Genomic DNA, 576,716 nt, shown 5'->3' with positions numbered 1-576,716 from the left:
TAGGATAACCCCAGGTTCTACTATTATGAGAGAGGGAGAGAAATTTCTCCCCATCCACTTTCTCCACACCATGCATTATTTTGTACACCTCACCTCTATCATGACTCCCCTTACTCTCCTTTTTTCCAAGCGAAACAATCCCAGCTGTTGTAACTTTCTCTCCTAGGGGACAGCGTCATTTATGTTTTGTTTCTCCACATGAAAATTTATGCATATTTTCCCACTAGTATGGATTACTTGTGCACATTTTTGAAATGTATGAATTTTCCTCCCATTGATTAAGTGTGATTGTGTGCATTTTTCAAACTTTGTGGTTTGTGCAGTTCCTGCCCCTGTTCTAAAAGGTTGAAATTCCTCTCCTAAGGCTTAGTGACTGGCAGTGAGAGCTTTAAGCCAAAATATGATGGTATTTTGGCTCTGCCCATTTTGCCTTTGGCCCCACTCACCATTGGAATGCAGCCCCCAAGAGCATTTCCATAATGGAATTTGGCCCACAGGCTGAAAGAGGTCCTGCACCCCCGATTTAAAGCAATCTCAGGAGAAAGGGGCTGAAAGAGGTTCAATACCCCAACTCTACAGCTTTGAGGACAAGGGAGAAACTACATGTGACATTTAATGCAGCTGCATTTCTGCTTTTTGTTGCCACTAATGGGAGATCTTTTTCGAGCTGCATAGGAGGGGGTGTTTTGGAGGTGGGGTCATGCCTGGGGAGGGAAGGAATAAAGAACTGGTAATTGCTGCATATTAAAAACCATGTGTAGTTTGACCTACAGTGGCAAAAAATCCTGCTCATCCCATTCAAATCTGAGCCAAGAGACTTTACATTCATCTCTTTGAACCCGAGGCAGAATATACAAGCCAGCACCAGCAGTAGATTTCCTGCTTTGGCAGGGACTAGATGAGCTTTGAGGTCCCTTCCAACTCTACAGTTCTAGCTTGGCTAGCAAAAGCCACTGTTTTAAAATACTTGTTTCCCCAAAATTATAAGAAACTGAAAAAAGCAGGGGTTTCCTCCCCAGGATATCTAAAGAAAAACGTGATTCTGAGCCTTAGACAAGAAGTTTCTTATCCACCTGAGAGATTGCTAACATAATAACAATAGTGGAAAACTTTGGGGTGGGGGGGAGCAAACATGTGGTTTTGCTCTTAACTATTGCAGTCTAAACAGGGAAACCCTCACAACAAAAACGAGTTTTATTTCATCATCTAACAAGTGTGTGCAAAGCTCTCGCCGAATTGGAGGCGCAGAGAAAGTGCTAAATTTAGAAAGACACTTTTACTATTGTGCCCACAAAATCTCAAATGTTCTGCTGCTGAACTGAGAACGTTGCTATGGAAATAACCTTAATTGCTGCACAGTGAGTAATAAATGCTCCGCAGAAGTATTTCCACAAGACGTCTTCAGTTTTAAACTTTCAACGGTTTCTTCCCCTCCCATTATGTAACATATGCATTTCAACGACCACATAGACTTGTCTTAAAACAGCCTCTGTGTGGCAGCTGGATCCACATGGGAGCTGTAACATATGCAGCAGCTAGTTCCCACATGATTTATTTCCATTACTTGAAGAGTGTCCACACCACCACCAGCTACTGCCACAAACATCAGAATATATACACATATGTTAAGAGTTCATAAATAGGGAAGCAAGGTTTAGTTGTTACATTAATCAACTCAGGGCACAATCCTAGGCATGTTTAGACAGAAAAAAAGTCCTACAACTCCCAGCATGCCCCAGCCAGCCATGCTGGGAGTTGTAGGACTTCTTTCTGTCTAAACATGCCTAGGATTATGCCTTAAACATTATTTATTTATTTATACCCTGTCGTTCCACCAAAAATGGTGCTCAAGGTTGCTAACAAATCCAGATTAAAAAGAAAATCTTAATTAAAATATAGCATAAAAGCAAATAAATTAAAAACTATTAAAACACATTAAAAGAATTAAACAGGACAAACCAATCAACAACCCTCCAGCAACAGACCAACTTCTGTGCCAAAGGCCTGCCTAAATAAAATTGTTTTTTTCCTGCCAGTGAAAGGAAAAAGAGAGGGAACAACCTAGCCTCCCTTGGCATGGAGTTCCAGAGCCTGGGAGTGGCCCCTGGGAAGGCCCTCTCTCATGCCCCCACAAAACATGCCACTGATAGTGGAAGTATCGAGAAAAGGGCCTCCCCCCAAGATCTTAAACCCAGCCAGTTTCATGTGGCAGCCAGTTTCATATTTCAGGTAGCCTGGTCCCAAGCCATATAGGGTTTGATAGGTCATAACCAGCACTTTGAATTGTGCCTTTAACAAGGCCTCCCTCTAACTGGCCCCAGTCAACAGTCTGGCCACAGCATTCTAGTTTCCAAACAATCTTCAAAGGCAGCCCCACATACAGCATATTACAGTAGTCTATGTGGGTTGTAAGTAAAGCATGCCTGACCATGGCCAAATCAGACATCTCTAAGGGAGCAATCCTATGGCCTCTAGTCAGCGGCTAGACGACCATAGGATATGTCGGTTTCCGGGAACTGACCTCAGAGCCCACACTCCATGGTCGGTTCCTGGACAACCGACCTTCCTCCCTTCCCACACTGCCTCGCACACAGCTCGGAATGGCCCCATGCTTGGAAGAAGAGTGCAGAGCAGCAAAAAGGGGAGTTCTGGGGGGTGTTCCAGGAGGGGGAAGGTGGAAAAGCTGGTATGACACATCCTATGTGTCGTCCGGCAGCCACTTCTCCCGCTCCGCCTTCCCATGGCCAGACAGCCAAAATCAGCTGTCTAGCCGCAAATGCAGGGTGGCTGAAGCACAGGGGAGACGATCCCCTCTGCCTTTCTCCTGCCCTGCATTGGATAGGTGGTTGCCTTGAAGTTCAGAGGTGGCCGCCTGTTCCATGGGATTGCGCCCTAAAGGTTTAACTGATTGATTTGGTGGGGGCTGTTTTTCTTTAAGTCCATTTGATTATGGGGATTAATTTATATTCCACTTTTCTACAAGAGCTGCACTAGTTACCGGTGCATTTCCAAGCCCAGTTCAAAGTGCTGGTTTTAACCTTTCAAGCCTTAAACAGCTTGGGACCAAGTCACTTGAATGACCGCCTTCACCCATATGACACTATCTGCACTTTAAGAGCAATAAGATCTTAGAGGCCCTTCCCATTTGCCCACCCATGAGAGTAGTCAGGTGGGTGATCACATGTGACAGGGCCTTCTATGCAGTGGCCCCACACCTCTGGAACGAGCTGCCATTGGAGGTCCGCCATGCTCCGTCATTGCAGACTTTTAAGAAGGCCTTGAAAACATATTATTTACCTTGGCCTTCTCATGATATGCCTGCTATTGTTGCTGTTACTGTTAACATTGTTGATGGTTTTATTGTTAGCTTTTATTGTTGTTTTTATTGTTTTTATGTTTTTATCACTTTTAATATTTTAACTGTTTTAACGTATTTTATTGCTGTAAGAGAAGAGAGGGAAGTCATCAGATCTCCCCTGGGAGAGAATTCCAAAGCTATGGCACCATGACCAAAAAGGCCCTACCTCTCCAATACCTGTCCATATTCATTCCAGCAGAGACAAGACAGAGAGCAGAATCTCTGAACTGGGTATTAGGGCTCAGACTGGTTCATATGGGGGAAGACATTCCTTGAGGTAAACTCGAATCTTAACCTGATTAGGGCTCCTAACCACAGGGAGCGCCTACTTGTGTTCAGCAGGCTTCCCATCTATAGACAAGCCCCCAATGTATGGGCAACATGTGGGTGGGGCCAGCAGTGGATGAGACGGGGTCAGCATGGGTGGCCTCACTCTCCCTTAGAGAAATCTGCAATGAAATCAAATGTCTTTGGATTTTTATGAATCCGACCCATGGATTCCTCAGCGGACCAGCTTTTCTCAAGTCACATGGCTTCTGTGGACTTGTGGACAGGGTTTTTTTTTTTACTGATCAGAATTTTACACAAATTTAGTTGTAGAAAAATACATAATTAAAAAAAAAAAAAACACTGGCCAAAAATGTGCATTTCCTCTATAGGCTAAAGAATGAAAATGTACATTTGGGGGGGATCTGTGCATTTTGCAGGGGATTTGTGCATTTTCACAGATTTGCACAGATTCATGAAATTGGAAAAACTCCCATTCCGTCAACGAGCGGACAATGGAATGAAAGCATCTGACAATCCACAAAATGCAGACAGAATGGATTTTACAAATTCCGTACATCCCTACTCTCTCTCCATGCAATTTTAATCACATTGAAAGAATAACAACTGATTAAGGCTAATAAAGCTAACCATTTCTACCATGTACTGGAATGTTTCATTATCCCACCTCCCCCCGACATAGCTCATGCTGTCAGATCTGAAGGTCAATGTATAAGAAAATTATGTGCAAACAAAAATGGAGTTAGCAACTGAAGTTATTTTGGCGGATTAAAGAAAGTTTTATGTGTGTTTTTATTTTATTTTTTGTCACCATCCTGCTTAATAATAAAATATATGCCCATTTTATGCTACACACATTGAAACGTACATTCAAATTTCAGGAGTAAGCAGTTAAAAAAATACATTGTGGTTATGTTTCTTCAGGTAGCAACAGGTACACATAAATTTCATAAGCAATCACATTATACACACACACACACACACACGCTCATCTGAGCAAAACTAATGGTTTCAGCAAAATGAACAACCTCTGATTTTCTAAGGAAAAAATAGGCAACACCTGAAGCTAGTTTCTCATACTTTTATTTATTTGATGAAGACAGTACTAAGCAGAACATGCAGCACCAAACACAATTAGATTCCTGGTGATTGATGTGAAAACATTTGAATTTTACCACAATCTACACTTTACACTTCAGCAGATTCAAGAGTCGAACAGACTTGTTCTTCCAGTATGATCAGATGTTTTGCCTGCAAGGGCTCATGTTGGAAAATCGTGAGATGAATTTGTTCTGCTCTTGATACAGAAATTGTATCATTTAACTCCTAGCAATTGTTCACTTCCATCTAGCTGCAAATGTTGACTTCCATCTATTGGCATAGAGGAGAAACAGTAATACCATATCCACAAATGTTCTCAGCCGTTAGTGATCGGGGTGACAATTAGTTTGTACCCACCATATGTTACCTCTAAAGGTAAAGGTAAAAGTGTCCCCAACCAGTCATGTCCGACTCTAGGGTGCGGTGCTCATCCCCGTTTCTAAGCCGAAGAGCCAGTGCTGTCCGAAGACGCTTCCGTGGTCATGTGGCCGGCATGACTAAACACCGAGATGCACGGAACGCTGTTACCTTTCCCGCCGAGGCAGTACCTATTTATCTACTTGCAATTTCTTGCTTTCAAACTGCTAGGTTGGCAGGAGCTGGGCCTGAAGACGGGAGCTCACTCCGTCACACGGCACTCGGGTCTTGAACTGCTGTCCTGCCGACCTTCCGGTCAGCAGTTCAGCGTCTTAACCACTAAGCCACCGCGGCCCCTATGTTACCTCTACTGTATATTAAAGATGGCTCACTATCCTTCCCCAATCTGGTGCCCTCCAGATGTTTTAGACTACAACTCTCAGCATTCCTGGCTGGAACTGATTGGAGCTGTAGTCAAAAACATCTGGAAGGTACAAGGTTGGTGGAAGATGGCTCACACCCACCCTGCTCGCCTTGAAAACCCATTTGAGTTTTGCAAGCATTCAAAAGGGGTACTCTCAAAGCCCAGATGGGTTTGCCCACCTCTCCTCTGGGGTAACCAGCATTGGGAGGGAACCCAGCCCCCAGTGGAGGCTGGTGGCTCCGATTCCAGTGGGGCTGTGAATCCATTCTGGGTTTCAGTCAGGACTCTAAAGGAGCTATCCAAGGTGCTGACCCTATTTGGGGGCTAGATTCATCACCCTGGATAGCTCCTTTAGGGTTCTGGCTGGGTTTCACTGAAACCGGGAATGGATTCACAACCCCACCAAAATCGGAGCCACCAGTCTCCACTTCCAACACTTTTCCTGCTACCCCAGCTAGTCCTCCCCCTCCCCCCCCTTTCCTGGATGGGAAAAATCTTCCCTTGAGGAAGGGGAAGGGATGACAGGTGGTGGAATATTCCAGAGAAGAGTGATCCCCGGCAGAAAATGACGCTGCACAAAATTAGCAATCCATGAAGAGGTGAACAATCACTCTATGCCTACTGTATACTTCTCCTACTTAGTGTCAGGTATTCTGATTCAGGTGCCAGCAAGTAAACAGAGGCACAGATGGACAGCCTGGTGATCTGTCCAAGCAACCTTATTCAGTGTGTAGCAAACCTGGGAGCTTTATAGCAGCCAATGACCTGTGATGGGCTGTTTGGTATCACCATGGACCCCCTCACTTTGACTCGGACCTTGACTTGGAGCTTTGGAAAATGGCCCACTTCTGCTCAGACTGTTATGGAGTCGGTATGCTTTGACTCTGTACTGAACCTGAGCTGAGGTTCAGCAATCTGATGTTTCGTGCTTCCCATTTACTATCATGGGAAATCCAAAAATGGCTACAACTTTTTCCTCTTGGTAAGAATTGGATGATATTTGCAGGCCTAGTAGACCCTCGGGAGGGGATTACAGCTGCCAAGTGTCAGAGAAATAGGTACAAGGGGATTGTGCTGTGTGTCTTTATATTTTGAATTTTTTAAGGGAAATGCCAGTAACATTTTTATTTCTGGGCAGAGTTGGATGAAAATTGTAGAGACAGTTACCCCTTCTGAGGGGATCAAGCCTGCCAAATTTCAGAATGATAGCTGCAGGGAGTTTTGTGCAAGAGCAGCCTTGACATTTTGAGGAGGATATGCTTATCCCCCTATGTTCCTTGTGGACCATTATCTATTCTGAAAATGGTAAGACACCCTAGAAGCATCCCTAAGTAAGAAAACTGCTGGATTTCAGAAGGATAGGTGCACTGGTTCATGTGGAGGGGGGGTTGATTCACTTCCCCTTCTCTCCCCCATGTATGATTTTGGGAAATTTGTATGAAAATGGCACACATCCTAGATGTGTCCCCAGTCAAGAAACCTGCCATGTTTCAGAGGGATAGATGCAGGGGCTAGGGAGTTATGGTGATTGAAACACAGTTTAAGGCTTTTTTCATAGTGAAGCCTGGAAGCATTGGAACAATGTCTGCCTCAGAGTTCCATCCTTACCCTCCCCCAAAGCACAATGATTGGAGACACACACACACACCGGTAAAATGTGGCCTAGGCCTGAGCATCAAAAACACAAAACCGCTGTTTTCAGCCCAAATAAAGATGGCACTGGAGGGCAGCACTTCATTTTGCACCTGTTTGTATTCTGCCCAGAGATGGTTGGTTATCGGGCAGTTTAAAAACATAATAAGCAAATAAATAAACTAATACCAGTGTCACAGTTGAGAAAATGTTTTTAACTTCAAAAAAACCTTGAGAATAAAGTAAAAATCAGAAGCAGCAGGGAACCTGGCGGGTGAAAAGACAGTTGTCCGTGTGGGCACAGGGGCACCACACTGGAGTCGCCAGGTCTAGAGCACCAGAAGCTATTTGGAGACATAAAGTCTGGTGCATCTCTCAAACATGAGACATGGGTGAAGCGTTGTTCTGGGGCAGCTTTGGTTCTGTTGGCTCTGGAAGGAAGCCTGTTTTGTCTTGGGAACCAACAGTAGGGATGGCAGAGGATTCCGCCATGGATCTCGGGGAGGCCGAATGCCAGTGCATTCGGCCCCCCGAAATATGTGGTGGAACGGCATGCCACCCCCACTCCCCCCGCGGATCCCCCCGGGACGAGACTTCCCCGGGGTGGATCTTTCGGGCGGCGGCAGCTCCGGCGGCAGCAGCAGTGGCGGCTGGTCTTCTGACCGGCTGCCGCCACCACCGCCATTTGCAGTTTTTTGTTTTGTTTTGTTTTTTACACACACGTGATAGGCTACGTAAGTTTTTACGTAGCCCTAAAACGTCTGGATAAAAAAAAAAAAGCACACGCAAATGGTGGCGGCTACGGCCGCAGCCATTTGCGTTCCTTATTTTGGGCCGTCTTAGTCTACGTAAATAATTACGTAGACTAAGACGGCAAAAATAAGGGGAACGCAAATAGCGTCCACTACGCTATTCGCGTTCCCCTTATTTTCGCCGTCTTAGTCTATGTAAATATTTACGTAGATTCAGACATCAAAAATAAGGAATGCAAATGGCGGCAGCCGTAGCCGCCGCCATTTGCGTACATGTTTTGTTTTGTTTTTTCCCCAGAGCCCTCTGCGGCCGGAAATCCAGCTGCGGACGGCTCTGGCCTGGCTGGGCCTGGCCGGCTGCTCCACAGAGCTGCCGTGGAGCACAGCCAGCCACGGAGGATTCCGGGGGGGAGGAACGGAGCACCTCCCCCCCCGTCCAGGATTCCGGGGGGAGGGATGGAACGCCTCCCCCCCCACCATAAACATAATCTGCGAACAGGTAAGTGATTTTCGTATATCCCTAACCAACAGCCTCAGACCACAGTGGCCCATTTCTGTTCAGGCTTTGGACGTCATACAAATCCAGTGCACATCCGTAGCATCACCTGATTCCAAAGATCAGGAAGAGCAGCTAGTGTCCTGCTGCAATTGCCTCCTCCATCCAGCTGCACTGGTGGCAATGTAAAGCAGGGTACCAATCCCTGATCCACCGGACTCCTGGCTTGCTGGCAGTTGCCCCTAACTAATTGGGCTAAGCACTGGAGAGTACGCAAAACACCATAATCCCTGCACAGTTCACAGTACAGACAGGGACTGACCTACGAGCAAATTACAATGGATTCTTTTAAGACTTCTGTTCTGCTCAGACTTCAGAGCACAACAAGACCTTCTGGAAAATGGAAAGAAATGGATAGCTTGGTTGTCACGGGATGTGACATAAATGAATCAGGCGAGCTCTCCAATAAGGCCACAAAGGGGGGCGGGGGGAATGCTTGCAAACTTTGCACAATTTCTTGGTAGTCAATCAGTAGAGTCAGACAGGATATGTAAGGACATTAGCAATAACCAAACCTTGGCTTTCTGGTCACTAAATGAAAGCCGAGATCTGGGTATTGCTGATGTCAATATGGCCATGTACGGCCCTATTGCCTGACTATCAAGAAATTGTCCACCAAGTGCCTACCACATTAGGAGGGTATCTATAAGTTTGATGTAGATGTTGCTAGTAAAAAAAAAAAAAGCCTATCCAAATGTGGGCCAGGAAAAGCGGTGGTGCCCATTCTGCTAATCTCTGCACAAGCTACTAATGATGCCACCAAATGGAATTTCCGGGTTGTATTTGAATCACTCCTTGAGCTTGTGAATACAGTTGGGAAGCCAAAAGGGAGCCATTCCCACAATCACAGGGGGTAGCAGGCTGGAGTCACAGGCTTGCAAGGAACATGGGAGAGCCTTCCAGGTCAGAAGGTAAGCTACCATGGAAGTCCACTCAAGAGATCAAGAGCTACTTTGAGTCAAGAATAAAAGCTGGAATAAAAAGCCCAAAAAAATGCATTAACATGTTTTTCTATTCAAGAAGGTACATATTTTCCAAATTACATCAGGTTTTGTTTCAAAAAAATGTTATCAGCAGCAGATCCACCTTTCATTCTGGGCAGCTGCTTCCAAATGAATAGCTGCCCAGGCAGCACTTCCAAGAAGTACTTGTTATGTTTTAAAAGCCCATTTGTAGGTTTTCTTATAATCCAATGAGTATATTTAACAGTATATGGAAAGAATTAGATGTTCAAGATATAGTACGTTGGATCCAGAGTTGCCTGGAGCAGAATTCTGCAACTGGATGATCCCACTGGAGGAAGGGGGGGTTTATCCAGCCCTCTATGCCCCCCCAAAATTTGCTCTGGGGAGTTGGGGGACCCTCCAGAACAGTGTGTAAGGTGGTACTGCAGGGAGAAGGGGGAACTGGTGAAAAGACCTCCTTATCCATGTCCTCTGTGGATCCCAGTTTCCACTGGAAGGAGCCCTTCCGTTCGTGGAGGGGCAATGCTGAATCTTACTTGCAGTGACTACTTGCAGGTTGTGAGCACTGAAATTCCCTCTCATTGGCTGACAGGATCTATTCCATTCACAAAGGGAAATCATTCCCTCCCCTATAAAATATTCTGTACTTTAAAAGGGTGTCATCCCATCAAATATTGATATGCACACATTTGTGCCAGTAATGAGCAGCAGCAATAAAGGAGGACCAGAGATGACAGGTAAGTATGAGCAGTGAATTGTGGATTGTGTTCAGAATGCCTGGTAAACCAGAAATAGAACTGCAGGAGCAAATTGAAATAGCAAAGATGAGTGGCGAACCAGCATACATGTCCAAAGGTCTGTTTAGAGCAGAACAAGATCATTGCAAAGATCTTTACAACTGACAAATACATCAGTATAATCCAACAAAATCAATGTGCTGCTTTGAGGATATGTGGACATCTCAGAGCATGAACATACTCCTGTTCCCTCTGTCTCTTTATACTTATTTAAAGGAGAAGTGAATCTGTCAAGCTTGACCTCACTGGAGTCCTCATTTTCCCACTGCCAAGCTCGTTCCAACTTGGGTTCACATCGATTGCAAGCCTTTTTTCCCTGCATGGAAATTTGTAGATATTTCCATGTGCATTTTTCCAAACATACGCATAATTTGCATGCATTTCTTAAAGGAACACATTTTTACCATTGAGAAAAGTGTTTTGTGAGCTTTTTTCAAACATACACATTCTTTGTACATACATTTCAAATGTATGCTTTTTGTGTTTTTTTACATAGTCCCACCCCCAAACCCATCACAAGCCTCACAAACATATCCATTTCATTAGCAAGATGTGTTCCATTCCATGTTCAGTCCCAGGAGGTCCAAATTGGGTATTCTTGTATGAAAATGTGAACCCAACTAATTTCTTGCCTATCCCTACTTTCTGAGATAAAGCTTGCTTGGGCGATGGGTTCATGCCTATGGACCTCATTTATCTGAGGCGCTTGAAGTGACTGAGCCATATGTCAAGAAGGGTGTGTGGTGTTCCTTACCAGGCCCAGTTCTGCTCATGAACATTTTCCATCTCAAAAGCCTTCTAGCACTGAGATAGATGCACAGACCTTCTGTTTCCAAACTTATACTTCATAGGGCGCAATACTATGGGGACAGGTGGCCACCTCCAAACTCGGAGGCAACCACCTATCCAATCAGGGCAGGAGAAGCGCGGAGGGGATCGTTCCCTCCGCACTTCTCCTGCCCTGCATTTGCAGCTAGACAGCCGATTGCGGCTGTCTAGCCACAGGAAGGCGGAGCAGGGGAGGAGGTTGCCGGATGACACATAGGATGTGTCATACCAGCATTTCCGTCTTCCCCACCCCAGAAAGCCCCCCAGAATCCCCTGTTTTGGCTCTTTGGAGCACGGAGCAGGGGGCTGTTCCGTGCTGCCTGCGAGGCAGCGTGGAAGGGGGGGGAAGGTCAGTTCTCCAGGAAGTGAGCTCAGAACGTGGGCTCCGAGGTAGGTTCCTGGAAAACCACATATCCTATGGCCATCTAGCGGCCATAGGATTGCTCTCTCCGGCAGTGAACTCGAAGAAATAAAACTAACATGTAATAGTATAGGGTGCCTTGAGTCCCAGTATTGGGAAAAAGGCGGGATATAAATATAATAATAGTAATAATAATAGTAATAATAATAGTAGGTTATATGTAAACACCATGCCATTAAGCTGCCTTCTGCAGATCATTCTTGCTTAATGGTGTATTTAATATAGGATTTAATGTAAACTTTTTTCTTTTATTTTGCTTTATTTTATTTTATTTTATGTATGTATATATTTATTTAATTATTTTTATACTGCACTTCAATCATATTCCCACAGAAGTTTACAAAAAGAATAAAACAATGAAAATGTAAAATGAAACAAACAATGAAAATGTAAATACCAAATAAAACAAAACGAATAAAATGAAATGAACAATGAAATGAAACAAATAAAATGAAAACGAAATAAAATGAAAAAATAAAATAAATAAATAAAATGAAAATAGGTAAAATGAAACAAACAATGAAAAAATAAAATAAGTAAATAAAATGAAATAAAATAAATGAAATGAAATGAAATGAAACTATGAAAATGTAAATACCCCCCCCCAAAAAAAAAGAAGCTAAAAGCCACACTTTTATAAAAGCAGCATAAAACATTTGGAAGGATTAAAATCGCACAGGAAAATGTAAAAAGTCTTTGTCCCTAGCCAATACAATAGGCACCAGACAGACTTCTCTGGGGAGAGTGGTCCATAACTGGGGTGCCACGACTGAGAAAGCCCTCTTTCTGGTACCCAGGCGCCTGCCAGGGATGGCTCTACCATTAGACAGAGTCAGGCTCTGGCTGCAACAAGGAGCTGGAAGGCAGAGCTACGTGTACTGCACAGCCTGGCCCTAAGCAAGCCTGCTGCCTTCAGGGGTGACGGAGGATGCTGTTCATCAATACGACCTTCAACATTCTGTTGAAAGACCAAGTTACCTAGTACTGAATTCTGTTTTCCAGATGTGTCCCACGCCTCACTCCAACGAACAGATCAATCTTAATTTACATATGTGTTTTCCTATCCATGAAAAAAGGGAGTAAGCAGGACAGAAACAGTTCTCAAGGGGCCAAAGTGATTTATTTATGCCCAACATGTTTTGGAACAGAATTCCTTCTTCAGGGCCAATCTACCCTTTCCATTCTCCTGACACACCCCTGGAACTGGAGGAAACATGGCTCTGGTGCTGCTGTACATAATTTCACTGCCATTGCAACCAAACCATAAAAGTAGAGGACAAAAAAGAAGGACATCGCTGCTCTGTCCCTTCCGCCCTGTCAATGCAAGCTCAGCAGGTCTTTAGAATAAGGCAGTTCCTCAGCCTTCAGATCTTACACCCACCCACCTGTAGGATTGCTCTGCCCCAAACTTTAAACATATAAGAGAGCAATCCTATGGAAGGGATGTGCAAATTCCACCTCAAAGCTCATCTGTCTCATGTCCGTATCCATTGCGATCTTTGGGTTTTTCTCTTTTTTGCATGAAAACGAGTGCATATTTTCACATTGTTCCAAATGTACACATCAGTTATGCGCATCTTTGAAACATATGCATCCTTTGAAATGTGCATGTGTTTGTGCACATTTTTTTCAAAAGTTCACATTTTGGGGTGTGCATTTTAAAATGCACACATGCTGTCCAACACACCTCAGGGGGGTCCATGAATCACACTGCACACTGGGAAATGCACGGACTCCAGTGGGACCACAGTCTCTCCACTCCCCAGCTGTTGTCCTGCCCCCAGCACACCCATTTCCTCCCTTCCCAAGGTCAGAGCTCCACCCCCAAGATTGGAGTTTCTGTCTGCATTCTATGACACCCCCCGCCTAGTGCTGTCCAGTGGCCATAGGATTCCATTTTTAGGCTACCTGGATTTTAGGGATGTTAGAGAATTCTGCCATGGATTGCAGGGGGGCTGAATTCCAGTGAATTCGGCCCCCTGGAATCCGTGGTGGAACGGAGCAACCCGCCCCACCACCCTGCAAAAGCCCCCCGGAACAGAGCCTACTTGGCGGCGGCGGTGGCTCCAGTGGCGGCGGTGGCTCCAGCTGCTGCCAGGCTGCTGTGGACGCAAATGGCGTCCTGAGTAGGGGACGCCATTTGCGTCCCTATGGTAGCCCGTGATAGGCTATGTAAATATTTACGTAGCCTATGACAGCTAACGCAGGAACGCAAATGGCATAGGGAACACCATTTGCGTACCCTTTTTAGCTGTCATAAGCTATGTAAATATTTACATAGCCTATCACAGAGAAAACGGGAATGCAAATGGCATAGGGGACGCCATTTGCATCCTCGCTTTAGCTGTGATAGGCTACATAAATATTTACGTAGCATATCACAGGCTACCATAGGGACGCAAATGGCAGCAGCCCGGCAGCGGCTGGAGGCCCCGCTGAGGGTTGGCCTGGCCGGCGGCTCCGCAGCCTGGCCGCGGAGCAGAGCTTGCCGGGCAGGATTCCGGGGGAGGAGTAACAGGTCGCCTCCCCCCCATCGAGGATTTTGGGGGGAGGGACAGAGCGCCTCCCCCCCACCGCGGATGTCCCTGGACAAAATCAGTTAAGTGTTTCATACATTCCTACTGGATTTAAGTCCCAGCAGTTCCATATCGACCCCTCCCTCCCTGGTGCATCCCTAGTTTCTCTCAGCATAACATTCCTGCTCATCATACATTTCTGGGTTGTTGTTTCCTAAAGGAGAAGTGGTATGAAGTACCTGCTGAGCTCTGTACTGCACCCCCTGCCAATATGCTACCCTGCCATGCTGCAGATGCTCTTTGCTGATATCAGACTCAAAGGATTAAAAAAAAAAGTAAGAAAGCAGATCAGTTCAGCTTCCTTCACTTCATCTTAGCACTTGCAGACTTCTGCTTCTGCTTGTAATAATTATCCCATGTGCAGGAAGAAATCCTCACCCCCATCCCTCTTTTCTACTTTGCTTGAGAAAGGAGCGAGGTAAAGCAATCTGCTGGCTTCTGCAAATGATTCCACATGTTGTATGCTGTGCATTCTGGGATGGATTTATTAATGAACAAGCTTCATAAATAGGCTTAAAGTTGGAGCAAATCCCTTCCCTTTCTTATAAAAGAAACATTTTGTTGTTGGCAAGTTGAAAGTTGGTTAATTAAACCATCACATCTCTATCATTTAAACCTGTGTGTGTGTGTGTGTGTGCATGCGTGTGTGTTTGTGTGTATGTGTGTGTGAGAGAGGGTGGGGGGCTATGCACTCTCAAATAATGAAGATTCCATTTGGATATTGTAAGATATAGCCTTCATCAGTAAGGCTCAGATGCATCCTAAGGCAATACAGGACCAGGATAATATGAGCCACCTTTGCTGGTCCCAGGCACTCTGTCCTCCCCATCTGGATTTGGGCCTGAAAGACTCAGGAAAGGTGTTGGTGCATGGAGGGGAAGTTGTAAGCTTCATTGCACAACATCGTCACTGATCACTGGGCACATCTGTTAAGGCATCAGCCTTAGCTTCCCCTTCCTTGGGTTTTTGGCACCTGAGCGAACATGAGAGAGCCTTAACTCTGATATTTTAATCTGGGAGGTTTTTTAAATCATTGAAACTTTTTATTTAGACCAGGGGTGGGAACCTCCTTCAGACCGAGGGCCAAATTCCATTTCTGAGAAGCTCTTGGAGGCCGCATTCCAGCAGTGGGCGGGAACGAAGGCAAAAGGGGGTGGGGCCAAAAGTGCCAAATATACCATCATATTGCAGCTTAAAGCTCTTCCTGCCAGTACCTAAGCTTTAGGAGAGGCATTTCAGTCTTTAACAACGGGGGAAAAACTGCACAAAAGCCAGAAAAATATCAAAAAATCGGTAGTTGGGGGGAAGTGGTGGGGCCATTTGGGGAACCCCAGAGAGCTGGATTGAGACCCACGGAGGGCTGAATTTGGCCCCCAGGCCTGAGGTTCCCCATCTAATTTGGCCCCCACCTCTCACAATGATCCAGCCTGCAGCTTTCCTTCATCAATCTTCATCATCCTGTAGGAAAGACTCCATTATCTTGTAGCAATATGAACTAAAATGCCGGAACATTGACAGTGAGTCCCTCTCTCTCTTTTTCCCTTCCAAAACAAAAAAAATAAAAGGAAGGCAGCAGCATTTCCCTCTTCCTAATGCCACCAATTTCACTGGCCTTCTTTGTGCAATAAACCAAATGTAGATGGTATGCACATATGTCCTAGAAGCCCAAACCCCATTTCCTCCCTAATTAAGCGTCACACCCTGCTGCCAGGGGAGGGATGAAGCTGCCCTGATCATAAAAAAATTAAACATTGCTTCACGTTTCCACAATCTGGGTTCCTGGGCTTCGAGCACAGTTCCGTTACAATCAGACAAGAAATCCTGATGAGCAAATGCATGGAGTAAATGAAAACAAGCGATTTGGGTATGAAGACTGACTAAAGCAGGAGGTTACACTGGTGGCAAATCAGATGTTTTGTTCTCTGATCTGGCTGCGCTGGGAGCACTTTAGTTCACTTGGCAGTGAAGCCCCAAGAGACTAGCAATTACAAAGTCCTTCAGCAGTTGCTGAGCTTTTCAGGCCATCACTCCGGAGCGTCCCCTTCCTTCGCACCATGTCACCATGGGGAAACCTGGTGCCTGCTCTCCACATTGCTGCTATGTCTTCTGCGGCTCATTCAGATAGATATTTCTGCGCAGAATGGTAATAATGGTAGAATAGATCCATGCAGTCCCGTCTATGAATGAGCTATTACTCCACCAAAAGCCTGCAGCTGCAAAGGATGTTTTGCATAGCGCTTATGCATTCGGAAAACTCTCCAAAGTCTTCATTTCGGAGCATGCGACAAAGCCTCGTTGCTCTGTCAATTTGCATAGCCGAGAATAGATTCCTTTTCAGATGTACTTCCACTGGAATCCCAATGCGATACTCTAACACTTCAGAAAACGGTACATCAAGTTTCAGTCTTCCTGAGGACAGTGTGGCACCAAGTGCAGTATTGTGTCAATTGGCAAAGTTCGCTGATGACACCAAATTATTTAGGATGGTTAAAACAAAAAAAGTTCTGCGAGGAGCTCCAAAAGGATCCCTCCAAACTGGGAGAATGGGTAACCAAGTGTCAAATGCAGTTCAGTGTAAGTGGGAAGCGATGCACGTTGGGGCAAAACATCCCAACTTCTAGGGATGGCGGAGAATTTCTCCATGAATCTCTGGGAGGCCGAATGCCAATGCATTCAGCCCCCCGAAATTGGTGGGGAAATTCTCCGCCGTCACCCTGCGCCCCCCCAGGATGGGACTTACCGTGGCCGAATGTCCCTCTCAGCAGCGGGTCCCGGCGGCGTTTCGGCGGGGGCAGGGGCGGGGGCCGGTCTCCCAACCGGCTGCCGCCGCCATTACAAAATAAAAAGTAAAGTTAAAACACACACACACCTGTGATAGGCTACGTGACAATTTACGTAGCCTATCACAGCTAGATTTCCAAAGTCAGCCGTGATAGGCTATTTAAATCGTCACGTAGCCTATCATGGGTGACTTTGAAAAAAAAAAAAGTGCGTACGCAAATGGCGGTCCCCATGGGCGCCACCATTTGTGTTCCTTATTTGGACAGGGGTAGCCTACGTAAAAATTTACGTAGACTACGGAGAAAATAAGGGAACGCTATTTTCGCCGTAGTCTACGTAAATCTTCACGTAGACTAGACGTGCCAAAATAAGGAACGCAAATGGCGGCGCCCATGGGGGCTGCCATTTGCGTATGTGCTTTTTTTTTTCTTTCAAAGTCACCCGTGATAGCCTATCACGGCTGACTTTGGAAATCTAGCCGTAATAGGCTACGTAAATCGTCACGTAGCCTATCACGGGTGTGTGTTGTGTTTTTTTTACTTTACTTTTTTTTCGCGGCCGGGGACACAGGGCGCTCCTCCCTGGCCTGAATTTCAGTGGCAAGGGATGGGGCACCTCCCCCCCAGCCTGAATTTAGGCCGGGCGGGGCGCAGTGCCTCCCCCCACTCGCCTGAACTTCGGGGGGAGAACTGAAGCGCCTTCGAAGCAAGCTTCGAGAACAGGTAAGGGACTTTAGTTCATCCCTACCAACTTCACGCATATGCTGATGGGATATGAGCTAGCAGTGAATGATCAAGAAATAGATCTTGGGGTTGTGGTGGACAGCTCAATGAAAATGCTGACCCAGTGTGCAGCTGCTGTGAAAAAGGCAAATTCCAAGTTAGGTGTAATTCGGAAAGGAATTGAAAATAAAACTGCTAATAAAGGAGATCGTTACCTTGTCGTGGTGCTGGAGCTTGAGCACCTCAGTGACGTCATGAGCTAAACCGTGAAGGGACACCCAAGACGGGAAGGTCATGGCAGAGAGGTCAGACTAAATATGATCCCTGGGGAAGGAAACGGCAACTCACCCCAGTATTCTTGCCATGAAAACTAAATGGATCAGTACAACCAGAGATATGTCGGTACACCATCGGAAGATGGGACTCCCAGGTTGGAAGATGGTCAAAATGCTACTGGGGAGGAACAGCTAAGTTCAACTAGCCCCAGATGTGATGATGCAGCTAGCTCAAAGCTGAAAGGATGGCTAGCAGCTGATGGTGCTGGTAGTGAACGACGAATCCGATGTTCTAAAGATCAACACACCATAGGAACCTGGAATGTAAGATCTATGAGCCAGGGAAATTGGATATGGTTATTGGGGAGATGTCAAGATTAAATATAGACATTTTGGGTGTCAGTGAACTGAAATGGACTGGAATGGGCCACTTCACATCAAATGACCACCAGATCTACTAATGTGGACAAGAGGGCTACAGAAGAAATGGAGTAGCCTTCATAATTAATAATAAAGTGGCTAAAACAGTGCTTGGATACAATCCAAAAAATGACAGAATGATCTCAATTCGAATTCAGGGTAAGCCATTTAACATCACAGTGATCCAAATATACACCCCAACCACAGATGCTGAAGAAGCAGAAGTAGATCAGTTCTATGAGGATCTGCAACACCTACTGGATAGTACGCCAAAAAAAGATGTTATTTTCATTACAGGAGACTGGAATGCTAAGGTGGGTAGTCAAACAACACCTGGAATTACAGGCAAGCATGGTCTGGGAGAACAAAATGAAGCAGGACATAGGCTGATAGAATTTTGCCAAGACAACTCACTGTGCATAACAAACACTCTTCCAACAACCTAAGAGACGACTTTATACATGGACTTCACCAGATGGTTGACATTGAAATCAGATTGACTACATCCTTTGTAGCCAAAGGTGGCGGACATCTATGCAGTTGGTAAAAACAAGACCTGGAGCTGATTGTAGTTCAGATCACAAACTTCTTATTGCACAATTTAGAATCAGACTAAAGAGAATAGGGAAGACCCACAGATCAGTTAGATATGAGCTCACTAATATTCCTCATGAAGATGCAGTGGAGGTGAAGAATAGATTTAAGGGACTAGATTTAGTAGATAGGGTCCTGGAAGAACTATGGACAGAAGTTCGCAACATTGTTCAGGAGGCGGCAACAAAAAACATCCTAAAGAAAAAGAAAACCAAGAAGGCAAGATGGCTGTCTGCTGAGACACTGGAAGCAGCCCAAGAAAGAAGGAAAGTAAAAGGCAACAGTGATACGGGGAGATATGCCCAATTAAATGCAAAATTCCAGAGGTTAGCCAGAAGAGATCAGGAATTATTTTTAAACAAGCAATGCGCGGAAGCGGAAGAAGAGAAGAGAATAGGAAGGACAAGAGACCTCTTCCAGAAAATTAGGAACATCGGAGGTAAATTCCAGGCAAAAATGGGTATGATCAAAAACAAAGATGGCAAGGACCTAACAGAAGCAGAAGAGATCAAGAAAAGGTGGGAAGAATATATGGAAGATCTGTATAGGACGGATAATAATAACGGGGATAGATTTGACGGTGTGGTCAGTGAGCTAGAGCCAGACATCCTGAAGAGTGAGATTGCCTTAAGAAGGGCCTTAAGAAGCACTGCTAATAACAAGGCAGCAGGAGATGATGGTATCCCACCTGAACTGTTAAAAATCTTGCAAGATGATGCTATCAAGGTGATGCATGCCATATGCCAGCAAATTTGGAAAACACAAGAATGGCCAACAGATTGGAAAAGATCAACTTATATTCCCATACCAAAAAAGGGAAGCACCAAAAAATGTTCAAACTATGGAACAGTGGCACTTATTTCACATGCCAGTAAGATAATGCTCAAGATCTTGCAAGGTAGACTCCAGCAATTCATGGAACGAGAATTGCCAGATGTACAAGCTGGGTTTAGAAAAGGCAGAGGAACTAGAGACCAAGTTGCCAATATCTGCTGGATAATGGAAAAAGCCAGGGAGTTTCAGAAAAACATCTATTTCTGTTTTATTGACTATTCTAAAGCCTTTGACTGTGTGGATCATAACAAATTGTGGCAAGTTCTTGGTGGTATGGGGATACCAAGTCATCTTGTCTGCTTCCTGAGGACTCTGTATAATGACCAAGTAGCAATGGTAAGAACAGACCACGGAACAACGGACTGGTTTAAGATTGGGAAAGGAGTATGGCAGGGTTGTATACTCTCACCCTACCTATTCAACCTGTATGCAGAACACATCATGCGACGTGCTGGGCTTGATGAAGCCAAGGCTGGAGTTAAAATCGCTGGAAGAAACATTAACAATCTCTGATACGCAGATGATACCACTTTGATGGCTGAAAGCGAGGAGGAGCTGAAGAACCTCATGACGAAGGTGAAAGACGAAAGTGCAAAAGCTGGGTTGCAGTTCAACCTCAAAAAAACCAAGATTATGGCAACCAGCTTGATGGATAACTGGCAAATAGAGGGAGAAAACGTGGAGGCAGTGACAGACTTTGTCTTTCTAGGCGCAAAGATTACTGCAGATGCTGACTGCAGCCAGGAAATCAGAAGACGTTTACTTTTTGGGAGGACAGCAATGACAAATCTTGATAAAATAGTGAAGAGCAGAGACATCACACTGACAACAAAGGTCCGCATAGTTAAAGCAATGGTATCCCCCGTAGTAACCTATGGCTGCGAGAGCTGGACCATAAGGAAGGCTGAGCGAAGGAAGATAGATGCTTTTGAACTGTGGTGCTGGAGGAAAATTCTGAAAGTGCCTTGGACTGCAAGAAGATCAAACCGGTCCATACTCCAGGAAATAAAGCCAGACTGCTCACTTGAGGGAATGATATTAAAGGCAAAACTGAAGTACTTTGGCCACATAATGAGAAGACAGGATACCCTGGAGAAGATGCTGATGCTAGGGAAAGTGGAAGGCAAAAGGAAGAGGGGCCGACCAAGTTCAAGATGGATGGATGATATTCTGGAGGTGACAGACTCGACCTTGGGGGAGGTGGGGGTGGTGACTGCCGACAGGAAGCTCTGGCGTGGGCTTGTCCATGAAGTCACGAAGAGTCGGAAGTGACTGAACGAATAAACAACAACATACAACTCTATGGTGCAACCACACTTAGAATACTGTAGAATTCTGTCATTGTGCCTCAAGTAGGACAATGTAGAGCTGGAAAAGAGGCAGAAAGGGGCCTCCAAAATGACTGAGGTGCTGCAACAACTCCTCTATGAAGACAAGTTACACTGTTTGGAGATGTTTAGCTTAGAAAAAAAGGCAAGTCAGGGGAGGACATGATAGAAGTGTATAAAATTATACTGTACATTGTGTGGAGAAAATGGATAGGGCATAATACTGGAACCCAGGGTTATCCCAAGAAGCTGATTGGTGGGAGATTCAGGATAGATAAAAGGAAGCACTTCTTTACACAGGACTTCTTAGGGTGCCGTCTCCTATCAGAGGTTAGCTATCACTGCAGTTACTTCCATTTTTGACGCCACTGCTCTGAATAGTTGTATAGAAGTACAGCTGAACCATTCCCTCAGACTCTTTAACCATGATGTTCCTCTTCTTCCTATTGATCTTTTTCCTTCCATTTTCCCTTGTATAATGAGTTGGAGTGCTGGCTACCAACTTGGATGGCTTTAAAAGGGTATTAGGCAAACTCATAGAGGATAAGGCGATTGATGGCTACTCGCCATAATGTCTGTTTTTACTTCTAGTTTCAAAGGCACCATGTCTCTAAATACCAGTTGGTGGAGAACAACAGCAGGAAAGGGCTATTGCTGTCTCATGTCCTATTTGTGGGCTTACCACAGGCATCTGCTTGCCTCTCTTGGGAACAGAGTGCTGCCTTTGGTCTGATCCAGCATGGCTCTTCTTTTGTTCTTATTAAGTTAAATACAAATGGCACCTGCAACAAAATGTTGCAGTGTGGAGTGCTCCACATTTCATTCCCCCACTCCCTGTCCCCCACCACCACAGTCAACCAGCATTCCATGCCAACTGAACATGCTCAGTCGTCATTGGGCTAGGGGTTTTTTTCCCTAAAGATTTTTTTCCTAAAGATTTTTTCTCAGTGTTCCCCCAAGTCTGCTGATGTCTCCCTCTTGGGCATAGGACTGTACAGAATGCGTAAAATGCATTCCGTCTATGTTTCACGGGTTGTCAGGTGCCTTTCATTCTGTTGTCCTCCTGATGGAATTGGGGGTTTTTTAGTTTCCAAATTTGTGCAAATTCGCACATGCAAAAATGTGCAAATTCCACAAAATGCACAAATCCACCCAAAATGTGCATTGTCACACTTCAGCCTATGGGGGAAATGCACAATTTTCAGCTGGTTTTTTTAATTTTAATTTTTGCATATTTTTCTATGATGAAATCTGCACAAAATTCCTGAAGGTTAGAAAAAACAGTCTGCAAGTCCACGGAATCCGCCCAACAGGCCACCACCATTTCCGCCACCTCCCCACTTGGATGAGAGATCAACGGGCAACTTCTCTGAATGCCAGGCTTTCAGGGCTCCTTCCTGAAATCTCAGCATTGTAAGGTAGCCTGGAGAGGCCAAGTACCCACCCAATCTCTCACTCTGGGAGAATCCCCCACATGAGAGGCCGCTTTGTCTGGCCACTCACCACTAGGGATGTACTGATGTTGTAAAATCCATTCCATACGCATTTTGTAAAATCCATTCCGTACGCATTTTGCAGACTGTCAGGTGCCTTTCATTCCATTGTCCGCTCACTGGCGGAATTGGATTTTTTGTGAAAATGCACAAATCCCCCCCCCCCCATGCACATGTTCATGCTTTAGTCTATGGGGGAAATGCACATCTTTGGCCAGTGTTTTTTTTTAAATTTGCTTAATTTTACTTTTCTATGACTACATTTGCAAAAAATTCTGGAAAGTTTAAAAAACCAGTCTGCAAGTCTGCAGAATCCATGCAACTTGGGAAGAGCTGGTCCACTGCAGAACCCGCAGGTCAGATTCAGAGAAATCCAAAATCATTTGATTCTGTTGAGGGTTTTTCCGACATCCCTAGTCACCACCCCCACCAGCTACAGCAGCCTTCCCCAACCTGTTGCCCTCCAGTTGTGTTGGACTACAACTCCCATGATGGGAGTTGTAGTCAACACATCTGGAGTGCCCCAGTTTGGAGGAAAGCAAGCCCAACGTCCTTTTTGGCTTGGTCTATCTGGTCATATGTGACACATGTCTAGACAAAAGTAAGGAATACTGTACGTGGAGAGCCAGTTTAATGGGTGAATTATAAAGAAATAAACATTTCCTCCTCTAGTCTAAAGGGACTGACAATCCAATCCAAAACATGTTTAGTTGGAAGTCCCACTCTTAGTAAATATGCAAGGGGCTATGTAGGCCAGTGCAAGTGCAACCCTTGTGAGCTCATTGACCAAGAGTAAACATAAAACAGCCAGACAGGAATTTGGATTGCCACTTATGCATCACCAAAAAAGTAGGGATGGCGGAGAATTTCTCCCCGAATCTTCGGGAGGCCGAATGCCAACGCATTCGGCCCCCCGAAATTGGTGGGGAAATTCTCCGCCTGCCCCCCGCCTCCCCCGGGATGGGACTTACCTCCTGCGAATGTCCCTCCCGGGTACGGGTCCCGGAGGCGTTTCGGCGGCGTTTCGGCGGGGGCGGGGCAGCAGCCGGTCTCCCGACCGGCTGCCACCGCCACCATTGCAAAAAAAAAAGTAAAAAACAAACAAACACACCCGTGATAGGCTACGTAACGATTACGTAGCCTATCACGGCTAGATTTCCAAAGTCAGCCATGATAGGCTACGTAAATCATCACGTAGCCTATCACGGGTGACTTTGGGGAAAAAAAAGCGCGTACACAAATGGCGGCAGCCCATGGGCACCACCATTTGCGTTCCTTATTTTGGCACGTCTAGTCTATGTAAAGATTTACGTAGACTACGGCGAAAATAAGGGCAACACAAATAGCGTTCCCTTATTTTCGCCGTAGTCTACGTAAATCTTTACGTAGACTAGACGTGCCAAAATAAGGAACGCAAATGGCGGCACTCATGGGCCGCCCCCATTTGCGTACGCGCTTTTTTTTTTTTTCAAAGTCACCCGTGATAGGCTACGTGGCGATTTAAATAGCCTATCACGGCTGACTTTGGAAATCTAGCTGTGATAGGCTACGTAAATCGTTACGTAGCCTATCACGTGTGTGTGTGTGTGTTGTTGTTGTTTTTACTTTTTTTTTCGCGGCCGGGTAGACAGGGCGCTTCTACCCGGCCTGAATTTCGCCAGCGAGGGATGGGGCGCCTCCCCCCCGGCCTGAATTTCGGCCGGGCGAGGCAGGGCACCTCCCCCCCCTCGCCTGAACTTTGCGGGGAGAACCGAAGCGCCTCCCCCCCACCGCGAAGCAAGCTTCGAGAACAGGTAAGGGACTTTCGTCCATCCCTACAAAAAAGAGGCCAAAAGAGGGCACAGATTTGCATACACTAATTTAGATAGATAGATAGATAGATAGATAGATAGATAGATAGATAGATGCAAATTAAGAAATTATAATTATAAATAGAAATGCAATACATCTCATTATGGTGGGGAAAGATTGACCAGGTGACCAGTGGGCCTGGTCAGTCAGCTCTCCAGCTGTGAACTTCAGGGCCCCTGCTGCTCTCACTCTCACTCTTTATTGTTCTTTGACTTCAAACCAGTCAAATGGAAGGCACCTACAAATAGAGGTGATAGTTCATCTGACAGCTCTCCAAAACAGAGGACTGTCCTCTGTAAAGTAGGACACCTGGGCCCCTAACGGGAATTGAAAAGTTCTTAACCTTAAGAATTCAGAGGGTTATTGAGAATAGATGTGATAAGATCTAGAATGTTTTCATTCTGGTCTGTGATCCCTGAAGCCAAACTAAGCTGAGGTGGCCATGTCTCCTACTTCACAGGGGACTGCCCTCTATTTGAAGGGCTGTCAGTCTTCTGTCTGAAGGCCTCCTCTCTTTGAAGGCTGCCCAGTCCAAAACTGGCTTGAAGAGAAGAACCATTTGAGGGAGAACAGCAGAGGTTCCGCATCAACACTTACCACGTGGACTGTTAGGCGCACAGGTCAGCTGGTCGCAGGGCTTCTTCATCTGGAGCTTTCGTCCTGCTATTGAGATTGTTTGCTCACGGAAGTCTGCGGGCCCTTTAGATGACGTCATGAACCTCCAGGGTGTCTCCTGCACTAAATGACCTTTATTCTGTTTTTAAATACATTGGAGATCATGAGCTATCAAATTACCCCACTTGTGTTCTGATTGAGTTCCCTCCGTGAAAAGGAAAAGCCGCAAGAAGAGGAGTGAGATCAATGAAACATACAGAAGACTCAGATAAGGGGGAGAAGGAGGGGGGAAGAGGGGGGAAGGAAATGCATGTAAAGGGAGTCCATTATGATCCTGCATTTAAAACAGAAGCAGAAAGCCTAGGGATGGCGGAGAGTTATCTCTGTATAAGTAAGCCTCCGGACGCAAATGGCGTAGTGGGCGCCATTTGCGGCCGTAAAGCTGGTAGATTAGCCTAAATGCAGCCATACATGCATTTTATTCCTTTTTATTCCAGTGTGTAAATGGCCACCATATGCACATCCCACCAACCATATTTTTGCAATCTCCAGTAGGTAGCAACTACAAGGGGTTGTAGTGAGTCACAATACACGTGGGGCTGCATACAGCTTAGGGCGCAATCCTATGCATGTTTAGACAGAACAAAGTCCTACAACATGCTGGCTGGGGAATGCTGGGAGTTGTAGGACTTTGTTCTGTCTAAACATGCATAGGATTGCGCCCTTAGTGGATTACAAATGGTGTGTGTACAAATTGTTTATCAAAGATGGCATAATCACAGAGTCATACATTTTCTTTAAAGAAAGGATGGAACAAGCACAAATCAACAATACCTGGCAAAGGCTTTTCACAAGTGGGAACAAGCGTGTATGAGCAATACACACAATACTGCCCCAAACACCCCAGTCTCATAAAATGTGCTGGATTTCCCAGTTATGCACATGACTATAATGGAGGCCAGAGTAGGTGAATGCATAAGCTAATCTCTTTTGGCACAGAAATATTGGATGAGGTGGTTGTAGAGTGGAGTATCGATCAGCAAGATTAATTCTGAAATGAAACCTTGTGATGTCTGTTGTCTTCATGTGGACCTGCCATGCTTAATGGGGCATTTTTAATGAATGGGGAGAGGATACAAGAGTGTTGCGGAGGGATAAGAGCAGGAAGTGGTTCTCGGGGGAAATAATATATCCTGCTGCTGAGAGGCACCCTCTTCTAATGCATTTTGTATTTTCTTCTCAGTAAGGAGGACTCGGAAAAAGGGTTTGAATGCAAACAGAACTTCACTTAATTTCTAAATTCTTATTTACCATGTTTTTCCTTCAACTCCCTCCCTCCTTCTTTCTCCTTCTGTCCTCTTCTTCCTTCTCCACCCTCTCTACTGTGGCCCTCTTGAGTTGTGAAACCTTTTCACAACTCAAAACAAGGGACTGCCTATTAACTATTAGGATACAATATCTTTTTAATTTGAACTGGCTCTCGGTGACTGGGGCTGAACTGGTCAGGAAAGGAGCTTTTAGCAGCTTTAAAATATATCTATATTATATTTCTAAGCCACTTTGGATCAGAGAGTGTAGAATTCTAAATCAATGAAAAATTAACTAGAGCGACTCTACAAAATAAACATGTTAAACTGGGACTCTAGCCATAAAGGAAAATACTGCATTCAATGGAAGATAGGCATCTGAGAATATTTTTAAGGATTGGGTTTGGGTTCTTGAGCGGTATGAGTTGTAATTATATGTGGTCATAAATGATGCATTCGAGCCTGGATCTCACCTTCGCTCCCCCCACCCCACCTGTCCCTTTCTTCATTATCTATTCTGACTGTGTGCTTTTCAGGTATGGGTTAGCAGGGTATTCAATGTAATTGAGTAGGTGGGGTGGGAGATGGGCAGGTATAATGGGATAGGAAGGGGGATAGGGTTTGTTGAACAGAAAATGTTTTAGAACGGCATCATTCTAATAAAACGGTGCTCTCTTTCCTTTTGCATTTTCCATGTTTGATTTTTTCTTTTTTTTTTCTTTTTGCATTGAAAAGCACTCACAGCAAGGTAAGTATAATGTTACACCTACACAGTACCTAGGCCTATCACTACATGGTAGAACAGCATGTACTGTTGCAAAGAAAGCTGTTTATTTACATGCTTCACATTCTTCCTTCACCATAAATACATCACTTGGCAGGGGAGGAATCTTTTTGAATTACTTATGCTCACACACTGTCTCCTGATTTAATTAACCTGGTCTTCATCCTTACAGGTCATTAATTACGTCCATGTCAACCACCAATTACTGGGGGACCCCTCCTCACCTAACAACTAGATGTACGGTTATTGTTCATGATCTTTTTATTGACTACATTTAGGCTGCAATCCTATACCTACTTTTCTGGGAGTAAGCCCCATTGAACTCAGCGGGACTTGCATCTGAGTAGATATGTATTGGATCACACTGTTATGCTGCAGTCCTATAGTCTCAGGGGGGGGGGCATCCCAGGGGCCTTAGGATGTTTCAGATCTTTGCCTCCAAGGGTGAAGAGAGAAGTCTGACTGGGGGGGGGATCTGACCTCACAACCCCCCTCCCAGCTGCTGTGGAAGCTTCTGCAGCCCTTGCCTCTCCAATGTAGGTAGAGGCAAAAACGGTATATTGGGGAGGATTAGGCAAAGCTTGGATCCCCAAAATCCGTAGCCTTCACATTTCTCCAACACACACACACACACACACACACATGGAATTGGGAAAAATGTATGCCAGTCTTGGAGCTGGAGCACCTAATTTCCCTCCCATTGCAACAAATGGGAGGAAGATGGTAAAAGGGAAAAAATTAAATGAGTGGGGAGAGAAAAATGCTGCGCCTCCTTTCCTTCTTCCCGGATGGTGTGAGCATGGCAGGGCTTTGGATAAGGTGGCTTCTCAACCTTCAGATCCCCCACAGACCCACTACTCTGGGGTCCTCAACCTTTTTGGGCTGGTGGGCACATTTACTTTGAAGGAGTATCACGGGCACTCTCACAAAATGGCTGCCATGGGACTTACCCATTCATAAAAAATGGCTCCAATGGTGGACATGGCCAGTCACAAAATACTCATTTCCCAGAAGGCAAAATGGTGAGACGGAAAGAAAAGTAACTTGCCCAAGAACCTAAATATGAGGCTGGGGTCTGTGCTCCAAAACACAAACCCATACTTTTCAACCCAAATAAACATGGCACTGAAGGGTAAAATATAACTTTGTAGCATGCCAGCTGCCCAGATAATTCTTGTTAGTTTAAAAAATCTTAAGAAATAAAACAAAGATCAGGAGGGACAGGGAGTCTGGCAGGCAACAAGATAGCTGTATGTGGGCACAGTGATGTCCACGAGCACCACATTGGAGACCCCGGCACTCCTCTGTTTATGGCAAATTTCTTGCATTAGAAGATCAACATTAGGGATGGCACAGGAGTCCAAACAGGGGATGGAGTATGACTGACTCCCCCCCCCCATCCGGCCTCTCGGATCCCGCTCACCGAGCTGTGGGGTGCTGATGGACCCAGCTGCCGAGTGCCCCGGAGCTCAGTGAGCGGCTGGGAGCATCGCCAAGGAGGACTCGTCCTGCCTCAAGGAAGCCCTTGACAGCTGGCACGGGCAGAGAGGGCCTCAGCAGCACCCCAGTGCTCTCACCCTGGCCTCCTCCCAAGGAGACCAGGGCGAGAGTGCTGGGGAGTGCACCACACCAAGGAATCTGGCAGTCAAGCCCTTGTGTGCATAAAGCACAAGGGCTTGACTGACAGAGTCCTTGGGACTGACAGGAGGGCTGGCTCAGGCAATTTGGCAGGCAGGGCAAGCAGGGAGGCTCACCTACTGTCAGGGTGGACACTGAGCCCATAGAATCCCAGAGTAGTTCTGATGCTGAGGAAGAGCAGTCGCTCCTTCGGGAGAGGAGCGCGCTCCTCTTTTCCCAGGACCAACAGCTGACGGAGATTCCTCCCACCCACATTCCTAGTTTAGAAAGCAGTCCAGGGAGTGACTCAGCACAGATAGCAGACTGGGGGGGATGCGCGGCACAGACGCAGAGAGCGGCGCCAAATGGTTCACGCTCAAAGAACGGTTGCGCCCAGAGGATCCAAGGGAAAAGGGGAGGGATTCTCCCTAGTCCTTATATTCAGGGGTCTGCCAGTAATTGCCCTTCAAACGGGGACCAACTGTTCTAACTTAGGGCGTAGGGATGCTGCTGCTCAGATCTAGTTGCTACCTGTAGAGCTGTTAAGTTGTAAAAGAAGAATAAAGCTTTGAAAAGAATCCTTTTGTCTGTGTCTGGACTCGGCTACTGGATTAGACTGAGAGCCCTCCAAGGAGCCCTTGACACCTACTGGGTCCGGGCCACGTGAACAGGAGGGCAGCTTGTCAAGCTCCCCCACGCCCCAGACAGAGATGGACCTGTCCATCCCTAATCAACACTAACATTCAGACTCAACTCGTTTAACTTGTTATGGCAGAATATGGGGGGAGGCAAACATTAGAAACATTCCTGTAGTTGCCAGCTACTTTTTCCCTAAGATTTTCAATAACAAAGAATTAGGTTTGTAATTATTTGCTTTTTGCAAAATCATTCAAGCAATGGTGTGATTGCTGTGATTGGGCTCTTTGTTCCTTCTCATGGTTAATACCTTCCTTTCTAACCTTGTTGTGCTAACTCTGGCTTTCCTTCTGCCTTCCTATTCTTTCCACAGTGCTCAGTTAACATGGTGCATTTGTAAGCAATGCACTGTGCAAGTATACTAAAAGGTTCATACAGAGTTCCCTTAACATCTCTGGCTTCTAGTGAGATCTTGATTGTTCATTTATCATCATCATGGTTTGACTTTCTTGTTGGTTATCTTCCTGTAGAAATTCATTAGGAAGAAAAATAGTGTCTCTTGAGAGAGTGTCAAGGATGAAGGCATGTACGAAATACTCACCCCGTTTTGGTCCGGGCGTCCGCAGGATGCGGGGAGGCACTCTGTCCCTCCCCCTGGAATCCTCCCTGGCTGGCTCCGCTCCGCGTCTGCAGAGCTGCCGGCCGGGCCCGTCTGCAGCCGGACTTCTGTCCGCTGACGGGCTGTGGACGCAAATGGCTTCTGGCATAGCCGACGCCATTTGTGTCCCTGCTCTTTTCAGTGATAGGCTATGTAAATATTTATGTAGTCTATCACAGCAAAGAGCAGGGACGCAAATGGAGTAGCAGACGCCATTTGCATCCCTGGTCTTTTCATGATAGGCTACGTAAATATTTATGTAGCCTATCACGAAAAGAGTAGTGACGCAAATGGCATCTGCTACGCCATTTGCGTCCCTGCTCTTTGCCGTGATAGGCTATATAAATATTTATGTAGCCTATCACTGAAAAGAGCAGGGACACAAATGGCGTCCGCTACACCGGACGCCATTTGCGTCCGCAGCCCGGGGCAGGGGACGGATGGCAGTGGATGGACCTGGACCAGCTGGCAGCAGGTAGGGTCCGTCCAGGGAGAATTTCGGGGGGGGGAGTAGTCCATTCCATCACGGACTCTGGGGGGCCGGATTCTAAAGAATCCAGCCTCATTGGAGTCTGTGGCAGATTTCTCCGCCATCCCTACAAGGATGTTCTTTCAATAACCCTCTCTTTCTCTATACACACACACACACGCGCACTTCATATCCATAAATGAACATTTCCAATTCTGGATACAGGCAAAAGGTCACCAATTAGGTTTCAGACGTTGTACATATAGTGGCACCATTCCAAAGTAAAGAGAGGTGCTCAGGGGGCCATCTAAGTAACAATGCTTGGTTTTGGTGTCATCTGGATCAAGAAACACATAACACATTTTATCAGCTATGCAATGACTGCACAGCCTAGTGTGATTCCACTGAGTCAGTGGAACAATACTAGGGCAGGTGTGTAGTCACTTGGGATGGGCAAACTCAACCTAGTCTGGGTTGCACACCACTTGCCAGACCGCTACCAGCCATTTGACCCTGCTCGCCATGAATGGTGAGCCACTGGGCAGTCTGCAGCTGCCTGGCAAGCAGTGTGCGGGTGCCCAAACCCTCACCAAGCTTCCATTTTGCGTAAAAATGGCAGCTCGACCTTCTTTGTAAATGCCCATGTCCACAAATGGCAGCCGTAAAGTGGCCATTTACACAAAATTACAGGCATAAATGGTCCGTTTATACCTGTGGTTTGGCATAAATGGCCACTTTGTTGCCTCCATTTGTACACATGGCCATTTACAAAACAGGCCGAGCTGCCATTTTTACACAAAATGGTGGCTTGGCAAAGGATCAGGCAGCTGCACACTGGGCTAACTTAGCACACACTGAGTCAGGCAAGTGCGGGGGTCTGTGGACTGGAGTCCAGGGGAGGTGAGCAGGGGGGGGGATGTCTGCCAGACTCCACTCCCTTCCCAGACTCCTGCAGCAACCCTAGAAGTCAGCAATTCAGATTCATTATACATCTGCTCCAGCTTTGGGGTGGCTTGATGAACCCTGCTGGCCAGCTCCCTTCAACAATGCTGTCCATCAAAGTCCGGTGCTGAACTTCTTCCATAGACTTTCCATCTCTTCTTTGCTGGGTCCACTCATCTCTGCTTGTGTCCATTTCACTGCACTCAAGTACTGGAGAATGGACCTCTGACTTCAGCCTGCCTCTAAGGAACAAGCCAGGCTGGTCTACTCTGAGCTCAGGTCACTGCATTACCAAGTTCAGACTGCATTTGCCCCAAAATTAACGCATCCCTTTGTTGCATATAAAATATATCCAGTTTTAAAACAGTTGCCACTAGGGGTGTATGAAACCCACTTACCAGTCCGCTGAAGGGGTCTGCAGGGGGGATCCTTCCCCCCCCCCAGAATCCTCCCTGGCCGACTCCGCAGCAAGTCCGCGGAGCTGCCAGCTGGGCCCACCCACAGCCGTACTTCTGTCCGCTGCCCCGCAAACGGTGTCCAGCATAGCAGATGCCATTTGCATCCCTGCCCTTGGCCATGATAGGCTGCATAAATATTTACGTAGCCTATCACGGCCAAGGGCAGGGACGCAAATGGAACAGAGGACGCCATTTGCATCTGCAGCCCAGCAGCGGATGGCTGCGGGAAGAAGACGACAGACCTGGACCGGCCGGCGCCAGGTAGGGTCCATCCCGCGGGGTTTCGCGGGGGGGGGAGCAGTCCATTCCGCCACAGACTCCGGGGGTGCAGATTCTAAAGAATCCAGCCTCACTGGACTCCATGGCAGATTTCTCCGCCATCCCTAGTTGCCACACTGCATGGTGTTCTGCAAAGCACATAAAGTGACATTCTACATATCCAGACCTATACTGCAGATGTATACAGTCTGCTATAGCACTCTTATCTCCTTTGGCAAACGTCGCTGATTGGCATATTCAGAGTTAAAGCATAACATTCTGATGTATGTTTCTGCAGGACTGGTCTCTGGATATTTGTCAGTTTTGTTAAAGCAAAAGCAAATTCCACGGCTGGCTGTAATGTCAGCCTCTCCCTGCAAAGCTATTATAAGATTAGTTAGCTAATACTTTTATTGGCTGCTGGCATAGGCAATGACATAAACAAGACTGAAATAACATAACAGAGCTTACACTAGGGATGCTGGGAATTTTGTTTGGTCCACATTTTTTAGGCAACCGACCTAATTCACACTTCCCAAACTAATATGCACATTGGATCACAGGAACACAGGGAGCTGCCTTATACTGAGTCAGACCAATGGTGCACCTAGCCCACTATTGTCGACACTGGCTGGCAGCAGTGGCTCTCCAGGGTGTCAGGCAGGTTCTTTCCCAGCCCTACCTAGAAATGCTGGGAATCGAACCTGGGACTTTCTGCATGCAAACCATCTGCTGTACCACTGAGCGACAGCACCACCCAACACAGTCATTCTTTGGATTTCGCACTTACCTGAATATCAGCTCAGTGCCAAATGCATATATTAGGAAATGTTGTGTACAAAAATGTGTATATTAGGAAAAAAATACAAACTAAAATATGCATATTAGGTAGCAGTGTGTACAAAATGTATATGCTGGGGAAGATGCATATAAAAAATCAATTTTTTTCTTTAAAAAATCAAGAATGATGCAAAAACTGGATGGAAAATATTTATGGCTGAATACTTGTGAAATGGATATAGACTGATTCACCCATGCCTAACCTACACTGTAGGTGCCTACAGGCCAGAATAAATGTCATACCAAGATTCAATAACTCATAGCATCATATAAAGAGACACTAGGGCTGTGCACTGCTTCATACGAAGCCCAAATAACAAGGTGAAGCGGGCTGATTCAGAGGTGCCTCATCGTGATACGAAGCAGATCAGACCAGTACTGAGGTGCCCCGAGGCAAAGTGGCTCCTCCACGAAGCATCTCATCTGCCTTGTATATTCGGATTTCTTCTTATGCCTTTTGAGCAGCCCAGACAGGCTGTCTCCAAAATGTACCAACTTCTGAAAGATCATGCAGAAGGGCAGGAGGAAGAGGAAGGAGGGGGGAAGGTGAGAGGATGCAATGGAGCCAAATGTATCAATTTGAGAGAGATCTGGCCACCGGGAGAGGCGGGGGAAAGGGAGGAGGGGGAGGAAGAGGAGGCAGGGAGTGAGCTTTGCTGTGAGTCAGGCTTCATTTGCTAGGGATGTACGAAAGTCACTTACCTTTTCGCAGGTGCGATTTGCAGTGGGGGGGAGGCTCTCTGTCCCTCCCCCCGGAATCCTCCCTGGCTGGCTCCGGAGTTCCAGTTTGCGCTGCTGCTCTTTTCGTGATAGGCTTACGTAGTCTTACGTAGACTTACGTAGCCTATCACGGCAGCCTGGCAGGATGCAAATGCCGGCCGCAGCAGCCGGCCAGAAGACCAGCCGCTGCCGCTGCCACCACCCCAGGTAAGTTTCATTCTGGGGGGATTCCGCAGGTGGCAGGGGGTGGGAGGCCATTCCGCCACGGGTTTCGGGGGGCCGAATGCCAGTGCATTCGGCCTCACTGAAATCCGTGACAGAATTCTCCGCCATCCCTATCATTTGCTCATTGTGAGAGAGGTAGTGTTACTGGAGAGGAGAGGACTGTCTGAATGTTATTTGGCTAGAGCAGTGGTCCCCAAAGTGGGGTGTGCATACCGCGGGGGGGCGCAAGATGATCCACTGGGGTGTGCGAGCTGCCTGATAATTGAGCAGCCTCCCACTGCCCTGACAAGCTGCCACTGTGTGCAATGATGGTGGTGGCAGCAGCAGGATAGACAGGAGCTGAGAGGGAAGCTCCAGGGCATTTCTCTCTCCACTCCAGTCCTATCCTGCCTCTGCTGCAGCCACTGGGAGCGACTGCCCCAGTCTCTGCCAGGCATGGCAGAGGAAGCCTTAACTCTTCCCACTCTCCTTTGGCAGAACGAAGCCGAGAAGAAAGTGTGTGCTATGGGCACTGGGTAAAATGAGGATCCATAAAATCAAAAAGGAATCTTCATGATTTCATATGATTTTAAAGGGAAGACCCACAAAACCACCATCCAATCACAGGGCACATCTGCCTTTGTGGACTGAACCAGAAAAATTATGGATCCGCCACTTGTGGGTGCAGCCATGGCACAAAAACATGGATCCTTGGCAGGGATCCTGTTGATTTCATATGATTTTTGCAGAGCAAATCCCCCAAACCACCAACATATCACAGAGCACATCTGCCTCCACAGACTGAACCATCAAAATCACAGATCTGCCACTCACAGGCACAGCCATGGCGCAAAAACAGGGGGAAATGGCTCCCCCCATTCCCCAGAACCAGACGGCTGCTGGCACGTGTCCAGAGGGCCTGGGAGCTGGCAGCGGCCCACCCATCTTGCAAGCTGCCACCGCTGGCCTCACTCAAGCCTTCACAAGTTCCTCGCAAGCAAGGAACCATGAAGGCCGGGCACTCTCCCCTCCTTCCAAGGAAGGGAGAGGGCGCACTTGGAGGGCATCTCCTGCCCTCATGCCTGTCGGTGGCTGGCGGGCTGCGACGGGCAGCAGTTTCCCCAGCAACACCGGCAGAGGCTCCCCCAGTGGCACCAGCAGCAGTGGCGGCAGCAGCGCCCCCCCATGGAACAAGGGCCCAGGTAAGGAGCTGGGGGATGGGCGGTGTGTTGCGGGGGCCGAAGCAGGATTCGGATCTCCAAATCCCGCTTCAGCTTCGTAGGCCGAGGCAGGTCAGGAGGCCCCCAAATCAGCCCAAGCCAAATCAGGCCCGCCTTGGAAGCCGCGAAGTGACTTCTGAGTCAGAACGGGGGGTCCATGCCCAGCGCTAATAGACACAACACAATATTCATTTTAGGCAAATGCTTCATGAGAGTGAAGCCTGCAAGCCTTTGGCCACATGGGAACTAAAAAGTCACCAAACAGCAAGCGTAGGACTTTTTTTTTTCATACCCCTGGTTCCAAGTATGGTCAGTAAGCTTTTTATGGTAAATGTGATGCCCAGACCATTAACTGGTCTCCCTTCTCCGTGAGCCCCTGCCAAAGGAAGTGAAGCGGGTGGCTACTAGGAGGAGGGCTTTTTCTGTTGTGGCACCCCGGCTCTGGAATGAGCTCCCTAGTGAGGTTCGCCTGGCGCCTACATTGTATTCCTTCCGGCGCCAGGTAAAGACCTTTTTATTTTCCCAGGCATTTTAGCATTTTAGCTTTCTAAATTTTTATCTTTGCTGTTTTAAATCTGTATTTTAAACTCCTGCACTGCTGCTAGGTTTTATTGTGGTTGTATTGTTATATTGTGGTTTTAATGTTCTGTATATTTTAAATTGTTTTATTGTGTGTTGTTTGGTTTTAATTTTTGTGAACCGCCCAGAGAGCTTCGGCTATTGGGCAGTATAGAAATGAAATAAATAAATAAATAAATAAATAAATAAATAAATAAATAACTGCCAATATAATTAGGGCAGTATGCAATGGTGTCATTCCATAAACTCAAATAGTGCTAGCGGGAGCTCCACTGAATCTTACCATGGTGCAAACGGTTGCACATGATGCTTGAGCAAGTAGTTGTGCAAGCATGATGCACAACCAGTTGCGCTACTGCGCTTGGGCAGATATATCTTTAGTTGGACTCTCCTCTTGTGTATACTTCAGAACCCAGATTCTGCTAGTGCAGCGTGATTTGAAGAACTAGTGGAATGACACAGTCAGATACTGCCCCTAGTGGGGAGTAAGGGTCACCTTAATCTAAAAAATATTCACTTTTACAGTGTGAATTAGGAAGCCAGCAGAGAACTTGAAATGGTCACTTTAATAATAAGCTGCATGCTCAGTTTTTCTGACTGTATTTTGTTCTTATTATTTTCCTCTAAAGAATGCATTTTTTAAAGAATGGGAATCCTCAGAGGAGAGCACTCTGAATACTTTTATTAAAAAAAGAAAAAATATGATTCCCTTCAGAGGTGAAAGGGTTTCTGCAAACGCTCAAAGGGATTCAGCCTCAGCTGCCAGAATTTTTTTAAACACCTATCTAAAATTACTTGAAAACCACCTAAGAAAGATATCCACCAACTCCCAGGCACTGCTAAGAACATGAGAAAAGCCCTGCAAGATCATCCATGGTCCATCTAGTCCAGGAGTGGGCAACGCACAGCATGCAGGCTACATACATGACTTTCCAACGCCCACTGCCCTGCCCCTGTGCCACCAATTTTCCTTTAAAGCAATCTGTTGAGCATGGTTTTGCTTTATAACAAGGCATGTGCTCCTCATGCATCTTGTTTTAAAGAGAAATTGGCATTTCCCCCCAATGTACTGATACATTTCCACTGGAAATTCAGCAGAGTGGGATGCGCCATCCATTGGGTTCTGAGGGGACATGGGCCTCTGGGCCCGTGAAAGTTGCTCACCCCTGATCTAGTCCAGCATCCTGCTTTCCAACCAGTGGCTAGTCAGTTGCCTTCAGGAAGTTCATAACAGGACATGAAGATAACAGCCCTCCCCTGCGATTCTCCCCTGCAAATGTCATTGTGGCCTCCTGCCTCTAGAGCAAGGATGGGGAACCTGTGCCCCTCCAGAAGCAGCTGGCCTCCCAACTCTTGGCAGCCCCAGCCAGCACGGCCAATGGTCAGGAATGATGAGAGCTATTGTCCAACAATACCTGAAGGGCTGCAGGTGTCCCACCCCTGGTCTAAAGGTTCCATGATGAAGAGCCATTGATAGACTTATAATCTATCTACTGCTGAACTATCCTTTCACCTTGGCCAGCCCTCCCCAATCTGATGGCCCCCATACATTTTGGACTACAACTGCCAGCATCCCTGTCCATTGGTCATTCTGGCTGAGTCTGATGGGAGTTGAAGTCCAACAACTTCTGGAGGACACCAGGTTGAGGAAAGCTGACATAGGTGATTTCCCCAAATGTCAAATCTGAATCCACTGTCCTGTAGTTTAAACCCACTAATCCTCGTCCTATCCTTGTTTTCGGGCTGATAGGAGAATGGGACAAGGCAAGACAGGATGTGGCCAAGCCTAAATGCCAGGGCAACCCCATAACCCAGGTGTAACAGAGCAGGCCTGGAACTGAGTCTTCACAATCAGGTTGTCAAGTGATGATGGCAATTATCTCCTGAACAATGCAACTCATCCTGAAGTTATAAAGTATAGAATGGAATAGCCTGGCTCCATCCCAGCTCTAATTTTCTCTCTACAGGTTCTGATACCTCAGTTGCAGATACCTGCCCATCAACTTCCACCTTCAATTTCTCCTGTCATCTGACAACGGTGTTGTCCTGCTGTCCATTAATCCTGCCTCCAACTGCAGTTATGATAGGTAATATTTCATGGATGAGACAATCTGCTGCTTGTCCCTGTTCTATGCAGCTACTAAAACCCTATCCCCCATTTTACACATCACCTTCACAATGCCCATTTACCCACATGAATGGAGACTCACATCATCTCGTACTTGAGTGTTCAGTCCATTCACATCACCAAATGGGGGACAGCAACCATATGGACAGGGCATGGTCAGATCATAGCAGCCAGGGCCCTGTGTATGCAGGGTAAAAATTGTATGTAGGTAGACCTTGTGCAAATGAGCCAATGAAGATCTGGAGGATGGTGACGGAGCCTGCTGCCACAATCATCCCACTGCACCAACTCGCTTGTGCAGCATTGCTTGATCAATCTCAGAATCTAGACACAAAGGCAAAGGCTCACAGCTAATTCTTTTAAGGGCACAGTCCCCTCGATTGTACCCTCACTGCTCAAAAGCTCCCAAACCCAGAGGCCCCTGAGATTCCTATGCCCTGCCGGACTGAAGCTGGCAGGGCAGGAGCAGCGGTGGAGGCAATCTTCACCTTCCCATCCATCTTTCCTTATTTTTGCTAGAAGAGCTTTTCAGTCCATCTAGCAGGGGGACCTTGGAGGGGGAGGGAAGGAGGCTGGGGGAGGCTCAGGATAACTCATATCCTGGCCTCTCCCTGCCCACCAGAATGCTCCTTTTCTCCCCTCTCCAAGGTCAATTTTCAAGGTCACTGGGCAGCCAGTGTGGTTCTTTCCATGCTGGCTGTGAAGGGGGAGTGGAGGAGGGTTCGATCTCCAACTCCCCCTTCCAAGGTTGGAGTGCTGTCTCTGACCTTGGAAAGGTTCTTCCGAGCATTCCTATGGTCCCTAGGATGCTCTCCCAGGACCATAGCATTGATCTCTTAGGGCACAATCCTATGAAGATAGTCTCTAGCCTCTGAACTTGGAGGTGGCAACAATCCCATGCAGGGCAGCTAGAGCATGGAGGGGATCCTCTCTTCTGTGCTCTGGTGGCCCTGCAGTTGTGGCTAGAAGCACCATTTTGCACATCCAGCCAGAAACTTTGAATAGGGAGGGGGGAGGCTGCATGGTGCATAGGAAGCCTTGTAAAGAGGCTTCCACAGTCTCTTCCTCTCCCCACCGCCAGGACTTCCCCCTTTTCTCCCTCTCTACACTCTGTTTCTGAGCGCGGAGATGGAGAACAACTGCACCAGCTAAGAGGGGGCAGGGGAGGGGGGCGCAGTTTCTGGGAACCGGCCTCAGTTCTCAGAAACTGAAAAATCCTATAGCCTTCTAGACAGTGGCCAGTGGCCATAGGATTGCTCCCTCCATCATCTAACTATTTGAACATACAGTATTTTCCATCCATTTCAGAGTTAATCTAAAGAATTGATCTATCACTCTGACCATGTATGATTTTGATCTATTCCTTTAAAAAAATCAGTTCCTTTTCTCCTTCTCCATGTTGTTCAAATCTATTGACAACTCCTTTAGACCCTGATCAACAAGCTGCTTTCTTGTAGAGCCCCTTTGAGAACAGAGTAAGCAGTGGAGGGCCAAGGCTCTCACCCCCAGCTCTCAAAGCGAGTTGTTGGCAGATGGCACTCTCTCCACCACCACCACCCCTCTTGTGCCTCTGGATTGGCAACCCTGGGTCCACATGGCACACTTAAGGGCAGGCTGGATACAGGTCCAGGACATCCCTACTGTATTTATTTCTTTAAGTTACATTTATTTAATTTATATCCCACCTTTCTGCCCAAAAAATGGTGATCAAGGCAGCTGGCAATAAAATACAGATTAAAACAAAAGCTTAATAAAAATATAACATAACAAAATTAAAAACACAATTAAAACACACATACGATAAGAGAAATAAACAGCACATTTTTTTTTAAAACCCCATCAACGATAGACCAGCTTACATGCCAAAGCCCTGCCTAAATAAACATGTCTTTACCTGCTGGCAGAAGGACACAGAGAGCAGGCCAACCTAACCTCCCTCAGCAGGGAGTTCCGGAGCCTAGGAGCAGCAACCGAGAAGGCCCTGTCTCATGTTCCCACCATTATGCCTCTGGTGGCAGCAGGATCAGCAGAAGAACCTTCCCCAAAGATCTTAAAACCGAGGCAGGCTCATGTGTGAGAAAGCAGCCTTTCAGGTAGCTTACTGTATGACATTTTCTTGCTGACTTTAAGAAAGAATCGGTTGCTTTCCCAACACGGACCCAAAAATACGCAGGCAGGTGGGGAAATGTCTTAACATGCATTCCAGGCCCTTCAGGGAGAACACTGAATCAGCACAAGTTTTCCTTTGGGAAGGAGCTGGCATTTCTACCATATAAATATAAACAATCCCCAAGGGTTGAGCCAGCAACAACACAGCAGAACACTACAGAGGACAGAACTGTTTTAACCAGTTACACAAAGGAACACATTGGAGGAAAACAGCTGTCCCTGCAATCAGACACAACAGGAGGAAAATGTGTCCAACTATCTGCAAATGCACAAAAATATACACAAAGTGCCTAAAATTTGGGATGCTTTCATCACATGGCAGGAATTGTTGGACATCTGAGTTCAGAGATCTCTCAAATAAACTCTAAACTTTGAAAAGGTTTTAATCACAGTATGCGTGTGAAAGCAACACTGATCCTCTCTAGGAAGGAACATTTCTCAAGCAAACAGACATGTGATCTGTTTTCTGTCAAAAGGAGATTAGAATAACAACTCATTTACTACAAATTTTATTGCAAACATCTGAGGCACAGGCTTTGGAACAGCAACAGACACCCATTTTCACTTGACATCCTCATACATAATTTACCTTTGAAAATGAAAATGGAAATATGCACCAATATAAAATGGGAAAGAAACACCCGTTCTCTATAATGAGTTTTTAAAGACGCCATGGTAGGATGCAAATTTACGAGTATACAAGATGCCACTTGGGAAGTGACAGAAGTGTTTATTAAAGGTACTGGATAGATAACCCTTGAAGATTATAAGGCATGTTTTTCTCCATCTTCCAAACAAGCCCAGTTTGATTTGCATGCATATGGGCAAAAAGGTAACGCAGGAAACAGGATAAAGCCAGCCTGCCCTTTACAGGGCAATCCTATGGGCTAGGAGCCCAAGGAACAGAGCACTCTGATCTCAGAGACTCTGATATTTCCTCTTGCTGACAGGCTGAAAATCACAGCAGAGCTGTTTTTTGGCTGTTTTACCCCTCTCCATCCCCTTCATGGATCACAGCCTTGTTGTGGCGAAAGGGCTTGCATAACTCAGTGAAGCCATAAGCTATGACGTGCAGGGCCACCCAAGACGGAAAGGTCATGGCAGAGAGTTCTGACAAAATGTGGTCCACTGGAGAAGGAAATGGCAACCCACTCCAGTATTCTTGCCAAGAAAACCCCATGGAATGTATCACAAGGCTTAAAGATATGACGCCGGAAGATGAGCCCCTCAGGTCAGAAGGTGTCCAACATACTACTGGGGAAGAGCAGAGGGAATTTCCAAGTAGCGCCAGAAAGAGTGAAGCGGCTGGGCCAAAGCTGAAAGGACACTCAGCTGTGGATATGTCTGGTGGTGAAAAGAAAATCCGATGCTGTAAAGAACAATATTGTTTAGGAACCTGGAATGTAAGATCAATGAATCAAGCTAAGCTGGAGGTGGTCAAACATGAGATGGCAAGACTGAACATCGACATCTTGGGAATCAGCGAACTAAAATGGACAAGCATGGGCGAATTTAATTCAGGTGACCATCGTATCTACTACTTTGGGCAAGAATCCCTTAGAAGAAATGGAGTAGCATTCATAGTCAACAAAAGGGTGGGAAAAGCAGTACTGGGGTACAATCTTAAAAATGATAGAATGATCTCAGTACGAATCCAGGGCAAACCATTCAACATCACGGTAATTCATGTCTATGCCCCAACCACTGATGCCGAATAAGTTTAGGTTGATCAGTTCTATGAAGACCTGCAACACCATCTAGAACTAACACCAAAAAAAGATGTCCTTTTCATCATAGGGGTTTGGAATGCTAAAGTAGGAAGTCAAGAAATCACTGGGGTAACAAGCAAGCATGGCCTTGGTGTACAAAATGAAGCAGGACAAAGGCTAATAGAGTTTTGCCAAGAGAACATGCTGATCATAGCAAACACTCTTTTCCAGTAGCACAAGAGGCGACTCTACACATGGACATCACCAGATGGTCAATATCGAAATCAGATTATGTACTTTGCAGCCAAAAATGGAGAAGCTCAATACAATCAGTAAAAACAAGACCTGGAGCTGACTGTGGCTCAGATCATGAGCTTCTTGTTGCAAAATTTCGGCTTAAATTGAAGAACGTAGGGAAAACCACTAAACCATTCAGGTATGACCTAAATCATATCCCTTATGAATACACAGTGGAGGTGAGGAATAGATTTAAGGGAATAGACCTGATAGACAGAGTGCCTGAGGAACTATGGATGGAGGTCTGTAACATTGTTCAGGAGGCAGCAACTCAATCCATCCCAAAGAAAAAGAAATGCAAGAAAGCCAAGTGGCTGTCTGAGGAGGCTTTACAAGTAGCTGAGGAAAGAATGGAAGCGAAAAGCCAGGGAGAAAGAGGAAGATATATCCAACTGAATGCAGATTTCCAGAGAATAGCAAGGAGAGACAAGAAGGCCTTCTTAAATGAACAATGCAAAGAAATCGAGGAAAACAACAGAATGGGAAAGACTAGAGATCTCTTCAAGAAAATCGGGGATCTCAAGGGAACGTTTTGTGCAAAGACAGGCATGATAAAGGACAAAGAAGGCAGGGACCTAATAGAAGCAGATGAGATTAAGAAGAGGTGGCAAGAATACACAGAAGAACTATACAGGAAAGATCTTAATGTCCCTGATAGCCATGATACTGCAGTCACTGAACTTGAGCCGGACATCCTAGAGAGTGAAGTCAAGTAGGCCTTAGGAAGCATTACTAATAACAAAGCTAGAGGAGATGACAGTATTCCAGCTGAGCTATTTAAAATCCTAAAAGATGATGCTGTTAAAGTGCTGCACTCAATATGTCAACAAATTTGGAACACTCAACAGTGGCCACAAGACTGGAAAAGGTCAGTTTACATTCCAATTCCAAAGAAGGGCAACGCCAAAGAGTGTTCAAACTACTGTACAATTGCGCTCATTTCACATGCCAGCAAGGTTATGTTCAAAATCCTACAAGCTAGGCTTCAGCAGTATGCGAACCGAGAACTACCGGAAGTACAAGCAGGGTTTCGAAGAGGCAGAGGAACTAGAGATCAAATCGCCAACTTTCGCTGGATCATGGAGAAAGCAAGAGAATTCCAGTTAAACATCTATTTCTGCTTCATTGACTACGCTAAAGCCTTTGATTGTGTGGATCACAACAAACTGTGGCAAATTCTTAAAGTGATGGGAGTACCAGACCACCTTACCTGTCTCCTGAGAAACCTGTATGAGGGTCAAGAAGCAACAGTAAGAACCAGACATGGAACATCCAAGTGGTTCAAAATTGGGAAAGGAGTACAACAAGGCTGCATATTGTTGCCCTGCTTATTTAACTTCTATGCAGAGTACATAATGAGAAACACCAGGTTGGATGAATCACAGGTTGGAATTAAGATTGCCAGGAGAATTATCAACAACCTCAGATACACAGATGATACCACCCTAATGGCAGAAAGCGAAGAGGATCTAAAGAGCCTCTTGTTGAGGGTGAAAGTGCAGAGTGCCAAAGCTGGTTTGAAACTCAACATTAACAAAATGAAGATCATGGCATCTGGCCCTATCACTTCCTGGCATATGGAAGGAGAAGAAATGGAAGCAGTAACAGATTTTATTTTCTTGGGCTCCAAGATCACCGCAGATGGTGACTTTAGCCATGAAATTAAAAGACGCTTGCGCCTTTGGAGGAAAGCTATGGCAAACCTAGACAGCATAGTAAGAAGCAGAGACATTACATTGCTGACAAATGTCCATCTAATCAAAGCTATGGTTTTCCCAGTAGTAACGTATGGTTGTGAGAGCTGGACTATAAGGAAGGCTGAGCGCCGAAGAATTGATGCTTTCGAACTGTGGTGCTGGAGAAGACTCTTACGAGTCCCCTGGACTGCAAGGAGGTCAAAACAGCCAATCCTAAAGGAAATCAACCCTGACTGCTCATTGGAGGGACAGATACTGAAGCTGAAGCTCAAATATTTTGGCCACCTCATGTGAAGAGAAAACTCCCTGGAAAAGACCCTGATGCTGGGAAAGATTGAAGGTAAAAGGAGAAGGGGACGTCAGAGGATGAGATGGCTAGATAGCATCACTGATGCAATGAATTTGGACTTGAGCATGCTCCAGGAGAGAGCACAGGACAGGAGGGCCTGGCGTGCTATGGTCCATGGGGTCACGAAGAGTCGGACATGACTGAACGACTGAACAACCCCTCTCCATGCCTTAAAACACACACACACACAAATTTCCCTCCCATTGCAAGTGAGCAATGGTGAGATTCCCACAGCAAGTAAAGGGAGGGGATAAATTTAGACCAGCTTTGCATTCCCCTCCATGTTGGAGGTATGGTCAAGGTCTGAGAGGCCTTCCTTCCACTGCCACATCCATTCGCCCCTTCCCTCTACAAGGTCAAAAACTTCCGTGGTGGCTGAGTGAAGCTAGGAGGGGGGATCCTATGCCAGGAAAATCCCTCCAAGGTCAGAGCTGTGACTATGACCTGGGTGGGGGGGTTCCCAATCACTCCTATGGCCCCTGGGACATTCTCCAGGGACCAGATGATTTCCTTCCACCCACAGGACCATACCTGCAACCAGGTATTTTGTAATGAGGGGACATGTGTGAGGATCAATCAATGCAAAACAGCCAGAACCTTAATACTGTAATATGTTTAAAGTTATTTAATGGTACTAAATCTTAATAAAACTTAATTTTATCCAGTGTAAAACAGGAACAACCCAACCATGTACGTATCAGTCATTCTACTTCCATGGTAGTCATTGGCCAAAAAGCAGGACCATGTTTATATCACTGTCAGCAGTTAGGTACTATACTGCCTGGATGGATGGATGGATGGATGGACGGACGGACGGACGGACGGACAGACAGATATTTGCACTGTGACAAGTAAAAAGGACTAGAGACTGACAGAGCAATTGAATCCCCCTTGGACAAATGTTCAAGGGGGGACAGAATGGGGTGGAGTTGCCTCTCTGCTGGCAGGGAGGAGAAATCCACCCCAGAAGCTCCAAGTTACACCCACAGAAAGTGTATTGGGTCAGTCAAGGCTGGTGACTCTGATGTCAGTGGGGTGGTAATCTGCCCCGAGTTTCAGTCAGAACCAGTCAGAACTCTAAAGAAGCTATCCAAGGTGCACCTCGAATAGCTCCTTTAGAGGTCTGACTGGTTCTGACTGAAACCCAGCACGGATTCATTGGCCCACTGACATTGGAGCCACCAGCCTCCACTGCAATGGTTGTAACAGTACTTTCAGGGGTGGGCCTCAAAATAGGCTGTTCCAAACATGAGGCAGAGGCAGAGGCAGCCTTGGATGTGTTTGGCCCCTCCCCGAGCCTGCCTGGAGTTGGCTATACCAATCGGGAGGAGGGAATAAAAAACAACAAATTGCCCAGGAAAAAAAATAGCTCACTTCTTCTCCACACACAGCGCCTGCTCTGGACAGCATAAGCCAGGAAGGCTTTGGAAACAGTTGATACTCCACTATAACAAGGTAAGAAGAGCTGTATTGGATCAGAGCGAGGTGCATCAAGTTCAGTATTCTGTCCACACACTGACCAACCAGCTGCCTGTGGGAAACCCACAAGTAGGGCATGAGTCCAATAGCAGCCCTCCGCTCATGTTCCCCAACCACTGGTATGCATGGGCATACTGCCTCTGATACTAGCATATAGCCATCATGACTAGTAGCCATTGACTGCCTTTTCCTCCAGTAATTTGTCTAACCCTCTTTGAAAGCCACCCAAATTGGTGGTCACTATATCTTCTGGAAGTGAATTCCATAGTTTAACTATGCACTGTGTTGAAGAAGTCCTTCCTTTTACCTGTCCTGAATCTCCCACCACTCAGCTTCATGGGATGCCCCTGGGTTCTGGTATTATGAGAGAGGGGGAGAAATGTCTCCCTATCCACTTTCTCCACACCATGCAATATGTTGTACACCTCTATCATGTCTCCCCTCACCCTCCTTTTTTCCATGCTAAACAATCCCAGCTGTTGTAACCTTCCCATGTAGGGGAGATGCTCCAGCCCCTTGATCATTTTAGTTGCCCTTTTCTGCACTTTTCCAGCTCTACAATATCCTTTTTTAGGTGTGGTGAGCAGAACTGTACACCATAGAGGGTGTATGATAAGGGGAGTATGATATTGGCAGTTCTATTTCTGATTCCTTATCTAAGTTTGCCCAACATAGAATTTGCCTTTTTCACAGCAGCCACACACTGGGTTGACATTTTCACCCAGCTGTCCACCACAACCCCAAGATCTCTTTCTTGGCCAATCACCGCTAGCTCAGATCCCATCATCAGCTTATACGTGAAGCTGGAGGGGGGGGTTGCCCCAACACGCATCACTTTACACTTTACACTTGCTTACACTGAATCACCTTTGTCATTTTGATGCGCATTCTCATTCAAGCCTGGTGGCTGAGGGGCAGGACCACACTCCTGATTTTGCTTGCAGCATCCTGCATGATATTGTAGGCAGGGCCAGGCAGTGTACCCAGGGGCAGGGCTCGGAGCGTGGCCGCACTCATCGTGCAATGCTCCTTTCATGTGAGTAAGGTGTCAAGAACTTCATTTTCCTCCTGTGCTCTGTGTAGCAACCCCATTTGGCTAAGCTGAAGTAGCGCATACTGATGTGACCTCCTGTGGGTCTCATAACTTAGCCCTAGCTGTCAAGGCCAGAGTAAGACTCAGTTAATTGGGACTGAATGATCTTCAGCTGTGAACTTCTGCCTGTGGTGGCAGCCTGCTTTGGCAAATATTTGCCCCTGCCTTTACTATGGGGAGCTAGGTCCCCTCACTTTCCCTCCTTCACTCAGTGGAGGCTGGTGGCTCCAGTTTTGGTAGGGCTATGATTCCATTCTGGGTTTCAGTCAGAACCAACCAGAACTCTAAAGGAGCTATCCAAGGTACTGAACCCATTTGGAGGATTGGATTCAGCACCTTTGATAGTTCCTGTGGAGTTCTGGCTGGTTCTGACTGAAACCCAGAATGGATTCACAGCCCCACTGAAATTGGAGCCACCAGCCTCCTCTGCCTTCACTTAATGCATTAAGGGGGCTTGAGGGAAAACTCAAACCCCGCTAGGAAGCAAGGTGCCCAGGTGTCCTACTTTACAGAGGACAGTTCTCTATTTTGGAGACAGTCCTCTGTTTGAAGGCATCCTCTGTCTGATGGGCGGTTCAGTCCAGTTTAAAATCAAAGAACGGTAAGGAGGGAGCGCAGCAGGAGCCTTGAGGCTGCCCTTCAATGCTGAGCACCTGGACTGCAGGCTGAGCAGGAGGTACACAGGACACCTGGTCAGTCTTCTCCACTACGGTGAGATACATTGAACATCTATTTAACTTATAGTCATTATTTCTAAATTTGCTCCTATACATGTACATTTGCATGGGCAAATGTTGTGCAAATGGGTGTCCTCATTTTCGGAGCTGAAAGTCTTCTTTTTTTGGCAGTGTGTAAGTGGCCACCCTACCAGGGAGCAACCGCAGTCAGCAGACACCTCAGGGTGAAGGAGATGTGTGGGCGCTGGGCACAGCAGCAACATATCAATGGGCGATGGGCAGTGAGTGGGAGGAACTGATGAAGCAGCAAAATACTGGATGGTAGGGAAGACTGAGCAGAGTTTAATTGGAAAAGAAAAGAAAAAAGGATTGGCGGCAACCATGAATCAGGATGCTTTACTCTGAACACTTCTGGGGGGGAGTTCCATTCCAAGATTTAAGTTGGCCCTGTTCAAACATCACTGATGCAGCTTTATCAAATGCTGCAAAATGTTCCTAGATTTAGAGTGTGGGGCAGGGGGAGTTGGGGGCTGTTTCCTTCCCACTAGGACTTTCTGGAGCTGAGTTCTTGGCAAATCTCTCCCAACATTTAAAAATGTTGTTTTCTAGGCAAGGTTAGGCTGCTTCAACTGACCTACCCTGAATGATGCTTAATCCATAACCGCAGTACACTGTGCTGTGGGTGTCTCTGAAACTATGAAGTGTTTTCCCCTTTGGGATACCTTCTGCAGCTTGACATTATTATTATTGTTTTTCAATCTTGCCTGGGAGATAGAAAGGAGATCAACAAGAGTAAAAAAGGACGTGCTTGGCTCTCCTGGGCCTCAACACCTGTGTAGTACAAGTACATGAAACAACAGATTGTTTCACATGTTTTACATCCTTTTTGTACAGGTTTCAAACTACACAAGGAGACCGGTGGCTATATAGGCGCAAGTTACCTCAGGATTTGTGGAACTAGCGTGGCCACTTACAGATTGCCACAAAAAGAAGAAATGCACCACCAAAAAAAGAGGACAAAAGAGGGCTGCAATTTGCATAAAATGTGCATATGCTAGATGAAAATTTAGAAATAATTAATATAATGCAAAGAGAAATGCAGTACATCTCAGTGCAGAAGACTGTGACCAGGTGACCCGTTCAATCTGCTTTTCAGGTCCTAACTGCACAATTCTTAGGGTTCTTTATCTTTAATTTTTGTGAACCGCCCAGAGAGCTTTGGCTATTGGGCAGTATAGAAATGAAATGAAATAAATAAATAAACTGGAATTGGAGAGAACAGCCCCCTTAAATATACGGCACCTTCAAAATAGAGGACAGTCCCCTGACAGCCCCTTTACACGAACGACAGTCCTCTAGTCCTCTATTTGCGAGAAGTATGGGAGCACACCTGGGCCGTGTAAGGCCTGGTTCCACGGCAGCTATGAGCTGGGGGGGAGCAATAGGTGGGCCAGCTAAATAGTGGAAATGGGACCTGCAAAACTCAAGTTGCAGAGCCAGTGGGTGAGGATGCTGGGTCTCTGTGACTGTCAGCTTCCTTCTGCATGGCCAGGGCATTTGAGGCAGTGTGGTCAGTTCACAGGGGCTGAAAGACATACATGGAAGTCAAATGAAGTCATTCTTTGATCGTGACCTGCTGGTTACCCAAAGCAAGGGGAGGGGGATAGCAGACAAGGGCAGCACGGGGTGATCACACCAGGCATTCCCCTGCCTGAATGCTCCAGACCAGAGCTTCCCCAATTGTGGGTCCCCAGATGTTGTTGGACCACAACTCCCATCATCTCTGACCACTGGGGATGATGGGAGTTGTACTCGAGGCACTGCCTGGAGATGCATGCTTGGGAAGTGCTGCTGCCCTGCGGCCACCGATGCTTCCGCAGTTGTGCAGCTACACTGGGCTCACGAGAGAGTAATTCACCTTTACAGTGACCTCAGTAAGCAGTGAGAAGCAGAAGCCTGACTGGGGTTTGCGCACTATGTGGACAGCACATTAGCGTAAGACAGGGGTGGGAAACTTGTGGCCCTCCAGATGTTTTGGCCTACAACTCCCATAGGCAGCATAGCCAAGGATGAGGGACGAGGAGAATTGTAGGCCAAAGCATCTGGAAGGCCACAAGTTTCCCACCCCTGGTATAAGAGAGATAGAGAGAGAGCGCGCGCATAGCTAGGATGGGAGCTTGACAGATGGGCATGGCTTGTGCTATTGTGTTTTAAATGTTCAGTTTGAGGAATTGGTGGTTATATACAGTGCAGCCTCGTCAACATTAGGGCTCAAAAGAGCAAGGATTCTCTTGGTTATTTTTCTGATCCTGGCTTTAAAGATGACTCCTTAGTTTTGTTTCACAGTACCAGACTTTTACAAATTGATTCACAAAATGAAACAGATGATTGCACTTTTACTGTGTGTGTGTGTGTGTGTGTGTGTGTGTATAAATAAATAAATAAAATGACTATTATCTGAAGCCAGTCAGGGCCTACAAAACACAGGGTCTTCCCCCCCCCCCCCAAGGATAAAATAGCAGTCTTTTCATTAGTAATCTTGCACAGTATTGGAAAATAAAGATATAAACTGACCCGCCATTACCTCAGTATATATTTTTCATTTTCAACATGTCAAATGTGCTTGTTTCATTTATTCCATTGCTTTGTTTTGTCATTGCCCAGAGTTCATGGACACGCTTATGTTCACTCTGTCATAGTCAACACTGCTTACAAATACAGCCAACAGCCATGCAGGCTCAGGGAGAATGGGAGTTGTAGTCCAACATGTCTGGAGGGCACTAGGTTGGGGAAGGCTAGTCTGGACCTTAGAGCAGGGGTGGGGAATGTATTTCAGCCTGAAGGCGAAACTCAGTTTCAGAGAACCTCTCAGGGGCATCATTTTAGTGATGCCCCCGAGAGTCACCAAAAATACCAGCAGATTGTCACTTAAAGCTCTTACTGCCAGTAAATAAGCCTTAGGAGAGGCATCTAAACCACTTATAATGGGTGGAAAAAACTGCACAAAAGACGAGAAACTACCAAATGATCAGCAGTCAAGGGGAAGGGGGTGGGACTCTGGATGACCAGACTGGGACCCAGGCAGGCTGGATTTCTCCCATGGGCCTGAGGTTCAAGTCCTCTGCCTTAAAGGTCTTCAGTCTAATTTCAGATTTTAAAAGTAAGTTGGAGTAGTCCATTAGTCCTCAGCCACTGGGTTGGGATGCACTACCCAATCACAGCCTGATCCAAGGTGGGTTGCAACAGTAGTACCACCAGAATAATATATGATGAGGGCGCAATCCTATGCATGTTTAGACAGGAAAAAGTCGTGCAATTCCAAGCATGCCCCAGCCAGCCTGGCATTGCAGGAATTGTAGGACTTTTCCCTGTCTAAACATGGATAGGATTCTGCCCTATATTAATTAAGAAGTGGGTCCCTACGTACATGATTGGACGAAAAGGTGGCTCCCAGATCTGAAAAGTCTGAAGACTACTGGTGCGGGTGACTACAAGTAACACTTATCTATGTAGAAATATTTGGGGTTTGGTTTTAAACTCGTTTAAGTCAGATCAGGTTATCTGAACAAGTGAGAGGAAAGAACGGGGAGTTTCTACTTGCCTCACCCAACACCGTGCGCCTCGGTCTGGTTTTATTCTGTGGCTGCTCCATCATGGTTCTTCCTTTCCAGAGGGGCACTCACAGTCACGCTGGCATATCCACACTGGTGGTGACACTCTGGGCTGGCGAAGGCGGCCAGAGCTCGCTTCTGCTGCCAAACCGCCGAAGCTGCTGGCACAACTGGCAGCTTTGGAAAAGCTAAAGAAAAAATAGGGAATAGGCTCCTACCACTCACTCACTGGCTCTTGGCCTGTCAAGCAAGCAATGATGAAAAGGAGAAAAAGTAGCAACAGCAGCTGGTGACAATGGCGGTGAAGAGGTAGACTCACCAAGGGAGGAGGCCCATTGAGGGTGCCTTATTTTATTTATTTATTCATTTCATTTCTATACCACCCAATAGCCAAAGCTCTCTGGGCGGTTCACAAAAAATAAAACCAAAGAGCACACAATAAGACAACATAAAACATATAAAACATTAAAACCATAGTATAACAATACAACCAGAATAAAACCTAGCAGCAATGCAGGGATTTAAAATGCAGATTTAAAACAGCAAAGCTAAATGTCTAGAAAGCTAAAATGCTGGGAAAATAAAAAGGTCTTCACCTGGTGCCGGAAGGAATACAATGTAGGTGCCAGGCGAACCTCACTAGGGAGCTCATTCCACAGCCTGGGTGCCACAGCAGAAAAGGCCCTCCTCCCAGTAGCCACCCAACTCACTTCCTTTGGCAGGGGCTCACGGAGAAGGGCCACTGAGGATGATCTTAAGGTTTGGGCAGGCACATATGGGAGGAGGCGATCCTTCAGATAACCTGGCCCCACTGCTAGCCAGTGCAGCTGGAAACATACTTGCATAATATGAGCTCGTTGGCCAGTCCCTGTTAACAGTCTTGCTGCCCTATTTTGGACTAGCTGAAGTTTCCAGACCATTTTCAAAGGCAGCCCCACATATAATGCATTATATCCAGACGAGAAGTTATCAGAGCATGGATAACTGTAGCTAGCCTATCTGTGTCCAGATAAGGGTGTAGTTGGTATACCAGCCTAAGCTGATAAAAAGTGCTCCGTGCCACTGAGTTCACCTGTGCCTCAAGTGACAGTTCTGGGTCCAAAAGCACCCCCAAACTACGAACGTGATCCTTCAGGGGGAGTGCAACTCCCTCCAGAACAGGTTGAATATCACCTAGCCGGGCAGACGAACCACCCACTAACAGTGCCTTGCCCAAGCGCCCTCCAAAATCTGGAGCTGGCACTGCTGTTTGTCCTGTTTCCATGGGAACCAAGAAAAGGGGTGAGACTGGTAACAGGAACTCCCTGTTTGGTCTGAAATCCCTTCCTCATCACAGGTCTGGGATCAAGAATGTAGAGAAGCTTTCACTGTACCAGAGCAGAGTTAAGCAAGTGAAAGGATCGCTCCAGAAGAAAGCAGCATCCAGAGTGGAGCTCTCTTCATGTTTTGCCATACCTACCCTCAAGTGGGAGCCATGCAGGAGCCTTCTTTAACCAACCCTGTCTGCCCTTACCCTTCTTGGTGGATCCCCATGTGGCAGCCTCCTGCTCCAGACAGCCTTCTTCAGAGCAGGACCAGTGAAGGTACTGAAGCTTAGGGAAAGACTCTGAATGAGAGGCCAGGAGAGTTATGTTAAGCAGCACTGCCCTTTCTCAAACTGTTCATCTTGCTGTAAGCTAGCGAAACAACTTAGCTTCAGCTGTGCTGTTTCCCCGAGGCAGTGCCTTAACTAGCCCAGGATCTCTTCTGCTAACCCTTCATAATCCTAAATAAACTTGGCAGAGGACGGCTTGTTTCAGGTGGGAACTGTCATTGTGTTTCAGATTCTCCATTTGGATTCTTACGAATCAAAATCAGGACTAATCATTTTTACACAAACACTTTGCATTCTGCTGAATGGCGATGCAGAAGCATTCCCAAGAGTGATCAGTCTGGAGATTATTAGTCTGGTCTAAAATCAGTTTTGCTGCTTTCGTTCCATCATCCACCAGCGACAGAATTGGATTTCGTTTCCAATTTTTTTCCTTTTTTTTTCGTTTGCACATGCAAAAATACACAAATTCCCCCAAAATGTGCAACTCCCCCCCCCCCATGTGAATTTCCATGCTTTGGTCTATGGGGGAAATGCACATTTTCTGCCTTTGTGTGTGTGTGTATTTTAGTATGATGATATTTATGCAAAATTCCTGAAGGTTAGAAAAATGGTCCACAAGTCCACAAAATCCACCCAACAGGGGAAAAGCTGGTCCACTGCGGAATCAGCAAGTTGGATTCATAGAAATCCAAACTCATTTGGTTCTGTTGTGGATTTGTCCAACACCCCTAGTCTGGCCTTCTTTATGCTGCAAGTAGAATGGGAGTCAAGGCATTAAACATGTACTCCATTGGAAGGTCAATTGACATGCAACTGTTCACTTATTCACTTTCAAATCTGCCTAAAGATCAAATAAGTGATTGATAATCTAGCCATAGATTAGCCAGGTAGCTCCATGGCGATCCTGCTATAAATTCCCATTTCGAGGAATGGGAAACAACAGGGATCCGATTCAATTTGATATGTATTATTATTATTATTATTATTATTATTATTATTATTATATTTCTATACTGCTTAATATATTAAAATATCTACACAGTTCACATTAAAATATTCTCTTTTTTTATCCCAAAACTGGGAAACATGGGGTCTACTAGAAATGGAGAGACCTTAAAACCTGCAAACTAATGTAGGGTACAGTCCTATGCACAATGAGACGGAAAAAAGTCTTACAACTCCCAGCATTCCCCAGCTAGATGTGCTGGGAATTGTAAGCCTTTTTTCTGTCTCAGCGTAACTGGTCATCTTTTCTTTTGTTTTCTTTCTTCTTTTGCAGTGCACATTACTGAAAACGATGTTGAAAACATCAAACCCTGTCAGTTTTCCTGCATTTTGTTCCTGTACAGACCTCAGTATGAAGTCACTGCCTCGATACTGTTTGCATGAACAACTTAAAGAATATTAAGTCATATTTTGATTCATTCCCCCAAACACAGTCCTCCAGAATAAGCCTTATCTGCATCACCCTAGCTCACCTTCCCTGCACCTTCACTATCATCTGACTCTCCACCTATCACATTCCTACTAACCACTGTCCATCCTTGATCTCTCCCCACACATCTCTCCCCAGCAGGTCCAGCGTCAGCACCTGGAATATTGGGGTAAATGATGGGGCTCATGAATTGCAGAATGCCTACTGGGGCTGCTGCCATCCTCTCTTTAAACTAGTGGCATTCAATTTTGGAGAAGCTCTCAGGGGTTGCATTGTAGTGATGTGTAGAGCCAAAGACAAAAGGGGGTGTGGGAAAAATACCCACACACACATACCAAAAATGCCAGCATATTTTATCTTAAAGCTCCTACTGCTACTAAGCCATAGGAGAGGCATTTCAAACTTTTCGAATAAGGGGGTGGGGAAGAAACATGCAAGAGCTGAGAAAACACCAAATAATCTGAAGTTGGGGGTAAGGTGGTAGGGCAGGGAAAAGGGGGCGTGGCCATCTGGTGAACCTCAGACGGCCGGATTAGAACTCCAGGTGAGCCAGTCTTGGCCCATGGGCCTGAGGTTCAACACCTCTGCTTTAAACAATATCTTGTTTGGGGTTTCAGGTAGTACTGCACTGCAACAAAGATGGGCAGTGATGCTCAGCAGAGAAGCTGTAGCAGCTGCCACAATCATAATTTCCTGGGATGGGGTGCTGGCAGTGGGGGGCATGCCCAGGGCCCCCTCAAACCTGGCAGCCCAGTCCTCATTATGTTAATTGTAAATCCTCTAAACTGGGGATGGGGAACATCTGGCCCTCCAGATGTTTTTGCTCTCCAACTTCCATCAGCCCCAGGCAGCACCACTAATGGCCATATGTGATGGGAGCTGTAGTCCAACAGTATCTGGAGAGTCACAGGTTCCCCGCCCCACTCTAAGCTGTGAGTATTGCCATGATTTAAAGAAGTCCGTAAATCAAATCCAAGTTCATGTCTGGTTTTGTTGACAATTTCCGTTTGAGGAACCCCCACCAAACCCACATGCATGCTGTTTAAGCTCCCCAGAAGTTTAAAAAATGATATAGGGCAGGGGTCTTGAGACTCTTTCATCCCAAGGGCCAAATTCCATTTCAGACAATCTCTCAGGGGACACATTCCAGTGGTGGGTGGGGCTGAAGGCAAAGGGGGAGGGGCCAAAGGCCAAGGGATGGGGCCAAAATATTTTAGCTTAAAGCTCTTACTGCCAGTAGGTACTAAGCCTTAGGAGAGGCATTCCATTTATAATGGGTGGGAAATGCACAACAGTTGGGGAACCACCAAATGTTCTTTGGTGGTTGGGAGAAAGCTAGTGGGGTGAGGGAAGGGAACATCTGGGCAAACCTGGACTGGGGCCCCAGGCAAGCCAGATCTGCACCCCTGGTATAGGGTTTTGCACAACGGATGGTGAAAGTGAAACTGGCAGGCAAACACACGTTTTAACGTCACTGACCAGTCTCAAAATACAAATGAAAGAATCCCCTTCTGCAACATGAACCTGACCGAACTGTGTGGTCATCTTTGGAGGCCCTCCTCCTCCATGTTCCCAGCTCACCATCTGAAAGTAGGGGGTTGGTGCCTGAAGAAAAGGCCTTCTTGGTCGAGGCACCCCATCTGTGGAATGACCGGTGTCCCTGATTGTTCTCATGCTGAGCCCACCTCTTACTCACACCTCCAACAATTTGACAATGTTTTTAAACCCAGAGATTTTTGTTTGAGGGGGAATTCATTTGCCCAAGCCAACCCTGGGGACTCCTTAACCCACTCCCTAAGATTAATAAGGAAAAAAAAGTCTGGTGGAAAAGGCTTCACATGGGTCAGAGGGATGACTTTTGCCTGAGGCTTCTGCAATCAGAATCTGTCCATTCTCAGCTTGCACTGTTACTATACTCCTCACATGCATAAAGATGGACTGCTCTGAAAATCTCAGAAAAACAGAGCTGGCATTGATCAGCAAGGCCACACAAATATTGTCTCTTTTAATGATCACTGCGCTTTCATTCTGTGTTATCAACTCTTGAAAACATGTTTGTTCTTGGCCAAGGTGAAGGTCTGCTTCTGCATTTCTTTAAATATCTATCTATTTTAAATGTTGTCCTTTTACCTGGCAAGCAAACTTATTAAAAATCTAGATTGGAACTTGTATAATAGATACATAATATATAAGGAACATGAACTATTTTTAGAACAGGGGTATGGGGACCTGCATCAAGAGCTGTTTTCATAGTATCAAAGACAGCGGGCTCATAAGAAAGGAGAACACTACAAATAAGAACCAAGCAACCATCCTATTCAATGCCTTCCGTTATATTACTAACAATGATTTTCTTTTAAAAGTTGTAATCTGGAAGAGGAATACTGTCACATTCCTTTATCTGTCCAACCCATCCTTTGGGGCAATTAAAAGCTTACTTTATGCCATAATTTTACATTAATACACCAACAGGGTGGTTAAAACCTACAGTGATCCATGCTTGAGTAAACTCCAGGTTGGAGAATTGTAACACGTTATATGTGGGGCTGCCATGGGGAATGCTTCAGAAGCTCAAATGGTTCAGATTACAATTCAGCTTCCAAGATTCTGACTAGTTTATCTAGATCAGGGGTGCAGAAACTCACGCATAAGGATCAAATCCAGCTCTCCACAGTTCCCCAGATGGCCATGCCCCTTCTCCCACAACCACCAATCGTTTGGTGGTTTTCTTGCTTTGGGGCAGTTTTTTTCCCTTTTCTAAAAGCTTGAAATGCCTCTCCTAAGCTGGAACTAGATGGACTTGGTCTGATCTAGTAAGGTGATTATTGTGCTCATACCTTAAGTGGGTCCTGTGTTGCAGGTGTGAGTCAGAAAAGCATCATGTCACTGGGAAGTTCGAAGGTGACTGGTGTATATGGGGTTGGATGCAGACTAGGGATGCATGGATTGTGCAAAATTTGTTCCATCTCTGTTTCACAGATTGCCAGGTGCCTTTTGTTCCATCATCCGCTCATTGACAGAATCAGATTTGTTTTCATTTCTGAATTTGTGCGAATGTGAATTTGTGCAAATTCCCATCTGCAAAAATACGTTAATTCCCCCCAAATGTACATTTTCGCACTTTAGCCTATGGGGAAAATGTGCCTTTTGGGCTGGGTTTTTTCATTTTTGTCTATTTTTCTATGACAAAATTTGCACAAAATTCCCAAAGATTAGAAAAGAGGTCTGCAAGTCTGTGGAATCCACCTGACAGGGAAAAAGCCAGTCCGCTGCAGAATCCACAGGCTGGATTCATAAAAATCCAAACTCATTTGGTTCCATTGCGGATTTCTCCAACATCCCTAATCCAGACTCAGTCATTATTTAATCCTATTGAAATGAATGGCACAAGTTAGTGATGACTAACTTAAGCCCCATTCATTTCAGTTGGACTAAACTGTGACAAACTGAGTCTGGACCCAACCCACCGGATTTCCCATAGTTTTTTATTTTAAAAAAAGATCTTCGGTGCAAAATCCTAGAAACTTCACGGCTTAGACACTCTAATGCTTTAAGAGGTTTTTGGATCACATGGACATTCCTTACAGCTTAGGAGAAAAAGAGCAACAGGATACTGGAGGATATGATTCCTGTTCTTTTATACAGCTAAATTCAGGTTAATGTTGAAGATTATAGGTGAATGAAAGCATAATATATATCGAATGGTTTCAAAGAACTAAGGGAGCAAAAAGAGGTGCAAAACGCAGCTATTAAGGAATTTTCAAAATATTATTCAATGTCTCTTGGCAGCAGAAAGAAAACCTCATTAACCGAAAAGCACTCATGATAAAAGAACCAGCAGCAGCTTAACTTACCAGTATTACTGTCATTAAAGGAGTTAATTATCAGTATACATCATATTCACTTAATTTTTTTTTTGTGCCACCTCTGCTAATAAAGAAATGAAACTGTCCAGAACAACGCTTCCTTAAACAAAGAGATAGTTAGCATTTAGAGAAGTTCATAGTTGGGTGCTCCTTTCAAAAATAGTTTATAGATATAATTATGGCTGCAAAGCCAAATTGCTGACATCAAAGGGAAATTGCAGCAACTTCTAAAATTATTATCTTGCATGGACTGTATAATAGCATAGGTCTCTGTAACCCAAAGAAGCAGTTACAAGTGTAGGACACAGATTACATACACACACACACACACACACAAACCTGTCCCATGGGAGTTGAGGGGAAAAGGTTGCTGAACTATTTGTTGAGCTGGCCAGAAGCATCTTTGGAAAAATGCTTTTGATTTATCCTTCTTGGCAATCTTGGCAGAGAGTGATAGTTGGAAGATTACTCTTCCCTCCACAATATTAAGGAAAATGACAAGGAAATAATAGTGTTATTGAAGCTATGTGTGGATAAGAACTTAGAAGCTTCATGGGCATAAAGGCAGGCTTTAAATGAAATATGGATAATAGCCTACAACATTCGAAACATCAGGCAAAGAGGAAAGGGGATGGAACACATGACCATACTACAGGTTAAAGACTGATTACACTATTCAGTCAAAACATCCTAAGAGGAGGGTTATTTGCCTGGACACATTTCACTTTACAATGCAGAAAAGAGAAATATTGGTAAAATGTAAAAAAAAGAAAGAAAGAAAGAAGCTGACACACAAATCATGTGTAACAACTTCAAGACAATGTATTTGCAAACAAATGCATCCTGACACCTTATATTCTTTTTTCCCCTACCATGGAATTGGCGTGTCTGTGATTAATTGTGCAAAACAGACTCAAAATGTTCTAGTGCACTATGCATAATCCCAGCCAAGGTCAAATGTGGCTTTCTAATCTGAGGAAGTATTACTTTCCAAAACAACTTGTAACATCACAGCGCTGACTCTTTCCTTCAAATATGGATCCTACACAGAATCCACAGCATTGGCGCTGTTGTTACAGGGAGGAGCCGTAGCCTAAACAAAGGCTTTTAACATTGGTCAGAGTATTTATTATTTGCATGACACATTGAAGGGTGCTATGTTTTCCAACCTATCCCTCATTCATTTCGCTTTTGCACCCACTTTCCATATGGAGTGGCAGAGAAATATGCTATGCGATGAGCTTACTTTGAACCTAGATCACCTAGGTCTCTTTTCCAAAATTGTGATAGAGAATGCACATAAGACAGGGATGGGCTACTTGTGGCCCTCCAGATGTTTTGGCCTACAACCCCCATCATTCCTCACCATTGGCTATGCTGGCTAGGGCTGATGTGGGCTGTAGACCAAAACATCTGGAGGGCCACCAGCTGTCCACTCTTGAAAGGGTATGGAAGGGCCAGACCAATATTTTGTCAGAGTTTCACTAATAATCCCCTCCCATCTCCACTCACAGGATCCCCATTGTCAGAAACACCTATGCAAACCAGAAATTGCCCTGCGATGAATAAGAATTTTGCTTTTGCTCAGAAAACATGAGAGCATGCCCTGTTCAAAGCCCCAAAGGCGATCACAAGCATTTGTCTGCCAAAAATGTTTGCAAATTGCCAGGTGTGTGCTCATTGTGGATTTGCACAACTTTCTCAGTTGATTTTTGTGCAAATTGTCTAATTTGCGCAAACTTCTCCCTGCAGACTGAAAGCTCCACTTTAGTCTATGGAGGAGCGTTGTCTGAATCTGGGGGAAATTGTGCAAATTTCACATTCGGCCACTGCTTGATTCACAGTTTTCTCGTTTGCACAGCATGAGCAGTGATCACAAATGCAATTCGGAATCAGGCATGAGACGAATGGTGAGAAAACGTTCGGAGAATCCTAGCCATCCCTCCCTGTGTTCTCCATCTGGGCAACTTTAGAATACACAAGAGTAGCAAACCACCCAGTGGTTTAGCATTCTGCAAACACCAGAGCTTCCTTCACACAGCCACCAGCAACATCAGGACTTAAAATGTTACTGAACTGTTAAAATGACTGGCACTTTCAAGCACTGCAGCCAATACTAGCTGAACACACATCCATGGGGCGGGGAGGGAGCATGAAAGAGCTATTTTGGAGGAACTAACACGATCAGTAATACCTTGGAATCACAAACCAGAACCTTACCATTTAATTTTGGTATTTCGTGCATAGTTTTCAACATGATGGCTGGACCTAATGTGAATGTGATCACTGCGTCAACAGGATTTCACTGTAATCCAGTAATAATTAACTGAATTGACTGTTACGCTATTATCACATGCCTCTTTGTAGTATCTGTCCTTCGCTACATGAGCAGCAAAAGCCATTAATCTTCGAGTCATTTTATCAGCTAATTACACAAAGATACAAAAGTAGTACTAAACTCTTGACCCAAATCCTTGTACGCACAGAGTACAGCAAGCCAGTACATTAAAATAAGTGACATTATTATTCTCCTATCATCTTGCTCTGTTGATGATGTAGCAGACCGGTTTTAACTGTGAGCTGTAGCACCCATCTCTTTCTGCCACACAAACCAGCTGGCACCCTGGGAATGGCTTTCTCCAAACAGAAAGAATATTTGCTTACGAGCTTTTGGCCCATAGCAAATGCTCTGTGCAAACATCATGCAACAGTCTAAGCAAAGCAACAAGGAATGTGTGTACCAGCCACTGAATTCTTCATAACCCATTCAGGAAAACAAAAGCTAAATCTATCCTACATTTTCACAGCTCTCCCTTACCTTGAAACAAAGACCTCTAAAGAAGTGACCCAGAATTTCATCTTTCCTTTCAGGTCATGATTTCCAGACAGAGATGCCTGTTCTGTTATCTTTTCAGCAAGCCATCACATTCTGAGCTGCCATCTCTCTTGAGTCCATCAAGTGGTTATGGTGGTGGTAATGAAGGTTTTGGCAGTGACTGACTGAACTACCCTAAGATCACCAGGGATGGGGGGCGGGGTGTAAGATGAGGCAGGCAGTGGGTGTTTGGCTGATACGAATTCATCCTCTATAGCAGGCAGGCTGGGCAGAGGTGCCTTGGAAAGGAGGGGTAGAAAAAAAAATAGAAGCCTAAGAAAAAAGGAGGCTTGGATCTTGGAAAGAGAGTGGATCAAGGCAGGGCAGGCCAAAGACATTTGTCTGCCTGAAGCAAAAGACAAAATGGCACCACTAGCCCTCCATTCCACATACAGAAGCTGACTGGACTGGAAGTTGAAACTTATGTCAACACTGATGACAGGACAGCACCGTCCACTATGAGCCTTTCTACACGGGGCCTTTATTGTGCACTCCTCCTGACTGCTCACTCACAGTAGTTGCTGGGTCCTCCAGGGCCTCTTCCATGCTTGGCAACTATTATTGCCGTTTTTGTCCTAACAGGGAAAGTCTGGTATTTTTTCTCGATGGCATTATAGAACCCTTGTGTAATTGTGCAATTCTACTATACCACAGTGCCACTAGTTGCTGTGCAATGGAACATATAGAAAGGCAAAGAAAGAAAACACCTGGAAAAAAAAACATATGTAAAGCAGTTTATCTTAATCCCATAAAGAATCTGGAAGCAGAAGCTTCGGTAAAGGTGCGAATTAAAAGCCTCCTGTAGAAAGGCCTGCAGCTGAGGGCAGCACACACCGAGACTGTGTGGCACACACAGTTCTTTCCTCCAACACTTACTGCTCTGTGCACACATGCCCCCACCCCTAGTATCTGCTGCCAGTGGCAGCTGCCTCATTCCTAGTGGTAGGGCCAGGCCTGGGTCAAGGGCAGCAAGTGGGTGTCGGAAAAAAAGGTTGGAGGAGGAGATGGTATGCAGAAATGAAAGGAAGACAAGAAAGCTTGAGGGAGGAGACTTGAAAGGAGAAAGAAAAATGGGGCACAGGCTAGAGATGAGAGGTGCAACACAGCCAGCAGCTACGAGGAGGAAGCTGACATCTAATCTGAAATCAACCAAATATTTGGCTAAAAGCATCTAGATAGGAATGGGTGAATCTTTCTGTTTCTTCTTGTCTCTGACACTGTCATATTATTTTATTCTGTGCAATTCAGTTTCCACATTAATCTGTGCATTAATTACATTAATCTTCTTTCCTTGTTATTCTCCCCATTTTGTTGTTGTTGTTGTTGTTCAGTCGTTCAGTCGTGTCCGACTCTTCGTGACCCCATGGACCATAGCACGCCAGGCCTTCCTGTCCTGCGCTCTCTCCCAGAGCATGCTCAAGTTCATATTCATTGCATCCGTGATGCTATCTAGCCATCTCATCCTCTGCCGTCCCCTTCTCCTTTTGCCTTCAGTCTTTCCCAGCATCAGGGTCTTTTCCAGGGAGTTTTCTCTTCGCATTAGGTGGCCAAAATATTGGAGCTTCAGCTTCATTATCTGTCCTTCCAATGAGCAGTCAGGGTTGATTTCCTTTAGGATGGACTGATTGGACCTCCTTGCAGTCCAGGGGACTCGTAAGAGTCTTCTCCAGCACCACAGTTCGAAAGCATTTGATCTCTCCCCCCACCCCCCACTGCCTATTGAATGACACACTTTATGGATCCCATGATTAATTTCTGCTGTTTTCTTTACAAACACCTAGTCTTTAAACAATTGATTTAAGAACCTGAGTTGTGGAAGCCAAATAAATTCTTATCACTGTCAAAACCAGTTACATTGATTAAATTAAATAGTATGCAAAATTGATTAAATTAAATAGTAAGCATACTTACTAGGGAATGAGCCTCATGGAACTCAGTGGAACTTACTTCCAAGTAAGTAATATCTTTACGATTATGCTGCACATTTGTGCTTCTCACAATTGATCCACTGAGTACATTGTTTCTTGAACTTTGGAAACATGGAATATTACCAGTTACAATAATACCATGGACTCAAAATAAGAGCTTTAAAAATAAACAAGTTCAAGACCTATGAGTATTTCAGAAGAACTCAATTTTTAGAGTTTTACCAACATGGATTTCAGCTGAGCACTGTCATCTTGACTTGACCATGTTTCTTATTGTTTGAGAGAAACATATGGCAGTTTTATCCTAAATGGCAAAATAGCGTTTAGGTTTGGATATAAAATAGAATAGTAAAAATCTTCTTTAAATATCTCTCCAAGAGAAGGGAGATCTTGCATCTGTATGGATGAGACAGCCCTTCAAGAGTACCAAATCCTCAAGTTTTTACGTGTTGTTAGCTCCACTGCTTAACAATGGGTTGAATTTTAATCTGCAATTAACACTTTAATTGATTGCTCTCTCCAGTTAATTGATCAAAGCTTCAAGCCGTATCAGTTGTGCAAATGGTGTACACTTCAACTTTTTTTTAACCCATTGCTGCAAAATACACAAACCATCACATAGGAAGATGTTTAACATATATACAACCTTTTCCCCTTATGCACATTCTCAAATGTAACTTTCTGTATAGTATACCGTGGGAAATGATATTTACCTGCAGCACTTATGGTAGACAGAAGTTGTGACAAGGGAAGGGAACAGGAGAGGGAGGCATGGAAAAGTAGGCTGGTTCAGTGGCAAGGCTAGCCCTACCATTATGCAGAGTGAAGCAGTCGCTTCAGGTGGCAGATGCTGGGAGGTGGCAGCAAGGTATGTTGGAGAAGAGACCTGTGTGTCAGGAGGCATGCTCTGCACCCCCTAAGTTAGTTAGCTTAATGTCTCCAGGTACAATGAAGAATGCTGTCCCAACGTCAGTGTTGAAGACCGCCAGTCCAGCTGACTTTCATACATGGAATGGGAGAGGCACCATCTTTTTCTTTGCCTCAGGCAGCAAAATGTCTTGGGCCAGTCTTGTTCAATGGCAGGGCCAGCCCTACCATTAGGCAGAGTGAAGCAGTCTGAAGCAGAGTGTGTGTCTGAAATAATGGAAGGAAGAAATAGGGACAGCTCCATCCTTGATGTTCTGTACAAATCAAGAATGCACCCCAAATACTCCTGTGGTGTCCCTGAGGCCAGTCCCTCCCTGCCCCAAGAAGCTTACAATTTAAGTGTGATTGCTATTTTAGGATACAAGTGGGACCTGCAACACAATGTTAGTGTGTGGAGTGCTTCTATTCAGTGTTACAGCCAGCCATGCCATCTTCTGGGAGACTCCATTCCCTTAACCCAGCCCTCTAATGTTCTTTTCCCCTCCCCACTCAACAGTCGGCATGCCATGCCCAATGAGCATGTTCAATCCTCATTGAGCAGTTTGGGGTGTCCCCCCACCCACCCACCCAGGTTAGGGTTGGGGGTTTTATTTGTACTTCTGCAATTTTGTACTCCTTGTACTTTCTTCTCCAAAACTTCTGGTACCTCTCCTCTCCATGGATGGCATTGTCCAAGGATCCACAACTGAGGAATCCGTTTGCTGTTAATGTACAGGATGAAAAAGTCAATTTAAATTACCTCTATTCTATTATATGAGCCAATCTGTTAAAGAATGTTTGACTACTGGACATGTCTGCCCCAATGCAGGAAGCTGGACTAAAGCACTGGGTTCGCACAACATGACAACCCATCGTGTGTTCTGCCACCAAGTCCCCTGGGATACCAGGCAGAGTCACCAGGAGGACTGCTGAGGGGGAACAAACCACGACAACTCTGTTCCTCTGTCGGGTACAAATCACACACTGTGGGTTGTTCGCAGAAGAACCCGCAGTGCATAGTTTCTCACTCACGATGGGGTGTCGTACGAGCGCACCCAATGACTTTCAAGTAGCACTGTGCCAACTTTTTCATCCTGTTTATTTTTGACCATTCGTTCAGGGCAGGGGCGAAAAGAAACTGTATCCGAAAATTGTGGGAAGGGGTGAGAATTTTGGAGCAATTCCTCTGGGTACAGGGCTTCAGTGCTTACCTTACTGGAAGGAGGTGGGGAGCTGTTCTTTTACCATTTGCCCCCGTTCTGTCCTAGCAGCCTCTGCATCTGCTTGAGCTTCTTGGAAAGCCCCCTGGAGGACCTAGCCAGGACTCCCTCCCTTGGGGCTTTCCAGTTTCCAGTACGGCTGCCTGCTGAGTGCCTGAAAGCTGAGAGAGGCATTTTGGTTTTGCTTTGTTGCTATTAAAAGTAGAGCTATGCACACATGGCCTCTTGAAATTCTTCACCTTACTTGTGGGCAGAGAAATTTGAGAGACACTTTCACCGAATTTCTCCAGGGGAAGGAGAAATTCTCAACAGTTTCTTCCAGGTAGGACTCCCCATTGGCAGGGCTTGTAGCACAGCTGCTTTCTTTTTTGGTAAAGGTTGGGGGGGGGGGGTTGTGCTGCAACAGCATCAACTGTCTTGGCAGTCTGGCCCCCAGTTTGCAGCCACTGCAATGCAGGTGGGGGCAGTGTTGTCTGTAGCTCCAGGGATGAGATGGAGTTAATGCTCTGCCAAAATTTGTCCTCCAATTTCCTGAATGTTTCACTCTCCCCACCCCCAATGAAAGAGGCTTCCATTGTTCTGCCTCATTCAGGATGTTTTATCATGTATTTTTGTGGCGTTTGTGAGCTTACAGCAAGCTTCCCAGGCTACTTGCATATCCTGATCTGAAAAAGCCCTATGGGAGGAATGACCTCATGGGGTCTTAAACGGGGCTTTAATTGAAGTGTAGGAGGCTGAGGAGTCTACAGGCTGCCAGAAACACTTGTGCTCACTCCTCGGCCATCTCCTAAGTAATATAAGACCAAGAAACCCAAACCCAACCCATGAGAATTTCTCTGAAATTTCTTCACCACTGAATTTCTTTTCAAAAGCAATTTCTCTTCTATCATAGAATAGTAGGGTTGGAAGGGGCCTATAAGACCATTGAGTCCAACCCCCTGCTCAATGCAGGAATCCAAGTCAAAGTATCCCTGATAGATGGCTGTCCACCCTCATCATGAATGCCTCCAGTGTGGGAGAGCCCACTACCTCCCTAGGGAATTGGTTCCATTATCATACTGCTCTAAAAGTCAGGAAGTTTTTCCTGATGTTCAGCCGGAATCTGGCTTCCTGTAACGTGAGCCCATTATTCCATATCCTGCACTCTGGGATGATCAAAAAGAGATGCTGGCCTTCCTCTCTGCAACAACCTTTCAAGTACTTGAAGAGCGCTATTTTATCTCCCCTCAGTCTTCCCTCCTCAAGGCTAAACATGCCCAGTTCTTTCAGTCTCTCCTCACAGGGCTTTGTTTCCAGTTCCCTGATCATCTTTGTTGCCCTCCTTTGAACCCTCTCCAGCTTGTCTGCATCCTTCTTAAAGTGCGGTGCTGGACAGAACTGGACACAGTACTCCAGATAAGGCCTAACCAGTGCTGAGTAGAGGGGAACTAGTACTTCCTGGGATTTGGAAGCGATGCTTCTATTAATGCAGCCCCAAATAGCATTTGCCTTTTTTGCAGCCACATCACATTGTTGACTCATATTCAGCTTGTGATAGACAACAATTCCAAGATCCTTCTCGCTTGTAGTGTTGTTGAGCCACGTATTGCCCATCTTGTAAGTGCATTTGGTTTCTTTTTCCTAGGTGCAGAACTTGGCATTTATCCCTACTAAATTTCATCCTATTTTCTGCCCAGTGCCCCAGTCTATCAAGATCACTTTGAATTTTGTTTCTGTTTTCCAGGGTATTAGCTATCCCTATCAAATTGAATGAGAATGGTCAAAAAAAATGTGGGAGAAATTTTCAGCACAACAGTAATTAAAAGTCCTTTTAATAACAACAACAAGAATAACAACAGCAACGGCAACAGCACCATCTCCTCTCTCAGCTTTCAGGCATTGGCCAGGCAGCTGCACAGGGAAACCCCAAGAGAGGGAGTCCTGTCTCAGTCCTCCAGGGGGCTTTCCAGGAAGCTCAAGCAGCTGAAGAAGCAGCAAGGACAGAACGGGGAGGGATGGTAAAAGAAAGAGCACATGCAAACCCCTCAGCCATCTCCTTACCGTAAGGTAAGCACTGAAGCCCTGCATCCAGAGAAATTTCCCTGAAATTCTCAACATCCCAATGAAAGAGGCAGGAAAACGACTGCCTCTTTCTCAGGGAACGAAGAGGTGGTGAAAGGGCAGGCAGGGTTTCAGGAGAGCACTACTTTCACGCACTTTCCAGTACTATATTTGGGAATGGCGGACAGGGGATGGAGGAATAATTGTCTTTTCCTGTGACTCTGCAACCAGGGGGCAGTGGATAAATTAAAATGGAAAGCAATCTAAAAACAAATAAAACTAAGGGCACAATCGTATGCACGTTTAGACAGAAAAAAGTCCTACAACTCTCAGCATTCCCCAGCCGCCACGTCTAAACATGCACAGGATTGCACCTTAAATGTGTTTTCAGAGTCTGCACAATTGCTCCACACTATTCGATCCGGCTTTGCCAGCTTTGGGCTCTGGCCGTGCCCACTGCTAGAATGTGGAACATGCCCCCTCCCAAAGGTATTATACTGAGGGTCGCCATGCGTTCTCTTTTACAGAAGGCAGTCCTGTCTTTGAAGGCATCCTTTACTCGAAGGGCTGTCCAGTCCAATTTTGGTTTAAAGATAAAGAACCATAAGAACTGTTGCCCATCAACAGTAACCACTGAATAGGCAGACACCCAGGTCACCTGGTCACCATCTTCCCCATTATGGTGAGATTACTGTATTTCTGTTTAAATTATAATTATTTCTAAATTTGCTTCAGTACATATAAATGAGTACATGAACGTTTTATGCGAAGCCTTGTCCTCTTTTGTAATATTTCTGGGCAATTCATGAGTGGACACTCTAGGTAAGGCACCCCTTGACATGAAAAAGATTCCCCAGCTCTGTCCTAGGCTAACAAACCTGGAAACACAAGGCTATCATGTCTCCATTATCCCACCTCTTCATCTCAGTCTGGAGATACCATACACATGAATGTTCATGCATTAAAGACACTTGAGGGCAGTGGAGGCTGGTGGCTCCAACGTCAGTGGAGCGGTGAATCCGCTCCGCTTTTCAGTCAGAACTCTATCCAAGCACCTTGGATAGCTCCCTTAGAGTTCTGACTAGTTCTGACTGACACCTGGAGCAGATTCATCACAGCCCAGCGCCATTCCACCAGCACAATACAGCACCCAGCTCACTGTTCTGTCCCGCAGAGGCAATCTGCTCTGTCTGTCTGTGCAGTTCTCCCTGGGAATGTCTCACCCCAACTGCCCCCCTCCCCCCCTCCCTGGTGTAGCTGGGCTAAGCTCCTGCTATGCCTAGCTTCCAAAACAGCCCCTAGGGTCAGAGGAAGTCATGTCAAGTTGTGATGTAATGAACGTGCTGCTCGTGCGCGGCTTGCCTAACGTTCTGAAGCCAAGGGCTTTTAAATAAGAGATCCAGGACAGCAGCAGCAACAAGGGTTTGCTGTGATGTTAAGAGGCCAGTGGGGGGGGGGGCAGTCAGGTCAGATAGATGCTGAGCTTTCATAACTTGCTGTTCCTGGACTTGTCAAGATCTGGCGTTCTAACTGCCCAGGCAGAAGAGATCTCTTAAGGCTGCTCTAATTTATACTGGAGGTGACCTGGCTCTTGGCCAGCCTCATAACTAGGGACTCATAAAGAAGGCGTAAGAGCACCTTTGCCCTTGCTTAGACTCTGCACCAAGAATCCAGCTCAAGCAGACTTAAGAAGAGCAGAGGAAGAACCCTCAGGCTTCTGTACCATCAACATCACATTCCCCTTCCTGACTTCAAAAGGAACTGACTTTCACTTCACTGCCGTGTAATTAGTAGTCTGTAAGCTTGCGCCACTCCAATTTGATACATGGGTACTTTGATCAATGCATGATCTAAGATTCATTCAGCTTGCAACATTTCCCCTATTAATTATTTTCTGTGTGATTAAAAAAAATACAATAATATTGTGCTGCAATCTTGTTCTACTCGCGCATAGACACACAGACACAATCTCTTCCATTTATTAATTCGACTGCCATAGCCTCCCTAAAGAAAACTACGTAAAAATCAAGTAACATTCAATTTCTAGAATGAGAGGTGCTGAGGTCCAAGCTACTCCAGAGGTCATACACTCCCTCTATGGAAACAGCTTTTCACATAACTGGGGGCAGAATGCTTTTCCGTTAATCATTGGTGACGGAAATACTCTGCAGATGCTTTTAAAGTCCTGTTGATAATTATGTCCAAAGACTGGGGGTGCAAACAGGTTCCAAGGCAACACTAAGATCAGAGGGTTATTTTTTTTTATTAATTTATTTATTTCTATACTGCCCAATAGCTGAAGCCCTCTGGGCGGTTCACAACATTTCAGTGGGTCTATTTTAACAAGGACTAACATTGGATACAACACATAGTTTTCTTTTTTAACTGTCCCTTGAACATCCCTGAAGAACAATATTTTTGGAGGATCTGCTAGTAAATGGTCTCCCATCATATGAATAGCACACTCACTTGACCTTCACCCAATAGATTTTAATCTTTGGGCATCTCCACTGCATATGAATGTAAGTTCCTTTTCTATTTTAGCCTTGCTAACAGATACTTTGTCACGTTCCCCTATTTTTTGTGAAGTTGCCATAGAATATGGAACCATCTGGTACTTCTGTTGGGTTGGATCATATTTAGAGTATGCCCATTGAAATCAATGGGACTTCAGTTAGTCAAGATGACTAATTTAAGCCCCATTGATTCTGAGCAACCCTTTTAGAATAGGCTTCTTTCAAAGTTCTACATCTAGAAAAAGAAATTCCAGTTTTCCAGATATGTTGCCAAGCATCCTCAGAAAATAGTATTCCTAATTTATATGAATGTCATCTTTGGCCCCTGTACCTTTAATAGTGATGCAGAAGAGAGAATTCTAGGTGAGGCAGTTTGGCCTACCAGAAGGAGCAGGAATTAGTAGCTCTCCCACTGAAATTCCCTGTTCTACACAACCTTTAAAGATACAGGAGCCCCATCTTCTGTTGCGTTTGGTCACCTGAAATCCACATTACAAAGCTCAGTCTCAGCTTCCAGCTGGTCATTTCAGCATTCTGGATGGAAAGTCACCCGAGTTTAGACCAGAGGTGTTGAACCTCTGGCCTGCGGGTCCCATCCACCCTGCCTGGGGTCTCAATCCAGCCTTCCAGGGTTCCCCAGGTAGCCACACCCCATTCCCCTTGCCTCTGACCACTGATGGTTTGCTGGTTTCCCAACTTTTGCACAATTTTTCCCCACATTCTCAAAGGTTGAAATGCCCCACCTGAGGCTTTCAGCTTAAGTGGCAGTAGGAGCTTTCAGCTTGCATATGCTGGTAATTTGGCCACGCCCCTGTTGCCTTCAGCCCCACCCACCACTGGAACACAGCCCCCTGAGAGCTTCTCCCAAATGGGATCTGGACTGGAGGAGATTCGACACTCCAGGTGTAGACACTGGAATAAATTTTCCTGCATTCATCTGATGCCTGGCTGCAGAAACCACATGCCCCTTCCCTTTTACAGGAAACTACCTTACAGACTATTAGTGCATTTAGCCTAGAAGTGTCTACTCTGACTGGAAGCAGCAGTCCAGGCTCTCCAGTAGAAAGGACTTTTCCGTCCCCTGGTTGTTTTAACTAGAGATGCCAGGGATTGAACCAGGGACCTTATGCAAGCAAAGCAGGTGCGCTGCCACTGAGCTTGGGTCCCCCCACTGGAAGGCCAGAGGCTCCGATTTTGGTGGGGCTATGAATCCATCCTGGGTTTCAGTCACAACTAGCCAAAACTCTAAAGGAGCTATCCAAGGTGCTGACCCCCATCCCCAAAATAGGTTCAGCACTTTGGATAGTGCCTCTAGAGTTCTGGCTGGTTCAGACTGAAACCCGGGATGGATTCTCAGCCCCACCAAAATCGGAGCCTCCGGCCTCCACTGGGTCCCTCCACTAACCATGAGCAAAATGAGCAAACTCAACACGATGATGCCATCGTTCTAGGATTTTGCTTACCCCACTTCCCTCAATTCCAAGGCAACTTTACCGGGTCTCTTTGCTGGTATGGAGAGAGCACTGGAGACCTCTGGCATTTCCCTGCTATCAATTCATTTACCAGCAGAGTACCACAGGTGGGAAACAAGAAGGCAAGCCATCAAGCCAGTACTGTGCAGAAAGTTCTCCCAGTGGGGGTGAGTTACTCAGACTGGAGATGGAAGCGGGGGTGATGGGTGGCAGGTCTATGCCAGGGAGAGCAGCCACTCTTCCCCACATGCAGGCGGCCCAAACCCCAGGCCACTGCTGCTATCTCAGATCGGAGACAGCAGCAGGGGTTGGGTCAGTGGGCCTGCCCCCCCACGCCACCACCCTCTGCCCCTGCTGGGAGAACCTTCTGCACAGTGCTAGTTTGGCTGGTGTCAGGGGGTGGGCCCACGCCCCCTGATGTCATCCGCCCCCCCCAAGGGGTGGGGTGAGGAGCCATCCAGCCCCCCACCTCAAAACAGTTGAGCACCCCTGCCCTATAGAATATTCAGCTTGAATTTTGTGGGCACCACAGCGATAGTGAAAGGCAGCCCAAAACAGCACCAACACATTTCAGGGCTGGGACAAAATCTGGGCACAACGCACTGCTCCCCGCAAGAGCTCCTCTGGGCTGGCGATGCCATTTTCTCACAAAAGCCCCCCAGAAGCAACACTACATAATGACATTGGATTGAAGCTTCTGGGAGAAAAGTCAAATAGTATCACTCCCAAAGACTTTGGGAAGAAACACTGGATATCTTTGGATATTGCCATTTCTGATTTCTTTTGCGGAGATACTGGCCTGTTTGTTCTATGTAGAATGCAAGAGGGCGTTGCTGGCAAGTGATGGTGTATATTGCATTGGAAGATTATGACAATATTCAAAAACCATTGGGGGCAGGAGGGATACTTCAGCCTCCCACAACACTAACCTTAAGGTGGCCATTCTTGAATGAAGTAACTTTAAAGACAGATATCCACATGAAACAGCTGAGCTACATTTCATCAAGAGGTTCAATCCTATCTCCTGTGGCTCGAACACAGAGACAGGGTTTGTTTGTAATCACACTACATGTGTTAATCAGCTCACCACTGCAAGGATGTCTGTGTTATCATCCAATAATTGTTTTGTGAATGGCCACTGTAAATAAGATAATTATCACTGTCTGTACTTACTGCATTTCAATTCTCTCGGACCTCACTGTTTACAGTCACACCCCTCCAACCATGCATGTGTATGTGTGTACCACACACACAGAACTCAGGCTAACACTCCACCCATCTGATGAAGTGGGCAGTAATCCACAAAAACAATTGCCATCATAAATTTGTTAGTCTTTAAGGTGGCACAAGACTCATTGCTTTTATAAAAACAAATGCTTCTCCTGATACCAGTAAATTCTAATAATAATTTTGCTTCAACTGATAAGGCTGCCATCTGGCTGGTTTATAAACAAATGGATATCAGGAAAAGTTTTTTTTTTCCTTTTTAAAGTTCAGTTTTAGTTAGGATGGTCATTTCTGCATTGTCAAAAAAGAGGAAATGCATCACCAAAAAGGAGGGCAGAAGGGGATACCAATGTGCATATGATTTGCATATGCTAATTGATATGCAGAAATGCACATTTAGAAATACTTACTGTAACTTAAATAGAAATACAGTGCATTTCACCATAGTGTGCAAAAGTGTAATCAGGTGGCCTGTCTGCCCGCTCCTCTATCTGCTGTCCAGAAGCTAAATGTTAATGGGCAACTTCAAGGCCCCTGCTTTCTGTTCTTAGAGTTCTTTATCTTTAAATTGGACAGCCCTCCAAAGAGAGGGCTATCCTCTGTAAAGTAAAACACACGCCCACCTCATTTCAGTGCTAGGCACTGGGCAATTTCTTTAATGTGAATGTATCTATCATAATACAGGAGGATGTCTGTCTGTCCATCTCTCAGCACCATAGCACCTAGACCATGAAACCTAGACACCTGACACTTGGCATGCACACTAAAGTGGCCCTAAGGGGTGTGCACCTCAGGGTTATTGTGTTTTTTAAGTGCATGAATTAATGTTATTTAAATACGTCCATGTGGTCAAAGGCTGCAGTAACAATGTCATCCAGTAGGGCCAGCACATAGCTTTGCAGTCCATACAGTTTGGAGCCAGGGACACAGCTCTATGCCTGCCCCCTGCTGTGGGGCAGCCCTCCTCAAGGGAATGGAGTGGACGGACACTTCCCTCAAGGGGCTATCGGGGTTCACCATGGCAGAACCCGTGCCTAGGAGGGCCTGCGGGTGTGGCTTCACTCAGACAGTGTGGGCACAATGTGTCCAACTCTGACAGCAGTATAAATTTGCTTCAAGTCTTTGCTGTATCACGTTAAGGGCTATTCCAAGCCATGCAAAGCTGGGCCCATTTGCCAATGGTTAAATAAATTAATTTGTGGAGGAGCGCCAGCCTTTCCCCCCTCCCTCTGATGGCAAAATCCCTGCCCCGTGCCCTTTCTAATGAATGGATCATGGCAGCCTGGCAGTTTGGTGCACGGGAGGATGAGCTGGACCAGGTAAGAAATTAGGAATGACCAGGTTCAAAGGTATGCTCAGTTGGCCTTCGAACATGGCTACTCTGAGAGTAAACGGAGGCCTGAGTATACTAAAAATTAGTATATTAGAGTGCCTCCTCCAAGGGAAGTTCAGAGGTCAGCAACAAGGGAGAGGGCCTTTTCCATGGTGGCACCCCAATTGTGGAACATTCCCCCCAGTGAGGCCTGCCTGACACCAAATTGCCATCTTTTCAACACCAGGTCAAGACTTCTTTCTACTCCCAGGCTTTTGAAGGCATGTGATGGGCTTTTTAATGCATCAGTTGTTTTGGTTATTGTCTGTATTGATGTTTTAGTTGTTTTATTATGTTTTGATGTTTTAATGAAAATTGTTTTAGCTTTTTTACATCGTGTATGTTTTTAATCATTTTGCTGTAAGTTGCCTTAGTGCTGTTTTAAAAGAAAGGGACCTAATAAATTCAATTAACAACAACCAACAACAACAACAGAGCAGAAAAGGAGTCTCAACAAACTGCAATTTTATTAACACCATGGTTGAAGGCAGTGCAGACATTATGGCCTCCACACGGAGGCTGATTTAAATGGCTCAGGGTAGTGCCTGTCTGCACTGGGGAAAACTATTTGCATCTGGTGGCTTTCACAATGTCCCCTCAAACCATTTCTCTTTCAGGGGCCATTTCGGATGGGGTGGGGAAAAAATCACCCCATCTGCACATTGAGTGACTGCACACAAAAAGCTTGCCACATGGAGCACTTTAGAGAGGACTCCATGTGCTAGCTCATGTAACATGCGCATCAGCCATAGGTGATCGGTAATTAGATTGTAGCACTCCAAACATTTGACTATCACATAGCACAGACATATAATGAGCTGCCCAGCATGCATTTAAATCTGCTGTAAGGTGAAAAGCAGCAGAGAGGTTTTTTAACACACGCACAGCTTCTTATCTACTATGCTTCCCATACAATATAAATTAAATCTATTCCAGACCTAAAGATTATATAAGTATGTCATAGGGTAACTACATCATAATAAAAGCCATGTAATGTAAGGAACTTCCTCTATTGTTCAAGTATGTCGTATCTACTAGTCCTTTTCCGTAATCTCACTCCAATTATCCCATTAATGCTACACATAATTCTTAGAAATCACCCACATGAAGTTCATCAACACATTGAGCTGCCATCATCAAGGATACTGTCGTAATCAAGGAGCAGAGGACGTCGCCCTATCAAAGTCAGACCCTAGCTCTGTGTACACTGGGGTAGGCAACGTGGCGCCCTCCAGATGTTATGGACTACAACTCCCATCGCCCCAGCCAGCATGGCCAATGGTCAGGGACAGGGCTGGCCCCAAGCATTTTGCTGTCTGAGGCAAAGGACAAGATGGCACCTGTTTCCCATTCCAAGTCTGGAAGTCAGCCAGACTGGCAGTTGAGTCTTACTTCAAGACTGGCTATGGGGTAGTTTCCTGCACTACATCTGAGGAAGCAGCAGGCTAGTTTAGGGAGGCCAGGGCAGGTTATATGGCTTACTTGGATGTGTCCTCCAACAGAGGGGAACAGCCAAAGAACTTAGGAGGAATAGCTGGGAGGCTGCCATTGCTGCCCCCCCCTCCGCATCTGATGCCTGAGGCAATCGCCTCACTCTGCCTAATGGTAGGGCTGGCCCTGGTCAGGGATTACAGCAACTGTAGTCCAAAACATCTGGTTGCCTACCCCTGGCCTACATTTCAGGTAGGGCTGGGAGTCTTTCCCAGCCCTAACTGAAGATGGCAGGGATAGGTTGAACTTGGACATTTCTGCAAGCAGAGCAACTATGCCCCCTTTCCTAGCACAAATAAATAAATAAGTCCTATTATACACATATACATCTGTGAACCTAGTTTTTAGATGTTACTGAGGTATCAAAATAATAGGTCAACCTGCATGGTCAGAGGACTTCATACACTTGAACAAAGTTTAGGCTTAAGGAAACAAAAACTATTCCGTTTAAAAAATATTTCCTTTAGAGGTCCTACCTTATACTGAAGCTGAAAGAATTGGAATACAGTCCTGTTTCATCCTTAAGCAAATTATTATGGCTCAGTTTCAATTCCCAATGTATAAAATGCTAATAATGACAATCTACTGGGTTGAGTTATTTTTAGGATCAAATTAGTGGCATGGGGCCTCTTAAAGGTAGGGCAGTCTAAAAGAGGGTTGCAGCAGAGCTCCTATGCATATCTACTCAGAGGTATATCCCATTGAGTTCAATGGAACTTACTCTCAGGTAAGTATTTATAGGACTGTAGCCTTGGACCTGGTTCTACCTGAGCTCAAGTCTTCTGTGTCCCAACAGTTTTTTCCTACATTCTACATTTCTGTGTGCACAGAGATCATTCTCTCTCTCTCCCCCTCTCTCTCACACACACACACCAGTATACAGAATATCAGAAGTGTGACACAACTATTTTTCCTGAGCTGGACAGGTGGTTCTTGAACCAGCTCCCCCCAATCTGTGTTCTAACAATGGGAAAAATAATTGAAGGGTATTATCAGCTATTTATTTATTACATTTATATCCCACCTTTTTTCATCTTGCAAGGATCCCGAAGTCCTCCTCCTCTCCAGTTTATCCTCACAAATACCCTCTATGTTAGGTTAGGCTGGTCCAAAGTCACCCAGTTAGCTTCATGGTACTGGAGTGGGACTTCGGATCTCCCGAGTCCCAGTCCAGTACTCTAACCACTACACCACACTGGCTGTCATTTTTCAGGCATTTTTCAGGCATTTAAATAATAATAACAATCATGGTAATGATAATAAGCATTTATATGATGCTTTACATACATTATCTCAGTAATCCTTACAACAACCCTTTAAAGTAGGTCAGGACATATGAATATCCCTATATGGCAAATGAGGATGGGTGCTGAGGGAGTGGCTTGCCTAAGGCCACTCAGATAGTTGGCATGGCTGAGGTGAAATTCGAACTGGTATTCTACACCAGGGCTGGGCAGACTTCAGGCTTTGTTTTTGACTGGAACCTTAGGGGAAACATACTCTTAGAATTAGGGAACTAGAGTGACTCTGGGCATATGCTCTGCCCAGGCATTTGTTTTCAATACCAGAAGTGAGCTCACAGCTCACACAAAAATTCAGTCCTGGTGTCCCGCCCAAACTTTATTCTGCCTCAGCAGCCTAATTTATTTTATTTATTTATTTCATTTCTATACTGCCCAATAGCAGAAGCTCTCTGGGCGGTTCACAAAATTTAAAACCAAACGGCACACAATAAAACAATTTAAAATATATAGAACATTAATTTAGAAAGGTGGGGGGGGGCTTTGTTGTTGTCGCTACTGTTAAGCCACTGGGAGTCAGAAATCCTTGCTGATCTACTGCAAATCACCTAGAGAACTAGTGTGGATCCCAGTCGACCTTCTGCAGAACCCTGCCCTACAATACACACATTCCCCCATACATGAGATGATCTTTGCATAGCCAAGAAAAGAAAAGAGAAGAAAGCCACTTATTAAGCAGCCTTCACAGTGTGGCTTTGGTCAAATCACTGATGCCCCCAGCCACTGAACAAAACCAGATATTACTTTAAATGTCTGTCTAGCAACTATGTCTTTTTTAATTTTTTATGCTAGAGTAGGTGCAGGGCCCCCAATCTGAATCAGGACCCTAGTGTATGGGGTAGGGTTAAAAAAAAAAAAATCAGAGGGGGGGGCTGCACCTACTCTAGAGTCAAAATGAAAGACGATATAGCTTCTAGACAAACATTTAAAGTGATGTCTGTTTGGGCCCCACGTTCTCCATCAAAAACAGGAATAATTGCGTGACTCATTGTTAACAATAGGCTGCGCTGAAGATCACAAGCCAGTCTGACACATGTGGTCTGTAAACACTCAGGAACGTTCAAAGAGGAACAGTCTGTACATACAGACACCATACCACTCGAGTTAAGTGTCCTGAGCAGACTATGCCACCCCCTACAGCAGTTTATCAGCATCTCCTCCTCACCAAGACAGATCATTGTGCACTGGGCTGACTCCAGCCTAAGAAGAAACTACAGCAGCACTTGGAGGACAAGAGCCCACTCCCCACTTTTGTTCCCCTGCTAGAAAGAGGCCGTTGATCAATAGACAGGGCAATGGCGTAACAACATCTGGGGTTGGGTAGGTAAAATGAGATGGCTATGGTCTCTTTTGCCCCCCAAGATGGGTGGGAGGAAGTGGGGATAGCATGCTGGCTTCAAAGCAAGTAGACACAGCTTTCCTATCCCATCAGAACAGCTGTCCGGGGAGGGGAGCGGGGCGGGTGGGGGTGATTATTGCAAGAGACAATCTGCCAACAAAAGCCAGGCGTGAGGTTGTTTTGATCCTGTTGTTGTTATGTCTATTCAGCTAATTTAGTCTTTGGCTGCCAGTAGTGTATATGCTGGAGAGGGAGGAAGGGAAGGAGGGAGAGGGAGGGGAGAGAGAGAGAGAGAGAGATCTCTGCCCAGATTCCATCCTGAAAGGCAGCCGTCATGGCTTTGGAGTCCTTAAACCACCTCCTCGTGTTAGGAGCAGGTGACTGGGGAGAGGAAATGAACACGGAAAGCGGGCTTCAAAACTTGCGCAGGAGGAAATACTGTGATGAGGCTGGAGAAGCGGGGGTGGGGGGCGCCTGGGCGGTGGGGGCGCTTAGCTGGAGGTCCAGCACCTCCAAGGGAACCTGATCCAGCCCTCCGCCGCACCCTTTCCCCATCTCCCCCTCCCCGCCCCAAGTGGACACAGAGGGATCATCGAAGTCGCCCCGCGGCTCCTGAGCATCACCTTCCCTGTGGGAGGAGAAGGAGGATGCAGCAAACATCCCTTTGCCGGGTTAGTGGTACCCAAGTGAGAAAGGATGCTGAAGAAGGGACCTACCTGGCTCAGCGACGGGGCTGCCTCCTGGTCCTCCTTCGGCAGGACAAAGAGTCCCCCTCTCCCCGCCCCCCGCGTCTCCTCCACAGTCCTGGCACTCCGAACCGTGGCTCTCTCGCAGCTTTACATCCCGCCCTGACTGATGACAGCACCCGAGAGAAGGGGAGCCGCGCGCAAAGGGATGGAGAGCTATATACGCGGCACGGAGAGCGGCCACCCAGCGGCGCCCGCTCCCTCTAAGCGCCTCCGCTCAGCCTATTATACTGTTCCCACTGCGGCGGGCAAACGGCGAGGCGCCGCGCCCTCTGCCGGCGCAAAGGAACATCGCCGCGGTAGGGACCTCTTCCGCGTCCCCTCAGACTTGGGAGGCGGACGCTGCCAACGGAGTGGAAGACCCCGGAGGAAGCCTCCTGGCTTTGTTGCTTGTTCAAAACCCCACTGCCGTCAAGCCGGCCAATGCGCTTGGCTTCGGGCGGCCTCAGAAAGTGAGAAAGAGGAGGGCCGCCCTGTGAGTCCCCAGGGACAGACAGATGGGATCCAAAATATGGTTCTAGTGAGACTATCTGCATTGGATACTGTCGTGTGTTAGTTGCTATAGTAGCAAGAAAAGCGTTGGAGTTTCTCAGAGTAATTTTCAGGCCTGGAAAAGAGACGTGCGCACCTTCAGAATGGATTGTACTTCCAAATACATTTTGTGGACTTGAACTATTGCACATTCCAAGAAATTACTTTAAGATCAGGGGGCTTGACCAGAAAAGCATCACCTGAACCATGGTGGATCCAGTCTAAAAACATTTTTGGAAGCTCTTCAGGCCTAATTCAGCTGTCCCAATGATTGTGCCCATTCCTGATGCTTAAAAGGCCAGGGAAGAGGGTGGGGATGTAGTGGTATGTTTTGAAGTGCAGGCGCTCATCGTGACAGTCCCCATAGCCACGCCCCCAAGGAGAGGCCAAAAATGCAGGTGGCTCTGTGGATCCATCTCAACAAACCAGTTCTAGCAGTTTTCATCTCCATCATGAGCAGGTCTTTTGGAGAGCTAATGGGTTTGAATTGCCCATTCAAGACCAGACCACCCCAAAATACTTTGTGTTACAGCAGGGATAGCTCACAATTATAAATGGTTGCTGGGAAAATTCATTTTTCCACCAGCTGCAGTGAAGATTGCAGCTAAGCTCAGAAGGAACAGGGATGTCTGAGGGAGGTGGCAGATGACTTCAGTGTCCCTGTTAATAATAAAGTCCCAGGCTGCAGCCCTGTGAGCCCTGGCTCCACTACACCGCTGGAAGAGGGTAATAACAGAAGGAGGGTGGAGGCCCTTTTCTAAAGCAACCACAAAGTAACCAGTTCAAATTATATAATACCCATATAGCAATCATGATCAAACTGATACTAGACACATACACCACAACCCAGCAGAGATTGTGCATGCTTAAGCTCAAGGTTTTCAGTTATTATATTTAGTTTAAAATAGAAACTTGCTAGGTTTGATTTAATAGGACTCAGTCTGAATAACAGATATCTGTATCATAAGAACACCAGAAGAGCTGTGCTGAATCAGACCAAAGGTTTATCTAGCCCAGAATTCTGTTCTCCCAGGGGCCAAGCCAGAAAAGCCTATGTAAACCACACAAGCAGGACGTGACTGCAATTGCGCACACACGCACACACACACACACACACACACACTCATGCTCCCCAGCAACTGGTATAGAGAGGCATACTGTCTCTCATATGGGCTGTCATATATAGCCATCAGGTATAGCAGCCATTGATAGACTTCACCTCCATGAACTTGGCTAATCCCCTTTTAAAGCTGTTCAAGTTGGTGGCCATCACTACATCTCGAGGCAGCAACTAACATAGTTTAAACTATGTGCTGTGTCAAGAAGTACTTCCTTTTGCCTGTCCTGAATCTCACACCATTCAGTGTTATTGGATGACCCCCGGGTTCTAGTATTAAGAGAGAGGGAGAAAAATGTCTCCTTGTCCACTTTCTCCACACCATGCATAGTTTTGTGCACCTGTATTATGTCCTCCAGCTGCTTGCTTTTTTTCCTAAGATAAAATGCCTCGAACATTGTGACCTTTCAGAGGAGTTGCCCCAGTCCTGATCATTTTGGTTCCCCTTTACAAGTCCTGCAATATTATTTACTTCTGGGATTTGTTCTTTGCCTTTCTCTTTAAAAAAAAAGATGCAAGGCAACTACAACAGGATTAAAACATACACCATTTAAAACAGCAAAAACCAAATTCCACTAAAATACCACAATCCCGATACCCTTTTTGACTGCATACAGTACTTCAAATGTGGTCGCACCATAGATTTATATAAATGCATTATGATATTATCAATTTTATGTTCAGTTCCTTTCCTAATGATCCTAAGCAACGTATCAGGATGTTACAGTGACTAGATGAAGAAACATTATTGATCTTGTGGGTGACATCTAGGATTTTGGGAATCAAATAACGGAGATGAATGCCCTTAGGATCAAAACATGTAACATTTCTGTTAAATGTGCATTTAAGTGGACAATATTTGCCTGTTTAATGCTTTGTGTATCTGCAGTTGAGAAAGCAAAGGTTATATAACACCCTTCATAAATGTATCCAACACACACATTATTGCAGGAGGGCAAGATGTTGTTAAGGCCAGGAGGGACTGAATAATCAAATAGCCTAGAGCAGCCATCCCCAGCTTGGTGCCCTCCAAATGTTTTGGACTTCAACTCCCACCAGCCCCAGCCAGCATGGCATGCTTGGCGTTGTCATCCAAAACATCCAGAGAGCACCAGATTGGGGAAGTTTGGCCCAGAGTCTCTCAAAATATGACCTTGAATATGGATATATAAATTGTGGAAGGCAAGAAATTTGTTTATTCTAGTTATTTGCAGAATAGATTAACAATGCAGAGTTTGATTTGTGCTCCTTGGGCAAAAATGCCCTTTATTAGAGCCATCATGTGTAGAGTTGTTATATGGGTTTATAACAGTCCTTCAACTGACAAGGAGAAAACACTGTGACTGTGATTCAGGCCTAATTCCAGGTTTTGGGGTACCCCTAGGCAAAATGCTTTCAGTGGGCCTCCCTCCCCGAGTGCCCTCCCCCCCCCCCCCGTTACTGTGGCTCCCAGAGAGAGAGTGTGTGTGTAAGGCAGGAGTAGGCGACCTTTTGGGGCCCACAGATACATTTGGCAATTTGAAAAACTGCCCTGGGCACCACCACAAAATGAGTGCCCTGCAGATGAAAGCATCAGCTTGCAGCACCTGCCACCTTCATCTCCTAAGCATGTCTCTGAGCCCCGCATGCAACCCAGGCCCATTCACAGGAAAAGATGGGCACAGCTAGTGAACTTTACTTTGGTTTGAAGAGACCCCAGCTGTCAGTAAGAAATTTTGTTATTAAAAAAAAAAGAAAAGAAAAAATAGGAGAGGGTGGGCACGAAGAAAGATGTCAAAGGGCACACTGGTGCCCACTTTGCCTACCTTTGGTGTAAAGTGTGCAGAGGTTGCTCCTCTTTCTCCTCACTCCTTCACTGTTCACTCACTTGGTGAGGGCAAATTAACAGGCCACAACAGCACTGAGGAGGAAAAGCTTGGCCTGCAGTCTGTTGCTTCCTTCTGCCACACCATATGACTGACACAAAAGCACTGCCTGCCCCCTTCCCAGTGAGCAGGGACCTAGTGCTTCAATACATTTTAAAATGCTGCCATAATCCATTAGAAATAGAGTTCTATAGCACAGTCTGCTATAAACATCCTATATCCAGCAGGATAGTGTGTTGTTGTTGTTGTTCAGTCGTGTCCGACTCTTCGTGACCCCATGGACCATAGCACACCAGGCCTTCCTGTCCTCCGCTCTCTCCCAGAGCGTGCTCAAGTTCATATTCATTGCATCGGTGATGCTATCTAGCCATCTCATCCTCTGCCGTCCCCTTCGCCTTTTGCCTTCAATCTTTCCCAGCATCAGGGTCTTTAGGATAGTATATACTGTGCACTAAAACAGGAAATTATAATTCTGTGGCACATTTTTTCAACAAAGAAATTAAACAAAGTGGATCCCAAAGTAAGAAGTGAAACCATTTTAAAAAATAAGAAAACAATTAAACAGCATTCAAAGAAGTATTGAAAAAAGCTGGATTCCTTGACTTGTATAAATAAGGGAAATTGGGGACATTTGCATATTTTTTCCATGGTCCCAGGCCATGGTCTGAAAGTACACAAGGCTGCCATGTTGCTGAAGCTAAGAAGGTCTGCATGTGGTCAGTGCTTGGAGGGGAGACCACCTGGGAACTGCATGTAGCTACCTTGAGTTCCACGATGGAAGAACGGTGGGATATAAATGTAATAAATTAATATTCTACATTTCAATATATAATTTATACTGGTTTTACAAGGAGCTATGCAGGGTATTGAAGCCTTGTCCCCGTCCACTGGATATTTTATTCATTTACTCCTGCAGCTTCTAAAATTTCAGTGGCTTTTCCAACACACTTTCAAGCATACTTGTAGCCATGAGGACTAGAAACTTGCATTAAAAAATGAAACCTGAGATTCTCAGGAGGCAGAATTCTATACCTGATATGATATTCTGCATTTTTTCCCCCAGAAACCCCATGGAATTGCAGCATGGATATATGCCTGACAATATCTATCCCGTTCTCAATTTGCAGGAAGTATATTGCAAAACCTGGTCCTCTTTGTAATGTTGTTGGCCTTGCACATCAAAGAACCTTGCTTCGTATTTGCTGGCCAAATAAATCATTTCTTAGGGTTGTAATATAAGCTTTACTTTATGGGAGGACTTTTCGCCATTGGTGTTGAGTTTGTCAGAAGCAGCTTCATCTGTGCTACTGCATTGATCTGAAATCCTGAAATGTGCAGAGCTGTCTGTGTGAATGGAAAGGTACATTATCTCTGGACCAGCCTTGGCTCTCAAAATTCATCCTAGCAGAGCTTGCAGATATGATCCATCCAGCTGGGATATTGCCTAGGTAACAAAAGCATCTGTTTAAGCCGTCCTGCATACAAGTCATTAATCTTTAGCTGGTGGCAGGAGCACCAGTCACCCCTAAAAGCATCACTGAATTTTTAATGATGAGGCTTGACAGGGAAAGCTGCAATTGTTCACAGTCTTCTGTCTACGAGGAACCCTGGTCAGAATCCCTGACTTAGCCAAATCATAACAGAGAGAGCACTTATTCTCAAACGGAGCCACAATACCCCCAAGCCCAGCAAATCTGACATTTCTGAACGACAACCCTCTGTATTGCCTTTGACAAGAGAGTCATTTCTTCAACATAGCACTTTAGCAGCTGATTATCATCTACTACAATATTAACGCTTTTGATCACCTCGTTGGGGCTGTGCACTCCAGAGGGCAATTAGTGCACTCATCACACCTAATCAAACACTATATAAATGCAGAAAACAAAGGCTTTGTTCCTCAATTTTATAAGGCTGTGTGGTGTGTGCAGCCAAAGAGGATTCAGATGTAGGCTGCTTTTTTTGGAGGATGCACAGGGCCAAAAATATTCGCTGTGGAACACTGCACACAAGTTTAGAGTGGGCAGCGGTGGCACCTTTGTGTGACTGAAGGTGAGCAGCACAGAGAAGATCTATGACATCCCTTCCTCAATGGTTTACATATTTATTCTCTTGTTTCCCAGCATTGGCAAATCTGGGGAAATTAGACTGTTAGGGGTGGGGAGCCCTGATAAAGCCTTAAGCAACTGAATGGTTCAAACCATAGAGAAGGAAAAGCACCATCAAATGTCACTTCAGAATACAGTGGGTTTCCTTTTAGCCAGGGGTGTTGAACCTCTTTCAGACTGAGAGGCAAATTTCATATCGGAGAAGACCTGGGGACCACATTCCAGTGGGGGGTGCAGCTGAAAGCAAAAGGATGGGGCTGAAATACAAAACGTACCAGCACATTTTAGCTTCACTGTTACTGCTGGTAACTCAGCCTTAGGAGAGGCATTTCAACCTTTTAGAACAGGGAAAAATCTGCACAAAAGCCAGGAAACCACCAAATTATTGGTGATTAAGAGAAAGGTGGTGGGGCTCTGGGAAGAGGGCATGGCCTTCTGGAGGACCCCAGAGGGATGGAGAGGGATCCCAGGTGGGCCAGATTTGCCCCCCCCCCAAGACCTGAGGTTTTGCACCCCCGTTTTTAACTGATCTAAGATGCTGGTGCGTTTTGGATGAGTTAGAATCATAGAATCATAGGGCTGGCAGGGGCCTACAAGACCATCAAGTCCAACCTCCTGCTCAGTGCAGGAAGCCTGATTCCCAAGCGGTCTCTCATCCAAGTATTAACCAGGGCTGACCCTGCTTAGCTGCCGAGATCAGACGAGATCAGGCGCATCCAGCCCTTTGCTCGTGTGGAATGAAATAACCCCAGGATGAGGAAAGTAATAGAATTTCAGACAAGATTATGAATCAGTGGTGCAGAGTAGATAGCCTGTAGAACAGAGACCTGGATTCAAATCCTGACTCAGCATGAAGTCCACTGAGTTCCCTTGGGTAAGTCACCTCCACCCAGCCGTTGCTTACCTCACAAGGTCATTGTAAGAATGAAGTGGGATGACTGGTGTATTTCTCCCAGAGTTCACAAATGTGATATAGATCAGAGATAGCTGTGAAGAGGGAAACTACTTATCTCCCTGCAATTCTTCTCACTAGAACTGGATTTAATGCATGTCAGGGCTCACTCCTGGGATTTTGTATCTGTGCTGGGATTCAGGGAACATAGGAAGTAAGAACAGATGAAGGTGCCTCTAAGCACAGCGCATCTCCCTCACCACAAACTACAGGAAGTTCCCACACATCATAAATTGGGGGAAGGTGGGTGGTGATCAAAGTGTGGAATTTCTGGACTAAGGGCAGATAAGAATTCTAGTTCAGTCATTTTGATAAGAATTTACCAAAATTTGAAAAGTTCTCCATTCTCAGAACAAAAAGAAGTTGATATTTTAACATTTCGAATGTAGGGAAAGCTGAAACTGGCAGTTTTTTTCCATCCAGGCCCAGGGCTTTGAGTGCTTTGCTCTTAAAAATCTGGATTTGAATCCCTGTGTATTCAACCTAGTGCTGAATTAGCGTTGCCCTGCTCTTGCTTTCCTAGGTCATGTCTGAATACTGACAGCCAGCAAGGCCATTTCAGTCAATATCACGCTTTCTCTCTCGCTCTCTCTCTCTCTCTCAGTTTACTGTATTTATTTAACTCAAATCCTGCCTGGAATTCCCAGGAAAACACCAGTACTACCAGGAAAGTGAGTTACACGGCTTGAAAAAGCACTGTTGTGATCAGAGATGACACTGAAGGTGTAAAATAAAAAAAGAACCTCCAAACAATCACTTTTTGAACAAAACCATCTGCTGTCATTCTCAAATCTAACAGCACCCACTTCAAAACAACCAGGCCCTTCATGCTGCTCTGTTTAATGAAGTCATGTGATTTAATGCTTTGGTCACTCACAAATCATAAGCGTAAGAGACATGTCTTATAGCTCTGTTTGAATGGCAGTCTGCCTGACAGATGAAGCTCAGCAGGAGCCACCCAAAAGATCCTGGACTCACATGCATTGTGCATTTCTTCTGGCTCCAGTATTTCCCCTTCTCATTACAGTAATCGGTTACCATATTGTATTGCACCTGCAGTAGGCTTTGAACTCTTAATTTAGAGGTGCCAAGATAGTGATAAGTCAGATCCAGGTTTACTTACAAGGAGATACTTTATTGAGTACAATCAGCACACAGGCATACCCAATAGTTGGATCAGACAGTTTCTCTGAACCCAGAGTCATGGGGTAAAATGGGTTTTAGACCATATATGTTAGCAGGCAGCATGACAACAGCAAGCATTCATTAGCATTCATTCCCAGCACAGACTAACAGTGCCAGTTCAGAAGGAAACTTTCCCAGCACAGACACCTGCAGCTTGGCATAAACATAGCCTCACTTCCCAGGCACATACTAGGCCATGATAAGATACTGGCCTTCGTTAGCATGGAATGTGCTGAGGCCGCTACTATTGACCTTGGACTCATCTCACGTGCTCAGAGGCCCACTAGCAAGGAAACTGCACTAATAATGAACCTAAGCAAAGCATTATGGATCTCTAGGCCCCTCTAAAACTACAGGTGATTTGGTTACAGGTCTGGGACCAATACACATATGTAAGAGAAAGGAACCCAGTGATTCTTCAGTAGCGTCTAGATATAGATTTGACAACTGGTCTACCTCCCAACAGTTGGCTCTCTGGAACAGCCTTCCCCAAATAGGGGAGGTGTCTAAACTGTATAATTTAGGGTGCAATCCTTTGCATGTTTATACTGGGGAATGCTAGGAGTTGTAGGACTCTTTTCTCTAAGCATGCATAGGATTCTACCCTCAGCCACCTGGTTAAGACCTTCCTCTTCCAGCAGGCATTTAATCTTTAATCTGCTGCTTTCATTATTAACTTTACCGCTGGCTTTTTAATATTTTATATATTTTAAAGTTTAATTTCTTATTTTCATTGGTGCATTTATTGTTTTGGTTATCCTTTTATTGTTGAATTCCAAGCCAGCATACATGAGGGTTTCCAGGCAGTCTCCCATTGAAACTCTAACCACATCCAGACCTGCTTAGTTTCAGCAAGGTTGCTGCATCACATTCCCCCAGGCCATACTCTGGAACCCAGGACAATGTCTCTCTGCTAGATTTATGTGAAGATGCTCTTTCCATGGAGAATGGGGAATTCTAACCTTCCTACAGCACTGCCACAGCGACACAAGTGGTTATGTACAAATGTCAGCTCATTCAGGAGAGTGGCGTTTGGTTCTGCATGCTAATTTTGCAGGGGCTGAAATAGAACTACTCATGTGGGTAATTAAATAATTACTACGCTCTGTGAGTAAGGGATGCAGCAATAGGACCCATCGCCAACCGAGATAAAATGCTAATACTTTGTCTCCTGTTAGAATTAGAGAACTCAATAATGTTCTGGGTGAATGTGCGTGGGGGGACTCTGTGTTGTTGTTCCTTTTAATCATTCACTTCTGAACGCATACAATCACTGAAGTGGAGAACACAGGCTATCTCGCAAATGGAAACTTAATGGCCCAGTCCTAAGACTTGCTGAACTGGCAAGCTAGTACTTTACAATTCGGGGCTTGGGGTACGTCAACAACAACATTGGCACAGGGTCATCACAACACATGGTGTTACGTTACACTAACATTGCAGAGATGTCTTGTGAGGATTCATTTATTTCTATAGGAATTTTTTCCCCACTCTTCTAACGCAAATGCATTACGCAAGGTGGCTTGCAATAATTGCAATATCAGAGTAAAACAGTAATGTGAAACAGAACACAGCACAGGCAGGTAAGGATTATGATAATTCTGTTTTGGAAAGAAATCGCAATGGATTTTACCAGTTTGGTCCTGGAGGATTTCATTCCATTTCCCCATGCTGGAGTCGACCCAATCTGTTGTGATCCAATATGTGGATTTCAGATTTTTTTTAAATGGTGGTGGCAATTGGTGCAGATGGGATCTTTTTCCCTCCTTTGGGTCATTTCTGCAAACAGGATCATTGTATTTTTATATATCTATCTATCTATCTATCTATATCTGGGGGTCTTGTGCAAGTGTGCACTTGCACAAGTCCATCTGTCCGCTATGTAGCCCCACAGAGACATATTCCTATTGTAAATATCCTTGCCAGTTTTATCCTCTCCCTCTCCATACGCTACTTCATTTAGCCCAGCAGAGCCATTCTCTACTTCTCAACGAACTTGTCAATTTCATCCTCCACTTCAGTGCTTCCTACTTCTTTGACAAGCGCTGCCTAGGGCTCTGCTGGGCTAAAGGAAGAGGATGTGGAGAGGATGAAACTGACAAGGATATTGACAACAGGAATATGCCAGAGGCTGGGGGCTACATGGCAGACAGGTGGACTTGCGCAAGACTCCTAATAAAAATTATTTTAAACAAATGACTTCCCTATTTGCACAAATCTCTGGACCACCACCACCACCCCCAAACCAAACAAACACAATCCCATTTGTGCAAATCATCAGACCTGGAAAAAATGCATCTATTTAATGTGCACACAAAAAATGGACATTTCTGGAAGGAGGGGGGGATCCACTACAGTCTCCTACTACTTTTCAGAATGAAAACATTGAGAAAACCCATTGGACTTAAACAGAATGGAATTTCCAATATCACACATCCCTAGAGGCAGATATAACAGGAAAAAAAACCCACATTACTCAGTTAAAACAGGGGTGTTGAATTCCTTTCAGCCTGAGGCTCTTGGGAGCCACATTCTAGTGGTGGGTGGAGCCAAGGCAAAATAGGGCAGGTCCAAAGGCAAAGAGGGCGGGGCCCAAAATACAAAATACCCCACCATATTTTACCTCCACGCACTTACTGCCACTAACTAAGCCTTGGGAGAGGCAGTTCAACTGCTTAGAAGCGGGGGAGAGACCACACAAGAGGTGGGAAACCACCACATGATCAGCAGTGGGGGGGAAGGGGGGACAAAAGGAAGGGGCTGTGGCTGTCTGGGGAATCCCAGAGGATTGGGACCCCAGGCAGGCCAGATTCAGCCCACAGGCTTGAGGTTCTGCACCCTTGAGTTAAAACATTAAATACCTGGCAAGCTAAACGCCTGCTGGGATCTTCTTTAAGTCTTCACCAACCAGAGGAAAACAACCAGAGAAGGGCCTCTGCTTCATGTGGCAAGGTGTTCGATTATATTGGTGCACCCACTAAGACAGCCCTGTCTCTTATCCCAGCCAACTCTGCTTCCACTATAGATGAGACAAAGAGAAGCACCTCCCCACCCAACTGTAATGAGTAGGCAAGGGGCAATACCTCAGGGCATAGGAGGAGGCAGTCTTTTGGTTTTCTTAGACCCAGCCATTTAGGGCTTTAAAGGTAATCACCAACACTTTTAGTTGACCCTGGAAACAGATGTTGCTGATAATTTCCTAGAGGAAGGAACTAGAGGATCGGCTATCCTTGACTTGATCATAACCAACGGAGATGACTTAGTGGATAAAGCAGCAGTTACAGGAACTCTGTGGGAAAGCAACCATGTTGTACTTGAGTTCTTGGTTCTAAGGGAAGCAAAAGCCGAGTGTAGCCAAACACGTACCCTGGATTTTAGGAAAGCCAATTTTAATAAACTCAGAACACTGATAAGTAAGGTCTCATGGCAAGCGGCTCTAATGAGAAAAGGAGTCCAAGATGGGTGGGAGTTTGTAAAAAAAGGAAATTCTAAAGGCACAATTACAAACCACTCCAACAACAACAAAAAGTGGAAGACAACAGAAGAAGCCAGTGTGGCTTCACAAAAAGCTTAGAGGTGACCTGAAAACTAAAAAGGACCCATGTAGGAAGTGGAAGGAAGGCCAAGCAACAAAGGAAGAGTACAGGCAGGTAGCACAGACTTGCAGGGATGGAGTCAGGAAGGCTAAAGCTGAGAACGAGCTGAGGCTAGCGAGGGATGCTAAAAGCAACAAAAAGGCTTTCTCCAGATATGTGCATAGTAAAAGACAGAGGAAAGACATGGTGGTTCAGCTATTAAATAAGGATGGCAAAATGATAACAGATGACAAGGAAAAGGCAGAAGTGCTCATTTCCTACTTTGGCTCAGTCTTCTCCCAAAAGAGTCTATGACCCCCCTGGCAAAGGCGAAGGACAGGCTGAAGGGGCAGGATTGCAGCTTGAGATCGATAGGCATATGGTCAAGGAACACCTAATTACTTTGAATGAGTTCAAATCTCCAGGGCCAGATGAACTGCATCCTAGAGTCATAAAGGAACTGGCAGAACAGCTCTCAGAACCACTAGCTATCATCTTTGAGAAATCATGGAAGACAGGTGAAGTGCCAGATGACAGGAGGAGGGCTAATGTTGTCCCTCTCTTCAAAAAGGGCAAAAAGGAGGAACCTGGAAACTACAGATCAGTCAGTCTGACATAGGGATGGCGGAGAATTTCTCCACGAACCTCCAGGAGGCCGAATGCCAACGCATTCGGCCCCCTGAAATTGGTGGGGAAATTCTCCGCCACCCCCCCCGCCACCCCCCCGGGATGGGACTTACCTCTGTCGAATGTCCCTCTCGGCGGCAGGTCCCAGCAGCGTTTCGGCGGGGGCGGGGGCAATGGCGGCACCCATGGGCGCCACCATTTGCGTTCCTTATTTGGGCACGGGTAGTCTACGTAAAGATTTACATAGACCACGGCGAAAATAAGGGCAACGCAAATAGCGTTGCCCTTATTTTCGCCATAGTCTACGTAAATCTTTACGTGGACTACCCATGCCCAAATAAGGAACGCAAATGGCAGCGCCCATGAGCGCCATTTGCATACGCGCTTTTTTTTTCCAAAGTCACCCGTGATGGGCTACATAAAGATTTACGTAGCCTATCATGGCTGACTTTGAAAATCTAGCCGTGATAGGCTACATAAATTGTTACGTAGCCTATCACGTTTTGTGGGGTTTTTTTTACCATTTACTTTTTTATTTCACGGCCGGGGAGACGGGGCGCTCCCCCCTGGCCAGAATTTCGGTGGGGAGGGATGGGGTGCCTCCCCCCCAGCCTGAATTTCAGCCGGGAGGAGCGGGGTGCCTCCCCCCCACCAAGAATTTTGAGGGGAGAACCGGAGTGCCTCCCCCCCACACCGAAAACAGCTGTGGGTCCAGGTAAGGGACTTTCGTCCATCCTTAGTCTGACATCAATCCCTGGGAAAATTCTGGAGCAGATTATAAACCAATCCATCTGTAAGTGCCTTGAAAACAATGCAGTGATTACTCGAAGCCAAGATGGATTTGTCAAGAACAAATCCTGCCAGACGAATCTGATCTCATTTTTTGATCAGATAACCTTCCTTGTGGACTGTGGGAATGCTGTGGTGTAAGGCCCCAGGCCTGAACCAAGCTATTAGTAATTTTAGAAAGGCTTAGATGCCCCATAATGCTCTCTGACTTTGGTTCAGGAGGCTGCTGTTATGCTGCTGTTCCCTAACAGGCCTCTTGATTTACCAGGATGAATCAAAAGCCGATAGTTCAGCCTCAAGCACATTCCATACTAATGAGCTAGAGGGTCTTATCAGGATGTGCCTGAGAAGTGAAGTTTGTTTTGCTTTAAAGCTGAAGGTGTCTGTGCTGGGAAAGTTTCCTTCTGACCAAGCACTGCTAGTCTATGATGGGAAAGTTGTAGACGAGTGCTAATTAACGTTTGCTGTTGTCATGCTGCCTCACTGCTAACATGTATGGTATAAAACTCATTTTACCCCATGGCTCTGGGTTCAGAGAAGCTGTCTGATCCAACCATTGGGTACGCCTGTGTGCTGATTGTACCCAATAAAGTATCTCCTTGTAAGTAAACCTGGATCTGATTTATCACTATCTTGGCACCTCTAAATTAAGAGTTCGAAGCCTAGTGCAGGGGCAATACATGTGGACATAATATACCTCGACTTCAGCAGAGCTTTTGACAAAGTACCCCATGATACCCTGATTAGCAAACTAGCTAAAAGTGGGTTAGATGAAACCACTATCAGGTGGATCCACAGTTGGCTACAGAATCGGACTCAAAGAGTGCTTATCAATGGGATCTTCTCACACTGGGGAGAGGTAATGAGTGGGCTCAGTCCTGGGCCCAGTGCTCTTCAACATTTTAAATAATGACTTGGAGGAGGAGGTGCAGGGAATGCTTATCAAATTTGCAGATGACACAAAAATTAGGTGGGATAGCTAATACCTTGGAAGACAGAAACTGAATTCAAAGTGTTCTTGATAGGCTGGAGTGCTGGGCAGAAAACAACATAATGACATTTAATAGGGATACATGCCAAGTTCTGCACCTAGGAAAAAGAAACCAAATGCACAGTTAGACGATGGGGGATACGTGGCTCAACAACACTGCAAGCGAGAAAGATCTTGGAATTGTTGTCGATCACAAGCTGAATATGAGCCAACAATGTGATGTGGCTGCAAAAAAGGCAAATGCTATTTGGAGCTGCATTAATAGAAGCACAGCTTCCAAATCCCAGGAAGTACTAGTTCCCCTTTACTCAGCACTGATTAGGCCTCATCTGGAGTACTGTGTCCAGTTCTGGGCGCCACACTTTAAGAAGGACGCAGACAAACTGGAGGGGGTTCAGAGGAGGGCAAAGAAGATGATAAGGGCACTGGAAACAAAGCCCTATGAGGAGAGACTGAAAGAACTGGGTATGTTTAGCCTTGAGAAGAGAAGACTGAGGGGAGATATGATAGCACTCTTCAAGTACTTGAAAGGTTGTCACAGAGAGGAAGGCCAGCATCTCTTCTTGATCATCCCAGAGTGCAGGACACGGAATAATGGGCTCAAGTTACAGGAAGCCAGATTCCAGCTGAACATCAGGAAAAGCTTCCTGACTGTTAGAGCAATACAACAATGGAACCAATTACCTAGGGAGGTGGTGTGCTCTCCCACACTGGAGGTATTCAAGATGAAGCTGGACAGCCATCTGTCAGGGATGCTTTGACTTAGATTCCTGCATTGAGCAGGGGTTGGACTCGATGGCCTTATACGCCCCTTCCAACCCTACTATTCTATGATTCTATGAAATTGGTAACTAAGGTAGCCACTTCAGCAAAAAAGAAGAAATGCATGAGCAAAAAAGGATAAAAGAGGACACTAATTTGCATAAAATTTGCACCTGCAAATGTGGAGTGGCAAAATATATTGGAATATATCAGAAGAAGAAAACCAGCGAGGGAGGCAGTTGGACCACTGGATGACAATGGAGATAAAGGAGTACTGAAGGAGGACAAGAAGATTGCAGAGAAGCTGAATGAATTCTTTTCATCCGTCTTCACTGCAGAAGTTATAGGACAGATACCTGTGCCCAAACTGATGTTTTCAGGGAGTCTGAGGAACTGAGGCAAATAGCAGTGACAAAAGATGGACTTCTCAACCTTATTGATAAATTTAAAGCAAATAAATCACCAGGCCCAGATGGTATCCATCCTAGAGTTCTCAAAGAATTCAAATATGAAATTGCTGATCTTCTAACAAAAATATGCAACAGGTCTGTAAGATCAGCCTCTATACCAGAGGATTGGAAGATGGCCAATGTAACACCAATTTTAAAAAACGAATCCAGGGGGGATCCAGGAAATTACAAGCCCATTAGCTTAACATCTGTTCCGGATAAATTGGTTGAAGGCATTATTAAAGATAAAATTAGTAAGCATATAGAAGGACAAGCCCTGCTGAAAAAGAATCAACACGGCTTCCGCAAGGTAAGTCCTGTCTCACTAAACTTTTCGAGTTCTTTGAGAGTGTCAATAAACATGTAGCCAGGGGTGATCCAGTAGACATTGTTTACTTGGACTTCCAAAAGGTTTTTGACAAAGTCCCTCACCAAAGACTCCTGAGCAAACTTAGCAGTCATGGAATAAGAGGACACGTCCTCTTATGGATGAGTAACTGGTTAAAGAACAGAAAGTAGGAATAAATGGTAAATTCTTCCAATGGAGGGAAGTAAATAGTGGGGTCCCACAGGGAACTGTATTAGGACCAATGCTTTTCAACCTGACCATTAATGATCTGGAATTAGGAGTGAGCAGTGAAGTGGCCAAGTTTGTGGATGACACCAAATTATTTAGGATGGTTAAAACAAAAAGGGATTGTGAAGAGCTCCAAAAGAATATCTCCAAACTGGGAGAATGGGCATCTAAATGGCAAATGTGGTTCAACATACGCAAGTGTAAAGTGATGTACACTGAGGCAAAAAATCCAAATTTCAAGTATAGCCTAATGGGATCTCAGCTAGCGGTGACTGACCAGGAAAGAGATCTTGGGGTTGTGGTGGACAGCTCAGTGAAGATGTCAACCCAGTGTGCGGCTGCTGTAAAAAAGGCAAACTCCATGTTAGGCATAATTAGAAAAGGAATTGGGAATAAAACTGCCAATATCATACTGCCCCTATACAAATCTATGGTGCGGCCGCACTTGGAATACTGTGTCCAGTTTTGGTCACCACACCTAAAAAGGGATATGGTAGAGCTGGAAAAAGTGCAGAAAAGGGCAACTAAAATGATCAAAGGCATCTCCCCTATGAGAGAAGGTTACAAAAGCTGGGATTGTTTAGCTTGGGAAAAGGAGGGTAAGGGGAGACATGATAGAGGTCTACAAAATTATGCATGGTGTGGAGAATGTGGATAGGGAGATACATTTCTCCCTTTCTCAAAATACTAGAACCTGGGGTCATCGTATGAAGCTGATTGGCGGGAGATTCAGGACGGATAAAAGGAAGGACTTCTTCACACAGTGCATAGTTTAACTATGGAATTCACTACCACAGGAAGTAGTGATGGCCACCAATTTGGATGGCTTTAAAAGGGGGCTGGACAAATTCATGGAGGGAAAGGCTATCAATGGCTACTATTCTTGATGGCTGTGTACTATCTCCAGTACCAGAGGCAGTGAGCCTATGTACACCAGTTGCTGGGGAACATGGGTGGGAGGGTGCTGTTGCCCTCATGCCCTGCTTGTGGGTTCCTGGTCAACAGCTGGTTGGCCACTGTGTGAACAGAATACTGGACTAGATGGACCCTTGGTCTGATCCAACATGGCTCTTCTTATGTTCTTATGTAAATAAATTACTGTAATTTAAACAGAAATACAGTACATCTCACCCTAGTTTGGAAGGCTGTGACCAGATGACCTGTGTGCTTGCCTGTTCAGTCTGCTGTCCAGCTGCTAATTACTGGTGAGCAACAGTTTTTATGGTTCATTATTTTTAAACTGGAATTGGACTGGGCAGCCCTTCAAACAGAGGATGGTCCTCTCAGAGCCCTTCAAATAGAGGACTATCCTCTGTAAAAGAGGACACATGGTAACTAGTGCAGGTGTTGCAGGTATAACAGGGTCCCATGGCCGAGCACCCACAGATATCCTTGCTTCCAATTGAAATTTCTGAAGACTCTTCAAAGACAGTCCCATGTCATTGTGGGATGGTCTAGTTGCTGCCAGTGAAAGACAAGCCCAAGCTGCCCTTGGTGCAAGAAAATGATTGTACTTTTTTTTGGGGGGGGGGGGGTCCTGGCCAAATGTATTGCCATGAGATTTGGGGGTTTTCTGAATGCTCTCCTGGAGATCCCTTCCAAAGCTGTGATTCTTAGATTGTGACAAGGAAAGGGTTAACTGTTTAAACTTGTCCAAACCTGTTGGACGGGTCTGGCCTGGCCAATCTAATTGTTAAGCAAAACTGTGAATCAGATTCCACTCTCCTCCCTTCCCTAAGGAATGTACTAGTTCAGTCTGACTGCATGGAGGGAGTAGGGAGTTCCAGTTGGAGTCAGGTAGAGAGGGAGACAGAGCTGCTGCACTGGAGCTCTGCAAGCATTTCCACCCTGCAAGGGTCCCCACGGAAACCTAATGGGCAGAGTAGAGAACCACTGGGAGTGTTGATACTGTGAATCCCCATCTATGCCCAACGTGTATATACATGTAAATAATCCATATATCACAAACATGTCATAAGCCTCAAGTATCTAATCTGAAGGGAACCAAAACTTTGGGGGTTGAATCCAGATTTACACTGGATCAACTGTACTGCTGCAAGTGGACTTTCCCCTGGTCCTATGGCAGCCCTCCCAGCTCCCTCCGAATGCTGCACAGAGGGTCAGAGGACCCTGCTGAATGGGGTGAACTGTGGTTTGTGGGAGTAGAGGGGATCCAAAACAACAGGTGGAGAGACCTTCTGTGAGCAGAGCCCTTCCTCTTGTGGAAAGCAGATCCTGGCTCCAAATCTGTGTTGATGCTTGTGCCCCTGGCTTTGCAAAAACAGCCACAACCACAACAACCCCGAAACTAAAACCTTCTTTCTGGAACGGTTAACTAATTTAAATATTAAAACTGAAAGTATGAAGTACTAAAAGATACATTGAGATTTCTGTTTAGAAACCACATGATTTGTTACTGGAGGATCATTTCCAGCACTGTTTTTAAAAGTGGCAGTGCAAGAGCAAGACTTCTTAATTTCTTCTTGCCGCCATCTCAATTTACATAGCGGGAACCAAATTAAAATTAATCCCAGTTGGCCAACAAAGAGATCTCATTGCATTGCTTCTGTGTTCAGAGATTGGTTGCCAGTGGAAGTAGAATGCCAAGGAATTGTGAGGAACTAATTACGATTTTTCAAGCTAACATGTGGAATTAAAAAAGGATTCTTGCCGCTTAGGAGAGCAGTAAAATCTAAGTGTTCTTCAGCAAGGAATGGCTCCAGTATGACTTTTTTTTTTTAAATTAAAAAGTATCAAACCTGCAAATCAAATCTGAATAAACAGTCTTTAAAAGGATTAAGTTAAATTTCACACACTTCTTTGACAATAAATTGAAGTTCAGGTATCTAAGACAGCAGTCCTATGGCCCGCTAGACACTGTTAGGCGGGCCATAGGATATGCCCATTTCCGGGAACCAACCTCAGAGCCCGCACTCCCAAGTCGGTTCCCGGAAAACCAACCGCCCCTCTCGTCCATGCTGCCTCAGAGGCAGTGTGGAGAAGCCTTATCCTCCATGCTCACAAGAGGAACAATGAGTGACTGAAAAGGGGTGGGGCTGGGGGCATTCCAGGGCGGGGAGAGCAGAGCTGCGCGTATGACACATCCGATGTGTCAAACGGCAGCTTCATCTCCTGGTCAGCCCCCCCGCCGCTAGACAGCTGAAAACAGCTGTCTAGCGGAAAAATAGCAAGGTAGGAGAGGTGTGGAGGGAACAATCCCCCCCCCATGCCTTTCCTGCCTTGCTTTGGATAGGCAGTCGCCTCCGAGGTCGGAGGCAGCCACCTACCTAGTTAGGATTGCGCCCTAAATTAGTTACATTTTATGCATCAACATAAGAAATTTCCTAGGTAAACTGAGCAACACTGAATATACAATTCTAATATTTTTACCAGGATTTTCACATGAAAACCTGGGACTAGTTCTGGGTGCTTGGTTTTTGTTTACTATAAGCTGTCACATAGTGGGGCGGTGAGATCCAGATCAGGAGGGGAGGAAGGAATATTCATTTGGCCCCACTACGGTCCCAATCTGGATCACATCCCCCGTGGCTGCTACTTGCCAGAATGCTGCCATCAAACAAGGGAAAGGGAGTCCATTTGTGCTTTTGCTCACTCTATAGCAACCATGGGAACTTGATTCATGTCAGGACAAAGCGTTGGGGGCAAAGGGTTAAATCCCCTTTCCCTCCATGCTATGTTTCTGATCGGAGATCCTCCCAGGCAATTGCTACTTAGTGGTATTTAGTAAACAACAAACAAACTAGCTTTTCTTTATTCAACCATAAACAACATAGAGTTATCTTTCTTTTTTTTAACCAGCCCTACTTCTGTACCTCTAAACAGCAGTTTGATCTGCAGGGGATCATGCTTATCACATTGTGGAAAATGCGGACTGCTGATTTTTGCAGATCAAGCTACATTAAAGATACAATAACAGGCCAGTTTTTTTTTTTTCTTCTGGTCAGTTGGCAACCAGAGAACAAAATCCTGCAGACATATTTTGTACTTTTCACCGAAAAAAACCACAGACACGAAAACCTACATTCAAGCAGAGTTTTGTTTCTTTAAAATCTTTTAGGTACTGTATATGAAAACTATTTATAATGAGAGTTCCCTTTCCTACTTCCAAAAGCCATTTCTGCAGAAGCCCTATAATGAGTAATACGCCTTTCATTATCAAGACCAGGAAAGAAGTCTAAGTGAGATGCAGGAGGAGGAGGAGGCAAGGCTATTTATTATTATTATTAATCATCATAGTATTTTGGCTCCTCTTCAGCATGGCAGGGCTTCCAGTACCTCATCCATGACTAGTTCCCCATATCTATCCCCAGCTTTTTTGCGTGCACTTGATAAGCTGCCACTGTGTCAGTTTGTCCAGTTGCCATTGGTCCTCCCCTTCCTTGGATCCCTGTTGGCAGTTTGGCTGACCCTCAGCAGCCATCTTTGTGCTGACGCTGGCATGCCAGTCCATTCCACAGAGACTGACGCCAACGTTAAGACATTCTTTTGCATGCCACCTGCTTTGCTCCAGAATGGGCAGCCACAGACAAAAGCTACCTTAGGAGTGCTCAGGAGAAGAATCAGTAGTGTTTGATATGCTAATTCTGTCCCCTGGGGTTATTTTTAATCTGTTTCAGAGAAACTGGGCCTCTTCCAATGTAAGGCTTGAAACAGACTGTCTTGTGAGACCTAAAAGACCAAGGCTTTTATTATGACAAAAAGCTTATGCCACAGCAAATATGTTAGTCTTTAATATTCCTCAAGACTCTATTACAGCAAGAACAGAGGGTCTCTTGTGGCACCTGAAAGACTAACCAATTTTGCTTCAGCACCATAAAGGCTAATCATTTTTTCCTGGCATAACGTTTATAAAATTATTGGTCTGTAAGGATCAGACACCACCCTCTGCCTTGTACTCAGTCTTTAGGGCAGGTTACTTGACCTTTGCCATGCCTCCCATGGGAGCCATTTTGTGGTAGTGCCCAGGATAGTTTCTCAAATTTCCAAATGTGTTCATGGCCCAAAAAGGTTGCCTACCCCTTTATTAGGATATAAGTTCCACTGAGCTCAGTGAGACGTACATCCGAGGAAACATGCCTGTAATTGTATCGTAAAGCGGACTGCAGCCTTACCGTGCTATGGAATTGTATGTCTGGGGAGGTTTGAGCACTTCCAGTGCAATCCTAAACATGTTTACTCAGAAGTGTTTTCTCAGAAGTGAGTAAACATGTGAGCATGGGGAGGAGCCCCAGTGACTAAGCATCAAGGACAGGTAAAAAGAAGTGAAGCACACGCAAGATGGGGGATACGTGGCTCAACCACACTACAAGCGAGAAGGATCTTGGAATTGTTGTCGATCACAAGCTGAATATGAGCCAACAATGTGATGTGACTGCAAAAAAGGCAAATGCTATTTGGGGCTGCATTAATAGAAGCATAGCTTCCAAATCCCAGGAAGTACTAGTTCCCCTCTACTCAGCACTGGTTAGGCCTCATTTGGAGTACTGTGTCCAGTTCTGGGCACCACACTTTAAGAATGATGCAGACAAACTGGAGGGGGTTCAGAGGAGGGCAACAAAGATGATCAGGGGACTGGAAACAAAGCCCTATGAAGAGAGACTGAAAGAACTGGGCATGTTTAGCCTTGAGAAGAGAAGACTGAGGGGAGATAGGATAGCGCTCTTCAAGTACTTGAAAGGTTGTCACAGAGAGGAAGGCCAAGATCTCTTCTTGATCATCCCAGAGTGCAGGACACGGAATAATGGGTTCAAGTGACAGGAAGCCAGATTCCGGCTGAATATCAGGAAAAACTTCCTGACTGTAAGAGCAATACGACAATGGAACCAATTACCTGGGGAGGTGGTGGGCTCTCCCACACTGGAGGCCTTCAAGACGAGGCTGGACAGCCATCTGTCAGGGATGCTCTGACTTGGATTCCTGCATTGTGCAGGGGGTTGGACTCGATGGCCTTGTAGGCCCCTTCCAACCCTACTATTCTATGATTCTATGAGTTAAGCACCTGTGTGGTTTCAGCAACACTTGAGGAGGCCAGGGCAGTCAACCTTTGCCTCGCTACTCCTAGGAAATAACTTAGTCTTTCAGGTAAACAAACCAAATAATACCAATTTTAAAAACAGCTATGAAGGTAGAAAGCCCTCAGGGGCATGGCAACTATCCAGTGTATTGCACTGAGTGTCACATGTATGACTATCTGTCTGTTGAATAGAAGTTGGTGTGTGTTTGGTTCAAAAAGCTCCTGGCCCTCAGGGAATGAGTTCATTCCCATGAAGCCAAGGGTGCTGACCTGAAGAAGCTGGCAGAGGTTTGTAGATGAGACCTTCAGGGACATGATAGCAGCATCCCACTCCCAGGGTGACAGCTCCTCTGCAGTGGAGTCTAGAGAAATCCTTCTAGCTTCAAATGAATATAGCAGGAATTCCAAAATAATAAGCCTTTTGTTTGTAATAACTCCCTTTACCTTCTTTTTGACCCCAGATAGCTGGATTATCTGTGATGTAAGTTAACAATTTATTTATTAGTTGAACATTTCTTGGCTGCCTTTCAAGGCAGAAGCCCCCCCAAGGCAGCTTACAGCAATAAAATACATAAAAACAGTTAAAATATTAAAAGCAATAAAATCATAAAAGCCAACAATAAAACCAGCAATAACAACAATGGCAATAACAGCAACAAGAGCAGTCATATTGAGAGAAGGCCATGGTAAAGTAGTATGTTTTCAAGGCCTTCTTAAAAGTCTGCAATGATGGAGCAAAGCGGACCTCCGATGGCAACTTGTTTCAAAGGCGTGGAGCCACGGCAGAGAAGGCCCTCTCACATGTGATCACCCACCTGACTGCTTCCATGGGTGGTCAAGTGAGAAGGGCCTCTCTTTCTGATCTTAAAATGCAGACAGGCTGATATGGGTGAAGGCAGTCCTTCAAGTAACTTGGTCCCAAGGCTTTAAAAGTCAAAACCAGCCCTCTGAGTTGGGCTTGGAAACAACCCATGAAAGTCTTCCTACAGAAACTTCAAAAGAAAACTTGAGGCCCAGGAACAGGAACAGTGTACATTTAGTGACCTTCAGATATCTGAAGGGGCCAAAGAGAGACTTTTCTTGATGATTCCTGAGAATGGATTGAACTATCAAGATATGGTACCATTTCTTTCTTTTTACGCTCATACATTTCACAAATGTTCAGCAAGATGGTTCTGTGACTTTTTTTTTTATTGTGTTGGATGTTATGTTTAACTCACCTGTTATTGTGGATGAGGCTTTATTCTCCAGCTTTTATGATTTTTTTTTTCTTTAAGTCTTTCTATTTTTTCTAATGATACTAACTTCTTAGCCAACTTGAACTCTCAAGGGGAAACAAGATTAGGAGGCAATCCTATGCAGGTTTAGACAGAAAAAGATCCTACAACTCCCAGCATTCCCAGTAGACTTTTTTCTGCCTAAACATGCCTAGGATTGTGCCCTTAAAGTCTTTTAAATAAATAAGTGTGGATGCTTAAAAAAATAATTATGTCTTTACCCAAAGTCTTGCACTGCTTGACAGTAGGGATTCCACCATTGCACAGAGTGAAAAATATACAGAGCTGCCTTATGCCGAATGAGACCTTTGAGCAAAAAGCAATGTACTGCTGGCTACTCTGACTTACTCTGACTGGCATCCACACTTATTTATTTAAAAGACTTTAAGGGCACAATCCTAGGCATGTTAAGCAAACAGGTGCCCCTTCTATCTTTACTATCTCAAAGTCTTTAACTAAAGGTTCCAGAGATTAAATCTGGGGTCTTATTCATGTAAAGCATGTGATTTGTGATGGGAATTATTTGGTATCACTTGTTGTTGTTGTTCAGTCATTCAGTCGTGTCCGAATCTTCGTGACCCCATGGACCATAGCACGCCAGGCCTTCCTGTCCTGCGCTCTCTCCCGGAGTGTGCTCAAGTTCATATTCATTGCATCGGTGATACTATTTAGCCATCTCATCCTCTGCCGTCCCCTTCTCCTTTTGCCTTCAGTCTTTCCCAGCATCAGGGTCTTTTCCAGAGAGTTTTCTCTTCGCATTAGGTGGCGAAAATATTTGAGCTTCAGCTTCAGTATCTGTCCTTCCAATGAGCACTCAGGGTTGATTTCCTTTAGGACTGACCGATTTGACCTTCTTGCAGTCCAGGGAACTCGTAACAGTCTTCTCCAGCACCACAGTTCGAAGGCATCAGTTCTTCGGCGCTCAGCCTTCCTTATAGTCCAGCTCTCACAGCCATACATTACTACTGGGAAAAGCATAGCTTTGATTAGACGGACCTTTGTCAGCAAGGTGATGTCTCTGCTTCTTACTATGCTGTCTAGGTTTGCCATAGCTTTCCTCCCAAGGAGCAAGCGTCTTTTAATTTCATGGCTACAGTCACCATCTGCGGTGATCTTGGAGCCCAAGAAAGTAAAATCTGTCACTGCTTCCATTTCTTCCCCTTCTATATGCCAGGAAGTGATGGGGCCAGATGCCATGATCTTCGTTTTTTTAATGTTGAGTTTCAAACCAGCTTTTGCACTCTCCTCTTTCACCCTCAACAAGAGGCTCTTGAGATCCTCTTCGCTTTCTGCCATTAGGGTGGTATCGTCTGCATATCGGAGGTTGTTGATAATTCTCCCAGCAATCTTAATTCCGACCTGTGATTCATCCAACCCGGCGTTTCTCATGATGTGCTCTGCATATAAGTTAAATAAGCAGGGTGACAATATGCAGCCTTGTTGTACTCCTTTCCCAATTTTGAACCACTCGGTTGTTCCATGTCTGGTTCTTACTGTTGCTTCTTGACCCTCATACAGGTTTCTCAGGAGACAGGTAAGGTGGTCTGGTACTCCCATCACTTTAAGAATTTGCCACAGTTTGTTGTGATCCACACAATCAAAGGCTTTAGCATAGTCAATGAAGCAGAAATAGACGTTTTTCTGGAATTCTCTTGCTTTCTCCATGATCTAGCGAAAGTTGGCGATTTGATCTCTAGTTCCTCTGCCTCTTCGAAACCCCGCTTGTACTTCCGGTAGTTCTCGGTTCGCATACTGCTGAAGCCTAGCTTGTAGGATTTTGAGCATCACCTTGCTGGCATGTGAAATGAGCGCAATTGTGCGGTAGTTTGAACACTCTTTGGCGTTGCCCTTCTTTGGAATTGGAATGTAAACTGACCTTTTCCGGTCTTGCGGCCATTGTTGAGTGTTCCACATTTGTTGGCATATTGAATGCAGCACTTTAACAGCATCATCTTTTAGGATTTTGAATAGCTCAGCTGGAATATTGTCATCTCCGCTAGCTTTGTTGTTACTAATGCTTCCTAAGGCCCACTTGACTTCACTCTCTAGAATGTCCGGCTCAAGTTCAGTGACCGCACTCTCACAGCTATCAGGGACATTAAAATCTTTCCTGTAGAGTTCTTCTGTGTATTCTTTCCACCACTTCTTAATCTCATCTGCTTCTGTTAGGTCCCTGCCTTCTTTGTCCTTTATCATGCCCGTCTTGCACAAAACGTTCCCTTGAGATCTCTGATTTTCTTGAAGAGATCTCTAATCTTTCCCATTCTGTTGTTTTCCTCTATTTCTTTGCATTGTTCATTTAAGAAGGCCTTCTTGTCTCTCCTTGCTATTCTCTGGACTGCCTCCTGTTAAAAAGGCAGTTTGCAGAGAAAAAACAAAACGTAAAACAAAATGAGTGCTTACCAGTCCCTCGTGCACACAGGGCTGTCTTAGTATAACTTAAAGGAGGCCACACCTTTCTTTAGTAAAGAAAGAAAAACAGTTTACTCACAAATCTTCTTTCACGTACAATGCAGGCACAGCATAGAGTTTCAAGAAAGTTTGATCAGTCCACTTTGTGTTCCATGACACAGGCAGGAGCAAGAATGAGCTCCCAGCAATGATGGAAGGTCAGAGACAAGGGCGGGGGGGGGGGGAGGAAAGGGAGGAGCAACAAACCACACTGTAGGCTATACAGATCCTAAGGCTAGCTATGTCCATAATGTCCATGCATTAACTAATGAACTGCAACACTGCCCCTTTCCTATAACTTGCAGAGTAGGTTTGGGATGCTGGAGAAATTCAAGACGGACTAAAATGAGTTCAGATTTCTAAGAATCTGACCTGTTGAATCTGCTGTGGACTGACCTCTTCAGGCCGTGTGGAGTCTGTGGACTTCCGGATCTTTTTTTTACTTTCCTGAAATTTATGCAAATGTATTTGTAGGAAAATACAGAAGTTTCTGCTGAGACTGGTAAATATACGCAAGGGAAAGATGACTGGAATGGGGGACAACCCGCTAAATGTTACATACTAAGGTAAATTATGTAAATTGTTGCAAACCCTCTTTGGGAACTATTTGCATATGTTTCCACAACAAGAACAATTGAATGGACGACAGAACAAAAGGCGTCTGACAATCCCCAAAAAACAGATGGAGCAGATGTTACACAAGCTGTATATCCCTAGATGAGGTTGCAATATTCCTAACAATTTGGTCCCTCCCTTAATAGATATATGTACCAAGTGTGTGCTGTACCACTGTTTCATCAGGAGGTTTTTCCAGCCTTAGGTGTGAGACTGAAATAATTACATGTTTCAAAACTAAAGCATGGGGTAGAGCCATTGCTCAGTGGTAGAACACATGCTTTGAATGCAGCAGATCTTAGGTTCAATGCCCGGCATCTCTAGTTAGGACTAGGAAAGAGAAGTGCTGAAGAAATGCTGTCAGTCAGTGCAGGTTACTGTAATGCGTTATATCATGAGGCTGCCCTTGAAAATGGTTTAGAAGCTCCAACTAGTACAGAATTGGATAGCTAGAATTCTGGCTAGTTTTGCCTAGATGGAGCCATTGGCAGCCCATTCACTTCTGAGCCCAATACAATTTGGGGCCCAAATCTCTGAAGGAGGGCCTCCTCACATATCAGCCTGCCCCTGCATTCAGATAATCAGATCCAAAGACTGTACTTCCTTCTGTAAGAGAAGTACATTTATCAACTACAAAAGAGAGGGCCTTCTCTATGGTGGCTCCCCACCTTTGGGATGCCCTCCTGTGGTTTAGCTATGGGTTGTTAAGCATGATCAACCTGGGAACAAAACCCATGGTTTGTTGTTGGGTTGTGCACTCTGGGTTGTTCATGGTTAACAACACGGAGTTAAACCATAGTGCAGGGTTCGCACAAAATGACAACCCATGATTCAACAACAACCCATACTGAACCTGTACTCTGGGTTGTCGTTATTTGTGAACCAGGTGACAACCCATTGTTTAATCAGCACAAATGTCTAGTTTGGCTCTCGGTCATTGGATCTATAAATGAGCACGTGCAAGGAGGGTCAGTTCCATTATATTAGCCAAAGTAAAGTGGTGATAGATTTTGGACCATTAAAGGGCAGCAAATTGTCAATTATTTGCTTTATTATTATATTTTTACTACTGGGGGGAGGGGAGGGGGAAATATCATTCAAATCTTCTGCCTCAAGCACCAAAATATCTCAAGCAATCTCTGAATGCAACACAAGACATGTAAAGCTGCTGGGAGCTAGCTGTACATCATCAGATGTCCCTTAGAGGTTTTAAGAAGTCTCCAGGCAATAAACAATAAGAGACAATCATCCATACGAGGTTATATTAGCCATATATGTGGTTCACACTTAGTGACACCTGCTCCATGCATGGTAAGTGATCACTGATAATATGTCAGCCCTCAAGGCTTTCTTGCACTGATGTAATGATACGATGGCCCCCACTTCATCTATTTAATTAGTATTAGTCATATTCAGTCAAGGAGCTAGCCTATTCTGAATATTAATTTTTGACAGGAGAATAACATCTAGACATCCTTTTTAATTGGGTTTTCCTAATGAAATTTTAAATGAAAATTGCTCCATGTTCCTGAGAAGGACTCACATATCCTCATACAATACACAGTCTAAGAATTCCCTTCACCTTATTATGAGAGAGTGTAACTGAACAAATTTTGATTGCATCTGCTGTAAATAGGATGTGGATTGACTATTTAAAGCATATGAATCAGCATAAATTGGAGTCTTTGTTGCGTTTCCATAGCACCCACCCACAGTTAGAGACAGAATACTGGGCTGAGAACTAGTCTGTACAAACAGTGGATCACACTAGCCCTACTTGGCTATTCCCCCTCACATAATTATTGATCGCATGGGGCAGGGCATGTTGAGCTGGTCCCACCCCAACCACTGAGTCCCACTGTCCCCCCCATCTACTGTCCATGTGTTAGGGGATCACATCTCTAGAAGAGAGCCTGTTCTACATATGTGGGCTCCCCCTGTGGTGTGGTCCATTTTTCCATAGCTGTACTTCTTTTAAAATCATGCCATTATTGCAATAAAGCACAAATGCACAAATGTCTCTTTAAAATAAAGCATAATCGCAAATAGAAAAATAAACTAAGGAATGAACAGGCTGAGGGACTGCTAAGATGGCAAGCAGGAGCAAGCCTCCTAAAAGGCTACAAGAGAACAGGAAAAACTTAAAGGGCTGATTAATAATGCCCATGACCAGGCCGCAACAGGAAATGACTAATGAAAAGGCCAAGAGATGCAGGAGCTAGGGAGACCTTTGCTGAGTAGGACCTACCTCTAAGCAAACCTAGTAGGAGTTTGCCCACAGGGACCAGCATTGCGGGACTTCCACGGGACATGGAAGATAACCCTATATGAAGTTCTGCATTGAGCCACCATTTTCATTCTGCTTCTTGCTGTTTTGTAGGTGCCGATGTTTCAGTAGCACTAAAGGGCCCTGGTATGAAAGTAACCACTTTGAAGCGCTCTTGTCCAGGAACAGTTTTACCATGTGATCTGTGGTTTTTATAGACTGGCTCTGAGCGGATCATTTTCTGGTCAAATAGTTGTATGCCACTATAAACCAGATTGCATTCTTGTGTCATGGATTCTGTTACTTCCAACAAGAACATAGGATACATAAGGCACTAAGGACACTGAGGCTGGAGAAATGTTACCTTCTTTCCAAACCTAAAAAGCTTCAACGAATAGGTTAATAACATTAACCACCAAGTGAATCTAGGTTTACAAACTATTCGATGTGGCACCCATTCCTGGAGATGTAAGAACTGGCTGTGGTGACACACATGCCTCCGTTACAACCCATTTAACAGGCTCTGTGTGGTGTTGCCTTTGAAAACTGTTCAGGAACTTCAGCTGGTCCAGAATGCTGTGGTCAGACTGTTAGGCAGGTTATAGGGAATATGTGACTCCCTTGATTAAAAAGCTTCACTGGCTACTAGTCTGTTTCCAGGTGCAATTTAAAGTGCTGGTTATGTCTGCTAAAGCTCTATACAGCTTGGGATCAGGCTACCTGAAATATCACCTTCTCCCATACAAGCCTGCCCTGCTTTCAAGGAGGCCCTTCTCTTGGTCCCACTGCCATCAGATGCACATTTAATGAGCACATGAAAGAGGGAGCTCTGGAACTCCCTGTCGAGGGGCGTCAGGCTAACTCCATCGCTGTTGTCCTTCCACTGGCAGGTAAAGATGTTTTTATGCAGACAGGCCTTGGATTTTTAGGCTGACTTGTTCACTTAAATAGGTTTAAACTGGTGGGTGCTGTTTATTTCTCTTTTTTATGGTTGTGTTTTTATGTGATTTGTTTTTATGTTTTAATTATAATTCTGTATTTTATCTTGCATTTTATTGTTGCTAGCTGCCCTGATTTGTAGTGGAAAAGGAGGATCTAAATGCAATCAGTCAGTCAAATCATACAATTGGCCTTAACACATGCCTCCTGAGGCGAATGGAGGGAAGGGATAACAGAGGACATGGTTTGCTCGCACAGCGGAAAAAGTATTTCCCAAGCAAAGATGAAAAGGGCAAGTGAAGAGAAAGCAAAAGCCTTATTCTTCTATTTCCATAATTTGATTTTTATTATCAGCACAAAAACCAGGCCATTGAGATATTTAAAAACAATGAAGTTGCACTTCCATTTGGTTTTCAAAAGATGGCGCTTAACAGCAAGATACTATAGTCTAAATAAATTTAATAAAAAGGAATCTTATGGTACCTACCTACTGCATTTAAAGACTGATTACAGGATAGGCTTTTGTGGATTGGAGTCCACTTTATCAAATGCAGAAGTATTATCTTCAGCTGGCAAATAAACACACACGCGCACACAGACATGCACACACAGAGAGGGAGAGAAATATAGAAAAAGTGCAGACAGACACACAGGCCAAAAGACCATTTATTACAAGAGGGGCAGTCTATGAAATGTTTATGCAAAGCTCAGATGTGGACAGGTTAAGCACAGTGACATTTTTTCTTCTCTTTTTCTTTTTTACATTTCCATACTGCCCAATAGCCAAAGCTCTCTGGGCTAGGGATGGCGGAGAATTCCGCCACGGACTCCAGTGATGCCAGATTCTTTAGAATTCCGCCACGGACTACCCCCCCGCCACCCCCGAAATCCCCCCCCGGCCGCTGCCGGGCTGCTGCGGCCGCAAATGGCGGCCATTGTAGTGGCCGCCATTTGCGTCCCTGCTAGACTGTGATAGGCTACGTAAGTACGTAACCTATCACGGCAAAAGGCACAGACGCAAATGGTGTAGCAGCCTCATTTGTGTCCCTGCCTTTTGCCGTGATAGGCTACGTAGATACTTACGTAGCCTATCATGGCTTGGCAGGGACGCAAATGGCAGCCGGTGTAGCGGCTGTCATTTACGGCTGCAGCCCGGCTGCAGCCGGAAGTCTAGCTGCGGCCGGGGAGGAGTCGGGGGGGAGGGACGGATTGCCTCCCCCCCCCCCGCAGACCCCAGCACACTGAACCGGATCACCGCCCCCTCCTGTGGACCCCAGCGGATGGAGGTAAGTGGGGTTTCGTACACCCCTACTCTGGGCTCTTCACAACCATAAAATACAACAACACGGTAAAACATCATATAAAGCTTTTAAAAGTTGAAAGATCTTTAAGCTGCAATAACTTATTTAAAAACAACAGAAACCAAAGGATTAAAATGCCTGGGAGTATAAGGTCTTCACCTGGTGCTGAAACAATGACAGTGTAGGCACCAGGCGAGCTCCTCTAGGAAGGGCATCCCACAATCAGGTTGCCACCACTGAAAAGCCCCTCTCTTTAGGTCCTCTCCATTTTCCTCAGGTGTTGTGGCAGAGACTATCCCACTGCTAGCACTGAAGTAAGTTTCAACCACCAGTCCAGCTGGCTTCTGTCTTGGGCCAGCTCTGGCAACTGGATACCACAAGGCACATAACCTGGCAAGAGAACAAGCAGTTCCTTTCTTCCATATAAAAAGCCTCCCTTCCTGTCTACCTTTGCTAGTTATAATGGGACAGCTGACAACTCAGGTTGCCAATGCTTGATACCCAAATTACTGTCCTCCCTTGGCAGGTACTCTTCCCATATGTACCTGGACCTGGAGATCTTATTTGGAGGCCTTTTTTCTAAGTGCCCCCACTAGATGATGTGTGGTGGGTGGCTACCCGTGATAGGGCCTTTTCAATGGCACCCCCTCCAGTGGAATGCCCTCTCCAGAGAGGCTGGTGCCAACACTGTCATTTTTTCAGTACCAGGTAAAGACCTTTTTATTTTCACCAGGGCTTTGAAATCTTTGGCCACATTGATTTATTCTCTGCTCTTTGTGTTTTAAGTGGCATTCTTGTTTTATTGTGACTTTTTATTTTGCTTTCAAGGTTTTTATTAACACTTGCTTTGTTTCCTGTTGTAAGCCATTTGGAAAACCGTTTGTTATGGGGAGCCCTATAAATGCTCTTAATAAAATGAATGAATAAATCAAACAATATGGATAAAAGCCAGAGCCAGGGCAAAAGCTGGGTACCTATGGCTGAAGAACTGTCACAATTGGTGCATCATGGGCGAAGTCTGACAAAATACAAAGTTTCCTGCTTCATACTCTAAGGGCGCAATCCTATGGCCGCTAGACAGTGGCTGGACAGCCATAGGATTATTCGGTTTTCGGGAGCATGGGCTCTGAGGTCAGTTCCCAGAAAACCACCTCCCCACCCCCACCGCCTTGTAGGCAGTGCGAATTGTCTCAGGCTCCATGTGCATAAGAGCAGCATGCAGCAGGAGGAAAGGAGACATTCCCAGGGGAGGGGAGGGGCGGGGACCTCAGGAGGGCCATGCACGCTTCCTATGCATCGTCCAGCCACCTCCCCTCTCCCCGACTCTGAAGCGCTGTGGCTAGACAGCTGAAATTGGCCGTCTAGCCACAAATGCAGGGTGGCCGGAGTGCAGAGGCGAAGATCCCCTCCGTGCTCTGCCCACCCTGCATTGGACAGGCAGTTGCCTCTGAGTTCAGAGGTAACTGCCTATCCCCATAGGGTTGCTCCCTAGCTTTGGTTGTTGAATTGAACATGGTCTTCCAAGCTGGGCCAGTGAAATACTAGGACAGCCTTCCCCAACCTGGTACCCTGTGAACATTTTGTCCAGGTGTTGTGGACTTCAATCCCCATGGTCCCCAGCCAGCATAGCCAATGGTCAGGAGTGCTGGGAGTTGTAGTCCAAAACATTTGAGAAAGGGCACACTGGGTAGTTGGCAGGAGCCTTATCACCCAATACCTGTTCCAAAATCACTCCGTAGACCAGAAACGTATCTCGCTGTCCAGGAAAACTGCTGAGAGAGCTACAGGGCCCTGCGAGGACATGGAGCTCTGAGACACACAGAGAGTGGCCATTCGCCCATCTCCAAAAAAGAGAAAATGCATCACCAAAAAGAGGACTAAAGAGGGCACTGCTCTTCATATGCAAATGTATATGTATAGGTGCAATTTTAGAAATTATAACTATTGTTTATTTAGAAATACAATATATTTCACCATAGCGGAGAAGACCGACGGGGTGGCTTGTGTGCCTGCCGCCAGGCACTGTGGGGCCCTTCTACTGAAGGGCCCTGCTGCTCTCCCTCCTGATGGACCTTTGACTTCAAACCAGACTTGGATTGGGCAGCCCATCAGACAGAGGACACCCTCAGATGGAGGAGTGTCCTCTGCCAGCTCTCCCAAAGGCAGGACTACCCTCTACAAAGTAGGCCACCTGGACACCCTAACTTCCGAGAGGCATAAAGTCCAGCTGGCCCCTAAATTTGCAGGCATTGGCAATGTGGCTGCTTCCTTTCTCTCTCCCAGCTCCATTTACATGGTAAACAGGCCTTGGCTAGGGCAGAGCATCCTGGGCCAGGATGTCAGGGAATACGTGCTGTCCACCACTATGAGTGTGTTACTGTGTGTGCAAGCAGGCAGAGGAGTCCCATCCAGAGAAACATAGGAGAGGAATCCAGCAGTGTCCTGCTGCCCTCAGCCAGGAGGAAGGGCTTCCTATATTCTTTTTCCTCCAGTCCAGCATGCACGTAGCATGCAGAGCAGCAGGTAGGCCTGTTCAGCTTCCAGTTCCGGCACATACCATACGTCGTTCCACACAAAAATGTAAAGACTTTATCCAAATAAATCCCAAGTTCTCTGAGACATGTGAACTAGAGAGATAAGGTTATTTTTGGAGCACTGGATGGGAGTGGAGGAAAAAGTAAGAATTACAGAGATGGGTTATAAAACATTGGATGTTTTGTTTTGTGAGAAGGGAAGAAGCATAGCCGTCAATACCTTTAAAAAAAAAATTTGTCCCAAAGTTTGTTGAGTAACTTCTCAGAAACTCATTTGGCACCTTTTCAAAATGAATTTCTGGGTGTTGCATGGTCTTCCTGACTGCAGGGAAAAACAATGCATCCCACTGAATCAAAGAAACAGCAGCATCAAAGGAAGTCTAGGCACAAGGGAGTCAATTTTGCCTGCCACTGGAAGTTTATTCAGAAATTTAGAGGAAAATGGAAGACACCTCATCAAAGATGATCAAGATGTAAAAAGCTGAACAGCTAGCCCTTTGGCACAAAGGGTGGGAAGGAAATAAGCTGATCCTCTGCATTATGTACTCTACATAGAAGAACTGTACAGGATCCCAAAACTTGTATTATTTTGGGATTGTATCCAATGTTAGTCCTACTTAGAGTAGACCCGTTGAAATTAATGGGACTTCAGCTAGGCTAATATTGGATACAGTCCTTGGTTAGCAACTACTTCTGCAATACCGTCACTTGGGGGAAGGGACAGAGAATAGTGGCCCAGGCTGCCACCATACCCCAGAGTGGACTGCCAGAAAATCTAGGATTGCCAACTTATTTTAAAACAAATGGCAGATCTGCTCTTGTGCTTTTTATCCAGAAACCAGCAGTGAAGTTTTTCACAGCATGGAGAGAAACGTGGTCAGACATCAGCTAATCTGTACACATCAAGCTGCTGCTAAAAGCACAACTTATAGGGGTTGGTTTGAATGCTGGCAACACCAGCAAGTCCTGTTGCCAAGCGCACATCTTGCCTGGTTAACAAAACAAAACAAAGTGAAGAGGAGATCAGGAAGGATCAAGCTAATTAAGGCTGCCTACATACGTACTAGGGAGTAAGGGGGACTTACTTGAAGGGGGACTTACTTCTGAGTAAACATGCTGAATTGCTTTGCTACCTGAGAAAAAGGAAATCTATGCATGAACATAAGAAGAACCTTGCTGGATCAGATCAAAGGTCCATCTCCTCCAGCATCTTGTGTTCTGGAATGACCAACCAGGATAGGATCTATAGTGGAGGGCCTTTCATTTGTGTGGCACCTCGGAGCCAAAATTTATTTATTTATTACACTTCTATACCTCCCAATAGCTGAAGCTCTTTGGGTGGTTTGCAACAATCAAAACCATATAATACAGCATGATAGAACAAGTGTGTCCGTGTGTGTGTGTGTGTGTGTGTGTGTTTTAAATTAAACTCCTATATAAAATCAAAGTAAAAATTAGCAGCAGTGTAAAGTTTTAAAAATACAATAACAGGTTTAAAACAACAAAAACTAAGGATGCAATCCAATGCATGTTTAGACAGAAAAAGTCCTACAACTCCCCAACATAGCTGGCTGGGGAATGCTGGGAGTTGTAGGACTTTTTTTCTGTCTAAACATGCATAGGATTGCACCCTACATTTCAAACACAATTGCTACTCTGCAGAGCACATTTGTTTACAGGTGTGTAAAAGCTGCACACAGATGAGTGCATGTGAGTTGACAGGCAACTGCAGATCACTTCCTGCATTGCCTTGGATCAGTATTCAAAATGGTATTGCAGCATGTTCATAAACAGAGCACAAGAGACTAAAAGGTGCTTGGGCTGCATGACCCAAAATATATTTCCTCAGAAGTAAGGAAGGCATGGGGTTTACTCCCAAGAACGTGTGCATGGAATTGCAGTCTTAGGGCCAAGCAACATGTATGGTAAACATGTCACTTGCAGTTGTGTGGGGCTGGGAGGTTTAACCCTTTCTTCAGGCACCACTGTCCCAGTAAAAATCTTCCCACCACTGAAGCTGCTATTTGCAGTATGGGATGAAAGCTCCCATTAATGTCAATGAGTGTTTCCCTCCCATGATAAATAGCAGCTTTGGCGGGGGAGGTTGTTGGGACTGTCATTCCCCCTTTCCCCATGCATCCTGACAGCCTCTCCCGCTGGTCTGCTATGCTGAGCTTTTCTACATGAGGCATTTGTTGTACACGCATCATTCTGTACTCATAGTTGTTTACGGGTCCTTTAGACAACATCATGACCCTCCAGTTTCACTTCTATTTGTAAACAGCACTTACTACAAGGTTTGTTTGTTTTAAGAGCAGGTAAAATAGGGTATTATTTCTGATGGCAAAAGAAAGCGCAATTTCCTCCAGTGTATTTGTGCTATTCCACTATACCACTGCGCCATCTAGAAGTTATGTAGCAGAAAAGCAGGAAAGGAAACTGGCCTTATGTAGTGCTCAGATCTCACTTCTGTAATGAAACCAAAAGCAGATGCAGTGAATTAACAGCCTCGTGTAGTGTATTGGTTTTGGGTTCGGAAGAATGGTGAGGAGTCAGGTGTGAACTTTCACAGAGTCATTTGCAGTGTCTAGTAGCATATGTAGACTTATTTGGTAGAGCACTTGGCAACTATTACGAAGTTCGAGTTGTTTTTCATAGCTGTACAGTGAAGATCAGTGCTTTTTGCTACTAAGAAAAGTTAGATAATGCAGAGTAGCTGTCTTGCACAGTTTGCACCTTCCTTCTGATAATAATGTTCCTGTCTCTGCTGTGGGAAACTGGCTTTCCTGCCAAGAAAGAAAAGCCCCCCTTCCTCCTCCTTGGTGAAGGGAGTGAGGTACGTGTGTGATTTGTGACACTCTACCTTAGCGGCTGGGTTCAGATGACACGCTAACCCATGGTGGGTCATATTCAGGAGCGACCCATGACGGGTTAGCATGTTGTGTGGGGGTGTTTTTCCCACCCGTGATCAGTAAGTTATCCACCCTCATTAACTATCATCTGCAGATAGGTATGAGGTCCCGGGGTAGCTTACTGTGTTGTCTGTTGGGTGCTCCGTAGGTAAATTCGGCCGCTCCGTGGATAAATGGCAGCGACCATAGAGACAACCGCCTAGAGTGCCCAGAAGTTCCGATGACATTCTAGCCCATGCAGCCAAACTGTATGGTCACAGTTACATAGCAATGGCTGGAACAGCCAGCGCAACCCTGTTCCCACCATGGTGTCCACTGGGATATGTGGCTGCAGCAGCAGGAGGGTGACGAGGGTCCCACAGAGCAGGGATGGGTAAGGGAACCACATTGCCCTGTGTGGTTCCATGGTCATGGGGGGGGGGAATAACATGGCTTTCCTACTCCTCCCTGCAGCATGGTTCTGCTACCTACCCTCCCCTAGTGATTGTGTGAACAGGCCCAGTGAGACAAACCCTATAAAATCCTGGGCAGGTTAGCTTGCCACCTGTTCTCACTGTGGGAAGAGGAAAGGCACCCACCTGCCCAGAGACCCGAGGCCCTTGGGGCGACACCCTATTAATTAATTTATTTATTTACAATATTTATATACTGCTCCACATCAGAAGGTTTTGGAGTGGTGAACAACAAAGGTAAAAGAATAGAACACCAGGTTAAAACATTTTTTAAAAAATTAAAAGACAAATTCCAATAAGGTTGGCTGGTCACGCAAGGAAGGCCTCTCGAAATAACAATGTCTTCAGGAGACGCTGGAAGGAACACAACATTTGTGCCTGCCTGACCTCCAAAGGCAGGGAGTTCCACAGGAAGGGGGCCACCACACTGAAGGCTCTTTTCCTGGTGGGCTCCAACAGGTCCATGGGTTGGAACCCATGGAACCAATGCAACACCAGTTGAGGGGATCGTGATCTACCAATTGATGGGCATGTGTAAGCCTTTCCTGGCTTTTCTTATGTGCATCCATTTTCCATCAATAAACTATATCATCTTTCACCCAAGTGGACTTTTGAATCTGTTTGGTGTGGGTCCTGGCTGGATCAGGGCCCAGGTCTAAGACCTGTAAAAAAGCTCACAAAAGTTGGGAAAAGGTTCATGAGCTGCAAGGGTTTAGTGCCATGTGTAATTCAGCCCTTCAGAGGGGAGTTGCTAGGCCTGGGCCCAGGGGCGTTGCTGGGTTCTTAAAAGATCTGGGGCACAGGCCCATAACACAAATTTGTGCATATATATATATATATATATATATATATAATGAAGTTATGAGGAGGAAGATACAATGACAGTTTGTGCACAACAAGGAGGAGGTAGAGGAGAATTGCACAAAGCAAGACATCTGTTTTTATGAAGAGTAGGGGGAGAGAGGGTTTTTTGCACCTCAAAAACAAACAAACAAACAAACAAAACCCCTACACCAGAGATTAGGGGTAGTGACCTCCCAATGGTCACCCTGAACACCTTCTGTTTAAGATCTCTAATACCCTGTGTGGCTTGACAGTTTTTACTTTTTGTTTTAGTCTTTGAGAAAAGGAAACATTATGCATGGCTAGCACAAAAGCCACTGGACCTAACTGTCTGAAATTTGGCAGGCTCAGTCAGCTCCAGAGAGGCTGCCCAAGTCCCCAAATTCCATGCACTTATGTGGAAGCACAAAATAATTATAGCTCTTTACTTTGACAGATTTTCTTGAAAAAGGCAAATTTTACCTGTGGCTAGCACAAAAGCCACTGGACCTAACTGTCTGAAATTTGGCACATTCAGTCAGCTCTATAGGGGCTGCCAGGTCCCCAAACTCCATGCACTTATGTGGAAGCACAAAAAAATTTATAGCTCTTTACTTTGACAGATTTTCTTGAAAATACCAAATATACCTGGGACTAGCACAAAAACTAATGGACCTAACTGCCTGAACTTGGGCAGGTTCAATCAGCTCCATGGGGGCTACAAGGTCTCCAAATATCATGTATTTATCATACAAACTAAAAAAGGTATGGCCATTTCTATTTTCCAATGCAAGTCAATGGGAAAATGTAAAAAAAAAAGGCAATTGGGACAGCTCAAAAGATCTGGGGCACAGCTCAAAAAGATAGGGGGCCTGTGCCCTGGTGCCCGCCTCCAATGATGCCCCTGCCTGGGCCCATGGCTCCTGGACCAGGAACCTATTTCCTGGGGCCCTGGATCTATTCCATGGAGCCCTGAGGTTCCATTGGTGCCAATGCAAGGTTTCTTTTTCAGGTCAATTGCCAGGCTGGGGGCAGTTTGCGAGGAGATTGCAGGCAGGGCGGGAAAGGTTAAGACAGCCCTTCCCACATGCTGCAACACACACATACCTCAATCTTCCTCTGCATGGCAATTAAGTTTAGGAAAAAAACTTTTTTCCATTGGTTTGGGATGATATGGGGCTGGGTGCAAATTAACTGGAAAATGTGTTGTTTTTAGAAGATGTGGATGAGAAATTAATTGGCTAGCTTTGCCTCCTGTGAAATTTAAATAAATCCTAGTGATTATTTTTAAATTTGCAGATATAGGTATAAATTACCATATGCAGATTTTGTGCAGATTTGTGTCATATCCGCCTCATTCGAAGTGCGTACCAATTCCCCTAGCCCTTCATTGTTGTTGTTGTTGTTGTTGTTGTTCAGTCGTTCAGTCGTGTCCGACTCTTCGTGACCCCATGGACCATAGCACGCCAGGCCTTCCTGTCCTGCGCTCTCTCCCGGAGCGTTCTCAAGTTCATATTCATTGCATCGGTGATGCTATCTAGCCATCTCATCCTCTGCCGTCCCCTTCTCCTTTTGCCTTCAGTCTTTCCCAGCATCAGGGTCTTTTCCAGAGAGTTTTCTCTTCGCATTAGGTGGCCAAAATATTTGAGCTTCAGCTTCAGTATCTGTCCTTCCAATGAGCACTCAGGGTTGATTTCCTTTAGGATGGACTGATTTGACCTCCTTGCCGTCCAGGGGACTCGTAAGAGTCTTCTCCAGCACCACAGTTCGAAAGCATCAATTCTTCAGCGCTCAGCCTTCCTTATAGTCCAGCTCTCACAGCCATACATTACTACTGGGAAAACCATAGCTTTGATTAGACGGACCTTTGTTGGCAAGGTGATGTCTCTGCTTCTTACTATGCTGTCTAGGTTTGCCATAGCTTTCCTCCCAAGGAGCAAGCGTCTTTTAATTTCATGGCTACAGTCACCGTCTGCGGTGATCTTGGAGCCCAAGAAAGTAAAATCTGTCACTGCTTCCATTTCTTCCCCTTCTATATGCCAGGAAGTGATAGGGCCAGATGCCATGATCTTAGTTTTTTTAATGTTGAGTTTTCAAACCAGCTTTTGCACTCTCCTCTTTCATGAAATTGCCCTCAACTGTGCGGAGTAAGCGCTTAAATAGATGTGGAAAGCTGGGGAAACTAGTAGAAAGAAACAGGTACCACGAACATAGTGATAAAGGGAACTGTAACAAAGACCATTGGCTGGGCAGACCCTTTGCCATCAGCAAATCATCATTATATAAAATGAAAGCAAAAAACAAAATTGGAATAAACAACATTGAAAGCGTTGTGTGCGTGTGTTACAGCAAGATGTAACACAGAAATGGTCTTATCATTTAAGGAACAGACCAAAAGGGAAGTTCAGTAGAAGGAACAGCAGTGCCAAAAACAAGAACTACCAAGGAGAAAGACAGGGTGAAGCGAGATCAAACTCTCTTTTTCTCTCTACCAAACAGAAGAAGAAGCAACAGCAGCAGCAGCAGCATGTAAACCTATGCATGTTTAGACAGAAAAAAGTCCCAGCATTTTCCAGCCAGCCGAGTTGTAGGACTTTTTTTCTGTCTAAACATGCATAGGACTGTGCCTGAAGAGGATTTATTTATTTATGTATTTAATACATTTCTATACCGCCCAAGAGCGGGAGCTCTCTGGGTGGGTCACAAAAATTAAAACCCTAAAATACAACATGATAAAACAAAATATAATACCTTTATAAGTCTAAAAGAGAATAAAACCAGAGTAAAAACAAAAACGAGTTTTGACAACAGAAACTTGGGAGGAGGGTACAAAGTCATTTATACGGCAGGATAAGAATTATTTCTATTGGTCAGAAAAAGATTTTCGGGATGTGTAAGAGAGATCATAGGTACCCCAAACTGTGCACTAATCAAGTGATTCCTAAGAAAAGAACCCCCTCAAAATTGTTGAAATTGATTACATTTAGAGCTTGGTGATACTATTATTTGCCAGTCCAATTTAATACTAAATTAAGTGCCCTTGTATTAAGGCAGGGGATAATTATTTTAAAGACAAAAGAGAAAAGAGCTTTTGGTGTTTCTAAAAAGTTATTGCAAGCAAAATTTAATACAAAAGCTTTGCTTACAATAATTACTCATACTTTTCTTGCATTTTCAGCATGTCAACATCATATTGTACGGTTGTGCATGGGTGTATGTACTCTAAGAAACTCCAATGTGCCAGGCAAAGAGTTACTCCACTAATTTCCCCCACCCCAAACATTGACGCCCAATCAACATTTTTTAAGCTTTGGCCTATTCGTTGCTGCCCACATGGCTGTTTATACAACCACCAGGGAGCTATGGAACGGTCAACAAAACATAGTCTCATCAAATCTCCAATGGCAGTCAATATATCAGAATGAACATTCTGTGGAAATGTAGCCTGGCTGGAGCACAGCCTTCCCCAACCTGTTACTGGACTACAATACCCACATCCCCAGCCAACTTGGTCAATGGCCATTCTGACTGGGGATGATGGGAGTTGTAGTCTAACACATCTGGGGGCAACCAGGTTGGAGAAGGCTGTTGTAACAAGTTCTTCCCCTGTACTTTATCATAGACATTCTCTTGGGGCAAAAAGGTCCATATACACACTCAGTTGTTATCTATGCTGGGCCAAGCAGCAGCCTCAACCTCCCTGCACAGTAAGACCATCATCAAGGTTCTGTAGATCCAACCAGTGTCGGGAATACTGCGACCTCGTTATAGGAAGGGGGCAGTGTTGCAATTAGTTTATTATTATTTATTATTAAATTTATTAATCGCCCATCTGGCTGGTCACCCAGCCACTCGGGGCGATGTACAACACACAATAAAACAGTTTAAAACAATAAAATTCTACAGTAAAAATGTTTTCTAAAATACCCTAACCCACCCCAAATGCCTGCCTGAACAACCACGTTTTTAATGCATGACGGAAGCTCATTAAAGAGGGGGCATGGCGGAGTTCCCTAGGGAGGGAGTTCCACAGAGTGGGGGCCACCACAGAAAAGGCCCTCTCCCTCGTCCCCACCAGTCTACCTGTCCTGGCTGATGGGACAGAGAGAAGGCCATCCGAGGCTGATCTTGTTAAGCGGCCTGTCTGGTGCTGCTGGAGGCACTCCTTAAGACAGGCTGGGCCGGAACCATATAGGGCTTTAAAGGTCAAAACCAACACCTTGAATTTGGCCCGGAAAACAATTGGAAAACAATTAGTTAGCTAATGCATGGGAATTTGGGGCATAGCTAGCCTTAGGATCTCTATAGCCTACAGCGTGGCTTTTTGCTTCTCACGTTCCTCCCGCCCTGCCCTGCCCTGCCTCCCCCCACTGCTAGGAGCACCTCTCTCTCTCTCCCTCTCCCTCTCCCTCTCTCTTCTGCCTCTGTAAAGGAACACAAAATGGACTGAACAAACTCTCCTGAAACTCTATGCTGTGCCTGCATTTGTATGTGCAAGAATATCTGTGATGGATTTGTATGTGCAAGAATATCTGTGAGTAAACTGTTGTTCTTTCCTCACTAAGGAAAGGTGTGGTCTCCTTTTTGTTATCCTAAGATAGCCCTGTGTGTATGTGGGACTGGTAAACACTCATTTTGTTTTGCCTTTTGTTTTTCTCTGCTTTCCAGCAGGAGGCATCAATACCAAATAATCCCATCAACCAGAACTGCAGAATCTTGACAGTTGTAGTTTGTCTTGAACATACAATACATGCACACAGTCACCTGTATCCACGTTTCACACTCTTATGTCTGTGGAAGAAAAGACTTGAGAACATGGTTAGTGTCTAGTAACTTCTCAGAACAGAGCCTTGGTTCCAGTGCCCTGAAAGAGAGGATTCAGTGCCCTGTTCTGTTCTGACATTATCCCTTACCCATAGCCGGTATTCCCATAAGCCTAGTCCTCATGGCCTTTCCTATTTTCATTCTCACAGTCCTAGCCAGATAGATACTAACTCTTTGAAAACCTGGGTCTTAGAAACTGCATAATAAACTGTGTGCAAATATATGCAGGTTTATTTCATTTTTCATTCTACTTTCAGAAGAATGAAAGTGTTAAAGACATTAAAGTGTCTGGCATTTGGGGCATCAAGGTGTAGATATGATCGTCTGGTCATAACCTGGAGGTCACACCTTTACCTATTCGTTGTGCGCATGTAGCAAGAGAGCTGCACATATGCATCTCCTGTCACAGCCCTAGTGCTCGCTTCCTTGCTTCTGCAACTGTACAACCAAAGGGGACCAATTTTGTGGCACAGCAGACAGGGGAGAGGAGGAGCAATGGGACTTAGGAAGGAATGGAGCTGTATAGTAAAAAGGTCACATTTAGCTTGAGAACAAGCTAAATTTGACCTAATTACCACTCCATAGTAGTTTACCACTGACTTTTTTTTTGCTGCCGCCAGGGGGCGCAAGGGGAATTCTGCAGGGCACCAGCAGGAGCTAGGCCCACAGGGGAGTCAGGGAGGGGGCAATGGCCCCATGACCCTCTGCAGTTGCCCGCCCCTGATTTAAATAGAAATACATTACATTTCTTCATAGTGAGGAAGCCTGCGTCCAGGTGCTAACCACTGATGCAGTGGTAAAACTGAGCAATGGTGTTTGCAGGAGTTACTTATATTTAAGAATGTGTTGCCATTTTTATTACTTAAAATGCCCGGGACCCCTTGACAGATTTGGACACTTTTCTGAGCATGTTTACACAAAGTCTTCTGTATGATCACTGGAGTGAAAAAAACTGCTTTTATTGTAGTCCTTTCTCTTTCTTTTCGTTTGGAAGGTCTGGTTTTACTTCTGCTTCCCAAAGCAACTATAAGAACTGAAAAGGATTAAAAACAACAACTTATCAGCCATGTTTTACAGGGGGCTTCTTACAGGGATGCAAATGCAATAACAGCATCGAAGTGTGGCCTAATGAATCAGAGCATTTGTAGCTAAAGAAATGCTCCGGATCAAACCCCAACTTGTGTGTGTGTTTTGCAGTGAGACCAGAGTTAAATAAGCTGCTATCGGTTTCCTACCTATCCCCTGAAAGCCATTCTCCTTGATCATGAAACCCAAATAATGGAAGCAGTTTTCTTAAGGGCCACTTCCAGCACTTGCTGTGATGTGATTCATGCCTTTTGTGTTCAGCATAGAATCTGGGAATATTTACAAAAAACTATTATAAATGTGACTAGTCATTAATTCTTCATAGGTAGAGATATAGATATATTCTTACAAGAATCTCAATTTAGCAAGAAACGAGAGTTGCATCACATCACACATGAGCTCATTTCCATTCCCAATAACACATCTGGCACTGTTTTTGCCACCCCAACACAGATATTAAAGAGCATATAAGAGAAAGACCAGCCAGACACTCCCAGAAGACATGTTTTACAATATAGCTAGTCTTTATGGCTTTCTGGCCCAGGATTCCAGTTTTCTCCAGTGGATTCTTCTATGCAAATATGAATGCAAAGGCCTGAGGTAGAGCTATAAATTGGGTAAGAAGCAGCAGAGGAACCATGTCTATGAATAATTTACACATTTTGCAGGGCAAATGTCAGTAGCGATCCTGCCAAATAATTCGGCCTCATGAAGTATCCTGTGTCACTTGAAAGCTTGTGTGTGTCCTCATTCCTTACTGATTTACTGAATTTAGGTGTGGCCATTTTGTGAAATGCTCAAGGCAACTTACAAAGAACTTCCAAACGTTGCAGTGGTAATACTTAAAATTTAAGCCTTATTCTTTTCAAAAACAAAGCAAAGAACGTAGAAGCAGTAACAAAACAATCATTGGCAATTTATGCCAGAATCTATCATGTCAGGCTGGAAATGCTTTTAAAATCAGACCAGGTTTTAATTCTCTGCCAAAACACAGCAAAAGCTAGAGATCAGTGGGCCTCACCAGTGAGTTTCTTTTAACCATGTAGGTGCTGTCTGACAGTGCCTTCTCCATGCATTGCTTGATCTTATCTCTCTAAAGCTCAGGACCTGCACCACCATCAGGAAGAAGGAGGTGACTGCATCAGGCCGCAGATGTTGGGGGGCAGCAATGGCGGCCTCCCAGCTGTTCCCCCTGAACTCCCTGGCAACATAGCTGAGTAAGCCATACAACCTGTCCTGTCCCCCCAAACCAGCCTGCTGCTACCTCAGGTATAGCGAAGGAAATTACCTCATAGCCAGTCCTGAAGTTAGATTCAACTGCCATTCCAGCTGGCTTCTGTACATGGAAGGTGAAAGGGGCACCATCCTCTCCCTTGTCTCAGGCCGCAAAATGTCTTGCGCCAGCCCTGCTAAAGCTGCGATCCCAAGCACACTTACTACGGAGTGAGCCCCACTGGACACTGGGGATGTTGAAGAAATCCACAATGGAATCAAATGAGTTTGGATTTCTATGAATCCAACCTATGGATTCCATTACAGACTGGCTTTTCCCAAGTCGCATGGATTCTGTGGACTTGTGGACCAGGTTTTTTTTAAACTTTCCGGAACTGTACGCAAATTTAGTCATAGAAAGATACATAAATTAAAAGACCAGCAGCTGAAAATATGCATTTCTCCTACAGGCTAAAGCATGAAAATGCCCATTTGGGGGTATTTGTGCATTGAGGGGGGGGCAGATTTGCACATGGGTTCCGTGAGTGCGAATTTGCGCAAATGCAAATTTGCACAAATTTGGGAAATTGGAAAAAATCCAATTCCGTCAATGAGCAGACGATGGAACAAAAGGCACCTGGTGAAATGCAGATAGAATAGAATTTACAAAATCTGTGCATCCCTACTGGACACTTCCAAGCAGAGTGGCCAAATGCAAAAGAAGAAACAGGTGTGTAACATGTACCTGCTGAAATTTTGTCTTCTGCACTTCTCTTAAAGGTGCAGGAGCCCTGTCTTCATTTGCATCTGGCCACCCTACTTCCAATTAAACCAGCCTAAGATCAAGCAGTAAACAATGGCACATGGAACAGAGTACCATCCCCATATCTAACAGCCTGGGGATAAATACAGGGCTGGAGGTGCTCTCGAAGATAATTTGAGCCCTGGCCATCTAGAGTAATAACCAGCACCTTGACTTGGTTTCAGATGCAACCTGGCAACCAGTGCAGCTGAGCCAACCGAGGAGCATTCATTCAGTAACGAGATTTAAGCCAGGGGCACAGAACCTCAGGTCCAGGAGCCAAATCCAGCCCTCTTGTGGTCCCAGTCTAGCCCTCCATATGGCCCACCCCCTTCCCTTGTCCTCACCCCCTTTTCCCCCTACCACTAATTGTTTGGTGCTTTCCTGGCTTTAATGCAGTTTTTTCCCTCATTCTAAGAGGTTGAAATGCCTCTCTTAAGGCTCCGACACCGGCAGTAAGAGCTGGAAGCTAAAGAAATGCCAGGCGGGTGTGTTTTTTTGTATGTTTGATCCCACCCCTTTTGCCATCGGCCCTGCCCCCTTTGCCTTTAGCTCCACCCACCGCTGGAATGCAGTCCACAAATGCTTCTCCAAAATTTAATTCAACCCTCAGGCTGAAAGAGGTTCCCCACCCCTGATCTATACACACACTGTTATGTAACGGGGTCGAGGGGAGTTACTGTGGGTTAGTTATTGTTTTGAACCTTGGCAGCTCCTGTAGAGTTGGGAGTAGCAACAGTGGGTGGAGCTTCTGCTAAGTTCTTCACTTTTGTTTGTGCTGAATAAAGAACAGTTGTATTTGAGGCCTGCTGAGTCTTGTAGCATTTTGAGACTTTCCTCAACTTTTGCTCTCTCACAATTTTGAGGCCACCATCACAAACCATCTTGGCTCATTATGACATCTTGGCTCATTATGAGCTGCAGAGAGAGATTGGGTGAGGGGATCAGGACAGCGGTGAACGCCTCTTTTGAGGAGGGTGTGATGCCATCAGCCCTCAAGGAGGCAGTGATAAGACCACTCTTAAAGAAGCCCTGCTTGGATCCCCAAGTCTTGAATAACTTTCGCCCAGTCTCGAATCTGCCATTTTGGGGCAAGGTGATTGAGCAGGTGGTGGCGATGCAGTTGAAGGCACACTTGGAAGAAGCCGATTATCTAGATCCATTTCAATCGAGTTTCAGGCCTGGGCATGGGACAGAAATGGCCTTGGTTGCCTTGGTGGATGACATGAAGAGGGCTTTGGATAAGGGTGAATGCTCATTCCTTGTTCTCCTCGACCTCTCAGCGGCTTTCTATACTGTTGACCACGGTATCCTCCTGGACTGCCTGGAGGCACTGGGCATTGGAGACATCGTATTACGGTGGTTCTAGTCCTTCCTCTCTGGCAGGTACCAGAGGGTAGCACTGGGAGAGGAGGTTTCGGACCCGTGGCCACTCACTTGTGGGGTGCCACAGGGTTCCATCCTCTCCCCGATGCTATTTAACATCTATGTGAAGCCGCTGGGGGCTATCATCAGGAGGTTTGGAGTGCAGTGTCATCAATATGCAGATGACACGCAGCTTTACCTCTCGTTCAAATCTTCACCAGGGTTGGCCATGGAATCCCTGTCCAAGTGTCTGGAAACGGTGGGTGGCTGGATGGGCAGGAATAAGCTGAAGCTGAACCCTGACAAAACCAAGGTACTTTTGGTGGGAGACAAGGGGAGGTTGGTGTCAGGGTTGGATCAGAGCCCATAGAGCTCCAAAGCAGTTCTGATTCTGAGGAAGAGATAGAAACTATGGGAAAGGAACCCGCGTGCTGTTCAGAGGCACCACCGGAGGGAGACCCCCTCCCTGCTCACATTCCTGAGAGTGGCAGTGACCCTGGCAGGCAGGGGGAGGGACAACTGGAGTTTCAGGATGCGAGGTGCCAGTGCAGGGACAAGCGGGAGATGGAGGGCGCTGAGAGGAGGCGCTCAGCCCACTTGGCGCAACGTCAACAGCTGCGCCCCAATGCCCCACGGGAAAGGGGTGGACTCTCTTCTCCTTGCCCTTAAGTTCAGAGGCTTCTCGCCCTTTCCCTCCAAATGGAGACCAACTGATTCCCTAAGGCTAGAAACCCCTGGTAGGCAGCTCTCTTAAGTTTCCCTCATTAGGCTCAGGCAATTAGCACCTGTAAGCGTCATTAGGTTGAATGGAAAGGAAGCCTTGGAAAAGTGCCCTATCGTCTGCATGTTGATTGATTCTGGCTACTTGAGGATTTCAGAAGGCAGCAAGAGCGCTCCTGACAGTTGGGGGATGTTGACCTGGTGTTGAATGGGGTACGGCTACCCTTGAAAGACCGGGTCCACAGCCTGGGGGTCATTTTAGACTACCAGCTGTCCATGGAGGCTCAGGTGTCAGCTGTGAGCCGGGCAGCGCTGTACCAACTCCATCTGATACAGCAGCTGTGCCCCTACCTTCCTGACCATCTGCTCCCATTGGTAGTACATGCCCTGGTCTCCTCTTGTCTAGACTACTGTAGTGCCCTCTATGTAGGGTTACCCTTGAAGACAGTTGAGAAGCTGCAGCTGGTGCAGAAGCGGCGGCTCGCCTGATTAAAGGCAGCCTCCAGTGTGATCACATCACTCCAGTGCTGAAGGAGTTGCACTGGCTACCAGTTGTTTTCCGGGCCAAATTTCCGGGCCAGGTATTGGCTTTGACCTTTAAAACCCTATATGGTTCCAGCCGGTAGGGGTGTACAAACCCCACTTACCGTTCCGCTCTGGGAAGGGGGTCTGCTTGATGAGGGGAGGTGATCCGTCCCTCCCCCCGGAATCTTCTCTGGCCAGTTCCACTCCGCGGCAAGTCCGCGGAGCCACTGGCCGGGGCCGCCCGCAGCCGGACTTCCGTCTGCTGCCAGGCTGCAGCCGCAAATGGTGTCTGGCATAGCGGACGCCATTTGCATCCCTGCTCTTGGCTGTGATTGGCTACATAAATATTTGCGTAGCCTATCACGGCAAAGAGCAGGGACACAAATGGTGTCCGCTACGCCATTTGCATCCCTGCCGTTGGCCGTGATTGGCTACGTAAATATTTACGTAGCCAATCACGGCCAAGGGCAGGGATGCAACTGGCGTCCCCTATGCCGGACGCCATTTTGTTCTGCAGCCTGGCAGCGGATGGCTGAGGAACAATGACAGACCTGGACTAGCCGCCACCAGGTAGGGTCTGTCCTGGGGGGATTTCGGAGGTATTGATTTTGACCTTTAAAACCCTACATAGTTCTGGGCCAGCCTATCTTAAGGAGCACCTCCAGCAACACCAGACAGGCCGCTTAACAAGATCAGCCTTGGATGGCCTTCTGTCTGTCCCATCAGCCAGGACAGCTAGGCTGGTGAGGACGCGGGAGAGGGCCTTCTTTGAGGTGGCCCCCACTCTGTGGAACTCCCTCCCTAGAGAACTGTCAGGATTCCTTTAGCCCTCACTTTACTTCTAAGCCCAAACAAACACAGATGAGAGGCTTTTATTTCATTACTTCAACAGGGTCATACAGATGCAAATTCTCAGTGACCCTCAGTCTACAAAGGAATGCCTTCAGGGGATTCAAAAGGAAGTTACAAGGGTTGCCCACCATTTGAAGATGGAAGCAGTCTGACTAGCCTAACTTAAGCACGGGAGGTCCCTCTCTTCTCATGAGGCCTCTAAGCGCAGCTTTTCACGCAAAGCCAATCAGGTAGACCGTCTAAGTTCTGCCCCTGCCTTCTCTCTCTTTGTTTTGTACCTGCGTCTGGCATCTATTAGGTCATACTGTCCAGATCCTGCCTCCTCCTGTTTGCTGCCTCTCACGGGGGCGGGGGGTGAAGAGGGACCCTCATCCTCAGCCAGCTGGATGTTTGTAACCTGGGAAGCCGGCCTACTCATATCTGGACTCACCTGGAAAAACACCTCCCCCATGTCTGGCGGTTCTCCTTCAGAATCTGAACTGCTATCCCATGCCCTGCACTCAGAAACACCCCTGACATGAACTCTGCCATGCCCTCTCTTAATGAGTTTCCGCCATGCATTGCAAACTTGGTTGTTCAGGCAAGCATTTGGGGTGGGTTAGAGCATTTTTAGAACTCGATGTTTTAATGCTTAATTTTACCGTTTTTGATTGTTGTATATCACCCAGAGTGGCCGGATGACCGATTAAGAAATTCAATTAAGAAATTTAATACATTAAGAAATTTAATTTAATAAATTAAGACATTTAAGAAATGTCTTATGAAATTTAATTAAGAAATTAAGAAATTTAATAAATAAATAAATAAAAATCCAACTGCATCTGGTAAAATCTTTTCTTCTTCCTGATTGTGCAGATTTGTTTGGGCTTTTCTTAATGGCCAAATATAGCCTCATATAATGTACAATACTCTAAACAATTCCTTGTTTTGAGTCACTGCCGTGTGAGCTACAACATTAACAGACAGCATAACATGGCACTTCCCAAAGTACCAGGGGCATTGATTGATCTCTGAGGGCATGTTCTGGTTCATCGATGGCCAGCCATTATGGCAAGTGTGCAACCAGTCAAGTTCCAAGCCGGAGAGCAAGCCAGGCCCAAAGCCCTAGTTCTGAGGGGCTCCTTCCTCAGAGCCAGGCAAAGAGCCTGCCCATCCACCCTCCGTCCCTCCCTGTGGCTTGTGCTGAGAGGATTCTCAGCCCAAGCTGGAGGGCAGGTGGCTGAGAGCAGCCATCTACCCTCTGTTTTGCTCTGAGGATCCCCTCAGAGCAAAACAGAGGACAGAGAGACCCACCAGCCACCCTCTCACTGTGCCATTTGCCACAGAGGGATAGCAGGACTGGTTGTGCTCTCCAGAGCAGCCACTAATGTCACCAAGCAAGCAGCTGCTTCAGAGAGCCCCACCGGTCCTGCTCTCCCACTGCAGCGACCAAACATAGGGGTAGCCAGAGAAGAGATCTACAAGTCAGGGAGCTGATACTCAGACATGGTTCCAGCAGCTAGTGGCTTCAGCTGAAGGCTTTTCAGCCTGAGCCTTCAGAGCCCCACCCAGAACAGAGCTGCAGACCATTAGTGCCGCCTGAGGAAAGGACTACCCGTGAACAGGCACATCTGCAGCTGGCAGCTGGCTGAGCCTGGACCTTTAGATGCTTGCAGCCCTTAGGGCGAGGTGACCACTCTGGGACCAAGAGGGGCCGAACTGTGTCATGAGGCTCAGGGTCGATGGCTGTCTCCCTGAGGGCCCAGGATTTCATCTGCCTCCAGGTCCCCAGACACAGGCAGCTCTTCTGAGCTGCTTGGCGCATGGGAAGGGAGACTCCAAGTCATTCTCTGAAGACGAGTCCTCCAAAGAGGGCATGTCACTTAGCCCAGCTTGGGGTAACAATTCTTGAAATTAAAAACAAAATCCTGGTGCCTTTGTGTAGCCCTCTGGATCCAAGGGCTGAGCCCAGGTTCTAGGGGTGTATGAAACCTACTTACGTGTCCACTGAAGGAGTCCATGGGGGGGGCGATCTGTCCCTCCCCCTGGAATCCTCCCTGGCCGGCTCCGCTCCGCGGCGAGTCCACAGAGCTGCTGGCTGGGCCCATCCGCAGCCGGTCTTCCAGCTGCTGCCATGCAAATGGCGTCTGGCGTACTGGACACAATTTGTGTCTGCTACGCCGGACGCCATTCGCGTCCACAGCCTGGCTGCAGAACGAAGATGATGGATTTGGACTGGCCACCGCCAGGTAGGGTCTGTCCTGACTGTCCCATTGGAGTCCGTGGCGGATTTCTCCGCCATCCCTAAGTGGAACCCAGGGGTGGAGGCAGGAGGTGAGCTCATTGTCTTTTAGGGAGTCTGCAGGGGGAACCCAGGACAAAAACTGTATTTTCATCTACATGAAAGGCTGGAGACCTATTTTGAATTGGCAGTGGAGAAGCTCATCGTGGGCTTCGTACTAGCAGTAGGCGAAGCCACAGTGCATGCAGGCAGGGCCACCTTCTGCTGGATATGCGCCCCCAACACACTTGTCCCCTTCCACATATTCACACACACATTCACTAATGATTGATTTGATTCCATTTATTTAAAATATGTCTAGGCTGCCTTTCAGGAAAAGAGCCCTCCCAAAGCGGCTTAGAACAATGTTGTTCAGTCGTTCAGTCGTGTCCGACTCTTCGTGACCCCATAGACCATAGCACGCCAGGCCTTCCTGTCCTCCGCTCTCTCCCGGAGCGTGCTCAAGTTCATATTCATTGCATTGGTGATGCTATCCAGCCATCTCATCCTCTGCCGTCCCCTTCTCTTTTTGCCTTCAGTCTTTCCCAGCATCAGGGTCTTTTCCAGAGAGTTTTCGCATTAGGTGGCCAAAATATTTGAGCTTCAGCTTCAGTATCTGTCCTTCCAATGAGCACTCAGGGTTGATTTCCTTTAAGATTGACTGATTTGACCTCCTTGCAGTCCAGGGGACATGGCAAACATTCATAGGAACAGCAAACACCAGCATAAGACAAAACCTACAACACAATGCAGCTACAATCCAGAACTGTCTAATAAAACATAATCAGGGCAAGGCTAGAGTGAACCAGTAGGCCTTCCTAAAAGCCTGCAATGATAGGGCCTGACAGACCTCCAATGCTAATGCATTCCAGAAGTGTGGGGCTACTGCAGAGAAGGCGTCTCTCTCTCTCTCCCTCTGTCTCTCTCTCTCTCTCTCACACACACACACACACACACGCACACACAGATTGAGATTCTAAGGGTGCAATCCTATGCAGATAGGCAGCCGCCTCTGAACTTGGAGGCGACCGCCTATCCAATGCAGGGCAGGAGAAGCACGGAGGGGATCATTCCCTCCACGCTTCTCCTGCCCTGCATTTTTGGCTAGACAATATTGGCTGTCTAGCCGTGGGAGAGCAGAGCAGGGGAGGAGGCTGCCATATGACACATAGGATGTGTCGTATGGGTATTTCTGCCCTCCCCGCCCTGGAACGCCCCCTGGAATGCCCCATTTTGGCCACTCCTCACTCCTCTTGTTAGTGCGGAGCATGAGGTAGCATGGAAGAGGGGGAAGGTCGGTTCTCCGGGAACCAACCTCGGAGTGCAGGCTCCAAGGTCAGTTCCCAGAAAACCAGATATCATATGGCCGTCTAGCCTCTGACTAGCCGCCATGGGATTGCTCCCTAAAAGAACTTACCCAGACATTATGATCAACATCTGTGGCCTTCCTCTGAATGCCTCCTCGGAGGAAGGCTTGGAAGGTGGCAACAAGGGAGAGGACCTTCTCAGTGGTGGCCCTCCAATTATGGAACTATTTCCTTACTGAGGCCCACCTGATGCCAACACTATCTTTAGCACCAGGTTAAGACTGCCCTCTACTCCCAAGCATTTAATGGCATATGATGGGGCATTTATGTTAGCTGCCTTTATTAGGTCAAATGTCTTATCGGAATTGTTTTTAGTCATTTAAATTGCTTTAATTGCTTTGTATGTTAAACATTTCATACTATGTTTTATTATCTATTTTATGGTTTGTAGTTCTTGTAACTGCTCAGAGAGCTTCACCCATTGGGTGGTATAGAAATGAAATTATTGTTGTTGTTGTTGTTATTGTTATTATAGTATTATAATATTATAATATTATAGTAGCTCTTAAAAAGAGCTACTGGGAGTTGGAGGGAGGCCACCAGAGGACACTCCTCTTATAGGAGGAGGCCCACTGATGTAGGAGGGGGGCCCACCAGAAGGCAATTTGCTAAAGGCCCCTCAAACCTGGAGTCAGCTTTGCTACTGGGATCTTGTAGGATAAGGGGACCTAAGAAAGAAATAGGTGATTGTAATGCCATACCAATAAGAGCTAATCACTAAGAGGACAGGCTGACAGATGATTCTGGCTGAAGAGAAAAGGATCAGTGAATCTCTTTCCATCACCCTGTCAAGCTCTTGTGTGCAAATGTTAGTTGACAACTGTACACCTAAAGGAGCTTGGATAAAAGCAGGGAGATCATGAGCAGAAACTTCAAAGGGAGAGCAGGCAAGGAGGGCTTCTGAGGAACTTCCTCATTTCTTCCCTGTCCAAGCTTGTCTGCAGATTACAGAAGAAAGCTATAACAACCTTGAAAGGAGAGGGTGATGTGGGGCATTATGATAAGTAAATCAAATGTTTCCAGTCCCTTTAAAAAAACTCAAAAGATGTGCAAGTGGCATGGGCTTTCATGAATGTCAGTTCCGCATGCCGTGTGAAGTGACGCAGCATCCAGCCTGTGCTTGAAGGGCAAGGGAGGGGGGAGGAGTGCATCTAATAAAAATTAAATTCACCCACTTAGCCACGCTTCAAATCAAGACATGAGCCTGTTCTTCCTCTGGGTGAAGATGTTAAAGAAAATCAAAAGAGCAAAAAAACAAAACCCTAAGACTTTGATCCCATGCACTTTTACTGGAGAGTAAGCCCCATTGAATGCAGTGGGACTTACTTCTGAGTAAATGTGCATAAGAGTGAGTTATACATTTTGGTAGTGCTGTAATTTTAATGTAGCTATAGTCTGGCTTTCCCCAACTTGGTGCCGTCCAGGTGTTGTGGACTTCAAGTCCCATCAGCCCCAGCCAGCATGGCCACTAGTCAGAAATGCTGAGAGTTGTAGTTCAAAACAGCTGGAGGGTATCAGGTTGGAGAAGGCTGGTGCACATGATGTGGAGGTGTCACTATCAGTTTTGGAGAACTTACAAAATGAATATGCTAGTCAGAATAAATTTCTTACAGAGCAATCCTATGCATGTCTACTCAGATGCAAGCACCATTGATATCAGTGGGACTCACTCACAGATAAATGTGTATAGGATTGCACCCTCAATGGACCACAATGTATTCTTGGTTTTATAAATACCAAAAGGAGACAGGTCTTGTGAATTATGGATATTAGAAGCTTCATGCTGAGCTACACATGTAATGGTTAACCAGTGGATAAACAGGTGTGGCTCAAAGAAAGGAGTAGGTAGGTTTCATCAGAAATGTAAGTAAGCATTTAAGAAATGTTGAGCATATCTTGCTAGAGATTCTCTTTCAAAATATGAATGTATATGACAGGCATTTGGACTACACAGTAGATGAGTTGATTTTGTTGCTGTGCTCTGTCTTCACTGTTCAGAGTTGGACTGGGGCTACAGACACAAGCTGGCGGTAATCTGCTGACAGTCTCTAACAAATATGTTGCTGTGATTCTCTCTTTCTCTTTCTTTCTTTCTCTCTCTCTCTCTCTCTCTCTCTCTCCCTCCCCTCTCCCTTTACAGGAATAGCTCCATAACCATTGAAAGAACTTGTGACAAGTAAATTGAAACTATAATGGAGACAATATTGTAGTTGTATGCATTACATAATTGGTACTTGATGTTCTCCAGGGGAGATTTTAAAGCATCCATTAGTCTTCACCTTGCTGAAACAATGGGTTTCTCCCCCCCAGCTGCAACCCCATCCTCCCTGCTGGGAGCCAAATGCTTTTCACATTGAAAGGGAATGTGTAATGGGTTGTGAGTGAGTTAAGTCACTTCATTTGGCACCTGTCTGCTCTTTTGCCTTCCTAGAATATTTCTTATCTTTGTGTACACAGATGAGCCTATATGTCCACACCCACAAAGTCTATGTGCATTGCCACAAGATATTTATATAGTGGGCTAATGACTTGTCAGTCCGCATTTATTTGATCCAATTATATGCTGCTTTAGGAATTTAAGGAATTTACCAAAGCAGTGTAGAATACAAAAAACACAATCAATAAACACAATAAAATACAATATAAATATTAAAACATCAATTTCAGTGCACACACACATATGAGAAACTGGCACCATACTCTGGAAAAAGAAACATTTTTAGCATGCACCTAAAGCTCATGAACATTGGTGGATGGCGCCTTAATTCCAGGAGCAGGTTGTTCCAGAGGGCAGGGGCAACTACATAAAATATTCGTTTTTGAGTGTGTGCCAGAAGAATCCAGGGAGAATGCAGATCCGCCAGAAGGGAATCCCTTAACAACCAAGGGCAGGAGTGCTGGAAAATTTTATTTGGTTCACATTTTTAAGTGAAACTAATTCTCACTTCCTTGACTGTTATCCTTCAAATTCTGCACTTCTTTGAATTTTGCAATGCTGTTCTCAGCACATAAAATGCATACATTAAGGAAAGTTGAACACAAAAATGTGTATGTTAGGGAAAGATACCTATGAAAAATGCTATACTAGGGAAAGATGCATACAAAATGCATATGTTATGGAAAGCTGGGTATGAAAATCAATGCACATTTTCGTGTGTGTGGGTTTTAATCGCAGAGTATCATTGGATGGAATTGAGTTATAACTGAATCCTTGTGAAACAGACCGGATGTAGACTGACTTGTACATCCCTAATTCTCTTCCCCCACCCCTGCCAGTCCCCTCTTGAGTTCCAGAGATAAAGATGGAGCTGTTCCCCTATGAAATTCATCACCTCTTTGGGCATCCCTTTGTGATATTGGAACGCATCCTGCGGTATTGGAACTCATCATGTGCGCAGGGGTGTAGTGGTGGGCGGGTCTCACAGCGACGAAGACCCAGGACTTTTTTAAGAGCCAGATCTCAGCCAGGTCCCTCCCACTCCCAGTCTACCACTGTGGGCCAGGCTCTTCCAGCCGTCTCCTCCCCTTCCTTGCTGCTGAGTGAGGGTGAAGCTTCCATACAGTATCATATTTTGGAAACCTAAAATGTTTGTGTTTGAGTGAGTGAGTGAGTGAGTGAAAATTATTTTAACACCCCTCTCTGCATTTTTTCTCAGATGCCCAAGTGAAATACCATTGCCTTACTGTCAGCTGCACTGTTTTTGGATCCCAGTTGAAGGTTGTAGATCTTACAAGGTTGTGTAATCTTAGAAGGGGACGTGGCTGTGAGGGGACGTGGCTGTGACTGTCATGAAGGGACCCTGCACTTTTGAATTTGACACTACACTACTGCATGTGTGGCTTGCACATAAGTAGGAAGCTCATTTTAGGTTATTTGGATAATAAAATGTTTTATTTTGTATTTGACCTACCTAATCTCTCTCTCCTCTCTTATCCTTAATCTTAACAATACTCCTAAATTTGAACCTGGGGTTTGACTACATATTTTGGATAGCCAAGGATCTGACCCTTACCAGACTGCTCATTCACGCTACACACTTTGCAGTAATTCCAGTGATCACAGAGATGCCAGAAGCATTGTTACAGCTGCAGAAACAGGCACAGAGGTATATCCAATGCACCACCAGTTCAGAGGGGCACATCTCCCTGTCATTGTAGGCACACACTTGCACAAGGATGGTATGGAGAATTGTGGGGGTGACCAAGATCACCTTGTCAACTAGCCCTCTTTCTCTCTCTCTCTCTCTCTCTCTCTTTCCCCCCTCCCCTCCCCTCCCCTCCCACCCAATGTGGGTGTTCGGCTTACTAAAAAAAAATAATTCCACTTCTTTTTCTTAGGTCTTCCCCTTTGTGGGGCAGGCTGTTAGATGAAATGATCAAACCGCCCACTGAAAAGTGCTTTGCTGTTCTGCATCACGAGGAGCTGACAGGTCAGAAAACGCAATAGAAAAGCTGGGGGCTGGAAATGGGGAAATGAAGACCAAAGTGCTTGTAAAATAGAAAACAGCCTCCAGTGAGTCACTCTAGAAGGAGGATTAAAAACAGAACTAATTGTCTGCTTCAAAATAGCACCTTCATCTTATCCCAGAGTCAGCCCAACTTGTCTGAAGGTTTGTCCTCCTCAAATTGATTTTTCTACCCTATTTGTATCCCAGCCTTCCTGAGAGGAGCTCATCGCAGTACATACAGAGTTATCTCATTTCACAGCCAGCCAGAATGGTACCCTGTGCAGGGCTGTACCTACCACAGGGGTCCCCAACCTTTTTGGGTTGGGGGGGGGACTTTTGGAATTTTGAAAGACTGTCATGGGCACTCTTACAAAAATGGCTGCCATGGGGGGGAAGCACTTGCCCATTCGTAAAATGGTTGCCGGGGGGGGGGGGGCACGGCCAGACACAGAAGGCAAACGTGGGACTAAAAGAGAAGTACCTTGTCCAAGAACTTAAGTACAAGGCAGAGGTGGTGAGCTGAACTCCAAAACACAGCACCACTCTTTTGAAGCCAAATAAAGATGGAGCTGGAGCACAGCACTTTGCTTTGCATTATGCCAGCCTCCCAGTTATATATATATATATATATATACACACACACACACACACACACACACATGCATGCAGGCACGTGCGCATACACACATAGTTGTATTTTAACTGCTGGGGGGTGGGGAGAGGTGACTGTAGGCTACTCTGCAGTTTGCCTTTGTGGGAAGGGAGTGCTGTTTGCTGTTCTGCTTCAGGCAGCAAAATGTCTTGGGCCAACCCTGGAGGTAGATTAAGGCTGAGAGAATGTGACTGGCCCGAGGCCGCTATGCGAGTTTCATGGTTTCAAGGATTTTGAACCCAGACCTCTACAGTCCAAGTCCAGCATTCCATTCCAGTCCTCCTCAAACGTTTTTGAATTGGGGACCTTATTTATTCCCCACCCCCTTCCCACTGCTTACAGTAGAAGGGGAAATACCTTCACCGGTGTAACCCTGGGGCCTGAAAGGACGAAGTGGAGGCACTTAGGGCTCAGGAGATCCAAAGCTCCACCTGCCGTGCCCAGCACCAGGGCTGGTGGCAACACTGCCAGTGGCAGATTTATGTCCGCGGAGCATTCTCCGGCCTCCATGACAGAGGCACCTTGAGGGATTAGGATCTGCCCCATCCTAATCCCTCTCAGAGGGTTAAGGTGGCTCCGTATTTTGCTGCGTAATTTTAGATGCCTTTTTGTAAAATCCTAGTAACAGAAGGGAAGACAACAGATAAAGAGAGAATCACTGTAATTTGTAATCTCACTGCCTTTTATTAGTCTTCAGCCTGTTAGGCTAGTTCTTAACTGTAACTGAGGCTAAGGGTAGTATCCAATGTTACATAGAGTAGACCCATTGAAATGAATGGAACCTAATTTGACTAACTTTAGTGAGGCTTAAGTGGATCTAACTCTACATAGGACTAATACTGGATACTACCCCAGGAGTTTTAATGTAAATCTTTTCAAGTCAAGTCAAATTTTATTGAATAAGCCTTCAGACTGTTTCAAACACAATAAGCACACATTAAAAACAAACAGTAAATACATGAATCTTAAAATGTAAAACTAACATAAAAGAATCTATGATTGAAGTAATAAAATATTTAAATGTTTAAAAAATAGGTATGCCTTTTAATGAAAATGAGGTTTTAAGGACCCCTTAAGACTGCACATGGCTTAAAAGCTGTTACATGGCTCATTTAATCAGACCATTTCCCCTTTTCTTTTCCCTTTAAACTGGCTGCCTTAACAGCAAAGAGGGCAACCCTCTGAGTCACAAACTGGTTAGATCTTTGTAAGAGAAAATTCAGCTTGTCCTCAACTGCCAAATTTCTCATACTGCCAAGAAATTGATATAAATAGTGTTCCCTACAACTGGAATATAACTGGCATTCCTGTAAGTAGTGGGCAGGATCTTCTACTTCAGATACATCACATATACAAAGGCTGTCTTGCACTGGAATGCCCCATGTCATCCCATTTTAACTGGTCTTTCTAGCTGAACAGACAGTTGTTCCTCTCCCGACTCAAGGCATACAACGGGCCCATCAACATGAGTGATTGACTCTGATGCTGCTCAGAGACATTCGGATCACATGACACAGCCGCCACTTCACAGCAACAGTGTGGTTTCCTGCCAGAAAACACGCATTTTCGTACAGGTGTTTTGCGCCGGATTTTCTTCTTGCTGCGGCTTCAACATGGTTCATGCAGCGTGTACCCTGATTCCCTGAAATAAATTCAGCTCAGTATGGTGGGTGTACCTAGAGGTGTGTTCGGGTCTTACATCACCGTTGTGGAGTACCCCTTTGCTATTGTTCCCCCTCCCCGCCTCACTCATTCACAGCTGCACGGATGTTAATGCTTTGTTTTCCCCCAAATGAGCCTGTGCTTTGGGATGACTGTTGTTCCTTTGAAATCTCCACTGCTGCCCTGAAAACAGCCTGGTAAACATGTCAACTTGGAAATCATGTAATGTTGGGGGTAACAATAGACGTAGGCGCATGCACTGCAATGGAGAGAACAGCGCTGATAGCGCCCAATAATAGTCTTCAGACACATGTAGGAAGAAAGCCAGACTATGAAGCACATGGTCTTCGATGTCTATATACTAATGCCCAGAGTATGGGAAACAAACAGAACGAACTTGAACTCTTAATACAGGAGGGAAATTATGACTTGATAGGTATAACTGAGACTTGGTGGGATGACTCTCATGACTGGTATACAGCAGTTGAAGGATATAACTTGTTCAAAAAGAACAGGAGGAACAGAAAGGGAGGCGGGGTTGCACTGTATGTGAAAAATACATATCTCTGCACAGAAATACAGGAGGAGGAGCTTGGTAGCCCCATCGAGAGCATCTGGGTTGAAATAAATGGAGCAAAGAATAAAAGGAACCTGGTGGTCGGAGTCTACTACCGGCCACCCAATCAAGGAGAAGCCAAGGATGAAACTTTTGAAAAGCAAATAGCCAATGTTTTAAGGAAGCATGATGTAGTAGTAATGGGGGACTTCAATTTCCCCGATATTTGTTGGGAGACAAATTCTGCAAAACATGGCCCCTCCAGGAAATTCCTGACTTGTGTGGCGGATAACTTCCTCCTACAGAAAGTAGAGGAAGGAACTAGAGGATCGGCTATCCTTGACTTGATCCTAACCAACAGAGATGACTTAGTGGATAAAGTAGCAGTTACAGGAACTCTGGGGGAAAGCGACCATGTTGTACTTGAGTTCTTGGTTCTAAGGGAAGCAAAAGCCGAGTGTACTCAAACGCGTACCCTGGATTTTAGGAAAGCTGATTTTAATAAACTCAGAACAATGATCAGTAAGGTCCCATGGCAAACAATGCTAGCGAGAAAAGGAGTCCAAGATGGGTGGGAACTTTTAAAAAAGGAAATTCTCAAGGCACAATCACAAACAATTCCAACAAGAAGAAAAGGTGGAAGACAACAGAAGAAGCCAATGTGGCTTCACAAAAAGCTTAGGGATGACCTGAAAACAAAAAAGGACACATATAAGAAGTGGAAAGAAGGCCAAGTAACAAAGGAAGAGTACAGGCAGGTAGCACAGAATTGCAGGGATGGCGTCAGGAAGGCTAAAGCGGAGAACGAGGTGAGGTTAGCGAGGGATGCTAAAAACAACAAAAAGGCTTTCTTCAGCTACGTGCATAGTAAAAGGCAGAGGAAAGAAATGGTTGTTCAGCTATTAAATAAGGATGGCAAAATGATAACAGATGACAAAGAAAAGGCAGAGGTGCTCAATTCCTACTTTGGCTCAGTCTTCTCCCAAAAGAGGGTCTATGACCCCCCTGGCAAAGGCGAAGTACAGGCTGAAGGGGCAGGATTGCAGCTTGAGATCGACAGGCATATGGTCAAGGAACACCTCATTACTTTGAATGAGTTCAAATCTCCAGGGCCAGATGAACTGCATCCTAGAGTCATAAAGGAACTGGCAGAAGAACTCTCAGAACCGCTGTCTATTCTCTTTGAGAAATCATGGAGGACCGGGGAAGTGCCAGATGACTGGAGGAGGGCTAACGTTGTCCCTATCTTCAAAAAGGGTAAAAAGGAGGAACCTGGGAACTACAGACCAGTCAGTCTGACATCAATCCCTGGGAAAATTCTGGAGCAGATCATAAAGCAATCCATCTGGAAGCACCTTGACAACAATGCCGTGATTACTCGAAGCCAACATGGATTTGTCAAAAACAAGTCCTGCCAGACAAATCTGATCTCATTTTTTGATCAAGTCACCTCCCTTGTAGACCGTGGGAATGCTGTAGACATCATATACCTCGACTTCAGCAAAGCTTTCGACAAAGTGCCCCATGATATCCTGATGAGCAAACTTGCTCGAAGTGGGCTAGATGAAACAACGATCATGTGGATCCACAGTTGGCTACAGAATAGGACTCAAAGAGTGCTTATCAATGGGACCTTCTCAAGCTGCGGAGAGGTAACGAGTGGGGTACCGCAGGGCTCAGTCCTGGGCCCAGTGCTCTTCAACATTTTTATTAATGACTTGGAGGAGGAGGTGCAGGGAATGCTGATCAAATTTGCAGATGACACAAAATTGGGAGGGATAGCTAATACTTTGGAAGACAGAAACAAAATTCAAAGTGATCTGGATAGACTGGAGTGCTGGGCAGAAAACAACAGAATGGCATTTAATAGGGACAAATGCCAAGTTCTGCACCTAGGAAAAAGAAACCAAATGCACAGTTACAAGATGGGGGATACGTGGCTCAACCACACTACGAGCGAGAAGGATCTTGGAATTGTCGTCGATCACAAGCTGAATATGAGCCAACAATGTGATGTGGCTGCAAAAAAGGCAAATGCTATTTTGGGCTGCATTAATAGAAGCATCGCTTCTAAATGCCGGGAAGTACTAGTTCCCCTCTACTCAGCACTGGTTAGGCCTCATCTGGAGTACTGTGTCCAGTTCTGGGCACCACACTTTAAGAAGGATGCAGACAAGCTGGAGAGGGTTCAAAGGAGGGCAACAAAGATGATCAGGGGACTGGAAACAAAGCCCTATGAAGAGAGACTGAAAGAACTGGGCATGTTTAGCCTTGAGAAGAGAAGACTGAGGGGAGATATGATAGCACTCTTCAAGTACTTGAAAGGTTGTCACAGAGAAGAAGGCCAGGATCTCTTCTTGATCATCCCAGAGTGCAGGACACGGAATAATGGGCTCAAGTTACAGGAAGCCAGATTCCGGCTGAACATCAGGAAAAACTTCCTGAGTGTCAGAGCAATACGGCAATGGAACCAATTACCTGGGGAGGTGGTGGGCTCTCCCACACTGGAGGCCTTCAAGACGAGGCTGGACAGCCATTTGTCAGGGATGCTCTGACTTGGATTCCTGCATTGAGCAGGGGGTTGGACTCGATGGCCTTGTAGGCCCCTTCCAACCCTACTATTCTATGATTCTATGATTCTATGATCATTCCCACTGACTTCCACTGAGGTTCCACTTCACAGCTACAGAAGAGTGGTGGTGGTGGTGGTTGGGGAATAAAAAGAAAACAGCTGGGCTGGGGTGGGGGCAGGGGCATTGCTAGGTTCTTAAAAGATCTGGGGCACAGGCCCATAACACAAATTTGCATATCTAGTATATAATATATATCTTGACTCTAAGCGCACCTCTGTGTGTGTACGTGTGTGTGGTGTGTGCTTGCGTGTGGGTATAGATTGCATACATACATACATACATTAAGAAGACGTGTGCACTGACCCTCCACGCCACCTCAACCTGGACCCAGATTCAGCGTTTTGGAAATCGTCCTGCTTCTGCGCAGGCTAATTTGTAGTCGGACCACTTCAGCTCAGCACCAAACGTGAGTCAAGGTTGAGAAAAATGGGTTTTTATGCTTCCTCTTGACTACCATGGGAAATTAGAAAAAAAAAACTGTAATTTTTTTCTCTTGGTCAGAACTGGATGGTAATTTCAGGCATAGTATCCGCCTAGAAGGGGATTACACCTGCCCAGTGTCAGAAAAATAGGTGCAGGGTTTATTTTTTTATTTTCTTTTAAAGGGAACTGGCAATAACATTTTTATAACTTGGAAGAATTGGATAAAAGTTTCAGGATTCATTGCCCCATTAGAGGAGGTCATGTCTCCAAATTTCAGAATGATAGCCACAAGGGTTTTTGTGCAAGGGTGGCTTTGACGTTTTGAGTTCGCCAAAAGAGGACATACATATCTCCTTATTTTCCATGTGGACCATTGTTCTGAAAATTACAGACAGCCTAGAGGTGTCCCCACGTAAGAAACCAGCAAAGCTTCAGAAGGATATACGTGCATTCAAATTTTGAATTACTAGAATTTATTTACATTGCACCAGTGCTAGCAGCAGGGGAACGTGGGTAGGAAGGTGCTATTGCACTCATGTCCTGCTTGTGGGTTTCCTGTGGGCATCTGGTTGGCCACTGTGTGAACAGAATGCTGGACTAGTCTAGATGGACCTTAGTCTGAGGCAACATGGCTTTTCTTATGTTCCAAAATACAGAGTGCATCTGAGCATATGTAGAATCTTTTCCTTTCACCACTAAGCACTTACATTCTCACCCTACCAATTCTATTCCCCTCCATGCAACCCCCCCATCCTACCATCCTCCAGCAACTCTTCATAAAAACATTTTTATGTAATTCCTCTCTATGCACAAGCTCTCATTGTATCTTCCTCCCCATAACTTCATTTGTGCCAAGACTTCACCAGGATTCAGCCAATGAGTCTGTTTTCAAAACTAGGGCTAAGTTATGGAGAAACTCTGAGCATTTACTAAGTGCCTTTCCCTCACCACTGACTCTAGAGTTCATGCAACCCCCCCCCCCCGGCAAAACATGCATAGCATAGAGCTGAAAGGGAAGTCAATTCATTAGCCGGAACTGGGTAGGTACTGTGTTAAGCTTGCAGTACCATGCTCACAACTCAGGACTTATTTTCGAGTAAACATGCAGAACACAGGGTGCAACCCTCCCTGCAAAAGTAACTTGTGCTGGAATCCTATGAACACGTTTTCTCTCTATGTTCCTTGTATACCATTGTTCTGAAAATTACAGACAGCCTAGAGGTGTCCCCACGTAAGAAACCAGTAAAGTTTCAGAAGGATAGGTGCAGCAGTTCATGTGGAAGGGGAGTTCTCCAATTTGGAGGAGGGAGTGATTTGCTTTCCCTTCCCTTCACCCCCTCCCCAATTAATTTTGGGTAAATTTGTATGAAAATACACAAGTCATTAGAGGTTGCCCCAGGCAATAAACCTGCAAAGTTTCTGAAGGCTATACATGAATGCAAATTTAGAATTACTAGAATTTATTTGCATTTCACCAATGTTAGCAGCAGGGAAACATGGATGAGAAGGTGCTATTGCACTCATGTCCTGCTTGTGGGTTTCCTGTGGGCATCTAGTTAGCCACTGTGTGAACAGAATGCTAGACTAGATGGACCTTGGTCTGATGCAACATGGCTCTTCTTATATTCTTAAATACAGAGTGCCTCTGAGCATATGCAGAATGCTTTTATTTCACAATTGAGCACTTACATTCTCACCCTACCAATTCTATTCCCCTCCATGCAACCATCCCTCCTCATCCTATCATCCTCCAACAACTCTTCATAAAAATAGATGACTTGTTTTGTGTAATTCCTCTCTATGCACAAGCTCTCATTGTATCTTCCTCCCCATAACTTCATTTGCACCAAGATTTCACCAAGATTCAGCCAATGAGTCTGTTTTCAAAACTAGGGCTAAGTTATGGAGAAACTCTGACCATGTACTAAGTGCCTTTCCCTCACCACTGACGCTAGAGTTCATGCAACACCCCTCCCCCCCTTGACAAAACATGCATAGGATAGAGCTGAAAGGGAAGTCAGTTCATTACCCGGAACTGGGCAGGCACTGTGTTAAGCTTGCAGTACCATGCTCACACCCCTTCATGGATCATTGCCTTGTTGTGGCGAAGGGGCTTGTGTAACTCAGTGAAGCCATAAGCTATGACGTGCAGGGCCACCCAAGACGGACAGGTCATGGCGGAGAGTTCTGACAAAATGTGGTCCATTGGAGAAGGAAATGGCAACCCACTCCAGTAATCTTGCCAAGAAAAACCCATGGAACGTATCACAAGGCTAAAAGATATGACCCCGGAAGATGAGCCCCTCAGGTCGGAAGGTGTCCAATATACTACTGGGGAAGAGCAGAGGGTATTTCCAAGTAGCACCAGAAAGAGTGAAGCGGCTGGACCAAAGCCGAAAGGACACTCAGCTGTGGATAGGTCTGGTCTGGTGGTGAAAAGAAAATCCAATGCTGTAAAGAACAATATTGTTTAGGAACCTGGAATGTAACATCAATGAATCAAGGTAAGCTGGAGGTGATCAAACATGAGATGGCAAGATTGAGCATCGACATCTTGGGGATCAGCGAACTAAAATGGACAGGCATGGGTGAATTTAATTCAGGTGACCATTATATCTACTACTGTGGGCCTAAAAGATGATGCTGTTAAAGTGCTGCACTCAATATGCCAACAAATTTGGAACACTCAGCAGTGGCCACAAGACTGGAAAAGGTCTTTACATTCCAATTCCAAAGAAGGGCAATGTCAAAGAGTGTTCAAACTACCGCACAATTGTGCTCATTTCACATGCCAGCAAGGTTATGCTCAAAATCCTACAAGCTAGGCTTCAGCAGCATGTGAACCGAGAACTACCGGAAGTACAAGCAAGGTTTTGAAGAGGCAGAGGAACTAGAGATCAAATCGCCAACATTCGATGGATCATGGAGAAAGCAAGAGAATTCCAGAAAAATGTCTATTTCTGCTTCATTGACTACACTAAAGCCTTTGATTGTGTGGATCACAACAAACTGTGGCAAATTCTTAAAGAGATGGGAGTACCAGACCACCTTACTTGAGAAACCTGTATGAGGGTCAAGAAGCAGCAGTAAGAACCAGACATGGAACAACCGATTGGTTCAAAATTGGGAAAGGAGTACGACAAGGCTGCATATTGTCGCCCTGCTTATTTAACTTATATGCAGAGTACAGCATGAGAAATGCCAGGTTGGATGAATCACAGGTCGGAATTAAGATTGCTGGGAGAATTATCAACAACCTCAGATACGCAGACGAAACCACCCTAATGGCAGAAAGTGAAGAGGATCTAAAGAGCCTCTTGTTGAGGGTGAAAGTGGAGACTGCGAAAGCTGGTTTGAAACTCAGCATTAAAAAACGAAGATCATGGCATCTGGCCCCATCACTTCCTGGCATATAGAAGGGGAAGAAATGGAAGCAGTGACAGATTTTACTTTCTTGGGCTCCAAGATCACTGCAGACGGTGACTGTAGTCATGAAATTAAAAGACGCTTGCTCCTTGGGAGGAAAGCTATGGCAAACCTAGACAGCATAGTAAGAAGCAGAGACATCACCTTGCCGACAAAGGTCCGTATAATCAAAGCTATGGTTTTCCCGGTAGCAATGTATGGCTGTGAGAGCTGGACTATAAGGCTGAGCACCGAAGAATTGATGCTTTCGAACTGTGGTACTGGAAAAGACTCTTACGAGTCTCCTAGACTGCAAGGAGGTCAAATCAGTCAATCCTAAAGGAAATCAACCCTGAGTGCTCATTGGAAGGACAGATACTGAAGCTGAAGCTCAAATATTTTGGCCACCTAATGCGAAGAGAAAACTCCCTGGAAAAGACCCTGATGCTGGGAAAGACTGAAGGCAAAAGGAGAAGGGGATGGCAGAGGATGGGGTGGCTGGATAGCATCACTGATGCAATTAATATGAACTTGAGCACACTCCGGGAGAGAGCGCAGGACAGGAAGGCCTGGCGTGCTATGGTCCATGGGGTCACGAAGAGACGGACACTACTTAACGACTGAACAACAACAACCATGCTCACAACTCAGGACTTATTTCTGAGTAAACATGCAGAACACAGGGTGCAAACCTCCCTGCAAAAGTAACTTGTGCTGGAATCCTATGCACACTTTCCTGAGGGTAAGCCTCATTAAACATAATGGGGCTTCTGAGAAGGCATACATAGAATTTCATAAATTAGCAATATTTATCTCACCTTCACTTAAAAAAAACACTCCTATTTTTATTAAAGCTTTCTGTTCAGAGGAACGTAGGAAGCTGCCATATACTCAGTCAGACCCTGGGTCCATCTAGCACAGTACTGTTGACAGTGACTGGCAGCAGCGGCTCTCCGGGGTTTCAGGCCGGATTCTTTCCTGGCCCTACCTGGAGATGCCAGGGACTGAACCTGGGACCTTCTGCATGCCAAGTGTGTGCTTTACCACTGAGCTACAGCCCTTCCTATTGCTGGATAATGGCAACTGACAAACAAAACAGCCCCGGATTTGTTTCTCTGCAACCATGTGAACCCACTTTTCTCAAAGGCTTGAGTGAGAAGGAGAAAAACCAACCCTCTTGTCTGTTTGTATATAGTCAAATACAGTTCTGAACTTCTCTTGCCCAACAAAGAGAATTCACTTTAAGAATTCCCCAAGATATGCTCTGGGTGGAATAAAGAAGACAAAGAAAGAACAGGACAGGGGAAGGAAGAAGAATGGTGATTGAAGATGCGGGGGGTGGGGGGGTAGAGAGAATTCCTTCAGCCAAGTGGCTCCTTTCAGGGAGGTAGTACTTCAGAGGAATTAGGAGGCTGTGGAGGGTTGGTAAGGATTGCACATACTTAAATTAATGTTACGAGGTGAGGTGGCTGAGGGCTTTTTCTAGCTTTTTAAAAAACTCTAGAACCTATTTAAAAGCCTCAGCAGTTCCTTGATCATAACGCCACATAGTCCTAACCCTCCTTTTGGAATAATAAGAGTTCTACAGCTGTTTAGAAAAAATTAAAGTGGAGGGGGTGAAAGAAGTTTGTGGAGGCTGATTGGATCCTTTGCTGTACTGAAGCTACTAAACTTCTGCAGAATTCACAGATTCAAGTTTAGGGCAGTAAGATGAGATGCTGTGTGAAATCGCAGTATTTCAGATGGAGTTCTTTCTTCCCTTCCTTATCCCTCTTCAAAATTTCACTGCAAGCAAGCTCCCAACAGTGGTCATGTAAGAGCAGAAAAGTAGAGGGAGAGAGGGTTTTTGCACCTAAAAACAAAAAACCCTAAACCAGAGATTAGGGATGGGGACCTCCTAATGGTCACCTTAAACACCTTCTGATTAGGATCTCTAATTCTCAGTATGGCTTGACAGCTTTTATTTTTTGTTTTAGTCTTTGAGAAAATAAAACTTTACACGTGGCTAACACTAAAGCTACCGGACTTAACTGTCTGAAATTTGGCAGGTTCAGTCATCTCCATAGGGGCTGCTAGGTCCCAAAATTCCATGCACTTATGTGGAAGCCCCAAAAATATATAGCTTCTTTACTTTGACAGATTTTCTTGAAAATAGCAAATTTTACCTGTGACTAGCACAAAAGCCACTGGACATAACTTCCTGAAACTTGGTAGGTTCAATAAGCTCTATTGGGGCCACCAGATCCCCAAATTCCATGCACTTATGTGGAAGAACAAAAAAATTATAGCTCTTCGCTTGGACAAATTTTCTTGAAAATTGCCAATTTTACCTGTGGCTAACATGAAAGCCACTAGGCCTAATTATCTGAAATTTGGCAGATTCAGTCAGCTCCATGGGGGCTACCAGGTCTCTAAATGCCATAAATTTATCATACAAACTAAAAAGGTTATGGCCATTTCTGTTTTCCAATGCAAGTCAATGGGAAAATGTTAAAAAATGGCAATTAGGACAGCTCAAATGATCCGGGGCACAGCCCAAAGATCCGGGGCCTGTGCCCAGGTGGGCCTGTAAATAACGACACCCTTGGCTGCGGGGCTGCTGAATCCCCCTCCTCCTTCCAGGTAAGGGCTCTGTAGAGCCTTGCATGCTGCTGCCGCAGGAGAGAAAGGCACTGTGGATCCTCCATTGCGTCACCCACCCTTGGCCCCCATGACCTGCCTTCTCCTGCTGAGCATACTGCTCGAGAGGAAGGTGCATGCAGGTGCAAACACACACACACACACACACACACACACACCCTTGATCTGGGCATTGACTTTCACTGCACTTAAGAGCGGGGCTGAGAGAAGAGTGGGGGAGGGGAGCTTGTTGATGCTGCAAGGCTCCACCTGTCACACAAAAGCGATTCTTTTGGGGGTGATACCCCGCTGCAATTGGCTGTATCTGCTGTGGAAGGAGCAAATCCGATTTCCTGAAAATGTTGTTTAAAACAGAATTGCATTGGAAAGCATCTCCATTTAGGTGGCTCAAGTTCATATTTAAGGGGGCTCAGTTTGCTACCACTGGATCTCACTGAATGAAAAATTCAGTGAGACCCAATGCTAGCAAACTGAGATCTAGACCATCTGACATCATACTACATCCTAGCTCTTCTTCTTCCAAGTACCTCCTTGCAAGCCAGTTTGTGCCACTAAAGAGGCACCTTTTGTATGCTTTTGGTTCATCTCGGTGCTTGCAGGGGAGTTTCTCTTCATTGCCTTTGAATAGCAGCTGTATTACCTCAGAGTTCTTCTAGCAGTTTGTCATGCACTGTGTCTATGTGCTGAGGTGGTGCATGAGGAAACCTGTTGTTTGGGGAAACACCCATAATCAGAAACAAAGGCCATGCTGGGTAAACAGCAATAATACAGTAATAAAATTCTCTGGATTGTGGCCCATGCTAACACTATTAAAAACAAAACAAAGAAGTCAATCTGATGAACATTTTAAAGTAAAAACAGGTATTATACTGTTTGCAAATAAAAAAAATACAAAGAACCAATTTCAAATGACAGAAGAGTAGCTTTAGCAGCAGAATAATGAGCAGTCATGGAAAATAACCACCTGTAAATCTCAAAACAGATTCAATGAAAATAAAACAGATGTCAGGGACAGGCAAAGTGGAACTCAGCAGGGGCAACTGCATGACTCATTTCCCTTCCCTCTGATTTAAAACACTTCGAGTCCACTCTGGACATGATCAAAGGCAAAGCATTTTAAACTCCCATTGATTTCAGTGGGAGAAAATTAAGCAAAACAGATTATGCATGCCTTTCTTTACCTCTTGACACTGTTAATATTTAAAGTGCAATCCTATGTATGCTTAGACAGAAAAAACTCCCTACAACTCCCAGCATTCCCCAGCCAGCACTGCTGGGGAGTTGTAGGACTTTTTTTCTGTCTAAACATGCACAGGATTGCACTCTTATTTGATTAACAACCTCTACCATAGCTTGTGCTTCCACTAGATGATTGTGCAAGTCTAAAGCTACAATCCTTTCCTACGTGTACTTACCTGGAGGTATGCCTCATACAGCACAGTGGGACTTAATTCTGAGAAAACATCCATTTCCAGTTCTAGGAAACAAACTTTGCTCAGGATTACATCCACAATCCTTCTGTCACATGCCGTAACAAGTCAACAGACTGCCGTTCAAGTGTTCATCTTCTGCTTACTCTGCCTTTCTATAACCTATGCTTCTACTTCAAGCAGCAAGATAACAAAGCACCTACTGCAAATCATGTCAGTTTCTCATACATTTTAAAGGACTCATGTCTTAACAGTTTGCCTGTATGAAAAGCACAACAATGTGGGTGCAGGGAAAACCATAAAACCTATAGGTGTATTTGTTAGCATCACATGAATAAAGTTTGCTACATGTATATGTCATAGAAAGTCACAACTGGCTGTATGCAGCTTTCCGGCGTGAATACAACACACCAATGAATGAATGGGTTGTATTTAATGATGTCAGGAATGAATCTGAGCATGTGGAGATGTCTGGCAGCTCAGATTCAGAATGGGAACAGCCAGAATGGAGAGAGGCACCCTCCCTAGCGAGCTCAGATAAAGCAAGACTTTCTTCCCAAGACCCTGACACACAGATGGCCCAGCCTAAACGGCTCACCCCTTCCTCCACCATGAGAACCCAGGTTTCAGAAGAGGAGGAGAGTGAGGGGCATGATTTGAGGGATGCTAGGGTCCATCGCACAGCGAAGTGGGAAAAGTCAGAGGCGGGGATCAGACGTTCCACCAGGTTAGCCACTCGTGGAAGCCAATGTAGGAGGGAGTCACCCTAAGGGAAGGGCATCCCTGCCAAGCAAGTCTGGCCAAGAAGTTCTTGCCCAGACTGCTGGCAACTTCTCTAACTCCCACTTCGTCTCCTCCACTGATATTTGTAGATGTGTGGATTAGCTATTTCATTGCAGTCTGAGAGTTTCCTAGAATCTGCATTTGTGAAGAAGATTGTTGTTGTTGTTCAGTCGTTAAGTTGTGTCCGACTCTTCGCGACCCCATGGACCATAGCACGCCGGGCCTTCCTGTCCTCCACTCTCTTGATTCATTGATCTTACATTCCAGGTTTCTAAACAATATTGTTCTTTACAGCATCGAACTTTCTTTTCACCACCAGACCCATCCACAGCTGAGTGTCCTTTTGGCTTTGGCCCAGCCGCTTCACTCTTTCTGGTGCTACTTGGAAATTCCCTCTGCTCTTCCCCAGTAGTATATTGGACACCTTCCGACCTGAGGGGCTCATCTTCCGGCATCATATCTTTTAGCCTTGTGATACGTTCCATGGGGTTTTCTTGGCAAGAATACTGGAGTGGGTTGCCATTTCCTTCTCCAGTGGGCCACATTTTGTCAGAACTCTCCGCCATGACCGGTTCGTCTTGGGTGGCCCTGCATGGCATAGCTTATGGCTTCACTGAGTTACGTAAGCCCCTTCGCCACAACAAGGCAGTGATCCATGAAGGGGGTGAAGAAGATAGTCATTAACTAATAATCGGCTATTGGGTGGTATAGAAATGAAATAAATAATAATAATAATAATAATAAAGAAGTGTGGCTCGAAGCCTTGTTTCCTGGAGTGTGTTGATTGTGGAGGAAGAAGATGAAGGAACTTGACAAATGATACACTAGGAGAAAAACTACAAGAAGTGGTGTTGTTTAGTGCAGGGGTGCTGAACCTCTTTCAGACCAAGGCCTGAATTCCATTTCAGAGAAGCTCTCAAGGGCTGCATTCCAGTGGTGGGTGGGGCTAAAAGCAAAAGGGGTGGGGCCAAAATGCCAGCATATTTTAGTTGAAGGTGCTTACTGCCAGAAACTAAGGCTTAGGTGTGGCATTTCAGCCTTTTAGAATGGAGAAAAACTGAACAAGCGTGGTTAGGGGAAAGGGTCGGGGCCAGGGGAAGGGGCCACCTGAAGAACTCCAGAGGGCTGGATTGGGACCCCAAACCCCAGATTCGGTCCCTGGGCCTGAGCTTCTGCACCCTTGGCCTAGTGGATGTGCAAGCACTGGCCAAAGAACTACCACGACTAGCCCAAGAAGCACATAATGAAGTCGTAATGCGTTGTGCAATGACATGTGAAACCAGAATCAAAGAACTGGATTTGACCCTTGTGCAACATCGAAATCAGGGTTTCCACAAACGGTGGAAGCTTTTAAGCAGAATGGCAGAATGGATACAACCCCATTAATTTTATTGAATAGTCACCATGGCCATTACAAGTTCAACATGAGACATAAAAGATAAAACAGAATGAAAGATGATGTACACCATTTACATAGTATATTTTGATTCATTAAAACAGAACAAAATAAAAAGAATAAGGTTATCATGTGCACAATCAATTCATTTTCAATTTATGTAATTTTCCCCTATCCTTGCTGCCTGAAGAGCAAATTTAGCAACAGCCCTTTAATTTTTTTTTATTTTAATAAAAGAAACCACACACCTAATCAGTTTGCCAATAGGTTTGTCCAGTCAGCCAAAATTTATTGAACAAAGCTTCCCTCTGAACTTCATACAGTTTACAAAACAGTCCAGAATGGGCTTAGGCCGCAACCGTACACCCACTTACCCAGGAGTATCCTGCTGAGTAGACGTGCATGGGATCGCACTGTAAATCTTCCAATTTACAGACTACATAGATGGTTTTCATAGCTAATGTTATTTAGGGCGCAATCCTATGCATATTTTGACAGAAAAAAGTCCTACAACACTCAGCCTGTCTCAGCCAGCATAGCTGGCTGGGGAATGCTGGCTGCTGTAGGACTTTTTCTGTTTCAACATGCATATGATTGCGCCCTTAGTATCTCATAAAGCACCACAGTAGTTATGGGCTGCAGTCTCAAAGATGCAAAAGCACATCTCAACCTATGATTGGGGAGAGATACAAAATACTCAGGCATCCCCACTCACTGAGGTTTTCAAACCATGGGGCAAATGTTAAGTTGCTTAGTACCTGCAATACTAAACCACCACTCATCTTAAGGGAGTTGAAATGGGGCAGATGTGCTCTTCCACAGGGGAAGAGCTCTACCAGTGTAGGGGGTATATCTGCCACAGAGGCCGTCACAATGCCCTCTAAAGGTTCCATGGGCAAAGATCTACCGCTGATAGTGTTTCCGCCAGCAGGCCCAAAATGGGGTGTTCCAGGAGCAGGCTGGAGGCAGCCTTAATTAAATGGATCCAAAGCTCTTCATTCCTCTGACATGCCCCAGGTTCTGCCCTAATTAATTTCCCTCCTACCTGGTTTCAGTTGGGTGGGTGGGTGGGTGGGTGGGGAATTCAGAAAACCAGAGATCTGCCAAGCCTCTTTGCAGAAAAACCTCCCACCACCTTCCACCTTGACTCGTATGAGTTTCCAAAACCTCAAGGTTTTGGAAGTGCTGGATCATTAGCCATTTAGACCCCCTTATCTCTGTCCTCTTACATGACCCACATGCAAAAGTCGTATTTTCTCTATACAGAAGAGCTTTCTATGTAGCAAAAAGCATCATACATTGAACTGAGCTTAATTTCGCTTATTCAGATCTAATTGAAATATAACAGGGCAGTGTTGTTGCTATTTAGTTTAGAATCTTTTACCACCCAAAAAGAGGCATTAAAAACTTGTATATCACAATATTTTAAAATGATTAAAAAAAAAAAGTCAGTAAAAATATTCATGATCAGAATCCAAATGCTAAAAGCTAGAGAGAAAATCACCATGTTCAGAGGCTTTTTCTTCTGAAACATTCTGGCGTCATGCCAGTGTGCTACTTCCCAGAAATAAACTGACCAGAAACCTAACAGCACTTATTAGATGAACTGCCTATGAGGTGCCACAAAGAAGTCTTTGTTTCAATAGTATGCAAGATGTATTTGTTTTTAATTTCAAGCATATCAGTCAAGAGACCATAAAAGGTACAACAGCAGGCAAGCTTAGGAGTGCCTTTTACCAGTTGCCTCTCCGGTAAACAAGCTGCACCCCTTTCACAACAGAGACTTAGCCACGGCCGTCCATACTCAGGAGAGACAAGGCCTTCTTAAATGAACAATGCAAAGAAATCAAGGAAAACAATAGAATGGGAAAGACTAGAGATCTTTTCAAGAAAATCGGAGATCTCAAGGGAATGTTTTGTGCAAAGACGGGCATGATAAAGGACAAAGAAGGCAGGGACACAACAGAAGCAGATGAGATTAAGAAGAGGTGGAAAGAATACACAGAAGAACTATACAGGAAAGATCTTCATGTCCCTTATAGCCATGATAGTGCAGTCACTGAACTTGAGCCAGACATCCTGGAGAGTGAAATCAAGTGGGCCTTAGGAAGCATTAGTAACAACAAAGCTAGCGGAGATGACAGTATTCCAGCGGAGCTATTTAAAATCCTAAAAGATGATGCTATTAAAGTGCTGCACTCAATATGCCAACAAATGTGGAACACTCAACAGTGGCCACAAGACTGGAAATGGTCAGTTTACATTCCAATTCCAAAGAAGGGCAATGCCAAAGAGTGTTCAAACTACCGTACAATTGCACTCATTTCACATGCCTGCAAGGTTATGCTCAAAATCCTACAAGCTAGGCTTCAGCAGCATGTGAACTGAGAACTACCGGAAGTACAAGCAGGGTTTCGAAGAGGCAGAGGAACTAGAGATCAAATTGCCAACATTTGCTGGATCATGGAGAAAACAAGAGAATTCCAGAAAAACGTCTATTTCTGCTTCATTGACTACGCTAAAGCCTTTGATTGTGTAGATCACAACAAACCCTGGCAAATTCTTAAAGAGATGGGAGTATCAGAGCACCTTACCTGTCTCCTGAGAAACCTGTATGAGGGTCAAGAAGCAACAGTAAGAACTGGACATGGAACAACCGATTGGTTCAAAATTGGGAAAGGAGTACGACGAGGCTGTATATTGTCGCCCTGCTTATTTAATTTATATGCAGAGTACATCATGAGAAACGCTGGGTTGGATGAATCACAGGTCGGAATTAAGATTGCTGGGAGAATTATCAACAACCTCAGATACGCAGACGATACCACCCTAATGGCAGAAAGCGAAGAGGATCTAAAGGGTGAAAGGGGAGAGTGCAAAAGCTGGTTTGAAACTCAACATTAACAAAACTAAGATCATGGCATCTGGCCCCATCACTTCCTGGCATATAGAAGGGGAAGAAATGGAAGCTGTTTACTTTCTTGGGCTCCAAGATCACCGCAGATGGTGACTGTAGCCATGAAATTAAAAGACGCTTGCTCCTTGGGAGGAAAGTTATGGCAAACCTAGACAGCATAGTAATTATTATTATTATTATTTAATTTATTAATCGCCCATCTGGCTGGTCACCCAGCCACTCTGGGCGATGTACAACATACAATAAAACAATAAAATTCTACAATAAAAACATTTTCTAAAATACCCTAACCCACCCCAAATGCCTGACAAAGGTTCATAAAATCAAAGCTATGGTTTTCCCAGTAGCCACGTATGGCTGTGAGAGCTGGACTATAAGGAAGGCTGAGCGCCGAAAAATTGATGCTTTTGAACTGTGGTGCTGGTGAAGACTCTTATGAGTCCCCTGGACTGCAAGGAAGTCAAATCAGTCAATCCTAAAGGAAATCAACCCCGAGTGCTCATTGGAAGGACAGATACTGAAGCTGAAGCTCAAATATTTTGGCCACCTAATGCGAAAAGTCACTGGAAAAGACCTTGATGCTGGGAAAGATTGAAGGCAAAAGGAGAAGGGGACGGCAGAGGATGAGATGGCTAGATAGCATCACCGATGCAATGAACATGAACTTGAGCACGCTCCGGGAGAGAGCCGAGGACAGGAAGGCCTGGCGTGCTATGGTCCATGGGGTCACGAAGAGACGGACACGACTTAACGACTGAACAACAAAATCCATACTCCAGTAACCTCTCAGATGGGCTACTGCTCTGTCCTCTCGGCATGGGGCCACCCCTTGAAGATGATTTGGAACCTTTTTGGTGCTGCTGGATTCCTAACTGGAGAAGTCATAAAACATTAGTTATGCAGCAGAGGGAATTTTGGCAGGTGTGGCTCTTCATGTAGGCATGAAAAAAGCTGCGCTGGTTAAAAGCCACTTCTGCACAGTAACAAGTGCACAGCGCTCCTTGTGTCTGGTCGCCCTAAAGGAACAGCTGCTGCCTCCACACGCGCGCTCTGGACGGCGCAGCGGGCCCAGTCCCAACGGCTGCACCACCTGGAGGAAGCACAGAGGCAGCGGCAGCCCCTTGCAGCCATCTCCGCTGCACAAGTCGCTCGCCGGAGTGAGACGCAAGCGCAGGGTGTCGTGTGTGGACGGGCGGCAAGGCCCTGTCCTCGGAGACAGTTTTCTGTACCCACCTATCTGAGATCCTGCCCGGCATTACTTCTGGCCAAGTACTCCCTCCAGGTGGCGCGGTGTGGCGGAGTGGGGCGATGGCAGGGAGGGCATATTTTTCACACCCACACCCCCTGCAATGATGCACTAGGGCAGCCTGCTCTCTTACAGCAGCTTTCCTCAACTGGGCGCCCCCCAGACTGCCGGACGACAACTCCCAGCATCCCCGCCCACTGGCCAGGCTGGCTGGGGAGGATGGGAGTTGCAGTCCGGCACATCTGGAGGGCGCCAGGCTGGAGAAGGCTGGCGCTCGGCTCTCCCAGGGGTGGCTCCCCCAGCCGCTCCTTCCTCGAGCTTTGCCCTCTCGGCGCCCTGCCAGAGGGGCGGCCCTCTCGCCTGCCTGCGTGACGAGCGGCGGACGCCTCGGCGGCGCTCACGCTGCGAAACGAAAGCCCCGGGCCGCCGCCGGAGAGGCGGGCCGGCGCCGATCGCGTGACGGGCCGGCGGAGCAATCGCCGCTCCCCTTGCGGGAGGCTTCCCCCGCGCGAGGAGCCAATGAGCGAGGTCCCTGGCTCGGACCGAGCCGGGCGAGAATTTGCAGCCCACCGAGGACAGCGCGGCGCTTTCCAGAGACCTCCTTCTCCTCCTCCTCCTCCTGCAGTCGGAGCGCGGGGGAATCCGCGGAGCGGGCTGCGCGTCAGGAGGTGAGCGGCGGGGGCGGCGAGGCGGACGGCGGGAGGCACCTGCTGCGGGACGCCGCGCGCCGCGGGCGCGCATTTCGCTGCGCTCGGCGCTGGCGAGCCCGGGGATCGAGGGCGCCTCCTTCGCCCGGCTAAACGCGCGGCGCTGGGCTGGCTCGCGGCCCCGGGGAAACGCATCAAGCCGCGGCGGTCTTTTGCCACCGCTGGCGCGCTCTGGCGCTCCTCCACACAGCCGGGCAGCCTGGGTCGAGCGCCGCCTCGGGCCTCGGGATCAGCCGAGGCATCGTGGCGTCCCTCCAGCCAGCCTCTTGCTGGCTGTCGGCGCGCCGACTGCAGGGCCGCGGGGAAGCCCGGCCGGGACGGTCGGTTAGCAGGCGCCGGGGTCACACGGGGCCAGTCGCACGGTTGCCAGGAATTTTCATTATTATTTATTACATTTCCACACCGCCCAATAGCCAATGCTCTTGCGCGGTTTACGAAGATTAAAAACATTAAAAATACAGTATGCGGAGGTTAAAAGCCATTTACATTTTAAAAAAAGCACGAACAGACAATATGCAGAAGATAACAGATTTCTAAGGTCGCAGTCCTGTGCATGTTTAGACAGAAAACAGCCCTACAATTCATGGCTGGCTGGGGAATGCTGGGAATTGTGGGACTTTTTTCTGTCTAAACATGCATAGGAGTGCACCCTAAAACAACTAGATATATTAGTAGGTAAACGACTGTTGTTGTGCTTGCTGCTGCAGTAGGTTTAATGACCTGTGGCTCAAAAGACAGCCCCCCTCATGCATTTTCTCAGACCTGAAGCAGCCGAGAAGCGGACTCCTTTGTGTGTGTGTCGTTTTTGTGATAACATGGGATGTTTGCCTGTAAGAAGTGGTGAATATTTACTACTTATGCTTCCTGTTTTTCTGGATGAAGTAGTCTGGATCAAGGCGACCAAGTTTTACTTATAGCATCAGATAGTCTTTATCTTTAGGCCTGACTGCGTGTTTGCTGAGGAATCCTGTGCAGTCTTGAGACTCTAGACCATCCTTCCAGAATATGGCACCCTCCAGATGTGTTGGACTACAACACTAATCATCCCCAGCCAACATGGCCATGCTGGCTGCATATGATGGCAGTTCTGGTCCAACACGTCTGGAAGGTGCCAAGCTGGGGAAGGCTGCCCTAGGAGACTGTGAGACAGCCTTCCTTAACCTGGTGCCCTCCAGATGTTTGGGGCTTCAGCTCCCGTCAGCCTCACCACCATAGCCAATGGTCAGGAATGCTGTGAGTTGTAGTCAAAAACATCTGGAGGGCGCCAGGTTGGGAAAGGCTGCTGTAAAACAGCAGGCCTTTTATGACAGAGTCTGTCTTTGGGCATTTGCAGAGTTTCTGTCTTGGAAGGAGCTTTAATCTGCATCCCAAAGCTCGCTTTTTGCATAGTGCACTTTGTGTTGTTAAATAACTGGAGTTTGTACCCTGAAAAAAGCCTTGGACTACAAATCAGACACTGCTGCCACTGGAAGACCATCCCTGGTGACAGTGGTGGGCACACTTCAGCTCTACGGAATCTACTTTTTATTAGAGCCCTGAGATCCACCAACTCAAGCTAGTTGCAAAACACACTCAGAATTTTTTAAAAAAACTCTTCACCTGGGAATAGTTATTAGCCATGATGGATATATGGAGCCTCCATGATCAGAGGCTGTATGCCACCAAATACCACTTGCTGGGGAGCAACAGCAGGGGAGGCCTAATGCCTTATTGATTGTATTATCTATTTATTTAATTTATATCCCAAATTTCCACCAAAAATGGCACTCAGGGCAGCTAACAATAACAAAATAGAGATTACATCGTGGCCTTCATTGCATGATTGTGGATTTCCTGGGGCAACCTTCTTGGCTATTGTGGAAAACAGAATGATGGACTAGATCATCCTTCCCTATTCCCAGCTGGGGATGATGGGAGATATAGTCCAATACACTTGGGGCACTGAGTTGGAGGAGGCAGGTATAAAGCAAACAGCATTCTTAAAGCAAACAGCATTCTTAAATCACCGATGCAATGAATATGAACTTGAGCACGCTCCGGGAGAGAGCGGAGGACAGGAAGGTCTGGCGTGCTATGGTCCATGGGGTCACGAAGAGTTGGACACGACTTAACGACTGAACAACAACAAGCATGGCCTGCATGTAGCTTCCTGGTGGCTTCCAGTGGAGCTGTGGGGACCCCACCCAGAGTTTCCCTTGGTAGCGCTAGCTAGGGAAAACCTTGGATTTCCCTTGCCAGTGCTAGGGCTAGCAAGGGAAAACCTTACCTTATCTCTGATCTCTCTTTACACCAGTGCATCCCTTGCTGTTGTGATATACAAAGGGCCAAACAAAACAGGAAGCGCCCCACAACCCTAAGCAATACAATAGCAAAGCAACTGTGTTGGGCTTACTGGTGATAATAAATATATATAACAAAATCTAATGATAACATTTTTTAATCTGTGTAGTATGCCAAACGTACAGATGTTTGTTCATTCTTTGGCAAACCTTTTACATTCTAGACCATGTCCTAATTGTACTAGACGATTGAGGAATGTCGAAATGCGTTCGGTATTGGTGATGTTTTGGTATGGTTAGTTTTTTTCAGCACAGTAATATTGTATTCTCTTTTATTGTTTAGATGTATGGTTTTAAACTACACAGATAAAAAAACCCTTTATCATTAGATTTTTGGTATATATATTTATTATCACCGGTAAGGCCAAACCAGTGGTTTTGTTGTGATATGCAAAGGATATATTCCCCCCCCCCCCGCCATGAAGGAGTTGCTTCCTGTATTACAGTGTGCTAATTATTACATGTGACCTGCTTCTCTGTTTTTTAAAGCTTTAGATTGTTTAATTATGATGCTTCCAAAGATTAAACAAAACAGAAACTAAAACTTGAAAAGCAGGAAATTGGATAAATTAACCCAGTGGAAATTATTTTAAAAATATTAACTCCAGGTACTAAATCCATTTTAAAATCTAATGTTAGTTTGAGAGCAAACATGGATCAAAATGGCTGATTGGCTTTTGCATCCATTATCAAGGAGTGTCAGTGGACACACGCCTTCTGGTTACAGTGTACAAAGTAATCCTGTGTTGCAGTGTTTCTCATCACTTGATTACTGGTTGTGGAAAGGCAGGGTTGCATACGTTCGTGTGCTTTGAGCAAACTAATGGATTCTTTTCTTCCTGAATCAGAATTTAAAACTACAATTCAAACATGAAGAAAACTTTAGTAGTGGAACCCGTGGTTGCCATATACATGTTTGTTTCTTCTGTGAAATCGCCCGTGGTGCAACAGTACGTGTACAGGAGGCTCTGGGAGGACATCATCAACACCACCTTCATAGATAATGACACCGTTTCTCATTGTGAACTAAACCAAAGCAGTCCAGCTTACTTGAAGCAAAAGGTAAGGCCTGATTGCTCATCAGGTGCAACCAGACAAAGTTAAGCATTCTTACGAGCACTATGCTCTATATGTATACTCAGAAGTAAGTCCCATTTAGTTCAGTGGGGCTTTTTTGCTGGTAAGTAGGATTCTATACCCCACTTACCTGGGAGTAAGCCCCATTGAATTCAATGGGACTTACTTTTGAGTAGACATCTGTAGGATTGTTCTGTTCATCTCCTAGAGCAGTGGTGGGCAGAAGGTAGTTCAGGATCTTCTGATGGATTTCTGGGTGATTTGCAGTGGATTGGGAAGGATTCCTCACTCTGACTTGTTTAACAATAGTAACCACAAACACAAAGGAAATATGTATCCCAACTGCTCAGAACATGACAAACACTGAATTGGGATGCACCACAAATTAGTGCAGTTAAAAACTCTAAAGAATTTTTTTTAAAGAATTTTTATACTAATTTTTTATATAAAAACACAGATTAAAATAATCAGTACAGCCACAATATGGAATATAAAATGACCAAATGCATTTCTACACAGGTCTTCCTCAGTGATCAAACTACAAAGATTTTTATGCACATAATAAAACAAATACTTAACAGAAACAAATAAACCTGTGAATATAAATAAAAAAGTTGGTTAGGAAGATAAATAAATAAATAAAAATAGATAAGGTTACCAAATGGAATGAGTATTTTTATTCAGCAAGAACTTACCCGTTGGTTTATAACTGGTTCTTATCAGAACCAAAATACTAAAGCAATAATAAAGCTAAAAACGCTCTCCTACAATGGATCTCTCAAAACTTCAAGGCTAGGAGGTTCCTAAACAAAAAATACCAGCATATAATTAAAGGATTGCAAGTCTCCAAATCATAATTTTAAGGAAAACATAAAATAAAAAGTGTGGGTCCTTTTCATTAGTATTTGCCTCACTGGGAAATACTTTGTCAACCCAGTAAATAATGTGAAATATTTCCATAGGTGTTTTTTTAACTGTAACACTAAAGCAGTTATATATATTATTATATGCCTGTGTGACAAAATCTATGTTGGCGTGACCACAAGAGCCATCAAGATGAGAATTTGTGAACACAAGAGTTGTATAAGGAATCAGAGATACAGATACAGGCTCGAATTGTTCAACGTTTCCTAGAACCGGGACATAATGAAAAGGACCTGAAATTTTGCTGCATTGAACAAATTCAGGAGCAAGGACCTCAACTGCATAGGAGATTACTGCAGTGTCTTGTTTAACAATAGTAACAACAAAATGACTTTCAGCACTTGGATAGCTCCATTAGGGTTCTGGATAACCTGGAGCAGATTCACCACCCCATTGACATCAGAGCCACCAGCCTCCACTGGCCTGAAGTTTGCTCACTCCTATCCTAGATCTCACTGCAAGAGAATTAAATATGCACTTTATGTTCCACTGACTTCAGTGGGAAGATTAAAAATGTACAACTTTGCACTGTAAGTAAGCATTGCAAGGAACTCGTGTACATGAGTGGATAGCCAAGTATATACAAGATTTTTTTAAAAGCTGGGAGTCAGCCACAAAATAATCCTCTACCTGAAAGGTCAAGTGCCTGCCGGAATGAATAAGTCTTAGCTAGGTGGTGCAAAGCAAGGAGAGAGGCAGAGAAGTCAAACAGAACTCCTGAGGTTGGGAATGCTTCAGTCCAGGCACAGCGATAGAGAAGGTCGTGACCCACATCCCAACCAGTTGAGTCTCAGGCACTGTCGAGACATGAAGAAGAGTCTTTCCAGCGGATTTTAGGAAGCAGACAGACTGGTATGGGAGGAGACAGTCCCTGAGGTATCCTGGGCCCAAGCCATTGAGAAACTTCAAGGTAAACACCACTACTTTGAATTGTGCCTGGAAATGAACCGTCAGCCAATGCAACTTTTGTAAGGTAAGGTAGAATATGCTTCTGTGGGTGAACTAACATCCTTTCTGTCACATTCTGGACTTTGTACCACATTTCTGGTGACTCCTCAAAGGTAGCCCCATTAGAGCACATTGCAATAATCCAAGGGTGCCAAACTGGGGGCGGGGGACACACACATTCCATACCCAACCATTTCCTCTGCAAGCTGGATGATGTCAATAATTCTTTAATTATGGGACTTCTGATCAGTGCTTTCTAGGGTGCTCTGCTCCTGATTTCAGTCCTTATTTAAATCAAGGAGTTCTTCATTTCTCTGTTTGAATTTGTATTCCAAGGTTTATTTATTTTTTGCTGCACCATCATGCTCTAGAGTGGACAGCCATCTGTCAGGGATGCTCTGACTTGGATTCCTGCATTGAGCAGGGGGTTGGACTTGATGGTCTTGTAGGCCCCTTCCAACCCTACTATTCTATTATTTTTTTTCAGATTAAGACTCACGGGCCAGATCTTTGGCTGGTGTAAAACTGGCAAAGCTTCATTGGTGTTGGTGTAGCTAAGCTGCTCTATAAACCACCCAAATATCCTGCACAGAATTTTAAAGCTGCTTCTCATTTACTTTCTTATGTATTCGAGTTAGTAATGGAGTTTTATGATGAATGCTAAACATGGCATATGTTTCAGAGCCTCAACCTCATTATCTAGCCTTGTCTTTGAGCAGCATATATAGCAGGGGTGCAGAACGTCTTTTAGCCTGAGGGCCGAATTCCATTTTGGAGAACTTTTGGGGGCTGCATTCCAGTGTTGGTGGGGGTGTAGGCAAAAGGTGTGGGGCCCACAATTCCACCATATTTTAGCTTAGAGCTCTTCCTGCCAGTAACTAAGCCTTAGGAGAGGCATTTCAACCTTTCATAATGGGGAAGAAACCGCACAAAAGCCAGGAAACCACCAATTCATCAGTGGTTGGGGAAAGGGGTTGGGGAAAGGGGCTATGGAACGGGGCGTGGCCATTTGGGGAACCCTGGAGGGTCTGATTGGAACCCCAGGTGGGCCAGATTTGGCCCCCAGGCCTGAGGTTCTACACCTCTGATATACAGCATGTAAAAACCTGGTTGTGTGTAATCCAGAGTCCCACTGATTTCTATAATTATCTGCATTCAAGGGTGCTTGCAGGTGAGGCTTTTATTGTGCTATTGCCCTGCCTCATTCATGTAATTTTGCAGGGGCCTCCAGACATCATTGTCCTTTATTTGTAACTGTGAAGGAAGGATCCTGCCGGGGCTGGCCCCAACCTCCCTGTGAGGGAGGACCACTCAGGACCCGATCCTGGGATCCCCTTCCCCAAAACAGGACTAGCCAAACCTGGCCTTTCAGTCCCCCAAAATATTCAGGAGCCACCCTCTTCAGCCAAGAGACACTAAAATTATCACTGAGGTTATGCAGAGAGCTCACACCAGCTCAAGGTTGGATAAAGGTTTATTAAGATCAAAATAAAGGGGCAGAGGGAAAGGGAAGAATGGAAGTAACAAGTTACACAAGAGGGTACAAAGCCAAATCACTTAACTGTAAATGGAGAGCTTCATGAACACACACCCAAGCAAAATAATAAATCTACCTGGCCTATCTTTACTAGGGATGTCAGAGAGTTCCACCACAGACTCCAGTGGGGCCAGATTCTTTAGAATCCAGCCCCCCAGAATCTGTGGCGGAACAGCCCCCTGCCCCCCTGTGGAATCCCCCCGGGATGGAGCTTACCTGAGGCGGTGGCGGCGGCTCCGGCTGGTCTCCCAGCTGGCCGCTGCCGGGTTTCTGCCAGGCTGCTGCGGACGCAAATGGCGGCCATCGTAGTGGCTGCCATTTGCGTGCTTGCAGACAGCCGTGATAGGCCATTTGCATGGCTGCCTTTACCGTGATAGGCTACGTAAATTGTTGAAGAGCAGGGGCGCAAATGATGTAGCGGCCGCCATTTGCGTCCCTGCTTTAGCCATGATAGGCTACGTGAATATTTACTAGGGATGTACGAAACACTTACCTGGTTTCGTCCAGGGACATCCACGGTGGGGGGGAGGCGCTCTGTCCCTCCCGCCGAAATCCTCCCTGGCCGGCTCCGTGGTGACTCTGCGGAGCCGCTGGCTGGGGCCGCCTGCAGCTGGACATCCGGCCACTGCTGGGCTGTGCAGGGACGCAAATAGCGGCCGCCATTTGCGTTCCTGCCTGTTGCCATGATAGGCTACGTAAATACTTACATAGCCTATCACGGCCATTTGTGGGAAGGCGAATGGCGGTCGCAGACACAGCAGCCATTTGCAGAGCACCGGACAGCCGCAAACAGGTAGGCTCCGTTCTGGGCCCATTTCGGGGGGTGGCAGGGGGGGTTGCTTCGTTCCGCCACAGATTCCGGGGGGCTGAATGCACTGGAATTCGGTCTCCCTGGAATCCGTGGCGGAATTCTCCAACATCCCTAATATTTACGTAGCCTATCACAGGCTACCATAGGGACGCAAGTGGCATCCCCTATGCAGGACACCATTTGTGTCCGCACCAGCCCGGCAGCGGCTGGAGGCCCTGCTGCGGATTGGCCCAGCCAGCGGCTCCACAGCATGGCTGTGGAGCGGAGCCAGCCAGGCAGGATTCCGGGGGGGAGGACCAGATCGCCTCCCCCTCCCCCCAGCGGATGCCCCAATCGGAACCAGGTAAGGGATTCGTACATCCCTAATCTTTACATACCTAAGTATGGATCTCCCCAGATAGCAACCAGCTGTCTGCAGTTCCAAGACCACCAGGATGAGGGGAGGCCTCATGCCTCGCCCTCAGCCCTCTTTTAAAGCCCAGCCCTGGCAACCCAGGGCAGATTTTCCTTCAGCCAATCACTGGCTCAGGCCCTGGGTGGGCTGCCCTTGCCTCCAAGAGGCTGGAACTCCCCACCAACTCCAGCTGTTCCCATTTCCCAATCAGCAGGGACTGCGCCCGGCCTTGAGCAAAGGGGCTGAGGAGCCTCTAGATAACACGCAATCCCAGATGGTTACATCTGATGTGATCGCCTGACCTGATCTTCTGGAGAAAAACAGGCCGTCGTTCTTGACAGTAAGCCTCCCATGTTTTCCCATCATTCTTCCATCTTGTTCTTGCCAGGAAAAAAAAATCCTTTAAGGGGGGGAAAGATGGAATAGCGGCCCAGTGCCTTTTGGCTGTTAGCGCTAGACGCCCTCCGCTTCCAAACATAACTCATTGTTCTTCCTCTCGCTTGTACACAGAATTGAGCGGCTAGGTCACTTTGTAGATTCTCAACTCTGTTTGTCTGATGTTGGACGCCTTGTCTCTCTCACCGTCACCACACACGCAAACATTGCCACGGTATGATCTTTGCCCAGAGGCCATACTGTGCGAAGTAAGTTGGCCAATAGAGGAAAAAAAGTACTAAAATACATACTGCGTAGATAACCGTAGATCTTTGTTCCTTTCCTTGTGTACTCAGCCGCTTCTTCAATGTTCTCAGATCATCATTTTTTGTAGCCTTCTTCACCTTTTCCTCTCTTTGGCACAGATCTTCTCAGCTGCAGTTGGGTTAAATGTACGTGCCTTACTAGCACTGTCTGTAAGTCAAGACTGGAGCTGAGCAGTAGAGCACCTGCTTTGCATGCAAAGGTCCCATGTTTGTTCCCTTGCGTCTCCGTGTAGGGTTGGGGAAAGGCACCTGGCAGAGCCCCTGCCAGTCAGTGCTGACAATAGTGTGGACACTGCACGAAGCAACCCTGCTGGTGCAGGGAAGAGCAGCTGCTGTTCCTGGTGCCGGCAGGGGCTCCTGACACCCCCATCCTTGCAGTTATCTCCAATCTCAGTTCGGAAATAACAGCAGCGATTCCCTCCAGGGGGGATTCTTCCAAGGGTAGGACCTTGGAAGCTTGGAGGAGCCGCAGCAGTTCTACAGGCTAGATTGAGGGGCCTGTCGGTAGCTGGGAGTGATGTACCCCTGAGCTAGCTGGACCAGTGACTCAGTATAATGCAGCTTCCTGAGCGCTTAGTCTGAGTCTGGAGCAGTGTGTTAGCTAGAGAAATACTTCTGTATTTCAGTTGCTCTGGCATTGTGACTGAATTGCTTAGGGAGTGCACAGTCTGGGTCTTTCTCAGCGATGGTGAGCACTCTAGTTTTTTGTTTCAAAGGGAAGGCACATTTTCTTGGGGTTTAAAAACAGTTTGGCCAGTTAAAATCAGCAGTAGAACATCATAGAGGGCTTAACCATAAGTGGTGCCCCTTATTTTAGACCACGGGTTCTTAAGTATCACTGTCTTTTGAAATCTTGGAGTTCTGCCATGTTCCGAGCTGGTGTGTGCGCGCAAACCCACATACATAGGCACATGCTCAGACACTTTGCTATTCTTCTTGAATGATCATCATCATTGTTCAATGACAAATACAATGATTCTTTAACACATTAGCCATGTTCTTTTAAAAATGCACCTTCCATTCCTTAGTTATTTGGCACAGTTCATTTATTATGTTTTTATCCTCCCTTCCTCAAGAAACTCAGAGTGGTGTACAAAGTTCCCTCTTTATCCTCACCACTTTGTTGTTGGGAATATTGCAACCTCATCTGCAGGTTACAGGAAGAGGGCTGTGTTGCGGTTAGCTAATTAATGCATGGGCATTAAGGAAGGCAGAGAATTCTGCCATGGACTCCATTCTTTTGAATCCAGCCTCCGGAGTCCACCTACCTCTGCCTCCCGCCGGACCCACGCGGAGCCGGATCCTCCTCACCAGCCGGCTCCGTACAGCAAGCGATACAGCTGCTGTTGCCGTGCCGTATCGCTGAGCGCTCACTACGCCATTTGCATCCTTGTTTTTTCATGCAATATGCTGAGAGAAAGTGACTGGGCTAGGGTTGCCCAGTGAGCTGAGGTCGGCTCCAGAGTTGCGTGGGCACAAGGTGCCTCTGCCCAATTTTGACTGATTCCCTCTTCCCACTGCAACCCCACACCACTTCTCAAGCCTTTCCTGGGGGTGGCCTTTCTGGGGGCACCAGAGGCTGCAGTGGGGAGGAAGCGGAAGAAGGCTCCGTCTGGATCCAACTTCTAGTTAGGAATGTTTTGTTTTAATGCTTGATCATCGCTTCGGTCGTGTATGGCATCTGAGCTTTTCCTCTATTTTTAAAAGAGGAATGCATACATCACCCTGGAGCCCTATAGAATTTTATTTGCTCCCCAAACTAGCTAGCCATTCATCTTATTATACTCGTTTCTGCACAGGTGGTTTATCATTGCTTTCTGCGAGACTTTGGCTTTGCGCCTTTATACCCTTTTGTCTGCAGTTTCTTTTGCCTCCTTTTATATCACAGACAGTTCTCTGTGGGAACGATTGCTGATCTTTGCTTTCTTTCCTCCCTCTTCTCTTTGTCCCCAGTCTCATTGTTCCCTTGAGCATCACTGTGTGGTCCATGCCATGACTTCATGTTTTCTACTTTCTTTCGGACTGTAGGAAAGCTGCAGAAACCCCATCTCATTGGTGGGGTCAGTATCTTCCCATGTGAGGAAAGGTTACAACATTTGGGGCTGTTTAGCTTAGAAAAAGGGGAGACATGATGGAGGTGTACAAAATTATGCATGGTGTGGAAAATGTGGATAGGATAGAAAGAAGAACTTCTCACTCATAATACTAGAACCTAGGGCCATCACATTAAACTGAATGATGGAAGATTCAGGACAGGTAAAAGGAAGTACAGGGGTCTGTATTGGGACCAGTGCTTTTCAGTTTGTTCATAAATGATCTGGAATTAGGAGTGAGCAGTGAAGTGGCCGAGTTTGCTGATGACACTAAATTATTTAGGGTGATTAAAACAAAAATGAATTGTGAGGAGCTTCAAAAGGACCTCTCCAAACTGGGAGAATGGGCATCTAAATGGCAAAAACAGTTCAGTGTAAGCAAATGTAAAGTGATGCACGTTGGGGCAAAGAATCCCCACTTCCAAGTATAACCTGATGGGAACTGAGCTAGCAGTGACCGACCAAGAAAGAGATCTTGGGGTTGTGGTGGACAGCTCAGTGAAAATGTCGACCTGGTGTGTGGCTGCTGTACAAAAAGGCAAGCACCATGTTAGGCATAATTAGGAAAGGAATTGGGGATAAAACTGCCAATATCAGACTGCCCTTATACAAATCTATGGTGTGGCCACACTTGGAATGCTGTGTCCAGTTCTGGTCACAACATCTCAAAAAAGATTTTGTAGATCTGGAAAAAGTGCAGAAAAGGGCAACTAAAATTATCAAGGGGTTGGAGCAACTCCCTTATGAGGGAAAGTTACCACAGCTGGGATTGTTTAGCTTGGAAAAAAGGCAAGTAAGGGGAGACATGATAGAGGTGTACAAAATTATGCACGGTGTGGAGAATGTGGGTAGAGAGACATTTTTCTCCCTCTCAAACTACTAGAACCTGGGGTCATCCCATGAAGCTGATTGGTGGGAGATTCAGGACAGATACAAATGCTTGTGCCACAATAAATCTATTAAGTCTTTACGGTGCCACAAGGCTCTTTGTTGCGTGGGGACTTGTTCTAACAGGGCCATCCGTTCGGAATTGGTCATGGTGTATTTGTATGCTGTCTTCTACATGCAAGAAGACCCGTAGCTGCATGGGGGGCGGGGGCAGGCATGTGTATGTTACATGAAAGAGAAATCCAGTTGTTGAAGTGAGAAAGGGGAGGCAAATCATTATACGGAAATAGATCAGGGGTAAGCAGCAGGCTACCCACCAAGGTGGTGTACCCCTCCCACTTAAAAAACAACATACATTTACTTACTGGAAGCTGGGATTGCTGTGAAATAGGCCTCTGTTGGTGCTGAAAACTGTGGGTTCAAAGGAATTGTTTACTGTGTTGGGGCTCAGACCCCAGTTCTGCCTTGTGCTCAGTCATTTGGACATGTTACTTGTCCTTTGTGACTAGCTGCGCCTCCCACAGCAGCCATTTTGTGGTGGTGCCTATGAGTTTTTAAATTATCAGATACACCCACAGCCCAACAAGGTTGCCTACCCTTGAACTAGATTTATTGACTGACTGGATTTCCCCTTTATCTGTTTCTTTTTCTCTTCCAGGAAGTCCAAGAAAAAGCCTCTCTTTTTACTATGAAAATGGAGTTAAGTTCAGCTGCTTTGAGCATTTTGATGGCCTTTGTTCTTGTGGCAAATGGGGACCGCTGCGGACGCAAAATATCACTAGCTCTTCCTCTGGTGGGGAGTCTTATAGGCAGCAGCTTCCTGAGTGTTATGGCCTATTTCTCCCTGCCCCTCCCTCTGCTCTTTGCATGTTCCTTTGTTACGGGGCTGTTTGGGGGCATGGCAACTTTCCTTGGAGGTGCCTTTTCCTTCGTGGTTGATCTCTGTCAAAATCAGAAACAGAAGACTATCCGAATAGCCGTGGTTGACTTGATCTTTGGATTTATGGCTGGATTGGGAGGACTGGCTTCGGGCTACATTTTAGAAGAAATAGGCTTCACATGGACATTTGTTGCTGTTTCACTGCTTCAGATGGTCAACGTTTTCTACGTTACATGTTGCCTGGGTGAGACGGTGCAGGTCTCCGAATGCCAGCCACAGTCCCTGAGAGAAGGCCTTAAGGAAACCTTTTCTGGAGTATATCTCCTCTTTAAATTGTCGTCCTGCAGGAAGCGGGCCACAATCATCCTGTTGCTTTGTACGTTCATGACTTACTTGTTCACGATGTTTGGCGGGACTGGTCTTTACACCCTCTATGAACTGAATGCTCCCCTCTGCTGGAATGCAGTCTATATTGGATATGGCTCAGCTGTCTCCACTTCAGTCTCTCTGACCAGCTTTCTGGGACTACTTATATTTTCTCCATGCCTGGGAGAGATTTACCTCGTTTACACTGGGATCTTCTCTTATGTGGGAGGAGCGGTCATGGCTGCCTTTGCCAACACTACATTGCTGATGTTTTTAGGTAAGTTCCTTGCTGGACCAATGAAATCCAGAAACTATTCATTTATTTATTACTTGTTTAAACTATTTGTATACTGTGTGATACCCTTAAGTTCTCTACATAAAAATACATAAAATACAATATAAAAACAAATGTAAAAGCACTATAAAATAAATACATTAAAAACGTTACCAAAACAATAGAATAAAAAAAAGGTAAAGATGTCCCCAACCAGTCGTGTCCGACTCTAGGGTGCGGTGCTTATCCCCGTTTCTAAGCCGAAGAGCCAGCGCTGTCCGAAGACGCTTCCGTGGTCATGTGGCCGGCATGACTAAACACCGAGGTGCATGGAACGCTGTCACCTTTCCCGCCGAGGCAGTACCTATTTATCTACTTGCAATTGCTTGCTTTCGAACAGCTAGGTTGGCAGGAGCTGGGACTGAAGATGGGAGCTCACTCTGTCACGCGGCACTCAGGTCTCGAACTGCTGTCCTGCTGACCTTCTGGTCTGCAGTTCAGCGTCTTAACCACTAAGCCACCGTGGCCCCAAAACAGTAGAATAGAGCAGTACAATTACAAATCGGGGAAACTCTGGGTAAAATCCAACATAAGTCCTACTTAGATCAGACTCATAGAAATGAATGGGACAAGTCAGTCCTGACTAACTTATGCGCCATTCATTTGAGTGGGTCTACTCTAAGTAGGGCTTATGTTGGATTTTACCCTCTAATTAGGATGAAAATACTAATTATGTGGATGATTTAGAAACAGGTGATGCTCGCTGCCATAGCTAGCAAATTCTGTGTCCAGTAGAAGATCCCAGTTCTGGGCCCCTTGGAACAAAGGACATAGGAAGCTGCCTTATACCAGGTCAGATGATTTGTCCATCTAGCCAGTATTATTTCCTTTAACCATGGCTCTCCAGGGCTCAGGCAGATTTCTGTCCCAGCCTTCCCCCAACCTGGTGCCTCTTCCAGATGATGTATTTATTTATTATTTATTTGTTACATTTATATCCCAACTTTTCCTCTTGCAAGGAACCCAAGGCAGCATACATGATCCTCCTTCTTTCCATTTTATCCGCACAACAACCCTCAAGGGTAGGTTGGGCTGAGAGTCAGTGACCGGCCCAAAGTCACCCAGTGAGCTCCACAGATGAGTGGGGACTAGAACCCGGATCTCCCGAGTCCCAGTCCAACACTCTAACCACTGGCTGCTATGTTTTGTACTACAGCTCCCAATCTTCCTTGCCATTGGCCATGCTAGCTAGGGCTGATGGGAGTTGAAGTCCAAAACATCTGGAAGGCACCAAGTTGGGAAAGGCTGGTCCATCTTACCACCTGCTACCTGATCCTTTTAACTGAGATGCCAGGGATTGAACCTGGGACCTTCTATTTCATTTATTTGTTTGTTGGAAGTATTTTTATGCTGCTCCCAGAAAGGTTTACATATAATCAATTAAACAAGACAATCCCTGCATGCAGGCTTACAATCTAAAAAAGATACAACACACAAGGAAAAAGGAATGGGGAGGGAAGAGGAAAAAATGGAAGTCTGTCAGCAGGGCTGGTGGAATGGCTTGCTCCCCCATTTCATCTCCCTCAGCACAGCTTGGTGGAATGGCTGGTGGTGGTGACAATTAGGGGTGGAGGAACCTTCATGAGGGAGGCCTTTCAGCAGGGCTGGTGGAATTGCTCTCTATATGCAAAGCGTGCAGGGGAGGCTGGTGGATCTGATTCTGGTGGGATGGAATTACCATTCTGGGTTTTAGATACAACCAGCCAGAAGTCTAAAGGAACTATCCAAGGTGCTGGATCCATTTTAGGAATAGGGTCCAGCACCTAGGATAGTTCTTTTAGACTTCTGGCTGGTTGTAACTGAAACCCAGAATGTAATCTACCCACTGAAATTGGATCCACCAGTTTCCCCTAAAGGCATGGGTTTTACCCCGGAGCTACTCCTTGCTGATCTCCCCTCCCCTCTTCAGAATCAGTACCAGTGCAAGTCAAGAATAGTTATGGTCTTTTTAGTACTACTCCTGATGAAATTGCAATTTATTTATTTATTTATTAATTATCCCACCTTTCCCTCCATTAGGCTTCTTAATAGCAACACAGAACAATAAAAACATATGCAAGCATAGTCATCCACAGTAGAAACAAGCACCTGAACAGCACAACTAGCAAGGGCAATAACATCATTATCCCAAATGTAGGGATGTACGAAAGTGACTTACCTTTCGCGGATTATGTTGATGGTGGGGGGGGAGGCGTTCCGTCCCTCCCCCCGGAATCCTGGCCGGGGGGGCGAGGCGCTCCGTTCCTCCCCCCGGAATCCTCGAACGGCCAGCTGTGCTCTGTGGCAGCTCCGCGGAGCAGCTGGCCAGGCCCGGCCAGGCCAGAGCCGTCTACAGCCGGATTTCTGGCCGCGGAGGGCCCTGGGTAAAACAAAAACAAAACACAACCGCGTACGCAAATGGCGGCGGCTATGGCCGCTGCCATTTGCGTGCCTTCTTTTTGGCTGTCTTAATCTACGTAAATATTTACGTAGACTATGACGGCAAAAATCAAGGGGAACGCAAATAGCGTAGCAGGCGGTATTTGCATCCCTTTTTCATTCACCGTTTTAGCCTACGTAAATCTTTACGTAAGCTAAAATGGCAAATCAAAAGGGGACGTAAATAGCGCCCGCTACGCTATTTGCGTTCCCCTTGATTTTCGCCGTCATAGTCTACGTAAATATTTACGTAGATTAAGACGGTAAAAAGAAGGAACGCAAATGGCGGCAGCCATAGCCACCGCCATTTGCGTATGCATTTTTTTTTTTTTAAACCCACCCCCAACCATGATAGGCTACGTAAAGATTTACGTAGCCTATCACGTCTTTTTTTTCTTTTTTTTAAAACCTAGCCATGATAGGCTACGTAAATCTTTACGTAGACTATCATGTCTTTTTCTTTTTTTTTTCACAAGCCTGGAAATGGCGGCGGTGGCAGCCGGTCAGAAGACCGGCTGCTGCCGCCGCCCGGAAGATCCGCCCCAGGTAAGTCTCGTCCCGGGGGGGATCCGCGGGGGGGCGGGGGGGTAGGCCGTTCCGCCACAGATTTCGGGGGGCCGAACGCACTGGCATTCAGCCTCACCGAGATCTGTGGCGGAATTCTCTGACATCCCTACCCAAATGTCCTTTTGAAATAAGAGTGTTTTAACTTGCCATCTGAATGCTGGCAGTGAGGAGGACAAGTGATTCCTCTCCCTTGGAACAGCATTCCGCAAACTGGGTGCCCCTATCAGAAAGGCCCTACTTCGCGTAGCCACTCCTTACAATTCAGATGGCAAAGGGACACAGAGCAGGGTCTCTTCACTGAGAGAGGAGCTATTCTCACTTCTGCTGCTCAGGAGCTGATGCACACAACCAAATGCTGTATACACAGGGCCAATGAGAAGGTGACACCCTGCCTGGCTTAGTGCCCTCACTAAGTCTCCGAGTAAGAACACATTGCAAGAATTTGCAATGAATTGAAATTTAATAACTGTCAGTATATATCATGACCTTTGCCCATTTTGTACCCTTATCCAGGTTCTGCCAAGGTGTGGTGCTGCACCTACACCATGGGTGGTGCTTTTATTAAGGCAAACAGTGACTTTAAATGGGCGGGGAGGGGGGAATCTATGTATAATTTGTATTGCATTTAAAATTTAAGTACAAAAGAGTGAATGTAATTGCTGTATTCATGAATTTCTGCTTTTAATGTTGCTGAGTGTAAAAAGTACCTTGGCCCTCTGGGTGGACACACGCAGTAATGTTCTGGGTCACCTGTGTCTGGAAGAGTTGCCATAGAAAATACAATAATCACTTGCCCACCTGTGAGGGCAGTTAGTTGGGCAAGGACACTAGAGAGGGCCTTTTCTGTAGTGGCCCCACACCTCTGGAATAAGTTGCCGTCAGGGGTCCACCAGGCCGCATCATTGCAGACTTTTAAGAAGGCCCTGAAGACTTACTTGTTTACTCTGGCCTTATCTCTGATTATGTTTTATCAGCCTGGGTTATAGCTGCAGTTGTGTTGCAGGTTCTGTCTTATGCTGATTTTTGAAGTTTTGTGGGACTTTTGCTGCTTTTATTACCACATTGGGGTGGGGGGATTATGAATTTTATTATATGCATTTTAATTTTGTACGCTGCCTTGGGAGGGCTAGTGCCCTGAAAGGTGGCCTATAAATATTTCTAATTAATTAAATAAAGGTTAGCTGCTGTGTGATCCAAAATATCTAATTGGTTATAAATATTGTGTCCCTGTTCCTGTTTAGTCTCATGTTGCTGTAAGTCTGTGACTGTTCAGACCTTCACCTGCTGGCCATCCTCCCGGCAGCCGAATGTTCAACTGCAGTGTAAATGAGGTAGTGGAAACACATGTACAGACAGTGGTGCAGCGGTACATTTTGAAGTGCAGACGCTCATCATGACAGTCCCCATAGTCACGCCCGCATAGAGTCTAAAAATTCAGGCAGCTGTGTTGATCCATATCAGCCAACCAGTTCTGTCAGTTTCATCTCCACCAGGAGCAGGCCGTTTCTAAAACTCACGGGTCTTAATTGCCCATTCAAGACCAGCCACCCCCAAATACTCCGCATTATAACAGGGAACAATATATTATTGCTGGGAAAATGCATTTTTTCCCCAGCTACTACTGTGAGGATTGCAGCTATCCTCAAAAGGAACAGGGAAGTCTCAGGGGGGCGGGGTGGCAGTTGACATCAGCATCCCTACTAATAGGAAAGTGGTACTACATCCCTGAGAGCCCTGGCTGCACTACATCACTGCATACAGATAAAGAAGCGTAATACTTCACCATGTGATCAGGAACCCAGGCCAGTCTGCACACACATAGGGCCCCTTTAAGACTAACACTGAGCCAGGGGAGGCTGGTGGCTCCAGTTTTGGAGAGACAGAGATTCCGTTCTGGGTTTTAGTTACAACCAGCCAGAGGTCTAAAGGAGCTATCCAGGGTTCTGCGCCCTATCCCAAAAATGGGTCCAGCACCTTGGATAGCTCCTTTAGACTTCCGGCCGGTTGTAACTAAAACCCAGAATAGAATCCCGGCCCTTCCGAAACTGGAGTCGTCAGCCTCCCCTGCACTGAACCCTTGGCTGCCTGGGGCCATGGCCAGCAGGAAAACTAGGAACAGCCTACTACAGGGCTGTTGGACCTCTTTCAACCATTGTTAGGATTTATATCCTGAAAGGCAGCACATAAATAATTGTAGTGAATCAGTCAGTCAACCTGAGGGCCAAATTCAATTTTGGAGAAACTCTTGGGGGCTGCATTTCCGTGAAGGGCAGGGCAGAATCAAAAACAAAAGGTGGGACCAAACTACTAACCACCAACCCCCCCGGCCGCATATTTTAGCTTAAAGCTCTTACTGCCAGTAACTAAGCCTTAGGAGAGACATTAATTATAGAATCATAGAATCATAGAATAGTAGGGTTGGAAGGGGCCTACAAGGCCATCGAGTCCAACCCCCTGCTCAATGCAGGAATCCAAGTCAGAGCATCCCTGACAAATGGCTGTCCAGCCTCGTCTTGAAGGCCTCCAGTGTGGGAGAGCCCACCACCTCCCCAGGTAATTGGTTCCATTGCCGTATTGCTCTGACACTCAGGAAGTTTTTCCTGATGTTCAGTCGGAATCTGGCTTCCTGTAACTTGAGCCCATTATTCCGTGTCCTGCACTCTGGGATGATCAAGAAGAGATCCTGGCCTTCTTCTCTGTGACAACCTTTCAAGTACTTGAAGAGTGCTATCATATCTCCCCTCAGTCTTCTCTTCTCAAGGCTAAACATGCCCAGTTCTTTCAGTCTCTCTTCATAGGGCTTTGTTTCCAGTCCCCTGATCATCTTTGTTGCCCTCCTTTGAACCCTCTCCAGCTTGTCTGCATCCTTCTTAAAGTGTGGTGCCCAGAACTGGACACAGTACTCCAGATGAGGCCTAACCAGTGCTGAGTAGAGGGGAACTAGTACTTCCCGGGATTTGGAAGCGATGCTTCTACGAATGCAGCCCAAAATAGCATTTGCCTTTTTTGCAGCCACATCACATTGTTGGCTCATATTCAGCTTGTGATCGACGACAATTCCAAGATCCTTCTCGCTCGTAGTGTGGTTGAGCCACGTATCCCCCATCTTGTAACTGTGCATTTGGTTTCTTTTTCCTAGGTGCAGAACTTGGCATTTGTCCCTATTAAATGCCATTCTGTTGTTTTCTGCCCAGCACTCCAGTCTATCCAGATCACTTTGAATTTTGTTTCTGTCTTCCAAAGTATTAGCTATCCCTCCCAATTTTGTGTCATCTGCAAATTTGATCAGCATTCCCTGCACCTCCTCCTCCAAGTCATTAATAAAAATGTTGAAGAGCACTGGGCCCAGGACTGAGCCCTGCGGTACCCCACTCGTTACCTCTCCCCAGTTTGAGAAGGTCCCATTGATAAGCACTCTTTGAGTCCGATTCTGTAGCCAACTGTGGATCCACCGGATCGTTGTTTCATCTAGCCCACTTCGAGCTAGTTTGCTCATCAGGATATCATGGGGCACTTTGTCGAAAGCTTTGCTGAAGTCGAGGTATATGATGTCTACAGCATTCCCACGGTCTACAAGGGAGGTGACTTGATCAAAAAATGAGATCAGATTTGTCTGGCAGGACTTGTTTTTGACAAATCCATGTTGGCTTCGAGTAATCATGGCATTGTTGTCAAGGTGCTTCCAGATGGATTGCTTTATGATCTGCTCCAGAATTTTCCCAGGGATTGATGTCAGACTGACTGGTCTGTAGTTCCCAGGTTCCTCCTTTTTACCCTTTTTGAAGATAGGGACAACGTTAGCCCTCCTCCAGTCATCTGGCACTTCCCCGGTCCTCCATGATTTCTCAAAGAGAATAGACAGCGGTTCTGAGAGTTCTTCTGCCAGTTCCTTTATGACTCTAGGATGCAGTTCATCTGGTCCTGGAGATTTGAACTCATTCAAAGTAATGAGGTGTTCCTTGACCATATGCCTGTCGATCTCAAGCTGCAATCCTGCCCCTTCAGCCTGTACTTCGCCTTTAATTTAATTAATTCCTGGAAGATGGGCTACTTCCTGGAAGATGGGCTGTTGGCTAGGGATGGGTTGCACCTCACAAAGGATGGGAAGAATGTGTTTGGCCACAGCATGAAGAACTTCATCAGGAGGGCTTTAAACTGAATCCTACGGGGAAGGGAGATGTAATGTTGGGGGTAACAATGGACATAGGCGCATGCACTGCAATGGAGAGAACAGCTCTGATAGTGCCCAATAATAGTCTTCAGACACATGTAGGAAGAAAGCCAGACTATGAAGCACATGGTCTTCGATGTCTATATACTAATGCCCAGAGTGTGGGAAACAAACAGAACGAACTTGAACTCTTAATACAAGAGGGAAATTATGACCTGATAGGTATAACTGAGATTTGGTGGGATGACTCTCATGACTGGAATACAGCAATTGAAGGATATAACTTGTTCAAAAAGAACAAGAGGAACAGAAAGGGAGGTGGGGTTTGCAATGCATATCTCTGCACAGAAATACAGGAGGAGGAGCTTGGTAGCCCCATCGAGAGCATCTGGGTTGAAATAAATGGAGCAAAGAATAAAAGGAACCTGGTGGTCGGAGTCTACTACCGGCCACCCAATCAAGGAGAAGACAAGGATGAAACTTTTGAAAAGCAAATAGCCGATGTTTTAAGGAAGCATGATGTAGTAGTAATGGGGACTTCAATTTCCCCGATATTTGTTGGGAGACAAATTCTGCAAAACATGGCCCCTCCAGGAAATTCCTGACTTGTGTGGCAGATAACTTCCTCCTACAGAAAGTAGAGGAAGGAACTAGAGGATCGGCTATCCTTGACTTGATCCTAACCAACAGAGAAGACTTAGTGGATGAAGTAGCAGTTACAGGAACTCTGGGGGAAAGCGACCATGTTGTACTTGAGTTCTTGGTTCTAAGGGAAGCAAAAGCTGAGTGTAGTCAAACGCGTACCCTGGATTTTAGGAAAGCTGATTTTCATAAACTCAGAACAATGATCAGTAAGGTCCCGTGGCAAGCGATGCTAGCGAGAAAAGGAGTCCAAGATGGGTGGGAGCTTTTAAAAAAGGAAATTCTCAAGGCACAATCACAAGCAATTCCAACAAGAAGAAAAGGTGGAAGACAACAGAAGAAGCCAATGTGGCTTCACAAAAAGCTTAGGGATGACCTGAAAACAAAAAAGGACACGTGTAGGAAGTGGAAAGAAGGCCAAGTAACAAAGGAAGAGTACAGGCAGATAGCACAGAATTGCAGGGATGGCGTCAGGAAGGCTAAAGCTGAGAATGAGCTGAGGTTAGCAAGGGATGTTAAAAACAACAAAAAGGCTTTCTTCAGCTACGTGCATAGTAAAAGGCAGAGGAAAGAAATGGTGGTTCAGCTATTAAATAAGGATGGCAAAATGATAACAGATGACAAAGAAAAGGCAGAGGTGCTCAATTCCTACTTTGGCTCAGTCTTCTCCCAAAAGAGGGTCTATGACCCCCCTGGCAAAGGCGAAGTACAGGCTGAAGGGGCAGGATTGCAGCTTGAGATCGACAGGCATATGGTCAAGGAACACCTCATTACTTTGAATGAGTTCAAATCTCCAGGGCCAGATGAACTGCATCCTAGAGTCATAAAGGAACTGGCAGAAGAACTCTCAGAACTGCTGTCTATTCTCTTTGAGAAATCATGGAGGACGGGTGAAGTGCCAGATGACTGGAGGAGGGCTAACGTTGTCCCTATCTTCAAAAAGGGTAAAAAGGAGGAACCTGGGAACTACAGACCAGTCAGTCTGACATCAATCCCTGGGAAAATTCTGGAGCAGATGATAAAGCAATCCATCTGGAAGCACCTTGACAACAATGCCATGATTACTCGAAGCCAACATGGATTTGTCAAAAACAAGTCCTGCCAGACAAATCTGATCTCATTTTTTGATCAAGCAACCTCCCTTGTAGACCGTGGGAATGCTGTAGACATCATATACCTTGACTTCAGCAAAGCTTTCGACAAAGTGCCCCATGATATCCTTATGAGCAGACTAGCTCAAAGTGGGCTAGATGAAACAATGATCCGGTGGATCCACAGTTGGCTACAGAATCGGACTCAAAGAGTGCTTATCAATGGGACCTTCTCAAACTGGGGAGAGGTAACGAGTGGGGTACCGCAGGGCTTAGTCCTGGGCCCAGTGCCCTTCAACATTTGTATTAATGACTTGGAGGAGGAGGTGCAGGGAATGCTGATCAAATTTGCAGATGACACAAAATTGGGAGGGATAGCTAATACTTTGGAAGACAGAAACAAAATTCAAAGTGATCTGGATAGGCTGGAGTGCTGGGCAGAAAACAACAGAATGACATTTAATAGGGACAAATGCCAAGTTCTGCACCTAGGAAAAAGAAACCAAATGCACAGTTACAAGATGGGCAATACGTGGCTCAACCACACTACAAGCGAGAAGGATCTTGGAATTGTTGTCGATCACAAGCTGAATATGAGCCAACAATGTGATGTGGCTGCAAAAAAGGCAAATGCTATTTTGGGCTGCATTCATAGAAGCATTGCTTCCAAATCCCGGGAAGTACTAGTTCCCCTCTACTCAGCACTGGTTAGGCCTCATCTGGAGTACTGTGTCCAGTTCTGGGCACCACACTTTAAGAAGGGTGCAGACAAACTGGAGAGGGTTCAGAGGAGGGCAACAAAGATGATCAGGGGACTGGAAACAAAGCCCTATGAAGAGAGACTGAAAGAACTGGGCATGTTTCGCCTTGAGAAGAGAAGACTGAGGGGAGATATGATAGCACTCTTCAAGTACTTGAAAGATTGTCACAGAGAAGAAGGCCAGGATCTCTTCTTGATCATCCCAGAGTACAGGACACGGAATAATGGGCTCAAGTTACAGGAAGCCAGATTCCGGCTGAACATCAGGAAAAACTTCCTGACTGTAAGAGCAATACGACAATGGAACATATTACCTGGGGAGGTGGAGGGCTCTCCCACACTGGAGGCCTTCAAGACGAGGCTGGACAGCCATTTGTCAGGGATGCTCTGACTTGGATTCCTGCATTGAGCAGGGGGTTGGACTCGATGGCCTTGTAGGCCCCTTCCAACCCTACTATTCTATGATTCTATGATTAATTAATTAATTAATTACTTTTCTGTACCGCCTAACAGCCGAAGCTCCCTGACTGGTTCACAACAATTTCAGCCTTTTAGAATGGGAGGAAACTATGCAAAAGCTGGGAGACCACCAAATGATTGGCAGTTGGGGGAAAGGGGCAGGGGGGCAGGGCCAGATTTGAATCTGAAGCAGGCCAGATTTGGCCCACGGGCCTGAGTTTCAGTACCCCTGGCTTAAAACATGAAAAGCTGATGCATACAGCAAACACATGGAGGATGGAATGGGATTGCACCACTGTCCAAACTCCTGTCGCCCCTGGGCAGCCGTGGGTTCAGCATTAATCTGAAAGCGGGCCTATGTGTGTACATATTCGCCAGGGCTTCTGCCCACATGGAGGAGACCTGCACCCCCTGGGGAGCCCCCCTTTCAAATTACTGTTGAAGATATGACTGTCTGGGGGCGCGAGCAGCAGGAACAGTTGGCAGCACAGCGGGTGGCTGGTGGGTGAGATCCTGCCTCCCCCCCGCCCATGTATAGTGGTCTTCTTAAAGGGGCTTCCCTGATTAATATCTTGACATCTCAGCTTCCTTTCCTGATGCCCTTGATCTTTGTAATAGATGATGCTGAACTGCATATTATGACAATCCGCTTTTCATTTTTAGAAAGATTTTTGACTCACGTGGCTTGTGTCTTGCAGTGCGAGTGCCATCTTTGCTACTTTTTATACCCATCCCGGTCCTTCGATCCATGCTGTCCAAAGAAGTTCTTCCCAAAGAACAAGGTGAGCTGATGTTGCCAAAGAATAGGTCAAAGAACGAACAAGAATGCTTCGTTGTCTTCAAGTTAGTTCCACCATGAATAGTTCCATCACTTTCCCCTTGAAACACCAACGGTGCTCCTAGGTCCAGCTCCGTCACCGGATGGATGCCCAAGTGACGTCCGTGGCACCGAGCACCTTTCACCAGCTTAGCTTGGTGTGTCAGTTGTGACACACCACTGTGATCCTGTGGTGACGATAGCCAGGCCACAGGTTGCCATGCTCTGTTCACCTTCAGACTAGACAACGTAATGTCTTATATGTGGGGCTGGTTTTGAAGACTGTTCAGAAACATCAGTTAGTCCAAAATATCACAGCTAGGTTACTAACAGTGATCACTTGAAGGGGACATAATGTATCAGTGTTTCAGCAGCTTTACTGGCTGCCTGACTGTATCTGGGCAGAATGAAAGTCTTAAATCCCCATATGGCAGGGTTGCAGAACTTCTTTCATCCAAGGGCCAAATTCCATTTTGGAGATGCTCTCGGACCTGTATTTGAGTGGTGGGCAGCGCTGAAGGCAAAAAGAGTGGGGCAAAAATGCCAGATAGATAGATAGATAGATACGCACCCCACCCCCAGAACTTTAGGTCCGGATCTGATCTGAAATGTTGTAGCTGGTGGCTCCGCTTGCACATAAGGCCTTTTAAACTCTCCCCTTCAACCTGCAGCATCCCCCCCCATCAGCTTTCAAAATGCTCCTTGCTGGAGCGGTACCCCATAGGTACATGGCATTCCTGTAGGAAAGAATGTTTGCTCTTCCACCCATGTGTTGAAAAGCGCTTTCACCACCACTTGGAAAGGGATGTCTGTGTGATGGGTTTCCCCTGCTGTGTTTCAGGTGACTGTGTATCAGGAGCGCCCTAGCTGCCTCTTACAGTCCCCTCCAATAGCCAACTCAAGACACAGATGGCAAGGATTCTTTCCAAGGCTTTATTCCTTTATTACTTAATGACTCTTACAGATATCACTAGCGACTAAGCAAGGAACTGCACTGGGGTAGATAGCAAGTAGCCTAAGCTCCAGGTAAGGCAGTTGGTCCCCGTTTGAAGGAGAAGCGCGGGAAGACTCTGAACTTATGGGCTGTGGAGAGGTCCTCTCTCTTACCCTTCGGTCCTCAGGACACGACTGTTGTTTTAGTGCCAGACAAGCAGAGTGCCTCCTTTCGGCGCCCTCCATCTGGCGCCGCTCCCTGCGTCTGTGCCGAGCGTCCAGCAAGCCCCCCTCCCCCGCTCTCTCACTGCCAGGGTCACTATCTCTCTCAGGAATGCTGGCAGGAGGAATCTCTGCCAGCTGCTATGCTTGTGAGAGATGAGCGAGCTCCTCTCCCACGGATTGCTGTTCTTCCTCAGAATCAGAACTGCTCTAGGGCTCCAGGGGCTCAAATTCCACCCTGACACTGTGGACGTTCTATCTGCGGTGTTAAATGTGGTGATGGCTCAGTCACACAGGCCGCTCATCCCTTCATCTTGCGGTTGTACAAATGACTGTCAGGGCTGGGCCGTGGGTAGCTGTGTGAGGTGCACTGGGAACCAGGAGCCATGGAACAAAGCCAGGTGGCAGGACTGAAGGACAAACCAGGATGCAGGATTGAGGGGCAAGCCAAACGGCAAGTCAGAAGCGTGGAAGGACCAAAGGACGCGGGAACACGTCTTGTTGCTTGAGCAAGGCTTAACTGGAACAGGAAGCGCTCTTATAATGCTTCCTGTCCAGGAGGATCGAAGATCAGCTTGGGTGGGCAGGGTCAGTCCAGGACCCAAAGATACTAAGATGGCCAGGCAGATGCTGTCGCATGCAGGTCCATGGCTTGCCACATGGGGCAGCTGTGCACAGGTCCAAAGGTTCCCAGTTCAACCCCAGCTGTCAGGGTGGAAACTGAGCCGATAGAACCCCAGAGCAGTTCTGATTCTGAGGAGGAACAGCAATCCGTGGGAGAGGAGCTCACTCATCTCTCACAGGCACAGCAGCTGGCAGAGATTCCTCCTGCCAGCATTCCTGGGATAGATAATGACCCTGGCAGCAAGAGAGCGCTGGAGGGGGGCTTGCTGGATGCTCGGCGCAGACGCAGGGAGTGGCGACAGATGGAGGGCGTGGAAAGGAGGCGTAGCGCTCGTTTGGTGTGCAAGCAACGGTCGCATCCCGAGGACCCAAGGGAAAGAGGGAGGATCTCTCCCTAGCCCATAAGTTCAGGGTCTTCCCGTGATTCTCCTTCAAATGGGGACCAACTGCCTACCCTGGAGCATAGGCTGCTCTGCTATCTTTCCCCAGTGCTGTTCCTTGCTTAGTCGCTGGTGATTAGCATCTGAAAGAGTCATTAAGTTGTAAAAGGATTAAAGCCTTGAAAAGAATCCTTTTGTCTGTGTCTTGAGTTGGCTATTGGAGTAGACTGTAAGAGGCAGCTAGGGCACATCCTGACACCAGCAGCACTGGGTCATGCTGAAGAGGCGTGTGCGAACCAGTCCTGCTTCACCTCTGATCACCCCACTGCACACGCTTGACAGTTTATGTTCCCACAACTTGTGTTACCTGAAAATGGTAGAACAGCTTAGACATTTTGTTTCCTCATCTAATCTAAACCATATTAGGCTTTTAATTTTAGTGGCTTTATTTAGTTATTTATTTAGAGTATTTCTCTCCTGCTCCTTAGCCAAAAAGCCCCCTGGTACAGCTTACAAATAATCAATAAAAGAAAACAGTCCCTGCCCACAGGCTTACAATATAAGACAGGCCCAGCCCAATGTATCTTGCTGCCTCAAGCGAGGTGCCACCACTGCCCCCGGCCGCCACCGCCCCCCTGCTCCCACCTTGTACCCCATTTCAGCTGCGGAGCTTTCATGAGAGGTTGGCCAAACTGTGGCGAGAGGTTGGACGAAATATTGCGAGACCTGGCAGCTGCAAACCTCCGTAGCTGTGGTGAGAAGAAGCGGCAGCACACCCAACAGGTTGCTCTAGAGAGCCCCGCCAGCTGTTGTCTTGCTGCAGCAGATGCCACAGTGTGAAAGTGGCTGGTCAGGCTCTCCAGAGCACTTCTGGAGGGGGCAGGAAGGCCGCAGCGGGCCTTCCTGGTGGGCACAGGGGGAGAATGGCACAATTTGCTGCTCTTCCCACCCGCACAATGGTAGGGCTGGCCCTGGTCTAAAAAGACACGACACACAAGGAAAAAGGAATTGCGAGGGAAGAAGGGGGGAAATTAAGACTTTCAGCAGGACTGGTGGAATAGCCCTGCTTCCCCCTCTCATCTCCTTCAGTGCAGGCTGCTGGTGGTAACAGTTGAGGAAGGAGGAGCCTTCATTGCGGTGGACTGCAGCAGAGCGGATGGAATGACTCTGCTTCCTACTCTCATCCTGATTCTAAGGCTTGCTCAGCTGGCAAAGCAAAACCTTGGATGAGATGTATGTATGGACTGTGATTATAGTTCAGGGGCACAGACCGTGCCATCCCATGGCATGGTCTGAAGGCAAGTGAGGCAGCCACCTTGCTGAAGCAAAGCAGGTCTGGGTCTGGTCAGTGTTTGGAATCTTACATGGCCACCTCGAGTTCCATGACGGAAGAAAGGTGGGATATAAATGTAATAAATAAATACATTATGCATCGTTATAACAATGTCCTCCTAGTATTGCAGCTGTAGATTTATTACATTTTTAATCGCCTAATAGCAGACATTCTCTGTGTATATAAGTGCATGCATAAATGCACTTATACACACAGAGAATGCCTTCAAGTCCATGCATAAATGTTTAGGTTTGGAGTATAAGTATCTTTTTATAATCCACATGTTTTCTTGTCCCAACAGGAGCTCTGTTTGCTTGCATTGCCTGCTTAGAAGTCGTGACTGCAACTGTTTCACTTACTGTTCTTAATAGTGTCTATGCAGCAACTGTAGCTTGGTTTCCAGGCTTCACTTTCCTCTTATCGGCTGGTCTCTGTATAGTTCCACTGAGCTTGCTGAGGTGGGTACAGATCACAGATATGCTGTTCTTCTGGTAAATGTAATAAGTAATGCTAAGGGGCATCAGTTTACATCAGGGGTGTTGAGCCTCTTTCAGCCCAAGGACCAAATTCCATTCTGGAGAAGCTCTTTGGGGCCGCATTGCAGTGGAGGTGGGGCCAAAATACCAAAAGACCTAGAATATTTTAGGTTAAACCTCTTACTGCCACTACTTAAGCTGTAGGAGAGGCATTTCAACCTTTTAGAATGGGGAAAAACTGCACAAAAGCTGGGAAACCATCAAGCCTTCGGTGATTGAGGGGAAAGATATGGGGGCCAGGGGATGTTGCGTGCCCATCTAGGAAACCTTGGAGGGCCAGATTGTGACCCAAGGAGGTTTTGGACCTCAGGCCTGAGGTTCTGCACTCCTGATTTGCATGGACAGATCATATATTTGAAGTGGGCTGAAATTATTAAATTCCCCTTCCTCTCCATAGAAGCTAGCGCCTATTATCTTTTTTGTGATGGTTTATGTAACTATCCGTAGATACGTTAGTAGAAATCTCCCAAGATACACCAGTTCAGCACACTCCCAGTATTGGCTGATCAAAGACTGAGGGCCAAAATGGCATGGAGATAGAGCAGCCTCCAGATGGGTTGAACTGCAAATACCCAAAGCAAAATGGGTTTAAGAGAACTTATGAAGTGCAAGGTTAGGATGGAGCTACCATTAAATACATTTTAATAAAATTAGATAAAATAACAAATCTGTAATACTAAGTGTAAAAAATAGTTATAAAAATGTAATTATATGACAAACCATATAAAATTGTACCAGAATGGAAAATCAACAATCCCAAAGCTTATTTAACATTCCTGATTTGAAATAATCATATAGTAGGTTATACTAATACACATCAACCTGTCCCAGATACATTTCAACCCCAGGGGTCTTCGTCAGTGGGATAAAAAGTGTTACCATACCTATAACCCCCAAACATTCCATTTTGTTAAATTAGGGAGCAATCCTATGGATGGCCATAGGATCTCTTGTTTTCCTGGAGCTGACCTCAGAGCCTGCGCTCCAAGGTCGGTTCCCAGAGAACTGACCTCCCCCCACTTCCGCGCTGCCTTGGAGGGGCGGGGAGGGCGGAAATGCCTGTGTGACACATTCAGTGTGTTGTATAGCAGCCTCCTCCCCCACTCAGCCCTCCCGCAGCTAGACAGCTGCAATTGGCTGTCTAGCCAAAAATGCAGAGCAGAAGAAGCGCGGAGGGAATTATCTCCTCCATGCTTCTCCTGCCCTGCTTTGGATAGGCGGTCGCCACCAAGTTCAGAAGTGGCCACCTATCTGGATAGGATTGCGCTCTTAATTTTCAAAATCAGACCAGAAAATCACTCTTGTATAGCTGTCTGTTTCGTCTACTTTGGTCAGTTATTGGATACAACAGGAAGAGAAGGGAGGAACACCATTCCGTCTATCTTATAACCAATGGCTTACATATGCTGACCCAAAGCATCAGTCAAATTTTAGATAAAATCCTACATATGAAAAGTCTATACATACAACTTGTATGCAAGTCCATGGAACCTGCATGACTCAGAAAAAGCCAGTCTGCTGCAGAATCTGCAGATCAGATTCATGGAACTCCGAAGTTGTTTGAATCTGTTGTGGATTTGTCCAACATCCCTAGCTGTGACCTAACATAACAGTGAGAAATTCAGCGTACAGATAAGCTTGAAACAGGATGGTTCAGTGCACTCTCTGCTGAAATCAGCAGAATTTTCACCCCACTCCTTGACACAAAATTTCGTAACGAGATTTCTTGCATACATGGGCATAAGTAGATATATTGAAAATGATGGGTCTGGTTGGTTAACATTTTATCTGGAGTATACAGCAGGGGTGGGCAGAAGGTAGCCCTCCAGATGTTATGGACTTCAACTTCCAGAAGCCCCTGGCAGCATGGCCAATGGTCAGGAATGCTGGCAGTTGAAGTCCAAATCTACTTTCTGCCCACCCCTGGTATACAGTCTGGAAAATGACCTGATTGTAATGGAGGAGGTGAGGGGAAGGAAAGGAAACCTGAAGGTCTTATGACAGAGTCTTTTAGAGCAGAAGCTGCGTGAGTGTTGGGGCGACGGTGACAGATTTTAAACACTCACTGCCTGTTCTTTACCTGTGGCTTGATCTTGGCTGTGCAACTTGCCTTAACACATGCACACACCAGCAAAGTAAAATGCTGTTTCAGCTGTAAGGCTTGGCCTTCCCATTGTTTCCTTTTTACTTTAAAAATCAAATTATGTGTGCCCTCCCTTCCTCCCTCCCTGTGTGCGGGTGTCCGTACTCACGCACATGCACACACACACATAATATGTTCACATTAAAAAAACACACAATTACAGCATTTTTAAAAATAATGGTAAAACTGCTCTGGAGTTTGGCAAAGGGAAGGTCGGTAATGTCATGGGTTTTAGCCAGCAGGCACATTTCATGGCTGGCATTTCCTCAACTCCTACTGAACAATGCTGAAAATGTGCAGATTTTTTGTTTCAGAGCATGTCCTGGGATAGAGCAGGGTGTTTTTGTCATGGCATGTGCTTTCAAACTGCCTCAGTTGCTGTTACAAAATTATGCCTGTCTTTGCCCTTAATCTAAAGCTTCTTGTTCCTAAGATAAGTGTAACAGAACTGTCCCTTTCAAGTTGCACAGGGAAAGTATTATCGCCAACTTATTGAACAGGCTACCGCTTCCATGGCATCGTATGTCAACTTGGTCGTTTGTGGACATTTTCAGTTGACGTTAGTACACTGTGAATTCCTTATCTCCTTTTTAAAAGTCTTTTCTCTTTCTCCCAGCTCGTTTATGTGTGTCTCTTGGCGGAGAGAAGGCTTTGTGCAGCTTGTAAACGACGAAGACTCTCTTGGGGAGAATGCGGAGAGCTGAACCGAGAATTCACATAATGGCTAGTCCTCTTCTGTTCCCCTCGAATGGCTTAACCTGTTGATTGTGTTGGCAGGGCTCAAATGCAGTCGGATTTCTCCCCTGCTAGATCTCTACAAGAATTGACTGGCCCAGGTTTGCTGTTGTCTTAGATAGTTCATAGGATGCCATGCAAAAGGGAAGAAACAGGAGTCATAAAGTCACATTGGTTGTGCTTTCACAGGGGCAGTAGGTAATTATCAGTGCCAAAACAGCAGCAGCGTGAAAGATGAGATCAGTTGCCTGTCACCCTAGTGAAGCAGTGCATAGAATGAGGCTGTAAATGTTGCAGCGTAATGTAGCTGGTGGCATACATACTGTTGAAAAATCGTGACTGGGCAGAGAGAAAGCAACACATCTAAAAGAAATAGGAAAAGAGGCTTTTGTATTTTGTTTCATAATCTGGTAGCCACCTTGAATAATGATACCCTTTATGTCAAGAATGCGAATTCACTGTTGTGATGGATTCTTTACTTTTGTTTTTAAGGAAAGTTACACCTTTTTATAAAGTGAGATTTAAAAAAAATGTTTTTAATGGTGCATATATTCATTTGAAAGGCCATTTTAGAATAAGGGTGGATTCTCCCATGATCTTAATATGATGATGTCCGCACGAGTTGGCCTTGAGGGTATCTAAGTCCTATTTATGGCTAGACGCAGGTAGAGATGGTGAGTGAGCTCATCCTGATTCAATCTGTTCTTTGAAGATCTTCCCTCTACCCCTGAATTTGTTGACCTATGATCTGGACACATGTTGGACCATGCCCACATCCACTGAAAAAGTCAATTTGTGATGACTTCATGCCATGTTAAACATATTGTGAGAATCACCATTGCAGTTGGCATGGGTGAAATGCCTCTGAGCTGGTGTTTGCAGGAGCGTGCACACACTTGCTTATGAAACTGATCATCTTTGATACAGCTTGTAATGTGCCTTTTCAAATTTCCCCTCCGCCGACCTGGATGCTAACTTCTTAAGGCAACAAAGTTTGGGGAGGTTAATCACGTCTCTGCCAGGGACTTGTTGGATAGTTTTACACTCTCACTACTTAGGGCAGGGATGTCCTTAGCGTGGCCTAATCCAGCCCTCTGGGGTTCCTCAGTGGCCACAGCCCCTTCCTTTGACTCTATCACTTTCCCCCCACTTTTGTGTGCATGTTTCCCTCATTCTAAAAAGTTGAAATGCCTCTCCTAAGGCTTGGTTACTGGCAGTGAGAGCTTTATTTATTTATTTATTTATTTATTTATTACATTTACAGTACTGTGCAAAAGTCTTAGGCCACCATTAGATTTGTTGTTTTAGCAATGGTATAATGACCATATATAATTATTTCTCAGTCTCTTCATTAGAATACAACCAGAAAATACAGGAAATTTGTATGCCGTATTCAACAATAGAAAAAAAATCAGAAAAAAACAGCTTCCATAGGCTAAAGTGGCAAGTATTTAGTGTGATCTCCCCTTACACTAGAGTAACAGCAGGCGCCTGGCCATGAATGGTCTTCGTGGAAGGGTAGCAGACAAGAAACCATTTTTGTGGAAGGGGAACAGGGTAAAAAGGCTAAGATATGCTAAAGCTCACAAAGATTGGAATGAGGATCAGTGGAAAAGAGTATTATGGAGCGATGAATCCAACTTTGAAATTTTGGGGTCCAATCGTCGACAATATGTGAGAAGAAGAGTTGGAGAGAGATGGACGAATGAGTGCTTGCGACCTTCAGTGAAACATGGTGGAGGGTCTGTCCTGGTTTGGGGCTGCATTTCTGCCAGTGGTGTTGGCGATCTTATCCTTATTGATGGGATCATGAATGCTGAAAAGTACAGACAGGTTTGAATTCATCATGCCATTCCTTCTGGAAAGCGCCCGATTGGGAATGGTTTCATTTTTCAGCATGATAACGATCCCAAGCCCACTGCTAATGCAGTGAAATCATATTTAGCAAGGAAAACAGTTGATAAAACACTGACAGTCATGGACTGGCCTCCACAGAGTCCAGACCTTAATATTATAGAGGCAGTATGGGATCACCTGGACAGAGAAAGAAATAAAAGCCAACCTACATCTAAAGAAGAACTCTGGGAAGTGCTGAAAGAAGCCTGGTATAATATACCAGAAGATTACTTCAGAAAACGTCAGGACAGTCTCCCCAAAAGAGTTCAAGATGTGCTTAGAGCCAAGGGAGGTCACACTAAATACTGACTTTTGCCTGTACATATTTCCTGTATTTTCTGTTTGTATCTTAATACAGAGACTGAAAAATAATTATGGATGGTCATTAAAACTTTGCTAAAACAACAAAGCTGGTGGTGGCCTAAGACTTTTGCGCAGTACTGTATATTCCGCCTTTTTTCCTCCTTAAGGAACCCAAGGCAGAGTACATAATCTTCCTCCTCCTCTCCTTTTTGTCTTCACAACAACAACCCTGTGAGGTAGGTTGGGCTGAGAGTCTGTGACTGGCCCAAAGTCACCCAGTGAGCTTCAATGGCCAAGTGGGGACTAGAACCTGGATCTTCCAACTCCCAGTCTAACACTCCAACCACTACACCACATTGGCTCTTTAAGAGAAAGTATGCTGGTACTTTGGTAATATTGCCTCACCCCTTTTACCTTTAGCTACACACACCATTAGAATGCAGCCTCCAAGAACTTCCCTAAAATAGAATTTGGCCCTTGGGCTGAAAGCGGTTCAGCACCCTTCTCTCATTAATTAATTATTAATTAATAATTAATATGCATTTTGAAATCTCCCCTTCTCTCTACCCCCCCTTCAGTATTTATTTCAGAACTCTTTTCCTCCTACTATATTAATCAGTCTCTCTTATGTACACCAGCATGTTCAGTGATGCATACCCCTTTGCAGGATTCAGAAAGCCAAGAGGAGCAGTGGTGAACTGCAGCAAGGCCATCCCCGCACCAAAGGAATAACCCACTTGTAACTGAAAGGTCACTTTGTAGATTGTAGAGGTGAGCAAACATCATGGAGTTGGTACAGTGCAGCTGACAGTTTTGGCAATGGAATGGATAAGCTCTGGAAGTCCTTCAGTAACCATGATGGCCAAAAGCTTCAGAAAAGTCACAAACAAAAACCCTTAGCATTCTCAGAATAATTATGAGCAGCAAACCTTATTCTACTTTGCAAGGAGGATGGGTCGATGCCATGAAATGCAAATACCCTTGACCATGCTTTAATAATGGTTGACAGTCATTACATACAATACAGGTGCAATTTCTCTTGTTGAGTTACTTCTTGTAGCGTTACTTTTTAAATTGTTCTGTTAGGACATGCTGGTCAGGCTGACCTACTATGTGGTTTTTCCTCTCCTCAGCACTGCCACCACCTATGGGGGAACTGCTCCTTCACTGAGCAATCCCACCTATCAGGTTTCTTATTTATAGCAAATCTTATATTTCAGGGTTTAAGGAACTCTGCTGCTATAACTCAGAGTTCCACAAGCTAACCCTTTTCCGCTACCACCAATTCACTTAGAATACTTTAAAACCTCCTAGTAGCCTGGTATAAGAAGCTTAGGTGTGAGATAGGCACCAACACTACAGACAAGTTGAACAATTAAACAAGTAATTTATTAAAGCGATGTTTTATACATAAGGGAATATTAATATTTGCTTTGCGGTATTCGAAAGGCTGCTTAGTGATGTTTCTTTAGGACTCAAGAGACACTGTTGCTGCTACAAGCTTCTTAATGACTTCTTTTACCTCCGGCCAAATTCCCTAAACCTCCACCCTGGCCAAATACACTTACAACTAGGGATGTCAGAGAATTCCGCTACGGACCCCAATGAGGCTGGATTCCAAGAATCCGGACCCATTGGGGTCCGTGGCGGAACGGAGCACTCACCTCTGTGCCCCTCTGGAATCCATCCAGGCCAGCTCCTCGACATGGTGATCTCACGGAGCCAGCTGCCGGCTCCGCAGCGCTGATGATACGGCCAGCCGCCATTGCCATGCCGTATTGCTGTGCTAAGTCTGGACGCAAATGGCATCCACTACGCCATTTGCATCCCTGTTTTCATGTGATAGGCTATGCAAATTATATTTACGTAGATACTTGCGTAGCCTATCGCGTGAAAAAACAGGGATGCAAATGGCATTGTGGCCGGCTCTGGAGGAACACCGCAGAGTGGAGCCAGCCTGGACAGAGTCCGGGGGGAGGGAGGGATCGCCTCCCCCCCCCTCGCCGACCCACTGCCCGGAATGGGGTAAGTGATCCGCCCATCCCTACTTACAACCAGCTCCAGCTCTTGGGTACGGTCTTCCTCTGACTCCCAAAGATCCTCCTGTTGTATTTTTGGCTGCTTGGATAGTTTATCTGGATTTTTACTGCCTGCTTGTTTAACCTTCTTCTGGCAAGATCTTAGGGCAGCCTCCTGGCATAACACAGCCACCTGCTCTCTACTCCTGATCTTCACGTATGGTTATCCTACAGAGAAGTAGCAGCTTAATCTTCAGGTCTTAGCTATTCATTTTCTCGCTTTCTCCTACTCCTTCCAAAACACCACACACCAACCAGCAGACCGTCTCCCTCACTCTCTACAGACTCCCTCAATTGTCCAGTGTCCACTCCTTAACTCATTTCCCATCCGCTCTTTTCCACCTAGCTAGAAACCCCAGTCAATCAGAATTGAATTTACCTGATCCAGGCCCCATCTAACAAATTTCAAAGTGATTGTCTCTCTCCCACTGAAGAATGTCACTAAGCAACTACTACACAGGCCTTTGACAGTAACAAAACAAGGCATGAGGCATACTCAGTTACATTGAAGCCACACAAAGTAAACATCACATAACAACGACAGTTATATACAGGGCATTTCTTCACATCTACCAGTGCAGTCAAACATGCAAGAGAGATAACTCATTGGCAGCACTTACTGTGCACTGTTACTTTCAAATAGCACTTTGTGTTTGGGTGACGCTAAAAGTATGGATTTTTTTTAAAAAGCTAAAAACCCAAATGTAATTGTGTATTTTGTTTTAACAACTTACTAAATTATTGGGGGGCATTTCAGTGATCTTTTAATAGAATCAGAGTATGCAGAAGGGAAGTGACAGACATACAGAGGGTATAGCCTTATATTTCAAGCTAAGCACTTCAAATCTGTGAGGCCTAAACTGCACTTTCTACCTGCCTGCAGAGCAGATATTACCTATGCCTTTTGGCTGCAGTCCAACACAAGGTTAAGTGTGCTTAAGCCCATTTGAAACAAACAAATGTAAGGCTGCAATCCTAAACACACTTGTGAGGAAATGAGCTCAAATGAACACAGTGGGACATCTGAATAATCATGTATAGCAGCAGGGGTGTAGAACCTCAGGCCTAATCTAGCCTGTCTGGAGTCCTGATCCAGCAGTACAGGGTTCAGTAGATGGCCGTGCCCTTTCCCCCAACCACCAGCATTTGGGTAGTTTCCAGCTTTTGTGTGTTTTTCCCATTCTACAAGGTTGAAATGCCTCTCCTATGTCTTAGTTACTGGCAGTGAGAGCTTTAAGCTAAAATATGCTGGTATTTGGTACTCTGCCAATTGGTCTATCCCCTTTTGCTTTTGGCCATGCCCACTACTGCAACGTGACCCCCAAGAGCTTCTCCAAAATGGAATTCAGCCCTCAGGCCAAAAGAGATTCTGAACCTCTGATGTTTAGGCTTGCATTGCACGTATGCTTAATTGTTGGGTTGCAGCTTCTGTATTTTGTATATTTATTGTAAGAACACAGAGTTTTGTTGGTGCTGTTAAGTAAGACTTCAAGTTGTGACTTCAGAAACATTTTATGATATGTTGTCTCTTGTATTTTGGGTTGTTGTTGTTTGGTCGTTAAGTCGTGTCCGACTCTTCGTGACCCCATGGGCCATAGCACGCCAGGCTTCCTGTCCTCCGCTCTCTCCCGGAGTGTGCTCAAATTCATTGTATTTTGGGTAGCCCCTCCTTATCAAGTTGTCATTTGGTACTCCATACGTTTCACATAGGCATATCATATTTTTCAGAGTTGAGCATTTAGGTATTGTTATTCCTGAAGACATAATATTTTTTCTCCATCTGGTATGGAGAATCTTCCTACTTTCTTTTTTACAGCTCTTTTGCGTTCTTGTGACTAAACCAATGCTGTGCATCTAATTAGTTTACAGCTAATGTGCTGTAAATTGTAATTTTGTACTTACATTGCACTTTTCATCTTCCAGGCACTTTGCATATGGAAGTCATTCATTTTCTCAGTGCCGCTGTGAGGCAGGTACTCATCGCTAACTTACTTTCAACATCTGTGTGGTGAATCTTAAATATCTAACTTATCCCACAGAGCAAATTAATCTTAGGCACTGAGATTATAAAACAGCTTCTGTCACTTTTGTTTATAGCCTCTATAATGCCATGACGCATTGTGCAGGTCATGAAATGCCATTAAATGGGGCCTTACATTCCTGAAGAAAAGGTGTTGCTAGCTGTACCTGGTGAGATGTTGATATCCATAGCTAACTTTTAGATTGTTATTTCCCCATATGCCACCTGCTTTGCTTTGCAGTATCATCAAATGTGGAGGTACTTTCATACTGCTGCATTTACAAGAATTCCTCGGTGAGTTCCAGTGTTCCCTCGCAGTCTTCCTGATTCACCCATCTCCCAAAGATCAAACTAGATGTCCACAGGAGGCATATGAACCATTTCCAGATGGGTTTTTAATGAACCCTGACTGCAGTCAGAAATGGTGGAACTTTTTTTTACATTGTGGTTTATTCAGCCAGAATGTTTGGCTTATCATTACATGGGAACATGCTTAAGTAAAACAGATCATGATCTACGTATGATATGAACAAATGTAATAAAATGTATTGTGGCTTTTACATTTAGCAGTGCAGAGCTGCTGACTTTTTTTAACCAGCCCCTACACCTTTGCCTTTAATAGCGCCTGTGTGAAAAGCTTCTCTTGCTGATTTTCGCAGATCAAGGAGCTGTTAAAGGCACAAGAGGAAATGGTGCCATTTATTGTCTTGCGATATCTTCATCTCACTATTTTAGTAGTGTGATATCTTTATTTAAATATTTTACTTTGGCTTTTGAGGAACTGTACATACAAAATATATTGCTTTAGTGCAGTAAACACTATAAGCAAATGAAAGGGCACATTTTGACTAAGTTCCAAACATAGAAAAAAGAATTACATGACTGTAAAGCCTTGCTGAAGACTGTTCTTGGATTCTTAAAACACAGATGCTCATTTACATTGATCTTTTCCACATTATGTACAACATGAAACAATCACACCTTCTGATAAAGATAAAACTTAAAAATGGTGGAACTGGGGAAGGCATTTCCCTTCTTGCCATTCACCTGCTCAAAATCTCTTCTCGCAGCTGCTTTACTCCCGACCAAAAAATATATGGGGACCCGTTCATGCAGATGGTGTATTCTTCTCCCCTCCCCCCCTCCCCTTCCTTTATTGAACATGTTTGCAGCCTTATATGGCTGCTTTTCATTAAAAATCAGGAGACTGGTTCTTGGATCTCCCATGTAATGTCTAGGTTTGTTGACATTACATATCCGTGCTTGCTGATTTTTTGGAATCATGCCTACTTGACTGCACTCCAGATAGCATTTGGGGTTTTGGGAGGGGTGGAAAAAGCTACAGGTTGCACACTCCTTCCCACTTGTCTAACCTGCCCTACCCCTAGGGGTGCACGAAAGTCACTTACCTGGTCTCGCAGCTTTTTGCGGTGGGGGGGAGGCGCTTCGCTGCTCCCCCCGCAAAGTTCAGGCCGGGGGGGGGGGAGGCTTCCCGCCTCGCCCGGCCGAAATTCAGGGCGGGGGGGAGGCGCCTCGCCTCGCCCGGCTGCGAAATTAAAAGTTTTTTTTTAAAAAAAACGCCCCCGTGATAGGCTACGTGACGATTAACGTAGCCTATCACGGCTAGATCTGCAAAGTCAGCCGTGATAGGCTACGTAAATCGTCACGTAGCCTATCACGGGGGCGTTTTTTTTTTTTTCTTTTATTGGAATGGCGGTGGCGGCAGCCGGTCGAAAGACCGGCTGCCGCTCCCGCCCCGGACGAAGACCCGACGAACCACTGGCTGGACCCGCCGCCGGGAGGGACATTTGCCAAAGGTAAGTCCCGTCCCGGGGGGGGGCGGGGGGGCGGGGGGGCGGAGAATTTCTCCCCGAAACTTGTTCGGGGGGCCGAACACGTTGGCGCTCAGCCCCCCGAAGTTTCGGGGAGAAATTCTCTGCCATCCCTACCTACCCCCTCCCTTTCCCATCTGTCCCTTTCTTAGTTTGGGAGTGTGCTCGTTTGAACTGCAGCAACATGCTTGTTGGGCGTTCTGTCTGTGTGTCCCATTCATAACTCCTGGACACAGCACTGCAGTAACTTCTTCATTTGGCAGGCGCGTTGCTTGCTTGCCCACCCACTTGCTTTGTCCTGCACAGAGGCAGCAGAAGCTCCCTAGAGGCTTTACATGGAACGTACACAACAGACAGGACATGTGTACAAAAAGCTATAAAATAGAGGTTGGGGGTTTAAGAGACAGTTGGGACAGAGATTTCCAAATTTTGGATGGCACCATTATTCATGTTCTCCTATTATCCCACCCCTCTACCAAATGCACACACAGAACTCAAGAGACGGTGGGGGATTGGTCTTACATTACACTGGGCTTGGGAGATGATCGGAAGCAGTGAGAATCTCTCCTTTCGTACCTGTTTCCAAAGCCTGGCACGAAGTGAGAGATGGACTTCTCTTCCAAATACGCATGCCAGAAATTTTGGGAGAGGGACAAAGTCTCTATGGAAAACTCGGGAAAGACAGGGGTGTCTCACTTTGTTGCTGATGGCAACCTGGCTCTGCTTTTCATGGACCAGTGAGTTGGTAGCCAGTTGCCTGCTCCTCCCCCACCCCATATCTTTTGGTGTGGTTAGCCTTGCCTGGGTAATGCTTCTCTTTTAAGTAGTCAAGATTGGTTGCATTTGGGGTGTGTGTGTGTGTGTGTGTCCCAAATAGGACATAGATAGAATCCTTTGTTTGTAAGAGACAGGTGCTCATTCATCCTCCTTTTTATCTGGGCATGTGAACTAGGTAAGAATTGCTGTAGATTAATAACTTTCCACATTTGGAAGCCTTGAAATTCCTCTTCAACCCCTCACCTCTGTCTCCTGCCCTGCACAGCACTGGCAACAGCTGCATTTCTGGACAAAATGCAAAATTTTACCACCACTCCTTATTTCTCCTCTTCATAACCAGGAGACTATCTCTTTTGTAGAGGCAAGACCACTCTATAAATAAGTGAAAAGTAAACAAGAGGTTTGTCTTGCGAGAAATCCTTTTGCAGCTGCAAAGCAAAGACAAGTTGAAAGCCCTGTGAAATAACCTTCAGTAACCCTGCTTTCAGACTGCTTTTTTACTAAAGGCTATCAATGGTTAGGGAATGGGGGCTGCGGTGGGTGGGTTTTTTCCCCTCCTAAACAGCAGCAGCAAGATTGGGAGCTCGCTTGAGATATTCTTCACCCAAGCCTGATCTGACTTGTGGCCAAGACAGGCTAGGTAATAGCTTCTGACAGTAGCAAAGCTGCTTTGTCAAAGCTGATAGCTGCCTAGAAAGAAAAAGCTATACTGATTCATTGACAAAGAATTAGGTTGTCTCCCACTTTCTTTCCCTCGCTGAGGTCATTTTATTGCCCTTGGCAAAAGCTATCCTGCACCAAAGTAGTCTAGGAGTTGTATCCCATGTTAGTACTACATAGAGTAGGCCCATAAATGAATGGGACTAACCTTGGATACAACCCACTATCTACAACTGGTTTCCCATTGGCTTTAATGGCTGAGAGAAGTTGTGTGTCTTGCTCTGATAATGTGTACTAGGTCTTGAAATTACATCACATATGAATTGGTCTACATGGAACTACAGAATATTTAGGGTGAACAAGGAAGTATTTAAGAGTAACTTTAAAACCTTTTAATACCTGGAGGGAGCAATCCTGTGGCCACTAGTCAGCAGCTAGACAGCCCTAGGATATCTAGTTTTCCGGGAACTGACCTTCCCCACTTCCTCACTGCATGCAGGCAGTGTGGAAAATCCCCGTGCTTAGTATTCGCAAAAGGAGTGCGGAGCTGCCAAAATGGGGCGTTCCTGGGGGGAGTTCCGGGGCGGGGAGGGCAGAAATGCCGGTACAACACATCCAATGTGTCGTAGGGCAGCCTCCTCCCCCACTCAGCCTTCCTGCGGCTAGACAGCCACAATCGGCTGTCTAGCTGAAAATGCAGCGCAGGAGAAGCATGGAGGGAATGATCCCCTCTGTGCTTCTGCCCTTCATTGGATAGGCATCCGCCTACCTGCATAGGATTGTGCTCTTAAGGAAGGAATTGCTATTTTGGTTAAAGTTCAGAAAATGTGTAAGTATAAGCCAGAGGTTCATTACAAGCCAGAGGTTTATCTACAGTGCAAGCTTATGTTGCTTTTGTACTGCTTTAACTGTCATAGCTTCAGCCCGAAATGATCATGGGGATTATAGTATGCTGAAGGTGCTCAGAGCCCTAGCCTACTTCACAGAACTGATTTCCTGGGAACCTAAATAGCTTAAACTAATTCTGTGCATGACTACTCAGAAGTAAGTCCCATAGAATTCAGTGGGGCTTACTCTCTGGTCATGGTGTATAGGGTTGAAGCCTTAAACCACTTCATGTCTGTGGTGTGTACACACGCTCAGTCAATGGACTAAGCCTTAACTTCCTTGTGTTCTAGCAATAATCCCAAAGATATTTGTACTACTATCCTTGAGTGGGGTTTTTTTGTACATGAATTAAAATATTGACACAAATAAGACACTGATCCGTGCTTCTTAAAACAATTATTAAGAACACAGTCCCATTAATGGAAAAAAACACAATTATACAAACTGCTTACGTTAGAATAGATATATATGCAAGACTGCAGTGTAGATTTAAGCAGAAGATGGTAAGATAATGCATTAATTCACGCATCAAGGAATTAATCTTTGGAACTTACTAGATATTTGGCTGTCTAGTTTGAAAGATGGACAAGAGAAGAGCAACCTGTTTAGGACTAAAGACTACATTAAAATTCCATGAACCACCCTATTATGTTTTATTTATTTATTTATTAAATTTATTAATTGCCCATCTGGCTGGTCACCCAGCCACTCTGGGCGATGTACAACATATAATAAAACAGTTTAAAACAATAAAATTCTACAATAAAAACATTTTCTAAAATACCCTAACGCACCCCAAATGCCTGCCTGAACAACGACGTTTTTAATGCACGGCAGAAGCTCATTAAAGAGGGGGCATGACAGAGTTCCTTAGGGAAGGAGTTCCACAGAGTGGGGGCCACCACAGAAAAGGCCCTCTCCCTCGTCCCCACCAGTCTAGCTGTCCTGGCTGATGGGACAGAGAGAAGGCCATCTGAGGCTGATCTTGTTAAGCGGCCTGTCTGGTATTGCTGGAGGTGCTCCTTAAGATAGGCTGGGCCGGAACCATGTAGGGTTTTAAAGGTCAAAACCAACACCTTGAATTTGGCCCGGAAAACAACTGGTGACCAGTACAACTCCTTCAGCACTGGAGTGATGTGATCTTGCCAGCGGCTGCCTTTAATCAGGCGAGCCGCCGCGTTTTGTACCAGCTGCAGCTTCCGAACCATCTTCAAGGGTAACCCCACGTAGAGCGCATTACAGTAGTCAAAACGAGAGGAGACCAGGGCATGTACTACCGATGGGAGCAGATGGTCGGGAAGGAAGGGGCGCAGCCACCATATCAGATGGAGTTGATACAGCGCTGCCCAGCTCACAGCTGACACCTGAGCCTCCATGGACAGCTGGGAGTCCAAAATGACTCCCAGGCTGCAGACCTGGTCTTTCAAGGGTAGCCATACCCCATTCAACACCAGGTCAACATCCCCCAGCCTCCTCTTGTCTCCCACCAAAAGTACCTTGGTCTTGTCAGGGTTCAGCTTCAGCTTATTCCTCCCCATCCAGCCACTCACCGTCTCCAGACATTTGGACAGGGATTCTACGGCCAACCTTGGTGAAGATTTGAACGAGAGGTAGAGTTGCGTGTCATCCTCATACTGATGACACCGCACCCCAAACCTCCTGATGATAGCCCCCAGCGGCTTCACATAGATGTTAAATAGCATTGGGGAGAGGATGGAACCCACTGGTGAACAAGAGAGGACAAGGAAGAGAAACTAGTGGGTTTGGGGGTTGTTAGTGCTGTATTTACTGTGGCACTAAGTACAAACTGCTTGTCAGATCTGGGCAACACAAAGTTAATTACATGAAACTGGGCTAATTTGGGATTTCTAAAAACTTGTATTTTTTTAGGTTGTCCCCCCCCCCCATGCTTTGTAGTCATGAAGTAAGGCTAGAGGGATTCTTTAAAAAAAATCAAGCACCTGGCTGCTTAAATGCTGAAGTTTTATAAGCCCAAGAATTACAGAAATGTACGCGAATGTGTATTGGTTGCTTCCAATATAAGACTTGCCATTATAGCACTAAGGCAAAGTTACCTCAAAGACTAATATTTCTTCCTATGGAACAAAACTTTAAGCTAAGTGGACAAAAAGGACAGAGGCATATCATGAAATATAGCACCTGCACTTAAACTGGACTTCATAGCAAACTGTTGCTTTATTACCTATGGCAAGGCTTAACACTTGGCCTGTACACAACTCCAGCTATTTTGAATTGCCTTCCATTGCCATATTACCGCTGATTTTTAAGAAGTCAAGCTGGTAAGAATAGTAGAGATAAAATTTAAGGGAAATGAGTTTGATATCTTCAGTACCCAGAAAGCAAGTGACACACACACACTTAATTCACATGATTTAAGTCCTTTTCATGGCAAGGTTGTGATTTTTTTTTGTCTATTTGTGGAGAACAAGTTCATGACTCATTAATGTAGTTGACAGGCACCTAGTTCAACCACACAAGAATCCACAGCTGAAGAATCAAAGAAATAGCAAAAATCACCCCAGTATGAAGGCTGGAGAAAATATTCAGTAACCTTTGCACCTACAACCAAGTTCCTTGTTTTTGCCCAGCAAAGTAGCTGTAATTAATGAACTTCTCAGTATGATATACAACATGCTATCATAGGCAGGGATGATGTGAGTCCTGTTCTAAAACAGGCACACTACAAGCATGTTTGTGAAGATGAAGACACTCCATATTTAAATGTTCAAAGCATTTCCCATATGTTGTCTTGCTGTTATCCTTACAACCCTGTAATGCAAGGCAGGATATAAGCCCAATTGCAGATGGAGGATTATGGCTAGGACTAAGTGGCTTGCCTTAGGCCACCTAGTGAGTTCATGGCAGAGGTATGTTTCAAACAAGGGACCAAGTCAGTGAAAGCACTATACTATCATAACTACACCATGGGAAAATTAGAAGAGTGTCCAGTTTAGCTAGAACTGTATCCTCCCTTTCCCTTCGGCACCACCACATTGCACAGAAAATAGCTTTACAACTAAACATGTAGCCAAATGGTGAGCCCTTCCCCTAAATGGAAAACAGGATTCAAGCTAACCAATTGTGACACAGCACCAGGGGATATAGTCCTAGCCAGTAAACAGTAGGGATGGCGGAGAATTCTGCCACGGATTTCAGTGAAGCCGAATGCACTGGCATTCAGCCCCCCGAAATCCGTGGCAGAACGGCCCCCCCCCGCGGATTCCCCCCGGGACAAAGCTTACCTGGGGTGGATGTTCCGGACAGCAGCAACTCCAGCGGCTGATCTTTTGACTGGCTGCCATGGCCGCCATTTGCATCTCCTGTTTGCCGTGATAGGCTACATAAGTATTTACGTAGCCTATCACAGCAACGCAAGCAAAAAAAAAAGGCGTACGGAAATGGCGGCGGCTACGGCAGCCATTTGCGTTCCTTATTTTTCGCCGTTTTAGCCTACGTTAAATATTTACGTAAGCTATTACGGTGCAAAAAAAGGGGAACGCAAATAGTGCCCACTACGCTATTTGCGTTCCCCCTTTTTTTTTGCCTTCATAGCCTACATAAATATTTATGTAAGATAAAAAGGCGAAAAATAGGGAACGCAAATGGCAGCTGCCATAGCCGCCGCCATTTGCATACACTGTTGTGTTTTTTTTTTTGCCCAGCCATGATAGGCTACATAAATACTTACGTAGCCTATCACGGCAGCCTGGCTGGACACAAATGGCAGCCGCTACGGCAGCCGCCATTTGTGTCCGCAGCAGCTCATCTGTGGCCGGAACTCCGGCTGCAGACGGCCCTGGCTGCCTGCTCCGCGGAGCCACTGCGGAGCGGAGCTGGCCGGGCAGGATTCTGGGGGGGAGGACCAGATCGCCTCCCCCACCCTCGAGGATTCCGGGGGGAGGGACGGAGCACTTCCCCCCCACACCACGAAAAATTCTGCGAAAAGGTGAGTTTCGTACATCCCTAGCAAACACAGCTCCCATATTAAGACACACAGCATGAGGCTACATCACTGGTTCCTAGAACCAGAAATCAGCAATGAGGAGGAACTCTGGAGAAAGGGCATTCTATAAAGGAGCACTTTGTACAAATAAATGCTGCAAAGTTAAGGCTAACAATAAGCCAGACCAACAATAATGGGAGAGACTCACAAAATAAAAGGCACCCTGTGTGGCATAATTTAATGAGACCACTGGATCCCAGTGCCAGGTACTCCAGCTGGCTATACGACTACATTGTGCGACTGTTATATGCATATTCTGCCTTGCCTACAAGGAGCCAAAGACAATAAATATGGTTCTCCCCTCTTTCAATTATTCTAACAACCATAAGAGGTAGGGTTAGGCTGAATGACTGGCCTAAGGTCACACGCTGAACTTCATCGCTGCATTTCTCCACTCCTAGTCCATAGATGTCAAGGATGCCTGGGAAGACAGGGATGGATAAATGGGTGTGTCACAAGCAAGGTATCATAGGTACTATAAAGGTCCAGCAGCAAGCACACCGATTGCTACTGTACATATGTGGCCTGGGAGGGGTCACTCTCTGGGGCAGTTAACCTTCATTAAGCTCCCAGCCACCCGTGCCATTTTGCTCTCATAATAGTAATTTGCCTGAATACCACTAAAAGGGCTTCCTGACTCGCATAAGATATAACCATCATAGCTTCCACTGAAGGGCTTGATCCCACATTTGCGGCTTCCCCTTCTAGGCAGTCCATATCTACTCAGTAAGCAACAGGACAATGGTAGAGTGAGGGTGTTTTGACCTGCTCTTATAGTGGCTCCAGCTCCTCCTGTTATGCTCCTGAACTATTCATTGCCAAACAATGTTCTCTGCTCTGCAAATGCCTACTAGCCACAATGTAATCCTGTTTGTGCCAGGCACTGAGTTAAAGGTAAGGGAGGATTTGAACCCTTCTACAAGGAACCAGGCTGGGACTGCTGTCTATTGGTTCAACAATCTAGCCTCTAAAGTGGTACTGGGGTCTATGTCTGGCATCCTGCTTGCCCATTGTGTGGAGGAAAAGGCAGGGAAAGGTTATAAGATAGCACCTCAATGCTCCTGTCATCACTGCATGTTGATCAGTGCATTCTGTGTAGAAGCAATGAGGGGTGTCATCTGTGAGCAACAATATGATGGGTGGGTTGCATTTTAGTTGCCAGGTGCTGAAGGAGCAGAGGGTCCTAGTTAGTTACACCAGTGTAAATTCTGACTGTGAACAGAGTAAATAGCATTAGTGTCCAGGTGTGGCATCACGACATGGATGGGAACTGGCCTAGTAACAGTAGCAGGTGCTATTTGACATGAGGAACTTCAGAAATATCACTAAATATTTTGAGAAGTCACAGCATTTATATAAAATTTTATTCATTGTTTAAAATATGTCATGTCACGTCATCAAGAACAAAGAAAGATTAAACAGCAAATACCTCGGTTATAAATTGCAAAAGGTTCTTTTACAAGAACATCCAACCTCATATCTTAAAACCACTTTTAAAATTTCCTTCTCCTAAAGACGTTTTAATGTGTAGATTTGTACAACTACAGACATGAAATAACTATGGCCCTGAATATAGAGATGTATTTCCTGATTTTTTAAAAAATACCCAATTACAGGACATGTATATTGACAGTAAACACAGAACAAAAGTCATATACTTAAAGTATTTAATGTGCCTTTTTCATCAAGGTAGGTGAGAGACTGTATCAAAACAAGCATTGTACAACTGCCATTTAATATGGTTTACTTGAATCTGCAGGGACACAGACAAGAAACATTTTTATGAACAGAAGGTTGGAGTATGTGTGCATTATAATAAACCAAGTTTGTGTTCAACCAACAGATGAGGATCTCCCATTATTTCACTTTGTGCTGGGTCTGAAAAAGAGGTAACATTTTACTAATTCAACGTGCAGGTATCATAATGCAGAATAAACGTTTAACTAGAAGGCTTGTTATTTGCGGCACTCCACCACCATCCAATCACCCACCGACTGAACAAGCAACCAGCACAGATATTATCTGTTTGGGTAGAAGGGGTGCCTGGACAGATGCTAGTGACTGCTTCCCACACAACAGGCAGTACATTTCAATAGTTCCAATCTATTCAGCAGTGAGTATCCCAAGCAAAAGCACTGGATATGCACTCCTGGGTGCTAGATACAGGTCCTAGGCACTTGAATGGACTCACTCACTTCCAGCATCCCATTTCCCCGTTGAAGCCAACTAAATGCCTATGGGACGCCCACAAGCAGGACAGGCGAGCAATAGCCCTCTTCCATTTTTGTTCCCAGCAGCATTCATATACAACACACAAGACTGCACCATGGGAAATTGGCTTCCATATCCCTGCAGTTACATGTGAACTTAGTCCGTGTTTAGTCATTTCTCTCTCTTCCTTGCAGCTTAAGCCATATGACTTCTCCCCTTTTTGATGGTCCTTACCGTTCAGAATGTCCTCAAAACCAACACAGTCATAGTTGCCTTTCAAGATATCCAGTGACAGATTAGAGCTATGAAGGAAAGGAAGACGCTGGACCTACAAAGTAGCACAAAAGGTCAGGAAGTTTGTCATTTTACAAATAAGCTGCCCATGTTCATTTGATACTCAGATACACTGAAGGGATAAGCAAATGCTTACATTTCATAGAGATACAGGAATACTATAGCCTGTACTTATTTATCAAATTCTACACAGTGGCTCACTGTATATCCAAAGCAGGTACACAACTGTAGCATGCAATGTGTTCAAAGTTTTTCTTTATACATAGTAATCACTCCCTTCACCTTATAAAACTGGGAGCATTGCAAAAAATCTTACCTCTCCCACCAAGAAAAGAGATGGAGATCAAAAACAATGAAAAAAATTATGTTGCTCAAGCTACTTACTATAGCTGCAACTTGACGTTGACCAGTTACTAGATTGTCAGCACAATCCTATACATGTCTATTCAGAAATAAGCCCCACTAACATCAATGGGGCTTACTCCTAGGTAAGTGGGCATAGGATTGCAGCCTTTATATACTTTGTTAAACTAAAAAGGTGCACCCAGTTAATTATACAACACATTTTAAAATAGAATTATTGATATTATCTTAATGTTAATTATATTTAATATAAGTTGGGAGTTGGACTCAATGGCCTTGTAGGCCCCTTCCAACTCTACTATTCTATGATTCTATAAGCACTTATATGCACTTCAAATGGCAGGTACCACCTTAGAAGAGTTATTTTCCCTCCAAGATGGTGACTGCTACAACACATATATGCATCACCTAAAAACAATGTATGTTTTTTTCCAAACTATTTAATAAGCAAATGTACGTACAGTTAAACTAATAAACTGATACAATGAACTAGGATGCAATTCTATGCACACTTACTTGAGAGTAAGCCTCACTGAACACAGTAGGACTTACTTCCAAGTAAACATATACAGGATTGTGCTGTAAAATTCCATTATCCAGGAAATAGCCCTACTACTAACATGATCATGAAGGAAATGACAGATTTTCTTCTTAATCTCCCCTCCCCTAGGTACAAAATGTTAAACTCCTATGCTTACACAGTTGAAATGATAGTTAACATTACAGTAATTTTAAGTCTCAAACATTAAAAGCTAGCTTTAACACATTAATTTATTTCATCAGGTGCTTTAAAAAAATAGGTTGAGCTGAGAGAAAATTTATGTTGTTCAAACCAACCAAAAAAGCATTTACCTGTTTCACTGCTTTGAATTCCATTTGCAACTTCAGCGGTGCATGCAGCCCTTGAATATTTCTCAAAGTAGAAAAATTCATTTTATCTTGACTTAACGGAAACTACCAAAAGAAATGTTAAGAATATTATTTTTGACTACTATCTGGGCAATGTAATTGCCCTTGTGAAAACTGTGTATAATGCCACACATAAACAGATTTTACTAGCTTACTATAGATACTGCTAGTTTATTTCTTCATTTAAGGAAGAATAAGATAATATCTTCTCCCAACTGGAATGTGTAAGCACCCATTTCAATCCATAACATGTGGCTTTGCTGTTTTGGGCACGCTAACTACACAAGACTCCACCTAGTGGTGAAAGCAAAACAGAGCCAAACAACCCAAATCCTGCTCAACCCCATTCACAGCTCTACTGTATTCCTTCCAGCACCAAACAAATACATATATTGGGCAAGTTTCACTTTCCTATGCACGAATGTCTAACTAGATAGGAAATAAGCAGCAAAAGCCCACTTCACTATTACCAGTACCCAATGTGGGAGCAGTTTCCCCATGGCTTCCTCCTACAGAATGGTGAACATTCAAATCCAGGAACCATGCGGGCAGAACTAATTCCATGGCTTTGTTCCACCCAATTATTTCCTGCTGGGAGGGAAGGTGAAAAAGCCCTTTCTGCCCAGCTGCAACCCACACCTAATTTCTTCACAGACCTGACTAGCTGGGCATTGGGTGGGGGGAGGAAGAGATTTTGCCATATTCCCAAGGAAGCTTGGGCCATCCATCTCATTATCAAACCACATTCCAATAATGAAGCAATTTAAACTGAATAGATTTTGTTATATGATCAGATATATCCCTCTGTCACCAGAACAGGTCCTCTAGCCACTACATCTCAAAAAACATATGTAAAACTTCTATTAAAGGCTGTACTGTAGGTATGCTAGAAATACATTAATATATAAGAACAACAAAAATAGAAAACAAGGCAAGCCTTACAATGATACTGGAAAATATGGTGAACTTTAATAAAATAGTAAATTGTCCAGTGTATTTCACTAGAAACCTTCCTCAGGGGCAAAAGATGGTCACCCTGCCATCTTGGTCTTGGTCACCCTGGTTGATGACTTATGCCGGGAAATGGATGGGCGGAGTGCAACCCTGTTGGTTCTTATGGACTTCTCAGCGGCTTTTGATACCATCGAATCCTTCTGGATTGTTTATCTGGATTGGGCTTAGGAGGCAGTTTTAAAGTGATTCTAGTCCTTTCTGGAGGAGCGGTCTCAGAAGGTGGTTCTGGGGGACTTCGGTTCCACCCCACGGTCATTAGCTGTGGGGTGCTGCAAGGTTCTATCTTGTCCCCCATGCTTTTTAATATCTACATGAAACCACCGGGGGAAGTCATCAGGAGGTTTGGGCTAATATGTCATCAGTACACAGATGATCCTCAGCTCTACCTCTTGTTTCCATCTGCACATCCCAGGGAGGCTGTGGAACTCTTGAACCAGTGTCCGGAGGCTGTTTTGGGATGGATGAGGGTGAACGAGCTGAAACTTAATCCAGACAAGATGGAAGTACTGTGGGTTGGGAAACCAACTACTTTGGATGGAAGTTTACACCTGGTCTTAGATGGGGTTGCACTCCCCCTGAAAGGCCAAGTGTGCAGTCTGGGGTTCTCTTGGACTCTGAGCTAACTGGGAAAGCCCAGGTAGCTGCGGTGTCCAGGAGTGGTTTTTACCAGCTTAGGCTGGTACGCCAACTGCGGCCCTATCTGGAGAGGACGGACCTTGCCTTAGTTATCCACATACTAGTGATGTCCAGGCTGGACTACTGTAATGAGCTATACATGGGGCTGCCTTTGAAAATGATTCAGAAACTCCAGCTTGTGCAGAATGTGGCTGCCTGAGTATTGGTGGGGACGAGGCAATGTGGTCACGTAACGCCTATACTGCGCAAGCTGCCCTGGTTACCAGTGCATTTCCAAGCCTAATTCAAAGTGCTGGTTTTGACCTTTAAAGCCCTAAATGGTTTGGGACCAAGTTACTTGAAGGACCGCCTTCACCCATATCAGCCTACCCACACTTTAAGATCAGAAAGAGAGGCCCTTCTCATTTGCCCCCCCATGAGAGCAGTCAGGTGGCTGATCGCATGTGAGAGGGCCTTCTCTGCAAGTGGCCCCACACCTTTGGAGCAAGCTGCCATCGGAGGTCTGCCATGCTCTGTCATTGCAGACTTTTAAGAAGGCCTTGAAACATATTTTAACTTGGCCTTCTCTTGATATGACTGCTATTGTTGATGTTACTGCTGTTAACATTATTGCTGGTTTTATTGTTGTTTTTATGTTTTATCACTTTTCATATTTTAACTTTTTTTTGTATTTTATTGCTGTAAGCTGCCTTGGGAGGGCTTCTGTCCTGAAAGGTGGCTAAGAAATATTTTAAATAAATAAATAAAATTTGTGGAGTCTTTGTAGTAAGGCACTACCTAGAGATATATTTTAATGTCATGTGCATTATGCCTAAGAAAGTTAGAAGAGTTTAAAAAGCACAAAAATACAGCCATCTGCTTTAGCATTGTGTAAATCGAAGTTTAAATTAGAACTAATATTTTGAATACAAACCTAAGAGTATGCTGGCACAACTTCTATTCTGTAATAATCATGCTGGATACACACAGAGCCCACCAATGTACCAATCGACATTTACAAGTAAGCTTCTGGCTCTCATCTAACATGCACTGCTTCTCATTTCTTTAACTATTTAGGGCACCCTCCTATGCATGTTTAGACAGAAAAGAGTCCCCAAACTCCCAGCATGCCCCAGCCAGCTACAGGACTTTTTAAATGTCTAAACATGCATGGGACTGTAGCGGTAACTTTTTCTTTCAGGGGAACTGAAGTATTTAAATTGTATCAATCCAAGAACAAATGAAATATACTGTGGAGACATGCTGAACTCCTTCAGGATCTTCCATTTTAAGCAATTATCCTGTCAGCTTGAATACAAATAGAAATGTGCAAATTCTGCTAATACATTGGAGCAAATGTAATTATACGTCTGGTGAGGTAGCCTTTATGAGTCATTGTCTGAAGGATAGTTTTATTATCAGTGGCTGTGTATGCTTTCAATTCTTGATCTACATTGTTAGGTGGAAAACCATGTCAATTTAGAATGCCTCTGCTAAACTTATCATTCCCCTCCTCACACCTCTAAAAAGGCTTGAACTTGCATGGAAGTCAAGTTTCTAGTCCTTGTAAGTAAAGCTCCCAAGCTTTTGTCTCTATTGTATCTCTTTTCCAACTTTCCTTTATTCTTTTCCTTGTTGAGTCTTCCACGACATACTTTTCTACCATGCTCATCATTGTGCCTGCTGCCTCATTCTGGTAACAGACTTTCTCTCAAATCTCTCTTCAAAATCCTCCATCACAAGTATTTTATGAATTACAGTACCTGTGCCACTTCTGTGGCTTTCACTTGAGTTATCAATTTTCTATCCACTCTCATGTACCTGCTTGTCAAGCCTATGTCATCTACAGCCAGCTTGACTCTGTTCTTTCAAGCTGGACCATAAACTTTCTGGAAAGGGATCATCATCAGCAACAGTGCAGTCCTGTATATGTCTACTTAGAAGTAAGTCTTGTTGAGTTCAGTGGGGCTTACTCCCACATAAGTATATTTAGGACCACAGCCTTAGGTGTTCTGTCCTGACCCTAGCACACAGCTGGTGCTAAATGTTAAAGAGGAGTACCTGTTCTGTAAGTTATCTGTTGTCTGGATTCTCTCTACTGTTAAATGGAAGTGTATACTAAAATTTATATTATAATTGCAATGTTTCTAGTTGGGTGTCTGAAAGGATAAACTATAATTAGTTTAAGCCCTGTACTTACATTTTTCTCCGACAGTTCCAAAGGATGGACAGGGAAAAGTTCACTCTTCACATTTGTAAAGCTATAAAAACAAACAAGTATCACATGTAACTTTAGCTCAAAATCTCATCTCCTTCACTAAGTTTCTAAACTGTTTTGACAGCAATTTCAAGCACAAGCTTTATGTCTCTAAATCCTGAAAAGTATTGGCAAAGAGTACATATAAGAAATATTTTCTTCTTCTTTACATTTCTTCTTTTTAGAACTATGAATCAAAACAAAGTGAATGTTCACGACATACTTCCTCAGTTCACCTATGCACAACTTATACCAATGGTTTGTGAGTGGTGTTCCGGGGATCTCCAGGGTTCCTTGAAGCTTATCAATAAGAAGATCATCTGCTCTTGTATTTTGCATCCTGATGGCTGCTGCAATATTTTTTGTTGGTTTTTCAGATAGTCTTATTTGCATGTTTGTTTTTATAACAAATCCTAGCCACCTTAAAGTCTCTTTTTGGAACATAAAAGCAGGGCATGAATACTTGATTAAAATAAATATCAGTAATAGTGGACCCTTGCCCTGAAACACAACTGGCCCACCCTACAGATCTTCCTCTGTAGTATGCAGCTGCAGGAGTACACTTCTGCTCCCATGGTGTGTTGGTGATGCAAAACAAGCCCAGCTAACGTCCCATGTGAATTAAGCGTACCCTCTAGGACATGTCCTTAAGTTCTCTGCAACAGGAAAGAGGGTTGTGGCAGAAGCTCAGAGATTCCAAAGCAGATGATGTGGAGCACACTTCCCTAAAGCTACAAAGGTTAAAAGCCACCAGTTTATCCTATATATACTTTTCTTTGGCTGCAATAATCCATTAAATAGATGAGGTAATATCTTGGGGAAGTTGTTTGAAGGTGGATCTCGCTCTCTCCTTGAACAGAATATTACTTTTAAACTGGCAAAAAATGTAAGGAGGATTGACTATTGTACAAATTCATACATGCTGAACTCCTCATGTAAAGAAATTGCAAGCATTATGCAAATAATAAGTTACTGAGAATATTGCTGGTCATCCTATTAACTGAATTTGATAGCAAATGCACAGCTTAAACTGCTGGCTGTCATTTGAAGAGGGACACCAAAGAGAGAGTTTTGATTTAGTCAAATGGTTCCCAATTTTTCTAACTCAAATCCAGTTAGACACAGTATAGTGGATCACTCCCACTGCTCCCTTCGTCACTTACTTACAGGCAAAAACATTGCACCCACACAATGCTGCCATCACTGGTTAGGTATAAAGGGCCCTATGTCTGTAGAGACCTACCTGTCAAAATGCTCCTACCAGCAGTCAACAGGGAAGGGGGGGGGGTCAGTTTCTAAATCCCATCTTCACTGTAGGTCAAACCAGGTTCAGCTTCTTCCCACTATGCAGAAGCATTGACATTTGCATAGTCCCTTCATTCCAAGAGGCAGGCTCTTGGGAAATTGCAGTTCTGTCTGCTACTGGAGGAAGGAAGGCAAAGAGCTTTCCACCCAGTTCAAGAGGCTGAACTGGCTCCTATGCTTCAGGAAACATGCTAGAAACCGACACAGAACTTTGGATGGATCCACTTTTAGTATCACAATTCTGTGAAAAGAATCTCTATTTAAGGCTTCTGGTGACATCTAATATAGTAAGACAAAGTAAATGGGTGTAACTTTCAAAGAGCATCTCATCCCTCAAAGACAAATATTTAGTAAGTAACGTTTTGTAACTAGGGAAGTGCCCAGCCCATGAAGGACAGATGGGCTCCTTCCCTTTTGAAGTCATAGATGCAGAGATGCTGGACAAGGAAAAACTTCTTCCGTGCTCCAGTCCTTCATCTAAGATGGATGGGTGGATGGAAGAGATGGAGATGGCCTGGTCAGGGCTCATCTCCCACTCCTTCCAAGGCTAGCACCAGACACACCCATGCTGCCTCTCTGAAGATCAGGCATTCCAAGACAGGTGATACATGAGGGATTGGTGGGCTTACCTTGGGGGTGGGGTGAGAGCCTCTCTATTATCCTACCTCTCAAGTGAATCCTGACCAAGCTGCCTCTGCACCATCCACTTTGAAAAAAAGTACATCAGGGACATATATCACTCAAGCAGGAGGGAAAAAGCACTTCAGGAAGACAGAAATGTATGTGGTTTGGATCTGTCATCTGTGCACAGGAAGTTCACTATTATATTTATATGGATTTCTAGTGCTTACCCTCTATGTATCACATCATGGCTTTCAAATGCTCCACCTGCTGAAAAATCAGAAACTGGAACACAATCCTTCAGCTGAGATCCAAGCCCTCTTGTATTCTGAAGCAGAGAAAGTTATTATTAGGGATGCACAACTTGGAGTGCTTTCAAAATGACATCAGATTTATTTTTAAGGGGTCAAATTAAGTTACATATACTGTGGCTTTAGACTTTCCAATAACTGCTTCTTAGATAATATACTACTCAAAGTTAAGGTTATCTTAAAAGGCTGAGGGATGAAGTTCTCTAGAAATAAAACAACACAGGTGTGTTTACGAAGAGTAAACACAGGTGTGTTTACCAAGAGTTTATTTCATATCCTATATGAAATATTACGCACATAAGCGTAATATTGACACCATGCCAGCTTAGGGACAAATCCAGGCGATAACATCACATCCAAGCTGTGAATGCTCTAGTTTATTCTGCCCTGCAGGAGCAGACAAAGCTAAACCTCAGTCTCTCTATAGAGCGCTTGGGCATAATAGTCCACAGAAACATTTATTAGATGCTCTGGTAGCTACAAGATTTATACTCCATAACACAATTCTTCAGGTGCCATGTGGCCCTAGCTCTTGGGAATTTTCTAAGGGCACAAGCCTATGAAGACAGTAGGCAGTCTCTGAACTAGGAGGCTGCTGAGTATCCATGCTGAGTATCTGAGTATCTGAGTCTGCCCTGTGTTTCTGCTAGATGGGCGATTTTGCCTGTCCAGAATCATAGAATAGTAGGGTTGGAAGGGGCCTACAAGGCCATCGAGTCCAACCCCCTGCTCAATGCAGGAATCCAAGTCAGAGCATCAAAGCTAGCTGACTTGGCAGTCTAGCAGTGGTGCTTCAGAGTGGGGAGGGAAGGGGGCTGGGGTGGCCACAGGAAATGTCATACGGCCAATGCCCCAGTCTCCTCTCGTCCCCGGGAACCCCCTTTCCCATCTCTGTGCTCCATTTCCAAGTGCGGAGATGTACCCAGAACTGAGCTGGCTCTGAGAGGGAGCAGAGCATGGTTTCTGGGCTCTGAGGTCAGAGTCCTGTTTCCAGCCTTGGAGCCCAGAAACCCAACAATCCTATGTCCTCCCAGACAGCATCTGGGGGGGGGGGGGGGGATAGGATTGCTCCCTCCCATGCTAAAGTGATAGCTTTGTTTTTTTGTGCTGTAAATATTATCCTCACAGCAATTCTAACATGGCAAGTCTTATTATTGTTCTCAGTGAAGTGCACTTATGGCCCTTTTATATGACAGAACAAGAATCAGAACACATTTTTAAAAGCACACACAGTTGTGAGAATGCAAGCACTTTCCTGAGGCCAGTTTGCTACCACTTGTACAAACCAGGTGGAAAGGTCCATAAGTGTACTCACCACCAGGAAATGCATTTTTGAATGTGGGGACCACCCATACACTGATGTGACAAGTTCAGAAAGGAGCAACCCCTTGCTTTCTTTCCCAGTGTCTCTAATGCTCAGCATGATATCATGAACAAGGTTTCTCTCCCCACTGCTCCCCAGGAGGGGCAGAGAGAGTAGGAAGCATACATTTTGGCTGACTACCAAAATGCCCAGACCCCTGCCAAATGGCTTTGAGGAATATGGACTTCCTAATTTATCCTCATGCTGCTAGATACTGAAGAGGGAACCTTGTATTTGTCAAAAAAAGAAAAGAAAAAAGGAATATTAAAGCATGCTGCAAAACCACCTGAATGATCTTTTCAACTTCCAACCCCTAGGTGGAACAGAAAAGTAACCAGTGTAAATGGAACCTGTGTCTTGGGTGCTGTTTTTTGCCCCTTATTTCAGGAAGCTGCTTAAGACAGAAACATATTACAATGTTATTCTATGACAGATAGGCTAGATAAAGCAATAGGAAAGTGAGCCTAAACTGTCATAAATACGATAATGGAACCAGACACGGAACTCTGTTCCTTCAGCGCCCTATCCATTTAGCTATCCTATCCTTCTCTATGAAAGGCATCAAACTCATAGTCACATGTCCAGAACTTTGGATACAATTCTGAGCAGTCATTTACTATAAATAACAACAGAGGAAAGGAAAACTGAGAAAAGATGACAGAAATGGCCAGGGGATACAGAACAGACTAATTTATGAGCAGACACACAATATGACGTAATATGGGCCAGGGACAGGAGACTGGACTAGAAGTCAGGATTCCAACGAGTATAAGCAGCATTTGTTTCCTTTCCCACCATCAGCTTTTCTTGTTTATTTAAGTTGCACATTGTTTGTGTCTCTTGCAACCAGTCTGTATAGCTTTTTGCACCACAAACAATCCTGGCTGGAATCTCCAGGCGCTTCCTTTACACAAACACACACCTCCATTTTGCAAATATTTGGAGTGCATAAATTTAAAGCATGCTGAATTATTATAGCACAAGGTTTGAAATTGGATAGATTAAGTAAATAAAAGATTGAACTGCAGGAAATCCCTCCGACAGCGACACTGACACAACTGTGCTATTGCTTCCCTGTGGAAGTGAGATGTTTGCAAAGTAAACCCTGAAGTATCCTTGGGAATGGCCAGTAGACAGTGACCCAGCGAGTGTAGTAAATGGAGGGTCAGGCCCCAGAGCAAAGGAAATGGGTTCTGTTGCTCAAGGATGTCTTTTCAAGTGACACCGTCCCTGAAGTTATGATGAACTTGATAGATTTAGATAGCATAGTGCATTTCTACCCTCAATCCATTCTCTTTCTACATCTATTTTGCCAATTCTTTCTAGCCACTACACCCCTGGCAAACCTAGCACATAAGGCCGCTGTTTTGTTTTGAATCCATGATGCATTTCATTCTTATCTTGCCTTGTGCTCCCCAGCCTGGTGGGTTCTTTTTGCAATAAACAATTTATAAACGTTACCCACTGAATCTTGCTGAGAGTTAATATGTGCATACCATACAGGTGGCGATAGAAAAGTGGTTGGATACAAAAGAGGGCCTAGGACTAGATTTGCTACCTATTGATGCAGATTTGATTTTTTTTTTTTTTTACAGTTCTGTTCCTTTGACGAAAGGCTACCATGCAGAAATGTAACAAATTAAGATTTTTCCACGACTTACCTCTTGCCAGGAAAAGCCACAGAGAAATTTAGCAAGTGAAGTTTTTCCTGGGATATAGATAAGTGATGGGAAGAGTTTCACCAGCCACATTTCTTGTGTTACCTAATGCTCTTAAAGGGCACCAAAATGGGGGATTAAACCCCCCGCCCCTGGTTGCAGTCCTACCCAGAAAACTAGTCCAAGAAATATAATGAAGTCTAACTAGAAAATCTCAGGCTGACCAAAGAACATGTCAGAAGAGAAAGAATTAAGTGAGAGAAGGGGAGCAAAGCAGAGCCAAAAATAACATTACTCCTATTTTTTAAAGAGTATTATTATGTTGTAGTAACACTAGTACTAGCAGTATATGAAAAATCTTACTGCCTTGATATAGAAACTGGTTTTTGACAAGATATTTTTCAAACTAGTACATGAGCATATAACAGCATCCAGACCATGAAATCCCCTAGGGGTGGGCAAAAGGATCTCCAGATGTTTGCCACTTCAACTCCCAGAAGCCCCTACCAGCACAGCCAATGGTCAGGAATGCTGGGAGTTGTAGTCCAAAACTTCTGGAGATCTACTTTCTGTCCACCTCTGCCCTAGACCAGCCTTCCCCAACCTGGAGTCTTCCACATGTATAGGACTACAACTCCCAGTACGCTCCCCAGCCGGCATAACTCGCTGGGAGATGATGGGGGTTATAGTCCAGCGCGCCTGGAGGACACCAGTTCGGGGGGAAGCTGGTTTAGACTCAAGCGCGCGTCTGAACGGTCGGTGTAAGGAAGTACCGGGGGAAAACTATTCCTCGCCACGTCAGGGAGGAAAGGAAAAGGCCAGCATTTTAAAAGTGCACGTTGTGGATGATTATGGATAGGAAAACCAAGACCCGGCTCAGCCCGGCCACGACTCGACAGCGAAAACGAAAGAGCCCGCCCGGCCGCGAACTCCCCGTCCCCCCTCCTCGCCGTGTCGCGACTTCGCCCAACGGCCCCTTCTCTACCCAGCCCCCGAGCGCGTCCTGGGACTGGACCCCCGACTCCCGAGCTCCGCCGCTTACCATCTTTGCACAGTCACCAGCAGCCACTTCCTTCCGCCAGCGCTGGGCGACGGGAGAGGTGGGTGACGTCAGAGACGCACGCCGCACCAGGCTCTCGCGCGACCGGGACGGGAACGAGGGGTGGGCGCGCGGGTCACGGTTCGGGCGCGCGCGAGGGCGGGGCTCGGGGCGCGCGCACTCTCCCGCCAAAGCGAAAATAACCCCCTCTGTCGCCGTAACGAGAAGCGTGAGGGGACTAGGGCGCGGTTTGCCCTCTGACACGCTTGAGAGGAGCTTCACGCGACGTGTCATACGCCCTAGCTATGATTTATTATCGGTTTTATTATTGTTGTTATTACATTTCTGTAGTAATAGCCAGAGCTGTCTGGGTGGTTTAAAAAAAAAAAAAAATTTAAAACCCTAAAATACCTCATGACAAAATATAATATCAATCTTTTAGGGCGTAATCCCATGCGTGTTTAGAGAGAGAAAAGGCCTACAGCTCCCGGCATTCCGCAGCCAAGATTGCGCCCTTAAAAGTTTAAGACGCAATGAAACCAAAGTAAAAACCAGAGTAAAAGCCGACAGCGGTGTAAAGAAATAAAAACGCACTTACACATTTAGGGCGCGATCCTATGCATGTTTAGACAGAAAAAAGCCCTACAATTTGCAGCATGCCCCAGCCAGATGCAATCCTATCTATACTTAGATGGGGGTGTCCCATTGAACTAAACAGAGCTTGCTTACTAACAACAAAACTAGCGGAGATGACAGTATTCCAGCTGAGCTATTGAAAATCCTAAAAGATGATGCTGTTAAAGTGCTGCACTCAATATGCCAACAAATTTGGAACACTCGACAGTGGCCACAAGACTGGAAAAGGTCAGTTTACATTCCAATTCCAAAGAAGGGCAATTTTATTTTCTTGGGCTCCAAGATCACCGCAGACGGTGACTGCAGCCATGAAATTAAAAGACGCTTGCTCCTTGGGAGGAAAGCTATGGCACACCTAGACAGCATAGTAAGAAGCAGAGACATCACCTTGCCGACAAAGGTCCATCTAATCAAAGCTATGGTTTTCCCAGTAGCAACGTATGGCTGTGAGAGCTGGACTATAAGGAAGGCTGAGCGCTGAAGAATCGATGCTTTCGAACTGTGGTGCTGGAGAAGACTCTTACAAGTCCCTTGGACTGCAAGGAGGTCAAATCGGTCAATCCTAAAGGAAATCAACCCTGAGTGCTCATTGGAAGGACAGATAGTGAAGCTGAAGCTCAAATATTTTGGCCACCTAATGCGAAGAGAAAAGTCACTGGAAAAGACCCCAATGCTGGGAAGGATTGAAGGCAAAAGAAGAAGGGGACGGCAGAGGATGAGATGGCTAGATAGCATCACCGATGCAATGAATATGAACTTGAGCACACACCGGGAGAGAGCGCAGGACAGGAAGGCCTGGCGTGCTATGGTCCATGGGGCACAAGGAGTCGGACACGACTTAACGACTGAACAACAATCCTTCAGGTACCATGGTTTCAACTAACAAAGGGCTTTAAAAGTCAAAACTGGCATTTAGAGTTCATCCAAAGCTGCACATGAAGAAATGGGCTAGTACCTACTGCAAAGGAAATTTTAAAGTGACCCCATGAGCACCATGTATCAGTCACAAACTATTCAGATGGTAACTAATCAGATGGGTGAGGGGCAATTATATGTCACCCCCTGCTGTGGGTAACTGCCCCCTACTATCACTGTTGTGCTTCTCTCTCCTCTTCCTTCCCTCCCTGTCCCCAGCACATTTTGTTTCAAGTCCATTTATGTTTTCAGCATGAAGCAGTACTGTAAATTGCTTAGTTACAAGTTTAACCATTTTTGACACTTCAATATCTGCTGATTATATTTGTCTTAATAGTATGGTGGAACAACTTAACTGGTATTAAATTAACATTTGTCTTTGTCAGTTTATAGTTTTCAAGAAAATAGTAACTAGAAGGATTTTATCACTTGGCAGATGTAATTTTTTTTTAAATAAAACAATATAGGATGGGATGAACTAAAAAACTATGCCAAGTTCCTGTTTAGCTGAAGCTTCTAGAAAAAAAATCAGGCTTGTCACTAACTATATTTATTTATTGTATGTTTGAGTTTGTTGATCAGGATATGAAACATTTACATTTCAAAGTTGTCCTTGTTGGTGTAGGATATACACAGGACACCATCACTACACGTACTTTATTGACATCATCTTCATGTTTAGGCTGCATAACATAAAGGAATGTACTGTTGCAGTAAAGATTTGGTTTTCCTTTAAAGGCAGACTTCCACTGTAGGATAAACCTCTAGACATAAATAGAATAACATGTTTCGCCAACAAGTTGCTTCCCCAAAAAGGGTTTGCTCCTTTGTTTCAGTGAATTTGTTAAATTTATAATTTAGGCTGCAGTCCTACTCACATTAAACTGGGAATAAGGCCCATTGAATTCAGTGTGCTTTACTTCTGAGGATACATGTATAGGATTGCAGTGTGATTTCCCATTGTCCTCTAAAGAACATAGAACAGCATTAAACAGCCCAACCCATGCACATTTACTCAGAAGTAAACCCTAAGTTCAGTGATGTACATAAGTTCAAGTAATTGTACATAGGATTGCAATCTAAGTTTTCAACAACTTTTAAGGTAGTTTAGGCTGAGTGGTAGTGACTTCCCACACACAGGGATATGGAACAGACATAATGGGCTGTTTCGCACATCACGATAAGCCACAATGGATTAACCGTAGAACAACCAATGGGTTATCCGAGGGTTGTTTAACCCTCAAATAACCCATGATGCATGGGTTCATATAACGTAACAAGCTGCAGTGCACCCCTGCCGTGGCTTGCATATTCATAATGGTAGCTGTTGTGTGTGTCAGAGCCCCGCAGGCAAATTAACCCACCATGACTTACCATGACATGCGAACCAGGTCAATGTCTGCCATCTTCAGAGGAAGAAACAGTCCGGGTTTTGATGATCAGTGGGCCTAGTGTCGGTTGTTTTCGCCACGCATGCCAGTTGCATGACCGGGATTACCCAGGTTGCGTTGCAGGTTGCTGAGTCAACCAAACCCGGTGTGCAGCGCAGGCGTAGTGACTTTTCACCCACCCTACAATCTATGGCTTGCAGTAGGGATTGTAGGGTGGGTGAAAAGTCACTACACCTGCACCACATTCAGACAACAAAGCAACCCACAACATGGCATGGGTAATTAGGGTAATCCAGGACATGAGACCGGCACACGTGTGGTGGGGGAAAGAACCGACTCTGTATTGTTTCCTCTCCTGATTATCTGAACACCCCCAAGGTGTTCTTAGTGGTTAAATAGTCATGAAATAAGCCAGGGATACTCTAGTCCATGATCTGAAGAGGTATTTATGATAATGTGCATCATTTAAAGGACAACTTTCTACAGTATGAACTTCCCTGGATCAGGCAGCTGAGGCCCTGGTGCCCAACACTGGGAGATTAGGCAGGTGGTTACTGGGAAAAGGCATTTTCTGTCGGTATCCTGATTATGGAATACCTCCCCAAGCATGTTCACCTCATGCCTTCTTAATATCTTTTAGGCACCTGGTGAAAACTTTTATTTACCAAATACTAGCAGATTTTAATTATGGATGGCTTTTGGATTTTATCTCTTATGTTTTCTTCTGAACTATATTTGTATGATGTTTTTAGTCAGGCTTTGGAGTTTTTTAAAAAAATCTGTAAGCCATCTGGGACTTTTACTGAAGGAAAGGCAGTATATAAATCTATTAAGGCTGCAATTTTCCAGGGCATAAGTCCCATTGAACTCAACAGAACTTACTTCTGAGTTCGCATGCATAGGGCTGTACTGTAAATCAATTGTTTTACTTCCATTGATTTCAGAACGATTGTGACCTATTTCTTTTGTTCCAAAGAAAGTGTAAAGCTTTAAGAGGGCTGAGTAGCTTATTAATAAGCAACAGTCTAGACTTATTATCCTTTTTAGTAATGTAGACATCAAAATCAATATGTATCTACATCTGCAGTGCTCTGCTCAGCTGTCTCCTAGCTGAGCAGAGCAGAGCAGAGGAAGTTGTTCAACTGGTCTAGGGGCTATGCAAGCAAGCAAGCTCCCAGAGAGCGAGCGAGCGAGCAGAATGAGCGAGCAGGGAGATCAAACAGGAGGTTGGCAGGGGAGGTCAAGGGGGAGGCCCCTAACAATTCTTTCAATTTCTTTTTCTGGTAACACACACTTCCATACCAGTGGGACTCTGTTGTTAACCTCCAGTGAATAGAGGACAAAGCGCAGGCTATCCCAGTACAATCAGAAAGCTAGAAACATAAAGGGAATAGAGACTATGGAAGGAAAAGACTCTTCAGTGGTGGTAACCTATAACGTCTGTGCAATGTTTGTTTTCTTGCCTGAGATCAACATGGCCTACACGTGCAACAAGTGCAAGTTGATTACACTGTTGGAAGAAAAAGTAAGAGGACTGTAGCGGCAAGTGTCGACCCTCCAGGGAATAAGAGAAGACAAAGAATTCTTAGACAGAACGGTGGAACTACAGCAGCAAAGCGAAGTATAGAAGCTAGAAGAGCTGAGGCAGAAGAGGAAAATGCTGAGTCGAGGAAAAATGTGGGAAACAAACAGAACAAACTTGAACTCTTAATATGGGGGGGGAAATTATGAGTTGATATGTGTAACTGAAACTTGGTGAGATGACTCCCATGACTGGAATACAGCCATTGAAGGATGTAACTTGTTCAAAAAGAACAGAAGGAACAGAAAGGGAGGTGGAGTTGCACTGTATGTTAAAAATATATATCCCTGCACAGGAATATTTATTTATTTATTAAATTTATTAATCACCCATCTGGCTGGTCACCAGCCACTCTGGGCGATGTACAATAATAGAAACAGTTTAAAACAATAAAATTCTACATTAAAAACATAATATTTCTAAAAATACCCTAACCCACCCCAAATGCCTGCCTGAACAACCACGTTTTTAATGCACAGCGGAAGCTCATTAAAGAGGGGGTATGGCGGAGTTCCCTAGGGAGGGAGTTCCACAGAGTGGGGGCCACCACAGAAAAGGCCCTCTCCCTCGTCCCCACCAGTCTAGCTGTCCTGGCTGATGGGACAGAGAGAAGGCCATCCAAGGCTGATCTTGTTAAGTGGCCTGTCTGGTGTTGCTGGAGGTGCTCCTTAAGATAGGCTGGCCCAGAATTATGTAGGGTTTTAAAGGTCAAAACCAACACCTTGAATTTGGACCAGAAAATAACTGGTAACCAGTGCAACTCCTTCAGCACAGGAGTGATGTGATCTTGCCGGCGGCTGCCTTTAATCAGGCGAGCTGCCATGTTCTGTACCAGCTGCAGCTTCCGAACCGTCTTCAAGGGTAACTCCATGTTGAGCGCATTACAGTAGTCTAGACGAGAGGAGACCAGGGCATGTACTACCAATGGGAGCAGATTGTCGGAAAGGTAGGGGCACAGCCGCTGTATGAGATGGAGTTGGTACAGCACTGCCTGGCTCACAGCTGACACCTGAGCCTCCATGGACAGCTGGTAGTCTAAAATGACCCCCAGGCTGCAGACCTGGTCTTTCAAGCATAGCCATGCCCCATTCAATACCAGGTCAACATCCCCCAACCTCCTCTTGTCTCCCACCAAAAGTACCTCGGTGTTGTCAGGGTTCAGCTTATTCCTCCCCATCCAGCCACTCACCGTCTCCAGACATTTGGACAGGGATTCTACGGCCAACCTTGGTGAAGATTTGAATGAGAGGTAGAGCTGTGTGTCATCTGCATATTGATGACACCGCACCCCAAACCTCCTGATGATAGCCCCCAGCGGCTTCACATAGATGTTAAATAGAATTGGGGAGAGGATGGAACCCTGTGGCACCCCACAAGTGAGCGGCCACAGGTCCGAAACCTCCTCTCCCAGTGCTACCTTCTGGTACCTGCCGGAGAGGAAGGACCGGAACCACCGTAATTCGGTGTCTCCAATGCCCAATCCCTCCAGGCGGTCCAGGAGGATACTGTGGTCAACGGTATCAAAAGCCACTGAGAGGTCGAGGAGAACAAGTAAGGAGCATTCACCCCTATCCAGAGCCCTCCTCGTATTATCCACCAAGGCAACCAAGACCGTTTCTGTCCCATGCCCAGGCCTGAAGCCTGGCTGAAATGGATCTAGATAATCAGCTTCTTCCAAGTGTGCCTTCAACTGCATCACCACCACCCGCTCATTCACCTTGCCCCAAAATGGCAGATTCGAGACTGGGAGAAAGTTGTTCAGAACTTGGGGATCCAACGAGGGCTTTTTTAAAAGCGGTCTTATCACTGCCTCCTTGAGAGCTGATGGCATCCCTCCCTCCTCAAGGGAGGTGTTTACCACCAGTCTGATCCCCTCACCCAGCCTCTCTCTGCAGCTCATAATGAGCCAAGATGGGCAAGGATCAAGTAAGCAGGTGGCTGGCCTTACAGATGAAAGCACCTTGTCCACTTCCTCAGAAGGAAGAAGCTGGAACCTATCCCACAAAACTAGTTTGCCACAGACCACATCTTGCTCACTGACTGTATCCACAGCGCACGGAATAACACTCCTAATCCGATCAATTTTATCCGCAAAGTGCCTTGCCAAGGCCTCACAGGAGGCCTTAGAATGCTCCAGCGGTTCCAGAGCAACTGGACCGACCAGGCTCCAGACCATTTGGAACAGCCTCCTGGGACAGCACTCTGCAGACGCGATAGAGGATGAGCTTGGTAGCCCCATCGAGAGCATCTGGGTTAAAATAAATGGAGCAAAGAATAAAAGGAACATGGTGGTCTGAGCTACTACCAGCCACCCAATCAAAGAGAAGATGAGGATGAAACTTTTAAAAAGCAAATTGCCAAAGTTTCAAGGAAGCATGATCTAGTAGTAATGGGGGACTTCAATTTCCCCGATATTTGTTGGGAGACAAATTCTGCAAAACATGGCCCCTCCAAGAAATTCCTGACTTGTGTTGTTGATAACTTCCTCCTACAGAAAATGGAGGAAGGAACTAGAGGATCGGCTATCCTTGACTTGATCCTAACCAACAGAGATGACTTAGTGGATAAAGTAGCAGTTACAGGAACTCTGGGGGAAAGTGACCATGTTATACTTGAGTTCTAGGTTCTAAAGGAAGCAAAAGCCGAGTGTAGCCAAACACATACCCTGGATTTTAGGAAAGCCAATTTTAATAAACTCAGAACAATGAAAAGTAAGGTCCCATGGCAAGCGACTCTAATGAGAAAAGGGGTCCAAGGTGGGTGGGAGTTTGTAAAAAAAGGAAATTCTAAAGGCACAATTACAAACCATTCCAACAACAAAAAAAGGTGGAAGACAACAGAAGAAGCCAATGTGGCTTCACAAAAAGATTAGAGATTACCTGAAAACTAAAAAGGACACGTGTAGGAAGTGGAAGGAAGGCCAAGCTACAAAGGAAGAGTACAGGCAGGTAGCACAGACTTGCAGGGATGGCATCAGGAAGGCTAAAGTTGAGAACAAGCTGAGGTTAGCGAGGGATGCTAAAAGCAACAAAAAGGCTTTCTTCAGATACATGCATAGTAAAAGACAGAGGAAAGAAATGGTGGTTCAACTATTAAATAAGGATGGCAAAATGATAACAGATGACAAAGAAAAGGCAGAAGTGCTCAATACCTACTTCTGCTCAGTCTTCTCCCGAAAGAGGGTCTATGACTCCCCTGGAAAAGGTGAAGTACATGCTGAAGGGGCAGAATTGCAGCTTGAGATTGATAGGCATATGGTTAAGGAACACCTAATTACTTTGAATGAGTTCAAATCTCTAGGACCAGATGAACTGCATCCTAGAGTAATAAAGGAACTGGCAGAAGAACTCTCAGAACCACTGTCTATTATCTTTGAGAAATTTTGGAGAATGGGTGAAGTGCCAGATGACAGGAGGAGGGCTAATGTTGTCCCTATCTTCAAAAAGGGTAAAAAGGAGGTACCTGGGAACTACAGACCAGTCAGTCTGACATCAATCTCTGGGAAAATTCTGGAGCAGATTATAAAGAGATCAGTATGTAAGCACCTTGAAAAGAATGCAGTGATTACTCAAAGCCAAGATGGATTTATCAAGAACAAATCCTGCCAGACTAATCTGATCTCATGTTTTGATCAGGTAACCTCCCTTGTGGACTGTGGGAATGCGGTGGACATAATATACCTCAACTTCAGTAAAGCTTTCAACAAAATGCCTCATGATATATTGATTAGCAAACTAGCTAAAAGTGGGCTAGATGAAACAACTGTCAAGTGGATCCACAGTTGGCTACAGGATTGGACTCAAAGGGTGCTTATCAGCGGGGTCGTCTCAAACTGGGGAGAGGTAATGAGCGGGGTACCGCAGGGCTCAGCCCTGGGCCCAGTGCTCTTCAACGTTTTTATGAATGACTTGGAGGAGGAGGTGCAGGGAATGCTTATCACATTTCAGATGATACAGAATTGGGTGGGATAGCTAATACCTTGGAAGACAGAAACAATTCAAAGTGATCTTGAGATACTGGAGCGCTGGACAGAAAACAACAGAATGAAATTTAGTAGGGATAAATGCCAAGTTCTGCACCTAGGAAAAAGAAACCAAATGCACAATTACAAGATGGGCGATACTTGGCTCAACAATACTATAAGTGAGAAGGATCTTGGAATTGTTGTAGATCACAAGCTGACTATGAGCCAACAATGTGATGTGGCTGCAAAAAAGGCAAATGCTATTTTGGGCTGCATTAATAGAAGCATCGCTTCCAAATCCCGGGAAGTACTAGTTCCCCTCTACTCAGCACTGGTTAGGCCTCAAGTACTGTGTCCAGTTCTGGGCACCGCACTTTAAGAAGGATGCAAACAAGCTGGAGAGGGTTCAGAGGAGGGCAACAAAGATGATTGGGGGACTGGAAACAAAGCCCTATGAGGACAGATTGAAAGAACTGGGCATGTTTAGCCTTGAGAAGAGAAGACTGAGGGGAGATATGATAGCACTCTTCAAGTCCTTGAAAGGTTGTCACAGAGAGGAAGGCCAGGTTCTCTTCTCGATTGCGGGCGCTTTAGATGACGCCGTTACCCTCCAGGGTGTCTCCTGTCATTTCCTCCAGCCTATCTTGTGTTTTCCCCAAACGCGAAAAATGTGATATTTTTTCCAGCGCCATGACATCCCTGTGAAATTCTCCAATAGCGGAAGAAACTGCTATGTCTGCCTGCTGTGGGCGTTTGTTTTCAGTTGTTGGGGGTGGTCAGGATGAGATTTGACAGGAGCGCGGCAAGAATTGCCTGCCCATTGCATCTCCTGTCTCTGCATTTCTCCGCTGGAGGGAGAAGAGGGCAAAATGCCTCCCTGCAACGAAGGGAGACACATCTGATCCCCCACCCCACAAAGCTCAGAAGCAACGTCCTCTGTTGTTTCAGAGCACCCTATTAAGTTCAGTGGGGCTTACTCCCAAGTAAGTGTGCCGAGGGGTGCAGACTTACAGGGTGATCTTATGTCTACTCAGAAGTAAGTCCCATTGAGTCCGGTGTGGCTTACTCCCACATAAGTGTTCCAAGGGTTGCAGACTTATAGCACAATCTTACATTTTATGTCTACTCAGAAGTAAGTCCCATTGAGTCCGGTGTGGCTTACTCCCACATAAGTGTTCCAAGGGTTGCAGACTTATAGCACAATCTTACATTTTATGTCTACTCAGAAGTAAGTCAAAGGTTTCCTGGGGGCTGTGAGAAAACAGTCCAGCAGAAGTTAAGCTACAAAAACAAGACTCTCCCCACCCCGAAGGCACTCCCTCAGTTCAAACCATGTGGCTGCAATGTAAAGAAGCCCTTCCTAGTCCCACAAAGAAACCGAGAGCAGGAAGCTCTGGAAAGGATGTGGGTTTTTGTGGGGGGGTTGCTTAATGTAGAAACACCCTTAGATTCCTGCATTGAGCAGGGGGTTGCACTCAATGGTCTTATAGGCCTCTTCCAACCCTATGATTCTATGATCCTATACAATATTGGGGCTAAAAGCTCTGCCCATGTTTTGGTTTCTGCATTTTCAGCAGGCAAAGCCTGTATATTTTTGAAACCTTTCTTAATCATAAGGGATTTCCCCAACAACGTTTCTATTCCCCTTGAAAACAGCAATATTATCTCAGGAAAACAATTATCTAGTTTTGATAGTAGTTTGGTATGAAAGGCAATCCATTGGCCATGGGCTGTGCTTGAGTACTGGGATCCCTATATATCTAGAACTTGTTCCAGTCATGCTATTATTCAGTGCTTCAAATGGCTTGCTGCCTAGTCCTTCAACTACATTGAAGTTCAGTCCCACTGTGTTCAATGGAGCTTATGGAAAGTGTGCCTAGGACTGCAGCCTGAAGTAAGTCAATTGCATAGTGCAGGGCATGTAATTACAGTAAGACTGATGTCATAAAATTACTTACTCTAGAGTAGAGATCTTGAGTTCAGAGGGACTATTTACCAACAAATGGTTTTAAGACCTCAGTTTATAAATCAACAGAACCTTGTAAAAGGAGATCCTTTTCAAGGGATCTGGCTTCCAAGATCTGCCTTCCCCTCGAGAGGAAAGGACCTCCACCTGATGTTTGGGGATCCCCCTCCCCGCCACACCACAGCTCACCCCATTCAGCATGTTCCCTGACTCCCTGTAGAGCATTTCAGGGGGTTGGAGGGGCTGCTGTAGGAAAGAGGAGGCAGGAAAGTCCACATCCACCAGTGCAGTTGATCCAGCTTAAATCTGGATCCAACCCCCAGTGTTGTAACATAGAAGTAATAATAAAAAGTCTTTCGTGATTAATGTTATACCTTTGCTCTCAGTGAACACCCTGTTCCATGTATATAAACCTCTACGGGAAAAAGCTTTATCCTGTTGGGGAAATATTTCTTCTATTTAGACTTTGTCAACAGCCATTCATGAACTTGTTAAAGCGAAAGTCCTTTTTATTTGTATTCATGAAATAAAATAAACACATTCTCTTTGATCCTTAACCAACCCTTTCTTGTTAACTTGCACTAGACTTTTATGTTTCAGTCTTCATTGTACATGTAATTATTTGAAAAGTGATTTTGTTTTAAATTATTTAGCCTTTTCTGAATTTTAGATAAACACAGGCATGTTTTGCTAAAGATTAAAAATAAATTTCACACGACACTGCAAAACGTAGCAAAGATAATAATGTGTAGGCGTCAGTTTGTTCCAAAACAAGACTCTCTGGGGGGCCCTTTTAACACACTGCTACGTTAAAATCGTGTTCTGAAAGCCTCAGGAAACCCTACTCGAACCCACCCTTTCCTGAAACTGGTGAAAGTATTTTTAAAAATACTGCAGTGAAAAAAGTTACTGCCAAACCAGATTGTTTTGTGTGGTTACTGTTTCCAATTGTTTCAGTTTTCAATATATTGATAATGCAAATGCTACTAATAATAACTTTGAATGAAATGTTAATGGCATCAAAATACCATGGAGTGTAATGAGAAAAGTAAAAGTTTCCATACTAGAGCAGTCACTAGGGCAAACCATGGCGTCTTCTGGGATAATGTGGCTTAATTGTAAGTCATATAAACTGTTGCTTTAAAAATATTTTAATTTTTTGGACCTGATAGCTTTAGTCTAACAAAATGTTCTACAGGAGCTCTCGATAATATCTCACATGAGGTATGACTGATTATTCAGTTGCTTATTTAAAGTTCATTGATGTCCCCATAGATATGCTCCCATAGCATATCTAAGTGCGGTTAGATATGCTCCCATAGCATATCCAAGTGCAGTTCTGATGTTTTCAACTCATTCAACATCTTGTACTATACTGTATGTGTACTGCCATATTGTGTTTTCTTTAATCAAAATTTCATTGTTTAAAAATAGAATCATATGCTGGGGTTTCCAAGGCAAATTCTTTCATTCTAAGGCAGGATGCTGTACACACCACTAATCCAAGATTCCCGTGTATCACAAACAGTGAGTGGGAACAGGTAAGGTTTACTGCACCAAGGCACCTGTTCCATTACTGTGAAAGGGAAAAAAAATACTGGGGTTGTAACATTTGCAAATGAACACTAGAGGTTGCTCAGTAGCTAAGCATTGGTAAACCTTTTGTCAGTGCTGTGAGGGCCTGCCTGATAGTGCCAGCTGCTGTTTCAGCATCATGTACATGTAGGTTAGATATAGGTATTTTTGTTTTCGACTCTGTACAGTAGCAATATTTTATGAATGTGAAAATGTTGTACATCAGGGAATTTAAATCTAAGAGTATACATAGCTATAAAAGTATAAGAAGTATCTTAGGGCCACATTAAATGTCTTTTTCTTTTGCTAAAAGCAGCTGTAGGGGCAAGCACCCCAACTGGATTGGTGCCATGGCAGTACAGGACAAAGTCTAACCTTCTCCCTCTCCCTGCCCCCATACCACACCATGGCCTGATTCAAACTGCCTTTCACACATGGGAAAGCATACAGGCACTCATATTGTGCTTAGAGGGCTTCCCTTCAATCATGGCTAAAAGCAGCTTGGGGGGTGGGGTGAATTTGGATCATGGATGCTTCCAGACAAGGCTGTTCAAGTGCTACCAGCTTGTGTTGTTCATGGGCTTTTATGGGGGTTCCACACAATGTCATCATCATCCTGTAATCCTCCTGTGCTTTCCACCTGCTTCTCCTGTCTTTTCTCATTACAGGGAAAATATATTAAATTTTCAGTGCATACAATAATAATGCAAACAGTAAAAGGTGTGGATGTTAATATTGCAACTTCCCAGCATTTGCTGGGGGTGTGGTTATGACATGTGCAGAGCTCTAATGGCTGAGGATTTGGGGGGCACAGAAAATTGAAGACAACCACTTTAATATCTCCTGCTTTGGCTATATTTATAATTGTCCATGCGGAGTGTGCCTTTTCTATTTTTTAAATTAAAGGAGTAGTTGTACAACTCTATTATACCTGCATAGTGAACTACAAGCATTGCATCATTTCAAATGTCAATAAATTTCAGCATTTATTTCAAATTAAACATGTCTGTTTTCCCTTGGGAACCATGCAACGTGAAGGGAAATTCTTTGTGGGTGAGTGTTCTGTTATGTATATGTAGTTTCAGGACAATTGCATAATAAAAACAGTACCCTCAGTAAAAAAAAGAATAAAGAATGCAGCTCCATTTTGTGGTGAGGAGAACAAACCATTCGTCTATTGCAGTTGCACACTTCTGGTGTGTGTGTGTGTATTAAGGCATGTGCACAGATGAATAGTCCCTCCATGGATCACTGCCTTGTTGTGGCAAAGGGGCTTGCGTAACTCAGTGAAGCCATAAGCTATGCCGTGCAGGGTCTCCCAAGATGGACAGGTCATGGTGGAGAGTTCTGACAAAATGTGGTCCACTGGAGAAGGAAATGGCAACCCACTCCAGTATTCTTGCCAAGAAAACCCCATGGAACGTATCACAAGGCTAAAAGATATGACGCTGGAAGATGAGCCCCCAGGTCGGAAGGTGTCCAATATACTACTGAGGAAGAGCAGAGGGAATTTCCAAGTAGCACCAGAAAGAGTGAAGCGGCTGGGCCAAAGCCGAAAGGACACTCAGCTGTGGATGTGTCTGGTGGTGAAAAGAAAATCCAATGCTGTAAAGAACAATATTGTTTAGGAACCTGGAATGTATGATCAATGAATCAAGGTAAGCTGGAGGTGATCAAACATGAGATGGCAAGATTGAGCATCGACATCTTGGGAATCAGCGAACTAAAATGGACAAGCATGGGCGAATTTAATTCAGGTGACCATTATATCTACTACTGTGGGCAAGAATCCCTTAGAAGAAATGGAGTAGCACTCATAGTCAACAAAAAGGTGGGAAAAGCAGTATTGGGGTACAATCTCAAAAACGACAGAATGATCTCAGTACGAATCCAAGGCAAACCATTCAACATCACAGTAATTCAAGTCTATGCCCCAACCACCAAGGCCGCAGAAGCTGAGGTTGATTGGTTCTATGAAGACCTACAACACCTTCTTGAACTAACACCAAAAAAAGATGTCCTCTTCATCATAGGGGATTGGAATGCTAAAGTAGGAAGTCAAGAAATCACTGGGATAACAGGCAAGCATAGCCTTGGTGTACAAAATGAAGCAGGACAAAGGCTAATAGAGTTTTGCCAAGAGAACACGCTGATCATAGCAAACACTCTTTTCCAACAGCACAAGAGGCGACAAATGGACATCACCGGATGGTCAATATCGAAATCAGATTGATTATGTCCTTTGCAGCCAAAGATGGAGAAGCTCTATACAGTCAGTAAAAACAAGACCTGTAGCTGACTGTGGCTCAGATCATGAGCTGCTTCTTGCAAAATTCAGCTTAAATTGAAGAACGTCGGGAAAACCACTAAACCATTCAGGTATGACCTAAATCATATCCCTTATGAATATACAGTGGAGGTGAGGAATACATTTAAAGGATTAGACCTGATAGACAGAGTGCCTGAGGAACTATGGACAGAGGTCCGTAACATTGTTCAGGAGGCAGCAACTCAATCCATCCCAAAGAAAAAGAAATGCAAGAAAGCAAAGTGGCTCTCTGATGAGGCTTTACAAGTAGCTGAGGAAAGAAGGGAAGCGAAAAGCAAGGGAGAAAGGGGAAGATATATCCAACGGAATGCAGAGTTCCAGAGAATAGCAAGGAGAGACAAGAAGGCCTTCTTAAATGAACAATGCAAAGAAATCGAGGAAAACAATAGAATGGGAAAGACTAGAGATCTCTTCAAGAAAATCAGAGATATCAAGGGAACGTTTTGTGCAAAGATGGGCATGATAAAGGACAAAGAAGGCAGGGGCCTAACAGAAGCAGATGAGATTAAGAAGAGGTGGAAAGAATACACAGAAGAACTATACAGAAAGATCTGAATGTCCCTGACAGCCATGACAGTGCGGTCACTGAACTTGAGCCGGACATCCTCGAGAGTGAAGTCAAGTGGGCCTTAGGAAGCATTACTAACAACAAAGCTAGTGGAGATGACAGTATTCCAGCTGAGCTATTGAAAATCCTAAAAGATGATGCTGTTAAAGTGCTGCACTCAGTATGCCAACAAATTTGGAACACTCAACAGTGGCCACAAGACTGGAAAAGGTCAGTTTACATTCCAATTCCAAAGAAGGGCAATGCCAAAGAGTGTTCAAACTACCGTACAATTGCACTTATTTCACATGCCAAAGAGTGTTCAAACTACCGTACAATTGCACTTATTTCACATGCCAGCAAGGTTATGCTCAAAATCCTACAAGCTAGGCTTCAGCAGTATGTGAACCAAGAACTACCGGAAGTACAAGCTGGGTTTCGAAAAGGCAGAGGAACTAGATAGAGATCAAATCGCCAACATTCGCTGGATCATGGAGAAAGCAAGAGAATTCCAAAAAAAGTCTATTTCTGCTTCATTGACTATGCTAAAGCCTTTGATTGTGTGGATCACAACAAACTCTGGCAAATTCTTAAAGAGATGGGAGTACCAGACCACCTTACCTGTCTCCTGAGAAACCTGTACGAGGGTCAAGAAGCAACAGTAATAACCAGACATGGAACAACCGATTGGTTCCAAATTGGGGAAGGAGTACGACAAGGCTGCATATTGTTGCCCTGCTTATTTAATTTATATGCAGAGTACATCATGAGAAATGCCGGGTTGGATGAATCACAGGTCAGAATTAAGACTGCTGGGAGAATTATCAACAACCTCAGATACGCAGACGATACCACCCGAATGGCAGAAAGCGAAGAGGATCTCAAAAGCCTGTTCTTGAGGGTGAAAGTGGAGAGTGCAAAAGCTGGTTTGAAACTCAACATTAACAAAACGAAGATCATGGCATCTGGCCCCATCACTTCCTGGCATATAGAAGGGGAAGAAATGGAAGCAGTGACAGATTTTACTTTCTTGGGCTCCCAGATCACCGCAGACGGTGACTGTAGCCATGAAATTAAAAGATGCTTGCTCCTTGGGAGGAAAGCTATGGCACACCTAGACAGCATAGTAAGAAGCAGAGACATCACCTTGCCGACAAAGGTTCGTATAATCAAAGCTATGGTTTTCCCAGTAGTAATGTATGGCTGTGAGAGCTGGACTATAAGGAAGGCTGAGCGCCGAAGAATTGATGCTTTCGAACTGTGGTGCTGGAGAAGACTCTTACAAGTCCCCTGGACTGCAAGGAGGTCAGATCAGTCCATCCTAAAGGAAATCAACCCTGAGTGCTCATTGGAAGGACAGATCCTGAAGCTGAAGCTCAAATATTTTGGCCACCTAATACGAAGAGAAACCTCCCTGGAAAAGACCCTGATGCTGGGAAAGATTGAAGGCAAAAGGAGAAGGGGATGGCAGAGGACGAGATGGCTAGATAGCATCACCGATGCAATGAATATGGACTTGAGCACACTCTGGGAGAGAGCGGAGGACAGGAAGGCCTGGCGTGCTATGGTCCATGGGGTCACAAAGAGTCGGACACGACTTAACGACTGAACAGCAACAGATGAATAGACGTGCTTGTGTGCATGTCCACTAAGCAATAAAGAAGTGGGAGGAAGAAATTGCTGGTGGATGGGAAGGACAAAAAGCCAGCTATTGCTGCATCTAACTTTGCTCTGTCCACATGTGTGGATGGGAGATTTCAGGATATGGTGCCAATTAAAAAAAAAAAAAATCACCAAAACCCCGTGATGTCATTTGTGGAGTTAAGGGCCCATTATAATTCTAGATTTTAAAAACCCTGGAAAACTGAAACCTGCACCCTCAAGAAGACTTTCATCTGGAAGTACTCCCCACCCCCCCAGCACCACAGCCATAATCCAAATAGGCCCCGCTCCACCCCCACCAATGGCAGCTTTCAGCAAAAGACAAATATTTGTTGCATGTTGCTTGGCTCTGCAGGAATGTAAGTGTAATTGACTGTAATTGAAGTATAGGTGAAGAAAGTGATAAGATGATATAGCAACAGAATCTAAATTCATGGCTTAAAACACTATTTTATATTCAGTTTTCTCAAAAAATAAGAACCAGTGGCATGCTTTGCCAGTTTTTCACGGTGCTGTGTGTCTGTCAGAAAAGTTACAAACTGTTTCATTTTAAATGGTGTCACAACTGGATTCCATGACTTATGGCTGATGCAGCTGGTGTTTTAATATTACGAAGCTAGAGTATAGTGCCAATATTGTGAAATTATGGAATGCATTGTTCTGCCATCATGCTAAGTTGCTGTACGCCAAAGACACAGGCAGAGACGGGGTTTGTGTAGGGGGAACATTGGAAGCATGTGAACATATAAAGTTGCCTTTTACTGAGTGACCACTGTTCCTTCTGTCCCAGGATTGTCTACTCTGCAGATTCTCTGGCATTGGACTTTTCCAATCCTACTACCTGAGGCCCTTTTAGTTGGAGACGTCAGGAATTAAATGTGGGACTTTTTGTATGCAAAATATGTGTTCTATGACTGTTACAGTTCCTTTCCTCATGAAGGGAGGGAGATACACTTGTCTATACACCATCCTGTATCATCTGATTTGTATCGGCTGAATCCTGTTTGGCTACTATATGGAATTAAGCTGTATAATAGTTCTGGAACTTTTCTAATTACATGGTATATGCAATGACAAAGCAGTACTATGCATGGACACAACATAACTTCATAACATACAAATGTAACATCAACATACATTCTCTACATAGCTCACATAGCTTTTATACTGCTTTTTTATATTGTAGTGTTTTGTTGTTTTTGTTTTGATTGCTAAATTACAATATTTAATTTTTGTAAGCTGCCCTGCTGGAAACCTGCTGAAGGGCAGGATAGAAATCAAATTAATCAATAAAATACATAGTAATATATAAAATACTGTAGTAATGCCAGTATGTGTTACTGGTTTTCCATCATACCTCTGTCACCATGATAATTAAGAACTTTGGTGTGTGTGTTTTTAAGAGTCAATAAAAATGATATAACATTCGCTAGCTTTAATTCCATGCAGATTAATAAATTTGTATTCAGATAGCTAACTTCACTTTAAATTCAAGATCATTTACTAACACAAGTCTACATTTTTTGAATATTTGAACCATTATATATTTCCATAATGCAAATTATACTGCTTTAAATGCTGCAATATATTTATTGGCAATAGTGAAAGTCATAAGAATGTCCCACAGAAATACACAAATGTTCTTTTGACCTATCATGTGGATGCAGCCTGAAACCCAGAGACTCTTGAGACAACATAATTCTTGGAAACTGAATTCACTACATGTCTGGCAATATTGTTTAGAATTTGTACTACAGTGTTCAAGAGATATAAAGTACTGGAAATTCTAAGCGTCTACTATTCTAAGGAGAATACATGAAATACGCTTTAGCTGTGTGGGTCTTTTCCCAGTTTCCCATGCATCTCTGCCAGTGCCTCTTAATCCAGACCCACAGCCGACATTGGCTTTCAGTCCTGGATCACCTTCAAAGCATGCTGACAACTACATAGTGCTCATGAGATAGACATTCATTGTTCATTTTAGACTTCCATTCTTCATTACTTGGAGACCACCAGCTCATTTTTTTTCTTAATCTAAGCCAGGATCATACTGTGCTAAATATGAAAGGCTAATGCAGTAATCTGTTTTTCTCCTTAGACAGTTGCTTTACATTTTGTCTGGCTATTTTTTGTTTGCTTGTTACTTAGGAAAAAAATGTTTGTGTATTGCTCTTCTTTGTAAAGTGCAATGAATAAGCACGTGTTTATTCACATTTTCAATTAGATTTTTCAAATTATTTTCATGGTGAAAATATTTTCACTGTAGTGTTGACTATGAACTTCCACTAATAAAGAATATGCCTGCTGATAATTTCTCTGGTTTTTATTCATGATTTCTAACATCCTAAGTAATTTACTATATCTGAACCAAATGCTGTAACAGCATCAACAATTCCAATACCTAAAACTGAAATGTAGAAATCATAGATATACAGATGCTTGTGGCTCACTGATTACTCATTTATGGGTGAGAGTGTTAAAACTGGGAGGCTTCCAGAATAGACAGAAAGCTTGAACAGAGTTCAAGACAACATACCCCATAATTACTAGAATACTCTGTAAATGTGGCAGCATTATGTCTACTGGCTGAAGTATGGGACATGGAGTCTACAGGTGTACCTGTCATTTTAAGTTGCAATCATAAACACACATTTAGGAGTAAGTTTCACTGAACACAGTGAGATTTCCATTTCTAATTAAATAAGTAGAAGACTGTGTTGTTAGTCAGACAACATTGGAGTGGATTCAGTCTTAAGTCATACTTTGAGTAGATTCATTGAAATCAGTGGGACAAGTTAGCAATGACTAACCTAAGTCCTATTGATTTCAGTAGGCTTACTACTCAACATCCCCTTCATGGATCACTGCCTTGTTGTGGCAAAGGAGCTTGCGTAACTCAGTGAAGCCATAAGCTATGCCGTGCAGGGCTACCCAAGATGGACAGGTCATGGCAGAGAGTTCTGACAAAATGTGGTCCACTGGAGAAGGAAATGGCAACCCACTCCAGTATTCTTGCCAAGAAAACCCCATGGAACGTATCACAAGGCTAAAAGATATGACGCTGGAAGATGAGCCCCCCAGGTCGGAAGGTGTCCAATATACTACTGGGGAAGAGCAGAGGGAATTTCCAAGTAGTGCCAGAAAGAGTGAAGCGGCTGGGCCAAAGCCGAAAGGACACTCAGCTGTGGATGGGTCTGGTGGTGAAAAGAAAATCCGATGCTGTAAAGAACAATATTGTTTAGGAATCTGGAATGTAAGGTCAATGAATCAAGGTAAGCTGGAGGTGATCAAACATGAGATGGCAAGATTGAACATCGACATCTTGGGAATCAGCGATGGGCGAATTTAATTCAGGTGACCATTATATCTACTACTGTGGGCAAGAATCCCTTAGAAGAAATGGAGTAGCACTCATAGTCAATAAAAGGGTGGGAAAAGCAGTACTGGGGTACAATCTCAAAAACGACAGAATGATCTCAGTACGAATCCAAGGCAAACCATTCAACATCACAGTAATTCAAGTCTATGCCCCAACCGCTGAGGCCAAAGAAGCTGAGTTTGATTGGTTCTATGAAGATCTACAACACCTTCTAGAACTAACACCAAAAAAAGATGTCCTCTTCATCATAGGGGATTGGAATGCTAAAGTAGGAAGTCAAGAAATAACCAGGATAACAGGCAAGCATAGCCTTGGTGTACAGAATGAAGCAGGACAAAGGCTAATAGTTTTGCCAAGAGAACACACTGATCATAGCAAACACTCTTTTCCAACAGCACAAGAGGCGACTCTACACATGGACATCACCAGATGGTCAATATCGAAATCAGATTGATTATGTCCTTTGCAGCCAAAGATGGAGAAGCTCTATACACTCAGTAAAAACAAGACCTGTAGCTGACTGTGGCTCAGATCGTGAGCTGCTTCTTGCAAAATTTCGGCTTAAATTGAAAAACGTACGGAAAACCACTAAACCATTCAGGTATGACCTAAATCATATCCCTTATGAATATACAGTGGAGGTGAGGAATAGATTTCAGGGATTAGACCTGATAGACAGAGCACCTGTGGAACTATGGACGAAGGTCTGTAACATTGTTCAGGAGGCAGCTGTCCGGGTGGAAACTGAGCCAGTAGAGCCCCAGAGCAGTTCTGATTCTGAGGAGGAACAGCAATCCATGGGAGAGGAGCTCACTCATCTCTCACAGGCACAGCAGCTGGCAGAGATTCCTCCTGCCACCATTCCTGGAATAGATAATGACCCTGGCAGTGAGAGAGCACTGGAGGTGGGCTTGCTGGACGCTCGGCACAGACGCAGGAAGTGATGACAGATGGAGGGCGCGGAAAGGAGGCGTAGCGCTCGTTTGGCGCGCAAACAATGGTCACGTCCTGAGGACCCAAGGGAAAGAGGGAGGATCTCTCCCTAGCCCATAAGTTCAGGGTCTTCCCGTGATTCTCCTTCAAACGGGGACCAACTGCCTTACCTGGAGCTTAGGCTACTCAGCTATCTTTCCCCAAGGCTGTTCCTTGCTTTAGCGCTAGCGACTAGTATTCTGAAAGAGTCATAAAGGAATAAAGGAATAAAGTCTTGGAAATAATTCCTCGTCTGTGTCCTGAGTTGGCTATTGGTGGGGACTGCAAGAGGCAGCTAGGGCACTCCTCACAGCAGCAACTAAATCCATCCCAAAGAAAAGGAAATGCAAGAAAGCAAAGTGGCTGTCTGATGAGGCTTTACAAGTAGCTGAGGAAAGAAGGGAAGCGAAAAGCAAGGGAGAAAGGGGAAGATATATCCAACGGAATGCAGAGTTCCAGAGAATAGCAAGGAGAGACAAGAAGGCCTTCTTAAATTAAAAATGCAAAGAAATCGAGGAAAACAATAGAATGGGAAAGACTAGAGATCTCTTCAAGAAAATCGGAGATCTCAAGGGAACGTTTTGTGCAAAGATGGGCATGATAAAGGACAAAGAAGGCAGGGACCTAACAGAAGCAGATGAGATTAAGAAGAGGTGGAAAGAATACACAGAAGAACTCTACAGGAAAGATCTGAATGTCCCTGACAGCCATGATAGTGTGGTCACTGAACTTGAGCCGGACATCCTCGAGAGTGAAGTCAAGTGGGCCTTAGGAAGCATTACTAACAACAAAGCGAGTGGAGATGACAGTATTCCAGCTGAGCTATTGAAAATCCTAAAAGATGATGCTGTTAAAGTGCTGCACTCAGTATGCCAACAAATTTGGAACACTCAACAGTGGCCACAAGACTGGGAAAGGTCAGTTTACATTCCAATTCCAAAGAAGGGCAATGCCAAAGAGTGTTCAAACTACCGTACAATTGCACTCATTTCACATGCCAGCAAGGTGATGCTCAAAATCGTACAAGCTAGGCTTCAGCAGTATGTGAACCGAGAACTACGGGAAGTACAAGCGGGGTTTCAAAAAGGCAGAGGAACTAGAGATCAAATCGCCAACATTCGCTGGATCATGGAGAAAGCAAGAGAATTCCAGAAAAATGTCTATTTCTGCTTCATTGACTACGCTAAAGCCTTTGATTGTGTGGATCACAACAAACTCTGGCAAATTCTTAAAGAGATGGGGGTACCAGACCACCTTACCTGTCTCCTGAGAAACCTGTACAAGGGTCAAGAAGCAACAGTAAGAACCAGACATGGAACAACCAATTGGTTCCAAATTGGGAAAGGAGTACGACAAGGCTGCATATTGTCACCCTGCTTATTTAACTTATATGCAGAGTACATCATGAGAAATGCTGGGTTGAATGAATCACAGGTCGGAATTAAGATTGCTGGGAGAATTATCAACAACCTCAGATACACAGATGATACCACCCTAATGGCAGAAAGCGAAGAGGATCTAAAGAGCCTCTTGTTGAGGGTGAAAGAGGAGAGTACAAAAGCTGGTTTGAAACTCAACATTAACAAAACGAAGATCATGGCATCTGGCCCCATCACTTCCTGGCATATAGAAGGGGAAGAAATGGAAGCAGTGACGGATGTTATTTTCTTGGGCTCCAAGATCACCGCAGATGGTGACTGTAGCCATGAAATTAAAAGACGCTTGCTCCTTGAGAGGAAAGCTATGGCAAACCTAGACAGCATAGTAAGAAGCAGAGACATCACCTTGCCGACAAAGGTCTGTATAATCAAAGCTATGGTTTTCCCAGTAGTAATGTATGGCTGTGAGAGCTGGACTATAAGGAAGGCTGAGCGCCAAAGAATTGATGCTTTCGAACTGTGGTGCTGGAGAAGACTCTTACGAGTCTCCTGGACTGCAAGGAGGTCAAATCAGTCAATCCTAGAGGAAATCAACCCTGAGTGCTCAGTGGAAGGACAGATACTGAAGCTGAAGCTCAAACATTTTGGCCACCTAATACGAAGAGAAACCTCCCTGGAAAAGACCCTGATGCTGGGAAAGATTGAAGGCAAAAGGAGAAGGGGATGGCAGAGGATGAGATGGCTAGATAGCATCACCGATGCAATGAATATGAACTTGAGCACACTCTGGGAGAGAGCGGAGGACAGGAAAGCCTGGTGTGCTATGGTCCATGGGGTCACGAAGAGTCAGACACGACTTAACGACTGAACAACAACAACTACTCAACATACGACTAAGTCTGGATCCAACCCATGGAGTATAGAGGTTGTGTGGCTCTCATTTGTTATGAGTGAGGGTGATATTTGTTCTGGTGAGTCATTCAAGTGGGGTGATTTTGTCCAAAGGCAGAGGCAAACAAGTCACAAGCCCTGTTGAGGACACAAAATAATTGGTGGAACCTACAGAGGGGTGGGCAAAAGTGACAGTGCATGAGAGTGATAAATAGGGAACAAAACCTTCAGAATACTATCTGCTGTCTTAAAATGAAAAATATGTTATTGATCCTATCTGGTTTCTAGTTTTACTGCTCTCCTAACTCTACTGTAGGATTGTAGAACAGTGTCTTTGAAGGACCCTGTTCTTCTCATTGGCAAATAATTAATGGACGATTTATATTTGGGTGGATATGGGAAATTCAGTGAATAATGTAGGATTGGGTAGCTGTATTGCATGCACTAGCATGGGATTCCACTTTAGCTTTTAGGGTGCAAAGTTCTGCATATGCTGCTGTAATACAGAAAATAAGATAGGAGTGTAAATGTTTCCTCATTAAAACTGTTAAATGTTACTTTTTGTGTGTCACCTTGCATGGGTCACTTCTCTTTTGTTCTTTCCCATACTAACAAGCCAGGGTAAACCATGTAAAACCCTTTTTACCAAAGCAGTACTGGTTATTAGTCCCTTGTGAATTCTTTGAGATCTATTAGAAGGGTGTTTAGGGTGTCTTGTAAATGTTATTTGATAAAAGCTGGCTAGATATCCCACTGATTTTAAAAAGCATGCTGAGGCAAACCACTGTTAGGATATGTGAGACTGCACATTTGTTTATTCTTATTTCTCTGTTCATATCCCTGAACACATATGGTCAATGTTTTTGTTTTGACTAATTTTGAGCTGGGTTTTTTTTAATGCCACAATGTGAGAAAAGATGTGAAATTACCTAATCTTTGTTTAAGGATCATTTGCGTGTGAAAGAAGGAAAATGTAGACATGCTGAGGGGGTGTTCTAGCCATTCCCATCAATATTCACTGACACATCGAAAAGGAAATTCACACTCTTCACAAATGCTCAGATAATGCTTTTAAGGAACAATAATGTTTAACTTCAATAGCATCAGAAGTGCCTATTATAACAGCACTTAAATACTGCACAGGAAGTAAATATCTTAAAGCAATAATCAAAATAGTTTACACAAGACATTCCATCACATATTCCCCTCTGGTTCTATGTTTATAGATTCCTAATGGAAGAACCGAACCCCTTACATCAAACACGTTCTGCAATCATTTCCACTTTTCTACTATATCACTGTTTCTCTTTACTCTTCCTAGATACAGTTTACTGCTGTGTGTATTCCACACTTGTCAATGCTCATACATTTCCTTTCCCCATTTTATAATTAATAATGTTTTTAAAAAATTATTATTTATTTTATTAATATCCCACTCTTCTTCACAAGGAGCCCAGAGTGACTAACAACCCAAATAAAACATAATACATCACATAGACAACATTAAAATCATACTCTAAAATCACAAATATATAATAAAAGATAATAAAACAGAATTAATCAATATATTTAAAAAAATAGAGTGCTTGCCCATACACCCAAAGCTTGCACAAATAAATAGGTCTTGAACTAGTGCCTAAATGACAACAGCATGGGGAACAGCCAAATCTCTACTAGAAGAAACTTCCATAGCCAAGTTGCTGCCACCAAAAAGGCCCTGTGGTGTATAGTGGCCCCATGGGCACATTCAAGGACATCAAAAGCAAAGCCACCCTGGCTTATCTTAAATCCCAGGATGGAAGGTATTGGGAAAGCGTAAAGCTAATGCTTGCAATTCCTATTTGATATTGTAGTGGTCATATATTGTGTTACAATGTGCATGCCTGGTTTTATTAACACAATGGTTACAATACAGATATCAGCCTTACTGCTATGGCCCTGAGTTCTCAGAATTCCTCTTGTCTTTGGCATTCACCTTTGTCAGCTTCCTTTTAAATTTTAAAAAAATTAGAACATGACAGTGTGCAAGTCCATATATTCAGCAATCTCTCCTGTCAGAGACATTCTTCCAACTCATCTTATTTAGCAATGTACAAAAGGTTGCACGTGCCAATGCTTGCAAATTTGATACTATTTTTGTGGTAGGAGGAGGGGCCATAGCTCAGTGTCTTTGTACTTGCTTTGTATGAAGAAGGTCCCAGGTTCCATCCCTGGCATCTCCAGGAACAGCTAGGAAAGGCCTCTGCCTTTGAAACCCTGGAAAGCCACCGCCAGTCAGTGAGGACAATACTGGGTTAGATGGACCAATGTTCTAACTTGGTATAAGACAGCTTCCTATGTGCCTATGTAACACTATCAATGAAAAAGTACTGTGCAGCTATTCTGTCTTTCCCTCCTTAATGGATTTTCAGTGGTAAAAAAAAAAAGATGGAGAAGCAGTGGAAAAACAACAGAGGGTTACACAAATGGAAGATGATGACATCTGGATGTCCCCCACCCCCTAAAATTCTGTGAATATGGCACCACAATTGCACTGTAAAAGCCTCAACTGGAAGCATCCTATATCAAGACCAAGTGATCTTTTAACGATAGGTGTGAGATTCCTTCTAGATTTCTTGGGCTAGAAAATATAGAAGATTTTCTGTCACTAGTTTTATCAGAAGAATTGGGGTGGCCTGGGCATTGGGGCTCACCCATGCTGGGGAGAGCAAGTTCAGTGATGATCAATTTGGGTCTTTATGGAAAAGGTCTTCAAATCAGAGATAGCAGTGGAGATGAGGGGTGACAGGACTCACCCACGCAAGGAAGAGCAGGCACTCTCCCCAGCATGGGTGAGTCAGGCCCTGTCCACCCAGCATTCTTGCTGCTATCTCCAGTCTGAGAGTGGAGATAACAATGAAGATTTCGCTGCTGGTGTGCTCTGATCTCAGGTTGGAGATAATAGCAGGGATGCCCTCCGAGGGAATACCTCCAGGGGGTGGGACTTAGAGCCTAAGACCTAGCTCCTGGAGGAACCCCAAGAGGTGTCATGGATCGGATTGGGGTACCCTGCAGAGTGCAGTTTCTGCACACCTGCTTTATGATGTACCAGTAAAAGACATGATTTATTCTGATTCCATGGCATAGAGATGAGACAGAACTCAGATGGTAGTGGAAGGTTCTGAAGGGCAAAGATACATGTCACAGTGAGAGGAAGTCAATAATGCAGTACTTTACCAAGTACTGCCAGTTTGAGTTGACTACCTTAAAATAGCAGTCTAAGCCTTGATACATAAGTCCCATACCACAGTCTTTGGGCTCAGTTTTCAGCTTACATAATGAATCCAGATAGTGTGGCATCACATTCATAACCACTGCAGAATTTCGCAACAGCCTCTCTCTTGAAAGTTCCTACTAATGCTTAGGATATGTGATGAGTTGAAGCTTAACTATTTTGAATGTGATGTGGTCACAAATACTTTCAAATAAAACCATATGCACCTACTACATATTGGTTCCATAAACATTTTGGTCTGCTTCTGATGGACATTGTTGTTGTTGTTACTTTCATTTCTTTACCGCCCAATAGCCAGAGCTCTCTGGGCAGTTCACAAAAATACAAATCACAATACAAGAACATACAAACATAATATAAAACCTCTAACAGACAAAATTTAAAACAATTTAAACAGCTAAAAGCAGTTACAGTAAGATACTGGAACTGATAAAAACAACTGACCTAAGCGCCCCGTCATATGCCATCAAATGCCTAAGAATAAAAAATAATCTTAATCTGGCACCAAAAAGATGACAGTGTTGGCACTAGGCAGACCTCAGTGGGGAGAGCATTCCATATTAAATGTGAGGCCAGGAATGATCTCAGTGCCATTTAAAGGGATGTGGATTTTATTTATTTATATCCTGTTCCTTCTTTAGAAAGCTCAGAATGGCTTCCATGGGGCTTCCCGTCCCAGTAGTCTCCTGGCCAGGCACTGATCAGGTCTACATCTGTATAGCTTCAGCAATGCTGCAGCATCTGTTTCTTCCAGGTTATTCACTGGGCCAAAGCTGGTGCCACAAGTGATCAAAAGACCTCCAGAGGTGACTTGAGCAAATGGCATTAAAATATTGTGGACACAGCTCCACAAGATTTGCAAATATCCAGCCAGCCCTGCCATTAAGCAGAGTGAGGCAGCCTACTCAAGCAGCTGATGGTGAGTGATGGGAAGCAGCAGTAGCGAAGTTTTGGAGTAAACAGCTGCATGTACCTGCAACCTGCCCTGTGCCTCCTAAGTTAGCCTGGTGACCTCAGGTGTGGTGGAAGATGTTGTCCCATCCCCAATTGTTGAAGTAAGATTCAACTGCCAGTCCAGTCAGCTTTTTAATGTGGAATGGGGGTCTGGGTGCCATCTTGTCCTTTACCTTAGGCAGCAAAATACCTTGTGAGCCAGCCCTGTTGATAAATGTGGGTTTGAACATACAGAAATCCACATGAGCAGTGGGGTAGTGGTAAAATTTGAACAGCAGGTGCTCATCATGGTAGTCTCCACAGCCATGCCCTCAAGGAGAGGCCAAAAATTCAGGCAGCTGTGTTGATCCATATCAACAAACCACTTCTAGCAGCTCTTTTCACCTGGAGCAGGTCTTTTGTAAAGCGAATGCTCACAATTGCCCATTCAAGGACCAAGCCACCTCAAAATACTGTGCAGTATAACACCTCCCAAGTTTATATTGTTGCTGGGAAAATTCATTTCCCCCCAGCTACTCTGAGGTTTCCAGTTACGCTCAGAGGGTACAGGGAATTCTGAGGGAGGTGGCAGATGATGCCAGCATCCCTGCTAATCAAAATGTGCTTGTGCTGTGAGCCCGCCCCTGGCTCCATTACACCACTGCAGGTGAGTGGCAGGAAATAAAAAAAGGAGCATTAGGAAGCTCAAACAATATAAATGAGTTTTTAAATGTACTGCATATTGAAGTGGGGGGTGGGGCAAAGAATAAGATATGGCTCCAGTCTAGCACGCAGTTGTATTTAGTAACTGAAGGCAAAGCAAGGACAATTAAAAAGGCAGAGTACAGTCATCACTGGACTGTTCTTACAACAGAAGTCTGTAGCCATGACCTTTTCTGAATCTTTAAATATATCTAGAAAGATATGTAATGCTTTTAAAGACTTTATGAAATAATGAATGACAGGGATTCTTCCCTCTGTCACCAACCTGCCTCCCATCCTTTCCAATCCCACTAACTGTACACTGATTGGCTTTTGAATAAAGCTTTTATAAATCTCTGTACTTAAGGAGAAAAGAAAGACTACTTGGCTTTTTCTTGATATTTCTTTGCATCATGCCCACAGAAAATGTCACATGCTCCTTGAACTAATAATAGAGGACGAAGTTTCACTTAACTTGAAATGAAATTTTGCCTCATGAAGAGTGACTTCATGCAACCAACCATCATACCATACCTCTTTCCTAGTGTGGTGCAACCTCCTGTTAAGTAATTTCCTGGGTTTTTCTGTGGAAGGGTTGTGGTCAGTGCTTTCTGTTATCATAGAGAGCAAAAATAGATCCCTTCGGTTTGCTCTGAGGGTGGTTGTGTACATCCCAAAAAGCTATCTGAAGTAATGGCTATCAAGTATTACAACTTTTCTGAGTCCACTAATAGTTTAGCAGTGGTGTAATTGTAAATTTTGAAGTGCAGGTGCTCATTCCCTATAGCCATGCCCCCAAGGAGAGGTCAAATATGCAGGCAGCTCTGTGGATCAATATATCAATAAACCAGTTCTAGCAATTTTCATCTCCACCTGGAGCAGATCTTTTCTAAAGCTAATGGGACTTAATTGCCCATTCAAGACCAAGCTACCACAAAATACTTTGCATTATAACAGGATAGCTTGGAAAATATTCAGCCTCCTCCCCCAGCTACCATGAGGATTGCAAGTAAGCTGCAGGGAACAGGGAAGCTTGGGCAGGAGTGGTGTTGGCAGATGATCTTATTGTCTCTGTTTATCAAAAAGTCCCAGTGCTTAGATAACTGCATGCCCTGGCTCCCCTACACCACTGCTGTTTAAACCTTGCATTTATACCCAGGTGGGTGTTTGGCCTTGTGTTGGTGCGATAAGCCACATTCCTAACTGTTGCTGTCTGCCTGCTTCAGTCCTCATTCCAGCTTGTTACCCTACCTTTCTAGGTTGGCACCTACATCTCATCTTGTACTTGTTTCTCTGCTCTTGCATCTCACCAAGCATTTTTGCTTGGCCACCAGGACCATGAGTGGAAATGCACAAATTGGTGTCCACTCCAAGTCTGGGTTAAAGGCAAAGAACCATGAGGAGGGGGAACAGTAGGGATCGTTAAACAAGAGGAAATGTGTCACCCCCCAAAAGGACAAAAAAGTATACTAATTTGCATATGCAAGTTTATATATACAGGTACACATTTAGAAATAATAACTTTAATTTAAATAGAAATACAAGATATCTCACCATAGTGGAGAAGATTGTGACGGGAGTGCCTGCCCAGTCTGCTGTCCAGGTTCTAAGTGTTGATGGGCAACTTCAACACTGCTGCTGTCTGTTCTTATGGTTCCCTGCTGCTGTCCGTTCTTATGGTTCTTTGACTTTAAACCAGACTTGGACTGGACACCTCTCAAAAATAAAAGACTGTGCTCTATAAAGTAGGGCACCTGGCCACTCTAAATAGAGGACTGGCCTCTGTAAAATAGGACACATGCCCACCCTACCTCAGGTGAGATGGGATGTGGGTTCCCATCTTGTCCATTTCCTCAGGCATAAAAATATATCGGGCCAGCCCTACTTCCTCATTAGAAATTAGGCAAGAAGACATGCCATGTTGCCACTTATGCTTATGGTTAAAGTCAGATAGCCATTTACCATGAGCAGTGAGCCACCACAGGAAGAAAAGTGACAGCATCAGGTTTCAGAAAGATTTAAGTTGATTTAAATTTGAGCCATATGCCAAAAGAGATCACAGGGATGCAATCTGGATTCTGAAAGAACAAGTGAAATTTAGGTCAGATATTTTCCTTCTACAGTTAATGGGAAATTGGGAGTATAAGTAAGTTTCACAGATTTCATAACTCTTTACAGACCATGTTATTTATGTGGTACACCAGTACATTATTGGCTGTCATTTGTCTTATGCTTTTAATAACACTATCATTCCTAATCTTTGCTGTTGCTAATTTATTTTTCTTCAATGAAAAATGTAGTAGTTTTTTTTAATCATCTTTGGTCATTTTCAGTGTGATACATATTGCACTTCCCTAAAGCAAGATGATCATATGACTTCCCAGGAATTATAATTCTTCCTACCTGATCTGCCATAGTCTTACTGTATTTCAATTAGACTTCAAGAGAGAAGACAAAAATAGTTTATTTGTGAGTGTCGCTGCAAACACAGTGGGCCAGTTTGCATGATCACTGAAGCCCACTGTGGTTTATGTAAGCTACAGTGGGTTGTGGCATATGCCAGCAGCCATTTCATAGAATCATAGAATAGTAGGGCTGGAAGGGGCCTACAAGACCATTGAGTCCAATCCCCTGCTCAGTGCAGGAATCCAAGTCAGAGCATCCCTGACAGGTGGCTGTCCAGCTTCATCTTGAATGCCTCCAGTGTGGGAGAGCCCACTACCTCCCTAGGGAATGGGTTCCATTGTTGTATTGTGCTAACAGTCAGGAAGTTTTTCCTGATGTTTAGCCAGAATCTGGCTTCCTGTAACTTGAGCCCATTATTCCGTGTCCTACACTCTGGGATGATTGAGAAGAGATCTTGGCCTTCCTCTCTGTGACAGCCTTTCAAGTACTTGAAGAGCGCTATCCTATCTCCCCTCAGTCTTCTCTTCTCAAGGCTAAACATGCCCAGTTCTTCACAGGGCTTTGTTTCCAGTCCCCTGATCATCTTTGTTGCCCCCCTCTGAGCCCTCTCCAGCTTGTCTGCATCCTTCTTAAAGTGCGGGGCCCAGAACTGGACACAGTACTCCAGATGAGGCCTAACCAGTGCTGAGTAGAGGGGAACTAGTACTTCACAGGATTTGGATGCTATGCTTCTATTACTGCAGCCCAAAATAGCATTTGCCTTTTTTGCAGCCACATCACATTGTTGGCTCATATTCAGCTTATGATTGACAACATTTCCAAGATCCTTCTTGCTTGTAGTGTTGTTGAGCCACGTATCCCCCATCTTGTAACTGTGCATTTTGTTTCTTTTCCTCGGTGCAGAACTTGGCATTTATCCCTATTAAATTTCATTCTGTTGTTTTCTGCCCAGCACTCCAGTCAGTCAAGATCACTTTGAATTGTTTCTGTCTTCCAAGGTATTAGCTATCCCACCCAATTTTGTGTCATCTGCAAATTTGATCAGCATTCCCTGCACCTCCTCCTCCAAGTCATTAATAAAAATGTTGAAGAGCACTGGGCCCAAGACTGAGCCCTGCGGTACCCCGCTCATTACCTCTCCCCAGTTTGAGAAGATCCCACTGATAAGCACCCTTTGAGTCTGATTTTGTAGCCAACTGTGGATCCACCTGATAGTTGTTTCATCTAGCCCACTTCTAGCTCATTGAGCCCATTTTGAATATCCAGGCTGCAGCGGGCGGGCGCTGTGGCTTATCATGTAGTGCAAACCTGGTGAAGTTGACTTAAGCAAGAGTTACAGAACCCTCACATAACCCATGGTCTGTTTTAGGGTTATGTGGGGGTTGTTTAACCCATGCTTGCTGGGTTCGTACAACACAAATCCTGTGCAGGGAGGTTGCATATGCAATCTGGTGCCCAGAGGAATTGTGGCTCATTGTGGGTAAGTCCCATTGAGTTCATTGGGGCTTACTCCCAGGTAAGTGGGTATGCATTGCAGCCTTACAGCACAACCCTATAGTGTTGTTTTCAATGGGGCTTACTTGCAGGAAAGTGTGTGGAAGATTGCAGTCTCATAGCGCCATACTAAGTGGGGTTTGGTTCAAATGTGGAGGACGGAATTAATTGTGCCAGTTCCAAGCTGACATACCAGTGTGTGTGTGGGATCCCACTTGATGTAGGGGCTTTGCATCCAGTATCTAAGGCTACCTCCATCACATTCCCACCCCTGGAACTCCACCCCACCCTGGTTTGGGGGCCTACCATTGCCTACTGCTGGGGAGAACATCACCCGCACTGGATATATGCCTACAGAGTTTTCTGTGGGCATAACTGGGTTCTCTAGGTTGGACCACTACCCTTGGTGGAGGGAGTTCTCTGCCCCATCCTAATCCTTATTGGACAGCCATCGAAGGAGGTTAGGATTGCTCTGTTAGTCTGAAGACACATGAGGCAGCCACCTTGGTGAAGCTAAGCAGGTCTGGGTCGGGTCAGTGCTTGGAGCGAGACCACCTGGGAACCACATGCAGCCACTTTCAGTTCCACAATGGAAGAATGATGGGATATAAATAAATATAAAATAGTTTTTACTTTTCTATGGAGATGTATGCCAGGGAATTAATTAGATCCTAGAATGTAAAGAAGAGATTTGTATAGAGTGTCAGTTAAGTTATCAGCAGTCTTAATGCACTGCTCAGAGCCACAGGTCTGTTTTGGCATATGGCTAAAACAATCCATTAATATTAATTTGTTCATACAGAATATAACGGATCCCTCATTTGTTTATATATATATTTTAAAACCTCCTATCATTTTTCACACATGAACATATATACTTTTTCCTCGTTATCTTAATTTTATAATATAAGCCAAAGGCCATGATAAAAGAAATATCACATGAAAAAATACAAGTAACTGGGAAATAAAAAAGAGAAACATATACACAATACAATGCGGACTGTAGGCCCCAGATTCCTCCAACATCCTTTCTACCACAAGGCTCGGTTCTTGCACCTCTCCTTTTCAGTCTATACCTAGCTGACATACCACACACAAAGTCTAGGAAGTTTGGCTACGCGGATGATTGGGTTATAGCCACACAACATAAATCCTTTGAGACAGCTGAAGATCTCCTCACTTCTGATCTAGACATACTGGATAAATATTTTCGTAAGTGGCGGTTACAGCCCAATCCAACAAAGACGGAAGTAACATGTTTCCACCTTTGTAATAGATCAGCAGGCAGAGAGCTCAACGTTCAATTTAAGGGAAACTAGCTCAATCATAATATGCATCCCAAATATCTTGGGGTCACACTGGATAGGGCACTTTCTTATAAAGAACACCTGATGAAGACTGCTGCCAAACTGAGAAGTAGAAATAACATTCTACACAAACTATGCGGCACTAGCTGGGTCTTGACAGCGGATATGCTGAGAACGACCGCACTCAGTCTCGTTTACTCAGCAGCAGAGTATTGTGCCCCAGTGTGGCTTAATAGTCCATACACGAGAAAGATTGATACACAACTGCATGAGTCAATGCACATCGTTAGTGGGACGATACAACCTACTCCCACGGCTGCCTGTTTTGAGCCACATATCACCTCCAGATGTAAGATGAAAGAGTGCCCTTCTTCAAGAATATCGGAAGATTATTGACAGTCTCCAGCTACCAATATTAAATGACGTAACCTACTTGGAGCGAAACAGGTTAAGATCGAGACATCCAGCCTTTCCACCGCTAAAGCTCTTCTAGAAGATGATTTTAATATCCACAACACGTGGAAACAATATTGGCTAGGAAACTGTCCTCCACAATGCCGAAGCTTGCCCTGCATCTTGGAAAAACCACCTGGATTTGACCAGCCCCGTGTGATGTGGACAACCGTGAACCGAATTCGCACAGGTCATGGTAGATGTGCAGATGCCCTTTAAAAATGGGGCAAAACAACATCATCAAATTGGGATTGTGGGGCTGAAAAACAAACTATCCAACACATAGGGACAGAGTGTCAAAACCGAGCCTACAATGGAGACTTTGCTGATTTCCTGCTGTGACAACTGAAGCAAAAAACTATATCTGTAACCTAGACATACGTTTGTGATCTTCCTGTCTATATTTTATATTTCATATTTATTATGCTCCATGTTTTTATTGTAACGCAATGTGAATGTGCCATACGATAAATAAATAATCCTCCAACATACCAACAAAGTTTGCTCTGATTTTCTTTGTTGATAGTGCAAACATTGATACTCCATAGCAGGGGTTCTCAAACTTTCTTCTCCCAAGGCCTGCATGAGAGAGATGAAAATAACTGAGGCCCACTCATCACAAAATGGTGACAGATGGAGGCAAGAGTTTGGTGAAATCAGTTGGCAATTGCTGGTATAATTTTAGATTGATATTTAATCCCTCTATGAAAATTCCTGAATTCTTTTCACAGCTATAGCAGGGAGTTCCATAATTCAGCTTTTCTCAAGTTAAGTGCTGATGTTGTCTCTGGAGGTATCATTACTCGGCCTCTCCTTTTTGGGAAGAATTTGCTGATCTAGAAGCTCTAAGGCTGGGTTTCAAACCTAGTGCCCACGGGAACCAATTTACCACAGACACTTCTTTTGGCACCCACCAGGATCCATGCCTCTCCTGATTTAATTTTTATTTCTTAAGATTTTAAAAAAATAACTGGTAGATTGCCATGCTGCAAAGGAAATCTCTGCCCTTTATTTGGGTCAAAATCTTTATTTGGGTTCAAAAGAGTGGTTTTGTATTTTGGAACATACACCCTGCCCCCCAGTGCTTTGCCCTTGTTAGGTCCTTGGGTTAGTTACTTTTCCGTTAATCTCCCCAGTTTGCCTTGTCAGAAATGAGTGTTTTGTGACTGGCTATGCCCACCATGGCAGCCATTTTATGAATGAGCAAGCCCTTCCATGACGATCATTTTGTGAGAGTGCCCATGACATTTTCTCAACATTCCAAATGTTCCCCACCAACCCAGAAAGGTTAGGGAACCTCCTCTAAGTAGAGAAAACTATTTTATATTGTTTCCCCCCCCCCTCCACCCAATGCCTCTCAGAGTCTTCTTACCCATCTCCTGTCACTTCTTCTCCCCTTCTTCTTTCACACTTAACTTATACCCTGTCTCCAACTGCCAGTTTCTTTCATCCCACCCTTCTGCTGCCTTTACAATCACTTCATCCTATAACAGCTTCCCTCTCTTATCCCTTTCCTCTTTATTCCCAATTTTTAAATTATTCCTATCATCGTCATCATTATTATTATAAATATAAGCCTTATATTTCAATATATTTCAAAAGGCAATGCACCACATCCTTTGTCTGATGTGGACATTTCACATTACCCACTGGGGTAATTGTGCAGGGTTTTAAGGGTGCATCGGGTGCCTCCAGACTAGGACAGGCTGTGTGTGAAGTTTAGTCCTGATCCTGCAAACCCCCAAGGTTTTATAACCACATCACCCTTTTTGCTGCACGCTGGATTTTCGCTACTTGGTGAGTTATCGCACTGGGTTTTGATGGTGGATTGGGTGCCTCCTGACTGGGGGAGGCTGTGTATGAAATTTTGTCCAGATCTTGCAAACTTCCAGCACTTCAGAGGTGAAACAGCGCCACTGCTCAGGCAGGAGGACTGCAGCCGGAGGGTGTGGGGGTGGCAGTGAGTCAAATCACACACAGTAGCTTAATAAGCTACTTACAGTAGCTTATTGGCCCAGTTATGTGGCAAGGCATCATGGACCATTTAAAAATGAGCTGACTGTGAGTAGCTTGTTAAGCCACCATGGGTTATCATGACATCGGAATGCCGCCTGTGTCATGTTGATCGACACTGAGAAGAACAATTCTCTCTGTGAGTATTATGTATCCTGCACGCACCCATCTCTTTCAATATTCAAGCAATGAGCAGGGGGTTGGACTCGGTGGTCGTATAGGCCCCTTCCAGCCCTACTATTCGATGATTCTATGAATATTATCATCTGCATGGTTTAAGGGAATGTATGGAATGCCAGTGCATCTGTTAAGAAATAGTGCCTAGCCTGGTTATTATACCACAGGATGCATAATACTGTTGACAGACACAAGCAATAGACATTTCTTAACAGGAAAAGATTAGCAACATCTGAAGAGGAGCCTCAGTGTTCCAAAAGGCAGTTAAGGAGACATCCTTTCCTGTCATGAGCTTCCCCCCACCTCAAAAATGTTATCTCTTTAAAATAAATACTTAACAAAAGCAAGACCATCGTCTGAATATATTTCCTTTATATAATAGCGTGGCAGACCAAACAACTGAAACAGCCTTGTGAAGAAAAGGAGAGCTAAATATGTTTTGTATGAGTCTTCTTTATAGGGATTTATTAAGGATTTTGAGTGAATTAATTATTTGGCTTGATATTGATTTCTTGATTAAATATAAATATTTGCATATTACCAAAACATCAATCTCGGTACCTTTTATGAATATTGAATGATGTATAAGATAGCTTACAATTTAATAAACAAAAATGATTATTAGTTGTTAGACAGATCTATTATCTCCTGTTCCCTATTATAGCAATAGACAATGGACAAAATTGTTTAAAAAATAAACAGCTGTTCACTTCTTCAGCCCCACCTATTTTAAATTTGCCCAAACTGGTAGCTAAATCCTTTAAAACGTGGAGCCCTAGACACAACTGATTCATGGTTACCTCAGAGGACTATGTGTCAAAGTAGGAGTGCTTCCAGATACTAGCCCTAGAACTGGAGCCCTCCAATTAGAAAGCATTGCACAGCTATTCCATCTTTTTCTCTTTAACAGACTTTCTGCAATAAGAAAAAGGCAGAAGCAGCAGTGGGAAGACATGGGAGGGTTATGGGTGGAAGATAACATCTGGACCCAAGGGGGTTGCTAGGCTCTCAAATGATTTGAGGCCCAGGTCTGTAGGACACAAATCTCCATACAATTGGCATATATATGCAGATGTAGAGATAATTACAAGATATATTTGCACCTATATATGCAGATGTAGAGTTAATTACTAGGATTTATTTAAATTTCACAGAAGGCAAAGCCAGCCAATTAATTTCTCATCCAAACAAACTCTACAATTAAATTACATCCTGCCTCAGATCATCCCAAACCAACTGAGATTTTTTTTTTAAGCTTAATTGCCCTCCAGGGAGAGATTGAGGTGAGGGATTGTTGCAGTATGTGGGGAGGGGAGTTGACCCTTCCCTCACCAGTTGCAACCCCCTTGAAAATTACCCCCTGCATAGTAATTAAGCTAAGAAAAATATGTTCTGTCAGCATCAGTGGACAATCAGGGCCCTGGGAAATAGCTTCCATTTAGCAACACCCTTGCCTGGACACCCCACCCCCACCCCATAACATTCTGTCAATGCAGCAGGGTGATGGCTTAATAAAAGCCTCATCTGGAAGCACCCCTGGAATCCATAGGACAGGTTTTCTATATCAACCATTCTACAGAATCTAGGGCAAGATGATAGTCAGTCCCTTGTCTTAAGTCTCTTTGTTCCTGTTCACCCACTCTGAATGAACCATCTTCCTTTAGAAAACATCCAATGAGAGCATGTCCTGCTATGGTTGGGTCAGGCTGAGCTTAGGGCCAACTGTGGGGCAAATCCATTAGCAAGTCAGCAGGCAGGAAAAAAGGTCAAACACAATTTTATCAGTCCAGCAAGAGGGCAGTTCAAAGCAGGAGAATTCAGTAAGCAAGCAAAGGTTAAGAGCACAGGATTATTAGTCAAGAAAGGAGAATTCAAAGAGGCATAGTCAAGGTCAAAACACATGTACGCAGTCCAACACAAACACAGCCCAAAGAGCAGAATCTAGCAGGAGACCAAAGGTCATTAGCACAGAAGGTCAGTCAAGAAGCAAGGTCAGGGAAGCAAGGATTCTAAGCACTGGAGCTGGTAGAAAGATGTTCCAGCAGCTAGCAAGTTCCAACTGAAAGCTTATATAGCCACAGAGCATCCAGAGCCCCACCCAAGGCTCAACTGTAGGTTTTCAGCACTTTGGCAGGAGTCTTACTCATGAGGATGACCTTTACTTTTTGGTATGCCTTTACTCATGAGGAGCCTGGTTGCTATGGGTTTTGAGGTGTGTGCTTCAGCTCCGCATGGCAGCCTCTGCCTCCACCTTCTTGGGCCAGCACACTCAAGGGCTGGGTGGATGCTTGGCCTCCTCCTCAGATACCATGGATGAGGAACAGTTGAAAGGGGCCCTATCTGGGAGTACTTCAGGGTCCGCTGCTGTTGAAGTGCCCGATGTATCTTCTCTGCTGATGCTGGCATCAGTGGAGGTGCCCAGGGTCTCACTAAAGTCAGGGGCCCCCACAGGGTCCATATGCTCTGCCAAGTCAAGCTCTTCATCTGAAGAGTTATCCTGACCTATGTCAGGGTCAGGCATGACAGAGCATATTAAAAGCTTGGGGAGCCTTTACATCAGGGGTAGACAACCTCGTGCTCTCCAGATGTGCTCTCTCATCAGCCCCAGCATGGCCAATGGTCCAGGATTATGGGAGCTGTCATCCAAAACATCTGGAGGGCACCAGGTTGCCTACCCCTGCTCCACATTCATTATGTTGTTCAGATATACACACAGAACTGTGAAGTGTGAATATGAAAGGTGAATTTCATAAAATTGACAGAGCATGAATGCAAAAGACCACCTTAACCCCCAATTAATTTCCCAACTCCCAGCCAGATACTGTTCCAAAATTTAATCATTTACTCTTCGGGTAATTATCCCATTAATGAATCATTACTTCCATAAATTAAATTCAATAAAATAAAGTGGTGTACAATTCTGTTCAGGGAAGGTGGAGGAGGGGGAGTTCAAAATGTTGGGAATGAGCTAGGAGGAGTGAGAGCTGGAGAGTGGGGCACAGGAGATAGAGAAAAGGGGATAAGGCAGAAGATTAGGGAGGAAAGTAGATAGGGAGGCTGGAAGGAAGGGGATCAGAGGGAGGGGAAGAATAGGGCAAGAACTGGGCAGCATGGAGAAGACAGGGAGCCTGGGAAGAGGATGGAGCAGAGGCAGGGTGGTGGTAGCGTGGCTCTCTCTGACTTTGCTCTGCAGTTTCTGGGGGTAGTCTGTCTATGTGGTGGGGATTTGTGACTTTTCACCCTGTACACCAACATACCCATACAGAGAGAGAGAGGGAGAGGCAAGCAGGCAGAGCAGGCTACACAGCCCCACACTTAGCACCAGTTCTCCATTTGCCCCAATGCAGCGCACAGAGACACACAAAGATCAAGAGAAGCCATAACAAACACAAACACATGGCCAAGATTTAACAAACACTTGGGTTAGCCAGAGAAGGACCTCCTTCCCAGATTACTTAACCTTGTAAGGAAGGCAGTAAATAAATGCATTTTTCTCCTCGCTCCACCACCCACCTCTGTCTCTCCCCTGCACTCCTCACCTAGTCCCATACTTCTCCCTCCCTCCCTCTCTCCCTCTCTCCCCCTCTCCCCCATTACCTTCTAGAGGAAAATTGCCCTCACCCACACAATTAGGCTTAGAAAAAGAGCTTCTGTTGGCACCAGTTAAATGTTTTTAACACGGAGGGAGCAATCCTATGGCCACTAGACACTGTCTAGAGGGCCATAGGATATGCTCTTTTCCGGAAACCGACCTCAGAACATGGGCTCTGAGTTCGGTTCCTGGAAAACCAACCTCCCCCCATGTCCACACTGCCTCCAAGGCAGCGCAGAGGAGCGTGGAGCGACTGAAAAGGGGAGGGGGAGGGGGCGTTCCGGGGTGAGGCAGGGGGCGTTCTGGGGCGCGGAGAGCAAAGCTGCATGTAAGACACATCCTATGGGAACGACACCCTCCCCCCCCCCCCGTGCCTCTTCTGCTTTGCTTAGGATAGGCAGTCGCCTCTGAGTTCAGAGGTGGCTGCCAATCTTGATAGGATTGTGCCCTTAACTGCCTTGTAGAGAATGATTTTGGGACATGGCAGAAAAGGGAAAATTAACCTTCCCTCCCCAGCAGTGACCCCCTCTTGGAACTTCCTCTTGTAGGGCAATTAAGCTTATAAAAAACTTGCCATTTGCAAGAGTGGAAGGGTTTTTTTCTAAGCTTAATTGCCATCTGGGGTGGGGGAAGCAATTTTCAGGGGAGGAGTGCAGGGCATGGGCTTAAGGCAGTTAGCTTTTCCTTTCTCCAGCTGTTTCCCCCCTGAAAATGGCCACCACTGCATAGCAATTAATCTTAGAAATATCTCCATGGACACCAATGGACTTCTTTTTCCCCAAGCGTAACTGCCCTCATTGGGCAGTTTCCTCCCCAGCTGTGATGCCCCCTGAAACCTGCCCCCCCACATGCACGTGGCAGTTAAGCTTAGAAGAAGAAAAAACTTCCATTGGTGCCAGTGGAGTTCTGGGAAATAGATTCGGGGCTCAGGCCCCATAGGCCCAGGCCTTGCAATGTCCCTGGTTGGAAACATGTATTATACATTTGTCAGAGAACTAAGACTGGCAGTGACTGCTTCTTGAGTGTATGCTTAGTAGCAAAGCTGTATCTATTTTTTTGCTTGTGTAATGTGGGGAATGGCTAGTGTGAAATCAAATCCAGAAGATGAGATTCGGTTGTAATCTTATATGCACACTTATCTGGAAATATGTCCCGCTGTACTTCTAAGTTGATGTGCGTAAGTTTGTGTTACTAATTTTTCTTTGAGTTTTTTGGGAGTGTGACTATTAGGGGGTGGTTCATTTTCAAGTTAGGGTATATCCTTCACGCTTGACTCTTCAGTGTGCGCATGTGCACGAGCACACACACACACACACACTTTTATTCTAAAGATCAAAAGTACCTTGTTGCAATAGTCTATTTTCACAGGCATCCTTTCTTACCATGTCTTTGTTAAAAAGACAATAGATTCTTGTGTCAGTCTTATTGGCACCAGTTTTGTATAATACAGGAAATACCATTTCCTTTTAGAGCTGGAAAATTAACTTGGATCATGCTTTTCCCTTTTTATTGCTAATCAGTACACACCCCGGGAAGCCTGGCTTTCTGGAGCTGGAAAAAAAAAAAAAGGAAGGGAAGCAGCATCAGCATCCATTTTACATCCTCTTCTCTGAAATGCTTTGCTCTTTTTTATCCATCACAGTGGGTGACTTGAAGGAAGTAAATCTAACACCCTAGCCCTACACAAATGTACATGGAAGTAAGAATCTTTGCGTATTTATCTCCATTATCTTTGCTTATCAAGGAAGGCTTATCTGTTCTGACAACAACACCGCAGAAGGCATCAACCTAAAGAAGGTTTGGATGTAGGAGGGTAATGTGATGAGCTCCACGATTCCATGTTACTTCCCCTCTCCCTTAACTCTTAACTTGAAGGGAATTTCTTTCCTCTATTCTCCTGCCTTTCCCATCTGTCCTTACTTAATTTTGCACTGGAGTTTTCTGCAACTGGTATTTAAATAATCAAAGTTCTGCAGTTAGGCATATGCATTCTTATTTCCATAAAGCAGCCTTCCCCAACCTGGTGCTCTCCAGATGTTTTGAACCACTTTGTGGTTTTAATTACTGTGAACTGCCCAGAGAGCTTCAGCTATTGGGTAGTATAGAAATGAAATGAATAAATAAAAACTTCCCACATTCCTGGCCATTGTGGCTGGGGCTGATAGGAGTTGAAGTTCAAAACATCTAGACAACACCAGGTTGGGAAAAGTTGCCATAAAGGTTAGGTGACAGACTGCCCTGACTATCAGAAACATCTCCTACTGTCTTCTTCCAAGCCTAGAAGACGGCAGGAATGTAATGGTCAGACCTTGATTCCATACTGAGCCAGAATATCTTGTGACATGCCCACTAGCCATGTATGGTAACCCAGCAGGGAATCGGTAAGCACCCTGTTTTTCCTGTTGACCTGGTCAGGAAAGGCTACATTAATTTTATGTATTTGTTTGTTTGTTTTATTTAATACCCTGTCTTTCTACCAGAAAATGGCACTCGAGGCAGCTAACAACAATAAAAGCCAACATTTAAAATAAAAGCATAATTAAAACAATCAAAAGCAAATACATGAAAAACACAATTAAAAAGCACAACAATAATAGAATAAAAATAGCATTCAACTCAACAGACCAGCTTACATGCCAAAGGCCTGCTTGAATGAAAATATATTTGCCTACCAGCTGGCAGATAGCGGAGAGGAAGCCAACCTAGCCTCTCTAGGCAGGGAGTTCCAAAGCCTGGGAGCAGCCACTGAGAAGGTCCTCTCTTACGTCACTGCCAAACATACCTCTGATGATGGCAGCACCGAGAGAAGGACCTCCCCAATTATCTTAATACCCAAGCAGGCTCGAATGGGAGAAGGTGGTCTTTCTGGTAGCCGGGTCCCAAGCCATATAGGTCGTAACCAGCACTTTCAATTGTACCTGGAAACAGCTCAGAAGTCAGTGAAGCTGTTATAACAAAGGAGTCACATGCTCCCTTTAACCGGCCTCAGTCGACAGTTTGCCTGCAGCATTCTGGACCAGCTGAAGTTTTCAAACAGTTTTCAAAGGCAGCTCCATGTAGAGTGTGTCACAGTAGTCCAAACAGGATGTAACTAAGGCATACATGATTGTGGTCATATCAGACATCTCTAGGATCAGGTGTAGTTGGTACGCTAACCACAGCTGTACAATCACATTCCTGACCACTGCCAAAACCTGGGCATCCATGTTCAGGGCTGAGTCCAGGGGTACATCCAAACTGCGAGCCTAAACCTTCAGGGGGAGTGTAACCCCACCCAGCACAGGCTGAGTTCCTGTTCCCTTATCTGCCCTTCAGCAAATCAGGAGCACCTCAGTCTTGTCTGGATTAAGCTTCTGTTTCAATATATTACTTTCTCAAGGATGGTTCTTCATTGCCACAATTATTTTAGGAATTTTTTTAACAGCACGTCTTTTTATGAGAGGTTCCAATGTTGCACTACACCATAGTTTACGGGAAGAGTCCTATCTCTGGAATAAGTAATACCCTGAGGAAGGGTCAAGGAGGGGGGGGCTTCCTCCTCCATAAACCTTGCCCATACTTGTTCAGATCAGTCTGTTTGATGTAAAAGAGAGCAACAAGAGGAACTGTGGTAATCAGGATCAGCCTCTCCCATGCAACTTCAATAACACCTGCCTAACCAGAAAGCTGTAACATTTGCTTTTTCTGTTTTGAGATTACATTTCCTGGATTCTTTCAAACAGTCTAGGGTGGCCACAGAGGACAGTCCTCTGTTTGAATGCATCCTCTGTTTAAAGGATTCTCCTGTCCAATACTGGTTTAAAGATAAAGAACCATAAGTTTTGCCCATAAGAACTAATAATTTTATGCAGATCACTGCCCTCTTTTTTGGTGATGCATTCCCATTTTCAGAAGTGGACAATCCTACTCAGTGTGTAGAACCAATGAGCAGGCCACTGAAGCATCACATTTAAGTATAATCACAGCAGAGAGAGACACTTTCCCCCACTCTTCTCTTCCAAAATGAAGCCACTGCCTTTGATTTTTATCTCCATTCCAGATTCTTGTTCATCCATAAAAGGTCTTGTAGGCTTAGAGGAAGACAGAGGACAAAAACTGGGGGCGGGGGGGGAGCCAGTAGACACCCCTCCTTTCTATCTTGGACAATGATCTGTAGGATCTTTCTTTGTGGGCTCTGGAAAGCAGAAGGGACTGTCTGACTCAGCTGGTGGGAAATAACATGATTGCATTATTAAGGTAAGGTCCCACTTCCCATTCTGAACCAATACACAATTAGAAGTTAAAACCTTTTCCTGTCATCGTAAGATTCTGCTGTTTTTTCAAAGGAAATGAAATGTTGGGAAAGGAACAGCAATCTTAAAATAGCTATTCCAGCTTGCAGTATAAAATAACGTTAATGAATTGTGCGAATGTCGAACTGAAAAGTAGCCTCAAAATCAATCTTTACAAAATCCAGAGACTTCTCTATGAGCCAGAATCGCTGCTATGTTTTCTTATCTAACAGTCCTGCCTTCACCCTTCTTTAAGAACACTCAGTAATTGGGTGAAAAAATGAAACTTTTTCCCAGAATATTTTTTTCATGAACACATTGGTTTATTTCCAGATTTTTCAGTTTAATGAAATTTTAAATAGAACAGTGCCATACAACTCACAATAAAACTAAAACACTCTTTCACAGAGATACAGATAATATTGTTGCTCAATCTTGAGTGGCTGAATGCCACTTCTTTTTCTATGAAGTTTATTGCTCACATTTACTAGGAATTCTTTGTTCATAGGGAGTAACTGCAATCCCCATTGCAGATTATCAGGCATCTTTCATTAGGTTATCTGCTCATTGATGTAATTGGATTTTATGTATGAGAATTCCATTCCTGTTTGCAAATATGCACTAATGCAAGTGTGCACAAACCAGCTCTAGACGCTCTTGGATGAGACTGATTATCTGAATCCATTTCAGTCAGGATTTGGACTGTGTTTGGATATAGAAACAGCCTTGATTGCCCTGTATGATGATCTGTGTCAGGAGAGAGATGGAGGAGTATGACCCTGTTGATAGTCCTGGATCTCTTGGTGGCTTTCGATACCATCAATCATGGTGTCCTTCCTGGGCAACTGTCTAAGCTGGGTGTGGGGGATACTACTTTACAGTGGTTCCACTTCTGCTTGAATGGCTGACTCCAGAAGGTGGTGCTTGGGGAATACTGCTTGGCCCTATGGATTCTCCAGCATAGGGTTCCTCATAGGTTAATTTTTTCCCCCGTGCTATTTAACATCTACATGAAACCATTGAGTGGGGTCATCCAGAGTTTTAGAGTGCATTGCCATCAGTATGCTGATGACATGCAATTTTACTTCTCCATTTCATCTTCATCAGGTGAGGCTGTGGATGTGCTACAGTGCCTGGCTGTGACAATGGACTGGATGAGGGTTAATAAACTGAAGCTCAGTCCAGAGAAGCCTGAGATGCTGTTAGTAAATGGTTCTTCTGATTAGGTAGATGGTGTTCACCCTGTTCTGGATGGAGTTGCATTCCCCTCATAATTTGGCAGTTCTCTTGGAGCCATCTCTGTCACTTGAGGCTCAGGTGGCCTCAGTGGCACTGAGTGCCTTTTACCAGCTTTGACTGGTGGCCCTGCTATGCCCCTATCTGGTCAGGAGTAACCTGGAATCAGTAGTCTATGCTGTGGTAACCTCCAAGTTAAATTACTGCAATGCGCTCAGTGTGGGGCTGCCCTAGAAGACTGTTCAGAAGCTTCAGCTTGTGCCAAATGCAGCAGCCAGATTAATAACAGGGACCAGAAGGTCTGCGCATATAAGACCGATTCTGGTCTGCTTGCATTGTCTGCCTATATGTTTCTGAGCCCAATTCAAGGTGCTGGTTTTACCCTAAAAAAGTACATGACTCAGGACTGCAATACCTGACAGAGCACCTCTCCCAACATAAACCTATTCAGATACTATGATCAACATCTGAGGCCTTCCTCCAAGTGTCTCCGGGTGAGGCTTGGAAGGTAGCAACAGTAGTGGCCCCCCAATTATAGAATGCTCTCCCCACTGAGGTCTGCCTGGCATTGTCATCTTTTCCGCGACAGATTAAGACTCTCTACTCCCAGGCATTTGACAGCATATGATGGGCCATTTGTGTCAGTCGTTTTTATCAGGTCTAGTAGCTTACTGTAACTGTTTTAGCTGTTTAAATTGTTTTTAAATTTTTGATGTTAAAGATTTTATATTATGTTGTTATTATTTTGTATTTGTGGTTTGTAATTTTTGTGAACCACTCAGAGACCTTTGGCTACTGGGCAATATATAAGTAAATTATGGGGTGCTAGTCCATATTGGAGCCCCATGGCTGCTTTTTTATCAGAATAAAAGTAGCCAGTTTAAGCATGCTTATTTGAAACCATGAATAGCATAATATGTAGTTTGGCCCCCACTTACTCTATACCTACATATGCAGGTAGCCAGCTGAATTCCATTTGTGAATTATCTGGTAGATATTTGCTTGGAGGGACAGCTGTTCTGCTTCCTCTTGGCTACCTGTCATGGAGAGGTGGTCAGGTCCGTGACTGGTTATATTCTTCTCCTGTTTAGTTCTCACTGACCCTATAGCCTTTTCGTTTCTGCACTTTCTAATGTTGCCCAGTTGCTTGTTCAGCATGGAACTGGCTTTTGTGATGGATGATGCTTACCCAAGTTGACTTCAAGAGGTTAGGATTGTTTGTGGTGAAGTGTGACAGAGGTGCAGTTGTCCCTGGATCCTTATCCCTTGGGAAGTCATGAATCTTAGAAGTTGTGTCCTAGAGAACAAAGTTGGTGAGGGGTGGGGGAATGTTAATTAGGCAATTCTTCATCTGAAGATCTAACTGGCCTGGGCTCGTCCTTTGCTGCTACTCCTAATCGTGCTCCTATCTTTGATTCCTTTAGGGAGCCACATCATTATCTCCCATCATTAGAACAAGGACATCAATTGACATTGCTTACGTGATGGGGAAGAATGGAAGCTTTTTCTAGGACAGGGAGGGAGGCATAAACGTATGTGTATTTTCCCAGCTACTCCATAAAGCATGGGAATTTTTAAAAATAGAGAATAAAAAATCCTTAGATAATGTTGCTGCATAAGTACCTTATGGATTCTTGTTCTCTTCCTCTGAGACATATATTACTGGCCACTGTCAAGGACAGGATGTGAAACTAGATGGACCATTGGCCAATTCTACCATGAGGGTTCTTATTTTTTTTACACTTTAATAAGAGTTTTCCACAATGTCTTCAGGAAACACTCCAACCAACCTTTTTAAAACTGGAAAGCTGAATCATTTTTTTAAATGATCATCCTGGTACACGTACAAAATGGTTTTGTGGGACTCATGAGATCTAGGCTGTGTTCTTGGCTCCATCACTAGCTTCCTGTGATGTTAGACCAATTGCTTAGTTTCCGTGCGCTTTCATTTCCTTCTCTGTAAATTAAGGGTCATGACGTTTGCTTACCTACCAGCTGTGTTGCCTGGGAATACATTCATTAGCATTTATGAATATATGTTAAAGAGATCTACATAAAGACATCCTGCTAACGTATTGTTATTTATAGATAATTGCTGGGGCCAGGTGTACTTCAAGGCTGAGATTTATGCATTCTTGCAAAACATCGAATTTTTTATCACTGTATTTCATTTCTTTTGGCAATCTGTATTTAACAAGAACAATTGACCATATATACCACCTCGGTACTACAAAACCTGTAATGCAGTGGTACTGTGAACAAACATGCTTGTACGAAAGGATTTAATGCCTTTATTGAACAGCTAATATTGAAGAAATAGCAATGCAAATGTAATAATCCAACATTAGAATAAGCAGATGAGGGTCTGAGGAAATCTACTGGTTTGGCCTGAGAAAACACAAATCAAAACAGAATTCTTCCTGCAGGATTTGCATATACCTAGTTTTAATACTTGAATTTATGTCATTTCTGAACAATTTGAAGTGCATTTATTTGAAGCAAATGGCTCCCCTGACCATGATTATTATTTATTATGGGTTGGATCCAGATATAGTCATACTTAGAATAGACACATAGGAATCCATGGGACTTAAGTTAGTCATAAGAACATAAGAAGAGCCTTGCTGGATCAGACTGAAAGCTTATCTAGCCCAGCATTCTGTTCCCACAGTACCCAACCAGATCCCTATGGGAATCACACAGCAGGACATGAGTACAATAGCACCCTCCCACTCATTATCTTCACCTGTTGTTCAGTCGTTAAGTTGTGTCCAACTCTTCGTGACCCCATGGACCATAGCACGCCAGGCCTTCCTGTCCCCCGCTCTCTCCCGGAGCATGCTCAAGTTCATATTCATTGCATCCGTGATGCTATCTAGCCATCTCATCCTCTGCCGTCCCCTTCTCCTTTTGCCTTCAATCTTTCCCAGCATCAGGGTCTTTTCCAGGGAGTTTTCTCTTCGCATTAGGTGGCCAGAATATTTGAGCTTCAGCTTCAGTATCTGTCCTTCCAATGAACACTCAGGGTTGATTTCCTTTAGGATTGACTGATTTGACCTCCTTGCAGTCCAGAGGACTCGTAAGAGTCTCCTCCACCACCACAGTTCGAAAGCATCAATTCTTCGGCGCTCAGCCTTCCTTATAGTCCAGCTCTCTCACAGCCATACATTACTACTGGGAAAACGATAGCTTTGATTATGTGGACCTTTGTCGGCAAGGTGATGTCTCTGTTTCTTACTATGCTGTCTAGGTTTGCCATAGCTTTCTTCCCAAGGAGCAAGCGTCTTTTAATTTCATGGCTACAGCCACCTTCTGCAGTGATCTTGGAGCCCAAGAAAATAACATCTGTCACTGCTTCCATTTCTTCCCCTTCTATATGCCAGGAGGTGATGGGGCCAGATGCCATGATCTTCGTTTTGTTAATGTTGAGTTTCAAACCAGCTTTTGCACTCTCCTCTTTCACCCTCAACAAGAGGCTCTTTAGATCCTCTTCGCTTTCTGCCATTAGGGTGGTATCGTCTTCACCTAGTGGTGTACATACTGCCTCTGATACTGGAAGTAGTAAATAGCCATTAGGACTAGTAGCCATTGATAGACTTATCCTCCCTAAAGTCGGTGGCCATTGCTACATCTTGTGGTAGCGAATTCCATAGTTTAACTATGCACTGTGTGAAGAAGTACTTCCTTTTCTTTGTCATGAATCTCCCACCACTCAGCTTCATGGGATGATCCCAATGGGCTTCTCTGAAATGGAATTCAGCCCTTGGGTTCACCATCATATTTTATGTCAAACTACACTGGTGAGGCTGGAATGGATGGGTAGTGTTGCAGATACCCCATGGGATAAATTTGGTACAATTTAAGCAGAATAATAGCAATCAAGTGGCAGATGCAATCCATGACTCCAGGCCCTTCAGCTGGAACAAGAGCATAAGAGTCTGGCATTCCTGAAATATCTTTGAAGTGTATGAACAGTTACTGAGAGAGACTGTGGTCTTCACCCAGCCCCACAGAGGGTGTGAGTGACCCTCAGAGCTACCCTATGTAATTTTTCAGCTTCAAGTCAGTGGAATATGGTGGCTGTGACCTTGTTACTCTTCAAATTAACACCTATTTTGACAGATTTATGCCTCCCAATGTTCACTGAGTATTAGTTATCAGTTGGTACTTTACAAGCCTGAGTTGGCTATGCAATGATGCACAACTCAACTGAGAATTCAGACTTCAGACCATATTGATGTCTGGATTGGGTCTTGGGTACTTTTGGTTTACGGTTCTCCTATAGACAAAAACTCATATCTGTTTCCAGAAATACTTCACATTGTCTCTGCCCACTTCTGGCCATGTTGAAGAAGCATCAGTAGGCAAATGCAGACAAGCACTCAGATCCTCAGTAAATTACACAGAAGTAAGTGCCATGGATTTCAGTAGGATGTGCTTCTACTGAAGCAAGTCAGTGACAATGAGAGCTTCTCTCCCACCACTGGCACCAGTGGACTGTTAAAATTTGGGGGGAGGGCAGATTTGACTGGGATCATGGCATAGGAGAAATAGTTAACTTCCCCTCCCTGTGTGGTGCTATTTAAATTATAAAAACCAGACATGAGAACTGAAATCATAAAATTAAGATCACGTCTAGTTTGGCCCTCAGGATTGCAACTAAGAGTGCTCACAGAGTTTTATTTCATGAAGAATTAGAAGGATTCAAAGAGTTCCATAAAGCTTGTGCCTTCCCACTAATGGATAAGGAAGATATATTTAATATAGCTAATTGATCCAATCTTGATTCCAGAGCAGGTGACTTTAATCCAAGATATAGATTGGATCAATTAGATTTATCAATGTGCCGGTGGTAGGGTTGGCAGGTTGATACTCCCTTTCCTACTTTGTTTCTCATTTCTGAGAAAATGTGTCAAATAAGGCTGCATAAACATGACAGAATGCCACCACTGTTGACAGAAGAACATCACTGATGGGATTTTTGTTTCTTTTTGGTCTTATAACCACTCACAAAGTAATATTTTCAACATCTACAGATAGTAATAAATCCTTTGCAGTTATTACTCACTTTGAGAATAACATTTATGTTAATTAAGCTGTTTAAGTTCTAAAAACCGGTCTTCTTTCCTTTGCACAAGTTGTCTATTGGTGCTTTTGGTCATAAAGTACATGATTTTTCATGCAATACCGTCATCTTACTGTTACCTCTGTTACTAACTATAGTAATTGTAATCATTCCTGAAAGTGATACCAATGGCATTACCACTGTCAAAAACTATTGTGAATATGAGGCCTTTGATGAAATACTGAATTAAAATAATCAAGGCAGTGTGGTTAGAACAGGTTAGAGCAACCTGTTGCTGTCCAGATGCGTTGGACTGCTGGAAATAATGCGTTGGACTGCTGGAATAATGGGAGTTGCGTTGGACTGCTGGAAATAATGGGAGTTGCAGTCTAACACAACTGGAGGGCACCAGGCTGGGGAAGACTGGGCTAGTGTTGAACTTAGGGATGTCAGACAATTCCACGATGGATCTCGGTGAGGCTGAATGCCAGTGCATTCGCCCCCCCGAATTCCATCACGGAACGAAGCCCCCGCCCCCTCCAACCCATGAAAGGTGCGTGGGACGGAGCACTTACCTGCTCCCGTCCGCGCTGCTTTGCAAATGGCAGCTGTCCTGCATCCGCCATTCGTTTCCTCCTCTTCATAGCTGTGATAGGCTACGTAAATACTTACGAAGCCTATCACGGCTAATGCAGGGACGCCATTTGTGTCCCTGCAGAGGCTGTGATAGGCTACGTAAATACTTATGTAGCCTATCACGGCTAACACAGGGACACCATTTGCGTCCCTGCGGAGGCTGTGATAGGCTATGTAAGTATTTACGTAGCCTATCACGGCAGGGGGGGGGACCCAGCGTACGCAAATGGCGGCGGCTACCGCCATTTGCATACGCTGGGTTCCCCCCCCCCCGCCATGATAGGGAAAAAAACCCAGCGTACGCAAATGGCAGCGGCTACCACCATTTGCGTACGCTGGGGTTTTTCCCCCTGCCGTGATAGGCTACATAAATATTTACTTAGCCTATCACGGCTCAATACAGGGACACAAATGGCGGCGGCTACAACAGCCGCCATTTGTGTCCCTGCAGGGCTGCCCAGTGGCTGGATGTCCGGCTGCGGGCAGCCGGAGCCAGCTGGCGGCTCCGCGGGTTGGCTGCGGAGCGGAGCTGGCCAGGCAGGATTCTGGGGGGAGGGACGGAGCACCTCCCCACCCGTCAAGGATTCCGGGGGGAGGGACGGAGCGCCTCCCCCCACCGCGGATTGCCCGGTGCGGAGCCAGGTAGGTGTTTCGTACATCCCTAGTTGAACTAGGGGTGGGAAGACCCAGGTTCAAATAGAAAACTCCCTGGGTGAGTTTGGGCCAGCCACCATCTCTCAGCCTAACCTACCTCACAGGATTGTTGTGAGGATAAAATGCGGGAGAACTGTGTGCTGCCTTGGCCTCCTTGGAGGAAAGGCAGGATAAGAATGTAATAATCCTGTGATTCAAGATCTGAACCAGGACATTAGATATTGAAGCCTGGTATGTACACAGGAATCTACTAAATTTATTTTAATTCAATATATGGAGGATAATAACGAAACTTAAATCCCTAATAAATATGTATCCATGTTTATATGTTGCTGCAGGCTTCAGATCAGCAGCCTAAATCTCAACAGGTGTGTCACTGAATGTCTGGATTAATTTTGTGCCACCAACTGTATAGCACTGCAACTTCCTACCTAAGAAAAATCCAGGGACTAAATATACAAATTTACAGAGCGGTCTTCCCCAACATGGTGCCCTCCAGATTTTTTAATAGACTACAACTCCCATCAGCCCCAGCCAACATGGTCAATGATCAGGTTGTGATGGGCTTTTTAGCCCAAAACATCTGGAGGGCGTCAGGTTGGGAAAGGCTGTCATAGAGGTGTCACTGGCCTTCCATTGCATCTTGACAGCAACATCAGATTGCTGGGCCACCGTTTTAAAAGTAAGACTGTTGCTGTTTTTAGGTCTGTAATCCTGAACCACTGATTTATATGAAAGTGCTGTGGATTCAACGTGTAAATATATTCTTGATTCGTGCTTTACAATATAGGTTTATATATCATTTTTTTCGGGTTGGATATGTTTTTGCAGTGTAGTGATGAACTGATTCATCATATCCAATCTCCAGAAGCGACATGCCTTCCATGTGCAGCCTGATGTCTAAATATCCAATTTAATGCTAAAGCATCAAGGGCAGAACATACCAGAAAGTTTTCTTGTACAAGTCCCATTGAAATTAATTGGAGCTGTGCAAAAGCACAGGAAGTACTCTTCAGAATGGGATTGTTTTGTCCTTATTGTGTTTTACACTGTTGGGTGCTCTGACCATAGCCTATAGCTCACAATCATGATGATATATGGTTGGAACAAATAAAGAATTATCTACTGACAGTTCACAAAATTCATCCAGTTCCAAGTGGCTATAAGTGCAACTTTGGGTTGGATCTAGATTTAGGTGTGTGTAACTCCACTTGTAGAAGCGGGCATCCCTGCCCCCTCCCCACGGCGGCCCCTCCACTTCCCTAAAAATGCTACACAGAAAGTCATGGGACCTGTTGAATGGTGTGCGGGAGTGGAATCCCCAACCATCGAAGGAAGGCAGGTCCTGTATGCAACACTCCCTCCCCCCATATATATTTGTTTTTGATACTGAGCTGTTTTGCTAGGGCAGGTTTGTAAGCACTTCTAGCTGCTCCATACAGAGACATACATGTCCAAAGCACATTACAATGTAGTACTACAGTCACATTTCCATATCACATCATTGAGAAATGCCCATGGGTCATACAGAGAAAATAACACCTAAAGGCAAAACAGCAATAAAAACACTCCTATTGGCTATACCTAGAAGATATGTTCCCTCCCTTCACTTTTGTATTAATTGTGGATCATCCCTGCAATCAAACAATGAACATGCTAACAGGGGTGATATGGAGAAAAGAGTATTGTGATGTCACCAAATCAGATTGGTCCTTAGCAACTTAAGTTGAGTTCAAGAAGGCTGACTTGTTAATGAATGATTGCTAACTACAGCCGAGGCAGGCAGGGCACCCAGATAAAACATCTCTGATCTGATGCAAGATTAGATGTTGATCATCTGTGATCACAGGATTGCTGTGAGTTGTATTAGTTGCTTCCTGCTCTGCTTCTGTATCTGAACCACCCACCATCTCATGTTGTAGTGCCTAGTGGATTGATTTTGTGGATGAGTTCCCTGACCTGAAGTCTGGACATGTGGAGATTCTGGCAGCCACTAGCAGCAGAAGGGGACCAGACTCCGCCTACAGACTAGAGCAAGAGAGAATTGTGATGATCATTGTGGCTGCCGCTGATACTGTGTGAATTGTCCTTGCCACAGCAGCAATTGGCAATGACACGCCTATGTCCAAGCCAGAGAACAACACCTCTTGTCTGCCTGGAACAAACAACATCCTGGAAGGGCCACCCCCTCAGATGATATAGTAACTTTACTTACTTTGGGATCTGAGGATCCTCGGTCTTTTGAGATAAATGGAAGTTTTGGCCTTGAATTCAGTGGGATAGTAGTAAATTGCCCAATTGGATGGGTTTAGTTTAACCCAGCCTTCCCCAACCTGGTGCCCTCCAGATGTTTGGGACTACAATTCCCAGCATTCTTGACCATTGGCCATGCTGGCTGGGGCTGGTAGGAGTTGAAGTCCAAAATGTCTAGAGGGCACCAGATTGGGGAAAGCTGCCTTACAGTGTTTTGGGGTTTGGGCACAATCCATTTTCCAGTCCCATGTCTCTATCAAAGATGGATCATGATGGTTGTATGGAACCTGCAGGTTCAGAGGCACTATATAACACAAGTTGCTGCGGGAGGAAGGTTTACTTCAAGCACTGCTTGAAGGCTTCCCCAAGGCATCTGGTTAGCCACTGTAGGAACCAAGTGCTGAGTTAGATGGACCTTTGATCTGATCCTGCACGGCTGTTCTTAGGTTCTTAACCAGTTCCCCAAACAAATGTAAAGGGCATCTCTGAGGCTGCCCCATTGCAATCAGTTGAATCCATTACTTCACAGAACTCATGCTAAGCCGGTTTAGGCTGCAATCCTATGCGTGCTTACATGGGAGTAAAACCCATTGAACGCGATAGGACTTACCTCTGAGTAGCCACGGAAAAGTTTGCTCTCAAATATCTAAGCATTCCGACTACTTCCACTGCAGCCTTATCCTGCAATTCTACTCGCAAAGCTTGGAAACGTCCAGTCTTGTTGAAAGCGGGGGGGGGGGGGGGGGGGAGGAATCTTCCATATTTAAGATCTCGAACGTGTAAAAGGACCGCCTTTCATCCGGATCCTAAATATTATACAAAAGTAATCTCCACTTCTGCGAAGACGTATGCTAGTTAAGAGCGGTGCCTTATTACTTGAAGGAGATGTCATTAAAGTCATCGGGATTGACCTGTAAGTAACAGGTATGGGGTCAGTGGGACTGCGATTTGACAATCGGGGCACTTAAACGTCTCTCTCCCCGCCCCCGCCCCTCGAACGTGATCCGCTGAGAATCAGAGCGTGCCAGAGATGGGGAAAGTCGTGCTCTTCAACTCCATCCAGAAATCTGCCCTTTCCTCACCCCACGCAGGAAGCGGGATCGGCCGAAGGTATCGCTGTAAAGGGGGTGGGGGAGCAAGTGACGTGGGGGGGGGAGAGGCGTGATTGGAAAGCAGGATGTGCGCTGGGGAGGTTATAAAGGGGCCGAGCCCGGGAAGCTCAGCGCCCTTCGGATAACTGCCTTGTGCTTTCCATCCCGAACTGCCTGCGGGGGGGAGAGAGAGGCGGGGAGGATATCGCCGGCTGGAAACTCCTCTGCGGCGCCGGGACTAGCCAGATCTTGGTTCTTCGGGCGAGGGGGGACAGCAGGACTGACTCACGCGCGGAGCGGCGAGTTCTCGCTAGTTCCCAGCGCCGGCCTTCTTTGCGGTTCGGGAGGAGGACGACATGTTTGGCTGGGGGTTCCCTGGGGCCGTATTGGGAGGGCTGCTGGGATCCTGGCTCTTTCTGGCAGGTAAGTGCTGTGCCACTGAAGGGGGACCCCGACGGGCTGGCCTGTCCCCACTGCGTCCTGGGCGCACACGCGCCGCTCCATCTCTTTGCGCCTTTTCTGGACCCGGCGACGGACGGAGATCGGGGGGAAGACCCGGACGCAGACGCGAACGCTGCCCAGTGGGTCCGCCGGGAATCGAACTAATCTGCTTCCCCACACCGCCACCCCAAATGCTCTCAGGTTTTCTTTTAACCGTTGCGCACCGGCGCGCTTGCTTTGCAACACCTTGTGCTTGCCTCGCCTCTCCAAGGCATTTGCTTGGAGAAGAGAGCTCTCTGCCGCGCTCAGTTTAAGGCACGGGTCGCTTCTCCAGGGGCACCAGAGGAGAATGCCGTTGGAAAGCCGTCGGAAGAAGATCCTCTGAATGAGGGCTTCTGACCAGAACCGGCGGGCTTTTGCTTTTCATACCAGGCCTCCCCCCTCCATCCAGTTATACAAGGGAACAGGTAATAAAGGGGGTGGGTGATGGTGAAAGGAACCTCACGCCCGAATCCTCTTGGATCGAGCCACCCTTTTGGCCTCTTGGGGGTTGGACTCGATGGCCTTGTAGGCCCCTTCCAACCCTACTATACTACTATTCTATGATTCTCTCTGCGAAGGTACCTATGGGCGAAGAATCGCCGCGAAAGATATTTTCAGAGGCTTTCCCCCACCCAAACGCAGCTTCCAAGTAATGAAGTTGGGATGGCGATGCGCGTTGCTGGAATGCAGCCATTCTTCATGAAAGCCCCGCGGATCATAACGGATTAGCGCTAGTGCCCTAACCTGTAGGCACCTAGCTGCCTGTGCGGCCTTTCCGCGTGGACATTTTTAAAGGTTTGCTTTCGGTCCCTAAAGAAATGGATGGCGCCCTCCGCGATTCCACCGGAGCACATTTGTTCCCTCCTTGTTTCCCTCCTAATTCGGACATACTTGAGCGGATCTCTTCTGATGGTCCCAGCCGTCAGCTTGGGCTGAAAAAGAAATGGGCACGCACCTTTTAGGAACGGAGAGCTAAGATGGCTGGGATTTTTAAATGTCTTGACTTTTGTATATATATACTCGAGGATATGCCTTGTGTGCCACTCTGAGGGTCTTTATTCTGGTAGAAAATCAGCATATAAATAATATGCTGACCAGAGCTGGCTGGAGAATCCAAAGTTTGCTCTATAGAAAGCTACCCTAATTTTCTTCCTTGACATGGGCTTGGAAGCATAAGGTTGGAACTATCCAAATTGACACATGGGCTGCAGTCTATAGAAAGGGGGCTGGCATCCTATACATGCAGGAGAGAAAGTTTCAGTGGGACTTAATTCTGAGTCGACATGCTTAGGATCACGCTGGGCACAGGCTAACTTTCTTGCAACAGATCATTTCCCCAAGTAAATGTGTGATCAGGTTGGGATGCTCAGCGAAGAAGAGGCAGTGTGATTTAAGCGAATCTGACTTCTCATTAGGATAGGAGCTTGCAGGTGACCAGCTTCTGTTCCCAACACAACACAACACAATGGAGAGAGTCACCACCCATCAGGAAAGGGAGTTGTGGAGTGGAATACAATCCAGTGTTGTTTCCTTCCCTATGCCAGCTCAGTGCCAATGTTTTCTTAATTCGATTCAAAAATGCCTTGAAAGGAAGGGTAGAGACAATGCGTGGGTGCTCTGAAGGACGAGCTCTATGTTAACCTTAGCACTAAACCACAATAGAAGGAAGCAACCACTCTTTAAAATATTGAACCACATTAGAAGGAAGTGATCAGCATCTAAAATAGTGAACTATTTACTTTGTGATCTGGAGGGAGGGACTGGGAGCAGATCTGCAGGACCTGATCATGGGCAAGCTCAGTTTGGATTAGAATGGTGGCGGTGGCAGTGCAGCAACATCTCTTCTTTCCTCTGGTTTAGACCAGCTTTCCCCTGGCACCCCCCAGATGAGTTGGACTACAACTCCCATCATCCTCAACCAGCAGGGATGGGAGTTGTAGTCCAACCCATCCAGAGGGTGCCAGTTAGGGGAAGGGTGGTTTACACAAACCCTTGGAAATGAGGCTGCCCACTTGGGCACATCTAGGCCAGACATCAGCAGGGCTTGGTTGCAAGTAAAGGTGATTTAAGAAGGTGGTGTAATGTATTGTCTGGTGCTGTTTTTCTATACTCGGACCCATGACCTGGTTGAGCAGAAGTATTCAACTGGTTCTAGTTAGTCAACATTTCCATTCTAAAAAAATTGAGATGGAAGTTTAATTGGTTGGAAATGAAACCTGCTTTGTGATAATGACCAAAGTTCCATGCACACTTGGGAGCAAGTGCCATGGACCTCAGTGGGGCTTACTTCTGAGTAAATATGCTTAGGGCTGGACTAGCATAGCTCAGTTATAATCCAAGTTTAGCTATTATACTGGGTTGTATTTTGAACACTAAAGGCATTTTCACAGGTGACACACCTTTTGTTCATTTGCTTAAGTCAGTTTATTTCATTATTTATTTTGCTTGCCTTGGTCTGTAATGTAAATGTAAAACTTACATCAGCCAGAATGTGGACTGAATTTAAAAAGGGCTCACTTCTGATTTGTATCTCACATGAAGAAAAACCACAGTAACACAAAGAATGTAAGAAACACTCAAATGTGCTTCTCAGTGCTGCATGTGAAAAAATGCCTGTAGTTCAGCATGTGCCGCTGATGAACAGGGCTGAGTGAGGTGGTCTTCACAGGTGGCAGATTCTGGGAGGTGGCAGCAAGGTGTTGGAGGAAAGAGCTGTGGGCCACACAGACTGCCCTGTGCTCCCTAAGCTAGCCTGCGGCCTTCAGGTATGGTGGAGAATGCTCGTCCCATCATCAGTGTTGAAGAAAGATTCACTTGCCAGTCTAGTGGCCAAGATGGAGGCTCTGATATTAGGACTAGGAGGGGTGCCACCTTGTTCTTCACCTCATGCAGAAAAATATCTTGGACTGATGAACTCTGGGAAAGAAATCTGAAGATTCTGAATGAGATTTATATTTTAACCAATGTAGGCTTTACATCTGAATTAGAAGTGTTGCAAAGGAGAGGAAAGCCCAATTTAAGCATCACTTATGAACCTGTCTTCATGTAATTTCATGTAAGCATTTTTTTTCTAGCCTATAAGCAGCTTGTGGTAGCTTACTGTGTGTGTAGCAGTTATTGTCTGGATGAAGATCATACACAAAGAGAGTGTATATGTTTGCAGTGGAGGCTGGTGGCTCTGATGTCATCGGGTGGTGAATCTGCATTGGGTTTCAGTCAGAACCAGTTAGAACTCTAAAGGAGCTACCCAAATAGGTTCAGCACCTTGAATAGTTCCTTAGAGCTCTGACTGGTTCTGACTGTAACCCAGAGTGGAATCACTGCCCCACTGACATCAGAGCCACCAGTCCACACTGTATGTTTGTGTTTTAAAAAGCTGCTGGAATCCATAGCAAAATACAGAGCCAAGTTAATTCTAGCTGAAACTCTTTAAAAGCCAAGGAGTAGATGGAACATAAATTGGGTACCAAACTGAAGTCTGTAGTGGTAACCATATTTGAGATTATTGTTAGTGAGGAGAGTAGAATCTCCAGTTGGACAGATAAGGGCCACTTCAAATATTATGGGTATAATTCAGCCAAAGAATAGTACTACAAAACACCATTGATGGAAGTAGCGGAGTTATACATACATATAACCCTTTCCCATTGAAATCATTGGGAGGATACTTTACAGTAGATGGCAACTGTGTTTGCCACAGGCCCACAGCACTTCCTTGAACATATATGTGCATGTATCTGGGAGCCCTGATTACAATGTGGTTCCCTGATGCATGTATGGTGTTGTTATTGTTAATAATAATGTGTGTTTGTTCACACTTTTCACAGACATGATTGTCATTTCAAGCCTATGCACTCTTACCCAGGAGTAAGCCTCATTGAACACTGACTTACTTCTAAGTAAACATCCTTTACTCAGGTGTCATTAAGGTGTTTTTCAGCTGGGCCATACTCTGTGTCTTGTATGTGGGTACGCATAAGATGTTTTAGGTTTACACACCTATAAAATATAGAACGTGACCAATACCTCTTTGAAAACATGGATATCCTATAGATATATTTATCAGGAAGATACAATGGATTGGATCCAAATTTAGGTGCATCTGGACTGGCAGAATCAGACACCCCCACACCCTCCTTTCCATGGCAGCCCCTCTGGAGCTATCATGAATGGGGTGAGCTGTTGTGTGGGTGAGCAACCCCTGAAAATCAGGCAGAGGCTGACTTCTGTGAGTGGAGCCCTTCCATCCAGGGAAGGTAGATCCTGGATCCAACCCAACTGGTTGTGGGTCCTTGTTGACTGTATCTTTGTGGCCAGTCCATAATGGCTGTCATGCCAGGTGATGAGTTTTTAGAGGTGATGTAGAACAACATGCAGAGTTTGTGAATATTACACTAAAGTTTTCAGTGAGAAATGTAATACTTTGTCTTACGTTTTCCTTTCTTGGACCCAGACTGCATGGAGAAATTTGAGCAGATTTATAGAGTTTTAGCTGCATTTTCTGTGGGTTGCACAATGCTAAGAACAATGTACTGAGAAGAGATGTGTATGAAAGAGTGACAAAAGTTGCAAAGACTTTCTGCACTGCTACTACTTGTAGACTATTTGGACTGAAATAGGTTTAGGCTGCAGTCCTCTGCATGGTTACTTGGAGTAAGTCCCAGTAAATTTATTGGGACTTATTTCCGACAATCTTATATACGTTTTACATTGATATACTTTTACAGATTTTCCATTTTGGCTTTGGGGTGTTTCCAGATGAGACTTTTATTGTGCAACCAAATTGCTTCATTCACTGAATTTTACAGAGGTCCAGACGTTATCCTCTTCCATTTCTTGCCTTCTTGTGTTTTCCCAGTATTTCTTCCTTTTTTTTTCTTACCAGAAAAAAAATCTGTTAAAGAAAAAAAGATAGTATAGCTCAGGGTTGGGAAAAAGGTGGCCCGAAGGCTGCAAGTGGCCCCCCTAGTTGTTTTTGTGCCCCCGCAATGCCCCATTGCTGCTGCCAAAATTTGGCAGTGGCCGTGGCTGAAGGACAGATGAATTCCTTTGAGAAACCCTCTAGTAGGACATGACAGCAACAGTTTCCTCCTACTGCTTGTTCCCTTTATCTGATATTCAGGGGTATACAGCCTCAGAATGTGAATACAGGGCAGCCTTCCCCAACCTGGAACCCAACAGCCATACTGGCTTGGGATCATGGGACTTGTAATCTAACCCATCTGGTATAGGGTTACAAAGCTGATGGTAACTTAAATGGGGGAGGGAGGAGAGATAAAATTAGAAAAATACCTATTGATGTTACTGCTTTGAATTAGGACTGTGCATCGACCTTGCGCTTCACTTCGGATGCTGCTTTGGACCCTTCGAATCAGCCCCGCTTTGACTCAGATCTGGATCCAAAGTGAGATTCAGATGTCTGGATCACTCGGTTTGGGCGTTTTCCCATTGACTTGCATGGGAAAACAAAAATGGACATAACTTTTTCAGTTTTCATGATAAACTCATGAAATGTGGGGGCCTCTCTGACCCATGGGGGGCGGGATGCCACCTGCCAAATTTCAGTTAGTTTGGTCCAGTACTTGTTCTGCTGGGCACAGCTGAAATTTTATCCCCCCCCCCACAAAAACTCTCAAAGCAAAGAGCTATGCCTCTCAGCCCTGCGCCTCCTCCTCCTCCTGCCTGCTCGGCTGTCAAGGACCACTAGCCGTCTCTGCTCATGAGGAGGAGATGGCTAGCTAGTGGCTGGGGCATGTGCCATGCTGCTGGTTGGCTGTCCCTGACAGCTGACCGGGTAGGAAGAGGAGGAGGCATGGCATACGCTCCCACCACTAGCCATCTCCTGCTCATGAGGAGGAGATAGCCAGCAGGTGGGGCATGCGCCATGCCTCCTCCTCCTCCTGCCTTTGGCAATTCACAGCACGTTTTGCGTATAAGTCTATGTGCTGTGAATCGCCCATGTACTCAAGATTCATGGCACTTTTTGTGTATAAGTCTATATGCACATAGACTTCCAATCACCATGCTTTTTAAAAACATGGCGATCGTGGTGGAGGCGGAGGGACCGGTGAGCGGAGCAGGGGCTGAGTAAGCAGGCGTCCAGAGAACCTGGACGGGGGTGGGTTCCCACATCCCTAAGTAACACCACCAGAATTTATTTTATTTATTTATTATTAAATTTATTAATCGCCCATCTGGCGATTAATGATCTCTCCCTCTGAAATGCAGCTGTTTTTCTCCAGTTATTCAGTCTTCTCCCCCTCCTCCACCACAGTCACTGATAGGAGATTGCTGGGTTACATTCAGCCCTGATTTGGCAACTAGAATTTCCATTTGCCAAAGCTCCCTGCCTCCTCCTCCTCCTCCTCCTCCTCCTCCTCCCTTCCCCCCTCCCTCCTCCTCAACCCCTCGCTGAACTTTCTCAAGTTGATAATTTTGGCGCCAGGCTGTCCGGGCTGCTCAGAACGAATCACCAAGTCAGACAAGATACTTTGTATACAAGCTGCATTGCTTCGAGATGCCTCCTTGCTGTTCTGCTCCACCTCATATCACGCAGAGGCACCTCCGAAGCAGCCCGCTTCAACTCGTTATTCGGGCTTCAGATCAAAGCAGTGCACAGCCCTACTTTGAATGACAGAAAGGCCAACATTTAGTAAAATATTTCAGTCCAAAATAAAATGAGCCTTACTGACCTATCTCCATTTTCTCTAGACAACAATAATCTTGTGATTATTAGGAATGGTCATGAATGAAAACCAAATTGTAAGTAATGATTAAACAGAATAGAACTCATTGACTGTCTTGTACAATGTACAACTTTCTTTCTTTCTTTCTTTCTTTCTTTCTTTCTTTCTTTCTTTCTGTATTGCACCATTTATATCAGAGCCCTCTGTGTATCCTATACCCTGACAGCAAAAGCCAGGCAGGGCAGGAGAAATGATGAAGATTTCAAAAGAAAACCCAAATTCAGCTAGACAAGTCTGTGAAGTCATCTAGCCGACTTACCAGCGGTGGGTGGGGATGGCAATGGAGAAGCCATAGGATCCTGCAGATCCTATGGATCCTGGCCTCTCCCCTCCCCTCCACTGCTCACCATCCCACCCTCACCCCGACTCCCACTGTCAGAGGAGCAGCTGCTGCAGTGCTTTCTGCGCTGGCTGTGAGGGGGCAGGACCAGAGGAAGGGGAACAGCCTGATGCTGGATTCCCCTTCCTGTGGTCATAGGAGTATCTCCCAGGGACCATAGGATTCCTCTGTTAACTAGTGAGATGTATTTATTTATTTTTCAAAATGTTTTAATTGAGCAGAAGACATATCTATATATACAAAGATATTTATAAAGGGCATATAAACAACTGTGGTGGCATAGGACCAATTTATCATCATTATTTTTATTATAATTATTATTTCAATTTATAAATCACCTTATAGCCTATGTTCTCAGGGTGACATACGTAATAAAAACAAATACAATAGACTCAGTGATAAAGCACATTAAAAGCACTACAAGCAGCAACAATAATTTCATGTTCTTCTAAAATGATGCCTAAAATGACACATTTCTATATTATCTAAGAATTAGAAAGTATGTTTCTGGTTCAGAAATACTGTTTTTACTCATATGCAAATTTAATCAATATATTAATCAATTGACTAAAACTCACATGAATATTCAATTAATTTTTATAATTAGATTGCGGTCTATCTATCTATCCATCCCTCCATCCATCCTTATATCTCTCAAGTCCCTCAAGCTCACCATCAAATTACACCGAAATACACCAACTGAGACTAGAACTCTATCATATTGAGCCATTCAGTGGAATGATGATTACCTTCCTGAACATCTGACTTGTGTATACAAGTTCTCATCCTGGCATTTAAAATAAATGAGCCTTGCCATAAGAATTTTTTCTTTTTGAATGATGGAAATGAGAGAGCACAATTTCTATTAAGAGACTTTGATCACGCTCCTACCTGTGTAAGAAGTACTTCTTAATGTATAAAATGTATACTCTAATAGCAGTCATTTTATTGAATTTCTCATGTTGGTTGGCAGGAAATTATGTTTTGCAATAGAAAGTACAACATGTAAGTCATGCTTAATGATCCTTAAAATTGATGCAAATCAAGCCTTTGGGGAAATGGTGTGCGATGGATAACATCATTGCCCTCTGGAGAAATGTTAGATTCATTAGGTCTGAAGCTCTGTAAATGCTGCTGTTTGTAAAGCTAAAGGCATTATTCTCATAAATGTCTTCAGTAAAGGGCTAACTCGGTTTACTCAGCATGTGGGGCTGTTCCATTCTCAAAATTGGAGCTGACTTTGCCAATGGAGGCATGAATAATTGCCAGAAGGAGGTAACATGGCGTATGGTGGCACTAACTGAGTAAAGAGCCAGTAGCTTGTAGGCTACTCTAACCATGGGCCATGCACCCATTTCTCCGTATTGATAATCAAACACCAAAAGACAATAATCATCCCTGACCACTGCTGGGGTGGTAATAGATTACTGTTTACTAAATGGCTACTATGAGATTCTAAGCACCGAAAGAGACCTTTGAGGGAATTAGTCTTAGGTTGGTCCCATCCATGACATAAGCTGGGAGTTGCCCAGTCTTCAGCAACTGGTTAGCAAACTGTGGAAATGGGGGCATGGTAATGCTTTGCGCACTATGTGGGTGGAGCTTACAAACTACTGGCTCTTCATCCAGTTGGCAGTACCAGTTGAGTAGGGAGGGGGTCATAACTCAGAGACAGAGCACCTGCTTTGCATTCAGAAGGTCCCAGGCTCAATTCCTGGCATCTCCAGGTAGGGCTGAAAAACTCTTGCCTGAAATTCTGGAGATTCACTGCCAGTCATTGTGAACAGTACTGGGCTAGATAGACCAATGGTCTGACTCAGTATATGGCAGCTTCCTATGTTCACCATGCAGTAGTTGTGAGTCCTTTCCCACCCCCAGTCCATGTCAGTGGATTGTTATCGGATACAGAACGCTCTGCATTGCCCCTACACTTTCCCAATCAGTACAGTCCCAATGGTTCCTGAGGGACTTTTATCCCAGTAACCTTAACGTTTAAGGTATGCCAAGGAGGCCTTCCTCTGCATCCCACTGTTAGGAGTGGTACGTTACATGGAGATGTGAGAGAGGGCCTTCTTGGCTATGGCATCACAGTTATGGAATGCCCTCCCCTTAGAGGCCCAGCTGGCACCAACACTGCCTTCATTTTGTCACCAAGTCAAGACTTGGCTTTTCACCCAAGCTTTTGGGTCTCAGTGACCATAACTTGGTTTGACTTGCCAGTACTGATTTTATATTGGATTGTGTGTGTTTTTGCTGCGGTTTTATGATTTTATGTCAAATTGTCTTTATTGATTGTACCTCATCCTGAGATTTTTTGATACAGGGTGGGTTAAAAATATTTTAATTAATAAAGGTAAATAAATAAACACTTGATCTGGGTTCTGCTCCCCTTCCCCCACTGTTTTTTTTTTTTTTAGTTGCTTGCCTACTGGTCATAGTCAAGAGTGAGCTGCTCCAGACATATTGTCAGTTGTAACTGTGACATAGGGAAGTTTGCTATGACAGGTTTTGAAAACTTCTGTTCTGGTAGTAGAAATGCATAAAAAAAGACAGAGAGTCAGTTCATAAAGTCGACTGTTTTGAGATATCCTGGATACAATCCTTCTCCATGGAATTTAATGGAACAAGACTGCAGTCAAAGTATACGTAATTTAGCACAAAATTTCAGTCCTGGGAGAAAAATATGTTGATTTCTTTTTAGTTATCCCATCTATAGGTAAATTGTAAAGTAATTGAGGCTGTAATCCTATACCTACCTACCTGGGAGTAAGCCCCATTGAACACAATGCTTAGAGAAGCCACGGTGGTTGCAGTGTGTGCCAGCTGCCATTGTGAATATTCCAGCCACAGCGGGGGGGGGGCATTGTGGCTTATTGTAATGTGTGAACTTGGGCAGGGTGGCTTGTTGCCATGGTTAACAAGCCATCCCAGAACCCTACTACAGCCCATGGGTTCTGGATGGCTTGTCACCCATGGCAACAAGTCACCCTGCCTGGGTTTGCATGTCACAATAATCTGCACTGATTGTCTGCTAAGTCTTGAATATTCACAATGGCGGTCAGCACACACCACAACCCACCATGGCTTATTTAAACCCGGTAGGTGCAGCCGACCATGCAAACTGGGTCAGTGGGACTTCCTCTTGTGTAAACATGCATTAGAGCCTCGTGTGGCACAGAGTGGTAGGTGGCAGTATTGCAACTGAAACTCTCTCCACGACCTGAGTTCGATCCCAGCAGAAGCTGGATCTCGGGTAGCCGGCTCAGGCTGACTCAGCCTTCCATCCTTCCAAGGTCAGTAAAATGAGTACCCAGCTTGCTGAGGGAAAGGTAGTTATGACTGGGAAAGGCAATGGCAAACCACCCCACTACAGTCTGCCATGAAAACGCCAGCGAAAGCGGCATCCCTCTAGGAGTCAGCAATGACTCGGTACTTGCACAGGAGGAACCTTTCCTTTTCCAAACATGCATTGGATTGGATTATAACTGATAATCATGTAATTTAAATGTGTTAGGATTGTAAGAGATATCTACAGAAGAGATCAGTGAGAGACAACATCATGCCTTTGGTATTTACACTTTGAGTTATGTTTATTGCTCAGTCCAATGGATGTGCCTAATAAATGTATTTTAAAACTGGGCTATAAGAAGTAAGCAAAACTAACAAAGGAATAAATAAATAAATAAATAAATAAATAAATAAATAAAAGCACACTCTTTATTACAAAATATGCTCCTTTAACAAATTCTGCTCGTGACATTAAAAGAGTGAAAAAAAAGGATGATCAAAATAAACAAGAGGTTGGATTGTCTTCCCTATGAGAAAAGAGATGTGTTTGGGCCTATCTAGCTTAGGAAAAAAGTGATTGAGAGGAGATATGATAGCACAGAATTTATGCATGGTATCCCTCCCTTATAACAGTAGAATATGAAATTGATCAGCAATAGATTCAGGACAGATAAAAGAAAATGCTTCTACACAAAGTACATACTTAATTTAAGGAATTTGCTGTCACAAGATGTGGTGATAGCCATGGGCTTATATGGCTTTAAAATGGAATCAGACTAATATAGATAGGACAAGTCTATTAAAGGGTATTCACTAAATGACACCACCGGTTCAGAGGCAGTATTGTATTCCTCTGGATGCAAGTTTATTCATTTAAAGCATTTTCACCCCATTCTTCAGCCAAAAAGCCTCTCAGAGTGGCTTACATGAAATCAATAATTAACAAAATGGTCCCTGTCCTCAGGTTTATACAACATGAAAGGGAAAAGGGATGAGAAGGGAAGAGAAAAACCAGTTCTTTAAGTAAGTTACGAAGTTCTTATAATGACCAGCTGGAATGGAAACAGTTCAGGAAGAGAGAAAAAACAAATGGAGCTGGTCTCAACAGAGCAGATGAAGCAGGCTCTGCTTTCCATTTCTCCCTTTGCAGCAGCCCAATGGAATGGCTGCTGCTAGATGAGAGTTGAGGGAGGGAGGAGCCCAACAGAGATGGTGTCTCAGCAGAGACAATGGAGTCCAATCGCTTCCTTTGCTGCAGCCTGATGGAATAGCTGCTGCTAGGAGACAATTTTTGGAGTGGGGGCAAACAGTAGCTTAATGGGTTTGTCTTCATGCGCAGCTATGGGCTCCCTAGAAGCATCTGGCTTGCCACAGGATGCTGGACTATATGGACCATTTGTCTGACTCCTTCTGTCTGAAGGAGTTGTCTCCAGATCAAGGCTGTTGGAAGGTGGTTGGCTTCTCATAATACACAGTAGCATTATGTTGCAGTGTAAGTGGAAGATATCTTCATGCATAATGTGCAGTTTCCCCATTCTGATATTATGGCTTTACAGCCTTCATGAACTTTCTCCTCTCTACAGTCTCATTGCTGGCTGAAAGTGCTACACTTCATTCTTGTGCAGGAAAAAATGGATACCATGCTTGTAGGGCTGGAAAGTGCCTGGAAGGGATGATTCTACTTCTCTGATAAGGGCTTCCCTGTCAGTGGCTCAAACCCTTGCCATAACCCAGTATGAGGGAAGGTGGATGGAGATGGAGGTGCTGAACCCATTTTGGGGGCAGGGGGCAGCACCTTGGATAGCACCTTTAGAGTGTTGGCTGGTTCTAAAACCCAGAATGGAATCACTCCCCTTCTGAAACTGGAGCCACCAGCTTCCACTGGTCAGAATCCATTCCTAGCGTTACAGCAGTCTTGCAGTACTGAGCTTTTGAGATTATCTCTGTGTGTAAATATTAATGAGACATAATGAATATATCTAGGGTTTACTGGTTTTCAAAACCAAGATAACAATGTTATAAATTTCTGAAAGAGTTTTTTGGGTGAAATAGTAAGACATCAAAAATCAAGTTTTATTGGTTTCGACCACTTTTTTTTTTAGCAGCTGATCTGGAAACAGATATACAATGTTGTTCCTTGCTAACTGTGCTTTTTTTCTTTTTAACAAAATAGTCACACACAAGAGGGCTTTCCTGAATTATATATTAGGGTTCTGTAGCAAAATTAATTATAGTCAGCCAGCAGATGTATTTATTTCAGTTATGTTCATAACTCTTGTGTTCATAGCAGTAAATAAAAGGAATTGTTCAAAATTTGTAAGATTTAATGTTCATCACTAGCTGACTGCAGAGTATGAATTTACTCCATAACAGGTCAAAACACTACAGGTAGAATTCACGCCATGTCCTTTATCACAGTGCTTTTCAGTAGCATCAGTATATAATTCACATTCAGCTGTGTCATCAAGTATACAGTAATTGAGAGGGCTGAGCCTCTGATCCTTCCTAGGCCCTGTTAGAAAGTGTCAACAGGGATGAAGTCAGGAGGAGGTAGGGCTTCTACATCCACAGATGATGAAAAAGATCCACCCTTCCCATTGGTTGTAATGGGAGGGAAACATTTGACGAGCTCTTGAGTTGGTCTAAATACAGTATCTGTTGGGTATGGGGTGTGGTGAGAGGCTCACAGAGCACTGGATCCATCAGATCCATGGCTACTCCCTCCTAGGGATGGACGGAACACTTACCTTCTGTTCCGTTCTGTTTCCACTTTGGGGGAGGCGCTCCGTCCCTCCCCACAGAATCCTCGACGGGAGGGGAGGCGATCTGGTCCTCCCCCCGGAATCCTGCCCGGCCAGCTCCACTCCGCGGCCAAGCCACGGAGCCGCCGGCCGGCTCCGGCCGCCCGCAGCCAGACATCCGGCTGCTGGGCAGCCCTGGAGGGATGCAAATGGCAGCTGTCGTAGCCGCTGCCATTTGCGTCCCTGTATTTAGCCGTGATAGGCTACGTAAATATTTATGTAGCCTATCACGGCAGGGGGGAAAAAAACCCAGCGTACGCAAATGGCGGCGGCTACTGCCATTTGCGTACGCTGGGTTTCCCCCCCCCCCCTGCCGTGATAGGCTACGTAAATACTTATGTAGCCTATCACGGCCTCCGCAAGGACGCAAATGGCATCCCTGCATTAGCCATGATAGGCTGCGTAAGTATTTACGTAGCCTATCATGGCTATGAAGAGGAAGCGAATGGCGGCCGCAGGATGGCCACCATTCGCAAAGCAGTGCAGATGGGAGCAGGTAAGTGCTCCGTTTCGCGCGCCTTTTGTGGGTTGGGGGCGCCTTTCGTGGGTTGGGGGGCGGGGGCTTCATTCCGCGATGGATTTCGGGGGGGCCGAATGCACTGGCATTCGGCCTCACCGAGATCTGTCGCGGAATTCTCTGACATCCCTACTCCCTCCCTGCCCACTGGCACACCCCCAACACACCTGTTCCCCCCTGTCCCCAAAGTCAGAATTTTGACTTCAGAAGAGTTAGCCTCTATGGCAGAGCCAGGAGTGGCGCTCCAATGTCAGGAAAAGCCCTCTGAGGTTAGAGCTCTGACTAAGACCTCAAAGAGGTTTCCTTACACAATCCATTGGCCCCTGGGATGCTGTCTAGGGACCATAGGGACTATATGATGACTCCCTGAATGATGAGAATGTAAGGCTGCAATCCTATACACACTTACCTGGGAAGGTCATTTAACTCAGCTGGGTTACTTCTGAGTAGAGATGTATAGGATTGCTTTGTTAGTGATGTTTTATCATCATTACTATATTCCTGTCTATATTTACTGTTCGAGCACAGGCAGTTGACTGGTATGAAAGCAAATAAACTGGAAGAGGACAAAACTTAAGAAAAACATTAGCAGTTTTTATATGGTTTACTAATTATGTAAATAGAAAGAATATTTACATATTCATTCATAGGAAGAATGAAGCTTTATAGAAGTTTATGTACCTTAGGCTTAGAGTCTAAGCCTTAATGATCTATGACAATAATATTATGTCTATGACAGTAATATTGTTCTAGAAAATGCATTATATATCATGGAAAGATAGTAAATAAGAGAGCTTGAATCACTCACTGAAGGGGCAAAATAACTCTTGTTCTAATAAGATTATATTGAAATTAAGGTTGAAAACCTAAACATACTTACTAGGGAGTAAGCCCCACTGAAAACACGACGACACTTACTTTTGAGAAAACATGCATAGGATTATGCTGCACAGCTGCAATTGTATGTACATTTACTTGGAAGTAAACCTTATTGAACACAGTTGGACTTACACCTGAGTAAATATGCACAGGATTTGGTTGCAAATAATTTAAAATGTGGGTGCATATCTCTCTGTCTATCTGAATAAAAAGGCCAAATGGTTATTGTGCTTGCCGCTGCTTTAGAGGACATGGTAGCAGCAATACGTGTATACCAAATTTCTTATGTTAAATGGGAAGCCTCCTTTGGTCTTACACTGGTTGGTCACAGATATAAAAGTGGTTGGATAGTTCCTTGATCCATTAGATAGGCAAAAATGGCATTTTGTATAGCATTGAGTTCATTTTCCCCTCTTGATGTTCTTTAAGCTCATCTGCTTAATCTAACTGCAGTTTGTCATTACATCTGAACCAGGAACTATGGTTAGTTTAAACTATGGTTTAATCAAACAAGCCAACATCAGAAACCATTATTTGATCTGGCCTTTAAAAAAAATTAGTGTAAATGAGCCAAAGTTTGGCCTGGTTCAGACATAATATCAAAGAGTATTTAGTTTAAACCAAGAAGCAGATGCTTCCAATCTGCTGATTGCAGCCACACCAGAGCAGGAGAAGGGAGGGGAGAATGCAGCAGTAACACAAGATGTCCCTTTACCTGAGGCATGAGGATGTGTGCTGCCGCTCCCACATGACTGTTGCCATCACTCACCCAATTTCCATTATTGCTGGCACCATCCCCCCCCCCCCAATGAGAGATCAGGCTGCCCTCTCTGGAAAGCCATCCTGGCCTTAATAATGCCTCATTTTGAAGGGTTCTTCCTGTCTGTTCAAGGCGATCTCCAGGCCCATTTCACAGTGTCTTGCTTTGAGAAAGGGCCCCTCAAAGCACAGCATTCTGGCCAGATTCTCCAGGGAGGCTGCCTACCTGCTCTTTTACTCTAATACTCTGATCTCTTACACTTTGTGTGGCTAATGTAGCTCTCCAGAGAGGCTGCCTGCCTGATCTCTCACTTTGAACCCTTTCCCAAAGTGAGAGATTGGATGGGTGGCGTCTCTGGAGAGCCTGCCCACCTGATCTCTCTTCTTAAGTGAGAGTCTTTGGACTGAGAGGGGGGCTGCTCTAAGGAGCTCTGCTCTCAGCTCTCCCACTGTGGCATTTGCCAAGTTCGTGATTGGAGCTGGTGTGGTGGCGGCAGCAGTGAATGCAGGAGCCCTCCCGGTTTAGGGGAGGGGTGTGATCCACCATCCCTAGCAATCCCTGCCTGAGCAGGGGATTCACCCTGCCTTATAGGAGGGCTTGGCCTGGGACGGTGCTTTATCCTGAGATTTGATAGGTTAGTTCTCATAATGCTAACCTATAATTTAGTGTCTGAACCAGGCCTAAGGATGATTTGTGGAGTGAACGGGAGTGGAAGAATCTCTTCCCTCCATTAACATAGCAATAATAGTCTTCACATTATCTTCTTGGTTTGCTGCTCTTTTCCATGTCTCCCTCCCCTCCATATTCTAGCCCCTTTGTCGCTGCTCTTGATTCCTCACCGATGCTGCTTTCATGGCACAATTTGACCTATATTTGCAAGAGCTAGACAGTTCCTGGCAAAATTTCTGCAGTGTTATTGAAGCAGAATTTCAGGGTTAAGTCACAAGTAGTAGCCTGATCAGTACTGAAGTGAATACTGTCTTGATTGTAATGGATTTTCTAGGAATAGTGCTGTAGCTTACTATATATTAAACTAGGTACAGTAGTTAGTATATTTTAAAAGAGAAACAGTACACTGTGTAAATGGGTTGATTGCCATGTTGATATATAAACCTGTGTATCTCCATGATTCTGTGCAGAAGATACTGAAATAATAAACATTAAGTCATTGTGGCGGCAAGTTTTCTCTGCAAGCCCACTTAAAAGGATTGAAATTTAGCCAAGAACACACTTCAAGGTATTTGTTAATAATAGCATATTTATCAGGGTGAATATATATTTCATTCTATCACTGGTGGAGATAAGAAAATCAAGGTACTTCTAGAACACTCAGAAAAAATGATATTTGCTCGAACACTCCCTGATTACTGGAAGCATCTGAATAGGAAGTAAGCCAAAGTGCACACACCGCATGTGCACTAGAAGGAACAACCACTAGCGCAACGGGAAGTTAATGGCTGATAGTGCAGCTGGAAACTCGCTCCATCTAGCACTTCTGCAGAAGGGAACTCCACTGACCTCTCTCATTCTGGAAGCATTATTCTGAGCTAGTTTCCAGGGTTATGCTCTCAAGCGCTAGCAATCATTCCTAGTAGCACAAGGTGGTTGACGCACTGGATACTGCCTGTAGGATAGAATGTTTGGTTTTGTTAGTTCCAGGTCGTCCTTGGAGCAGGGCATACAAGATTTCTAATGGTAGTAACATCTATATGTATCAATACATTGTGCAACCTGTACATAGGAGCACAGGGAGCTGCCTTATACGGAGCCAGACCATTGGTCCATCTAGCCCAGTATTGTCGCCGCTGATAGGAGTGTCAGGGTTTCAGGCAAGATTCTTTCCTAGCCTTACTTGGAGATGACAGGAATTGAACCTGGGTCCTTCCATGCGCAAAGCATGTGCTCTACCACTGAACTACAGCATCTCCCTGTATTTACTAGGGCACATAAAGAAAATGAATGAAAATCTATGAGGTGTTCCAGGAACTTTGTTAAAATGAGCGACTAAAGCTGTTGTACCAAACAAAGAGAGAAAAAAAGGCTTTGTTTGAGAAGATTATTTCTAGGAAAATAAAAAGCTGAAATCATAGTCTCTGTCTTTTTCACTACCCTATTTTACAATATAAAATTATAGAAACACAGAAAAAACTGCTTCAAAATACTTATATTTATAGGAATACATTATTTAATTTATCTGAAGAGTGCCAGTTTTGTAAAATATTGCACATGGTGACAGCTTATATCCCTGTGAAGGTTTGCCTCGATCTCCCCTACCCCTTTGCAATATGTTCAAGAAGTAATTCATATCCTGCTGTTTGCTGAAAGTATCTTCTACTGTTGTAATCTTAACAAGCCTCCAGAAGCAGAAGTGGTGCATGAGAGTAAATTTGACATCCAATCCAGTAAAGGGCAGTTGTAGTAAACATGACTGTCAAACCAATCTTACAGTAGGCGTTCCCATAGCATCTGTGGAAACCCTATCACTACCCACTAATCACAGTGTTGTGCACCAATGGCATTACCAAATTACTCATGCATAGAACGCAATGGTCAGTGATGGCTGACGCAGTGATGGTGCAGTGATGTCAGTTCCTCTCCACACACTACAAACAATCAGGATGCCAGGTAGAGACAATAGCATCTCTCCCTTCACAAGCCTCCAGGGTAGGTAGAAGGCCTTCATGGAGATCTTAGAAGTCTCCTAAGAGAAGGATCTGTGGGAACAATGCCCTGTGGTGACAAATTCCATAACAAATGTGGGGGGTGAACTTTACACTTTAAAAAATTATTATATTGTATTTATATGTTTTATTCATACTTTTGTGTGAATCTTTTTGATGAAGCGTAGGATAAGAAATATTTCAAATAAATAATAAAAGAAATGAATACTTGTGGAAGGAATAGCAAACAGTTCTGTAGCAGCCTGACCATGACCTGAACTCAAGCAAACAATACAGACGTTATAGCTGCAGATATCCATCCTTATGTCTATTTTTATGCTTATTTTTAGTATATGATACAAATACATGCATGTTTTGGTCATTCTGGCACAGTTATGGTCATTTTCCATTTGGGCAAAAGTACCGCCTACTCTAAGGGAGAGATAGCTGGCATTTGTTAATCTGTGGTCAAGTGTGTAGCTTCAACCCCTTCTTATCCCTTCAATCTCTCATAGAGCGTGCACGATTTTTTTAAAATGTGAATAAATCATGTAGATCAGGGGTGCAGAACCTCAGGCCCAACGGCCAAATCTGGCCTACCTGGGATCCTAATTCAGCCCTCTGGGATTCCCCAGGTGGCCATATTCCCTTCCCCTGGCCCCACCCCCTTTCCCCCAACCACTGGTTTTCTGATGGTTTCCCAGCTTTTGTGCAGCTTTTCCCTCATTCTAAAAGGCTGAAATGCCTCTCCTAAGGCTTAGCTACTGGCGGTAAGAATTTTAGGCTAAAACATGCTGATATCCTTGGTGTTTTGGACCAACACCTTTTGCCTTCAGTCCTGCCCACCAGTAGAATGCACCCCACCCCCCAAGCGCTTCTCTGAAATGGAATTCGGTGCTTGGGCTGAAAGAGGTTCAACACCCTGATGTAGATTTTGCTATGTGGCCTTGAGGAATGCCTTAGAAGGCCTGGAAACAGCCCATCAGCTAGAAACTGAAGAGGATTTTTACCTGAATGAATGTGAAATTAAACTCAAGACTGACCACTTATGTTCCAATTTTAATCTGCATATATTATCTTCTACTACCCCCAGTCCATATCAGTGTGCCTTCTACCCTCAATCCACAAAGTCAGTCTACCAAGAAGCCACTTTGAGAACTAGGAGACGCAACAGGGTTGCGCTTGCCCATCTCTTTCCTGACAGAGGTCATCTGTCAGGGTGTTTCAGTACCAAAACTGGGCCTAAATCTGGATTGAAATGGATCTAGGTAATCCATGTCATCCATAATGCCTTCATGATTTTTGAGTGAGTGGAATGATTGAAGCCCTCCAAAGTCCTGCGACTTTTCCACTAGTTTTAATAATGCTGTTTTTATTTGTTTTCCAGGATCTAGTTCAGGATCCAAATGGAAAAGTCCAAAACTAAATATATTGGGAACACAACATGTCATACAAGAAGGAGATGCTTTAAACATCATCTGCAGGTAATTGACTGGGGTGAACTTTCCATAAATTTGGACTACCGTTAATATATCCTTGCTCTAGTCTGAAACTGGAGTGGGGGTTGAGAGAGGGACACATTGTTGGAAGGGTGATAGAGGCAATAGTTTAATAGGCTGAGGGAGTTGTTTGTTTTTGTTGTTGCTTAAAAGGAGGTGCCAAAATAGCTTGATGCAATAAAATGAAAGCTTGGGAATTTGTTTATTTATTTAATTGTATTTATTTACAGCATTATATACCACTCCACATCTAAACACATTCTGGAGCAGTGAACAATAAAAGACAAAAAGATAAAAGAAATAAAACACATATTAAATTTTTTAAAAAAAAAATACACCCCCCCCCCCCGAATACCTATAAAAGCCATGGCTGGTCAGAAGGCTTCCTGGAATAAAGCTGTCTTCAGGAGGCACTGGAAACAACATGGTGCCTGCCTGACTTCCAGAGGCAGGGAATTCCACAGAAAGGAGGCCACCACACTGAAGGCTCTTCTCTGGTTAGATTCCAGTTGAGCCAAAGGTCCATGCAGAACCACCAAGAGCATGTCTTCTGATGACCTCAGTGACCAGGCAGGTTGATAGGGGAGAAGGCACTCTCTCACGTATCCCGGTCCCAAGTTGTTTAGTGCTTTATACACTAGTACCAAGACATTAAACCTGGCCCAGAAGCGAATAGGCAGCCAGTGCAGTTCCCTCAGCAAAGGATTTTCATGCTGAAAAGGGACAGCTCCTGACAACAGCTGAGCTGCAGCATTCTGCACTAGCTGCAGCATTCTGCACTAGCTCCAGCTTCTGGAGCAGCCTTAAGGGCAGCTGCACATAGAGTACACTGCAGTAATCCATTCTTGAGGTTACTAGTGCCTGTACCACTGTGGCCAAGTTATCCCTGTCCAGGAGAGGCCATAGCTGGCAAACCAGCTGAAGCTGGTAGAAGGCACTCCAAGCTACCATGGCCCACTTGGGCTTCCAGCAACAGTGATGGATCTAGGAGTACGCCCAGACTATGAACCTGACCTTTCAAAGGGAGTGCAACCCTATCCAGAACAGGTAATGAGTTTATGTCCTGAACTCGGGAATCACTCACTCACAGGGCTTTCAACTTGCCAGGATTCATTTTCAGTTTATTGGCCTTCATCCAGCCCATTACTGAATCTAGGCACTGATCCAGGACGTGCACAGCCTCACCTGATTCAGATGTCACAGGGAGAAAGAGCTATGTGTCATCAGCATAGTGATGGCACTTGGCTCCAAATCCCCTAATGACCTCTCCCAGCAGCTTCATATAGACGTTGAACAACATTGGGGATGAGTTAGTATCCTGTAGAACCCCATAGCTCAATTGTCAAGAGGCTGCAGAATGGTCATGTAATGTTACTCTCTGAAATCGGCCCCACAGGTAAGACTAGAACCACAGTAACCCAGTGCCTCCAATGCCCTTCCCACAGAGTCAATCCAGGAGAATACCATGGTTGATGGTATCAAAAGCTCATGAGAGATCGAACAAAATTAACAGGATTGCACCCCCCATCCCCTGTCCCCATCCCTTATTTGTCCCATATAATTATAGTCTCGATGTAATTCTTTGCTTTTTTATTTGCATTTGCAGTGGGGAAGTGGTCCATTCATGGTCTCTGCCTGAAAGTCTAAGTAAGGACAGCAAACGGCTCAATATAATGACATATACTTGTGGAAGGAATGGCAAACAGTTCTGTAGCAGCCTGACTGTGAACCGAGCTCAAGCAAATGACACAGGATATTATAGCTGCAGATATCCATCCTCAAGTGCTGTGAAAAAGAAGACAGAAGCTACAATATATGTATTTATTAATGGTAAGATCCCACTTTTTTAAACCGTTACTTCCCCGGAATACTAAATTTCCATTGCAGCTAAGTGGAAGGGATATGCATATAAGTGAATCACAACGACTTACTCCATGGAAACCAGTTGGAGATTGTGTTGTGCCGCTGTGTACCTAGAGCCTTAAGGCCAAAAGTAGACATGATGCAAGAGATCCATAATCAGCTTTCCCAACTTTTTTGTTTTCCTTGGTTCTGGAACATGCTTGACAAAAGGCCACAGAAATATCCAATTGAGGGCCAAACTAACTATAAGGTTAGTGATCAGATCTCCCAGTGCCCTTTTTTAAAGCTTAAAAGCAGCTGTGCGCACACATACAGCCCTGAATTGTGACAACAGTGTTGCAGAGCATGGGTTCATGGTTTCCCCTTACCTTTTTCTGATCCAAATCACCCCTGTGAAGCTGCTGATAGATCAACCGCACGGGGGGGGGGGAGGTACAGTACGTGTACCTGTCTTTTTCCATCAAGTGGGGCTAATAGCTTGGAGTGTGTTCATGTGTGATTTAGATTATGAAAATGGGGTGAAGGAAAGGGTTAAACATCTCTTTCTGCAGCACTGCCATCCCAATCCAATTTAAGTCCCCTTCAACTGCACTAAGATTTTAAAAAGCCACTGGGAGAGCCAATCCCAAATCTCCTGTGTCATATCCCTGCTAATGCAGGGATGCATCAAAATGCACAGTAAGAGTTAGCATTTTATTTGCCAGCCTAAGGAGAAAAAAGAAAGAACAGGAAAGACTCAAGGCATGTGGAATTTTGCATGCCTTATCTGAAAGGAAGTGGACCAGAAGTGTGTCTGTGAAATGATTAGAATATTGCATGAGCCATATCTAACAGTATCAAACATATAGTCAGTAATACCCTTGCTATAATAATGTTGCTAGGTGTGTGAATGTTTTAGCTGAAAGGCATTAAATGTCACATTGACATTACTGCCAACAGAAAGAACACTGGAAAGTCAAAGAGCAATGTTATAGACTTTTAGGAAATTAATGTTTTATTATCAAGTTAATTGATCCTTGAGTCATATGCATTAACCTATTCTACTGTTTGGCTACAACCTCAATGATTGTGACCACATGGTTTTCCCATTGCCACTGATGGGAAAGGGAAAGATACAGACTTTACAGGGTGCATGAGAGTATGCTCAGAATTTTTTGTTCCATAAATCATAGTATGCCCATTCAGAATCATGGACATTGATTGTATTTCATAGATTTACATTATTATTTTTATTATTTATTATTACATTTATTGTTGTTGTTGTTCAGTCGTTAAGTCGTGTCCGACTCTTCGTGACCCCATGGACCGTAGCACACCAGGCCTTCCTGTCCTCCGCTCTCTCCCGGAGTGTGCTCAAGTTCATATTCTTTGCATCAGTGATGCTATCTAGCCATCTCATCCTCTGCCGTCCCCTTCTCCTTTTGCCTTCAATCTTTCCCAGCATCAGGGTCTTTTCCAGGGAGGTTTCTCTTCGCATTAGGTGGCCAAAATATTTGAGCTTCAGCTTCAGTATCTGTCCTTCCAATGAGCACTCGGGGTTGATTTCCTTTAGGATTGACTGATTTGACCCCCTTGCAGTCCAGGGGACTCGTAACAGTCTTTTCCAGCACCACAGTTTGAAAGCATCAATTCTTCGGCGTTCAGCCTTCCTTATAGTCCAGCTCTCACAGCCATACATTACTACTGGGAAAACCATAGCTTTGATTATACGGACGTTTGTCAGCAAGGTAATGTCTCTGCTTCTTACTATGCTGTCTAGGTGTGCCATAGCTTTCCTCCCAAGGAGCAAGCGTCTTCTAATTTCATGGCTACATTCACCATCTGTGGTGATCTTGGACCCAAGAAAGTAAAATCTGTCACTGCTTCCATTTCTTCCCCTTCTATATGCCAGGAAGTGATGGGGCCAGATGCCATGATCTTAGTTTTTTTAATGTTGAGTTTCAAACCAGCTTTTGCACTCTCCACTTGCACCCTCAACAAGAGGCTCTTTAGATCCTCTTCGCTTTCTGCCATTAGGGTGGTATCGTCTGCGTATCTGAGGTTGTTGATAATTCTCCCGGCAGTCTTAATTCCGACCTGTGATTCATCCAACCCGATGTTTCTCATGATGCACTCTGCATATAAATTAAATAAGCAGGGCGACAATATACAGCTTTGTCGTACTCCTTTCCTAATTTTGAACCAATCGGTTGTTCCATGTCCGGTTCTTACTGTTGCTTCTTGACCCTCGTACAGGTTTCTCAGGAGACAGGTAAGGTGGTCTGGTACTCCCATCTCTTTAAGAGTTTGCCAGAGTTTGTTGTGATCCACACAATCAAAGGCTTTAGCGTAGTCAATGAAGTAGAAATAGAAGTTTTTCTGGAATTCTCTTGCTTTCTCCATGATCCAGCGAATGTTGGCGATTTGATCTCTAGTTCCTCTGCCTCTTTGAAACCCCGCTTGTACTTCCGGTAGTTCGCGGTTCACATACTGCTGAAGCCTAGCTTGTAGGATTTTGAACATAACCTTGCTGGCATGTGAAATGAGCGCAATTGTGCAGTAGTTTGAACACTCTTTGGCATTGCCCTTCTTTGGAATTGGAATGTAAACTGACCTTTTCCAGTCTTGTGGCCACTGTTGAGTGTTCCAAATGTGTTGGCATATTGAGTGCAGCACTTTAACAGCATCATCTTTTAGGATTTTAAATAGCTCTGCTGGAATACTGTCATCTCCTCTAGCTTTGTTGTTAGTAATGCTTCCTAAGGCCCACTTGACTTCACTCTCGAGGATGTCCGGCTCAAGTTCAGTGACCGCACTATCATGGCTATCAGGGACATTCAGATCTTTCCTGTATAGTTCTTCTGTGCATTCTTTCCACCTCTTCTTAACCTCATCTGCTTCTGTTAGGTCCCTGCCTTCTTTGTCCTTTATCATGCCCATCTTTGCACAAAACGTTCCCTTGAGATCTCCGATTTTCTTGAAAAGATCTCTAGTCTTTCCCACTCTCCTGTTTTCCTCGATTTCTTTGCATTGTTCATTTAAGAAGGCCTTCTTGTCTCTCCTTGCTATTCTCTGGAACTCTGCATTCCGTTGGATATATCTTCCCCTTTCTCCCTTGCTTTTCGCTTCCCTTCTTTCCTCAACTACTTGTAAAGCCTCATCAGACAGCCACTTTGCTTTCTTGCATTCCTTTTTCTTTGGGATGGATTGAGTTTGTTGCCTCCTGAACAATGTTACGGACCTCCATCCATAGTTCCTCAGGCACTCTGTCTATCAGGTCTAATCCTTTAAATCTATTCCTTACCTCCACTGTATATTCATAAGGGATATGATTTAGGTCATACTTGAATGGTTTAGTGGTTTTCCCTACGTTCTTCAATTTAAGCCGAAATTTTGCAAGAAGCAACTCATGATCTGAGCCACAGTCAGCTCCAGGTCTTGTTTTTACTGACTGTATAGAGCTTCTCCATCTTTGGCTGCAAAGGACATAATCAATCTGATTTCGATATTGACCATCTGGTGATGTCCATGTGTAGAGTCGCCTCTTGTGCTATTGGAAAAGAGTGTTTGCTATGATCGGTGTGTTCTCTTGGCGAAACTTTGTTAGCCTTTGTCCTGCTTCATTTTGTACACCAAGGCCATGCCTGCCTGTTATCCCGGTGATTTCTTGACTTCCTACTTTAGCATTCCAATCCCCTATGATGAAGAGGACATCTTTTTTTGGTGTTAGTTCAAGAAGGTGTTGTAGGTCTTCATAGAACTGATCAACCTCAGCTTCTTTGGCCTCAGTGGTTGGGGCATAGACTTGAATTACTGTGATGTTGAATGGTTTGCCTTGGATTCGTACTGAGATCATTCCGTCATTTTTGAGATTGTACCCCAATACTGCTTTTCCCACCCTTTTGTTGACTATGAGTGCTACTCCATTTCTTCTAAGGGATTCTTGCCCACAGTAGTAGATACGATGGTCACCTGAATTAAATTTGCCCATGCTTGTCCATTTTAGTTTGCTGATTCCCGAGATGTTGATGTTCAATCTTGCCATCTAATGTTTGACCACCTCCAGCTTACCTTGATTCATTGACCTTACATTCCAGGTTCCTAAACAATATTGTTCTTTACAGCATCAGACTTTCTTTTCACCACCAGACACATCCACAGCTGAGTGTTCTTTCGGCTTTGGCCCAGCTGCTTCACTCTTTCTGGCACTACTTGGAAATTCCCTCTGCTCTTCCCCGGTAGTATATTGGACACCTTCCGACCTGAGGGGCTCATCTTCCAGCGTCATCTCTTTTAGCCTTGTGATACGTTCCATGGGTTTTTCTTGGCAAGAATACTGGAGTGGGTTGCCATTTCCTTCTCCAGTGGACCACATTTTGTCAGAACTCTCCGCCATGACCTGTCCGTCTTGGGTGGCCCTGCACGGCATAGCTTATGGCTTCACTGAGTTACGCAAGCCCCTTTGCCACAACAAGGCAGTGATCCATGAAGGGGATCATTCATATCCCTCCTTATTTCCTACAAAGGACCGAAGGTGGCTCACATGGTCCTCCTCACCATTCTATCCTCACAAAAACTATGTGAGATAGGTTATGCTGCAAGTCAGTGACTGGCCCAAAGTCACCCAGTGAGACCGAGTGGGGTCTAGAACCCAGATCTCCCACATCCCAGCCCAACACTAATCACTACATCACACGAGTTCAGATTTTAAATTTTAAATTAATATTTTCTCTTATATCATTTGGGTAATCCTTCCCCTAACATCCTAAGAAGAGTAATATAAAATCAGTGTTCTTGACTGCCTACAGCAGGGGTGGGGAACCTCAGACCCAGGGGTCAAATCTGGCCCTCTGGGATGCCACAGATGGCCATGCCCCTTTCCTAAAACTACCAATCATTTGGTGTTTTCCCAGCTTTTGTGCAGTTTCCCCCACCTTCTCTAAAAGGTCAAAATGCCTCTCCTAAGGCTTAGTTACTAGGAGTAAGAACTTTAAGCTACAATATGCTGGGGGGGGGGGTTAAAAATTATTTTTGACCCTACCCCTTTTGCCTTTGGCTCCACCCACCACTGGAATGCAGCCTCCCAGAGCTTCTGCGAAATTGAATTTGGCCCTCAGGCTGGAAGGGGTTCCCCATCCCTGGCCAATAGTCTGATTAATAAAGTCTCTAAAAGGGCTTATTCATTATGGACCTTTAATGCATATAAAATTCACTCTAAAATCTTTGTAATAAAACTTCGCATGGCCTGGGAGCCAAACGACATGTTACAAGCAGTTATGCGCCCACAGGCTGCAATCCACAAATGATTTGCATTAGAATAGTCTCAGTTTATTTTGGAAGGAGGGATTAGAAGAGTTGTATCCTAGGCATGTCATTACCTGAGTGCAAAGAGGGCTTTTTAGACGCTGAATCTGTACTAAGCGTAGGCCACAAATGTAGCCTTTTGCCTCGGCCTGCATTTTGGGAATCCATGGTGGAAAGTTTACATCAGATGGAAATGTGTCTAGTGAGGTCAGATGAATGAAAGAAGCACCAGGACATTAGAGAAGTATTAAGGTTTAATTGTCCCTGCAGGCAAGAAGTAAACCTATTAATTGCTACCTTCATCCCTGGCAGTTTAAGGTTGTTTAACAAGAACACTACATATGCAATCCCAAATCTGCCATTTTAGATCTGACACTTTCTTAATATGGACTGGCACAATGTTTTGATATTCTCAGTATCTCTATAGATACATTTTGTCAGTTAGGATTGCCACTTCCGCACCACCAAAAAAGAGGATACGCGGCCACTTCCGCATCACTAAAAAACAGGACACAAACTTGTATAAAATTTGCATATGCTCTTTTTTATGTATAGATACAAATTTAGAAATAATGACTATAATTTAAATAGAAATGTAATACATCTCACCATCGTGGGAATGATTGTGACCAGGTGACTGTTGCTCAGTCTGCTGTCCAGGTGCTACCAGGTGATGGGCAACTTAGGGCACAATCCTATGCATGTTAGACAAAAAGGCCTACAACTCTCAGCTTGCCCCAGCCAACATGGCTGGCTGGGGCAAGCTGGGAGTTGTAGGCCTTTTCCCTGTCTAAACATGCATAGGATTACACCCTTGCTTATTCTCCCTTCTGGTGGTTCTTCACCTTTTAAACCAGACTTGAAGTGAACAGTCCTTCAAATAGTGGATGCCGTCAAATAAAGAACTGTCCTCTGTAAAATAGAACACATGGTCACCCTGTGTCAGTGGTAGAATAACCTTTCATCATTAAAGTTTAATGGCACTATAAAAGGGCATAAGAAGCCTTTTTCTTCTTGTACCCTGAACCTGAGATGTATTTTCACAAAATGAAAATGGTTCTTCCCTTTATTCCATTTGAGTATATGATCAAACCAATCCATGTTGAGTTCAGTTTGTGGCATCAGCAGTCATGTGACCAGACCAGACCATGGCAATGCAGCTAAAACATGCCATAGTAGCTGCCCTAGGAAAAAAAGATAATAGGAAAGGGCTCAGAGAAAAACCAACAATGGAGCAAAAATTGGGAGAATAGAAGGTTTTTGTTTTTTAATCATCCTAAATTACTTTTTCCTGGGAAATAATCTGTTTTAAATTAAGACTGTGACTACCCTTGGATTGTTTCCTTTGGTGGGATGTTGTGTTCGGTTAGCAGTAGCTCTTTCCCATGTTCTAGCACGCTACATGAGAACAAATATTTACAAATACAGAATCAGGATCTTGGCGATAGAGGAAGTCACCTCTCCTTGGCTTTTAAACACTCTGCACTTCCTGTAATTAGATTGATCTCCAGAGTACGAACTAAAGAGAAAAAGAACAGAAAACCTTTCAATTCACTAAAAAGGACAATCTGTTAAAAAAAGAAAGGTTTAATAAAAATGTGACCAATATACACTGGACAGACTCGTTGGATAGTGGAATTTATACGTTAATAGGTTAATAGGATCAGATTATGAGTTTTTACATTTTCAGTTTTGCAGCTTTGCTATGCCTTGACATCTAGTGCTGGGTGGCAATATATTCCTTTACAGAACCTTTTGGTGTCTATATATCATAGAATAGTAGGGTTGGAAGGTGCCTATAAGACCCCTTCCAACCTTACTATGGGTCATCAGTGATGAGTGCTTCAAGCCTCATATATTCTTGCAGAAATTAATTGGTTCTTTATTGTTATAAACAATAGCTGTTTATAAATGTCTTTTGGAATGTAATAAAGTGGATGTTCAGAATGTTAGAGAGGAATGGAATTGGGAATTGGAATGCTCTATATACAGTCTAATCAACAGAAATTTTCCTTAGCTTCCATATGTACTATTTTCGTAGATTTAAAATGGAGGCTGATTCAACAAAAATTGATGTTTTGTATATATTGGACACCACAACCTGTTCTTGCTTGATATAGTAAGCCAAGAGGAGCAAGGGTTGAGCAATCCAGGGGTAGGGCAAGTATCTTGCCAGTCTCTTATGGATAAAGCCAGTGTGCAAATTACTGGCTTAGAAGAGAAAAAGAGCCCCTTCGAAGTCATAATTCTGACATTCTGTGATCATCATATGATCCTAGCTTCCCATTTAAAGAAAATCAGCTTCTGGCTCCATTCAAACCACACTCCCAAACCATAGCTAAGGGAGTTTGGTGGTTTGCTATCAGCGGGCATGGTCTGAAGTGGTTTGCAAAGCGTGGTCTGTGATTGTTGTTGTTGTTGTTGTTGTTGTTGTCATTTCTATACTTCCCCATAGCCAGAGCTCTCTGGGTGGTTTACAACAATTCATAAAAAACACATCAACATTACAAAAAAATGCATGATAAAAACAGTCTAAAATTTTTTTAACACACAGAAATTAAGCCAATATGAACAGCTAAAAACAATTTTAAAAATATAAACAATAATTTCCCTAATAGACCTGTTCAAAACAGCAGATGTAGATACGCCATCATATGCCATTAAATGCCTGGGAGTAGAGTGGTCTTTACCTAGCACCGAAAAGATGACAGTGTTGGTGCCAGGTGGGCCTGAGTGGGGAGCTCATTCCATAGCTGAGGGACCACCACTAAGAAGGCCCTCTCCCTTGTTGCCACCTTCCAAGCCTCCCTTGAACTCGGCACTTGGAGGAAGGCCCCAGATGTTGATCATAGTGTCCGGGTATGTTTGGTGTGGTATCTCTGTGAGCAAACCACAGACCATTGTTCTGAGCTGAGAGGCCATTGACTGTATCTAGTGATAGGAGGGCTGAGCAGACAGAACTTTTTTAGACTTAAAGTAGACAAGCAACTCAAAACCATGGTTTCCCTGATTGTTTGGAAACACCAACCATGGTTTGAATTAGCAGAAATCAATGATTAGCAGAAACCATGGCCTCCTTTTCACATCGTGCTAGTTATGTTGCGTGAGCGTCGGTTTATGCTAGTGCAACATAATTTGTGCTAGCACTGACATATATATAAAACACCACGTTTAATAAACTCTTCACAGTTTTCAAATGCTGCAAGTGTATTGTCTCTAGAGTAACTGAAAAGTTTCTGTCGCCACAGGTGAAATCTTTGCCAATTATAGAGATAATAGATTTGCTTTTCACATGATTGTTTAAACTTCCCCTACCTGCACATGGTGGCTCTGGTCCAAATCAGGGGCTCACACGCTTACACTGAGGTGAACAAGATGGTGAGGATCCACTGATTTTTCAGGGTTCTTAATGGGATACCAGAGGAGTGCAGGGCTGGAGTGCTCTTCTCCTTATACTTTCTTTCAACATGCTAAGGAAATGCCTGAAGAGGGCTTATGGCTATTTATAAACTTGCTCAGCAAGTGCGCGAGCAAGGAATCCTAATTTTAAGGGAGATACTATGGCACCATGGTCTCCATTTATTTCCTGCGTTGAAGCCCTTCAAACTTTTGATCACTTTCCACCCAAGTACAGTTACCTATTTGTTTGTTTGTTTTTACTAATACACTTGTACACACAAAATAAAACACGCTCCTTGCACACATTCCTTATATATACTATATAACTTGTATTTTTATTCTTTCATTAGATAGAAGGTGTTTTACTGTAGATGTTTCACAAGCATATCAGTGAGAGACTACGAATTATAATTAGTGAATTTCTTTTGATTCTTTGAATGTATTTTGATTCTTTAGAGAGCAATCCTATGGCCCCTAGATAGTGTCTGGGGCGCCATAGGAAGCCGCTGATCTCCTCTATGCCTGTAGACAGAGCTACAAGCACGAATGAGGAGTTCTCATCATGGGTCTCCTCATAGAGACCCCGGACACGTGGAGGAGGAGATCCAATCTGCAACTGCAACCTCATAAAGAGAAGTCTGAGAGGGAGAATGGGGGCATTCTTGTGGGATCAGAGGGGAAGGAAGGGGAGAGACTAGGTGGCACAGTAACCTATGGCCTCTCCAGTCCCCTCCCCACCCACTGAAAGGTAAGCCAGCTAGACAACTCAGAGCCCATCTAGCTGCTTTTTGTATTTTAACGGGAACAGAGGCAAAATTGCCTTGGCCTCCTCTTGCCCTGCCTGCCTCTTGCTGGCAGGGCATAGGATAGGCAGACAGCTCCAAACCTGGACCTTTCTATCTATCAGGAATTATATTATCATGTATGTTCTTCTTTTGTTGCCTTAATTTTTAAAAAAAACTTTGTTTCAAAATAAAATAAAATGACATGGGAGGAATAAGAGTGCTACATAGGCTGACATACCCAGAAGCTTTTAATAAGAGCTATGATGATCAAGTGCCTAGAGCTTGAAAGTCAAATAACTACTTCGTTATAGAAGGCAATGGGTTCTACACATCCACCAAAACTCTCTCCATTTCCCCCATTTCCTTTAATTTCCTGTTTTTCCCAGTTGAGTTTCCTGCCTTATGTCTTGCTCCTTTCCCTATCTCCCTACAGTATTAAATACTATATGCTAATGTACCTGGGAAATGAGTTAGGTAAGGAGCCCATGAATGGTAGGGAGAAGGTTATTCATTTGTAATAAAAAGCAAAGGGGGGTGGGAGAGAGAGGCTGCAGAGACTTTAACATGGAACTGTCTGTCTGAAAACTGTCTTAAACTCTATGTGTTTAAATGTGTAATTTTGATTCATAAAGGGAAGGAAATGTATACAATTATTGGTATTGTTGGAGTGAGACAATGCCATTCAGTAGCCCATGACTGTCACCTCAGAGCATGCCTGGAGGCATGAATGTATTCGTTAAAGTGAGAATGTTCTTCACATATTGTACCAGTTTCCTGTCCCTCTTTTTAAAAGGGCTTCAAGGTTCATGATGACCCCTGCTAGTACATTATTGGCATCAGCCAGTGGTGACACTGTGTCTGCAGACACTGCCGTCAATCCTTAGGGCAGCTCTTCCTCATACTTATAACGGCCTGCAGGTTATGCATACAGGAAGCTGCTCTGCAAAGTTTGCTGGTTTTGGAAAATAGCTTTTAATTTTGTGACAAGGATGAATGAGTCTTAAGGGAGTAGTAGCAAGTAACCATTTCATTGGAGATACAAAGAGCGGGTGACCCTGTTTTTTAACTGTAACCCCTGCAAAAAACAAAAACAAAACAAAAGTGTTTCTGTTACAATAGTACAAGCAGGATAACGTTCGGTCTTTCCTTGGATCATATTGCAAAGGAAATGTTGTTGGGTTATTTTGTTACTTAGGCAAACTTTTTAAATATATATATATATCCTTGGCAATCACAATAGCTATACACCAATTAGTCTTTTCCAACCAATGTGCATTCTTTTCCAGTTCAAATGTGTTTCTTTGAAGGGTAGTTTCATTTTATCAGATGTGACCCCCTTGAACTCTTTGTGCAAAACCACTGTTCTTGCTTGTCCTGGACAAATTCAGGCTGACACCACAAATAAGCCATCAAAGTGTTTCCCTTCATAATAAAAACTTTTGCCCCTGCTCATGAAGATACATGCATGTAACCAAGAGATTGTGACTTTTGTCAAAGTAGTCCTGTTGAATTTAGTGGGGCATACTGTTCCACAAATCACTTAAACTGAGCGGGTTGTTCTCCATGTAACTTTGCCCAGTTGCCTAACAAATGTGCATGTCCATTCAAAAGTAAGTCCCATTGAGTTCAATAGGGTTTACTCCCAGGAAAGTAAAGGTATAGGATCGCAGCCCAAAAGTATGCTGGCTCAAGTTATTTATGGATTGTGTACAGCGGGTTGTATCCAATAGTGTCATTCCACTAGTGTAAAGCTTCTACCAGTTGCGAAAACCCCATTTTCATCCTTGTGCAAGTGCCAAAACCAGTACTTCTATTCTACTTGCTCAAGCTATTGTGCAAGCTGTTCCACAATCCATTGTGTAAGGAGTTGCACAAACTGTTCTGCAACTCATTCCACAAGGCATTTCACAAGGCGTTGCACAGCCCATTACAGTTTCATTAAGCTGGATGTTGCTTACATCAGTTTTGCTAGTTGTTCTGCTAGTGCTTACGGTTGTGCCAACGCTTGTATGTTTTCTGCTAGTGTAATGTTGGATATAACCCACTGTGTGGTAGAACTGACTATTTTACAGCATGTAAGCAAAATGCTCAGTGTTTAAAAATAGAATGATGCCAAATTACCTTATTCAGATTGTACGAATTCACTATGCAAACTTTGTGATGGAAGTATTGTGCTTGGAAAACTCCATTGGAAAACTTTATTTATTTATTTATTTATTTATTATATTTTTAATCTGCCCAATAACCAATATTTTCTCGTTAATAAACCCTAATGAAAAAAGGGATGCAATCACAGTACGCCAAATTTCAAACACAGCTTAGACAGCATTCAGGCGATAAATCAAGTTTGGATATTTGAATAAATGGGACTCAGATTAACATAAAATTTATTTATTTATTTATTTATTTATTTATTTTGAAATATTTCTATACCTCCTCTGTCATGTACAACATATCCCAGCAGTGAGCAACAATAAATCTACAATATAAATATAGATTACAGCTGAAACAACTATATAACAAACCAGTAGGCCATAAACTAAAAATTATAACAGGGATAATTAATCAGTATGTGCCAAGTTGAATAAAAAAAGTTTTCAACTTGTGCCTAAAGTGCAACAGAGTGGCATGTATTTTATTTCTGGGAAGAGGGTATTCCAAAGAGTAGGTGCCACCACAGGAAAGCCCCCTTCCTGGCTGTGTCACCAGTTGGACATTTGTAGGACATGGCATAACCAGGAAGGCCTCTGGTGATGATCACAGCAGCCAGGCAGATCTATATGAGAGAAGGTGTTCTCTCAGGTTTCCCAATCCCAAATTGTTTACGGCCTTACAGCTTAAGAACAAAAACTGAAACCTCACCTGATATCAAATTGGCAGCCAGGGCAGTTCTTTCAACAACAGTATTACATGGCATTGGCTAGGCACATCAACCTTGCCACTGCACTAGCGGTACCCTTGTGACCACACATAAGGACATCCTCACATAGAGCATATTACTGTAGTTGAGATGTCAGGTTACCAATCCATGGGTCACTATGGCTACACTATAGTATACTGCCATGCAGGGCCAGCCCTACCATTAGGCAAAGTGAGGTAGCTGTCTTTGACAGCTAATTTTTGGTGTCATGAAAGGGCAGCAGATTTAATTATTTATTGTTATAAATCCTTGTAGGATTTTCTTCTTTGGGTGCCAAAATAACTTGGACAGCTTTGAGTATTATAAACTTTGACTCAGTGAGGGGGACGGGCAGTGCCATTTGACAACCTGTGGTCCTCCAAATGTTTTGACCTACAACTCCCATAATACCTCACCATTGGCTCAGATGGCTAGGGATGAGGGGGGCTATAGGCCAAAATATCTGGAGTGACACATTTTGCCCACCCCTGTTTTATGATACAGAAGACTCTGTCCATTGTCTCTTGGACTATAAAGCCTATCAGGATCTTAGAAAACAACAGGTATTTCTGACAGAGAATGAAATAAATGTGTGGGTTTATTTCTGAAAAGAAACAGATATGATCATGGCTGTGGGGAAATTGGCTCTTTCATGCCAGATTCCATTTCCTCTTGAATAAAGTGTATTTAGATGGCAACTGCTGCCTGATTTTCTCTGGATTTAGTGAAACCATTTTAACTGATACTATGATACTAAACATATTTGCCAAAGACAGCTTTGGGCAATCTTTTGCAGCTTGGTCCTACATATGCTTACTTATAAATAAACCCTACTGATTTCAATAGGTCTTCCTTTCAAGTAAGTGTGTGCAGGGTTGCAGCTTAAGATTTTTTTTATGGTGGCAGAGAGATGAATAAATTATCAGATTAAAGCAAGGAACACTGAGATTTCTAGGGGAAAAAAATAGTGGGTTTGCTGGTTTACCTGACCTCCCAGATAAGATCAATTCAACAAAAGAAACAAAGCTGAGGTAAATACACAGCGCAGATGTAAAAAACCTCTCCAGCTTTTGACTGTAAGAGCTCTGGCTTCAGTATGTTGACATTAATCCTCCCTAACCATTGGCTTAGTTGCTGCTGTGGAATGTTTATCAACATAGATGCTAAAACATTGGAGAGAAAATGGGCAAACTAAATTATTGTGGCCTTTTTTGGTGGAGGTTAGGCAACCATTATTTGTCCCTGTTGAATATATGGATTGTTCAGGTCAATGCATAGCTCTAGCCACATAGTTTCACTCACTGATCTAAATTCCTCAAGCAAGCCTGTCGTTTCTGGCTGACAAACATATCTGGTAGAAAGATGTCCCATATTGATATAAAGACACAGACCACAATTCAGTAGGTTTAAGTGCATGTAACTCTCTATTGCAGACTTCCCCTGGTGCCTTCCAGAAGTGTTGGGCTGCAATGCCCATAATTCCCAGCCAGCATGGCCAGTGGTCATACCAGCTGGGAATTATGGGAGTTACAATCCACCACATCTGGAAGGTGCCAGATTAGGAAAGGCTGCTCTGTTGGATCATGGCCCTGGTTGTATTTGCGTAGCACTTTCTGTAATCATTTACTGAGGCTTCATTTTCTTTTTATTCTCCTTTTGCAGATACACACAGCCCATTTGTAAAGCTGCACCGAAATATACCGGAAATGTTACGCATGAATTATGGACAAGAACTCATCATCCCATGCAGAGTTACAGCACCAGATATCAATGTTGAATTAATCAAGGTACCTGGATATATTATTTGCCTCCATAAAGTTTCATTGCTTGCTGTATCTATTGTACAATGTTTATGCAGCTGAGCTGTGTTTCTGTTTAGACAAATGCAGTGCACACCTCAGTCTGCACTGAAAGAACTAGTGTCAGACTGAGACAAAATAATCTGTTGTGCATGTGGTCATATATTACAAAAGGTGGACAGGGGAACTATACCCAAGAGCAAATATGAAGGCATCAAGATCGCAAGGGGCAGGTCCCACCCTCAGGCAGAAGCCCAATTATGCTCGGTGCTGTGGGGGAGAAGTGAGAGCTGTGGCAAGTTGCATAGGGCAGCCACATGCCCAGCTGTACCACTGTGCAGATCAGATCTGCTTCCTGGCATTATGACACATCATCCTGAGGGAGGAACAATGCAGGAGCAGGGCAGAGCAGAATCTGTTCTTCCACTGTTTACTCCTATACTGCATAACAGGGGTGGGCAACACACAGCCTGCAAACCGCATGCAGCCCCCATCACACAGCTGAAACAGCGGGAGCAAAAATGGCACTTTCAGCGCTATGGAGTACTAAAAGGGTCAAATTTAGCTTGTTTACAAGCAAGCTAAATTTCACCCTTTTAATGATCCGTAGCGCTAAGCCACTGAATGTTGACAGCAAATTACCAATTAAAAAAAAAAACACATGGGGGAAGGGGAGTCCAGGGAGCAAAAATGGCCCCTAGACCTCCCACAGTTGCCCACCCCTGCTGTATCAAGTGGAAGGGACCTCCACTCACTGTACTGTTTCCTGATGGTGTGTGTGCATGTAGGTTACTCGTGGTTTTGTTACATGGAAGTAATCGCCATATAGGAGATGAAGAATGTTCTTGACAAAGGGCCATAGCTCAGTAGTAGAGCATGTGCTTTGCATTCAGAAGATACCAGGTTCAATCTTCTTATCTCCAGATCGGGCTCAGAAGGACTCCCATCCAAAGCCCTAGAGCTCCACTGCCAGTCAGTATAGACCAGAGCCAGGGGCGTAATTGAAGGAGGCCCACCTGGGCACAGGCCTGGGATCTTTTTTGAGCTGTGCCCCAGATCTTTTGAGCTGTCCTAATTGCCATTTTTTTTACATTTTCCCATTGACTTGCATTGGAAAACGGAAATGGCCATAACTTTTTTAGTTTGTATGATAAATACATGACATTTGGAGACCTGGTAATCCCCATGGAGCTTATTGAACCTGCCCAATTTCAGGCAGTTAGGTCCAGTGGCTTTTTTGCTAGCGACAGGTGCAATTTGCTTTTTTCAAGAAAATCTGTCAAAATAAAGAGCTATAATGTTTTTGTTTTTCCACATAAGTTCATGGAATTCGGGGACCTGGCAGCCCCTATGGAGCTGACCAAACCTGCCAAACTTCAGACAGTTAGGTCCAGTAGCTTTAGTGTTAGCCATGTGTAAAATTTCCTTTTCTCAAAGACTAAAACAAAAAGTATAAACTGTCAAGCCACACAGAGGATTAGAGATCCTAATCAGAAGGCGTTTAAGGTGACCATTGGGAGGTCACTATCCCTAATCTCTGGTGTAGGGTGTTTTGTTTTGTTTTTGAGGTGCAAAAACCCTCTCCCCCTCTACTTCTCTGCTCTTACATGCCCACTGTTGGGAGCTTGCTTGCAATGAAATTTTGAAGAGGGAGAAGGAAGGGAAGGAAGAACTCCATCTGAAATACTGGGATTTCACACAGCATCTGTTTTTACTGCCCCAACCTTTGGCTTCTATAGAAGTTTAGCAGCTTCAGTACAGCAAAGGATCCAATCAGCCTCCACAAACTTCTTCCTCCCCCTCCACTGTAATTTCTCCTAAATAGCTATAGGACTCAAATTATTCCAAAAGGAGGGTTAGGACTATGTGGCATCATGATCGAGGAACTGCTGGGGCTTTTAAATAGGTTCTAGAGTTTTTTTAAAAGCTAGAAAAAGCCCTCAGCCACCTCAACTCGTAAAGTTAATTTAAGTACGTGCAATTCTTACAAACCCTCCACAGCCTCCTAAATTCTTCTGAATCTCTCTGAAAGGAGCCACTTGGCTTAGGGAATTCTCTCTACTACCCCACATCACCCCCAACCCCACTCATTCCCAATCACCATTCTTCTTCCTTCCCCTATCCTGTTCTTTCTTTCTCTTCTTTTTCCATCCAGAGCGTATCTTGGGGAATTCTTAAAGAGAATTCTCTTGGGTGGGCAAGAGAAGTTCAGAACTGTATTTGACTTTATACAAACAGACAAGAGGGTTGGTTTTTTCCCTTCTCACTCAAGTCTTTGAGAAAAGTGGGTTCACATGGTTGCAGAGAAACAAATCTGGGGCTCTTATTGTCATTTGCCATTATCTGACAATAGGAAGGGCTCAGTGGTAGAGCACATGCTTGGTCCCAAGTTCAATCCCCAGCATCTCCAGGTAGGGCTAGGAAAGAATCCTGCCTGAAACTCTGGAGAGCCACTGCTGCCAGTCAGTGTCAACAATGCTGTGCTAGCTGTGCTGAGGCCAGATGGACTCAGTATACGGCAGCTTCCTATGTACCTCTGAACAGAAAGCTCTAATAAAAATAGGAGTTTTTGGTTTGTTTTTTAAGTGGAGGGGAGATAAATACTGCTAATTTTTACAGTCCTATGCATGCCTCCTCAGAAGCCCCATTATGTTTAATGAGGCTCACCCTCAGGGAAGTGTGCATAGGATTCCAGCACAAGTTACTTTTGCAGCGAGGTTTGCACCCTGATGTTCTGCATGTTTTCTCAGAAATAAGTCCTGAGTTGTGAGCATGGTACTGCAGGCGTAATACAGGGCCTACCCAATTCCATCTAATGAATTGACTTCCCTTTCAGCTCAGTCCTATGCATGTTTTTGTCATTCGTGTGTTTTTTCATTTTGCATGGACTGTAGCATCAGTGGTGAGGGAAAGGCACTTAGTACATGCTCAGCATTTCTCCATAACTTAGCCCTAGTTTTGAAAACAGACTAATTGGCTGAATCCTGGTGAAGTCTTGGCACAAATTGGAGGATGGTAGGATGAGGAGGGATGGTTGCATGGAGGGGAATAGAATTGGTAGGAGGATAATGTAAGTGCTCAGTGGTGAAAGAAAAGCATCCTGCATATGCTCAGAGGCACTCTATATTTAAGAACATAAGAAGAGCCATGGTGCAACAGACCAAGGCCCATGTAGTCCAGCATTCTGTTCACACAGTGGCCAACCAGATGCCCACAGGAAACTCACAAGCAGGACATGAGTGCAATAGCACCTTCTCATCCATGTTCCCCTGCTGCTAACATTGGTGAAATGTAAATAAATTCTAGTAATTCTAAATTTGCATGCATGTATATCCTTCAGAAACTTTGCAGGTTTCTTGCCTGGAGACACTTCTAATGACCTGTGCATTTTCATACAAATTTACCCAAAAACTATTGGGGAAGGGGTGAAGGGAAGGGAAAGCAAATCACTACCTCCCCTGGATTAGAGAATTCCCTTTCCACATGAGTGGCTGCACCTATCCTTCTGAAACTTTGCTGGTTTCTCACTTAGGGACAACTCTAGGCTGTCTGTAATTTTCGGAACAATAGCCCACAAGGAAAATAAGGAGATAAGTACATCTTCTTTTGGAGACCTCAAAATGTCAAGGCCACCCTTGCACAAAAACCCTTGTGGCTATCATTCTGAAATTTGGCAGACATGATCTCCTCTGATGGGGCAATGAATCCTGAAATTTTTATCCAATTCTTCCAAGGAATAACAATGTTATTCGCAGTTCCCTTTTAAAGAAAATCAAAATATAAACCCTGCACCTATTTTTCTGACAGTGGGCAAGTGTAATCCCCTTCTAGGGGGCTACTATGCCTGAAATTATCATCTAGTTCTGACGAAGAGAAAAAAGTTGTAGTTTTTTTCTAATTTCCCATGGTAGTCAACAGGAAGCATAAAGACTACTTTTTCCAAACCTTGACTCAAGTTCAGTGCTGTGCTGAAGTGGTCCAAGTACAAATTGGCCCAAGCAAAACGGGATGTTTTCCAAAACGCTGAATTGGGGGCTGAGTTGAAGTGGGCTGAGGGTCAGTGCACACTTCTGATGTATGTATGTATGTATGTAATCTATACACACACGCAGGCACACCACATGCACACACACACACACACACACACATATTAGAGGTGTGCTTCAACTCGGATATATAATATGATATGATATGATATGATATATGTATATATGCAAATTTGTGTTATGGGCCTGTGCCACAGATCTTTTAAGAACCTAGCAATGCCCCTGACCAGAGCTGTTGAACCTCAGGCCCAGAGGCCAGATCTGGCCCACTTGGGGTCCCAATCTGGCTGTCCAGAGTTCCCCAGATGGCCATGCCCCCTTCTCCATATCACCAGGTTGTTCCTGCTTCCCCCTTGCAGCCATCAGTTGTTTAGCAGCTTCCCAGCTTTTACACAATTTCTTCCCCATTCAAAAAGGTTGTAATGCCTCTCTTAAGGCAGTAAGAGCTTTAAGCTAAAATATGGTGGTATTTTTGGTATTTTGACCCTATCGTCTTTTGTCTTTGGCCCTGTGCACCACTGGAATGTGGCCCCTGAGAGCTTATCCAAAAATGAATTTGGCCCCTGGTCTGAAAGAGGTTCGTCACCCGTGCTTTATAGGCTAGACCAGCCTTCCCCAACTTGTTGCCCTCCAGTTGTTTGGACTTCAACTCCCAGCATTCCTGACTATTGGCCATGCTGGCATAGACAGTGCTGAGCTAGATGGACCACTGGTCTGAGTCAGACTACGACAGCTTCCTATACTGTGTGTGCAGCAGCTCTGAAGTTGGCCGTTGTTTTATTATGCCACAGAACATGCGCAAAGGTAGTGTTGGTTGTGAAGAATGACGCTATGGCAATATTTTTGTTGGATTTCTCTAGTTGTATTAAAATCGAAAATGCTCAAGATTGTGGAAAGGGTGACCACTTTACTTCTTGTAGCCACCCTACTTCTTCTGGCATATACCAATCAATATCTTGTCTGTCATGCATACTATGAAGTGGCAGGGCTTATGAAAAGCCAATCAGGGAACCCATTCTAAGATAAGGTTTCTGTCTCCCAAACTAATTCAAATAAATGGTTGCAGGAAGAATATCAATCTGGTCTAGTCTGACCACAAATTGGGAAGTTCTCCCAAAGCACTGCAGGGTACTAAAGTACACATAAAGCCACATGAGCAGGCATTATCTAGGCAGAATGGAAAAAGGGGAGAGCCAGGTGTTCCTAGGCAACAGACAAGCAATATACATACCAACTAAGAAAGACTAGTTTTGATGGCTATTTCCCAAGCTAGGGCATATACAGTTTTAAAGTAGGAAATGTCAAGCTGGCAAAATCTTAGTAATTATGATGAGTATATGCTCAGATCATCATATTCACAGATGTAGGCTTTATCTTCATAGTACAGACCAATTTAAGGAAAAGCCAAATTCAGTCTCAAGTTGAAAACTTCCTTGATTCTGCAGTTTCTTATACTTTCAGATATTGCAGTAAGATAGATTTTCTGGTTCAGGCCTAGGCTGTACTAGTTCTTTTCATTGTGCAAGTGCTGCTTTTTAAATTCTTATTATTTATTTGTACAGTGCTACCAGTGTACATTGTGCTTTACAGAGTAAGTTATCCAAAAAACAAAGAAAAGGCTCCTCAAAGAGTATTTATTTAGTGAGATATTTCATATCTCAGCTAGCAGGAACAGTCATCCAAATTAATTGCCCGCTGTTTCCCCACATTCACCTTCCAAATCCAGTGCCAAATCTGGGGTGAATCCTTCTTAAATGGTATCTCTCTCCCTTTCTTTCCCCCCACCCCAAAAGTAATTAATCATCCTTGTTATCTGAACACCATAGTGGAGATCGGTTTTATATATTTCTTTATGCATATGCTGATGGCCAAAATGTGAGGATAATAAGTGTGTGTGGTTGCATCCTCTGGTGCCATTCCCTGCCATCAAGCTTTATGCACTAATAGCACTTCTGCACAGAGCCCACACATATGCAAACAAAAATTCAGGGTAGAGATTGCATGTAAAAAGTCAGTGAATATATAGCTTGTGTGGTCTGTGCAGAAGATCAGATTAATGGATGGAGTTGAGGGGCAGAGCCTGTGAGTGTTATTCCTCTATGCTTATTCCCAGATGAGTTGTCTGCTCAAGGCTTTTTGAAGAGATGATTACAAACCAGTAGCGCATATAAAATAGCCTCATGTGGAGGCCATTTAAAATAACTTATTTTGGCGACTGTCAGCCATTTGTGAGTAGTGGTTTTCCACATGGATTAGGGGATTTTCTCCAAGTCACCTTTTGTTCCTACTTTGAGTCCCAAATATAATTACCTTATAAACGGAAGCCATTTCGATTCTTGTAGAGATTAACTACCTGTAAGTGAAATCAACATATGGAAAATACAGTAGTCTTCACAGAAGCTATGCGTTTGAAAAACTGGCAAACCAGGTTTTCTGTCATTTCCAATAAGCCAGTAAAGTAAAGTAAAAAAAGCCAGTGTTCCCACAACTTGATCTCTGAAGCTGGAAGAACAGCATAGAGCCTCCAGGGCCCCATCATGGAGATGCTTTTTGAGGCAATTCTGTTTAAAATGGTATTTTTATGAATTAGGATTTGCTCCTTCCATGGCACACGTAGCCAGTAAAGTGGGGTATAAAATGTTTTAGAACCCTGCTTTTGCAGGGAAAATAGCACCTGGAACTGCATTGGTTTGGGGTTGTGTGGGCAGAGTCCTGTGAGTATAATGGAATGCCATCAAACAACAGGCAAAGCAATCCCCTGCTCCCCACCCCTTATGCGACGGTCCGCTCTTCTGGATAAGCAAAGATTTAAAACAAAAGGCAAAGCAGTTCCTAACTCCCCAGCCCACTCTCCACTCCCATGCTGAGCAAGTGCAACTGAAGACAATGTGATTTACTTCTGATTAGACATGTTTAGCCAACTCCTCTCGTCGTGTCCACCGTCTGATGATGCAACTTTCCCTTCCGCCTATCAACGCTGCTCCCTCCAGCCAGCGCCAAAGCCAATTTCGCTAGCTGAGGTAACACAGACTCCCAAACTGCACCGAAGCCGGTACAACGGGAAAATCTGTCACAGAGGCCCAATCTACATGGGGCTTTTACTCTGGTTCTACTCCATCCCCAAATCAGTAGTGTCAGATGATGCACACTGCTCTCCGTAGCTGGCCCAGCGTTTCTTGCCCTAAATCCAGGTTTTTTTCAAACTCATTTTGTGTCAGATTTTCCTGTCACAGCAGCTTCAGTGCTGTTCAGGAGTCTGTGTGACCTCAGCTGGCTTTGGCGCAGGCTGGTGGAAGCGGCGCTGATTGTTGGAAGGGAAAGTGGCATGGGGCAGGGGCATGGGGAGAACAGAGGGGTAAACATGTCTACCTGGAAGTAAATCATTGCCTTCACTTCCACGTTGCTGCCTCTCACTTTAAATAGTTGAGCTTGGGAGCGAGGGTTGGGGAGCCGGCCCTGCTGTTTTGAAACTGTGCAGCTACGCAGGAGCACAGCTGAGAAACGGTGGCTTGCTGCCTTTCACTTTAAATAGTCATTCAGCTTGAGAATGGAGCCGGGAGCCGGCCCTGCTGTTTTGAAACTGTGCAGCTATGAAGGAGCACAGCTGAGAAACAGCGGGTGCCTGATGGTTCAAAGCTGTGCAGCTAAGAAAAGATGGCTGCCAGGCCAGATGGTTTTCATGTAGTGCTCAGAAGCACTACATTGAGCCCGTGTTGGGGGCGGGGGGAGCCTGGTGATTGGGCAGTTAATATACAACAAAGACAACGTGCTACTCACTCTCCCTCCTGACCAGCTCCTGCTCTCTGCTCTCAGTGCCTCTTGCGCTCCTGGTCATTCTACTCAGTCTCTGGCAGCAGCGGCTTGCCTGCCCACCTCATAAATGTGTGTATGTGGGGTATACAGGGTTTGTCATGAACATCCACTCATAAGCAAGTGCTGCACTGCATTTCGCTGAACATGCGAAGCAGAGGGAGCAAGCCTCCGCTCATTGGCTGCCCCGTCTCTACTCAGCTGCTGGCATTCATTTCTACTTGCGGCGGGACTTGCCTACCCCACCTCAACTAATGCGACTTCGGTTCCCGTATGCACTTCAAAAGCGGAGGAATACAGTACCGCATGTACCGTGGAAAAAGCTAATTCACTTCTGTGAAAATGCGGATTTTGCCCAAATAGCTTCACAAAGCATTTCCGTTTAGATTGGCCCAAAATGACTTCGCAAAAATGCAGGTTTTGTGGGATGAAAATCCACGATTGCTGCGGAGAGGGGGAAATGTCTTATGACATGATCACGTGTGAGCCACAGTAGCACTGGAGTAAATTCCCCGAGTAGGTCCACCCTAGGCCTGTATCCAGTGTTGATAGAAAGCTAGAAGGCAGGTCTTTTTCATCCATGTTTTGTACACTATTGTGGTGCTGTAACTGCCTCAGAGGGAATACGTGGAGAATGGACTCTAACAGCACCCCTCTGATCAGAGAGAGAGTCCATTTGCTTTACAATAACCCAACTGTATCTGAATTCAGAGTGCACTTCTAATACAGGAAGAAAACAGCCCACTTCAGATGTGTTGTAAGCAACATGAACACTTCCTATTAGGGATGTTGGATAAATCCTCCACGGACCCCAGTGAGGCCGGATTCTATTGAATCCGGCCCCCCAAAGTCTGTGGAGGATCGGATCTCCTACCTTGTCTTCCAGCATGAAGTCCTCGCCGGCAGGTCCTCCCTGCCGCCGGCTCCGAAGACCCAGCGATACGGCTGCCCTGGCCATTTTGCCAGACTGCGGACACAAATGGTGTCCGCTATGCCATTTGCATTCCTGCTCTTTAACGTGATAGGCTACGTAAAGATTTACGTAGCCTATCACGGTAAAGAGCAGGGATGCAGATGGCGTCCGCTATGCCGGACGCCATTTGTGGACGCAGACCGGCTGTGGCTGGAAGTCCGGCAGCGGCCAGCGCCGGTCGGCAGCTCCGCGGACTCGCTGTGGAGCGGAGCCAGCTGGGGAGGATTCCGGGGGGAGGATCAGATTGCCTCCCCCCCCATGGACCCCCCAGCAGACCCAGGTAAGTGGGGTTCGCACACCCCTACTTCCTATACCAAATAGAAGCAAGCTAACCTGCAGTGGGGACCTAACTTTTGTGTTCTGATCAGCCTTCTGCTGAGATTCTGCTTTGCCTATGTCATCCTCTGAAACAAATTCTCCAGGAGCAACCACTTCTCCCTCCTTCTTCTTTTCTCATGGATTCAACAGCTTGGATGTATAACAAGGTTTTTTGTTTTTGTTTTATTTTATTTTTCTTCTGAACATACAGAGTGGCCCAAAAGTAGATATACAGTATAGTTTATTTGCATTTTATTACATTGTTTATTACATTTACATTTATTTAACACTGTTTAATCTTGTAAGTGCTCGAAATGTATTCCATCAACGTTGCAACATTCCTCGAACCTGTCCAGAACACTGTGACACACAGTACGACACAAATTCCAGTCCGCATCAATGTCCATAAATGCTTCTGAGATGAACTCTTTTAATTCATCCACTGTCCGGGGATTCCTCTCAAAAATCTTATTCTTTACTACACCCCCCAAAAAGAAGTCCATTGGTGTTAAGTCGGGTGAACATGGCGGCCATTCAATGCTGCCACTTTGTCCGATCCAATATTGTGGGAAGGTGTTGTCAAGATAGTCCCTTACTGCAAAACCATAATGAGGAGGTTCCCCATCTTGTTGGAAGAGCAATTCAGCAAAATTAGCCCTGGTTCTGAGTTGTGGCACTACCACGTCACGTAACATGTTTAGGTAATTGTTACTATCCACAGTTGTATCAAAGAAAACTGGTCCTACAACACCTTCGCTGGACAGTGCACCCCACACTGTGACGCCTGGCTGGTTCAGTTGAGATGTGATAGTCAAATGAGGATTTTCATCTGCCCAATACACACAGTTATGCTTGTTCACATGGCCTAACAACTTGAAAGAAGTCTCATCTGATTAGATGATCTTATCAAGAAGGTCTGGTTCATTAGAGATTTGGTCAAGCATCATCTCACAGAATTGCAACCGACGGTCTGGGTTGTCCTCTAGAAGACCATGTAACAGTCTTGGACAGTACGGCTTCAATTTCAATTTACGCATTAAGCATTGCAAGGACATTCTAGGTATGGATACTGCTTAGACACACGTCGTGTGGACTTTTTCAGACTGTTCACAAATGTCAGAGCGACTCTCATCTCATTTTTCTCTGTCATAGACATCCTAGGACGTCCAGATTTTGGTGCATTAGCCACTGCACCTGTTGCTTCAAATTTATCTCTAAGACTGACATGTATCGAAATTGTCAGACATGTTGGTGGAGGAATGTCAGATGCTTCTTGCCACGCTGTCTGCACCCCCCCGGCATTTTCAGTCTTCCAGTACTGCTTTAGAATCCACCTTCTTTGTTCTTGACTCAAGTTCACGGCCATCATTCCCAATATCAGTAAAAAAAAAAATAACTAAACAACTCTATACCTACTTAAGGGCCTCACTCCCCTCACTCTCTACACTTAACTGATTTAACTGTCACTCCCTGTCACTCACTATTCCCAACTGTCATTCCATCCACACATCTTCTACTCACACATTCTCTCCCCCTCCCATCAACATTCTAAACAACTGTATACCTACTTTTGGGCCACCTGGTATAGACTGAACGATGGAGAACATATGAGTTTGAAAACTTGCAGTCCATAGCCATCAGCCTGAATGTATAATGAGATCTATTTTTACTTTGGCCATGAACTAGAGAGATTCTGAAGGCAGCAGTCCTATGTATGGGACTGTGTATGTGCAAAGCACAGCATGGGACTTTCTTAAGCTTTCTGACAAAATAGATTTCGTTCTGAATAGTAGAACAAGCACTTTCCTGATTGCTTTTATTCTGACTACCTCAGGAGCAAGAGCTACTAGAACATTCTTCTCATGACATTAATGCTAAGCATCTTCTGCATTTATTCTGGCTGGGTTACCAGCCAGATGGGCGATTAATAAATTTAATAATAATAATAATAATTCCACTTTTTTTCTTTTTGTTGGGTTTATATACCCATATTTGATTTTCTAAGAGTTTTCTCGCGTTATCATGAAATATCTGCATTGCCCACCCTATTGCACAGAAGATTTTTTTTAAAAAAGCTGCCTTAGCCAGCTGTGTGGTAAGATTCTTAACTCTGATGAGTGCACCAAGTGCTTAATCTGCTTAGGTGAAGGGTATTTTTGTGTTTGTGGGATTGAACAACAGCATTGCATGGCATCTCATAAACAATTTAAAATTCCAGGTACCAAAAGTTGCTTGCAATGTGATAAAAAAGAAGAGTTCCAGCATCATTCTCTGGATTATAAGCTTTTGTTTTTGTTCCTGTGCCTCCTCAAGCCTGGATAAATCGTGCAACTCTGGAAACGAAATAAAAATCCAGTAAAATATATTGTCCTGCTATTTATCTCACTGATCAGTTCACATTATTAACAATGATGGCTACTAACCAAAAAATGTTAAGTGTGTTAGCCCATTAATTTGGATTGAACCCAAGTGTAACGTTCATTAGATCACATCCTTCATAAATAAAGGGAGATAGAAGGAAGTACATAATAAATTCAAGTGACCTGTTCCTCCCATTGCATCTGCTATCAGAGTGAAGCCAGCACAAGCAACTGTGCTATGAAATAAATGTATCCTATTCCATCCCAGTTCTTTCTGCAGCCATTCGTGACTTTGGCGGAAACTTTATAGCAGCCAGAATCTCCAGAACTGGTAGAGCTATGCATGCTGCTCATTGTCAGTGTCTGTGTATGCAGTGATGAATCAGTTAACAGAACAAAAGGGAAATGTTTATATCTGGCAGTAGCAGCCACAGTAGTATTCCTAGAATTCAAGACACTTTAGAATGTCAGCCAGCAGGCTAGAAAATAACAAGGCAGCATTTGTATGTGTAGGGCACACTCCACCCATTATTTCAATGGTGATTATGGCTTCTTAGCAGATGCTGTAAAGATAAGGAAGCATATTCTACTGTGTCACTGTGGCCTTAGCTGCGATAGTTGTTCATTCTGTTGAAGCATCTTTCCTGTCTGAAGAAATCACATGGAATGAAGGGAGGTGCTCTGCTTTGCAGCTCTGAACTTGTAATATGTAATAATTGAATCGATGGAATTCATCGATTCAATTATTATGGAATATGGAATAAGGAATTAGAAGCCTCTGCTGTGTCAGCACAGATTTCTATGTTCTGAGTACAGGATAAGCGTCTGAATCAGAAGCACAAGCTGGGTAACCAGTCCCAGAACCCCTACACACATATCAATCCTCCTCACACCATGCAAGATAAGACTCATGGAACTTAGCCTCTTCTTTTCATTTCATAACATGTACAGTTCATTCACTAGTGGTGCTGTCAATCCACATTAAATGCTGGATCTCATCATTCATCTCTCTAATTCAGCCTTCCCCAACTTGGTACCTGCCAGATGTTTGGACTTCAGTCCCCATCAGTCCCAGATAATATGGTCAGTGGTCAGGAATGCTGGGACTTTTAGTCCAAAACATCTGGAAGGCATCAAGTTGGAGAAGGCTGCTCTTTTGAAGGGGAAGGGCCATAGGTCAGTGGTAGAGCACCTGCTTTGCATGCAGGAGGTCCCAGGTTCAATCCCTGGGATTGAACCCTATCTCCAGGTAGGGCTGGAAAAACTTCCTGAAACCCTGGAAAGCCACTGCTAGACAGTGTTGACAATACTGAGCTCGACAGACCAATGGCCTGACTCATGATAAGGCAGCTTCCTATTTTCTTATGCTCACCCATTCCCAAGAGAGCTGGGAGCATGGGGGGAAGCAGAGAGAAGGCAGAAGCAAAGCCAGCACCAAGCACAGTCAAAGAATGTGGCTCAGCTCCACTGGGTTCACTCATCAGTTAGAGGCAAAGGAACACAAAAGCCTCAGAATCAATGTTAAAAGCAGACAGAAAAGGCCATGTAGACGGTTGCTCATTGGCCACATGTTATGGCGGTGCTATGTGTAAAACATATAGAGACAGAACAAGTTGATATAGCCATGGTTTGCATGACATGATAAGCCAGGGTGGGTTGTCACTGTGGTTTGTTTCAGCGTAGCTTGTCGTGATATCCAAACCCAGAGCAGTTTTTTCATCATGGGTTGTTTTCCATGAACAAGCTACCCTGAGAACCCATGGCTTGTTGTTGGGCTGTTGAGGATGGCTTGTTGTGCTTGTTGTGATACCTGAACCTGGCAGGGTGACTTTATTGTGGGTTGTCAGCAACAGCTAGAGAGCCGCCCGGCAAGGGTGGTGAACCCCTGCCACTCCTTGCAATCTCACTAGTGACACTGCCATCCTCCCTCATCCCTTGTCATTGCCCTCCACCCAATGCTTCTAAAAATTGGGAAGAAACGATGTCAGAGAATGTTCCAAACACATTCTCAACTTTTTAAAATTTTATTTTATTTTATTTGGTCTTGCACAAGTGCACACATTCAACAATCCTCTGCTATGAAATTTGCATAATTTCCCCCTCCGCTTTACTGCTCCAATATGAAATTTGCATATATTTACCAATCCCACTCACTGCTGTGCCTTGAAATGTGCATATCTTTATTGATCCCCCTCACTCTCTGCTCTGCCTTTAAATTTGCATATCTTGATCGATCCACCTCACGGCTCTGCCTTGAAATTTAAAGATCCCCATCACTGCTCTGTAACCCATATGTATATCTGAGAGCTAACAATGACCAGTGGAGAGAATCGACAAGTGCAAAAGGGGGGGGGGTGAACCAAAAGCAGCTGGTGGCTGCAGGAGAAGGAGCTTTTGGGGCGAGTATAATTACTTCAATATTACATGAAGCAGTCTTTAAAAAAAATGTGTTCACTAGCAAGACAAGTGCTGAACTGGAGTATAAAATTGACAAGAATATTGACAAGAGAGGGATGTCGGTATGCTGGGCTAAATAGTGGACAGGTGGTTTTGCATACTTGTGCAAGACCCTGAATTAAAAAAAAAAATTAACAGAAGTTTGTGAAAGTGTTACTGCATTCATAAGTGCTCAGAAAATTATATGCATTTGGTGATCTGATGTGGGAATGGGAGGAGTTTTCTTTGTGAGCTGGGAACCCCAGCAGACCAATTGCAAAAAGGGTGCTGATGTAGGGAATGAGGAAACAAGAATTTCTGTTGCAAAGGTGCCTGGGATATGTGCTTGGAGTGGGTGGGTGGGAGAACTAAGGGGGAAACAACTCATGGCAAGCCACAGTGCCCCTGATCATCTATTGGGGGTAACCTGGATTGTTGAGTGAACAACTAGGACATGATGGCTTATCTTCAGGGTGGTTTAGCATGATGCCCATAATCTCAGGTTGCCCAGTTACCTTTTGACATTGACTTAGCAGAATTCCTTTTATTGAGCAGTATCCAGAACTACCACTGTGCCTCTGCTCATTCTGTTGTGCCAGCAAGACTGATTCCCGGCACAACAGAAAGCTAGCGCTTCCTAAAGCAACCCCAGAAATGAGCAGAATCTCTTGTTTCTGGAATGGGGCATGTCAGCTGAGCTCCCTTCTGTGAGCTCTGCTGACCTGCGCCATTCTGGAAATCAGTATTTTGGCTTATTTCCGGTTGCGTTAGGAACTGCTAGTTTCCTTTTGTGCTAGCAGTTGGTCCTGCTGGCACAACAGAATGAGCAGAAGCACAGTGGCAGTATTGAATACTGCTCAATAAAAGGTCTTCTGGTAAGTCAACGTCGAAAGGTAATTGAGGAACCTGGTGTTGGGTACTGCCCATTGTGAGAAACTTTGGGCCTAAAGTGGTCATTTTGTTAATGACAGAGCTTCCTTTAGCTAATGTTTTGATCAACTACTAATATCTTCAAGAAACAAGGGTTAGGGCAACTAACAAACAAAGCCTTTGATTGTGTGGATCACAACAAACTGTGGCAAATTCTTAAGGAGATGGGAGTACCAGACCACCTTACCTGTCTCCTGAGAAACCTGTACGAGGGTCAAGAAGCAACAGTAAGAACCGGACATGGAACAACCGATTGGTTCCAAATTGGGAAAGGAGTACGACAAGGCTGCATATTATCGCCCTGCTTATTTAACTTATATGCAGAGTACATCATGAGAAACACCAGGTTGGATGAATCACAGGTCGGAATTAAGACTGCTGGGAGAATGATCAACAACCTCAGATACGCAGACGATACCACCCTAATGGTGGAAAGCAAAGAGGATCTAAAGAGCCTCTTGTTGAGGGTGAAAGTGGAGAGTGCAAAAGCTGGTCTGAAACTCAACATTAACAAAACTAAGATCATGGCATCTGGCCCCATCACTTCCTGGCATATAGAAGGGGAAGAAATGGAAACAGTGACAGATTTTATTTTCTTGGGCTCCAAGATCACCGCAGACGGTGACTGTAGCCATGAAATTACAAGATGCTTGCTCCTTGGGAGGAAAGCTATGGCACATCTAGATAGCATAGTAAGAAGCAGAGACATCATCTTGCTGACAAAGGTCCGTCTAATCAAAGCTATGGTTTTCCCAGTAGTAACGTATGGCTGTGAGAGCTGGACTATCAGGAAGGCTGAGCGCCGAAGAATTGATGCTTTCGAACTGTGGTGCTGGAGAAGACTCTTACGAGTCCCCTGGACTGCAAGGAGGTCAAATCAGTCCATCCTAAAGGAAATCAACCCTGAGTGCTCATTGGAAGGACAGATACTGAAGCTGAAGCTCAAATAGTTTGGCCACCTAATGCGAAGAGAAAACTCTCTGGAAAAGACCCTGATGCTGGGAAAGACTGAAGGCAAAAGGAGAAGGGGACGGCAGCGGATGAGATGGCTAGAGTAGATAGCATCACCGTTGCAATGAATATGGACTTGAGCACAGTCCGGGAGAGAGCGCAGGACAGGAAGGCCTGGTGTGCTATGGTCCATGGGGTCACGAAGAGTCAGACACGACTGAACGACTGAACAACAACAAAAAAGCAGACACAGAATGCAATGTACCCTGTGGAATTCTACAGCTCAGTGGTCATGAAAAAAATGGTCCACAGGTGCCTGAGCATTCAACATTAACGTGTAGGGATTCATGACCCAGAAAAATATAATGTTGCACACTAATACTGGTGCCCAGGTGCCAGTGACTCAGTTTCAACGTGATACAGAGCACATGGGATCCTGCACAGGTGTTCTTTTTTTTCAAAAGGCCATATTTTATCCAGCTCAAATCCCTAGATAGCAGGGGTACAAAGCCTCTTTCAGTGCAAGGACTGAATTCTATTTTGGAGAAGCTCTTGGGGGCCACATTCCAATGGTGGGTAGGGCCAAAGGCAAAAGGGGTAGTGCCAGAATACAAAATGATGGTGATGATGATGATAATATAGCACATTTTAACTTAAAGTTCTTATGGCCAGTAACTAAGCCTCAAGGGAGGCATTTCAATCTTGTAGAATGGGGATGTTATTTTGTTGCTGTTATGCTTTTGTAATATATGAATTTTAGGCTTTAAAAAAAACAAAACTCTTCTATTTGTTGTTAGCAATCTTGGGCATTGTAGTGTAATGGCAGGATATAAATAGATTAGGTAAATAATAAAAAACATAGCAGACATTCAGAGAGCACTGAGTCCGTTCCCACATATATTGATTTAAGGAGCAATCCTATGGCCGCTAGACAGCAGCTAGATGGCCATAGGATATGCCATTTTCTGGGAACTGACCTCCCTCCACTTCCGCGCTGCCTTGGAGGCAGCGTGGAACAGCCCCATCCTCCACGCACGCAAGAGGAGGGTGGAGCGGCCGGAAAGGGGTGTGGCTGGAGGCATTCCAGGGCGGGGAGAGCATAGCTGCCTGTACAACACATCCTATGTATTTCTTGCCTGAAATGGCTTGCTTCAGTGCCTCAGCTGCTCATTCGGAGGCAAAATATAGTATTATGTGATGTGATGTGCCTTCTATTGAAAGGAGAAGAACTATTCATTACTAAATTCCCTGGTCAAACCTTATTTGTCAACAGGAAATCAGTGGCATGGAAATTAAGTGTGGGAAGTCCCACTGGCTTTTGCATCAGTATGAATAATGCAATTTGCGGGGTGGGAGGAAACCACAAAATAGTCAGATTCTTCACCAAGATTTTATTATGTAATGAGACAAAAAATGTTACTGGAAACCCTCTGAGTAGTATATTCTTCTGTGTGCTTAGTGATGTACGCTAATTTGTGTTTGGGGATTATACAATTATTTTTATAAATTAACCATTCATTGTGTTTAGAAGACCAAAGCACCTAAGAAGTAATGCATGATTTTCATTTTTTAGGTGAAAGAAAGAACCATAGTTCCTGATGGGAAGACGATAATCTGGGATAGTATGAAGGGCTTTATCATACTAAATGCAACCTATGAATTCGCAGGCCTTTTTGCCTGTAAAACAAGTATTGATGGGCGTGAATACAGCAGTAATTACATGACATTCAGGATAAGTAAGTATCTCTAATTTCCCTAGTCATTTGTTTCAGCTATTTGACCAATTAATCATCTGATTCACTCTTCTTTCTTGATGCATTATGCAGCCAATGAAATCCTTAGTGTCCAGTTAAATGCCTCAAGACCAGTCAAGTTATTAAAAGGATACAATCTTGCCCTTAACTGTACAATCACTGCAGCCTGGAACACAAGAGTGCAGATCACATGGAGCTATCCTGGTGAGGTGGGTACACTTGCTTTTTTTTCTTAAAAAATAAAAAAAGACAAAAACAAAAGAAGCACTTCTAATAGGAATTTTGGCTATATCAGTTTCCCATATTTTTCATTACATTGTGGCGACCCTTGTCTCTTAAAACTTTTTTTTTTTCAGTTTGTTGCTTCATCAAATGAGCAAGCTTTTACACAATGAAGTGGTGTCAATTTCTTAATAATGGAACCATGGAAACTTTTTAGATCTGGTGATGAACTGGTACTTATTACCCAACATCAGCTACAATCTTTCTTTTGTAATATGTTATACCATCTTTCTTGAAATAGCAGTCAGGCCCTCAACTCAACTGTAGATAAGATACACTATCTGTATCAACCGTAGAGAAGATAACTATCTTCTCTACAGTTGAGTTGGGAACCTGACTTGGGAGCAGTCATGACTAACTTAAGTCCCACTTTAAGTGGGACTTAAGTTGGATTTTATCCAGTGTTTGTTCATTGGGTTTATGTATCGCGCAACTGACAATTCCCCTCAGAGCAGTTTACAGTCATAACAACTGTAAAATAACAACCAACACAAAGAAGACCTTGGTTGCCACCCATTGCACCATTGTAGGTGGCAGCTCTCCAAAGATGATTTTAACTGTCGTGCAAGAACATATTGGACAAGGCGCTCCCTCAAGTAGATTGGTCCTAAGTAGTTTTTTAACAATTCAGTTGCCTGAGGTCTCAGTATGTAAACAACTTATTTTAACAACAGCAAGCATGGGCTTAAAAATCTTTCCCTCACTAAATCTGGAACATCCTCAGAAATAGCTGCCATGTATAAACATCTGTCAAGAATCTAAGTTAAACCTTGCTAAACTCTGTCATTGGTGAAAGGCATGTGGTTCCTGAATAGGTTTGATTTATGTACAAGAAGATTCAAGTGATGAGACCTCATTATACTAGCTACTAGGTCTATTCAAACCGATATTGATGGCTACATTACAGAAAAACAATTAATTCAGCAGCTTTTTCAGTGAAGTCTTTAGAACCCATATTCTACTGTGACTAACCCTAAGTATGTGAAGCTGATCAATAATCACTTATTCTTTACATGTTTGCCCCTGCTGCCATTTCCTTTGCTGTCCCCTGTGATCTCTCTTGTGTCTATCTCTAGGTTATAAGCTTCTTCAGGATAGGAGCTGTCCTCTCATTCTTTGTAAAGCACCAGGTAGGGATGTCTGTTGCCAGGGAATCTGGCCCTTTTGGGGCTTGCTGGATTTCCATGGCACCCTGACCCGGCTTGCCTTTGCAAGCCAAGGTGGGAGGGTATTCCCAAAATCCAGGAACTTTTTCTTTTCCTTCCATAAACTGGTCGCTGTGTGCAAGTCTTTTCTTCTCCCTTCCTCCCCTCTCCCAGGACCCAGGAGGAAGAAACAGCCACTTGTGAGTGGTGATGCAGCAGTGGGGCGGGAGATGAGAGGGGAGTGCTGCTCCCGGGTCCTGGGAGTGGGAAGCAGTCATTTGCACACAGTGTCTTTCCTTCTCCCTCCCAGGGCCAGGAGCAGCAGTGACACGGCAATGAGGGTGGGAGGATGAGCGTGGAGTGCCATGATGCTCCTCTCTCATCCTCCTGCTGCACCTCTGGAAAATCTGGCAGCTGGCTCAGCTTGGTGTGGGCTGATGTCAGACTGGAGTCCAGAGGGTCAAGCTGGTGAGAGCTTGACAAGCTCCACCCCACAAAGGGATTCCTCTGACATCCCTAGCACCAGGTACATTAATGGTGCTGTTAGAACAAATCTGTCAATTTCAGCTCCTCTCAGTTTCTCATTTTTCCAATCTGGAGTTCAGTTCATCCCAAACTTTTAAAATGTTTCTAATCTTAAATTCAATTTGTCTCGAATATTGAGATTTAAAAAAACAAAACAAAACAAAAGCCCGTTCACATCTGTACACATTTCTCCAAATACATGGATTCTTGTATACAATTTTGCTGAGTATGCACATTTTTCAAGCAATTTTCCTAATATAACCTTTGGAATGTTATTTTCACTAATATATGCATTTTTGCATGCAATTTCCCGCAATATATGCATTTTTGCACACTTTTTTGAATGGAGAATTCCATTACAAAATGTGGAGAAGTGCTAATTTCAAAGCATAACTGAGTTTCAGTTGGTATATTGGTTCTAAAGTACAAAATTACTTAAGTTCACATTGAAATATAAACTTAACAAATTTCTCCCCCATTCCTAGGAGCTATATACACAAACAAACAAATGGAGAATAATAAAAGTGTAATGGAACTGTAGACATTCGGTTTAAGATTTCCACCACCACCACCACCACCACCACCACCTTGAATAATGTGAATTAGCACCAAAAATGCTATTAATGGCTTATGGTGGCACATTGTTGATGTCAGGATCGGGCCTAGACTTCCTGTAGAGACTGGGGATTCAGAATCAGAGTCAGAAGAAGAGATGGGCCATGGAGTGGGAGAGGAAATTCCTGAAGGGACTCTAGGAGACAGAGAGGAATGTTCTCACGGGTGCATTAATCAGTTATGGCCAGACATAGATACCACTTCTCCCTCTGTGGGAATTCGGCAACTTACAGAAGCAGAGTGGGAAGATTTGGCAGATGCATAGGCCAGACACTGCTCTACGAGGGAGGAGCAAATGTGGGAATTAAGGCGTTCTACCAAATTAGCCTGCCACAAGCGCAAGAGATCACTGGGGGAACACCCTCCCAGGCAGGACTGAGGAAGCCTTTCTAGTTCTGTGTTGAATGTACAATGTTAGATTTGCAGCAACTTTCTATTCTACTGTAGTGCATCTCTCAAAGGGAACTTCAACAAGGCTAATTAAGGCTGGGACAGTTTTGTCAAGTATTAGAACCAGAATTGTTGAAGGAGTGACTGTTCCGCATAATAAAGCGTATTGATTTGGAGATCGAGTTTTTGTCTGGTGGCTACACATTGGGAAGGCTCGCAAGCCTTGCCAGTTGATGTGCCAACAAGGATTTGATAATACATTTCACTTTGTCAGTAGTTGTATCAATGGAGGTTGGTGGCTCCAATTTCAGTGGGGTTGTGAATCCATTCTGGGTTTTACTCAGAACCATCCAGAACTCTAAAGGAGCTATCCTATTTTGGAGACAAGGTTCAGCACCTTGAATAACTCTTTTAGAGTTCTGGCTGGTTCTGACTGAAACCCGGAATGGATTAACTGGCCCACTGAAATCATAGCCACCACCCTTCATAAGACTTTTATTTAGACAATACAGGATTGTATCCAAAAATGACTATCCACGAGCAGAATGGAAATCATCATCAGAGGGATTTCCCCTCCCCCCTGCAGCCCTCTATGTGCCTCCCAAATCTGCTGGGGGGGGGGTGCTCTGGAGCAGATTTGGGGGGCACAGGGGGCTGCAGGGAGGAGGAGAGCAAAGGTAAGTCCTGTTCTACGACTGGAAGTCTGCTTGTGTGACGTTGGATTTAACCCATATACTGCATATCGGAACAATCCTTGCCACCATAAAGCTGGTTGAGGGGCTTTAGGATACTGAGTAAGTGCTGCTCTATGGGCAGAGATGTAGGTATGCTAGTGCAATGATGCATTTGCCACTGGAAGTACCCTGACACATTAACAAAAAGCTCTGCTTTCTGCTGGCAGTGTCCCATCAGGAGAAGCGGGGGTGGGTGGAACGGGGGACAGGGCATGTTGGAGACATATTGCAGGCATGGATATGCCACTTCCAAAGCCTTTTTATTTTCCTGGCATGCCCACAGAAACAGCACAACTCTATGCCAGCCCTGGGACTGGTGTACTTAATTCTCTTCCATTGTAGTCAATGGAGGGGAGCAGAAGCAGAAAATGCATCCCATCTCTCACCCGGCTCACAGCAATATACATGCAGGCTAGGATTGTGGGCATCCATACCATGAGACGGATTCAGATAGCGTCATTAAGCAATGTCAAATGGTCAGTGAATGTATTATTATAATAATAGCTGGGAGAAGGAGCTGTATGGATTGTCTGCCTTCAGTGCCAAAATGTCTTGGGTCCGATCTGTTGCCTGCTGTACCAGAATGTGATTCTCTGTGGTGTTAATTTAGATCATGGGAGGGCAACTTTGGGGGGGGGGGTCCGTGAGCCATTGTCCATCCCTTGGACACCGATCCCTGCTTCAGGCTGCACTCCTGGCATCACTGCTGTGCTGCCAAAATTTGGTGGCATGGCAGCAAAAAAAATGGGTTTGCTGCTGAATTTTGGCAGCAAACCACTATGGAGACTTAACAGGGACAAATTTTAGATGAACCAAGATTATATATCCTCATCTCATTTTATACTCAGATAGAGAAAGAGAGAGAGAGAGACAGACAGACAGACAGACAGAGTTAGACTGAGAGAGACTAGCCAAGTCTTACTTCTGAACTTTGCTGAACAGCCACAGCCAAACTCAACACTCTCATCACTGTTTTACATAACTCTCATACTGCCTGCTGCCTAACTGTATGTACCTCTCCATCAAACTCAAATTATTTGTCCATCATCCATCTCCTCTGTGCTAATTGTGATTGTAGCTATTTCCCAGCTCTCATTTTCCAGGAGGAACAATTAGTAGAGTGTTTACAAATATTTAAAGTAGTAGGTTGATAGTCTATCAAATGAAGTTAATATTGGAATAATTAGAAGCTAGACCATAACAACAGATAATATATGGCATTTTTGTCCTTTATAGATTTATGGGCCCTTTTTAGAAATTATCTTTCTAGTTCAATTATTTGTTGTCTACTAAACAGCAGTGAAGCAGTCCTTGTTTGCATTTATACATCACTCGGTGTAAAAGAGCTCTCTAGTATTGACCAGGGTGTTAAGTAGTTATCACGGAATAAACTCCAAATGGGAATTGCCAGTGCTAATACATTTTGTTCTGTGTAAATATTTTTCTCCTACCTAGACAAGCCAAAAAGGCATGATATCTAGAAGCATTATACAAAAGAATGATGGATATAACCTGTTCTACAGTATTCTTGTTGTTGAAAAAGTCAGTGATATCGACAAAGGGCAGTACACTTGCCATGTGAAGAGTGGCCCATCTGTGAGATCAGTTAATACAACTGTTCATATTTATGGTAAGGAATTTTTTGAGTGTACAGAGTGTCTGATACTTGTATTCCAAGTGCAAAGACTGAGCAGAGAGATGCTTGATAAGTACATTACAGGGTTTAATTTAGGGCCAAACTACATGTGATGTGGGAGGTCTGGGATTGGATCTCTTGACATCTTTTTTTTAAGCTTAAAAGCAGCCTTTCAAGGCAATGGCATTGAGGCAACCCTTATTCAACCCTTTCCTCTCTACCTTTCTGTCTTTTCTCCCCAGAAAGGCTAATACCTGTGTGGGGGAGCATGTGCATGTCCGCATGGTTTTGATAATGAAAATGGTGCAAGAGGAAAGGATTAGATCAGCTTCTCTCAACTTGGTGCCCTCTAAATGTCTTAGAATCCAACTCCCATCAACTGCAGCCAACATGGCCAATGGCCATACTGGCTGAGAATCGTGGGAGTTGTAGTGTGGAGCCAGGGCCCACAGGGTTGAAGTGTTGGGATGTTTTGATTATGTCATCTGCCACCATCCTCAGGCTCCCCTGTTCCCTCTGATCTTAGTTGCAATCCTCTCAGTAGCTTTGGAGAAATGGCTTTTCCCAGCAACAATATATAGTTGTAAGCTATCCCTGTTGTAATGCAAAGTATTTTGGGGTGGCTTGGTCTTGATTAGGCAGTTAAGACCCATTTGCCTTACAAAAGACCTGGTTATGATGGAGATAAAACCTGCCAGAACTGGTTTGTTAATAGGAACCTTTGCTGCCCATGTTGGCAACTGTCCCCTCATACAAGTCCCTGGGAGACCCCCATCACATCCCTTCCAGTGCCATTTGCAGCCGTATTTAGAACACCTACATGTTGGCCACAGCAATGGCAGGACTTTCAGGGCATTTGGCCTGACTGTTGCCTGTGTGTGTGTAGGAAGCGGGGGGTGGGTGGGCGAGGGAGAGACTTTCAGACTTTAAAGGCAGCCCTCAGACCTCCTTGTGAAACTGTAATAAAACTTTTCTTTGTGAATTTGAGAGCATTTAAAAAAAAATGCAAATTGAGTGGGAGATGGAACAGGCCAAGGATGAAAACAAACAAACAAACAAAGCAGAAGTGACATTGAATGGCAATTGCCTGATCCATCCATGCCTACTTTAGTTTAATGTTATATGTAGCTTGGCCCTAAGATTCATAAGCAGCAGTCAGCTTCCAAAATTTCTGCAAAAAAAAAAAAAAAAATGAAAACCCTCTTTAAAAAGCTGTGCCTTAACCAGGTGCTGCAAAGGAAACAGTGATACAGCCAGGTTGGCTTCCCTGGGGGGTTGTTTCTCAACAAAGTTGCCATAGCCAGTACTTTTGACATTGATGGATGGCATACTCATTCAGGAGGTTTTTGTGTAAGAGACAAGGGTCGCTGTCCCAGCTTGAGTTATACTCTGTATGATTAGATGGCTTTCATATATATGTCATATTGCCTATATCAGTCTTCCTCAACCTAGTGCCCTCCAGATGTTTTGGACTACAACTCCCAGCATTTTTGACATTTGGCCATACTGGCTGGAGGATACCAGGTTGGGCAAGGCTTCCCTATATAATGCATTTATCTTTGACCAGAACCACTGCCTTAATCAGATCTTCTTCTTTTTAAGATAAAGCATTCATCAATTTGAAACAACGTCGAAAAAATGTGCTGGACGTTATATCTGGCAAGAAATCCTATCGACTTTCTATGAAAGTGAAAGCATTTCCCACACCAGAGGTTATATGGTACGATTTCACGTACTTCTGCATAAAGAAGCCAGTTATTTGGAAAAATAACATATTTGCTCAGGATTAAATATTTCACCTCCAAGTAAAAAGTTTAATAAAGTTGTCCTGAAATGGATTTGGAATAATTTACTTAAGATACATGTTCTGCTGTTTTAGAATATATATACACAATGGCTATATTTATTTCAGTGCAGTTTTTCTTGTACAGTACAGTACAGGCGTGGAGTTATTGTAGGGGCAGACGTAAATGTGTTTATTCAGGAATACATCCACTAGCATTCAGAATGCTATGCTTGCTGGAATAGCAATAGCAAGGAATCACACTAAATAAAGATTCAACCTAAGGGTTAATTTGTTCTTGATGTTTTTAAAGCGGTTAGTAGGTGCAATGGCAGGAGTCACTCAGGATGCAGAGCTAATTAACAGCTCTTATGCATCAGAGAGCCTTGGATGCAAACCGGGTCATAAGGAATGGGGAATGTTGCCTAGCAGCCAGGTGGAGCCAAATAAGTTTGCTTTTAGCCTTTTAGACTCACTTCCATGTTATGTTTATATATTTCATTTCTATGTTTAAAATCCTCTTGAGGTGATAAGTGGAATATTGCTGGAAGATTTCTAAAGAGGAGGCAGACATGGCAAAGAATGTATTGAAATAGTGCCCATGTCTTTTCTGAGGGAGACATATATTAATGCAAGGTTTTTGAATGGAGGAAAAATGCTCAAATTTCAAGGCAGCCGCCTTAGCTACTATTTTTAGAATGCTTATAGGGAGCCATTATTTGGCTAAACTGGAGGGAGTCAGGGGTTGGGGCTTGTGGATTTCATAAGAATGTAAGAGCCCTGCTTATTCAGACTAAAAGCTTATTAGTTTTACACAGTGGCCAACCAGGTGCCCAATGCCCATGGGAATCCCACACACAGGACACGAGGGCAATAGCCCTCTCCTGCTGTTGGTCCCCCAGCAAATGTTATTCAGATTCATACTGCTTCTGCTCCTGGAGATAGTTTATAGCCATCACGACTAATAGGCATTGACAGCCTTATCCTTCACAAATTTGTTTAATTCTCTTTTAATGAGAACATAAGAGGTATTTCATAAGAGAAGTTTCATTAAGGGCCCTCTTATGTTTCTCATTGTAATCTGAACAGGAATTTATAAATGTAACATGGAAAGCATCCTTGAAGGTTCAGATCCTAACTTCTGCCATTGATATTTTAATTGCAGGGCAATTTTTCTTCATAATAAAAAGTGAAAACTTTAAAGGGTATGTGTTATCCTGCATCCTTGAGAGTGGAATCATTGTCTGGCATCTAATTTTTCAGGTGCTCTATAAACAAGGAGAGGAGGAGGAGGAATTATTCTTGGAGTCTTTTGTTCTGAGAAAAGACTCAATAACATGTCCCAAAGGCAGCATCCTAGATGTTATCAGTTCTTCCTCCCTCTTTCTCACAGCCTGTGCATATGGGAATTGGCCCACTTTCATGTTATGAATGCCCATAACAAATTTCTTCAGCATGCTATCCTATACATGGTTTGGGAGTGTCCATACTTCTTCCACATGGCTCTAATGGCTATGAGGATGTTGTTGATTTTTGGCTGCTCAGTACAGAAACTGAAGCTTCTCCTATTCCTCTAGTACAGTTGTCACGCAAGAAATAATTACTATAATTTAAATAGAAACACAATACAACATAGTGAGGAAGACAATTAGCAGGAGACCCATGGGCCTGTTGAATTTGCTGCCCAGGTGCTACCTGTTGATGAGAACTGTCAAGGCCCCTGCTGCTCTCCCATCTGATGGTGTTTTATCTTTAAATTGGACTTTGACAGGACAACCCTTCAAATAGAGGACACCTTGTGACCTAAGATGTCCTCTGACAGCCCTTCAAATAGAGGACTATCTTCTATAAAGCAGGAGACATGGCCACCCTAGGTGTCTGTGTCGCATTTTCTTTTGAAGGAGCCTACACTCTTGCTGATTTTGCTGGGTTGCATGACTTCTATCTGCCTACACTTCCTCTTTCCTACTTCTCAGCTGATCAGCAATTCCTCTGCATCACTGTGGTGAAATACATTCAGCTACATTCAGAGTTCTTGGTTCAGTCTTGATCCACATCCCCAGGATGTGGGGAATGGATTTGCCAGTGCTTGTGGGGAGTGGGGGGTTGAACCTATCACAAAAATTGTTGTGATTTTCTTTTAATTGTACCAAGTACTAAAGGCAAAACTAGATATTATATTAAATGCATCATTCCTTTTGTTTATTTCTCTCACCCATCGAAATAGTGGGGAGCCCTGATCCAGATTGGGACCTTGCCATTGGAGGCAGGGAGTTCATCCTTCCACCACCACCATGTTGGTTTTCTGCCAAAAATCACTCCCTGAAACTACTGTTTACTTACATGTGTGCCAGTGGCTGTGATGGCACCTTTGAGGGCAGTGGAAAAATGGCACAGAGGGGAAGGATTATGCCCACTCCCCTGCCCCCAAATCCCAATCAGGATAGAGTCCCCCATGGCTGCTATTTCTATGGGAGAATGGGAAGGTCCAGACAGGTGATGACATGTTCAATGTCACGTCTAGTTTAGCACTAAGAGATGGCATATTTGTTTTTCACTGAGCCATTGTTCCTAGACTTGTTTGATACAACTTCTATACTTGCAAGTAGCAGAGATTTGCTTGGCTCAAGTACGTGATACTAAGAAGTCTTTCAAGGAGCTTTTTGCATCACTTTCATATGAAACAATGTTATCAAGGTTGATCTCATTTTTGTCTTTGTTTTTGTTTAAATAATTGTAAATGGCAGTGGCTATGACCGAATTCATGGCTTTTCAACAAAGGCTGTGTTACAAGACTGATTAGAAAACCATTCATTACATGCACGTGCAGTGTTAGTTCACAATACTTGTAGCCAGATTTAATTTGTGCTCCAAACCTTTGCTTTCAACCTTTTACATATGCAGATCTAAATGGAAAATAGAGGTGGAGGGGGTGGGTTGGGGAGAACTAAATTGACATTAGCTATCATTTTGTTCATTTCTAAATCTGAACTGGCTGTGATGTTACATTACCAGCCAGCATACTCTGAAGATACTTTACTTGACCATTAAACTATTTTTTATTTTTATCTTTTTTAGCATGGCTTCACACATCACAAATTAGCAGTTATATGGCATCTACATGGTGTGCTTTGTAGGATGGGAGAACCAGGGTTGCTCAAGCTTGCTGAAATTCTCCAAACTTCACTTCAAAGCTTGGTTCAGCTCACTGCCGTTCTTGTTTGTGACCTGTTTTTCAGTTCGTTTGAACAGGAAAGTGCATGTTTTGAATGGGAAAAGTATGCATTTTTCAAAAGTGCACGTTTTTCTTCCATTGACTAAAGTGTTTTTTTTAATGCGCACTTCAGAAATGCACACGTAAAAAAATTTAAAGTGTGCATTTCTAAAAGTGTGCATTTCTAAAGGTGTGCATTTTTTAAAAGTAGATATTTTTAAAAACTGTACATGTGTTGAATGCAAATGCAAGTTTGGGAATTTGTGAACACTTTTGGAGAACATGAGGCCCTATTCATGTTCACATTCAGGGTTATGAATGGGGCATTTTCAAGTGATTTCCAAACTTCTTGTGCATCCCTAAGTGCTTTTTTGTGTACCCTGAAATTGAGGGGTGCAGAACCTCGGGCCTCGTGGCCCAATTTGGCCTACCTGGGATTTCAATCCAGGGCAAGTCCCTTCCATAACCCCCACTGCTTTTTCTCATTCAGAAGTGGTAGTTTGGGGTAGTTTCCAGTAGTGCTAGCAAGTGCTAATTTCCCATTGAAATAGTGATTGTTCCTACTAGCACAGCAGCAATATTGGATACTGACCACTGATACTTGGCTCAACAATACTACAAGCGAGAAGGATCTTGGAATTGTTGTAGCTCACAAGCTGAATATGAGCCAACAATGTGATGTGGCTGCAAAAAAGGCAAATGCTATTTTGGGCTGCATTAATAGAAGTATAGCTTCCAAATCCTGGGAAGTACTAGTTCCCCTCTGCACAGCACTGGTTAGGCCTCATCTGGAGTACTGTGTCCAGTTCTGGGAGCCACACTTTATGAAGGATGCAGACAAACTAGAGTGGGTTCAAAGGAGGGCAACGAAGATGATCAGGGGACTGGAAATAAAGCCCTATGAGGAAAGACTGAAAGAACTGGGCATGTTTAGCCTTGAGAAGAGAAAACTGAGGAGAGACATGATAGTGCTCTTCAAATACTTGAAAGGTTGTCACAGAGAGGAAGGCTAGGATTTCTTCTTGATCATCCCAGGGTGCAGGACACGGAATAATGGGCTGAAGTTACAGGAAGCCAGATTCCAGCTGAACATCAGGAAAAACTTCCTGACTGTTAGAGCAATACGACAATGGAACCAATTACCTAGGGAGGTGGTGGGCTCTCCCACACTGGAGGCATTCAAGACGAGGCTGGACAGCCATCTGTCAGGGATGCTCTGACTTGGATTCCTGCATTGAGCGGAGGGTTGGACTCAATGGCCTTGTAGGCCCCTTCCAGCCCTACTATTCTATGATTCTATGATTCTGTGAATGCAATAACTTGACACCACACATTTCTTTTATCAAATGTTACTGGAGAGATGAACAAGGAGAATGTGTATCATTAGCAGCCATTCATTCCCAATAACATGTAGACATGCCCTCATGCGACAGATTTTGAACACAATGAAAGGCCAGCAAAATGTCAGTTAGTTTATTATATATATTTTAGCCTTGGAGAACGATTTGCTCCATTTCTAGATGCCTTTGACTGACATATTCTGTGGCATATAGATAGATAAATAGTGGCCCTGTAAACAATTATGAATTCTGGTTTTATCTTTTAACAGGTTAAAAGATGGGTTACCTGCTGCTGAAATGTGTGCCCGGTATAAAATTAAAGGTTATTCACTCATCATAAAACATGTTGCTGAAGAAGACGCAGGAAATTACACTATATTGTTGAGCACCCAGAAATGGAACCTGCAGAAAAACTTAACAGTCATGCTCAGAATAAATGGTGAGTTAGCAGTCTCATTGGCATTCATGATTTAGGCTGCAGTCCAACATACCTTAACTGGAAGCAAGTCCTATTGAACTTAATGGGACTTACTTCTAAGTAGATATGCATAGGGTTGCACTGCCAGGGATTGTATTTTTCGATGGAGGAATTGCTTTAGTTTGGCAAAGGCCTCAATTCCTAACAGGATCTTTGTTATTTAACTTTGGAGACAGTGGCTTAGATCCAGAGTTAGTCATGCTTAGACCCATTGAATCAATGGGGTGCTGGTTAGTCATGACCAACTTGTCCCATTGATTGAAATGGGCCTGCTCTAAACATGACTAAGTCTGGATTCAAGTCAAGAAGGTTCAAATTGTTTCGAAAACTTGAATTTCTATTGTGTTCTTGTTTTTATAGTGAAACCTCAGATTTATGAAAAAGTTTCATCCATTCCCGGTCCTAATCTCCATCAACTGGGAAGTAAACAAATTCTAACTTGCATTGTTTATGGTATTCCTAAACCTACAATTAAGTGGACCTGGCACCCCTGTCAACAGAATCATTCCACGACAAGGTAGATAATTTTAGTTATTTGTTTCCAGTCCCCTATCTCTAACCTCCAATGCCAGCCTCTCTCAACCCAGCACCCTCCAAATGTGTTAGTCTGCAACTTCCATCATTCCCAGCCAGCATGGCCACAGTGCAACACATCTGGAGGGCACTGGGTTGGCTGTCCTATGCTGTCATTTTTTTAAGGTCTCCTTAAGATTTGTAACTCAAGCTATAGAATCTGTGATTGTTGAAAAGATTGTTGAAATTCACTACCACAACATGTAGTGATTGCCATCAATTTGAATGGCTTTAAGAGGGGGTTAGGTACAGTCCTGGAGAAGAAGGGTATTAATGGCTATTAGTCCTGATGGCTATGTGCTACCTCCAGTATCAGAGGCAGTATGCCTATGTACACCAGTTGCTGGGGAACATGGGTGAGAGGGTGCTGTTGCACTTATGTCCTGCTTGTGGGTTCCCATTTGACCGCTGGTTGGCCACTGTGTGAACAGAATGCTGGACTAAATGGAACCTTGGTCTGATCCAGCATGGTCTTTTTACGTTCTTATGATATCAATAATGCTTCAGACACATTAATGGTGTTTGTACTATGTTTGTGTGTAGAGCTTTCTCCTGTTAGTGAAAGGAGTAGCTCTGGTGACCTGAGGCCCTGGAGGTTGGCTTCACCCCATGAGCAGTCCACGTGAAGATGTTGCTGAGAAAGAATGTTCCTAGGCTCCAACTACCCACCTGGAATTGCAGAGGGCTAGATAGGGTTTCCACAACACATTTAGAACAGGGGTGTTGAACCTCTCTAAGGGCCAAATGCCTTTTCAGAGAAGCTCTCGTGGCTGCATTCCAGTGGTGGGTGTGGGCAAAGGCAAACGGGGGGGGGGTCAAAGGCAAAAGGGGGGGCCAAAATATAACCACCACCCCCAGCATATTTTAGCTTAAAGCTCTCATAGTCAGTAACTAAGCCTTAGAAGGGGAGGGGGTTAAAAAGGTAGGAAAGCACCAAATAGGCAAATGATAGGCATTCAGGGGAAAGGGAGTGGGGCCAGGGGGATGGGGGATGGCCACCCCAGGAACCCTGGGAAGCTGAATTGGGACATGAGGCATACTTGATTTCACCATGAGTCTGAGGTTCTGCACCCCGATTTAGAGGAGAAGCTCTGCATCAGATAAGGCTAGCTTAATTTAATTCCCCCCTTTTCACATCCTTTAGTATTTAATAAAGTTATGGTTTACTCTAAATCTATACAAAGCAACCCCTATAATCCTCTTAAAGTGGGTGTGCCACATATGCCTAGAAACCCCCCCCCCCCAAAAAGAGGGCAGAAGAAAGATACACACACTGATTCCACCCTAAGCATAGAGAACTATGGCTTTAAAAAAACACACTAAAAACAAATTTTTAGTTCCTGCATTGACCACTGCACTGAGCATTGAGCAAGATTCCTGCATTGAGCAGGGGATCGGACTCACTGGTCTTGTAGGCCCCTTCCAACCCTGCTATTCTATGATTCTATGATTCTATGATTCTAAACCAGCAACCCCACAACCCTTCCCTCATATCCCAGATTTCCACAGAGACCCAGGGCTGAGCATCAATGCTGCCCTCATGCTGCTAAGGAACCCAGGCAACAGAAAGCAGCACTCAGGGGAAGTGTGTGGCTGTTCAGCTAAAGAGAAGCAAGGGGTCTGGGGCTTCTTTCCCTTCCATCTGAGGTCTAAAGTGGGCGGGGGAACGGCCTCAGAGGGATGCATGCCTTCAGGTGTGCCTTCTCCAAGCCCAATGTCTCTCTCTCTCTCTCTCTCTCTCTCTCTCCTTCAGTTGCACAGGGGAACATAGGAAGCTGCTTATACCAGATCAGACCATTGGTCCATCTAGCTCAGTACTGTCAATACTGACTGGCAGCAGCTCTCCAGGGTTTCTGGCAGGATTCCTTCTCAGCCCTAGCTGGAGACGCCAGGGATTGAACGTGGGACCTTTGGCATGCAGATCATATGCTCTACCATGGATCTATGGTCCTTTCTCTTGATGGGATGGAGTAAGGGTGGGAAGAAGATGTGTTGGGGATGAGGGATGAAAGAAAGAGGATTGAGTAAAAGACAGAAGAAGCCCAACTCAAATGATTCTATGAACTGGGAGGGGGCTGCCCCTTCACAGTTTAGAAGAGCTCAAGGAAGTTATGACCACAGACAATTGTGTTTTCTCCAAGCCAAATCTCCACACCCAGCCTGACCCCCATCCCAAATTTGCTTCAGAAGTTAATGGAGAGAGGCAACATTTTACCTGCTTTATTGTGTGAGCTGCCCTGATACCATCATGGTGTTTGAGCACCTTGAATCTGGGAGGTAAACATATTCTGCCATGTTCATCCTCTGAGCCAAAGACATACCCCTGTGATGGCTTCAGGACCAAAGGCCAGGAACACTCTCATTGCCCCCCAAAACTATCATGGGGATTGGACAGCTGTCAGTCTAGCCCAGGGGTCCTCAACCTTTTTTGGGCTGGTGGGCGCATTTAGTATTTTGAGAGTGACATGGGTGCTACTGCGAAATAGCTGTGTCACGGGGGGCAGGGTGTCCATTCACAAAATGGCTGCCAAGATGGGTGCAGCCAGTCACAAAGCACTCATATCACAGCCTCTGAGCCCATGTGGGGCCCAAAGGCATTTTAGGGAAAGGAAATAATTATGGCAGGTGGCTGCAAGTCAGGTGCTTCACTTTGCAACTGCCCCAAACCCCAACTTCTTTAAAAAATGGGAAGGATGGGGGACCTTGGCAGGCACCAAGGGAAGTATCAGTGGGCACATTGCTGCCTATGGGCTCCACATTGGAGACCCCAGTTCTAGCCTCTTTGCTCAAATTGGACACTTCCCATCTCAAACAGAGGGGTGGCTGGCTGGCTGGCTGAACTTAGAGCTGGCTTTTTTGAGGCAGAAAGCACGGGGGAGGGGGGAGGAAGGGCAAAAGGAGGAAAGATTTCTTCCCTTTTGCTGCCCTTCTCCTCCCTCTCTGCAACATTTTGTTGCAGGAATCCACTTGTCTACTGAGAGAGCAATTCGAGTTTACACTGAAGGCTATGTTCCCCAAGGCACTTACTGTATTTTCATGTTGTCACAACATCTGTCTGCTCGTTCTGAAATAACAAAGGTGTGGACTTCTGAAGAAATGTTTTAAAGAGCCTTCTGTTTCCTAACTCTTGACACTACACACCCTGCTGAATGTGGATTCTCCAGAAAACTGACAGTGTCAGCCTTCTCTGTCTGTAATGTGAACAGCCAGCGAGTGCTGATTCATTGATCTAATACAAGGTCTGAATAGTGAATACTTTGCACAGACTCTTCCTTGTTCTGTTCTTAGAAAACTTGTCAGACCTCCAAAATTTATATGAGAAGAACTACACACACACACACACACACACACACACGTAGCATAGCAATTGCTTCCAGATGAATAACAAACTTGGTATGTAAAAGATTCCCATATTGATTGGCAGTAACATGAGGAGGGTCTTCATGCCACTGGGTGATGTCAGTGCTGGTGTGGAGATTTTTCCATGTGTAAGAATCAGTCTGTGTGGTGAATCGCTTATGTTAAGTTATAACAGCCTCACAGAGGTCCTTCCACATGGGGAAAAACAATTCTTTGGCAGAAATCTCATTGCTCCCATAATGCAGCACCCACACTGCAGCCCAGAATAAGAGTGCCATTGGTGTCAGGAGCGCCCCTGCTCCCTTCTGAAATCCTCAAGTAGCCAGAATCAACACGCAGACAAAAGCGCTCTTTTCCAAGGCTTTATTTCCATTCAACCTAATGATGCTTACAGATGCTAATTGCCTGAGAACTAAGTGGAAAACTCAAAGGAGCAGCCTACCAGGGATTCTAAGCGTTAGGGAGACCAGTTGGTCTCCATTTGGAGAAAAGTGCAGCAAGTATCTGAACTTAAGGAGTAGGAGGGGAGACTCCCCCCCTTTCCCGTGGGGCATCGGGGCACAGCTGTTGTCATCGCGCCAAGCAGGCTGAGCGCCTCCTCTCGGAGCCTGCAACCTCTCGCTTGTCTCTGCACCTGCACCTCACGTCTAGAAGCTCGAGATGTCCCTCCCTCTCCATGCCAGGGTCACTGTCGCTCCCAGGAATGTGAGAAGGGGGGGGCTCTCCCTCCAGCTGAGCCTCTGAAAAACGAGCGGGTTCCTCTCCCACAGATTGTGTCTCTTCCTCAGAATCAGAGCTGCTTTGGGACTCTATGGGCTCAGATCCAACCCTGACAATTGGTTTATCCATACATACTAAGCCTGAACCAGTTTTGTACTGTGTGAAAGTGTCCACACACCATTCCCTCTATTACTGATGTTCAGAGGTGAGTGCCGTTGCTTACATAGCCAGAACTGCACCATCCACACTCAAGAGGGTAATATCAGCAGGCTTGGGGAACCCCAAGGTTTGCAGAATTCCAAAATAAAACTTAAGAAAGAAAATCTCCAACCGGGGGTGGGGGAGCGCAAAGCAGCCCAATGGCAACTGTGTGTAAATGTGCATAAAACAGAGTTTTTGCTTACAGCTTTTCATGAACCCAAACAATTTTTGGTCCGCCGACCTAAGGGAATTTTCACAAGCGATGCTGAGTACACTTTTGAGTCTAGAACATGTCATTTGTGAACATTGTTTCTGTGACACAGGAAGTACTAGAGAACCATTTTAAAATTTGAATATATACTCTGACAATGTAGTTTTTTCATTTGATTTACAGATGAAGGAAATTAAAAAAAAACCCATTAAAATGTTACTTATGAAAATTGTTTAAGCAAAGCTGTTCCTTCACCCCCAACATCCATTTTTGATAGGCGAGGTCTCTCCAGCTATCCAGAGAGACTGTCGTCTTAAAAAGGAATAATAAGCAAGCAGGGCTGGCCCAAAACATTTTGCTGCCTGAAGGAGAACAGCAAATAACACCGCTTCCTCCCTCCCCACCCCCAGTCAAAGTTTATAGTATCCAAAACTGTCCACGTTATTCTGGACCCTGAGGAAGACTGTTACACAACATCACTCCCTGGGAGGAAAACTACAATAAAAAATAAATTAAATAACTAAATCTGGTGCCCTTTCATAACGCTGCAAAATCAGCTGCGTGAGACAGTCGCCTCACCCTGCCTAATGGTAGGGCTGGCCCTGATAATAAGGAAAAAGGAGTTATTTTCTGTAGCTCATTAACCCAGATCATCCAGTCTATTTCTCGGTTTTGTTGAAAATACAAGGAAAGTTGTGTGGGTCAATTCCATGTTTATACAGCAGTCCAGAATATTTACTCATGTGACTCTATGAGCAAAATTAACTGGAAAGTTGCCCCCTCCCTTGATATGAACAGCAGCTGTGTCCAATAGTGCATTTGAACAGATCTCATTAATTTCAGCGGGGCTCGCCCAGGAGAAATTCCTGATTTAGCCCTTCATCAGTTAAAAATGCAAAGCATCAAGAGTTTTAGCACTGTTTGCACTAAATGGCCAAATTCCCACCAACTTCAATATGAACTGAGTTTGATGCTCTGAATAGAATCACCTGGTCTAATTGCACATCCTCACTGTTAATGTTAGTGTAATATTAAATAAAAGACTGAATGGCAGAATCATTAGCATCTGCTTGGGTAGCTTGGAATACTAATGAGGCATGCAAAATTAACAAGTAAAGAACAAGTGTTAATTGTGTGTGTGTTTAAAAATGTACTGACCTGCCCAGATTTTAATTGTGTGTGTCTGCAAACTTGAAGGGTCATTAGTGTGTGCGCATTTACTGTTTTCTCTTTCACCATGCCAATCCTGTCTTTCTGTGTAGGAAAGGAGGTGGGTTATTGTGGGATGAACTAAGTACAGATATCACCAATAGGGTGGTGGTTCAAGACCTTGGTTTTGTGCAAGAGTAGACCATGGGAAAATCTTGCCCATTGAGAATTTGGACCTTTATATGAAGTAATGCTAAACTGGTCCTGTCAGCTCCTCAAAATCCAGCATGCTTGCTGGTTTAAGCCATTTGACATCCTTATTGTAGTCAGGACCCGCTGGTGTCCTGCCATCATCTAGGGTGGCCACTTATGCATTGACAAAAAAGAGAAATTGCAGCAACAAAATAGAAGATGAAAGAGGGCATCACTTTGTATATGCAAATGTATAGGTATAGGTGCAAATTAAGAAATAATAACTATAGTTTAAATAGAAATACAAGACATCTCACCACAGTGGAGAAGACTGACCAGGTGACCTGAGTGCCTGCTCAGTCTGCTGTCCAGGTGCTAAGTGTTGATGGGCAACTTCACACCTGTGATGTCTCCCTCCTTATACTTCTTTGACTTTAAACCAAATTTGGACTGAACAGCATTTCTAATAGGGGACACCTTCAAATAGAGGACTGCTTTCTGCCAGCTCTCCAAAATAGAGGACTGTCCCCTGTAAAGTAGGGGACCTGGCCATCCTACCATTAGCTGTATCAGCCATCTTTTTCAGTGTGCTTCCTGTTAACTGTCCTTCACTTTCACTGACATTTAGGAATAAGGTGTGGTGGGATCAGTGGCAATGCTTGATCATGCTTGTTTGTTTCTTTCATTTGTGATCTACCCTTCCCCCAAAGAGCTTTGGGCATAAACTAGGGCTAAAAAGTATACTGTTTTCAACCCTGTGAGATGGGCTAGGTCAGCCATACCCATTGGCCATGCTGGATGGGGATGATGGGAGCTGGCTGGGAAAGGCTGGGCTAGGCCAAAGGATAGCTACTTGCCCAAAGCTGCCACCTAGTAAGTTTAATGCGTGAGATAGAACTTGAGCTTCGGTCTCCTCTGTCCATGCCAGCTAGTCTATCCGTTATCCCACACTGGCTGTATGAATTGCACTGTTGCTGTGGTGTTGCATTATCATTTGTATGTCCATCCATATTCTCTGGAGTTCTTTGCATTATGGGGATTTGGAACTTGGCACGCATACAACAATATATGCCAGGGGTGGTGAACCTCTTTCAGCTCGAGGGCCAAATTCCATTTTGGAGACGATCTCAGGGGTCATATTTTGGTGGTGGGTGAGGCTGAAGGCAAAGGGAGTTGGCCATAAGGCAAAAAGGATGGGACCAAAAATGCAAAAGAAATACCAGCATATTTTAGCTCAGAGCGCTTACTGCTAGTAACTAAGGAGAGGCATTTCAACTTTTAGAATGGGAAAAAACTGCACAAAAGCCAGAAAACCACCAAATGATTGGTGGTTGGGGGGATAGGGGTGGGGCCAAGGGAACCTCAGATGGTCAGTTTGGGACCCCAGGCAGGCAAGATTTGGACCCTGGCCTGAGGTTCTGCACCCCTGCAATATGCACTATGCAGAATGTGGTCATGTCAATGTCAATAAAATTTTACTGTGTATATTCCATAGGGATGTGGCGGGCACCTGACTGGGTCTGTTGGACTCCCCCCTGCTCATCCCTCACCCTTGGTGAGCCCCCCCCCCCCGAGCCACACAAGCAGCTGGGACTTACTGGACCCATCTGCTCATGCCCATTAGCCGACCATCCTACATGCAAGCTGCCATTTTTACAGAAGATGATGGCTCTAGATTTTCATATATCTAATTTTGCGTACAACAGCAGCTGTAAAGGGCCATTTTTGCTCTTTTTGTTTATCCGATGTTGCAGAAATGGCCCTTTACAGCTGCCATTCATTAGATACATGAAAATCTAGAGACTCCATCTTCCTTACAAATGGCTCGTATGGAGCTGCTGGGCACAAACAGATGGGTTCAGTAAGTCCCAGCCACTTGCATGGCTTGGCGGGCGGGGGCAGGGGCTCACTGAGCTGGGTTCAGGGGGGGTTAGCGGTGGGGAGTCCAACAGACTCCTGGACCTAGTCAGGTGCTTGCCACATCCCTATGAAATATAGAAAGTACAATTTTATTGATGTTGACATGACCACATTCTACATAATACATACAGCAGGGGTGCAGAACCTCAGGGCCACGGTACAAATCTTGTCTGTCTGGGGTCCCAATCTGACCATCTGGAGTTCCCTTGGCCCCACCCCTTTCACCCAACCACCAATCATTTGTGTTTTGTGCAGTTTTTCCCCATTCTAGATGGGTTTTAGCACATAGCGTTGTATACATGCCAAGTTACAAAACCCTCCAGGGGAGTGGCAATGGTGGCTCCTTGAGCACCCACTGAGCGCAGACTTGGGTGAGTCCATCACTCCCCAATATTCCATGCCACATCTTTACTTATATCCTTGTGGCCCATATCTGACTTGTGCTAGAATTGTATGGTGCAGCTCTTGTACTCGCTGTAACATACATGTGATGGCTTTTTTGTTTCATGTGATGTACCACAGAATTTGACTATAAGGCTACTTGGAAATAGGTTTCATTGAAATAAATGGGACTTGTTTCCAGGTGAATGAGTTTTGGATCAAGGTGATACAGTCTTTATATCACTTTTGTGGTGGAAACGAGGTCATTTAATTGGGCATATATGTAAGACAAATGTAAGCTCTTTTATACCACATCAAACTATCATGTAAAGCAGGGGTGTCGAACCTTTTCAGCCTGAGGGCCCAGTTCAGTTTTGAAGAAGCTCTCGGGGGCCACATTCCAGTGGTGGGTGTGGCCAAAGGCAAAAGTGTGAAGGCCAAAGGCTAAACGGGTGATGCTAAAATACCCCAAATACCAGCATATTTTAGCTTAGTCTTCTTACTGCCAGTAACTAAGGCTTAGGAGAAGCATTTCAACCTTTTAGAATGAGGGGGGAAAACTCTGAGCAACAGCCAGGAAACTACCAACTGATCAGCAGTCGAGGGGACCAGGGTAAGGGGATGTGGCCCTCTGGGGAATATACACTTCGGATATATCTGAAAAAGGTGCATATATGTTTGTGAAGGTGGGACAAAGTCTAGAATATATATATACATATGTGCAAAGAAAACAGAGCAGAGGGTATTTCCAAGTAGCGCCAGAAAGAGTGAAGCGGCTGGGCCAAAGCTGTGGATATGTCTGGTGGTGAAAACAAAATCCGATGCTGTAAAGAACAATATTGTTTAGGAACCTGGAATGTCAGATCAATGAATCAAGCTAAGCTGGAGGTGGTTACATGAGATGGCAAGATTGAACATCGACATCTTGGGAATCAGCGAACTAAAATGGACAAGCATGGGCGAATTTAATTCAGATGACCATCATATCTACTACTGTGGGCAAGAATCCCTTAGAAGAAATGGAGTAGCATTCATAGTCAATAAAAGGGTGGGAAAAGCAGTACTGGGATACAATCTCAAAAATAATAGAATGATCTCAGTATGAATCCAAGGCAAACCATTCAACATCACAGTAATTCAAGTCTATGCCCCAACCGCTGAGGCCAAAGAAGCTGAGGTTGATCGGTTCTATGAAGACCTACAACACCTTCTAGAACTAACACCACAAAAAGATGTCCTTTTCATCATAGGGGATTGGAATGCTAAAGCAGGAAGTCAAGAAATCACCAGGATAACCGATAAGCATGGCCTTGGTGTACAAAATGAAGCAGGACAAAGGCTAATAGAGTTTTGCCAAGAGAACATGCTGATCATAGCAAACACTCTTTTCCAACAGCACAAGAGATGACTCTACACATGGACATCACCAGATGGTCAATATCGCAATCAGATTTATTATGTACTTTGCAACCAAAGATGGAGAAGCTCTATACAGTCAGTAAAAACAAGACCTGGAGCTGACTGTGGCTCAGATCATGAGCTGCTTCTTGCAAAATTTCGGCTTAAATTGAGGAACGTAGGGAAAACCACTAAACCATTCAGGTATGACCTACATCATATCCCTTATGAATATACAGTGGAGGTGACGAATAGATGTAAGGGATTAGACCTGATAGAGTGCCTGAGGAACTATGGACGGAGGTCCGTAACATTGTTCAGGAGGCAGCAACGAAATCCATCCCAAAGAAAAAGGAATGCAAGAAAGCAAAGTGGCTGTCTGAGGAGGCTTTACAAGTAGCTGAGGAAAGAAGGGAAGTGAAAAGCAAGGGAGAAAGGGGAAGATATATCCAACTGAATGCAGAGTTCCAGAGAATAGCAAGGAGAGACAAGAAGGCCTTCTTAAATGAACAATGCAAAGAAATCGAGGAAAACAACAGAATGGGAAAGACTAGAGATCTTTTCAAGAAAATTGGAGATCTCAAGGGAACATTTTGTGCAAAGACGGGCATGATAAAGGACAAAGAAGGCAGGGACCTAACAGAAGCAGATGGGATTAAGAAGAGGTGGAAACAATACAGAGAAGAACTATACAGGAAAGAGCTTAATGTCCCTGATAGCCACAATAGTGTTGGATAGGGATGGCGGAGAATTTCTCCACGAATCTCCGGGAGGCCAAATGCCAACGCATTCGGACCCCCGAAATTAGTGGAGAAACGGTCCGCCACCCCCCTGCCACCCCCCGGGATGGGACTTACTTTTCCCGAATGTCCCTGGCGCTGGCGGCTCCCGACGGCGGTTCGGCGGCGGACGGTCTTCCGACCGGCTGCCACTGCCGCCATTTCCCAGTAAAAAAAAAAAAAAAAACCTCAAGCAAACATGATAGGCTACATAAAGATTTACGTAGCCTATCATGGCTAAATTTTCAAAAAACACTGTGATAGGCTATGTAAATCCTTACGTAGCCTATCACGGCTGACTTTGGGGGGAAAAAAAAAAGCGCGTATGCAAATGGCGGCGCCCATGGGCGCCGCCATTTGCGTTCCTTACTTGGGCATGTGTAGTCTACGTAAACATTTACGTAGACTACAGTGAAAATAAGGGCAACGCAAATAGCGTTGCCCTTATTTTCGCCGTAGTCTACGTTAGGGATGGGGGAGAATTTCTCCCCGAAACGTCGGGGGGCCGAGCGCCAACGCATTCGGTCCTCCGAAGGTTGTTCGGGGAGAACTTCTCTGCCCCCCCCGCCCCCCCCGGGATGGGACTTACCTTTCACAAATGTCCCTCCCGGCGGCGGGTCCCGGCGGCGGTTTGGCAGGTCTTCGTCAGGGGCGGGGGAGGCAGCCGGTCTTTTGACCGGCTGCCACCGCTGCCATTACAAGCAAAGTAAAAAACAAACAAACGCCCCTTTGATAGGCTACGTAACGATTAACGTAGCCTATCACGGCTAGATTTGCAAAATCAGCCGTGATAGGCTACGTTAATCGTCACGTAGCCTATCACGGGTGACTTTAAAAAAAAAAAAGCACGTACGGCTAATGGCAGCCCCCATAGGGAGCCGCCATTCACGTTCCTTATTTGGTCCCTGTAGTCTACGTAAAGATTTACGTAGAATACGGCGAAAATAAGGACAACGCAAATAGCATTGCCCTTATTTTCGCCATAGTCTACGTAAATCTTTACATAGACTACAGGGACCAAATAAGGAACGCGAATGGCGGCTCCCTATGGGGGCCGCCATTTGCGTAAGCGCTTTTTTTTTTTTTAAGTCACCCGTGATAGGCTACATGACAATTAATGTAGCCTATCACGGCTGACTTTGCAGATCTAGCCGTGATAGGCTACGTAAATCGTCACGTAGCCTATCATGGGGGCGTTGGTTTTTTTTTAACTTTTTATTTCGCGGCCGAGCGAGGCGAGGCGCCTCCTCCCCGGCCTGAATTTCGGCCGGGCGAGGCAGGAAGCCTCCCCCCCGGCCTGAATTTCAGCTGGGCGAGGAGGGAAGCCTCCCCCCCGGCCTGAACTTCGGGGGGAGCAGCGAAGCGCCTCCCCCCCACCGCGAAGCAAGCTGCGAGACTAGGTAAGTGACTTTCATGCACCCCTAGTCTACGTAAATGTTTACGTAGACTACACGTCCCAAATAAGGAACGCAAATGGCGGTGCCCATTGGCGCGCCATTTGCGTACGCGCTTCTTTTTTTTTTTCAGAAGTCAGCCATGATAGGCTACGTAAGGATTTACGTAGCCTATCATGGCTGACTGCAGGGACGCAAACGGCAGCAGCTACGGCCGCCGCCATTTGCGTCCCGGCCGGCAAGGAGGATTCGTGGCCGGAGGGACGGGGCGCCTCCCCCCTTGCCAGAATTTTGGCCGGAGGGACGGGGCGCCTCCCCCCCGGCCAGAATTTCAGCGGGGAGGGATGGGGTGCCTCCCCCCCTGCCAAGAATTTCGGGGGGAGGAACAGAGCGCCTCCACCCCACTACGAAGCAAGCTACGGGACCAGGTAAGGGGCTATCATCCATCCCTAGTGTTGGATAACATTTCCAAGTTCAGTTCAGTGGTCACTGAACTTGAGCTGGACATCCTAGAGAGTGAAGTCAAGTGGGCCTTAGGAAGCATTACTAACAACAAAGCTAGCGGTGATGACAGTATTCCAGCTGAGCTATTTAAAATCCTAAAAGATGATGCTGTTAAAGTGCTGCACTCAATATGCCAACACATTTGGAACACTCAACAGTGGCCACAAGACTGGAAAAGGTCAGTTTACATTCCAATACCAAAGAAGGGCAATGCCAAAGAGTGTTCAAACTACCGTAAAATTACGCTCATTTCACGTGCCAGCAAGGTGATGCTCAAAATCCTACAAGCTAGGCTCCAGCAGTATGTGAACCGAGAACTACCGGAAGTACAAGCTGGGTTCCGAAGAGGCAGAGGAACTAGAGACCAGATCGCCAACATTTGCTGGATCATGGAGAAAGCAAGAGAATTCCAGAAAAGGGTCTATTTCTGCTTCATTGACTATGCTAAAGCCTTTGATTGTGTGGATCACAACAAACTGTGGCAAATCCTTAAAGAGATGGGAGTACCAGACCACCTTACCTGTCTCCTGAGAAACCTGTTCGAGGGTCAAGAAGCAACAGTAAGAACCAGACATGGAACAACTGATTGGTTCCAAATTGGTTGGATGAATCACAGGTCGGAATTAAGATTGCTGGGAGAATTATCAACAACCTCCGATATGCAGACGATACCACCCTAACAGCAGAAAGCGAAGAGGATCTAAAGAGCCTCTTGTTGAGGGTGAAAGAGGAGAGTGCAAAAGCTGGTTTGAAACTCAACATTAAAAAAAACTAAGATCATGGCATCTGGCCCCATCACTTCCTGGCATATAGAAGGGGAAGAAATGGAAGCAGTGACAGATTTTATTTTCTTGGGCTCCAAGATCACCACAGACAGTGACTGTAGCCATGAAATTAAAAGATCCTTGCTCCTTGGGAGGAAAGCTATGGCAAACCTAGACAGCATAGTAAGAAGCAGAGACATCACCTTGCCGACAAAGGTCCGCATAATCAAAGCTATGGTTTTCCCAGGAGCAACATATGGCTGTGAGAACTGGACTATAAGGAAGGCTGAGCACCGAAGAATTGATGCTTTCGAACTGTGGTGCTGGAGAAGACTCTTACGAGTCCCCTGCGCTGCAAGGAGGTCAAATCAGTCCATCCTAAAGGAAATCAACCCTGACTGCTCATTGGAAGGACAGATCCTGAAGCTGAAGCTCAAATATTTTGGCCACCTAATGTGAAGAGAAAACTCCCTGGAAAAGACCCTGTTGCTGGGAAAGATTGAAGGCAAAAGGAGAAGGGGACGGCAGAGGATGAGATGGCTAGATAGCATCACCAATGCAATGAATATGGACTTGAGCACACTCCGGGAGAGAGCGCAGGACAGGAAAGCCTGGCGTGCTATGGTCCATGGGGTCACGAAGAGTCTGACACGACTTAATGACTGAACAACAAAAGCAAAGAAAACAACTGTGGAGATCCCACTCCTCACAAGATGAAGAGCTAAAACAATTCAGCAGAAATAGTTTTAGCATTTCTTCAGACTAAACACATGGTAGAGTAAATGAAATGATTGTATGCTGTAGGCTTGTATTTTGTACCTGAATGTAATGCCTCTAACAAAGAGCAATTGCTGTTCTATGAAATTGCTCTCAAGGAGCCCCTGGCTCTCCATGAACAGACTACAAATAGCCTCTTGTTAATAATACTCAACCCAGATAATTGGAACTAATGTAGACCTGTTTGTACATAGTGATGTTAATTTCCAATTGTCTGCTCTTGTCATAATGACACAGTTAATACAGCAGCCATTTATTTCTGACTAATCTGATGTTGATGTTGAAATTTTGTCAAAGGCTTCTTTATGTGTCTTCAATGAACCGAGGTCTTTATTAATCACGTTCTATTGCTGTGTGGTTTAATGTTGCTTTAAATCATCATCATCGCTTCCCAAATCTAATAAATGATGATGAAGCATAAAACACAAATGTATGCAGTGACAAATTTTGGTAGTGCTTTCCACCTAGTGATGGGTTGATCCAATTTGGATTAAAATTTAGGTAAGATAGTTGTGGGTGAATATTTTCATGGCCTGCTTAAATAGTATGCATATAAGACAAGCTGGGGACATAAAAGAATAAGGTAGTATGATAGACAATGGTCTGGTTTATTTAACTCATGGTTAGTTGCCCTATTCAGGATTTGTCCGGCAGATGATAGAACAAACTGTGGTTTTGTTTTCTCAATCCCTGGGTTGGTTTTTCCCTCCTCCTTTGCCCACTCCCTCCTGTATCCCAACTGCCTTTAAGGCACTGTAGCACTGGCATGAAGAGTGGCTGGGTGTTTTTTTTAACTGCTCTTGCCTGCTGCCTCTATAGCCAGGTGAAACAACCCACAAACAACCCACGGTTCTGGATTTGCACATAATGACAACCCATGGTTTGAACAACCTAGAGTTCACAATCCAACAATGAACTATAGGTTTTCTTTCTGGGTTGTTTGCGGTTAACAGACCATGGTTTGTTAGCATAGCCGTGTTCACACATTTCAACAACCTAGAATTCAGCAACCCATTCCATGGATTAGTTTTATGTGTGAAATAGACATGTTGAACCCATTGTTTCCTATAGGGTATACCCCCATTTCTCTTATCCCACTATCATCTCTGTTCATGCAGATTGTGCAGTATTTTTGATCCAGTATAAAAATCTGTGAACAAAGAACATTAATGGGATAAGTGTGGACACCACAGGTAATAGTACTTCTATCATACCACCAGAAAAAAAATATTGTCTGTCTCTGGCCACATTGAATAGTGGTTAGATGCCTTTTCCAAAGTTCAGCCAGTTTAAAAATTTAGTTGGCTTAACAGGGTCCCTGAGGCTGCAGTCTTATACACACTGCAAGTACTTGCAAGTAAGCCACCATTGAACTCCATGGTACTTACTTCTGAGTAGACATGCATTGGATTTTATTATTTATTTATTGCATTTATATCCCACCTTTTTTCCTCTTGCAAGGAACCTAAGGCAGCTTACATTATCCTCCTCCTCTCCATTTTATCCTCACAACAACAACCCTGTGAGGTAGGTTGGGCTGAGCGTCTGTGACTGGCCCAAAGTCACCCAGTGAGCTTCCATGTCCGAGTGGGGACTAGAACCTGGATCTCCTGGCTCCCAGTCCAACATTCTCACCACTACACCACACTGGCTCCCAATTTTACTTTTAAACTAGACATGTTGAACCTCTCCAGAACCTGTAGAACAGGGGTAGGCAACTTGTGGCCCTCCAGATGTTTTGGCCTACAACACCCATCATCCCTCACCATTGGCTATACTGATGTAGCTTCGTGGAAAAGAGGTCCAGCTATAACCATTATAGCTAAATAGAATCTTCATATTCAGTAGCAGTATACTCTGGGCATTTCTACATGAGGTTTTTATTGTGTGTTCGTGATTGGTCACTCATGGTTTTTTGTGGGTTGTTTACATGACGTCATCAACCTCCAGGGCACGTCCCTTGCTTTCTGACCATTATAGCGGCATTATTCTCAACGGGGAAAGCCTGATAAGAAATCTTATCCTGCTCTGAAGCGTGATAAATTTCCAGTGAATTTCTGGAAACCTGCTATATCACAGCACCATCTAGTGGCTCTATAATGAAACATATAGAATTTGCCCAGAAAGAACATTCCTGGGGGAAAAAACATGTGTAAAGCAGGCGATCTTCATCCTGCAAGGTATCATAGAATCATAGAATAGTAGGGTTGGAAGGGGCCTACAAGGCCATCGAGTCCAACCCCCTGCTCAATGCAGGAATCCAGGTCAGAGCATCCCTGACAGATGGCTGTCCAGCCTTGTCTTGAACACCTCCAGTGTGGGAGAGCCCACCACCTCCCTAGGTAGTTGGTTCCATTGTTGTATTGCTCTAACAATCAGGAAGTTTTTCCTGATGTTCAGCCGGAATCTGGCGTCCTGTAAGTTGAGCCCATTATTCCATGTCCTGCACTCTGGGATGATCGAGAAGAGATCCTGGCCTTCCTCTCTGTAACAACCTTTCAAGTACTTGAAGAGCGCTATCATATCTCCCCTCAGTCTTCTATTCTCAAGGCTAAACATGCCCAATTCTTTCAGTCTCTCCTCATAGGGCTTTGTTTCCAGTCCCCTAAATATGGAAGCAGAAGCCCCGGTAAGGGTGTGGGATTTTAGCCTTGTGTGGAGAAGCTCTCTGAGTGAGTATAAGACTCTAGAGACAAGCAACAGGGGAGATAGAATACTTTTATAGCACGGGGACTTTGGGTCTTATCCAATAAGACAATCCTCAGTGTCTCTACCAGGGGTGTTTCTAGATGAGGTGGATTATCTAGATCTGTTTCAATCTGGCTTCAGGCTGATTACAGGACAGAGACTGCTTTGGTCTCTGGATAATCTATTGAACAATCTATGCTGGGAACTAGGTAGTGCAGAGGCTGACCCTATTGGTTCTGCTGGACCACTCAGCAGCTTTTGATATCATCAACCATGGTATCTTTCTGGTCAGCCTGGCTGGGATGGGACTTGGAAGCACTGTTTTATGGTGGTTCCGATCATCCCTGGAGAAACAATTTCAGGAGATGTACTGGGCAATTCCTATTTGATGCCATGGCTTTATGTTGTCCCTCAGGGTTCCATCTTGGCTCCCATACTATTTAATGTATACATGAAACCGCTGGGAGAGGTTATCCAGGGTTTGGGGTTTTGATGTCACTAATTCGCTGATGTCACCCAACTCTATCTCTCATTTCCATTGAAATCCAAGAAAGCTGTTCTTGTTCTAAATCATTGTCTGATGTCAATAATGGACTGCATGAAGACAAGCAAACTAAACCTTAATCCAGACAAGACAGACATGTTCCTGGTTAGTCAAAAGGCAGATCAAGGAACAGGGAGTCAGCCTGTGCTGGATGGGCTTACACTCCCCTCGAAGATTCAGGTTCACAGTTTGGGTGTACTCCTGTATTCAGCCTTAAACCTGCATGCCCAAGTTTTGGCAGTAGGCAGGAATGTGTTTGCCCAGCTAAGGGTAGCGCACCAACTGCACCGATTCCTGGAGATGTCAGATCTGGCTATGGTAACACATATCTTTTGACAGCTAAGCTGATGTGCCGCTGAAGTAGGTTTTAATCTGCTTTTTCCCTTCTTACCGATGTGTTTTTATCAATATGTGTGTTTCATTTCATGTGTTTTATTGAGATGCATTTTTATTTGGTGAGTTTTAATCTTTCAATTACAATGTTGTTACTTAAAATACAAATTAAGTATTTTTATCTGTCTTGGGCGCGAATTTTACTGCAAAGGCCGAACATACATTTAATTAATTAATTAAATTATAGACTTGCATTGCAAGATCGTTATCGAAACCTGTGTTTATGTGCAGTGATCTCAAGGCCAAACTAGATGAGATGCCATTCATGCAATTGGCAGTTGTGTGAATGGCTTAAAATAATTATATGGCAGGCATGGAAGAGCTAATCTGGATTGGGATCTTGATGGCGGGGCAGCGGGAGAGGGGGACCCTTAACATTTGACCTTCCCTGCAGTCCTGATCCAGATTGTGAGCCTCCCTTCATTTTCTATTTGCACTGTGTTTGTCGGGGGAGGGGAAGCTCCAGTTCACTCCAGTGGAAACTTTTACCCAAAGCAAATACCTGATGTGAGGGGCCCAGTCCAGATTGTGACTGCAGTGATGAGGGGAGGGGTAAAGGTTTAAATTCCACACTCACCACACCAGGGGCCCAATCCAGATCAGGCCCACAGCAGCTGCAATTTACTTTTAAAAGTCATTCACGCAACTGCACGTCTACACAGACATTCCATCTTTTGGTGGCACTTCCACATCACCAAAAAAAGGACAGATGTGCATAAAATTTTCATATGCTGATTTGTATGTACAGACACAAATGTATAAATAATGACTATAATTTATATAGAAATACATCTCACCATAGTGGGTGAGACCATGACCAGATGAACTATGTACTTGCTGCTCAGTCTGCTGTCCAGGTTCTCACTGTTAATGGGCAACTTCAAGGTCCCTGCTGCTGTCCCTCCTTATGATTCTTTAGCTTTAAACTGGACGTGGACAGGACAGCCCTTCAAAGAGATGATGCTTTCAAATAGAGGGCTGTCCTCTGTCAAGGAGGACATATGGCCTATTTCAGCAGTCTCTCTGGACTACCCAAAAGGACCCAATGTGACACTCTAGGGCCACAGCCAACCCATCTTCCCTTTCAGCCTCTGACACCATTGCACAGATATCCTTTTAAGTTATGCTAGGGATACAATGGTGCAAGAGTCAGTGCTATGGCAAGGGCTGGTGCGATCTTTTAAGCCCATTCTTATGAACTGTTGGGCTAGTGTGGCCGTTCATCAGGGCAGGCTATTAATGTCACAATCACCTTGTCAGCTAAATAGATACAAATAATCTGTTAAATAGACAATAGCCATATTCATAGGAATATAGGAAGCTGCCTTATATTGAGTCAAACCATTGGTCCATCTAGCCCAGTATTGTCGACACTGACTGGCAGTGGCTCTCCAGGGTTTCAGGCAGGATTTTTTCCTGGAGGTGCCGGGGATTGAACCTGGGACCTTCTGCATATAAGGCATGTGCTCTGCCATTGAGCTACAGCCCCTCCCCTTCAAGGTGCTTGTAAATCACAATGATGAAGGAGACACATACACTGGCCCCACCCCTTCCAGCCTGACCTCCCTTTGTTGACAGAGAAGGTCTGAATGTCTCCTTCTGATTTGTTATCTATTAACTGGGGGAAAGCCAAATGTACTGTTAAACTAAGGCTAACAGATATCGATTCTTAAGACCTTTACAGAGCGGCATAGGGTCCATGCTCTCCTTGGTCACTGGGTTTGACAGGCCTATTTAAATTGGTTACCCACTCCCAAATATAGGAGGGCATTTTCTCTGGCTCAGTGCAATGTTCTACCCTCTAATTCTTTAGAGGGTAGATATAAGAAAACACCAGTTAATAATAGATGTTGCCCCGGTAACAATTATTTTTTAAAAAAATTATGTACTATATCTATTAAATTTATATATCACCCAACTGGCAGATGTCCTCAGGTGGTATACAATTCTTTTTAATGTGAACTTAACTAATTTTGTACTTTTGAACCAATACATGAATTGAAACTCTAATTATCTGTCAAAATTCATACCTCTGAACTTTGCAGTGGAGTTCTCCATTCAAAAAATGCATACAACAATGCAAATATTTGAGGGGAATGTTCACAAAAATGCATGTATTAGTGAAAATAACATTAAGATGCATCAATTAGGATAATTGCCCTGCAAAATATATGTGTTTTAGGCAAAATTGCATACAAAATTAATGTATAGTCAGAGATGGACATAAAAATGAGTATGAATTTTCATGGAAACTTTTTAAAAAAAATTCTCAAAGTTTGGGATGAATTTAAGATTGGAAAAACAGAAACTGAGAGAAATCAAAATTTACAGATTCTCCCATCCTAAGATTGGAGGAAGTACATGTACCTTTACGTGTGACCAAACCCCATTCAGTACTGTGAATCTCTGTGTTAGTTTTCATAAAGGTTCTCATTTCAATCAAGAAGCTAGTTTGTACTTTGACTCTATGGACAAATACCAAGGTGACATGTAGTAAACTCTTAGCCTGGAAAACTTCCCTATCCATAGTTATAAATATATCATGCTATTGTACTTGGCAAGCTGCAAGCAAGTAGAGGTAAGATCTCATTAAGGGAGCAAACTGTGGAGCCGGGAGAGGACAGTGTGAAGCTAAGGGTGATAACAGTGGCCTTGTCCAGAATAGGCCATGGGAGTTTTCTTATCTCACTTAGGCAGGAGGTGCTGGGAGCTTCCTGTGCGAAATTAGGAGCATACGCTGCTTTCCTCTCGTTGTTTGGCTTCCTTCTCTATATAAGACGGTTCCCAGCTGATTATCTTTGCATCTTCAAACATGGCACAATCTACTTCCTTAAGAGCTTGATGTATCCTTAAGAGTCATGCTGTCTTTTCTTTTCCCATCTCCCCCTCTGTCCCAGATTCCTTCTCAAGAGCTGGTCGATGTCCCAGGCACATCCCACTTCTAAGGTTGAGCAGTCTCTAGAATGTACATGCCACTTTGTAAGACCATAATATTGTAAACTTGCCCACCGTGTATTGGATCCTGTTTTGGGAAGGCGCAAACATGTGAACTGAACTACAACACAGCAAGTGCCTTTGAGTGTTGTCATGTCAGATTTACAGCTGTGACTACTCCTTCCCCTTCCTTGTGATTTCTGTGGAAATTTTAAAGTTAGAACTAATTACTTCTGGTTTCCAAAACAGATAGCTAATTTCCTAAACATTTGCCATTAACTGGATCCCAAAGAGGGTGTACGTGGCGTTTGCACAAAGGTGTGCGTATGTGTGTGTCAATGGCAAACCACTCAGTGGTAAGAGTGGGATTTGGGATTCACAATTGTTTTAACTGTGATCTCTGTGAACTCATAAGCGTGAGGTGTGTCTGCTCTGAAAGTATGACTACATCTCCAAATTGCATGTAGAGGAAAATTATACTCAGTTTTCACTGGGGACATGGGTGTTTGTTTTAAGTGTCCTTTGAGGCTTATGAATGTATCATTTATTGCAACACTCTTTAAGTTTTGGATACTTTCCAAATTCAAGCCATCCCTGTGAGCTAATAAGTGCTTCTGATTAGCAAACAGGATGGTCCATTTATTTTACATGGTGAATGAACTGAAATGATTGACAGTGTTAAATGCCACAAGGGATGAATTGTAGAAATAATACTAGGTGACTCATAGTGAAACTGGAACACAGTCAAGGCCATGAGAGTTATTGTATCTTCACTGATTTTTGTCCTTTCCACATGTTTGCACTTGACACAATCACTTTTTCCACCACAAAAACACCACACATGAAAAATGAAGGGACCACAAGGATTCCTGTTGCCCATCTCCAACCAGTTTTGCAGAATTAAATAACAGCCTTAGGTGACTGCTCTGGAAAGAACAAGAGTATAATTTGAACACAGGACCATGAGAGCTAGTGCAGCATTGTGGCTAAGTAAGAAAATCCCTGGTCAAATTTTGCATTCTCTATGATCTTCCTAAGTGGCCTTAGGCCAAGGGTGGGCAACTTGTGGCCCTCCAGATGCTTTGGCCTACAACTTCCACCTTCCCTCACCATTGGCTATGCTGGCTAGGGCTGATGGGAGTTGTAGGCCAAAACGTCTGGATGGCCACAAGTTGCTCACCCCTGCTAGGGAATACAAGCAATATGAAGATACTACCACCTTAGCTTGGGTCTCAGATGTGGGGATGGGAGGAGGTTAAAGCATAGGGTAGCCACTTATGAATCACCAAAAAAGAGGACAGCAATTTGCATAAAATTGGCATGTGCTAATGTATATGTATAGATGCAAATGTAGAAATAACTGTTATAATTTCAGTAGAAATAGAGTACATGTCACCATGGCATGGAAGACTGTGACTAGCTGGCCTGTGTACCTGCCTGGGCAGTCTGCTCTTCCAGTGCTACCTGTTGATGGGCTACACGTCTTATGGTTCTTTATCTTTAAACTGGAATTGGACAAGACAGCCCTTCAAACAGAGGATTGCCCTCTGTAAAACAGGACATATGGCCACCCTACAAGGAAACTGGGGCATTGTTGTTCCAGATGGCCTTGGGATGAATTATGCATTGTGATGAGATTTGGGGGTGCAGCGTGTCTCCTGGTGGGTGTTCCGGGTGGCCTTCTGCCTGCTCTTTAGCCTGGATTGAGGTGCCATCTTCAGACCTCCAACAGAAAACTAATAGTGATACACTTTTCAGGATTGTCAAAAAGAATACTAAGTGACAAACAAGAACATAGAATGCAAGAGTTGTAAGGGACTTCAAAAGTCATCTAGTCCAGTGGAGGAAATCTGCTTCTGTAACATCCCTGATAGATGGTCATCCATCCTCTGCTTTAAAACCTCTAGTGAAGGGGGGTCCACTGCCTTCCAAGGCAGAATGTTCCATTGCAATGGGACAGTCATAGGTATTTATTAGCTGCCTGTGCTGTTCTGATATACAGAAGGTGGTGGGTGGGTGTCATTTATTTATTTATTTATTTATTTTACATGAAAGGAGCATGGGGGAGCAAAAGCCTTCTGCCTTGCCCTGCCTTACTTCACTACACCCGCTGCATGAAGCAGTGTTCTCCCAGACCAGCTCCAGTACCAAAAATGAGCCAGGCCAGGGAGAAAAATTATTTTAGCAATGGAGATTAGCACAGTAAGACAGGGGAATGGGTAGGGTTTGGCTCTCCTCAACTGTATGTTCCTTTTTTGTATGAAGTGCACATGTCAATTAATACCAGAATGGTGTAAATTGTCATATTTATATCTATGGTGTAAATTGCCTCTCCCGATATGAACTAACCTGTACACTATCGTCATCATCATCATCAGTCATCATGACCACCAGCATCATTATCTGAGGCCCTTCCCCAAGTGCCTCCTCCAAGGGAGATTCAGATGATTATGGAACACTTTCTCCAATGAGGTCCGCCTGGCACTAACATTGTCATCTTTCTGGTGCCAGCTTAAGCGTTTCCTCTACTCTCAGACGTTTGACAGCGTATGATAAACATTTTAAGAGTCCTGGGATTTTTATTGTTGATTGTGCAAACTTGTTTTATATTTTTGTATGCAAATGGCTTTATATTACGTTGGTATATTGCATTTTTAACGTTAAAATCTTTGTAAAGCACTCAAAGAGCTTTGGCTACTGGGCAGTATAGAAATGTAATAAATGAATAGATGAGTCTGGTGCATCCCCAGGATAATATATTTGAAGTGTTTTAACCTCTGTAAAGTGCTATAAAATGCCCAGTACTACTGTTGCAGTGGTTATAGAGCTTGGCCGATAGTCCTTCTAAATAATACCTTTGTCTCTGATAAAAGTCAGTTCCAGATGCTTTTAAGGAATGGTGATGGAGAGAGTATTTCATTCTCTCCTGGTCACTTCTAGCTTCCATGAGCTTTTTGGATCCATTTGTAGTGTTTCAAAGAGCAAAAATGGTCTTTAAAAGCCTGTTAAATATTTTAAGGCAGAAGAATGTGTAACCTAACCATCTTAATACCCTTTGGTAGTCCTATCTGCCATGAATCTGTCTTGTCCTTTTTTTAACCCAGTTGTATAATTGGAAAGGATACTATTCTGTGGCAATCTGTTCCAAAAAAATAATTGTGCTGAAAAAAACATCCTATTATTACGTGGAACAAATATTTATTTTTGTCCTGAAGTGCATTACATATTAATTGTACTGAGGATCCTTTTCTTTTTGTGTTATGCTTAGCAACAATTGTTTTCTGGTCTCTGTTTCACCCCCCCTATCCCCCACCCCAATACCACCATATCTTTTCTAAGCTCTCTTGTGGACATTTCACATACTCACCTTCTTTTGTTACCCTTCTTTGCACGTTATCCAGCTCTATTTCCTTTTTTTTCCAGGGCAACCAGAACTGGCATTTGAGAATGAATGTGCCCAGGGGTGGGGGGTGGGGGGCTTTGGAACTGCGTTTCTCGAACACTAAGGGTGTTTCCAGATAGTCCTTAGTCAAAAGACTTCGTGTAGCTATTCCATCTTTTCTTCCTTAATAGATTTTTCATAGAAAGAAAAAAGTTGGGGTGGAAAAACACAGGAGTGTTACAAGTTGAAGACAATTATGTCTGGACCCCCTGTAAAATTCTATGAATGAGGCCGGGTGATTTCATGACATAAACCTTGTCTGGAAGCACCCCAGTTCTCCATGCCACGTGGTGAACCTCTTTTGAAACTGAATGGTGTTTTAGAAGCAGTTGTAGTGCAGAGGTCTGCTGTTCAAAATAAATTAAGTAAAATTCAAAAACAGCAACAACAGTCCTGTGTCTGTCAAAGCCCCCTGGACAACTTAAAGTAGCTCTTTGGATCCTAGCTTCTCGGGGGCGGGGGGCAGTTGTGTGCAGTTTTAGTTTGTATTTTGAGATGAGGGGTAGATAGATTTCATTTACTTGGTTACATACCCACTGGGCAGGAGTGGTGGGGAAGCAGGCAAGAAAATTTAAAAATAAATGAACAATAAGCTGTGCACAGTAATCAGTGTGTGGACCTACTGTTGATTATTTTATACAGAGATGTGAACATGTGCATAGTTCTCTCCTGCTAAAATTAAAGGGAACTGAAAAGTGTTTGATTTTTTTTGTTGTACTCTATCTGTAGTTTGCCTTCTCCCTGCTTCAACCTTTTGCACTGATGCTTTTCATTGTTTGTCTTTATTGATTGAATGTGTTTTAATCAGGAGTGTATTGTAAAGTGCTGCATTGAGTGGATACTATTTAGAAAACACATACATTCATACATGACTGTTCTGGGAACTTTCCACAATTACATCAGAGACTCTTCTTTGGTAAAAACACATCCTTGGTTTTCTAATGCCTTAAAGATGTTCTTTAAGGCATTTTAGCTTAGTTAAACATATGAAGCTGCCCTATAACTGAGTTAGACCATTGGTCCATCTAGGCCAGTACTGTTTAGTACTTGTACTGTTTCTAGATGGGCGGCTCCTGGCCCTAACCAATAAACTGCAAATGGAATTGCAATTGACTTTCTGTACTGTTGTGTATATCTTGCTATGTTCTGCTCACAACAGTGGGCTTAATGCAGCTGCCATGGGTGCAACCCTATTAAGCTCAACATACAGTCATTACAACCATTGCAGTGACAATCATTTTTAATTATGTATTTATTCATTACATTTTTATATCGCCCAATAGCCTAAGCTCTCTGGGCGGTTCACAGCAATTAAAACCACAAAATGAATAATAAAATACAATATAATGCAAAAGCTTAAAACTACCATATAAGTACAAACTACAATAAAACCTAGCAGCAATGCAGGGATTTAAAATACAACAGATTTAAAAATGAGCAATTCAGGGATTTAATATGCAAAAACAAATTTTGTGACCCCATTTTTGTTTTTCTAATCAATGTCTTAATTATCACTAAAACACTTTTGCAGCTAGAATATGTTTTTCTACATGAAAGAGAGGCATAACGCTATAACACTATACTGCTATAACGTTATTTTTTAATTATGGTGTTAGCTATAATACAATAATGCTACACACAAGGGATGCGTGTTTGTGTGTGTGTGTGTGTGTGTGTGTTTTAAAGTTCAACACCACAGCGTTATTGTTATAGCATACCTTTCTTTCATTTTTTTTAAAAGAAAGTCTAGCAAGATAAAGTTTTAGCAATAATAAAAAGGTTGTTTTTAAAATTAACATGAACTGCATCATTCCATTGCACACACTGCAAAGGTTGTAATGGCTGTGTGCTGAGTTGTGATAAAGTTCATTTTCCTGTTACATTATTGCCTGTGTCAAAACTCTGGCCTTTAAAAAAATGGAAGAGCAGCACTAAACGCACCTACACCCATGGGGATTGCACTCCTCCTCCATTTTTATTAAACAAGTCAGACTTTCTGCAGTCTGGGATTAGACAGAAGAACAACAGGGAAAATACAGGATGGCAGTGATTGGATTTATTATTTATCGTATGGCACATTTATATCACATTACAATAAAAACATAGAGCATAATAAATATGAAATGTAAAATAGAAAATATAGACAGGAAGATCACAAACGTATGTCTAGGTTACACATATAATTTTTTACTTCTGTTGTGACAGCCAGGAAATCAGCAAAGTCTCCATTGTAGGCTCAGTTTTGACACTCTGTCACTATATGTTCAATAGTTTGTTTTTCAGGCCCACAATCACAATTTGATGATATTGTTTTGCCCCATTTATAAAGGGCATCTGCACATCTACCATGACCCGTGCGAATTCGGTTCAAGGGTGTCCATATCACACGGGGCTGGTCAAATCCAGGTGCTTTTGGATGGCAATGTCATATGGATGCCCCATAAAAAGTGAGTGAACGAATTATGGCAATTCCACACTAAATCTTTTAGTGTGGAAGCACCCTTGGACGGATGGTGGCTCTTCACTAGCTTGGGTAGGGTTTTTTTTCCTAGACCTTTTAATTGAAGGCACTGGAACTGAACTTGGGACATTCTGCATGGAGAACGTGTGCTCTGTAGCTGAGACAGGGCTCATCCTCTCTATTTAGTGGTCACTATGAATTAATTAGTTTAAGCCCCAGTCCTTGGGATTTGCAGAGATGCAACACTTTGTGAAATGGGCTTTTAAAGACTATCTGTGCTCTTTCATGTATCACAAACTGATCCCTTGATCAATTTAGCATAAGGGAATCTGTAGATCAGCCTTCTCCAACCGGTGTTGGTCTACAACTCCCATCATCCTCAACCAGAATGGCTGCTATAGATGATTTTCAGAGGAGTAGCCCTGTTAGTCTGTTACAGCAAAAACAACAAAGAGTCTTCTGGCACCTTAAAGACTAACACATTTATTCTGGCATAAGCTTGATGGACACTGTCAACTACATCAGTTGCATGAAGTGTTAACCTCAAACTGGAAAATCTATATAAGCATGTGGGGGGCGGGGTAGGGCAGCTATGAATTGTGTTGTCAGAGGGAATTGAAATGCAGACAGTACAAACAGTAAAGGTTATTTTAGCAGTTGGCATTCACAAAATCTTGTTGGATGATAATGCACACATCATTGCCATGGTGAGACACTAATTATTTTTATTATTTTTTAAAAATCACAGTACCTCATGAACTGCACAGTGCACATAGCCCCCAGACCTCCTGCAGTTTCCCACCCCTGATTTATTTCAACAGAGTCTGTGTGTAGAGCTCCTTCCTACAAAAATGGACTAGGGTGGCTATTTGTGACTCATCAAAAAAGAGGAAATGTTTCACCAAAAAGGAGGATGGAGATTTGCATAAAATTTGTGTGCGTGTGTGTGTATGCAGATTTAGAAATAATTATAGTTTAAATAGGAATACAATATATCTCACCATAGCGTGGAAGACCCTGACCAGGTGACTTGTGTGTCTGCCTGGTCAGTTTGCTATACAGGTACTAACTGTTGATGGGCAACAGTTCTTACAGTTCTTTATCTTTAAACTGGAATTGGACAGGAAAGCTCTTCAAAGAGAAGACTCCTTCAAACAGAGGAGGGTCCTCTGGCAGCCCTTCGAATAGAGCACTGTCCTCTGTAGGACAAATGACCACCCTAAAGTGGAGGTTGCTCAAGAGATGTTCTTGGTGGATTACATTCATTTCCTCTTCCACTTCCCATTACCACACAACTCAGAGCTCCTGAAATAAGTGACAGGAACTGATAGATTTTGTAGGCTGCTGGAGTTTCCAATACTGCTAAAGAAATTATTGACTGGAAAGAATGTAAAGATGCATCTTTTCAATTTAGCCTTTAAAAATTAAAAACTTTTAAAATATTTTAATGTTTTTACTGTTTTTAATGTTCTTTTTATTGTTCCAAGGTTTTAATGTTTTAAATTGTTGTACACCAGCTTGATGGCTTTTAGCAGATAAGGTGGTATATAAATGTTAATAATAAAATCATAAAAATGCCGTGGTTCAGTTTTGATAGTTAACACCAAGGAAATATCCCCATTGCAACCAATGGCAAATCTCCCATAAATTGTAATGGGGCCTAAAATAATTAACATTTTATGATTAAATAACTGTCAAATGAGTTAACACAAAGTTGGATCCACATTTAGTCATACTTAAAGCAAATCCATTGAAATCAGTAGGACATAAGATCCAACCCCTGTGTCATGCAAAACAATCAGATGCTGTTTTTATTTAATGACATCAACGACTGAAGAAATTAAAACCTTAGGAAGGAATTGATGCTTTTTGATTGGTGATCATTGCCAGCTATCTGAACACAAGCGTGAAATTTTAAATTTCACTTTGCTAGAAGATAATGATTTACATAAGAAAATAACTTCAAATAAGAGAATTTAGTTGCTTTAAAGAGATTTGATGTGTATTAAGAGCTTTCCTCAAAGGTCAAAACTCTTATCATTCAAACTGGAACTGAACACCTCCTTGTGGAAAAAATAAGAATACTTACCAGAAAAGAATGTGAAGACATGACATGTACACAATGTAATGAGCATTCCAATGGTTTATTTCCATATGCATCAAATTAGGCTTGGGAATAAGAAATTAGTTCCATCAAGTCCACATCTGAATACTCTGATTAAGAACCGGTCTGTTATGTAACACCAACAGGAATTCTACCCCCACCCACCCCTCACACTTGAAATTGTCAATAATTGTCAACTTCATAACTCTCTCCTCCCACCCCACAAGGTTAAAGCACTTGATTGTTTTCATCTAAGTTTACATATTTTTACAATTTGGGAGATTTTATCCCAAATCTAGTAAACTATGGAAGTAAACATTCTAATAAATGGTCTCGCACTGTTAATTCTAGGGCTGTGCATTGACCCCCCAATCCGACTCAGAGGTCACTTTGGGGCTTCCGAGGCCGGCCTGATTCGACTTGGGCTGAATCGGGGGGGGGGGGCCTGGGAGACGTGCTTCGGCCTACAAAGCCAAAGCAGAAATCAGATATCCAAATCCTGCTTCCCCCCCCCAACACGCCCCCTAGCCCCCCGCTCCTTACCTGGACCCTTGTACCATGGGTGAGGGTGCTGCCGCCAGGGAAGCCATCAGCAACACTGCTGAGGGAACCACTGCTGCCACTGCCATTGGTGCTGCCAGGTGAGGCACTGCCGGGGAAGGCACTGCCGGCGCTACCAGGGGGATCTGGCACTGCCAGGGGGAGCTGCTGGTACCGCCACTGGTGCCAAGGGAGCCATTGCCGGCACTGCTGGAGGAGCCAGTGTCAGTGCCGGAGGGGCTGCCGCTGCCACCAGAGGAGCCACTGCCGCAACCAGCTCCTAGGCCCTCTAGATGAATGCTGGCACCCATCTCGTTTTTCTGGAGGGGGGAGCCATTTTTAAAATGGCAACTCCCTATATTTCCAGAAATACAGAGAGTCGCCATTTTAAAAATGGCTCCCCCCCTAACAACAAGAAGGCTGCTGGTGCGTGTCCATAGGACCCAGGTAAGGAGCTGGGGACTAGGCAGTGGCGGCGGCGTGGTGGCTGGGTTTCTGGATTGCACCGAAGTGTTTTGGATTGACCCGCTTCACTTCCGGCCACTTAGTGTCCCCTCTGCCTCACCTTGGAGGTGGCCCAAAGCGCCCCGCTTCGACTCAGAGCTTGGGCTTTGGGCCAAAGCAGTGCACAGCCCTAGTTAATTCTTTTATGACAAAATAAAGATAGGTGTGTAAACATGTTTTTCATCTTAGTAAAAGAACCTGCATGGTGGTGCGTGCGTGGAGTACTCTTAATACTATATTAACAGATGTTCTTATGAGACTTCAACAATTAAGGGCGCAATCCTATGCATGTTTAGACATTCCCCATGGCTGGCTGGGGAATGCTGGGTATTGTAGGGCCTTTTTTCTGTCTAAACTATGCATAGGACTGTGCCCTTAAATGGTTATTGCTATCACTTGACAAAGTGCTCCAATATAAATGCCATGGCAGCATTGCCAACCTGTCCAGAAATCCCATGTTTGACCAGGAATCAAATTCCATATACCGCTTCTTGATCATGCTGCCTTTATTTATCCAGATTTGGATAAATCTTTAAATCTTGGGTGTCAAACCCATTTCAGCCGGAGGGCTGAAATCAGTTACAGAGAAGCTCTTGGGGGCTGCATTCCAGTGGTGGGTGGGGCTGAAGGCAAAAAGGGGTGGGCCTGAAAGCAAAAGGGGATGGGGCCAAAATACCAAAAACACTCCAAATACCAGCATATTTTAGTTTACAGCTTGTACTCCCAGTAGCTAAGCCTTAGAAGAGGGATTTCAGACTTTTAGAATGTGGGGTGGGAAATGTGCAAACGCTAGAAAAGCACCAAAGAATCAGAAGTTGAGGGAATAGGGATGGGGTCACTGGAAGGGTGTATCTCTGAGAACCCAGAGGTCAGATTTGGCCAGTGAGTCTCAGGTTCAACACCCCTGCCTTAGAAGGTGAGCCCCTTGAGTACAGAACTATTGACACTTAGAAAAAAATGCTGTAACCCACTCTGAGCCTATGGGAAAAAGTGGAACATAAATTAAATCAATCAGTCACTTTGAGATCTCATCTTTTAAAAATGTGTGACACAGTTGCTAACATGTCAGTAACTCTACCTCAAAACTTGAATCCTTCCTAAAATCTGAAGATTGGTAAAGAACTAAAAAATCCAAGCAACAGATATCACCATCCAGATTTTGAAGTTAAAAATAAAGTTATAACAAATACATACACACATACATACATACATAAAAAGTAGTCTCTTTAATAATAATAGTATTTATATGGTGTTTTTAAGTCTTCAAAGGATATCACATACTCAGTAATCCTTGCTAAGGATGTCCATTGTGAACACAAAAGCATGGTAGAAATGTTTTTAAGTAAGTACAAACCTGTATGGTAGGGTGTGAATGAAGATCGCCTGAACCTGCTGAAAACAGCGATTTACTATTTACATCAAACTTCAGTGGATTTCAAGTCAGCCTGAAGATTTGGAAAATCAGATCCTTTTGTTGAAATTACTTAAAAAGCATTTCTTGACAAGTAGAGCTATACACCATGCCAGGGGTAAGTGAAGTGGTGCCCGTAGGCACCAGTGCACCCCCAAACACCTTTCTTGGCACCCACCAAGGTGCCCTACCCGTCCCACTTTAAAAAAAATCAACACATTTTCTTACTGGCAGCTGGAATTGCTGTGAAATAGGTTTCTCTTGGGGCTGAAAACTAGGTTGAAAGGAATTGTTGTGTGTTTAGGCTCAGCCCACCTCTGTGTTGTACTGAGGTGGGCAGGTTACTTGTCCTTTGCCACACCTCCCATGGCACCCATTTTGTGCTGGTGCTCAGGACAGGTTCTCAAATGGCTAGATGTGCCCACGGCCCAAAATGATTCCCAGCCCAGCAGTATGCTGTCTTTTCGGTGACGGGTGAAAACCCTTTTTATTTCCTTTTTTAGTCCTTCAGTTTTGTGTTTAAATATTTGTCATTGTGTTTTTAGATCTTTATACTGCTGCTGGTTGTTGCTTTGGTCATATTTTGTTTTAAACTTCGAAAGGTTTTATGTTATATTTTATCATGCTGTATTTCAGGTTTTTAATTTTTGTGAACTGCCCAGAAAGCTTTGGTTATTGGGCAGTATAGGAATGTAAAATAACATAAAAATAAATAACTACCCTTGTCTTAAGCAGTTTGGCTCTGGATGCTGCACACTCAATTAGGGCATCTTTCCAGAGACCATGGCCAGTTGTAGGAAATTACTTATCATTTTCTTTGTCCTATAATATGACACTCTTGCTTCACTCTCCTTTATCCCGTCATAGGTCTGGGTTTTGCTCCAGTCCCGAGAGATCTTTCATTTTGAATTCTGGGAGCACTACAGGAAACAGAATCCAAAGCATCACACAAAGAACAGCAATAATAGAGGGGAAGAATAAGGTATGGTTAATTTGAATTTAAAAAGTTAGTTCAGCTTTGAGCATTTACTATGAGCTGCTGCTAATGCCGAATGACCAGTTGTCAGAACGTGGCACTGAAAGCTACTGCCAAAATTCAAATCTCAGTTAACATTACACTAACCCTATGAGGTAGATAAGACTGAGAACAGTATCATCTCCTGAGGCATCCAATAAGCTGTACACCTGAGTAGAGGTTTGGACTTGAGTCTCACCCATCCAAAATCAAACACCACAGTATTTTTGATGCAGCATTACAATCACAGTATGCATGTGTGCAAATTCGTATTCTATTCTTAGCTCTGTGGAAATTGGACATGCTATTCATGCAAATAATTGCTAACAGATTGGCCCTATATGATAGTGTGCCTTCACTGACTTACTGACTCACAACCATTAAGAATCTGCCCCAATGAGTATCAAGGGGCTGTAAACAGTTAGCAGTAGATGTCTGTCTGTATGCTTAAATTCTCAAGTTGATACTGTCTGGGAATGGACAGGACAAAAATGTTATGTGTCAAACTGGCTAAAGTATTAAGTGGTATCAAAATCCCAGCACTGCTGCAAGCCTGAACTAACAACATTGAACACCAACCCACACCATTTCATGCCATTGTGTAACGTCCTTGTTTTCTGAAACCATTTTCCGCATATCTGACTTTTAAGTGAATTTGTTAAGGGAAGTGATGCTAGTTTGTTGGACATCATCCCATGTCTGGTATTGGTGGTCACACTTTAAAACAAAAATGATACTGAAAATTTGGAGAGGCTTCAAACAAGAGCCCATAAGGATGTTCCAAGTCTTGATAAGATTATTGTACAAAAGAGAAGGTTGGGAATTTGATTTAAATACAGTCTGAAATTTCCTCCAGAGTGAGGCAATACTGGAAAATACTTCAGGGTTTCATACAGAGGCACAGTGAGTACCGGCAGAAGGCAAGCAGAGCAGACCTATAGATGGGGAACAATGTGCAAGTTGCCCCCCTCATACTTTACTCAGAAGCCTGGGAAGAGGAAGCATAACTCATATACACTTCCTCTTTTGGTGCTTCCTGGTAGTATATGTTGCCCTATATGTATTTTGAGAGAGAGAGAAAATGACAAATAAGAGAAGGTGTTGCCTGTTCGGACTGTTCTCAACCTGACTGAGTCAAGTGCTGTTTAGAACAAAGGACTGGGTGGGGGGTGTCAAAATTTCACCCCATTGCCCATTCTTTAAACCCACCCCATTTGTCTCACACCCACCTCTATCCAGCCAAACTCATCCCTAATCTCCCAGTTTAACAGAGATTAAGGGTGCTTCCAGACAAAAGGGGCCTCGCCCTCAGATGGCATTGTGCAGCTATTCTGTCTTCTCTTCCTTCATGGATTTTCCATGGTAAGGAAGAAAACAGAAGAAACAGCAAGAAAACGCAGGAGGGTTATGAGTTGAAGATGATGACGTCTGGATCCCGCACCCATAAAATCAGGATGATGGCAGAATTAAAGCCTCATTTGGAAGCACCCTAAGGGAAGGAGATGTATCTAAGACCAGATAGTAAGCTTGTGGGAGAAAATCCATGCACACAATCATCCATAACTCAGGGGACAGACATCTTCATTGTCCAGTCATAACCCTCCCATTTTCCCACTGCTTCTTCCATCATTTTTCTTACCACAGAAAATCTGTTAAGTAAGAAAAGATGGAGTAGCTGCACAATGCTTTCTAATTGTTAGTGCCAGGACCCCTCCACTTGGAAGCCCCCTCACTGGTAGTTCCCTTCTACAGATTGAAAACTCAAGCATTTGCCCCAATGCGTCTGTGGCTTCCTATTCAATGCTAGAGAGGGCTCCGCTGCCTTAAATAGTTGTAAAGTAGGGAGAATTTGAACAGTGCAACCATACTCATATTGTTGCTGTATTGCTGCAATCATTAATCAGCTGTATTGGCTGATTAATTAAACAATATGATTTAGAAGATTTACCCATCCCACACTGGACATATTAACTGTGATAGAACAAGCACACACACACAAATCTAGATATTTGCAGGGTTGGGCCAAGGTGTGTGAGGAAAACTAACAGGTTGGAGAAGCAAGCAGAGGTCAGGCCTGGCTCTACCATTAGGCAAAGTCAGGCGTTCACCTGAGGAGGCAAGTGCTGGCTTGTTGCCCTCTGGTGAGGTGGAGGATTACCAGTGTTGAAGTAAGATTCAACTACTAATCCAGTTGGCTTCTATAGGTGGACTGGAGGGTGGGCACCATCTTGTCTTTCGCCTCAAGCAGCACAGTGTCTTGGGCCAGCCCTGGCTGAGATCAATTCCAAAAGGCAATCCTTTTGAGGCAGGTGCAGAGAGAGAACCAGGAGTACTGCGGGACTGAGTAACCAGGGGCCAGGTGAACCATTAATGACTAGAGACCAAACAAATCTGGGAGCTGCAGGCATGAGCCACTTAGCTGCACAGTTTGCAGTCAGGACAATAGAAGATCACCTTCCTTTAACAAAGGGCCCGGCCTGAGTTTTTTCTTTTTTTAAAGGCAATACATGACAGTATCATCAGGGGCAGGCAACCTGTGGCTCTCCAGATGTTCTGGCCTACAACTCCCATCAGTCTTAGCCAGTATAGCCACTAGTGAGAGATGACATGAGTTGTAGGCCAAAACATCTGGAGGGTCACAAGTTCCTTATCCCTGCTTTAAGTGATGCACTAATAAACAACCTTGACAGATATCTCACCTTGAAAATACCTGGCGTTCCCTACTGACTTTACTTCAAAACTTAGTTTGGTCAAGACACCTTGGTAAAGAGAGTTTAAAATACTGGAAAGCTTTCTGTGTGACTGCCCCATTTTGTGGAGTTTTGTTTACAATTGAGTGGCCCTCCAGATATTTTGGCCTACAATTGGCAATGCTGGCTAGGGATGATGTGAGTTGTAGGCCAAAACATCAGGAGGTCCTAAGTTGCCCACTCCTGATCTGCAATGATTCAGGGAGGAATATTTATAAACCAGGTGAAATAATTATAAACCTCATGAAATAATAAAACAATAGCCTCATAAATAATAAATAAAACTATACTCCCTGTCAGCAGGGCATGGGATTATGAATTTCAAGAAGGCTGGGCATATTTTACTCCCAATGGCATTACTTAGTATATTTAGTTACTGCCATATGGCCACTGTTCCACGGAAGAAACCATATCACTGCACCATGGCACAGCATTGGGGGAGCAATCCTATGGCCGCTAGTCAGTGGCTAGACAGCCATAGGATATCTGGTTTTCCAGGAACCGACCTTACCCCCTCCTTCTGCGCTGCCTCGCAGGCAGCACAGAACAGCCCTGCACTCCATGCTCCGAAGAGGAGCATGGAGCGGCTAAAGCGGGGCATTCCAGGGCAGGGAAGGTGGAAATGCTGGTACGACACATCATATGTGTCGTCCAGCAGCCTCCTCCTCTGCTCCACCTTCCTACGACTGGACAGCCAAAATCAGGTGTCTAGTCGCAAATGGAGTCTAGAAGCATGGTGTCTAGAATAGGTGTCTAGAAGCATGGAGGGAACGATCCCCTTCGTGCTTCTCCTGCCCTGCATTGGATAGGTGGTCACCTCCGAGGTCGGTGGCACCCGCCTATCCCCATAGGATTGCGCCCTAGGAGGGCTAAATTTGCCCACTCCCACCCCAGAAACTGATGACTGCAGTGTCAGGCCAAGGGCTGCCTCCCCACCACTCTTACTTTTGAGTGAGTGAGTATTCCGGCACATCGTTTGGGCTCATGAAGCCCAACCCTATGGATATTTGTTCAGAAATAATTCCCATGATACTCAATTGCCCTTACTTCCAGGTAAGTGTGTACATTATAGGATTGTAAACTTAGTGCTTCAAGATTGCATACACCCGCAGGGCAGGGCAGGGTGGTACAATGTGCCTAACCACAGAAATCAAGGAACTTAATTCTATATTAAGCACAAATGACAGAACGGAGTGCCATTGAGGTGAATGCCAAATCATACATTTCTTGGATGCCCTAGTGCAGGGGTGGGCAAACGTGTCTCCCTCCAGATGTTTTGGTCTACAACTCCCATCAGCCCTAGCCAGCATAGCCAATGGTGAGGGATGATGGGAGTTGTAGGCCAAATAGCGTGGCCACTTATGGATTGTAAAAAAAAAGAGAAAATGCATCACCAAAAAAGAGGACACTAATTTGCAAATGCTAATGTATATGTTCAGATGCAAATTTAGAAATAATTATTATAATTTAAATAGAAATAGAGTCATCTCACCATGGTGTGGAAGCCTGTGACCAGGTAACCTGTGTGTCTTGCTCAATTTGCTGTCCAGGTGTGGCTGGCTGGGGGATGCTGGGAGTTCTAGTCCAACGCAGCTAGAGGGTGCCTGGTTGAGGGAGGCTGTTCTGATGGTTCTTTATCTTTGGAGTGGGCAACCCTTCAAATAGAGGATACATTTAAAGTAAAGGGCAATCCTCTGGCATCCCTTCAAATTAGAGGACTGTCCTCTGTAAAGAGGACACATGGCTACCCTAAAACATCTGGCAGACTACAAGTTGCCCATCCCTGGCCTGTTAGGATCATATATTTTCCATTTTTGCTTCAGGTGCTTCATTTACTTACACCTGGTCATATGTTCTAGTAAGGTTAACATAATGTTCTGTCCAATACAGCAAAGATTCATTTCAGACTGTTAGGTCTAAGCCTGTGATGGGGACAGGGGAACATATTAAGGTAGTAATAAGTGACCACTTTCTAACATGAGCAATTCCATTGAACATTTTTTGCTTTTGCACTTTTGGAACTCCCTAAAGTTCTTTAGCAGGCATATGGGTGTCTTACCAGCCTGGGTGTTTCTCTAGATTTTTTTTTTCCTTTGATCAGAGCCGACTTCATGAGTTTAGTTCTTCAAATAATTACAGGACTAGTTGGAACATTTTCATATAAGAAACTAAAAAGTTCCTCTAGGGCTATTTGTGTCTTATGTTTGAAGGCTGTTAACGTGGGATAGAAAGGATATCAAATGTACCTTCTTTCTAGTAGGGTTGATGAGCCATGAGTGTTACAGACTGTGTTAAACAAAAGCCAATTTAATCCCCACATGTAAAATCAGCCTCAGAATTTCTATGTGAATCTCTGCAAGGAGCAAGTCAGAAGGTGACATTAATCTTTTGAACAAATGTCTACGACTGCTCAAGTGTTTTTTGTTGTTGTTGTTTTGTAGTAAGTACCTCACTATACTGGAATTAGACTTGTGTAGGCAAGAGCCTACTTTGTTTATACCACATCAGACCAGTATGATTCTAGCATGTCAGATACCTTTTGTCTTTTTGCCACTGTAGACTAACATAGCTCCTCTCCTGCATGTTGGAAATGAAATTCTACCTGGACATGACATATTGAATCATCAGCCTTAGAGTCACAACTTGTTTTTCTTTACTCAAGCTGTGTTTTGGGGGTTTTTTTGAGATGGCAGGAGTGGCTGAAATGTCAGACTCATGTCTGTCTGATGGCAAATAAATACCCACTGGAAATATTGGCTAATAATGGAATCACCATTCAAAGTTCCAGGACTCATTTTAAAATGTCGGCAGCCTTCCATTACCAAAGAATAAAATAAAAATAGCATGCCCAGAAAAGCACACAAAAGGGTGATCTTTTGGGTGTGATGTTGAGAGTCTTATGATAAAAAAAGCTTCCATTGTTGGCTATTTGCTCATCTGTCTGTGGTTAATTACAACAAAGGATACATTTTGCTTTGTAAGGGCTAAACTACACACTATGTAAAATACTTAGCATGCAGCTGAACTTGATCGTTATGTTTACCTTAGCACACAAGGCCCTGATCTGGGTTGGGACCACCCACACATTGGTAGGGAAGGTTTAAACCTTCCCACCCCCAAATGCTCAAAGTTACTCCCCCACCACCATGGGGACTTGGAGAGAAAAAGACCTATCATCAAGAGCAACCTTCTCCAACTTGGTGCCCTCCGGATGTTTTGGATGACAGCCCCAGCTAGCATGGCCAATGGTCAGGAAGCCTGGGAGGGCACCATGCTGAGGAAGGCTGATCAAGGGTATATCTAGATGAGTAGTTCAAAGTATGCCACATGTTAGTCTTTGAGGGTTAGCAACATCATACCCTCGCTCCATTTATAGTGGAAGGGCCACATTTTTTCAGACAACGTGTGATTCTTCTCCAGGATCTCCCACATCTCTGGATCTACACTCTGGATATTGATATAAATAATTAAATGAGCCTATGTAGTTGATACAGGTGCCATTTTGCTTAAAATAATAATAATCTGAATGACCTATATAACTACGTTGCCATACATATTGTGAAATGTAAAACAAAAACACATGTTCTTAAAATACAGTGTTTCATATCCACATACACACCTCCAGCGAACTGAAAATTGCCCCAGAGAAAACCTACCATCAGCATTATTCCTTTATAACTGCATCTTGTATCTAAATGGTGACAAGTAAAAAGGAAGGGGTGGAGAAGCAAAGAATGAACCACTATCCCTTTTCTGCCACTTTTTCACTCAGTAAATGAACCTGTTGCAAATGGGAGCCATGTTCTTCAATGTTATCCTTGCCAACTCTTTTGGCTGACTGAGTCACCCCTGGGCAGCCAGTGGGAACGAGCTCACTATGCCACACCTCATCTATTGCAACTTGTCATCAGTCCATTACAAGCACGAGATAAATCAGTCTTAAACCCTAATCCACATATTCAGAATGTAATGACTGATAATGTACAAGTCTCCTGGGAACGTTGCCTTCCTGTTGTTTTTCCATTATTTCCATGGCTCTACATGGCAGCACCTCCTAGCTGCTACTCAGCCTTTCATTGAATGAATGGAACAACTGAATCATACCAGTGTCACTATTTGGGAGGATCAAGGAAACACAGTTCGTACAAGAACTAAAGCTTTTCTTCCTTTCACAGACTGCAAGCATACTGGTTGTGGCTGAATCCAGGTCATCCGGAATCTACAGCTGCATTGCTTCCAATAAAGTGGGAAGTGACAAAAGAAGCATTAGTTATTTTGTCACAGGTGAGGTACAATTTATACAATGTCAAATCATACCACAATTGGATAGATTAAATGTTTACCTGTTTCTTTGTTGAGGGTGGATGCAAATAACAGAATTCTCAGAGTGGTAAGAAATGGACTGTTATAATATGTTGCAAATATACTAGACTGGGAACTGTCTGCTCATCACTAACAGATGCCAGTCACCTCACCTGTGAGATATGGGGCTGTATCTAATGTTGCCCCCCAGACTAGCAGGACCCACCTCTAGCACAACGGGAAGCTAGTGGTCCCTGAAGCAACCAGAAATGAGCAGAAACACACATTTCCAGAATGGGGTGGGTCAACAGAACTCCCAGAAAGTCCCACTGTTCAGGAAATGAGCACTTCCACTAATTTCCAGGGCTGCTTTAGGAAGCGCTAGTTTCCTGTTGCATTAGCGGTTGGTCCCATGGGCGCAACAAAACTAGTGGAGGCACAGCAGCAGTATTGGATACTGCCCATTCTCTCTTCAACTTACTTATTGGCTGAGTTGCTGTAATATCACAGAATGTCTGAAAACACTGGGTTGTATCCAACGTTACACTAGTGGAACAATGGGAAGAGTTGGCGATGTTTCAATAGTGGTTGCACAACCGCTAGCAGAACAACTAACACAACAAATGTAAACAACATCTAGCATAATGAAGTCATAATGAGTTCTGGAACAGCTTGTGGAATGACTTGTGCAACCCCTTGGGGAACGTCTTGGGGAAAGTTTTGTACAATGCCTTGTGCAATGGCTTGCAGAACAGCTTGCATAAGCAAAAACAAAGTATCGCATTTGACACTTGCACAAGGATGAAAGCAAGGTTTCACCCTTGCGCAAGTGATAGAGGCTTTGCACTAGTAGAATGACACCACTGGATACAGTCCATTATATCTGGGTCAGTCACATGGCTGGTTCACCTATGTCTGTTCTGTACACAGAAAGGTGTAGGCCGCAGAAATGAGTCTTGGATTCACATGCCTTTTCCCCAATAAACCAAAAGCCTGATGAACTCTTTCTATGATCAAACTCATGTAGTTCTCAAGATGGGCTGAACTAAGCCCTTTGTGGTGTAAGGAAAGCAACTGTGTGAATCCATTCTAATTTAAGTTAGTCTAATCAGCTAACCTTTTCTCCTTGCAGTCAACTGAAAAATAAATGTTCTGATTTCTCTGCCCTTGCTGAGGAACAAAAAAAAAGAATAAGAAAAGAAAAAAGAAAGCACCTTTAAACTAATGCCAGCTCAAAATGCTGATGGCTGTGAACAAAAGGCCAGGATGCTAAAAAGGATTTCCTTTCAGTATATTCAAAATAGATACTTCAGGGCTAGACTGATTGCTAGAGATTTGTTAGCTTTTCAACAACTTTCAAGTTTGTTCTCATCTGAAGTCTGGCTTAACCAGAGAATGGCAGGGAGAGGGGACAGGAACATATGCAGGGCAAGAAGATGTTTTCTTTGAGGGACTATTGCTACTCTGTACTGCAAAGGGGACCAGATAGAAAATGCCCTGGGACATGTGTGCGGTGTCTGATCACAGGACAAACAGGCCATCCTCCTCAAGTTATGTGCTAGGTGAGATTTCCCCACACTGGTGCCCTCCAGATGTTTGATACTACAACAACCATTGGCTACTGGGACTGATGAGAGTTGAAATGTAAAACATCTGGAGGGCACCAGGGTGGCAAAAACTGTGTTAGGCCCAATATAACAAGGGAGGAGACCTCCATTGGACCAGGCTGCCAGAGGTCATAAGTGCTCATACGCATATCAGTTTATAGGAGGCCAAGTAAGTAGAGGCTCGGGTTTGGTGAGGGTTGCCCAAATATTAAAATATTTTGGAAGATGGTTTGGGGTAATGTAAGGGAAATGACAGGGCATAGCCTACCACTTGATCTAGTAGTGCAGGTGCACTGAACTTCTTTCAGCTGGAGGGCCAAATTAAATTTCAGAGAAGCTTACTGGGGCCACATTCCAGTGGTGGGCAAGGCCGAAGGCAAAAGGGATGGGGTGAAAAATAGCAGAATATTTTAGCTTAAAGCTCTTACAGCCAGTAACGAAGCCTTAGAGGCATTGGAACCTTTCAGAAGAGGAAAAATACTGCACACGATCCATGTTTGGGGGAAGTGGGTGTGACCATGGGAAAGGGTATTACCTTCTGGGGAACCCCAGAGGGCCACTTTTGGCCCCTGGGCCTGAACCGTTTGCCAATGTGGTCCAGAATTTTACAGGAATTAGGTAATTATTCACCTATTAACAGCAGCAAGACTATTAGTAATTGCCGGAAACAGAAAGAAACTCCTTTGTTAAGCGAATGGATAATGAAGGTATGGAATTTGGCTTGTATGTTAAAATGTACAAATATTATTAGAAAGGAAAACAGGCAAGGAGATGGAGTTTTGTTGAAACATGGTCTGTGAGGTTGTGGATGGGCTTTCTGGAGCCCCATAAACTGCATTGTAGGTGGCCAAGGGAAGATGGAGGCTCCAACTGCAGGTTGGTTTCAGAGACTGCAAGGCATATATGAGGGATGGGCAATGTGGGCTGTCCAAATTGCCCATCAGTGCCCCTTTATCATCAGTGACTCATGCTGGGACAAAACAAAAAAGTAACATCTGGACAGGTTTGGATCCCAATGGAAATTTTTCAAGTTCACCTTCCTCAGATATGGCCCATGATTCCTACCTCCATTCCATAGTTTTCTGATATACAGCACAATCCTATGCATATTTACTCATAAATAAATCCCATTGTGTTCCATGGAACTTCCTCCCTAGAAAATGTATTTAGGATTGCAGTCATAGTTTACTAAATTAGTACTTTTCAAGCCTTTGCATATCTGGACTGACCTGTTCTGAACCTGCTACACTGGAGCCAATTTTGATTTGTTTACTTACTTCAGAGTTAGGCAACTCTGACTGTTTTGGCCTATGACTTCCATCATCCCTCACCATTGGCTATGCTGGCTAGGGCTGATGGGAGTTGTAGGCCAAAACATCAGGAGGGCCTCAAGTTGCCCTGCTTCTCTTTCCCCTATATGCTTTATTTAGTAGGATGCCCGCTGAGAATTGGGCATCCTACTGAAGTCCATGCCTACCAGCACTACTGCTTTCACATACAGCCAGTTAGGGTGGCCAAGTGTCCTACTTTATGGAAGTCATTTCTCCATTTTGGAGAGCTGGCAGAGGACAGTTGTCAATTTGAAGGTGTCCTCTATTTGTTTAGCTTTCCAGCCCAGGTCTGGTTTAAAGTTAAAGAAGTGTAAGGAGGGAGAGCAGCAGGGGCCTTGAAGTTGCCCATCAAGAGTTAGTACCTGGACAGCAGACAGAGCACACACACAACTCACCTGGTCAGTCCTCTACTATGATATATTTTATTTCCATTTAAATTATAGTTACTGTTTCTAAATTTGCACCTAAACATATACATTTACTTTTGTAAATGTTGTGCAAATTGGTATCCTCTTTTTTTGGTAATGTGTAAGTGGCCACCCTAGCAACCCTCAGCTGTGCAGCTGCTTTTTTGTGATGTACTCTGACATGGTGCCAATTCTATTGGAAAGAACCTTGCAATTGGGTCTGCCTGTATGGTTGTGTCATTGAAATGCAGCCTCCATCTGCACGGGAGCACATCATGGCTTCCATATGACTGGGGGTTGCATCTGAAAGGCACCTGCGTGTAACTACATTTGTAGTTTTCAGTATGCTACGTTTGTTTTTTTAGGAAGCTCATGATGTTCAAAGCCATCACAGCCTCCCTAGTTATCTCTGAATGCCAAATTAATCTATTCTATCTCTTCTACACACTCCACCCCTTCAGTTTGATCCTTCCCCTCTTTTGGGGGGCTGTTTTGCTGGCACAAAGCAGCACTACGGGCGTGTTTGCAATTACTGAGGGTGAGACAGGAACAGTGTAGCCTTATCTCCTGGCTGACCAGTGTCACTAAAGGCATTTTATTTTAGATTCCTGATGGTGCTTGGCAAAGATAAACAAAACCTTCCATCAGGAAACCTGGGAGCTATTTCCACAGGAAGTTTCAAATCACTAAAGTAAATAAAACGTTTTTACATTATTCCAGCCACTTGTCTCGGGCTTTAACAAATGCTGTTAGGTGTTGCAAATCAGGAGTTCTCATTTTTTAAAAAAACAAAAAACTTAATAGGATCTTTCTTTCTTTCTTCCTTCCAAAATCAGCTTGTTTCTTATGTCTAAAAATATCTTGGCTAGAAAGCTTTGATAGCACTTGAAGTGAGGTAGCACTTTTAACGTTAAAAAAGTTAGTCAATGGCTACTAGTCCTGATGGTTATATGCTACATCCAGTATCAGGGGCAGTATGCCTCTGTATACCAGTTGCTGGGGAACATGAGTGGGAGGGTGCTGTTGCACTCATGTCCTACTTGTGGGCTTCCTACAGGCAGTTTATTGTCCACTGTGTGAACAGAATGCTGGACTAGATGGGCCTTTGGTCTGATCCAGAATGGCTTTTCTTATGTTCTTAATCTATGAAGTACACAGGGTACTACGGTTTGACTTAGAAATGTCATTTTGTGTATCCTTGACATTTATTGTACAATGACCTTATCTGTTCATTGCCTTAGTAACATTATATGGAAATACCTCTACATGTGCCCTGTCAGACAGGGCCAAATGCAGAACCATATGCAAGAAGCCATAGCTTGCATGTTAGCAAATATATTAGGATGAAGCTACACCATCCCTGACAGATAGCCATCCAGCCTCTGCTTAAATACCTCCAGTGAAGGAGAGCCCATCACTGCCAAACAACCTTCATCGCTAGGAAGTTTCCTGATATTGGATAGATTTAACCAAGGACAAAATAACCAAGCAAGTGGGAGAGAGCATTGAACAGGTAGTAGATTCCCTGAATGCTGGAAGTGATCCATTAAGTTGTAGCTATGTATACAGTTAAGATTATTATATAAACCAAATTATATAATCATCACAAGGAAAAGTGTATTCACATAGGAAATATGTATTTAGGGCCAAAGGTAGAGCTAAAACACATTTGCACCCCTCAAAAAGCTCCTCCATGGATTTTGATGTTGAATAGTCTCTGGATGTAAAAATGCTCTTCTAATAGTTTATGAATATTGCATAATCAACATCATTTGACATCTGAAGATTTGCGCTTTATTAGGAATTACCAGTTTACAGTACCTGACAGCTTGAAAGTAATAGCAGTCACTATCTTAACATAAATCTGATACAGAAGTCAGGTTCTATTTTTTACAATATTTAGTAGCTAACATGCCATAGCAATCAGTATCTTATCTTGTCTGACAACTGGCATACAGTAGCACTCAACATCCAAAAATAGATGCCTGTAGCAATCAACTTTTTAAAAAATTAGCATATTTTATACCACCCTTCATCATATCAGATTCATCAGTATAAAACACAAACAAGGAAACCTTTGACAATATCAGACATGCAGTAAGAATCAGTATTTAATTATACCTGATAGATGACATAATAGAATTTAGTAAACTTTCTATTAACTGTATTCATTCATTCATTCATTCAACTAATCCAAACAGTTACGTGGGCAGCACTTAATTGGGTCCAGTTGGCAAAGGGAAGAGAACAAATTAGACATAGAGACATAGCCAGGAAAATAAATTGCCCACAACTTTACTGACTTTCATTTGAATAGACTTGGCGACAACATAGGGTGTAGACCCTGTCATTGACCAGCCCGTCTGCTGTCCGATTCCCCCTTCCTGGCCCACATGCCAGGAGCGCTGGTGGTGGATGGCAGGGCCAGAGGCACCCCACGGCATGGACTGCCAATGTCAAGCCTGCAGCCACACGGGAGGCCTGCTTTGAGGGGCCTGAGGTTGAACTGGAATGAGAAAGCAGAGATCTCACTCCGGTGAGTCCGCCTCTTTCGCCCCACCCCCTTCAAGCCCATCAGAGCACCAATAGGCTCGGCAGTCCTCTCCCCAGGAAGGCACTGATGTCGCGGCTGCGCAACTGCTCCTCACCAGCCTTTCCTCCCTTTGCTGCTGGCCTGCACACCTCCACAAATCACAGCTCCCCAGTAAGAGGGGAATTTGGCATATCAAATTTATGTAAGAACATAAGGAGAACCCTGCTGGATTAGACTAAGAGCTCATCTAGTTCAGCATGCCGTTTCCTATTATTATTATTATTACTACTACTACTACATTTTTATTCCACCTTTTTTCCTCCAAGGAACCCAAGGGCAGCTTACACGATCCTCCTCCTCTCCCTTTTATCTTCACAACAAACTTGTGAGGTAGGTTAGGCTAAGAGTCAGTGATTGGCCCAAAGTCACCCAGTGAACTTTATGGCCAAGTGGAACTAGAACATGGTTCTCCCAAGTTCCAGTCCAGCACTCTAACCACTGCTCCACACTGAAGACAATCGCCATCTCCTGTTCTTGGTCCCCAGCAACTAGCATGCAGTGGCATTATACTGCCTCTGAACTTGGAGACATCCAGTTTTGGAAATTGAAATTTCACCATCAAAATCCAAATGTCAATATTCAGAAAGTGCAAAAGATTCCATATTCTTCCTAACCTTGATTACGGTCATAGGCTTGGATTCAACATCATCATTTCACCAGAGGCATGGAAATCACTGGAGTAAAAAGACTTCTCTGTCCTCTCCGCCCCCTTGCAGCACCCTTCATGCTGCCCAATTCTGTTCTGGAGGGTCCCCCAACCCCCAGAGTCCTCCAACCCTCCAAATCAGATTTGGGGGTGCATGAGTGTTTCACAGAGAGGGAGAGGGTGGGGTAGGCCCATTCTGCCAGCAATTCCTGTTCTGCTGGTGGAAGGACGATATCAGATCCATGCCCTAGCTATTAGTGCAGTAACACACAGTGCTATGACCAAGAAAACCTTTTAGTTTTTTAAATGTACTCCGTATATGACAGAATGAAAAGGTGAATACTAATATTGTAAACCGATGAGGGATGCTGCTTCGTGAACAGAGTATCGGCAGAGTTTACCTTGCTCAGTTATTTATTTACAAAATTTATAGATAACTCTATATCTAGCAAGTTTCCTGAGCAGTGAACAATAACAAAAGAAAAAGAATCAAGATATGGAATAAAAATATTCAAAATCAAGTTATGCCAATAAGGTTTTGCCTATAAATTGCTTGCTTGGTGTTAGAGGTGGTAACAATAACAATTAGGTACAATATGAATTAAGTATAAAGAAAGCAAGAAATACAGTATCAGAAATTTGTTTTCCTAACAATAATTATTAGGCCTCCAGTAAACCTCCTGGAGACCCTTTCTGGCCATAGCTCAGTGGTGGAGCACATGCTTTGCATGCAGAAGATCTCAGGCTTAGTCTTTGGCATCTCCAGGTAGAACTAGAAAAACTCCTGCCTGAAACCCTGGAGAGGTGCTGCCTGTCAGTGTCAACAATAGTGGGTTAAATGGACAAATGGTCGGACTCAGTATAAGGCAGCTTCCTATGTTCCTATAAATCTGCAGGCCGGTTACATACGGGGCCTTGATCCTAGAAATCCTGGTTAAATTTGCTTAATGTTGTTTTGTACTGACTTACCCAAACTGCAGTACTATAACATTTATTTTATATCCTACACTTCTTCCATGATTGCACTCAAGGCAGCATAAATAGAGTTCCCTGTCGGTCTTATTAATAAAACTGAGACCTACTTAACTTCAGAAAAAGCTGCGTACTCTAGCATGTGGGAGAAGGTATTAGGAGAATTCCTCCACATTTTCCTATGAATAAACAGTTATGTTTTGCTTTTTGACAGACGTGCCCAATGGATTCCATATTAACTTAAAGAAAACACCTGTTGAAGGAGGAAGTCTGGTGTTGTCCTGCTTAGCCAACAAGCTTCTATACAAAGACATCACCTGGTCATTGCCAAGGACAGTTAACAACAACCAGACAAGAATAAAAAAGGCAGCCACTAAGGAGTATTCCATTGACCTCAGCCTCACCATCAAGAATGTTACGCTTGAACATTCAGGCACCTATACCTGCCGAGCACGGAACATATACACTGGAGAAGAACAGCTTCAAAAGAAAGACGTTACAGTCAGAGGTGAGCACTGTAACAAAAAGGCTGTTTTCTCACGGATCCGCAAATTTAAGAGCGCAAGGAATGACTGTACAACACAACACAATATAAACCATTAAAGGACTCAGTAAAAAAAATGAAAGTTCTCTCATATAATCTTGATTGATTACTACTCTACACTTCCAAATATGAGAGGTTTGGACATAGGAGGAGTAGCAATGTAAAAAATGACACCCCCCCCCCCTCAGCAAACATCAAACCCTCAAACCTGGACTTCCAATTTGGCTCAGAAAGATCTATCCTGCTTTGACAAAGAGTTGGGATTTGGAAGACTTCCCCACCCCCTGCATGGCATTTTGTGTGTTATGTTGTATTGTTCTTTGCAGTCTCTCACCAAGTGCTAATGAAAAACTTTGGACCCAACTTCTCTTCGGCTTTGATATTCCACCTCCTCCCAAGTGTCAAAGCTGCATAAACTGAAAACATTTCTTTTAAATAGAAAAACTGCTGGCTTCGGTCAACATTGGACATTTTATAAGTTAACTTTAAAGTGCAGAGTAAGCACAGCTCAGTTTGAGAGACTGACTGGACTATGGTATTTTTTACTTTAATCTGCTCTTTGTGGATTTATAAATATTGCCTGCTGAGCAAGTTCTTATGCTTATTTATTTGAAATCATTTTTCTACACTAAATATATTAATCTTTTTTTAATCCAACTCTTCTCAGGGAAGGCTCTGAGGATGCAGAATAAGAAATAAAAATGTTGAAATAAGGCATAGCCCTCTTGTATTGTTTGCATGAATTAGAATATTTAAACCAGAGTTGAACCCTCTTTCTTTGAATACATAAATTAAGGGATCTTTCCAAGTGGCCCTTTCTCTGGTTCCCTTTCAAATAAATTACAGTGCTACTGTTAAAAGTGTGTTGACATCAGTGGGAAAAATCTTCCCTGATTCTATAGTAGAGAAATGTGAAGTTGTTGTAACTATCTTAATAAAGAAGAATCACCCACATCCACCCCTATTGATGAGGTTTCAGTCATCACAGGAAAAATGTTTAATGCATTTAAATTTAAATGGGATTTAACATGGGGATTTAAAAATGTCGGAAACTACTGATGGAGAATTAAAAGTAATTTATCATTACTTTAAGCATGTCTTGTCATTCTCTTTTGTGATTTTATTTCAAGGTGTTTCTGTGTTATTATAAAATCTGTATAAGAAAGAAGTTACTATTTTTAATAGATCTGATAACTTTATTTTTTTACAATGCGTATCTTTTATTCTATTTTGGAGGGGGTGTTTCATTTATGATTGATTATTACATAGAAATTTTAGCCAAGCATGTGGGGGATCACAATAGCGACAGCAAATATAGGGAACAAAAGTGGTGTTGCTATTAAAATTTAAAACAGAGGGTTGACAACATGACAATTTCTTGTGCCTGAGAACTCACCCACCCATTTCCTCCTTGAAGGTAGCAGGACCGTGTCCCCAAGCCAAGCCTGTCGTTCACGTGGGAATTGCTTTTGTCAAGTGTGAAAGGGTAAACAATAGCATTTCCCCCATCATGCCAGTTTTGTGGAGCCTAAAATGCTTCAAAAACAATTAGCTACCTGGAAGTTGTCAGGGTAAAGAAAAGAATGATTGTTCTGATCTCAGAATTTCACCTATAGCCCCCTTGCATACAGTAGATCTTTTTTCAATACTGCCCATGACGGCTTCCAGAAACAATTTATGTGCTTGCAAAGGAACTTTCTGTGGCTGTTTTTAATATGATTACAACAAAGTCAATCCAACTGTTGGTAACGGCATTCCAGTGACAGCAAAGTATACGTTACTGTGTATTCTTGGAGGAAAACAGGAAAAGAGGCCCCATTTCTATAGAGGTTATATGTGAAAAAAATATTTTATGGCGAGATGTGGCCTGCAAGGGCAGGACTTTATGAATTTGCCATAGCCTGAAAACTAGAGCTTAGGAGTTTGCAGAAGAGAAGGAAGTTGATGAAGGCTGGATTCAATCCACCCCTTCTGGGCCAGCTCCCCAGGATGAATTGGAATAAGAGCCTGATTTACAAATTCATGCAGAGATTATTAGAACATAAAACTCACCAGTGGAATTAATTAAATAATACTTTATAGCAAGTCCAAGGAGGAGGAAGGTAATCTGGCCTTTTGATAGCAAAGTTGGCCAAAGCTACGACAGATGTGAACTGCAATGGTATAAATCAGCCTTCCCCAACCTGGTGCCCTCCAGACATGTTGGACTACAACTCCCATCATCCACATCCACAAGTGGAGGGCACCACATTGGGGAAGGCTGGTATAAATTATTGCTCCTGCATTGTTGTCCATGTTGGAATGTGTAAAAGAATATCATATTATGTAAGGCCACAGGATTAGAGGACCCTCGCAGCATTGTGACTGATGCATTGACCCCCCTGCCAGTATTGATTTCTGCACATGCACTGGAAATGGAATGAGTTTTGTTGTTTTCTGGATGATTTGTCATTCCCATATATGATGTGGAGGATAATAATTGTAAATTAAGCTTGTATTTCCTTTTTTAACTGCATGTTAAAAGTTCAGATGCATATTTTACTGACTCATGATTGGTAATTGAATGATAATATAACTTGCCTCATTAAAAAAAATACAAATGTTAAATTAAAAGAACTGCAAAAAGGGAGTCTAGAAATGTTCAACTTTTTTGTTGGTCATATTTATGAGAGTGAGGGGTTTTTTTCTGTCTCAGGGTTAATTTACTTCTCTGTCTTGATACTGAAGGCCTAGGATCAAGACTGTCACTGTAGCAGAGGGATTTCTACTCCCTCTGTAGTTCCCTTTCTGACCTTCAGTAGTCAGAGATTATACAATTTACCACAAACTTCGCCTTGTACATGACAGTTACATAGGAGAAGTTCACTGTCGATTGTATGCAGAATTGGCCAGACGGTTGCAACTTAAATCAAGGAGAGATTTCTGCCTAAGGCAAATGAAAAAAGGTTTAGCCAATCAGAAGTGCTTGGGGAAATCCTTGCCTATTAAATTCTTAAAACACAGAAGTAGGAATAACCAAGCATTTCAAAATCAGCGAGTTACAGCAACAGCCTTATGTGAAGAGTGATGCAACCTCATTTTTAAATAACAAAGTGTTTCTCAATATGGAAAAATGTGTATGGCTATAAACCAATTAAAATTAATCAGAAATAACATACAGATTGTGTGACCTCTGTTTTTTTTTCATGCTTTCATTGTTTGTCTCAAGTGACTTAGCTGTGCTGTTCTCTTTAGTAATCCTATTGAACACAAAACTCACACATGTGGTCAAGTTCATCAGCTTCAATAGGCAGACATATTTTCAAATACCATCACTTCATAGGTGACTGATTTGGAAGAAACAGCAATTAAAATAAATGGGCATCAAAATATGAGCTTCCATGAACCGCTGATGAAAAGTTGATGTGAAGGAGAAAACATAGAGGATTGTCCTGATAATTTTTGAAGGCATGCCCTGTAACCACACTTCATAGTGATTACTATATGAGGGAGGAAAAAACCCGTGCTACTAGTTATGCTGCACCAAGCAGTTTATAACCTAGTTGGATACAATATGGGTGACACAAGATTTGGCAAGAGAATAATTTTGTTTGCTAACTGGAGCTATTTGTAGAGGCAACTTGGGAGGGACCACAGCTCAGTGGTAGAGCACATGCTTGGCATACAAAAGGTATCAGGTCCAATCGCAGGGATCTCCAGGTAGGGCTAGGAAAGATCCCTGCCTGAAATCCTGCAGAGCCGCTGCCAGTCAGTGTTGACCGTACTGGGCTAGATGGGCCAATAGACTGATTCAGTATAAGGCAGCTTCCTATGTTGCTAACTTTTTATATTTTAGTGTTCTTTTGTTTTTAACAGGCCATATATAAAATGACACAAGGAAGCTTACAAAAATGGTTGTCTCAAATGATTGGTTTGCCATAATTAGTGACAGGAAGACCCATCAGTTCTTCTCATAGGAGTCTGGCCCTCCTAAAAAAAGAGGAAATAGCCATCGTAACAGTGCGGCAAATGCTGACTTTGATCCCATCACAGTGGGGTGTATTATTGCCAAAATGAAAATAATCTGATGGGCATTTTATTCCACCAGTAAGCATTCTTTATTGTCACAGTGAACACTCCTTTCTTGAAGGGGCACCTGAAGAGTAAACTAAATGCAGCCGAACTGGAAGTTCAGAGGAATCTACAGTCCTTTAAGGAATTTTTCAGGAATCACTGTCATATGTGCAACAACTTATCTGCCTCAGATTCAGTTACATCATCAGTGAATCAGAATAGGAAATTTGAGTGAAAATGGGTTGTGTGTGTCACAGTCATGTTCAAAACTGCTTACAAAGATAGAAAACCAGGAATGATCAAGGGAATTGGGGGTAAGGTAAAGAGAGCATTTGAAACTTTGAGTGGCTGCTGATTTAAAACACCTCTCATGATGGCCACTTGTATGGGGGATCTGTTAATTCAGAGAAGCAAAAATTACAGTGCCTTGTCAGATCTGCAGATATAACATTGCAATCAGTTTGATTGTACACTCGGTTCATGTTGTACAGAATTAAAACGTTCAAATTGTATGCCTGAACATGCTGGATAGCTTTTTATTAAACACATTTGGTCCAGATGTATGACTTTAAGGGAGGAAAAATGGCAAAGGTAATCTGAGAAGTGTATATGCTACAGAATTCCCCAAACGCATCAAACAACTTCTCCAATCGAGTGAAGGCTTCAGATTGCACTGTTGCCATGTCATGGTGTTTGCTTTTTGTTAGCTATTTGATGTTCAACTAAACAAAAGCCCAAAGGCTGATTGTACACTAGTTTTGAAACGATGGTTGCTTTTATATATTAGAGAGCTTATGTGATCTAAACATGAGTTGCCCAGTAAGCAATAATAATCCAAACGGCATTCACAATACAAATAGATAGTACTCTGTTTCACCTTTAGTACAACAACCCCTTTGGTTTAATGATGATAGCAAGTTTTTCCATAACTGCAGCACATTTTCCCCCTGGGAATATAATCCTGCATTCTTTATAGAGACTTTGGGTTGGATCCAGATTTAGTCACACTCGGAGAAGACCCGTTGAAATAAATGTGACTTGTTTGACATGCCTAACTGAAGTCCTATTGATTTAAATGGGCCTACTCTAAGCATGACTAAAACTGGATCCAACTCATTTCCTCTAAATTTGAACAAAAGCACCAACTGACTCTTGCTTTCTTGGATCATTTTTCTTGTGCTCCCTATTATTATTACTAATTGACTATAGACAATATTGTCTAAAGAAGGAAGATCTATTTAAGTGATTATTTTCTATAAGCCAAGTGAAACAACATGGACAGCAACAGCAGACATCAATTTCTTTGTTTTGCATCTCTCATTCTCTTGGACCAATCTGGCAACCATTCTTTATATCAAATAACTGGGAAACTGTAGCATGTATAAGACAAATTGAGAAAGCCTAGGAGAAGCAATTAAAAAAATGTCACGGCTATAGAAATGTACTAACTGATCTGTCAATGTGTTTTATAGCTCAGGAAGCACCGTACCTGCTTCGGAACCTCACTGATCAGGTTGTCAACACCAGTCACTCTGTTAGTCTGGAGTGTCATGTTCATGGTGTGCCAGAGCCTCAGATATCCTGGTATAAAAACAACGAACAGATACAGCAAGAACCAGGTGAGTGCAATACTCGCCATCGTTTACTCCTAGATACCCTGTACTGTGGTCCCAGCACTGTAATTGATATATCTTTATTTTAACAATACTTAGAGCTGAGTGCCTTTGTGAGAGGTAACTACCAGTCAGAGGGAAGGTTCACTCATTGCTGTTCTGGTACCATGAGTTCATTTCAACAACAGAGCCAACTAAGACATTTTGGTGATGGAAGTCAAACAGGGGTCCTCAAACATTTTGATATTATGTTGTAGGTGTTGCCTCAAAATAGCTGCCATGGTGGTAGTGGGGCTTGCCCATTCATAACATGGCTGCCATGGTAGGCATGGTCGGTCACAAAGCACTCATTTCCCAGAAGGCAAATTGGTGAGGCTAAAAGAAAAGTACCTTGTCCATTACCTTGTACGAGGTAGAGGTGGGGGCTGAGCTCCAAGACACAAAGCCACTCTTTTGAAGCCAAATAAAGATGGCACCGGAGGGCAGCACTTCGCTTTGCAGCATACCAGCCTCCCAGTTTAAAAAAAGAATTAAAAATCTTACGAAAATAAAATAAAAATCAGGAGGCACAGGGAGCCTGGTGGGCACCAACAGAGGAGTTCGCGGGCACACTGATACTCAAAAACACCCTTCTGGAGATTCTAAAAGTAGAATGTCCAAATTGCACTCTCATGTAGGTGCTTCCAGATGAAGTCTTTATGGTGCCATCACCCTACCTCATTCATGGAATTTTATGAGGGGGTCCAGATGCTATCTTCCTCGTAAACCTCCCATGTTTTCCCACTGCTTCTTCCATCTCTTCTCTTACCGCAGATAACCTGATAAAGAAAGGCAGAAAAGCTGCACGATGCCTCTGCACTGGTGGCACTAGGAACCCTCAGTCTGGAAGCTTACATGGACCCAAGTTAAAAGTATGATCAAATGGATAACTGACCATTTGATGCCCTTTAATTGCATCAAAATTTGGATTATTCTAATTCAAAATAAGGCACCTGAATCAGCTGCTTCACTTGCCTGAGGGACAGAGCCAGCTTGAAATTCAACACAGTGGCAATAGCACCAAACTAACCAATGTTGCTCCAAATCCCCATGCTAAAAAAAAAAGCATCTGGTTTATTTTTATTTAGCCAATTTTTACCCCGCCCTTCAAAGACAATTTTTCAGGGTGGCGTGTAGAGAACAAATGTTGAGGTACTTCCTGCTGCACTTCCTGTGCTGGCCCTCCTCCAGTTACTGGAGGAACTGCCATTGGGAAGTGCCTTAAATGTACTGCAAGACTGTTTAGACCTCATGTGTTCTTGGCAGGCACATGCCCAAAGAACCTCCCAGTAAAAGAAACACAACAACCTCCATAACTCTTGTACTTGCCCCCAAGCAGTAATTATGGCTGCTGCCACAGTGCCCCTCTCAATTTTGCATGGCACAGCTATCTTAAAGGAAGAGGGTTGTATGTGTTTTTAGGCAGAGTAGTGCAACCTGGTTCCCCTGCAAAACTGTGTCAGGAATTTGGGATGAATTTACTGAGAAACAGAATGTGAGGACTGCAAAATTGAATGGTGCCTCCCCCCCCCCCGTCTTCTGGTCAGAAACTCACTGGTCTTGTAGAATTAGCATATCAGTAACAAGCTTCTAGCCTAGCCTTTTCCCGCAGATGCTAGTTTTCTGTGAGTGGGAAGGATTTGCTTTTCGGTTTTTTGTTTGTTTACATGAAGAAGCATTCAGACATGCAATCCCCACTGACATCTGAGTGATACAGTCCCAAGATTTAAGGGCATAGAATTGGCCATTAGCAGTGGAAAGGAGCAAATATGGCATTTCGGTAGTCTTCCTTAATGAGTGGGGACAAAATTAGATGGCTGCATCCCACTTGTCAAGTTTAGGATGTTTCAGCAGCAGCAGCGTAAACTTCTATTGAAGATCAGGCTTTAAGAGTATCCTAACATAACTGTGCCACACGTGATAGAGGGGGGGCACCATGATTTAGGCCAGGAATATGTCATTTTTATTCGCAGGACATCAGCAATCTGCCCTGGGCTTTATATGCGTGTGTTCATGGAAAGCAATGGCAATACTGGCCTGTAGTATGGGGAGTAGTTTGCTACTGCTTTGTAAAACATCTTCATTCTCTAAAACGACAGCCACGTCTCTAATGCATTGATATTATGGTCAGATAGGAAAAGAGGAGAGACCAGCAACATCAGGAAGAGTCTTCTCATTACACTTGTCCTCAGTGACAATCAGTACCACATACTTTGCCAATCCCCTGCCCATTCTTAGCCATTTACTAGCTCAAGCACTGCTTAAACCAGGAGTGTCAAACCTGAGGCCTGCAGGCCAAATCCTAACCAACTGAGGTCCCAATCTAGTCCTTTGGGTTCCCCAGATTCCCATGCCCCCTTTCCCTGGCTCCACTCCCTTTCCTCCAACCATTTGGTGGTTTCCTGGCTTTTGCACATTCCCCCACCCCCATTCTAAAAGGCTGAAATGCCTCTCCTACGGCTTAGTTACTGGCACTAGGAGCTTCAAGCTAAAATATTTCAGAATTTCTGGTATTTGGCCCTCCTTCTGTTGCCTTTGGGTCCTCCCACCACTGGAATGTGGCCCCTGAGAGCTTCTCTGAAATTGAATTCAGCCCTTGGGCTGAAGGAGGTTTGACACCCCTGGTTTAAACAGTCCCCGTATGCCGAAACATTTACATTTGTAGACTTTCCTGCTCCCTTGTTTCCCAGGCGGTGAGAAGTTCCAGGGGTAGCCTCTACAAGGTCAGTTTGCGTGTGAAGAGAGTGCTAGAGCCTTATGCCATTTTTGTAATATCTGATGGTTTACAAAATATGTTGAGCAGGGGAAAGCAGGCACATGCTCCTGGACAGGGAGTGCTAGTCAAAAATGGACAGTAGTTTGCTCCCAAGAAAATAATGTACACTTGGAGCCCAGTTGCAAAGTCTCAGGCTTGTCTCCTTTGTTGGCTACATCCCAGTTCTCAGTCAGGCCTGCCGTTAGAAGTCAGCATGGGAGGGCAATTGCTGAGGGCCCAAAGGCACAAAAGGGGCCATCCTTGCCCCTCCCTGCCCTTGCCACAGCTGCTGCCAGGGCCACATCGCTGCTCCAGCGGCAGCAGCTGCTGCTCCTCTCTGGCCCTGGTGACAAGAGGAAGTGCCTCAGCAACCAGCCATATAAGCCTGCAACGCCTGCGCTGCCCCATTTCAAAACAAACTTTTTGTACTTTGCATTTGGGGTAGCTGTGACCTGAACAAATCAGATGTGCTTTTGGGAGGGGACAGCCAACGAGGGCACAGAAGCAGCGAAAAGTCTACCCCTTCTCTGCTGCTGTGCCCTCATTGGCCGTCCCCTCCCAAAGGCAGCGTCTGATTGGTTCAGAGCCCTGCTACTCAAAATGTAAGGTAAGAATGTGTTGAAATGGTGTGGCGTGGGCCAAGCAGGCTCACCTGGCTGGCTTCGGTGTCACTTCCTTTTGCCAGTGGGGCCACCCAGGCTAGGAGGAGGAGAGAGGAGCAGCAGCAGCCACTGCCACCACGTAAAAAAGGGAGGGAGGGAACGATGGCTAGGGAGCGGTGGCAGCACTGTGGTGGTGGTGTGTAAGTAGGGGACCCATTGGCAGAGCTATGCTGAGGCACCACTGGAAGCTGGTGCAGGCCCTGTTCCCAATACTGCTTTTCTTCAGCCCTCACCTAAGCGGGTAAGTATGTCATATCTAGTAGCCACCAGCCATCAAAAGCCATCAAGCAAGAGACGTCCTGTCATTACTGCCCATTAAAGAAGCATCTTTTGTTATTAACTAAACGAAAAACTAGAAAACAGCTAATCTCTGTATCACAAGAGAATATTTATAACGTACTTCCCTTGCAGAGCACATCACGCTGTTTTTTACTGGTTTGGCGCTCAGGCGTCCTTCAGAAGCAGCTTCTCTTTGAGAAGCAAGCCTTCATGTTTATGTACGGTTCCTATTCATTTCAAATATTTCTCATTCCACAGGTATAATATTTGGTCCAGGAAGCCAGAGTCTGTTGATTGAAAGAGCACAAGAGGACGATGCTGGGCACTACCAGTGTGTGGCTAGTAACCTGAAAGGGACAGTGGAGAGTTCAGCCTATGTCACCATACAAGGTAAAGGATTGCATGCAAAGGAGACTAGTAACGATGGTTCCTCTTTGAGCTGCTCCATAGTCCCCAATTGCTTTCCTCACAGATCTTGCTCTTCCTAGAGGAACAGGTAAGTAGCTTGTTGACAGTGTGAAGTAGACACACACACACACACCCTTAACAAGGGAAATGCACCAGGTCAAAAAGGGACACCAAAGGGAAATGCTAGATCAGAATGTGTTTATACACTGACCTGAAAATAAGCTTTGTTGCAACCCCACAAGCATAGGGTCAGGGTAGAAAGAGGGTGTATATTTAGTCTCATCAGAATCATGGCTTTGCTTCATTTCCTGTTCTAGGCTGCTAGAGGCCAGGATGAGATAAATTTGTCATTTTTGTGTCTTTGATTTCAATACAGAGTGAGCTGTCAGATCTGACTTGAGGTTTGTCCAATATCTGTAAATACATTTTAGAGTTATTTGCTGTTGTCTCCGGGTTTCTGATTCATCTCTTTAAAAAAAATCCTAGTGAACCCTTGGCTTCAATAATAGCTCATGTTGCTAATCTTGCAATCTAATTGGGTGCCCATGAAACATGTCTTTCCCCTCTCTCCTAATCAAGAGATTTGGACTATACTAGTATTGAGCAACAGTGGCTGAACAAACCAAATATTCTCTGATTTCCCTCTTTCCCCCCTCCTCCCAGGTTTTCAGCTGTTTAACGGTATACTTTACATCGGGGTGGCCACTTGTGTCCCTCCAGATGCTCTGGCCTACAATTCCCACCTTCCCTCACCATTGACTATGCTGGCTAGGGCTAATGGGAGTTGTAGACCAAAAAACATCTGGAAGGCCACAAGTTGCCCACCCCTGCTTTACATGATGTACATGAGAACATAAGAGCCATGCTGGATCAGACCAAGGGTCCATGTAGTCCAGCATTCTGTCCACACACTGGCCAACCGGCTACTTGTGGGAAGCCCACAAGTAGCACATGAGTGCAATGGTATCCTCCCACTTGTGTTCCCCAACCACTGGATTACAGACACATACTGTCTCTGATACTGGAGGTAGCATATTGCCATTGTGACTAGTTGCCATATTTTTAAAAGTTTAAAATATTTATATACTACCTTTCTCTACGTATACGGAAATATCAAAATACAATAAACCACATTAAAATCCCACACAGTGTTTGCACATAATACTAAAACATGGTTTATTTAACCCATGGTTTGTTGTGCTACCCAGGTTCTGTCTGGCAGATGATTGAACAAACTGTGGTTAGTTTTCTCAATCCCTGGGTTGTCTGTTTATCTCCTCTTTCACTTCCTACCTCCCTATATTCCAAATGCCTTTGCAGCCTGGTAGCACTGACATATAGAGCGGATGGAGTTTTTTTATTGCTCTTTCCTGCCACCTCTGTAGGCTGGTGAAATAATCCACGAACAACCCACAGTTCTAGGTTTGCACATAACAATAATACATGGTTTAAACAACCCAGAGTTCACAGCCCAACAGCAAACCATGAGTTCTCCTTCTGGGTTATTTGTGGTTAACAAATCATGGTTTGTCAGTGCAGCCTTGTTCATACATCACAGCAACCCAGAATTCAACAACCCATGCCATGGGTCAGCGTGATGTGTGAACCAGGCCAATATGGGGAACCAAGTCAGAGCCGGCCTTTCCATTAGGCACAGTGAGGCAAACAATTCAGGCAGTGGATTGTGGAAAGGTGGCGGATCGTGGCCAGGCCCTCCTTCCTTTCCACAGCAGCTGCTTGTCCTTGCCTTGGTGCAGTGCTGTGCAGCGCATTACCGCTGCTGCTTGCTTCCCTTTCAGTTTGTGTCAGGTTGGGGCCTCTCTCTGCCCATCACCTGCCCATCTGCCTGCTGCAGCTGCTTGCAACCTACCATGAGGCAAACCCACAAACCCAGGAGGAGGATTGTGGGGTGCTCCTGTAGCAGTGAAGAGCATGTATGTTCCCCGCTGCCTGCCTGCCACCCATCTGCCAGTTTGCCTATCACTGATGCACCTATCTTCCATCCTTCCGCATTTGGGCAGACACAGCAGCTGGCTCCCCTACCCCCACCCCGCTCATGGAGAGAAGCTGCACAGCAGCCGCTTCCATCCAAGAGAAAGAAGGCCAGCTTCTGTGCTGCCCAGCCAACTCGAACACCGTTGCTGGCAGGGGAGGCGGGAGGAGGAGGAAGGCGCCCTCTGCTCTGCTAGCCTTGTTGTTCTCCCTCACTCTGCCTCCCAGCAGTGGCAAGGTGTAGGGCAGGGGGATGCAGCGGCAGCAGCAGCGAGTGGAATCGGCTAATGGGAAATCAGCAAATGAACTTTCTCTTATCATATGAAAACAGAAAATCTGGCACCTTGCACTGATGGAGAAACTCACTAAACATCTTCAGGTAAAGAGACCAAGTAGAAAGCGACACTTCTTATGGGATATGGTATCCATTTATTGAATTCGCTAATATTGAGAAGAATACGCAACAACCTCCTAAGACACACGGAACTCTGTGGTGTGATCTATTAGGATGATGAGTGATAGTTTTCTCAGATAATCTTGCTTGTACAAAATAGAGATCTGATTGACCAAAAAGACCATAAAGAAATTGGCTCACATGTGGTGTGTTTGGATTTGTTGCTGTTCATTGTTACTTGGAAAATGTCAATAAAAACAAACAAACAAACAAAGAGCAATTGGTGAGAGGCACACAGGGCTGGGCACCCAGCAAACCTCCTGGTCTGAATCTCCCACCACCGATGCCCCCCTCCTCCTCCTCCTCCTCCTCTGTCCAGGGTTCTTCCCGCGCAGTAAGTGAGTGATGCACCCTAGTTTTGCTGGAGGAGTTCATGGCCATGCTACTTTATCAGCTGCAAAAGTCCAAGGCCAAGTCTCAAAAAACATAACCTCCTTCAACTGAAGCAGTTCCATTTAAGTCAGTGGACTGAAGTCTATTTACTCAGAAGTAACTCCCAATGAATTCAGTGGGATTTACTCTTTAGAATTGCAGCTCATACACCCAATCTCCTGCTCCGGTTTACTTGGGAGTAAGTCCCACTGTATTCAAGCATGCATAAAATTCAGCCTTATGCACACTTACTTGGGAGGAAGACTCATTGAATATAACTGTGAGTAAACATGTATATTTTCTGCTAATCACTTTTTATGGCATTACAGTAAAGTGAAAGATTGTTTATATGAGCCATCTCGGCACCTGCAATTTATTGCACATGCATGATTGGCCACTCACAGAACTCTGCGGGTCCATTATACAACGTTGGAATCCTCCAGTGAGTTCCCCGCCATTTCCCCCTGCCTATCCCGTGTTATCCCCAAATGAAAAAAATGCAGTATTTTTTCAGCCTGTGCGACAGGAGTGCCATGGCCTGCCCATGTACCTCTCCCATAGTGAATATAACATGACAGAAACGACTGTGTAAAGGAGCCTGATCAAATCCCACAATGAAACCAGATGGAGACAGCCCCGGTATTGAGGCAGATTTCTGTCCCTGTGTGATGAACTCCGCAGACAACACTTAAATTAATTTTACATTGTTTGGGGCGTTGTTGGGTTTTGTTTTGTTTTGTTGCGTGCCTACATCTATAAAACTGAGTGGGGAAAGTACAGCGAGCAGAGTACGCATTTCGTTTTTAAATAATTTTATTACACTCCCTATCTCACTTCTCATATTACATTTGCAGATGGCACATGTATTTATTTTATATTGCCTACCCCATCCCAAGGGCTTGGCATAGGTAGCAATATTAAAATCATAGAACCCCAAGTCAAAATCAAAACTTAAATGATTATGGCTGCAGTCCTTTCCACCCTTTACCTGGGAGAAAGCTCCATTGAACATAGTGGGACTTCCAAGTAAATATCCCTCCAATTGTGCTATATGGCCACATTTCTATGCTGGGAAGACCCTACCATTAGGCAGAAGGAGGTGACTGCCTCAAGCCGAGCTGATTTGGGTGTCACTGTCAAGAAAAGGCAGCAAATTGATATTTCACTTTTTATTCTATTTTTACTGGCAGGTAGAGGAGAGGTACTTGTGGGATTTTCTGCCTTAGGTGCCAAAATAACTTGGCTGGCATTGATTGCTATTTAACTTGGGGAGGGGGACCATTTGCTACTCTGCCTCAGGCAGCAAAATGTATTTGCCCTGAATCCAGTTAGTGAGTCCAGAGGGGAGTTTCAGAAGACCTTAATTCCCCACCCCGCCTCTCTCTCTCTGCATCTGATGCAGGGTAGCAGAACTGGTGATTTGTGTGCATGTCATTCCCTACTCACAGTTATTTACGGGTTCTTTAGATGACATTGTGACCCTCCAGTTTCGCTTCTGTATTTAACCAACACTTTCAACGGGTTTTTTTCGAGTAGCAAAAATGCAGCATATAATCATAAAAGAGAAAGAAAGCGCAAGTTCCTCTTGTGTATTTGTACTATGCTGTGATACCATAGTGCCACCTAAAGGTTATGTAGCAGAAAAGGGGGAAAGGAAACTCTCCTGCTGTAGTGCTCAGATCTGTGACAAAACCGAAAGTAGATTCAGCGGATTAACAGTCAATTAACAGCCTCGAAAAGCTCTTTGCCTTCCATTATGTTCTGGCTGTATATTTGTAAATAAAGCAGCTATGTGGTAGGATTGCGGTGTTCTTATCCCAAGGAACCTCTGGATGCCCTCTTATCCAAAGACAGAACCTGCCTTGAGAGGGTATTCCCTTAAAGATGCCCTAAATTAATTTAAAATAAATAAATAAAACCTAGTGGCATTGCCCCTAGACGTTTTCGCTACTCGGGGAAGTGGGGAGTATGTAACGCTATATATGGCAGCCTTCCCCAACCTGATGCTCTCCAGATGTGTTGGATGGCAACTTCCATGTAGGGATGGCGGAGAAATCCGCCACGGACTCCAATGAGTCCTCTGCAGGCGGAATGGACTGCTCCCCCCTGCCACCCCGCAAACTAAGGTCAGGATGAACGCTACCTGGCACCGGCCGGTCTGGGTCCATCCTCCTCGTTCCGCAGTCATCTGCGGACGCAAATGGCATCTGGCGTAGCGGACGCCATTTGCGTCCCTGCCCTTTGCCATGATTGGATACATAAATATTTACGTAGCCTATCACGGCAAAGAGCAGGGACACAAATGGCATAGTGGACACCATTTGCGGCAAAGGACAGGGACGCAAATGGCGTCCCCTACGCTGGACGCCATTTGTGGCCAAAGCCCAGCAGCGGACGGAAGTCCGGCTGCGGACGGCCCCAGACGGCGGCTCTGTGGACTCGCCGCGGAGTGGAACCGGCTGGGGAGGATTCCGGGGGGAGGGACGGATCGCCTCCCCCCCTACCAGCGGACCCTGGAGCGGACTGGTAAGTGAGGTTTGTACACCCCTTCCATGATTCCCAGCCAGCATGGTTATCTGGAGAGTACCAGGCTGGAGAAGACTGACATATGGGAGCCAACCAGGTCATATAAACATGTGCTACACGAATATTTTATCTATATGACTATGCAGCCAGTGCTTGAACTCCACACACAGGACTAAACCCAATAGCTCCAGTGAGATTATACCAGTGGATTGTCCCTATGTTTGACAGATTTGAAAAACAGTTTTGTGATTCAAGCAGGAAGGAAACTGTCTGCTCTTTTTATTTCCTTAAAGAAAATCTTTCGTTTCTACTGATAGAACTAGGTGCTATTTTTGTATCAGAAATGGATGGACGAAGTGGAGGATGCAGTTGAGCTCTTTCAGCTAGTGCCCATAGTCTAACCATCATTCTAAGGTAGAGAGAGGACTGAGGGGATATGGAAGTGCAGTTCCACATTTTAATTTATTTTATAAAGTTGCTAGTCCCTTCCACGTTAGATATTGTTAGGAAAGGGATTGAAATAGAACTGCCAAGGTTACAATGCCTTTATACAAATCTATGGTGCATCCACACTTGGAATACTGGGAACAATTCTAGTTGCCATACTTAGTAGAACTAGAAAAGGACAACCAAAATTATCAGGGTGCTGAAGCAGCTCCTCTATGAGGAAAGGTTACAAAATTTAGAAAACTTTTAGAAAATTTAGTTTTGAACAAAGGTGAGTGGGGCGGGGGGGGGACATGATAGAAGTTTATAAAATTATGCATGGTGTGGAGAAAGAAAAGTTTTTCTCCCTCTCTCACAATATGAGAACCAGGGATCATCCCATGAAACTGAATGGTCAGAGATTCAGGACAGACAAGAGCAAGTACTTCTTCAAACGGACATAGTGTGGCTATGGAATTCGCTAGCACGTGATGTGGTGATGACTATCAATTTGAATGGCTTCAGCGGGGATTAGGCATATTCATGCAAGATAAGGTTATCAATGGCTTCTAGTCATGATGGCAATACACAGCCTCCCGGATCAGAGGCAACATGCCTCTGAATACCACTTGCTGGGGAACAACAACAGGTGCATGCTCCCCCCTGCCATGCCATGCTTGTAGGGTTCCCATTGGCATCTGGTTGGCCACTGGAAAATGGGGTGCTGGACGAGATAAGCCTTTGGTCTGATCCAGCAAGGCTGTTCTTATGTTCTCACAAAGATTTAAACATGTAATTTTTAAAAAATAAGCCACCCAAATACAGCTACAACTGTACAACTGAGCAGACAATAACAAGATGAATAATTTAATAGCCACAAAAAGCTCTTGCATAGCTCTTGCATATAGCAACTTTCACCAGGCAACAGGAAGAAAGCAAAGAAGTGCTGGATATCGATCTCCAGAGGCAGAGAATTTCAGAAGATGGGTGCCATTACACCCACAGGCACTGCTCTGTGTTGTGAGCAATCACACATCTGAGAAAGTGGGAGCATGGATCAAAGGCTATTCTGGGTGCTTGGGAAGAAATTTATTTGCACTCTCCCAGTTCCTTCTTGGGAGAGGAGGCACAATGACAGATCAATAGATATCTCTTTCACATGTGTAGTCCATTGCATAGCATGCTGCTGTGTTTGGGTAAACAAAGCAATCCACATTGGTGGAACAATAAGATTACACGGCTGTACATTCATGGGCATGTGATGCCCAGCACCCTTTCCCAGGATGGATGCGTGTAACTTACTGAGCCTTCTCATCATTCTCTTGATGCAGATATGAATCTGCATCCAATGTTTTATTTAGTTACTTGTTTTATATCTTACACTTTCCTTTACCAATGCTCAATACTCAGGACGGTGAACAAGAGCCAGTGTGGTGTGGTTGTTACTGTGTTGAACCCAGGACTGAGGAGATCCAGGTTCAAATCCCCTCTCAGCCATGACAATCACTGGGTGGATTTGGGGAAGCTTCTATCTCTCAGTCCAATGTACTTCACAGGGTTGTTGTGAGGATAAAATTGCAGGGGGGGGGGGAGCGTACATTGACTTGAGCTCCTTGGAGGAAAGGTGGGATATTTTTGTTTAAGCTATACATATATTTAAAAAAACCCAGTATTTGCAGCTATCTGTGTGTTTTCCTGGGTGATTCTAGTCACATAATAGTGCCTTGTCTTGCCAAGGACAAATATCTCAAATATAGATTGTGGTCCTGATTTCAAATACAGAAAAGGAAAGAACTGTGTAACACTTCTCACTTCTCAGTTTATTAACTGAAAGAGAACTGAGTATGAAAAAAAATGCAAATACAAGAGTAAAGAAATATTTCCATCTGTGAGAAAATGTTCATATGATTCCACTGTCAGCGCTCATCTGTGCAGAGGCCTTATTGAACATGAGCCTGGAAAGGCCTTGCATACTTGCTTACCTTACTGCTCACCCCTGACTGTAGATCATTCATGAATAAGTTAAATGGTGCTGGTCCTAATACAGACCTTTGGGGATGCCATTGCGTACTTGGAATTGGTGTGAAGGCTGTCCATATTTTCATGCCTCCTGCACCCTGTTTTTTAATCAGTTACTGACCCATATGGGGACCTCTCCTCCTTTCCCAAGACTTTTGCAGAAGATTTTTTTAGTATCCAGTTTGTCAGATCACCATCTGCTAACAGTCTCAACTTATTCTAAATGCTGCAAGGTGAAGCAAGACTTCTCTTTGCTGAAGCCATTCTAGCTTTTCCTTCGCAAGGCTTGCTCTTCAACTATTCTATCCTGAATAATGCTTTCTGCATCTTTGGCAAATAGCTTTGGGCCAGGCTCATGCCTTTTCACATACTGGCAAAGCAGAAGAATCCTGGCATTTCTACCCTTTCTCCTCATAAATGGATCCCAAATAGCAAAACAACTCCCTCAGATTTCAGAGAGCTACTGAGTAGATAGGCTTGGAACCATTACTGTAGCTAGGTAACCTTAGACACTGGTTTTAATGGTCCGACCAGGTGCATTGCTTCAGCTGTGAAGCACACAACTAACATTTCTCTTCTCCCACCACCATGCTGTATAACCACTTCTACATTCCTGATACGTTGGAGCAAACCACAAACATGTATTTGCCCATTCTGATGTATTTTTTTTTTAAGGAAATACACCGAGCATGTGCAGTTTTGCATTTTAAAACTCCCTAAAATCATAGCATCATCATGACTGCTGGAATAAAATAGGGTTTGCTTCTGCTGCCCTGGTGGTAAACACATTTACTTAGGAATAAGCGCCATTTTGTCGTAGAAAAGGAGAACAAATATATTTTACAGTAAAAATAATAAAATGACCATCTGTAACCAGCTTCATGCCTAGCCGGCCACCCCCAGTTATAAAATGGTTGTGGAAAGAAGAAGAAAGGATGCCTCAGCAACCAGCATCTGCCTTGGTGGGCCCCAGGATGACCATACTGGCTAAGGTATGGTGCTGGGTGTAGCGAATTTGTTGGTGAGCAATAAGGTGGACTTCACAGCATTCCTATGTGCTGTTGGTAGCCACTTAGAGACCTGTGTAGTTTCACCCAACTGGCAGCTTCATAGTTAATAAGGAGAGTGGGCCTCTCACACAGGCTAGTAAATTACAGCTTTCACCTTGAAGCTGTTGTGGCCAGCCATATGATCTCATGAAGTGACAAGAGATAAGGGCGTTGTTCTTTTCCTCCATGAGAAGCAAAAAAGAGCTCCCTTGCTTCTTCGGAGAAGGGGAAGGGGCATTACCTGTCCGCTCATGAGCTACGGGAGAGACATCTAGCATGCACGCTTATAAAATCCAACCCACAGGCTTTGCCCTTCAGTCTCACTGCAAGGGGCAACATGCATTCTACCAGCCTGGAAAACTCTTGCTGGTCCTAGGAGAATGACTTCTAGTCTATCTTGGGGACTCAGATAGACATATCAGCTGTGACAGCTTCATTGGCTGATTAGAGGTGTGAGCTTTCTTTGGATATTTGTTCCGCATCTATTTTCCATCAATTAACTGTCGTCCTTTTGCACAAGTGGCTTTGTTTCATCTTGGTAATCTAAAAGAATCTATTTTGTCTGGGCCCTGATAGAATCAGGAGCCCAGATCAACACACCAGCTGTGTTTGCTACTGTATCCGTCACCTGCACCTCTTGGAAGGGGGCGTGGGGGGTGGCTGGGCTGCGGGGGCCTAGATGGAGCAATAGTCTAGCTCAGAATCAGCTAGACTCAGAGTACAGAGGGAGATGAGCCGGGAAGCGGGGCCATTCCATCAGCCCTACTGAAGGATCACTATGAAGGCTCCTCCTCCCTCACTTGTCACCACCAGCAGCCATTCCAGCAGGCTGTACTGAAGGATGAAAGGGAGAAGCAGGGCCATTCTGCCAGCCCTGCTGAAAGACTTTAATTTTTTCCTCTTCCCATCCCATCCCTTTTTCTTTGTGTGCTGTGTCTTTTTAGATTGTAAGCCTGTAGTCAGGAACTGTCTTATTTTACTGATTGCATGTAAGCTGCTCCGGGAGTGTTTTTGGCTAAGGAGCAGGATAAAAAAAATACTTGAAAGAAAGAATAAGAAGCTTCATTTGTTCATGTGACAGGAATTAATGTTGGTTGCTATCTTGTTTAATAAATTATTATTCAAGTGTTATTAGTTTCCCACTCTTTAGTGGGGAAAAGAAATGGGGTTTAATTGAAATACTTGGCAACAAGTAGGAATCCAGTTATCACTGTGCAGATCCTGCCTTGGAGATCTAGTGACTAAATGTCAGGAATGAAACTGTGGAAAGAAATCCAGAATGTGAACAATCGTTTGTAGAAGACTCACTTAAAAATAGGCATCACAGACCTTTGGGCTAGCCAAGGAACCCACAAGGAAGACATTAATCGTCCCTCTTTCCTTTGCCAAGAATGATGCTGAGTTGCAAGGCTGAGCAGCAAGAAGAGAGCCTGGGAAATCTTGTTCCAAACTAATTCTGCCTAACCCTTTTCCGTTGTGGTCACCCTTGATGTTGTTATGTCTTAAGCTGAGATGACATTTGAAGAGAGTGTCAGAGTAAGAGGCATGGAAGGGGTCTTTACAGAAGTCACATGTATAGTTGGGACCCAGTCACAGAAACTGAAAATGTATTTTGCTTTGGAGGTATTTTATGAGTGTCACAGGAGTTGCACTGGGGGGATATTTTGGTGCTGGTATTTTGATGCAGAGTGTTCAATGGTACCTAATATCTTCCAGATTTAGAATTTTTCTGTTGTTTCTGCTGCTCCCTTTCCCACCTTGTATTTCATAGAATCTATAGTTGGAAGAAACCTTGGAGATAATTTAGAACAACCCCTTGCTCTGTGCAGGCTCTGCAGTGCAAGGAGAGAAACTGTAGATTAGCGATAGAGCACCTGCTTTGCATGCTGAAGGTTCCAGGTTCAGTCCCTGACATCTCCAGGTAGGGCTAGAAAAACTCTTACCTGAAATCCCTGAGAGCCATTGGAGGGGCACAGGTTCTCCACTCCTGCCCTATAAACTAATAAGGTTAATGGCTAGACACATCAGGATGATCAAGATTGGTTACTCACGGAAGTTTGCAGGTCCTTTACATGACAGCATCAGCTTTCAGGGCCTTTCCCAACTTTTCTGACTTTTATCCCACCCCCTTTTTTTTTAAGAACAGGGATAATGAACTATCTAAGTTGAATGTCTCTGTGAAAAGAGGATGTTGCACTTTAACAGAAGCTATACCACAGTGACTGTGGCTCAGATCATGAGCTTCTTGTTGCAAAATTTCAGCTTAAATTGAAGAATGTAGGGAAAACCACTAAACCGTTCAGGTATGACCTAAATCATATCCCTTATGAATATACAGTGGAGGTGAGGAATAGATTTAAGGGATTAGACCTGATAGACAGAGTGCCTGAGGAACTATGGACGGAGGTCCGTAACATTGTTCAGGAGGCAGCAACTCAATCCATCCCAAAGAAAATGAAATGCAAGAAAGCCAAGTGGCTGTCTGATGAGGCTTTACAAGTAGCTGAGGAAAGAAGGGAAGCAAAAAGCAAGGGAGAAAGGGGAAGATATATCCAACGGAATGCAGATTTCCAGAGAATAGCAAGGAGAGACAAGAAGGCCTTCTTAAATGAACAATGCAAAGAAATCGAAGAAAACAACAGAATGGGAAAGACTAGAGATCTCTTCAAGAAAATCGGGGATCTCAAGGGAACGTTTTGTGCAAAGACGGGCATGATAAAGGACAAAGAAGGCAGGGACCTAACAGAAGCAGATGAGATTAAGAAGAGGTGGAAAGAATACACAGAAAAACTATACAGGAAAGATCTTAATGTCCCTGATGGCCATGATAGTGCGGTCACTGAACTTGAGCCGGACATCCTAGAGAGTGAAGTCAAGTGGGCGTTAGGAAGCATTACTAATAACAAAGCTAGCGGAGATGACAGTATTCCAGCTGAGCTATTTAAAATCCTAAAAGATGATGCTCTTAAAGTGCTGCACTCAGTATGCCAACAAATTTGGAACACTCAACAGTGGCCACAAAACTGGAAAAGGTCAGTTTACATTCCAATTCCAAAGAAGGGCAATGCCAAAGTGTGTTCAAACTACCGTACAATTGCGCTCATTTCACATGCCAGCAAGGTGATGCTCAAAATCCTACAAGCTAGGCTTCAACAGTATGTGAACCGAGAACTACCGGAAGTACAAGCTGGGTTTCAAAGAGGCAGAGGAACTAGAGATCAAATTGCCAACTTTCGCTGGATCATGGAGAAAGCAAGAGAATTCCAGAAAAACGTCTATTTCTGCTTCATTGACTACGCTAAAGCCTTTGATTGTGTGGATCACAACAAACTGTGGCAAATTCTGAAAGAGATGGGGGTACCAGACCACCTTACCTGTCTCCTGAGAAACCTGTACGAGGGTCAAGAAGCAACAGTAAGAACCAGACATGGAACAACCGACTGGTTCCAAATTGGGAAAGGAGTACGACAAGGCTGCATATTGTTGCCCAGCTTATTTAACTTATATGCAGAGTACATCATGAGAAACACCAGGTTGGATGAATCACAGGTCGGAATTAAGATTGCCGGGAGAATTATCAACAACCTCAGATACGCAGATGATACCACCCTAATGGCGGAAAGCGAAGAGGATCTCAAGAGCCTCTTGTTGAGGGTGAAAGAGGAGAGTGCAAAAGCTGGTTTGAAACTCAACATTAACAAAACGAAGATCATGGCATCTGGCCCCATCACTTCCTGGCATATGGAAGGGGAGGAAATGGAAGCAGTGACAGATTTTATTTTCTTGGGCTCCAAGATCACCGCAGACAGTGACTGTAGCCATGAAATTAAAAGACGCTTGCTCCTTGGGAGGAAAGCTATGGCAAACCTAGACAGCATAGTAAGAAGCAGAGACATCACCTTGCCGACAAAGGTCCATCTAATCAAAGCTATGGTTCCCAGTAGTAACGTATGGCTGTGAGAGCTGGACTATAAGGAAGGCTGAGCTCCAAAGAATTGATGCTTTCGAACTGTGGTGCTGGAGAAGACTCTTACAAGTCCCCTGGACTGCAAGGAGGTCAAATCAGTCCATCCTAAAGGAAATCAACCATGACTGCTCATTGGAAGGACAGATACTGAAGGTGAAGCTCAAATATTTTGGCCACCTAATGCAAAGAGAAAACTCTCTGGAAAAGACCCTGATGCTGGGAAAGACTGAAGGCAAAAGGAGAAGGGGATGGCAGAGGATGAGATGGCTAGATAGGATCACTGATGCAATGAATATGGACTTGAGCACGCTCCGGGAGAGAGCGCAGGACAGGAAGGCCTGGCGTGCTATGGTCCATGGGGTCACGAAGAGTCGGACACGACTGAACGACTGAACAACAACAACAACAACATACCACAGTGCCATCTACTGGATGTATAATGAAACATATAGAACTTCTTTGGTCTTATAGGCCCCTTCCAACCCTACAATTCTACTACTCTATGAACTTGCAGGTAAAGAAACTCCTAGTGAAAAAAAAGGGGAAGTGCATGGAAAAGTCTGATCTTTGTCCTGCAAAGAATCCGGAAGCAAAAGCCTCACTAAAGTTGCAGATAAAAAGCCTCTGTGTAGAGAAGCCCACCGTGTCTTAAATGTGAACGCGCGCGCGCACACACACACACACACACACACAGAGTTATACAGAAAGAGGGTCAATGTTTTTTTGGTTTTTTTAAGGGAAAGTATTAAAAGTAAAATTCACAATGTTACAATGAACCAAGCCAAAACTAGGCAGGCCTCATGGGGGTCAATTGGGGCATAGCTCAGCGGTAGAGCCCCCGCTTTGCATGTAGAAGGTCCCAGGTTCAGTCCCTGGCATCTCCAGGTAGGGCTAGAAAAACCCCTACCTGAAACCCTGGAGAGCCATTGGGGGGCCACAGATTCTCCACCCCTGCCCTATAAACTAGTAAGGTTAATGGCTAGACACATGGTGTCTTAAATGTGAACACACAGAGCTATACAGAAAGAGGATCAATGTTTTTTTTAAGGAAAAGTATTAAAAACAAATGTTGCAATGTTGCAATAAACCAAAAGCTAGGCAGGCCGGGGTGGGGAGCATAGCTTAGTAGCAGAACACCTGCTTTGCACACAGAAGGTACCAGGCTCAACCCCTGGCATCTCCAGGGAAAGCTAGAAAAAACTACCTGAAACCCTGGAGAGCCGCAGCCAGTAGTATCAGCAATACCAGGCTAGATGGACCAATCGTCAGACTCAGTATAAGGCAGCTTCCTGTGTTCCCAAGATGCAGCTACAGCATCCCTGACAGATGGCTGTTCAGACTCTGCTTCAATATCTCCAGCGAAGGAGAGCCCACTGCCTCCTGAGGCAGTTTATTCTGCTGCCAAACAGCTCCCGTGGTTAGGAAGTTTCTCCTAGCCCAAATCTCCTTCCCTGCAACTTCCACCAATTGGTTCTAGTCCTGCCCTCTGGAACGACAGAGAACGTGTCTGCTCCATCTTTGGCAAGTCAGCCTTTCAGATATGTGAAGTCCACTATCATGTCTCCCCTTAATCTTCCCTTTTCCAGGCGAAACATGATCACCTCTTTCAACCCTTCCTCATTGGACTTGGTTTCCAGACCACGAACCTGAACATTTCCTGAACATTGTTGTGAACAATGTTGGATGGTTCAGAAATGTAATAAACAAACAAACAAACAAACATGCTTCAGTTTATCAATGTTTTTCTTAAAATATGGGGCAGTATCCTCCATTGCCCATGTGCCTCCACTGGTTATGTTGCGCCCACCCAGCCTAATAGCCTTCAGATGTTTTGGACTACAACCCTAATCATCCCTGACCACTGGCCATGTTTGGGGCTGATAGAAGTTGTAGTCCAAAACATTTGGAGGGCACCAGGTTGAGGAAGGTTGCACCTATTGGGTGGGTGCCATGGAATCATGGGGTCAGCAGAAGTTTTTCTCAACCTCCTCACCTTACACCCTGCAAATTTCCTCAAATAATTAAAAAAAAACACCCCTCACCAAACTGCAGCACTCTTTTGCTTATTACCACCCTGACTGTTCCCAAGCCAACAGTCAGCGATGCGTCAATTCTCTTATAGAAGCCCCCAAATTATTTGCGTGTCAGTCATGTAAGCACAGCAAAGTGGTATCATATCCAGGCTTCAAAGCTAAAAGGCATTTGCACTATAGGTTGAAAGGGAAGTGAATATATGTGAAAGGAAACCAGAGATCACATGTTATATGCAAGAAAAGAAAACGGTCTAAGATCTATCTAAACAGCACAAAAATGAAAAGTACAAGATTGCTTACACAAATGCACTGTCTGGTGGGAAGAGTGGGATACCATGTAGGGTCCCTAAAACTTATGTTGTTCCAAGTCCTTTCCTCCGCACCCCCCGCCAAGCCATTTCAAGGGGTTTAAATGGTTGTGGGGAGGGGGCAGATGGCTGACATCCATTGGGTTGTATCCAATGGTGTCCTTCAGCCAGCAGAATGCGTATCAATGGCGGATGGATATCATTTCCTTCCCCGCTGCAGCTCCCCCCCCATGCACATCCCAAATCTGCTTCAGGGATTTGGGGTTCCTCCAGAGCAAATGGAGGGAGCATGTGGGGGCTGCAGGGATGTTAGATTTAGCCCCATTGTTCCCAAGCATGTTAGGACCAGAACAAAGAAGCCGGGAGAAATCAGGAAACACGGATGGCCGGTTCCATCTGGAAAAAGCTCCCATGGATTTCCTAGGTCCCATCTTTAATACAGAAAAGTGGTCTGAGAGGGCAAAGGGGTGGCTGAACACACTGGGGGATGGGACCAACCCCATATGTGACACCCCAGGCAACGTCAGGCTTGTAACAGCCAGTCAGAAAAATGGAAATGTCTGCATCTCAAGCAAAGGAAGGGAAATTTGAACTAAGCGCTCTCAAGTGTTGAGCGATTAAGTAGAATGAGGAAAGATATAGCGATGCCTCACACCCTATGGGGCAGGCTGACAGGAATTAGGAAATTCCTTCAGAGCATTTGCAGGCTACTCAGGCTGTCAGGCAACAACATCTGGGCAGGAAACGGGAGGGAAGAAAGGCTTCTGTTGTCTAACGACAGTTAATGAATCCATGTTGGATGTCTGCTCTGTAGGTTTTGCAGCAAAAAAAAAAAGGAAAGTTTTGCTGTTTTGAAAGTGGAAACCGGTACAGTCAAATTGTCCCAGTCTTAGAAATCTGGCCGATACAGACCACTTGGATCACAAGAAGTAAAGTGATATGGTCTTGTGAATGGGCCAGGAGTGATGTTAAGAGGTAATGAATTGCTGACTGGATGCCTACCTGAACAGGTGATAGGCATATTCTGTAGTGAGATTAAATCTGTTTAATCTGTAGTGAGATTAAACAACAACAACAACTTGATCCTAAATCAAGCCTCTGGAGATAGAATTGAACCTCTTGATGAATTGTTAATTGGCTTTACCTAGTGTCAAGATGTTTGCGTTATCAGCAACAACTGTTTTTGTGAATATGCCACAAATTCTGGATGACACAGCACTGACATTTGAGGAGATAGATGAGGAGCCATATTGTTTTTGCCAGCATACCCAAGTACAATGTCTCTGATAACTGGGTCTTCAAAGATGTACTTAGATTTGTCACTGTGTCTGGCTCATATTAAGTTGTCAAGAGAGTAGTTGCTCATGAGTGCTTGGAAATTTATTTTCACTATGTTGAGTAATTTTGGCTCTCCTGCAGCATTCTTGAAATGGGTTAGAATTTTATATTCAACCTCAGGAACTAGAGTTATACCTAATGGTCTTTTTTTCTACTTTCTTTTCCCTTGGAAGAGGTATGAGACAGAGACGTCCACTTTCTCCTTTGATATGTGATTTATGTTTGGAACCTCTGGTGTCTGCTACTAGGCAGAATGGTAGCGGCTTTGCGCATGATACTTTAGAATTTAATGTTATTTTTTATGCTGATGATCTTTTATTGTTTCTCTCAAAATGCCAGTCATCAGTTCCGACTTTCATGCAGTTAATTAACACTTTTGTTAATTTGTCTGGCTATTCAATGAACTGATCAAAGTTTGAACTGATGCCGATTGATGCTACTATATCTTGTAGTGTATTAACTAATTATCCATTTCGATGGTGCCCAGATGCTATTACTTATTTGGGAGTACTTGTTCTCAGAGACATATCTCAAATGATTAAGCGTAATTGGAATAAATTGATTAATGAGCTCTCATGGGATTTAGATAGATGGGCATCTTTAAAGTTGAGTTTGTGGAATAAGGTAAATGGATTCAAGACGAATATTTTCTTTGGATCGTTTATGTTATATGTGTGATTCCTTTATACCTGGCAAATATTGTCAAAACCTCAGTGCTTTCTTTTGTAATGTTGTGTGGGTTCCTCCCCACTATGAATATCCTTGAAAATATGCAACTTCCAATTAAAGAAAGTGGGTTTGGCTTTCTGAATCTTGCTTTATATCATCAGGTCTACTTGCTGACCTCTTCTAAATTTTGGTCTTTCACACTTAGATCATTTTTTCCACCTTGGTCAGTCTGGATCCTTTCTCTAAATGGATGGCATTAGGTTCTCAGCACATTAAAACGGATAGTATTCGTCCCAGTTACGGCTGTTAGAGACTTCTGGTGTATAATGTCACATCAGTTATATTTTGAACCATTTTCTCACGATAAATTGACCATGTAGGGAAGCCCAGATTTAAAAATTGTTAAGAAAATGTTTTTGTGGTGGGCTTTGGATGGATAAGTTGATTTTTACCTTAGATCAAGTGGTGGGTGTTGGTGATGAGTTTTTGTCATTCTCAGCTTTGCGTGCCAAATACGAATTGCCTGCTGAGGCTGAATGGCAATACTCGCAATTGCAGCATTTGTTAGAATCTAGGTTTGGCCCTGCCACTTTTACAGCTCCAGAATCTCCTTCACATTGGAAACACTTATTGAGCCCAATCAGTTATACCGACCTCACGATCCATGTTTATAAATATTTATTATTTGTGAATAAATTATTGGTGAATTGGATCATTCCATTTTGCCTAATCAATGGATAGCCACTTTAGCATCTGTATGTGAAGCATCTATGGATCTCAGGTTACACTGTATTCAGCAAAAAAAAAAATTGTCTGTGTCTATTGTAGGCCACAACGTCTCTTTAATAAGAGTTTGTCTAAGTCAGCTAATTGTTGGAGGTGTAACACAGCTAATGGTTCTTTTAACCATATGTTTTGGCAAAGTCCAGTAGCTGCCTCTTTTGGGGATGAGGTTATTATATGGATAAACTTCATATTGGAACACTCTTTAATACTTACAGATATACATATCCTTTTAAATTATCTACCTGCTGTCATGTTCCTACCTTGCGATCAACACACTCCAGGAAACAAGGCTTCAGGCTAACTCTACTTTATTAGTTAATGACTAGCTTCTTTACAAATGCAGATTCTAGGAAACTCTCAGACTGCATAGAACCAGCTAATCTACACATCTACGAATATCAATAGAGGAGACGAAGTGGGAGTTAGAGAAGTTGCCAGCAGTCTGGGCATGAACTTCATGGCCAGACTTGCTTTGCCGGGATGCCCCTCCCTTAGGGTGGCTCCCTTCTACATTGGCTTCCACAAGTGGCCTACCTGTCCGAGTGTCTGATCCCTGCCCCTAACTTTTCCCACTTTGATCTTCAATGGACCCTAGCATCCCTCAAGTCACACCCCTCACCCTCCTCCTCCTCCGAAACTTGAATTCTTATGGTGGAGAACTGGGGGAGCCATTCAGGCTGGGCTATCTGTGTGTCAAGGTCCTGGGAAAAAGTCTCACCGTATCTGGGCTCACTAGGGAGGGAGCCTCCCTCTGTTCTTGCTGTTTTCGTTCTAATTCTGAATCTGAGCTGCCAGACATCTCTACACACTCAGATTCATTCCTGACACCTGCTTCCTGGAAGTCAATACATGGTAAGCACAAATGGATTTTCCGCGCCTTTTTTTGACAGCTAAAAAACTGAGATTACATCAGAAGGATAAATGCTCACCTCCTATAATGCAATGGATTGAAGACCTTTTAGTACTTCTTACATTTGAACAGGTGGTATATAGATGCTACCTGCAAATGGATACATTTGAATCTTTAGTCAGCCTTTGTCAAACTTTATGTATAATTCTTAGAAAGCTGTATTTTAATATGTATACATGTGCACACATGCACACAAACTTTATAAGAATGCATTGAAATTTATATATTCAAATGTATGTAGCTACAAAAAAAATCTTTTCTTCTTCTGTTTAGTTTTGTTTTTGTTTTGTTGAAATTTCTCAATAAAAATAATTTTTTAAAAATGTTTGCTTGTTGTTCTATATGCATCCATTGGTGCTCTGAGGACAGTTGCATCCATTTTATAAGAAATAGAAGTTGAGCAGCAGCATAATATAATTCCAGATTTGGCACTACAAGGCCTTTTTTCTGGGGTAAGCTAAGAGTTGCTCACTTCAACCTTGGCTTCTGTCTTCATCCAATAAAATCTGGCAATAACTTGTCCCATTTGGCAAGGGCTGGAGTATGTAGTTTAAGTGGAATATTTTGCAACTAGAAGGCTAGATATGATATTCATCCATACTGTAGCTCAGGGGTGCAGATCTTCAGACCTGGAGGCTAAATCTGGCCCTCTAAAGTTCCCCAGATGGCCCTACCCCCACCCCTTTTGTCCATTGCCTGGCTCCACCCCTTTTCCCACAACCACCAGTTGTTTGGTGGTTTCCTGGTTTTTTTGCAGTGTTTCTCTCCATTCCAAAAGGTTGAAATGCTTCTCCCAAGGCTTAGTTTCTGACAGTAAAAGCTTTAAGCTAAAATATGCTGGTATTTTTGGTATTTTGGCCATGCCCCTTTTGTCTTCAGCCCCACCCACCACTGGAGTGTGGCCCCCAAGAGCTTCTCTGAAACAGAATTCCGGCCCTTTGGCTGAAAGAGGGTCAACACCTCTACTGTAGCTATTCTGGTTAACTATGGTAATCTGGTTAGCTTTACTCCACTTTTGAGTGTCAGAGCAAATTTGCATGTACAAGAGCTGATAGCTGAGTTTATATAGTTCATGTATCAGGGGTGAGATGTGAACCCCCAAATATCACCAAAGTGTAGTAACACAAAGGCAAGGCAAGTGGTTGTGGCATTCACACCTTTTCAATGGAATATGTTTACATTGAATAGTACAATTAAAACCTCTTTGGTGTTCCATATGTGAAGTGGCCCTGAGCAAAACTGATATGCGAATATCCCAGCTGGCTGCTTTCTTTGGTGCCCTTTAAATGTTATTATTGCCATCTGGGAGCCACTTTTATGAAAGCAGCTCCCATACGGATGGGATCATGTTTGAAGGAACAATCTTAAGCATATTTAAACAGGAAAACCTCCTACAACTCCCAGCATTCCCTAGCCAGCATGGCCTGGGTAACATTTAAAGGGCCCCATATTGTTATAACACAGATGGTAATTGTTATTTCATTCATTCATTTCATTTCATTTTTCTATACTGCCTAATAGCTGAAGCTCTCTGAGCTGTCTTGTCCACAACAATTATATGGTGGCATTATATACAAAACACCAGCATATTTTAGCTCAATGCTCTTACTTACCTTAGGAGAGGGATTTCAACCTTTTAGAATGGGGAAAAAACATGCAAAACTGGGAAACCATGCAATGACTGGCAGTCAAGGAAATGGGTTGGGGCCAGGGGAAACTGCTACCAAGAGAGACAAGAGACTCTGCTGAATGAGGTGAGCTTTCATGTGTGGGATCCCAAAAATTTTGGTAGAGGGGCCTTTTGCGAGTGAAGCTTTTTCTCTTGCAGAAGGTCCTTTCGTGTCATAGATGGCAGTTCCTGGATTCCTCCTGATATGTGTTTAAGGATGATGTTACCAAGGCATGGATAACTGTTGCTAGATAACACTTATGTGTACAGGCATATTTTGTACAGTTCTTGCAAGTTCAATTAAAACCGTTTGAGATGAAATGCTATGTACTGTCAACTTCCTTCAATATATGTTAAATGCCAGATTTTTTTACAAAAAAACAACAACCCAAACTTGCTGTTTATAAAAATGCTTGTGACTTGATTTTTCCAGGAGTATCGGAGAGCTCAAACCTGGAGCTAATAACCTTGACCTGCACCTGCGTAGCAGCAACACTCTTCTGGCTTCTATTAACGCTCTTCATACGTAAGCTAAAAAGGGTAAAGACAAATTCTCTTCAGATTTTCTAACTGGCATGTAAACAAGTTTAAATGATCCAGTATAATATATCTTAGCCAGACACGTATAATTCATGAGTGTGCATGAGGTGGTCTACTTCATGCAAGAAGAAGTCTGATCTGCAGGCTGAATTCATAGATGCCACCGTAAAGTGGACTTCAAATACTAGCCTTCTCCTCAAGGTACAAATTGCTAAACAAAACTATTGTCTTCCAGCCATTTAAAAATCTAACACAGCCTTCCCCAACCAGGTGCCCCCCAGGTGTTTTAGACTACAGCTCCGATCATCCCTGACCATTGCTCATGCTGGCTGGGGCAGATGGGAGTTGACATCCATCTGGAGGGCACCAGGTTGGGGAAGGCTGCACTTACATATTCATTGTAGCATGAGCTTTCTGAGGCAAGAACCTGCTTCATCAGGTGCACGATATAGACCAGGGATAGGCAATCTGGTGCCTTCCAGTCCAGATGTTTTCGACTACAACTCCCAGTGAGAGTGAGAGCCAGTGCGGTGTAGTGGTTAGAGTGTTGAACTATGACTTGATCCGGGTTCACGTCTCCACTCATCCAGGAAGTTCATTGGGTGTCTTGGGGCCAGTCACTGATTCTTGGCCTTACCCTCTTCATAGTGTGGTTCTGAGGATAAAATTGAGAGGGGGAGGAGGATCATCTACACCACTTTGGGCTCCTTGGAGGAAAAGCAGAATAGAAATGTGACAAATAAAATAAATAATAATAAATACACTCTCAGAATCCCTGGCCATGCTGACTGGGGCTTTTGGGAGTTGTAGTACAAAACATCCGGAGGGTACTGGGTTGTCAGCCCCTGATGTAGACCAGGTTTCCCCAACCAGGCATCCATCAGATGTTTTGGACTGCAACTCCCATCAGCCCCAGTCAGCATGACCAATGATCAGAAATGCTGGGTGCTCCATTTCATGAAGCTGATGAAGCAGACTCTTGCCTGTGAAAGCTCATTCTGCAATAATTCTATATGCCTTCAAGGTATCATAATACTCTTTGTTGGTTTTGCTGGAACGGACTAACACAGTTGCTTGTCTTTCTCGTGCGAAAAAATTCCTGTCAGTTTTCACCTAAGTGACAACTTAGTGATACCTACTAAGTGATACCTACTGTGATACCTACAGTGACAACTAAGTGACAACTAAGTGATACCTACCACAACATCCAACCCCAGAGCAACCGGCATGGGGCGAAGCACTGGATTGTCACTAAATGGCCACCACAGCAGAGTACTGATCACAGAGGGGCCCGAGGAAAGCCTTACATTGGGCACCCATTCTGGTCTTGCAAATGGCGCCATACATAATCCTATGGACATGACTTGGGTGCAGCTTCCTAGCTGAATTCACACTGAACCACAGGTGGAATCCTGGATCAATTTGGCTTTCCGCTACAAAAAGTCACCTGACAGTGGGGAAAAAATGGTTTCCAAGACTGACTTATGAAAATAAATATTTCACATCTTCCCCCATAATAAATACTATGGGTAGTATCCAACTAGCCCTAATGATGTTGTGCTAGCATAAAACAACAGTTGTGCAATGTAAATAGCACCTGTTAGGGCAATAGCAAAAGGCAGTGATTTGATAGTTCTATTTTGTTGTTGTTCAGTCGTTAAGTTGTGTCCGACTCTTCATGACCCCATGGACCATAGCATGCCAGGCCTTCCTGTCCTCTGCTCTCTCCCGGAGTGTGCTCAAGTGCATATTCATTGCATTGGTGATGCTATCTAGCCATCTCATCCTCTGCCCTCCCCTTCTCCTTTTGCCTTCAATCTTCCCCAGCATCAGGGTCTTTTCCAGGGAGGTTTCTCTTTGCATTAGGTGGCCAAAATATTTGAGCTTCAGCTTCAGTATCTGTCCTTCCAATGAGCAGTCATGGTTGATTTTCTTTAGGATTGACTGATTTGACCTCCTTGCAGTCCAGGGGACTCGTAAGAGTCTTCTCCAGCACCACAGTTCGAAAGAATCAATTCTTTGGCGCTCAGCCTTCCTTATAGTCGAGCTCTCACAGCCATACATTACTACTGGGAAAACCATAGCTTTGATTATGCGGACCTTTGTCGGCAAGATGATGTCTCTGCTTCTTACTATGCTGTCTAGGTTTGCCATAGCTTTCCTCCCAAGGAGCAAGCGTCTTTTAATTTCATGGCTACAGTCACCGTCTGCGGTGATCTTGGAACCCAAGAAAATAAAATCTGTCACTGTTTCCATTTCTTCCCCTTCTATATGCCAGGAAGTGATGGGGTCAGATGCCATGATCTTAGTTTTGTTAATGTTGAGTTTCAAACCAGCTTTTGCAGTCTCCACTTTCACCCTCAACAAGAGGCTCTTTAGATCCTCTTCACTTTCTGCCATTAGGGTGGTATCATCTGCATATTGGAGGTTGTTGATAATTCTCCTGGCAATCTTAATTCTGACCTGTGATTCATCCAACCCGGTGTTTCTCATGATGTACTCTGCATATAAGTTAAATAAGCAGGGCGACAATATGCAGCCTTGTCGTACTCCTTTCCCAATTTGGAACCAATTGGTTGTTCCATATCTGGTTCTTACTGTTGCTTCTTGACCCTCGTACGGGTTTCTCAGGAGACAGGTAAGGTGGTCTGGTACTCTCATCTCTTTCAGAATTTGCCACAGTTTGTTGTGATCCACACAATCAAAGGCTTTAGCGTAGTCAGTGAAGCAGAAATATACGCTTTTCTGGGCAAATGATAACAAAATCGGGCTAGGTAAATGCTTATGACTCATTTTATTTTAATGTCTCCTGAAAAGCTAAGAGTCCCTTTAGTGCAGGATATAATCTGTCAGTTTCTTCTTGAATCAACATTAGGCAGTCTGATCCTGTGCATATTTACTCAGAAGTCAATCTCTCTTAGTTTAATTAGGCTTATTCCCAAGTAAGTATGTGTAGGATTGCAGCCTTAATCGTTCCAACAGCCTAATGATTCTAAATTACTTGTTAGGAATGACTATGGGGAAATAAGATTGCGTAAGCACAAGCCTACAGGGAAATACGAATTCTTGAACATTTGAAAAATGTGTACACAAAATGTTACTGATGAATTCCTTGCAGATTACATCTAAGTCTTACACAACTTTTAAACCACATTTGGCCATTTAAAAAACAAACCAAACATCAGCAGCTGAACTCATCTGTTGCATATGCCAGTATTCTCTTTCGTGTACAGTTGTTGGCCAAATCTATTTTTAGAGGCTGTGGTTAGTCATTTTCTGAAAATACCCTGACTGAAAGTACAGACTCAAATCTCTATCACATGGCTATTATTTAAAAAGGTCCTCATATGGATTCAATTGAAGAAATCAAGCATGCAATATATATGAGGGAAGATGGTGCAAATATAGTTGTAATGAAAGAATACAAGGCAATGTTAAAATGAAGAATCTTTAACAGATTGTAGTCTGGAGCATGAAATGTACACCCATAAGGCAAAAGGTGCAGCAGTCATATCTAATTAACTTACCACCTTCATGACCAAAGGCAGGAAAACTTGCTCAGGATGGCTGTACATGTCGTAGTGACTTGAGAATTTTAAAACTTATTTTCTAGCCCCATTCTTCAGAAATAAAGACAGATTATTTGTCAATCATAATGGATCCTGAAGAAGTCCCCTTAGATGAACAATGTGAACGACTTCCGTATGAGGCCAGCAAATGGGAATTCGCCCGGGAAAGGCTTAAACTGGGTAAGAAGACATTTTTTACACTACAAGTCCATGGAATTGGTTGGTAAGGCCAGCACTGATTTCACGAGAGTTGAATGTTTTCATTGGTTTGAATAATAGATCAATTTACAAAAGCTCAGTGGGGACAAATTTTAATCAATAGAAGCATAGTAATTTAATTGGAGAGTGGCTGAGATTCAAGGACATATTGTGCTAGGCATGATTCATCCTCCTCCTCTATGCCCAGATCTGCATGCCTACAAATTTGGCCCTACAGGAAAGGATCCTCAGAGGGCTTTATTGAGTCCTTTTCCCCCTTTCCTAATAACCTGCTTCATCTGGAGGCATGTTGTGCCTGCAATGTTCCCATCCCTAACGCTGTCCACATCTGTGTCTCCTGTAGAGGGATCCAGCAGCCAAATTCTTGTTCAGAGCCCCAGCATGCACGCAGAACACACGTTGCTTGCAAACTGGTGACCTGAAGAGGAGAAAGGCAGGAATTCTCTATGGGGTGTATGGACAAGCTTCCCCCCGCCCCCATGCAGGTGATGGGTAGGTGGGTTGCAGTGCATGTTGCACAGTATACACCCGGCTAGGGAGAGGAATGTTCAATAATTCCATGGGGCTGAGCCCATGGCAGGGGATGGACCATGCACACTGTCTTTTTTTAATAGCCATTTTGGCTCCACTGTCATAAGCATAAGAAAAATCCTTTGTAGCTTTTGTTGATGAAATTGTAACTTATCTCGCAACATGCTGAGAAAAGCATGCCTACCATGGCCTTGCAGTATTTACATTTAATTGTGTATTAACAGCTCAATTAGTTAATAGGCTTCCTCTCTCACTGTTTCAGTGGATCATGCAAAGCGGCTCTTTGGCATCAACTTGAGCCGTTCGGCTATAAAAAAAAGTGCTATTTTAATTTTTTAACTTTTTAACTTAAAAGTACTATTTGAAATCAAGGTTGTCAATAGCTCAAGGGCAGTGTGCAGTCCAGTGCACAAACTGGGTAGAGGCATGAAGTTACACATGCTGGCCTTGCCTCCAATGACTCCGTGCGTGCTCACCCACTGTCTCCACTCCTGGCCTTTGCAAGGGTGTTCAGCATCATGCACTTAGATGCCTCCCTGCCATTGGGAACCCTCCATTATTATGGTTCCTGATCACAGGGAGGCTGCTCAGCTTGTTCTGCTTAGAATCTCCCTTCAGAATCTTCATGCCCAATGTTCCAAGGTCTCCAGCAGGACTGTGGACACTAAGCATGGGGCTTTTCCATGCAGCCCTGTTTTCCTCTCCATGCTTTTGCAGCAATGACCTGAAGAGGGCTCATCTGGCAAGGGAAGGAGATGCAGGGTGCAATCTTCCCATGTGGCATGGATCTGACATTTCAGTAGTGGTCCAGGAAAGACCATATTCTGCAGAGGATCCCAAATCCTAAAGAAAGGGCACTAAGAGCTAAACTACAGGCTATGTTAAATGTGTAGCATGTAGCTGATGCTAACCTTTTTTTTACTTTAGTGTAAGCATGTGGAACCCCAATCTGGATCTGGATCACCACACATGGTAGGGTGGAGTTAAATCGTTTCACCCAGCTGCTTTCCCCCTGTAAATTCACCTCCATGAATGGGAGCTAAAGACCGGGGGGGGGGGGGGGAATCCTCCATTGGTACCGTGTGTGTGTGTGTGTGTGTGTGTGTGAATTTACAGGGGGAAAATAGTTGGATTGGGAAGGTTTACACACACATACACACACACACACACACACACACACACATGTGATGGTCCCTATCTGGATTGGGGCCTTGCACACTTACATAAAAAAGGACTAGTTACATGCTAAGCATTTAATGTAATGCGTAGTTTAGCCCTGAGACGTTTTTACGTGTATATCTCAACAATGAAAAGCGGGAATGCAACAAGGTGTGTTTCCAACACACGCACATGTATCATTGAGGTGCACTTGCCAGGGAGCCATGATTGGCTACTGTTCCCTGTTGAGCGTACACTTAGTGGCAAACCTGGCCCTTGGAGGACATTGTCTGGAATTCCTCCTGTCTGGCAGGAATTAGTTAATGAAATTCTTTAAGTTCCAGTTTAGGCTGAGGAGTCAAGGCACAAATGCTGAGTGGGAGCAGTGTAAATGCAGAGATGAAAAATAGCATAAACAAGGAAAGAGTGTTGTGCTCATGAATGAAAACCAGATTCTGAAAAGTTGGCTGGGTGCAGCATGTTTGTTAAATATGTGTGGGACTAAGAAAAAGAGGAACTCCACAAGAACATGTCGTATTTGCAAGATAATGGTCCTATGAGCTGCCAAGGTCAATGAGAGGTTGGACTGACTCCCATGTCACTGGGACTTGTGAGGGTGTGTGATGGTTTTATTTCTACACTAGATACATGCTGTCCCTTTCCACCTAGTGTTTTCTTTAGCAGATCTATGAGCTTTAATTCATAACTACGAATCAACTCTATGATCTTTAATACTACTAAGTAAATTCTGGACTTTTCCAGAAGTATAGTAAATGCACAAGGGAGGGGGAAATGAAGATCGCATCTGCTAGTGGTGGCTGGTGACCCCAGTTCTGGAGGGGCAGTGATTTCATTCTGGGTTTTAGTTACAACAAGCCAAAGCAATAAAGGTGCTATCCAAGGCACTGAACCCATTTTGGGGATAAGGCTCAGCACCTTGGAATACACCTTTAGAGTTTTGGCTGGTGGTAACTAAAACCCAGAATGGGATCACTGGCCCTCTGGAACTGGAGTCACCAGCTGCCACTGGCATCTGGTGTCCCGGTTCCTGCTCCCATATATTCCTTCTCTTATAACAAATGTGGGGTGGACAGTGCTCACTGCCCCACCCCCCTCTCCTCCTTTTTCCTGCAGGCGGTGAGTGGCTGAGTGACCTCTGTCCATGAAGGGCTGAAAGTAGGGAGGGCGAGAATTTCATTGTACACGTTTAATCAGAATTTATTAAGATTCACAAATTGCTTCATATTCAGGACAGCGAGATCTTGAGATTAACAAATTCAAATGTGGGACAACCCAAAACAGACAGATTCATCCATCTAGGCCAGGACTTTAAATGCTTAGCTGTTAAAAGTCTGGGTTTTAACCCATGTGTATTCAACCACGTTGGTGCTGAATTAGGGTTACCACCTCTTTTTTTCTGACAGACTCCACATCTAGTGCAAGCTGGTGGCTGCAATGTTGGGGTGTGTGTGTATGTGAATCCGCTCCGGGTTTCAGTCAGAGCCAGTCACTCTAAAGGAGTTATCCAAGGTGCTCCTTGGATAGCTCCTTTAGAGTTTGACTGGTTCTGACTGAAACCCGGAGCAGATTCACTGCCCCACTGACATCGCAGCCACCAGCCACCTCCACTGTCCAGATCCTTAACAGTTATATGGCAGGCAGATACATCATGTTTTGCTCCGTGCTGGGAATAGCTGTACCTATTGAATTGCCTGGTGCAGATGAGAATTTACTTCAGTTCATTTTTGTATAAGAATTTACTCTAATTCTGAAATTTCTTCCTATTCAGGATGGGAAGAATTTGAGTTTTAAACGGATAGATTCATCGCTCCCTAGTTGAGAATTTTCCTTCCCACCTAATCACATTGCAGATTCTCAGAACCACACTCGTAGGACAGATACTGACAGGGATTTCTTGGTGCCAAACCACATGTGACATTAATCACATGGTTAGCCTTTGGGTGCAGGGTTTTTCTTTCACAAATAGTTACTATGGGATCCCCAGTCTGGATGAGCTTCAGCTATTGGGCAGTATAGAAATGAAATAAAATAAAATGAACAAACAAACAAACAAAGTATTATTTCAAAAATGTATAAACCACCCTTCATCTATGAGGGATACCAGGGTGGTGTACAAACAAACAAATCCAATATAAAAACCATACCATTAGCCTTTAAAAGACAAAATTAAAACAATTTTTACATCAGCAAGCCAAACAAAAACACAATGATCAGTTGAGTTTAAAAATAATTTTAAATTGCTTAGGCAAAAAGAAATGTTTTAAATTTTGTGCCAAAAAGAAAACAAAATCAGGACACTGGCATGGGGGTGGGATAGCTTGAACACCCCCCCCCCACACAATCCTGATGTGTATTGGTGGTCCATACCTTCAATGGAGCCTTTCCCTCCATGGAATAGCAGGCTCAAGGTAGAGCAATTCCAATCACGACTGCGGGGTCAAAACTCTCCTTCCCCCATGTCATGATCCCAGGCTAGATCCTCCCCACCCCCTGCTGGCTATTTGTGCAAGGGCAAACCATCTGATTAACCTTAGTTCCTTTGGTTCAGCATGCCTTCTGAACCTCGTGCTCCTCACAGTCACAACCTTCTGTGCTGTCTCCTCCCTGTTACAGTTCTCATCTTCTGGTCCAATGGTCTCTTCCTGATGGAAGCTGTGGACGTGCCATGATGGAACCAGATGGACGATGTTGCTAGGGTGGCCATGTGTCCTATTTTACAGAGGACAGTTCTCTGAAAGGCTGTCAGAGGACAGTCCTCTATTTGAAGGTGACCTGTATTTGAAGGGCTGTTCAGTCCAAGTCTGGTTTAAAAGGTAAAGAACCATCAGAGGGGAGAACAAGCAAGGGCCTTGAAGATGCCCATCAACAGTTAGCACCCGGACAAAAGACTGAGCAGCAGGTCTTCAGTTCACCTGGTCACAATCTTCCCCACTATGGAGAGATGTATTTCTATTTAAATTATAGTAATTATTTCCAGATTTGCACCTATACTTACAAAGTAGTATATACAAATTTTTTACAGATTTGTGTCCTCTTTTGTCCTCCTTTTTGATGATGCAGAAGTAGCCATCTCAAAAGTTGTTGTTGTTGCTTTTGTTGTTGTTGTTGTTGTTGTTGTTATTTACATTTCTATACTACCCCATAGCCGAAAAGTTGCTTCAGCAGATACTTCCACTGTGGGCCCAGGATATCCAATGGAGCAACTTCTCCCATGTGTCCCATTCACCCCAAGCTGTTTCTAAAATCATCACAACTCCCTCCCCACATCCTTTCCTTTCCTTTCCTTTCCTTTCCTTTCCTTTCCTTTCCTTTCCTTTCCTTTCCTTTCCTTTCATTTATTTCATTCTTATACAACCCAACAGCTAAAGCTCTCTGGTTCACAAAAAATTACAACCTACAAAGACAAGATAATAAAAACATAATATAGAAGCTTTAACATACAAAACTTTAAAACAATTTTAAAAAGCTAAAAAACAGTTACAGTAAGATTTCTTTTTGGACCAATCTGTGAACCCGAACTATCCTTTGAAATTTGCACTTTTCCAAATTTTGCAATGGAATTCTCAAGTTAAAAAATTCATAAAATTGTGTATATTAGGGGAAATGCACATAAGAATGTGTACATTCATGAAAATTACATTGATACTTGCATTATATTAGGAAAATTTATTTCCAAAACTCTGTACATTGAACAAAATTGCATACGGAAATGCATGCATTAGGAGAAATGGATACAAAACCGAATATGAATTTTCATGCAAACTTGTTTTTAAAAACTCTCAGAGTTCAAGATGAACTGAATTTAAGATTGGAAAAATGAGAGAAACAGAAATTGCTTGTGTCCCCATCCATGATGCCATAGTGCCTCTGAGTCTGAACCTGGAAGTAGTATATAGCCATCATGAGTAGGAGCCATTGCTAGAGTTATCCTCTGTGAATTTGTCTAATTCCCTTTTAAAGCAACTAAGCTAGTGGCTGTCCCATCACCACAGCATGTGGCAGTGAATTCCATCAATTAATTATGCCCTGTGAGTTGGATCCAGACCTAGTCATACATAGACTTAGTCATGACTAACTTAAGTCTCATTGATTTCAATGAGTCTGCTCTAAGTTTGACTATGTCTAAGTTCTGTGTGAAGAAGTAGTTTTTTCTCTGCCCCAAATCTTCTGCCAATCAGATTCATTAGTTGAGAAATGTACATAGCTTGCACTAGTGTAAACTTAGCCATCTGCAGTTTTATTATATGGGAGAAGGTTCCCCATCTGGAAAAAGTCTCAAATTGCAGGGAAATCCATCCCGACTTGACTGAAGTTTAGGTGGCTGGTCTCTACATGGGAATATGCATAACAGTATAGAGCAGCCTTCCCCAACCAGGTGCCCTCCAGATGTGTTGGACTACAACTCCCATGCTGGCTGGGGATTTCTGAGAGTTGTAGTCTAACACATCTGGAGGGTGCCAGGTTGGGGAAGGCTGATATAGAGCACCTGCCTTTTGCCATGGTATTGGTGCTAATTTTTAATCAGGCAATAATTTCTTTTTCTCCACCTCTGCCTAGCCTCATCCCTTTTACCAGCCAATACACTGAACAGCTATCATGGTGGTCAATGAAAGGAAATGGGTCCATGGATATTCCTTTAGCCAGCTGGACTCATATATGATATCTGTTCACATGACACATATAGTGAGGCATGGTTTAGACATAACAGAAAACTGTGGTTTTCTGCTATGTGCATGAGCCACAGTGAGCGTGGGGCTTCTCCCCTCCCCTATATTTTCACGTACTAGAGGAGGAGATCAGAAGTAGCCACTTCTGGTTTGAAACTAATTGCAGTTCCCCTTGACATCCAAATGTAGGGAACTATGGATTGCTTAAACTATGGTTTTAGAATGAGCCAGGATCTGAAATGGTTTGATCCTGGACTGCTACCATTAACCATACTTTAAACAAACATAGTTCTGCCAAAACTAAGCGTCACAGGACATTATGGCTTGTTTAAAAGCAGAAACAAAAGCTTCCAGTCCACTCAAGATGGGTATTAAAGAGGAGGAGAGGGAGGAATGTGTGATCCTGAGGCTCACTGTGGTTCACTTGTGTAGCGTGGTATTTGAAATGTTATTTGAAAGTGCTGCTGAGTGATCCTGTCCTGCTTACTTCTGAGTAGTCTTAAAATCAGTAGGCCTAAAATCAGAATAAGTAAAATTCACTTTTTGGCCTTACCCATTCTGCCTTTGGCCCCATCCATAGATGGAATGTCCCCCCCCCCCCCGAGACCTTTCCAAGAATGGAATTCCGTCCTTAGACTAAAAAAGGTTCCCCACCCCTGATGTAGCAGGAAATCATGGCTTCCTGTTGTGTCTGATCCAGGCCTCTGCCTTCAAAATGCAAGTGAATGCAAGCAGAATTTTATTCAGGGATTGTCCTGGAGGCAGATGCCCATGATGATTTTTCAGCCCGGCCCTAACCAGATTTACTCAGAAGTAAGTCCTGTAGACCTTTACTTGGCACAGGCCCCACCCCATTGAACTCTGTGTTACTTACTTCTGAATAAAAATGCAATAGGATGGAGAAGCACTGCGAAGATTAGCACACTGCTGTAATTAGGGGTGCAGATTACTGTGTGTATTCCAGCCATTATCTGTAAAGGGTATAGTGAGTGATCTTATCATTAGCTTAGTGCTGTCTTCCCCAACGTAGTGTCTTCCAGATGTTTTGAACTACAATGCCCATTGGCCCCAGCCAGCATGACCAATGGTCAGGGATGCTGGGAGTTGTAGTCCAAAACATTTGGAGGGTGCTGGATTCGGGAAGGCTAGCCTAGTATGCGTATATGCTTTTAAAACTTAGCTCCCTGCAACAGGTATTAAATTGCAGTTCCTGGAAAAGACACAGCTATGTTTTGTTACAATCTGTGCCTGAATACATAAGCAGTTTTTCATTACCCTTGCTTATGGTGGCTGTAATCACACCCCTTGATACCCTTAAGCTGCAAACACTATGCTATATCCCACACCTACATCGACATAGCCCTCTTTGACGTGTCACTGCACTCTTGAGCTCTGACAGTACAAGAAGAAAACAGATTTATTAGTCCCCTTCTTGAGTGCTTGCTGCAAAGCTCAAATCTTCTAGGTCTGCAGCAGTTGCAAGGGATTTCTCCTCGTCCTTCGAAAACAAGAAATCAGATAAAAATAATCTAAAGCAGAAGTGCTCTAATTCATTGGGCTTCAGCTTGGGGGGCGGGAAGGGTCAGGAGGACCTGTAAGCGCATCGCACCCTAACCAAGGATGGGTCATAGCAGTGACATCACCATCATTATATTTTCTTTCTGAAGGGTGTTTTCTTTTTAATAGTAAGACAGACAGACAGACAGACAGACAGACAGAGTGAATGGGGGCAAGGGAGGGAGGGCCTCTTGTACCTTTCACAGTTACATAGAAAAGGGAATTTTGGTGGATATAACTTTTCTCGGCCCCACATGACATGCTGCATCTAGAAAAATTCCCTCTTTGAGCAACTCTTAAACAGACAGGCACTTTCTCCTCCCTTGCATCTGGTCATCCTATAGGGAAAAGCAGGAAGATGAACAAGTATCATTACAAAATGAAAAACAGGTTCCGTGTTGCAGCAGGTCGTAGTTAAAGGACTACTGAACTTAATTGGAGCAATCATAGAACACGGGTGGGCAGACTTCAGGCTTGTTGAAACTACTTTGTTTTTTACAAGAGCCCCAAAAGCCAGGTGCAAAAGACATACACATAGAATTCAAGAACAGGGCGCCTCTGAGCACATTCTGAGCCTAGGAATTTGTTTTCAGAACCAGAACCAGGTCATACATAGCCCGTTCATACAAAGGTCCACTTCTGGCTACTCCAAGCTTTCCTCAGTTCAGCAGCCTCATTCAGGTGGACAATATGTTCTTGTTGCTGTTGTGGGTCATAAACCCATCTTATGCCCACCCCTGTCATAGAATGTGTACAACAGCTTTCCCCAACCTGGTGCCCTCCAGATGGGTTGGACTTTGTTGTTGTTGTTGTTGTTCAGTCGTTCAGTCGTGTCCGACTCTTCGTGACCCCATGGACCATAGCACGCCAGGCCTTCCTGTCCTGCGCTCTCTCCCGGAGCGTGCTCAAGTTCATATTCATTGCATCCGTGATGCTATCTAGCCATCTCATCCTCTGCCGTCCCCTTCTCCTTTTGCCTTCAGTCTTTCCCAGCATCAGGGTCTTTTCCAGAGAGTTTTCTCTTCGCATTAGGTGGCCAAAATATTGGAGCTTCAGCTTCATTATCTGTCCTTCCAATGAGCACTCAGGGTTGATTTCCTTTAGGATGGACTGATTTGACCTCCTTGCAGTCCAGGGGACTCGTAAGAGTCTTCTCCAGCACCACAGTTCGAAAGCATCAATTCTTCGGCGCTCAGCCTTCCTTATAGTCCAGCTCTCACAGCCATACATTACTACTGGGAAAACCATAGCTTTGATTAGACGGACCTTTGTCGGCAAGGTGATGTCTCTGCTTCTTACTATGCTGTCTAGGTTTGCCATAGCTTTCCTCCCAAGGAGCAAGCGTCTTTTAATTTCATGGCTACAGTCACCGTCTGCGGTGATCTTGGAGCCCAAGAAAGTAAAATCTGTCACTGCTTCCATTTCTTCCCCTTCTATATGCCAGGAAGTGATAGGGCCAGATGCCATGATCTTCGTTTTTTTAATGTTGAGTTTCAAACCAGCTTTTGCACTCTCCTCTTTCACCCTCAACAAGAGGCTCTTGAGATCCTCTTCGCTTTCTGCCATTAGGGTGGTATCGTCTGCATATCGGAGGTTGTTGATAATTCTCCCGGCAATCTTAATTCCGACCTCTGATTCATCCAACCCGGCATTTCTCATGATGTACTCTGCATATAAGTTAAATAAGCAGGGTGACAATATGCAGCCTTGTCGTAGTCCTTTCCCAATTTTGAACCAATCGGTTGTTCCATCTCTGGTTCTTACTGTTGCTTCTTGACCCTCGTACTGGTTTCTCAGGAGACAGGTAAGGTGGTCTGGTACTCCCATCACTTTAAGAATTTGCCACAGTTTGTTGTGATCCACACAATCAAAGGCTTTAGCGTAGTCAATGAAGCAGAAATAGACTTTTTCTGGAATTCTCTTGCTTTCTCCATGATGCAGCGAATGTTGGCGATTTGATCTCTAGTTCCTCTGCCTCTTCGAAATCCAGCTTGTACTTCCGGTGGTTCTCGGTTCGCATACTGCTGAAGCCTAGCTTGTAGGATTTTGAGCATCACCTTGCTGGCATGTGAAATGAGCGCAATTGTGCGGTAGTTTGAACACACTTTGGCGTTGCCCTTCTTTGGAATTGGAATGTAAACTGACCTTTTCCAGTCTTGTGGCCACTGTTGAGTGTTCCAGATTTGTTGGCATATTGAATGCAGCACTTTAACAGCATCATCTTTTAGGATTTTAAATAGCTCGGCTGGAATACTGTCATCTCCGCTAGCTTTGTTGTTACTAATGCTTCCTAAGGCCCACTTGACTTCACTCTCTAGGATGTCCGGCTCAAGTTCAGTGACCGCACTATCATGGCTATCAGGGACATTCAGATCTTTCCTGTATAGTTCTTCTGTGTATTCTTGCCACCTCTTCTTAATCTCATCTGCTTCTGTTAGGTCCCTGCCTTCTTTGTCCTTTATCATGCCCGTCTTTGCACAAAACGTTCCCTTGAGATCTCCAATTTTCTTGAAGAGATCTCTAGTCTTTCCCATTCTGTTGTTTTCCTCGATTTCTTTGCATTGTTCATTTAAGAAGGCCTTCTTGTCTCTCCTTGCTATTCTCTGGAACTCTGCATTCAGTTGGGTATATCTTCCCCTTTCTCCTTTGCTTTTCGCTTCCCTTCTTTCGTGAGCTACTTGTAAAGCCTCATCAGACAGCCACTTGGCTTTCTTGCATTTCTTTTTCTTTGGGACGGATTTCGTTGCTGCCTCCTGAACAATGTTACGGACCTCCGTCCATAGTTCCTCAGGCACTCTGTCTATCAGGTCTAATCCCTGAAATCTATTCCTTACCTCCACTGTATATTCATCAGGGATATGATTTAGGTCATACCTGAAAGGTTTAGTGGCTTTCCCCACGTTCTTCAATTTAAGCCGAAATTTTGCAAGAAGCAGCTCATGATCTGAGCCACAGTCAGCTCCAGGTCTTGTTTTTACTGACTGTATGGAGCTTCTCCATCTTTGGCTGCAAAGGACATAATCAATCTGATTTCGATATTGACCATCTGGTGACGTCCATGTGTAGAGTCGCCTCTTGTGCTGTTGGAAAAGAGTGTTTGCTATGATCAGCATGTTCTCTTGGCAAAACTCTATTAGCTTTTGTCCTGCTTCATTTTGTACACCAAGGCCATGCCTGCCTGTTATCCCGGTGATTTCTTGACTTCCTACTTTAGCATTCCAATCCCCTATGATGAAGAGGACATCTTTTTTTGGTGTTAGTTCTAGAAGGTGTTGTAGGTCTTCATCGAACCGATCAACCTCAGCTTCTTCGGCCTCAGTGGTTGGGGCATAGACTTGAATTACTGTGATGTTGAATGGTTTGCCTTGGATTCGTACTGAGATCATTCTATCATTTTTAAGATTGTACCCCAGTACTGCTTTTCCCACCCTTTTGTTGACTATGAGTGCTACTCCATTTCTTCTAAGGGATTCTTGCCCACAATAGTAGATATGATGGTCACCTGAATTAAATTCGCCCATGCCTGTCCATTTGAGTTCGCTGATTCCCAAGATGTCGATGTTCAATCTTGCCATCTCATGTTTGACCACCTCCAGCTTACCTTGATTCATTGATCTGACATTCCAGGTTCCTAAACAATATTGTTCTTTACAGCATCGGATTTTCTTTTCACCGCCAGACACATCCACAGCTGAGTGTCCTTTCGGGTTTGGCCCAGCCGCTTCACTCTTTCTGGCGCTACTTAGAAATACCCTCTGCTCTTCCCCAGTAGCATATTGGACACCTTCCGACCTGAGGGGCTCATCTTCCGGCGTCATATCTTTTAGCCTTGTGATACGTTCCATGGGGTTTTCTTGGCAAGAATACTGGAGTGGGTTGCCATTTCCTTCTCCAGTGGACCACATTTTGTCAGAACTCTCTGCCATGACCTGTCCGTCTTGGGTGGCCCTGCATCCCCCAGCCAGCCCTCCTCCACTCTCTGTCCATGCCTCCAAGCTGCAGGTGCCCCAACCAATTTCCCCTGCAGCTCAGCTGATCAGCTGGGCTGTGGGGAAAACACCTCTCTGCCCGTGTTCATCAATCCCAATCAGGCAAGAAAGCAGTGATCCCAATCAGGGTTGCTGGGGGTGTGAGGAGGCCTTAGCTACCTCCCTCCCCCACCAAATCTAAAATAGCCTGTTCTGTGTGTGTTTCTGCACATGCTCACATGCGTATGCACACCAATGTGTGACCCCCGCCCTCCCCAGCTGATATCGGATGTGGCCTTTGGGGCCAAAAACTTATGCATCCCTGAAATAGAGCCCCCAGGCACTCACAACACTACAAAATCCAAATGCTGCCCCAATATGAAATGACAAGCAAATCGATATAAATCAATGACCATGTAAAGAATCTACTAATAACACAACAGAAACTCAGGATCCCTCCTGAAAGGCCTTCCTGAGAAGAGAATTTCTGCCAGCCATCTGAAAGTTTCAAGGTAGCTTACCTGGTGATCCTCTCTAGGGAGGGACTTCCACAGCTCTAGTCCCAAAACTGCTGATAAGACCCTACTCTAACTCTAGTCACTTTTTGCCTTTCCTGCACAGCTCCCCCTGATGATACTCTTGGAGCAAGGATAGGCAACCTGGTGCCCTCCAGATGTTTTGGAGTAGAACTTCCATAAGTCCCAGCCAACGTAGCTAGTTATCAGGGATTTCGGGAGTTGTGGTCTACAATGTATGGAGGGCACCAGGCAGTGGAGGCTGGTGGCTCCAAAATCAGTGGGGTGGTGAATCCGCTCCGGGTTTCAGTCAGAACCAGTCAGAACTGTAAAGGAGCTATCCAACTTGCAGGAGCACCTTGGATAGCTCCATTATTGTTCTGACTGGTTCTGGCTGAAACCTGGAGCGGATTCACCACCCCACTGACATCGGAGCCACCAGCCTGCACTGGCACCAGGTCACCTACACCTGACTGAGAGATTATGGGGCCTCATTTGGAAGGAGGTGATCCCACAGGTACCTGAGTCCCAAGCAGTGAAGGGCTTTGTAGACCCCCACAGAATTGCAACCTAAGGGTGTCATCTGTAGTTACAAATGTCAATGAGAGTTCTCCCATTGATTTCACCGGGACATGGATTGCACCTTACATTCGTAATATAGCTGCTCTGCATGTAATTATCTTCTGAAGCTGCTGGAGGGATTTTATGCGGCTTGTAAAGTGAGGTGAATTTGGTCCCGGAATTAAAATATCCAAATATGTTCTACAAATGCTTAAGAGATTATGTTTAGCACTAAACCCCAGCATATTAGATTAAAAAAAAAAAAAGCTATGAGTTTTATTAGAGTTTTCCATGAAACTGAGATTCTTCAGATGGAAAAGATATCTGGAAAATATATCAGTGTTCAAATACAGCAATACCCCTGTGGTGTTTTTACTGAGTACAGAGTGCGGTTTAAAAGTTGCTTATTCCAGTGCGCTAAGTGGACTATTATGAATCAGAACAAATGCAACCACCTCAGTCTAAACGATGCACTCCCAGAGGTTATGTTCACAGTGGCTGGATTTCTCCCTAGCCTGCATGGGGGTCCTAAGGGCCCCATGGCAGAATCAAGCTCCTGCCACAACTACAGTGGCCATTATCACATTGCCAAAAAAGAGGAAATGCATCACCAGAAAAGAGAGGATAAACAGGGGCAGTGATTTGCATAACATTTCCACACATATAGATGCACACTGAGAAAAAATTATTGGAATGTAAATAGAAAAACAATACATGTCTCCATAGTGGTGGGGGAAGGGGGGACTGGGACCAGATGACCTGTGTGCCTGCTCTGTCTGCTGTCCAGGTGCGAAATATTGGTGGGCAACTTCAAGGCCCCTGCTGCTTTCCCTCCCTATGGTTCTTTGACTTTATACCAGACTTGGAGTGGATATAGCTCTTCAGATAGAGGATAGCTTCAAATAGAGGACTGTCCTCTGACAGCCCTCCAATGGAGGCCTGTCCTCTGTAAAGTAGGATGTATAGCATGTTTCGAGGTGCTGTACAACCTATTAAATCAAAACATAAAATACAACAATAAAACAATAAAACAGCTAAGCCACTGCCCTGTCTCGCCCAGATTCTTAAAAACATATACAAGTTAAAATGCCTGGGTGAACAATGCTGAAAAAGCCCTTTCCCTTGTTGATATGAACCATAACTCTGGTAGAGGTACCTGGGGAAGATCCTCAGCAGAAAATCTTAATGCAAGGGCTGGTACAGGAAGAGTCACTGCTTCAGGTTTCTGGGTTCCAAACCATTCAGAGCTTTAGAGCACAATGAGTTGGGCCTAGAAGCAAATCCGTAGCCAGTGAAGTTCTTTTAAAACTGACCTAATATGCATAAACCAGACTTTACTAACCAAAGCTATGGTGACCATATTCTGTACCAACTGAAGCTTCTGGGTTGTCTTCAGTGGCAGCCCCACATATAATGCATTGTAGAAGTCCATTGTGCTGATCATAGAATCATAGAATAGTAGGGTTGGAAGGGGCCTACAAGGCCATCGAGTCCAACCCCCTGCTCAATGCAGGAATCCAAGTCAGAGCATCCCTGACAGATGGCTGTCCAGCCTCGTCTTGAAGGCCTCCAGTGTGGGAGAGCCCACCACCTCCCCAGGTAATTGGTTCCATTGTCATATTGCTCTTATGTATTCCTAGGAGCCCATACAGATGACTGGGGCTGAATCGACACACAGCTGTTTTACTGTTATCATACTGCAATGATAACTATTGGTGCACATGACACCAATGAGTACCAGCAGTTATCGCTGCAGTATGATAATGGTAAAGCTGCTATGCGTAGATTCAGCCTAGTTTGCCACACAGTTTAGCAGACATCTGCACCTGATGGTATACAGGTATCATGTGTACCAATAGTTATGATAACGGTATGATATGCTATGGGTAGATTCAGGCCTTCTCACCACATTACACAAGCAACCCACTTTAATCTGTAGGGGGTTGGACTTGATGGTCTTGTAGGCCCTTCTAACCCTATGATTCTATGTCTATGTCTATATGGACTTGCAATCAGGGCAAAGAATAAAAATTAAGGAAGCAGGAAAACCAGCCCTGGTGCAAGCTCTCTTGCCACCTGAGGCCGGAGAGATGTGCCACCGCTGGTGCATCACACAGCTCTTCCTCTGTCATGCAAGCAATGTGGCTTCTTGGCTCTCCATAGAGTTGACAAGGCAACAACAGCAAAAGTAAGAACGGGGTGTGCAACAAGAGAAACAGAGGGTGGGCTGCTGCTCCAGAGAATAGAGCGCCTGGTGGCATTCTCCAGAGAACCCACTTGAGGTGACAGGGCAGTGGTAGCCGGTCCTCCTGGCAGGGGTGGGGTAGGGAATGGAGCAATTTGCCATTCCTCCCACTCCACTGCCTAATGCAGGAACCTCACCCTGCGTGCGTGCGGGGCGGGGGCGGCGGCGTGGGCGGCGTGGGGGGGGGGCTGAAGAAGACAGGTGTGGCAAGGTGAAGAAACTTTTCAGTTAAAACAGGAACAAGGCCACCCTAACCCTTATGTAGGCCAACCCAACCCTTCTCTATAGTGGCACCCACCCTCTGGAAAACCTCCCTTGAGCAGTTCAGGAGGTAGAAAATGTAACATCTTTTATAAACACCTCCTGAAAACATACCTTTTCACACAGGCTTTCCCTGGGCTGTAACTGCTGCTCGGTTTTACTTTGGTTTTACATGGTACTTTAAGCTTTTAAAAGTTTTATATTATGTCTTAAGTTGTATTTTATGGTGTTAATTGTGAACTGCCCAGAGAGACTCGGGTATTGGGCAGTAATGAATACATAAATAAAATGTAGGGAAAAATTCCCTTCTTTATGTAGCAGTTTTTGGGAGTACCACTAAAAGATTGGCAAATTTTCATGTACTCATCTACTTTTACCACAATAGTCTGTGTGGTAGGGGGAGGTGCTGTTTGGATTGCTTCCCTTAGGTACTGACAGTAAGAACCTTAACCTAAAATATGCTGGTATTTTTGCCTTTGGCCCTGCTAGTAATGCAGCCCGCAAGAGCATCTCCAGAATGGAATTTGGCCCTTGGTCTGAAAGAAGTTCTGCACACCTGCTTTAAAGGCTAATCCCCCTTTAAACCCATCTAATTTGGTGGCCATCACCACATCATGTGCTTAACTATGAGCTGTGTGAAGAAGCAATATTGGTCACACTACTTTCAGGCAGCAGTAGCCAGTGCTACAACGTCATTTCAGGGCCTCAACAGTGAGCCAGGCCCAAAGAATAGGCTGAAATAATATGCTTGTTTTATAATGCAGCTGTCTTAGATTATTGCCTTTGATTTTCCAGGCCATCTGTTACAAACAAATATTTCCTAATAGAACACAGAAGTGCCTCAGATTCTGCGGTTCCCAAAACACAGTAGTTACCACTGAAAAACACAGGATCAGAAAACAGTCATGTGTGGTCATATCCCCTTTTCCTGACCACACTCACTTCCCCAGCTGCACTCATACTTTCATCACAATGACCACTTACGGTTCCTTTTATATGGTAAACTGCTTTCTGCATGGTTCACTAAGACAGTGGTGTGACAATTTTATAAATTCCGGAATCCCCTGAGGATCATTACAATGTTGGCACAGTCAGAACATTTAAAACGTAATGGAAAGTTTCGTATTTATGAGTTTATCCAAAGATGTCTCTCTTTTAAAACACAAACACCAACACCAACCGCTATGATTTGTTTTTGATGCAGGAAAGACTCTTGGGCGAGGTGCTTTTGGGAAAGTAGTACAAGCAGCTGCTTTTGGAATTAAAAAGTCACCCACGTACAAAGTAGTTGCTGTGAAAATGTTGAAAGGTAGGTTGTTTATGGTGCTCAGCATGTGTGCACACCCATTTTCAACTGTCCTAAATCTGGGAGTACCAATATGGCCCTCTGGGGTTCCCCAGAAGGCCATACCCCATTCTCCTGGCCCCATATGTTTGTTATTTTTAGCCCTGCCCCTTTTGCCTTCAGCTCCACCTACCACTGGAATGCAGCCCCTGAGAGCTTCTCCAAAATGAAATTTGGCCCTTGGGTTGAAAGAGATTCTGTAACCCTGGCATAAGCTTTCATGGACACTATCAACTATATCAGATGCAGTGGACAGTGTCCACAAAAGCTTCTGCCAGAATACATTTGTTCACCTTTGAGGTGCCACCAGACACATGGTTGTTGATGACTGCATTTGTGTACTGATAGATTATAGATCTTCGAAACAGCTCAGACACTGGGTAGATTACTAACTGTAGCCTCTCCTGTTCTTTGATGCAGGTCTATAGGAGTTTATCTCTAAAACAATATTAATCATGCTATCTTACAAAAGCTTTGATAGGAAACCACTGGCCTCCCTGTGTGAGGCTTACCGGCAGGACCTGCCCTGGAGCTGAGAACAATAGCCAGTTCCACGGGGGTCCTGGACACCACCCAAATCCCCAGGGCTAGAGCAGTTTATAAGTCCAGTCTGGATCAGACCTCAGGCTGATGAAAACATCAACAGTTTCCATAAGGACAAGCAGAGGGCATCCACAGTGGGGAAACCAGGACTCCCAAGATGCAGATGAATTGTGTTCTAGGCATCAATCAGGCAGATAGACTTCAAAGATTCAAACAGGCAACATGCACGGAAAGTGGATTTGAAGGCATCAGCAAGCAAAGGATACAGCAGCCAAGACTGCACAGAACAGACAAATCCAGTGTGGAGAGTGTAGCCAGCAGCACAACATCCCAGGGTGCTGGTTTCTGGAATTTGTGATGCCGTTCCAGCCTGGGTTTCCAATTGCTGAAAGAGTCCCAAAAAACAACCGACTGCAACTGGCGATCAGCAATAAGTCATAGCAGGGGGTGAAGCAATCATGTGAGTGAGGATAGAAAGGTCTAGCCAAAGCGCTGGATCCCCACTTCCCCTAGGCAAAAAGCAAATGATTTCTCTTGGCCTTGCAGAAGGAGCCACAGCCAGCGAGTACAAAGCTCTGATGACCGAGCTGAAGATCTTGATACATATCGGTCATCATCTGAATGTTGTGAATTTGCTGGGAGCTTGCACAAAGAGTGGAGGTACAAAAATGACACACCATCGTGCTCTTATGTGCTAGCTTATTTGTTTGATTGGATATTCTGCTTTTCTTTATAAATTAATTTGTGATAGGCTGGAAGATGGCTCGTAATGCTAAGATTAGCTGGGTTTTGTCCTTATAGGTTTCAGGGCTAGCCCTGAGTGAGGCAGCTGCTTCAGGTGGCAGATACAAGGATAAGGGGGAGACTGGTGGCAAGGTGCTGAAGAACAGACCTCTGTGGGCCATGTTCCCTGCCCTGAGCCCCCTAAGCTAGCCTGCTGCCCTCAGGAGGATGTTGTGCCATGACCAGTGTCAAAATAAGACCCAAAGGTCAGCTTCTGTACACGGAATGGGCGGGGGGCATCTTGTCCTTTGCCTCAGGCAGTAAAATGTCTTGAGCCGGTCCTGATAGTATCAGGCCAGGGTTATTCCCAAAATAAAAACTATCAGTCATAATACATTTTCAATACATGGGCGTGAACTATACCTAACACAGATCAAACTTCCCTAACAGCTGGTGTGAAGGAAACGTGCAAAGAAAGGCTGGAATTGGGGCTTCAGTGAAAATAACATGGATTTCTTGCAAATAACATATATTCTAAGTAATTCTGTTATATTGTTCAAATGTACCCTTGAGCTAAAGGACACAGTGGTTATAAATCATTCCTCCCACCCACCCCCTAAAAAGTGACTCGCTTTGTTCACAGGACCGCTAATGGTGATTGTTGAATATTGCAAATATGGAAACTTATCAAGCTACTTGAAGAGCAAAAGGGATTTCTTTTCTACCAACAAGGTAAAACCCCAAACACCACATTTTGTTTCTTCAGCCCAGCATATCACCTATCAAAATAAATTACATGGGTTTTGTCTTTGCTGCACAAGACAAAGTACAAAAATGAATAGGATCAGGAGTGCAAAGACCCTGAATTCAGAAAAACATTCAGTTGTTGCACCATTGGAGTAACTCAGGACAGTATTGTGGCACTACTATAGGCCCCCAATGCAATACTTTGCATATATCAGATGAGGGTTTGGCAGAGGCATCTTTTACATATGAGTAAGGTATGACATCTTCTATAATAATAAAAAGGTTTGTGTATCTGTCCTTCCATCACCACTGTAACGCCAAGACCATGAAATTTAAACCTGGCATACATACTAAGGAGACCTAGGGATGTGTACCTGGGGGCTATTTTGTTTTTGAAATACATTAAGTTTAATTATTTTTAAGGTGTCCATGCAGTTAAACCCAACAATCACACGTTCAGCCACTAAGGGACAGACTTCCCTAATCAGCACATGCGGTCCGTACAGTTTGAAGCTAGGACCACAGTTATATGCCTGCCGCCTTCCCATTGCTCTGGGCCAGCCCCCCATCAGAGGACGAGAGGGGTCACTTTGGCAGGGGCCATACCTAGGGGTGCCAGTGGAAATAGCTTCACTCAGGCAGGGTAGGCACAATGTGACCAAATCTGACAGCTTTGAAAGTTTGCTTGAAAGCTTTGCTGTATCAAAGTTATTCCAATTTGTGCAAAGCGGAGTCTTTTCACTTTCTGCCCCTCCCACCCTCTGTTTGTTTAAAGGACGCATCCATTCAAGGTGAGGTGATGACAGAGGAGAAGGATATTGAGCCTGCCAGCGGTAAAAAAAAGAGACTGGAAAGCATCCCAAGCCGAGAGAGCTTAGCGAGTTCTGGATTTCAGGAAGATAAAAGTTTAAGTGATGTGGAGGAGGAAGAGGAGGGTATGTATGTATTAATTCCTTCCTCTTTCTATGCAGTCTGTGATATTTTTACAGCCATGTTCTGCAGCTCTGACATTTTCTTTCTACATTTATCACCCTCATAAACATCCGTGGGAGATTCTTAGATCCAAGAAAAGATGGTTTAAAATAGGTTTATTTACAGTGTTACTCAATCTGACAGGAAGGTGTGTGACTGTTTCTATGGTCTCTTATTTATCCTTTGGGGGAAGTGCTTGGCATATCGTAAGAATGGTTTTTTGTCCTCACTAGTGAACTAAGCTGCAAACACTCTATTGAGAGGAACAAAACTGTGGGCAGCGCAAAGTCATGCTAAACCTGATGTGTTGGATTGATTTCAGATTCTGATTATTTTTACAAGTGGCCTGTTACTATGGAAGACCTAATTTCTTACAGTTTTCAAGTGGCCAGAGGCATGGAATTCTTGTCATCTCAAAAGGTTAGTTTCCCTCCTGTGGAACAACAACATATATTACCTTAGCAGTCCTTAAAATATGTTCTTTAATGGGCTAGTTATATTATCCCCATATTTCAGCCTGGTGCCCCGCAGACTACAATTCCAATCACCCTGACCACTGGGCATGCTGGCTTAGGGCTACTGGGAGTTGTTATCCAGATATCTGGTGGGCACTGCATTGGGGAAGGCTGCCATATTGCATTCCATTTTTTTCTTACTTGGTGCCTTTAATAACTATGTGACAGGCAGAAATTCAACAATTTATGTCACTCCCCAAATCTATAGATTCAGGACAGATGAAAGGAAGGACTTCTTCACACAGTGCAAAGTCAAACTATGGAATTTGCTACCACAAGACATAGCGATGGCCACCAATTGGGATAGCTTTAAAAGGGGGTTAGACAAATTTCTGGTGGAGAAGGCTATCAGTGGCTACTAGTCTTGATGGCTCTATGCTGTCTCCAATATCCAGGCAGTAAACCAGTTGCTGGGAGGTTGCAGTTGCAATCATGTCCTGCTTCTGGGTTTCCCATCAACAGCTGGTTGGCCATTGTGTGAACAGAATGCTGGACTGGATGGACCCTTGGTGTGATCCAGCAAGGCTCTTATGTTCTTAAGGGTGCAATCCTATACATGTTTAGACAGAAAAAAATTCCACAACTCCCTGCATTCCCCAGCCAGCATGGGGAATTGCACCCTAAATGTATACTTTTTCCCTGTTAGCTCTATTTCCCTCCATTTCCACAGGCCTTTGTCTATACTGACTCTCCTGTATTCAGTTTTAGATTGTAACCCCCTCAAAACAGGGACCTGTCCCCTTGTACTTTGTAAAGCACCATACATATTGATGTTGTTAAAATTATTTTATTTTATTCATTTAAAGCACTTTTACCCCACTCTTCAGCCAAAAATGGTCTCCCAGAGAAGCTTACAAAGATAAAAAACAACACCAACACACACACACACACACACACACACTACAGTTGCTATGATGATGCCACCCCCAAATGGCTTCCCCATGGGGAGTGATCCCTGCCTGGCCCATAACGAGTAGAAAAACTTAACAGAGGCCAGCACAATTTAGGCTTACCAAGCCAAAAGCCCACTTGCGTGTTGTTTGCCATACACACACATCCTTGGTCAAGCGATTCCAGAAGTTAGCGAGGTGAATTACTCGTTATTCACTGCTAGAACACACAGTCCCAGCTCTTCCCAATCCCCTATGCAAGCTTACCCTCTATCAGGCCTTCCCTTTCGACCCCTGAACTAATACCTCCCTTACAAGCAGCCACATATTGTGGTGTGCCATCTGATAACCTCCTCTTTGGGCCATTCCAGGCAAGCAGCAAATTCACAGTGGATTAAAGGGCCAAAAATTGTGAAGACCTGATTTAATAGTCTGGGAGATTTTCCAGGTTTTTAGGCTATTTGAGGCAACTTTGCTTGTGTTACTGTTTTGTTTAATGTTTTTCAGTCTGCTGAATCCAAATCCATCTGAACTTAAGTGATCCACTTTAGGTTTGACCCTTAAGCCAAAGGGTGGCAGCCAAGATGACTGACTCCAACCATTTAGTGTAAACTTGCTCTTGCAGCCACAGTTGGACAAGCTAATATTAGGCTTAACATCCTATAGTTTTTTTAGAAGCCTAAGTTGAACCATTGGAAAATGGCAACCAATACACATTTTGGTCAAAATTTCTGTTCAGGTTCAGTTTCGCTCCTTGAAGATAGCTCTGGTGTATGTGAGTTCCATCTACAAGTCCCCACACGATAGGAAAGAGCTGGTTTTCTAAATCTATACCCTAATTCATTTTATTATGTGTTTCAAGCTATATATATAACTCACAAAGTCTAAAACAAAGTGACACATCCCTTAAGAGATTTATAGCACAATCCTATACATCTCTATGCAGAATCAGTGTGCAATCCTATGCAAACTTACCTGGGAGTAAGTTCCATTGAACTCAGTGGAGCTTACCTCTGGGTAGACATGTACAGGATTGTACCAAAAAGATGTATATCTTTAGATTGTGAAAGTATTTGCTTGAAAAGCAGGTTTACATTTCATTACTGTAGTCCTAGGCAGCTTTCAAAAGAAACATGTGAAACCTCGCTATTAAGAAATGAAAATGTGTAGATTTTTTTTAAAGGACACGAAGAAGTTCAGGAGGTTTTGTGTTTAGGATTCATATCAAGAACTGCAGTAAGATTGTGAAACTGTTTCCTTGTAGTGCATCCATCGTGACTTAGCAGCCAGAAACGTCCTTTTATCTGAAAACAATGTTGTGAAGATCTGTGATTTTGGCCTTGCAAGAGATATTTATAAGAATCCTGATTATGTGAGAAAAGGCGATGTAAGTTGGTGTGTTGCTTATTATTTGTCCCATTGTTTATCATTTTACATGACTCACAAAAATGTTATCTAAATGTTTACATTCTCTGCACTTTAAAGGCCCCTGAAAGTGATTGCACTTAAAAAAGAAAAAGAAAAAAAGTGAAGATGAGCAATCCAGATGAGTTGTATACACTGTGACCATTTGCATCCTTCACAACAATACTCGGAAATACTCACCAGCTCAGCTTTTCAAATAGTTTACATGTTGATATTTGTTTCTTGGCTAACCATGCCAGATGAACCCATGAAAAAGCTTCAGGTTAATACACAAAAGAAAATAGATGTCTGCTTTTCTTTGCTGGAGCTGGAATAGGGCTTAATTGAAGCTATGGCACATCAGAGTTTAGCCCCAGAATCAATTGGTTCAGCTCAAGAACCTGTTAGCTCAAGAACTGTTAAGGGTCAGTCCTGGAATATATAATGACATTGCTTTATCTTTGAAGAGTGTCAACAAGATATCTTAATATTCTGAAAGAATATGCAATATTTATTTTTATTTATTTGCACAATTTTAAACTGCTCTATATCAATAAATTATCCATGCAACGAACAATAAAAGATGTTAAGGAGCAGCACATAGGGTTGTATCCAATGTTTGTCCTACTTAGAGTAGACCCATTTAAATGAATGGGACTCATTAGACTAGCATTGGACACAAGCCATACAAAGGGCATTTCCCTAATGCAGAGGAAACCACAGCATACCTCCCTACATCTTACATCCTAAGGAGAGGGCATCCATTGTGGCATCCCAGTTGTGGAATGGCCTCCTCAGAGAGGCTTGCCTGCTGCCTATACTGTGGTCTTTTCAGCACCAGGTAAAGGCCTTCTTATTTTCCCAGGCATTTTAGTCATTAAGGGTGCAATCCTATGCATGTTTAGACAGACAAAAGCCTTTCAACTCCCAGCATGGAATGCATGCAACATGCATAGGATTACGCCCTAAGTTTCTGTTGTGTTTTAAATCTGTTATTGTATTTTTAAATCTTTACACAGCTGCTGGTTTGTACTTTGGTTTTATAATGTATTTAAACTTTTAAAAGCTTTATATTATGTTTCATCATGCTGTATTTTATGCTTTTAATTGTTGTGATCCACCCAGAGAGCTTCAGGTATAGAAATGTAATAAAGAAATATAAACAGAGGGCTATCTATATTTGTTTTTTGCCAAAGTGCCGGAAAAAGCACATGATTAGTTCGTTGCCTCTTTGCAAGGTCAGGGACAATCTTCATCCAGTGGCGGCTGGCAGCTCCGATGTCAGTGGAGCGGTAAATCTGCTCCAGGTTTCAGTCAGAACTCTAAAGGACCTATCCAAGGTGTGCACCTAGCTTTCTGAATGGTTCTGACTGGACCCCAGAGCAGATCCCCTGCCCCAACTGACATCGGAGCTGCCAGCTTTCACTGTCCTCATCTCCAGGTTTGGAGCTGGAGGAGGGAACAGAGATCAGCCCTGCAACTGCACTGGGCTTCCAAGTACAGCACAGCTGTGGCAACAGTCCCCTCTGCTCTCCAGCTCCAAGCTCCCCTCTGAAGAGGGGGTGATCTTGGCAAGCTCCATCCCTGTGAGATCAGGGTTCCAACATTATAAGAGTAGACTGAGAAGGAGACACACCAGTGAAGTAAACATAGGAATGCCCCTTACCATGTACCAGGTTTGATCCACAGATGTGCTCACAGAAGAATTGCAGCACTAGTGCAGTTCTGCAAAAACATTGCGCAAGTGGTAGCATAATATGTACAGATTAGAATCTAGCCTTGAAGTAAGAGTGCATGTATTGGATGAGTGGTATGTTGTGTGATGTTGCACAAGAGCCTAGCTCTTGTGGAACCCAATATATGGGATGAGAATCCTACCATTAGTGGAACAACATTGCACAATTTGAAAAAAAAGGTTACGCTTGCATAGCGTGTCTTCTGCTTGCATAGGATGGAATCTGGATCCAGCCCGTTATCTAAATCCTGCTGAAGTGAAAGGCTCTCATAGCATGAGCTGATTCTCCCTAGAGAGATTTAGATCAGGGGTGGGCAATTTGTGGCCCACCCGATGTTTTGGCCTACAACTTCCATGATCCCTCATCATTGGCCATCCTGGTTAGAGCTGATGGGAGCTATAGGCCAAGCTATCTGAAGGGCCAAAAGTTGCCCACCCCTAGCTTAGATGGTTGTCAGAGGAGAGGCAAGGCCTTCCCCTAGCATCTACCCTCTTGAATCCAAAGCTCCAATAGTTTTTTAAACATCAGATTAGCCTTATAACATATGCAGCTTTGGATACAGGTGGCAAGACAATTAAGGGAGCAATCCTATGGCCACTAGTCAGTGGCTAGATGGCCATAGGATACGTCAGTTTCTGGGATCCGAGGTTGGTTCCCTGAGAACTGACCTTCCCCCCACCCCACCGCGTTGCATCACAGGCAGCATGGAATGTCTCCGTGTTTCGAAGAGGAGCACAGAGTGGCGAAAATGGGGCGTTCCTGGGGGAGTTCTGGGGCAGGGAAGGCAGAAATGCCAGTACGACACTTCCAACATCATCTGGCAGCCGCTTCCCCTGCTAGACAGCCTTCCCGCAGCTAGACAGCCAAAATCGGCTATCTAGCTGCAAATGCAGGGCGGCTGATGCGCGGAGGGGACGATCCCTTCCGCGCTTCTGCTGCCCTGCATTGGATAGGTGGCCACTTCTGAGTTCGGAGGCGGCCGCCTATCCCAGTAGGATTGCTCCCTAAACAAAGTAGATTCATGTTCAACGAAAGCAGTTGGGAACAAGAACCTAGCAACAGCATTTGTGTTTGGCACATGTTGGGTTCTATCAAAAGAACTATGAGTAGAAGGAAGATAGCTGCCAGTGCTATTGCAAAAATGCTTGTGCAAGAGTTGGCAGAGTGCTGTAACAGATTCTATAGCAGTTTTGATGCTCCAGCTTGTGCAAGAGGTTGTGCGAGCACAACTTATTTGGATTTAGTTTCATTTTTCTTGTGCAATACTCTAGCTCTTCCATGAGCAGAAGACATCTTCTGCACATGGAAGGACACTTTTGGATTCAAGCCATTATGTTTTTCACTCAGTCTGGGCTGTTTTGCCTCTTATTTCAGTAGGATCTATGAAGATTGTCATTGTCGGGGAACTGCTCCCTAAGAAATGAAATCTAGTTCTGTAATGCACTGACATTATTCACAGCTATCTTTTGTTACAGGCACGTCTCCCCCTCAAATGGATGGCACCAGAATCTATATTTGATAAAATCTATAGTACTAAAAGTGATGTTTGGTCATATGGAGTGCTGTTGTGGGAAATATTTTCTTTAGGTAAGTTGCACTATTTTTAAAAGTTAAATCACCCAATTTTATAGCCTCTAAACACAAAATTAATAGGTCAAAAGACCAGTAATAAACCGTGCAATCATTCACATGTTTACTTAGAAGTAAGCCTCACTGAGTCTAATAAATAAGGAAATAAATGTGATTTACTCCCAAGTAAGGGTGAATAGCAGGGGCAGGCAACCTGATGTCCTCCAGATGTTTTGGATTACAACTCCCATTAGCCCCAGCTGCATAGCCAGTGGTCAGGGATTATGGGAGTTGTAGTCCAAAACTTCTGGAGGGTGCTGGATTGCCTGTTGCTGATATATTGGATTGCAGCCTAAATATTATATATCCAGTGTGGACTATCTTCAATCTTTGAAAATTGCTTATGTTTTAATAGAAATGCAGCTCTTGGCTTACCTGGGGAGCAATGTTGTGGTGGCGTGCAGTCCCAATGGGGAGGCGGGGAGGGGGAAGTTGAGCTGCTCTCCCACGTGGGAGGCAGGGAGCCAATCAGGGCTAAATTGGCTCAGCAGGAAGAGGGTTTTGTTGGTGGATTGTAGGGAAAACTTCCCACCTTCTAGTCTGCCAGAGGCTGTTAAGAGTGGGGCCTCCCAAGTGGCCTTGGCATTGCCGTTGCCAACTTCCCACCCACCCACCCACCCACCCACTCCAGGGTAACTCATTTCTTGCCATGGATTATGGTTAGTCGCCAGTTAATGGGGCTAGGAAAGAATTTTACCTGCACCCAGATTGGCATCATGGTGCAGGGTTTTCACCTTCCCCACTGCAAGAATATTAACTCACTGATATTTGGATTTGTTTGGCTTGACTAGTATAACTGTAAGGTTGGTTATAAAACTTTCATTTTGAAGTCACAGCTTTGTAGGCATGGAAGGCATTGGGATGGATCCTTTGCTAAGGGGAACGGGATTGGGCACCCCATTTTCCCCTTCAAGAGGGGGTCCCCTTAAGGGACTGGGGGGGGCGGCATTAAGACCCAGCCCAGCATGGGGATGCAATCCATGCCACAGCCCAAGGAGGCAGAAAGGGGCTCACTTCCACAGCCTGTGCCATGGGGTGTGCCTCTGGCTCCTGCCCCACCACTGAGGCACCTGGCAGGCGGTCCAGGTTGATGGGACTGGACTGCAGGTGGGTAGCCCAATTAACGGATCCATGCCGTATCCCAACTGTGTTCCAAGCTGGACCAATAAAGTTGTGGCCAATTATTTAACCCATCCAAAGCCATGTCAGAATTTGTTTCCCCACTTCCCTGTCCTGCCCTAAAGGGACTAGCTATGTGCTGCCACACACAACCCTTATTGTCCACCAATGTGTTTTAAATATACAAAGCAAGAATTTGTACTCAGGACTTCATCAGAGTTTCTTTGCAAGAATCCCAGCAGGCACTCAGTGGCCCATCAGAAATTGGCCAGGGACCCCACTCCACCTTCTTACCCCACTCCCTGTTGTGTATTATGTCAAACTAAAATCACCTAGAGAAGGCAGAAAGGCAGGGGCTGGGTGGCCTTGGAATCAAAGTCAGTGCAATGCTATGTGTGGAAATCGCCACATCCACCTGCCTGGCTGCCCCCAGACCAAGAAATTACTGCTTAGTCTCTCTCAAATGTCTCTGTGGTCATTCCAGAGAACTCAGTATCCTCCAGAGGTTCTGTTCTTCCTTCTTTGGCCATCATGCATGCTCAGTACATTCCCAGATGGCCAGTTGGCCCTCAGTCAGGCCAGGCAGTGAGGCAGGGCATCCAGGTGGGTCACTCTGCCTCACTCAAATATATGGGCATAATTGACTCCTAGGGCCAATCAGAAACACAGCTTTTTACTATGGAAACTGGGTGTCTACGTAGCACTCCCATAGCCAATTACAGTAGTCTTTAAAAAAACAAACAAAAATTCCACACCTGTGCAGACCACTCCAGCAGTACTCTTGCTCAGTGAGCAGCAGTGTGGCGTGGAGGACTGCATTCTTGGCCTCCTCCCTTTACTTGTGAGCAGCAGCAGACACAGCAAAAAGAGACAAGAGAGGAAGAGAGTGAGCGTGTGAATCTATTTTTTAAAAAAGTCACCCCACCCCCACCCCCGGGTTTGTTTTCTCTGTGCAATAGGAGTTGTTGCTGGAGCAGAAAAATATGGGTCTAGGGAAGTGCTTTTTTGTTGCTGCTTGGATCTCGGGGAGGGGGGGACACTTTGCACTCATGATCTTGAAGTTACTTGCCTCAGTTTCTCTTTTCTGTTTAATGGGTATTGCAGCTGGAGCAGAAAAATGTGGGCCCAATGGAATGCTTTGGTGTTTCCCTGTGGATTTCCACCTCCTCCCCCCACAACCCTCTGCTTTACAGGCATGATCTCAAAGTTAATTTGCCTCAGCTTCCCTTTCCTGAGCAATGGGTTGCTGCTTTGGTTCTGGTTACTCTGAGTCCATGCGACCACATACTGTTATCTACCCAGCCCTCCACCCCCCTAGCCCCAGTGGGCACCAGCTACCCCTGGTTGAAATGACCATGATCCAGTGAGCCTTGTTCTCTGTGTGGACTTGACTGTACGTAGGAGGCCTTTTCCACCTCCTCCCCAGCCACATTGCAGTATGTGTTTTGAATCTGAAGACGAAAACCTCCAACTTCAATGTGTGCATGAATGGGTGGGCCCTTGTGCTTCTTAGGATATATTAGCTACATTGTAGTTTGGATCAGAACCACAGAACCGTATGTGTGTACGTGTGTGTGTATGGGTTTGCTATTGATATCTATTACAGTTCACAATATATCTTAATATAGTCCACAATATATGGACTATAAATAACAAATCCATGTCTTATACCGTGAATCACGTGACCCTTCAGTGGCTAAAGTGGTACACAAGCTAAAGGGAAAGATATTATAGTCTAATATTTCTTTTGATAGATCTGGCACTTTTCTCTGCAGACAGGAATAGTATTAAAGTTAATAAGCTCATGTTCCATTGAAATGGTTGCAGGGCCAGATTTAAAAAGTTGTGGGATGGTGAGGCTCAAGCTAAGCCACAATTTGAAGCCCCCAATTTGCAGACAATGCAATTCCATTGGTTTTTCCCTCCAAAGTGAGGGGAGGTGTATATTTTGTTGGTTTGTTAATGATGCTATGTGTGGTTGAAAAAAGTCCAGTACTACTAGCAGCAAGTGTGTTGGCATATGTTTCTTAACTACCCAAGCACTACACACACACACACACACACACACACACACACAGAAGAAAGAGGTGCCCATACAGGTTTGTGCATTATGTAAAGGCAAATCCTTTTGTGGTGATGTTTTAGAGAAAAGGTTACCATGATAAAACTGCAGAGGTTTTGTAATTAACTTCAGCTTTGCCCCCATATGATACGGCATGTTTAGCAGCATTTTCCTCCTGCTTTTACAAAACTTTCCTATTTCCCTTCAAAGCAAGACATGCACAGAGGAAAACATCAGCAGCAAAATAATATCCTAGCAACTTCTCCAAAGGCATTGATATTCTCAAAATTGTGATGACAGACAACATCATCTCTTTCAACACATTGGGGTGGATGGGTAATGGGTATGGCAGACCACAACAACCAGCCACAATCACCCCTCAGATCACACAATACCATGCCCAGGGCCATTCACAGCTGCTTCCTCCTTGCACTAATCAGTGGGGCTCACAGGCAAACAAATGCCAAGAAATATCTTAGGGTGCACCAAGGCATGGCATCCAAGATGAAAACGCTGAGCAAGGCATCTTTTAAAAAAACAAAAACAAAATTCAGGATACAAAATCCATCCTGCAAAGGAAACAACAATTTCATTCATCAAAGAAGAATGGTAGAAGAGACAGACACAACAGCAGAGGAAATAGGTCCATGCATGCAGTTCCTTAGACAAACAGTCTTTTGGTCATCTAGCGTGTGTTGTTGGGGCAGCTCTTGCCTCCAAATTAACTCTTACTATCCTGGGAAAGGATGGCCAATTGAAATCTAAGCTCAAGGGCAAGAATGTAGAAAATATTGTGTCCCTCTGTTAAATCAATACAGCATCCAGAATGTAAGGGTTCAATGCGTGTAGCCTGTTTTACTCATCTGAGAAGAGACAATGACAGAGAGGAAGAAGTTATGAGATGGTCATTTGGGCTATGAGTTCTGAATTTTAGCATGCTCATTGCATGTATTCATCCAATCCTGACAAGGCGTTGCTAGGCACTTAAGGGCACAATCCTAAGCATGTTTTGACATAAAAAAAACCCCTACAACTCCCAGCATTCCCCAGCCAGCCTGGTTGGCTGGGGAATGCTGGGAGTTGTAGGACTTTTTTAATGTCTAAACATGCATAGGATTGTGCTCTAAAAGATTTGGAGCCTAAGCCAATAGGACATAGATTGGTATATGCTTCTTTATATCTTCCCTCCCCAGATGCAATCTCCTTTGAAAATGGCCTCCTACAGGGCAATTAAGCTGAGAAAAAAAAACCCTCCGTTGGCACACATGGACACTCAGGATTCTGTGGAATAGATTCGGATCCCTAGGAAATAGAATCGGAGCGCAGGACCCATAGGCTCAGGCCTAGCAATGGCCCTGAATACATGGGTGTGCTAAAAACTGTGTCCAAGAGTGCCATCATCCAATCACACAAAAGGTGTAGAAAAATAGGGAGAAATAGATAAAATTTCATGCTTGCGTTTGACTGGGCGTGCGGCCTCAAACAGTGCAAATGTTGCGAAGTCTTCATACACTGAAAATATCTGTGTTTTACTTTGTTGTTGTCAACTGTTCAAATATAGATTACATTTTTCGTTCTTCTCCTTTAGGTGCATCTCCATATCCAGGTGTTCAAATAGATGAAGCTTTTTTCATTAAGTTAAAAGAAGGCATAAGAATGAAAGCCCCGGATTTTGCAACCGCAGAAATGTACGAATGCTCGCATGGTTATGCAATATCATTTTGGCAGACATCGCTAGGCCTAACTAAACATTAGACAGATGTAACAAAACCCCAGCAGGCTTTGTAGAGTGAAGGTGCCTTGGAAGGGGACAATATAGAGCAGAAAAGTGGTGGGGAGACATGCTTATTTCATTTCACTGATTATATTTCTATACTGCCCCATAGCCAAAGCTCTCTGGGCGGGTCAGAAAAATTAAAAACCACTGAAATACATTATAGATAATATAAACACTATTCACATAATGACATAAAACAAATAACACAAACAACAACAATATATATCTAAAACAATTTAACACAATCAGCCAGAGACAATCAAGAGTCTCATTATACACTGCCAAATGCCTGAGAGAAGAGGGAAGTTTTAACCTGGCGCTGAAAAGATGACAATGTTGGCGCCAGGAGGCTTAGAACTTTCCCTGCCTGTAATTTCTCCACTCCAGATCAAATCACCACCACCCAATCCCATTGGGATTCAGATATGTCTAAAATCTCAAACACACAATTGGAAACCTGGCAGAGGTGGGCAGCTTTATTTTATGCAACCTCCAGCCCCTGCCTCCCCGGCCCCCAGCATCTCCCATTCCTTCCTGAACCCATGGCTGCCCCAAGGAGCACTAAAAAGAGATAGAGAGGCAGGACCACTCATGAGCTCACAGAGCACAGCAGAGCACAGCAACTTTTCCAGTGTCCTAAGAAAAGATGCTCTAGATGCTGCACTCCATGGTCAGACCTCTAAACTCAGGCATCACCTGCCTGCCTCCTGGTTTCTCTTGTCCTCTTTGCAGGTCTGGGGGGTGGGGGGTGGGGGGACGGGGGGGCAAGGGAGACAGAGAGAGTGGAGGGAGTGTGAAAATAAAGGTAAAGGGGGAAGGAGAGAAGAGAGAGAATGGAATGGGTGGATATGTGCATATAAATGAAAGTGGGAGGGAGAGGGAAGAATGGACAGATTCCTGGAGGATCAGGCTATCGATGGCTACTAGACCTGATGGCTATATGCTCCCTCTAGTATCAAAGGCAGTACATGCATGTACACCAGTTGCTGGGGAACATGAGCAGGCGGGTGCTGTTGCACTTGTGTTCTGCTTGTGGGTTTCCCACAGGCAGCTCGTTGGCCAATGTATGAACAGAATGCTGGACTAGATGGACCCTTGGTCTGATCCAGCAGGGCTCTTATGTTCTTATGGATGTGTTTGTGTGTGTAGATTGGGGTGTGTGTGTGTGTGTGCACAAGAGACTGAGAGGGGGTGGTGGTGGTGGTGGTGGTGGTGGTGAGGAAATATCTCAAGATTCATAGAAGAGAGAAAAAGGAAAAACAAAAAAGTGGAAAAAACTATGAGGTACTGATTATCTTTCATGGATCACTGCCTTGTTGTGGCAAAGGGGCTTGCATAACTCAGTGAAGCCATAAGCTATGCCGTGCAGGGCAACCCAAGACGGACAGGTCATGGCAGAGAGTTCTGACAAAATGTGGTCCACCGGAGAAGGAAATGGCAACCCACTCCAGTATTCTTGCCAAGAAAACCCCATGGAACGTATCACAAGGCTAAAAGATATGACGCCGGAAGATGAGCCCCTCAGGTCGGAAGGTGTCCAATATACTACTGGGGAAGAGCAGAGGGTATTTCCAAGTAGCGCCAGAAAGAGTGAAGCAGCTGGGCCAAAACCGAAAGGACACTCAGCTGTGGATGGGTCTGGTGGTGAAAAGAAAATCCGATGCTGTAAAGTACAATATTGTTTAGGAACCTGGAATGTCAGATCAATGAATCAAGGTAAGCTGGAGGAGGTCAAACATGAGATGGCAAGATTGAACATCGACATCTTGGGAATCAGCGAACTAAAATGGAAAAGCATGGGCGAATTTAATTCAGGTGACCATTATATCTACTACTTTGGGCAAGAATCCCTTAGAACAAATGGAGTAGCACTCATAGTCAACAAAAGGGTGGGAAAAGCAGTACTGGGGTACAATCTCAAAAGTGACAGAATGATCTCAGTACGAATCCAAGGCAAACCATTCAACATCACAGTAATTCAAGTCTATGCCCCAGCCACTGAGGCCGAAGAAGCTGAGGTTGATCGGTTCTATGAAGACCTACAACACCTTCTAGAACTAACACCAAAAAAAGATGTCCTCTTCATCATAGGGGATTGGAATGCTAAAGTAGGAAGTCAAGAAATCACCGGGATAACAGGCAAGCATGGCCTTGGTGTACAGAATGAAGCAGGACAAAGGCTAATAGAGTTTTGCCAAGAGAATACGCTGATCATAGCAAACACTCTTTTCCAACAGCACAAGAGGCGACTCTACACATGGACATCACCAGATGGTCAATATCGCAATCAGATTGATTATGTCCTTTGCAGCCAAAGATGGAGAAGCTCCATACAGTCAGTAAAAACAAGACCTGGAGCTGACTGTGGCTCAGATCATGAGCTTCTTGTTGCAAAATTTCAGCTTAAATTGAAGAACGTCGGGAAAACCACTAAACCGTTCAGGTATGACCTAAATCATATCCCTTATGAATATACAGTGGAGGTGAGGAATAGATTTCAGGGATTAGACCTGATAGACAGAGTGCCTAAGGAACTATGGACGGAGGTCCGTAACATTGTTCAGGAGGCAGCAACGAAATCCATCCCAAAGAAAAAGAAATGCAAGAAAGCCAAGTGGCTGTCTGATGAGGCTTTACAAGTAGCTGAGGAAAGAAGGGAAGCGAAAAGCAAGGGAGAAAGGGGAAGATATATCCAATGGAACGCAGAGTTCCAGAGAATAGCAAGGAGAGACAAGAAGGCCTTCTTAAATGAACAATGCAAAGAAATCGAGGAAAACAACAGAATGGGAAAGACTAGAGATCTCTTCAAGAAAATTGGAGATCTCAAGGGAACATTTTGTGCAAAGACAGGCATGATAAAGGACAAAGAAGGCAGGGACCTAACAGAAGCAGATGAGATTGAGAAGAGGTGGAAAGAATACACAGAAGAACTATACAGGAAAGATCCTAATGTCCCTGATAGCCATCATAGTGCGGTCACTGAACTCGAGCAAAGCTAGCGGAGATGATAGTATTCCAGCTGAGCTATTGAAAATCCTAACAGATGATGCTGTTAAAGTGCTGCACTCAATATGCCAACAAATTTGGAACACTCAACAGTGGCCACAAGACTGGAAAAGGTCAGTTTACATTCCAATTCTGAGGAAGGGCAATGCCAAAGAGTGTTCAAACTACTGTACAACTGCACTCATTTCACATGCCAGCAAGGTGATGCTCAAAATCCTACAAGCTAGGCTTCAACAGTATGCGAACCGAGAACTACTGGAAGTACAAGCTGGGTTTCGAAGAGGCAGAGGAACTAGAGATCAAATCGCCAACATTCACTGGATCATGGAAAAAGCAAGAGAATTCCAGAAAAGCGTCTATTTCTGCTTCATTGACTACACTAAAGCCTTTGTATGGATCACAACAAACTGTGGCAAATTCTTATAGAGATGGGAGTATCAGACCACCTTTCCTGTCTCCTGAGAAACCTGTACAAGGGTCAAGAAGCAACAGTAAGAACCAGACATGGAACAACCGATTGGTTCAAAATTGGGAAAGGAGTATGACAAGGCTGCATATTGTCGCCCTGCTTATTTAACTTATATGCAGAGTACATCATGAGAAACGCCGGGTAGGATGAATCACAGGTCGGAATTAAGATTGCTGGGAGAATTATCAACAACCTCAGATACGCAGATGATACCACCCTAATGGCAGAAAGCAAAGAGGATCTAAAGAGCCTCTTGTTGAGGGTGAAAGTGGGGACTGCAAAAGCTGGTTTGAAACTCAACATTAAAAAAACGAAGATCATGGCATCTGGCCCCATCACTTCCTGGCATATAGAAGGGGAAGAAATGGAAGGAGTGACAGCTTTAATTTTCTTGGGCTCCAAGATCAACGCAGATGGTGACTGTAGCCATGAAATTAAAAGATGCTTGCTCCTTGGGAGGAAAGCTATGGCAAACCTAGACAGCATAGTAAGAAGCAGAGACATCACCTTGCCGACAAAGGTCCGCATAATCAAAGCTATGGTTTTCCCAGTAGTAACATATGGCTGTGAGAGCTGGACTATAAGGAAGGCTGAGCGCTGAAGAATTGATGCTTTTGAACTGTGGTGCTGTACTGCAAGGAGGTCAAATCAGTCCATCCTAAAGGAAATCAACCCTGACTGCTCATTGGAAGGACAGATACTGAAGCTGAAGCTCAAATATTTTGGCCACCTAATGCGAAGAGAAACCTCCCTGGAAAAGACCCTGATGCTGGGAAAGATTGAAGGCAAAAGTGGAAGGGGACGTCAGAGGATGAGTTGGCTAGATAGCATCACCAATGCAATGAACATCAACTTGAGCACACTCCGGGAAAGAGTGGAGGACAGGAAGGCCTGGCATGCTATGGTCCATGGGGTCACGAAGAGTCGGACATGACCTAATGACTGAACAACAACTGATTATCTTAAGAGAGTAAGGTTGGGAGGGCAACAGAGATGGGCTGGAGGGGCAGGGGAGCTGGGACTCCCTCTCCTGATTAGATATTGATCTAAGGAAGAGAAAAGGTTTGGGGCTTGTAACCCTGGCATCCTTTTGAGGTTGGTTTACAGGACTCCGAAGTTTGATTTCAAGCCAACATCTTGAATGTAAAGCTCATGCTCTACCTCCTACATGTGGGCCCTCCTTCCCCATATTTCTTAAATGTTTTACATATTTTTGTACCTCCCTGGAGTCAGTTATAACTCTAGAGATGTCACAACTGGGGGGGGGACTCCTCAGTTGTGAGGCCAAAATATGTATGAGGGTTAACATCACCAAGAGCAGCCTAGCCTAACACTCCCCTCCTGCTGTTTAATATATAAACCCCCAAACCAGCTTTGGCAATTCCATCAGACATCGTCCACAGACTTTTAATCTGACGTTTAATGCCAGAAAAGGGCCCTTGGTAAGAGTAAGTGGGGATTCTCAAGAGATATCCAACAATGCCCATGAGTCGCAGTCCTGCCAACATCCTATTCCAACTTCTTTGCTGTGTTCAGCCAACACAAATGCTTGGTGGGCTTTATGGACAGCCCCATGATGATGAAACTATTGAGTGACATTTTTTGGTCTGGCTCTTGTGGGAGATTGTACAAAAAGAAAAAATAACAGAAGGGGAGCGGGTTTATTGGAGAGCATCAAAGGTTATCAGGGCCTGGGATGCAGAGATTTGTGTGAAGAGATTGAAGAAGCCACTGATGTTTAGCCTACAGTAGAGAAAGCAGATCCAGATGGCTTGATAACTGTCTTCAAATACATGAAAGACTGTTGTGAGCAGGAAGTGTATCCAGGGCTTGGAGGAGGAGAGATAATGGGCTTTCACTAAGGTAGGAAAGATTTTAGATATGAGTGCAGCAGGGATTTTTCTAGCCCTAAGATTAGTCAGGCAAATGAACAATTAAGCCCTAGAGACTTGTGGAAAGCTTAAGGAAAGATTTGTTGATGGTTTATCTGTGGAGCAAGAAAAATGAAAAGGGCTTTCAGCATAACTGCAACAGTTCTTCCTTTAGTTAGGACACAATCTTATGGCCACTCAATGTCTAGTTGGCAATAGGATATTTTCGTTTCTGGGATCTGAGGTTGGAACCAGGGCTCTGGCCTCAGAGCCCAGAAACTGTGCTACCCTCACCCCCACCCCCTTGTAGCCAGCACGGTTCTCTCCACGCCAGCTATGTCTCTGTGCTCAGAACCAGAGCACAGAGATGGGGGGAAATGGGGTGGTCCCGGGGTGGGGAGGGGACCACAGAAGCCATGTTATGCAGCATCCTATGTGCGTCCCAGCCTCCCTCCTCCCCCTCCCTGAAGCCATGGCTAGAGAGGCAAAATTGCCCATCTAACCAGGGCAGCCAGAGCACAGAGATGAGGATCGCCTCCGTGCTCTCTGGCCACCTGCATTAGATTCTCAGCAGCCTCCAACTTCGGAGGCTGCCAACTATCTCAATAGCATTGCTCCCTTATTTACACATCTGCCTCTCATGTGCCCTAATCAGAACCCAAATCCCAGGAAACTGACTAAATTAAATGATATAACTGAACTCTATATAGCTCAGCCTTCCCCAACCTGGCACCTTCCAGATGTGTTGGGCTACAACTTCCATCACCCCCAGCCATTGCTGGCTGGGGGTGATGGGAGTTGTAGCCATCACATCTGGAAAGCACCAAGTTGAGGGAGACTGGCTTAACTCCATATAGCTTGCTAAAGTCCTGCAGATGTTTTATGCATTCTCTAAGGCATTGACCTTCAACTGGCGTGTCAGCATCCATAAGTGCATGAAACCCCCAAACTATGAGGAGGGCGCCACCAGTACCATCACCATTTTCTTCTTTTCTTTTTCTTAGTTTTTACTTTTTAAAAATTAGAATAACTTCATCAAGAAGTTAAAACATGTACTCCATGTACTGTAAAATAACCTACAAAAGGAAGAACTTTATCCTCTAGATGGGATTTAACTATTCAAATTAGTCATAGCCCAGTGCCAAAGAATTCTTTATAAAAATGTCTACTGGCCGCCATATATTATTAACCTGCTCAAATGCATTTGAGGATTTGCAGAATGCCATCAATTTAACTAATGAAAGAGGACCCCAAAATTTCCCCAGCCATTCTTGTATCAAATGCTTCTCTTTACATTTCCAATGACGAGCATAAACCAGTCTAGTTACCACTAGTATATTTAATACTACCTCGTATTTCTTTCTGGGGACTACATCTGGTATAAAAATAAGAGGACAAACAAGAGGATCTATAAATACATTAACATATGTAAAGGACAGTATTGCTTGGACAATCATTTTCCCATACACTTCGGGAGAAATCTCTTTATAGATTCTTTCCCCATTTTTGTTGACATTATTTTACACCTGCAGTCTTAATGCTTATTAAGATATAGTTTGGAAAATGCCTTTGTGTCTGGACCCAAAATCAGTTTTTCAAAATCTGTCAGGGTCCTAAGAAGTGAATGTTCTCTGATTTGAGTTGACAAAAAAAACCTTATCTGAAATAAAGGAAACTGAAATTGAGGGACTTGACCTAACTCCTGGTAAGAAAGAATATTGGTATTTTCCAAAAGGTCTAGATAGCAATGTATTTTATTTCCCCCAATAAATGAAGACTACCAGGTTGCCCATAGAGATTGAAGTCTAGATCTCTAAGAACTGAAGTGAGTGGGGAGACAGAGTAAATTGTAATTGTCCCATGTAGACAATAATGTATTAATGACAAATATTTTGGAACTTTATAAAGGCCTTTCTTTGTCGTTATTCTTCATTCTTCCATTTCGGATTCAAAGTGGAACAGTGCTAGGTTTTGTTTTAAAGATCTCAAAACAGAGGAAAGAGAGAGATGGAGGAAGATGGCCATATATGGTAAATAATGAAAGAAGAATCCCATGTTGCAGGTTGGGGTTAAAAGTAGACATGTATAGTAGACAATTGCAGATGGATCCTGTGTTGCAGGTTTCCAGATCTGAAAGTGAAGATGATTGTTCTAAGACAAACGATGGAAGAAGTAAGAGTCATGATAAAGTTTCTTTTCATCACCATCCTTTGCTTTTGGCAGATATCAGATCATGCTGGACTGTTGGCAGGGCGATCCAAATGAAAGGCCAAGGTTCTCAGAGCTGGTGGAAAGATTAGGGGACCTACTTCAAGCAAATGTGCGACAGGTGAGGATGTCAGAGAAATCTGCAGTGGATTCAAATGCGTTCAGCTTTCCATGAATCTGACCTGCGGATTCTCAGTGGACCAGCTTTTTCCGAGTTGCGTAGATTTGCAGACCTTTTAAAAAAATGGAGGAGGGTTTGCACAATTTTGTTCATTTGCAAATATGCACTTGTGCTAATGTGCCTTTTGTTTGCAAACAAACAAAATTCTCATATAAAAAAATCCAGTTCCGTCAATGAGTGGACAATGGAATGAAAGACGCCTGATATTCCAGGAAAAACAGATGGAACGGATTTAACAAAATCCATTCATCCCTAATGACAGGTAAGCAGTAAAATGCAGTATGCCTCCTGCTGCTGCTGCTCCTCCTTCTTTGGAGGGGCTGTAGCTCAGTGGAAGAGCCCCTGCTTTGCATGCAGAAAATCCCGGGTTCATTCCCTCCCATCTCTGGGTGTTGCTGGGAAAGACTGTCTGAGAGCTGCTACAAGTCAGAGTGGGCAGCTCTGAACTAAATGGCCCAATAGTCTGATGCAGTAGAAGGCAGATTTCTATGTCACTGTCATTACATTTTTTAAATATTTATAGTTCCCCAGTAGTACAGAACTTGGACGTAAAGATGTTTTTGCTTAGAGAGCTTGCAATTTTAATAAGCAGTGAGCACACTGATGCTAAAGAAGATTGGGTGCAGAATTGGGGCTACACAGTACAATCCACCATTCATAGAGGCAAACCTCGCCTTATTGTTAATTGCATTGGATTGCATCCATTCACGACTTGATCCACAACTCATACCTGGACTTATAACTCAGTCTTGAAACATTTTTTATTTGACACCTGGGTTTTCAATGGAACTTCTTTTAATTAAAGCACATGGGTGCACTAGTGCAAATCCACAGAACCAATGCTCATTGATGCTGCACTGCACCCTATGGGGGTTTGTATTGTGCACAGGTCTGATGGGGATAGGTAGGCAAGCAATAGTATCAGCATAGCAGGAATGCTTACAAGTGCCAGGTACAATGGGTTGTATCCAATGTTAGTCCTACTTAGAGTAGACCCATTGAAATGAATTGGACTTAAGTTAGACTAACATTAGATACAACCCATCGCCATCTTTTGTCACACCCTTTCAGCAAAATGAAAGCATGGAAAAATGTCCCCAGATGCATGGCCTGAAAATGTTGATCCTAAAGAATGGCTGAAGTAGCAGCAGTTCTTCTAGTAGCCTGTGGCTGTGAAGTTTGGTCCTGTGCTTGGGGAATAGGACAGATATATTTGGCACTGCAGCACTCCCAGGAAAGAAAGAGTGACCCCTTTCTTTCTACAGCCCAAAAGGCCCATAGGAGCCTTCACAAATACGTACAAGGGGAAGCTTCTGCCCACGCCCGTCTTGCTCCCCAGAGAGTAGGGCACACTGTCCTCATGCAAAGCCGCTACAGCAGCGCAAGGTACAGCTGCTGGGCTAGTACTGGGGTGGATGCGAGTGCCAGCATGAAGGGATGAACGGCATCTGCGCAAGCTGTTGCTCGGACCTTTTCACAAGAATAGTTCCGTATAAACGATTCCTTCACACACAGGACAGCATGTTTATTGATTATGATGTTATGAAATATGTTTTAAATGTAGAATTTTATTGTTTTAAATTGTTTCTATTATTGTACATCGCCCAGAATGGCTGGGCGACCAGCCAGATGGGCAATTAATAAATTTAATAAAAAAATAAAAATTACATTGAAAGCCTCTCTCCATGTTCAAAATAAACACATAGTGTGGTTTTGATAGAATTGTATCATTTTAGCCTTCAAATGGATAGTGGCATATTTAAATGCTCTGTTTTCCTCCTTATATTTAAGCCTTGTATGTAGAAAAAATAGGCTATGCAGGGGAGGGCTTGGTTAGGGAGCATTTAAAGTAAACCTATTATCCCCAAATGCTATCTGAGGTGGTACAGTCCTATCTCAACTGTACCATGAAATGACTCTGAATATGTCAGCAATATGATCAGGGGGCTAAACTGCCTTACATCCTGGTGTTTCAGTTCAATTGCATGGCAAATCAGACTAAAATATATATAGATTAATTTTTTAACCTACTTCAAGCTAGTAGTAATATGCATGGTCTGTGTTGTTTATATAGTATTCCTGTATCCGGTTAAGCTTATACTTTTATGCACACAGGATGGCAAAGACTATATCCCTTTGAATACTATATTATCAGTGGATACTGGACTTGACAATTCCTCTCCAACTTCCCCTGCTCATGAGAGAGAAAAGGATTCAGTACCAGCCTTCATTTATGCAAGCATCGAAAATACTGGGTAAGATGGAAAAGCAAGATGTTTGACATATAGGAGTTTGATGAATGGCAGTATGGTTTGGATGTTGGATATAGAAAGATGCAGCTCGGTGATCAGTTGCAAGACCATAGAAAGAGCCCTGCTGGGTCAGACCAAGGGTAAAATCCAGCATAAGCCCTATTTAGAATAGACCCATTGAAATGAATGAGACTTCACTTAGTCATGACTAACTTTTTGTGAACTGCCCAGAGAGCTTCAGCTGTATGAAATGAAACAACATAAATAACTGAAGTCCCATTCATTACAATGGGTCTACTCTAACTAGGACTTATATTGGATTTTACCCCAAAGGTCCAGCTAGCCCAGCATCTTGTTTCCCACAGTGGCCATGTAGAAGCCTCTGGGAAGACCACAAGCATAGCTTTGTCTCCTACTATGGCTCCCCAACAACTAGCATGTTGTGCCCTCTGAAGGTTCCTTCTAGCCACCATGCCCACTGATGGACCTATTTGTCTACTTATCTTGTTTTAAAGGCCGTCATGAGAGGGTACTATCCTTAACGGCAGCCTAAACATCTCTTAAAATACATAAACAAATCCATCCATCCATCCGTGGGTGGTATCCAACAGTGTCATTCTTCCAGCAGAAGGGAAATGCTGCTAGAATGGTTTCCTCCTTGCATCACCTGTGCTCACCCCAAATCTGCTCCAGAAGGTTGAGGGCCCCTCTGGAGCCGATTTGGGGCATGTGCAGGGAGCTGCAACGGGGAGGAGAGGATGGGGAAGTCCTGTTGCGTGAGGGGGCTTCTACTTATGCAAGGGCTTGATCCAGCCCTCCGCTAGTGGGGGTCACAACCTCTTATGGCAGTGAATTCCATAAATTACCCGTCGCAGTTTTTATTGAACCAGCTTCTGGTCTTGCAATATGGTGTAAATGTTCAAGAGGCATTTGACTCTGTTCGGGTAGAAATGGGCAATGTGCAGTTAACTTAATGGCACATGCAACGTTTCACAGGCATGACAGGTGATTTTTATGTATGACTTAAGTCTCATCGAAAGCAATGATGTACAAGTTCGTCTTTACTAAAGTAGGTTGACTGAGGTGGCAAAAGACAGGGCCCCTCTACTGTACAAAGCAAAGAGCGTTGTATTGAGGATCAGGCTTTTGAAAAAGACATGTCAGCTTTTCATCCTTGTAGCTGGTGTCAGGTGACCCTGTCCCATCCATGCAATCAATGGTGGCTTGTGTGTGGTAAAACATGTTCACAAGGAGTATGTGGGATTTCTTTTGATATTATTTATTTATTTACAATATTTTAAACAGGTTTAGCTAGGATTGTCTAGCTTGGAAAAAAGGTGAGTAAGGGCAGAAATGATAGAGCTGTACAAAATTATGCATGGTGTGGAGAAAGTTGATAGGGAGACATTTTTGTCCCTCTCTCATAATACTAGAACCCAATGAGGTTATTCCATGAAGCTGATCGGTGGGAGTTTCGGGACAGATAAAAGGAAGTACTTCTTTACACAGCACATAGTCAAATTAAGGAATTCACTTCCACAAGATGTAGTGATGGCCACCAATTTGAATGGCTTTAAAAGGGGATTGGACAAATTCACATAGGAGGAAGCTATCAATGGCTACTAATCCTGATGACTATATGCTCCCTCCAGTATCAAAGGCAGTATGCATATGTACACCAGTTGCTCGGGAACTTGGGTGGGTGCGGTTGCACTCATGTCCTGCTTGTGGGTTTCCCGTTGACAGCTGGTTGGCCACTGTGTGAACAGAATGCTGGACTAGATGGACCCTTGGTCTGATCCAGCATGGCTCTTCTTATGTTCTTAACCCGCCTTTCAGGGTGCACTGTAGTTCCATATATGTTCATAAGGGTTACAATAGGGGTGGAGAACCTGTTGCCCTCCAGATGTTTCTGGACTAAAACACCCATCATCTGTGACCAATGTTCATGCAGGCTGGGCTGATGAGAGTCGACATCAGGTCCAACACCAAATGGAACACCAGTTTCCACACTTTTGGGTTACAAGGAATGTCTTGTAGGTCCAAGCAAATATGCATCAAGTCAATCATTCCATTTCCAACAGCCAAGTCAGATGCTTCTAGGAAGTTCACAGATGGGCGATGAAAATGAGCTGTATAGGCAGCAGTAAATATGCAGCAGCAGTAAATATTGTTGTTGTTGTTGTTCAGTCGTTCAGTCGTGTCCGACTCTTCGTGACCCCATGGACCATAGCACGCCAGGCCTTCCTGTCCTGCGCTCTCTCCTGGAGCGTGCTCAAGTTCATATTCATTGCATCCGTGATGCTATCTAGCCATCTCATCCTCTGCCGTCCCCTTCTCCTTTTGCCTTCAGTCTTTCCCAGCATCAGGGTCTTTTCCAGAGAGTTTTCTCTTCGCATTAGGTGGCCAAAATATTGGAGCTTCAGCTTCATTATCTGTCCTTCCAATGAGCACTCAGGGTTGATTTCCTTTAGGATGGACTGATTTGACCTCCTTGCAGTCCAGGGGACTCGTAAGAGTCTTCTCCAGCACCACAGTTCGAAAGCATCAATTCTTCGGCGCTCAGCCTTCCTTATAGTCCAGCTCTCACAGCCATACATTACTACTGGGAAAACCATAGCTTTGATTAGACGGACCTTTGTCGGCAAGGTGATGTCTCTGCTTCTTACTATGCTGTCTAGATTTGCCATAGCTTTCCTCCCAAGGAGCAAGCGTCTTTTAATTTCATGGCTACAGTCACCGTCTGCGGTGATCTTGGAGCCCAAGAAAGTAAAATCTGTCACTGCTTCCATTTCTTCCCCTTCTATATGCCAGGAAGTGATAGGGCCAGATGCCATGATCTTAGTTTTTTTAATGTTGAGTTTCAAACCAGCTTTTGCACTCTCCTCTTTCACCCTCAACAAGAGGCTCTTGAGATCCTCTTCGCTTTCTGCCATTAGGGTGGTATCGTCTGCATATCGGAGGTTGTTGATAATTCTCCCGGCAATCTTAATTCCGACCTCTGATTCATCCAACCCGGCATTTCTCATGATGTACTCTGCATATAAGTTAAATAAGCAGGGTGACAATATGCAGCCTTGTCGTACTCCTTTCCCAATTTTGAACCAATCGGTTGTTCCATGTCTGGTTCTTACTGTTGCTTCTTGACCCTCGTACAGGTTTCTCAGCAGACAGGTAAGGTGGTCTGGTACTCCCATCACTTTAAGAATTTGCCACAGTTTGTTGTGATCCACACAATCAAAGGCTTTAGCGTAGTCAATGAAGCAGAAATAGACATTTTTCTGGAATTCTCTTGCTTTCTCCATGATGCAGCGAATGTTGGCGATTTGATCTCTAGTTCCTCTGCCTCTTCGAAACCCAGCTTGTACTTCCGGTAGTTCTCGGTTCGCATACTGCTGAAGCCTAGCTTGTAGGATTTTGAGCATCACCTTGCTGGCATGTGAAATGAGCGCAATTGTGCGGTAGTTTGAACACTCTTTGGCGTTGCCCTTCTTTGGAATTGGAATGTAAACTGACCTTTTCCAGTCTTGTGGCCACTGTTGAGTGTTCCAGATTTGTTGGCATATTGAATGCAGCACTTTAACAGCATCATCTTTTAGGATTTTAAATAGCTCAGCTGGAATACTGTCATCTCCGCTAGCTTTGTTGTTACTAATGCTTCCTAAGGCCCACTTGACTTCACTCTCGAGGATGTCCGGCTCAAGTTCAGTGACCGCACTATCATGGCTATCAGGGACATTCAGATCTTTCCTGTATAGTTCTTCTGTGTATTCTTGCCACCTCTTCTTAATCTCATCTGCTTCTGTTAGGTCCCTGCCTTCTTTGTCCTTTATCATGCCCGTCTTTGCACAAAACGTTCCCTTGAGATCTCCAATTTTCTTGAAGAGATCTCTAGTCTTTCCCATTCTGTTGTTTTCCTCGATTTCTTTGCATTGTTCATTTAAGAAGGCCTTCTTGTCTCTCCTTGCTATTCTCTGGAACTCTGCATTCAGTTGGGTATATCTTCCCCTTTCTCCCTTGCTTTTCGCTTCCCTTCTTTCCTCAGCTACTTGTAAAGCCTCATCAGACAGCCACTTGGCTTTCTTGCATTTCTTTTTCTTTGGGACGGATTTCGTTGCTGCCTCCTGAACAATGTTACGGACCTCCGTCCATAGTTCCTCAGGCACTCTGTCTATCAGGTCTAATCCCTGAAATCTATTCCTCACCTCCACTGTATATTCATCAGGGATATGATTTAGGTCATACCTGAATGGTTTAGTGGTTTTCCCCACGTTCTTCAATTTAAGCCGAAATTTTGCAAGAAGCAGCTCATGATCTGAGCCACAGTCAGCTCCAGGTCTTGTTTTTACTGACTGTATGGAGCTTCTCCATCTTTGGCTGCAAAGGACATAATCAATCTGATTTCGATATTGACCATCTGGTGACGTCCATGTGTAGAGTCGCCTCTTGTGCTGTTGGAAAAGAGTGTTTGCTATGATCAGCATGTTCTCTTGGCAAAACTCTATTAGCTTTTGTCCTGCTTCATTTTGTACACCAAGGCCATGCCTGCCTGTTATCCCGGTGATTTCTTGACTTCCTACTTTAGCATTCCAATCCCCTATGATGAAGAGGACATCTTTTTTTGGTGTTAGTTCTAGAAGGTGTTGTAGGTCTTCATAGAACCGATCAACCTCAGCTTCTTCGGCCTCAGTGGTTGGGGCATAGACTTGAATTACTGTGATGTTGAATGGTTTGCCTTGGATTCGTACTGAGATCATTCTATCATTTTTAAGATTGTACCCCAGTACTGCTTTTCCCACCCTTTTGTTGACTATGAGCGCTACTCCATTTCTTCTAAGGGATTCTTGCCCACAATAGTAGATATGATGGTCACCTGAATTAAATTCGCCCATGCCTGTCCATTTTAGTTCGCTGATTCCCAAGATGTCGATGTTCAATCTTGCCATCTCCTGTTTGACCACCTCCAGCTTACCTTGATTCATTGATCTGACATTCCAGGTTCCTAAACAATATTGTTCTTTACAGCATCGGATTTTCTTTTCACCACCAGACACATCCACAGCTGAGAGTCCTTTCGGCTTTGGCCCAGCCGCTTCACTCTTTCTGGCGCTACTTGGAAATTCCCTCTGCTCTTCCCCAGTAGTATGTTGGACACCTTCTGACCTGAGGGGCTCATCTTCCGGCGTCATATCTTTAAGCCTTGTGATACGTTCCATGGGGTTTTCTTGGCAAGAATACTGGAGTGGGTTGCCATTTCCTTCTCCAGTGGACCACATTTTGTCAGAACTCTCTGCCATGACCTGTCCGTCTTGGGTGGCCCTGCACGGCATAGCTTATGGCTTCACTGAGTTACGCAAGCCCCTTCACCACAACAAGGCAGTGATCCATGAAGGGGAGCAGTAAATATGCAGCACCAGTAAAATTAAGGCATTCAGTGTCTCAAATATAGCTTGTGACCATTCTCTCCCTCACTAGCGAAGGACACATGAAGTATGAAGATAGGAATGATTCATGTTCTCACCCATGTTCAGGTATCCACAAGTAGCTTGTTACATGTATGTGGTTTGTTCTGAGATCCAACAAGCTCTTTCCTCTGTCTTCCCTTTTAAGAAAATACGTTAATGCCTTCAGAATGAAGCCACCCCAGAGGGTCAAGACCTTTGAAGAACTTTCTCCCAAGGACAAATCTGGACATGAGGTAAGTCACAATCAACCTCCTGAAATGTGTGGTGCATTGCTTGCTCTTTTGGATTCAAGCCTTTTGTTGCTGAAACGAGAAACAGATGCTTTGCGGTCCAGGATTGTCTGATGTTGTGGAATCAGCAGCCTATTCTGCACTTTGGGAAATTCATACGTGGGTATTTATTAAATTTGTATCCTGACTTTCCACTAAAAGTAGTGCACAGTGCAGCTAACAATAGAATACAAATAAAACTATAATTAAAACATGAAAACAGATCCATTAAAAACAGTAGTATTGGCCTCTTGTCACACACAGCAGGAGTACAGATTTGAAAGGAGCATCATGTATTTTTTATGAATTAGCAAAATGTTCCGTGTGAGTGGAGAGACTTGTTTGCATATTGCAGAGACCTCTGGGAGGGGCACAGTGACATCTATGTCACTGCTGGGTATTTCTTTTGTAGCCACACTAGAGTTTGACAGGATCCTCGGAACTAACCTATTTATTAATTTAATTTCTATCCCATCCTTTCTCCGATGAGCTCAGTAGAGAAAGGTGTAGTTGTGTTAGGGCTACTTCTGTATCACCAAAAATGAGGGTGCTCATAACTAGGGATGTACAGATTGTGTAAAATCTGTTCCGTCTGTGTTTCGTGGATTGTCAGGCACCTTTCATTCTGTCATCTGCCTATTGATGGAATCAGATCTTATCATTTCTGAATTTATGCAAAACGTTTGCTGCTTGTCCTAACTAATATGTATAGATTTGTTAAACCACTACTGCATGAAGTATAAGTCCCACTACTACAAATATGGAGTTTCAAACAATGTTGTTCTCTTGATCATCTTCCCCCCACAAGAGAATTTTTTTTTTTTTTGCCACAGTTGATAAAGTTACCTTCCTTGTAACTAACATATTGTTGTAGCTTGGGATGGCTTGGTCTTGAATGGGAAATTAAAACCTGTTAGCTTTACAAAAGACCTGCTCCTTGTGGAGATAAAATGACTAGAACTGGTTGGTTGATAGGGCTCAACACAGCTGCCTGAATTATTGGATTCTTCTCGAGGGCATGGCTACAGGGACTGTCACGATGAGCGCCTGCACTTCAGAATTTACCACTACACCACATTATATAATACATATTCGAAGTTCTGCAAAACTCACACTGGTGATGGGTTACTCAAGTTATGTTTGTCACTGTCATAATCACTGATACACAAAGAAGAAAGTTCCATGACTAGAGCTGTATCTCTTTCAGGATTACCAAGCGGACAGTGGAATGGTGCTTCCTTCAGAAGAGCGGAAACGTTTTACATGGACAGGCAGCAAACAAAAGCAAACTTTCTTTGGGTATGCAAGTCAAGCCATATCATATTCATTTACAGACCATCTACAGATGCAGCTAGACCTAAAGTGGGGTCACTTATCAGAGCTCCTACTGCGTGTGTCTATTTTTTAGTAGGAGCTGCTACAGAGGACCAAATCTGATCAGAGCTGTCATGTTGGAGAAATGAGGGTTCTCTCTGTCCTCCAGTGGAATTTTCCTAAGGAAAATCACCCTGAAGCTGTTATTAGCCCCACAAGGCAAACATATGAGTATCTGTATATTTTGCACCATCAGGCAAATATTGACTTATCAGGAGCCAATCTACATGGAAACAGGTTTTGAGGCATTTTTGTTTAAATACCGATTTTCATGAAATCGGGTTAGCTCCTTCTGGGGCAGATGGTAGCCAGTAATGTGGTGTATATGTTAAAAAAAAATCTGCTTGCATGGAGCAAATGAGTAAAACTGAACATCAAATGGGTATTTGCGGGGAAAGTGAGGCTTGCTTTCCACCCCCTCCCGTGCTCAGTGAAGCTTTTAAAATCAGTAAGGCTCTGCATGCCTTTGCACTTCCATACGTAACAGCCTCGTTATGCTCCCCTCCCCACTCCTGTGGTCTGTGAATATTTAAAGGGGCTGGCAGCAACTGAATGCAAGGTTGAAACGGTGTCTTTTCAAGGCATCAGGGCTGACTCCCATCCCCAAGGTAATGAGTTACTTCTGGGTAGACATAAGCCCACACCCCATGCAACTCTTCCCTTCTGCAAATCAGCCTTGCTTCCACCAGCCCACACTGAAGCCAGCTGAGGTCACATGGACTCCCAAACTGTACTGAAGCTGCTGTGACTGGAAAACCCGCCACAAATAGTTAAAAACCCCCCACCAGATTTAGGGCAAGAAATGCTGCATTAGCTACGGGGAGGGGCATGTGTCATCTGACATGATCAACTTGGGGGCAGAGCAGAACCAGAGTAAAAGGCCAGTGTAGATGAGGCCCAGGAAAGTGGCTTTGGAAGAGGGAGGCTTAAGCCTCTCCTCCCCTAGCACCACAGTCCTGGTTGGAATTTGTCTCTACCTTTTTGTTGCTGTCCAGCTTTTGAAAAACAGGAGATCAATTCAAAGATCATCGCCATGACATCTAGTTTGACCCTAAATGAGGATGGGATCCGTTGCAGGTACCCAAGAGAATTAACTTGCACTCTTGGGGTGGGTAGGAGCTTGGGATGTAAGGACTGTGTAAAATCCGCTCTGTGTTTTGCGGATTGTCAGGTGCCTTTCGTTCCGTCATCTGCCCGCAGATGGATGCGAATACTTTTTTTTTGTCATAGGGAAAAATACGGAAATAATTATGTAAATAATTACCTAAGTATTTACATAAGTATTTACATAATTTACCCCAGTACATAACATTTAGTGTATTGTCCCCTGTTCCATTCTACGTTTCCTCAGCTGAAACATATGTATTTTTCTACGGATTTATATGCGTAAATTTCGGGAAATTAAAAAACATCATCTGAAAGTCCACGGACTCCGCAGGGCCTGAGGGGGTCGCTCCGCAGCGGATTCCGCAGGTCGGATTCTTAGAAATCTGAGCTCATTTTAATCCGTCTCGAATTTCTCCAGCATCCCTAGTAGGAGCGCCTCTTCCACAGTTCACTTATTTTCTCCATCTCGTTGCTCTGTTTCAATTACTTTTCACACCCATATTCATTTAGTATGGCTTCCATTCACACCATCTCATAATTTCAAAGCAATCTCTTTGTATGTGCTCAGAGACCCCCATTTGACAAAGCATCTGGGTGAAAATATGTTAATGAGGCTGCTGCAGAACATCTGTCTGACTCTGCTTATTACTCCCGTCTTTTTAAGACTACTGCCCATATTACTGCAGTGGTGCGCTTGTCATCAGAAAAGGGGCCTTTGTGACAAAGGCTGTAACGTACACAAGGGAGATTGCCACCCGTGTCGTCACTGTTATTTAGAAAGACTTTGTGCCAGCACCAGCAACCTCACATGCACAGGGAGGTATGGCAAGGAAACCTGCACAGTAATGACAATCCCACAGGGCGAGGGCTGTACGGAGGTTGCTGCAGAGCCCCCACTGTGTAAACACATTTTTGGCAGCAAAAATGCCAGCATTTTTGCACCACTGTCTCATGGATGCTACAAATATGGCCATATACAATGGAGGGGAGGGGGGAGTTTGCTCTTAATGCTCAAAACAGCATTCCAAGGAGAGCGCAGTCTGAGAGGGCATGTTTCCCCCTTCCCTTTCATGACTCAGCACCATAGAAACCCACTTGAGCCTCAAGGGCTCAGGATACTAAAATGGAAACATGACAATGGAGGGATGCATGAGCGTCATTTCTCTTCCTGCTCTCCTCCGTTTTATGTTAGAGACCTTCCTCTGCCTGGCTCCTGTCTAGGGAATAAGGGCTTGCCAATGATAAGACCCATCCTAACAGGAATTATTTCTAAGTGGTGAGTAGACATTTAGGAAGTTGCTGCTCTAAAAAAGTATGAATGACTCTTGCTTTGGGCCGGAGAGATCCAGCACTCCATGTGCCAAGCAAGTCTTTTCTCCGTGGAAGAGAGAAAGATGCCACCTTCGATGGAGGACTGGGTTATCAATGGCTATTAAATCACAATAGTTAAATGCAACCTACCTGGAGAGGTTGTATCTCCCATTATCAGCTGCTGTGGACAAATAGGGGCGCTTTCATGCCCTTCCCGTGAGTTTCCAGGAGGATCTAGCTAACTGCTCTTGGAAACACAACACTCAGTCCTAGGTGAACATGGTTTCATTAGCTACTGTGGCTAGTTTTGGTTGACCTCTCTTTTGTGAGTGTATCTAAAGCTTTTTGTGTGTGTGCAGAACTATCTTATCTGGTGACCATCAGCCCATTGTGGGGTAGTGAATTCTATAAATTCTATTATCAGTCCACAGAGCTAATTTAGGAAGACTCAAAACATTTTTAGGTAAGAACGTAAGAAGAGCCCTGCTGGATCAGACCCAAAGGCCTGCCTAATCCAGCATTCTGTTCCCACAGTGGCCAACCAGATGCGCACAGGAAGCCCACAAGTAGGACATGAGTGTGACAGCACCTCTCCTGCTCATGTCCCCCAGCAACTGGTATGCAGAGGCACAGTGGCCCCGATACTGGAGATAATATATAACTATCATAACTAGTAGCCATAACTAGTATGCTTTATCCTCCAAGAAGCATATAGCTAATGGGGTATAGCTACTGCTGTGATTTAATGCGATTGCAAGATCTAATTTACTGAATTCTGTGTTCCATTACCTTTATTAGCTATCCTGAGCTATTGACATCTTTGTGTGTATGCGGGTAAGGGGCTACCACTAAAAATGGAAACAGCTGCTGGTTCAGATGGGGCAGTCAGGTTAAGCTGCAGAAATGCAAGTGCATTACATCTAAACTGAAAGGACCGAACTGATTAGCTATTAGTTTCTGAACACAGCAATTCAAAGGGCTAGTTTTAAACTTTAGCCCTAAGCTGACCAGGGCTTCAATGTAGTCAAAAGACCCTTCGTCCCTATGAGTCCCACACTTACTGACCAAGTTCAGACAATTATGGGGGGGGAAAGAACTCACTGTGGCTTCTTCCCCCACGTGCTGCACAAGTTGCTGTGTCATCTGAACCTGGCAGTGGTGGCTTTTTACCCACCCCCACAACCCATGGCTTGTAGTAGGGGTTGTGGGGTGGGTAAGAAGATACACATCCTTGCTGCACCAGGTTCGGACGACATGACAACCATGCAGTGTCATGGGTAATTATACAAATGGCGGCTGTGTGCGCAGCACCCGTGGGGCAGGGAAAAGAAGCCACGGTGGCTTCTTTCCCCCCTCTGATCATCTGAATGCAGCCATTGTGTCTTTCAGTCAAGAGCTAGACTGGTGACTACACAACGGCAAGGCAATTGGATAATGGCTGTTTAAAAAAAAAAATTGGCATGCGCCTTCCCCCTCTGCAAGGGGCACAATTGTTAGGGATTTTCTGGTGTGTACAGAAAGCACATTTATTGCACCTGCCCTTTGGCTGGGAAAGTACTGCATTCCATACTTGAGTTACCGTTCTTTTGAGTATTTAGTTCTGTTGATATTTTCATTGGACTATTAGATCTTTATCAATATTGTATGTTATTTTTGTTTGGTGTAACGCTTCCACTATCAGCCCACATAGGAGCATATGGTTTTGTTTTACGAAGTGAAATAAGTGGCTAAGAACCTGCCCTACATATTTATCATACCTCCACTTTTGCTTACAGGCTCCGCTACGGCAGCAGAAGCAAAGAGTCTGTCCTTTGTGACACAACCAAGTCGAACATCTACAGTTTCAGCTGTGGCCACATCAGTGATGTGACTCAGCCATTTACTTGTGGCAATCTAACATGGGAAGGGAAGCCAGTACATGGATTCTTTCCTCCCAGCTGTAACTCTGTGGTTCGGTATTCTACTCCACCAGTTTAGCACGGGACTTCTTCAGTTACTCAATGCAGCTGCATCTCTCTGCTCTCCCCATTTTAATGTTGAACAGTCCTTACTGCTGCTTGCTGACCCACCACCATTTATGTAAAGCTGATTATTTCTATGAAACGCCAGCAGCAGCCTCACCACCACCCTAGCTTCTGTGGCACTAGCTCCCATCTGATAAAGGGGATTTTTTAACTACAAATGCAATAGGGGAGAGGAGCCTGCTGCAGAGGGGGGAGGGGGACATGTGCCTCTGTGGCCATTTCCCCCTAGTTCCAGACTCTTGCACTGGTCCCATGCAAGTCAAGGGAGCAGGGACACTGGAAGCTGCTTCTGGTCTAGTCAAATTAATCTAATAAATTCTGTTGCCAAAGGAGATTTTTATTAGACATGAGCACTATTCAATAGGCACTTCTGCCCATTAGCCCAAGACATACATCTTTCATAGTCATGTGCATGGGAAATAGCTTCTGCTTTTCAAAGAAAGCCTGAAGTGCTGCAAGAACTTGCAAAAGCAGTTCAACCAGATACCATAGCAGAGACACAAAAATGAACACAGCACAGACAAGAGTCTACACTGCCTCTGAAAACATATCTACACTAAAAGCATTGTCTTTATACCATATTATCTAGCGTGGCTTTGCCCCCAAACATTCCTGGAATTTTAGTTTGGTAAAGATGCTGAAACCTCTGTTATGAGATCCCTGTCCCACCCCACCCCTCCTGAACTATAGTTCCCAGGAAGAGGGAAAAACAGGGGTTTTTGGTGAAAAGTGAAATCTGTGAATGGTTTACTGGAGGGCAGGATTTAAGTTTGCAGAGAGATCCAAAAAGAAATACTCTGGGAACGTTTTTAACTGCAATTAACTGCAGCAATCATACACAAAATAAGGACTAGAACATTTCATTATTACTACAACAACATTTTGTATGCACCCATAAAACAGAACTCCAAAAGAGGCACAAGAATCGCTGCCCTGATGCAATGTCAGGATCTGTAGCCCTGTCCTATCTCAGAACATTGCACCAGCGCACTCACAGGAGGCAACACTATAGCAGTGGAAACTGCTACCATTGGCCAAAATATGGCCAAATGTTGATAGAGCCAGGAGCAAACTGAAGCTGAGGCATGGCTAAGGATGATTAATATGTACAGCATCCTACAGGCATCTTGGTTACCAGACCCAGCTATATCACCTCAGATCTCAGTTGCCATCACACTAGTTAAGTGTGGAATTTTGTATTGCGGGTGGAACACAGCATGCTGAGAATTGCAGCTGCCTCTTACACACACACACACAGATATTTCTTGTCATTTTGGTTGCAGATGGGCCTGAATGTCCGCAAGTAACACCCACTTAAAATTTCAAAATCACAGAGGGAAGGAACTGAGCAAGATTGTCCCTGGATGGGGTGTGAATTCAGTACCCTGCATAGTGCTTTACCTTGTAGTTAAGCAGAATATACAATGGGCAAAGTAAATATGCACAGAGTGGATTAATGAAGGTAATTCATACATGTTTAAGAATTCAGCTTTTCTTGATGCTGAATTTGGGATCATAGTACACACACACACACACACACACACGAAGATAATACACAATTCTATATCTATTATACTACATTCTGCTTTTATACTTCCAATTGCAAGTGGTAGCACAGCCAAGAGTCGTGCCAAGCTGCTGCAGTTGAGGGTAAAACTAGTGTGCTGCTGCAGCTATGCATATAGGATGGGAAGGCCAGTCAAGCTTCGTCTGAAATACCTGCTGTATCTAGATTTACTGCTGCTATTATTATAACATTTATAAAGTGCTAAAAGTGTGCTGCTAGGTTTGTTTATGTTAAGGGGTGAGTAGTATAACAGAACCATTGCTTTGGTTCAGCACTGAACCACCAAGATGGATGTCCTATAGAAGTAGCTAATGTTGGTCATGATTAATTTTCATGAAAGCAATGAAACTTATGTCGTTATGCCCAAATTGTAATCCTACACCCACTTACCTGGAAGTAAGTCCTCAATGGGACTTACTTCTGAGTACACATGTATAGAATCGCTGTTAGGGTGCAGGAGCATTTTACAACACTCTCACTTCTAAAAGTCATAAACTTGTAATCTTCGTATTCTCTGTCAAACAGAAGAGCATTCACCAACCTTTGACACATGATTCACCTAATAAAGTCAATGGTCACAAGAGACTGTGAATGGAAGGGTTGGGTTCATCTTCAAGTTGGGTAGTCGTATTTGTAAACTTAAAAAAAAAAAATCTAATGATTTTAATGAACCTATAAAATTGGAATTTTAAAATTATTTGAAGTGAATTTTGAAATAATTTGAATTATTATTTGAAGTGAATTTTGCTAAGGATAACTGGATGTAAATAACTTATACCTGCACCTTAACTTTTTAATCTATTTTTCTGTACATTTTCTAAATTTTCACAATAAAACTTGTTTCCAAACTTTGTTTGAGAGACTATTTTTTGCTTGCATTAATAATCCATGCATACGTTACAGAAGCATCTTGTAGAATGAACCAATCTTGGTTTGAAGCAAAAATTTCAAGTAGTATTTTGATGTAGTAGCCAAAATACGTTAAGACTTTTCAGAAGACATAGGCCTTACCTCAAGGGTGGTAAATTCATGGTAAGCCCCTGGTAGCGTTGTCAATAGATGCCCTTTTCAGTCTGTGGATTGTTGGGCCTCTACTAAAGATGAATTCACGTATCTATGCTCTTCTTCATGGTCTCTGCGCAAGCATACCCCATACATGGGATTCTGCACCTATGCATGGAATCATTTGTAACCTTCTAGACTCTACAAGAATCAAGAGCTTAAGCCTATAACTTTTGGTGGTAGGGTATGCCCCCTCAGTCTAACCCACATCTCCCAAAAGGCAGATCCCATACATTCCTGCCCAATTCCTTCAACTGCTGCAGCAACAGCATCAAAAGAAATTTAAGCTCTAGGAGGTTCTAACTGATGCTCTGCACAAGCAAACAATCTCATATAGGCAGCTGCACAGTTGACCACTAAAGGAACATCAGTTACAGATAAGCCAACTGCTCCTCATACATCAAGTGATGACTTACCTGAATGAAAGCATCATCACACCAGCATCATCGGCAAACTACCACCACCACCACCATCTTGCATTAAATATTCATTTTTAAAGGAAGGACTTCTCACTTTCAGATAGAAGTCATCAAGTGATAACTTACTGAGTAAGGAAAGAATGATGTACATGCATTCATGAATGAAGCAGTAACTATGGCTTATATCTGATTATTTTAAGAAGGCTCTCAACCAACTAGAAAGGAATCAGAACAGTAACAAAAGATAATTTTAACACACATGAAGAAAGCAGTCCAACCACTTAGAAGGCAGGATTTTGACTCCTGAAGCAGCTTGCAACCATTAATCTTGATTGAAAAGCAAGGAATACAGCAAAGAATAAATGATACCTACTTGGAAAGTGCATTACATCTAAGATATTCCAACACAAGCGAGAATGCCTTGGCCTGCTCAAGATATCCAGCTCACAGCACCTCTCTCATTTAATATGAAGTGTACGTTTCTAGCATTTCGAGGCAAGAATATAAATCCTATTCAGTCATTGTTCCCCTTGCGCTACTGGAACTGCATGAGGGGAAAGTAGGGACATGCTATCTAGTCTGTCCCCTCCATCGTGACCCCACCACTCTCAAGATGTTGAAGGGCAAATGTCTGCAGCCTGGAATGCAATGCACCCATGTAGGCGGCTCCCCACATGATTTAGAACCCTGCATGATCAGGGCCCAGCAGCAGGGATGCAGTAGAAGGAGCGGAGCTAGCTAGAACATCCCCATTCTCCTCTCACACGGTTCTAATTGTGTTAGAATACCTGAGCAGCACTATAGACCAGGGATAGGGGATTCTGCTGGTGTTAACAGCCATTCCACTACAGAGCCATTTCCATGGCCAAGCTCATCTCATGGGTGATACAATTACCACCCATATTCATCGGTCTAGGGAAGGGGTGAATAACTTCATGCCGAAGGGGCTAATCTGGGCCTACAGGGTTCCCCAGATGGTCATGCCAGAATAGAACACAGAATAGAACCTGTTCAGCTTCAAACTACTCAGTTGTCAAAGATTCTCTCTCTCTCTCTCTCTCTCACACACACACACACACACCTCCTTTGCTGCCATAAGAGCAGTAAAACAACATCTGTCAGAGATGTTCACAATTGGTGAAGAATCTAGGAAAGTGACAGAAGATTTCTAGATTTTTGATATGCAATACACTTCAACAGTCTTGCAGAGTTCATATTAGGAGGAAAAATAAACCTGTCTTCAAAGTCTTGCTTCAGTGTTTATGAACTACTGAACAGAAGAAAGGAGGTCCAGTGCAGGTCTGTTAGGATTTGTCTTTCAGGAGTGCGTATATCAGGGATCGGAAAAGTATTCAATGCATTTCTATAGCCTTTCAAAAGCTCTACGCAACTGCAGCTCAGGTTTAACAGCCAAGCACTGAAATAATGCTTTCTAAAGTTAGCTACAATTAGTGCTAAAACTTGAGATTTTGCTTGGAGCCTCTGAAGCCTGTTTTACACATTATGCAACAGCAAAGATGTGCTTTCCATCCTAGTTTTCTTTTCTGGCATATAGACCACTATGCAAGCATGTTTTTGTTGCACACATACATTACATTTTAAGGTATGGAAGACATACATTTTACGGGTACATGTTAAAAACTTATATGGTATGAAGCCCTTAGAGTTTCTTCTGCAAACGTACTCCAGCTTCAGAGAGAGAGAAAGAAAAGAAAAGAATAAAGTGTTGCACTGCACACACTTTCAAAAGGCTTCTAGGTGAAGACTGGTCTTCCAGATTTTGTGGGCTATGCATCCTAAAGTTCTTCCGCCCTCTGACTGCCTGAAAAAGGGCACCAGGCAAGCTTGCTGCAACTTTTATTTTAGTCAGGTTGCAAAATAAACTTTCTAAGGCAAAATGCATTTTAGGGACCAGTGGTCCAGATTAATTTATGCAGGAAAAACATAATATCGACAATTTGTATGTAAGTATTGTACAAAGCTGTATAAGTCTTTACACTTTACATAAACATATTACAGGGAGTGTGAGAGTACAAAAGCCTTCACTATGCTTTAAGTTATGTTTGCAGTTAACGGTTCATACCAATTAAATATGGGCATGGAAAATTTCATAGGACTCATGTATAATTTTCCAAGGAACAAATTACCAAACATGCATCTTATAAGTTTGATAAGGGAGCTCAAACAAAATTGGAAGTTTTTTAAAAACAGTTTTTCAGAGAGTTCCAGCTACTCTATGTATCTGGACTTTGTTGATACAAGCAGATCTATTCTAGTGCTTGTATATGAGCAAGGAATGTACAGCACTGATCTTTTCAGGCTAAAATATCTGCACTTCAAATAGGCAATACGATTTGTAGTTAGTGTGATGCAGTAAATGCTGCTTGTGTGCCAAACACTGTTCCAATCCCTGCAGTAGAGCATGGCAGAGAAAAACACCCCCATAACGCAATTTAAGCCAACTACGCAACAAGTGGAACACAATACCCACAATCTTCACATGTTCAAAAGAAGGCTATGTTATTTCTGGTATTCTTTATTAAAAATACTGCTGTACACATGAAAAACAGGATTAAAAGGTAACACATAGTGGGATCATGACATCAGAATGTAACATACTGGTGCTTTTTAGGGGAAGTTGTTCACATCTAAAATTTTACTTGAACAAGGGCAAAATGAACAAAAAAACCTTATGTACCCCAAAAGTATCTACAGTGTAGCAAAAACCCAAACCCAAACAAGCAACCTAAAACAGATAAGAAAATTTAAATGAACTAACATCACATGATTTCAAAAGGTTGTCCTTTCTGTGCTTTCGACTGTAAAGATAGGAAGGTCAGAATTGTTTCCCCATGTGGAAAAAGTAGGCATTGAGATATTTTTTAAATTGCTGCTCTGTTTTAGGGATTACATACATAACTCTTCCTATGAATGGAACATACTAGTTTCTGGACAGCCTTCTAAATGGAATTATATTGGAGTAGGTTCTCCCCCCAAAAAACACCAAAACAGAAAATTCCAAAACATGGACCAAATAAAATAAAATCCACATTGTTCTATGCATTACCCAACAGCAAATATTTCCTGGATGGCATTTACTTATGGAAATGTATTGGCTTTCTGCTCTTTTTTATTTTTTTAACCTTTAAACCAAGTCCTGAGATTACTGGGGCTAAAGCAATGGACACGTGTGTTGACAAACATTTGCAAAACGCAACTTTTAAGAGGTGGATCTTGCTGGTATAGCGAGGATGAGATTGAAGCCCTGCATTACCCCTGCCTTTGCTTTTCCCAAAATATTGGTCCACAAAATAATCTGTCAAAGGTTCCCAATTTCTGCAACTGAAGAGATGATCCCCTTTCATTTTCAAAGAAAACAATAGTGGGAAAAAGGAAAAAAATAAACCTCAGCCCGCTTATAAATTAAGCATTCAATATTTCTTCTAGAATACAAGTACTACTTTTTTTTGTACAAAAGAATTACAATATGATTTTTCAAAAACATATAAAAGACAGCTGCTCTTCCTCAAATACATGAGCTAATGATAAAAGACTGGTTTGCCATATTCATATCTCAAAGTCCCTGTTCCTTTTGACGTTAAAAAAGAACAATATTATGGCAACTGTTATTCTCTGAATATTAAACATTATGCTCTACTTAAAACTTTTTCCAGATTAATGGTAATTGATTTTATTTATTTAAGCTCATCAATTGATGCTACCAATTGCAGGTGCCACCATGTCTCATGAAAAGGTGCCAAGGGTGTCCCTAGTCTTCCAAAGCCTTCGTTATGAAGAGCACTGCTTTTCTTGAGGCAAATCTAAAGTAGGAGTGTCATTATTAAAGCTTATAAAACTGGAGAGAATTATTAAAAATTTATCTGAAATTACAAATACTGAGAATTAATAAAATGGATGCCAGTAACATCAGTTGCAAGTGCTTTGAGGCAGTCCTGACACCTTTTGGAGAAGTTTCCACATTTTCTTCATGGTGAGCACCCAGTGCTATTGAACATTCAGTGCTGGGGAAAGGATGCAGATATACACAGTCTTCACTACCGCTTTAAGAAAGGAAAAAAATAGTTCTACGTATTTGGCAGTCTTCAGTATCAAAGCGTAGGTGTTCTACTACAAATTCCCTTGAATACCCAAGCTTGCAGACAACTGTGGATCCAGTATCACAAAGTTAATTGGGGGCCGTGGGGGGAAGGGTGGAATCCAAACTTGAAAACTGGATATTCATGTGTTGAGTATTATCAAAAGTAATATTACTTTGGGCTAAGCAGTGACTGCAAAGGCACAGCAGACCATCATTGCTCCAGAACCAGGCTACAAAACTTCAAACACTCTTGATGCCAGACGACTGCTGTGTGTAGTTAATCTTCTGAACAGTGTCTTCGTATCTGTATCCAGTGTAAAGTACCATAATAAAGCTGTGGTTCAAAGAACAGAACTTTATACAAAAAAAAAAGTATACCATAAGTAACTTAAAGGAATACACTCCTGAAACCTCAGGCCTGTAACACAACGTCTTATAAAAATTCTATTAAAAATTGCATAAATGTAAATGCATCTGATTAGCAGGAAAATATACAAACAGGTATTTTATTTAAAAGGCGCTGGCTGTGTTTAGAGCAATTTGGATATGCTCCTGAAGTTACAGGTCTCAAATGGTGCTGTTTTGCGTAGACAAAGCTTCAACCAAAGAAAAGGGGATTTCATATGTGATGTTCCTACAATAACCTTACTTGATATTTTTTTTAAAAATATGCACCTTCTGGTTTGATCAGTTAATCTAAGAGTGGATGACATATGACACAGTTTTACAAAGGTTACAAGCTACACTGTAGTTTACAGAACACAGTTTCTATGAAATTATTCACCTGGTCCTTTATAGTATTCTGGGGTGCAAATAATATCAAAACAAATAAATTCTGCAGTATACTCAGTGGCAAACAAAAGGATTATCCCAGAAATGTCCTTGCAAAGAGATTCCCTTAGTACGTATCCAATGCGGCAAAACATCAGAGATCAGAAAGTCTTAAAAAAATTAAAATTAGTGCATATACGAGTGGAAAAAATAAAAGCAGGAACATCATGGCCCTGATGTGTTCCTTATTTTAAAATAAATTCTTCACAGATAAAGCCTCCAATGGCAGCCAGAGCTCAAGGGTAAGCAAAAACATTCTTCCCTTCAAGTAACAGTGTACCTGACTGAAGTGCAACATCTCCTGCTGTTTTGTTTCCCGAAATGTGAAATGAGATGACGACAATCAGCTGTAGTGCAATTTGCTACTGGTTACGTTCCTCAGCAATGTCCTGCATGCTTTCAGCAAGTACTACAACTGGCCATTCGCGGCTGCAATCAGTTCTTGAAAAGTATTTTCAAAGCAGCGCTTTAGGTCACTATATGTTACCACAAGTACACTCTTCTCATCTCTGGAAATTAGGCTTATTTTTTCTGGCACACCAGCATCTAGCTGAAATCAAAGCGCAGAAAACCTCATGCATATTCATATAGTAGTGCTTGATATCATAAATAATAAGGATACTAGTAACTTCAATAGCAGTTTTGGCATACAAAAGGCTACAATTTTGTTCATTCATCCTCACAACATTCCTGTTAAAACAGTGTCGTTATTTGCCATTGTACAGAACCGCCCAGAGAGCTTTGGCTATTGGGCGGTATAGAAATGAAATGAATGAATGAATGAATGAATAAATAAATAAATAAATAAGATGAAAAGCCACAGTCCAGGTCAAAGAAAACCTCCAGCAACTGCTTATCATGGAAATCTAACTAATGAGTTACTGTTTCTAAAACACAGGTGACTCAGGCCCAACAACAATGTGAAAGGAAAGAAATTTTAATCTACCATCACCTAGAAGCTGGGGAAAGCATTCAAAACTGCAGATCAAATATTATACAGAATATGAATCTTCAGCACTATCCAAACATTTAAGCAGGCACACAGTACAGAACTTTTGTGGGTATGTACCACCTCTGACTGCATACAAGTGATCGCTTGTTTGAAATGACTCCTAATTCAAAATCTCCCAGCACGTAGAAAGCTTAAGCAATCCCTCATGTGCGTCCTGAAGCGGTACAAGCCCAGTAGCAAACTGTACTACTACAGAAACCATACAACTGAACTAGCTTGAAGGCAAAATTACAGGGAAAAGACAGGGAGTGGTCTAGTGTTGCTGCATGGAGCATTTTCCTTCTTCAAGTCTAAATCTGGTGAAGGAGTTCACTGTGTGACACCATCTAATGGACCCTGAATTAAAGAATGTAAGAACTGCCATGCTGGATAAAACAAAGGCCCATCTAGTCCAGCATTCTGTTTCCATAGTGGCCAGCCAGATGCCAATGGGAAGGTCACAAACAGGACATGAGTGCAAGAGCACCCTCCTGCTCGTGTTCCCCAGAAGCTGGTATTCAGAGGCATATTGCCCATGATACCAGAGGTAAGATATATATAGACAATGATAGCCTTATTTTCCATGAATTTGTCTAATCCTCTTTTAAAGCTGTCCAGGTGGGTAGCTATTGCTACATGCTGTGGTAGCGAATTCCACAGTTTAACTATGCCCTGCATAAAGTACTTCTTCCTTTTATCTGGCTAGACTCTCCTGCCATTCAGCTTCATTGGATGATACTGGTTTCTAGTGTTGAAAGAGAACAAGCAACGTCTCCCTACGCACTTTCTCTACACCATGCATAGGCCTGTTTCGGATGTATGACTTTCCTTACTTCAGCATTATGGGAACAGTCCTGGGTGACTGTTGGGCTCGCATACTCTCCCTTCCTCCTTTGGCACAGGAGGAGACCGGAAGCATCCAGTTTTAAACTGTTGCTTGTTGCTACGACTAACAAGGGTAAACTGCGGTTAGTTTAAACAAGTTGATTGAAATAAACCAGGATCAGAAACCATAGCTTGATCCTGTCTTGTTTCAATAAGCCATAGTTTAAAGACTATGCACACTTTGTCCTTGTCAGATGTAACAAACCATCATGGTTAATTTAAAAACAAAAGCAGATGCTTTCGATCTCCTCTTCACTGGCATGATTGAGGAGGAGAGATGACCGTGTGAGCTTGAGGTTCATCCAGGCTCAGTCCTATAGCACTAAACTGTGGTTTAGCATTACATCTGAACCAGGCCAATGTCTCTTGTATGTAGCCACCAGCGACTTTTGATGCAGCCACTGAAGCACCTATCTAATGTGTAGGGCATCTGACAGTGCCACCATGCATAGACTGGCCACAGCTAAAGACCAGTTTGGGAGCCATAACCTGCTTGCTTGCTTGATTTATTACATTTATATCCCGCCTTTTTTCCTCCTTAAGGAACCCAAGGCAGCGTACATAATCCTCCTCCTCTCCATTTTAGCTTCACAACAACAACCCTGTGAGGTAGGTTGGGCTGAGAGTCTGTGACTGGCCCAAAGTCAACCAGTGAGCTTCCGTGGCTGAGTGGGGACTAGAACCTGGATCTCCCAACTCCCAGTCCAACACTCTAGCCACTACACCACACTGGCTCTTTAAGTGATAACTTGCTTGCATACCAATTAAACAGGAAGTGAACAGGAAAGACAACAGAATTAATACAGAATTACTCTGCAAGGAATGTAAAATACAGTAGTTCTAGTTTACCTTGTTAAGACAAGAGATAATATGACTGAGGTCTATCCAGGGAGTACCCGCTTCTGTCACCTGATGGAAAAGATGATCCCTAAAGAGCTTCAGGAGATATCTGTCTCCAGTTTCTGACCACGTCGGGTCCTTCTGAAATCTATCATGAAACAGAATGTTTGTGTTTCTTATTAAGAGTACAAATTCATAAACAACTCATGCTAAGTATTATCTGAAGATGTTTTGGCTTTGTACCAAGTTTCTGCAACATACAAATTAAGAAAAGAGTGACGTATCATCCTTCAGTTCACAAGGTTTAGAATGATAAAATCTCTTCATGGGGCCAAAACCATTTTAAATCAGCTATGCTACATAGTCTTCCCTGAATATAATAATTTGGTTGATTTTGAAAACAAGATCAATGAGGTTTTCATGTGAACTGTTCTGTAGCTTCCCACACTCGGTATGAAATATTCTTGTACTTTATTTTACATTTGGTATCGTTAGTTATTGTGGTTAGACTTACAGCATCCAGGAGAATGCAATCTCTACAAATATCAATTACTGTTCCCAGTCTCCAGAATTGGCACTGTAGCACTATATGCACTTGGAGGATATTTACTGCTATTGGGAGAAAAAACTGAAATACCTTCCCCAAAATGCACTATTAGTTGGGAGTTCTAAAATTAAGTTTTAAGGCTCGCAAATATGCCAAAATATGGAATAAGATCTCTTAAGAAACATCACTTTGCACTAATTATTCTCTGCCTCCAGACATGCCTCAAACCAGGATGCTATTATCCATCTAGGGCATGAGTGGTAAATATATATTCATATACAAGAATGTTCTGGTCTGTGTGCTATAAAATTCATCAAAGTGGGCTAGCTCATCTTTCAGATGCTTCTATATTTTGCAAATCCATCATCACAGTTGAACACTCAGACTCTCTTTGTGATGCCCTTTTATAGAACATTGTGATGCAGAAAATGCTGAATTCCTTACTCTGGCCTCTCATTGATTGTTCCCAATTTTGCAAGAAGACGAAATAATCTTCCATTCTGAACCTCCTAGGAGACAAGATTTAAGAGAAAAATAAAACTTGGATAATAATTATAACAACGGCCAGCTCTTCTACTGAAAGTTCAGCACAATCATAAAACCATATAAAGAGCTGGATCCAGACTAAGTCAGTTAAACTTAAGTCATGACTAACTTGTCCCATTCATTTCAATGGGACTCAAGTGCAACTAACTAAGGTGGCAATCCTATTATCCCTGGGAGAGCATTCCAGTGGCCATAGGATAGAGGAGGAGGCTTGCTCTTGGAAAAGGAAGTCCATCCTTGTAAGCTTCCCTGTTGCGAGCTCAGAAACCCCTGCAGCCCTTGCCTCTGTGATATCACTGACCTTGGAGAGGGCAAAAGAGGGCAGATTGGGAAAAGGTTTGGATCCATTGAATCCAAAGCCCTCCTGTTCCCCCAACATGCCCCCCAAACTGACGGCAAAATTATGCCAGCCCCGGTGCAAGTCCACCAGGGCATAGAAAAAGGTGGTTTGCCAGCCTCAGATTTTCCCTCCCTCACACTGTAGGATTGCTCTGCCTGTCTGGATGCAACCTAATATAAATCAGTAAAATGTACAAACACACCAACCAATTGATTTCTAAAAGCAACAACCAAGCACAGAATACAATCAATGCTTGGGGGGGGGGGAACCTAACTGCAGCAAGGAGAAAAGATGTTACATATCAAAACTAGCAGCAATAAAACTAGGTGTTAAAAGTCAGTCAAAATAAAAGTGTCTTAAATTTCTGGCAAAAGATGGATTTCAGTCAGGAGAGCATTCCAGACTGACGGCACCAACACAGAAGAGGGCTTGTCTCTCATGCTCACTTACCAAATCCTTGAGGTGACACCAAAAGCAGGCTCTGACATAGATCTTAATTCTTGGGCAGGAATACACAGGAGCAAGCCATCCCTAAGGTAAACTGGTCCCAAGCAATTTAGGAATTTAAAGGCTAGAAAAAGCACTTTGAATTGAGCTCAGAAGCAAATGGGAAGTCAATGGAGAAGAGATAAGCTTGGGCTTTTATGTTCTGACATGCAAGCACCAGACAAAAACCTGGCATTTGGGACTGTTTCCAAAGGCAGACCCATGTAAAATGCAGTACAATAGTCTGGAGGTAACTGAAACTGCCTTCTCTAGGAAAGACTGCAGTGCATGTATCAGCTGGAATTGATAGAAATTATTCCTAGTTACTGCTGCCACCTGAGCATCCAGGGAACGTGCTGGCTCAAGCAATACCCCCAAACTACATACCTGTTCAAGGGGAGTGCAAACCCATATAGAACAGGATGAACCAGTACATATGAAGATACAACACAGAAGATCATAACTTAGTAGAACACCTACAAGATTAGCCATCTTGATTAGGATAGAAATCCAATTTTAAAAAATCCTAACAATCTAGGTTTCTTTATTTCTGACAAAGGCTCCTTAATCCATTTTACTAAATAGTCTCCTAGCCAGGGAGGTGGTTACTGTTTATTCTTCCTTGACAAGTGAAGAGAGACATTCCAAGTCTTTGGAAAAAGAACTTTGGGGAAAGAGCAAGCAACTACACTTCTCTTACGGATGGTCAGTGGTGACAAAACTAGTATGGAGTATAAAAAGGTAAAGGTAAAGGTGTCCCCAACCAGTCGTGTCCGACTCTAGGGTGCGGTGCTCATCCCCGTTTCTAAGCCGAAGAGCCAGCGCTGTCCGAAGACGCTTCCGTGGTCATGTGGCCGGCATGACTGAACACCGAGGTGCACGGAACGCTGTCACCTTTCCCGCCGAAGCGGTACCTATTTATCTACTTGCAGTTTCTTGCTTTCGAACTGCTAGGTTGGCAGGAGCTGGGACTGAAGATGGGAGCTCACTCCGTCACGCGGCCCTCGGGTCTCGAACTGCTGACCTGCCGACCTTCCGGTCTGCAGTTCAGCGTCTTAACCACTAAGCCACCGCGGCCCCAGTATGGAGTATAGGGATATTTTAATACAATGTCTTCTTCAGAAGCCCCAATGTACTTTCACTTTGCTACACTCCAAGAAATAGATTTGCTCGCATTTTTCAGAAGTCCATATTGTAATACCTGACACAGATTTCCATCATGCCTCCAAGACCCATTCTGAACTGAAATTTGTACAATTATTTGAAAACAACTGCACAACAAGTTGGTTATTCACAAGTTAGTATTTTCACTGAGCTAACTCACATCTTATCTCTCTTTTACAAAGGCAATGACAAGTGAAAACTTTTACCATATCCATTGTTAATCTCTAAATAGGATTAACCAAGGAAGCACATGAATATGCATTTATGTCTTTGTGAAGTTGGTGAGACTCAGAGGCTAGAAACCCACCGATCAGATCTAGCGAAGTTAGGTTACCTTCCCAAATGACATTTAAACAGCCATAGGGAGAAAAGCCATGTACATAAACATAAATGACAGCACACATTTGTTGTTGTTCAGTCATTCAGTCATGTCCGACTCTTCGGGACCCCATGGACCATAGCACGCCAGGCCTTCCTGTCCTCCGCTCTCTCCCGTAGCGTGCTCAAGTTCATTAGCACACATTAGCTGCATGCATAAACTTTGGGAACCTGCTACCAACAGCAGCTTTCCAAACATACACAAACAATGCACATGTCCTACTTTCATACATTTTCTGTACTCAAATGGGCATTAGTATCTGATTATTATTAGAAATGAAGGATGAAGCTTCTAGCTTTCATCTCTATAGAGCAAACACATGCTATCAAACTCAGCTGAGATGACCATCAAGCCTTTTGGATATCCCTACAGAATTATTCACTGTAGTTAAGGTATCCTGAAAATGCCTTGACTAAGTAATGTCAGTTATTAAAATGTCAATAACCACTGCAGGAAAGAGCGTTTGATTTTAATAACTGCGCTGTGCAATATTTGATAGAATATAGTAATGTACCTTTGCAAGGTCTTCTTCTATCACATCATTCCTCATTTGGGCAGCATCCAACTGAGTATAGAATCTTGCACCAATCATAGGCATGATGTCATTTACACTTCGAAGCCTGTTTTGGTCAGTCAGCAAATACCTACCAAAGACAATTTTTTATAAGCTACTTTAAGTATTGGGCTTCATTCTAATAAGAAAAGCTCTGCCAGTGAAAGGTTATCCTATTAATCTATAAATAAAAAATCTGGAACAAAGTTCTACTTCATATTCTACAGAACACGGGTGAGCAGAAGTAAGGGATCTACTGGAAGATCTGGGTGAGTTGACTTCTGGTAGGAGCCATATTGCCCTGGCAAGCATCCTGCTCTGCAGGTCACCTCCTCAAACAGCTTTTAAAAGGTTGAAAAACCTTTTCATCTTCCCCTGGAATTAAAAGGGGAAGCTAGAGTACCATCTGGATAAGATCTTGGAAGAACAACTCCTTTTGCAGAGCAGCAGAAGAGCTTGACTCTAAGGGCAGTTTTCCGAGCGTCATCTACTCAAAGCTGTTTTGAAACTCCTATGTAATTAGGAGACTTCAGGGCTGATGAGCTCCAAAAGTATTTATGAATTAAAAATACCAACAATATCTGAGGACCTGCAAAATCTGTTGAAGTGACTGTTTGTTTGTAATTATACTTACTTGCTTTCTTTCTTTATGGAAGAGGAGGATGGCAGCATCAAGGGGAAGGAAAAAAGCCATGGGATCACCGCCAACTCCCCCAACCCCTCCCTTGGCAAAGGTTTCTAAAGATGCCAGAGATGTAGAGGAGTTGCTGGCTCTGATAAAAACTTTGTTTTCTCAATTAGCAGAACAGGCTAAGAGGCTGGATACAATCCAAGATTCTATTACTAACCTTCAAGGGGCTGTGGATTTAATTAACAGCTCTTTGCAAAAGACGGAATTGAAGGTTAATGCTCTCCAAGACCAGGTGCCTGTGCAAGAGACGGCACAGCCTCCTATAATATTACGCATGCCTCCTATAATATCCTGCCTGTGAGAATTTCCCAACTGGAGGCATAATAACTCGTAGAGTGAATCTGTGTATCCTTGGTATCAAAGATCTGCCTGTTGATATAAGTTTGTCTAAATTCTTGGATAAATTTCTGCATGAGCTACACGCTCTGCCATCTGATTATTTACTCAATATTGAGCATGCATACCATGTTCCAGGTCCAGTTCGTGGCATCAAAGGGACTGCCTATATTGTTATAGTTCAATTTGCAAGAGTTTCTACAAAAAATCATATTTTGCACTTGGCAAAAGAACTGGGAGAACATTTTGGGGGGCCAACACGAGACAAAGTTATGTTATTTCCAGATTACACTAAAGAAATCGCTGACAAAAGAAGGCAATTTACCAAGGTGAGGAATCAGGCAAGACAAATGAATCTGCAAAATCATATCAAATACCCTGCTATATTTTGCATTCTTTTTGAAAGGCAGATGAAAAAGTTTTTAAATCATGAAATGGCGGAGGCTTGGCTAGCTGGCATTCAAAGTTAGGCACAGGAGACATCTCCCCCAGCCTCATGAGCTGGGAACTTTTCAACTATCATTGTTCTTCGGATTTGTTTGGGTTATAAGGTCTGGGCAGTATGCCAGTCCAGAGGACTGTTTACATATATCCCCTTCTTTCTCTCTCTCTCTTTTTCTTACTTCCTCTTTTTTTATATTAGACATGATATACTGTATAATAAAATTCCTGTTTGTGTGTGTATAGATATGTATACATTCGTATATAAATTTAGAAATGACACTATCTAAAATATAGATAGCATAAAATTTATTAGTGATTTGTTATTATTATTACTTATCCTTTTTAATTTCCTTCCTTTTTATTATTATTACTATCATTATTATGAGACTTTGATTAGTAACATTTTTGGCTGGTTAAATTGTTAAGCTTTACTATTATATGTTAACTGAAGGGCAATTATGGTTATTGGAAATGAATTGTAGGCTTGCGCCCTTGCTATAACACTGATGATATGATATTGAAATGTAAGGTTGATTATCTATGCTGTACTAAATTGTAATATTGGCAATGTTATAGGTATAACTTTTAAGTAGAATGATATTTGAAGTTTGTTTGTAATGGCATTTAAATTTAATCCTTTTAAGTAACTTTTTAATATTTTTTCTTTCTTGCTTTCTTCTTCCTTTTCCTTCTTCTGTTTATTTTTTCTTTTTCGTTACTGCTGTGTCCTCCTAAGAGTACTGTATTGTTGGAAACTGTAGATAATGACTAGGTTGTTGGTACTGTTTATTTCATTTATAAAGATAAAAAATAGAATAAAAAGTATTTTCAAAAAAGAAAAGAAGAAGATCTGGGTGATTTGAAGTAGATCAGCAAGAGTTTCTTTTAACTCCCACTTGTCTAACAGGAGCAACAACTAAGAAGTCCCCCCACCCTTCCAAAATTATACTGCTGAAAAAGAATGCTTGGGAGAAAACTAGGAGTGGGTTTTCTGTGTGAAAGGACTTGTGACCTTGGTTCTGGTACCAACCACAAATTCCTGGTTTAAGCATATGCTCAGAGGCACCCTATTCCTTTATTCTTAGTGTGCGTGTGTACCTGTGCCACTATTTTGCATGGTTTTTACAGGCATCTCTAATCTGCAGCGAAGGCAACTGAAGGATCTGTAGCTCAGTGGTAGAGCACCTGCTATGCATGCAGAAAGTTGCAGCTTCAATCCCTGGTATCTCCATGAGGGGCTGGGAAAGGCTCCTGCCTGAAACCCTGGAGAGCCAGTCTGTGTTGGCAATACTGGGCTAGATACAACTTCCTATGCTTCTATGATTTAACATGTTTGTATTCAGTATGGATTGTCATGGAACATACATTTAAATATTATTCTGCAATTTCTTACTGCCCTTGACTTCCAAGGTAATTGTTAAAGCAATGTTGCATTAAGCACCAATTCTAGGGAATGTGGTAATGCAAACAGAGTATAATGTCTATGTTCAGTAAGGGCACAATCCTATGCCATGTTTGGACAGAAAAAGTCCTACAACTCCCAGCATGCCCCAGCCAGCATAACTGGCTGGGGCATGCTGGGAGTTGTAGAGCTTTTTTTCTGTCTAAACATGCATAGGATTGCGCCCTAAGTATATCTACATTCTTATTCTACAGCAAAATTTAATTGAGTTTCATGCTGGAAAATATTTTCAACTAAGATCTTAGATAGAATACATAGCATCCTCAATATTCTCAAGTTTTGTCTGAACTGAACAGTTACTGGTGCCAGTTAAATACTCACTCTAAAGAGCACTGCTGTTATGTGAATAACAACATTATGCAACAGCATTCTGGATTGATATTATGATGCTATGCTGGGCTAAATGTGACTGATGCAGAGTAAAGTTGTATTTCATTTTTCATTTTATCCTGCTCTCCCTCCAAGGACTTCAGGCAACACACATGGTTCTCCCTTTTATCCTCACAACAACCCTGTGAGATAAGTTAGGCCGAGAGAGACTGTGACTGGCTCAAGGTCTCCCAATGAGCTTCATGGCTGAGTGGGGATTTGAACCCAGGTCTAATGCTACTTATTATGCTATATAGGTATACATACATACATTGGGAGCCAGCAACCATACACACAAGTAACCTCAGAGGTTTTGAAGACTGCCAAATGTTTTGGGTTAAGGAAAAGAGCATTTTAAAACTAATTAGCGATAGTTAAAGCAAAAATTGAAAATTAATCTGACTCTTTCAACCGAACCCTGAAATACTACACAGTGGGTTGTATCCAGTCCTGTGTCTGCCAGCAGAATGGAAACCGCTGGTGGAATGCATTCCTCCTCCCCCTGCAGCTCCCCCCCCCCCCCGCACACCTGAAAATCTGCTCTGGAGGGTTGGGGACCTTCCAGAGTAGATTTGGTTGTGCACAGAGGAAGGGGAAATCCTGTTGCATGAGCTGAAGTCTGTTCACATGATGTTGGATGGAACCCTGTGTTCCTGGGTTAGGTGAGTGAATATATTTTCATTGGACACCTCCACAAAAGGGATTCTTCCATCTTTCCATGTTTATGAAGAATTCCTTTCATATTAATGTTATTCTGATGCAAAAGCAATCACGTTAGAGCAGATTATATACATACACATTTTCTAGAAAACAATTATACTATCACATGTTAATCTAGTTTTTACAAGAGTTGCTGTTCACTTCAAAGTAACTTACAAAATAAGATTCTTCAAATCAGAGGAATAGTTGATTGTCACCAGTTCCATAGCTTTCTGCAAATTCTCTCTTTGAATTCCTGCCAAAGAATTGCAAGCCAAAGCCAACACAACCTTCCCAAGGGAAATCAAATCCGCTTGCTGAGGAAAAACAAGTAAATTCATCAGGGCCGGCAATATATTGTGGGCTTTCCTAGCACTTTAAAATAGATATGAATATTTTAGGCATGAACTACTTAAAGTAATTCTCAAAGTTGAACAATGTATCCTCATAAAAGCAGACACCCACTTTATCTCACAGATTTATTTTAGTAAGTAGCATGCAGTATAGCCAAGTCCGGTTCCAGTTAGAACTCTCTCCCTAACCCATGTTCCATATCTATGGAAATATTTTCTTCTTACGAGCTTTCATTAATTTTTGGGAAGTATTATCTATCAGTTATAAAGTACTTGTGAGGTAAGCAAACATGACAACTAAGGGCACACCAGTTTTTCCTACTAAATTCATAACAGATAGCACCGCTGTACCTGATGATCAACACCGATTCCTGTAAAGTAGTTCAGACATTTAGTGGGTTTTTGGCACTAAAACTGCCTTCTGCTGAACACATTTTCTCCCTTACACTCTCTACAGGGCAGCTATAGCATTCATAAAGTAGAGCAAATAGAAATAAAACTGAATAAAGCCAACTATCATACTCTAACACTCATCCAGCTGACTATACAATCATGTATAATGCCTATTTTGGTCAATCATTAACTATCTACCAAAGATCATTTTTGAGACTTACTTTAAAAACAGAGCATCTTCAACATTTTTCCTAGAGAGGCTGTCAGTAAAGACATACCTACATAACAGTCAGAGCTCTGCATTCTGCAAAGATGTGATCTCTTAAAACCATCTGTTTAACGATTACGGCTTGGAACCTAAGCTGCTCTTCCACTCACACAAGGGTGGGATTTCTGCCAACTCTGCCTTACATCTGCAGCCTTCCACAACATATCCCACACCATTTCCAGGTGAATTTTGGGCAAGTCCAAACAGCTGCAGAGGAAAGGAAAAGATAGGAAAGTCCCATTCTGTTCACAGAAGCCCATGAACCAATAAAGTAACCCGCACATTCTTGGTGAGGGGATATGGCTCTAACACTAAGCTCAAGAAGCTTTCCCACACAACTAGTCTGTTTTAAAGAAAGTACACATTTGTTTCAAATTTATAGGACACAGTCCACAATCCTTTCTTCAAAGGTGTATTCTCATCATAGGCACATCCTATTTTCCCCAAAGACCAGTACTCCATATTTATTGTGAACCACCTGGGCATGTCAGTGAACCACCAGTATTAATGGCTACTAGTCCTGATGGCTGTGTGCTCCCTCCAGTATTAGAGGCAGTATGCCTATGTACACCAGCTGCTGGGGAACATGGGTGGGAAGGTGCTGTTGCACTCGTGTCCTGCTCATGGCTGACAGCTGGTCGGCCACTGTGTGAACAGAATGCTGGACTGGATGGACCCTTGATCTGATCCAGCATGGCTCTTCTTATGTTCTTATGTGTCCTCATCCGAACCCACCCACCATGTACTGCTGTAGCCAAATTTCTGTAGGATACTGCTGCAACTGAAATATCCTAAACTTAGGAAAATTAAACAGCTGTTACATTGACCACATAATACTTTCTTAAAGAGATTGAGATGAAGGGAAATAAAGGCAAAGAAGTCATATAAATACATACACACACACGAGCACCACAGATACATATAGCCTTGAATACAGTATTATCTCAATACTAATATACTAAGACTGCTTGTTACTCTGACCTGTGCATAATTTTATAGTGGCATCAATAAAAAAGGTTAGCGCTGTATGCATCACCAAGCACTTTTATACTCCCAATAGTCTCACCATTTTAAGTAAAGCAAACTTATTTAAACAGAACTCAAACATCTCAGTGGAGAAAAACACAGCTGGGCTTGTTCTTAAGAAAATGCATTGGGTTAGCTGTTAAATACCTGTTTAAAATTTACTACTGTTGAAAAGGAGAATTTGTTTTCCAATTGAAGCACATTTGATACAGAACACTCAATAAAAAGGTTCTAAATTCAGATTTTCTGATTATCATATATGTAGTTCAGTACAGTCCTATACAATTTCATGTGCTAAATTTGATTCACTTTTATTATGTTATAATGCAATCATAACCATTGAATTGCTAGCATAATTCCTTACTATGCCTACATGTATTCACAGAAATACACGAATAAAATAAATTATTTTGTGCAGATTTAAGTATTAACACATATAAGTAGAATTTGGAAGTGTAGAATTACATGTGGAATGACCTAAGATTTTGTTCCCTTCCTGCTACTGTAACACAGCTTTTAAAAAACAACAACACCACTAAATTGGAAATCATGCTGCAAAGAATGCTTTAGTAACTTTTTCCCCACCCCATTTCTTCTTCACATGTTTTGTATCTGTTTCTTACCTCCATGCATTTTTTTCTTTTTGTTGTATTCTTTTATTTTCCCCCTCAACTGCAACGTTTCTGCCTGCTTCTGAATTCTTGTTTTCTCCTCTGATTCTATCTATGGTTCTATTTATGTCCATTTACTGTATGACAGTCTCTATTCATGTGGCTGAAACAGACTATGAAAAATAGACTGCAAGAAACAATGCATTCTTTTAGTCCATGTCTAACTTCTGCCCTTTCCTAACTAAATGTACAATGGGATGTAGCACAATGGGATCAACCTGGAGAAACAAAACACTCTTAAGAGTGTGTGTGATGCCTGCACCCAATTAAAACCAACGACATGAATGTCAAAATCAAAATGTTATTGTATTGCTAAATGGCTGTAGCAATAAGAATGTATCATACTTGTTATGTGTTTACCCAACAGCCTTGACTTCTCTCAGAAAATCCAATGGTTTTGGGATCAGATAATCCAAGAGGTGTCTACTACTAAGAAGCAGAACTCACGAAACCCTTCAAGTTTTAAATTATTTTGCTCAATTAGTGTCTACATTGTTCCCTGGTGGACACCACTGCTCTGAAAACAGGAACTAAGCTAGATCCTAACTCTACAGCCTGAAGAACGTTTAAACTCCCAAGTGAAACTGGCACAGAAGAGACAATAAGGGACTGATCTTATGGCCCCTAGACAGCATCTGAAAGGCCACAGGATAGTTCAGATTCCCAGATCCAAGGTCAGAAACAGTGCTCTGACACCCTTCCCCATCGCAGCTGGCACAGAAAGAACTGCACCAGCTGCGCTCCAAGGTGAGGAACTCGAGGACAAAGGAAGGAGGCATTTCAGTGGACAAGGACACAAACTATCTTGAGGCCTCTCCAGCCTCCTTCCCTCCCCCTCTGAGATGCTTTTGCTAGACTGGCAGAGAAGCCTGTCTAGTGAAAATGCAGGGTGGGAGGAGGAGCAGAAGTGAAGATCGCCTCTGCTGCTTCTCCCGTCCTGCATAGGATAACTGTAAGCCTCTGTGTTTGAACCATCAAACCACCGCTTGATATCCTCAATGAAGTTCTCAAGTGCTGCACAGCTAGGTCATTTCTGGACTGGAGTAAAGCTAAAACAACTGAGAATGGGCCAGAGTCTCAAGTGTTATGTATTGTTATTGAAAATATGTTGAAATTTATTATATTTTATTTTCATGGTGCTGTGATTAGGCTAATATTCTTAGTTGTTCTGCCATATCAAGCGCATTTAAAGTCATCTATCTTTATCTTCACCCATCAAAAATATCAATTGCTATCTAGATAGAACAACTACCGGAGAACTGTTTATTCCCCATTTATTTTTAAAACACTGCCAAATTGTGAGAGGTTTATTACCTATGAATATAATATTTTTCAGTGTGTTTAAAAAATATTAGACCTGCATTGTGGTCTCATAACTCCCCATGCTGGCCGGATCAAAGAATGTTGCAGTCGCATGATGCTCTCATTCCTACAGAGAGACTAGGAAGGACAACATTCAGTCTTACACTTCAGAAGATTATGGAATGTATCTCAATAACTGAGTAGCCCAGACCAGGGTTCCCTGACACAGCACCCAGGGGCACCTCCAATGGTGCCCACACAGCTTTTCATTCCCCACCTTCTTAAAAAAAAAGGTTTCTTATAAAAAATTGAAAAACCTGATGGAGCCAGGTTCTTCTTCCTGTTCCTGAACCCGCTGCTGATCAGCTGTTTAGCAGGCAGGAAGAGAAAACAAGGTAAAGGGATAAAGAGAGAGGCTAGAACCTAGAAGGGAGGGGGGAAACAGCAAGGTAAAGAAAGCAGGGAGAATTAGTGAGGCTAGAGGCTGGGAGTGGAGAGAAACAGTAAGATAAAGGGATGAATGGGAGAGAAAGAGCAAGCTTGGAGCTAGGAATGGAGAAAAATAAGGCGGCAAGGGGCAGAGAAAGGAGAGAAACAATGAGGAAAGTGGTTGGGGAGAGAAATAGCAAGGCTGGGAGTGGAGAGAGAGAGAGAGAGTGCAAAGCAGAAAGGTCTGCGTGGATGGAAGAAGACTGGGTGGGCCAGGAAGCAATTATTTCCATTTCCCCCTCTCTGTCAGCCTCTAGTCTTGCTATTTCTCTCACCATCCCCATGCCTCTTGACTAGGCAGGCCCCTACAACAGCCATTATGTGACTAGCCACATCCACCACAGGAGCCCTCTTCCACTGTATAATAGTAGAGCAGGGATCCCCAAGCTTTTTGGACCAGCGGGCATATTAGGGAATTTGAGAAACTGCTGTGGGCAGCACCACAAAATGGCTGTCATGGAGGGTGGGTGGGAGAGAAATAGTGAGGCTAGAGTCTGCGAGGGAGGGGAAAATGGAAGGAGTTGCTTCCTGGCCTGTCCAATCTTCTTCCATCCATGCAGACCTTTCCCCTTTGCTCTCTGCCCCACTCCCAGCCTTGCTATTTCTCTCCCACACCCACTTTCCATGCTATTTCTCTCCCTTCCCCATCCCTAGCCTTCTTCTTTCTCTCCCTTCCTAGCCCCCAGCCTTGCTCTTTCTCTCCCACTCACCCCTTTATCTTGCTGTTTCTTTCCACTTCCAGCTTCTCTATTTCTCTCCCCCCACCTTTACCTCATTGTTTCTACCCCTCCTAGCCTCCCCCTCTCTCCCCGCTCTATGGCTTTGGTTTGTTTTCTCCTCCTGCCTGCTGAACAGTTGGCAGGTTCAAGAACAGGAAGGAGAACCTGGTGCCTTAAAGGTTTTCTGTTTTTATTAAAACATGTAATGGGGGCAGGGCATGAAGAGCTTTGTGGGCACCACTGGATGTGCCCGCAGGTGTCATTGTCACATTTAGGACTCCGGTTTTAGAGGGCTTGGGTTTGGGACTAAATCTGATGGTTTCAATAGCTATTTAAGAAAGAATATGGGGCAGGGGAGATATTTTGGAGAGCGGGAAAGGGGAAGAGGTATCCCTTTTCCTTTCTCCTGAGACACCTTTATATAGTGCAGGGCAGGGAGTATTTTAACCTCACACACAAACTCCCCCAAAGTTAATCCCCCTTCAGGATACTTACTACAAGCTGTTAGGGGTCTGAACAGGTTAATTGCCTTTTCCTTCTCCCCCCACCCCTCATCCAGTTTCTACCCCACCCAAACTGACATGTCAGCATTCTGTACATCTGAGAACTTCACAGGTCCTCCTCATGCCATTAAAAGAAAAGGAGTTGTTTTATTTACAAATGTGCATACTTCTGCGTGCCTAGGGACTCCCAAGTAGGTAGAAACAACTACCTTATTTTTGTGTGGCCCCATCTGCCTTCCAAACTGATAAGCCCTTGACCACTCAAGTTCACTATTAGAGAGGATGATATTGGACAGAGAAGGTGGGCAAAGGGGCGGGGGGTCAAATTAAATTTTTTAGTCGCTGATTTAGACTTGAGAGACTGAGTGGCTTAAAGGAACAAGGCTATACCCAAAGTAATACTCCAGCTCTCCCACCACATGTACTCAAGTCCAAAATTCAACACCACTATTTTTAATGCAGGTCACATCAGATTTTCCTGCTGGATGTGCAGTGGGCACTATTTATCTATCCAATGATTTCACAAACTCCTGCAAAGTGGTTCACACAGTTGGTAGCTACTTGATGCTAGAAACATCTTCTCCTAAACTCTATTTGCCTTTTTTCCTTCAACTGGCTACAGGGAGACTGCAGCATTCATAAAACAACAATACTCACACTCATGCAAATGTTTGTAATGCAGGTGAAGATCTGAAGTGAGTTCACATCATTCAAAACTTAGAAAGTTTTTCAAAAACTATTTCAGACTGAGATTCAGTTGCGCTTTAGTTTCAAATCTTAAAGCAATTAAGTATTAGCTTGTCAAATTCAATACTTCACAGTAACAACTGGCCCTTTTTTCATAGAATTCATGCCGACATACTCGTCTGCCATCAAGCTTTCCAAATGAAGGGAAAACATGCAGTTTTGTTGAAAAGCACAATACATACATTGTTAGTTAGCAGATACTGGGTGGAAGGTGAAGTGTTCCCCCACTAGCAGGAAGGGAAGAATAAAGAAAAGAATAAAGAAAAACAAATAGATTGTATGGCAAACCTGCATGCTCTCCAGTCCATGTGGAAGGGGTTAGTGTGATTCCGCTAAAAAAAAGATTATGGGTTGGAGAAAAGTCTGCAGAAGGGGGTGGGTAGAAAGTGATTTTCCTGCCCTCTCCTCCCCACTGAAAGGCTCTCCTGAGAGACATCCCCCTGCTGCTAAATGGGGTGGGCTGTGGTGTGGCAGGGGTGCCGAGGAGCAAGGAGGGGATCCCTGAAAATCAGGTGGAGGCCCCTCCCACTCCATTCATGAAAGTTTCTAGCACCCAATTTCCCCCATCATTCCTGTTGTGTCACAGCCCACTTCATTCAGCAGGGTCCCCCGACCCCAGGAGAACTTTTTGTGGGGACAGGCTTGCGGGGGGGGGGGGGGGGCAAGGAGGAAAGTCACCTTCTGCCTACCCCTTTCCCTTGGCTTTTCCATGGATCCACTTCAAGATGTCTTCTTATTCTCACTAACATGAGTTATAAGAGTCCGCCAGATTTCCTCTTACCCCCACTGACTTATTTTTGCTGCTCCGGGAGAGGACAGTTTCACTTCATTTATTCACACTGTCATAAAACCAACCTTGAGCAAACTTCATTTGCTCAAACTTATCCCTTCTCCCCAGCTGTTGTCTTCCCCAGCACCGATTTTAAAATTATAAGCTCATTGTGGGCAGGAAATGGTCTACTCTTGGCTTTTGAGATGTTGTAAAGTGCTGTGTATACTGATGTTGCTGTATAAATTTTAATAGCAACAAATGAAGAGGGATCCCTACTTACGTTCAAAGTAAAATCTTTTAGTTTTTAATGCTGCCAATAGGCAAGGCTATTTTCTGAAAGTTTATCAATAGCAAGTTTCAAACAAAGCAATTATACAGAGGAAAGAAGAGCCTTCACATATCAAAACCATATGGTTTTAAAGAAAAAGACAGGAAGGTAAAAATCATAATATAAATGGCATATATTTCAAGATAATCACTGATGAATATACAGTGAACAAGTAATATGGTGTAAAGGGGCTGTGATCTTACCTGATACTGGGCCATTAGGGCCAGTGGATTGTTTTGGCTGTTATCAAATGTTAACACATCAAAGACTCCAACGCAGTTCACTCGCAACCTTGAGGACAGAAGCATTATAGGAAAAGAGAAGTCTTAAAACCCCTCTGTTTCCCTGTTAGACTTATTGTATAACTTCTAGAGCTACATCACCAGTTAACAAATTGATATAAATGGCAATTGTTTAATGAAATTGTGAGGGTGCACACACAAGTATGTTACAATTCATGTGAGCTGAATGGAGAACGCACATAACACGAGCTACTGTGCACATTCACATGAAGTAGCTTGACAGGAAAAGAGGGTGTTTTGTACAGTGCATTGTCTCTAAGCGATGCTTGAGAATGAATTAAGCCAAAACTGTGAATTAAGAACGTCATGTGTTCCCTGGGCAATCAACAGTAGGAATTTTGTACATTTTGTCAGTTTGTGCACCTCCTCCACGCTTTCATGCTATGCATGCTGTTTATTACGTTGGCATGTTAAGAACTACCACTGACACCCCTTCAAAAGTGTAACGAACCACCCAGAGAGCTTCGACTAGTGGGTGGTATAGAAAGAAAGAAAGAAATTTCTTAAAGAGCAGTTCTGCAGTTGTTCTACACAACTGGACACTTAACTTTACTAGATTATGGCTGGAACTGCAGGCACACCTACTTGGGAGTAAGCTGTACTTAATACTGTGAAACTTAATGTATGCACAGGCTAAGACAGCCTTCCCCAACCTGATGCAGTCCAACACATCTGGAGGGCATGAGGTTGGGGAAGGCTGGGCTAAGGGATACATGGCAGAATTAGACATAAAATAGTCTCATTTCAATCTCCTGTGCTCAGCCATTAACTAGGATGAAGGAGCAGGATGAGATGCTCCCTTACCAGAGCTGATTTATATACAAATTATCTTCCCCCTCCCCACACAACTGGTAGCTTGGGGGTGGCATCAAGGTGGGAGCTTGGGTGGGGCAGGGGTGGGATTCAGACATGAAGGGGAGGAGCTAAAGAAGGTATCACACAGTTCTGCAGTCCCCTCCCAGTACTTTAACCCTAGTTAATGTTCAAGCTAACATTATATCTGTCCTCAGTCTAATTCTGAAAGGATACTACAAATCTCCAAATACATAGGCCTTGGTTGTTAACCATGTAATAGCATAATATGGTTGATGTTACCTTGTTTTGCCAGTTATCAGAATTTTTGTGGGGTCCATTACTCGACAGGCCAATCCTGCTGTATGAATGGTCCGCAACGCAGAGCTGAGCTGCACAATGTAAGCCCAAATCAGGGATTCAGGCAACAACCCGGCATGTTGCCGGGGCAGAGGTCCATCGTGCTGACCTATCAGCATAATTAAGAAAACAAATTAACTCAGAACCTGATAAAACTTTAATGCAAATGGTAACATTAAAAAAATGTTGGTTAACTAAAAGCCAAGCAACTTAATTCACAGCAATGTGAACTTAATTCACAGCAATGTTAAAATGGCTATCAAAAGAACAACCCACCCAAACTACTTACCATTGTAACTTTTTTTTACTACTGAGTGTGTTGCTTCTTTAAAACTAATAAGCACTAGATAAAGATGGTATTTTATTGGATATCTATAATCTGTTCCTAGAGATGGAAGGGACAGAAAAAACCCCCGGGACTTCACTTGTGTTACTGTCCCATAATCAATTTATGAAATTTACTGCCATAAAATGGGGTAAAGTCTACTAGCTTAAATAGCTTTAAAAGGGGATTAGCAATATGCTCCATTAATTTACCTATAAACAGCTATTAGCAGCGCTGGCTACATGGATCTTACATCTTTAGAGGCAATATACCATTGAATACCAGTTGCTGGAGGGCAACAGCAAGGGAGAGTCATTGCCTTTATGACCTGCTTCTGGTTGTCTACTATGTGAATTGGGATTCTGGTCTAGATGGACTATTGGTCTGACTGAGCAGGGCTCTTTTCATATACAAAGAAAGCACAAAAAAACATACAGCCCCCAAATACTATGGCCCGTTGCACACTGGTTGCTGAAAAAGAAGCAGGAGCGAGCGTGCCGGTTCCTGGCTTCTGCTGCAGCTGGGCAGAGCTAAACAAGCCAGGGTTAAAAAATGGGTTCCAACTCTGGGTTGACTCTCACCCAACAACCCAGAGTTCTGGGTTTCGATGTCACAATAAACTACTCAGGGATGGAGAGTCCCTGGGTTGTTTATTGCAGTGGGAGCTGGCGAGTGGCCGGGAACCAGCATATTCACTTGCTCCCACTTTGTTTTTAACTTTTCGTTAATTATTTTGTAGCGATGCATGAACCAGGCCTATAATTCACACCATACCACCAGAAACAAGCAATATTTTGTGTTCTGCATTGCCATAAAGAACTAAAAAGGAGTCCAAGTTAATTAACCCGAATCCCATGGCATGCTTTAAAAACACACACAAATACACTAGCCTATTTTGTAATCCATTACAGAACTATGACTCAACATATTTAGAACATTGCACGTATTTCTTCCTGCAAGATTTATTTCATCACTGAAGTTTGACCATAAACGTTTAAGAGCTTTTCAATGAATCAACTGCCCCACTAAGAAAATACTGGACAAGTGGACAGATGTAATATACTACAACTGACAAATTTAATATACTACAACTATCATCATCTTTCAAGCACTTCCAAGGTTTTTCAAAGATATAGCATAGCCCATTTATACAATATGACTTCTGAAGTAAAGGACTGATGTCAAGGTGTTTGTCAACAACAGAACAGCGAATGATGAAGCCAATTACTCACAATGAAGGTAGGAGCTGTGATTCAAGGCTTACATTATCATGCATATCACCCACAAAGGGAATTTAACAATATTCCACTGAAAGATCATCTCCCATAAATAGCTCTTTAGACTCAGACTTTTAAAACCGTTTTTGGTTTTGATGCAAGTGCTGTTTTAAAGGAAAGCTACCTTGTTGGGCAAACCTATCTCTCCACACCAACGCCCATGCTTTTCTTTAAGCAAACCAAAGTGCATTTTAAACTCCAGGTTTTTTATTAAGTTCATCATGTTGGGCTGAGGGTGTTCAAGCAAATATCATTAAAATAACTCAGATGGGGCACACAGATGTGCATGCGCATGCCTCTGGAGTGCATTCAGAAACAGCACTTCCTGAACAAGCATTCTACTTTTAGTTTGATGAAAGTGAAATACTGGCTGTTTGCAAAATCTATATACAAGCAGTATTAAATGAGGGAATACCCTATAAAACACTGCAACTTATAAAGCAAGCATTACTGCCTTCAATCTGCAATGCACTCGTAGGAAAACCAGTTTAGTTTGTAGTGTAAAATAAAAAGTGCATCTACAAATTGACCAAAAAAATAAAATACGCTGCTTTCAATAAGACTGGGGGCATAACAAATGTTGCTTGCTTTCATTTCTGCTTCTCTCTCCCTGCCCTCTTTTTAGTGGTTTAGGCTCGTGTTCCGGTTTGAAGACAAGCAGCTTCCTGCTCTAACCAACAAGGGCTGGCGTGTTCAAGGGAATCTAATAGCGTGTGACCACTTAACATTCAAGGTGGAACAGGATGAGTCACACAGTGGTTTACCAGCAGTCTTCACTTAGCACATGTTTGAAAGAGCTCTCCTTCTACCGACACAAAATGATAATACATTTGTATGTAGGATGTTTATGGAACATTTCTCAGTTCAGGTCTGTATGCATGGATTGTGACTGACAGTCTCACGTTCTGATAAGAGAAAGGGCAGCATGGAGGAACAGATGGGGTGGTTTTCAAGAGTGGTTCCCCCTGAAGCTGTGTGTGCACACAATGTAAAAGATTTCCAAGGTGTGTATGTGTGGGGGATAAGCCCATTGAGTGGAGGGGATTGTGACTCATGCAGACTAGTCTGTTTAAAGAAACACAGACAGATCCAAAGGATGCAAATTTGGGGTAGGGACACCCCAAACCTCTTTGAAAGCTCTGACTGGAGTCATTTGCCCCTTCTCTCCCTTCCTCTATCATCACTCCAAAAGGCATGGAGAGTAGCTTGGAGCAAGTCTTTAAGTACCTCTCTTTTAACGGCTTACAGAAGCATGGATTCCTCTTCCCTTTTGAGCCATGACCTATGTACCTCATGAGTGGGGGTGGGGATTGTGTTATGACTTCACCAAATTACACCATCTTGCACAGAAGGTGGAGAATTTGTTAGCACTAGCAGGCATTAAAGTGGTCAGTTACTAGTTCTCATAGTTCTGAAGAAGAGCTGAATAATATGAAGATCATGTCTGCTAATAGTATAGAAAAAACACAGGCAAACAGCATGACAGCCTCTACTATCAGATTGTGAGACTTCTTGCACCGCTCAGAATTTATTTTCTATCCTCAAATTTCACTTACTTTTTGCATTAGACCACCTCTTCCCATCATTCTCCCCCAAGTCACAAGTTGCATTGACACTTGGATGAAGCTTTTTTAAAGTTTTAAATTAATTTTGTTGCACAAATTTTACAGTCTAATTAACCTTTTATGAAATCCTGGTCTGTATGGAATACTTATCATATTTTATGTAATATGGAAGTACTGCCCTATATTATGTTTTCATGGTTATTATTCTGCATTTTTGGTAGCCTATAGCTGAAACAAACTAATATGGTAAGAGCAAATTGACAACAGGTTTTCAATTTTCCGATCTCACAGTCCAAATGATTCTAGCACAAAATGTTAATCTCCTCTAATCTAGATGATAATCTAGATGCTTCAATCAAGCAATAGCCAAACTATTAATTTGGGAGGCAACTGCTCCCACGTGTGTTTTCTGTTCATTGGTGCTAACATAGCCATATCACTCAGACACAGCCTTTTGTTCAACATATACCAAATTGCAACTTTAAAAAAATCACTGTATACCCCTAGAAAGAATTGAGAAAGAATTCTATTAAACTAGGAAGCAGTCCACTAGTTTGCAGGTGTTTCATGCAGAAATAAACCAAACCTGTTATGCCTTAAGTCATCTGTCAAAACTTTATACCACATCCTTGACAATAAAATTCTGGAATGTGCTAGCAAATGACACCGCAAAACAAAAAAAGGCTAACCACACTGAAATAGCAGAATAAAACATGCAAAAACAGCCATGTAACCACAGTTCTCTTCCTTCAACTGCCAAATACAAATTTTACTAACAAGAGACAAAGCTTCTTAAATTAGAAGTTCCCTGGACACGAAGTATGTATTACACCTGGAGACAACATCTTAAAAAATACAAAGCCTTGAGCTGCCAAATGTGGGTTATAGAATACAGCCAAATGGCAAACACAATCTTATGGTACACAAACAATCTTTCAAGTCTCCATTTCCATGAACTAGTTCTACAAATTCCCCTAGATTTTTTTTATTTGTGTTCCACCATTGCAAGTGCCATCAATAATGTTATGAATGATTTGCCAGTAAAAATACAACCATTTGAAGGGTTCATCTGCACCCTCACAATGCTCTCTCTTGTGCGTGTGTGTGTGTGTGTGTGTGTGTGTATGAGAGAAAGAGAAGATAGATAGACAGACAGACAGACAGATAGACAGACAGACAGATAGATAGATGACTAAATAGTGCAGAATGGCATGCACTAGTTCACTTCATTTATTTCACAAATTTATATACCACTTTCCAGTGAACTATCAAAGCAGTTAACAAAAATGATAAAACCATAAACTAGAACAATAAAAGTACAATAAAACAATTACTGGTCAACTACAACTATACTGGCTGGGTTACCCTCAGGGAAGGCCTGCATGAAGACGTGGGCCTTGAGCAGATGTCTGAAGGTTAGAATGGAAGACACCTGCTTAATGTCAGAGAGCATGTCCCAGAGGGTGGTTGCTACAAGACCAAACACTCTGTTACAAATACTACCGAGGTGAACCTCAGGAGCATGTGGCACCATCAGAAGTATTCCTCCTGAGGACTGCAAGGTCCTGACAGGGACAAGGGGTGAAGCAATCCCTAAGGTAACATGGTCCCAAGTTGTTTAGAGCTTTGTGTGTTAACAACAGAACTTTAAACTTGGCCTGGTACTGTAATGGTAGCCAGTGCAGTTCTTTTAGCAGAGATGCAACGTGCTGTTGAAAAAAAGCTCCTGTTAGTAGCTTTGCAGCTGCAATCTGCACCACCTGCAACTTCCGGACCAGGTCTAACAGTAGCCCCATATAGAGTGCATTACAATAATCCAATCTTGACTACTTCTGACCTATTCAAACGCACGTCCATTTCAGAAGAATGAGCCTAGATCTCTCAATTTCTTCCAACTGTACTGAATGCAGACTTGCTACCTATAAGGTCCACAGAAATAAAGAGAAATAAAGAGAACAGGAGAGACAAGATAGACACACACAGAAGGTGCAACTGAAATCTAAAAGATTTCCAGTACAGAACTGGCTTACTCTTAGTCCCCATCTAGAACTGGACATATGAAGGACTACAAACAGTTCGTGTAGTAACACAGCATTACTGGTAGCCCAATGTGCATACACCATAAACTGCAGAATCAAACAGAGCAGGATGAACTGATAAGCAACAAGCAAGATTAAACATATAAATTAAACACCTCAAGGAACCTATATGGCAAAAAACTATGTATAAATAAATTTTATGAGATTTCAATAGTCATTCCCTAATTATTCTCTACTGAAAAAAAAAAACGTTTTTGTTTGCTGGCCTTACCCCACTTCCTTTTTGTGAAATAGGCATCAGCACTAGGGTCATTGAAGTGTCTGCTCATCATAGTCTCTCCTCCAGCGTGGAAGTCGTATGCAAACACAAGAGCTTTTCAAAAAGAGTCCGAGGTGAGAATTAGGTATGCAATTGATGCAAGTCTTCCAATACAATTGGCCAACATCTTAAAATCAGAAACTTACAGTGTTCTCCAAATGCTTTAGTGGTGAATACTTCTCGCAATGTTACGATATTTGAGTGCTGGATTTTTTTCCACATGTCAACCAATACCATGCACTTTGTGTTAACAAGACGAAAACCTGAGAAAGAAAAAATCATTCATACTTCAAAAGATTCTCAGACTTTTAATGGAATCCTCACATTTCTTCCGAAACACTGAGCTGCCACCAACAGAGACATACCAAAAACAAAATGTATTTATTTGTTCATAACCCACGCTGTTGATTGTTAGTTGGGCCAAATTCCTGTTTCTTATTTTAAAGGAATGATTCAATTTGAAATCCAACTTGTGATTTATACACAAAAAAGCACAAGTGTTTTAGACTTAAGCACTGGTAGCACTGAAATTTTAAAAGATGACAACTTAGGATTTCCCTCACCATGTATCCTCCGAAGGCAATATGGCAGATCATCTTTGCTATTTACAGCTTTGTAGCATGATGTTATGTACCCAAAGTTGCTTGTTTTCTGTATCCGATTGGGTGGTGGCAGTGGTTCTAAAGGGAAAAGGCTGTGGTAGCTGTCAACTTCTGTTGGGACAGCTAAACCAGTTTACAGAAATACATTAGACACTACTTTAAATTATGAAGAAAACAGTTATTGCAGATATAGAAAAGATCAATTAGATGTCAAAACAATACACACACTGCTGTTTAGAGAACTGCAACAAAATTATAATTTTATCATGACCACTTTGGTGAGACAACTTGTAGTATCAGCCCATGGTTTGTTCTTGAGTTAAAACTCTGGGTTGTTTCTCCCTCAACGAAGCAGACTTCCAGGTTCTGTCATCACAGAGAAGAACATGGGAATGGGGCGGGTTCTTTATCAAAGTGGAAGTAGGCAAACAGTTGGAAACCAGCATGCTCATACGCACTCCCAAACAACCCATGGTTAACAAACTGTGGGTTGTTTAATCATGCAAACTGGGTCAGGGCCTAGCCTAATTTTGTTCCAGTCAGTGAAATCAAACTCTTTGAAGACAAAAGATTTAAAGAGAAACTAAAGTTTGTGTTGAGTGCTGCTAAAAAATAAATAAATGGAAAGGAAAAGTTAATAGCAAAGAAATAATTTTGTAATCTTTTGTATCAGGAGGGACCAATATGTAGATTAAGCTTGATTACACTTAATACTGCATCAAAAATAGTTTTGCTTTAATAATTATATGAAAAATTTAGTAGAGTTCCAAAGCTGAAACAAGCAAAAGAACAGTTCAAAAATCCAATTTAAAATCTGGACTGTTTAGTTACTTACCAGGCATATCTGCTTGATCTATCTGAGCCATCGTAATTAAGTGTCTGTTGATCAGCTCCTGTAAGGAACATATTTTGCAGTCTTTCAGATAAAAGAATGAAGTTATATTTATTATTTATTTAATTTCTTACATTTATATCCTGCCTTTTCACTAAAAATGGTGCTCAAAGCAGGCATCAATAACACAATAAGGATTAAAACAAAGTCTTAACTAAAGCATAACATAAAAACAAATCAATTAAAAACACAACAAAAAAAGAAATAAACAGCACCCAAACAATTAAAGCCCACATCAACAGCAGACAAGCTTAAATGCCAAAATCCTGCCTGAATAAGAACATATTTGCCTCCCAGCAGACAACAAAAATGGAGCCAACCTAGCCTTCCTCAGCAGGGAGTTCCAGAGCCTGGGAGCAGCCACTGAGAAGGCCCACTCCTGCATCCTCACTAAATGTGCCTCCGATGGTGATGGGACAGGGAGAAGGGCCTTCTGAAAGGGTCTTAAAACCCAGGCAGGCTTGTATTGCAGAATGCTGTCTTTCAAATAGCCTGGTACCAAATTTTATAGGGCTTTATAGGTCACAATCAGCCCTTTGAATTATGACTTGAAACAAACGAGTAGTCAGTGAAGTTGTTGTAACAAGGGAGTCGTACACTCCCTACACATGTTAACGGTCTGGCTGCAGCATTCTGGACTAGCTGAAGTTTCCAAACACTTTTCAAAGACAGCCCCACAAAGAGCCTGTTATAGTACTCCAAATAGGATGTAACTAAGGCATGTGCTACTGTGGACAGATCAGACACCTCCAAGAATGGGCACAGTTGGCACTAGCCTGAGCTGTGAAAATGCACTCCTGGTCACTGCCAAACTGGGACATTCAGGTTCTGGGCTGGATCCAGAAATATATCCACACTGCAAAGCCAAGTCTTCAAGGGTAGTGTAACGCCATCTAGCACAAGTTGAATCCCTATTCCCTGATCTGCCTTTCAACTAACCAGGAGCACCTCTGTCCTCTCTAGATTCTCTGTCTTCAATTTGTTCTCCCTCATCCCGTCCTTAAATGACATAAGACACTGATTTAGAACAAGAACAGCTTCCTTAGAATTTGATGGACATGATAGACTTGGTGTCATCAAGAAACTGGTGGCACTGAACTCCAAAACTCTGGATGACTTCTCCCAGCAGTTTCATGTACAGTCAGGGCCAGAAATATTGGAACAAGGATAACTGTTTCAGCAGTTGGCCTCTGTACACCACCCCACTGAAGTTGAAAGGAAACACACCCAGATGGGAGCAAAGCCAGGACTTTCAGCTGTAATTTTGTTTGACAAAAGTGGGGCACTACCCATTCAGGAAGTACAGCCAGTGGCATACACACACACCCATCATTGGTGGCTCATAAGTAATGGAACGAATGGCTGACAAGCAGCTGCACAGCCAGGTGTGGCCTGTTTCCTGGGTACCCCATGACCAATCAAGCAGATAAAAGGCCTGGAGGTGGTTCTGAGTGTTACATTTGCATTTGGTAGCTGTTCACTGGAACTCCCAACATGAGGTCCAAAGAGGTGTCCATACGAGTGAAGGAGGCCATCATTAGGCTGAGGAAACAAAATAAATCCATCAGAGAGATAGCAAAAATAGTGGGAGTGGCCAACACAACAGTTTGGAACATCCTGAAAAAGAAGGAATTAACTGGCAAGCTCAGCAACAGCAAAAGGCCTGGAAGACTATGGAAGACAACTAAAGTGGATGACCACAGAATTCAGCTCATGGTGAAGAGGAACCCTTTCACAACATCTAGCCAGGTCAAGAACGCTCTTGAGGAGGTGGGCATGTCATTGTCAACATTTACAGTCAAGAGAAGGCTTTATGAATGTAAATACAGAGGCTTCACAACAAGGTGCAAACCACTGGTAACGCTCAAGAACAGACAGGCCAGATTAGCCTTTGCAAGCAAACACCTAAAAAAGCGTGCCCAGTTCTGGAATAAGATCCTTTGGACTGATGAGACCAAGATTAACTTGTACCAGAATGATGGGAAGAGAAAAGTATGGAGAAGGAAAGGAACAGCTCATGATCCAAAGCATACCACATCATCTGTCAAACATGGTGGAGGCAGTGTTATGGCATGGGCATGTATGGCTGCCAATGGAACTGGGTCACTGGTGTTTATTGATGACCTAACTGCTGAGAAAAGCAGTAGGATGAGTTCTGAAGTGTATAGGGCTATACTTTCTGCACAGATTCAGCCGAATGCTGCCAAACTGATAGGACGACACTTCATATTGCAGATGGATAATGACCCAAAACATACAGCAAAAGCCAGTGTGGTGTAGTGGCTAGAGTGTTGGACTAGGAGTCGGGAGATCCGGGTTCTAGTCCCCACTCAGCCATGGAAGCTCAATGGGTGACTTTGGGCCAGTCACAGACTCTCAGCCCAACCTACCTCACAGGGTTGTTGTTGTGAGGCTAAAATGGAGAGGAGGAGGATTATGTACACCGCCTTGAGTTCCTTAAAGAGGAAAAAAGGCGGGATATAAGTGAAACAAATAAATACATACATACATACATACATACCCAAGAGTTTCTTGAGGCAAAGAAGTGGAATGTTCTTCAATGCCAAAGTCAGTCACCTGATCTCAACCCAATAGAGCATGCTTTTCACTTACTAAAGACAAGACTGAAGGCAGAGAGACCCACAAACAAGCAGCAGCTGAAGGCAGCTGCAGTAAAGGCCTGGCAAAGCATCTCGAGGGAGTAAACTCAGCATTTGGTCATGTCCATGGGTTCCAGACTTCAGGCAGTCATTGACTGCAAAGGATTTTCATCCAGGTATTAAAGGCGATCCTTAAGTTTGAAATGATGTTGGTTTGTTCCATTACTTATGAGCCACCAACGATTGGGGGGGGGGGTATGCCACTGGCTGTACTTCCTGAATGGGTAGTGCCCCACTTTTGTCAAATCCCTTGAATTACAGCTGAAAGTCCTGACTTTGCTCCCATCTGGGTGTGTCTCCTTTCAGCTCCAGTGGGGTGGTATACAGAGGCCAACTGCTGAAACAGTTATCCTTGTTCCAATATTTCTGGCCCTGACTGTATATGCTAAATAGCAAGGGGGCAAGATGGAAACATGGACACCATAGGCCAACAGCCACAGTGCTGAACAGGAGCCTCCAGCAACATCTTCTGGAATTGACTCTCCAAGGAGGATTGCAGCCATTGTAGAACAGAACCTCCAAGTCCCATTCCTGAAGGAGACCATGGATGATGGTATCGAGAGCCACTGAGAGGCCAGCAGAACCAACAGAGGCAAAACTCCCACTGTACAGTTCCCTGTGTAGATTGTCCACCAAGTTGACCAAAGCAGTCCTAGTTTGCTTTTTTATATACTTTTTTGGTAAATCAAAGAAACAGACCTAGAGAAGGCCTCAAACTATCAGGACTTACCGCTTTACAGAAGAAGAAATCCTAGCCTTGTCTAAAGGCCACACACCTTTGAATATGGCTGGAAGAGTAACCCTAGGAAAGCCCTAAAACAGGAGTGTCCAACCTTTCTGGACTTGTGGACACATTTGAAATTTTGAGAAAGTGTCCTGGGTATCATGACAAAATGGCAAGGGTGCCATGGCCAATCACAAGAACTTAGGAGCTCCCCACTCCCTTCTCTCTGTGCATAGGTTTGCATGCGAGCTGTGTGCATGGGTGATCTCTCTTCTACTTTTTCTGGCTTTTCTCTCTGGCTCTGACTTGCTGCTTCTCTCTCTCCTTTTGGCTGTTTTCTCTTTCTCTGCCTCTTTTCTCTCCACCAGCCCTCCGCCACACCCTGGGGATCTTACCACACCGCCTCAGGATTCTCCCACACACACACTGCCCCCCACCAAGGATTCCACAACCCTGCCTGTGTTTCCCCCAGCACCAATGCTGCTTTCCTTACCCCCTCCCCAACCCCCCGTGGTGCAACGGTGCAGGAAGAGACCTGATATTTTAAACTATCATGCCAACAACAAATATGCTGAGTGCCCTACCCTAAAGACAAGTAAGAATGCGGAAAGAGAAGAGACATGGTACTGGGTTTCTTTAACATATTTTCTATACAATGGGTGGCTTTCAAAAAGTCACCTTGTAGTAAAGAACCACAAAAATATGTTGCATTAAAAAGATTCATTGTGTATGCTCTTCCATCACTGTGTGTCCAAGAAACCTTAAAAGTCAGACTTGCTAGACATGTAGTGGTGGGGAAATGCAGTCCATGGTGAACCCATTGACAAGAATAGTTTTGGCATAGACTTCTGCCATGAGGCAGCTGTCCAAAAGTCATATCCACTGTGAATAGGCCCAGAGGTATTTTCACAAAGAAGTATCTCTATGCAGGTTTAAGAATGCCAGAGAAAACCTGTAAGTAAGTAAATGTTTATTTTAGCGTTTCTATTCAGATTCAACAAATTACTTTAGTTAACTGATTGAAAGCCACATAATGTTGTGAGCAGGCCTAGCATCAGGGGTCAACAACGTCAGGCAACTGCCAGCAGCCTGAACCCTCAGGACAACTCAACCATGCCCCAATATGTCAGGTAGAGCCAACCAGGTCCAGCCCTGGAGCTCGTGTGATGGGTGCCAGCAGCAGCACTTACTGGCTAGACTGGGGTTTTTGCTGCTGCACCTACCTGAAAGGGGAACCCATCACACCAGAGGGGGTGGGGGCAGGGTGAGTGGGTGGGTGTGCAAAAGGCCCTGCCAAACCTGACATCAGCCCTAGTTGTGAGGTGTGTTAAAATATGGATTAACTCCTGTGTACTGCAACATGTTCCTTCTCAAGTATAGTTTCCTATAAAGAACACATTGTGTGTGTGTGTGTGTGTGTGTGTGTGTACACTACAGTGTGTTAAAACTGTGTTCTAAGGTCTCTATCCTAAAATTCAAGGTGCAATCCTATGCACACTGAGATAGAAAAAGGTCCTAGCTGGGGAATCCGGGGAGTTGTAGGACTTGTTTCTGTCTCAACATGCATAAAATTGTGCCCTTAATGTAACACGTCTACTCAGAAGTAAGCTGCATTGAGTTCAATGGGACTTACTTCCAGATAAGTATGTTTGTGACTGCAACTTAAGGGAATATGTATCTCAAACACAGACATTTCATCTTGAACATACCTATTTTGCCTGTTAACTTGCATCTCATCTGCCTCCTCAGAAATGCATATTGTTGTTTTTATAGTGCAGTGTTGGCCATATAGAAAGGTAGCATATATATTTTATTAATAAAATCTGTTACAATTGTGCTACATTCTAAAAAGAACTTACCTGTCGGAGTTCATCTGCCATAAAGAAGGAAGGTGCATTAGCTTTTGGCTGCATGTAAGCAACATGAGGTGCAGTTGGAGGATAAATGTGGTAATTTGGGAATACCTATTGAAGATCAAATTAGAAACAAATTATTTTTAGAATTTTAAAAGTTTGGAATTATTAAATCTTTTTAATGCCCTTTGAAGTGCTTCCACAGAAGGCATACCACAAAGGGATGAGCCTTTGAGGTACTGTATAATCTTTTGTAAATGGCCCAGAGAGCTTTGGCTACTGGGTGATATAGAAATGTAATCAACAACAACAACAACAACAATAATAATTCATTTCATTTATTTTCATTTCTAATCCGCCCAACAGCCTGGGAGTAGAGGTCAGTCTTAAGCTGGTGGTGAAAACATGGCAAATTTGGCACCAGGCAGACCTCAGAGGGGAGAGCATTCCACAGTTGAGGGGCCACCACTGAGAAAGCCCTCTCCCTTTTTGCCACCCTCCAAGACTCCCTTGGAGGAGGCACATGGAAGAGGGCTCAGATGCTGACCACAGTATATGGGTAGATAGGGATATTAACATTTATTAATAAATAAATGGAGTAGGAATAAACAGAGCAGGCTATTTTACACAAGTACCAAGTATTCCCATGCAAGTATCTGAATGGCAAACTACCCAAATCATACATGTAGTTAGCCAAATTATGCTCTTAGCTCCCCTCATTGCTCAAGCTATGACACATTCTCAGAGGACAAACCTAGTTCTTTAGGGGAACAGCAGCCCTTAAAGTAGAAGAATGACACAACTGCACATGCAAGCTGACATGGAGGCAATCTCCACTGTCACCTTGCCTAGGCTCCCAGATCTGTGCGACACAGTCTGTGTTCTTCATCCCATGAATAAAGAGCTTATTCCCATATTTACTCTTTCACCATAGCAGGCTGGGCTACTTCCTCATGAGCGGTTCTTCAGAAAATATGGAATTGCCTTCTACTGAGTCTGACATTGGTCCATCTAGCCTACTACCATCTACTCCGACTGCCAGCAGCTCTCCATGGTCTCAGGCAGATCTCTTTTCCCTGTTACTTGGGAAAGATATGGAGATATGTCAGGAATTGAACTTAGGTCTTCCTGCAGGCCAAGTATGTGGTCTACCACTAAGCTATGACCTCTCCCCATGTAACCCTTGGAGAGAATAACTGCAAAACCCAACAGAACATTTTAAGAGGAAGCAACAGTGGCTGTGGTTGGATGTCATGAAAAACTAAGATTTGTTGTGATGAGAACAAGCCTGGGTGAGCGATGGTTTATTGTGATGGACTGCAGCCATCTTCTCCTTTATCCATGTGTTTACATGCCCTAAGAACATTTGGGGGACAGAAAAGGAACCCAGTTTAAATTAAATTTGGCGATAGTAGTCAAGTTAATAGTCAAGCTTTAATAACGATTGAAGATATGGTATATTACCATACTGAATGTTACTACTGATCGACAAACATAACTGAAAAAATACCTTCATAAACAAAGCTAAAACCTTACCATTCCAGTTAGAGGTGCTGGAGTTGTATCAGTATAGAAATAGGTTGTGCCTCCCACAGTTTCCTTCTGAATCACCTGGCCAGTAGCTGGGGGCTGGGAGACAGCATTAGTAACCGGTGTAGAGGCACTAGTAGGCACCATATAATTTGCTGGGTTTGGTGTATGACTTCTTCGTCTAGGAGCAGGAGACGTGTGAGGAGTAATTTTAGGGGAATGAAGGGGAGAAGATCCCGCTGACAGTGACATTCCTTATGAAAACATAAAAGGGGGGGGGGGAAGACTTGCAGGTAAAAAGGCAAGAAAAAGGCATTTGTTCCACAATGAACTCTAATGCTTGAAAAAACTACTAATTCCCCCGCAGATAAAAACAGAACAGATTTAGGACAGGTGAACAAGTTGTTTGGAAGTTTCTCAATTACTGAAGACTTCAGTCCACATGTAAAATTCAAATAAAATGGTTAGCCACAAATATATCAACTGACAAAGAAAGTTAGTGTGCCCAAGGGGTGACAGAAAACTAACAGTAGCAAATATTTATAAACATTTGAGAGCAATTCAAGGCATATCTCCATCTAAATGTGGTTCACTGCTTTGCTGTGACAAGTAAAAGGATCAAGTAAGCTGCTGACAGTACCATAGTTTTCTTTAGACACTTCTTTCAGACTACAGCTGTGGTTTCTGCAGACCAGCACATTGTAGGCATATATGGTTGCATTGTTCTAACTCAGAAAATATTATAAAGCTAATTAAAGACATTAAAACTGCAATGAATGTATACACTGAAACCCTTATATAAAGGATACATTTTAAAAATCAATTGCCTTGCAAATACTATGGAAACTGACTAACTATACTAAAGTCAGAAAGTGACAAGACCATTTTTTTTTACAACTATATATTGTTTACCCAGTACTGAAACAAATAATGGAAATGTGCAACCACATTTTGTTAATTACTTTATTGTAAACTTTTAATGTTTACTGTAATTGTAACATTACTTCACTAAGCAGTGTTTAAATGTCAAAGAACATGCTGCAGTTGTAGTTTCTCCAAAATGGCCACCATCCAAAACAGCATGTGTGGTATTCACAGAGGCATTTCACTTCTCTTGTGCCAAAGCATCCCTCTATCCCTCAATGTGCCTGAAAAACCAAACAGAGGCATAAAGGACAGCCCCCAGAAAAGGGGTGGGGGGAGAAAGCACATGGAAAAAGCCATAACACAGTGGCAGAGCATATCCTTTGCATGAAAAACTTCCAGGTTCAATCTATGGCATCTCCAGTTAAAAGGAGATCAGGCAGCAGGGCTGAGAAAGGCCCCCATCCATGATCCTGGATTGCTATGGCCAGAGTAGCATTAGGTTAGCTAGTGGACTTTACATAAGGCAGCTTGATATTTTCAGGAGAATTACTCATGATCAAAGCCTCAGGTTTAGTCTTCCTTCTCAGTCCCCAGTTACTCCATGTTGCTTTAAGATGGCAGTTTGCTTCCCTAAGATATATCTAAAAACAAACCTCCTTCAAAAATATCTATATTGCTGGCTGCCCCAAGCCTGCAAATGAAGATAATTTTTCTATCCACTAGAAAGTAGGGCAGTTGTTTTGCAGCATGAAAAATGTATGAACCAACACACACTACTCCATGTACCAACTACAGAATTGTACATATTACAAACTTAAAACTGTTTAGTTATCACCACTCCCTTCCTCAAATCTGGGAACTGGAAATGTTGTGAGCAGACTAGGTTTCTATGACCACAAATGTGACCTATAACTATGACTAAATATAAATTAAGATTTTATTATCCAACTGAATCTGCTCACATGGCAGAGAAAATTCAGGCGAGGCACCATAACTCAGTGGTAGAGCACATGCGTTGCATGCAGAAGGTCCAAGATTCAACCTAGTTAAAAGAATCCGGTAGCAGGTGATGTAAAGGACCTCTGCCACAGGCCCTGGAGAGCTGCTGCTAGTCAGAATTGTACGAGCTAGGTGGACAAATGGCTTCACCTAGTGTAAGGCAGCTTCCAATAAATGAGAACCATCCATGAAACTGGGAAATATGGTACATTCATCTGCTATCACTCCTTTCCAGGCTATAGTGCCAAACAGTCATGTTATTCAGAGTTCATGGATGGTTCTACTATTTTAGGTTCTTCAAGCTCACACATGACTTTTTCACATTTCTGATTTAACTGTTTAAATAATGTATGATTTGTTTTTGTCAGCAGCAAGACCTACTCCCTCATAAATGCCTGCATCTCACTTCCAACACACTCCTTCAGTGACCTTCTCCATAGTTTTGCTTAGGACAGAGGAAGGCAACTTGTGGCCTTCCAGATGTTTTGGCTTATAACTTCCATCATCCCTTACCAACTTCCATAACCACTCGTTGTGCTGGCTTGGGCTGATGGGAATTGTAGGCCAATAGTTTCCCACCCATAGCATAGGAGTACTTTGCTTGTAAGTGCCCAAAATACATACAAGTCAGCTTTTCTGACTTAAAGGTATTTAAACTAGTTCAAGCATTTCCGTAACTTGGTATTTGCTTTGCATGACATGGCACAGATCCACTTTGCATACCCAACCTCCACTCAGGTATTGTCATGTCGTGTGAACCCAGTGAGCATAGGTTAGGCGAGGCTTAAACAACCTCTTTGTATAACACATGCTCACTGGGTTCGCACGTCACGACACCCCTGAGCAGGAGCTGGATATGCAACATGGCAGCCTCACTGTGGGTTAAATGACCCATGGTGGGCTGTTACGTAGTGTGAGCAGGCCACTCTATTGCTTTTAAACCTTGAATCAGCCTTTCAGATAACACATTTTAATAGCAGTTTTTTAAGTATTCTTAAAACTATTTATTTTAAGACATCTTTTAAATTAGAGCTGCAAATTGAAATTACAATGTGCCAAATAGCACTAATATATATCCATTTTCAAAAGCAAGCCAGTTTTCTTCCATGGAGAAATACGAGCATTTTTACCTCTAAGAAACCCTACAAGTTAAAACAAGGCCCTCCCATCACTTGGTAATGCCAAGTCAAAGCAGGAAACCTTTAATGCTGTAAGAGCTGTATTAAAGGTGTAGGTCCCAAACTGATTGCAACCATCTAAAACGACTACAATTTAAACCCTTCATATAACTGAGATTATGAAAATTTATGTTAATTTCTAGACGTAATAAGCTTCACTAGTTCTGCTGAGGTTCATAATCTAGTGCAAATAAAATACCCTAAGCTTACCTGGAGCTAGCCCAGCATTTGCAGGACCTCCCATGGAAGGATGAGAGAACAAGGCTTGAGAGAAGGTAGATATATTTGACTGCGACATATTACTGAGTCGGGAGGTTGATCCTCCTTTAGGAATAAACTCACTTGCAGTGGGATTTGGTGTCTGTTTAAAAATCAAGATAGAGTATATGTGTTACAGGTGAAAACAGATTTGCCTATTGAATAAATTTGTGGGATTAAAACAAAAAATGTTAAGGACTTTAAAGTTTTTTAGCAAGTTATTAAAAACCATCAGAGGCTAGGAGTCAAAGAACTAAAACTAGTTTATGAGCTCAAGGGAGACTTTATGATTTTTTTTTCTTCCTCTGCAGGAGCTTTCCATGCTACATGGCAAATTTTTCAAAACTGTGCAAACTTTGTAATAAGACATGGTTTCTATTGTTCGAAGAACAAAAGTCAAACATTCCAGTAGGCTAAGCCAGGGGTAGGCAGAAAGCAGATCTCCAGATGTTTTGGACTTTGACTCCCAGCATTCCCAACCACTGGCCATGTTGGCAGGGACTTCTACGTGCTGGAGTCCCAAACATCTGGAGATCTACCGTCTGTTGATCCCTGGACTAAGCACAAGTCCTTTGACTGAGGCAAAGTCACTCTTCAGCCATAGGATGCCTGCCTGAAACTATGTTTCCATGCAACTTCCCTCATATTCTAGGATTTACAAGTTTGCATTGCATACCACTCAGCTAATATTTATGAGGCACCCATCAACTTGTGTTTAAATTTGAAATAATAAGGATTTGCAAGTAAAACAGTACCATCAGTTCTGCTACTAATGGCAGGCCATCCATATAATCAGATTAGAAAACTAAATTACACCCTACTTCAGAAAAGTTTCCTATTTTAAGTAACAGCCTCTTTATTGTCAAGGTCATTTTAATCTTTGTTCCACATGTCTGAATGGGTGTTGTTGGGTTTTTGTGTTTGTTTCAAGATGTTCATTGCCTCTTTTGTTCTGATGATTTGTTACAATACATGGTTTTAAACAAGGTAAGGTTTTATTGTTGTACTGGGTTTGGGAAATTTCAAATCAAATCCCTATGTGGTTATGAAATTCACTAGGTAGCCCAGGACAAATTACAATATCTTACCGGAGCATTTCCTGCAGGGCTGTTGCAAGGTTAAAATGTTGATATAAGTTCCTTGGACAAAAGGCAGAATACAAATGTAACAAGTAAATCAAAATGTAGCCAATGAACATATAGCAATAAGGGAAAAATTCTTCACTTACATTTTTGACTTCGCTTTTGAGTTTTTGGAGCTGAGGGGTAAAGAAAAAACTCTAAACTGGTACTGATTAGGTCTACCATCCAATTAAAGAAATCTTAGTCGATGGTCTATTTTTTAATCATTCAGTACCTTTATAATGCCTTTCCATAACAAAGAAGCTTACACAAGATAAAAACACAACCAACCCATCATGAAACCACAACAGGGCAGGGCCTAAGAACAGGGCAGAGCCTCTGTCATCATATGTATGCAAAAGAATGCTTAACTGAAATGGGACTCAGGTGAAATAAAGGCAGGTTTGACATACCTTGAAAGTTCTTTCCTGATCAACATCAAATAATTTTATGGCCCCTTAAAGGCCAGCAAGTTTGCGGCATAACCTACGAGACACTGTTTCGGTTGCCACAGATTATCACAGCTACTCTTCTGGAATTTGTTTCTAAAGACTCTAATCTGTTCGCTTCATATCTTGAAATATATTATCTACCCAATTCGTTTTACTACTTGTTAGTATAAACCTAACAAGTTATTAAATTAAATGTCTCAATTATTATATAAGCAATAGATTCTAACACTATAAGCCAACGTTAAGGCTGCAATCCTATATATACACTTACCTGGGAGAAAGTCCCATTGAAGTCAATGGGGCTTACTTCTGAGTACACATGTACAGGACTGCACTGTAAATGACCTCACATGCATCTATTTCTAAGAGGACAAAGCAGCTAGAAACGTCAGAAACAGAAGCTAAACAGAATAGAACAAAACAAAACATATAGATGCATGTTTTTATTAAAATCTGATCCAAAACGCTGGAAAATCTTTCCAAGATTAAGAAGAAAAACATGGAATTTAAAAACCTAAATAAGTCTTTGACAAAACAAATGGTATAATACACACCGCCCTGTCAAAAAGTTAGGAACCACCAACATTCACTGAAGCATCGCTGCATTGTCAAAAGTAGTTCTCTCCAATAAAAAGATCTGAGAAGAAAAGCTAAACTCACTTATCACCTATAACTGATCCATCTGATAATGCTATATTTATTTTTGTAAAGTATTTTATTCCATTCCTTGGCGAAAAAGCTCACAGAGAGGCTTACATATATTCAGTAAAACAAGACACTCCCTGCCTGCAGGCTTACAATCTAAGATGATGCTACACACAAGGAAAAAGGAACGGGGAGGGAAGAGGAAGAAAATATATGGAAGCAGCTGAAATAATATGGAAAAATGATAAAACAGAGGTGAAAAACACTGCAACCCTTGATCAAGCCCCAACTAATGACAGATCTATGAATCTTTCTCTGGCCTTATAAATAAAACACCAAGGCAGGTTGCTTACCTGTTAACTGTAGTTCTTCGAGTGGTCATCTGTGCATTTACACATATGGGCTCTGTCCGTTCCTTGAGACCGACTAATAGCCTCATTACCGACGGAACTATCTCACTCCGACATCAACAGCAATAGTGACATCGACACTGACATGGGGATGGTGGGTGGGTTGTGTGACTGCACAGATGACCACTCGAAGAACTATAGTTACAGGTAACTAACCTGCATTTCTTCTTCATGGTCTCTGTGCATCACACATATGGGCGATTAACAAGCTGACTTACCAGAAGTGGGTAGGATTGCTGTCATGTCCTATTGGAGGATCAGTGATAGGACTACACGGCCAAGACTGCAATCCTCCCTTGCCCAAACATCCAGCCTATAATGCAAGATGAAAGTTGATGGCCTCAACCACATCACAGCTCTACATAAGTCCGGTATCGACACTCCCCTACTGAACGCAGCGGAAGTGGACACGCTTCTAGTGGAATGTGCCTTAATGGGATTGTCGAGCTTCAATCCTGCAAGTTCATAGGCTAGCTGTATAGCAGGCACAATCCAAGAGGCAAGCCTCTGTGAGGAAACCTGAAACCCCTCCTTAGATCCTCCATAACAAACAAAAAGTCTTTGGGAATTACGAAATGATTCTGTCCTGGCCTTGTAAAATGCCAGCACCCAACATATATCTAAAGTATGGAGCACTGTCTCCAACTGTGAGGACGGTACTAGAAAAAGGTTGGAAGAACAATGTCATGATTTACATGGAAATCAGGCACAACCTTAGGTAAGAAGGATGGGTCTGATCTTAACATCACCTTTCTCTATGAAAAATAAGGTATGGTGCATCTATACAAAGGGCATACAACTCACTCGCCCTTCGTGCAGTAGTTATGGCTATTAGAAACGCCACCTTCCAAGAAAGAAGTCAGAGATCAATCATAGTCAAAGATTCAAATGGCTTCCAAGTCAAGATCTTCAAAACAGCAGATAAACTCCATTCTGGGACGAAAACTCAAGTTGGAGGAACTAAATTTTTTAGACTTCGCAAAAGCTGATGTACCACTGTGTGCATAAACATTGTCAAACCATCCACAGGAAGATGAAATGCCGAAATAGCAGCTACGTAGACTTTAATCGAGGCTAATTCCAATCCTCTTTGAAAAAGGCTGTGGAGAAACGTAAGTACACCTGGTAATGATGCAGAGTAGGGATCGAGGCCATGAGAAGATGCCAAATTGGAGAAACTCTTCCACTTACTGTCATATGCCCATCTTGTAGATGGTTTGAGAGCTGTGTCTAACACTGTTTGAAGCTCTGCTGGCAGACCAGCTAATTTGACCAAAGTCTCCATGCTGTGAGACACAGGGTGTCGAGATCTGGATGACAGACGCAACTGTGATTCTTGATCAATAGCATTGAGTCAACAGCAGCCATACGTATCTCATGTTCACCAGACTGAGTAGAGGAGAAAACCATGGATGCCTCGGCCAACAAGGTGTTATCAGGATACAGTCTGTGCTGTCCATCCGAATCTTTTGCAGTACCTTGGAACTCAGAGGAAATGGGGGGGGGGAGGGAATGTAGAAGAGATCTTCTGACCAGTGAACCTGAAACACATCCCCTAGCGATCCGTTGCCCAGGGCTCCTCTGGAGCAAAAGTTGTTATGTACTGTGTTCTGACTGGTAGCGAAGAGATCCGTCTGTGGTTTGCCCCATTTCTGGAAGAGGAGGGGCAAAAGGACAGCTAAGGAGGGGACGAGACAGCTGCCCTTCGTGTGACATCTGATAAGTCCTGCTTAGAGAGTCTGTCAGATCGTTGTCCTTCCCTGGGATGTGAAGGGCTGTGAGTGTAATTCCTCTTTTGACTGCCCAGTTGAGAAGTTCGACAGTCATGTCCATGAGGCCCGGGGAATGAGTTCCTCCCTGTTTGTTCAGATACCACAACACCGTGGCATTGTCTGTTAGTTCCTGAACGTGCCTGTGAGAAAGGTGAGTCTTGAAAGATTGAAGTGCTTTCCTCACTTCCAAGAGTTCCAGTGCGTTGATATGTAGCACTCTGTTGTGTCTCGCCAAAGACCTGGAATCTGCAGGGAACCACAATGGTCTCCCCATCCTAGCTGAGATGCATCGGTCACCAAGACAATAGACGGAGGCATTGGTGTGAATGGTATACCTGCTGTAAGGCTGTTTGGTTGCATCCACCAAATCAAGCTGCTTGCTACATCACCTGGTACTACTAACCGCACTCTGCGAGTGCTGGCAGTGGGGTCAAAAACTCTCAGGAACCAACTTTGCAGGCACCTCATGTGGAGTCTCACCCAAGCTATGACATAAAGTGTCAATGCCATTATACCCAACAGCCACTGGATTTGAAAGGCCCATGTCCTGCAGAAATGACAAATTTTTTGAGCCCACTCTATTAAAGTTCAACGTCTGTTCCAGGGTAAGAAAGGCCTCATGGTTGTTGCATCCAACATTGCACCAATGAAGGGGATCACTTGAGTGTGTTCCAATCTGGACTTGTCTTTGTTTATTATTAGACCTAATGAATCCAATAGGTTTCTGACAAATAGAACTGCTTGAGTAAGATAGTGTTTGGATGTACGGATAAACCTCGATGCCTCAAGTGCGAATGTATGCATAGCCTTCTGCCATGCATTTCGTGAAGACATGAGATGAGGTCGCCAAGCTGAAGGGAAGAACTGTGAACTGGAACATCTGATCTTCAATCACAAAACGAAGGTAGTTCTGAAAATCTTCCCTGATGGCAATGTGGAAGTAGGTATCTTTGAAGTCCACCAGAGCAAACCATACCCTTTGGCGAAGGAAAGGGATAACAGTGGCTAAAGTAGTCATTCGAAATTTTCGTGTCCTGATGAAGTTATTGAGGCCTCTGTGATCCAGAATGGGATGAAGTCCTCCATCTCTTCTCGGTACTGTAAAGTAATGAAAAAATCCATTCCTCGTTTGGTAAAGTATAATTCTTTTGATAGCTCCCTTCACCAAAAGCATAGCTGTCTCCAGCTTTAGAATCTCTGCAGTTGGTGTAACATGGATGGTACAGAGAGGAGGACTTTGAACTCTATACGGTATCCAAATTGGATGATGTCGAGGAACCATTTGTCTCATGTGACAGTCATCTAACATGGCAGAAAACAACATAGGAGAAAGCCAAAAACAGGTGGCGCAGTGTCAAGGCGATTCCGATGTAGGGCTAAGTCAATGCTGTCGTTTACAGGAATTGTCCCCCTTGGAACGTGGCTGGCAAAAATGGTTAGCAGGGTGTTGTTTTTTCTGAGGCCATTGCTGATAAAACTTAGGCGTCTTATCCTGATATTGGCATGGTTGATGGAATTGCTGTTGTCTAAACCGTCTGCCTGAATGGCTGTTGTGCTACTGCTGTGAAATTCCCATCTTTTTTGCAGTGTTCTTTGCCTTTTGAATGGCGTCCATCGCCTCATCAGTCTTACAATTAAAGACGCCCTTCCCAACAAAAGGGAGGTCTTCTATCCATGATCGTGCCTCCAGTGTTAAGCCAGCAGATCGGAGCCAGGCATGTCTGCGAAGGGCTACTGCTCCCACCATCGCCTTTGCATCACAATCGGCTTGGTGATGACTGGTATTGATCTGTTGTTGAGACAACTTTGCCGCTTCGCTCTGGAAAAGTCAGGCAAGCTCTCTCTGATCTTCTGGGAGATAATTACACAAAGATCCAATCTTTTCCCACAAGAAAAGTTGATAGCTTAACATTGTGGCCTGATAGTTAGCCACATGGAGGCCGAGCGCAGACAAGGGATATACCCTCCTGCCTAGTAAATCTAACCTGCGACCTTCCTTATCAGCCAGCGAAGCATGAATTTTTTGAGACTTTCCTTGTGACGATTCTACTATAATAGAATTTGGCAGTGGATGCATGAATAAGAACCCTGTGTCCTTCTCTCCCCCCTTGTGGAGGAATTCTAAACATTTTGACGTGGGAGCCATTGAAGAAGGAGCTTTCCAGGATTCCTTAATGGTTTGAACCAGTGTAGGACGAAAATGAATGAGCCGAAACCTCTGTGTACCCTACATCAAAAACCGGGTCTTGTAACTTCTCAGCTGGTTGTTGGGTCTCAGTTCCTAATGACTGTGCCAACCTTAGTATTTGTTCAGTGAAATGGTAAAGATCCTCTGATGGTGAAGCTCCTTCACGCACTCCCACAGCATTGTCTGTGGGCAGTATTAAGGATACAGATGTTGAGTCTGAAAGGCAGTCCTCACTGGACTGCGGGGATAAAGCTGCCCCTTGCTCCTGATACTTCTCCTTAGGTGTGGAGATAGGCAGATGTGGTAGAGGGTGAGATGAAATCGATCCCACATTCTCAGAAACTAGTGGAGCCAACGGTCTTATTGTAGGCTGCATGTGTCTACTCAAAGAAGTCCAGCACACTGGTATTGCTGGAGGAGGCAAAAAGGAGTCCTCTCGTGGCAGCCTGGAAACTGTAGCTGAAGGTGCCAAATGGTACCAAGGGGACGTTGCTCCTAAATATCTTGTCCGCTCATAGAAAGCATCCCGATGATAATGCCATTCATCATTTTAATAGGGCATTTTGGGCGGAAACAACCAGTCACCATATCCGTCCCAGTTGCGTACTGGTGAACAGAATCTGTAGTCAACATCTCTCTCATAGCGGTCATGGTAGGGAATACCCTATTTCTCAGAACGAAAGGAATCTGGTGAGGCATCCCTATATAAGTGCACTCTCGTTATTGGAGGAGACCACTATATTTGAGGTGGCGAACCATGGAAAGCAATTGGTGGTGACACTTCTCTGATTTCGCCCTCCAATGTCAATGCCATGTGTAGTGGCTCAGGCAATTATACCGAGGATGCTCTTGGTACCTACAGAGAAACTGATGGAGCTCTTGGTATTGGAGAGTCCAAAAGTGGTGGAGGCGGTGGAATCGAAATCTGGCACTGATCTGCAGCCTGAGAAGGAGAAAGTCCCATAGAGTGGTCCTTCTTTTTCTTCTTCTTAGGGACCTCAGTCAACAATTTAGGTGCCCTTGGAGCCGTTGCCTTTTTAAAGAGCTTTTTCACTGTAGACACTGTTAAAAGATCTGCCTAGAGTGGGTGGATCAGTTCAACCTGTGGCTAGAGTCAGAGACTGGTCCGCTCCATAGATGAAGACTGAACTTTCTCCGCCAACAACTGGGGCTGAGGGGCAGAAGTCTTTGAGTGCACTCACTGAGTCAATGGCTTCCAAAGCTTTCTTCCACAAGATTGCTTTTAAGCGGTCTGATCCATGGCGCTCAGTTTGTTTAGTAAAATTCATACAAGGCTGGCAGGTTCCCATCACATGAAACTCCCCCAGGCAAAACAAGCAAAGAGAATGCCTGTCAGTGAGGGGTTGTTTACTGCTGCACTGAACACACTTACAAAAAGGGGCCTTAACGGCCATGCGTCACCAAACAGCGATTGAAGATCTGAAAGATACAAAAAGCTACCTACATACCCCCCTTTTTTTTTTGTAAAAAAGAAAGAAGACAAACAAGGAAGAAAAAGAAAAGGAAGAAGAAAAAACTCCTAACTGCCTCAGCAAAAGCAGAAAGAAACAAGAAGTCCCAATGAGGCGTCCTTTCAACAAGGCGGTAGAAAGAGAACTGAGGGAATGGCTGGGAACCCACTGGGATATGCACAGTGAACGGTGGGGGAAGCTTTCTGCCAAAAATGTTTTCCTCAGTTATAGAAGTTTCCCGAAAGAGGCTCCATGCAGGCACAGAGGACATATGTGTGATGCACAGAGACCACAAAGAAGAAGCTATGGTCGTGCATGGAGCAGCTTACATTAAAAGGAGATAACCAGAGTTGGATCAAAAAGACACACCAAGTGGTCAGGATGTGATCCCATCATGTCTCAGATCATCTCATTTTCCAGAATAATTTGGGCCCAAATGCATCACAGCAACCACAAGCATCAATTCTTCCACCCTTTGCCACCCCGGCCAAAAACATCTTGGATTCTCAGAATCCTAGTAAGAGGCTAAAAATTCAACAAGAGGGTAAGCATGCACTCTATAAGCTGACAATTTCTACAATACAGTGAAATTAAAGGAATGACAATAATGAAAGGGCACGCTTGCATAAGACAGTGAGGAGGAGTTCTCATCCGATGCCCACTGATTTTTCAGTTTATGTGATGTGCACGTACGCTTTGGTCCTTGACTCGCTTGTACTGCAGATGGGAAGGATAGGAGGACGTGAGAGGTGATATAGACTAGTCTATATCAGCATTCCTCAACCTGGTGCCCTCCAGATGTGTTGGATTACAACTCTGATCATCCCCAAGACATGCTGGCTGCAGACAATAGTCTAATACATCTGGAGGGCACCAGGTTGGGGAAAGACTAGTCTAGATGGTTGGAGGGGCAACATCACCTTGACATTCTTTTACACTACATCATTATTAATTTTCAGAGCACAATTTCTTACACTTCCAATTTTGTACTAAAAGACTGAAGCACTGCTGCTTAGCTCATGCGTGGGCCAGGTCCCACAGCAAGAGCACAGGGTATAAGCCTCAAACAACCCCTGCTGCTTGGGTTTGCACAACAAGACAAGCCACAGCAAGCTGGGCACCTGTGGATGCCATGGGAAAATGGTGCCTGTGGGTGCCCCGCATGACGCATCAGCCCCCACAGGTATATTAAGCTACAGTGGGCTGTCATGTTGTGCGAACCAGGTCAATGAGACCCTATACTCCTTGGTTTTACAAGCTAATTTGCTTTTGCAGTAGCTCACAGGATTATGGCTACAAATATGGAAAGTTGAGCAGAAAAAAGCGGTTTGAGTTGAAGAGACTAATCTTGTATCTCTCTCACACACACACACACACACACACACACTAACTAAGCAAGTGAACAATCATATTTCTCTGGAACAACTTCTCTTCATTGTTTTAATGTTAACCGAATGTATTAGTACATTAGAATTCATCTGTTTAACTATATGTACTATAATACAGCCTTCCCTAACCTGGCACCTACCAGATCGGTTGGGAGTACAGCTCCCATTATCCCCAGCCAGCAAGGCTTGTGCTGGTGGGGAATGTTGGGAGCTGCTGTTGTTGTTCAGTCATTAAGTTGTGTCTGACTCTTCGTGACCCCATGGACCATAGCACGCCAGGCCTTCCTGTCCTCCGCTTTTTCCCGGAGTGTGCTCAAATTCATATTCATTGCATCAGTGATGCTAGCTAGCCATCTCATCCTCTGCCGTCCCCTTCTCCTTTTGCCTTCTATCTTTCCCAGCATCAGGGTCTTTTCCAGGGAGGTTTCTCTTCGCATTAGGGGGCCAAAATATTTGAGCTTCAGCTACGGTATCTGTCCTTCCAATGAGCACTCAGGGTTGATTTCCTTTAGGATGGACTGATTTGACCTCCTTGCAGCACCACAGTTCGAAAGCATCAATTCTTCGGCGCTCAGCCTTCCTTACAGTTCAGCTCTCACAGCCATACGTTGCTACTGGGAAAACCATAGCTTTGATTATACGAATCTTTGTCGGCAAGGTGATGTCTCTGCTTCTTACTATGCTGTCTAGGTTTCCATAGCTTTCCTCCAAAGGAGCAAGCATCTTTTAATTTCATGGCTACGGTCACCATCTGCAGTGATCTTGGAGCCTAAGAAAATAAAATCTGTCACTGCTTCCATTTCTTCCCCTTCTATATGCCAGGAAGTGATGGGGCCAAGTGCCATGATCTTAGTTTTGTTAATGTTGAGTTTCAAACCAGCTTTTGCACTCTCCACTTTCACCCTCAACAAGAGGCTCTTTAGATCCTCTTCCCTTTCTGCCATTAGGGTGGTATCATCTGCGTATCTGAGGTTGTTGATAATTCTCCCAGCGATCTTAATTCCGATCTGTGATTCATCCAACCCGGCGTTTCTCATGATGTACTCTGCATATAAATAAGCAGGGCGACAATATGCAGCCTTATCGTACTCCTTTCCCAATTTTGAACCAATCGGTTGTTCCATGTCCGATTCATACTGTTGCTTCTTGTCCCTCGTACAGGTTTCTCAGGAGACAGGTAAGGTGGTCTGGTACTCCCATCTCTTGAAGAATTTGCCACAGTTTGTTGTGATCCACACAATCAAAGGCATTAGCGTAGTCAATGAAGCAGAAATAGACGTTTTTCTGGAATTCTCTTGCTTTCTCCATGATCCAGCGAATGTTGGCGATTTGATCTCTGCCTCTTCGAAACCCAGCTTGTACTTCCGGTAGTTCTCGGTTCACATGCTGCTGAAGCATAGCTTGTAGGATTTTGAGCATAACCTTACTGGCATGTGAAATGAGCGCAATTGTACGGTAGTTTGAACACTCTTTGGCATTGCCCTTCTTTGGAATTGGAATGTAAACTGACCTTTCCCAGTCTTGTGGCCACTGTTGAGTGTTCCAAATTTGTTGGCATATTGAGTGAAGCACTTTAACAGCATCATCTTTTAGGATTTTCAATAGTTCAGCTGGAATACTGTCATCTCTGCTAGCTTTGTTGTTAGTAATGCTTCCTAGGGCCCACATGAGCCGGACATCCTCGAGAGTGAAGTCAAGTTCAGAGACTGCACTATCATGGTTATCAGGGACATTCAGATCTTTCCTGTATAGTTCTTCTGTGTATTCTTGCCACCTCTTCTTAATCTCATCTGCTTCTGTGAGGTCCCTGCCTTCTTTGTCCTTTATCATGCCCGTCTTTGCACAAAACGTTCCCTTGATATCTCCGATTTTCTTGAAAAGATCTTTAGTCTTTCCCATTCTATTGTTTTCCTCGATTTCTTTGCATTGTTCATTTAGGAAGGCCTTCTTGTCTCTCCTTGCTATTCTCTGGAACTCTGCGTTCAGTTGGATATATCTTCCCCTTTCTCCCTTGCTTTTTGCTTCCCTTCTTTCCTCAGCTACTTGTAAACCCTCATCAGACAGCCACTTTGCTTTCTTGCATTTCTTTTTCTTTGGGATGGATTGAGTTGCTGCCTCCTGAACAATGTTACGGACCTCCGTCCATAGTTCCTCAGGCACTCTGTCTATCAGGTCTAATCCCTGAAATCTATTCCTCACCTCCACTGTATATTCATAAGGGATATGATTGAGGTCATACCTGAATGGTTTAGTGGTTTTCCCTACGTTCTTCAATTTCAGCCGAATTTTTGCAATAAGAAGCTCATGATCTGAGCCACAGTCAGCTCTAGGTCTTGTTTTTACTGACTGTATAGAGCTTCTCCATCTTTGGCTGCAAAGGACATAATCAATCTGATTTCGATATTGACCATCTGGTGATGTCCATGTGTAGAGTCACCTCTTGTGCTGTTGGAAAAGAGTGTTTGCTATGATCAGCGAGTTCTCTTGGCAAAACTCTATTAGCCTTTGTCCTGCTTCATTCTGTACACCAAGGCCATGCTTGCCTGTTATCCTGGTGATTTCTTGACTTCCTACTTTAGCATTCCAATCCCCTATGATGAAGAGGACATCTTTTTTTGGTGTTAGTTCTAGAAGGTGTTGTAGGTCTTCATAGAACCGACCAACCTCAGCTTCTTTGGCCTCAGTGGTTGGGGCATAGACTTGAATTACTGTGACGTTGAATGGTTTGCCTTGGATTCGTACTGAGATCATTCTGTTGTTTTTGAAATTGTACCCCAGTACTGCTTTTCCCACCCTTTTATTGACTATGAGTGCTACGCCATTTCTTCTAAGGGATTCTTGCCCACAATAGTAGATATGATGGTCACCTGAATTAAATTCACTCATGCTTGTCCATTTAAGTTCGCTGATTCCCAAGATGTCGATGTTCAGTCTTGCCATCTCATGTTTGACCACCTCCAGCTTACCTTGATTCATTGACCTTACATTCCAGGTTCCTAAACAATATTGTTCTTTACAACATCGGATTTTCTTTTCACCACCAGATCCATCCACAACTGAGTGTCCTTTCGGCTTTGGCCCAGCCGCTTCACTCTTTCTGGCACTACTTGGAAATTTGGAGGTACTAGGCTGGTGAAAACTGCCATAGGAGTTGGGGGTTTGGGAAATCCAAAAACAAAACAGAAATCCACACACCTCTTAATCTAGCATGGCAAACTGTCCCTCATGTCTACCCTCCTCTTCATCTGTAATGCAAACGGGTCAAGGACCAAAATGTACATACTGCATCGCCTGTTGTTCTGGTCAATCCTACAATTACTGTGGATATTACATATTTTATATATATATATATATATATATATATATATATATATATATATTTCTATTTGTGTGTGCGCGTGCATGCGTGAGCACCCCCTCCCCCCACACACCACAGAAATGTAGTGCCACAAAATATAATTATGCATGAAATGCAAGAACAGAACTTGCACTCTCACAGAGGTAGATCTGCGACAATGCTTTCCTGTGCTGGCCTCAATCTTTATCGAATACCCTACCATGGGAGGTGCACATGGCTCGCTAAGTTTTTAAATGGGCCTTAAAGACCCGGATATACAAGTCTGTTTTTAAATGAATGGATGTCAGTAGTCATTTTATTAATTGATTTGATGTTACTGTTGTTTTAGATGTTTTACATGGCTGTTCTAGTTAATTATATTTTACATTTTATCTTGTGAATTGCCTTGAGCTTTTCCTTGAAAGGTGGAATAAAAACATTTAAAATAAACAAACAAGCCAACATTCATACAAAAGAGGCAGGCGTATATTAAATTAAATACATCAATCTGGGTCTTTTGGGAATTCTGCAACTCACCATAGTGGTGTATGACCTTAGACCAGTCACTTTCTCTCAACCTAACCTACCTCGCAGGGTTGGAGGCGGGGGAGTACACCACTCTGAGCCTTGTATGGTACTCTGAGCTCCTGAGAGGAATGGAAGGAATACAAACCTAAACTTTTAATAAATTAAATGTCCATAAAATCAGCACATCATAATTCAATTACTGTATTCCAAATCTTTTTCTAAATTCCATTCAGCAAAGGAAAAAAAATACTGTATTGGAATAACCAAGTCTATAATCTCAGGGGCTATGTGTTCAGAGAGCAGAATGGGTTGCTTGACCGAAAATGGTTAACTTGAGTTGGCCAGATTTTTCCTGCAAATTCATTTCTAAGTTCTGTAAGCTAGTTAGCATGTACCCTTTGTGCATGTACTATGGGTTCTCTGGATTGAGACCTATATTGTTCAGAGACACTAATAATAAGGTATGCTGCAAGCCTAATAGAAAGCCATTCTTATTGATTACAGAAATTCATCTACTGCCAAACACACACAAACCAAAACTATGTTAACCAGTATGCAGTTCATTCTGTGTGTGTGTGTGTGTGTGTGTGTTGTGTACACCCTTTTATGATGTGATGCCATCTAAAGACACACTGACCTTCAAATCACTGTTGAACTGAAATCAGGTCATTCCAGCCCAGAGATCTACCAAAGCACACATTTATGTAGGTGAAGTCATTAAGGAAGAAAAATATATTCTCCACCACACCCTCACTTGTGCAACAGTATAACTTACAAGTTACATTTATGTGAATTCCCTGTGATTATGAAAATGAACTGTCTGTAAGATTTATCCAAAGAAGGTCAAAATGCTATTCTTCCCTCAAATAGCAATAAATTTGTGAACAGTGTTAAAAAGGGGGTTTTATTCTCCAGCCTGAGCAGCAAGTTTCCCAACTTTAAGTGACGCCCTCACCTTTGAGGCCTTCATTCTGCCCTTCATACCAGCTTTGTTTGCTGTAGAACTGAAAGGATGAAGCTTTCTATGCTAGTAGGTCTGCAGAAGGAAGAATTTGCATATTCAAAGGGGGAACTTCCTACAGTGAAAACAACACTGAGAAAATTATTCTTTCCTTCAGTCCCCTACAAGCTTAAATATTCTGGAATTCTGCCATTTCTGCTTACACTTAAAATGCAGCATTTTGGGTCTCAGAATATACAGTTCTTCTCCCAACAACTAACTATCAGTCTATTTATTTCATTTCTATACTGCCCAATAGCCAAAGCTTTCTGGGCAGTTCACAAAATTTACTACATGCATTGGGGTTGCCACTGCTACACAGAATGCTTTTGCACAGGTGTTATAAGCACCTACCATGATATCACTGGGTCAGAACTTTTCCCATTCACGTTCTAGCTTTGTAAACTATTCCATTCTCAGCCTATATTTATCACAGAGGCTGAGCGTGTGCCTCCCCACGCCTGTTCCACTGTAGCAAGGGAGAACCCATCAAGTCCCTCAACACAATAGCAAGGCTATCACCCTTCTCTCTGCAGTAGTGCCCGAACATTTTGTTAAAGTATGGAAAGCTGCTTGGGTGCTAATCACAGGGCAGAAAGTTCCACAGACTTCTTACTGGTAGTAGTGTCATAAAGGTAACTAAAGATTATTAAAGCCACTATACTAAGGAATGACTGATAGTATACTGAGTCCATGTTTTGTTTTTGTTTTCTAGGTTGGGGTGGAGAATAGAAATAAGACATTCTGCTTGACCACTCCTATCTGAAGGTTTGATTTCTGTTGAAACATTTCAGAGCATTTGAACTCACTGAGCAGACCTTAAGTCTACTAAGAACATTCTACTGAATATTTAATAACTAGTTACTTACAAATGTCACTAGAAAATCATCTCATTTAAAGAAAATGGTTTTTGACTTAGAAGAAAAAGAAAAAAAGTATTATTCTCACCACCCAAATTGGATAAAACAGAACATTGGTTGAGAAATAAGTAATTCATTAGATAGTCACTTTCATTATCACTTGTGTATTTTACCTGTGAAGTTTTAGGGCCAATTTCAGCCCCTCTGCATGTATCTGACTTCAGCATTTTCCAAAAATAAAAGTAGTAGCCAAAATTAATTAAAGTGACTAGGAAAAAGTAATTTTACCTGTAAATTGTTTTCTGTGACTCTGTTCCACCAAACCATATTGAAGGGTACTCCTGTTTTACACCTGTCAGCCAAGCAGCCAATAGTGTTCTTTGATTTTCGTGCCTTTGATCCCACCGGAACTATCCTCTCCTCCAGCATCCCCAGTCGATACTTCCTTGGCTATGGAAAAGAAGGAAAAAAACCAGGGCACTCCCAACATCCCTTAGTCTGAAACTCAAACTAAAACTAGATAAGAACATATCTTTGGTTTGAATGGTGGAATAGGAAACAATTTGCAAGTAAAATTTCTGAGTCTGTTCACTTAAATCCTGAGCTGGCATGCTTCAGAAAAATAAGTTCACAGGGGGCCAACAAGCACAAACAGCATACCTTACAGAGCAATCCTATGCATATCTACTCAGAGGTAAGCCCCACTGAGTTGAATGAGACTTACTCCCAGGTGTACAGAGGATTACAACATAAGTCAACCTTTACAGGCTGACTGTATCATTTGTGGCATTTCATTAAAAGAAGGAACAGCCCTATCACTTTGTAGTTTTGTTCCAAATATATATTTGAAATATGCATTACCAGCCAATGTTAATGCTTTCCTATCACATACCTTCAAGCAGGATATTGAACTCTGAAAACTTTTCAGATTATGAACAGATTACTAGAAGTCAACAACAACTGAACTTGGAAACAAGTATTCAAAACAAAAATCTTGAAGTTCTGGCATTAAAGTTTCAGAGATTTTGAAACCCATGGGCGAGCTTTCAATGAAAGGGTACAAAATTGTTGCTGTCTGTATATTTAAATTTAACTTAACAACTTTGTTCTGAAAGAATAAAAGTTATTCCCAAAGTAAATCAAGTGACACCTTATTGCAACAGTTTGTACTGGTCTACAAAAGATAATTAAATGCTTGACATTTGTAATTAAAATGTAAAGATGTACATTTAACATGAAGAGATGCTTGTGAAATTAAGACATTATTTTGCCTATAAAAGTAATTCCACGAACAGTACACAATAAATCAGAATTCTCACAATATACTTTAAAAAACGATTAGGGGATTATTTTTAATGTGAGTTTTTCCTTTTTGACATTTCAGTACTCATCAGGGTCCTGAGGCATACAAACATGTCTTTACAAAATTGTAAACAGGGAAACCTACCAAAAAGAAACATGCCAGAAATGTAAATGAAGCCTACTTTCTCTAGTACCAAATTCAGATTCTTGTGGTAGATAAAATGAAACTAAGTGCAAGTTCCTTGGCTAGTAACACTAAGCTGCAAATTCCAGACAACAGCATGGTGGCCACTTAAGATGCAACCATGAGAAAAGGGCTGGTTCTGAAATGGCCCATCACACTGATCTAGCTATATTTACCACACTACTGCAAACTTAATTTTGGCTCTTTGCAGCAATGTGACAAATCCAAAAAAGAAGTTGCCAAATCCAACAACATGGCTTGATTTACATGAATGATTTTACAGAATCAAAGGATTGGATCCAGATATAGGCACATGCAACTGGGCTGACAGAAGCAAACTTCCATGCCCCCTCCATACCCCTGAAAATGCTACACAGAGGATCAGGGGACCCTGTTGAATGGGGTGAGCTGTGCTATGGAAGGGGATCCCCCAAAATCAGGCAGTCCTGTGCAGAGTCCTTCCTTCAACAGAAGACAGGTCCTGGATCCAACCCAAAAGAACTAGCATGACAAAAATGAATCATGCACACAAAGAAATAAACGTTCTCTAACTTAAATACCATGCAGGTGCTCCAAGATAACACTAGAAATAAGGTTAGAGACAAAGGTGGCAGTAAAATGCAACTGATAAAGAGGCATTCAGATGCTCCCAATGTAGTCAAAAGTTAATAAATGAAAGAGAGCTCGGTGTTTTATTAATGTTTTGGAAAAGACGTTCAAGCGCACGCCTTTTATACCAAAGACACTAGCACAAGCTCATGTACTGCCACCCAGCAATAATTCTGCACAAGCAACTGTGAACTGAAGGCAACGATTTGTATTCACAAGCTGGATCCTTGCTGACAGTAAAGGTGACTCTGCCGAGTTTCCCAACAGTATAAAATTGTGAACCCCAAGGTGTATATAATAAGCAACCACTTATTGACCTAGAAATTCATGGCACTAGAGAAGTTTCCTGCCCATCAAACAAGAATTTGATGAACTACAGTAGAGGTCAGCAATGGTGTCAAGTATGGCCCTGAGGTTCAATGCCTGCTCCCATAAGCAGCAACAGAGGACGCTGGCAGGCAGGTTTAGGAAGGTGAGGAGTTGACTGCCCATCCCTCACTCACTTCTTTAAGTGACTCTTCAAGGGAGCTGGTTGGTTTAGAATTTACCCCTTGCTTCTGTGACATATACTCTGCTGTAATCAAAACACCCATGTATAAAGATTGTGAAGACTGGAATTTGGGAACCTAAGGCTGAAATTCTATACTCACTTACCTGAGAATAAACTCTACTGAACTCAGTGGACCATCATGTCATCACATCACATCAGCAAATCGTGAGTTAATGAACTCAAGATTTGCCAAGATGCATGCAAACCACTTCCAGTTTGCATAAAGACCCTACAAACACCCCATTCGTAAGTTGTTAGTGTGATATCCAAACCTGGACACTTTGGGCTGTTTATGGGTTAAACAACCCAGAGTTAGCCTAACAACAAACTGTAGGCTAACTCTACGTTAAGCTCTGAACAACCCAGAGTGTCTGGGTTTGGACATCACACTAACAACGTACGAATGGGGCATAGGTTCTTTATGCAAACTGTAAATGGCTCAACACACAGTGTGTGTCCCAGCAAACTGTGGGTTAATTATCCCAAGATTTGCCACTGTGACATGTGAACCAGGTTATTTGTGACTTACTTCTGAGTAGGCATGTACAGCCTTAAACTGTAAATTCTCAACTTTCTATGCAGAATGGCTACTGATGCCTTATGCCTCTTACACCTTCTACATATTTTTTCCTGTGGTATCAGGGATATTATTCCTCTAATTTCATTTTTTCTATGAAGCATTTGACATCACTGGTTCTTTAATATACCAAGTGGAAAATTTAACCCTAATGTCGCTTACAATGACTCAAGATTAAAATGAAGAGGAGTTTGGACAGCAGTAAACAATCAGACAAGCCTATCTTAACAGCAGCATATATCTAAGAAAGTACAGTACTAGCAGCAAATGACATTCTTCCTTTCTCATTTTAAATACACAAGAACTACTAGGCGATGTAAGATATTAAAAATGGACCAGTTTACTGGAGAAATTAAGATTTTGCTGCAATGTTTCAATCAGGGACCCCAACATGGTGCCTGTGGGCACCCAAAAAGATTATGTATGCATGCATGTATTTATGTAATTATTATTTTCCATTTTTAATATATACATATATTGTATGAAATGCACACGACTTTCTAGCAATTATACATCAGTTGCAACAAAAGTGGACCAAATATCCAAATAAGTATCGGTTTGAAGGTGACATCTATATGCCACCCTTTCAAATACTGAAAGTATTGCACAGTCCTCATTATAGGAGGTGACTGTTTATCCTTCCAGTGTTGTAATATTTGTCTTTTAGCTGTCAAAAGGGTGCAGAGAATCCATTTACGCAGATTATTTGTTAACTTCCATGAAGCAAGTAAATCAGTGAATATTAAAGACTGTTCCAATACAAGCTTTTTCTGTGTAATAACTTCCCCGGAAAAAGAAGCAACTACTGGACATTCGCAAAATGTAGATTTAAAAGAAGCATTGGCTGTATTGCACTGCCAGCAATTAGCTGAATTAGACAATATCTTATTAAAGAGAAATTGCGATGTCCAATAGACACAAAGCAAAAGTTTTTGCTGAATAAGGCAATTCCAAGTTCCATAGACGCAAAAGATAGATACCAAGGTTGCAACCCACTGATTAGGCATTTGTGGTGGTGCCCAAAGCAGTATCTCAAATTCCCAAATGCACCCATGGGTCCAAAAAGGTTGGGAACCCCTGGTTTAAATTATCAACTTCTCAGCTACTAGCACTCATGGCATCCCCAGAGCCTAAGATGGGAACATGTTTACCCATGAACAGGACCACTGCTGGAGATAAATGCACTTTAGACTTACAAGGGTCCATGTAAAGGTGTGCCCTTAACCAAGGCAAACTTCAGCTTCAAGGGCCCAAAATATTTGCAATAAATATAAATATCTTGGGCCCTTTTTGTATGACCCATATACTTCTCTGAGATTCTTCCTAAGATGGGGTTGGGGACAGATCTCAGGCTCATGCACCCTCTTCCCTGCTCTCCTCATTAAAAACAGAGATGAATGCCCAAACTGAGATATGTCACAGTTGTTTACATCAAGATCTACTTGTCTGGATATTCACTTCTCCCCAGACAGAAAAGGGTAGGGGAGAAAGTGTGTGAGCCTAAGGCCTATGCCCAATTTCTTCTTGGGAAACATTCCCCTTCTTTTAGTATCCGTATATGTACCATCTAAACAGGTCTGAACACAGTCCTACATATGTCTCTTTCATGATTCTTACATAGCCCTGCAGTGGATATTGTGCTTCAAGTGTAGCAATCATCAATGCAAACACAAAATTTCTAGCACTTAATAGTTTGAAGACAAAACTTGTGATAAAGACTAAGATGTGGGTGCACGAAGTTTCCAGTTCTCAAGAGGGCATAAGATGGGGGGAAAGCAAAACATTCCCTTCTTTGCATTTTGCACATCAGAATGATGCATTGTTCTAGTTAACAGAAATCAGGAAATGAGAATTAGTAAGCGTTAATCTACCCCTTTTACATACACCATATTTCATTAATCCAGAACTGCAAAAGACATTAAAGTTACAAAAAAATACAATCTGAGAAATGGCATGCTAAAGTTTCCTACAGAAAATATATACAGAATATATTTTGCAGTCTTGGATGTAAGAATTAGTGAAATATGTTATATGAAGAGCTCATAAGCCATTCTCACATCACATACACTACATTTTAGAACAGAGGTGGGCAACCAGTGGTCCTCTAAAATTTTGGCCTAAAAATCCAATCATTCCTCACTACTGACTATGCTGGCTAGGACTAATAGGAGTTGCAGGCCAAAACATTTGAAGGACCACTGTTTTAGAGAGTAGCATTAGGAGCAACATGTGCACTTATGCCACTACATTAACTTTAAGTTCAGTGTTTCATAGCCAAAACATCATTCCAACTGGGCTAAATGGGCTTAAAACTAGCAGTCCACTAAAGTGCATTTAACGGAGACAGCTGATGACTAAAAGCTACAAGGCCATCAAAGAACAAAACAAAAGAGAACACTACCGAGAGCATAAGATTTGGAATGTGTCTTTATTTTTATTTCCTTTAAGTATTTAAATGAAGTCAAAAGAGGAATGGTAACCCAAGTATAAAATCTTATCCAACTTGTTTGAAATATATATATATTTTTTAAAACCCACTGAAGTCACAGCTACATATGTGACAATGCATATGAAGTATATTAAGTGCAAGTTCATTTACAAGGTACATACAAAATATTTTTTTCCTCCAGTAAAACAGCTGAACAGTTCACATAGTTGCATCTACATTTGTCAAACAAAACTTCAGGTTTAAACAGCATGATAAAATTGTTCAGCCAGTTCCAAAATGTGGTCATATCTGGACATGATCAGGCAACTGGAAGGATGCCTGCATGTTTTGGAAGACAAAGACAGGAAGTCACACTTTTCTAGATAGCCTGAGCTAAAGTATGTTCCCAACTAGTTTTAGGCAGATCTTGATTGGATTTTAGATTCCTGACCATGGAGGCAGTTAAGGAACAACTCAGATCCCTTGAAGGAATCTGCCTTAAAGGCAAGGTTGGTCAGAAATCTGCCTGAAGTATCCTTCCTCAGGGCAGGAGCTCAGCAGTGTGTCCTTTTTAAGGCTCAAACTAAATACTAGTTTTAAAGCCAATAGCAGCTATATGACTTCAGACTGCAGGTAGGGGTTCACGTGACTGAACACTCCTCTGGAGAACTAACACTCCTACATATAGAAGGCAGCATGTCAAAGAGAGATAGAAAACTTGATGTTGGAGAGAAGAGTTTTATATATAGGGCATTTGTTTTGTGCCGAGGACGTTTCAGTTATGTGAGCCCCACATGTGATCTGAAATGGTATAAGATAAGACTGTAAACCTTATCTCCTGTTCGTGAGAATTACACCTATACTACAACTCCTCACACCTTTAGTACAAATGCTGTGTCAAGTTCTGTCCAGGGATGGATGTCAACTCTATTGCAGTAACAAAGGGATCAGGAACTTTTGCATTACCAATAATGGTGGAAGTATCACCTCATCAAGTGATACTTTTTCAGATAAAGGCTTTGTTTCTCAAAATTCTGCATGAGATGCCAGATTCTGTTAGTTGCCATTTTTATGGCACAGCAGTACTCTTGAGCCCTTTCTCAGTGCTCAACAGGACAAAGCTTTTCTCTCCGATCAGCTGCTGATAAGAGATAAGAGCTTTTCCTTGCTGGGGAGTGAGGGCAGAGCCTAGGGAGGAAGCTGCTGAGTGATTCAGTCCTGCTTACTTCTGACTACCCTTAGAACTGATAAGAAACATGTTTTGGTCTACCCACTCTGCCTTTCACCATGCCCACAGATGGAATGCAGCCCCTGAGACCTTTCCTAGACTGGAAAAGTCCAAGGCCCACACTTCTCAAAAGGAATGCTATTATTAAAAAAATACATGCCCATGTATAGCTATTTAGCAGCTCTTGATTAGCCAATTTAGCAGCAATCTTGATTGCTGGAGAAGACTTTTACGAGTCCCCTGGACTGCAAGGAGGTCAAATCAGTCCATCCTAAAGGAAATCAACCCTGAGTGCTCATTGGAAGGACAGATACTGAAGCTCAAATATTTTGGCCACCTAATGCGAAGAGAAAACTCTCTGGAAAAGACCCTGATGCTGGGAAAGACTGAAGGCAAAAGGAGAAGGGGACGGCAGAGGATGAGATGGCTAGATAGCATCACCGATGCAAAGAATATGAACTTGAGCACACTCCGGGAGAGAGCGCAGGACAGGAAGGCCTGGCGTGCTATGGCCATGGGGTCACGAAGAGTCGGACACGACTGAACGACTGAACAACGATTAGCCAAGACTTTAAGAGTAACATTAACCAAGTATTAAACATTCTTGAAGATCTGTTGAAGATACGAGAGCCAGTATGGTATAACGGTTAGTGTGCTGGACTGGGGCTCAGGAGACCTGGGTGCCAGTCCCCATTCAAGCACGAAGCTCACTGGGTGACTTTGGGCCAGTCACTGACTCTTAGCCTAACCTACCTCACAGGGCTGTTGTGAGGATAAAATGGAGAGGAGGAGGATCCTGCATGCCACCTTGAGCTCCTCGGAAGAAAGGCAGGATATAAATGCAACAAATAAATAAATATAGCTGTGAAATCATTTGCTTGGAGTTAACTAAACGATATATGCTCTGTATACTGAAGACTTTAACACTTGGAACTCTTCAAAATGTAGGGAAGATAAAATTCTTCTGAATGTCAAATGTAAAGATGAAAAAGCCATTTCAAGGATTAAGATAATCAGCTAAATGACAAAAGAACTAAAGCACAGTCATCTGCAATCCACTGATTTAGCAGCTGTGATTGTAAATTACATACCAGGAAATTGAACCTACTTTCTCATGAACAGTAAATATTTAAAAGGAGTCTGGAGTACAAGGCTGCCATTCAGAGGGCACCCTGTAGCACAACTGGGCAAGACATTTTGAAGAATGTGAACAAGGTTGATCATGGTGATCCCAGTGAAGAACAGCCAACCCAGAATCTTCAAATCCACCTGAAGGAGAAGTTTTGGGTCCATACTTCTGTATGGACAAGACAACAATGAACTCTTCTTTGGTCTATTACATTGTGTATGGACTATGAGCTGGATCCAGACTTGTGCTTAGCAGAATGTAGATGGCACTGGAGGAAAGGGCCAGTCCAGAAACTTTTACCAACTCTTCCTTCCTGCTGCAACCCCCGGATCTCTGAAAAGTTGCTCCAGGGAGTGGGCTACCCTCTAGAACAGAGGGAGGTGATGCTGGGACAGAAGAGGGAATTCATGAAATTGCCACTGCACCCCACTTTCTCCAGAGGAAGCCTTCCTCAGCAATGCAACTGTCTTGGAGAAAGTAAGCTGCTGCCTGTACTTTTAGAGATGGTGCAGTGAAGCAGCCTAGTGTCTGGGTAATGTTCCCTGCATTCCAGGGTACATGAACTTAACTCAGACTACTCAGAATTACTTAGGTGTACATCCTGTTCTAGTGCACTCCCACTGAAACAGCAGGTATATAGCCCTAAGGATACTCCTTAAGAAAAGGTGGAAGACAACAGAAGAAGCCAATGTGGCTTCACAAAAAGCTTAGGGATGACCTGAAAACAAAAAAGGGCACATATAGGAAATGGAAAGAAGGCCAAGTAACAAAGGAAGAGTACAGGCAGATAGCAAAGAATTGCAGGGATGGCGTCAGGAAGGCTAAAGCTGAGAATGAGATGAGGTTAGCAAGGGATGTTAAAAACAACAAAAAGGCTTTCTTCAGCTACGTGCATAGTAAAAGGCAGAGGAAAGAAATGGTTGTTCAGCTATTAAATAAGGATGGCAAAACAATAACAGATGACAAAGAAAAGGCAGAGGTGCTCAATTCCTACTTTGGCTCAGTCTTCTCCCAAAAGAAGGTCTATGACCCCCCTGGCAAAGGCGAAGTACAGGCTGAAGGGGCAGGATTGCAGCTTGAGATCGACAGGCATATGGTCAAGGAACACCTCATTACTTTGAATGAGTTCAAATCTCCAGGGCCAGATGAACTGCATCCTAGAGTCATAAAGGAACTGGCAGAAGAACTCTCAGAACCGCTGTCTATTCTCTTTGAGAAATCATGGAGGACAGGGGAAGTGCCAGATGACTGGAGGAGGGCTAACGTTGTCCCTATCTTCAAAAAGGGTAAAAAGGAGGAACCTGGGAACTACAGACCAGTCAGTCTGACATCAATCCCTGGGAAAATTCTGGAGCAGATCATAAAGCAATCCATCTGGAAGCACCTTGACAACAATGCCGTTATTACTCGAAGCCAACATGGATTTGTCAAAAACAAGTCCTGCCAGACAAATCTGATCTCATTTTTTGATCAAGTAACCTCCCTTGTAGACCGTGGGAATGCTGTAGACATCATATACCTCGACTTCAGCAAAGCTTTCGACGAAGTGCCCCATGATATCCTGATGAGCAAACTAGCTCAAAGTGGGCTAGATGAAACAACGATCCGGTGGATCCACAGTTGGCTACAGAATCGGACTCAAAGAGTGCTTATCAATGGGACCTTCTCAAACTGGGGAGAGGTAACGAGTGGGGTACCGCAGGGCTCAGTCCTGGGCCCAGTGCTCTTCAACATTTTTATGAATGACTTGGAGGAGGAGGTGCAGGGAATGCTGATCAAATTTGCAGATGACACAAAATTGGGAGGGATAGCTAATACTTTGGAAGACAAACAAAATTCAAAGTGATCTGGATAGACTGGAGCGCTGGGCAGAAAACAACAGAATGACATTTAATAGGGACAAATGCCAAGTTCTGCACCTAGGAAAAAGAAACCAAATGCACAGTTACAAGATGGGGGATACGTGGCTCAACCACACTACAAGCGAGAAGGATCTTGGAATTGTTGTCAATCACAAGCTGAATATGAGCCAACAATGTGATGTGGCTGCAAAAAAGGCCAATGCTCTTTTGGGCTGCATTCATAGAAGCATCGCTTCCAAATCCAGGGAAGTACTAGTTCCACTCTACTCAGCACTGGTTAGGCCTCATCTGGAGTACTGTGTCCAGTTCTGGGCACCACACTTTAAGAAGGATGCAGACAAACTGGAGAGGGTTCAAAGGAGGGCAACAAAGATGATCAGGGGACTGGAAAGAAAGCCCTATGAAGAGAGACTGAAAGAACTGGGCATGTTTAGCCTTGAGAAGAGAAGACTGAGGGGAGATATGATAGCACTCTTCAAGTACTTGAAAGGTTGTCACAGAGAAGAAGGCCAGGATCTCTTCTTGATCATCCCAGAGTGCAGGACACGGAATAATGGGCTCAAGTTACAGGAAGCCAGATTCCGGCTGAACATCAGGAAAAACTTCCTGACTGTAAGAGCAATACGACAATGGAACCAATTACCTAGGGAGGTGGTGGGCTCTCCCACACTGGAGGCCTTTAAGATGAGGCTGGACAGCCATTTGTCAGGGATGCTCTGACTTGGATTCCTGCATTGAGCAGGGGGTTGGACTCGATGGCCTTGTGGACCCCTTCCAGCCCTACTATTCTATGATTCTATGATCCTGGATCTAGCACTGTCACTTGAGGCATAGTGATATGGAGTGCCTTTAACCAGATTTGCCTGACTTGCCAGCTGCAACTATTCCTGGACAGGGCAAGTCAGGCTACAATGATCTATGCTCTGGCAACCTCTCAAATAGATTACTTCAATACATTGTACGTGAGGCTGCACATGAAGACAACTAAGAAGCTTCAAATACTGCAGAATGTGGCTACCAGAATTTTAACTCATATAGCCAGATGGGATCATATTATGCCAATTCTTAGGGCTCCTTCACACTGAGCTTTTATCCTGTGATTTGACGTTGCTCCTTCACGGAAGTTTACAGGCTCTTTACAAGACACCGTGACCCTCCAGGGCGTCTCTTGCACGAAATGTCCTTTGTTCCGTTTTTAAATAGATTGCAGATAATGAGCTATCAAATTACCCTGTTATGTTCTGCTTCAATTTCCTCTGTGAAAAGAGTTAAAGTGGCAAGAAGAGGAACAAGAGCAATGAAAGATAATGGAAGATTCAGATATGGGGAGAAGGAGGGGGAGGGGGAGGGGGGAAAGGAAGCATGTGTAAAGGGAGTCAGTTGTGATCCTGCATTTAAAACGGAAGCAGAAAGCCCTGTTGTAAATACAGGATTTTAGGCTGGTGTAGAGATGCCCTTAGAGTTACACTGGCTGCCTATTTGCTTCCAACCCCAATTTAAGGTGCTGGTGCTTAACTTTAAAGGTGTAGACAGCTTGAGACCCAAATACCTAAAGGACTGTCAGTCTCTATATGAACCTGCCTGTGTCTTAAAATCTCTGGACAAGGCTCTGCTCTGGGTTCATTTGCTAGAGGAAGCTGATTGTGTCGGAACTAGGTAGAGAGCACAATGACATGCCATCTCTGGAATGCCATTCCCATTGCTGCTTGACTGGCGGTGGCAGAGCTAGCATCTTGGTGCCAAGTTAAAACGTCTTATTTCCCCAGGCATTTTAAAGCGCAAGGTAGTTTGAGCTTAGTCTGCTCTGCTCCATATACCTCCAATATAATGTGTTATGTTTTCTTGTATCATACTTGTGGTATATTTTGGTTCTTATTTTTTTTAAATATCACTCTGATATCTTAGGATGAAGGGCAGATTAAAATACTTTTCATACATAAATACATTTGAAAACAGGAGGAAGTAACTGACATTAAAAAGGAAAGCAGTATGCCAATCAACTCTTGATCATTTACTGTGCTATGGCAGCAAAACCTGGGCCAGCTCTATTTGCTGGAGCTGTTGCCACTTTATCCAGCTATGATTCCAATGTTCCAGAATAAGTTAAAATGTGAAAATAGTATTAGGACCCAGAGAGAAGAATTTGGTTCTGATGGGTTTGAAAATATGGGGTGACGAGGGTGGGGGTGGTTATGTTGTTTGCTAGTTATTGTTAGTCTACATTAGTAGAAACACACTCAGAACTAGCTTGTGCAGATATCTCACAGTAAACACAGTATAATAATAATGTATTGTTTTAAAATTTGTTGTAAACCACTTTGGGATTTTAACAATGGAAAGCAGGATATAAATATTCTAAAATAAATAAAATACAGCCAGCTGTTTTTTTAGCTGCACTACCTGGAATCGTATTGTATCTTTCATTTTTAACTGATGGAGCTACAGCTTAACAGACTGTGTCTCTAAATGTTTTTTTTTTTTAAAGATCACGGTTCTCAATATATAAATAGGCAAACTGCAAGATGTTGGTGCACATGCAAGTTCAGCATCAAAACATATTCTTAGCAAGCAGGATTTTGCCCTCTGCGACACCAGAAAGTTGAAGACATAGCAAGAGCACAACAACCTGCCTTTCAACTTCGTTTATTTTATTTTTGAGAATGTATACCCCACCTTACAATCAAATTATTCTCAAGGCTTTATTTGCTTACCTTCTAAGACACTGAAATCCTAGAAGAAACACTCTCTTTAACCTCCCAAGCAAAAGGTTCTCACAAGGAAAAGAAGGTAGTTTTTACAGAAAATCTCCACAGACCTTTAAAGGGATTTCAGGCCTTCCCAAGTGAAACAGTTCACCTTTGAAGTTACTTTACTCAGATCAAGAAAATGCTACTACAAAATTAACACAGTGTAAAGAACCAATAAAAACCAGACACCTACATTGGACTTGCACTGGACCTTGCCATCTGCATCATACAGAGGTTCACACCCTTATATTCTAGAGCAGTGGTCTCCAAACTTTATTGATCGTGCACCCCTATCAGTAAAAAAATTTTGAACACCCCCCCCAGTATATGTATATTTATAAATGATATACATGTGCTACTGTACTAATATATTATGTACATTATAAAACATACAAAGACAAAAATTAAGGAAGGATGAGATGAAGATTAAATAAACAGTATTTTTAAAATAATTTCTTTTATCTATTACAAAGAACCTTTTTGCTCTCACTAAGAAATTATTAATATTTTTAGTGAGAGCAACGTAACTGAGTATGCTTCATTATTTTTGAAAAGGTTTAACGCATTGTGATACGGCGATTTGAAGGTCTGGTTCTAAGTTCAGTTTATTTCAATACTTGGTTTTAATGGCTGTCATAGCTGAAAAAGATACCTCACAAAGATATGTAGATCCAAATGGAAGAAATGCATCTTTGGCTGTGATTACTAAATCATAATATTCATTTTTCAATCCCATCCACCAATTATGCAAAGTTTGTTGTTGTTGAAATTCAGCTAGAAATTTCCATCTTCCCTGATGTTAATCAGTTGTTCGTGCAAACTAATGGGAAGGTATCGCATTTTTATATTTTTTACAAATGGGTTCAAAACCCATTGAAACTATTTGTTTAGAAGATTTTTAAACAGGTTAGAAAATCCCGTTTTCAAGTTTCTTAAGTGTGCAGAGTTTTTATAGGTGACACACTTAAATCGTTTTTGGCAACAAAATCACATACCGATGGAAACATTGCCAAACATCCATTTTCAAAATGCTCTCTCCATAGCATGAGTTTCTTTTGGAAAGAAGTTACTTTCTCACTCATTGTTAAAATGTCACCTTTACCTTGAAGGGACAGACTAAGTGTGTTTATTTTTTCAAAAATATCTGCTAGGCAGCATACTACTGACAGCCACTTGTCATCACAGAAAAGGTCAGCAAATTTGGAACAAATTTGCTCTCCTTTGGCAGGATGGCAGCTGCTCCAGTGCCACAGCCGAGTAAGCAACTGCACCTTCCTCTGCTGTGCCTGGCAGAGACTGGCGCAGATGCCCTCAGTGACTATGGCTGAGGCAGGACAGGACTGGAGCCGAGAGAGAAATGCCATGGAGCTTCCCTCTTGGCTCTCGTCCCATCCTGCTGCCTCCGCTGTTGCCATCATTGCACACAATGGCAGCTCGTCGGAGCAGTGGGAGGCTGCTCAATTACTGGGCGGCTTGCGCACCCCAATGGATCGTCTTGCGCACCCCAATGGATCGTCTTGCGCACCCCCTGGGATACGCACCCCCCACTTTGGAGACCACTGTTCCAGTTCATGTATTTATTATTTATTCATTACATTTATAACCCACCTTTCTTCCACTGTGGAACCCAAGGTGGCTACATGTGGTTTCCAGGTGGTCTCCCCTCCAAGCACTGACCAGACCCAGACCTGCTTAGCTTCAGCAAGGTAGCTGCCTCATGCGCCTTCAGACTATGACCTGGGACCATTACGTAACATCAGCAAAGACAGGTATTGATATAATGTTGTGAGCATTCTTTTGATAAGATATCATTAAAAAGTGCCAAATAAAGTTTGTTATCCTATACCCAAATGTAGTAGTACTTGACATATATAATCTTTGGACATCAATAAAAGCACGCTATGTAATATTGACAGTTTAAACTCTGATGGCCAATTGCAGCAATTTTCACTGGCAAATGAAAATTAGCTAATCTAGAAAACTCTCCAAAGGAATATTCCCAAGAAGTTAAAAATAAATAAACTGACGAACTTGAAAGTAGCTGCTTTGATAAGTTGGAGGCATTTAAAGCTTTGAGCAGATAGCTTGAAAAACAGAAGAGAAACTACCCTGAGAAAATGATTATGGCTTTGAAACTATCTGCAGTGTCATAAAATAGTTTTCAGGTTAACCTGGATACAAGAACTCAATATATGGCTTACAGATTTTTTAAGCCTGTGGGCAATGCTGACTATTGCACAAAGTTTTCTCTCCAAGGTGAACTCAACACAAGTTATTTTAGAGGAAAGTTTCTGGACACCTATTTGAAGATTACCTCATAACCACAATCTGCAATACTACAGTTGGAAAGTCGTCTCTTGGATTTTTGAGAGGATGGGTGTGAAGTTGGCGAGAGATGATCTGGACAATTACAAGCAAGTGCATACATGCATTAAAATACATGCTCAGAAATAAATATATTTATGTTGCTGCACCTACTATTAATGCTATTCTTAAGCAATATCAGTGTCTGTATGAAATGAATTAAGAAAGTGGTTCTTCTGATATTTTGAAATAAAAACTTGGAAAATTTGGCAATACCTACTTTTCTCCTTTGAGATAAGCTGAGGGCAGCAAAGTCATTAAACAAGGATGAACCAGGTGAAGTAAGGGGATCTGCAAAAGAGGTTTCACGAAGAAACACACAGAGATGTACACTTCAATATATATATATATATATATATATATATATATATATATATATATATATTTCAATGCTTAAAATATGCTTACAAAGTAGAACCAGGATCCAGAAAGCTACTTTATGCATGCCTAAGGATATGTGCCTGCTCAATGTACTCCATACCCCTACCCCAGTTAACAGTTGACCCTTATCAAGCTGTTTGCGAAGCTTCCCTGGTTTCTTTGGATCTTGGGAGTACAAATGTACAATTTTTACATACCTATACCTTCACAGATGTCACATGAAACACCTTCCAACAGTGACTGTCTCAGTGATTTGTTTTTTTTAAACACACCTTAAGACTACTGAAAAGCTACTTTATGGAGGAAAACAGAACTAGAAAAAAATGAGGACTATGGTTTAGCATCTTAGTTGGATAGGGCCATCATGTTCTATCAATACCAGTGTAAAGTTCATAGCAGTTAAGACCCATTGAAATCAGAGGCTAACTTTTTTGGGGGATCACAGCCAAGGTTTTAAAATGAAGTTTCCTAACTTACAGTTTATTCTACATGACATTTTCTGCAGTCTTAAGTACTTTGATTGAATCGTATTAATTCACATCTTCCTTGTTTACTTATTCTTATGAATGCACTCCCATGTGGAAGTGAGTTACAAATGAAGAAAGTTTCTGGTACAGATGGTAACAAATCATTACCTTTTCTAACATGTAAATTCAGTTTAACTTACTATCACCACAAATACGCCTATTTAACTGCACATGTTTACCATGAACAGTTACATAAAAGGATTTCAGATAGAACTGGATACATCTATCATATGAGCACATATGTAGTTGATATAGTATTTAAAAGTTTAAGCCGATTATATGCGATGTCCCTTATGCACTTACATAGCTTTCCTCCTGAATTATCTAACTGAAATACGCAAGAGGATGGGGAAAACTGGGGGTCATAAAAACTAATGTGGTTTCCAAGTTTTAGACCAGAGCATGTTCCTGGTGGTTCCACATGGACCCATGGCCTAGCTGGAGTCCACCAGGAAAAGAGCCTTCAGTGTGGTGACCCCTTTCCTATGGAAGTCCCTGCCTTTAGAGGTCAGGCAGATGCCAATGTTGTATTCCTTCTGGTGCCTCCTGAAGACGTTGTTATTTTGGGATGCCTTCCTTGAGAGACTGCAGTTTATTAAATCCGGTCTTATCAGAACTTGTTTTCTTTTAAAATGTTTTAATTGTTTTAATATATTGTTTTATTATTTTATCCTTGCTGTTCACTGCCCCAAAATCTTTTGATGTGGAGCGGTATATAAATATTGTAAATAAATAAATAATGACAGGAAAGAGGAAGACTTTGTTGTTTTGTAAACTGAAGTGGCCCTACATTCATAACTATCTTAGTGTGTGCTGTTATCAATTCCCCTCGGCATGTCCGTGCTCTCAGCTGCACCTAAAATAACTCTCTGAATCCTTGACAAAGCTTTCTCCTAGAGTTTTCTTGTTTTAAAATGTTTAATCTGCCCTTTGTTTAATATTCTACAAGTTGCAGAGTAACCTATGGAAAGCAAGCAAAGCAAAAAGAGACAGTACATAAGTACAAATTGAAAATTAAAATTGAAGCCAATTGCAGTAAGATATATAAATTTTATAAATATAATTTCTAGAATTATATTTATATTCTATAAATATAATAAAAATAAGAATTTTAGCATATTGCAGCCAGGTTAAAAATATACTGTTAAAAATCCCCATAAAAATAGTTTAAAATTGGTGTGCTGTTGTTTTTAAAAAACGCACATCTTACCATGGCCTGCATACGGCTTGGCACTGTCACTGAGAAGGCTTGGGGAACTGCTGCTATTTGTCATCCTCTGTAGAAAGTGAAAAACAAAATTGCATGGTGTATTGGGATCATTTATATTAGCCCATATTTCTATAAACTGAAAATGGATTGATAAATGCTTGTTACAAGATTGTTAATTAAAGCCTCAGTTCTCCAGGGACTCACAAATTGGTACACATGTTCAAGTAAGTGAGTGTGCTCAAATAAAAAACTATAGGAAGAATTTAGTAGCTGGCCAAAACATTTAACATACAAACCATCCTAGTGTAAACAATATCTTTCTTTTTCTTTATTAAGATAATTTATTTATCTAAAAGGGTTATGTAAAAATTATGTAAGTCCAATAGCAGTACAGCAAGGAGATAGGGTCTTTTAAGTGGAAGAACTCATGGCAGTAACATCCAACATTTATACCAAATGAAACAGGTCTACTTCTAGGATAGTATTTCAAATATAATTCAGATGTAACACTTTTTAAAGTGAAGGTTCATGCTTTTATTAATCTTTTAACGTCGTGCACATATTTACTTTAATAAGTCTGTGCTGTGCAAAACACTTGAACCCATTTTACAAACTGGAAAATCCCGCTTTCAGTGTAAAGAGACAGGCCCTAAATAAAAAGCCTTTGCTAAATCATCACAACCCAGTTTCACACAAGTGAGGTGAAGGCTCTCTTTCAATTTAAAAAATTAAAGTTACTAATGTGCCACACACAAAAACTTGCCAGAATTTATCAGACTATTTTCTGCATGCATGTTTTAAGAACTGAAAATGATTTCTCCAGAATGGTAAATGATTTCTATCCCCTTTGCTTTAACTAAAGCATCACACTATATTCTTTTTGACAAATGTACTCTAATTCCAATATCTGTGAACAACTCCCCCAGCTCCATGCCCCTTTCAAGAACATAGACATTTTAAAATCTATGCTTCATTAGTTGCTTAATTACATGCAAATGACAAAAAGATTAAAGTAGAAACTTGCAACTTTTCTACGATTTATCAGCACTCAATTTACTGCATATTTCTTTTGATAACAGAAGAAAAAACATATTCAGCCTATGTTAAATTAAGCCTATTCAAGCTACATCAAGAAACCTATAATCAGCAATATAAACACTTAAACAGCAGATGGGGGGTGGGGGGAATTCTAGAAAAGCCAGTCTGTAACACAGAATATAAATATACTAGGGTCATGTTCGTATGAAAAGATTTCTACCTATTATGAAAGGGAGCATGCTAAGCCCAGTCGAAATAGGAAAAAACAATGACCCCGTATAACAGTAGGGGAATATATACCCTGGATTTCCCTGAACTCATTCCTGTTGGATGTTGGGGTAGCAGGTATGGGGAGATGCCAAGTATTGTGCTGGGGCATGTGCCACTTTCTACAGAGGCTAAGTCAAGGACAGTCCCCACTTTCTACAGAGGCTAAGTCAAGGACAGTCCCCTCTCATATTGTGTTGAAACATGTGACATACAAATACGGCCAATGAAAGTAGATCTGAGTTTTAAGAGGAAGTTACAACTACGTAGTATACTAAATCCTGAGTTTAAGACACTTCCCCCAAATTAGAATATACTGTTAAAAAAGACCACATAAAAAACAAAACACACACAAACCCTTCTCTTAACTTCCATGTTACAAGCATCACTCAGTTCCATGCTCATCCTTCTGAATTTCTTTGATTCAGATGCAACACACTGTTGCTATGGATTCAAATAGGTCATAATGTTCTATTTAAATTTCAGACTACAGACAATAAAACATACAAATGGTTACCACTCAGGTCTTCTCAGCAAAATATAAAAGCCATCATATTCAGGGGGTCTTGCCTTCTTTTAACTAACTTTCTAAACGTATGGCTTTCACAAGTGTGAAGTTTTTCAGATTGACACTGAAGTAAGAGCCAAAGCACTGATCCCCACTCTCTGAAATCAATGGCTCTTGTGGAAAGCTCCGTTTATTCTAGAAATCTTTGTGTGGGCACAGCATCTCAGCTGTCTTCTTTTTAAGAAGATGCACATTCCTGGCTCTTTTCACTCAGACAGTAGGCATGAAAGTGTGTAGGAAATGCCTGGTAGAATTCACAGGAGAGAGATGAACAGGAATTCCAGTGGTCAGGGTGGGACTTTGCCCTCCTCCCATGACTTGAATGATTCAAAACAAGCAGTGTGAAAATTAGTTGTTTTGCACAATTTACACAGAATTCAACATGTTTTGGTACAGAGGTTTTTGTTTATATTTGTAAGTGCAGGAAGTCCCCAGGTTGTGCACCCAACTTTTCAATTTGGGACAACTACTTTAAGTTTATTTTGTGTTTTATACTTTAGTGGGCAGTCCTCCTTTTATCAGCCAGGAACTACACCCTACCGGCCATAACATTTCTTTTGAAATGCCTGTCTCTAAACTATCAAGATGAATTACTGCTGCCGGCTAAGCCCTCTAACTATTGTATCTTAGTTTCAAACACCAATCATTCTCCCACACGCAAACTTAACACACAGCAAAATCTGTCAGGATAGCGGCAACAAGCAAAAACACATGGAGTAATTAGCCAACCAGCATAAGCCTGTCTCAGAGATTTAGACCAACTGTGGATGTGCCAACCTCACTGATAACACTGGGTGGATCTGTGAACCATCATGAGAACTAGTGACACAACACACCCTAGAGATTTTATTATAGACCTATTAGAAAGCTTTGAGCCTCAGCTGCTAAAGGACAGACTTGTCAGAATAGTACAGCAAAGGGTCTCTGGATGAACCAAAAATCACAATGGCAATCTTTGTGTCAGCAGCTTAATGACCCACTTTTCTCCATATATATTGGCAGAGGAAAACCAGGGGTATGGAAGGAGTGGGGACAAACACCACAAACTTTTTTCTCTAAACATGCGTAGTATTGTGTCCTGAGTTAAACAAGAGATCCAAAATGATTTAACCTAACCTCAGGAGGTTATGCGGCACAGGTTTTACAACCACAATTTCAAATTCCTCCTTCAGTCATGACTTGACGCAGTTATCTCCCCCTGTCTCCTCTTTTCAACTTCTATTTATCACTATTTCCCCTCAGTGTGTAACTGAATTCATCTCTTTTTCAGAGGATTTCATTGCTTCTTCCTTAAGAGTATGTCCACACCAGCACTCATTTTGGTTTTGTCCATCCTTATCCCATAACAGGTCTTTGTGCGTTTCCTTGTGCTCTGTACCTAGAACTGAAGGCTTGGGTTTTTAAAAAATGTTTTTGATAAATCATTAGATGAAGTTGACACACTGTGTCAATGGACAGATGCAATGATGCTCATTTAGGAAAAAAAAAAGATATTTAAGAAGTTGGATTGGCAGGAAAAGGGACAAAGCTTTAGCCTGCACCAATCAGGTACAAGCCTGATGCTTTTTAATGCAATACATTATATACATGTGCACACACATACACAAAATGAGAATGTGAACACTGGCAGATCTCAGGATGCAACATCAGTCATGCCTTCTTTCTCCTTTTTCCTCCATTTATTTAAAACTTCTGATCATGATAAACCCTTGCATTCCATGTCTTACTATGAAGGTATCCAGAACACTGTATGGTCTAGTTCTATACAATTAGTTTCAGTTGATGTGGTGTGAGGATGTGGACACAGTGCTTGGAGAGGCCTGGCCAACCACCTGTGTTCTCAATCTTCGCCCATCTTGGCTAATTACATGAAGCTGGAGGAAACTGATTGGGTGGATCCAGAAAGCAATTAATGCCTTCTTATGAAAGGGTGGTCCCGGCTGTCCTGAACCGGCAGGTTTGTAACTGCACCTTAGGAAACTCTCTCTCTGGACTCAGAAGATTACAACAATTATCACCTGGTTGCAGATACCTGCCCTTGGGGCCTTGAGAGGGCATAGGCAACCTAACTCCAGGAGCTTTTGGATGAATGGATTATCTGCATCCATTTCAATCCAGGTTTTGGCACTGAAACAAACTTGGTTGCCTGGATGGATGGCCACTGTTGGGAGAGATACAGGGTGAGTGCAATCCTGCTGGGTTCTCCTTAACCTCTCAGTTGCATTTGATACCACCGCAGGACCATTTCTTTCAGGACCATTTCCAGAAGGTGGCATTGGGGGACTTCTACTTGACCCCCACAATGTTCCATTCTATCCCACATGCACTTTATTATCTATATGAAGCCGCTGGGCAAAGTCATCTGAGGATTTGAAGTGAAATGCCATCAATACACTGATGACACAAAGCTGTCCCTCATTTGACCTCGGAGTCTGGAGTGGCTGTACAGGTGTTTGAACTGATGCCTGCAGAAAAGAGCTGGATGAGGAACAGTAAACTGAAGCCGATGCTTGACAAGATGAAGGCCCTGTCAGTAGATGGCTCTCAGGTCCAAGGAAATGGTGTTCATCCTGTTTTGGATAGGGCTGCACTCCCTTAGAAAGAACAGGTTCACAATCTGGGGGTGTTTCTTGATTCAGCTTTCTCACTGGAGGCCCAGGTGACCTTGATGGCATGGAGTACCTTTTACCAGCTTTGGCTGGTTGGTCAGCTGCAGTCATTTCTGGATAAGGACAGGCTGGCTGTGACAACCCACACTCTGGTAACCTCTGAGTTAGATTCCTAGAATGCATTATACATGGGACTGCCTTTGAAGACAACTCAGAAGCTCTAATTCTTGCAGAATTTGTCTATCAGAATTATAACTGGCAGTGCCAGATTGGTTCACATCACTCCAGTCTTAACAGAGCTTCACTGGTTAACTATTCATTTCTGCCTCAGGTACTTACCTTTAAAGCTCTAATAGCTTGGAACCCCAATACTTTAAAGAATGCCTCTTTCCTGCCTGTGCTTTAAGCTTTTCTGCTGAGGCCCTACTCCAAGTGCCTTCCTTATTAGAACTGTACTATGGAATTACAAAGGGGAGAGCTTTTTCTGTGTTAGTGCCCTGGTTTTGGAATGCCTTCCCTAAAAAGGCACCTAATTTACAACATTTTTACATCAAGTTAGGACATATCTTTTTACCCAGGCATTTTGATCAATACAACCTGTCAGTTTGCCTTTACAATTAAATTGTAACTTAAGTTTTAATTTGCTGAATTTTATTATGGCTGCTGGATATTGGTTGCATTGTACTGTATTAGGTTTTTAAATAATTATTTATATTGTACACCACCTTGGAAATTCCTGTGATAAAAGGTGGCACAGGAATGTTTTATACAAATAAATAACTGCCTCTCCAGGGGCCTATAATGGATTATAATGGGTGGGTACAGCCAGTGTACGTGAGAGTTTAAGTTAAGTGTCAACTCCCTTCAAAAACAAAAGTATCCACACTTGCAAGAGTTCAAACCAGATGAAAGCCAGTCTGGTGTAGTGCTTAGAGTGTTGGACTGGGACTTGCAAGACCTGAGTTCTAGTCCCTACTTGGCCATGATTCTCACTACATGACTTTGGGCCAATCACTGACTCTCAGACTAACCTACCTCACAGGATAAAATGTTATAAGGATAAAATGGAGAGGAGGTCATGCATGCTGCCTTGGGCTCTTTGGAGGAAAGGAGAGATATTAATGTAACAAATAAATACTTACGTAACACAATAATATCTTACCAAAACTCCTCTCTAACCACTACACAACAGACTCTCAAAACGCCCAGCACATTCAGTCCCCAGACCCCACAGAATCCCAATGCTTTGGCTTAAGCACATTTCCACAATGAAGGGAGCAATCCTATGCGGAGAGGCGGCCGCATATCCAATGCACAGTGCGAGGAGTGGAGAGGGAACTCTGAGCTCCAGCCACCCTGCATTTGTGGCTAAATGGCCGATTTCAGCTGTCTAGCTGCAGGTCATCTGAGTGCGGGGTGGGCAGGCTGGATGATACAAAGGAAGCATCGTACCAGCACTTATGAACTCCCAGCCCTGCTCCCAGGAACACCCCTTTTCCCCTGCTCTGCGCTGCTCTTCTGAGTGCAGAACACAGGGATGATCCGCGCCACCTATGAGGCGGTGGGGGAGGGGTGGGGAGGCAATTCTCCAGGAACTGACCAATCCTATGGCTGTCTAGCTGCTGTCTAACGGCCATACTATTGTGTCCTTAAGATTAGTAATCAAAACCAATTTTAGAAAGCACACAAGAGCTATATGGATTTTACACAGGAGGTCCATCCTTGAAGTAAGGGCCTGTTTACTTCTAGTTAACTTCTAAATCATTAAGAACAATCTGCCTCAATTGAGAATACAATTTTATGGAAGTCATGTAAGCTAAGTGAAATTGTAATCCAGGGTAGGCAACACAGTGCACTCCAGATGTTTGGACTACAGCTCCCATAATCCTTCCCCATTAGTCATGCTGGCTAGGACTGATGAGAATTGTAGTCCAAAACTTCTGGAGGGCACCAGGTTTGCTACACCTGAAATATATATATATATATATATATATATATATATGTATATGTGTTTAATTCTATAGAATTAAACAGTCTAAGCTGGCAGAAGTGAGATATCCTAACATTTTATCATGATGTCCTATTTTTTATTGGGCATGTCCTATTTTTTATTTTTTTAATAAGTCTTCTCTGATGAACACACCATATACCAGTCTTCCTCAATGTGGTGTGCTCCAGATGTTTTGAACTACAACTACTGTCAACCCTGAGATCTTGCTTGAGAAAGATTTCTTGGAAGAAAATATATACTCTTTTGTTTGGCCCAAACAAAGCAAGATGGAATATATATATATTCATTCCGTCACCTGGTTATAGGCGTCACAATTTGGGAAACAAAATTAAGAAAAGGCCCCAAAACTGGTAAGAAAGGCCTTTTTCAATTGCTATTGCTTCCCACAAATCTCTATACACAGAGAAATCAGAAGCAGATGTCTAGGTTGAGAGCTCCCTCCCTGGCCACTGCATGTCTCCCATCCTCTCAAAACATTCAGAAAGCAACAACTGCACCAGGTAATACCATGTTCAAACAAACATGGGATCCCCTAGTGCACTTTTACATGCAGCAAGGGAGACAGGGGAAGATAACATGTAAGTCCAACACCTTCTCCCATCCTCATGTGTAGAAAGAAAGCAACATCTGAACAGGCAGGATTTCATTTACATTTCTTGCACCACTTCAGGGTTTCCAGCAAAGGTGTGTTTTCTGCAAAGGGATGCAATTTGAACTGCACTGTTGTAAATCCCTATTGCAAGGATTCTGAGATTTACTGGAAGAGTTACTGCTGCTCCATGGAAAAGTAGCAACATAGACCCAAGATTACAAGAAGTCAGCTAGAAAGAAATTGATCTTGGTATTTTAATCCTCTTAGCTGCTTCCCAAATCAAGCATTACCTGCATCATAGGATACTTTGCTTCAGCAGGACTTCCAAACCCGTTAACTCCAATGAAGCTGGTGCTGAAGTAGGAGTCTGTAAGACTAGCTTCCGCCAGGGCACCTCCATCTATGCCTGGAACTAGAAGAAAAATTTGTTTCAAAAAGTTATCAGCTTTGTAGACCCTTCTCCCAATAGCATACAAGCTGAAATTTTACAGCTGCCTACCTAAATGCACATTCCTGTAACCAAGTGAGAAACTGTTCAGTGACCCACTACAGGATGCCTGCCAGCTTTGCAATTCTCACCTGACTTTCAGTGGGCGGCAGGTGTCCTGGGCAAAACTCTGGTAGCAAATATACCTGTCTTACGATAGCAAGACACTCATATGCCAACATGGTGCTGCACTTTGTTTAGCACAGGGACACACTTCTGTCCTATGCAGGCATTCATACGCATGCAATTACTATTATTATTTCATGAGGGGAAGGGTAAAGCTGCACTCGCTGGCCCTGGCCCTGCATCCCCTGACAGTCCTACCTCTCACCATCCACAGATTGTAGGGAAGGACTGAAGTGGGAAGCTTCTATGTATGAAGGCTCCCCATGGAATTTGGAACCCTGTTCAATCAGGGTTCTAAATCACACAGGGACCTAAATGTGTAGAACAGGCTCTTTGCTTCAGATCTCCTCCACCAACACATGGAAGGAACATAGGAAGCTGCCATATACCTAGTCAGACCATTAGCCCATCGAGCCCAGTATTATTGACACTGACTGGCAGCAGCAACTCCCCAAGGTCTCAGGCAGGATTCTTTCCTAGCCCTACCTAGGACTGCCAGGGATTGAGCTGGGAACCTTCTGCATGCAAAGCATGTGCCCTGTGGGAGTGGGCTACAGGAACACAACAGAAAAGGCAGGGCCAGTGAGCATAGCCTTGTTTTTCCCCTTTACGTTTGCTTGCATGAGGAACTGAATGCCCGGACATGGCTTTTGTGGACTGGACATTTGCATCTCTCTCTCACCCACCAGCCTTAACTAATCAGGAGGCCTTTAACCAGGGGGAGGAGGGGAGAGCACACATACACAAACCTGCAGTCTCCAAATCATAACCCCGTGTTTACTAGACAGTTAAGCTTAAGTGGCTGGGCTCTGCTCACTAAAAGAGAGGGAGCTGGCAGCAGGGGAAAGTAGGAATGAAGGTCAAGTGAAGCATGGGGTGGAAACCATGCACAGAGAAACTGGATAATGATGGTCCATATGTAATTAGGTAGAGAGTATGAAATGCTTTTAAGGGGCTCTAGTAACAATGCACTTTTCACTGTATACTATAAAAGAACAGAAATGTTCATTTTAGTTACTAGCACAGTAAGTGAAAACAAAAGATAACTGATGGCAGGAAATACAAAAAAGATAAGATGAGAGTTCAGGAAATACTTGCTAATGAAGTCACCTGCTGAGGCACTGTTGAAGAAGCACACTTTCAAGGAAGAAAGGGAGATTGACTGATGAGAGAGATGAAGCATGTTTCAAATGTAGGGAGCAGTGCAGCAGAAGGTAGGAATACAACAAAGACGTTCAGATGTTATTCCTCTGCCATTCATTGCCACCAGATTCATTATCCAAGGAGAACATGAGTTCAAATAACCACAGGATCTCCCAATTCAGAAAGTACCTTCAGTGTGTGGGAGGGAAGCGATGGAGCAATCATGTGAACCCAAAATCTGTCCCCAATTTCACTACATATAGAGAGCAAGAACATGCAAATAGGCCCAATGGGCACTTCATAGCAGACGATACATTCTTGCCAGGAAGACCCACCTGATGTTTTTACTAATTACAGTATCTTAGAAATTGTCTGCTTTGTCAATTTTAGTATAGATGAAGTCGAGAACAGTCTAGATTTTAAAAGAATTTGTAAATGTTCAGTTCTGTAGAAAGGCTGCATAACACGTTTTTACATTTTCACTGAAAGGGGAAAGTTATTGAACCCAATGAAAGTCCACTGGACATGTGTATCTGCTTTTCCAAAATGCAACATAAACTTTTTAGAACACTTTGAAGGCTGAATGGAAGATGAAAGAATTGAACAAAACCTTGTTATTCACTACCATTTACACAAATTCTGCATTTGTAAGTATGATAGCACATATAACTAGAGAAAATTGCTTTCAATTTAGTAGAGATAGTGTAGGTTATCTAGGGCTTACAGCTGACCTATTTCTGTTTAGAAGTAATATGACTGTGAAAAAATATTCAATATCCCATATATTAACAATATTCTTAGTCAACGGTTGGCAATTTATTGCCTTTTAGTTGACTTAAATTAAAATCACTTCAGTGGCTTAAGCTGTGTGCCAGTTATAGCCTTTTAAACAAAAGAAACAGGAAGACAATATTTTCCTAAAATCCTAAATGGCTGTGGATGCCACTAAATCCTTAAAGCTTGGGGCATCTTACATGCTTATACAGATAGTAAACGTAAATAAAAATAGTAAGGTTAAATAGCCCCCAACTGGCTTTGTTCCAGCCCACTTGAAAACATCTTCTACTGCCTAAAAAAATGCACAGACACTGACTGGCTATGGTGAACTGGCCAGCGAAACTGTTCCATCATTGTGGGCAGTCACTGAGGAAGACTTCTACGTTGTTCCCATTAGAACATGGGCTACTACAGATGACATTGTTAAGGGGCAGGAATGACAAGTGGTATATATTAAACATGACTACTCTATACAACCAGCAACTCTGTAAATTGACTAGTGTCTTCTTTAAAACAAAAGCTAGTCACCTGCAAATGCAAGAGTTCTCATCTTTGGGAATCAAAAACCTAGTCTAAGAGGCCATTAAGCTACTGATGTTGTGTCTTCTCAAGATCTGGGACACATGTCATCCCAACTTGCAATACAGAATCCACTCTTAATTACTATATCTCTATCTACACACACACACAAATCATCCTGCCTCTTTTAATATTCTACACTTCCTCTTTCAGAATGTTGTGCTTCTGGCACAACCTGCGACCCAACTTCTCAGTCACAATAACCCATCAACTGAAGATAAGATCTTCTTTAGGTAGTTTTGTTAAAGCTTTTAACATTTTTAGCACTCTGAGAAGTGTTCTAAAGCCAAAATTAGTCTTTCTGTCCTATTGGACAGGTTGCATAATAACAAAGTACAATTATGTTGAAGGTAAATAACACAAACATAACACTGATATGCAATATTCTCTAGAAGTGTTTTAGAGTCAAAAACAATAATACACATATATCAGGGCATAAATATCTATGACTGCACTCCCTGGCACATTTACCTAAGAGAAAGTCCCAGGAACGATTTACTTCCCAGGATATATACATAAGACTACTATTAATAGTAATAATAGCAACAACAACACATTTATATCCCGCCTGATTGTGGAAGTAATTATTCTTCCAGTGGGGTAAAGTGCTCTGAAAGTGTAATCCTATGCATGTTTATTCAGAAATATGTTCCACTGTATTCATTGAGGCTTACTCCCAACTATGTGTGCATTGGATTGCAGCCTCAGCCTCTCCAAACACCAATATTATCACTTTGTCTGCAACCCTATACACATTGATCTGAGAGTAAGTCCCATTAAATTCAATGGGACTTACTTTTAAGTAGACACGTACATGATTGTGCTGTTACTCACACTAGGGATCTTCAAAGTTAATGATATGTGAAAAATGACCCATAGAAAGTTAATTCTGTGATAACAAAAATCAAACATCTCACAGAAAAGTCTATATTTAATTTCTGAAAAGAACTCTGGGTAGTTTGGTAAACTTGGTAAACAACCCTCATATAACCCATGGCCTGTGGAAGCCATGGCTCGTGGTGGGTTAAATATGCTTCCATTCAGCTCATGTAAAACCCCCCCCCCCCATACACCTCTTTTCAGCAACTAGGTCCCAGTAATTCCCAAGGTGAAAACTGTCAAAAATATGAAAGCAATTATATCAATATACTCTTCCCAAATCCATACAAAGAGAGATTCACAGGATGCTTGAAGTCAATCGCATGTAACAGCCACATCATTTGTGCTCCTTTGACTTTTTACAAATGGTAACAGAAACACATATGCTGGCCTGACCCAAATACCCATCCATGTGGGATGGTTTATTACTCTACTTCTTCCAGTGCTTTATCCAGTTACTGTCATAGCATTTTAACAGGTGTTCCTTCTACCTTTTCAACTGGAACTCAAGTCACCTAACTATCTGCATATTTTCCCCAAAACACAAGTTTTACTTTTACCCTCTTTCGCGCCAATTTAGGATGCAATCCTAAACATGTTATGTTTAGACAGAAAGAAGTTCTACATATCCCAGCATTCTGCAGCCAGCTGGCTGGAGCATACTGGGAATTGTAGGACTTTCTCTCTCTAAACATATGGAGGATTGCACCCTTAAACAATATCCTATATTCAGAAATGTTGCAAGTCTCCCATTATCGTTTTCAAACAAGTATCATTGTCAGACCAATAAACAGTTTTAACTAACCTGTTTAAGGGCGCAATCCTATCGGGATAGGCGTCCGCCTCCGAATTTGGAGGCGACTGCTTATCCAATGCAGGGCAGGAGAAGCATGGAGGGGATCATCCCCTCCGCGCTTCAGCCACCCTGCATTTGCGGCTAGACAGCCGATTTCAGCTGTCTATCTGTAAGAAGGCGGAGCGGAGAAAGCATTTCTGCCTTCCCCACCCTGGAATGCACCCCAGAACACCCCGCTTTCGCGCTCCTTGCTCCTCTTCTGAGTGCGGGGCTGTTCTGAGCTACCTGCAAGGCAGCATGGGGCAGGGGGGGAAGGTTGGTTCTCCGGGAACCAACCTCGGAGCATGGGCTCCGAGGTCCGTTCCCAGAAACCGACATATCCTATGGCCGTCTAGCCACTGACTAGAGCCATAGGATCACTCCCTAAACCTTTTTTCTGTCTAAAAATGCATAGGATTGCACCCTAACAGTACAATCCTATGCATATTTACTCAGAAGTAATTCCCAATGGGGCTTATTCCCAGATAAGTATACACAGGACAACAGCCTTAAGTACACACAGATAAGTATACACAGGACTACATTGTATGTCAGGGATGGGAAACTTGTGGCCCTCCAGATGTTTTGGCCAGAACTCCCATCAACTCTCACCATTGGATATGCTGGCTAGGGCTGATGGGAATTGTAGGCCAAAACATCTGGTGGGCTACGAATTGCCCACCTATGCCATATGTATTCAGACTGCACCAAAATAAAAAGCAATCTGACACCTTGCAGTAAATCCTGTTTCCTTAAAGCAATCAAATTGATCAGATTTTTAAAATGTTTTTAATTTACTCCTTTTGAATGCATTTTTCCTACTTCCTTGTTTTTCTTCTGCACAAAATTCAATGTAATATACAAGCATCATCCAAGTACTGAAGCTATCCGGTACCAAACATCACACCTTCCAATGATTTCAAACACATTACAGAAGATTACGTCTCAGCGAGCCTTGATAAACAGCCATTAAGGAGCAGAACTCTTATTTCAGAATTAGCAATGCTGATTTTTAATGTTATAAACATGAAATTATCCTTCAACAGTAAAGCATAAGCAAACTGGTGCTATATTAAAGAACAATTGCTTTTAAGTACCAGATTAACAAAAATCCAGGGAATTTCTCTCCTGGCAACTATTTTAACATTGTGCATTAGTCTGAGAATACACAAATGAATGAAGCTTGTGAAGTCATCCCTCTGATAGGCCAAATAATTGCACTGAATAATATCAACATTAAAATCTAAAATTACATGTAATAATTTCAATCCAGCTCCTAGGTACTGTGCTGTGCATGAATGCATCAGTTGTTGTTGTTTAGTCATTCAGTCGTGTCCGACTCTTCGTGACCCCATGGACCAAAGCACGCCAGGCTTTCCTGTCCTTCGCTCTCTCCCGGAGTGTGCTCAAGTTCATATTCATTGCATCGGTGATGCTATCTAGCCATCTCATCCTCTGCCCTCCCCTTCTCCTTTTGCCTTCAATCTTTCCCAGCATCAGAGTCTTTTCCAGGGAGTTTTCTCTTCGCATTAGGTGGCCAAAATATTTGAGCTTCAGCTTCAGTATCTGTCCTTCCAGTGAGCAGTCAGGGTTGATTTCCTTTAGGATTGACTGATTTGACCTCCTTGCAGTCCAGGGGACTCGTAAGAGTCTTCTCCAGCACCACAGTTCGAAAGCATCGATTCTTTGGCGCTCAGCCTTCCTTATAGTCCAGCTCTCACAGCCATACGTTACTGGGAAAACGATAGCTTTGACTATACGAACCTTTGTCAGCAAGGTGATGTCTCTGCTTCTTACTGTGCTGTCTAGGTTTGCCATAGCTTTCCTCCCAAGGAGCAAGCGTCTTTTAATTTCATGGCTACAGTCACTGTCTGCGGTGATCTTGGAGCCCAAGAAAATAAAATTTGTCACTGCTTCCATTTCTTCCCCTTCTATATGCCAGGAAGTGCACTGTTCAATTCAACGTTGACTTTTAAACAGATATTGGCTTCGCCCACATTATTACATCCAAAAATAAGATGCAGCATGCTTCTCGTGAGAGGGACAATAATCTATAGAAAGCAATTGCTTCCCTTCAATTATCAGGGGTCTGACTGCAATAGTACAACTGTTCTTGAGGCCAACTTCTGTCATGTGCTTTTCTACTGAATGGCAAAAAGTACTTAAGACGGCAAGTATTCATATTTCTAAGCTCATGTACACTACATAAGATACCCAGATAATGTGATATCTGTTAATTAAGGCTCAGAAAGGTAACTAAAATGTTATAGCATAACATGCAACTAATTTTTTTGAAGCTATAATATTTCTAACAAAATTATTTTGGGACATATGTCTAGTTGTGGAGATCTCTACTTTTCTATCCAGTTTGCAGGGTTTTGCTATGAAGATATTTGATGATGAAACCTGGCATTATTGACAAAACATGTAACTAAATCCAATGTGAGACAGAGGAATGAAATGCGACAGCAGACTAAAGATACGGATGGCGCAATCCACATTACTACTTCTTCCACAACCCAGTGACTCAAGCAACAATCAATGTGTATTCCACCCTATACAAAGGAGCTCAGTGTTAGTTTAACTGCCAGCAAGCTCAAAAGTAACAGTGTAACATTTGTACAGTGTTTTCAGTTGTTCAAAATGCTTCACATACATCCTTACAACAACCTTGTAAGGTAAGTCAATATAATTGTCCCCCATACTGCAGATCCAGCGCAAGATCTGAACCAGGGACTTCCCGATTCATAACTCAATCTCTAAGCTAGTCACTACGCTACACCAGCGCTCTGTATCACATACTGAACTCATTCACAAAATTGAGTTCTAGGTGCACCTCCATTGCAAGATGCCTACATGATGTCACCTTGCAGTGGGAAAAGCATCCAAGTGAAGCTATCCTAAGAGGTGTTCTTTAACTGCAAGCATTCTAGCAACTGTGGATTAAGTAGTTTTCTAACAAGACACTACCCTTTCCTTTTTTGCATGCAACACGCATGGGAAAATAAGCACTACATGACTGTTTGTTGAGTTTGCTACAGAATAACACACCTACCACTCTGGAAGTTTGTACCAGACTAGTATCTTTATATTATACCTGGTGTACCCAAAACAACAATAACCCATTTTTTCCTAACTGCAGATGTTACAGGATTTCAGGTTAAAACATCTAACTAATCAAACTTAGACCTGCAATTGGAAGCTGGCATGAGGAGAGCAGAGAAATTTACAGGAAGAGGAGGACAAGTCGTCAAACCACACTTCAAACGATCTCCAACAAGTTTGTTTGAATCGTTTTTACACAGTGCTGACAGATTAACTCTATCTTCCCATCAAATAGCCAAGGTATTATTCCACTACTTCTGAAACACTCAGAAGGTGCTAGGTGCTTCTCTAATGGGGGGAGGGGGGAGGGGCCAGGTCAAGTTCTCACACTTGGTTTCTCAAGCAGTACTTTGCTCCATTTTGGTACAAAGATCATCAGTCCAGGAACACAAAAACCAACCATGGACACACTTGGTGAACCCAGAGCATGCAGGTGTGTGCGGGGGGAAATCTTCTGTGTATACATTACATGTGGGTTCTGGACTAGCCTATCAATCGTGCTAGGGTTTTCTCGGCCATCGTGAATTTTGCCTCCCACTACTGCTTTAAGAGGGTATCCCCTTTGGAGGTAGGTTTTATTTTCAAGCCGCACACACCCCCATCGATATCCTTAGTCCCAGCCTCCTTATAAATCTAAAAAAGGCATCACCACACCCCTTTTGTCAGTTCTTTCAAAGCGAGTGTCAGCCGACCATATCACCGCCCATAACAATTCCCATACCATGGGGGAGGAGAAGGAAGGGGCAATACCCACAGCCTTCCCCGGCTCTTTTCAACACTTTTTTTTTTTTTAACCTCAAACATCGCAAGCTTCAATCCATCGCCTTGTCTAGCCACCCCACATCGCCCACCCTCTTCCGGAGCATCCAGACATCTCCGTGAGACGCACCTGACATCCCTGCCTCCTCTGGAAGAAGGCCGTGGAGCCCAAGTCCTGGGATCAGAGACCCACCCGGAGCCCTTTCTCACCCTCCCTCCCCCCCCCCACTCCCCACACATCCCAGCAGAAACTCCCGACCCACACTCACTGGCCAGCCGGGGTCCATCCAGCCCTCCGCCGCCGCCTGCCGCTCCGTGGCCGCCGCCGCCGCCTCCCACCAACTCGGGGGGCTTCTTAGGCCCCGCCACCGGCGCCGCTGCCCCATGTCCCGGGTAGCCGCCCCCGTGACCGGGCGAGGCAGCGACGGCAGGAGCAGCAGGGCCAGGAGGGAGCCCGAGCGGAAGTCCCCCGAGGGCGAGCGGCGGCGGAGGCCCGGGACAGGCGGCGGAGGCTCCGCCGGGCTCCTCATGCAGGAACTGGCACTCCTCGCCGTAGAAGCACGTCTTGTCCTTGGCGTAATAGCGACAGAACTTGAGCTTCAGCCCGCCGGGGGCCACCGCGGCCGCCGCCGCCGGAACCCCCTGCCCCGGGGGCGGCCCCACTACCGCCGCGGCAGCAGCCACCGGGGGGGAGCAGGGGAGCCCGCCGCTGTTCATGGCGGCCGCTACAGCAGCAGCAAGGCCGCCTGAGGAGGAGGAGGCGCCGCCGGTGCCGGCCACAGCACCATGGGGAGGCAGGCGGGGAGCGGGAGGAGCAGCAGCCGTACCACGGCCGCCGCTGTCACACAGCCCGAGTCCCGGCAGCGGGGAAGGAAAGGGGGCGCAAAGAGGGAAGGGACGGCCCTCGTGCTTCTCTTAAAGGGGTCCAAGGAGCCCGCCGAGGAAACCCAGGCGAAGCGAGGGACGCTGGGCCTTTGGCCAGGCTACTTCATGGTCCCGGCGGCGGCTGCGGCGGGGTGGTTGTTTATTCCATTTTCCTTTTCCTGAGCAGCCTCCTCAGCGCGCTTGCGCCACAGAGAGGCCCGCTGGGTAATCCGGGCCTGGAGCAGGCGAAGGCGCTTGTTGAGGCCCAACCCAGCCCTGACAGAGGGGAAGGGGGGGGGCAGAGGATGGGAGTCTTCTCCCTTACAGACTGCTATACCTCTTATCTTACACGGCCTTTGGGGCCCGCCGTTTACAGTTCCGCGCACACAGTGCCTGTGGTATATGTGCGTGTCAAGTGAGGATAACGCTTCTCGTCTCTGATGAACTGGGTTTGGCAGTGTATGCCTCCATCTGTTACAGCTCATGACTGTTCATTTGGATGTAAGCCCTATGAAATTCGGTAGGGTTTACTCCCAGATAAGCACCTCCGGCAATGTAATCCCATACATGTCTACCCAGATGTAAATCCTGTTGAGTTCGGTGGGACTTGCTTCCAGGTAAATGGGCAGAGAATTGCAGCTTTGCTTTTATGTTGCTGCCCCCCCCCCCAAGCGCACACACACCACGACCACTTTAGAGCCACCACTTGCTCATCACCATAAAAGACATTGATCTGCATGAAATTTGCATATGCCATTTTATATACAGAGATGCACATTTAGAAATAACTACTCTCATTTTAAATGTGGTTGTAAAAAATGCGAACAAGATCTTTGTGGGGCATTTTACTACTTAACCCGGCCATTTTGCAATGTATCCTAGGGTGGGTGAACTGTCCCCGCAAATAAATGTGTGTCTGTGGTGTCAGCAGAAGCACATTATAAACTGAAAATACTAAAAAATATATTATGTCAACCATTTATTATTAAGAACTAATATTGTATGTGTGTGTGTGTGTGATTTTTCAACCCCCATAACCTCATGTTTCTAGTGAGGTAAATGTTCCCCAATGAAATCCCATGGTTTGTGCCAACTCATACCCAGAGTACTTAAGCCTGCTTTCCTAGACTAGTTTTCTTTGGAAGAACCCATGGGACATTTTTACATTGCTTTACAGAAAAACACCCCAATGGCAAAATCAATAGATTATTGGGATATTTTATGCACCGGGGGTGTTTTTGTTTGCAGAAAGAAAATGGTAAGTGAATGAAATTTGAAGACATTATGCAGATGACAGCATACAACAATATCATGGGATGACTATATTATAGATCTACTTCTGTATAAATTCTGCAATGCAAAGTGCACTTAAGGTAGGTTTGTCACCCTGCTGTATTAGATGAGGGTAGAAATACATGATCTCACTATAGAGGGGAAGACTGTGACTAAGTGACCTGAGTGCTTAATACCTGCTCTCCTGGTATTAATTTGATGGCCCTCCTAATTTGCCTTCTGATAGTTTTTTATCTTTAAACCAGGGTTGCACTGGACAGCCCTTTAAATAGAGAACTGTCCTCTGTAAAGCAAGACAAATGGACACCTTAGCCAACTTCAATCTTCTTTGGCCTCAGTTGCTGAGTTCCAACTGCATGCAGAGTGAGTAGGGTGGCCACTTCCATATCACTAAATAAGAGGATACATGTCACTAAAAAGAGGACACTGATTTTATAAATTTTGCATGTGCTAATTTGTATGTATAGATCAAAGTTAGGAATGATTACTCCAATTTAAATAGCAATGCAATGCATCTCACCATAGTGGGGAAGATTTGTACCTGCTGCTCAGTCTGCTGTCCAGGTTGATGGGCAACTTCAAGGCCTTTGCTTATTCTCCTTTCTAATGGTTCTTTACCTTAAAAACCAGACTTGGACTGAACAGCCTTTCAAATAGACAACTGTCCTTGGACAGCACTTCAGATAGACTATCCTCTGTAAAATAGCACACATGGCCACCCTAAGAGTGACGACTGGAGGAGCTGGGCCTTTAGATCAGTTGCCCTGAGGCTGTGGATCTATCTCTGCCAGAAGATCCTCAATTGCCTATTTTATGTTGGAGGTAGAGGGGGTGCAAAACATATATTTTATTTGGTCTTGAGTTCAACTGGCTAGTTTTGTTCTTACTGGTCCTATTTTTCAATTTTTGTTAATTCTTGAGTATATTTTATTGTTTTATTTGTTGCTATATGCCAACTTAAGTGCTAGAATAGTGGCTGATTTGCGCATTAGTAAATGTGCATAGAATTACAGCATGAGTGACATGGCTACTCCCCTGGCTTCTCCCTCCCTCAGCATTTCTGAACCTCACACTGGCCTGGATTACTTGTCTTTTAATTACCCTGTTGTACTCCAAGCTGGGTTGTGAACTGTAATCATTTTCTAGGCCTGCTTATAGGACAAACAGGTTTTTCAACCCGGTGGTTGGGAAAGCTATTTAGCACACCAAACAGAGGCAAAGTTGGCTTTACTAATGTCATTTTGAGGCTAATTATATGTTGAGTCAATTATATGTTACATGCAAATATGGGTAAGCCACAATACAGGTCTGGGGTTTGTTTTGTTTTGAAAAAACAAGCCACATTTAGGGAGAGCGATTTAAGAGTGGAGGGTGCTCTATCCTTTTCCTTGCTCAGTTTCTCCACTCTCTCTTGCCCCTAGCAATCAGGCATAGTAGCATCCTAGAGTTGGAGGGGACTTCTAGACTAGGGAACCCCAAGTATTTTGGACCGGTGGACACATTTGGCTGTCATGGGGGTGGGGTGGGGGTTGCCCATTCATAAAATGGCTGCCATGTCTCTTCAACAAGTTTTTGGCTAATTGGCAGCACAATGCAGCCGTACGTTTTGGCAATGTCCTGCAGTAGCTTCTTTTGGGGAGGAGGTTATTATACAGATAAATTTTGTACTGGAACAGTCTTTGGTATTTGCTGGTGTTCATGCTTTTAAATTATCTGTTTCTTGGAAATTAATGTTCAGTGTAAGTGGATTCTCTGTGCCCTTTTGACAGCTACAAGACTGATACTACAACACTGGAGGGATAAATGCTCACCTCTTTTATTGCAATGGATTGAGGACCTTATAACATTTTCAGTATCTGAATGGATGGTGTATAGACACTACTTTCAAATGGACATTTATTTGGATATCTAGCCCACTTTTGTTGAAACTTATGTATAATTGCTAAAAACATATATATATATATATATATATATATATATATATATACACACGCATTTCATATGTATTCAATAAAATAAAGTAGCTGCCATGGTGAATCAAAAACACTCATTTCCTAAAAGGTAAACTGGTAAGACTAAAAGAAAACCTGCCCAAGAGCCTAAGTACAAGGCAGAGATGGAGTCTGAATGCCGAAACACAAAACCAATCTTTTCAACCCAAGTAAAGATGGTGCCAGGGGGAAGCACTTTGTTTTGCAGCATACCAGCTAAAAAATAGTTTTAGAAATCCTAAGAGAGGGGCAGGGAGCCTAACGGGTACTAAGAGAGGTGCCTGTGGGCACATTGGTGCCCATGGGTACCATATTGAAGTCTCCAATTCTAGGCCATCTAGTCCACCCCCTTCACAATGCAGTAAATCCAAAGCTAGAACAGTCCAAGCAGATGGCTGGCCAGCCTCTCCAGCAAGCAAAAGACCACTACCCTCTTTGGGGAGTGTGTGCATGCATTTGAAAGTCAGAGGAGACAAACATGTTCTGAAAGCCTGAGTAAGGAAAAGCCGGGGGGGGGGTGATTTGGAGGAGGGGGAAGGCAGCTAAGAAAAGGTTGAGCACCTTTCCCTCCACCATCACTTTTCTGCTTTGACTTGCTCCCTCGTGGGATTAGTTTTTCATTTTCAAAAACTGCATGCAATTTCAGTTACACACATTTTCGTTTCATGTGTTGCTAGCTCCCGAGTATACACTCGGCAGAGAGCTGCTACTGGGCAAGCGTACATGCATGATATACCCGTTTGGTGGCTTCCAGGCAGGGGCATCGCTAGGTACTTAAAGATCCGGAGCACAGGCCCATTAACACAAATTTGTGCATATCTGCCTCTAAGCACACCTCTAATATATATACGTACATGTATGCACTTATGTGTGTGCATGTGGTGTGCTTATGCATGTAAAGATTACATAGATACTTAAGTGTGCACTGACCCCCATCCCCCACCCCACTTCAGCTCACACCGATTCAGCATTTTGAAAAACGTCCCACTTCTGCTCTGGCCAATTTGTAGTTGGTCCACTTCAGCTCAGCACCAAACCTAAGTCAAGGTTTGGAAAAATGAGTCTATATGCTTCTTGCTGACTACCATAGGAAATTAGGGATTTTTTTTTCTTCTCTTGGTCAGAACTGGATAATTTCACAATAGAGCCCCCTAAAAGGGGATTACACCTGCCCAATGTCAGAAAAATGGGTGCAGGTTTGTATTTTGATTTTCTTCTAAAGCAAACTGCCAATAACATTGTTATTCCTTGGAAGAATTGGATAAAAATTTCAGGATTCATTGCCCCATCAAAGGAGATCATGTCTGCCAAATTTCAGAATGATGGCCACAAGGGTTTTTGTGCAAGGGTGGCCTTGACATTTTGAGGTCTCCAAAAGAGGACATACATATCTCCCTATGTTCCTTGTGGACCACTGTTCTGAAAATCACAGACAGCCTAGAGGAGTCCCTAAGTAAGAAGCCAGCAAAGTTTCAGAAGTATAGGTGCAGCAGTTCATGTGAAAGGGGAGTTCTCCAATTTGGGGAAGGGAGTGATTTGCTCCCCCCTCCCTTCATCCTTTCCCCAATAGTTTTGGGTAAGTTTGTATGAAAATGCACAAGTCATTAGGGGTGTCCCCTGGGAAATAAACCTGCAAAGTTGCTGAAGGATATACATGCATGCAAATTTGGAATTACTAGAATTTATTTACATTTCACCAATGTTAGCAGCAGGGGAACGTGGGTGGGAAGGTGCTATTCCACTCATGTCTTGCTTGTGGGTTTCCTGTGGACATCTTGTTGGCCACTGTGTGAACAGAATGCTGGACTAGATGGACCTTGGTCTGATGCTTTTTTTTTTTGTTCGGTCCTTAAGTCATGTCCGACTCTTCGTGACCCCATGGACCATAGCATGCCAGGCCTTCCTGTCCTCTGTTATCTCCCAGAATGTGCTCAAGTTCATATTCCTTGCATCGGTGATGCTATCTAGCCATCTCATCCTCTGCCGTCCCCTTCTCCTTTTGCCTTCAATCTTTCCCAGCATCAGGGTCTTTTCCAGGGAGTTTTCTCTTTGCATTAGGTGGCCAAAATATTTGAGCTTCAGTATCTGTCCTTCCAATGAGCAGTCAGGGTTGATTTCCTTTAGGATTGACTGATTTGACCTCCTTGCAGTCCAGGGGACTTGTAAGAGTCTTCTCCAGCACCACAGTTTGAAAGCATCAATTCTTCGGCGCTCAGCCTTCCTTATAGTCCAGCTCTCACAGCAGTGTTCTTAAATAAGAGTGCCTCTAAGCAAATGCAGAATGCTTTTCTTTCACCGAGTACATATATGCTCCGCTTACCAATTATATTCCCCTCCATGCAACCATCCCTCCTCATCCTACCATCCTCCAGCAACTCTTCATAAAAAGAGGTGTCTTGTTTTATGCAACGCTCCTCTACCTCCTCCTAGTTATGCACAAGCTCTCATTGTATCTTCCTCCCCATAACTTCATTTGTGCCAAGACTTCATCAGGATTCAGCCAAGGAGTCTGTTTTCAAAACTAGGGCTAAGTTATGGAGAAGCTCTGAGCATGTACTAAGTGCCTTTCCCTCACCATTGATGCTAAGAGTTCATGCAAAACCACAACCACCCCACAAATGACAAAACGTGCATAGGACTGAGCAGAAAGGGAAGTCAATTCATTAGATGGAATTGGGTAGGCACTGTATTAAGTCTGCCGTACTATGCTCACAACTCAAGACTTAAACATGCAGAACATCAGGGCGCAAACCTCACTGCAAAAGTAACTTGTGCTGGAATCCTATGCACACCTTCCTGAGGGTAAGCCTCATCAAACATAATGGGGCTTTTGAGTAGGCATACATGGGGTTATATAAATTAGCAGTATTTATCTCCCCTCCACTTAAAAAACAAACCCCAAACTCCTATTTTTATTAGAGCTTTCTATTCAGAGGAATGTAGGAAGTTGCCTTATACCGAGCCAGACCCTGGCCATCTAGCACAGTACTGTTGATGCTGCCTGGCAGCAGCGGCTCTCCAGAGTTTCAAGCAAGATTCTTTCCTAGCCCCACCTGGAGATGCTGGGGATTGAACCTGGGACCTTCTGCATACCAAGTGTGTGCTCTACCACTGAGCTACAGCCCTTCCTATTGCTGGATAATGGCAACTGACAAACAAAACAGCCTGAGATTTGTTTCTCTGCAACCATATGAACCCACTTTTCTCAGACTTGAGGAGAAAAACCAACCCGCTTGACGTCCTAATGGTCACCTTAAACACCTTCTGATTAGGATCTCTAATCCCCTGTGTGGCTTGAGTTTTTACTTTTTGTTTTGGTCTTTGAGAAAAGGAAATTTTATGCATGGCTAGCACAAAAGCCACTGTACCTGTCTGAAATTTGGCAGGCTCAGTCAGCTCCATGGGGGTTGCCAGGTCCACAAATTCCATGCATTTACGTGGAAGAACGAAACAATTATAGCTCTTTGCTTTGACAGATTTTCTTGAAAATAGCTAATTTTACCTGTGGCTAGCATAAAAGCCACCGGACCTAACTGCCTGAAATTGGGCACATTTAATAACATGGGGACTACAAGGTCTCCAAATTTCATGTATTTTTCACACAAACTAAAAAAGTTATGACCATTTCTGTTTTTGAATGCAAGTCAATGGGAAAATGTTTAAAAATTGGCAATTAGGACAGCTCAAAAGATCCCATGCCCAGGAGGGCCTTTTATAACAACGCCCCTGCTTCCAAGTATTACATTTGTAACACATCTTGGATAAACACACCTAAAAATATAGTGTATGAAATGGCCGGAATCTATGTCAATTTTTATATACTGCTTTTCCACATATTTAGGCTCTTTACATCAAAACTAATGAAAAAAGATAACCCACACTCTAAATACAATGAACAAATTCTTCATATTAGGTCAATACAGTAGTAGCGGTATGTTAAATAAATTCATTCAAAATCTAACTAAGCATAGTTGAGCCAATCAGACAAGTAATTCATGATTACTAAATAATATCATCTTAGGGTGCAATCCTATGCTGGCTGGGGAATGCTGGGAGTTGTAGGACCTTTTCCTGTCTAGATCTGCATAGGATTGTGCCCCTAATCAATTAAATTGGAAACATGAAACAAATTAATTCAACAAAAATTATAATACAGTACCTTCCACTAGTCCAAGAAATACACACAGTAAGAGTCTAAAAGGGGCTCTTCTCACTCATGCAGTGATATTCCAGCAACTCCCGAATCTGTTCCTGACCATGAGCCGATGGGATTGACAAGACCATGATGGAAAGTCCAATGCTGCTCTGTTCTGGGTGCAGATATGTATATGTAAAAAGGGGTCCTGAAGAGCAACTTCTGATGTTCCAGCCTCTTTATTCTGCTACTCTCTTATGTAAGTTCCAGCAGTGAGGTGGAAACAAAAGGCCACGCAGTCAGAAGTAAAAATGTGGCTATTGCAAATGTAGGTGCTGTGCCCATTGGGCTTGCATCATGCAAGAATATTACCGACATTTATTGGCAGGTGCCTGTGATATCACATGTGACCAGGAACCCAATTTATTTACTTACTATATTTATACAGGCCACCGAATAACCTATGTTCTCTGTGCGGCATATACACAAAATAAAATACAATATTAAAATGCAATTTCAGAAAACACTAAAATGCAACATAAAAAAGTTCCTTTCCAGCAAAAGATGATAACCAAATACTTGACAGCATAGATATATAATAAATCACAAATCAGAGATTGAGAGTGCAGATTTTAAGATCATAGCTATTTAAAAGGTCTGGGTGAATAAAAAGATCTTCTCCTGGCGATGAGTGCCCGGCAGGCCTCTGTGGGGACGCTATTTCAAAGCTGGGATGCCACCACCAAAAAGGCCCCCAACTAGTAGCCACTCTCCCACCTTACTCCATTTGGCAGACAGCAGTTAGAGTGAACAGGCAAGATTCGATAGCTTACTTATGAGGCTCTTTGCTGAGGTTCTTTTCTTAAAGGGTTAATCCCTTGAATTTAGGGTTGGCGGAGAATTTCTCCCCGAAACTTCGGGGGGCCGAGCGCCAACGTGTTCGGCCCCCCAAACAAGTTTCGGGGAGAAATCCTCCGCCCCCCCCCGGGACTTACCTTCGCTGAATGTCCCTCCCGGCAGCGGGTCTGGCCAGCGGTTCGGCGGGTGTTCGAGCGGGGCGGGAGCGGCAGCCGGTCTTTTGACCGGCCGCCGCAGCCGCCATTGCAATGAAAGAAAAAAAAAAACGCCCCCTGATAGGCTACGTGACAATTCACGTAGCCTATCACGGCTAGATTTGCAAAGTCAGCCGTGATAGGCTACGTCAATCGTCACGTAGCCTATCACAGGTGACTTAAAAAAAAAAAAAAAAAGTGTGTACGGATAATGGCGGCCCCCATAGGGAGCCGCCATTCCCGTTCCTTATTTGGTCGCTGTAGTCTACGTAAAGATTACGTAGATTTACGTAGTCTACGTAAGATTTACGTAGTCTACGTATTACTAAATCTAAGTACTAAATCTACTTACTAAAGTACTAAATCTACTTACTACGTACTAAATCTAAGATTTAGTCTACGTAAGATTTACGTAGACTACGGCGAAAATAAGGGTAACGCTATTTGCATTGCCCTTATTTTCGCCCTAGTCTACGTAAACGTTTACGTAGACTACAGCGACTAAATAAGGAACGCGAATGGCGGCTCCCTATGGGGGCCGCCATTAGCATACGCTTTTTTTTTTTAAAGTCACCCGTGATAGGCTACGTGACGATTGACGTAGCCTATCACGGCTGACTTTGCAGATCTAGCCGTGATAGGCTACGTGAATCGTCACGTAGCCTATCAGGGGGCGGTTTTTGTGTTTTTTTTAACTTTCGCGTTCGCGGCCGGGCGAGGTGGGAAGCCTCCTCCCCAGCCTGAATTTCGGCCGGGGCGAGGCGGGAAGCCTCCCCCCCGGCCGGAACTTCACGGGGGGACCAGCGAAGCGCCTCCCCCCCACCGCGAACGTCCTTCGAGGACAGGTAAGTGACTTTCATCCACCCCTACTTGAATTTAAGAGCAAACTGGACAAGACACCATGCATGTAATTAGCTTTTTTTAAAAGGAAATTGCAGGCATGGGGGGAAAGGGGAGGGGGAAATCCAGTTCAGGATCCTAGTGGGCAGTACGGGACACCTATGGAAGCTTTTCTTCCAATGCAAGTAGGTATGTGTGGGGGTGGGGGGGTCCAACCTGGATTGGGACTGTAGCAGGGGCATTCCCTATCCTGATATCCCTCCCCCCCACACACACACTATTTACCTTCTTTTTTGTGAGCTATTAATGCAATTCCTAACTGAATGGAGTCTTGTCTAGTTGGTCCTCAGTCACTAGTCAGGAGCAATTCTGTGGAAAGAGGATTCAGAAGCTAACTGGGCTACAAATTCTCATAGCTACTATTCTCACGAGTACAATGGACTCACAGCTACTATTAACAACTCTTCTGTTGTGCTTTTTCTGGAAACCAACTAGTTTTGCATACCTATCCACACATATACCACAGAGTGGCGTGCTACTTCCACCTAAGCATCGAGTTTACTGAAAAGACTGTTTGTCAAAAAAAACTTTTTATTTTAGAAGCTTCCCCCTCTCAACCTCTTCAACGAGGTTGCGGTCCTCAAATCATTTCCCCTCCAGAATAAGGTTGGAATGAAGGTTCATGTGCTCATTTCCTTCATCAGAATCCCTAGCATTTCTTTCATGTGTTATCTCCAACAATACATACAAGTGCATGTGTGAGTGAGCAGTTTCTGGTAAAGTACATAGCCATATGGAGCATTACTAGGCACTTAAAAGATTCAGGGCACAGGCCAGGAGGACACAAATCTGCATATACTAATTTATATCTGTATATTCCTTGCAAGAGGAAAAAAGGCAGTTTATAAATGTAATAATAGCTAAAATATGCAAAACTAGAAGTACTAGGAATTAATGTCAGCCAATTACTTTTTCATCCAAATCATCTCAAATAATATAAATTTTTCAATTAATTTGCACCCTGACCCAGATTATCCCCACACAATGAAGTTTTTTTTCTAAGCTTAATTGCCATGCAGGGGAACATTTGGCATGCATGAATACTGCAGCATATGGAAAGTGGAGAGTTAACCCTTCTCTCTCCAGCTATACCCCCCCCCGAAAATTGCCCCCTGCATGGCAATTAAACTGAGGAAAAGTTCTTCCACTGGTACCAGTGGACACTCAGGGCTCTGTACAATAGATCCAGGGCTGTGGAAAATAGCAACCGCCATTACTACATCATTGCAAAGCTATATATGGATATGCACCCCTCACATGTATGCCTGAATGATCACGGCGTCATGTAAAGCGCTCACAAGCAAAAAGCTCAGTGTGAAGGAGCCCTCTGTCCATGTTTAGACAGAGGAAAGTCTGACAATTCCCAGCATGTCCCTCCCAGCCATGCTGGCTGGGGGATGCTGGAAGTTGTAGGACTTTCTTCTGTCTAAACATGTATAGGATTACACCCCTAATGTGCTCTATTATGAGGTAAATTTTGTGTCTCAGGCTTTAATTGTTGGATGTTAAAAAATGATCTATTTTCAGATTATTTATCTAATAACCAAAATGTTTTGGATTAATTTTCCAGGTATTTAAGTTTTGGAGCATGTGAGGAAGCAGTCTAACAACTATGATACCCTGTGAATGAGTTACTTGCAAGCATCTTTATATAAATTACATATATTTAGTAATGCTTCAGGATTAGAAGAACATAAGGCATAGAGATATGTTAGGTGCATTCACCCTAGCAGTTGTTTACCACTGGTTTTACTGCCAGAACTACGTGTGAATTAGCCCCAGAGCTACCTGTGAATTAGCCTACCCAACTTTCAGCTGAATGAAAGTAGTTTGGTCTTAAATCAAGGGTGTACAACCCATGGCTTGCAGGCTGCACGCACCCCCCTCCCATGGCCTTAATTGCTGCCTCCCGTGGGTGCCTGATTTAGGGTGCAATCCTATGGCTGCTAGTCAGAGGCTAGATGGCCATAGGAAAGGTCGGTTCCCTGAGAACTAACCTCCACCCCTTCCTGCGCCACCTCGTAGACAGTGCGGAACAGCCCCGGGCTCTGGGCTCAGAAGAGGAGCACGGAGCAGTAAAAACGGGGCATTCCTGGGGGCGTGCCAGGGAAGTTGGAAATGCCTGTACAACACATCCTATGTCTCTGAGGTCCCAAAGCTAGACAGCTGAAATCAGCTGTCCAGCCACGAAAGCCGGGCAGGGGGAATGAGGAGATCCGCTCCTCACCATTCCTCCCGCCCTGCACTACATAGGCGGTTGCCCCTGGGGTCGGATGTGACCATCGATCCAGATAGGATTGCTCCCTTAAACAGTTTAAGCCTAGAGTCCTATACACATTTACCAAGACTCCATGGGGCTTACTTCCTAGTAGATGCTGCATCCTTGAGGTGTTTGGATTGTAAGTCCCAAAATCCCTGGCCATCACACATGCTAACTGGGGTTGATGGTATTTTTAGTCCAACACACCTGGAGGGTTCCATGTTGAGTAAAGGCTGGTTTAAAGCTTATATAGTTTCAAGTATCCCAAAAAAACCAGCAGTGAGAAGAACATAAGAAGAGCTGTGCTGGATCAGACCAAAGACCTATGTAGTGCAGCATTCTGTTCCCACAATGGCCAACCCGATGCTTATGCGATGCCTATGTGAGTGCAATAGCACCCTCCCACTCCTGCTCTCCAGCAACTGGTTTTGAGAGGAATACTGCCTCTGACTCTGGAGGTAAATATATAGCCAGCAGGTGGTAGAATTAAGAGGCTTAGATGAAGGCAGAAGTCAGTGTCTGAATGAATGAGACCTAAGTACTGCCCTTAGTATAGAGCAGGGGGTGCCACTTGGTGCTCTGTTTTGTGCAGCAAAGTTTCTTGGCCCAACATTGCTCTTGGACACCACAGAATATCAGTGCCCTCCACCTGTTATTTGGGAGAAACATGGGGTATTGTCCCTGACCTCATGCTTGGGTTAAGAGGACCTCAAAAGCAGCAAGAAGCCTCACTGCTTCTGGGCCTCCAAAGCCCAGCCCAATGAAACCATTGATTCTTAGTGGAGGGCTCCCGTACTTGAGTGTGGGCCTGACCAAGTGCCTGATTATGGTCTTGGAAGGGGATGGACCAGTGTGGATAGCTCTAGAATAGGAAGTGCCTTTTTCAGGTAGGTAGAGTTCCCTTTTCGAAGACTAGAAAATAGTCCCTCAGAGAGTGAATCCAAATGCCAGTAAGGCCTTGTTCCATTACTTTCCATTCCCCGGACAGGGGAAGAGAACATCTACCCACTACCCCCTTTGAAACTTCTTGGTAGCTGGCAGTAGACAGCATCAGAGGTGGTCATACCAACAGTTGGAATTCTATGTTTACAAACCATAAGAATCAGGACCTCCCCTTAAGGTTGAATGGGATTGTACCAATGGGCAAGGACACATACACCCATCTATACCCCAGCCCCATGTAATGTGTGCAGGTAAGCACAGGTTGCGCAAGTACGACACACATCGCACCTAAATCCTGACTTACTGTGGCAAATGTATAAATAGCCTGGAATGGTTCCGCCACTGCAGGCTGGAAGAGGGCAGGTACAAGGGAGGGGGTTGATCCTGTAACACTAGCACTAAAGTTAACCCAGCACTAGGTGGAATAAAAGAGATTTAATAATACCGAAGTGCCGAGTCCGTAATTATTGGCATAGAGGGCTGCAAGCCGGCTCA

The 576,716-nt window shown here is 43.8% G+C and overlaps 4 protein-coding genes and 1 long non-coding RNA gene across 18 annotated transcripts; 3 read left to right on the top strand and 2 right to left on the bottom strand.

Moving 5' to 3' along the window:
* Positions 1–155,076: 155,076 nt before the first annotated feature.
* SLC46A3 (solute carrier family 46 member 3) lies at positions 155,077–289,491 on the top strand. 4 transcript variants are annotated; one of them, XR_014789015.1, is made up of 7 exons: positions 155,077–155,200; positions 158,427–158,640; positions 167,610–168,474; positions 172,758–172,847; positions 179,338–179,421; positions 183,250–183,406; positions 186,244–187,765. XR_014789015.1 is itself a non-coding variant. In XM_084842942.1 (7 exons), the coding sequence occupies exons 2-6, from the start codon at positions 158,449–158,451 to the stop codon at positions 186,329–186,331; spliced, it is 1,386 nt and encodes a 461-aa protein (XP_084699068.1). In that variant the 5' UTR covers positions 155,077–155,200; positions 158,427–158,448; the 3' UTR covers positions 186,332–186,350; positions 289,407–289,491. The 4 variants fall into 4 exon arrangements, 3 of the variants coding, with proteins under 3 accessions (XP_084699068.1, XP_084699069.1, XP_084699067.1); XM_084842942.1 differs by lacking the exon at positions 172,758–172,847 and adding an exon at positions 289,407–289,491 and having other exon boundaries at positions 186,244–186,350; XM_084842943.1 differs by lacking the exons at positions 172,758–172,847; positions 186,244–187,765 and adding an exon at positions 189,229–189,400.
* Positions 201,440–215,213, bottom strand: POMP (proteasome maturation protein). The gene is made up of 6 exons (XM_084842945.1): positions 214,804–215,213; positions 210,660–210,757; positions 208,447–208,507; positions 204,561–204,662; positions 203,286–203,379; positions 201,440–202,718 (listed from the first exon to the last, which is right to left on the bottom strand). Exons 1-6 carry the CDS (start codon positions 215,092–215,094, stop codon positions 202,651–202,653), a joined length of 714 nt encoding a protein of 237 aa, XP_084699071.1. The 5' UTR covers positions 215,095–215,213; the 3' UTR covers positions 201,440–202,650.
* FLT1 (fms related receptor tyrosine kinase 1) lies at positions 269,679–472,327 on the top strand. Its single transcript, XM_084842930.1, has 30 exons — positions 269,679–269,968; positions 289,407–289,503; positions 291,125–291,348; positions 305,410–305,534; positions 322,944–323,106; positions 323,197–323,333; positions 328,271–328,445; positions 330,054–330,171; positions 335,058–335,227; positions 335,627–335,783; positions 367,478–367,592; positions 374,551–374,659; positions 382,448–382,741; positions 388,303–388,449; positions 392,437–392,568; positions 413,538–413,644; positions 417,258–417,393; positions 434,121–434,225; positions 435,351–435,464; positions 436,171–436,259; positions 437,050–437,209; positions 437,569–437,666; positions 439,916–440,038; positions 443,267–443,378; positions 448,190–448,289; positions 455,948–456,053; positions 458,229–458,368; positions 463,976–464,063; positions 465,307–465,398; positions 469,667–472,327. Exons 1-30 carry the CDS (start codon positions 269,902–269,904, stop codon positions 469,866–469,868), a joined length of 4,002 nt encoding a protein of 1,333 aa, XP_084699056.1. The 5' UTR covers positions 269,679–269,901; the 3' UTR covers positions 469,869–472,327.
* Positions 472,328–475,479: 3,152 nt separating this feature from the next.
* PAN3 (poly(A) specific ribonuclease subunit PAN3) lies at positions 475,480–563,858 on the bottom strand. Of its 11 annotated transcripts, XR_014789014.1 has the most exons (21): positions 563,054–563,858; positions 554,385–554,506; positions 547,010–547,076; positions 545,112–545,182; positions 530,200–530,361; positions 514,691–514,841; positions 511,443–511,690; positions 509,913–510,017; positions 506,128–506,211; positions 504,613–504,670; positions 503,739–503,900; positions 503,322–503,438; positions 503,128–503,229; positions 497,594–497,759; positions 496,400–496,487; positions 489,650–489,846; positions 488,803–488,942; positions 484,586–484,715; positions 481,601–481,665; positions 480,619–480,757; positions 475,480–478,443 (listed from the first exon to the last, which is right to left on the bottom strand). XR_014789014.1 is itself a non-coding variant. In XM_084842931.1 (20 exons), the coding sequence occupies exons 1-20, from the start codon at positions 563,499–563,501 to the stop codon at positions 478,303–478,305; spliced, it is 2,766 nt and encodes a 921-aa protein (XP_084699057.1). In that variant the 5' UTR covers positions 563,502–563,858; the 3' UTR covers positions 475,480–478,302. The 11 variants fall into 11 exon arrangements, 10 of the variants coding, with proteins under 10 accessions (XP_084699057.1, XP_084699061.1, XP_084699058.1 ...); XM_084842931.1 differs by lacking the exon at positions 489,650–489,846; XM_084842935.1 differs by lacking the exons at positions 489,650–489,846; positions 503,739–503,900.
* Positions 563,859–563,929: 71 nt separating this feature from the next.
* Positions 563,930–566,976, top strand: LOC146349555 (uncharacterized). Its single transcript, XR_014789016.1, has 3 exons — positions 563,930–564,265; positions 564,897–565,021; positions 566,711–566,976. It is a non-coding gene; the product is annotated as an uncharacterized LOC146349555 (long non-coding RNA).
* The last annotated feature ends 9,740 nt before the right edge of the window (positions 566,977–576,716 follow it).

The sequence above is a fragment of the Heloderma suspectum genome, chromosome 3 (genome assembly GCF_057233095.1).
Source record: "Heloderma suspectum isolate Gila_16-S chromosome 3, 16-S_ref, whole genome shotgun sequence".
Lineage (NCBI taxonomy): Eukaryota > Metazoa > Chordata > Lepidosauria > Squamata > Helodermatidae > Heloderma > Heloderma suspectum.
This window is presented reverse-complemented; position numbering and strand designations above follow the sequence as displayed.

What these genes read in the sequence shown, in the direction of transcription:
- SLC46A3 (XM_084842942.1), top strand. Translation starts at nt 158,449, where the DNA reads ATGAAGAAAACTTTAGTAGTGGAACCCGTGGTTGCCATATACATGTTT. An exon ending in CAGCTTACTTGAAGCAAAAG is followed by an intron (nt 158,641 to 167,609) that starts GTAAGGCCTGAT and finishes TTTCTCTTCCAG; the next exon opens with GAAGTCCAAGAAAAAGCCTC. An exon ending in GTTCCACTGAGCTTGCTGAG is followed by an intron (nt 183,407 to 186,243) that starts GTGGGTACAGAT and finishes TCTTTCTCCCAG; the next exon opens with CTCGTTTATGTGTGTCTCTT.
- PAN3 (XM_084842931.1), bottom strand. Translation starts at nt 563,501, where the DNA reads ATGAACAGCGGCGGGCTCCCCTGCTCCCCCCCGGTGGCTGCTGCCGCG. An exon ending in ACAATCAATGAGAGGCCAGA is followed by an intron (nt 480,758 to 481,600) that starts GTAAGGAATTCA and finishes GTTTCATGATAG; the next exon opens with ATTTCAGAAGGACCCGACGT. An exon ending in TTATCTCTTGTCTTAACAAG is followed by an intron (nt 478,444 to 480,618) that starts GTAAACTAGAAC and finishes CTTTGATTTCAG; the next exon opens with CTAGATGCTGGTGTGCCAGA.
- POMP (XM_084842945.1), bottom strand. Translation starts at nt 215,094, where the DNA reads ATGACACGTCGCGTGAAGCTCCTCTCAAGCGTGTCAGAGGGCAAACCG. An exon ending in CTGGTGACTGTGCAAAGATG is followed by an intron (nt 210,758 to 214,803) that starts GTAAGCGGCGGA and finishes TCTCTGCTTCAG; the next exon opens with AATACAAGAGGGCTTGGATC. An exon ending in TGGAACTGTCGGAGAAAAAT is followed by an intron (nt 204,663 to 208,446) that starts GTAAGTACAGGG and finishes TTCTTTTGGTAG; the next exon opens with TTTCCGTTAAGTCAAGATAA.
- FLT1 (XM_084842930.1), top strand. Translation starts at nt 269,902, where the DNA reads ATGTTTGGCTGGGGGTTCCCTGGGGCCGTATTGGGAGGGCTGCTGGGA. An exon ending in AGTCATGCTCAGAATAAATG is followed by an intron (nt 335,228 to 335,626) that starts GTGAGTTAGCAG and finishes TTGTTTTTATAG; the next exon opens with TGAAACCTCAGATTTATGAA. An exon ending in TGTGGAGGAGGAAGAGGAGG is followed by an intron (nt 437,210 to 437,568) that starts GTATGTATGTAT and finishes GATTGATTTCAG; the next exon opens with ATTCTGATTATTTTTACAAG.